The sequence below is a fragment of the Globicephala melas genome, chromosome 20 (genome assembly GCF_963455315.2).
Source record: "Globicephala melas chromosome 20, mGloMel1.2, whole genome shotgun sequence".
NCBI lineage: Eukaryota > Metazoa > Chordata > Mammalia > Artiodactyla > Delphinidae > Globicephala > Globicephala melas.
In genome coordinates this window covers 35,022,754-35,501,190 of record NC_083333.1, presented here as the reverse complement: position 1 = coordinate 35,501,190, position 478,437 = coordinate 35,022,754, and the positions used below count along the sequence as shown (strand labels likewise).

The window sequence follows — 478,437 nt, the reverse complement described above, 5'->3', positions numbered from 1 at the left end:
GTCTTTTAATTTTATTTTTAGAAAGACTTTTGGTAACTAGGTGTCTCAGGGGCTGGGTTGGGGCACAAGGTGTAAGGACCCCCCTGCCCTTAGTGGATAGCTGGAGCTTGGAGGACATTACCCCCGTCATCTGGATAATTTTCCAGATGTTTTTCTTGGGAAGCTGCTTTGGTCCTTAGAAGCAGTCAGAGTTGGGGCAGCTTCTTTTGGCTCTGGGTGAGTGTCACGAAGGTCAGTTGAGGATATCTTGGAAGAAAAGGGCCTTATAGGGCACAAAACTCACTCTAGGTTTATATGTAGTACATATTTTTTACTAAAATGTCACCTTAAAAACACCTACAAATAAAATTCTTTTTCTGTGGCTAGTCAGGCCCCATTTGAGACAGGCTTCTGCAGCCTAGTCCATGGTGGTAGGGGGATGTGCAGCAAAGCGCTTCCCAAACATCTGCAGGTTAGGGGAGGGGTCTGATTCTAAGTGAGAGTTGATGCTCAGGTTTCCCAGCCAGGTTCGTGTCCAGTCCTGAGACATGAAGCAGCAGCCTGCCAGATCCAGAGTCCCTACAGCTGAGGGGGGGAGAGAGGGTCCTGGAAACAGGACTGCTCTGGGTCTGAAGTGTTGCTAAATTTAAAAAACAAAAACCTGACAACAGCTTTTAAATTGTCTTCTCCTATTTCATTGTATTTTTTTTAACTTGCCATAATGGTAGGAAAATCTTTTGCTGAAATGATTTTGACGATTTTTGTTCTATCTTGTTTATAAAAGGAAAAGAAATACACATACATCAAATTTTGTGACTTTGTGAAGGTTTCTTTAAGATGTGCATTCCTTTCTGCTTGCTCTAGTAAATGTTTTACTACTGGGACCTGTGGATTGCTTGTCATTTCTACTTCACCATGAGTCGGGACATATTAAATATGATTTAGAACAGTGCACATGGTGTGAACACCCAGGTGTTTTTTGAGTTATCAAGTTACCAGGAACTAAACTGTTGTCAGACATCTATCAATCAATCAATCATCCTGGTTTTATTCAGATGATAATGGGGGAAGACTTGAAAGGCCCACTTGCCCAAGAATAGACTACAGTGAATGCCACTGAACTTCGCCTTAGGATCTAAAAATGGTGTGACTTCTCGCCCAGCACCACAGAAGGGTTGTGGGCTCTGACAGCACCGACAAGACATTTTAGCGGGGCTTTAACGGGAGCCCTTTCTTCCAGCCAGGAAGATGTCCCCCTCACTGCCCAGGGCCACCACGAGTTCAGGTACCTCAAATCTGTCTCTTCAGATGACTGCCGTGCAGGCAAGGGTGGGTAGGGCTGGTACGAAGGAGGCCAGAAGCCGCACCGAATCGCTCTTCGTCCTTACAGTCAGTCCCTCAGAGGTTCTGGTGGTTCCGCTCACTTCCGCTTGTGCTTTTTCTTCTGCTCCTTCCGTTGCTGTGCTCTTTGGTCCTTCTTCATTCTCGAGTCCACCACCTTGAAGTGACCTCTGACCCCAGCTGGCCGGCCCACTTTGCGGCCCACACCTTTTTTGGCTACAACATAGGTGACTTGGCGTTTCTCCTTTCCAAGCCCAGCTTTCTTATAGAGACTGTAAATGGAAGACACAGGTTAGAGACTTTCCACCACTCCTTCACCCCCGTGTACCTTTGTGGGTGACCCCCCTGCCCCTCACCTTCGAAGCTGTGCCGCTTTCTCCCGTTCTGAGATGTCCACTGTGTTGACCACAGCTTCTGCCTTCTTCTTGGTTTGCTCCAGCTTCTTCAGCATCTGTGGGGGGGGTGGGGGAACCTCGGTCAGGTTGACCTCTTTTCCTACCCCTGCCCCACCCACCCAGAATCTCAGGCAGCCCCACTGCTTACCCTCCGTTTCTTCCTGGCCTTGGCCTCAGCCACTTTCTTGATGGGACGTGCATTGATTTCCCGCCAGCGTTTCCGGTAATGCTCCACCTCTTTCTTATCAATAGGCAGTTGTCGTATCCTGTGCTGCTTTTCCTCCTGCACAAACCAGTCTGGAAGCTCCCCCTCATCCTCATTAAATGTGTACCTTGGTGGAGAGGACACCAATCTAGGCTTTCAAAGAAATCATTCCTCCCCTCTTCCTCGCCCCACCCCTTCTCGGGACCTTCTGCCCCCTACCGGCTGAAGGAGTCATCTATGAGGTCCCTCTTGGCTTTTTTGGAAGAAGCAATAATAGCACCTAGAGCAAGGCCTTCAGGGTCCAGTATCCGATGTTTCACTAGAGAGGGAAGAAGGAAGGAAGTCAAAGCTCAGTCCCCAACACTGACCCCTCCATGTTGCCTCCCATTCTAGTAGGTGCAGAGCTCTCGCCTGGGTCCTTGATAGGCACGACCTCAAACCCGACATCATCATCATCTGACTTAGGCCCACGGCTTCGCTTCTTCCTGCCGCATGGTTTCCAGCTGTGGGAGGGAGGAGGACCATGCACGCATGTCTCACCGTTAGCCACACCACTCGGGCCCACTCCTACTCACCTCACCCCTGGTTCTTAGTTAAAAATGCTTGGGGAACTTCCAGAAATCTTGCCACCCAGGCTGTACTGCAGACCACTCAAGTTAGAATCATCAGCATTTAAAGTTCTCCATCTGCAGTCAGAGCTGCAAACTCCCAATTACAGAGTACTGGTTACAATCACTGCTTCCTCTTCAGCTCTTCTCCCATCAGCTGCAACCACTCACCTCTCTTCACCTTCACTGCTACTGCTGTCACTGTCAGAACTGTCATCTCTCTCTTCCCCGCCAGGGCCAGTGGCAGCCTCTGTCCCTGAAGGAGCCTCTGCCCTCTCAGGGGCCTCATCCTGGCACGGGGGAGGTTTGTTCTCCATCTTCACACCGGAAGGCGGTGGTGGCAGCTGCTGCCCCTTGTGACGGCTCTCGTACAACAGCTGGGCCTGACGGATCTCCAGGGCCTCGTCAGCATCATCCCCAATCCCGCTGAAGCCATCCTGTGATGGGGAAATCGTCAGGCACCCTTTGCCCAGGGAATGCCAGTCCCTGTCTGTCTTGGCCACCAGCCTCTGCTCACCTTTGAGAACCACAGGCTGGCCTGTTCTTCCTGCAGTAGTGCCTTTTCCTCCAATGGTACCAGCAATGGATTCTCTTCTTCCTCCTCCTCTTTACCATCTTGCACTTCAGCAAACCGTACACTGTACACCCAAGGAAAGTGGGTGGAGGGTCAGTGCCCTGGAGGGCTTGCTGCTGCCCACACTCCAACTGGCAAGCCCTGCCACCAGCTCTGCTTCGGACTTGAGCAGAGGGTGCCCTGCAGACACCTCCCCACACCCCTCCCCCCTCCTTACCACTTTTGGTCCTTTAGACTCTGAGGTTCTCTGACTCCTGCCAGCTCCTCTGGATCCAGGTCACTATCCAGAGATGTATCATCCTCCTCCTCAACATCTGATATGTAGATGTCATCTCTTGGCAGATCAGACAAAAACGTGTCTGCAGCACTCATGTCCCCCTGTGTTACCTCCTCTAACAACTGAGGTTTGACAGAGAAACAGAGATCAAGGGCACTAACAAGGTACATACTGCTTTTTTCCTCCATATTCATCACCTTAGTTTATCCTCAGCAACGCTGGAAAACACACTGTGTCAAGTACATAATATCTTCTTTTACAGACAGGGAAGTGATGGGATTAACCATTTAAAACATCCCACTCTAGGCCAGATCATTCAGCTGTGTCTTCTTCAGTGGTAGCAGAAACAGGTTTATGGAAAAGTACCCCACGGTCTAATTAGTGTCCGATTTTAAAATGTTCTAAAACACTGCTTTTTAAAAAATTACTTTCAGAAGGCACCTTATCACCAGCGAATAACATCTACAACTCTTGTTTCCACTGAATAAAGAAGCCCATGCCGTATACATCTAACAGGAAGCACTGTTTCACTAATAATGTCAACTCCAAGATCTGTTTTCCTCGTGGCAACTATAGCTATTTCTTGAATCACATACCAGGAATTACACCATCTTTTTTTTATTCCTTCCAAAAACGCTAGTAGGTAGGTCTATCATTTTCTTTTACAGATGAGGAAACTGAGGCAGAGAGCACATAAGTGGTAGTCTGCTCCAGGACCACTGTGCTCTACTGCCCCCTCAACAATACGAGCTGGTCACTACCTTCCCACACGAGAGCCACGAAAGCTCATTGTTTGTGATGCTGCTTTTACCAGGAAAAGCAGCCTCCAGTATTCGGCAGAAAGCCCCATCCCGCAGCCGGGTGCGGCAAGGTGCTAACTTGGTCTCAGTCAACTGAAGAACGCTGTGCCCCTCTTGAGGGAGCCCCTCCCTCACACGTGCTCGTAACCCAGGCACCCTGGCTGCATCGCCTATAACCTGAGCTTCCTGCAACGAGGGCCTCTTGGTTCTGATATTCTAGTTCTACAAGGATAAATCTACGCCACACTCACAAATCTTCCTACTTTCATTATTTTAGGGGTGTGTTCTTTCCCGGCCTTTGAGACACAAGGCTCTTGTTTTTTTCCCAATCTCCCCATATCACGTCATTTACGGGTGAAGACAGCAACCATGAGCCATGATCTTTCAGCACACTTACCAAAAAGACATCCGACGCCCCAACTCCAAATACCCAAACAGATCCTCCTGTCCCCTCAGTGGGCCCCAAACCCCGCCTCACCTGGTGACCCCGGATGGTGCGCAGGGAGAACATGCCAGTCTCCCCCTCGTCTGCGATGGAAACCCCGGGAAGATCCATCTTCAGCTCCACACGTTCCCGCTGCTTCCTCTGCTCACGCAGCAGCTTCTTTTTCTTCCTGAGGGTATGGTTTGAGGAATTAAAGCTGCCCAGCTCTGAAGATCCCCATCCGTGCCTTCACCCTCTCTCCCCATCTTCACCCACCGAGGGACTCTGCCTTGCGGTTCCCCAAGCTCCTCCCCAGCTCCCCTCACCTCTTTAACTCCGCCACCTCCTGGGCCTTCATCTCTGCCAGGGTCCGGTCCAGCTCCTCCTCCTCCGAGGGCTGCGGCCCCATCCCAGCTGCGGACTCCTCCTCTTCCCCTTCCTCTTCCTCCCCTGAGCTGAGGCTGACAGAGTAGTTGCAGGAGTCGGTTATTTTCCCAGATGCTTCCCCTCAACACCCAGTCAACAATTGCCCTGGTTTAGCTCCCTCCTCACCTGATGTCCAGTGCCTTTGCTTGTTCTTTCAGTTTCTTGGCCACATACCGCCGAAGCTTCGTTCTCCAGTTCAGTAGGGACCTGCCCCAGAGATACCATTCCTGACCTTGCTGTCTCCCTTTTGTCCTCACCTCCTCGTTTTGGGCCCATACCCCGAATTTCACGTTTGAGCCACAGAAGTCCTAAGGTTCAGGCCCCCACCCCAAACCTCTAACACAGCAGCATCCTGTTCCCAGAGACCCAGCGTCACGTCCTTCAAGGGCTGTCCCCTGCCTTCGGGGCTCACAGCACCTATGCCCACCCCCAGTGCAAACCTGAGCTCCTTACGCCCCAGCACCCTGATATCCTGACAGCACGCCCGGATGTCCTCAGTGGTAGTTGGATGCCGGGCCAACTCTTCATCGTCTAGCGAGATCTGTTCGGGAGGAGGGAAAAGAGTCAGGGGAGGTGTTCAGGCCATGTTTCTGGGGCTCCCTCGTACCCCTCGAGTCTGGGGACTCACTTCACTGGCTTTGGAAAGGAAGTCAACAGGGTTGGCAGCTCGGAGGAAGTCGGTGACTGAAGTTCGGTGATAGAGTGTGAGGTCACCCTCAGCATAGCCTTCAGCCTTAGGAAGGGAAATAATGAATGTTGAGCAGTCCCTTCTGGGGTGTCTGTAGGATTGACCAGGCCCAACCTCCCGAGTCCCAGGACCTGAGGGTGGCCCCCACTCGCCAAACACACCTTTGGCTTCTTCTTAGTCACCAATTCAGTAACAGTCTTGGCCTGAACTTCAACCTCCTTGAAGGCAAATTTGGGGTCAAAGAATTTACTGTCGACCTTGTCAGGAGCCAGGAATCCTAAGGTAATAGGATATATAAGAAAGCGTGCTTTGGTAGGTGGGAGACTAAATCAAGAGAACAAGGGAAGTTATGCCCACCCTGGCAGACGACAAAGATCTCTGCAGATTCATGACGAGAGGCTTGGGGCTTGGTGGCCTGGACACGGCGGAAGAGCTGCTGGAAAATCCATAGTAAGGGCTGATAGTCACGGGAACGGAAAACCTTTGTGATGAAGCAGCCACCACGGCTCAGAAAATCACAAGCCAAACGCAGAGCCATCAGTGTCAAATGGGCTGTGGGGGGGAGACAGTTAGCTGAGGACCTCTGCAGCCTGAGAGGGCATGCCCACCTCCACCCTCAGCTCCATGCCCCCCGATCCCGGCACCTTGTGAGTAAGCATCATGGACCCAGCCAGCCCCGACATTGGGGGCCCCGTCATTGAGCACAACATCAACTTTCCAGGTTTTCAGCTCCTTCCTCAGGGCCTACAGAGGAGAGAAACCACAGCAACAGAAATACAGAAATGGCTACGAATGGAGCCCTTCATTCAGCCAGCTGTTGAGTGCCCACCACGGCCAAATCCTGTGCCATGGACAGGGGATACAACAATAGCAAAAATAACACGTTTGTTTTCATGGACCTTACAGTCTACTAGTGAATTCGCTGGAAAGGATGTCACTGAAATCTCTGCACTTCCTCCAACTCCAAAGACCTCTTTCCTGAATAAATAAAGGCTGGGCGGACACGCAATATTATGGGCCTTGTTATATAAACAACATGCAGGCACTGCTCAAGGCATGGTTAACAGGAAAAACGTGCCTTCAGGGGATCAGGGTGGGAAGAGGAATGAATGTGGATGTCTACATATAAAGGGAACAGGAAAAGAGAGATTCCTATTACCTGCCTACAGCGTTCTGTTGTGATGTCCTCCTGGAGTGTCACCACATTGGGAAGAGGCTTGATTGGAACCAGATCCACTCCTAGAAGGTATTAGGGCAGAGTATTCCAAAAGGTTGTCTCAAGCAGGGAGAAAGGAAATGCAGAACACAGGGTCTCACACTCCCACCCCCTGGAACATCCAGGAGCACCACCTGTCACTCACCCACAATAAGGCTGGATACAGGCATAAACTTGGTGGCTACCTGCAGCCTATAAAAGAGAAGTAAAGATTAAAACACCCTGGACTGTCCCTTCCCCTCCCTCAGCAATGTGATCTCTCATCCCCGGTGTTAGGGGTCCCTGCTAAGTGCAGTGGAAACGAGACAGGCTGGGACCTCGGACCCTTTGCTGCAATACTTGCACCTGGACAAAACAACTCGAGCAACAGAATACAAAGAAACTATAAGGGACTAAACATTGCATGCATACCCAGTTGGGGTGAATTATGGACAAGAAGACAAAAATTATGGACACACACAAAAAAGACACCAACCCACTGTCACTTCTGAAGAGTTGGGAGCAAAAACAGGGTGTAGGCAGCAGGGCACTGCACATGCCCCCCAGCACTCAGCTCCACCAAAGGGGTGGGCAAACCGCCTAAGGCGCCCCTCAGGCCGGACCCCCGGACACACCCCCACCTTCACGCTATATAAGGAACCAGCCAGCCCCCTCCTTGGGGAGCTGGCTAGCAAGGGAACCTGCTACTTGTTTTCGCTCCTCCCTGCTGCAGCAGGGGCCCCAAGAAAACCTTGCCTGAATTTCTTGTCTGGCCTCTAGTCCATTTCTATTGATTGGGGAAAACCAAGAACCCTGGTCGGTATCAGCCAATCATATCGTAAGTACACGGTCCAAATCTTTCCCCCTGCAGTTTACGTTCTGGGGAGTAGAGAAATTTGAGGTCGGTATTACTGTTTCCCTCCCACCCCAAATGCAACTCTCAATCATCCAGGGCTGGAATCCAGAACGCGTCCACAAGGAGCGTCAGGTGCCGGGGGTTACACACCATCCACCTGGTGCAGCGCACAGGTCCAGCAAGGCTCGGGCTTTCTGCAGAAATTGAAAGCGGCGATTCAGCTGGATCAGCTTGAAAGCAGAGCGGGAACGGTAACCTGGAGGCGGCGACAAAGTAAGGCCCGTGAAGCGCTTTCCCAGCGGGATTTCTGCGGCCTTACGACCCACCACCCTTTCTACGGAAGAAAAACTCAATATTCGGAAAGGGGGCGAACCGGCCAAGACTGGTGGCACGCCCGCTCGCAGACGGCGCGAACCCTGACTCACCCGTCTCCTTTGCCAAGTGATAGAACTTGTCTCGCCGGCTCTTCCCGACTTTGCCCTTTTTGCCCATGGTGGGAGCGCCACTCAATATGGAGAGAAAGCAGAAATTGGGACGTCTCTTCCCGGAGCACTAGATTCCGCTCTTCGTTTCCCACTCGCCGTCGCACACACACTCGGAGCCTCAGTCCACACTACTCACCACCACCCAGCACCATTTCTATCACCCGTGAAGCGGCACGTGTGGGCAGCAAACGTATTTCCGCTTCCGCTTGCGTCACTCGCGTCCCCGGCTCCAAGTTTTCCGCCATTTTGAGCGTGGCCACAAAAATTTTCTGTCCCCAGGTTTTATAAGTTGGAAGCTGGCACCAGGAGAAATGGTTACTTTAACCAAAACCGAATTTCTGGAGAGTAATATTTAGGAGTTCTGCTAACCCTTTTCAAAGCTCCTGATCTCGCGTACCGCCGCCCCTCCCCTCATGGCCCCTGTTTAAGTTACCGTCTGTCCTCACACCCCGCCCATTGACCCGGAACTGTTCTCTGCCTTGGTTTTTCGGTCCCCAAGCCCCTGCTTCTGCGCCTGCGCGCCAAGGCGGCTCTGATGCCGGCCGCGGAAGAGGGAAGATGGCGCTTGACGGACCAGAGCAGGTATGGCGGCGGTGGTCGGGCGGGGACTGGGGCTGGATGCGAAACAGGTGTGATCCGAGGTGGGCAGCCGGTCGGGGCAAGAGGGTGGGGGGAGTGGGGGTGGGTGGGCCAGTCTAGACTGGGCCCTACCTGGGACCGGATCTGCTGTGTCAGCGCCTCCCCCGGCGGGTCAAGGCAGGGCCGGGAGTGGAAGACCCGGTGGAAGCCGAGTAAGTGAGAGGAGCGGTGGGAGCGGGAACCCATCCTTCCGCGAGTCGAGGGAGTCGGGGGACACGTCCTTCCTGCTGGCTCCTCCTGTAGTAATAACACCTGGGGTTTGTGTAGCGTTCCCGGGTGTGTCGTCTCTTGATCCTTCTGGAAGTCTTAAGAGGTAGGCACCGTTCTCATTCTGTTTTAGTTTAGTCACGAGAAATGGTTCCGAAGAGATGGAGTGAGGGCTTAGAACCCAAATCTTAAATCTCCGAAATCCAAGCTGGAAGTAGCTTTATCCCTTGGATGTTTAACCTGTTGGTAACTAATTACACTGTGTCTTCAGATGGAGCTGGAAGAGGGGAAGGCAGGCAGTGGACTCCGCCAGTATTATCTGTCCAAGATTGAAGAACTCCAGGTGAGAACGGACTCCAAAGGTCCAGAGGGAGCTAGAAGGGGGATGAGGGATTGATGGAACGGATTTCTGCAAATCCATATAATTCCACTGGGGGCGCAGTGGAAGAAGTAACAAGCCAACGGTATAAAGTATATGAAGTTAACAGCCTCTTGTTCCTCTCAAGTCTCATCATTTTGAAGGTAGTATTCACAGTTCATTAAACATCTTTATAAGTCAAATTTTAACGTAAAAGGTACCCCTAGCCAAAAGTCATTCTTCTTAGAAGAAGCCTGAATGAGAGGGTTTCTTATAAAAGAGAAGACATAGGATCAGAAGATGAGATTTATCAGAGGGAGGGTTGGGGCAGAGTGAGGGAAGACAGAATTGAGGAGTCTGGACAATGCTGATTCTGTAGGACTGAATGAAAAGGAACTGGACAACCCAGTGCTCTAGCCTAAACAGGGAGCAGGGACCACAGAAATAAGGAAAATAATGTCAGTTGGATGGAGGAGAGCCACAAGGAAAAATTCTGAACTCCAGGTACATTTGTAGGTATCATATTTGGTTTGTCACTTTTTTTTTAGAAGAGACTATGATATATATATATATTTTAAAATTTATTTTTATTTTTGGCTGTGTTGGGTCTTCGTTGCTGCACGCGGGCTCTCCCTTTGCGGCGAGTGGGGCTACTCTTCGTTACGGTGCGCGGGCTTCTCATTGCGGTGGCTTCTCTTGTTGCGGAGCACGGGCTTCAGTAGTTGTGGCTCGCAGGCCCTAGAGTGCAGGCTCAGTAGTTGTAGCGCACAGGATTAGCTGCTCCGCGGCATGTGGGATCCTCCCAGAGCAGGGCTCGAACCTGTGTCCCCTGCATTGGCAGGCGGATTCTTAACCACTGCGCCACCAAGGAAGTCTGGTTTGTCATTTTTGAAATGCATTACATGTGCTTTCATTTGCTTCTCACGTTAGTCCTGAAAAGAGGCAGGATAGGTGATGCTTGCAGTTTGGTAACAGATCTAGATCTTTAACATAGCTTTCATTGGCTTTACCCAACTGTTAATTGCCAGCAATGGGGCTAGAACTTAGGCTTCTGACTCAGAGGTCTTCCCACTCTACCATGTTACCAGTCTGCAAGAAACTGACTATGTGAGCCAGCTGTTAATTCTTCTCCACTATGGTTTGTTATTCCTGGACCAGTATTAGACAAGCAGCCTTTTTTTCCTGTGGTTGTCCTACACTCCAGAGGGACTCTTGGAGGACAGGATAGGGTCGTTAGAATCATATTGGAGAATCTGAATGGAGAATGCAGGTGCCTTGTGCTCCTTCCTCGTTTAGCTCATATCAGCCTATGAGGGTTTCGGCCAAGATCTTAATTGCCTACTGTTTTCCACCCTTTGCTTCTTGTCCTCCACAGCTGATTGTGAATGATAAGAGCCAAAATCTCCGGAGGCTGCAGGCACAGAGGAATGAGCTTAATGCAAAAGGTGAGGGGGAAGGATGGGAAGGCTGTGTGTGGGCAGTTTGAAGTGAGTCTTTACATTGGTGCCTATTGCTTTTCCCAGTCCAAGATGATGCTCTGTTTACATGCACATCTCTCTCCTCAGCCCCATCGTAATCTCCTTAAAGACCTGAACTTTGACTTTTTTTTTTTGAGGCCTTCCCTTCAAAACTTTACAACGGTGCTTAGTTCATGCATGTTGAATCAAGTCATAGGTGGGGGACACCAAAGAATCTGGGTGGCCATTGTGTCTGTTTCGCATCTAGTTCGCCTGTTGCGGGAAGAGCTACAGCTGCTGCAGGAACAGGGCTCCTATGTGGGGGAAGTAGTCCGGGCCATGGATAAGAAGAAAGTGTTGGTTAAGGTAAAGGCAACATGACCCCAGGGACCAGCCCGTTGCCCACTGCATTCCCATACCTTTGTGTGTAGTGAGGACACTGTTCTCACGTTACTGTAAGACTCATGTGTCTTCCTGGGCGAGGTCGGTGATTTGGTGGCTGTTGGGGAGGAAGGTCACGAGCCGTTGTTTCTCTAGGTACATCCTGAGGGCAAGTTTGTCGTAGACGTAGATAAGAACATCGACATCAATGATGTGAGTGCAGCTGGGGAGGTGGGAGGTGGGGGGTCAGCTCTCACCACACCACTTCCTGAACCTCTCTCTCCTCACCCAGGTGACACCCAATTGCCGGGTGGCCCTCAGAAATGACAGCTACACTCTGCATAAGATCCTGCCCAACAAGGTAGACCCACTGGTGTCACTGATGATGGTGGAAAAGGTGCCAGATTCAACTTACGAGATGATTGGTGGCCTGGACAAGCAGATCAAGGAGATCAAAGAAGTGATTGAGCTGCCCGTTAAGCATCCTGAGCTCTTTGAAGCGCTGGGCATCGCGCAGCCCAAGGTGAGCAGGGCTTCTATGGGAGGACCGTGCTGCTACTGTATATCTCCTGCCCCAGGCTGGATAGACTGGAGCCTGCTTACGCTGGCCCTCCCCATGCCGAGGGGCTGGGGGAGAGATGCTGCCAGGCCACCCAAGTGGTTTGGTTATAAGCTCCAGAAGGGGCCTTGACATTCATTTTTTTATCTCTAGCATCTAATACGGGATCTAGCACAGTGCACACACTCGATAAATGTTCATTGAATGAAACATGGAGGCCAGCTTTTTGCCCTGAGTCCTGTTGTTCTCTAGGGAGTGCTGCTGTACGGACCCCCAGGCACTGGGAAGACACTGTTGGCCCGGGCTGTGGCTCATCATACAGACTGTACTTTCATTCGTGTCTCTGGGTCTGAATTGGTGCAGAAATTCATCGGGGAAGGTAACTGTGGCCAGAAACAAGAAAACTATAAGGCGGCGGGGGCTGGGGGGCCCATCAGCTTAACGCCAGCTTGGCCTCTGTGCAGGGGCAAGAATGGTGAGGGAACTGTTTGTCATGGCCCGAGAACACGCTCCATCTATCATCTTCATGGACGAAATCGACTCCATCGGCTCCTCCCGGCTGGAGGGAGGCTCCGGAGGGGACAGTGAAGTCCAGCGCACGATGCTGGAGCTGCTCAACCAGCTGGATGGCTTCGAGGCCACCAAGAACATCAAGGTGCAGTGGGGTCGGCTGTGGGAGGAGCCACGGGAAGGCCCCGGGTGAGGCTGCAGCCTCAGGAAGGGCTTAGCTGACGCCACCTGCTCTGTCTACTCAGGTCATCATGGCCACTAACAGGATTGACATCCTGGACTCAGCGCTGCTCCGCCCAGGGCGCATTGACAGAAAAATTGAATTCCCACCCCCCAATGAGGAGGTTTGTGATGGGCAGCGCTGGCAGTGGCTCCGGCTGTGAGGGCAGGCCACGGGCTCAGGCTTTTCCTCTCCCATCGCTAGGCCCGGCTGGACATTTTGAAGATCCATTCTCGGAAAATGAACCTGACCCGGGGGATCAACCTGAGAAAAATTGCTGAGCTCATGCCAGGAGCATCAGGGGCTGAAGTGAAGGTAATTGGAGGGCCCAAGGAAATGGGGGCAGCAGCACGAAGCTCCAGGTTCCAGGGCACAGCCCCAGCGCCTGTCTTCCTTTCCCTGCTCAGGGCGTGTGCACTGAAGCCGGCATGTACGCACTGCGGGAGCGGCGAGTCCACGTCACCCAGGAGGACTTCGAGATGGCAGTAGCCAAGGTACAGGCCTCCGTCTTTCCGCCTTTGCTGATGGTGGCTCTGGAGCAGTGGGGATGGGGCACGTGTTCACCCAGTCTCTAACTTAAATGTTCGCTCTGTCTCTCCAGGTCATGCAAAAGGACAGTGAGAAAAACATGTCCATCAAGAAGCTGTGGAAGTGAGGCGGATGTCCTTTGTGTGGGTCCCTCAAATAAAGCTCTGCAGGACAAGACCTTGAGGACTTGAGTCTGTTAATGAGTGGCCGCACTGTTCAGTCACCAGGTCTGGGCACCACCAATAAACAAAGATTTATTTGGAAATTTCCAAACCTGCCAGAAGTGGCACTTGCCAAGCCCTAGGCCCACCCTCCTTAACAAGCTCCAAAGGACAATAGTCCTCGCCATCTCTCCCCTGTACCTACCCCTGCCCACATACACCCATGCCTCAGGCCACGCCAGAGAACTAGTGTGCCCTCCCTCTAGGAGGCGTTACCCCCCGGGCCCAAGAGCTGGGGTGGCAGCCCTCTGGCCTCTCAGGAGATGATGGCGGCCAGAGCCGCTTGCATAGATTGAGAGAAGAAAACAAGGAAGGAGACACCAAGTAGGGCTCCCTGAAAAACCCCAGCTTACCCCTGTACAAAAAAAAGTGGCTCCCGCATAGAAAAACCTGCTCCACGAATAGTGCAAATACCCAAGAAAGGAAAAAAAACCAGCAGCAAGGCTGGGCTGGTAGGAATGGCAAAGAACTTTGGTTTGGAAAGGCTAGGAAGAGTGTGAGCTGTGCCCCTCTTCCTCGCCCAGCTCCCCAGAGCCAGCGCTGACACTCGCCCCAACGGGGTCTGTAAACAAGCAAAGCCAGGGGCCTTTGGTTCTGAAAGGTCTCGGTTACCATGTCAAAGCACAGCCTCCAGGTCCTACTTGGGCCTGCCTGCAGGGGGCAGAGGAGGCCTCTGCTGTGAATCCAATTAAAGCCAACGTGTAAGTAATAAGGCTTTGGGACCAAGCAACAAGGAATCCTATCACTACACTTACGAAACTAAAGCTGGGGAGCAGAGGGTGACAGGAGACACCCCTCCCCCCTCCTTATCCTACATGTCTGTGCCCCAGAGGGCGGTCCCCTTCCAGGCTGAGGAGGGGGTGGCTCCAGGGCTGGGAAGAAAGGAAGGGATCCCTGAGCAGTTAGGTCAGGCGGATTCCCAGCACCTGTTCCAGTTCCTGCCTTCGCTGCTGCACCTGGAGGAGGGAGAGACGGGTGGCTCAGGCCTGTCTGACCGCCCGCGCTTGTGAGCGGCTCGCCCTCCCCTCTGGTGTGCAGTCCCGCTCAACCACAGGCGGGCAGATGGGGCGCAGCCGCCTCACCTTGGCAAAGATGTGCCTCCCCACTGCTTCCTGGGCCCAGGGCTGGTGGTAGAAAGCAGCTCGTCTCTCCTCCTCAGGATTCCCAATCACATCAGTGATGATCTGCACAGAGCCAGGAGGAAAGCTGAACATGATTCCCACCCCTGATCTATCTGCCCCTGGAACCGGAAGAATAGTGATGGGGGCACAACCACCCAGAGCTTAACATGGGATCAACCTCAGGAAAGAGGAGCACACCTTGAGGTCCCGGCGCTGGGAACGGAGCCATTCCTGGATGAAGTCCTGGGGGTCAGTGCTAAAACTGAGCATGAAATCCCTCTGGGTCTTCAGCTGGTTGATGGACTCAATGGTCTCATGGATCTGGGAAAAGGGGTACATGTGTCAGACTGGCTGTTTCCAGCCCTAACCCCAGAGGACTCGGATCCCATCCCAAGGTGCCACATGTATGGAAATGCCTGAGAGCCTAACTGGCCTCCCTGTGGGCCCCAGAGGAGGCTGTGAGGGTAGGGGCCCACCTTGACATCAAGAGAGGCGATCTCCTGCTGATTGGTGGTGGAGGCCAGAAAATTGCTCATCTGGGCCTTAAGCGGGTCATCCACCTCCACATCAATGTCGTAACAGGCTGTCTTCTTCTGGTCGTTAGGGTCCACGCTACACACAACACAGGGGAGGGAAAGCGTGAGCACACAGCTCCACCCCACCCACCTGGGCCAAACTGCACACGCTCGGGGAGCAGGAAACCAAACCTGCTGCTTTTCTCTGGCTTTAATTCAAGCCAAAGGTAAACTGCTCTTAGAGGAGCCTTCCTCCTCCTCTTCCCATTTACCTAATGACATGGTTGATGACAATGGGGTCTGGATGCTGCAGCAACCCGGCTAGCTTCATGGGAATCTCAGAGAAACGGAGTCGGCCACAACTGAAGATCTAGAGAGAGCACCAGAGGGTTGGTGATGCCTTTGTGGGCACACGGCGAAGTGGACCATCCCAGGGGCAGTGTGAAGAACGTGGTTGAGAACTAGCCCAGTGGGGCTCTGGAGCCGCAGGCAAGACAGAGGCTGCGAGACTAGAGGGGGGACGGCGTCCAGCTAACCTGGCGGAAGTACCGGTTGCAGTTGATGTACTCCCGCTCGTGGCCGTCCTGCAGCTGGTTGTGTTTGATGTAGAGCCACAGGGCCTGCATGATGGCAGCCCTCGTCTGTGTGTGCACCCCCAGCAGCCTCGCCAGTCGGGGGTCCAACTTGTACTGGGGAGGCTGGGATGGACAGAGGGGAGTCAGAGAAGGGGTTCTTGTGAAAAAAAAAGAATAGGACAGGGACAGGCTTTACAATAGGGACCTGCCCCAATGCCCCAGAGGAGAGTCCCTGTGACCCCAAACATGGCCCCAGGGCACTTGTCACCTGATGGTCCAGCATGAGCAGGAGGGTGCACTTGACGTTGAGGTCTCCGGGCCGTTTCACCTGGAAGCCATCTGTCTCCTGGGTGGTGGGCATCCGGTGCCACTGGCAGGGGGGAGGGGAGCAGAGCTCATCACCAAGGGGGTGGGCATGAACATACACAACCTGGCCCTGCAAGGGGACTAAGGCCATTTCTCTGGCCACCTGGCATGTCACCCTGTGTTCCTGAACCCTAGGCCCACTCTCACCTCCACCAGGTGGTTGTCAGGCCCGTACAGTTCCTTGTCCAGCTCAATGACGAGGCTCTTGAAGAATGAAGAAAACTTCCTCTTCTGTTTACTAGGCTGGGGATGCAAAGGGGTGTGAGATAGGGGTGCTGATGAGCGCTCAAGCCTAAGCTATACTAAGCCCCAAACAGAGGAATATTGTTTCAGCCCTGAAGCTCAGGGTACTGAAGATTCTTGGGCCCTGAAGGAAGCCAGGAAAAGTGAGAGACTTGAGACAGGGAAGGGGCTCTATGCAGCCCCACTGTCAGCCAATTAGAAAGGGGCACCCCTTCCTCAGGACACTTTACTGCCATCTGCAGGAAAACTGTTGTAATAACCATACAAATCTCCCACCTCGTACTGGCTCAGAGCTGTGCAAAGCATGAACTGTGAGCAGTGCCCTCTCCCTCATGCAGGACGTCCCCGGAAGTGCCCAACTGTCTGGCCCACACAGGCCACCTCCCTTCCAGACACCTCCTTCCCCAACTCACATCATCCAGCAGTTTTCCCTCTACTCGGAGTTCCCAGGAAGCCACCTTGTCCCCTGCGGGGTTTCCCCCAGGGGTCCCTGCGGTTCCTGCGCTATCACCTTCTGCCTTGCTGGGACTGAACGTATTAGAAATATAGATCCGCAGCTTTCGTTTTTGCTAAAGAGAGAAAGACGACCGGTTAGCTAGAGGGGGACCAGTGTGTTGGAAAACACTGCTACCCAATCTTCCCATCTGAACTCATTCAACATCAATACAGAGCAGTGACTGTGGGCCAGGCCCCTGGTTAGGCACTGGGAATCAGGAGAGGAAATTTCAGTCCTGGCCTTCAAAGGACTCACAATTTCATAGGGGAGACAGATGCACTACCAACAGTTCCAACACAGGGGGATCAGTGGTGTGACAGAGGTATACAGGGGGTGCTATCAGGCAAACCAGAAGCCTCTGGCTCCTATTTTAAATGAAACTCAAACACCCATGATGGTCCCAGAATATCATCTCCTGGAAAGCCTTCACCGTTCAAGAGGCTGTTCTAGATAAAGCTTCTCTAGGGATGGGGAAGAAGACAGGAACTATCCTCATCTACCCTGTAGTTTTGCCTTTCAAACTTCTGACCACGATCTACAATATTTACATTTTAAATCATGATCCAGGATCTACACACATAAATACATGAAATAAAAATGTCGTTAAGTCCTTTACTACGGTGAAGAATTATTATAATTTCTACTATGTTATATTTCATTGAGAACGTGCTGGCCCCACCACACTAAATTGAGTCCATGCTCAATGGGCTGTATCCTACAATGTGAAAAATCCTGCTCTAGCCCATCACAGACCCTCACTTGGCCCCTGGAAAACAAGGCCAGGGAGAGGCAGAGAAGCCTGGCAAGGCCCAGAAGTAGCTGGGGCTGCACACACCGTCAGAGGCTTTTTGATGGCCTCCTGGATCTCCATCCGCTTTCGAGCAATGGTCTGGTCCAGCTTCCGCTCAAAAGCCAAGAGATCCATGTACGCCTGAGACTCTGGGACAAGCTCCCGAATCTGGAGGAAGGGAGAAGGGGTTCATCAGCTTGTTTCAGCTGCAGCTCTGGTTCCTTCCTCCATTTCTCCCTCACCCCAGGGTTAGGGGAGACTCACTCCACCCTCAGCCAACCAGCCCTTGGGTGAGCCTCCTAGGCCCCCTCCCAACATACTCACTCGCTGAGGTAGAACTTTATCTGCCATCTTCCTCCTCTTTAACCTGGGAGGACAGAAACCCACTTAAGAGGTCAATGGTCCAACGTACCTCCCCCACTCGCCATCTACCTCTCCAGTCCCCCGGACCTTCCCCCAGGAGACCTGGGAGTCTTCCTCAATCATCGAAGCTCTTAGGACAGAAGGAAACCATCTGTTACCACTAGAGCTGCACTAGATGGGGTGGGAGAAACAGGATGGTCTTACCCCCGGCGCTGGGCAGGCATTGGGGGCTGAGCCTGGGGCACAAGCAGGCGTTTTCGGAATGGGTCCATCATGGTGGGTGGCATGCCAGGTCGAAGTGGAGCAGCTGAGCCAAATGGGGAGCCGGCAGGGGGTCCCACCTGCAAGCCAGCCATGGGCATCCGGCTCCCTGGTGACATGCCAGGCCTCTGGGGGAAGTGAGCCAACGGAGATGCACAGGTCAGCGGTGGGGCCCTATGGGGCCCGTAACCCATTCCCTCCATCCCTCTGCTCAGCCAGGTCCAGCCCTGAGCAGCACACGGCAGAGCCCGCGGAGCCCGGGCAGGAGTGCCAAGAACAAAGGGGAGCAGGCGCCTGAGAGCAGAAGTGTAAACCACACCTGCCCCGCCCCCTTCAACCGCCCTGGCAGCCGTGCCAGCGAATGAGGCCTGCAGAGCCCAGGGGTGGGAGGAGAATCCTGCCTGCAGAGAGAAGAAGGGCCTGGGGGAGTTCTTCAGGGCCCATCGCCACTTCCAGCCACCTTCCGGCCCTAGCACACTATGCCCCTGCTCCCTGGGACCAGCCAGCTTCAAGGCACTCCTGAGGCTCTCAGATGGTCCCACCAAGCACTCCCATCCGCTCCTTCCCCCAACTTGAGGGAGAAGCCTGGGGGCAGTATCGTGGCCAGGTGGCTGGGTGCAGTGTGAGAGGAGCAGGCTGACGGTCACAGCCGCAACACCCATCCTGCCGCCAGCCTGGTGGTGTGACTAAGAGGAGAAAGGCAGTCCAACAGGCTGGCGAGCCCATCAGGCAGTGGAAACCCAGGTGAGCAAGCCGCAGCGGGATGGCGTGGAGCCTGTCCCAGCCAGTGGGGGGCCTCAGGCGGAGTAGAGACCATCTGGCCGCCATATGGCCCCTACTCACCACCCACAACTGGACCCTTCTCTCACCTCCCCACTGCCCAGCCCCCAGCCCCTACGCCAGAAGACCCTGAAGGGGAAGCCGTGGCTCCTGCGGGAGAGAGAGCAGCTGGCACCTGGCCTCTGCGCGTGGTCCACGCACCCACCTCCTGGAGGCTAGGGCTGGCTTGGCAATCCCAAGCTGGAGAAGGGAGGTAAGATTATCAGGGGACGCAAGGATCGAAGTTTTAGGATCAGCAGAGGAATCTGAATGAGAGGTGGCTTCCTTAGAAGCCTGCAGAAGGATTTCCCACCGAGGTCAGGCTCCCCAGCATCTCTGTGGAGCCCCTCGGGGAGTAACCCCCGCCCCTTCCCAGAGGCTGCTGCCTGCAAGGCCTGTTTGGCAGCTCTGCCTCGTACACACTGTCCCTGGCAGCTTCACAGGGCTGGCCCCAAGGCCCAGATTATGCAACCGCCAGGACCAGCCAACCAAGCCAGGCTGAGTGGGGACTCGCACCAAATCAAAGGACCCCCGCCCCCCCCAGCACCGGGAGATTCCTGCTCCACCTCTTCAGCCAGCACTCAACCCCTGTTCTCTCCAAGGAGGGTCAGATTCTTGACCAGATGCAGAGACGGACAGAAACATGACCCAGAGTGGGGGGGGGGGAGGAGAAAGGAGTGAGGCATGAAGGAAGCGTTTGGGAGGATGGAGTTCAATGTGGGGGGCTCTGTCTGGGACCTCTGGAGTCCTGCCACAAGTCTCTCCTCATCAGGAAGGGAGTCATCGGAGCTGTTGAGAGGCAGTCAGCCTGCTTCTCTGCCTTAATGAGCCACAGCTAGAGATGACAGAAAAAACTCAGGGTGGCCACAGCTGAGAGCCCAGCCCCACGCACCCTAGATTCGAGTTTTTCCCACCAGTGCCCGAGCTGAAGGGGAGGAAGAAGTGAGGCGGGGGCCTGCAGAGTGGGAGCCGGGGCCTCTTCACTAGGGCGCCCACAAAACCTCCTGAGCAACACCCAACCCGCTGAGGCAGGTGCTCCCGGAACAGGAAGTCCCCAGACCAGGCGGCACAGGCAGGGCCTGGAAGAGGCCCCTCCCAGACGCTGCTCCACACTCTTCCCGGGTGAGAGCCCCCAGCTCGCCCAGGGCCCCAGGCTTCTCCCGAGGGGGAAGGGGCCCAGGGAAAGGCTGCTTACAGTTCATGAAGTCCCAGCTCGGCCTGGCCAAGCTCCACACCTGGGCTCTGAAGCACCAGTAACTCCTTCTCTTCTAAAAAAACAACCCAAGAGTTAAAGAAAAGAACAGAGCCCCGAACGCTTGGGCTCCCTGAGCCCCTTCCTGCAGCAGGGCTAGCTAGGGAGGCCTGGCTCAGTGCCCTGAGCCTCAGGAGCGGGCAGTAACCTCCTCTCCCTCAGCCCGGCAGCAGCCCACGTCCTCAGCTGGACTCTGGCTCCACCACCGGGGACAGCAGGGGCGGGAGGCCAGGCCTGATGCTGCGCCTCCAGAGAGCACGCTCGCCCGGCTCAGCGCCTGGGGCCCTGGGGCTCCTGGTGGCTGGGCCTAAGGACGGAGGAGAAGAGCGTATACCCCTGCATACATGGAAAATATCCTGAACTCTCCGGCGTGAACCCAGCACTCTGTGTTTTTTGGGGTTTTTTTTTTTCATTTTTTGTTTTCTTTAAGCTCCTTGGTAGACTGTGACACTGTAAGAAGGTGGGTCGTCACTTCCCTTGTATCAATAGGCTCCCCTATTCGCCCCACTTGGGCCTGAGAGCTCACTGCAGGCACCAGCTCCAGCTCACTGCAGGCACCCCAATAGAGAGGCACCCCCGCTCCTCAGGTCTCAGATCCCTTCTCCCGGAAGTCACATAACTGGACTTGGAAAGAGGCCAAGCAGGATCCTCCTCAAACTCAGCCAAAGTGAACCGCCCCCGCCCCCGGCACCTACCTCTACTGCGGGCCCCCCCAGCCCCGGCCCTGGGGAGAGGAGGAGGAGACCCTGAGCAGATGGATGGCAAGCAGAGGCTCAGTGCCTTCCCCAAGGTCCCCACTCCTAGAAGCCTGGGCTACCCAGCCAGCCAGCTCAGCCTCGCCACCGGCCCAAGGCCACTCCCTACAAATCACTGTGGAATCCATCCTCTCAGGGGCTTTCCCCAGGCCACATTTCCCAAGGTCTGCAAGCTGAGGAAACTAGAGAGGCTCCTATCAGATCCTTAGATCCTTCCCAGGCCAATGGCCCACAGGAAGGCTCCTCAGCTAACTCGCCCAAGAGCCAGAATGACAGATGCAGGGATGCCTCAGTGACACCCTGGCCCATGAATCCCCAAGGGGGAGGGCAAGATGGGACAGATGAATCCCAGCTGGAGCCTTTGGGACCAGATCTGTCCCTGTCAATACTCAGACCTTAGTTTTCTTTACAGGGAGGACGGAGAATGAGGGGTAAGACGGAAAAATCACTGCCCCCAAATGAAGCATCTCTTTACAAAGTGAGGGCCCAGGGCTCCTGGGGGGATATGTGTACCCTACTCTATGAGGATCCATTTGGGGGACCTCTACCTGGGCAAGTGAGGTAGAGGAGACATGAAAATCTCCCAGCTGCCCTGAGAGATTAGCAAGAAGCCAGTGTCAAATGCTGGGGCACATGGATTGGGATATGGCATTGTTAGAACCTAAAGACTAATTAAAAATGGGGGGGGACTTCCCTGGTGGCGCAGTGGTTGGGAATCCGCCTGCCAATGCAAGGGACACGGGTTCAAGCCCTGGTCCGGGAGGATCCCACATGCCGCGGAGCAACTAAGTCCGTGCACCACAACTACTGAGCCCGCGTGCCACAACTACTGAAGCCTGCACTAGAGCCCATGCTCCGCAACAAGAGAAGCCAACGCAGTGAGAAGCCCGCGCACCGCAACGAAGAGTAGACCCCGCTCGCCACAACTAGAGAAAGCCTGCAAACAGCAATGAAGACGCAACGCAGCCAAAAAAAAAAAAAAAAAAGTGGAGAGGGTGGTGGGAAAAAGGATGGGCGCAATTCCCAAGCATTCTGGGGGCGACCAGAAACAATGAACTTGGGGACTGATAAGCCCCGCCCCCCCAGTGTCAGGCTGAGTTCCTCACACACTGACCCTAAGAAAGAGTCTCTGCCTCTCAATGGCCTTTGAAGCTGCAACCCGAGAAGCCCCTCTGCAAAGCCAAAAAAGACAGAACCCTTTGAAGCAACTCTCTGCAGGCTCCTCCAGCCGCAGACCAGCGGTGCTCAGTGGAGACTCTCTGCTCCTCCAGACCGATCAACTCCTGGACACTATGACACCAGGCAGAAAGCCATAAATAAAGTCTGTCCAGAATGGGCTGGGCTTTCCTCCTTCCTCAGGCTTGTCCACCACCCTCTCTGGTCTAACCCAGAGTCATCCCTGTGTGAAGGCCCCTTGGCCTGACCCAGGAGTAGACTACCCCTGCACAGGCTGGAATCCCTTATCTTCTGCCTCCGGTGGCCGTGGGAAGCCAGGCCCTTCTTCCTCCTCCTTAGCAGCTGGGAGCCATCTCAGACACGCTAGAACTCTGCCACTTCCCAAGTAGAAAAAAAAACAGAGCAGACTTGGAGTAGGACCAAGACCAATGCAGGGTAACCTGCTTTCTCAGTGAGGGTCCTTTTCCAAAACTTTCTCATCACTTCCCAGGACCCCTTACCCGATAATCTACACTACACTTCTCATCCCACCCGCCCACAACTCACTAGCTCCAACAACGCCTCCATCTCTCAGTTGCTCAGAATCCCTGTTCTAAGGAAGAACCCCGACCCTCCTAACTGCTTCAAACCCTACACCCCAGAGTAGCTCTTACCTTCTCCCCCAACTCCACCACCACCTAGCCGAGCCCGAGGGTCCCTGGCCTTGCCCCCCACCGTGCCCCGTGAAATCCGCATGCAGAGCCCTTGTACCATCTATCCAGGAGGCTGCCCCAGGGCCCTCACTCGAGGCCCCCTTCGCCCCCTGCCCCGGGCGTGCTAGCGGCGCCACCCGCCCATCCGCCCTCCTCACCTGGAACTGCGCCGCGGGGCCCGCGGGGCCCATGGGGCGGAAGGCGGCGGCCCCAGGGCCCCCCACGCCTCCAGCCGGCCCGGGCCCCCTGAGCGCCGGTCCGGGCAGCATGCCGGGTCCTGCTGGCGGAGGCGGAGCTCCCAGGGCCGCGGCAACGGCGCCGCCGCCAGGGCTCAGCGGGGGCAGCGGGAACCCGCCCGCGCCACGGCCCGACATCGCTCCGTCCCGTCCGGCGGTGTCTCGATCCGGACTCCGGGCTTCGCGCTGAGTTCGCTCCGCGCTCCGCGCTCCGGGACTTTCCGCTCTAAATTCCGGGTTCTAGGGTTTGTTGATCCGGATTCCGGGATTTCCTAATCCAAGTTCGCGAGTTCCTCACAAACCCAGTTTGGGGCAGGGCCGATCCTGATTCCGGTCCTGCCCGGGAAATTCCGGATCCGGGATGTGCTACGGGCCCGCTTGCCTCCCCCGGCCTCCGGAGGTTTGGCCGCCAGTGTCCAGTTACGCAGAGGCGGCAACTAACCCTCTGCCCCGCCTAATCCAGCCCAGCACTAAGCCCCGCCTATACCCAGCCGCCCAGTGCGAGGATGCCTCCTCAAATCCCGCCCCTCGCGAGACCCGCCCCCAACAGGCACCACCCCTAACCGCCGGCCCCCCAGGAGCCCCGCCCACACCCCTTGGGCCGGCCCTCCATCGGAGGGGCGGGGGCGGAAGCTGCGCACGGAAAAGCGGGGCGGGGTCAGAGGTCAAAGGTCAGAAGGGCTTCTACAGTGAAAGAGTAGTTGCTGTTTTCTCCTTCGTGCAGCCGACTCACTGGGGTACACGGCCACGCTCCCTGAAAATACTTCTATCAGACATCCTTTCTACGTTTTCAGCATTAAAGACAACTTACAGCTGCCCTATCCAGCAGAACAGCTGCCAACTTGACTTTCTTTAAAAGCCCATCCTGGGGACTTCCCTGGGGGCGCAGTGATTAAGAATCTGCCCGCCAATGCAGGGGACACGGGTTCGAGCCCTGGTCCGGGAAGATCCCAAATGCCGCGGAGCAACTAAGCCCGTGCACCACAACTACTGAGCCTGCGCTGTAGAGCCCTCGCGCCACAACTGCTGAGCCCGTGTGCCACAACTACTGAAGCCTGTGCACCTAGAGCCCATGCTCCGCAACAAGAGAAGCCACTGCAATGAGAAGCCCGTGCACCGCAACAAAGAACAGCCCCTGCTCGCTGCAATTAGAGAAAGCCTGCGCGCAGCAACGAAGACCCAACACAGCCAAAAAAAAAAAAAAAAAAAGCCCATCCTGGTGGCGCAGAGCTGCCAAGGGACTTGGCTGCCCCAGACCGGATCCAGCTGTGTGAAGGGCTGAATTGGCCAAGCGCCGAGTTCTTATCGCATATTTTGAATGTGCCTCTGCCTCACTTTAAGGAAGCCTAGTACTTTACTCCACAGGAAATGTTTCTAGGCAAAGGAATTTTGCATTATGAGAAGCCTCCCTGAGTTAAATATCCTTCTCCAGGATTTATAGCACTTTTCAAAAATTCACTACCTTTTCAGAAATCAGCCCTGTGTCAGAGGTACTCAGAATAAAGTGCTTTAGCTGTGCCAGGTGTTCTGTGATTTTTCTCCCCATGATACAGACCAGTGCTTCTTCAACTCTAAGGAGCATAAGAAACACCTGGGGCTTTTGTTTAAAATGCAGATTATGATCCAGTAGGCCTGGGTTCTGCGGTAGGGATCAAGATTCTGCATTCCTAACGAGCTCCCAAGCAATGCTCTTGTTACTCAGACTACACTTTTGACTATCCAAGATCGACTTCTTCATTATACAAATTCTCTGCTGTATGTTTTCATCCCCAACCAAGTCTTGCACCATAGCACCCCAGATCCTGTTTACAGTGCAACCCTTTTTAGTTAGTTCTGCTCATCTGTACTTCCTGGTATCTTTATCCTCCAGTGATAAACCCTGCTATTGCTGCTGCTGCTGCTTTCCTGCCTCTTGGTCTTCTCAGAGATCCCTCTCCTCTTTCTCCCTAAAAGTGGGTTAACTGCCAGTCTGAAAACAGACCACTGGAATTGTTCCAGTCATTGAATCAAGGCCCCTCCCCACCACTGCAAAGTGGGTAAAGAATTCTTGACAATGCAGTTAATGTCCATTTCAGGACTTTCAAGCTGCTAGAGCAACAGTAGTTCCAGAGGAAGTAGTAAGTGTGAATCTCCTGGGGAGCTATTCCAAAATATCCCTGCCAAACCACCCCCCTACACACACACACACACACACACACACACACACACACACACACACACACACAGACACACACAGACACACACACACACACACACACACACACACCATTGGCTCCCAGTGTTGCATTTAAAAAAAGACCTCCCAGGTAATTCTGACACAACCTTCCTTGTATGTGTAAACAAATGAATGATCTTTAAGTGTAGTGAGATAAAATGATAAACAATGTTAGCAATGAGCTAACTGCAATGAAATAATATCCTGAAGGTGTTAGGGGGAAAACAGATACCTAAGACATGGTAGAGGTTAAAGAAGATTTCCTAGACAGCAGGCAGAGAAGAGCTAACATTTATTAAGCATTTACTACACATATTATCTCATTTAATCCTCACAATGCATATAAGGTAAATACTACTTTTACCTCTATTTTAGAAATCAAGGCAGAGAGATTCAGTTACTTGCCTGCTCTTACTATGATGGTGCTGGGATTCAAACCTGGTTCTGATCTGGCTTGAGAATCCACAATCCAGGCACTTACCCACTATATATGACTTCTTGTTGGTAACTGTTATTTCTCTCTTACCTCTGGTCTGTTATTACTTGCAAAGAAACTGTTCAAACTGAAAAGCAAGTGCCACAGGGACTCAGAGGGAGGTTGATTGGTAGGGCCTGATTAATCAGAAAATGTTTCCTGGAGCACTCTGATTTGAAGAAGGAGATACGATTGGTGGTCACCCAGTAGACAAATGGATCTCTCACTTTGAGACAATTCAGAACCTTGTGAAAAGAGAGCACTAAGTTAACACTGAAGAAACGATAGAGATGTGGGGAGGGGAGGCCATTTCCACTGCCACCCTCGTAGGACCTAATGGTACAGCCAATTACATGACTTGCAGTCATGGAGGCAGCATTCCCATGCCTTTGTTATTTCAACTTGTAATGCCTTTTTCTCTTCCTCCCTTCTTCCCTTGATACTTATTCTGCTCAGTGACCACTTTTCAGAATTTCATTCTGAGACCTTCTATGGTCTCAGAAGAGGGACTTTCCAATAACCTCTGGACCCTGTTGTATCTACAGATGCCCAGAGACTGAATGAAACTGAAGTATTTAATGTAATAAAGTGTTTAATAGTAAAGTATTTAATACAACCAGAGCCAAAGGGATAATCCCCAGCATGCGCTCTAATGTTCCTTGCCCAGCTGTCTGGTGGGCAAAATAGCCCCAGAAGAGTTCACAAGAGAAAGGCCCTTGGAGCAAGATGGCCCTAGAGCAAGCAGGCAAAGGATCACTCCTCAGTGTGGTGGCCCTCAGGAGGCTGGAATTACAGGAGAAACAATGTGGTAGTCAGGTCATGGCGGGAAAAATTTATCATGATGGCAGCATTCTGGGGCTGTACGAAGAGTCTGTCCCTGCTGGAGCGTCCAGGCAGCTGACGCATCCATCTCCCATGTGGATGTGGTGGGAAGGCAGGCCTGGGGCACTGCCCAGTCACAGCAGCAAAAGGGCTGCATAGTAAAGCAGCAGATGCTGTATTTGCCATTTGAGAAGCCTTATATTGAACACCTTCCATGTGCCAGTCCCTGACATATTCTAGCAAAGAAAATAAATGCATAAATAGATCATTTCTCCATGTGACAACTGCTAAGATAAAGGTATTCATAAGGTACCCTGGGAAAACAGAAGAGGCCTTTAGTGGGGGAAAGGGATTAGTAAAGACTTCTTGGAGGAGGTTATGCAAAAGAGGTTATGAATGAGTTAGGTAAAGAAAACAGTGTAAGACTCAAGGGCATGAAGCAGTACAGGGTGAAGAGAATCAGAATCAATTTTGCTGGATTATCAAGTGTAAGTCAGAAAGCTCCTCTTCTGTGTGCCCAATTGAGGTCATGGTTCTCAATACACATATTTTCACAGTCAACACAGTCTAGCAGGTAAAACTCCTGAAGCACAGACTTCCAATAGTGGGAGCAGATACCAGGATTCAAGAAGTGGGCTTTAGGCCTACAGCCCAGGTGACACTCCTGTACTCTCTGGAGCCAAGGTCTGGGGCTTGATTCTACCATTTGTTCTCTCCCCATGCAAGGTAGAGGGTTATGGTGCATTCAGAGACCTAAGTGGCATTGTGGTCTCAGAGTCCTCTTCCTGGTCACTTCTCAGACCCTCCCAGAGGTGACCTCCTAGCTCTGGAATTTGGCCCCAGAGCTGCTGGTAGAATGGAAAAACAGACCACTAAAACAGAGGAAAGATAAGGGTCTCCCCTGGGATCTCTGACTTATCCTCACTCTTCTTCTGGTCCCTAAATGTGCTTGTCCTCTGACATTCTATCTTTAGCTCTTTTATACATGACCTACCCAGACATACTCATCTACTCCCATCCCTTCAATTACTGTCTATTTTCTGATGACCCTAAATCTCTAACTCCAACTCCCACCTCTCTCCTGACCTTCAGATCCATATCTCCAACTCCCTGCTAGATGCTCCCTAGGTCTTTTAAACCCATCTGTCCAAAATCAGTATCTCATTGTCCTCCCTCTCAGTCTCCTCCCCTGTATCTATCTTGATTAAGGGCATGAAAACATGGCGAAGGGCCAACGCTGCCTTGCTGAGACATTCAAACTGGTCTTATAGGCAGCTGAGAGCCAAAGAAGGTGGAGTGACCCAAACAGATGCCCAGGGTGCCTGCAACCAAAAGCAAAGAGAATAGAGGAAGCCTTAAGGACCTTCGTTCTTGAAATCATCTTCTCCTCTTCCCTCTTACTCCTGCTCAGTCTTAGTCACCAAGTTCTATTGGTTTTACCTCCTAAATCTCTCTTGGATCCATCCTACCCATCTTAGGTCAGCACCTCAGCACCTCTTCCATAACCTCCCTCTGCCATGGTTTCTCTGCTAATAGGCCATTCTACCCCATTCCCCCTGCCAATTTTATCTCAAGATAGCAAATCTGATCACATCTCTCCATTTTCTCATATTCGTGTGCCCTCCATCATCTTCACTAGTGGGCTTTAAACCCACTGTGGTCCTTCGGGTTTCTCAGAGCTCTTGTGGAGAGCTGAGAATGAGGTGAGAGGGCAGAACTAGGAGTTCCTCCCTTGCTTGACCTCCCCGCACCCCACCTTCCATATCCCTGCTTCAGACAAGGAGCTCTACTGTTTTTTGCTTTTTATGTTGAGTGACCTTGCATGATTTCTTTGGCAGAAAGGGTTCCTAAAGGGTTTCTAAAATGTTAAAAGCCAATGGCTTCCAGAAGAGTCTATATCTAAACATGGCATAATTGGCTCTTTATTCTCTGTCCTCCTCCTACCTCTCTAGCTTTATTTTCCACCACCATCCCATGTATTCTACTATCAAGCCACACTGAACTTGCCCTTCCCTGAACATACCTTTCATGCTGTGGTTCTTCTGCCTATGATGTTACTAGAATGTAAGCTCCTTTAAGGCTGGGACTTTGTTCGCTGCTGTGTCCCCACTGCCTGGAACTATACCTGGCACAAAGTTAAGTACTCAATACATATTTATTAAATGAGTAAGTGTTCTTCCCCAGTTCTCTGCTATGCAAAAGTCTGTTTATTCTTCAAGGCCAACTCAAATGCCACTGCCTCTGGAATTTTCCGTGATTTCCTATCCCCAGCCTCCCACTGCCATTGTCAATTTGTTGTTCTCTTTTCTGTTTTCCATAGCACTCAATCTAAACCTGTGTAAGAGTACTCATCATATTGTGCTGTGGCTTTTGTTTGGGGCTCTCCAACCACGCACCCCTGCAGTGTGAACTCCAGGACAGTGCACAAAAAAATGCCTGCACAGGAAATAACTCTGATAAAAGTTACCTCTGCTTCCTCACCCTAGAACTCTGTTCCAAGTTGGTCCCAATCAGGAGTCAACCCATCAGGGCAGAAGGTTAAAACCAGTTTAATCATAGTAGTTAACTTTGACTCCCAAATCTTTCTTGAGCTTTACACTCTCACTCTCTTGAACATACTGACTTGTGACCTTCCACCTGGATTCCTGGATTTTTCTTTGTTTACTCCCTAGCTCAGATCTTATCCTCACCTTGACTCTGATGGGCTGCCAAGGTTGATTCCCTTAGTACTAACTCCTGATGTTTAACCCATAATCTATACGCCCTTCTGATTCTGGTTAAGACTATACTGATCCTAACTAGCCATTTAGCCTCTATAAACAAGTTGCCCTGAGTTAGGCATTGCCAGCCCCACGAATAAAGAGCAGGTAAAGGAGAAAGAGAGTCTTGAGGGATCAGAGAGGCAGCAGATTTGGGGAGCCAAGAAACCAAGTAAAAAAAGCAGTCAAACGAGAGATGCACCTTCAGAAGAGGACAGCTCTCCAGCTGGGGTTTTTCCGGCTTCTGTCAGGTTCAAACCTGCTGCCTCTATAAGCCAGTCCCACAATCATGAACCACCTGGGCCAAAGCAATTATCCATTTGAAGGAGTGCCTTCTCCACTTCTCTAGGAAAGCACCATTCACATAAAGAAATGGGACAGCTGGAGCAAGCTTATTTGCTAAAATTCCATTCACTAAGTGACCATTTTATAAAATTACCAGAACTTTTAAAAAACTATTTTTACATGATATAGCTATTTTTATTACATGGGATTATATTAACAGCCTTAAAGATTTTGAAGGTTAAAATTTTAATTGAAGAAATGAAATTTAAGGTTGATATGCCATTGAGGAACTGGAAAAAGGATAATAAAAATGTAAGCATATGACAAAATAGAAAATGACATTCAACGGTACCTGAAAAAACAAATAAGCAGCTGAAAAAATCCTGCCAAGTATAAGTGCAGAAATTTTGATTTCTAACAAGGAGTGATTAGGATGTTGATTTGGTAGCACTTTACAGAAAGAGTTAACATAAATGAGCAAAACCATTCAAAGCCACAAAAGAGAAAGGAAGGCAGCTTAAAGGGGTTACTATGATAGAGCTTATGAACTAGCCTCAGATTTGATATGCATTAACCAGGAACATGAATTTGTAAAGGACCAAAAAAAAAAAAAAAAAAAAGAACACGCTAAAAATCAGGTAAAGCAACAGAAGCAACCACATCACAAATACATTTTGCTAGAAGTAACATACTAAAGTGATATGCAAAGTTAGAAATTGGCAAAACAATTCCTGAAAATGGTAACATTCTATCATGAAACTGAAATTTGGTTACTGATACTGAAAAAAATTATGAATATTAAATATGAATGTTTAATATTATTAAATATGAATATTTCTATGATTAAATATTTCTATAAAGACTTAAAAAACAGCTTTATTGAAATATGACTGACAATCAACTACATGTTTGATAAATTTTGATATATACGCTATTTCCATAAAGTCTTTAAATTACTCTGACTTCAGACAAATTAAATATTCCTGAAAATATTACCATAAAATAAAATAAAAACCTGTCAATTAGAACTTCCCAGAAATCTCTGAAACCTTTTAAAACTAGCCCATAAAATAGTAATTGCTGGGAACTTTATGAAGAGGTATGAGAAACATTTTTTTGGAAAAATGGTATTAGGGGTCATCTCCATTTTGGCCTTTTGAGTTGTCTGGGGCTGGGATAAGTTGAGGGCATGTCTCTGACAAGCATAGTTCCTTCACTCTCTCCCACTGATAGAGGTTTTCAGGGGTGGGGTTGAGCTTGTTGCCTGGAAGCTTGTTGCCTGGAAGAGGGTGGTGGTAATGTCTTCTCTAGACAGATCCAAATTCTCATCCTCACCACTACCTTTGGGGACAAGGGATGGAGAAGCAGAAGGAAAATGAAAAGCAGTCAAAGGAGGTTGGTGTCACAAAGCTAAGAGTCCTCTGAGGGAGTTATGCCATGCCTCCCCTAAAGAAAATTAAGGTGTGAAATCACCACTCTTCACAGACTCTCAGCTCACTCAATTACTAAATATTTATTGAGTGCATACTACATGAGCCATTGTTCTAGGTGTTAAGGTGACAGCAATAAATAAGACACATGAAAATCATGCCCTCGTGACACTTAGATTCTAGAGAGAAAACAATAAACATAAACAAACAGAAATATACAGTGGTGTACCGGTAAATATTTACCAACCAGTTCTCAGAAAAACAAAATCAAACCCTGATTTGTAACCTCTGACAATTTCAGTGATATAAATACTTCCACCACTGTAGTAAACAATAATGGAAAAGAACATGAAAAAGAATATACATATATATATATATATATATGACTGAATCACTTTGCTGTATACCAGAAACTAACACAATATTGTAAATCAACTACACTTCAGCTAAATTTTTTTTAAAACCTCTACCATGGTCTTCAGGTAACCAACCTACATCATTAAATGCAGAGCTGGGAAGAGAACGGCTTGCCCATTCGAGTTGCTCCAGAACACCACTGGATATTTACCTTAAAGTCAGGTAGTGATAAGTGCTATAAAGAAAAACAAAGCCTGGCAGTTTTAGAGAGTAGTCAGAAAAGGCCCTTCTGAGATTGGAAGAGGAAAATACAGATGCCCATTTACTGCACACTTATTTTTAGTGTCAGAAAACAATGGTAGGCACTTTCATATAAATAAACTAAATGCCATTCCCGTTGACAGATAAGGAAACTGTAAGTTACGTAAATTTCCCATAGTCTTAAAGCTAGTAGGACATTTTTGAGGGATTCATTGGCTTGTTTAGCCCCCAAGCTTCTATTCTATCCAACACTCTCCCTCAAACTGTCAGTATGGAAGGAGAGGAGGCAGTGGTACTAGGACACAAGACAGGCAGCTGAAAAAAAGGTTCTTAAGACTTATACTGGTCAGGACTTCGCTGGTGGTGCAGTGGTTAGGAAGCTGCCTGCCAATGCAGGAGACATGGGTTTCAGCCCTGATCCGGGAAGATCCCACATACCGCAGAGCAACTAAGCCCCTGCGCCATAACTGCTCAGCCCGCGTGCCTAGAGCCCATGTTCCGCAAGAAGAGAAGCCACCGCAATGAGAAGCCCACGCACCGAAACGAAGAGTGGCCCCCGGTAGCCGCAACTAGAGAAAGCCCACAGGCAGCAACTAAGACCAAACGCAGCCAAAAATAAATTAAAAAAAAAAAAAAAGACTTATACTGGTCACCAAAACTGTCAACATTAATAATTTCCCGGCCGGCCTCCCCCATACAAGGATTAGTGAGGCCTCTCCAAGTCTGTTTCCTCACTCACGAAATCGGGTTAAAAGGACTGCCTCCTCGCTGGAAAGGAGTTCTATTAAACGAGATAGTGGATGCACCTAATAACTGCCCTCCTAAAAAAACCTCCCAAATCTTCAAATTTCACTTCACCAATTAACTCAGCCCATGCCTTACGGTCAGACCAACGACTACGGGAGATCCAAAGCCGCAAAAAGGTGCCGATGTGAACGGCCCTATCTGGGCTCAGGGGAAGGTTTCTGAGACACGACCCTCGGGAGACGTCAGACGTGGAAGCTAAGGAAAAGGGACGCGGGGTGAAAAGAGGCAACAAAGGAGGATTTACAAGCTCACCTTAATTTTTATAGCTTATTGATAAGCCCTGGGCGGGAGCAAGGGCGCAAGCACCTTTGGTAGGAAGTGAGGCCCGAACCGCTAGTTCCCTCAAGCGTGTTACTTCTATGTGGAGAGCGGGGTATAGAAACAGGGGGCGAGGCGCCGGAAAGACTTTTCAGACAGTGGCAAGGCGTGCCTCCGAACCCCTTTCCCAGCCCACCCAGGAAGAGCCTGGTGGAGTCCCAGCAGGATTTTGTGCGAGGGCCTAGCCGAAGTCCACAGAAGAGCCCGCTCGGAGGGCCAAGGCGAGAAGGAGGCTGCGCGCGCAGCCCACTCCCGCGCGGGAGCCTCACGTGTTCAGGACGCACCACCAGACGAACAGGCAGGGGGGTGCCGACAACCCCTTGTTTTCCTTACAGAGCCATTATTTGCTACAACCACCATTTCCATTTTGTTTTCACGGTTTTTTTTATGTAGTAGCCATTATCTTGAGTCAAATATGTGCTCTCTGCCAAGCAGGATACAGGCTTCCCTACTCTCATCTTCCCCGTTACCCCCTCCTGTCGTCCTAGCTTCCGGCCCGCCCCGCCTGTCTCAGCCAACTCTCGCTAAGCTTCTGCGTAGACGTCACGAGTTTCTAGGCAGATCAGGCAAATCCTCCGGCCAGGAGTGTCTTCGTGCGCGCCCGCCCGGCTGTGCCTACCAAACGGTCGGAGCGCGTGGCGGGCGCCTGAGAGGGAAGCGGGCGAGGCGAGGAGCGGGTGGGGCAGCAAGGAGCGGCCCTCAGTGAGAACTTGGGTCTTGTTTTCTTTGCTTAGATTCATGCTGGGGTCTTCTCCCAGCTTTCCTGTCAAATCTGTGGGGGTCTGGCCTCCTGGTGGGCTTCACCTCCTCACACTCCGGAATTTTTGAGGATCACTCATTGAAGTATTTCCCCCACATAGTTAAAAAATGTAAAATACCAACCACCTTTAAAAGGCTTCATGGCCTGTTGGGCTCAGAGCCACGTTGTGTACACACTGCACGGGAAACTCCTGCCGAGCCACAACTGACTGGGCTCTGTATCCGAGGGGTGGGCGCAGCCCCTCACTCAAAGATTTGTAAATAATTTATCTAGTTCATTAATTCATTCGTTTATAGTCGTTGAACACCTACAGCCATTCTGGGTGCTTGGGATCCATCAGTGAAAAAGGCCCTGCCCTCATGGGGCTTACAGTCCAGGCCGGAAGTAGACCAGACTCCCAGGCCTAAGGGGTCAGGGGGAGTGTGGTAGAAGGTGGTGCTCCTGGGGGAAAAGAAAGCAGCAGCATCGACCGAGGGTGTGCTGGGATGCGGCCTGGGCACCCGGGGTTGAAAAGTGCTGGTCACAGTGGGCTTCGTTGAAAAGACACATTGAACTGGGTGAAAGAGTGTCCAGGAATGAGGAAGCAAATTCCAGGCATAGCGAAGAGACAGTGTTCAAAGGGTGGGATGTGACTCAGGTGTGTGTAAGAAACTGCAAGAACCCTGGGATGTAAATGGATGGTGAGCATCCCAAACTCTGACAGGAAGTCCAGTTCGGCTACACAGCCAAAGCCATCCAACAGCACATGCATGTTTGCCACCCTCCCCTCATTGCCCACCACTCTCCCTGCAACCCTTTAGTGGCTGGAGTACAGGCCTAGAATAGCCGACAGTTTAAACCTTTAATTTAGGTATAGTCTACAGAGTGAGCAAAAGGGATTTCAAGATTTAAAAACTGTTTCCCATTAGGGATGCCACTTTCTTTTTCATTAAGAAAATGAATATAAAATTTCATGTTTCAGTACCTGATCATAACATGCCACAGGGAAAACGAGGATGAACTTCTCTAATTTTCTCAAATAAGCCTGGCCTGACCTCTTCTCCATATCACTTCATGCTTTAACAGACTTCTGCACATAATAGAAAATGCAGCTCAAAGGGGACCTTTCTGAGAGACCGTCTCAACTCCTTCAGAGAGAAGTAATGATTCCCTCCTCAATGCTCCCTGATCAATTTGCTTGTCATTATCAGCAGCATCAAAGAACAGCACAATCACCATCATCACATTTATTGAAGACTTAGGTGCCAATAGTTGGACTGAACACTTGAATTAACTCATTTAATTCTCATTTTACTCCCTCTCAATATTTATGATAACATTCGGCACAGTATATTGTTAATTGTGTTTACATTTGTCTTTCCCTCCAACTACCAGGAATTCCTATGTCATAGGATAAATCTTGGTAACTTCAACACCTTACTACAAGCCTGGCTCGATAATTGTTTGCTGAAAGAATGTATGAATATAAGTAGTCCCAATTGGGGCTTTTGTACTCTTTTCAGCAGAGCTGTTGTTACTCAAAACACTTGTTTTGAAATGCCCTTCAGAGTCTGAGGTTACTTTATTTAGAATCTCTTCATGTTAGGAGGTCTTCCTTTGAAAGAGATGTAAGTTACTCAGAGCTAAGTTTGGGGAATAAGGTGACTGAGTAATATCACTTTTGTCCAAAGAATAATATTGGGTTGGCCAAAAGGTTCGTTGGTTTTTTTAACCGTAAGATGGCTCTAGTAGCACTTAGTTGTCTTTAACTTCATTGGAAACAATTATGTTAGATTGTATGTGACAGCTGTCAATATCAGCGTGCATTTAAAAAAAGACTTATCAAAGTTGGTGAATTTTTGTGTAGCCTTTTAGTATTGAAGATGGAAGAAAAAAGCAACATTTTTGGCATATTATGCTTTATTATTTCAAGAAAAGTAAAAACGCAAGCGAAATGCAAGAAAAGATTTGTGCAGTGTATGGAGAACGTACTGAGACTGATTGAAAGTATCAAAAGTGGTTTGCAAAGTGTCGTGCTGGAGATTTCTCGCTGGACGCTGCTCCATGGTCAGGTAGACCAGATGAAGTTGATAGTGATCAAATCGAGACATTAATTGAGAACAATCGACGTTAAACCATGCAGGAGATAGCCCACATACTCAAAATATCCAAATCAGGGTTGAAAATCATTTGCACCAGCTTGGTTATGCGAATTGCTTTGATGTTTGGGTTCCACATAAGTGAAAAAAACCTTCTTGACCATATTTATGCATGCAGTTCTCTACTTAAACGTAATGAAAATGTTCTGTTTTTAAAACAAGTTGTGAGAGGAGATGAAAAGTGGATACTGTACAATAATGTGGAACAGAAGAGATCGTGGGGCAGGCGAAATGAACCACTACCAACCACACCAAAGTCCGGTCTTCATCCAAAGAAGGTGATGTTGTGTATACGGTGGGATTGGGAGGGAGTCCTCTATTATGAGCTCCTTCTGGAAAACCAAATGATTAATTCCATCCCAGTTAGACCAACTGAAAGCCGCACTCGACGAAAAGCGTCCAGAATTAGTCAACAGAAAATGCATAATCTTCCATCAGGATAAGGCAAGACTGCATGTTTCCTTGATGACCAGGCAAAAACCGTTACAGCTCGGCTGGGAAGTTCTGATTCATCCGCCGTATTCACCAGACATTGCACCTTCGGATTTCTATTTATTTTGGTCTTTACAAAATCCTCTTAATTGAAGAAAATTCAATTCCCTGGAAGACTGTAAAAGGCACCTGGAACAGTTCCTTGCTCAAAAAGATAAAAAGTTTTGGGGAGATGGAATTATGAAGTTGCCTGAAAAATGGCAGAAGGTATTGGAACAAAAGGGTGAATACATTGTTCAACAAAGTTCTTGGTAAAAATGAAAAATGTGTCTTTTATTTTTACTTAAAAACCGAAGGTACTTTTTGGCCAACCCAACAGAATAGCTTAATAAAGAGACTGATATTTCTTATGTAGCTTAAAAGCCAGTTCTAAATCACTTCCCAAAAATGTTTTGAATGATAGTGTCATCACTGGATTAAATTTATAGCCTCCCAAAGTGATTGTTTTGAATGGTAGCATTTACTTGGGAGTGTAAATTTTGATATGCCTATTGTTTTATGCGTGTATAAAAAAGACCAAAAAAAAAAAAAACAACTCTCTTTCAGACCAGCATACAAGTAAAGGTAGACTTGTACACAACCCAGTGTATGAAAATTAAAATGGAGAATTAGAGGATAGTCACTCATTTATGGAATATCCATAATATGCTAGGCACTGTGCCAGGTGCTGGAGATGCAAGATGATGAAAGTATTATCTCTTGTTCTTAAAGAATTCCTAGTACAGTAATGATTACATCATTAAAATAATGCACTGAGGTGAATTACATTTTAATATACATAGCTTCAGAAATCGTGTTTGGCATAAAGTGAGGTACAGATAATGTGTAATAAGTGAGGGATTATGAAGTGGGATAGGATTAGTCAAGAAAGTCCTTTCTTAGAAGAAATTTGCTTGAATGGGGTTTTGAAAGAAAAACTTGGTATGGATTGGCAGAGAAAAGAAGTGGACACTTAAGATTTAACTAAGCCAAAGTAGTAATCCAAATGTTGCTTGGTGAACCTGGAGGTAGATCAGAAAGAGATGGATTATCTTGAGGGATATTTCATAGAGGTCATGAAGAGAGAGTCCTGAAGAAGCATTTCTCCCATAAGAGAACAGGACTTGAGTGAACATGTTTTCTAGATTCAGGGTCACTTTCCACTGGACTGCCAGATAAACACTGCCAAATTTCATCTCTCTAAACCTCACTTTTCATATGTCTATGCTAACAGCCATCTTCTATTGACTCAGAGGCAAACATGTAAACAGGTAAGTGCAATACAAGCTTATATAGGAATCTCACTTAATTTCATATCTCCTTCATTATTTCTCATATTTTCCTATGTCTTTTTGCTATGCACATAAACCAAACTGAAATAGATGCAAGAATTTCTTTTCGTACCTCCATACCACTGACACTCTTGCTACAATTTCTCCAGACCATGCAAGCTTTTAGGGAAGGAGCTAACTTTGAACAGTATCAAAGAAAGAATTTCCTGTATCCTTTTTCTCTTTTTTTGTCACTTTCTCCAGCATTGCTGTCTCCTTTCTTTCTCTCCAACTTTTGGCGCTTCTCATAAGGATGGAAATGCTACTGTTTGGTGTCTGGGCCCTGCTGGCCCTGATTCCTTGCCCAGGTGAGGCTATTTGGGAAAGTTTCTTTAGCTAGTATGTGCCAGGGCACAGGTCAATGAGAAAGAGGTTAGGAAATCCTGAGTGGGGTGACACTTTAGTATTCACTCATCTGGACCCTTGGGAGAGAGTCCTATTTCTTGGATCTAGGACACAGAATCATAGGTGTTTCCGGCTTGTAACTGGGAAAACCCACATTAAGGGACAGGATAATAGACCATCAGAAAAAACCCTCTCTAAGAAATATACCTTCTCTGCTTGGCTCCCTGCTGCCCCTGGACTGTCCTATTCTGCTCTCGGGAATATTTTTACTTCTTTGTTGCCATCTTTTATGTCACGATGAGCTACAATAGGATCTCGATAGGACAGGGCCCATAGTGCAGTTGTGAAGAGCGAGTTCTCCAGATGGCAAGAAAGGAACTGGAGCCTTAGTGGGTAACATTGCTGCAAGAGCTGTGTATTCCCAGAAGGGACTAGTATTTGGGAGATGAAGTAGATGGTGGACATGGAATAGCTAAAGGGGACCGGTAAGGGACGTTTTCGGGACACTGTGCCCCTCACCTATATCAGACATTTAAAACTTACCTGATGTCTCTCTCACTGTTCCTGAGAAGAGTTCCCTAACAGACTAAACTCTTAAGCATCCAAAAACATCTGTTGCCTTAGCACCAAAGCAAAATGGAATAGTCTCACTTTGAGAAGAAGAGGTGAAAAGTTCCATGGAAATGAGTGACCCTGGGAGTCACGTTTATACCAGTGGTTCCCATAATTTGGTGTGCACAAAGGTCACCAGGAGTGCTTGTTTTGTTCCCTTGAGTGTTTCCAGGTCCTGCCTTCACAAATTCTTAATCATTCAGTCTGAGGTGGAGCTGGAATCTGCAATCTACAAGCATTCCAGCATAATTCTGGTGAAGGCAATTCTTAGACCATAATTTGAGAAACACTGCTTTGAGGTATAAGTAACAAAGCTCTTTTTTTTCAGGGGTCTACTTACCCCATGAGGGCCCTCAGCAGCCAATTCTGGAAGTTTCCAAGATTTCTGGAAGTTAAGGAAGAGAATGGTTTCCTGGGCATGATTTTTAGCAACGCCATAGTTTCCATGGTGACACTATTAGAGAAATCGAGATCCCAAGAAAGATGTTGAGAGGAGGGAATGGTGGTAGAGTCAGGATTCTAACTTGTTCCTTAAGGGTCTTTTTCTTGTTTGTCCCCTGTACCTTTTTATTCAGGGTAGGTTTCCTATTCTCTAACCTGTAACTAGATAGAATAGGCTCTGTATTTTCTTTCTTGGGTCTTGTGGTCCTCACCAGAGTCTTTGGCATATGTGGTTGACCTTTTCAGGGGCTGCAGAAGACCTATTTGGGGTTTCTGTTTGGCCACATCAGGCCCTTGTAAAGTATGGGCAGTCCCTAATGGTCAACTGCAGCACCACCTGTCCAGACCTGGGACCCAGTGGAATTGAGACTTTATTAAAGAAAACCCAGGTGGGCAAAGGGCCTCAGTGGAAGGAGTTTCACCTGGAAGATGTCACACAGAATTCCATCCTGCAGTGCTTCTTCTCTTGTGCAGGGATCCAAAAGGACATAAGCCTTGGCGTCACTGTGTACCGTGAGTGGGGCTGAGGGCTGGGGAGGAAGGGAAGAGTGGGGGAACATGACGGTGCCTTCTTTAGGGAATAATTAGAAAGAGACTTATTTTAGGCGAGAGAATTGTGGCCCTTAATAAAGATTTCTGTCCTACTGTAGGGATTCTAGAGCCAATTATATCTCTTTCCCTTTGGTGTAGGCCTTTAAATTAGGAGCAGACCATAGAGCGCATCCAGACATCTGTGCTTTTGAGAATATGTTCAAATACAGGAGGCATTTGCTAATGATGCTAATTTATAAGTTATCAAAAAAGTATAAAATCATTGTTGAATTATTTGTCACAAATTTTTAGAATAAACAGGGATTAGGGAAAGCGGGGTCTTTGTAGGCTGGGGTAGCTGGAGGAGTCTCCACAGAAAAGGAGGCCCTTGAGCTTCATTCCTGCAAATGGTTAGGTTTTGAAGTGATGGGAATGGGCGAGGAGCCTCTCTCAGGTAGGCAAATAGCTTTGGCAAAGATGTATCCATAAGAATAAGTGTGATCTCTGGGGTGTCAGAGCTTGGTTAGCTAGGGTGTCGTTTTCGTGTGACGGTAAGAAGCTCCTCAGAAGTTGCTCGTGCCTCTGAAGCACCTCTGGTAAGAGGGAAAAGCTCTCCAGAATGGCAGCAACTATCAAAGCAGGGGGCCCCTCACCAGTTAACATTTCTTGGCTTTAGCCACCTTTGATGGGACGAAGAAGGCTAACTCATCTCATCTAGGGCAGAAAGCTGACACTGTTCATCAGATGGTTTAAGAGTAGTGGTCACCTTCTGTCACAGGCTTCCTGTCCTATACTAGTTCTTTCTGGAGAGTTGAGTATCTTTCTCTCATCAAGCCCACCTTTTTGTCTTAAAGAGCCACCAGCGCAAGTGATCATGGAGCTGCACCCTGAATGGGTGGCTGTGGATGATGCCTTTACAGTGACATGCCATGTGCCCAGTGTCACAGCCCTGGAAAACCTCACCCTTACCCTTCTCCAGGATAACCAAGAACTACATAGAAAGAATTTTAGGAGCTTGGCTGTGGCCTCCCAAAGAGCTGAGGTCACCATCAGTGTCAAAGCCCAAAGGGAGGATGACAGGTGCAATTTCTCCTGCCATGCAGAACTGGGCCTGAGTTCACATGGTGGAGGGCTCTTTTGCAGCAGCTCAGCCCTCAAGGTGCTCCGAATCTTTGGTGAGTCAGAGCCCAGGTGTGGAAGGAATCCTGGGGCTCAGTTTCCTCAGCTTACCTTGGCCTTTGGCCCTCATTTCCCATAGTGTTTAGGATGAGGGTGTAAGGGTAATTGAGCTCCACCTTGACTTGAGTTTTAAACTCACTGTGGGGGACAGAGAGCTTCTAGCCCCACTCCCTACATTGTGGGGTCCTATATGACGTGTGATTTATCATGGCTTTTCTCCTTTCTTTCCTTTTCCTCATTTCTTGGCAGAATTCTCTCAGAGCCCCCAAATCTGGGTCTCTTCACTTCTGGAAGCTGGGATGGCAGAGACCACGAGCTGTGAGGTGGCTAGGGTGTTCCCAGCTGAAGAGGTAATGATCCGCATGTTCCTGGGAGACCAGGAGCTTAGGCCCTTCCTCTCCTGGGAGGGAGACACAGTATGGGCCAATGCCAGTGTTCGGGCCATGGAGACTGGTGATCAGGAGCTGTCTTGCCTTGTATCTCTGGGTCCAATGGAACACAAAACAAGAGAGCCAGTGCATGTCTATAGTAAGTGACCTGCCTCTTCCCTTCCCTTGACAGTTCTCTGCCATTGAAAATGTCCATAGTAAAGCCTTGGTGATTCAACTGCAAATTTCCCTACTAATCTTTGCTAGGTATACTCCAAAGTGAACGTTAGTTTTCATCTTTCTCTAAGCGCAGGGATGCGCTGAGGCAGTAGTTCTATCTAGCCTTCACCCTGTTTCCTTAGGCCATCATACTTACAGAGTGATTCTGAATGCTTGAACTTATTCCTAGGAACAATGATTTGAAGTGAGGAGGAAATGTATAAGATGAAAAGACATCTCGCTATCCTTGCAGCAGAGGCATAGCCAGATATGTGCATGCGGCACTTGTTACAAGAGAAGCTCGCAAATTCCCACAGCATCTCGTCGCTCCCGCCAGTCAGCACAGAAGCAGTAACGGTATCCAGAGTCTTTCCCCTGCTCTCCGCCTGCCCGAGGGGTGTCACCAGCAGCAAGAGTACAGAAGTGGCTGTCAGTTTTGAGAAATATGTTTCATTCTCTTTTTCCTTTCTTTATAGGCTTCCCTCCGCCAATCCTGGAGATAGAAGAATTATACCCATTGGCAGCGACAGAAACTAACGTGACCTGCTCAGGGCATGTATTAACATCACCCAGCCCTACTTGTCTGCTTCAGGGAGCCCCAGATCTCCCTGCCCCTGGGGAGCCTGCCTGGCTTTTACTTACCGCCAGGGAGGAAGATGATGGCCAAAATTTCTCCTGTGAGGCCTCTTTGGAGGTTCAGGGTCAGCGGTTGAGCAAAACCACTGTGATCCAACTTCATGTCTTATGTGAGTAGAAGCCTGATCTTTCTTGTCAAAACAAGGATGATTAGTGTTCCATTTCCAGAGATCTTGGCCAGCAGCTTCATTATTAGAGTTGCCACATTTTTCTCATTTAAAAAAAAAAGGAGAAAATAAAATTAAAGCTCTTCAAGCTTGCCTTACCCCTAGGAAAGTGAGTAGGGAGAACCCTAGGGGGAAACCAGGAAGAGAAAAGAAAAAGTGGTTAAAGTGATCAGGCAGTATTAGTTGAGGGCCAAAGGCTGAGAACATAGGAATCGATAGTTGGAGCCTATGCTGAGGAGGGAAATTTCCTCATAAAAACTTGAATTTTGAAAAGTAGAAAAATCGTTGTCTCTGGGTTCACCCCTACCCATGTTCTCACTCACTGAGAAGCAAAGATGGGAAGCAGGGACCCCAGGGCCATCATTGATCAAGCAGTTCAGATCATTTAGTCTTAATCCATTAAAATGCCCTGTGCTGCATCTCAGTCTCGTCCAAGGAGGAAAAAGAGTAGCTCAAAGCAGGGAACTGATGGTCCTCCCCTTGGGAAAGAAAGCTATTGGGTGGAGGAGACACAGCGTCTGGATTAGGGGAGGGACAGGGAGCCGAGCATGATGGAGACAAGGGAATGTGGCGCCCTGAGCTGGCCCCTCTGGGGACCTGTTTTTCCAGACAAGCCACGATTAGAGGAATCTGGTTGCCCTGGCAATCAGACCTGGTTGGAAGGGATGGAGCAGATGCTTGCCTGTGTCCCAAAGGGAAACCCGACACCAATCTTGTCGTGTACCTGGAATGGAACGATCTTTGACCTTGAAGTGCCACAGAAGGCAACCCAGGGCCACTCTAGAACCTACTGCTGCACAGCCACTAACCGCTGGGCTCTGTCAGCAAAGACATTGCTGTCATTGTTCAAGGTGACTGCAGCTCCCCTGCTGCCAGGCCCAGGATGGAAATCCCCCAGGGGCTGGGATTCTTAAACAAACATGGAAAGAAGAACGATTTCGGTGGGCTGGGGAGGGTGAGACTGACAAATGGGCCTTGTGGACTGCGGTGGGGCGATTCTCCTGCCCTCGATCACTCCCAATTCTCTGTCTTCTGTGCTTGGGCAGGACTGGATGAAGGAGTCAGTTCCACCATCTTCGTCATTATTATTGTCATCCTTGGAGTGGGCGTAATCATCATAGCACTGTGTTTGAACTATCAGCCCTGCAAGATAGAGAGGAGGAACTTGCCCTATAGGCAGAAGGAGAAGAACAAAGAGGAGGAAAGCCAGTTTGCTGTTCAACAAGCAGAAAAGCACATCGCACAGAACTGTTAGTTAGAAACAGCTATTTGGTTGAAGGCACCCTCTACTACTGGGGTTTCCTGAGAGAGGGAAGAGGGAGTAGAAGAGAAAGGAAGAGACATTATCCTTTGTGTCCTGAAACAGGCCCTCATGTCCTGTGGATCCAATCCACCCACAAGCTCCGCTCCTCTGAGTAGGAATTCAGTCTCAGTGTTAACTGGTGAGAGGGCCTCTTGCTCCTTGCTGTGTGATTTACCAGTCCACTCTCAGATTCAGAAAAGAAGATCCTGCCTGTGCCTTGTCACCCCCATTCCCACTGCCCTTTGCTCCCAAACATCAGACTGAAGAGATAGCCAGAAATATCTCTGAAATACAACTCATTTCTCATGGTTTCCTCATGACTAAGTGGGAACCAATTTCTTAGTCTGGGGACTGGAGTTTGAAGGGAGTCAATACCAAACAAAGGGCGAGGAATCAGAACCTGATTCCCGCCTACACATTCCTGTGCTCCCCTAGCCTGGGGTTCTGGAATGCTGGCTCCCAGAGCTGAGCTTGATGACATCATTAAGGCTCAGTGTCTGGTTAGGCTTCAACTCACTAACCATCTATTGTGTGCCATAGAGGAGTATACAAATCATAAGAAATTCCACACTGGGTCAGACATGCAGCTTTCCTAGCCCAGTGTTCTGTCCCTGAAATGGAAGGTAGAGTTCTTCCATGAAATTGAGCTCCAAACATCTCTGAATTCCTTTTCATAATCCATTATAGAGTAAATCATCTGTGAGTTCACATTAAACATATTAATTTTTTTTTACCCGTACAAGCTCTTAGGTTAGAGTTCCAATGTTTATTCTCCTTTTACATAAAGAAGTATATATTTTTATATGTCTGCAAACTTCCCTTTAAGCTTCAGGAGGACTCCTCCTGTGACAATGTTCACTATATGATTGAGCTTCCTTCTCTGTTCTTTGGAAAGATTATATTCACCCGCTAGAGAAGACATGAAGGATTGTAAAACCAGGTCTTTTCTCCAAAATCAGTCATGTATGGGTTACTGAAATGTTGGAAATGATAAAAAGTAAAAGTGATTTTATGACCTCTGAAAGTATTTCTCTTCTGTGTCACTGCTGAAAGTTTTTATTAAGTCACATAGTTGCACTTTGAGAACAATCTCTATGAAAAGAATGTCAAGTTGGTAGCATAACCAAACAGCCCAGGGCAGGTGGTGCATTAGTTCAGGAAGCAGCCTTTCTGACTTGCCTTCAAAACTAAAGTCCAGACTTCCAGATACAGGTCCACAGCCTTCCAAATTGAAGACACCAGATAGAAAGAACACAGCATCAGGCATCAAAGTGAAAAAACTGTCTCATTCTTGCCAGACCTTTCCTGAGTCTGGGTTATGGATTAGCTATAATATAATCCTTTGGTTTCAACACATACAAAGCAGCAGGGATACAATGGTGAACAAAATACTGTCCCTGCTGCTACAAGCTAGAGCACGTCAACAGGAAAGCACAATTGCACCTTAAATGCTATGAATGGGGAAGTACAGGCCCTTAGGAGAACACCTAACTCAGGATCAAGGAAGGCTTCCCGGGGGGAGCTTGGAAATACCCCGTTTGATTTTGCAAAAGAGCAGCCCTCCAAAATGACCTTCTCTGCTTCAATTTTCCTACTAAATATACTAGCCACTGCTCTCTCATCATGTGAGTAATAGAAATTATTCACTTTTCTGAATTGAGCACTTGGGGAAATAAGTTAGAAAGAAGAGTATGGAGTTGCCTCATCTGGGAATCTTCAGTCGTTTCAGTGTCTTGGGATCAGCTGCATCAGGTCTGTAGCTGTCTCATATCTGCAAACCCCACCTCATGGCCCCAGTGCTCTGTGGAACAGTGAATTCTAAACAGGAGGGAGGAAGGGGGTCATTCGGACTTGGTCCACCTTGGAGACCCTGGAGGCTTAGCCTGCTCCTGCCTTTGCTTCTCACTGCCACATGGTGTCACTGTTGACAGCGTCCTACACAGTCCATCAAACCTTGCAGTACTACAAATCCAGGTTCCCGGGTGGGCTGCCGAGGATTTTCCAGGGAGGACAATCGGCTTCCCAGGGCTTGGTCCAGCTTCAGTGATGCCTTGCATGGATTTCCAGGGTTACAGTTCTTAGAGCTGGATACTTTGGATTAGCTGTCCTCCAAGGCTTCTCAGATCTGGGTAGGCCCTTGCCCTCATAGATTTGGAACCTCTGCTTCCTTTCTCTCCCCAGGGATCCACACAGCCAGGGGTCAGGTGGCCCCTCCTAGTCAATTCTTAAAGCACAAAGGATCTCGTTACATCTTTTTTCCAAAATAATACAGCTGGCCACTGCTCACCCTTCTAAGGGTAGCTGCCTTTAGTGTCTCCTGGGGGCCCCACCCCCTAAAAGGTTTTGATCATACTCCTTTTCTGAAAATAGAGTAACCAGCTCACACTTAACTGCAGCTACCCTGATTATCTCCAGGTGAAGAGAGCAACCTTTAATACTCCAAAATTTAACCTTTTAGGAAAGTCAAGGTGACTTTCTTTTAGACCTGAGAAAACAAAAATCTTCAGTGAAGCTTCTTACTATAGGGATGATAATAACAGCATTTATCTATTACATAATTATATTTGGAAAGAAATGTCATAGTACTGGTAAAAACACTAGCATAGTGTCATATACATGTATTTACAAGTATTAGTTTTTATTATATAATGCTGGTGGTAATCACACCCATAATAAACTGAAAGCAAGAGACAGAAATCTGAGCTCTACCCACCACCAGTCCCTCCCATCAGGACACTTACATAAGCCTCTTAGATAGCCTCATCCACGACAGGGCAGACAGCAGAAGCAAGAAGAACTACAATCCTGCAGCCTGTGGAACAAAAACCACATTCTCAGAAAGATAGACAAGATGAAAAGGCAGAGGGCTATGTACCAGATGAAGGAACAAGATAAAACCCCAGAAAAACAACTAAAGTGGAGATAGGCAACCTTCCAGAAAAAGAATTCAGAATAATGATAGTGAAGATGATCCAGGACCTCAGAAAAAGAATGGAGGCAAAGATTGAGAAGATGCAAGAAATGTTTAACAAAGACCTAGAAAGAAACAGAGATGAACAATACAATAACTGAAATGAAAACTACATTAGAAGGAGTCAATAGCAGAATAACTGAGGCAGAAGAACGGATAAATGACCTGGAAGACAGAATGGTGGAATTCAGTGCTGTGGAACAGAATAAAGAAAAAAGAATGAAAAGAAATGAAGACAGCCCAAGAGACCTCTGGGACAACATTAAACGCAACAACATTCACATTATAGGGGTCCCAGAAGGAGAAGAGAGAGAGAAAGAACCAGAGAAAACATTTGAAGAGATTATAGTCGAAAACTTCCCTAACATGGGAAAGGAAATAGCCACCCAAGTCCAGGAAGCGCAGAGAGTCCCATACAGTATAAACCCAAGGAGAAACACACCGAGACACACAGTAATCAAATTGGCAAAAATTAAAAACAAAGAAAAATTATTGAAAGCAGCAAGGGAAAAACGACAAATAACATACAAGGGAACTCCCATAAGGTTAACAGCTGATTTCTCAGCAGAAACTCTACAAGCCAAAAGGGAGTGGCATGAAAGGGAAGAAAGAACCTACAACCAAGATTACTCTACCCGGCAAGGATCTCATTCAGATTCGATGGAGAAATCAAAAGCTTAACAGACAAGCAAAAGCTAAGAGAATTCAGCACCACCAAACCAGTTCTACAACAAATGCTAAAGGAACTTCTCTAAGTGGGAAACACAAGAGAAGAAAAGGGCCTACAAAAACAAACCCCCCCCAAAAAAAAAACAAAACAAACCCAAAGCAATTAAGAAAATGGTCATAGGAACACACATATCAATAATTACCTTAAACATGAATGGATTAAATGCTCCAACCAAAAGACACAGGCTTGCTGAATGGATACAAAAACATGACCCATCCATATGCTGTCTACAAGAGACCCACTTCAGACCTAGGGACACATACAGACTGAAAGTGAGGGGATGGAAAAAGATATTCCATGCAAATGGAAATCGAAAGAAAGATGGAGTAGCAATACTCATATCAGATAAAATGGACTTTAAAATAAAGAATGTTACAAGAGACAAGGAAGGACACTACATAATGATCAAGGGATCAATCCAAGAAGAAGATATAACAATTATAAATATATATGCACCCAACATAGGAGCACCTCAATACATAAGGCAACTGCTAACAGCTATAAAAGAGGAAATCGACAGTAACACAATAATAGTGGGGGACTTTAACACCTCACTTACACCAATGGACAGATCATCCAAAATGAAAATAAATAAGGAAACAGAAGCTTTAAATGACACAATAGACCAGATAGATTTAATTGATATTTATAGGACATTCCATCCAAAAATAGCAGATTACACTTTCTTCTCAAGTGCGCACGGAACATTCTCCAGGATAGATCACAAATCAAGCCTCAGTAAATTTAAGAAAATTGAAATCATATCAAGCATCTTTTCTTTTCTTTTTTTAAAATAAATTTATTTATTTTATTTATTTACTTTTGGCTGCCTTGGGTCTTTGTTGCTGCACACAGCCCTTCTCTAGTTGCGGCGAGCGGGGGCTACTCTTTGTTGTGGTGTGTGGGCTTCTCATTGCAGTGGCTTCCCTTGTTGCAGAGCACGGGCTCTAGGCGCATGGGCTTCAGTAGTTGCGGCACGAGGGCTCAGTAGTTGTGGCTCTCAGGCTCTAGATCGCAGGCTCAGTAGTTGTGGCGCAAGGGCTTAGTTGCTCCGCGGCATGTGGGATCTTCCCGGACCAGGGCTCAAACCCGTGTCCCCTGCATTGGCAGGAGGATTCTTAACCACTGCATCACCAGGGAAGCCCATCAAGCATCTTTTCTGACTACAATGCTATGAGATTAGAAATGAACTACAGGGGAAAAAACAGAAAAAGCACAAACACATGGAGGCTAAACAATACGTTACTAAATAACCAAGAGATCACTGAAGAAATCAAAGAGGAAATCAAACAATACCTAGAGACAAATGACAATAAAAACACGATGATCCAAAACCTATGGCATGCAGCAAAAGCAGTACTAAGAGGGAAGTTTATAGCTATACAAGCCTACCTCAAGAAACAAGAAAAATCTCAAATAAACAATCTAACCTTACACCTAAAGGAACTAGAGAGAGAAGAACAAACAAAATCCAAACTTAGCAGAAGGAAAGAAATCATAAAGATCAGAGCAGAAATACATGAAATAGAAACAAAGAAAACAGTAGCAAAGATCAATAAAACTAAAAGCTGGTTCTTTGAGAAGATAAACAAAATTGATAAACCATTAGCCAGACTCATCAAGAAAAAGAGGGAGAGGACTCAGATCAATAAAATTAGAAATGAAAAAGGAGAAGTTACACCAGACACAGCAGAAATACAAAGCATCCTAAGAGACTACTACAAGCAACTCTATGCCAACAAAATGGATAACCTGGAAGAAATGGACAAATTCTTAGAAAGGTATAACCTTCCAAGACTGAACCAGGAAGAAATAGAAAATATGAACAGACCAATCACAAGTAATGAAATTGAAACTGTGATTAAAAATCTTCCAACAAACAAAAGTCCAGGACCAGATGGCTTCACGGGTGAATTCTACCAAACATTTAGAGAAGAGCTAACACCCATCCTTCTCAAACTCTTCCAAAATACAACAGAGGGAGGAACACTCCCAAACTCATTCTACGAGGCCACCATCACTGATACCAAAACCAGACAAAGATACTACAAAAAAAGAAAATTACAGACCAATATCACTGATGAATATAGATGCAAAAATCCTCAACAAAATACTAGCAAACAGAATCCAACAACACTTTAAAAGGATCATACACCATGATCAAGTGGGCTTTATCCCAGGGGTGCAAGAATTCTTCAATATGCGCAAATCAATCAATGTGATACATGATATTAACAAACTGAAGAATAAAAACCATATGATCATCTCAATAGATGCAGAAAAAGCTTTTGAAAAAATTCAACACCGATTTATGATAAAAACTCTCCAGAAAGTGAGCACAGAGGGAAACTACCTCAACATAATAAAGGCCATATATGACAAACCCACAGCAAACATCACCCTCAATGGTAAAAAACTGAATGCACTTCCTCTAAGATCAAGAACAAGACAAGGATGTCCACTCTCACCACTATTATTCAACATAGTTTTGGAGGTCCTAGCCACGGCAATCAGAGAAGAAAAAGAAATAAAAGGAATACAAATTGGAAAAGAAGTAAAACTGTCACTGTTTGCAGGTAACATGATACTATACACAGAGAATCCTAAAGATGCCACCAGAAAACTACTAGAGCTAATCAATGAATTTGGTAAAGTTGCAGGATACAAAATTAATGCACAGAAATCTCTTGCATTCCTATACACTAATGGTGAAAAATCTGAAAGAGAAATTAATTAAACACTCCCATTTACCACTGCAACAAAACGAATAAAATACCTAGGAATAAACCTACCTAGGGAGACAAAAGACCTGTATGCAGAAAACTATAAGACACTGATGAAAGAAATTAAAGATGATACCAACAGATGGAGAGATATACCATGTTCTTGGATTGGAAGACTCAATATTGTGAAAATGACTATACTACCCAAAGTAATCTACAGATTCAATGCAATCCCTATCAAATTACCAATGGCATTTTTTATGGAACTAGAACAAAAAATCTAAAATTTGTGTGGAGACACAAAAGACCCCGAATAGCCAAAGCAGTCTTGAGGGAAAAAAACGGAGTTGGAGGAATCAGACTCCCTGACTTCAGACTATACTACAAATCTACAGTAATCAAGACAATATGGTACTGGCACAAAAACAGAAACATAGATCAATGGAACAAGATAGAAAGCCCAGACATAAACCCATGCACCTATGGTCAACTAATCTATGAAAAGGAGGCAAGGATGTGCAATGGAGGAAAGACAATCTCTTCAATAGGTGGTGCTGGGGAAACTGGACAGCTACATGTAAAAGAATGAAATTAGAACATTCCCTAACACCACACACAAAAATAAACTCAAAATGGATTCGAGACCTAAATGTAAGACCAGACAGTATAAAACTCTTAGAGGAAAACATACGAAGAACACTCTTTGACATAAATCACTGCAAGATCTTTTTTGATCCACTTCCTAGAGGAATGGAAATAAAAACAAAAATAAACAAATGGGACCTAATGAGACTTCAAAGCTTTTGCACAGCAAAGGAAACCATAAACAAGACGAAAAGACAACCCTCACAATGGGAGAAAATATTTGCAAACGAATCAGCAGACAAAGGATTAATCTCCAAAATATATAAACAGCTCATGCAGCTCAATATTAAAGAAACAAACAACCCAATCCAAAAATGGGCAGAAGACCTAAACAGACATTTCTCCAAAGAAGACATACAGATGGCCAAGAAGCACATGAAAAGCTGCTCAACATCACTAATTACTAGAGAAATGCAAATCAAGACTACAGTGAGGTATCGCCTCACACCTGTTAGAATGGGCATCATCAGAAAATCTACAAACAACAAATGCTGGAGAGGGTGTGGAGAAAAGGGAACCCTCTTCACTGTTGGTGGGTATGTAAGTTGATGCAGCCACTATGGAGAACAGTATGGAGGGTCCTTAAAAAACTAAAAATAGAATTACCATATGATACAGCAATCCCACTACTGGGCATATACCCAGAGAAAAACATAATTCAAAAAGACACATGCACCCCAATGTTCATTGCAGCACTATTTACAATAGCCAGGTCATGGAAGCAACCTAAATGCCCATCAACAGACGAATGGATAAAGAAGATGTGGTACATATATACAATGGAATATTACTCAGCCATAAAAAGGAACGAAAATGAGTCATTTGTTGAGACGTGGATGGATCTAGAGACTGTCATACAGAGTGAAGTAAGTCAGAAAGAGAAAAACGAATATCATATATTAACACATGTATGTGGAACCTAGAAAAATGGTACAGATGAACTGGTTTGCAGGGCAGAAGTTGAGACACAGATTTAGAGAACAAACATATGGACACCAAGGGGGTAAAGCTGCAGGGGCGGGGGGCGGGGTATGGTGGTGTGCTGAATTGGGCGATTGGGATTGACATGTATACACTGATGTGTATAAAATTAATGACTAATGAGAACCTGCTGTATAAAAAAATTAATTAAATTTAATTTTTAAAAACCCCTAATACTAAAAAAAAAAAAAAAGTCAGAAATCCACGGCAACGACTGAGGGGCATCAAAAGTCATATACACCACTGATACTTCCTTTCTCTTTTTCCATTGTGTTCTCTCTTCCTCTTTTTCTATTCCATTTCTTTTTCCTTCCTCTACTTTCCCGTTTTTTTTTTTTTGTTGTTGTTGTTCCCTAAGATTTGGGACTACTAGTAGGAGGACCAATTGTCCCAGTTTGCATTGAGCAGAGAGGTTCCTAAAACATGGGACTTTTGGCACTAAAATTGAGAAAGTCTCATGCAAACTGGCACGAACTGGTCACCCTAATACTGGTATCACTCAAAATGTTTCTCAGCTTTGCCGGGGCCTGAATTAAAGAAGTCACAAAGCCGTATCATTTTTGCTTATCCCAGAAGCCCAGGTCCTGTAATTCTGAGGACTTGTGAAGGAAGGGCAAAGTGTAAGTCCTCTCAAATGTGTATAAAAGGACAAAACTCACCATATGTGTTTCAGCAATAATGATGGGAGGAACTCAGATTGATCATTTCAGGTTAAATTTAAAAGATTACATGGCATCAGAAAAACATTATTCCAAGGGGTCTAGGATTACTGGAGCTCTGCCTGTTGAACCCTTTCTTCTGCAAATCTCACTAATCTTAACCTTGGGGAAGATTTTTTCACTAGAAAATAATTTTTAAACATTTGAAATTAGGCATTCAGATGTAATATACAACATGGTGACTATAGTTAACACTGTACTGCATATTTGAAAGTTGCTAAGAGAATAGATCTTAAAAGTTCTCATCACAAGAAAAAATTTTTTATAACTATGTATGCTGATGGATATTAACTAGACTTACTGTGATGCTCATTTCGCAATATATACAAATATCAAATCATTATGTTGTATACCTGAAAATAATGTTTTATGCCAATTATACCTCAATTTAAACATTTAAATTGCAGTAAAATATTCGTAACAAAATTTACCACTTTAAACGCACAGTTCAATAATAACTACATTCACATTGTTGTGGGGCTTCCCTGGTGGCACAGTGGTTGAGAGTCTGCCTGCCGATGCAGGGGACACGGGTTCGTGCCCCGTTCCGGAAAGATCCCACATGCCGCGGAGCGGCTGGGCCTGTGAGCCATGGCCGCTGGGCCTGCGTGTCCGGAGCCTGTGCTCCGCAACGGGAGAGGCCACAACAGTGAGAGGCCCGCGTACAGCAAAAAAAACCAAAAAACAAAAAAAAAACTACATTCACATTGTTGTGAATTACACAACAATTGTGTAATTCACAACAGAAACTCATTTTCATTTTGCAAAACTAAAAGTCTACCCGTTAAACAACTCCCCATTCCCCTTCCCCCCAGCCCCTGGTCACCAGCATTCTACTTTCTGTCTCTATGAATTTGATTACTCAAAGTACTTCACATGGGAGGAATCATCCAGTATTTGTCTTTTTGCTACTGGCTTATTAGAATTTTTTAAATTGACTGGTTAGAACTGGAAACAGAAAGTGTCGAAACTGGCCCAGGTCTCTCATCTCCTTTTGCCCCCTTTTACCAATACAATACCTGTGGACACGTGCATTTCATCTTTGTGGTCCCAACTCAGTGATTCTCAGCCTTCTCACCTGGGGAGTTTTTAAAATTCTCTTGTCCGGATCCCATCCCAGATCCATTAAAGTCAGAATCTCAGGGAGTGAAGGCTACGGCACACACCCCCGGCATTTCTAATTTACAGCCGAGTTTGCCATCCAACGCCTAACTGGAGAGCTGAAAGGGAGATTAACAGTTGGCAAATCAAAGAGTTTAGGGTAGATGGTCTTTAAGGTCTTTTTAAATTCAAAAATTTTGCAAAATCCACTAGCGTCTTCGTAATTCTCAACCAGCAGTGGTTGAGTTGATTCAGCTGCGCCCACCCGGAAGGAGCTGAGTGGAAGCTCTCTGGAGTGTGGCTCCCTCTGCCGTCTACTGCTGGCATGACAACCCCACTTTAGAACCCTCTTATTAGTGGCTATAACACCCCTCTCTGCAGGCACCCCTCTCCTGCCACATTCATTCAACACACACTTCTTAAGATGGCTCACTTTTCTTTCTTTTTTTTTTTTTTTGCCACACCACACGCAGGCGGAATCTTAGTTCCCCGACCAGGGATTGACCCCTTGTCCCCTGCAGTTGAAGTATGGAGTCTTAACCGCTGGACCGCCAGGGAAGTCCCCTCACTTTCCTTTTAAAACACTTATTCAAGCCAATAGATAATAATATTTGTGCTTAATACATCAACTTCTAAAAGACCATGAGATATGCAAATAATTCTAAGGTCAAATGAGGGATATTACAGGGACATTGATTTCAGCTGAATGTAAGAAATACTTTGCTGAAATCAAAGGGGTTTAATAGAATAAATTACCTTGGGAAATATTAATTCCCTTGACACCAGTGCTACACAAGTGAGTACAATCTGTGAGAGAGGCTATAGGGTAAGAATCCTAAATTAGAAGGAATTAGGATGACCTGTGAGGCCCTTCTAACTCCAAAACTCCATGATTTAAAAGTCAGACAAAAATGACCTAAGGAAAAAAAAAAAAAATGACCTAAGGCAGAGGAATAGTTTCTGAGTTTAAGAAATGGAGCTCCAGGGTTCTGATTATTCCAACTTTCAACCACTCCCCAAGTTTACATTTCCATTAGTTACTTGACGTAGAATATCCAAAATGAATACACGTGAGTCCCATTTTGAAGAAAATTCATTATGGCATGTAAAACTTTGGGCTTTTCAGGAAGATTTATTGATTATTTGCATTGTGAAAGAATTATTGACTTTGTAAAATCATGTTTGGATGATAGAGTTACTTTGAGCATCTAACTATTAATTTACAGATCACTAGTTACTTAGCCAAGGTGATTGGGTGACTAAAAACTTAACTCTAAAGCTGCCCTTTTAAGTTCATTTGGAAATAAAAAAGAAAGAAACATCTGAGGTGCCATTAGGAAAACAGAATGTGATTCAATAACAAGTACTTAAACATTCCCTTGGAAAACACAGAGCACCCCACAATTCACTGCAAAACCAGCTGCAACTTCTTGAGTGCTGTACTGTGTCAATCACTTCAGAAACCTGATTTCATTTAATCCTCACATACGCCTTGTAAGGCAACACACTATTTTATCTCCATTTTATCGGTGAGGAAACTGGGTCTCAGGGAGGTTAAGTAATTTCTTCCCGAACATAAGTTCAAGTCCACGTCTTTCTGATTCTTTCCCTTATACCAAGTTATCCCAATCCACTCCTCTAAGAACAAATTGTCCACTGACAGCTTGAAGACCACATGTGTTTGGGTTAACTTTTGCCCTTAAAGTGTTTTCAATAAGACCTAGTTGCCAATGTTTAAACATGAGATTTTACATGAAAGTCTGGATGTCCTGTCTGTCTCGAAGAATCGGAAGGTCTGGCAGCACTGCTCCTGCAGTCTTGGCAAGGCCGATGGGCCCCATCCTTAGCTGGGGCCTGAGTTCTTTAGGTTGCTCTGGCCCTCACCCCTCTGTGCTGTATCCCTCACAAGCAGGCTGAGAGCTAGTTGCTATTTCCCCCTTCACATGCAGCACTTATTACTTATGTATATACCTACCTGGCACCTGTTGGCGCTGAATTTGCAACCCTCAATTTAGAGTCTCTCTTCCACGTCCCTTGCCCCAATTCAGATCCCAAACGTTCTGGTTCTGTTTGTCCCAAAGCCATTTTTGCATTGTTCCCATTTCCCAAGGGTGGTTGGGCTGAACGTGTATTCACCTTAAAATTTCTGCACAAAGGTAGTTCTATGATTTCCTCACATGTTGGAGGCGTTTTCTGGACTTCCGTACTTAATAGCCTGTCTTGCTTTTATTTCTTCCCACCCTTGGGGGCTAGGTTTGGTCTTGTGGTTCTGGTGGGGGAGAGAGAAACGCCTCCAAGTACTTTGGGGGTGGGGTGAGGGGAGTGGTCCTGACCTATGAGTCCCCAGCAAACTGGGACTACGGACCTGGGGAATGGACTGGGTGTGTCACAGAGAGAAGGGGATGTGTCTGCTTCTTTCTAGCCCAGGAAGACCTGGGTCAATTATCGTTCAGCATCTGGGTTCCCATAGGGCCCAGAGGATCCCTGCAGTTTGTCTTCCCAACCCTCCCCTTGCTGTACTGCCCCGCTCCACCCCATAACAGAATGACACCTACTCAGACAATGTGATGCAACCTCGTTTTATTAGGAAAGGACGGTGGGCACTGGAGTGGCACTTTCCAGGGTCCGGGGAGGCACTGGGGAGGGGTAACAGAGATGCCCGGCAACTAGAAGGCACAGCTGCTCTCCACGAAGCGGCGACACTTCATGACCCGCAGGTACGTCTCAGCTTTGTGCAGGTCCTTCTTGAAGCAGGAGAGCAGCCCGTAGTTCTTGAGCAGCGCGTCATCACTGCGCATGTTTGTGTCAAATTTGTCGTAGGTCTGCTTGAGGATCTGCCCAGCCCGGGGGCTGCCATCTTCCAGCTCCTGCAAAAGGGAGGGAGAGACAGACAGGGAGCCCTTGGGAGCGGCTGCCTCCTGTCCCCTCCATTTGCCACCCTCCCCTCCAGGCTTGGAGAAGGGTGTGGAGGGAGGACTCACAAGGGGAAACGGGGAAAAGATTTCTCCTGGGTCAAGGCTGGACTGCCACAGAGAGAGCAGGCACCTCTCTCCCCCAGCCCACGGGAGCCCCCCATCCCTCGGCTAAGCCAGGAGAGGGCGGGCGTGGGCCCAGCCTGGGGGACCCACTACGCCATCCCCACCCGCATCAGGGCCTGGATGCCCTCCTCCAGGTCCTTCAGCTTCTCATAGACGCGGTCCGAGGTGCCAAACACCAGGCTGTTGGTGAAGACCCTGCTGAGGAACTGCACGGGCCCGAGCCACGACTGGATGAGCAGCAGCGAGAAGCGGAGCAGCTCCACGTCCTGCGGGCAGATGGGTGGGTGGGTGGTGGGCGGTGGGCGCCGCGAGGTCGGTGGCGGTGGCGGGGGAGGGGGGCAGCCGCGGGCCTCCCTCCGCCATCCGTCACCTTCCGCCACCAGTCACCACCCTGCACCTCCTCGGGGAAAAGACAGCCCAAGGCCCGATGCTGAGAGATGGGGCAGCCTTCTTAGGATGAGGGAGGCCCCTGCTCCTCGGTCCGCGGTGGCCACTCACCGATCTCTGCTGCGCCTCGTCCTTGCCTGTGGGGGCTGGGATGGTCTCCGAGAAGCAGAAGGCAGCCTGGGTGTTCTGGATGGAGTATCTCTGTCCCTCCGGGATGTACGCGCGCTCCTGGGAGAAGGAACACACGCCCGGGTCTAGGCTGCTGTGCGGTTCTCCTCACTGCTTTATTAGGAACCCCCCTCCGTTTATGACAGCATCTTCACTCGGATAAAATACCTCTGAACTCCTTAGTTTCCTCCCACTACGTGGAGGGGGCACGGATTCAGGCCTTCCTGCCACCCGCCACTAGTACGCGTCCCTGGGGAGCTTACAAACTCTTTGTAGGTGTCAGCCGCCAGTTGGTGCAGGTGCTGGGCCCGGAGCACAGCGTTGGCAAACAGGCTGGACAAAGGCATGGCTGGGAAGGCGCCCACCTCCTGAGTCCAGGGCAGGCAGAGCAGGGCGAAAGCCAGGAGCATGGAGGTCCGAGGGCCTAGAGAGAGACAAGGAGGGCCGGAGAGGGAGGGGTCCAGAGAGCAAGAGGCCTGGTTCCCCTGCCAGCCCTCCACCGCCCCTTCCCCCCGGGGAATGAGAACATTTCAAACCTGGTCACGTGTCTGGGGGTAGATATCTGTGCTCACATCCAGAAGCCCCAAAGTCCGAGGTTAGTGCCCCCGTCCCTCTGCAGGGCCCTCCCATCACCCTTCAGTACACACCGAGCCCGAGGGGATTTTAGGGGTGCTTACCTGCAGCCATTACAGCTGGTGAGCTGTCCACAGGACCCTGAGCTGTCTGGGGAGCTGGGTCCTGGGGTCCTGGAATTGGTCCCTTGTGGGCCGTTTTTATACCCTGGCCTCTTCTCTCTCTCCCTCTGCCCCCACCTATTTTCTCTATACATTTATGCACGGGCCACCGGCGGGCCTGGGCTAATGGATAATTTAGAACCCCCACCCACTCATCCTGTTACCGCTCCTCCTCTGGCGTCATGTCCCCCAGGCTTGTCATCTTCCCCTCTCCACTGTCACCTGTCCCGAGGGCTGTACGCACAGAGTCTCAGCTTGAGAGACCACCCAATCCGTCCTCTTTTTAAGGGGGAGGTAGCAGAAGGGAGTAGCCCGAGTCCAGGCACACTGTGGCAGGGTGTCATTGCGGGGTTGTCCCCCAGGGTGAGGAGGGCCCAAGCTGGTCCCCTAAAGGGGGGCTACGTCAGGATGGAGGTACCCTGAGAGCTATGTGGATGCTTCCTCACTCTCTACCTCTTTCCCCCTCCCTGAACAGCTCCCCTCCATCCACCAGAGAGAATGTGTGTTTGGGAGAAGGGGGCCAAGGATAGCAATAGATTCTGGGGTCCCTGGGCACAGATTCCACCTTTGCCCCATCACCATCCTCCTGCCGCCTGATCCAGCCTGAGGTAGCTGGATGCAGGGCTAACCCTGACCGCTAGAGGGCTCCAGCCCCACACATTGCCCTCCCCTTTGCCGGAGCATAGGGGCTCCCCCAGGTGGATAGGGCAAAGGACCAAAACTTGAGGCATTGTCCCTGCTCCTTGGATGTGCCACAGAGATCCCGGGAACAGACACTGCTTACAACTGCTTCTTCCCATAGCCCTGTCACGGTCAGTGAATCTCAAATTTGGAAGAGCCCTTGAGGACTTGAGTCCCACCCCCAGCACTGGAGCTCTGGGCACAGCACCCAGAAAGATGCCCTCTCCAGTCATTGCAGTCTCCTCCCCGTCTTTCTTCTCCTCCTTTTAATATTTGTATAGAGCTTATCAGGTTGTGAAGAGCAAGCCCACGCAACCTCACATTAGACCCTCAGGACCATCTTGTGAAGGAAGTATTATCACCCCATTTTACAGAGGAGGAGACCAAGGCTCAGAGAGGCTTACTCACATGAGCTACCCCAGCCAAGGCAGCAGATCTCCAAATCCTTGCTCTTCCCACGTGGCAGCACCCCAAGCCCTTTCTTCAACGCGGACTGGGTGGGCGCCACTCTGTTTTTTAACTTTTAAATCCCTCTGATCACAAGCGTCCTGCCCCTAATCACAAGAGTCCCTTTGCCTCATTTTGTCCTCCCTTAAGAGTCAGCTTGTTGTCCGTCATTTTCCAGGTGAGACTGGCCCAGAGACATGGGGAGCATGGCGGAGACCACATAGCAGGGCAAGGCCAGGGTCAGGAAGGCTAGGGCTGCAGGCTTGCCACCTCCTGGTGCCCGGAGTTGGGGCTATTTCAGCATCTGGAGGTCACCAGCGTCAAATAGTCCCCCAAGATAAGAGCAGGAAAGAACGTATTGCCCTCCGTTTAAACCTTCCATCCCTTGAGTCTAAGAACATTTAGCACTTGACCCTGTGGGGAAACAAACGAACGAATGAGCAAAACTTTCTAGAGGTGGTTGGTTATAGTGTTGCCAACCAATGCTGAAAAGTCACACCCCCATGGTCCAGAACCTGAGTGCTTGTGCCTTGCCATCTCCCCCTTTAAGACCAGAAGATAGAGCTCTCTTTTCTCTCATCGCTCCTGAACCATCGCCCGACCGTGCCCCTGATTCTTTATCTGCTACGGAGGGCACTGGGACCTGTGGGAATTGTCCCCAGGCATGACCATAGGAGGACTAGAAGGGAGTGTCATTAAAGAAACAGGCTCTGAGGAAGATGGGGCCACAGGAAAGGTGAGGACACCCCTTTCCTCTCCTTCCAGAGCCACCAAAGGGGAGGAGCCGGGCAGGAAGTGGAGGAGGGTCTCTAAGCCCCACACAGCCTCCTGTGTCCTCTGCCACTTCTTCCTTCTAGGTCACCTGGGGGAAGGGACACTGAAGGGGAACCTCTCGTGACAGACTTCTAGCTAATACTGGGGGGACTAGTATGTGAACTGTGGACCACAGGAGAAGCTCAGGCCTCCCCTAGGACTGAGGGTGCAGGAGCCCGACTTGGGGACCACTCGAGAGCCACACAAGGTGGGCACAGGTGAGGTGTGGCTGAGGCTCCCTGCCAGGCAGGTTACTGCCAAGAACAGGTGGGACCAGCCAGAGCAGGGGAGAGTCCCCTCTCACCAACCCACTTCCGGTTGGCCCACAGGATTCTGGGGACCCCCGGGATACACCGTTTTAAAGGTGACCACGGTGGCAGCCATCGGACCCAAAGAGGGAAGAACTGGAGGGTGAGGGGTGGATACTGGTGACCCTTCTCTCTAGTCTAGAAAAGGTCTTTTCCAGGGTCTTTAGTGATGGAGACACATGCATAATTCATTGCTAGTAAAAGATAAACTTTGAATTAGACTTGGGATTTTCCTGCTCTTGCTAGGGAGTCACTCACCCCTTCTTGGGGCACGACCTGGGGCCAAACCCTTGGCTTCTCCAGGTTCAGAGGCTGCTCCACAATGGCCTCTGCACGGTGGCCAGTGAGGACAGGCTGTGATCAGCATCTCCGGGGTCATCCTCGAAGGGTTCGGGATGAATCCTCCATTAGCTTGGAATCCATGAATTTCAGTGTGTTTGGAAGCCCTTCGTATTTTCAGATTTGACCATCTCTGGGGTTCTCCGTATCTATTGTGGAAATTCAAAGATCTACTCTTGATCCGAAAGGGGCCTCTTTCAGGCTTCAGGAGCACTTCTGAAGTTCAAGTCCACGTGGCTGGGGGCCATCTCCTTGTTTAGAGTCATGATTGCCTTAGGGAGAGCCACAGAGGGACTGGGGGCAGCTCTTTCCATTCTCCCCTGGTCGCTTGAGGTCCATGCTTCCCACCTCTAGCTCTGTCCTGCTTTCCTTGAGGCCAGAGGTTGGGATTGCCCCCAGGATATGCTCCACTTTGTCTTTGATTCCAGCATGAGTCTGATGACCGCGTTGATCACAGCTCATTGGGTCAATGTTTTTAGAGACTATTATGTGGGGATTCCCAAGGGCTTCTCCAGGGGGAGGTGGAAAAGGAGACCAACATTTCTGAGTGCCTGCCATGTGCCAGGCACTGTATTGAGTGATGCGGAGAGGGGGAGGTGCATGCATACAAGGACATTCAGGCTCGAAGAGATAAGTAGTTTGCCAGGTGTCTCTCAGCTCCTAAAAGACGGCAGCCCAAGGGCCCAGTCTTCCCGCCACAACGAGCTCTTTAGAAGCTTCATCTAGGAGAGACAGTGGCGCCGCTGGGCGCGGAAGCACTATCCTCAGTGCAAAGCTAGCAGGGCCGGATCAAGTCCCCACTCAGAAGATGTTCAATGAAGCTTGGGGGAAATTGAATGCAAGGAGCTTCAGCCCAGAGTGAGGTCCACAGACACCAAGAAAAGAGGCAGTAAAAAAACAACTCGATGGAGCCCGATTTAATGAACCAAGCCACATCATCCTTCACATTTGTGTTGCACATTTCAGTGTACATCACGTTTTCACTTCCTTTATCTCATCGGACCCTTGAGTTTGCCAGAGGGCTCAAGCATGGAGGAAGGGCCTTGGAGGGCTCTGGGGTGGGGGGGCAGGATGGGGGCAGGCACTCCTGTGGGTTGATGGGGATGTTGTTTACAGTAGGTGAGGATCTCTGAACACTCTAGAAGAGCAAAACAATCTACATCATGGGACCTACTAAGCAATTTCCACTTGGGGGCTTATTCCCCAGGGAGACAAGCCCATTGAAAAAGAAATATAATAATACCGGGGTGTGTCCAGCAGCTGTGGGAAGTCTGAGGTGCTTTCCTGATTGGTGCTGTCAGCTGGAAATAACTTCTGCCTCCTACCTTATTCTGTGGTTGTTTGTGAACATCTTATTCCCCTTAAGGGAATGTAAGCCCTTGGAGGCTGGGTTCACGCCTTTCGTCTCTTCACTCGTTCACGCATTCTCTTTTTCCTGCATTAACTGATTCAGTAAGCAGTTGTTGTACCTTCCATGTGCCAGGTATCGTACCAGTTCATTATACGTACATGAACAAAGGGCACAATCTTTTCTCTGCTGGAGTTTACAGTCTACAGGAGAGACAACAGCAAACAAATAAATACAGAACGATAGAATGTATACAGAAATTTCACATTGTGAAAACCACCATGAGAGAAATAGCTAAGATACAGAGGTGAGAGCATAGCTCTGGGGAGTGGGGGGACCTGGCAGCTGGCACCATCCCAGGCCTAGCAGCTCACCAAGCATCTGCTAAGTGGGTTGAATGGATGCAAGGACAGTGCCAAGGAAAGAACTCAAATATTCCCCGCCCCCCGGCCAGAAATGGCAAGACAGGCCATGACTTGTCTTGATGTTCTCCTCATAGTAGAATGAATTTAACCTAACAAGCACAGAAAAAATGAACATACGGGATCTTGCCATGCACAGCAGTACGTACCTGAACACATTTAAATGCAAAAAGGAGACAGGGCAGCACGCACATGCTGAGGGTGAGCACACACAGGTGTTCACACGGACCCACAGCCTGCAGAACCCGAGCCCCAAACAGGACCTCACGAGGCATCTGGCCCGCCCACTCCTGCCATGTGAGAAAGTGCTCTTAGGGCCGAGAGAACGATGTCTTTTTTTTTTTTTAATTAATTTGATCTGTGCATTAGGATCTGTCTACATGTGTTTAAACAAACTACACTCTGAACTCAGGGTTTCAGTTTTGTTAATTTTTGTTTTCTGTGGAGTCACCTAAGTTTCCAGGTAAAGGCTTTGGGGTGGGAGATGGCCGCTGAGGTGTCCCCAAGTGGCAGGTTTGTTGGTTTTGGGTTTTGTGTGTTCCTGAGTCAATAGCAGTTCCCGAGGGCACCGTAACTAGGCGCAGCCTGGAGAGCAGATACAAATCCAGAAACTTCACAGATGTGGGCTCTGAATCCAGCTGCTGAGGTTGCCTGCAGAGAGCAGAGCATGCGCGGACCAGAGTCCCTGGTCCCCCGGCTGGATGGCCTTTGAGGCCCTTTGCAGAAGAGCCGGCTGCCCACCTGCTGGGGGTCCAGTGACACCCAAACAGCAGCAGCTTTCCGAGTTTTGTTTTGTTTTTCTCTAATCTCCAATTCTGCTGGAAAAACACCCAAACCCTTGGGTCAGAGCACCCCCGGCCTAGCAACACCTGCAGCCAGGGGGCCGGAAGTCAAGCTAGAACGGAGGAGGAACCAGCCTGTGCTTACCCCAGGCCCCGGGGGACAGGGCTGGATTCCCCCAGTGGGCAGCAGGGCATGGGCCCACCGAGGGCCCTCGGGGCTGCATTCTAAAGGAAGAGGGGCCCAGAGCTGGACTCCTGGAAGGATGGCCCAGTGACTCAATATCCTGGCCTATCAGGAAGGAGTGGGGCCTTCAGGGCTTTGCGACTTGTGAACAAGGGCGATGGCAGAGCTGCCCCAGGATTCTCTCCCTATGGCTCTCCTCCTGCTCTGGCTCAGGGTCCTTTGAGGGAGGCAGCTGTGATGTAGTAGAAAGAATGCTGAGTTTGGAGTCAGAAGATCTGTGTGTGGCTTTTGGCCAATTATGGTAATCATCGCCCTGGGCCTCGATTTCCACATTTTTAAAGTTGGGATGCAGCTGTCCCGCTTCCAGGGTCACGGTGGGACAAGCTCATGTAAAGGAATATGGAGGTGTTCAAGAAAATCTTACTGGCAGTTAAGAGATTCTCAATATATAAATATTTGGGGGACCCAGCAAAAGAGTCTGACTCACGTTCTGTAACTTGGTTGTGGTGGTGGTTATACAAAGCTGTAAATCTAAAATTCATGAAAAGAAAACGAAGTCAATTTTACTGTAGGGTAATTTTCTAAAAACCAGCATCTGGTTCAGCTCCTTTGGATAAGATTTATGATTCCCGTTTTGTAGATAAAGCAAGCGAGATCTGAGACGTTCATCGCCCCCCACCAGCATCACCCAGCTTTGTTTCCGCTGCTTGTCAGTTTTGGGGGCCAGGGACCCATAAGTTGGACATGGGGACACCCGTAGTGTAAGCCTCTAAGACAGAAGAACGGACCAGGGAGTGCTTCTACATCGTAACCATGAAGGCAGTGCCCTTGCGGGGTGGGTGTCGGGTGGTCGAGGCAGGCCTCCCTGCTCAGATGATTCTCTGCCAACAGTACTTCAAAGCATTAGAGAAACTCAGTTATTCAAAGATATTAAGTTGTCTTTCAAAAAAGCCAAGGCCTCCCCAGATTCAGGGCAGCCCCAAGCAGGGGGAAGACCCTGCTGTGGGGGGGGAGAAGTGAAGGCTCTGTCCCACCCCCAGCCGGCTGCCCAGGGTCCCTGGTGGAGGTTGAGGCCAGAATTAGCGCCACTATGCAAAGCAGCAGGCGAGGAAGGGCTGCAGCTCAGTGGAGACAGATGCCAAAACAAGCCAGTTTCCTCTGGCAGCCCGGACACCAGGGAGGGAGGAGGCCCGCCCCGGCTTGGCCCTGCCTGGCTCTGAGTGGGCACCGCTGAGCGACGCAGAGATGGACCTGAAACCCCAGGCTTGGGGGCCTTGGCCACCTGCCCCACCTGGAATGCCAGGGGGAGCTGCTCTCACTGGTCCCCCCATGCTGGCCTTGGTTCTCCAGTTAAACTGGCAGCTCCCTGAGGGCAGGGATTTTTCCCATCTGAATCCAGAGCATGCATGGCAAAGAGGTGTTCTGGGGTCCCCCCAAGGTCAACAGGAAGTGGAGCTCAGCCTGGCTCTGCACACAGAGGTTAATTTCACTTCAGCTCCCAGCCCTGAGCTGCTCTCTGTCGCTCCCGCAGCTGGCAGGTTGGGGACCATTTTGCCTCTGATTTTGTGCTGGGAAAGCCTGAAGGGGTTACCTAAGGATGCCCAGATTTCACCACCACAGAGCCTCCCACTTTAGGAATCTCTCTTGCATAGCTCTGGGTCAAATTTAAAAAAATATCCAGGCTTGGTAGGGGACAAGGGGGTGTGTGATGGAGTCAGGGGAAACCCTGCCCTCAGGGAGCTTCTAATTTAACGAGAACAAGGCCGGTATGGGCAGCACAAGGTAGTAGCTACGCCAGAGCTGGAGAGGCCAGGGTCCAAACAGGGATTAGGCAGGGACTGGGCACTCTGGGAGGGCTTCCTGTAGGTGGAGGGCCTTAAAGGACAAGAGGATTGGGGTGGGTGGGGGAGGGCAAACTCTTCTAGGGCTAAGACCTCTGCCCTACAGAGCAGGACTCAAGTGCTGCTTGTCGGCTGAAGGGAAGGCAGGGAGAGGGTATCCCCGCCGAGAAGAAGGGCCAGTCCATTCAGCCCTTCTCCACTGCTCAGGGCCCCACTAGGGTCAGAGAGCAGGGGAAGAACGGGAGACATGGCCACAGGTCCCAACTGGGCCGTCAGAGAGAAGCAGTGAGTGAGCCCTGGAGAGGGCTCTGAGCCCCATGGCAGCCGTCCCTCCTCACACCCCATGGGTCCATGGGTGCCCAAAGATTTGCGCCCAAACAGGTACTCTCATCCACCCCATAACCACAGATGTCACAAGCCTGTGTGTCATTTCTCAAGACACATTGTTTATTCCGTGGGAGAAAGGGCTCAAGGCCAGCAGCCCCCTGGCGTGGGGGAGGGCAGGAGAGAGCAGGAGAGGATGGGAGAGGGATGAAGCTCTCGGTGGCCCAGCTGCAGCCACATGCGGGTGGGCCAGGGCCCTTCCCAGGCTCTACAGGAAACCGGGCCGTTCTGAGTCCATTTGCAGGTTCCAGGCAAGTCTCTGCCTTCCCTGTCCTGAATAGGGGATGGATCCCCGCATAGCACCCCCAGAAGGCTGGGTCCAGTCTAGCCCCAGAGAACTCCCTGCTCCAAATCACTGCCCTGTGGCCCTTCCGCTCCAGTCCCTTTGGCAAGAGATGGGGACCAAGGGCTGGAGGGGCAGGCGGACCTGGTGGGCCAGCTTTGGAGGCGGACAGGGGGTTCAGGGTAAAGGGGATGGGCTGGGAGCCGGGCGGCTCTGAAGCAGTCAGTGAGGGCCCAGCGGGCTACGCCCAGGGGCTTGGGGAGGGCCGGCCTCTCACTCCTGGCCTGGGTGTTCACCCACCGACCACTTCACCTCTCCTGTCCGCAGCGTCACTATATCCTCGTAAGTGGCTGTCTGGTCAATGTCCAGGCCCTGGGGACACGGAGTGGAGCTCAGGCCTTGGCCACTCGCTGAGCGCACACAGATGGGGCCTCTGAGCGCCCCCCCTGCCCCCCACGGCCCCGGGAGCTGCGGGGTCCACCCCACTCCTTACCTCATAGGTGTGATCTTCCTCCATCCCGGCCTTGCTGTCATCCTGGCGGGTGAGGGACGGAGAGCAGAGTGTTAGCTTCCCCCACCCCATCCACTGCTGGGCCAGGCTGGGGAGGGCCGGGGAGATTGGCCCGGGGTGAAGGGTCAGGGGCTAGGGGTCAGGGGTCAGGGGTCAGGGGTGAGGCGCACTCTGCGAGAACAGCTGATGAATAAAGGAGTGATTGAATCGGTCAATCGATGGGCAGGCTCTGGGGCTGGGGAGATGGAGACCCTGCCCGTGTCCGGCCTGCCCCGTGGCTGCTTCCCCGGCCCCCAGGGTCACCTTGTCCAGCAGCAGGAAGATGGGCACGATGATGAAGAGGATGATGAGCAGGGTCTGGATCATGATGATGCCATCTTTCAGCGTGTTCCGCCGCTTCAGCTGCGCCAAGGTGCTGAACCCTGGGGGGAGGCGGGGCGGGGGCGGTGAGGCCTGCGCCCCTCAGGACCTGCTTCTCAGCGGCTCTCCCAGGTGCTCGAGGGCCACAGTCACCGCCACACTGCGGCCCCCCTACTGGTCCGGGCTGGGGTGGGGTGGGTGTGGACGGCTCCACGAGCACACCCGCTCTCCTCCCCGGCTGGGGGGCGGGCCCCGCACGCACCCATGACCCGAAGCTCGGTGCCACAGCCGCGCTCTGTCCTTGGGGGCATCTGCGAGCACTCCACCTCGCAGAAGTAGATGCCGTTGTCCGGGAACTGGACGTCCTGGATGACGAGCGTGGCCTCGCTGCTGTTGTGGGTCTGGAGGATGCGGCCCTTTTCGGGGAGGAGTAGCTTGGCCTCCGAGTCCGCCTCCTGCTTCCGGAGCCAGCTCACGCTGCCGGAGTCCTCCAGGCGGCACTTGATTTCCACCATGGAGCCCCGTTTCTTGGCCACGAAACGTGGGTGCTGCCAGATCTGGGAACACGAGCCTCCTGTGGGCGCCAAGGCTGGGATTAAAATCCCGCTCCTTCCTCTTGACCGTCGGCCCGAACTCAGGCCCTCGGCCGTGGGCCCCCGTCCTGGGCAGCACTGACCCCCGGCTCAGCCCCCTTGTCTGTCCTTGCTTCTCGGGATGTGGGTCAGACATGAGGCAGAGGTGTGGGAGAGCCAGAGCCACGTGAGAAGCCACAGGCCAAGCCGCCGGACCCCGCCCCTTCCTGATGGCCTACCCTTCCCGCCTGATTTTCCTTTAGAAGGGCCTGGAACCTTCTGATTCCTTTCCATGTCCATTACAGTAGCCCGATGCCAGCCTCACCCCATGAGGCCAGAAGGCCCATAGCACAGCCTCCAGCCTGGCCTGGTGCTCTCACCTCTCCCTGCCCTGGGCTACCCACACCAGCCCGAAATCCTCAGGGGCACCCCGCAAATCCTTAGCCTGGCAGTCAAGGCCTCCCACATCAATCCCCTGGCCGTCTCTCCTCCATCACCTCCCTCCCCGCTTCCGTGCGGACCTGCTCCTCTTTTTATTCCTAAGCCTTCTTTCTTCAGTTTGCCATGATGTCCCCGCCCACCTGCTCCAAGAAGCCTCCCTCCTGCCTGGTTCCCAGTCAGTGGTCCCCTAGGAACCCCTGCGACCTGTCGGGGTCCCTGAGGTTACGGTCTCCTGCCGGGGCTAAGCCCAACTCCCCAGCCAGGGAGAATGGGCCTGAGTCCTCAGTGGGGTTCCAACTGGCCCCCACTCCAGCCCTGGGCTTGGCGCTGCCCCAGATCGCTGGGACTGGAGCACTGATGTTTAATGAGGATGACAGCGGAGGAGGGGGGACTGGAGGTACTTCAGAGCCAGGTCTTACAGAGGGAGGCCGACCCTAAGGAGGCCTGGGGATGGGAGTCCTGGGTGGGGAGACCCAGGGGGCACAAGGGCACAAGGGCAACCATGAGACAGCACACAGGACAGTGACCGGCTTTGGACACAGACATACTTGTCCCCAGAATGGGCGGGGGAAGTTGCTGACCTTTGGGATTCCGGTAAAGCGCCTCTGTTTTGGCCTCCAGCACCGTCTCACCTGCTGGGTGGGAGGAAGTGGGCGGGCCAGTCACTGGGACTTGGTTGTCCCACCCCTGCGTTCCCAGACCCACTTCCTCCCCGCCCAGGACATCAGCATCAAGATCCCTCAGCTCTCCCCCAGCCCTGCTCTGGAGAGACTAGAGCGGGGTGGGGTCACCAGAAGATCCGACTCCCAGCCCCCCTTCTGCCCTTGACCTTGAGCTGTGTGTGGATGAGACGGGAGGGAAGTTACAGCTGGAGGGCTCCACCACCTTCCAGACCAGGGCACCACTTCTGGAACATGCCTGTCCCAGGTCTGCTTGGGGGCAGCTCTCCACTGCCCGCCCCCCACGCAGTGCCCTCCACGGCCTGGGGGTGAACCACACTCTTCTTTCTCTCTCCTGGGCCTAGCTCTTCTGCGGTCAGAGCCACCAACCCCTCAGGCCCAGCTCAGCCTGACACCCTCCGGGCGGGAGAGGGGCTGGGGCCGCGGAGCCCTGAGCCATCAGCATGGCTGATACCCACAGACCCGGTCCCCAGGGCTGTCAGAGGGAGACAGGAGGCAGAAAAGTGTGAGAGACAGAAGGAGGAGGACAAGAGAGCAGGAGACAGAACCAGTGGAAACAGCGGATCCAGCAGGCCTCTCGGCTCGGGCCGTACCTGAAAGGAGCAGCAGCAGAGGCACCAACCAGCTGCTGAGCCCGGGACACAGCGCCGGCCCCGCCATGCTCACCCCTCCGTCTCCTGCCCCAAGCCCGTGACAGCGGAGGCTCCTGGGGGGAAAACGTGTAACTGCCCAGGCTGCAGCCTGTCTCCTCCCCGCCTCTTCCCCACCAGGCCCCTTCCTGCCATGCAAATTGGGACCCAGGGGAGGCACCAGCTCTCCGGGGACCCTGGGGGAGGGCAGGCTCTTTTGTCAGCTGTGCTGCTAAGGCTCAAGGGTCACCCCAGCTCGGGCACTACAGCGGGGTCCGCGGTGGACGCCCCGGGTGGCGGCGGCCTCTGCGTCCCCACCCCATCCCCGTGCCCTGGGGCCCCCTAGCCTCCCACCTCACACTTAGCTGAATACACATGGGTCCTGTGGATGAATGCGAGCGCGGCCTCTCCACCCTGGACCAGCCTACACCCTGTGGGAAGAGGGGCACGCAGGAAGGCTGAGGCAGGGGTGCTGGCGGGCAGCTATGGGCCCAGAGCACAGCCTCTTGGCTGGAGTGCAGGTGGCCATGTTGGGGGTTGATGGAGATTTGACCCTGGGGAGGAAAGGAACCACAGCGGTTCTTGAGCAAAAACAGGCCAAGAGTAGCAGCCGCTTGGGAGATCTAGTCCAGGACCTGGCGAGAGGGCCTCTCCCTCACTTGGTGGGAGAGTTTTCTGGGAGCTGCCAGAGAAGGTGGACTTAGGTGTTGACAGCTTAGAGAAAACCCACCACTCAGCAATCAGGGAACTCACAGGGCACTGAAGTGTTATCCACAGCTCCAGGGGTCTCGGGCAGAGGACAGGAGGCTAGTATGGGGGAGTCTTCAGGTTCTGAAACAAAAAGGATCTCTGGCTTTGTCTCGCCAGTCAGCAGAGTGGTGGATGGAATCATAAGTCTAGGAGCTTGTCTAAGTTCAACTTTGTGCCCCTGCCCCTGGATCAGACACAACCCTCATCCCTTGGGGGCTCGGGGTGGGGGAGGTGCCCTTGTGCAGTGCACAACCTGCACAGCTGCACATGGCAGGCTTGCATCCCTCAGCCCCACAGCTGAGCCCACTCTTGAATTTTATGTTTTATGGAAGCTTCTTTACTCTCTCTTGGCCCCTCACTCTCTGTCTTCTTCCAACTGCCAGGAGGGGAAGGAAGATGCAAATCCTGTGTCCTCTGCCTACATATTTTCCTTACCACCTGCCAGTTTTCAAGCAGCCTGTGCTGCTGGCAGGTCTGTTTGGGTTCAGGGAGACATGGACCCACCTCCTAGGCCAGGGTTGGTGGTGAGGAAGACAGAGGTCTGGGTGCTGCCCCCTCAGTCCTGAGCATAAGCCTCACCTGGGATGGTGGGGTCCACACCCCCACCCCCACCCCCGAGGAGTACGGGCCAGGACTGGAGCTGTGGAAAGCGGGGACAGGAGGGTTAAGTTTCCCTCCAAGGAACAGCTCGTTCCTGGCAGTCCCAGATGTTCTTGTTGTTTCCAGATGTTCCAAATGAAAAAAAAAAAACAAACACATTTCTCTGAAAAGGTGTCAGATGTTCAGTTCACAGAACAAACAGCCCAGGAATATAAACATCACCTGAGGTCAGCTTGGGGACCATGGGCCCCTGGTGGGGGAGGTTGGAGACTCCCCCAGAGGGATGGGGGAAAATCCAGGGGTCTCTTCCTTTAGCAAAGTACCCCCTGGTGATGGAAGCCTTGGTTAGCTTTGGGGCTAGCGTCCCCCAAAGTTGGGGGGAAGATGGAGAAGGCTTGGGATACACACGTGTGTGTGTGTGTGTGTGCGTGCATGTAGCTGCTGAGACGGGTGTGCTCCCGGGCTGTGTGGTGTGGGGCTGCTCAGGAGCTGGGCCTGCGGCCCAGGGTGACTCTAGGGGGCACGGAGGTTGGGGGCGCAGTAGGTGTCCTCCAAGCACATGCACATCTGCGTCTCCCGTGGGCAGGGATGCAGATGTGTCCTTTGGACTTCATTCCCATTCATGCCAGGAGTGGGTGGGGGCAATGGGGGCCCCACCGCCTGCAGGGTTATTTGTCACAGTTGGGGCCATGCTGTTCCCTCCCCAGGGACAACAGTACTGAGCTCTGTTCGGGGCTTGTGACGCCTTTTTCTTTCCTGGAACAGGAGGCCTCGTAAGCCCACTCCTGCCTCTGCCCCCGGCTGCCCTGGGCTGTGCACCCCGACATCAGGCAGCCCTCACCCCACCTTTCCAGGAAGGCAGCATCAAAATAAGAGATGGGGGTGTAGGGAGAAGGGACATGGAGCTTGGGGGTTTGGGGAACAAGAGGACAGGGACCCCCAGTAACCCTGGGGGGGTGGTGGGAGAGGACAGAACCTCAGTTTGGAAAGAAAGGCTCTGACCTCTGCCCCTCCCCCCAGCCCTCGCCTACTGACGCTACTTGTTTTGTTGTTACCAGGGGAGACCTGCAGGCGCAGAAGGATTGGGGTGTGAATCCTGACCCTGCAGGAGACCGGGAAGCCGCCTCAAGTCACCTGGGGCTTCTCAATGCAGGGTGGTCCTGCCCCACAAATGCTCCAGGGCCATTGCCAAGGTCAAATGACCAACGGACACCTCTGGCATTCATGGGCCAGGGGGCAGGGAAGACCCTGCCGTGGGAGGGGCAGCCTCCCACACAGCAGAATTTCCTTGTCTCACATGTCAACGGCACCCCTGTTAAGCAACACCCATGCTTAACCTTTCAGAGACCAAGTTTCCTCATTTGGGTAAAACAGAAATAATTGTAATAATACCTTCTTCATAGGGCGGTCGTGAGCCTTGAAGGGACTCAGGTTCACCCTCAGGCAGGTGGCGCGTAGGACTGATAACTGGGGGAGGGTCTTGATTCTGAAATAGGAACTTTGGTTTCTACGTTTCTTACCCAGGATTTTGTCTTTTTTCTTTTACCATTCAAGGCTCAGGGGAAGGGTGGCTCAGGGCACCCTCAAGCTCTCCTGTCCTTGGGGCCAGAGAGGGACCCGGGCGAGGTTTGGAGAACTTTCATGTGAGAAGGAGCCCCTCCCCCACCTCTGGGAGGGAGGTCAGCACCCTGGTGGGGGGCTCAGGGAGCCCTGCGGGGATGTCAGACCCCTCCCCTGCAGGCAAAGACAACCACACTGTGGGAAGGGGCTCAAGGACATGGCTGAGGGATGTCGGGGTGGCCTGGGGGTTCCCCTCCCCAGCCCCCAAGGGTGCCATGTAACCTCAGGACCCAGGAAAAGGGGATACAGAAATCCTGAAAGGGACTAATACTCACTAGTTCGGAGGAATACAGCCTTGGCTGTCAGAAAACAAAATTAAATCTAAAATTATATTTCACCCACTGGGATTGTGGCCGGAGCTCACTACATAACATTACTCTTCGTCGTAGGTCCATGGGACCCTGGGTTTTCTGGGGTCAGGGGTCAGAGGCAGCATCCTGGGGGAATTGTACCTCTGGGGAGAGGGAGGGGCCACACCGTGTACCCATAGGCACCTTAGGGCCTCTGAGGGGCAGAGAAGTTATGGGGGCTTCTGGAGAGGAGGGGCTGGGGACACGGGTCCCAACACCCGCTTCCTGGGTGCTGTCGTGGGCAGGGAGACGCAGTGTGGTGCTGCCTGTTAGGGGAGTGAAGGGAGTGGGGCACGACTCGACCTCATCTGGCCTCTGGGACTCCAGCTGTGAGGCTGGAGTCCCAGTCTCCTTCTGGAGGGGGCAGGAGACGGCCAGACGGAGCCAGAGGAGGGAGCTGGGGCTTCCCCAATCCCTGGCAGCTCCCCAAGTCTTCCCCACTTGGCTCAATCCCCACCAGCCCTTCTTGCTGCCCTCAGCTCCCGTCCATGTCCGCACGCAGAAGCACAGAAGGAGAGAGCCCACATGTCAGAGGCACCGGGGAGGTTTATTATAAGAACTGTACAAAGGGGCCTGTCTACTGGCCTGGCTTGGGCCTGTTCCCACCCGGACAAGGTGCAATGGGTGTGGGTCTGCAGGGGAGGAGCCTGCAGGCAGGGGGAGGCCTGGACCCCGCTCAGCCACACTGGCTCTGCAATCGGCACACGGTCCCGTGGAGAGTTCAGTCCAGCAGGGGCCGAGGCTCTTGGGGCCTCACTAGTCAGAGCCCCAACGAGGAGGGAAAGGCAGTGGTCGGAGTGCTGGTCAGAGAGGAGGCTGACCCCTACAGGATGAACTTCTGAAGAAAGAGCCAGAACTGCTGCAGGAAGAGATGGAAGGAGTGGGGGCCTCATTCCAGAGAGGACCCAGGCGGGGCCGGAGAGCAGGGCTGGGCGGTGGGTGTGAGGAAGAGAAGTGGAGGAGGGCAGAAGAGTAGATTCACGGGGCTGAGAGAGAGGGATGCCCAGGCAGGGTGGTGAGGGGGCCGGCGAGCGCGGCAGACGGAAGGGAAGGCCTCGGCCTCCGGGCGAGCACAGACGTAAACACACACGCACACACGGACACACGCACACGCGTGTACGCACACGCACGCACACACGCACACTCACACACACACACACAGAGGTTGTTTTGGAGGTTTTGCTGCTTCCTGAGTTTTAATCAAACTGTTCACGAGAAACAAGAAAAAGAAGAGGAACTAAGGGCAACGGGGGACTTGATGTGCAAACCTTACCACCTGTGTTCACACTCACATACACACAGCACAGGGACACTCACACAGACAGGCCTACAGAGAAGACACACACACACACACACACACACACACCAGCCAGACACTGCGGGGCACACTGACACACATGTACACAAATATACCCATACACACGTGCATATGCAGGCTCTGAGGGACACGGTGGTTCACACACACACACACACACACACACACAGCTATACACAGAGGTATAACGCTGGCACACAGGCACACACACACCGATGAGTAAATCCAGTGACCCCTAAGCCTGCGTCTCACCCCCTCCTCCGAGCTCAGCCTCTGCCTGTTCTCGGCAGGGCAGCCGGCGGAGGACCGGCAGCGCCATGCCCAGGCCAGCGGCACCAGCAGAAGTGCCGCCTGGCTCTCCGGGTGGCAGGAAGTTGCAAGGTTGGGTCTGAGCCAGGTAAGCAGTGCCTGCCCCAGTGTGGAAATCTCGAACGTGGGCTCAGCTAGAACATTCTTAGGATCACTTTGAGGCGGGGAAAAGGATGAGGTGTGGTGGAGGATGGGGAGGAAACCTCTGGGGTTGGGGCGGCTGCCAGGAGCCCCAGTGGTGCTGATGCAGGAGGGAGGGAAGGAGGGAGGGAAGGGAACCTTCTTCCTGAGCACCAGGGTCCCCGACACCACCCAAGATCTGGGTGCTCCGGCCAAGAAAGCCCCCAGTGCAGCGATATGCTGGTGGGATCCAACCTGTGCTACCCATCCGTGCTTTCTAGAAAAAGACGATTCCCAAATGGAATCCTCCCTTCTGCTCTTCTCCCAGGGGCCAGCCAGGGAGCCAGGGTCCTGGGCAATGGACAAATCTGGAAAGGGTGTCAGGGGTCACACCGGCCCAATGAGTCAGGATCCAGTGGCCCATCAGGTTTGTGGAGCCATTCCTGGACCAGTGATGCTTTCCTTTTCCAGAGAATTCCTAAGCTGGCAGGGTGACACTGCACCCAGAGTCAGGGGAGGGCTGGCGGGCCCTGGGGTCAGGCGTCTGCTCTCACTGAAGTTAAGACTTCCTTGTCCTGGAGGGAGCTGGGGGGGCCTGAGCCACTTCCTGGGGAGAGGTCAGTGGCCCTTAAGACTCTGGTGGCAGGAGGGCGGCCAATCCTTCCATCACAGGCCGGCTCCTCCCCAAGTGGGGAGCAGAGATTCTGATGTTCCAACCTCCCCCGGGGCCATGAGGAGGGCAGCAGGGCCCCGGAGGAGGTGAGAGCAACTTGAAGGTGAAATCACGGAGGCAGCAGCCTCGGGCTCAGAGTGGAGACTTCAGGTACAATTCCCGTTTGCCACGGCCTGGGTGACAGCCCAGCACGGCCAAATCCTGTCCCGGACAGGGAGCTGGATCAGTCCCAGACGCAAAGCCCTAGCTCCCTCAGGGGCAGGAGCCACGGGGGAGCTTTGGGGCTGTGCCACCTCACCGCCACCTGCTAGACAAGAGACTCTTTGACCCCTGGGCGCACCGTCTGCCCCGGGGGTGGGGCGGGAGGGAGGGCTGTGTCTGTGGGTCTGATGGACAGGAGCCCCAGGGCAGGTCTGGGGTCCCATGTCGAGCCCCTCCACTCCCCCTTGCTCTGCAAACCGCTGTTCCCGTTCTCAGGGCCATACATCTTGTTCATGGTGTCAGCAATCAGCCCCTCCTTCTCGGGTGCTGCGTCCCCGCTGCTGTCCTGACTGTGGCGGTACATGTAGGAAGCCTGCTTCACGGAGCGCTGCAGCAGGTGCCGGCGGTAGGCCCTCTGGATCTTGACGGCGCACACTTCCTCGTGCTTCCTCTTGAGGGTGGTTGTGATGGGCTCGTAGGAGACCTTGGATGGGTTGGCAGCCATGAACTTCTCCTCCATGGTCTCCTTGAGGGCATCCATCTCCCCAGAGTCTCCCAGGACCTCTTTGGTCAGGGCAAAGAGGATGTCCAGGCAGTGGATCTTGTCCCCTGGCACCATGGGCAGGTCCAGTGTGATGAGCTTGATCTTGTTGGGCTTGGCGAGCCTCAGCGGCTCCTGCAGGGTATCCACGAAGTCGGAGAGGCGGCTGTAGTCGATGAACTGCGTGGCGTCAGGGTCAAACTTCTCCCACGTCTCGTAGAACATCTCGAAGTCATCCTCCCCGAGAGGCTCACTGCTCTCCTCCGTGGCCACGTTGAAGTTCTCCAGGATGATGGCGATGTACATGTTGACCACGATGAGGAAGGAGATGATGATGTAGCTGCAGAAGAAGCAGATGCCGATGGAGGGGTTGCCGCAGTCGCCCCTGACGCTGGTGCCCGGGTTCTCCAGCGCGGGGTCACAGTCGGGGGGCCCGCTGTTGAGGATGGGGTTGAGAAGCCCGTCCCAGCCGGCTGACGTGGTGATCTCAAAGAGGCAGATGATACTGTTGCCGAAGGTCTCAAAGTTAAACATGTCGTCGATGCCCGACTCCTTCTTGACGTAAGCGAAGTTGGACATGCCGAAGATGGAGTAGATGAACATGACCAGGAAGAGGAGAAGGCCGATGTTGAAGAGGGCGGGCAGTGACATCATGAGAGCAAAGAGCAGCGTCCTGATGCCCTTGGCCCCTCGGATCAGCCGTAGGACGCGCCCAATCCGCGCCAGGCGGATGACACGGAACAGCGTGGGTGACACGAAGTATTTCTGGATCAGGTCAGAGAGTGCGAGGCCTGCAGGGAGGAAGCGGTAAGGACTGCTGCCCTCAGGGTGGGCGGCTGGGTCAGGGAGCAGGGGGCATGCGCGGCTCAGGGGGGCCCAGCCCGCTGGGCTCTTCCCCAGAAAGGAGCAGTAGAAGCTCACCGCTCAGAGCGCAGCCCGAATGGCCTGACCCGTTAGGCTCTCCCAGGGGTCTTGGGGTCTGGGCTCCATCTTTGCCCTGACACAGCTGCATGGAGGTGGGACGTGTCAAAGCGAATGGTGGTAGGCCTATCGCTAAGGCTGTTTGCAGATGCCATGGATGAGAGGGCGGGGGAGGACAGCTCTGGGTGTGTGACTTCAGGCATGTCACCTAATTGGTTTGTGACTCAGTTTCCTCGCCTGTAAAATGGAGGTGACAACAGTACCAGCCTCAGGACATTAGCTCAGTGAGCTAATGCCTGTGAAGTGCATAGCACAGTGTCAGGCAAATAGTATATGATTGATAAATGATAGCTAGTTACTATCACAATGACACACAGCTCTCCTGTGTGTAGGGATACTGGAACCATGTTCTTATGCTTTTCTCGAAGCACACGGGCACCTGAGTGTGCGTCCACTGGACAAGTAAATGTTTCTCAGGTGTAGTCATGCATGTGAAGGTGACAGGTTGCCTGGGAGCCCACTGTATGTGCTCTTGCGCATTAAGTGTAGACACCAGGTGCACACGCGTGTGCGTATGTGTGAGTGTGAGCACGGCAGATGCGTGAGCAGGTCTGTGTGTGGACATGAGGATGGGAGCGCCGGGCCTCCCTGAATGACTCAGCCCAGCCCGGCCCTGCTCACCCACAATGGACAGGATGACGACCACAAAGTCGAAGATGTTCCAGCCGATGGTGAAATAGTATTGGCGCAGGGCCAACATCTTGAGCACGCACTCGCCCGTGAAGATGATGATGAAGACCATGTTGACGTTGTAGAGGATGTCCACTTTGAGCTGGCTCTGGTCATCCGTCTCCACCATCATGGTGACCATGTTGAGGCAGATGAGGATCATAATCGTGATGTCGAACGCCTGCTGCGTCACCAGGTCGTACACCATGCCCTGGATCTTGTTCTGCAGCAGGGATGCGAGTGCGGGGATGCACACCGAGGGGTGTGGGGGGCAGTGGTCAGGGCAGGACGTGGACCGGCAGAAGATGCAGGAGGACACGACAGCATGACAGGGAGAGAGACAGAGAGAGAGGAGGTGTCAGGTCTTGTGGCAGAGTCGGCCAGGGCAGGGGCGGCGAGACCCCCCATCAGAACAGGCCAATCTGTGGGGTCCGCGGGCATCCTTCCTCACTCTGGGACCTTTCCTCCCCTCAAGGTCCCCCAGCAGCCCCTCATCCTTCTCCTGAAGTCATTGCTCACTGGGGGGCTGTCTGGACATCCTCTTCCTCCCCGTTCCAGGGGCCCTTGCCCCAGAGGCCACCAGCTGAAGAGCTGACTGGACACTGGGGAGCTGTGCAGGCCCAGGCAAAGGGTAAACTGATGACTGGAGTTTATCAGGCAGCTGCTGGCGCCCCTCCCGGCAGGTGGACCCAGCCTCACGCCAGGGACATAGGCTGGTGGGCAGAGCGCAGGCTGCGTTTTGCCCCCTGCCCGCCGTGGCCCCCTTAGGCAGGAGCCTCATACAGGCTGCAGGGGGAGGGGCCCGGAAGGCTGGTACCTGGGGCCGGGGAATTGGCTTCTGAGGCTTCTTGGAGCCAAGCTTCTTCATGGCGTTATAGTATTTCTTCTGTTCCTCCGTCATGAAGAGGTCTTTCCCTCCAAAGTATAGTGGGATGGGGCCCGTAAGGTTGCGGTGGGGGGTGTCCTCCTTCTCACTTTCCAGGACCTCCCCCTTCTCACCTTCTCAGGCACCACCCTTAAAGCCACCCGCACCCCAGCAGGGGGGCCAGTGGGACTTGCCTGGAGCAGCCAGAGATGGGGGTCAAGGGAGGCAGGGGAAGGGGGACTCAGGGGCCCAGAGAAGGGAGGGGAGGGGACTGGGTGACCGACAGAGGCAAGGGGTCAGTGCAGCCTCACTGCCCGCTTTGGGCCACCTTCCATCAATGTCTCGTTGGGTCCTCAGAATGAGCCGGCATGGCAGGCGGCACGAACCTCATTCTGTACATAAGGAAACCGAGGTTCGAGGTGGCCACATCTCACTCGTCCAAGGTCGTCTGGTGGGATGTGAACCCAGCCTTGCTGAATCATGCCACCAGCCAGCGAGAGCACAGCAGGTGCAGGGGCAGCATTTGTGAACATAGGAAGGAAGGAGTGGACGGAGGGAGGGAGGACAGAGCCCGGGGAGGGGAGGGCTGGACACTTATCTTCTTCTTCTGCTGATTGAAGTTGTCAATGATGACGCCAATGAAGAGGTTGAGGGTGAAGAAGGAGCCGAAGATGATGAAGATGACGAAATAGAGGTACATGTAGATGTTCACCTCGTACTGGGGCTGTTCCTCCTTCTGCAGGGGCCACAGGATGGGATGGGGTGGGCTGGGTGGGCTGGGGGCACAAGCTGCCTGCTCCCTGTTCCCTGTCGCACTGTGGGCCCATCCACCCCCAGGCTGTGGGGTCTCGGGGGCTCCTGAGGAGGCAGCATGGGGTGGGGATGGGTCTGAGTCCTCTCCCCTGGCTAACTCACCAGCCACATCTCGAGGACCCCCACTCACCTCCCGGGAGTCCACGGCTGCATACATGATGTCCATCCAGCCCTTGAAGGTGGCCTGAGAGAGTGTGGTTGGGTGTGAGGGGAGGGGGCTGCCCCCTGCTTCCATCCTTGAGTTTCCCTCCCTGCCCCCGCCTGGTCCTCCCCAGAGGCTGCCTGCCCTGAGCTCCCCTGGGGAGGCATCCAATAGAGACCGGAGAGGTATAGACACTACCTCTGGGTCCCACAGCCCTAGAGGCAGGGTGGGCGGCCCCCTAACAAGGAGCGGCAGGGCGCTCAGGTACAATGAGAATGCGGGGGCACCTCCATCCCAGCTTTGGGCAGGGGCAGCGGGTCACACTCACCACCTGCAGGAGGGAGAGGTAGCCCAGACCCACGTTGTCGTAGTTGACCTTGACGTTGAGCCAGCGGACCTGGCCCGTGTGCATCAGGCTCTCGCACTCGGACTTGTTGTTGACCTCGGAGATGTCGAACCTCTCGGAGGTGGTGGTGTTCATGCAGTAGTAGAACTTGCCGGCAAACAGGTTGACGCCCATGATGCTGAAGATGAGCCAGAAGATGAGGCAGACGAGCAGCACATTCATGATGGAGGGGATGGCTCCCAGGAGGGCATTCACCACCACCTGGGGGCCAGGGAGGGGGTCACTTCCAGATCCTCTCCCAGGCAGGCAGGGACACCCAGTCTCCTCTGGGAGAGGGTTCCCACCCACAGTAACCAGGGGACCAGGCACAGTTGGGCCTTGTTGCGCAGGGAAGGCTTCCTGGAGGAGGGCCCATCTGAACCAGGCCTGGGGGAGAAGTCTGCTGGGCTTTACTTGGGGGCGGGGGGATGGTAAGCAAGGAGTAGGGGTAGTGGGTTGCCGGCCTGGTGGCTGAAGAGGGCTCTCCGCTTGGCTGGAGCTATCAGCCCAGAGTGGAGGCTGGGCTTCTCTGGAAGCAGCCCGGCCACGGGTCACCGGGCAGGAGACAAACACTCTTTCCTTGGCCCCCATAGGAAACTCAGTCCCCGTGACCTGTTCCCCTGCTCATCTGCTCGCAGGATTAGAGACACAGACCCAGAAAAGAAGCCAACAGAATCTTTGAAGCAGCAGGACCCTTGGGACTGGACTCCCGTGCACTGCCAGCGGTGGCCACCCAGGCCAACCTCATTATTTCAGGCTGAACTGAATCTGAGAATTGTCTGTTTTCAAGGAGAAACCGTTCCATGACCTCCAGACAAAGTGGGTGGCACAAGCCCGGTGATGCCCAGGGGAGCTCTACTCCTGGCTGGGGCACCAACCAGCTGCCAGGTCACTTTCACTCTGGTGCAGAGGGGTCCCGGCTCCAGGGGTGGGACGGCCCAGTGCTGGCTGGCCTCTTGCATGACCAGGAGGGAGCCCCCAGGCTCTGTGCACTGCCGACCTGCAACCAGCTGCTTCATGGAAGTTCGTCCCTCTAGCGTGGGTTTTGCTCCTAACAGACACCCCAACCCCCCACCCCCGCCCCTTGCCTGGGGAAGTCCCATTGGTCTTGCCCAAACCCCGTATTTACCTGTCACTTCCGCCCTCAAGGGCCTGAGGGAAGGGTGGGCAGGCTTGGAGTCCTGGGGGGCCCCAGTCTGAGGCTGGGGAGGGACACCTATAAACCCACAGACCTGCCTTCCTTTCTCTCCTCCTGCCTCGGTGCCCTCAGGGCCCTCCTGGGAGCTGCTGCAGCCTCTGCTGCCCCCAGTGGTGGAAGAGATGAGCGAAGGAGGGGGCTGAGGGCGGGAATGGGCACTTGGGCTGGTGTGGGAGGATGCCTGGGGACCTCCAGACCTGGACCCCTGGTGGTGGCCGGAGTACAGACACCCCCAGCCCCCTTCCAAGCTGTGTCTGCTCCCCCAGTCCTCAGCCCTACTCAGAGCCCCGTTGGCACCCACCCTCATGCCCTCGAATCTAGACAGTGCCCTCAGGGGACGCAGAGCCCTGAGTGTCCGCAGGGATTTGATGGGTCCCAGCTCCGAGTAGCCCAGCCAGTTGGCCACCAGGCTGATGATGGAGACCTGTAATGGGAGGGGAGGGTGGTCAGGGAGAGCAGGGCCTCAGCCACAAGGACCGCCTGGGATCTGAGTGGGGGCCGGGGGTGGGGCAGCCTCACATCCACGATGAGGAAGTCGAGCCAGCACCAGGCGTTGGTAAAGTACACCTTGAAGCCGTAGGCCACCCACTTGAGCAGCATCTCCATGATGAAGATGTAGGTGAAGACCCTGTCGGCGTATTCCAGGATGGTCCGGATGACCCGCCGCTGCTCGATGTAGATGTCCTCGAAGGCCTGGGGGCACCAGCAGGGCGGGGTGGTCGGGGCCCAAAGGAGGCCGGGGCAGCAGCCACGTCCCTACCTGCCAGGGGCTGCTGGTTCCCAGGGTTCTGGCACCGGGGCCAGGCGGGGGCAGACTCCCCGTGCCCATCATGCAGGTGAGCCAGTGAGTTCCCGGTGGGGAGAAGCCCCTCAGCTCCCCTTCCCCAGGCCTAATAATAGTAACCCTCACTGGTCTGTCAGGGGGGTTCACCTTGACACATCCTGCCCTCCCAACCCCCAGTTCCCAAGGCCTTCCCCACCTGATCCCCGGCCGGGACCTGTCAGCTAAGGATGCACAGGGATTCAGAGCCCATCTGTCTCTTTAAGAAAATTAACACAGTCTACAACACATCCTGGAAGCACTGGTGAGTTCTTTAGGATTCTCTGGGTTCGGGGCTGCCCAGGTCTGGCCCCTGCCTCTGCCCAGTGCCTGGTCCCCAGGGCAGCGCCTACCAAGGCTCCACTGCTGAGTAGGATCATGAAGACGATGAAGGTCTCAAACCAGTTGTGCTCAACGATCTTGAAGCAGGCCCTGCGCAGGGTCCACCACATCTTCCCTCGGCCCTGGGAGATGTCCACGTAGAGGCAGGGAAAGCGCTGCACACAGGCTGGGGAGGGACGGCGGCAGGGGCACCGGTCACGGGCCTGGGGGCCACCTTAGGAGGCACAGTCCCGCCACCTTCCCAGGATCCGCCCCCACCCCCTACACACACACAACCGCATGCAGACATTCCAGAGCACAGGGGTGCAGGCAGCCAGCACAGGGTGTACAGCCGTCAGGCTGTCCCCATCCTCCCCCACCTCGCCCAGGCAGCCTTCACTCTGCCACAGCCCAGGCCCTCCGGGCAAAAATGTTCCCGAGGGGCGAGGCAGGCCTCTCTCTGGCGGACGAAGCTGAGGAGGAGGACAGTCTTAGAGCAGCCACAGCGGAGCGCCTGCTTCGAGCGGTGCCGGCCACACTCGGGGCTCTGTGGGGATTCTGCACGGCAGCCCTCGGGCTGACGCTACTGTCACCTACCGCCGACACTGCAGGGGTCAGAGGCTCAGGGACTGGGACGCATCCCCAGCTCTGACACCCCTTCCCAGCATTCTATTCTCCTGGGGTGCCACAGGGCAGGGCAGGAGAGCATCAGAGGAAGAAGGCCCTGCCTGCTTTTGGTGATGCGTGTGTCCCCGAGATGTCCCCAAGGGGGCAATGGGCTGGGGCTGCTGCCGGCCTCGGGCCCCTTACGGGGTCTGCCGGGCTGGGGGAGGCACCCAGGAGAGGTGGGGTCACACACGCGGGCTGGCCCTCACCCTCGGTGAAGCACTCCTCAGGCTGCTCCCCCTCAGGGCTCTCCTCGGCCTGTTCCTCGGGGTCCTCCTCGGGGGGCTTGTAGTCGGCAGTGCTGCAGACGGAGGAGTTCCCGTCGAGGGGCTGCAGCGGCTTCTGCAGAGGCCACAGGGTCACGTGACCCCGGGCCCTCCCACAAGGTGGGGCGGGGGAGGTCAAGATGGGAGACCAGAAGGGAGAAGGAAAAGAGAGGGTGGAGCAGACTCATTCATTCCTTCATTCATTCAGCCCTGGGGCCTAGGCAGAAGAACCACAGGCCTTGGTCCTGCCCTTGGAGTGGGACAGGGATGAGGCCTGGGGAAGGAAGGGGATGAGCATGGAGCAAAGTCCGAGCCTTCCTATCCTCAGGGTCGGTTTGGCTGAGAAATCCAAAAAGGATGGAAATTTTTCTGCAGCCGAAGCTCCAGCCTGGGGCCAAGAGAACCTAACTGGGAGTGGGTTGGGTGGGACGGCTGGTGCTCCAGCCTGGCCAGGCCTCTCCCACCTCCTCCCGGTGCTGCACCTAGGCCGGCCTCCTGCCCCCAGTCTCCACCCCTCAAGGGGCCCCCTTCATGGCTGGGGGGGAGGCCCCTGAACAGGGTAGCCTGGAGGGGCAGGGGGCGGCTGTCAGGACAGTGGCCAGAAAACCAGGGAGGGCCTTGTGCCCAGACGACAGAAAGGGAAACCGAGGCACCGGGCGTTAGGTTGGGCACGGCACCCGATGAGCCACATGCCCTGCCCGTGCGCCCCCACTCCCACAGCCCCCCGGGAGCCGCACTTGTTTCCCCGTGAGAGTCCCCGGAGCCTTGGCCCCGGCTGCTGTCCAGCCCTCCTCCACCCGCTCTCCTCAGAGCGAAGTTGCTGCCACGTTTCCCCGGGTATTTATAGCTTGGCAGGCGCTCGGCCCCTGGTAAGTCAGTGTGCCACGTATCCGGGGGAAACAAGGAGTCAAGAGCTTCCAGGGCAAAGTTTACTCAGGCTCTGGTGCCAGCGGGGCCCTCGCCGATAGGGTTGGGACGGGCAGGGGGCCCCGCCCGAGCTGCAGGGTGGGCGAGGGGGCTCAGCCTGAGCTTCTGGGGGCGACCACCAGGGCCTCCCCCACCCTCGCAGGGGAGGGGAACCTCAACCCAGCAGCAGGCCCCCTGCATGGGGGAGGGGGGGTAGCGGCTCCAGCTCCCGGCTCTCTGTTCCCCTTGAACCCAATCCTACTGGGCCCCTGACCCCTCTCCTCAGCCCAGACCTGGCACTTTGGCCCACACTCGGAGGTTGGGGCCAGCCCTCCAGGTGGGGTCTAAACAGAAACAGATGATAATGGCAAGGACTTGGCAGGAGCTTCAAACCCAGAGGGGGTTTAAGAGAGGCCTCTGGGATTCCGGCCCTGGAGCTAGGGTGCCTCAGGTGAGAACATGCTGTCTCAGAGCGCCACCTGCTGGGGAGAGGGGACCCAGGTGGAGTTGTGGGGCAGGGGTGAAGGGAATGGCCTAGGGTATTAGGACAGGCAGGGCATGCCATAATAATTGTATTAATAGTAATAACAGCCACCGTTCACAGAGAGCTGACTGTGCTTTGCACACAGCATCTCATCTAATGCTCACAGTAATGCCACAGGGTAGGTACCATTACCCCATTTTATAGATGGAGAAACTGAGGCTTGGAGAGGATTTGTGCCATGTTCAAGGTCACACAAAAATGTAGAGTCATGTCTGCCTGACTCCCGATCCCTCGATCCAGGCTCTGCGACAGGCTCACCTTGCCATCCTCAGGCTCTGAGAAGGTGTCCGTTTCCTCCTCTGTGGGCATCTCCAGGTCAGACTCCTCGGAGGCGATGGGCACGTGGATGGTCAGGTAGGGGTTGTTGATGAAGTTGAGGTGGTCCAGCTCAATGCTGGGGGGAGGGCCATCAGCCAGGCCCATGTGGTTCAGGATATGATTGTCCTTCTTGAGGTCCTTGTTTTCATCCTCCTCGGGCGGTAGCTCCTTCTTCTCGTCTTCTGAGACACTTTCCCCAGCCTCGCCGGCCTCGCCAGCCTCCCCAGTCCCCCCGAGGCTGAGCATGATAACCTTGGGGCTCAGGATCTTGCCATGCAGCAGCCCCACGAGGAAGGCTTTGGCGAAGCCGACACCCCACTTGATGCGCGTGACGGCGATCTGCAGGTTGTTCATCTCGCCATCCTCGTCCGAGGCCGCCAGGCTGTCGGCGCTGAAGGAGCTGAGCAGCAGGGCCAAGAAGAGGTTCAGGACCTGGGAAGCAGGGGTTGGGGGGAGCCTGAGCTCAGCCTCTGGGCCCCTGAGGGTGCCACCTTCAGCCAGCATGAGGGGCCTCGGGTCTCCTGATCAGACCCACCTCATGGTGGGCTGTTAAGAGGACATCACCTTACGGAACCCTCACAACTTCTTGTGAAGGTGAGGAGTGCTACTGTCACGCCCACTTTACAGATAGGGAAACTGAGTCTTACGCACATGATAGGACTCTGCTGACCAAGGCAGAGGCAGGGTTCGGGGAGGCCCACTGAGTGACAGGGACTCTTTCTATGACTCTGTCCTCCACCTCCACTGCCAGGGGATGTGGAACAAAAAACAGGACTCCTGTCTCCAAGCTTCCAGGACTTCTTGGTAGGCTGAATCTTTTGAGCCTTCTTCTCTTGTCTGGTAAGTGGGACTTTTTTTTTTTTTTTTTTTTTGCGGTACGCGGGCCTCTCACTGCTGTGGCCTCTCCCGCTGCGGAGCACAGGCTCCGGACGCGCAGGCTCAGCGGCCATGGCTCACGGGCCCAGCCACTCCGCGGCATGTGGGATCTTCCTGGACCAGGGCACGAACCTGTGTCCCCTGCATCAGCAGGCAGACTCTCAACCACTGCGCCACCAGGGAAGCCCTAAATGGGACTTTTAATAGACCCTGTGCTCCCGATACCCAGATGCATGTCCCCTGTTGCTGTAGAAGGGGCGTCTCACCTACCACTGTTCACTGCCTTTTCTTCCTTTGGGGTTCCCTGCTCCACCTGGTTCTCTTCTCTTAGCCCCACTGAAAGGGACTTCAGAGGCTACTGGTCTACCCGCGTCAACTTTATTTTCCAGTGGACAGACATTTACTGAGCCCCTCCCACTGTGTGTAGAAGCAAGTGGTCTGTTTGCCCTCCGCCTAGAGACAGACATTTGATCAGACAAATACAATGCAGTGGGTATGCACAAAGCAGAGACTGGGGTGCACAGGTTTTGAAACCACGCTGCTTGGCTTTGAACCCCAGTTTACTAGCCGTGTGTCCTGAGGCAAGTCCTATCACTGCTCTGTGCCTCAGTTTCCTCATCTGTACAATGGCGATGGTTCCAATACCTACCTCCTCACATTGTTGTGAGGATTAAAAGGTCAATACAAGTAGAGCACACAGTAGGCACTCAGAACTTGTTGGCTGTTATGTGTGTGATAATAGAAGACTCTACAAGGTACAGGGAGGAGTGTGATTAACTCTGAGGCCAGCTCAGCACTTTATGACTGAGGAAACTGAGTCCCAGAGAGGTGGAGTGACTTGCCTGAGGACAAACAGCACAGTCAGAACTAGAACCCCGGTTTCCAATCCTTGTACAACTTTAGAGGACATCATTTATTTGGACTACAGTGTGAATGGATACCCCAGTGGCTACCCAATGCAGTGGCCCTGACTTCCACCAGCTTACTCCCACCCCAGGGCAGTGAGGAGGAAGGTACAGTCTGGCTGGGGTGGGGGTCCTGTCTCCTGTCAACCAGAGGCAGGTATTACTCTGGGGGTCTCAGGGTGGGGCTGTATGAGTGGACATGAGGAAGTAGGGCCGACTGTACTACGCCATTTTCTACAGAACTTGAGTATCCTCAGACTTTGGAATCTGCAGGGTGTCCTGGAACCGATCCCCTGAGATACCAAGGGAGGACTGTAATGTGAATCTCCCACCCTTGGCCATCTTCTCCATGCATCTCACTGTCTGGCCTTCACCAGTGTCCTCCAAAGTCTTTTTGTCATTGTCTTAACTGTCATGTTGACATAATATCTTTAAAATATAGGGGCTTCCCTGGTGGCGCAGTGGTTGGGAGTCCACCTGCCGATGCAGGGGCGCGGGTTCGTGCCCCGGTCCGGGAACATCCCACATGCCGCAGAGCGGCTGGGCCCGTGGGCCGTGGCTGCTGGGCCTGCGCGTCTGGAGCCTGTGCTCCGCAACAGGAGAGGCCACAGCGGTGAGATGCCCGCGTACCGCAAAAAAATAAATACATAAATAAATAAATAAATAAATATATATATATATATATAGAGAGAGAGAGAGAGAGAGAGAGAGAGAGAGGGAGAGAGAGAGACATCCCTGGTGGCACAGTGGTTAAGAATCTGCCTGTCAATGCAGGGGACACGGTTTCGAGCCCTGGCCTGGGAAGATCCCACATGCCGAGGAACAACTAAGCCCGTGCGCCACAACTACTGAGCCCTCGAGCCACAACTACCAAAGCCCACGCGCCTAGAGCCCGTGCTCCACAACAAGAGAAGTCACTGCAATGAGAAGCCCATGCACCGCAATGAAGAGTAGCTCCCGCTCGCCGCAACCAGAAAAAGCCTGCACACAGCAACCAAGACCCAACGCAGCCAAAAATAAAAATAAATAAAAAATTTTTTAAAATGTGGTCTTAAAAAAAAAAATATATATATATATAGTATATTGTATATCTTCTCTCTGGGAGAATGTGCTGGGGGTATTTGTCTCCACTGCCGTGCCTTCTAGTTACTTTTCTGCCTTTGCCCCCCACCAAAATTTACTGGTTTTTCTTTCCCTCTTTGGCGGGAGGTGTCCAGTTGCCAGAAACACATCTGAGATGGGAATTAGCTGCTCTCTGGGTCAGCAGGGTTTGCACACGGCTCCTGCCTGGGACAGAAATAGCTGCCTCGGGCCAGGCATGGGGGGTGGGTTGGAGGGAAGGGGGACTGACAGCAAGTTCCCCTGGGGGGCTCTGAGGGGTGGGTTCCCCATGCCCTGGTCATTTCCTCTTCTTCACAGTAGCCCTGAGGTGCCATGGACGCAGGGGACCTGGGTCCCCACACACCCTGGTGGGGTGCTCCGGTGCCCTGTGGCAGACACTTGCTTCCATGAGGCCTGGGAGGGTGGTGGGCAGGGACAGTGCCCAAGGAGCTGCCAGTGCCGCCCCCCTTGGTCACTCCGCTTCCTCTGAGCAAAGTGGGAGAGCCACAGAGCTGGGCCGGAGAAGGGCATCAGGGTGGGTAGGTGTGTGTGTCTGTGTGTGTGTGCACGCGTGCGCATGTGCGTGTGACGGGAGGGTGCGGGTGGCACACACACAGAGGCAGTGCAGTGCAGTGGTTCCAGACTCTGGGGCAAGACTGCTTGGGTTCAAATCCTGCACAGGTTACTAATCAACCTCCCTGAGACTTTGCTCGATAAAACAGCACGGCCCTCATAGGGGGTGGTGAGCATTAAGAGATCAATACCAGGAAAGTGCTCAGAATGCTGAATAACCATGAGTAGACGTCAAGCTGTCATCGCTGGCACTGCTGATGCTAACCTCATCATTGGTACCATTGCTGCTGGTATTGACGCTATTGCTATTGGAGTTACACAGACCCAGGTTCTAGTCCAGGCTCCGTTTCGCACTAGCTGTGTGGTTCTGGGCTGTGCCTCCTGGATGCACAGAGCCAACATTACCTGCCGTGCAGGGTCGTCAAGAGCATTAGGGATAATACACGTAAAGCCCCTGGCACAGGAACCGGCACGTGGCAGAGCCCAACACCAGGAGTGTGATGCTGGTTGGTGATAGGTACTGTATCCGCCACTGCTCCCCCGACGCCTGTAACATTCGGACTCCCCTGGCCTCTTGGGCCAAGTGCTTTGCCGCTAAGCACTTGAAATGTGTCATGTAATCCTTACGACCACCCAGTGGAGTAGGTCACCACTCCCATCATCCCCATTTTCCAGATGAGAAAAACTGAGGCCAGAGAGAAATAACTTGCTCAAGGTTTCCCAGTCATCAGGTGGCAAAGTAGGGGCCTGAAATGTTTTTGAGTTTACACACACACAGACAGAAACCCCCTGCAGACCCTTTTAGTCACCTCCAGGCCCTTAAACTTGCCCTTACAAACTTCTACTGAGAGCCTGCTCCCACGCACCCATCCTGAATCCTGCCCCAAAGTTCTGCTGGGACATCTGCCCTCACTCTCCATCTTCCCTCACTCTCCCCATTCCCTAAGACCCCCCTCCCAGGAGCCACCAGCCTGGGTTCTGCTGCTGGCTGTCCCTGGGGGCTTGGGACCCCCTCCCACGGTCCCCTCCTCAGTCAAGGTGACATCCCCCACCGCCAGTCCGTCCCTGCCCCCAGCCGGAGCTCAGCCGTATCTGAGAAGCGCTGACCCAGCAGCTCAAGGATTCCACAGGCCTTTGCGGAACATGGGGACGTGTGTCTTCCCACCCCCTGTTGCCCGGGGCAGCGTTGGCCACCACAGGGGGCAGCTGGGCACAGCTCTCCTCGCAGGAGTGACCCCACCCCAAGAAGGGGAGGAGCAGAGTCGGCAGGGTGAGGGGAGATGTCTCCCCCGGCCCCAGCCACAGAAATTCTGGTTAGCTGGGCCATGGCCTCACACCCCGTTTCTCATGGGCCCCTGCACCTCCTTCCCTGCACCAGCCCCGCATACAGAAAGTGGCAGGATGGGTGCAGCCCATGCCACCTCCAGATCCTCCCAGTGCCCATGGCCTAGTTCCTGGGGACAGAGGGTGAGAGGGTAGGAGGACAAAAGGGCCAGGAGTTCCTGGTACCAACCCCACACTGTGCCTTCTGCGGTCACAGTCAATCCTCCCGGCCACCCCCTGAGGGGCCTACCATTTTTCTTCCACGTGAAGTTAGAGAACTCAGCCAACCAGAGAGCAGTGGTTCGTTCAAGGTCACATAGACAGCAGAGGAGCCGGGACTGCAACATGGGTCAGTCTGACTCCAGTTATCATGTTACTTTACCCAAAACACTAGGTCTCAACAGTACTACTCGCAGTGTGGTCCCTGTACCAGAGGCAGTGACATCACCCAGAGCTCATTAGAAATGCCGGTTCCTGGGCCACGGCTCAGAGCTGCTGCACCTGACTCTGGGGCATGGGGCCTGGAATCTAGGTTTTGAGAAACTCCCAGGTGATTCCTAAGCAGGTTAAAATTTGAGAGCCACTGAGTTAAACCATACAAAACTGCCATTTGGGGGCTGGGGTTAGGTAGAAAACAAGCATCGGCGGTGTCACACAGCGTAGCCTCATGGGAAAAGGGCCCTTCAGCGACAGCCTGATTTAAAGGAAGTAAAGGCATGGACACACGTTGGACACTTGGATGTCCTGGGCGAGGGTGGGGGAGCCACCCAGCCGACCTTACTCACCACCAGGTTGCCGATGACCATGACCATGAGGAAGACGGTGAGGCACATGGCCTGGCCGGCCACCTCCATGCAGTCCCACATGGTCTCGATCCACTCCCCGCACAGGATGCGGAAGACGATGAGGAAGGAGTGGAAGAAGTCGTGCATGTGCCAGCGGGGCAGGTTGCAGTCCGCGGCGATCTTGCACACGCACTCCTTGTAGCTCTTGCCGAACAGCTGCATGCCCACCACGGCGAAGATGAACACGATGATGGCCAGCACCAGCGTCAGGTTGCCCAGCGCCCCCACTGAGTTGCCGATGATCTTGATGAGCATGTTCAGTGTTGGCCACGACTTGGCCAGCTTGAAGACCCGCAGCTGCCGGGCAGGGGGAGGGCAGGGGCCGGTGAGGCCCGGGGACCCCTGGCCCAGCCCCAAGAGAGCCTCATCCTTAGAGGAGAAAGAGCGGTTCCCTGACCAGGGATTGAACCCAGGCCCTCCGCAGCGAGAGCGTAGAGTCCTAACCACTGGACCACCAGGGAATTCCCAGAATGAACAGCTCAACTCCCACCCACTGAGGGATGCAAGGCCTCAGTTTACCTCTCTATGAAATGGGAATGCTCACATCCTACCACCTCATCCTCTTTGAGTGATCAAAAGAAAGAGTCCTTATCTCTTAAATATACAGGCTGAAGTATTTGCAAGTGAAATGAAATCTCGGGATTTGCTTTAAGATGTTCCCCACAGAAAAATTGGGGGGACAGATAAAACAAGAACTGTAGAATGTTGACAGCTGTTGGAGCCGGGTGAAAGGTACACAGAGGTGTAGCTCACCTCCTCTATACTTCTGTGGATGCATGAGAGGTCCCTAGGGGGTAGTGGAAAGGATGCTAAGTCGGAGTCCCAATTCCACTACTGATGCACTTCCGGAGCCTCAGCTTCCAGCTCTGCAATATGGGTCGAAGTCCCCACCCCACTGCCACCCAAGGTCACTTAGGAGTCAAGCCCAAATGTCAGCTCCTGGGCTGTCATTTTGGTCCCCCAGCAGCTCTGTGCGATAAGGGGGAGGGCACCTTTCTCCTTTTTTCCAGTAAGAAAGGTTCTAAGAGGCAGCGTGGTGACCAAAGGGCAGAGGGGGCTTTACTTCTAGCCCTCTGGCTTCTTGGAGGCTTCTCCTCCTTTCCCCCAGGCATCCTCACCACACCCTTCCCCAGCCCGGGGGCCAGGGCCTCACGCACCAGACGGAAGGAGCGGAGCACCGACAGCCCCTGCACATTGGCCAGGCCCAGTTCCACCAGGCTGAGGGTGACGATGATACTGTCGAAGATGTTCCAGCCCTGCTGGAAGTACTCGTAGGGGTCCATGGCGATGAGCTTCAGCACCATCTCTGCTGTGAAGATGCCCGTGAAGACCTGCAGGGTGGGGTGCAGCCCCCGTCATAGAGCCTCAGGGGCACAGGACCTCGGGAGTCCCCAACCCCACTCCCACCTCCAGGGCTCGAGGGGAGGGTGACAGAGCCCTGGGGGCGCAAGCAGTGGTACCCACGGCCCAGAGATGTGTGTATGTGAGTGAGTGAGGAGCGGAACGACCATGCCACGGGGCAGAGTGGGAACCACTCAGACGCCGGGGCCCGTCCATTCCTGGCCTTGTGACTGTTGGCCTGTCACGTGACTTCCTGGGGCCTCAGCCCAATCATAATAATATTCAGCACTCACAGAGCGTGCTGTCGTTCACATTGTGACCTTATGGGTATCCCAGCCTCTGTGAGGTTGGGAGGAATGATCGCGCTCATACCAGAAATGAGAAACTGAGGCTCAGAGAGGCCAGCAGCAAGCTGTCGGTCACACCGCCCACCTAGAAGCACGTCTCAAGCCAGGTCTTGGGGGGCTTAGTCCAGTCTCCTGTCCCTACACCCTACAGCCTCTCTACCCTGGTTGGCTGGGGTCCCAGGACCCAGAAAATCTTGGTGGCTTTGGAAGTCTAAGACAGGGCCCCAAAGAGGATGAAGCAGAGGATCAGTGAGAAGCCAGAGCTGAGCCCCCAGAGCCCTGGACTTGTCTGAGAGCTGCAGAACCTCTAAAAGCTCCCTGGGCACAGTCCCCCTCCTACCGGGCACCAGCTGCCCCGGGCCCACAGCCTGCCCGGGCACATGCTGAGCCCCGCCCAGGAGCTGTCCCTGCCCGTAGCAGGTGCCCAGACAGCAGCAGAGTGTGGGCAGGGGGTGGGCAGGCGGCGGGCCGGGCCCATCACACACACCCCAGCAGCTGCACCGCGGGTCCAGAGCACACCCTTGCTCCTCCAGCCCGGCCTGGCCATGGCCACCTCGGGTATCTCCGTGGGGTGGACGTGCCTGCCTCGCGGGCTGGGGAGTCCAGGGTCTGATTCCTGTGCCGCCCACCCAGTCCTCGTCCTGCCCCAGGCCCCAAATCTGACTCTTCCTGGGCTCCCCACGCCTCAGGAGAGGGGGAGCATCTCGCCCATTCACCATCCTGGAAAGATTGCAAAGGCAATTGGGAAGGGTGGGGCTGGACTGGAGGAGGAGGCAGCTTTTTCCCTTTGTCAGGCTCCACAGGGGCTGGCAACGAGGTGATAATGCTTCTAATGGGCAGGGATAAGCAGGCGGATCAGTGTGTGTCAACAATAGCAGAGCAGAAAGGGCTGGAGGGGGAGCTGGCCCGGCCAGGCCAGAGAAATGGCAGCGGGCAGGGGGGCTCGGGGCTGGGGGCCTATGCCCTGGGGCCTCCAGGGTGAGCGGGGGGCCTCTTGAGCCTGGGTGCCCATGGCTCTATGCCCCCACTTCCAGGTCCCTTTGTCCCTCTTAGGCCCACAACAACCTCTGAAAGTGGAGAGACTTGCCATCCAGCCACCCCCATACCTCTATGCTCTCACTCCCCCATCTCTGCCTCCAGGGCATGGCCTGGACCCCAAAGCCCCTGAAATCCTGATCATAAGAGGTCAAGCACCTCATCCCTATTCTATCTGCCCCCAAGTACCCTAAAACCCAAATTCCACGTCCCATGGGTCACCCCATGCACATCCCTGGTACATCAACTCATGCCCCCATATACCCATATGCTGGGAAAATAACCCCAGCCTGTCCCCTTATGCCCCCTAATCGCGACCCATATTTCCACACAGCCCGTCAGGCCCTGTGGCCCCTCTCCTGTCCTGCACAGGAAGGACAGCCTCTCCCTCGTCCGCTCCCTACCAGGTTGCCCACGTTGAGCACTCTGTCAAATTGCTCCGTCATGGGGTAATGCTCCATGGCCATGAAGAGGGTGTTGAGCACAATGCAGATGGTGATGCCCAGGTCCACGAAGGGGTCCATGACGATCAAGTGGACGATGTTCTTGAACTTCATCCACGGGGTGCAGCAGTTCCATATGAGCACTTTCTGGGAACACTTGTACCACCATGGTGGGCACTTCTGGTGGGCCTCTTCCAGCTCTGGGAATAGGGTGGAAACCGATACCTGATGAGGATCCCCCCTCACGTGCTCCTTCCTCCACCGAGGTCTTTGGTGCCACCTTCCAAGCTCCGCCCCCTGGAGCATCACACCTCAAGCCCCGCCCCCTCAGGGAGGCCTACTCCAAGCCCCGCCTCTCAGTGGGTCACCCTCAAGATCCATCCCTCTAGACGCTGCCCACATGGCCCCACCCCTCAGTCCCCGCCCCCCAACACGCTGTCCCTTAGCTGACCCTCAAAAAGCCACACCCTCAGCAGCCTTACCCCTAGTTCCTCTCTCTCAGTGTTCTACTTCAGCTCCACCTTCCTGGAGCTCCCCACCCCCAACGCGATGGGGTGACTCCCATCCTCTGCCTATGGCCCAGGGCTGCGATCTCGGCTGGGGAGGGGCCCAAGGGCCCCCAGGGAGAGGCGGGAGGCCACTGCAGGGGGTTGGGTCCCAGTTCCACCTGCTGCTGGCCAGCACCACTCAGGAGCAAACCATGGTTCCCCCCGAGGGCTCTCCCTCTCACTGCCAGTATGCCGGCCCCTCCAGACTGTCCCCAGCCAGTCCTTCCTTTCCCACCAGGGTAGCTTTCTGGAAACATCCCCTGTTCTTGCCACTCCAGCTCTAAACCCCTGGGGCTCCATAAGGCCCATGGGTGACGCTGCTTCTCCTCCTGGTCTTCCAGGCCTCTGCTGCCCATGGGGGTTCTCAGCCTGGGCATGCTCTCATTTAATTACCACTGGAAATGGATGAGGTAAGTATATTAGTGCCCCCACGTCATAGATGAGGAAAGAGGACTCCCAGGGCAGCCCCATAGACACCTGGGTTTGAGTGCGTGATTGGGACACCCCAGAGTTTGGGGGCGGCTGAGCCGCACCCCCACCCAAGAATTAGTAAACCAGGCTGCAGATTCTACACCCCTACCCCCAACCCGGGTGCTACTGCAGGTGCCCCAAACTGTGTCTGAGGCCCCAAACTTCCCACCACAGTCCCAGCAAGGACGGCGTTGAGTGACCTCCTCGGCCAGCCCTGCCCAGCGTTCCCTGGGGCATCCTCTGGCAGGGCACATAGACACCTGGATGCCCGTCACACAAGGTCAGCTGGGATGGGGCCCTCTAGAGGTTTGCAAAGTCCTCCAAGTCCTTCCTGGCCCAAGGCGAGACACCTGGGGAGGGGCCCGCTCCCTTCTATGTCAGATTTCCTTGCATCTCCCTCCCTTGCTTCCCCCTTTCCTCCTCCTCCCTCCCTCTCATCCATCCACACACCCATGCCTCTTCCCATTCATTAATCTTTCAGCCCACCCACCCAACCATCCATCCATCCATCCATCCATCCATCCATCTGTATGTCTATCCACCCTCTCCTCGTTACCTAATCCTAGTGTCCCACTGAGGCCTGGGGGGCAGCACAGGGATTTGGGGGAGTCTGTGACTCTATCTGGGCAGAGGGACCTTTGATGTTTAACTTTTACCGAGAAGATATTTGAGGAACAGGATCTCCAGTTTCCGGAACATTGGGCCTTCCTGGTTCGTATTATTATCCTGTCCTTCCCCATTGCCTTGGCAGCCCCCAAGGCCTCCCGGAAGCCCCCAGTTCCCGCCACAGCCTGGCCTTGCAGCCAGAATTGGGCCAGGGTAAGCCAGGACTATATTTATCACAGCCATTTCTTCGATGCCAATATTAAGTTACTGTCCTGAAGCTGGGCCCAGCCAGGCCCTCCCGGCCCCCACCCCGGGAGTCCAAGTAGCCTGACGGGCAGGACAGGCAGAGCAGGGTGGGTATGGGGATGCCAGGCACTCACCTTCCATAGCATCTGAGATGCCGCTGCCTGCGCTGCAGCTGGGTCTTGGGGGCCCCTTCTCCCCCGCCGATGTGTCCAGGCTGCCGTTGCAGTCTTTGCCGTGGGCTGGGTCCTCGTCTGCCTCCCTACCTTCCAGCGCCTGAGCGGCCTTGGCCTGTGGACCAGCAAGGGTGATGGACATAAAGTCCATTGCTGAGCCATGGGGATGGACTAATGGACGCTCAGAGCTTCTTCCTGAGTCTTTCAGGCTGGGGGCCCCTCTTTTTGGCCTGCACCCAGCTTACTGTGGGCAGGGGCGGCAACCTCGGTGGTGGTGGGGTGACAGGGTAGGGACCAAAGTGACACATCCTGAAGACCCTTCACTCTCTGAAGCCTTGACTGACCCTGCACTTCATGAGACAATGGGTAAATGTACAGCTGCTCCCCGGGGCCTCATCAGGACCCACCTCTCCCTCAGCCTGGACCCGTACGCTGCCCATAAGGAATCATAAAACCATAGGAATTGGAGCTGGAAGGCTACGTCAGGTTTAACTACTCCAGATTCCTTGTTATATATGGGGAAACTGAGGCGCTGAGCTGAGAAATACTCTTTCTACTGCTTGCATGCCTCCCACCCCACCAAAGCTCCAGCCTGGGCCTTCTGTTCCCCGTCCTCTGCCTCGCAGGCCCTACCCCATGCCTCCCCCGACTCCCCTCAGCCTGCCCAGGAGCACCCAGGCTGAGGGGCAGGGAGATCCCTGGGTCCTCGGCCTCCTCTCCCTGAGTCCAGACCTTCCCCACCTCTTCCTGCTGCTTTTTGAATTTCTCCAGCATCTGCTGAAACTCTTCTTCTTTCTCCTGATTCTCGGCCAAGGTGGCCTCGTTCTGCTCAGCGTATGCCATGGCCACCACCGCCAGGATCAGGTTGATGAGGTAGAAGGAGCCCAGGAAAATGATGACCACGAAGAAGATCATGTAGGTCTTGCCGGCTGCCCGAAGGGTCTGGGAGTGGGGGAGGGAGAGAGAGCGTCACATGGCACTCCCCTGCTTTCACCCACACCCATCTCCGTACATCCGTCGCCCAGATAGGTAAACAGAGAGGGTCCTTCACAGAGCCCGGCAGTTTGAGGGCTTTTGAGGCAAGGTATAGCCACCCTTGGCAGGCTAAGCCACATTCTGGGGTGCTTCAAAATATATACTCAGGACCCAGACCTTCCTGGTCTCCTGGCTCAGAAAGCCCAGAGGACCTCAGCCAGACATCTTGCGATCAGAGAACCAGGATAAAAATTGGGGAACATGGGCTTTGGGATCAGCTTGAATCCTAGCTTTCCCATAGCGCCTGGCATCTAGTAAGAGCTCAGCAAATAGTAGCTATTATTATTATTACTACTAAATATTATTATTAACATCATCATGTTAGAAACATCACCAGGAACCAGCAGGCACTGTTGCTCCAGACCCAACCTGCCCACCTGCAAACAGTGGAAGGCAAATAATTGTGTCTGGGCAGAGTTGGAGTCTAAGCTGCCCTACCAGTTGCTGTGAGGTCTGGGAGTCTGTGCCCGGCTCAGATCTCAGCTCTTAAGGCAAATGAGAAAAAGGAAGAAAGGGCTGAGGCTCCGATCTGGGCAGGTACCTAGTGTCAGAGGGCTCTGAGAACCCGTATGTAGGGGCATTTAGGGGGTACCACGGAGGGGACAGACTTGTTAGGGGCCCCACCAAGCCCGGAGGAGGCTGTGGAGATGGAGGGAGGTAGCCATGGGGCTGAGGGGCAGGGCCGGGGGCCGCTGTACCAGCTGGAAGAGGTTCTCCCAATAGTCCTGTGTCATGAGGCGGAAGAGAGCCAGGAAGGCCCAGCTGAAGGTGTCATAGCTGGTGTAGCCATAGTTGGGGTTCCGCCCGGCCTTGATGCACTCGTAACCCTCAGGGCAGCGCCTGGGGATAGGATGGGGGCTGGCTTTAGGGAGAAAGGAGAGCTCCAGCCGGGAGATAGATGGGGGGATCCCAAGAGAAAACTATCCTTCCGTCTTGTCTGCATCCCCCAAAATGGAAAGTGTTCCCCCCATGCCCATGAATTTTCTTTACGTTTCCATCCACCCCAGGTTCTCATCCCTAATCATCCCCCATCTTCTGACAACCCTGGGACATCTGCCCCCCACCCCCCCCACCCCCCCACCAGTGTCACTCACCCAGCATCGCTGCTGTTCCCACAGAGCAGGGCGTCATTGGAGCCTTCCAGGAAATAGAAGTTCCCTTTGGGAGTCAGAGGCCACAAAGGAAACATGTCACCACATGGACACTGTGGGCACAGTACCCACCGTGCACCTGTGGACACATCTGTGTGGACCACACGCACCAAACGGATGCTGTCTGGGTGCCCCTTCCCTCTCCTTTAAGGGCAGCTCCAAGTTCCAAGGTCTCTGGGTAGATATATTTTGCTGTCAGCTCAGTGCCTAGTGTGGCGTGCCGCAGGGGCACAGAGGGATACGGGGTGGGGGACATGCATGTGTGTGGATGGGGCTACCATGTGCCTGTGCAGGACCCTCAACTGAAGGGGGGGGATGCGGCTAGAATCCAGGATGCCAGGTTGAAGAAGGGGTACCATTTTCTCAGCTGCCAGGAGGCACAGTGTGAAGTAATAGTGGCTTTATGAAAATGTTGCCTCGTGCGTGTGAGGCTATGAAGTCTGGGTATGTGAATAGGATGCGGGGGCCTGGTGGTGGCCCTGCCAGGGTGCAAGCATGTGCTGTGATGGAGAACAAGGAGTACGTAGGTTAGGGACTATGCACTGCTGCTTTTTATAGCCAAAGTTTTAGGATTTTCAAAGCAATTTGGCATTTGTTGTTGCACAAACCCTTTGAGAAAGGTATTGTTGTCTCCATCTTATAGGTAAGGATTCTGAGGGAGGGGGAGATGAAGTGACTTGTCAGCGGTTACCCCAGCTGGCAAGTGACGTATTTACACTCAGGTCTTCTCCATGCTCTTTGTCTCACAAGGGGCTGCCATCGGGGCTGGGAAAGACCCCACTGGCCTCCCGACCCTCCATCCTTACCTTCGTCATTGATGTAGGCATCCCAGTCAAAGGTAGAGTTGCCGGCCCAGCTCTCCTGGCCGTCCCAGGTGTCATTGCCGTACCACGTGGTGTTGGTGTCATTGAAGGGCGGGGGCCAGCGCACACACTTCTGCCGCAGGTTTCCCATGAAGAGCTGCAGCCCCACCAGGGCAAAGACACTCAGGCAGAAGACGGTGAGTATCATCACATCTGACAGCTTTTTCACCGACTGGATCAGGGCTCCCACGATGGTCTTCAGCCCTGATCACAGGGAGGGTGAGAGCTGGGGCTGGGCAGGGCAGAGGGTAACTCACCCACTCAGTCCCTGCGAGCCTCTGCCTACTCCACCTCCTTCAAGCCCTGACTTACTTGGGGCACTGCTTGCCCGAAGCCTTCCCAAATTAGCCCCATCCTTCTCTGGTTACAACCTCCATCTGGAGCCTTGCATGGCCACTGAATCTCAGCCACTAGACAAGGGACTACGAAGACTTCACAGTGTGTTGCCCCAACTCGGAGAGCGACACCCAGCCACACAGTGGAGCTGAATACATGTCGTAAGTCAGCACTCCTGAAGGGTGTTCCTTAGAACGCTCATCTCGCAAGCTGTGCCCTTAACAGAAGGGGTTCAATCACGTTGGGGGCAGGCTGAGCTCTGGAGCGCCCTCTTGGAGGGTCCTTGCGTAGATTAGCCTATCAAGGGCTCGGAAAAGTCCTACAGAAACAAAAACTTTAATGCCACGTTTCACCTTATTTGACACAGAACCCTTTCTCTCTCTCTTTTTTTTTCTTTAATAAATTTATTTATTTTTGGCTCCATTGGGTCTTCGTTGCTACGCGCGGGCTTGCGGGCTTCTCACGGCGGCGGCTTCTCTTGTTGCGGAGCACGGGCTCTAGGCGCGCAGGCTCAGTAGTTGTGGCGCACGGGCTTAGTTGCTCCGCGGCATGTGGGATCTTCCCGGACCAGGGCTCAAACCTGTGTCCCCTGCATTGGCAGGTGGATTCTCAACCACTGCGCCACCAGGGAAGCCCCCTTTCTCTTTTAGTGCCTGTTAACACCAAAGGAACAGCAGGGTTCACTCTGAGAAGCTCTAGGCTGACTTTGCAATATTGCACTCCTCTGGACGGTCAAAGGCATAGCCAAATCGTATGGAATTCCAGGCTCAGATTCCATCGTTTATAGAAGAACCATAACTTCTTCCTTGGGCCTAATCAGTGTGTCTCTTGTTTCAGTGTGACTTTATTTCTTTTTCTTATCCTGGTATGAAAACAGATGCTCAGCAGCCTCCTTATAAAAGCCCCCTGAGCCCTGAGGATGCTGGAAGCCTGGCAACGAGGGAAGGTACTGTGGCCTTGACTCAGGGGCCAACGTGCCGTGTGGCCTTCAGTAAGCTCTTCCCTCCCGGGGTCCCTCCTTCCTCAACTGCAACTCACGAGGGCTTTGGACTAGAGGAGAACTAACATATTTTCTAGCACTATGACTTCACAATTTCTCCTCCTCCCAGAGTCTGTTCTCCATGCCTTTTCAGATCATCTTTCTCTCCTTTAATGAACCTTCTCCAGTTTCTCCACATGCTTTTTTGAGGGTCCGGATGATCCAGATGCTAGTTATTTCATGCTTCTTGCTGCATTACTTTGGAATTGCCCTGGCCTGATTGCTCAGTGGGTATGTGGCGTGTTCATTATTGAGCCCACAGGGCTGGGACTTTCTATCACTGATTCTCTGTGCCTCTCTCAGGTGGAGGTCTCTGCTCTGCCCAGTCTGTTTATTTTATCGAATACACATACCCTGTGTCAGGCATTGTTCTAAGCACCTTATTGCTATCAAGGCTTTGAATTCTCATAACAACCGGATGAGTGGTACTGTTATTATCCACATTTCATAGATAAGGAAATTGAGGCAGACAGGGAAGCCACTTACCCAAGGTCAAAGTTAGGAAGTGGTGGAGGTGGGAATTGAACCCAGGCAGTCTGGCTCCAGAATTTGTGCTCTAACCACCTTGCTATGCTGCCTCTTAAAACTCATCCTCCCACCTGGGTCCCTCTGTGTCCAGGCTTTGGTGTGGGTCCTACACCACCTGGGAGGGTTGTGACCCTGAGTCACAGAACTTGAGTGCCTGGTTCCAGGCCTGGGTGAGGGGGGAGGCCTGATGGCCTGGGTAGAGGGTCCCTGCTCCTCCCCAGTACCTGGGATGACTGTGATGGTTTTCAGGGCCCGCAGCACCCGGAAGGTTCTCAGGGCTGAGATGTTGCCCAAGTCCACAAACTCCGTCAGGTACCTGGGTGGGGAGGTTGGGGCGAGGGCTGTGTCAGAGCCGGGGGTGGGCGGTAGGGCAGAAGTCACAGGTTCTCCAGGCCCAGAAGGAGGATTCCCAAGGAATCCTTTTAGTTGGGGTTACCGTGGAGTTGCGGGGGGACAGGTCAGGCACAGCAAGTTTCCTGTCGGGGCCCGAGAGGTGGGGAAGACAGTGCAGCAGCTTTGCTGAGGAGTGGGGTTAGCAAGGGTAGCCCAGCTCTCCCGGGTGGGGACCCGTGGGACTAGGGCTCGGGGCTGCTGTGTGTGGTCATATGTGCTATGTGTAGGGGCACCGGGACAGACTCCCAGCCAGACTCCGGGAATGTGCAGCCCGCTATCTGCAAGCTGGACCCACAGCCCTGCGGTCCACCCTCTGAGGCCTGGCCCCCTCCCCTCCCCAGCCTCAGGACGCCCTCGGGGCCCTGCTCACGCCATCATGATGACGCTGAAGTCCAGCCAGTTCCAGGGGTCCCGGAGGAATGTGAAGTCTTCCATGCAGAAGCCGCGGGCCAGGATCTTGATGAGGGACTCGAAGGTGTAGATCCCCGTGAAGGTGTACCTGGCGGGGAGAGGGCGGCCAGGGCCAGCCATGTCACGCCGGGGCCGGGGTGTGGGTGGCAGTGATGGACCTCCTGGGAAGGAGGGCACAGAAGTGACATGTGCCACCCAGGGGCTGAGGACATTGGGTGACAGTGTGTGCCATTCCGGGGACTTAAGGTGCTTGTTGATGGGGGTGGCAGTGACAGCGTTTGTCTCCCTGGAAGACAAGAGTGGTTTCACTCTGGGCATCCTCAGAGTGCACACCTGGGACCGGCAGACACCTGGGACCGGGGGACCGGGGGAGGGGGAGACTTACTCCACATGCTTAGACCAGGAAGGCGGGTCGCTCATGGTCATGAACACGCAGTTGGTCAAGATGGTGATCATGATGAACATGCTGAACAGCGTTGGGGGGAGAGTCAAGGAAAGTGAGGGAGCAGGTGGGAGGGGAGGTGGAAGGAGGGCCTCCTGCCCACCCCCGAGCCCTCCCTGCCTCTCCCCGCCCCTGCGCTCGCCCCACTCGGGCAGGATATGAGTGGATGAGCACCTTGATGGCGTAGCGTCTGAGGGTGCTGAAGGGGCTCAGCACGTAGAGAGCAGGGGTGGCGGAGAAGCGGAAGATGGCCTTGCCCTTGTTGAGCACGATGAAGGTCTGCAGCGGGGAGAGAGCTGTGAGGCCTGGGACAGGCAGACAGCTTGACAGTGGACAGACGGGTGGAGGGAAGCCTCCCAGGCCCGGACCTTCTTGTCACTGTAGTAGGGATCCAGTTCCTCCAGGGGGATGCCAATGACCTCCGGCGGGGGGTCCCCATAGATGAGGGGCAGGCTCTTGCCAGCCTCCAGGTCACTGCACGGCTTCTGTTCGGGCTCCTCGATCTCCATCTGCTTGTTCCGCTGCTGCCGGGCCTCCTCCTCCATCACCCGCCGTTCTATGGCTGCCTGGGACTCCCGGGTGAAGGGGCGCAGGCTCTCAGGGCCCAGAGGCACCACCGTGGGCAAAGATGAGGTGGCCATCCTCGCATCCTGGGCTCAGGGGCCAGCAGGGCGGCAGGCAGCTGGGACGGCTGCAGCGTGCAGCCCCCGGGGCGCTGGGCGGCCACCCCGCCCTGGACCTGCTGTCCGCTACTCACCTCCTGCCTGACCAGGGGCCAGGGCGGGGAGGTCGGCGTGCAGGCCCTTCTGGGGCTGGGAGATGTGCCTGCCGGGCCCAGGTGCTGCTGCACAGGTGCTGGACACAAGAGCATCACCCCCAAGCCCCGCACCGCACTCTCCCCAGCAAGGGCTTGGCTGCACTCTGCACTGACAGCAAACCGACCAGATCCTCTTCCGCCTTCGAGACTTGGGGCCAATGCCCCAGCGCCTTCAACCGCCTCCTGGTCCCAAGTTCTGGGGACTGTGTGGCTTCAGCCTATGGGGACAGAGAAAAACCACAGCTGGCTACGCCCATGTGACCTCTATCCAGCAGTGAGGCAGAAAGGAATCAGATGTGAAACGTGAGGGTGGATTGAGGATGGGCCGAGGTGAGGGGCCTGAGGGGGTCAGCCTAACGCAGGAATGGCAAACGGATTACACCTTGAGGGCTGACTTGGATCTGCTGCTGTTGGCTGCATTGGAGATGCAGGCAAAGACTATCAAGATTGCAGCCAGACTCAGTGCAAAAAGACTGCTGTGATTGATTAGTGATGTCTGCCAGGGGCATGAGAAAGGAGAATGTGGTACACCTGCCTGTACTCACCGTATCTGGCCTGGAGGGAAGAGAAAAGGAAGATGTGGGAATGTGGAGTGCCCTGTCCTGAGCTTTGGGGAGGTGTGATGTTGGTCGGGGAGAGGGAAGAAGGAAGGTTCCCGGGCACTGCCAAGGATCCCACCAGCTCCCTCCCCCAGGACCCATGGGACCTAACCCATGGGCAGGCAGGGGGAGCTGGAGTGGGAAAATGCAGGGTGTGTGTGTGTGGGGTCATGTCAGGAGAGCCTGAGGATGCTAACGTGGAAGAGAAGGACACACAGGAAAGGTCCTGGAGACAAGGAGACGGACAGTTTCAATGGTGGGGGCAGGGCTAGAGCTCCCAGGGACTGCTTTTGGCTGGTGGTCCCTGTATGAACTGGCCTGATAGAAGGGTCCCCACCAGGAGCTGCAGAGGCCTGTGAGAGCTGCGCAGCCCTCCTGAGCCTGTTCCCTGTGGAAGCAAGGTGGTAGGTCACTTATTGCAAAGGCCCTGGGGAATGACCCGCATCAGCAGGCGGGCACAGGGACACCACAGCAGCCTGGTCACACACACAGCCATCACTAGGCCCGCACGGACAGATGCCCCGGAACCACCCCTCCACCAGAGGGCCTCAGACAGAGCCCCCAGAGACACCCAGGGCTACACCGGAGGGTAGCCCTGTCACAGCGGGCCCAGAAGCCTGAGCAGTGCCCCTGCCCTGGCCAGTGCAGGCGTTTCCTCAGACTTGGTCAACAGGTGGGGAGGGCGGCCCAGGGAGTGGCCGGAGCCATTGGGCAGAGCTGGCCACGCCCCCGGCCTGGCTGCCCAGCTGCTCCCTCCCGGGGAGTCGTGTTTCCACGGGGATGACTCTGCTTATTCCTGCTGACCCCGTCCCTCAGCTGCTCATTGGCCCCATCGTGTGCGTGGGAGTGTGTGTGCACGAACACACACGTGTACACACGAGCGCAGACACAAGAGAGCGCACGCCCAGCCTGAAACCACCCCTCACGCTGACCTCACAGTTGCACCTACCACTTGCCACATACCTTTGCTCCTTCTTCCCCGTCTCTGGCCTCACGTACGTGCCCAAACAGAAGACACTGACGTGCCAGGCGGCCCTGGCGGGACCACGGCCACTTGGCGGCCTCCCAGTTCACTTGCCCCGCTTGGCAACAATCCTCTGGCCTGATGCTGCCCCCTCTCTCCCTCGCAGGCGCCCAAGTGGAACCACAGATAACCAGAGATGAACAGTCTGGCTCTGGCCCCAGCACCCATGGAAACTGCGCTCACCAGAGGCACCAGAGGCCCCGATCAGTCAGACCCAGTGGTTTCTGTGCAGCCGACCCTCCCTCGCACATCTCACGGCCACGGCCTCTCTTCTCAGGAGGAGAGCGTGGCCTCCCCGTCTGGCCACTCTCTCTACATCTGCTCTGTGAGCCCCTCCTTCCTGTCCCTGGAAGACGCTGCTTCTCCAGGGCCTGGTCTGCAAGCCCTGTTTGCCTTTCACAGCAGGCACGTCTCCCGTGCCCTTCTCTGCCACGGGAATAACCACCATCCACCTCCTTTCCGTGGTTTCTGTTCCCACTTCCCTGACGGCCCCAGACCCGTCAAGTCACGGCTCCCCTTCACGTGCAGCCGCAACATTGGCAGCTCTCAGGTCAATGGTGATTCACGCCCTCCTTGTGCGATGATCTGTGGTCTGTCTCCCCCCACGAGACTCCTCGCAGGCCTGGGCTTGGGGTCACCCCTGAACCAGTGCCTGGCACACTGGCATGGGAGCAACGGGTGGCACAGCCAGCCTGGCACCTCCTCCTGCTGGCCCCCAGCGGGCCTCCAATGGACTCCTCACCTCTCCCTTTGAAACCTGCACTTCACTGTAGATTCCTCTCCTCCTACCCTCTTCACCAGCCCTGAAGCGCTTCACGTCTGGATGTCTTGTTATGTGAGTGGGTAAATGCCCTCCTTGGCTAGGCCAGTGGAGGCAATGGTTTTGGTTGCTGGTGGCTGAAAGCACCCTGGTGGCACATCTGGTCAGTTCCCAAGCCATGCTGAGGCTCCTTCCCAGCACCCACATGTCTCTCCATCCTCCAGGCTACTGCTGCTTCGTCACCTCTCACCTGCTCTATTCAAATAGCCTCCCACCTGCATCCCTACCTCCTGCCTGGCTCCCCTCCAAGCCAGCATCCCCATTTCTAAAATCACGAATCTGATCATGTCACCTTCTGCTTAATCCTTCGGTGGCTTCCCACTGCTTAATAATGTGTCCACGCTCCTCCACGTGGGTCGCAAGGCCCTGCACGATCCGATCCCTGCCTCGTGGCCCATCACTTCACCACACACACCCACCCTCAGGCCATGCTACCTCCATTTTCACAAAAGGGCCAAACTGTTTCCCACCGAAGCCCATGCCTTTGCTTATGGTCTGCTTGCCGCCTGGAGCACTCCTTCTTTTTGGCATCCCGGAGAGCTTTAATTCGTCCTTGCAGACTCAACCTACACAAGAGCCACCACCTCCAGGAAGCCCTCCCTGGGCACCCTGGCTGAGCGGATTGCTCCTTTGTACCACCAGTGTGCCTAACACTGGATAAAAGGTTATCGAATGAATGAATGGATGAGAGGACCCTTCCACCTTAGCCCGTTTCTCCTTTGAGCCCACCCTGAACTTAAATCGTAACCAGAAACTGGATCTCTGATATCGCCACTCACACATTCCCCTCCCCCACCTCCTACTGCTTAGCTCAAGGGCCCTGTTGTGTAATCCTTGGGCTTCTTCTTACACTCAGTCCTTGACCCTGAGATTTCTCCCTCTCCGTCAGCCCCTCAGACTTCACCTCCCTCCTCTTCCAGCCTTCGTTACAAGATCCATCACCATAATCCCTCCCTCGAAAATACGCTTAACTGCAGCCTTCTCTCTCCTTCCACCCGCCTCACCTGGGGAAACCTCAGCCTGCCCGGCCTGGCTGTGCTCTTCCTGAGGCAGCCCTGAGCTGCTGGATGCTGTCGCAGCCAAGGCAGGACTTCGCTGGGTTCACGCTGTCTCTGTGGTTATAAACCCCGGGTTTGCCCTCAGTGCCGCCCTCTAAGTGTAGGTTTCTCTGTGAGTCTCGCTTTTCCACTTTTTGAGAACAACTATTTCGTGCCTTCTCTTCTTTCCTCAACACCCCCATAGTCTTCCCCATGATGCTCCCAGCTGGTGACTCTGTCTGTCTTCACTGAGAAAACAGGATCCGTCACACACAAACCAACAGAACTATCCTCACTGCCCGCCCCTTCCTCCTCTGTCCTGATAACAAAAGAAGACTCAAGACCAGGACTTCCACTTGGTCCCAGGCCCCTGACCCCGCCTGCCTTCCCGAGGACCTCCTTCTCTACTTACCTTCTCTCTCTCCCACCACCAGCCCCTCCCCTTCTAGGACCAGGTGCTGCCATCTTCAGAATAATGGCAGTGGTGACAAAAACCGCCCTCCCGGCCCCATGCCTCCCTTCGCGCTTACTCTAATTTTCTGTTCCTCTTCATGGACACACTTCTTGGAAAGTGTCTACACCAGCTGTTTTTCCTTACCTTTGCTCCCTCTCCAACCCCTTCCAACCTGGCGTACATTCCCCCCACTCCACGGAAGTGGCTTTTGTCAAGTCACTAGCACCCTCCCTGCTGCCAAGTCTGCTGAACACGTTTCTGTCTTCACTTCCCTCAACCTCATAGAAACATTCAATCCAGTTGGCTGCAGTCCCCTTCTGGACAGGCTCTCTCCTCTCAGCCTCCACGACAGCTCACCCATAGTTTACCTCCTGCCTCTCCGGCTGTTCCTTCTCAATCTCAGGGCTCTGTCTGGGTCTGGGTGGCATCATTCCTATGACTGTAAGTAGTGTTCTAGGAGTATGTTAAAGCCCTCCTCTGAACTCCAGACCGATATATTTAACTGGCTACTGGACCCCACCGTGTGGATAGCTAACAGGCATCCAATCGACAGCATCTGGAATGAAACATTTGTCAAGGACCTATCATATGGCACAGGAAACTGTGCTCAATATTATGTAACGACCTAAATAGGAAAAGAATTTGAAAAAGAATAGATGCATGTATATGTATAACTGAATCACTTTGCTGTACACCTGAAACTAACACAACATTGTTAATCAACTATACTCCAATATAAAATAAAAAGTTAAAAAAAAAGAAATAGATTCTCAAAAAGCAAACAACCCAATCAAAAAATGGGCAGAAGATCTAAACAGACATTTCTCCAAAGAAGACACACAGATGGCCAACAGGTACATGAAAAAGTGCGCCACATCGCTAATTACTGGAGAAATGCAAATCAAGATGACAAAGAAGTCTCACCTCACTCTGGTCAGAATGGCCATCATCAAAAAGTCTACAGATAATAAATGCTGGAGAGAGTGTGAAGAAAAAGGAACCCTCCTACACTGTTGGTGGGAATGTAAATTGGTACAACTATTATGGAGAACAGGCTCTGCTCCCATAAAGGGTTACAGCCAACTATGAAGCTTGAGGACACAGTCCACCCAAGACCGCTCTCATTTCTGATATCAGTTGCAAGGTCAGGGGTCCTCAATACCACTGTCTTACCCACCGTCTTCCTCAATCCAGGAAATGGTACCACCATCCAGCCAAGTCCAAATTTGCTCAAGTCAAAAACGGAGGTGTCGGGCTTCCCTGGTGGCCCAGTGGTTAAGAATCCGCCTGCCCGTGCAGGGGACACGTGTTCGAGCCCTGATCCAGGAAGATCCCACAGGCCGCGGAGCAACTACGCCAGTGCGCCACAACTACTGAGTCTGCGCTCTAGAGGCCGCGAGCCACAACTACTGAGCCCATGTGCCACAACTACTGAAGCCCGCATGCCTAGAGCCCGTGCTCTACAACAAGAGAAGCCACCATAATGAGAAGCCTGCGCACCGCAATGAAGAGTAGCCCCTGCTCGCCACAACTAGAGAAAGCCCGCTCGCAGCAACGAAGACCCAACGCAGCGAAAAATAAAATAAATTTATTTTAAAAAAGCAGGTGTCTTTGTGAATTCTCCTTTTCCCTCACCTCTACATTCAGCCTGTCCAAAGTTCTGTTAATACCATCTCCAAAGCATACCTAACCTCTCCTTTTCCCCTGGTCCGTTTCACAACAATTGCTTACAATAGCTACCTGCTTTTGCCCCTGGCCTCTCCAAACCAGTCCGAGGAAGCAGCAGGTGCTGTTTTAAAAACAAGAAACTAGGGACTTCCCTGGTGGCACACGGGTTAAGAATCCACCTGCCAATGCAGGGACACGGGTTCCAGCCCTGATCAGGGAAGATCCCACATGCCGTGGAGCAACTAAGCCCGTGTGCCACAACTACTGAAGCCTGTGCGCTTAGAGCCTGTGCTCCGCAGCAAGAAAAGCCCCCGTTCGACATAACTAGAGAAAACCCACGCGCAGCAACGAAGACCCAATGCAGCCATAAATAAATAAATAAAATAAAAATAAAAACAAGAAACTAATCATGTTGTTTCTCCTGCTTAAATGTCTCTAGTCACATCCTGTTGCGCTTAGAATAAAACCTAAGGCCCTGGTGATCCAGCCCTGATCTGCCTCTTCGCCTTTGTCTGCTGATCTGTCCTCCTGGCCGCCTTCCAGCTCCTTGACCACCAGACTCATGCCTGCCTTTGGGCCTTTGCTCTCCCTGGAGCTCTTGTCTCCCCGCTCTTCACATGGTCTAGGCTCTAATGTCCTAGACATTACTCCCCGGTCTAGGCTCTAATGTCCCTTCTCCAAGAGGATTTCTCCTCCTCAACTCTCTATTACAGTCCCTTGTATTTTCCTTGACGTCATTTATCATAGTTTGTAATCACTTGTCTATTGGCCTAATTCATTCTTCTGTCTCCTCCACCAGACGGAAATGCCAAGAGAGCAGGAACCATGTCTTGTCTAGGTCACCATGGCCAATCCCAGTGCTGAGCACACAGCAGACACTCAGTGAGTGGATGAGGCCTTGGATACAGATCTTTCTGGGAATAGAATGGATTCTGATACATTTCACCCATTCATTCATTCATTCATTCATCCATCCATCCACCCATCCATTCATTCTGTTCATAAGTCAGAACCTGAGCTAGCCCTGAGTAGGTAACAAAGGTGCATCTGCTGGGCATCCTGCCTTCCAAGAGCTGATAGCTGGGGAGAAGGTGGACATGGGCACACGAAGCTATGGTACAAGGAAAAAGAATTGCCCTCCCTAAAGAAGGGAGTTGATTGTGCTATGGGAGTTCAGGTGGATGAGTGGTGACTTCCAGGCTGGGGGCAGGAAAGATGTGTCTTTTCAGTTGGGTCTCAAAGGATGAGTAAGTTGTGAGCACAGGGAAATGGAGAGGAAGGACACTCCAGGGAAAGGGAACAGACAGAACAAAGGCAGATTCAGGACACAGGGAACTACACCGTGTCAGTCTTTGGGGGGCATGGGATCTGTTTAGGGTTTTGGGGGAGGCGGGTTGGGCAGCTAGGCCAGAGCCTTGAAGACCATGTCTGGGGGTCTGGAGTTCATCCTGCAGCTTTGGAGAGCCCCTCCAGGGGTGGCGGGCCTGGGTGGGGCCACACTGGCCAGCATGTATATGCTTCCTGCTCACCCTCACAACGTGTCTAGAATAGAGGGACAAACTGTGTTGTTTGCAGTGGCACCAGCGGAAAATGAAAGGACATCTGGGGTGCATGCGTGGTGACTTTCTGGCAGAGACAAGCACTGATAATGTCCCATGTAACTGGCTGGGCGACTTGCTGGCAGATCTCCACGTGGCCCCTCAAGTTACAGCCCAGAGTAAAGAGAGCCACATGACAGCTTGACCCCTCCTTCCACCAGCCACAGATCAGTCTCTGGCCTCCACCCCAGCCTGTTCCTGAGATGCGGTGGCTGAGGGCCTGAGGGCACCTCTTCCCACTGAATTTAAGAAGGTTAGATACAAATAACAAATGCTGGAGAGGGTGTGGAGAAAAGGGAACCCTCCTACACTGTTGGTGGGAATGTAAGTTGGTGTAGTCACTGTGGAAAATAGTATGGAGGTTCCTCAGAAAACTAAAAATAGAACTACCATATGATCCAGCAATCCCATTCCTGGGCATATACCCAGACAAAACTATAATTCAAAAAGATATGGATACATGCACCCTTACGTTCATTGAAGCACTATTCACAATAGCCAAGACATGGAAACAACTTAAATGTCCATCGACAGATGAATGGATAAAGAAGATGTGGCATATATATATAATGGAATACTATTCAGCCATAAAAAAGAATGAAATGATGTCATTTGCAGCAACATGGATGCAACTAGAGATTATCACACTAATTGAAGTAAGTCAGAAAGAGAAAGACAAATATGATATGATATCACTTATATGTGGACTCTAAAATATGGCACAAATGAACCTATCTACAAAATAAAAAAAGACTCACAGTCATAGAGAACAGACTTGTGGTTGCCAAGAGGGAGGGGAGGAGGGAGAGGGATGGACTGGGAGTCTGGGGTTAGTAGATGCAAACTATTACATTTATTTTTATTTTATTTTATTTTATTTATTTAGGCTGCACCGGGTCTTTGTTGCTGCATGCGGGATCTTTAGTTGTGGCATGCAGTCTTCTTAGTTGCGGCATGTGGGCTTCTTAGTTGCAGCACGTTTGTGGGATCTAGTTCCCAGACCAGGGATCGAACCTGGGCCTCCTGCATTGGGAGCGTGGAGTCTTACCCACTGGACCACCAGGGAAGTCCCCAAACTATTACATTTAGGATGGATAAACAACAAGGTCCTACTGTATAGCACAGGGAACTATGTCCAGTCTCCTGGGATAAACCGGAAAAGAACATAAAAAAAGAATGTCTATATGTGTATAACTGAGTCACTTTGCTGTACAGCAGAGATTGCCACAACACTGTAAATCAACTACACTTCAATAAAAAAACAGAGAATAGGGCTTCCCTGGTGGCGCGGTGGTTGAGAGTCCGCCTGCCGATGCAGGGGATACGGGCTCGTGTCCTGGTCCGGGAGGATCCCGCGTGCCGCAGAGTGGCTGGGCTTGTGAGCCGTGGCCGCTGAGCCTGCGCGTCCGGAGCCTGTGCTCCGCAACGGGAGAGGCCACAACAGTGAGAGGCCCGCGTACAGCAAAAAAAAAAAAAAAAAAAAACAGAGAATAAAAGAATGTTAGCGTTGCAAGGACCCAAGAGATCGAGTCCAACTCCCTCATTTTATAGATGAGGAAACTAAGGCCCAGAGAAGAGTAGTGACTCCCCCAGATCACACATTTATTCATTCAACAAACATCTCCTGAGCATCTGTTCTATGCCGGGCTCTGTTTTGGGAGCCAGGGATACAGGAGTGGCAAAGTCCCTGTCCTCACTGAGCTTGCATTCCCGAGAGAGGAGGCAGATAATAAATAGGGAAGCAAATGAGATAATTTTAGAGAATGATAAATGAAAAGTTGAGCCAGGACTAAAACACTGCTCCCTGGGCGCCAGGGCCCATTTAGTAAGTGAGAAGCTCCATCGGAAACTGCGTCAAAACGGAAGTTTGGGCAGAAGTGGTGGGTAAAGTCTTGGGGGCCTAGAGGCAAGGGGTGGGAAAGGAAGCGTCTGGAGTCAGGGAGCCAGGCTGGGGCCAGCTGTCCACAGGCAGGGAGCCGAGGGGGAGGACACTGGAGGGTGAGGCGGCTCTTCTCTGGAGCAGGTCCAGCCCTGCATTGTCTCCCTCTGTGAGGCTGCCAGATTGAACACCCAATTCCAGATATAGTCTGACCACAGAGAGAGGCCTTTTTTCCTTGGCCTAGACGCCCATTGAATTCATTGATCCCAAGACGGCATTTACTTTTTCAGCAGCCCACTTACAAGGTGACTTTACAGTCACCCCTGGAGCTTTTTGTCATGAGCTATGGCCATATTAGATCTTCCCTGTCCTATAATTGTGCAGTTGATTTTTCTCTTTTAAATACAGGTGGACCTCAACAAAATATTAGCAAATCAAACCCAACAGTATATGAAAAGAACTATATAACCAAATGGGATTTATCCCAGGTATGCAAGGCAGGTTCAATATTAGAAATCACTTAATGTTAATCTGTCACATCAACAGCCTGAAGAAAAATCATCTGATCACATCAATGAATGCAGAAAAGGGATTTGACAAAATCCAACCCATTCATGATAAAAACTCTCAGCAAACTAGGAACAGAGGGGAACTTCCTCAACCTGATAGAGAACATTTAAAAAGATCCTATAGCTAACATAGTACTTGATGGTGAGAAACTAGACGTTTTCCCACTAAGTTCAGAAAAAAGGCAAGGATGTTGCCTCTCTCCACTCCTTTTCAATATCATACTGGAAGTCCTAGCTAATGCAATAAGACAATAAAAGAAAAGAAAACGTATACAGATTGGGAAGGAAAAAACAAAATTGTCTTCGTTCACAGATGACATGATTGTCTTTGTACAAAGTCCAAAAGGGTCAACCAAAAAACCCCCTCCTGGAACTAATAATGATCATAGCTAGGATGCAAGGTTAATATAAATCCACGTGTAGGATGTTCCATCTACTTCTACTTAAATTCCCCTCATTCATTGCACCTCTTCACCTGCAGTCTTTCGTGAAGGTTTGTTGAATCTTGATTCTGCCTCTCCGTTCAAGGCCAGTCCCTCACAGCTGAGTGTCTGTGATCCAGATTGTCCCTAATTATTGGCCAAACAAGGCTCAGGACAGACACCCCACCACCACCACCTCTTGCCACTATATGCTTCTAGAACCTTCTCTTCCTGGGACACCAAGCTTTCAGGGAAGGTCCTTCAACCCACCTAGCTGCACTTCATTGGCTTGAAACCCTCCCCTGCCTTCCCCTCCCACTACCCCACACCCCCAGGAGCCTCAGCCATGCCCCGCCAGCCTGAGATATAAAAGCTGCTGTGAGAAACTCCCAGAAGATTGAGAATGGAGGTGACCTTCCCCTCACAGCCTTCCCGTTCACTCTAGGGCACATCCCCCAGGATGCAGAGATGGTGGATAGCTTGCTGGCCTTGCTCAGGCTCCAGTCACCATCCCTCTTGCCAACCAAGCATACCCTTCCTCTCCGGTAAAGCTGCAGTCCAGGCTCAGGCTGTTTTGTTTCTCTGTGGATTAGGAGCAAAATTACCCAGAGCTGCAGTCAGCCAGTGGCGGCCCCTCCTCAAGCTTCACCTGCAGTGAGGGCTCAGACTCAGAACTTTCTGAGAGACCGAAACAGATCAAACGTTTCCTGTCCTGGCCAAGGATAGCACCGTACATCCTGGTGGCCTACTCCCCAACTTCCTGCATTTCCACTGTGGCCCAGCTCCAAGAATGCAAAATGGAGCCCTGTGTCTCCCTAGTTGTCAATCTCAAGTCACAGCCTCTTCTAAGCTGGGGCAGGCTGAAGGGCGGGCGTGGGAAGGGGGCAGCTGTGTTGTCTCTCTGCCAGCACTGAGGACCCCGGCCTTGGCAGCCCAGGGGCCTGGAGGAGGTCACCCCAGGTGGCCCTCCCCTCCTGGTCTAACACTCTCTGCAGAGGAAATGTGCTCCAAGAGGTCTTGGAGGGCAGCCTGGAGCCCAGTGCAGAAACCTCCGGACACTCAGGAACTCTGAGAGTTCCGGAGACCAGCAGGGTCACACGGCGGGGGTGGGGGTGGGGTACCCTGGGCAAGGGCTGGGCTGGGGCTGACTGCATTTTCCAGGTGGGGTTCACTGGGTCAGAACAAGCCTCCCTTTTTCAGGCACCTGATTCAACCAGCATGATGCTCCGTCCCCGCTATGGGGAAAGAATGCGTGATCATAGAGGCCACGTTTATTTTGTCCTTACTGTATGGCAAGGTTGGCTTCCTGTTCAGGGTATTTTGTCCGCCCCTCTCCCCTCAATCATCTCTGGCTCTGCCAATCCCCAAAGGCTCTCTAAGAACATCCTCTAGTTTTTCCCCAGCCTGCCTCCTCCTCCCGAAGCTGACTCTTTTCCTCCACCCAGAGTGCTTCTGGTCAACTAGGGGTCTGATGAAATAAAAACCCACAAATGGGCTGTGTTGGGTTTTGTGAACCGTGCCCCTTCCCGCTAAACCCTCCCAGCTCATCAGTCCGCCCTGGAAGCCTTTTCTCCCCAGAAGCAAAGGCCAGAGAGTGGGTTTCCCCTCCCAAGACTGAGCCTTCAATCAAAGGAGTTTCTCTCATCTCAAGATGTAGAATTCCAGGCCTCGGTCAGCGTCAGCTCAGGAAAGAGTCTATTTGGAGCGGGTGGGGGGGCGGGGGTGTTGGTTCCTCCGTTCCCCAAACCTCAGTGCATTCGCCTGTCATCCCGATGTGTGTGGGCCCGAGAGGTGGAGGCATAAGAATTATTTCTTGATGGCGAGCAGTCGTCTGTACGTTCGTTGGGTGTTTACCGCGTGCCAGGCACCGTTCCAAGCGCTTCGCATTCATCATCCTGGCTAACAAGTGGCAGAGCCAGGATTCGAATGCAGCTCTCTGATGCCAAACCCACATGCCTCTTACTATGGCCTCCCTCTCGCCCGCCCAGTGGGGAACAGGGCTGGGCATGGCTGCCCTCCCCCAGCACGGGGCACGCCCAGGTTGAGGTCCCATCCAGTTGCCCCCTGGGCTGGCCTGATCCTCACCTGTCTGTCCTCTTCAAAGGACAGACCAGAGTCCTTGGGCCAAGTCCCTGAAAGGCATGGGCTGTGGTGGGCGTCTGGCGGGCCTTGGCAGGCCCAGGGCTCAGGCTTCCTGGGGCCTCGTGTTGGGGGTTGGGAGTCGTGGGGACTAGAGGTCCCCACCTGCAGTTTGGTAAAGAGCCTTTGCTGAGGTTTGGTTTTTCACTTGCACCGATCGACCCTCACATACCCCCCAACCCCTCTGCAGCTCACTCCTACACACACACACACACACACACACACACACACACACACACACACGCCCTCACTCTTGCTTCGATGAGTCATTTCCCAGCTGCTCCAAGGGGTGGGGAGGCTAATTAGTTCCACCCAGGCCTGGGGCTTCCTGCCCTCCGCTGGCTCGGCTCTTTCGAAGGTACCTCAAACATGGTGACCAGGGCTCCGTGGGTGCCCCCCTCCAACCTGTGTACACACCCCCTCGTATACACACATCTCTAGGCCCACTTCACCCACCCTCAGGCAGACCCACCCCCTGCCCGCAGGGCTGCTTCCCCTCACCCTGCCTGCTTCTACATACGATCTCCCGCTGGAGCCGCCGCCTCTGTTGGCTTCTCTCTGCCACGCACCCTCCCCACTCCCAGACCATGGCTGACAGGCCTTTTTCCTGCCTGAGGTCCACCCAGAGGGCAAGAAGAGGACTGTTCAAAACTGATCCTGAGCCTGGAGAATTCCAAGGCCGACCTCGCTCCCCATTCCCTCCATCAATCCCTAACCACGTGGGTAGGGTGAGTTTTGAGCCCTTCCCACTCGGGCCTCAGGCCCCTGCCGGGCCCTGGGAGTTGCACAAGGCAGTAGGAGGAGCGGGCTGCAGGACCCAAGCCTATAACCTGAAACCCCCAAAGGGGGTTGATGAGGGGCTGATGGACTCTCCCATCCCGCAGCCAGCTTGGCTTTGCCACTCGCTCCGAGAACTTTGTTCAACCCCGGAAACTGCTCCAGGGATGTTTTCTCACCAACTACCCTGGTGGAAGATCCTTCTCCAAAATTAGGCCAATCAAGAGCTTAAAAAGCCTCCAAAAAGACGAGTCACCTGCAGCTCTTACTAAAATGTGAGCCCGGGGTGGGGGGCTCTGCTTAGCGCTTTCAGAGCCCTTAAGGCAACATTTGCAAACCACAGACCCTCATAAAATGGGCTCTGCTGTCCATATGATAAAAGGATCTCCCGGTAGGAAAAAACCCACCCCCTCCCAGCTATGCAGGGTACCCAGAGCTGGATAGGGTTGTCCTACCTTCTGTCCTGCTTCCCCACCTTATAGCTCCTTCTCCCCTTCTGTCACCGCCTCCCCCCCCAAGGAGACATTTATTTCAGAGTCACAGCCTGCTAACAAGCATAAAAATGAATTACTAGTTAACACTTAAGTACTTGCCAAGCACTGTCCTGGGCACCTCACGTGTCAAGAGCTCATGTAATCCTTACCGTGATCCTATTGTTATCACTCCATTTGACAGATGAGGAAACGGAGGCACAGAGAAGGTAAGGAAGTTGCCAAGTGTTATTTATGTAGTAAACTGAGGCTGGAAGCCCTGCTCTCGAAAGAGACCTTGGCTCTTAACCACTAAGGTATCATCACCCCAGTCTAAACTGGACGGTGACCTTGTAGCGCCTGTGGGGCAGGGGAGGGGTAGACAGGCACCTGGTTTCACGAACCAGTTCAGAAGCAGTGGGGTCTGGTAACTCTTGTGGTTTTGCACTGTCCGTTTATGCTAGGGCTCCTGGCAGAGGACAGGGAGGCCTTGGTGGGGGGCAGCCCGTCCTTTGAGGGGCACAGCGGCTCCCCTGCCACCCCCGCTTCCTGTGGGCTCCTCGAGCCCCTCCCGTTCCTCCTGCTGCCCCATCCCCCCCCCCCCACAAGGGCTGTTGACTGAAAACTGCAGGGAATAAAAATAGCCGTTGCTGATGAGGCAGAACAGGGGCCAGAGCACATGGAAGGCCCGGGTAGGGGCGGTGGAGGTGGAGGGACCCTGCGATTCCCCAGCCCCATGAGCACCTTCTGATGGAGCCCTGGGGAGCCCAGGCCTGTTCCTGCCACTGCAGAGCTGGAGACCCCTAGGGCTGCCCGCGGGAACCCACTGCTCCTTGTGTCCCAGGAGCGAACTCTGCCCCATGACCCAGTCCTGCACCAGCGTGAGCTCCTTCCCAGCGAGCGGGGGCCTTGGCTGCTGTGGGCAGAGCCCTGGCCCCTCATCAGCCGTGTGACCTGGGTGACAGGACCCGCTGAGCCTGAGCCTTCCCTGTAAAAGGAGTCAAGGGACAGAAGGTTTGTGTAACCTGGACTGGGGCTGTTGACGTCCTTCCCCTTCCCTGCTCTCTGAGGCCCCTGGGCTCAGATATTTTATTTCTCTTCCATGCATCTCTCTCCTGTCACCTGGAGAGAGAGAGCCTTCCCACTCCTCTCTGTAAGGTCCAATCCCTTCTCTCCTCTCTGGCTCTGCCTCTCCCAGGAGCCTTCTCTAAACCCCACCCGTCCCTGCCATTACACTTTTCTCTGTTCTGGTGGCCAGAGTTGCCCCCAAAGGCAGGGACTTTGTCAGGACTACCCCCAACATCTGGCCAGGAGTTCAATGCCTTTGGCTCAACCTCAGGGCTTTCCCTTGGTCTGGGTCTGGGGTCGGGGCAGGGAAGCCGGCTGGGCAGACCTTGACACTCAGGCCAGCTTAGAGCTGGAGGTGACCTTGAGACCTGAGCTCCCACCCTGTGCAGGTGCCCAACCAGAAATGTCAAGGAAGGCCAGGCTGGGATGGGACCACCTAGGAAGGACCCCTAAGTACCTTTCCCAAACCCTGCGAAAATCCCAGCCAATCCCTTGAGAGATGCCTGGGATGGAGATGCGGGTGGACCCTTGGGTTATGTCTGGGCCCCTGCGTCGTCCTGCACAGGTGACAAGCCTCCAAATACTAGTGCAATGGCCACAGCTGTCCACACCGCTGGCCACGGGCAGGGCACTGGGGATGACCACGGGAGAATCTGGAGGGTCCTGAGAAAACCAGCCCTCTGTGCCCCCAACCCCAGCCCTGCACACCTGGGTTCAGTCAATGCCACCCGTGGGGTCACAGATGAGTGACAACAATGCTCACCCGTGGCTCCACCCCACCTCTCTGTCAGCCCCCTCCCCTCTCCAGACTAGTCAGACACCCAGAACTTGTCTCTAGCTACTCTCCCCCAGCTGACTCATGCTTAGGGGCTGAACTAAATGGCCTTCAAGGATCCCTTGGGCTCTAAACTTCGGGGCTCTGGGGTGACTGATTTCTGGGCAGGCCCCCGCAGCAGGCGGTGTGGATGGGAGGGGGACCTGTCTAGTCTCTACCTGGAGGGCTGCCTCCCCACAGTGGGGTGCCACGAGCTCTCATCATGACCTGCCCCCCTGCCCTGACCCCGTGCACTGAGCAGGGTGAGGGGCAGCAGGACACAGTATTTAACTGGGTGGAGTGGGAAGGGGCTCAGGCCCTCCCTCCCCCATCAGTGCATTCTTGGAAAGCCTCGAGCAGCCCCCCGGCCCCCGTCGGAGCCTTCTAGATGGGGCATCCCAAATCTTTTGAACAAATTCCCCTGACACACACACACACACACACACACACACACACACACACACACACACAGCAGCCCAGAAAGCACACCTCCCTCCAGCCCCACACACCTCCAAAATACCTTCCCTGTCTGCTCGGCCCATTCGGCCTTCTCCGCTAGCCACTGCCCGCCCTCCCTCCCAGTGTCCTGGGCACCCTGCTCTGCCAGCAGGGAGCGGGCAGGGGGCTGCACTCTGCCCTGGCCCCGCACCCCTGCCCCCTCACCCCGGCCCTGAGGCTCCTTCTGAGCCCCCTCGGCGCGGTGGCCCCCCTCACACCAGACTGTCTCCCTGTTCCCACACCCCCTCCACCACGAGGGGCTTCTCCAGGAAACGAGCCCGAGGGCGCCCTGGGCGGGGAGAGGCCGGGGCGGAGGGCAGAGCCCGGCTGGCCTCGCAGCCTGAGATGTGTCCTCTGCTGGCATCTCGCAAATTCCTGTCTCAGCAGAGCAAAGGAGCCGCCCGCCCCCCCGCCACCTCCCCCCCCCACCCCGCCCCGGCCTCCTGCTCCCCTCCCCCCACACCCCTGCCTTCTAGGCCACCGCACCCGGGCCCAGCGAGTCGCTGTTCTGGCTCTTTCACCCTCCTCTCCTGAAGACACCAGCCCAGTCTCTGTCCCTCGGGTCACTCCAAGGAGTCGAGCCTTAACCCCTGGGCCACTGGTGACCAGGGTGAGGACCCCTGCTGAGGGCAGGGACGGCAGCCGGGCAGGGGCACAGGGAGCAGGTGACGGGGCAGCGAGAGGCAAGCGTGGGGACTGAGGGTCACGGCCCGAGGAGCTTGGGCAGGGACAGCCTCGGAGCAGGGCCCGGTGTGGGCAGGAGGACAGTGGTGCCCGGAGCAAAGTGGTGACTTCCTCGGAGCCAGGCCGGGCTGGGGGCCAGGGTGCCCGGCCCCTCCGGGTGGCCTGCCCTCGGGGCGCCCGGCCCGGGCGGGGCGTGGAGGGGCGCAGTACTCACTGTTGGACGGGAGCGGAGTGCTCGCTGCCGAGCGCGGAGCGGCGTGCCCACCTCGGGCTGGGGCTGGGACTCTGGGGGACTTGGCCGGGGGGCCGGGCCGGCGGGGACAGCTGCTGCCGCTGATGTCACAGGGTCATGAGTGAAACCTGAGGACTGGGCCAATCTTCAGGTGGGAGCCTGGGCCGCGCTTCCCTCACGGGGGTGTGCTGGGCCCGGCCGGGACCGCCTGGGCCGGGGGCCCCGCTGACCCGCAGTGGGACGCACGCGGCACGCTCTCCCACCCACACGCACACGCACGCGCACGCTCACTGGGGCACGCGTCTGAGCCCGCACACGCGGTTCTCTCCCTCCCTTGACGTACTAACGCAGGCTCATTCTCACACGTGAATCTCCTTTCACGCTAGTTCCCAGAAGCACTCCCGGGGACAGGCTGGCTAGCACGCTCACACACTCTGTGCACACTCATGGCTGCGCTCCCCCCATCACACTCACACACGCTCAGCCATACACGTAAACCACCACCCTTCATACAGTCACACAAACGCTTCCACTGCGTGTCACACCCATTCACACACAGGCCTGCGGCTCACACGTACAGACTCGCTCCCACGCTCACGTCAGGCTCGTGCACATATGTGTATAATTACACGCATATAGCCATACGCGCTCTCCTGCCCAGATGAGCACAGATGCCGCGTATCACAGACATTATACTTGTATCAAGTGTGTACACACACCACAGTCACGCCCATGCATTCTTGCATTTCATGCATGTTACTTGCATCCATGCGGTTGTCTGTGCCCATGTAACATGCTTCCATTCACATGTACACAGGGCCACCTATATGTACCTATGGTCACTAGATTTTTATCAAGTAGATGCCTACCTATATACCCACACCCACATCTCACACACACACGCCCATCCCCCGCCACACACAGCTGTTCAGCTGTACCACACAGCAGTCTTGAGGGTCATTTCTCCACCACCACTCCCCCACCCCTCTGGCTAGACATCTGTCCCTCAGAGGCTGGGGAAGGGGGTGTGGTAGGGGGAGGGATGAGGTTATTTAGCCCCCCTCCCCCACCTTCCACTCTGGGACTGGGGTGACCCCTAGTGGAGGTGTTGAGAAATGACCCATCTCTGCTCGCTCACCAGCGCCTGCCCCGGCAGACGAGAGACTCCCTGGGTGAATCCAGAGTAACTGTCCCCCAGAGATTCCCCCAGTCTCCCATACCCATCTCTGCCACCATCTTTTCTGGCAGCCAGAGCTCCGTCTGAGCCGAGCCCAGCCCGCAGTGACCTCTGAGAGGGGCACAGGGAAGCCCCGGGGAGTGGTCACCCTCCATCCTGGGAGTGGGCCCGATGACGCCTCTCCTCCCAGTAGCTCTCTGTGGATCCAGCCTCAGCATTGTCGAGCCCTTCCTTGTGGGCCAGGCCTGGCTGTGGTCTGAGAAGTTCCTGCTGTGCCCGGACTTCGCCCATCTCCACCCAGTGAATCACTCACACCCTCGGAGGCATGTCTTCTAGACCAAAGAGGGAGCCTTGGTGTTTTCTCTGCAAGGTTCTTTATCCTGCTTTGCTCACTGACCTGACAGACATTTTCCACATAGTTGTATTGCTAATGTAATCCAGTGTCTGCTGGCCCCTGTCTCTTCTTTGCTTCTTCTGGCATTCAGAGAAAAGCAAACCTTTTATCTCATGTCCTTCCCAAGTTGTCTCCCTAAAGCTGTTCCCCAGGGTCCCCCTCATCACTCCCAGCCCTGCTGCAGCTCCAGTTTGCTTTGCTGCTGGCCACTGTCTGGAATTCCTGGTCAGTGTTCCCTGGATAGCACACGGCTCCCTGTCTGTGGGCACTGGAGGGGAGACGGTGGGATGCAGCTGTCATTCCCAATTATGGCTCTGCCCTTTCAGTCACTGCTTTGCCCCTGCCCAAAGCTCTATGGAGTAAGACTTTCTTTAATGAGGAATTGAAGTTATTGAAGGGAATTACAGTATATGAGGGGGCAGGGCTGCTGCATTTGGTTGTATGAGTTGTGCACTGCACAATTCTGGGCACCGATTCCATTTGCAGTCATTGTAGATTAGTATATTTAAGATGATAATTTTCTAGCAGATGGTAGCAAATTATCTAGAGGAAGGGGCTAATTTTTCTAATTTGCACAAGGTGCCATTTGGATTAAGGATGGGGATGATGGGAAAACAAAAGCTGTGTGTTAAATACGACTTTTAACCACAACCCGAGTGGAATGAATATCTCTCTCTTGATAACAATATTCCTCCTTGCTTTGGGGAACTGCTTCCCTACTCCAAATATGTGATTCTGGTGGGGCTCCTGATTACAGGACAGCCACCTTGCCCCAGCCACAGATATGGACATTGTCACCTAGGTCTGGCCAATCCTCTTGGCCACAGTGGTTGGTCCAAAAGCTGGATATGTGACTCAAGTGGGGCCAATCATAGTCCTTCCTGGGGATTTCTATGTATTGATTCAAAAGAAAGATCATCTCTCCCTCTGTGGGATTCTCTAAGTTTGTCTAGAGTAACTGAAGTACATCTGAAGGTGCCTGCGGTGTGTCTCTCATGAGTGGAAAAGTCTGTCTGTAGGAAGAGGGAACACCATGCAGAGAGGGGGAGATGAAGGAGAGGGAGAGAAGGATGGAGAAAGACCTGAAGACACCTGAGTCAGTTAAACTATAAACGAACTCCATCACTGTCCTCCCTTCCCCCAAAAGTCCCTTTTCTTTAAGCTGGTTTAGGTTGAATTTTGGTCATCCACAAGCCAAAGAATCCTGCAACATAAAATCACATTTCAGAAAATCTCATCCTGACCCACAGGACTTGGCTTCGTCACACCCTGTCCCAGCCCCACCCGCTGGCCTGAGCAGCCAGTTTCTTCCCTGAGTCATTCAGTCCAGGGTGACTTTCTGGGAGCTTCAGCAAGGAGGGGAGGGTTCTGGACTCCATGCCATAGCTCCATTCTGATGGGGTGGGACCTTGAAACTGGGTCCCCACCACATGGCATCCCATTGGTGTGATCTATGTGTTTATAAGTCCCCAAAGTATCACCAGGGGCCTTTTGGATAAAACCCCACACACACATCTCACAAGGATAACCATGATTTGTAGAAATAGTATAGTCAGAGCCTCCAAGCAGAAAAATGGAATTTCTTTATTGTTATAATTTCAAGGATTCTCCCCACAAACCCAGTTAGTCATGAAATGCTGCAAAGCAGTATTTAGCACCTCTCTTTCAACCCTCATATTCTAACTCCTTCCAATTTGTGCCTTTTTAGGAAATGGGTCAAAAAAAAGAGACTGCTACTGGGTCAGTCTCTCTCTGCTCAGCACTTCCTCATCTGTACCACACAGACATTTCCCCTTGAATTCTTTTTTTTTTTTTTACTACTTATTTATTTGGCTGTGCTGGCTCTTAGTTGCAGCAAGCAGGATCTTCGTTGTGGCATATGGGATCTTTTAGTTGAATCTTTAGTTGTGGCATGCAGGCTCTTAGTTGTGGCATGCGGGCTCTAGTTCCCTGACCAGGGATCGAACCCAGGCTCCCTGCACTGGGAGCGTGGAGTCTTAACCGCTGGACCACCAGGGAAGTCCCTCCCCTTGAATTCTTAGAAGGACCCTTTTCTCTGCATTTCCATCTAAGGAGGAGAGGAGGGAGCCCTTTTTCCCCTTCCATGGTTTTTAATGCCTGCAAACTCTTCCTTGGAGTGAATTACTTTCATTTACATAACCATTTTCCTATTATGGGACATTGGGTAACGTTCAGCTTTCAACTCTTAAAAGTAACACTGCAACGAACACATACGAGTAGAAATCTTTTCCCATGTCTAGTTTATTTCCAGGAATAGATTTACCAAGGCAACAGGGAGGATTTTCGGTACATATTGTTTTGGGACACTAAAACAAACAAACAAAAAACCCAAAACAAAAAACTGAAGATGCAAATGAGTCCCCACTGAGAAGAATGGAAAGAGATTAGGTGGAGTGTTCAACACCCCAAAGAAAATAATAGTAGGCAGGACAAGTAGCCAGAAAGGCACCTCCTCCACTGTTGGACTGAAGTTAGATCTGTAAGCAAAATAGCGCTGCCAGATAAGTGTGTGGTTTTCCCATTATTCAAAGGACAAATGCTTCAATTTCCTTTGACACCTCTAATTGGGTACCAGAAGCCAGGTAGTTTTTATCTCAACCCTGTCTTCCAAAATACAAGTAAGTCTCATGTAAGGTTAACATGCAATCTTATATCTGAGGTATTGAAATGATCACCTCTTCCTGCCTCTTTCCTACAGCCACCTCCAGCCTGCTCTGAGCTTCCTTTACAGGGAAGGAAGGTGGCCTCTTTGCTGGCCTCCCTGCCTCCAGCCTTTGCCTCAGTTTAATCCATGGACCATTATACTCCCAGGCGAATGTACTTCAATGTCGACTTCGGTATTTCACGTCGTTGAACACAAATTTATCAGAGAGCTGCTAGAATAGCTTTTCCCAGGAGTTAGCAGCAGCCTGGGCAGCAGAAATGGTGAAAGTGGGAGACTGGTGTCTTAAGTTTGGATTCCCCCAAAAGTAGAGCCTGAGACAAGGATTTGGCAGCAAGAAGTTTATTTGGCAGGAGATCCCAGGAAGCACTGTGAAGGTGTGGAGAACTGGGGAGGCTGGCGGGTATGGGCAGCCCTGACAGCTTCTCTATAATTGCCCCTCTCTCTCCCTCCCTCCCTCCCTCCTTCCCTCTCTTTCTCCCCCGCCCCCCACAGATGCACATAAATACATATAATTTTTAAAACAAAAATAAGATCTTACTATGCTTTCTGATTGTTTTGCTTGACTCTCTTGGACATCATTCCACATCAGTAGATCTGTTCTATACCAAAATTGTCAATGGCGGAATAGTATTCCATTGGGAGGACACATCCCATCAGACATTTGTTCTTTCTAATTCTGGTTGACATAAAGATATGACAAACAAGATAAATCTTTCTAAAATGTGGTTGTGCACACATCGTCCCCTTATTTCTCTCCTGCTCAAAACCCACCAAGAGCTTCCCATTACCCACGTGGCAAAGCCTCACTTCTATAACTTGGCCTTTGAGTCTGTTCTGTGTCTGCCTGGAACTTCCCTCTGCCCAGATCCCCTACCCTAGCCAGGCAGTTTGAGCCACTGGATCTCTACAGGCCCTGTCCATTCCCGCATCTGCACCTTTGCTCTGGCTGTGTTCCCAGCCTGGGCTGCCCTCTCCCTCTCACACTGCTTGGCCCCATCCCCAGGATCTCTACCTCCTTCAGAACTCCACCCTTCAGTGACCGAGTTTTCTCTTTTTCATGATCCCTTCTTGTATGGTTCACTCGGAGGGCACTTTGCACAGTCTTGTATCTTTGCTCTCCTTTCAGGGGAGTATTTCACTTCCCAACAACGCTGGAACCAGCGAGGATACACTATTGTGTCTACAGTGCTCAGAAGGGCACCTCACACACACAGGCACCTCCTGGGTCAAAGTTTGCTGATGGTGAGCATAAGGGCTGGTTTCATCTTTCTCCCTGGAATGAGGGTGGAGATGGAAAGACGCGCCTCTGTGTCCTTCCCACTCACTGCGGGCCTGTGACCACAGTGCCCGATCTCAGCTTGATGACGGCTGTCAAGGCCATAAGACCCGCGGGGACAGCTAATGCCCACAGTCCCCACCTCCTGGAGACAGGGGTGAAGGTACAAAGGAGGAGGTGGGAATGGTCTTTCTGGCTCTAGACACCAGGACTTCTGGGAAGGGGAGCTGAACAGGAGTGGAGGGTGGGGGAAGGCAACTCTGGGGTGCTAATCCCAGCTTCCTGTCTGGATTTTCTTCGACGGCTGCTCAGGGCCTATCTTAGGATGGTCACAGCTGCCGAAATAGATCTCTCCCTTCACCTGTTCTTAAGCAAAGAAGACCTCGATAACTTCCTGTTGAAAGAACGCAAGCGTTGGTAATTTTTCCGGGACGAAGGGCACTGATGTTAAACTCCCCAGACTTTGCCACCTCTTTGGAGCAGTGGCTCCCCTTGACCAGGAACCGGGGAGCAAACAGGGGCCAGCCTTTTCCGTGAACCTGGTTGGTGTTTCCTTCCTTGGTGGCCTCCAGAAACCACTCTTGGCCCGCAGGACAGCCCTCTGATTCAGAGCGACAGGGAGCAAATCCTTTGCCCTCCTCACTCACCTGCCCCTTGCCCCCAAGCCTGCTCCAACAGAATTCTCTACTCCTAACTCATCACCCTAGTCAGTTGGGCACTGGGCCCCAAAAACCAAGTGTCCGAGTTGGGGCGGGCCTCCCCAGCCACTCACGCATTCACTCAACAAACTCGGCCCCCCCAGGCTCCGTGCCGGGGATGCCCAAGGGTGCGAGGTACAGCGAGGGATGAGCCGCGATGCCCAGGCAGCCACGGCGCGGGGGTTTGGATGTGGACATCTGGGAGAGAGTTGGGCCTCCGGGGGTGGGGGTGAGGGTCCTCGGGACCCGTCGTCCCTAGAGGTGGAGAGAGAAGAGCAGGAGGCGGCGACAAAGGGCGAACGCCCCAGGCACCGGAACGCTGGCGGGACCTGCGCATGCGTAGGAGGAGACTTTGGCGTCGCCCAGCGTCGTCAAGGTAACCCTGATCCGCAGCAGCTGGCCATGGCCTCGGGGACTGGAGGGAGCTGGGGTCATCCCCCAGCACAGACTGCAGCCTCGACGGTGAAGGCTGAGTCGGGGACCAGAGCCTGCCTTTACCTGGAAGGCCTTGGGGGCGGGGTGGAGGGGTGGGCTGACTTGGGGAGCTGTCCCTGGAGGGTCTGAACCCTGGAGGAGTGGGGGTGGGTGAGGAGAGCGACCCCAGCCAGAGAGGAAGAGACTTGACAGGGAGGCCATGGGGCCGCGGAGGGGAGAAGCTCCTGCGAGGTTAGGGAAGCGACTCAAAGGCGTGGGGAGCGAGGAGGGGGTCCCCATCCCTTCCCCACCTAGTCTGACTGAGTCTCCCCCTCCCCCCAGCCCTGGGTGACCATTCCGCAGCCCCTCCTGTGGGCCATCCCACCTCCGTCCCCACGGCCGGGCCGCGTGAAGGAAGGTGAGACTCCGGGATCTCCCCACTTTGTACCCCACTCTGCCCGGCACATTCTCTGGGCGTCCTTGCTGCACCCCCTCCTTCCCCCGCCCTCCCCCCGAAGCTGGAGTTGGGGAAAAGGCCCTGGGGTCGGGGCAAGAGCAGGGGGGGTTCTGGCGCGGGCCTGCTGAACTCCCGTCCCCTAGACCTGCTGGAACTGATGATGCTGCAGAACGCGCAGATGCACCAGCTGCTTCTGAGTGGCCAGGTGGCAGCGGTGCTCAACCCAGGGCTTGCCTGGTCCCGCCCGCAGGTGCGTGGGCGGGAGGTGGGGGAGTGGGGGTGGGCTACCAGGGCTGCCCACCTGCAGGGCCAGAGGTGGGCATCCATTTAGGGTTCCCCCCACCTTGAGAAAAAGGAGCAGGCAGCAGGGGAGCCAGAAGCCAGCCCTCATCTACCTGGCTAGGTCTGTTCGGCATCTGTTATGTGCCAGGCCCCCGTGTCAGCCTCCATGGAGTGGAGGTAGCGGGTCCCCACATCCAGACCACTCGGGTCTTGTTTTCAAGGTTTCCCTGCAGTGAATCCCCCATTGGACTGCAGACCAGGAGGGCAGGCACCATCGTACCCTGGGCCTGCAGCGTGCCTGATACTTATTAGGGGTTCAGTTGCTGTTTGTTGAACAAGTGAATGAATAAATGAATGACTATGAATACAAGGCAACTTTGGCTGTGACGGCCACAAAGTGTGAGGGCCACCTGGTTGGGGCACGAGGAGCGTCTCCTTGGAGGAGCAAGCGGCCTTAGAACCAGCCCTTGAAAGCCAGGCAGGATTCTGATGTTTGGAGGAGGTGAGGGGTGTGTCCACCATCTAGGTGGGCAGGGGCAGAATCAGGAGACAGAATGGAGGAAACCCTGTGTATATGTGTGGGGGGGGGGGTGGTGGAGGGGGGAGGGGATGGGTGCATGGGAGGGGAGGAGCTCTAAGGCTGAGCCTTATTCAGCCAGCAGTGGGCAGCCTGAGAGGTCTGGAGGGGTGACAGCCGGGTGGTGAGAGGATGCCTGTCAGCTTGGAGGGAGCGGACAGAGATTCATGGAGGGGCCGGTCAGAGGAGTCGAGGCAGAGGGAGACCCTCAGGAGCTGCTGCCACCCCTTCACCCCCAGGCCCTCAGGGGGCCCTTGGGAGGAGCGCCCTACCTCAACAAGTGGGGCACAAGTGGGTCCAGGGACTGGGGCTTGAGACAGGCTGGGACCTGGGACCCTTTGCTGCAGTGCTGCAGTGCTTGCACCTGGACAAACGTCTCTTCGAGCTGCAGACTACAAAGGAAATGAGACTAAAAATAATGGCACGCATGCGCAGGTGGGGCAATTATGAACAATAAGATACAAAAAGGCCACCAATCAGCTGCCACTTCTGAGGTGCAAAAGTAGGGTACTGAGCATGATTCCTGCACACAGCGCCACCAAGAGGGTGGGCGGACCACCTAAGCCTCCCCTCCAGCCCAACCCGCCAATCAGTCCCTCCCCTCTCCCCGTTTAAGGAACCAGCCCACTCTCCTTGGGGAGTGAGCGGGGGCACCTCTCTCTTGTTCTCACTCCCTTGTGCAGCGTGAGTCCCAGTGAATTCCCAGCCTGAATTCCTTGGCTGGCTTCTTATCAATTTCTATTGATTAAAGAGTCCAAGAACCCTGTCCATAACCCCGTATCCTGAGGCCAGGGGCAGCTTGCTGGACTCCTGGCCCCAGCTCTGGAGTCATACCTGGATTCCTCCAGTCCCTGCTTGGCCTTATTAGCTGGGTGACCTTAGAAAAGTTACTTAACCTCCAAGCCTCAGTTTTTCCCATCCGCAAAATAAGGAATAAATGTCTCCAAAGAGCCTTGCTTGTGTGTAGTAAATGCCCAATAAACAGTAGCTGTTTTGTGCTGGGTATCTGGAGAAATAATTTAGAGGAATGGAGGAGTGGCGGCTGGGAGAGCATGATCCTGTATCATCTCCCCTCCCCTCTTGTACAATCCCCAGGTCTACCTGGAGGGTCAACAGGAGGCGGCGTATGAAGAGGAGGAGGAGACCGAAGCCCAGGAGGAGGGGCCTTTGGTGTTCCACCACCACTACCTGCCCTGCCTGATGCCTGCTCTGGGCCCCCTGCTCTCCTGGCCGGCCCCTCTCCTTTCCCCTCCCCTACCTCAGCCCTGCTTGCAGCACTTGGCCAGGGTTCAGCACTACCCTTCTACCTCTGGGAAAAGGGGGACGTAAGTGAGGCCAGGGTCTGGGTGCTGCCCGGGCCCTGCTCTGGGGCTGGGCTGGAAGAGCTGGCCAGGGGTCAGGCTGGAGTGGGGAAACTTGTAGGTGAAATTCCAGAGGCTAGCCTGGGGCCTCTGACGGGGCTCTTTCTTTTCTCTCCCCGTCCCAGGAGAGCCGTGCCCCCGCCTCCACCCCCCAGCGCCACAGGGACTGTGGGTGTGGATGTACCCCCAGCTTCAGGTAGGGGCCAGGTGGGTGGGCAGTGGGGCCCAGGCCTGGCGGTGGATCAGAAGGCCAGGAAGGCCATGCGCCCTGTGGGGCTGAGGGCCCCTACTGTCATGGCCGCAGACAACCGGCCTATCCCGTTCCAGTTTCCTCCTTGGGCTCCACTGAGGCAGGAGGGAGTCACGATGAGGGTGCTGTCTCCCCCCAGACTACTATGATGCCGAGAGCCTACCGTGAGGACAGACGTCAGCCCCAGGACCCATGCCAGCTGCATCGCAGAGCTGGAAATAGCCCTGGAGCCCCTGTGTGCCCCGCTAGTGCTTTTCTAACCCTGAACCTATGTCTGGCAGCCCTTCTTACACCCTCAGCCCCAACTAGGCCCTCTCCCCGAGGTCAGTCAGTCCCCTCTCTACCCCACGGAGACCTTGAACCAGCCTGATCTCTGCTTCAGGGTGAGAGCCCGTTAGAGCAGTGTCCAGGCCCTGGCGGTCACATAACAGCCCAACCCTGTCCCAGTGATTGCTGCCTGGGCTGGCAGAGGCCTGGGAACCAGAGCCCTCCCTCGACCTCCACTCCCTCACCCCCCACCCCGGGGATGGCCAGCGCTGCGGCGTCTCGGGTTGGCCCAATAACCGAGCAGGAGGTAAGAGGCGAGGACAGCGTTTGTTGTCCGTGGCTCTCTGCAGGCCCAGAGTGATGGGGGAGGCCTGGCTGAGGAGATCCTGAAGCTGAGCCCTTGGGGCCCCCATGCTTACCCCTGGAAGCTAGCTCTGTTGACAGAAAGGAAAGGTCAGAGCCATGCCCTGCTCTGACACAGAGGGCCTGCGGTCCCAGAGGGCCACGTGGGAACAGAGTGTCTCTCTGCCCCTCTGGGCCATGGTGCATCTCCCCACCCACCCTCAGTAGGAATGAGTCGCTCAGTGTCCGATGAGGGTGGGCGTCTGGTGCCTGGGCTGGTCAGCATGGGGGTGCCCCAGGGCCTGGGCTCCCCGGGGCTCTGGAAGTCCCCCGTGAAGGAGAGGGTGGAGGGAGGCTGAGGGGACATTTGGAGACCGAAGTCCGGCTGGGCCTGGTGGCTCCCTTCCTGACCATTCCCAGGAGGAGACACTGAGGCACAGGGTTAAGTCCAGGTGTTTGTATTCAGACTAGGAAAGGGAGGGTCCCTGACGTCCTCTGCTGCTGGTCGTGGTCCTTCAGCCAGGGCTGAACCACAGCCCTAAGGAGCCATGCTGAGTCCCAGTGGCCGCCGTGCTGGTGGCCATGCCGCTCACGTAGGCTATGCCCGGTAGGCCCACCTCAGCCTCCTCCAGGCAGCTTGCACCCCGTAGGTACCTGTCCGTCTCTGGTGCCACTGCTGCCCAAAGACAAAGCACAGCAGGACAGATGTCACAAACAAGAAGAGCAGCACTGACACGACCGTGATGATGGCCACCACCTGGTTGTCTTGTGCGGGCTCTGGGGAGGGAGAGGGCAGTGGTCTTAGAAGTCCTCTGGCCCCAGGTACCAGGGCCAGAGGGGGAGTAGAGGTCCATCCATCACCCCCCCACCCCTCGTCCTTCTGCAGTCACCCTGTGTTGCAGAGGTGAGTGGCAACTGGTATATCAACTAGAGGAAAGGGGGGCCGGGGTCCAGGCCACCAGCTGGGCCTCTGTGAGACCGTGAGGGCGGATGTCCCCCTGCCGCCAGCTCCTGGCACCAGCACGTGGTTGCTGGACACCACAGCCTGGACAGTGGCGTGGTCCAGGCTGAGCCCCTCCTTGGGCAGAGCTGAGGGAGCTTCTACCAAACTCTCAGAAGACAGAAAACATCTAGGTCATCTAGAGTCACAGAACAGCAGGGCTCCAGGGGATCTTAAGGGTCAGTCAGGCTACACTTGTCATTGCAGAGAGGGGCCAAGGCCAGAGAGAGGAGCTTGACTTGGTTAAGGTCACCCAGCTTGTTAATGGCCAAGCAGCTAGCTGGGGTCCAAGCTGGCAACTTGGAGAGAGCTCCAGGGAACTCCTGGGATCAAGTTCCTGGGTGCCTCCCCCTGAGCTGGCAGAGAGTGGGGCAGAGGTGTTTTCCTCCCACGAGGGGCTGAAAGTGAACGCCCTCTCCTTCCCTCCTCCTCCGGGGGCTCCCCCTCACCATAGACGTCGAGCGCCTGGGGATCTGAGACGCTGTGAATGAGGTCCCCGCCGCGAGAGCGCAGGTCCATCTCGGCCCGGCAGGAGAAGTTGTGGCGGTCGTCTTCCCGGTGAGCCGTGGTGTTGTGGGTGACCATGGCCTCTTGGGGGGAAGGTGTTGTCCCCACAAAGGTCTGGCTGTATACGATCTCACTGCCATGGAGCAGGGTGACAGTGAGACCTTCGAGGGGTGCCACAGAGGGCACCCTGCACTGGATGGTGAATGACCTCCCTACAGCCACTAAAGTGGGCCATAACTTCAGCAGCACTTGCTTTGGAGGGTCTGAAGGAAAGAAGGAAGCAAGGTCTGGTCAGGATGGGGGTGCAGTTCCAGCAGGCTCCACCCAGCCAGGACCATCCCCGTCACCACAGTGTTCTCAGGAAGTGGGCTGGGGCCTGGCTGCTCTAAAGTGTAAAAAGAGGAAGGAGGAAGCAGTTCAGGGTGAAGCATGTACTGGGTGGTTGTTTTATGGACATGAATTCTGGAATGGACAAGAATGGAGGTAGCCTGGTGTCTACAAAGAAAAGGTCCAGAATCTGTACAGTCAACTAGAAAGATATAAAAGTTTTGGACCTGTCTCCGTCCTCTCCAAAAATTAAATACAAATTTCAAAAATTAAATGGTTGGACAATTATGCTGAGAGAGACTTAGAAGGGAGTACTCATTGGAACTGGATCATGAGCTGTGAGATTCTTCACTTCAGAGGCGGAGGCCGGAGTCAGACCTGCCTTGGCTCTTCAGGATCGGGCTCTGAGCTACCTCTAGCCCTTAGCTATTAAACTCGGTGGTACCCTGGGTTCCTTTTTGAACTAGAATGCCTTGCCCCCATTACCCCAGGATAATATGTTAGGTATAGGACATCTTTCTATTCATCTGATCCACTGATGACAGTTTCGAGCGATACCCTCGGTGCCAAGCTGTTGAGAGAATCCCAGTCTCTCCAGGGTCTCCATGGCCTCTGGGCAGGTGTGTGTGTGATGGTCACACATTCGCCAAGGGCCCTCAGGGGGAGATAAAACCACGCCTCAGCCTTCTCTCCGGGAGGCCAGTGGGCTACTGCAGAGTGTCCCAGCCCTCCTGATGGGGCCCCCACTGCTTGTCATGGGGCGCAGGGTGTTCTGGTGATGGGGTGCTACCAAGCTAGGAGGAGACTGTAGCACGGCATGGGAAACAACTTTTAGATTTGTCTAAACCTTGCTTGAATTGTCCTCCTCTGAGCAAACCTCAAAACGAGGGTTGCCAACAGGCTCAAGGAGGCCAGAGGAGGGTGTGAGAAGATTCTGAGCCCATGGACTGGGTCCAGGAGCCCAGGGAAGTGGGGGCCATAACGAGAGCACCCAGCAGCAGTAACAGAGCAGCTCTGCGTGCGTTCGGTAGACACAGGCTCTGGCCTAGGGGAGCAGGGCCCCGCGGTGCTGCACTCACGGAACACACTGATGTTCAGGCTCTTGGACTCCTGCTTCCCGGAGCAAGTGAAATGGCAAATGACATCTGTGTCCTGGGAGATGTTGAAGACCTCAAACAGCTTCCACTGATCCTGTTCCTCCAGGAGAGTCTTGTGTAGGGTGGTCTCCAGACCACCGGTGTTGGGCTGGGTACAGGTGGTACTACAGTTAATCACCTGAGACTCCCCGGACTCCACCATCAGCTGCTCTGGCCACATGCGTACCTCGAATGCCTCCTCGCCAGACCCTGGAAGACCAGAAACACTAGGCAGGAGAAGTCCCTGCTGCCCTGCCCAGTGGAGCTGCCCGCAGCGGGCAGTCTGATGAGGGGTAGAGGTCCCCTCTGCTCCTCTCCCCTTGTTCAGACCTTATCGCCTTGGGTCTAGACCACAGAGACTGTGACCCCCCTGCAGCTGTCTCCCTGCCTCTAGTTGCTGTTCCTCCAGCTCGTCGCCTCCAGATTAGTCTTTCTCATGCACGTCTTCTATCTCCATGGAGAGGGATCTTATTCGACCTACGAGGCCCAGCCCAAATGTCCCCTCCTTCACGAAGGCCTCTCTGAAATGGAGGTGGACTGTGTCCTCTGAGCCCCCATGGCCATGGGTTCGACTCTTCCCTCCCTCCTTTCCTCTCTTCTTTGCAAACCCTTTTTGAACACCGGCTGTGTGCCAGGCACTGTTCTAGGCTCTGGGGATCCAGCAGGGACCAAAGCAGACCAAACCCTGCCCTTGCGGCGGTCGCATTGCAGTGAAGGAGACAGACAATAATAAACAAGTGAACTAGCCAGCTTGTCAGTTGGTGGTAAACGCCTAGGAAAGGAAATAGGGAGTGGGGTGGGGTTGCCGTGTTAAATCGTGTAGTCAGCACAGGCCTCACGGAAACACCGACATTTGAGCAAAGAATGAAGGAGGTCGGGGTGGTGGTGGTGGGGAGCCCAGCAGGCAGGTATCTGTGGGGGGAGGGAACCGCCAGCGCAGAGACCCTGGGTGGGGAGGAGACCAGATGGCTGGAGCTCAGCGAGGAGGAAGGAGGGGGAGGCGAGGTCAGGAAGGTCATGGGACCACCTTGCAAAGGACTCATATTCATGCTGGCTCTCCCTGGGACATTCTGGAGCTTCTAGAAGGCAAGGCCCAGATTTCGCATATTTCCCTTTGTGCTCAGCACAATACCCTGTGTGTGGCACAGAGCCAAGAAATGTTTCGGGCACGAAGCACTTCAGGCCTTCGGCGCTCGCCTCCCACTCGGTGAAGACCAGAAGGTCCTTGATCCCAGCCAGCTGGGCCCGTCCTGTGTCCTGTGCTCCTGCCACACCCATAGACCCTCCACTTAGCCCTCAGCTAGTGGCATATAATGAAGGGGCAAAAGAGGGGCTTTGCAGGGAGAGAGAGCTGGATTTGAAACCTGAGTTTGCCAGGTACCAGCTGTGTGGCCTTGGGCAAAGTGCTTTCTCTCTCTGAGCCCCAGTTTCTCCATCTGTCAAATGGGCTAGTAATCCCTTTCCTGCAGGGTTGTCGTGAAAGCACCTGGCAGGTTGTCCAAAACAGAGTGCTCAGCCCACAGAGGCATTTTCCTTCACGGTCCCCTGGACCTCCTGGAAGGGGCTTCGTTTTCGCTTTCATGGTCACCACAAGGTGATGCCCTCTGCTGCCCTCTGCTGACCCCTGGGCCACCACTGAAGACTAGCTGGGGCGTGCCCTCACCTGCCCTTGAACCCCAGCCTCCCTTCACCTCTCCATTTAGTCTCCACAGCCTGCCACATCCACACACCATGAAGTTATGGGGTCTGGTTCCCAAAAGGCCAGGACCCCTACCCGCTGCCCAGGGTCATGGGGAAGCCAGGCTGGCACAGCATCCTGTACCCATGGTGGACGGCCTCTGTGTTCAAAGCCTCAGCGACTTCAGGACCGGGACCCCCTTCCCTGCCTGAAGGGGAGGGGGTCCTGGCTGGCACGCGCCCCGTCAGGAACCCCAGGCTCACCTGTGCAGCAGAGCAGGGCGAGGAAGGCCGAGAGCAGTCCCCAGCCACCAAAAGGGGACATCTCGAGTGGCGTCCACGGGCTCTCAGGGAACAGCCGAGAACCGCCTGGAGAGAGATGGAGGGCGCAGGTCAGGGAGTGGTGGCCTGGAGCCGCAGCCGGAACCCCCAGCCTTCTGTGAGCTGATGACCACATTTCCTCTCGTTATCTGAGTGGTCTTGGGGAGGCCACGTGGAAGGCTGGCTCCCAGGGTCCCAGGTCTCTAAGAAGCCAAGCAGAGGAAGCTGGGAAGCAGCTGATAAGCCAGGCAGATGGGGGGAGCGCCGGGGCCACACGTGTGTGTGAGTGATGTGTGTGCACACGGGATTCCCGTGCGCTGTGTGTACACACAGGACAGCGCTGCCTACAAGCCTCAGATCTGGGGAGCCCCAAACCCCACAGGACACACTGTGGGAGTCCCCTCTGCGTAGGGATTTTCCAAGTTGGAAATAGGGTTTAGGAGGCAATAGCTGGATGTTTACCTCCTTCCTCTGCCCCCTACCCTCCCCTGCTCTTAGATTTCTGGTGATACACACTGTCCCTGGGCACTTTCTTCTCTTTTTTTCTTCAGCTAAACGTGATTTCAGATTACTAAGAGAAGGAGGAAGGAAAAGGAAGCTAGCATTTAATTGACACCTATTCTTTTCTAGGGACTAAGTTAAGGTTTTAATACATTATCTCATTTAACTATCACACCAAATCTACACATTTTGATTGTGCATCTGAGGAACCTGGGGCTCAGGTGAATTAGGTGATAGAACTGAGGTGAGAATTTAGGAATGATGAGGAGTTGGTTGGATGATCAGTGGTTGTCAGGGATTAAAGGGAGGGAGGGATGAACAGGCAGAGCACAGAGGATTTTTAGGACAGGGAAACTACTCTGTATGATACTACAGTGGTGCATGTGTGTCATTATACATTTGTCCAAACCCATAGAATGTACAACACCAAGAGTGAACCCTAATGTAAACTATGGACTGTGGGCGATGATGTGTCCATGCAGGTTCATCAGTCATAACAAATGTCCCACTCTGGTGGGGGGGGTGGGGGGTGTTGGTAATGGGGGAGGCTGTGCGCGCGTGGGGACAGGAGGTTTGTGGGAAATCTCTACCTTCCCCTAAGTTTTGCTGTGAACCTAAAACTGCTCTTAGGAAGAAAAAGTCTACCAAAAAAAAAAAAAAAAAGCAGCTCAAACACACTACCTTGAAGGCAACCTTCTGGGTTAGAGTTCTTACCGACTATGGATTGCTGTTGAAAATGCAGGCTCTTAAACTCAGTTCTTAGCAGGGTTTAGTGGAAGTCATGTACTCAGTCATGCCTAAATTCTCATCTCAGATTCGGTTTTTAAAATATTTAAACAGAAAACCCAGTTCCACATTGTTTACAAGACACATGTAATGATTAAGAGTATGGAATGGTTGAAAGTCAAAGAATGGAAAAAGATATACCAGGCAAAAGCTAACCAAAAGAAAGCCAGAAAAGGTCTATTCGTATCAGACAAAGAGGACTTTTAAGACAAAAATATTGATATTTATTAGGGATAGAGTGAGTACCTAGATCAAAGGGTCAGTTCATCAGGAAATTATAATAGTTCTAAACTTGTAAGCACTTAGTTTGAAGGAACTACAAAGAGATAAAACCATCATCACAGCAAGAAATTTTAATACAATGTCTCTCAATTATGAATAATGAAGCGGACAAAAAAATCAGTAAATGAATGGAAGAGCTGAAACATACAATGTAAAAGCTTGATCTGCACCTATAGAGAATACAAATTCATCAAAAAGATAAGTTTTAAGACCCCTATATATTTGGTAATTTAAAAACATACTCATCCATGGGTCAAAGAAAAAATCATAAATGACACATTTTAAAATTCTTAGATTTGAGTCATAATGAAAATATCATAGATTATAATTAGTTAGATGCATCAAAAGTGGTACTTAAAGGGAAATTTATAATCTTGAATGCTTGTATTAGAAAAGTATATGAAATAAGTATCCAATTTAAGTAAGAAGTCAAGAAGTTATAAAAAGAACAACAAAGTAAACCCAAAAGTAAACTCAGAAGAGAATAATAAAGAACAGAAATCAATAAAATAGAAAACAAAGATATGGTAGACAGGATCAATAAAACCAAAAGTTAGTTCCTTGAAAAAACCAGTAGAACAGGCAAATCTCTGCTGGAATTTACTTATAAACAAAGGAAATCACAAATAAACATTATTAGGAATAAAAATAACTACATAACTACAAGATTAAAAAGAAGACTATACAAATGAACAATCTAACCTTACTCCTAAAGGAACTAGAAAAAGAAGAACAAAACCCAAAGTTAGTAGAAGGTAAGAAATAATAAAGATCAGAGTAGAAATAAATGAAATAGAGACTAAAAGCAAACAAACAAACAAAAAACAATAGGAAAGATCAGTGAAACTAAGAGCTGGTTCTTCAAAAAGATAAACAAAATTGATAAACCTTTAGCCAAACTCATCAGAACCAAAAGAGAAGTTACAAAAACACCTCAGACATAAAAAGGGTCTTAAAAGATTACTGTGAACAATTATAAACCAATACAATGGACAACCTAGAAGAAATGGATAAATTCCTAGAAACGTTCAATCTCCCAAGACTGAATCAGGAAGAAATAGAAAATATGAACAGACTTATTACCAGTAATGTAACTGAACCAGTAATAATAATTTTTAAAATCCCAATAAACAAAACCATAAAATTCCTAGAAGAAAACATAGGCGGCATGCTCTTTGGCATCGGTCTTAGCAATAATTTTTGGATATGTCTCCTCGGGCAAGGGAAGCAAAAATAAACAAATACGTCAAATTAAAAAGCTTTTGCACAATGAAGGAAACTATCAACAAAACAAAAAGGCAGCCTGCTAAATGGGAGAAGATATTTGCAGATGTTATATCCAATTAGGGGTTAATAGCCAAAATATACAAAGAATCATACAACTCAACATAAAAAAAAAAAACCCTATTAAAAAATGGGCAGAGGGGACTTTCCTGGTGGTCCAGTTGTTGAGACTCCACACTCCCAATGCAGGGGGCCCAGGTTCAATCCCTGATCAGAGAACTAGATCCCACATGCCACAACTAAAGATCCTGCATACCGCAACTATGACCTGGCGCAACCAAATTAATTAATTAATTAAAAAAAAAAACGGGCAGAGAACCTGAAGAGACATTTTTCCAAAGAAGATATACAGATGGCCAACAGACATGAAAAGATGCTCAACATCACTAATCATCAGGGAAATGCAAATCAAAAACACAATGAGATATCACCTCACACCTGTCAGAATGGCTGTCATCAAAAAGAAAACAAATAAAAAGCATTGGCAAGGATGTGGAGAAAAGGGAACTCTTGTGTACTGTTGGTGGTGTTCACTGATAGATGCATGGATAAAGATGTGGTTGGTATATCTATACAATGGAGTATTATTCAGCCATAAAAAATGAAATCTTGCCATTAGCGAAACATGGATGGATCTAGAGGGTATTATGCTAAATGAAGTGAGTCAGACAGAGAAAGACAAATACTGTATGATCTCACTTATATGTGGAATCTGAAAAAAAACCAAATGGGAATTCCCTGGCAGTCCAGCGGTTAGGGTTCTGAGCTTTCACTGCCAAGGGTGTGGGTTCAGTCCCTGGTCGGGGAACTAAGATCCTGCAAGCTGCGTGGCATGGCAAATAAAAAACAAAAATTACACCAACATAATAAAGGCCATATATGACAAACCCACAGCAAGCATCATACTCAATGGTGAAAAACTGAAAGCATTTCCACTAGGATCAGGAACAAGACAAGGACGTCCACTCTTGCAACTCTTATTCAACATAGTTTTGGAAGTCCTAGCCACAGCAATCAGAGAAGAAAAGAAATAAAAGGAATACAAATTGGAAAAGAAGAAGTAAAACTGTCACTCTTTGCTGATGACATGATACTATATATAGAAAATCCTAAAGATGCCATCAGAAAACTACTAGAACTAATCAATGAGTTTGGTAAGGTTGCAGGATACAAAATTAATGAACAGAAATCTCTGGCATTCCTATACACCAACAATGAAATATCAGAAAGAGAAATTAAGGAAACACTCCAATTTACCATTGCAACAAAAAGAATAAAATACCTAGGAATAAACTTGCCTAAGGAGGCGAAACACTTATACTCAGAAAACTATAAAACACTGATGAAAGAAATCAAAGATGACATAAACAGATGAAGAAATATACCATGTTCTTGGATTGGAAGAAGCAATATTGTGAAAATGACTATACTACACAAAGCAATCTACAGATTCAATGCAATCCCTTTCAAACTACCAATGGCATTCTTCACAGAATTAGAATAAAAGATCTTAAAATTTGTATGGAAACACAAAAGACCCTCAATAGCCAAAACAATCTTGGGAAAGAAAAACGGAGTTGGAGGAATCAGACTCCCTGGCTCCAAACTATACCACAAAGCTACAGTAATCAAGACAGTATGGTACTGGCACAAAAACAGAAATATAGATCAATGGTACAGGATAGAATGCCCAGAGATAAACCCACACACCTATGGGCACCTAATTTACAACAAAGGAGGCAAAACCATACAATGGAGAAAAGACAGCCTCTTCAATAAGTGGTGCTGGGAAAACTGGACAGCTACAGGTAAAAGAATGAAATTAGAACACTACTTAACACTCTACACAAAAATAAACTCCAAATGGATTAAAGACTTAAATGTAAGACCAGACACTGTAAAACTTTTAAAGGAAAACATAGGAAAGACACTCTTTGATATAAACCACTAGATCTTTTTTGACCCACCTCCTAGAGGAACAGAAATAAAAACAAAAATAAACAAATGGGACTTAATTAAACTTAAAAAGTTTTGCTTTTAAGCAAAAAGCAAAGGAAACCGTAAACAAGACAAAAAGACAACCCTCAGAATGGGAGAAAATATTTGCAAATGAAACAACAGACAAAGGATTAATCTCCAAAATATATAAACAGCTCATAGAGCTCAATATAAAAAGCACAAACAATCCAGTTAAAAAATGGGCAGAAGACCTAAATAGACATTTCACTAAGGAAGACATACAGATGGCCAAGAGGCACAGGAAAAGATGCTCTACATCACTAATTATTAGAGCAATGCAAATCAAAACTACAATGAGGTATCACCTCACGCCGATCAGAATGGCCATTATCAAAAAAGCTAGAAACAATAAATACTGGAAAGGGTGGGGTGAAAAGGGAACCCTCCTACACTGTTGGTGGGAATGTAAATTGATACAACCACTATGCAAAACAGTATGGAGGTTCCTTAAAAAACTTAAAATAGAACTATCATATGACCCAGCAATCCCACTGCTGGGTATATAACCTGAGAAAACCATAATTCGGAAAGAGACATGCACCACAGTGTTCATTGCAGCATTATTTACAATAGCCAGAACATGGAACCAACCTAGATGTCCATCAACAGATGAATGGATGAAGAAGACGTGGCACATATATACAATGGAATATTACTCAGCCATACAAAGAAACGAAATTGAGTTATTTGTAGTGAGGTGGATGGACCTAGAGTCTGTCATACAGAGTGAAGTAAGTCAGAAGGAGAAAAACAAATACCGTATGGTAGTACATATATATGGAATCTAAAAAAATGGTACTGATGAACCTAGTTGCAGGGCAGGAATAAAGAGGTAGACATAGAGAATGGACTTGATGACATGGGGTGGGAGGGCGAAGCTGGGGTGAAGTGAGAGTAGCATCGACATATATACGCTACCGAATATAAAATAGTTGGCTGGTGGGAAGCAGCAGCATAGCACAAGGAGATCAGCTCGGTGCTCTGCGACCATCTGGAGGGGTGGGATAGGGAGGATGGGAGGGAGGCTCAAGAGGGAGGGGATATGGGGACATGTGTATGCATATGGCTGATTCACTTCGTTGTGCAACAGAAACTAACACGGTATTGTGAAGCAATTATACTCCAATAAAGGTCTATTAAAAAATAAAATAAAAAACAAAACAAATAAAACCAAACAAAAAACAGGCTCATAGATACAGAGAACAAATGGGTGGTTACCAGAGAGAAAGGGGTGGAGAGGGGTACAAAATAGGCGAATGGGATTAAGAGGTACAAAACTCCAGTTACAAAATGAGCCACAGGGATGTAACACACACTATAAGGAATATGGCCAATAATATTGTAATAACTCCATATGGGGACAGATGATTAACAGACTTATCGTGATTATTTCATAATGTATGCAAATGCCAAACCACTACGTAGAACACCTGAAGCTTACATAATATTGTACATTATACTTCAATTAAAAAAATTAAAATAATGTTATAATTCAAAAAAGAAGAAGCCTATACAAATTCATAGAAACAGGGCTTCCCTGGTGGCGCAGTGGTTGAGAGTCCGCCTGCCAATGCAGGGGACGCGGGTTCGTGCCCCGGTCCGGGAAGATCCCACATGCCGCGGAGCGGCTGGGCCCGTGAGCCATGGCCGCTGAGCCTGCACGTCCGGAGCCTGTGCTCCGCAACGGGAGAGGCCCCCCGTACCACAAAAAAAAAAAAAAAAAAAAAAAAATTCATAGAAACAAAGTAGAACTGTGGTTGCCAGGGCCTGGGGCCAGGGGGAAATGGTGAGTTGTTTGTTTAATGGGTATAGAGTTTCAGTTTTGCAAGATAAAAAGTTTTCGAGATTTGTTGCAAAACAGTGTAAATGTAACACAACCATCTTTAAAACAGTACATTTAAAACCAGTTAAATGGTGAATTTTATGTTATGTGTATTTTACCATAATTGAAAATTTTATTAATACAACATTATAAATCAACTATACTTCAATAAAGTTAAAATTAAAAAGACTATAAATCATTTATGTCAAGAAATATGAAACAAAGTAGACCAAATCTTAGAAAAAACAGAACTTACCTAACTTGATTTAAGAAGAAATAAGAAGCCTGAATGGTTCTACAGCTATTAAAGAAATTAAATCCATGCCACAGCTAGAGGAAGCCCGCACACCACAAAGTAGAGCCCGCGAGCCACAACGAAAGATCCCACGTGCCGCAACGCATGCCGCAACTAAGCCCGGATGCAGCCAAATAAATAAATAAATAAATATTTTTTTAAAAAAAGATGAAATCTTGCCATTTGTGACAACACGGATGGACCTTGGGGGCATTACGCTAAGTGAAATAAGTCAGATGGAAAAAGACAAATACCATATGATTTAATTCATATGTAGAATATTAAAAACAAACTAAAAACAAAATTAAATCCATAATTTGAAATCTTCCCACAAAGGAAATACCAAGTCTAGATAGTGTTCCAGAAGTTTAAGTAGAGATAATTCTAATTTTATAAAAACTCTTTCTGAGAATGCAAATCGCAGGAACACACTCAACTCTTTCTATGAGGCCAGTGTAACCTTAATACCAAAATGAGACAAGAATAGGATGAAAAAGGAAAATTAGAAGCCAGTCTCACTCATGAATATAAATGCAACAGTAAGAAAAATACAAACAAACCAAATCTAGCAGTATATTAAAAATACTAGACATCATGTCCAAGTTGGGCTTATCTCAGCTATGCAAAGGTAGTCTAACAACAGAAGAGAAATCTACATATGTCATTTATTATTGTTGGTAACAGTAAACTTCGGTGCTCTATGTCACATTACTTCTGCCCTCCTCTGACATCCACTGTATTTACAGCACATAATTTCCTGCAAGCTTAGACTCACCTTATGCTCCAGTGTCTCACCTCAAGCTTATATCACGTTGCTTTTTGCGTTTTGCCTCAGGGTCTTCTTCAACGGCTTTAGGAGTCACTTATCTGCCTGCTAGTGTTTCCCAGAAGCATAGGAGAGTTAAGTTCTCTAAGATGAAACCCTTTCATCCCTAAGATGAAACAGGAGCTGGTGGATACATGCTCCAGTCTCCTTCTTTTGGGGAAGGCAATTCTGGGCAGCATCCTGTAGACTTATCAGAGGTCCCCACAGATTTGAACTTCCTTTGCCTACAGCTGCAACAGCAATTATGCATCGTTAATTGGCTTTTTCTCCTTCGCTCCCTGCTTCCTGGCATCACCTCTCAAATAATCTACCGGAACTGAAGTCCTTGTTCCAGGCTCTATTTTTGAAGGAGCCCAAACTAAAAACTTACATTAATAGATTTAAGAAGAAAAAAAACTATGATCATCTTAGTAGATCTAGAAAAAAAAATGATGATATTCAACATCTTTCATGATAAAAGCTCTTAGCAAACTAGAAGGAAACTTCCTGGATGGCCTGGGCCCATGTGGCCCATGGCAGGGAGGCAGCCCCATACCTCTAAGTTGGTTGTGTGGTTGACAGAGCAGGGGAGGGAAGAGAAAGGACAAAAACAGGAAACAACCGCGAAAACCATAGGCCGACAATGGACTGAGAGAGACGCAGACGTGAGCTCCAGCAGGGACCGTCTGGCCGCAGGGAGCTCTGTGCGTCTCCAGCCCCTGGGCTTGAGGGAGGCCGGGGAGGGGTGGGGAGGCCCAGGGAGGGGAAAGGACAAGAACTCAAGTCTTGATTGACAGTCCATCCCAAGCCCTTTCCACTCTGCCACGAAGGAAACGAGGAGGAGCAAGGAATGCGAACTTACCTGTCATCTGCTAAAGGGCGTGGCTGCGATGGGGAAGGAGGGTGGCCAGGGGTCCAGCTTCCAGATGCCGCTTGTGGCAGGGCTGCCACCCGTTCAGCAAGTATAATGAGGCTTTGGCCCAAACTCCCCTCTCAGGAGTCACGTGCTTCCTGTCCCAGCTGTGACTCCAGACTAACCTCACTTTCAGTCCGTTACCTCTTGTTTTAAACTCTGTTAAAATATACACCCTGTAAAATTGACCATTTTAACCATCTTTAGTGTCCAGCTCTGTGGCATTAAGTCCACCCACACTGCTGTGCAGCTATCACCACCACCACCCCTCTCCAGAACCGCCGTCCCTCACCTTCATCCCGAACTGAAACCCCTCTCTTTTCAGCACTGACTCCCCCTCCCTCCAGCCCCTGGCAGCCACTGTTCTACTTTCTGTTTCTCAGCTGGACTGCTCTAGGGACCTCACACGAGTGGAATCACACTGTATTTGTCTTTTTGTGACTGGCTTATTTCACTGGGCATGATGTCCTCAAGGCTCATCCATGTCATAGCATGTGTTAGAATTTCCTTCCTGGGGGCTTCCCTGGTGGCGCAGTGGTTAAGAATCTGCCTGCCAGTGCAGGGGACACGGGTTCGAGCCCTGGTCCGGGAAGATCCCACATGCCGCGGAGCAGCTAAGCCCATGCGCCACAACTACTGAGCTTGCGCTCTAGAGCCCGCGAGCCACAACTACTGACGCCTGTGTGCCTAGAGCCCGTGCTCTGCAACAAGAGAAGCCACTGCAATGAGAAGCCCGCACACCGCAACGAACAGTAGCCCCCGCTCATCGCAACTAGAGAAAGCCCGCGTGCAGCAACGAAGACCCAACGCAGCCAAAAATAAATAAATTTATGAAAAAAAAATTTCCTTCCTTTTTAAGGCTGAATAACACCACCTTGTACGAATACACTCCATTTTGTTTATCCATTTATCAGTCAACAGACACGTGGGATGCTTCCTCCTTTTGGCTCTTGTGAAAAATTCTGCTGTGATCATGGGTGTACAAACATGCCTTTGAGTCCCTGCTTTGAGGCGACTCAAACTCTCTGAGGCAAATATCCAGAATTGGAATTGCTGGATCATATGGTAGTTCTACGTTGAATTTTTTTTTTTTTTTTCTTTTGGCTTGCAGGATCTTAGTTCCCCGACCAGGAATTGAACCTGGGCCACGGCAGTGAAAGTGCCAAGTCCTAACCACTGGACCACCAGGGAAGTCCCTCTCCAGTCTCTCTTCTGATGTGTGGTTTCTGCACTCCTGGGAGCCTTTGATGAATGAGACAGTTCCAGGATGAGTTGCCCTCTGAACCCCTGCAGGAAGCTTGTCAACATCACAGAGCTGGGTCTTCCTTGTATTTGACGTGCCCTGCCACCAAAAACATCTTCTTAACAACTAAGAACTATCGTGTTCTCAGATCTTTTCACATCGGCCACCTCGCCTAGCAATTTAAAAAACCTACCCTGGCAGAGTAGCTTTGTACCAATAGGCAAAAAGTATCAAAGCTGGGAGCAGAGGTGGGTGCTGGGCTCACCCACAAGCAGAGGTTTTGCTCCCACAGCTCCACCCCTCATAACTACCACTGAAACTTCCGGCTCAGCAAAAACACAAATTAGATCACGTCAGGGACCAACAGGACAGTCAAGGCCACGAAAGCTGAAGGTCTGCTGGCTTTGAAGCGACCCCTCTTGGTACGTTTGTGCCTTGATTTCTTCATAGAAGTTCTTTTGAAATATTCCTGTCATACTGCTGGTCAGACAAAGCCAACGTAGAACGCTGGGTGGGGACGTCACGGCAAGGCTTTGAGGGGCCCTTGTGACTTTACGGTTTGGATAGCATCTGTCGTAGACACAAATTAGGGTGCGTGTCTCATTCATCTTTTCCCCAGGAGTTATGTCTGGACTTATCTTTTTTTAAGGGGAAGCCCTCCTTTCTCTATTTTTGACAGGTTTTCTGGGGCACTTCTGTCTTCCCACTTTATCCCACCTTCCTGGTCAAATGATTTCCAAGGTTGGCATAATGGTACCCAACCTTCAGGTCTTCCCTTGATTTTGTTTTGTTTTTTTGTGGTACACGGGCCTCTCACTGTTGTGGCCTCTCCCGTTGCGGAGTACAGGCTCCGGATGCGCAGGCTCAGCGGCCATGGCTCACGGGCCCAGCCTCTCCGCGGCATGTGAGATCTTCCCGGACTGGGGCACGAACCCGTGTCCCCTGCATCGGCAGGCGGACTCTCAACCACTGCGCCACCAGGGAAGCCCCGACAACAGCAACTAATTCTTAGTTGTTGAAAGCCAAACTGCAGAGCAATGAGGAAAATATGAATACAAATGTGTCCGCGGTTCACCGCAGACTGCCGCGCCTGGCGCACTGCTCCTTCACAATTCAGACTTTGGTTTTTTTAAATAAAGAAATGAATACATTTTATTAGAACTTGTTATAAATATTTTTTATTCTCAGAGCTGAAATGCTAAGCCATCATTTAAATTTTATCTCCATTTTTTAATTAGTTATCTATTCTATACATATTAGTGTATATATATATGTCAATCCCAATCTCAGACTTTGTTTCGTCAGAGATAGCATCTCGCTGCACTTGGGCACTCCTCGGTCCAGGGGAGTAAAGAGAGAACCGCCCGGAAAGAGATTGTGGGTGCTTGAGGCCACGTGGCAGGAGCCCCGACAGAGCCCCCCAGCAGCTCACTTGGCATCAGGTCCCATAACCACTAATCAGAGCTGGGTCTGTAATAACCTGGAGCAGGGGGTGGGGGGGAGGCCTGTGAGACCTCCCTGCTGGCTAAGCACATCCTGCCTTTGGAGATGGGGGCACAAAGAGCGAAAGGGCCCAGGAAGTGGGCTTGAGCCTGGACTCCCTGTGGATCTCACTGACCAGTCCCCTGTCCGAGGGCTCTAGACCCAGTAGTCACCATCACTATTTCTGACTCTCCTAAAATACAGGGCACCCAGTTAAATTAAAAATGTCAGATAAATAATTTTTAGTATGTCTCAAATACTGTGCATTGCAAGAGTTACATACTGCGTGTGTATAGATGTACATATGTATACGTATGTATGTGTATATGTTGGTTTTTTAAGCTCTCCGGGTGATTCCAATGTGCACAGTGCTGAGAACCAGCAGTTAGGGTGGAAGAGCAGACAGCTGGGTGAGAACTCACAGGAACCTGGGGGCCGGCACGGAGGTGTGGACCGCTTTGGTGTTGGGGATGACAGGGGTTAGAGGGCAGAGGGCACAGAGGGCACACGAGGGGCAGTAGATACCTGCAAACCCCCGACACTCAGTGTGCGGGAGGGAAACACTGGGGGGGGGTCCATCTTCAGAAGGGAGGGTGTTGTCTTTCATGTTACAAACAGTGTTATACTCCCACTGGACGCCGAAGCCTGATTGAAGCCGGGCTGTGAAGCCCCCGAAGCTCTTTCCACTAGGGCAGGGTTCCCATTCTGGACAGCAGAGCAGCTTCTGGGTCCACCCCAGAACCGTCCAACTGTAACCCCGTGTGCCCGCTTTAAAAGCTATACAGGAGGGAGGGAGACGCAAGAGGGAAGAGATATGGGAACATATGTATATGTATAACTGATATATATACTGATATACATATATATATTCACTTTGTTATAAAGCAGAAACTAATACACCATTGTAAAGCAATTATACCCCAATAAAGATATTAAAATAAATAAATAAATAAGAGGGAAAAAAAAAGCTATACAGGGACGTCCCTGGTGGTCCAGTTGTTAAGACGCGGCGTTTCCAATGCAGGGGGTATGGGTTCGATCCCTGGTCGGGAAACTGAGATCCCACATGCTGTGTGGTATAGCAAAAAAAAAAAAAGGCTACAGACAGTTCTGTTGCATCATTTGGGCCAGTACCCCCTCCTCAACTCCCCTCTCCTCCTCTACCCATTTTGTGGCTTCTGAGCAAATCACTTTTCACGTCTGTTTATATCCTTCCCTTCTCTGCTAAGTTTCTGGTGCCTTCCCCTTTGAACCACCAAGAACAGGTACAATAAATGTTAATTAGACTTAAGCCAGTGGCTCGGTTTTACGAGAGACATGTTCCACAGCAAATGTTCTCAAACTTTAGCTTATATCAGCATCCCTGGAGGGCCCCAACCCCAGAGCTTTTCTCCGGGGTGAGGCTTGAGAATTTGCAGTCCTGACAAGTTCCCAGGTGATGCTGCTGGTTCTGGTCCTGGGACCACACTGTTTTTGTAAGAATGGAAAGGTGATCTCAATTTAAATAAAGTCAAGGTAATCACAACTACAAGTAGAAACTAGAGATTTGGAGGAGAAATGCTGGCCAGGGCCATGGAAGGCCAGTGCTTCCTAGAGCAGGCAGTAGGCTCACTGGCCTGTAGACTGAATGACGGAGATTGCGGGGTCAGTCTAGCAGAGTGGAGTTACAAGGAACCGTGCATGAATCTCTGCTCAGCCCATGCTGGCTGTGTGACCTTGGGCAAGTTGCTTAACTTCTCTGAGCTTCAGTTTGCTCACCTGTAAAATGGGGTCGTGCTTCTTATGTATGCATACTATGCATGGTAATTGAGTAGGCATTCAGCAGCAAGAGATTCAAGTCCAGGCCTTTGGGATCTCACAACCAAGCTCTAAGGCCCTCTCGCCCACCTCACAGCCCCCTTCAAAGGCTTTTATAATGATTCACAAAACATTGGGTCAGAGCCTGGCACAGTGAGCACTCAACCAAGATTGTGGTGGTTGTTACAGCTGGTGCCTGGACACGTACTTTTCTCTGTCCTTATAGGCTATGCTCAAGGACAGCCTAGTACGTGGCTTGACTACTGCATGGGTCTACAGAGTGTCAGATCCCAAGATCACCCCCATACAGGGAGGGGCCCGACATATGATGTTATGTTATACAGGTTACGTTTAGTCCTCGAGTGAGAAAAGTTTGTGAATATGTATTACTTAGAAACCTACTGGCTCATGAAGGACTTGAGTTGTTTATAAAGCCAGGCCCTCTGGTCTTCTTTTTGGAGCCCAGCCCCCTCTCATGGGGAGTCACCCTGCAGAGTGGGAAGGAGGAGCCAGTAGCCGTGGCAGGTGACCTGCTGAACCAAGATGCTGGGGTGCCAGGAGGAACAGTGACTGCACATGACGCCATCTAGTGCCCACAGTGAGCAAGTGTCCTGCCACCCAGTCTAAAATGTCTGACCATTAGGTCAGCTGTAGGTGATATTCCTCCACAATCACAGGGAGGTCTGAAATGAGCTGGGATCCTGAGAGAATATTTTTAAAGGGGGTGATCTATGTAGATGCAGCAAGTTTACCCATAAACATCAAACAGCCAAAGAGCTGAGGGAGGGCAAGCCTGAGAGGGTCTCTCATAGAAGGGAGAGAACCTTCTCTCTGGAAAGCATGGATGTCAGGGTAGCCAGCTGCCCTTTTCTTCCTTTAACCGTAACTACAAGAGGGAGAATAAACTGAGATGCTTTACTAGGAACTCAGATGGGAAACTGGACGCTTTCCTTAGGAAATATGCCAAAGACAGCTCCTTGGCTTGTTAGAGAGAGCAAAGGCAAAAATCCAAGAGACATACTCTTGTTTTTTTACTGTGAGGCTGTTTTCTTTTGGGGACTGAGTATTAGCTTAAGAAATATTTGAGTATAGTCAAAGATCACTTTTAAAAAATCAATTAGAGGGCTTCCCTGGTGGCGCAGTGGTTGAGAGTCTGCCTGCCCATGCAGGGGACACGGGTTCGTGCCCTGGTCCGGGAGGATCCCACATGCCGCGGAGCGGCTGCGCCCATGAGCCATGGCCGCTGAGCCTGCGCGTCCGGAGCCTGTGCTCTGCAACGGGAGAGGCCACAGCAGTGAGAGGCCCGTGTACCGGCAAAAAAAAAAAAAAAAAGAAAGAAAAATCAATTAGAGCACAGGGAACTATATTCAATATTTTGTAATAACCTATTAGGGAAAACAATCTGATAAAGAATATATATATGTATATATACATAAATATGTATATATACAAATATATACATATATATATATAAAACTGAATCACTGTGATGTACACCTGAAACAAAAAAGATATTGTAATTCAACTATACTTCAATTAAAAATTTTTTAGTTAAAAAAATCAATTAGATATTACCAGGTGTTTATGGTTTTTAACCATTAGAGTATGTGTCCAGGGTCAGGGGTGACAGCCATGGGGTCTGGGCCCAGGGGCAGCAATGGGACCTTGTTGGGCTAGTTCAGGGGCTTGAACCTGGCCTCCCTTTCCCCCAGCTCTGGGTAAGCTCTGCAGCTGTAATGAGGCCACCCAGCCAGAGTCAGGTGCTGTCACAACAGAGAACCACCTCAGTTCCTCTTGTAAATAAAAGGGCTTCAGGCTTTGGTGAGGTCAAGGGCCCAGCAACCTCCTGGGGCTTCTGAGCCACTTCCCATAATGATCCAATCAGAACCGGAGGGTGAGTTAATCCACCCACGTGCAGAGTCCTGGGCCTCCTCAGGTATAAGCTGCTGGGTTCCCACCAGCTCCTGAACTTTCACCCATTTTCAGATCAGTGCTCCCCTTCCCTCAAAGTCTCCCCGTTAGCACCCTGAAACGTGTTTTACTGGAGAGAAATTTGCCCACATCCCTCACCCCTGCACAGACCCTCCCTTTGTTTTCTTGCCCTGACTGGAGCTGGGCCCCCTGTGAGGATGCCTCTTCCCCCATTCCTCGTATCTCGGGGCTGGGCGGGCATTGGGTACTGGCTGGCCCCACATGGCTTCAGCGTTCTGGAAGCAAGCCCTCCCTCATGTGCCAGTTCTGCATCTCAAGGCCATTTCCCCTACCTGGAGTTCATAGCCGTTCCTCCTACCTGGGGTTCATGGAGGACATTGGCTCTTCCTGTTTCCCCCTACCTCCCCCACCCCTGACTCCTGCTGTCACCTTGGGCAACCACTGTGTCTACCAGAAGGCCCACCTGAGCGCCAACATCTGCTCCATTCCTCAACTACAAGTCTTTACCTCCATCCTACCACCCACCCCTTCAGTCACATCTTACTTTGTCACCATGCAATACTGCTTCCCTCCATATTCTTCATCTCCAGAATCGTCTCCGACCGCATCCCTGTCTTCCTCCATCAGTCTGGACCCCAAGGCCAACCACTCTCCCATCCACGCCCCCAGTGTCCCCTCTTTGCTCCTGCTGTGCCCCTATGGTATCCCCCATCCCCAAACAGACAAGGTTTCCTCCGCAGGCTGCAGCTCTAGCCAAGGTTGCCTCCACCTACAGTTATGCATGAGTGAGATGTAGCTAAGGAGGGCAGATTTACCCAATGGAACCAGAGAGAGGCTTCAACTTGGAGACTCAGGGAAGGAGGGTGGAGGTTGGGAGTGACATGTGGGAACTGGATTTAACTAGAAGTTGGTTCATAGAACATTTGACCCTTCCTCCCTACCCCTGATGTAGAGGGGCAGACAGCAGTAGCCAATCCCGAGGTCAACGATCAGAAGATTCTTCTCCAAAGACACTTAAGAACCCCAGAGCAAAGACCTCTGCAAGCTGGCATTTAAGGGTTCCCATACGGTTACCTAAAAACAGAGCTCATCAGTTGACAAGGTCTACCCACCAACATGGGGCCTCAATCACTTTTTCAGGGCCTCATTTTTAAGTGTGTGTAACCTATCAAGGATCACCAGACATTTAAGAAAATCTGCAACTTGGGAAAGATCAAGATAAACAAAAATGATCTCAAAGGATACAGAGATAATACAGGGAACTGAAAAACACACAAAAAAAGTCTACTTGTTTTACTCAAATACTAATTTCCCCGTAAGAAAGGGACAGGGATCAAGAACACTTGGAGATTAAAAAAATGATTGCTGAGGGACTTCCCTGGTGGTTAAGAATCCACCTGCCAATGCAGGGGACACGGGTTCGAGCCCTGGTCGGGGAAGATCCCACATGCCGCAGAGCACCTAAGCCTGCACGCCACAACTACTGAGCCCGCATGCCACAACTACTTAGCCCGTGCTCTACAGCCCATGAGCCACAACTACTGAGCCTGCGTGCCACAACTACTGAAGCCCGTGTGCCTAGATCCCGTGCTCTGTAACGAGAAGCCACCGCAATGAGAAGCCCTTGCACTGCAACAGAGTAGCCCCCGCTTGCCGCAACTAGAGAAAGCCCACATGCAGCAACAAAGACCCAATGCAGCCAAAAATAAATAAATAAATAGATTAAAACTCTTATTAAAAAAAAAGATGGCTGAGGGATTTCCCTGGTGGTCCAGTGGTTAGGACTCGGTGCTGTCACTGCCGTGGCCCTGGGTTCAATCCCTGGTCGGGGAACGAAGATCCCGCAATCTGGGGGGATCGTTAAAAAAAAAAAAAAAAAGGATTGTTGAAACTAACAAAAGCATCACAGAAAACTTGGAAAATTTCCAAGAGGCACAAAAAACAACAAATGGAATATAAGAAATAAAAGATAAGTGACATGGAGGGTTAAACCCAGAGTCCCAACATTCTACTGTTAAAAGTTCCAGAAAATAAAAAGAGAAAACGGAGGGGAGATGACTGTTTAAAAAATACAGAAGCACGTTTTTCTTAGGGGAAGCACGCAAGCCTTTAGGTTAAAAGGGCTCCCCCCGTGCCCCGCACCCAGACTTCAGTGCAAACAAGCATCAGGAGACCATCGCAAAGGTTTCCATGGATCACACTCTGCTGACACGGCAGGGGGCGGGGGGTGGGTCCTGGGGGGGTCCCTGACCGAGGCCTCGGCCTCATTCTTTCAAACCTGATGAGCCGGCACTCCGCCCCTGCTGCAGTAAGACAACTCACCCCGCCGTGGAACTGGATGACCAGCTACCTCTCAGTCCCCGGCACTGGCTTGTGGAAACCAGGATTTTTTAAAAAAGTATATCCAATATCCTTCAAATTGGAATTTTAAAACTGATAGATATTCATTTTTAACAGGTGAAAGTCACACCACAGCATTAACGATGATCATCTTGTGAAACTTCTTTCTATAATAAGCATCACCGGGAGGTTAAAGAATGCAGAGGCCCTGGCTTGCTGAAGCAGGATAGGGCCTGGGCATGTGTATGTTTACCAAGTCCCTCAGACCATGGCTCTGATACCGTCAAAGTTTGAAAACCACCGGCTTCGCTAAAAACGTTTGAACAATTGAAAAACGGCACTGGGCTTTGTCAAGATCTGGTTACAGCAAATCCGACATAAGAGGGCTTCCTTTTCAGCCAACACTTTCTCCACTCTCTGCCTGCCCTCCCAGCCCCTGTGACAGCCACCAGCCACCTGGAGTGACACACCACGGCTCACAGGCTGCAAGGGGAAGAGCAGCTTTGCTAAGCAACAGCTGTGGTTTTATTGTGTTTTTCAGCATTGCGGTTTTATTGTGCTTTTCCTGTTTCTTCCTTCTGCAGCACGAGAGAAAGAAGGTGGGCTTCTGAGCCTCCCAGAACGGAAGTCAGACCTCAACTCCACACTTCGCGGGGCCGAGGGTAAGTTATCCACCTTCTGACCCTTTGTCCCCCCTTCGCTCCCCCTAAAATTGTTCTGGGTGCTGAGGAGAAGGCATCTCCTCTCCATCTTCACCCTCCACCCCCTCCCTTCCAACCTGGCCATCCCAGTCCCTGGGAAAAGATACCACAACAAACCCTGCAGCCTTGTGCCAAGGAAGGGCAGTGGGGGATGCGCTATTCCCTGCCCCACCCACCTCCCCTAGTTGCGTTCAGCCTACATCGCATCAGGTGTTGCCCCAGCACGGTAACCATCCAGGTAAGCCAGTCCAGGTAACCATCAGGGCCAAACATGTTATTTGTTGGTGGGGAAAGTCAGAGCAGCAGGTAGAGAATCCCTCTTCTCCGCGCCCTCGCGTCATCTGAGAGCACCAGCTTTCGATCCTGCTAAAGGCAGACAGCCCAGCATCGGCCTCACATTTCCTGGGCATATGTAGTGGCCTTTTCCCTGGACCTGTACCTACTGTCTGAGTCAGGAGGGCTCAGCTCAGCCGCGGTGATGAACCCAGACATTTCTGTGGCCGAGTGCAAGGGTTTCTTGTTTCGCTGATGAGAAGTCTGTTCTGAGTCAGGTGACTCTGATTCACGTGGCTTCCGTTTTGTGCCTCCACGATGGCCCATCACTGAGTCGAACGGAGAGCACTGGAATGTCGTGCTGGCTCTTAAATGGACCAGTGGCCGGAATTAGTCACATGTCCTAAGCTAACTTCAAGGGAGTCTGGGACTGCTGTCTTCCTGGGTATCCGGAAAGAGGAAAATAAGATCTGATGAAAAGATAGCATTATTTCTGTCACTCCAAACACCCCTCCTTCTTTTCTTTTCTCTCTTTTTTTTTTAATTAAAGGCAAAAATTGGAGATAAGGGTATATTCCCTCTAGGAGAATATCCCGTTAGCATGTAAAAGGCCTCTGAATGGTATTACAGTGAAGAGGGAATCTATTTAATTCAGCATTTCCTGAACTTATTTGGTCATTGAGCCCTTTTTTTCTAAGTTTAATCTCCGTTGGAACTAACATTCTAAGCTACAAACTTTGGGAAATTGTCCTCGATGTGTCAGCTGTGGCCCTTGGTTCTCTCACCTGGTACCAGCCACCTCTCAGTGCACCTCGTCTGGAGCAGGGGACGCCCCTGGAGAATCCTGGAGCATGGCTACCCCACCCCACCCCATCGTGAACAGTTCTTTCTGGGCGCCTCCCCTCCCCACTTCCTGTGATTCACATCCACTGTGCAGCCCCTTTCCAGGAACTCATAAGAGGGAGGGGTGGGCCTCAGGCACAGATGCTTATTTGGAAGGGACCCGAGTTCAACCTCTGACCCAAAGAAGAATTCCCCTCGTCTGTTCAGGGTGAGGCCCTTCCCCTCTGTTGGATTCCTCCACTCGCTCACTTGCAATCCTCCTTTGGCCCTGCTGGGCGGCTCAAGCTGTTAGGCAGCCCTCTCTCCGGGAGCCGGGATCTGCTGTTGGGGACCCTGCTGCCCCTCTTCCAGCTCAGACTCCCTGGAGCAAGACAGCAAAGCCTGCTCATCACACGACAGACATCCGAGCGCCCACCAGCTGCCCCCACGTCTCTCTCGGCCAAACTCCTGTGTCTTCAAATGTCTGTGACAGGGACTTCCCTCTCAGTCCAGAGGTTAAGACTTTGCCTTCCAATGCAGGGGGTGCGGGTTCAATTCCTGGTAGGGGAACTAAGATCCCACATGCCTCGGGGCCAAAAAACGAAAACATTAAAAAAACAAAACAAAAAAAACCCAGAAGCAATACTCTTAACAAATTCAATAAAGACTCGAAAAATGGTCCACGTCAAAAAAAATCTTTAAAAAAAAAAAGTCTGCAGCAGTTTCCAGGCCCCTCACCGCCTGCCTTCCACCCCCAGCCCCATCGTCAATGGCAAGGTCTGACGCATCTCCCATCACCTTTCTTTGGGCTCAGCATTCCGGTTTCCCGATATCTTCTGGACTCCTAATTGGGTCATGTATCGTCTTGGTGATTAGCTACTCTTTCTAGCTTTGCATTGCCTGCTAGCAAACTTGCTGAGCGTACTTCTGTGGCTCTGAGGCGGGCTGGGCAGGGGAAGGTGGATTTGGAGAGGCTCAGGGAGGAGGGGGCAGGGAAGAGTACTTATTGGGCTCACCTGCCAGCCCTCTCAGAGGCCAAGTTTATTTACACAGTTGCTCTCTTGCCCACCCTGCCCCTCCTGTTTCAGGAAACTTCCCCCGGGAACCCCTGCTGTCTTCCAACATGGTTTCCCAGGGGTTGCCATGGTCTCACCAGCCCTGCTCCTTTGCCCACAGTTCATTGGCCCAGACACGGGTTCATGACCTGATTTATGGCCTTGGCGAAGGGTCTAGGCAGCCTCTCACCAAAGTGAAGGATGTTAAATGTTCTTTGTTTTGATGATATTAAGCCGCATGAGCTGTTTGTAAATTTTGGAAACTAATCCCTTGTTGGTCGCATCATTTGCAACTATTTTCTCCCATTCTGAGGGTTGTCTTTTCGTTTTGTTTATGGTTTCCTTTGCTGTGCAAAAGCTTTTCAGTTTCATTAGGTCCCATCTGTTTATTTTTGTTTTTATCTAGTATCTCCCAGAGTAATGGACTGAAAAAGATCTTGCTGTGATTTATGTCAGGGAGTGTTCTGCCCATGTTTTCCTCTGTGAGTTTTACAGTATCTGGCCTTACATTTAGGTCTTCAATCCATTTTGAGCTTGTTTTTTGTGTATGGTGTTAAAGAATGCTCTAATTTCATTTCAATGTTCTTAATCTTGGGGAAATACTGGTCTGCAGGGAGAAGGGAATGCGGCCCACCAGCCACTGGGCACAGACGCCCCAGTGCAGTGCCCAGCCCTGCGGGAAGGGCAAGCAGGCTGGGCTGTGACGTTGGCTGTTACGGTCTCGTGAAGCTAAGGCATGGGTCCAGCACACACGAGAGAGATGGGACAAACATAGAAAGACAGTCAGATAGGTGCATTCACTGATGGAATACAGTTGGGTACATCTGCACATATATTTAATAACCAAAACACTCAGAAGAAAAATCCTCTTCCCAGCCCTACCCTGACTCAGCATGAAAGCGACACACCCTACCTCAGTGCCCTGAGACTGTGGCCCCGGCCTGACCACCTGCTGGCCTCCCTCCTGAGGGCCCACACCTCTCCCTGTTCTCAGCAGCAGCTGAGGGTGCTACCAGCCAGTCCAGGACACCATCCCAACCCTGGCTTAACAGCTCTGCGGGGAACCCAAGCAACAGGAAGCAGCCGGCAGGTGCCAACAGGGTCTTGAAGCCCCACGTGCATCCAAGGACCAGTGCTTCAGACAGAGGGTGTGTCCACGGCTCTCAGGTGCACTCCTGGTGCCCACTGGGTGGGGGTGGGGAATGGGGGGATGGGACGCTGGTTGGCAGGCCAGAGGGGGCCAGCCTCCACGCAGAGCCTCTGCTACGCTGTCCTGGGGCCGGTGGGCCCTCGGGGTCCTCCTGTGAGCAGCTCCTTCCTGGTGGTGCAAGAGAAAGCAGAGCCTCCTCTGATTTCACCAGAGCGGATGGGGTAAGAGAAGGTGAGAGCATGTTGCCAGGATCCTAAAATCCAACAGACCGGCTGCTGAGCTCATTCCTTGGCGTCTGGGCAGATGTCTTATGTGCTTCTGACACGCACAGGTCACGGCTTTCCCGTAGCTGTGCTGGCTGAGTCACCTCCCTGGTGTTTTTCCCCTGTGGATTTCCTGGTCCTATAACCTATTTACACCTGCCCCAAACCCTGCCTCATCAGGAGGCATGTCTGTCCCAACATGGCCACCTTCCTGGAATTCAGCCCAAATCAATACTTTGGGGGACTTCCTGCAGTGTTTCAAGGAAGCTTTGCCCACAGAAACTAAGGAGGACTCTCCAGCCCCCGGACCCTGCCATGAACACCAGCAAGTAAACACACGCACCTCTCCCGTCCATCCTCCCACCCGCTAAGCCCACTGCTCTGGCTCCACCAGCCAGACTCCCACCCAGGAAGACAGCCAAGAACGACCCCTGGTCTGACAGTGGTGGTCAAGCCTCGAAGAAGATGGAGCTGGCTTCCAAATCTAAAACTACTTTTATTTGTGGTCGGTTCAGCGTCAGGTGCCATTATCAATCAGCAGAATTATAAAACTGTACAGGAGGTACAAAAATAGGCCGTTTAACTTAGATACCCTCACGCCATCAAGCTTTAAAAATACACATAAAAACTGTACAACCTGGCAGTTTATAAAATACAAAGCTAAAAAGAGGATTTCAGGTTCCACAGAGGATTGTATCACACAATTAACACAGACCCATCCAACAATTAACTGTCCACAGAGAAGACACAATGGCACAGAATTAAAAAAAAAAAAAAATCACTTAAAAATTAACATTTTTACCCCAACCAAATTATTTATCCTTTAATGACAAAACTACTATAAGGCGTCCATCCTGTGGAAGGATACAGTATAACTTTTCCGTTTCCAGTTTTTAAATGGTCAGGGGTGTTGTCCAAAGCAAATCTGATGTGCTTTAAGCAAGTGCAATTGTCACTGGATACACTTCAGAGTAAAAATTAAATAAATATAAATAGGTTAAATAAATAGGTCACTGCAAAAAGAACGCTACCTAAGGTTTGCATCTGAGAATGCTGCAGAGTTGACCGGTAATGCTTTCTAGGTAAGCGGGGACTCCCCCGTCACAGCTTCTGGGACACTGAAAAGGAATACTGTACCCGCCAGACACTCAAGAGCACGGGGTGAGGCGGGTGGGGTGGGGACTTTGGCTGGAAGTGTTGGTTAAGGCTGCTCTGGGGGGAGGCTCATCGCAGATGCTGTCTTTGTGGTTTTCCAATGAATACAGAGAGGATTTAAGTGCCGATAAAAAAATCAGGACCTGTTACTCGTGGAAATCACTGTTTCATAAAGAAAACCAAGTACAAGGACGAGTAGACACTTTGGTTTAAAGGATAATGGGTCCAACACTGGAAGGCGGAATTCTGGCTCATCTGTACAGGACACCTGGCAACTTTCTTCCAGGCAAGGCCAATGCGCCAGAGCACAGTTAACTGAAACAACTACTCCGGGATGGTGAAGGGTGGCCAAGGAAAAGAAACACTGGAAAATACGAGGAAGAGGGATTTCAGAAGCTAAATGAGCAGAGAGAAAGCTAAAGAGAATTTAAAGAGGCTCCTTACAGGCGTGCTGTGCTCTTGTCTTCCAGCACAGAAGGCTGTGAAAACGGAACCAGCCCACCTTCCTGGAGGACTTCAAGGCTGAGGATCCGATGACCAGAGATGCACAATGAGAACAGTCCCGGGAAATCCAAGCCTGGCCACAGTCTACCTTCAGAGAAGAAAGTGGCCAAGAGGACAAAGCCCTGCAACCCAAAGGCCCCCCACACCTTCGAGGTCAGATCAACCACCAGTTCATCTCTTTCACTGCGGTGATAAATGAATCGCGTTCACACAAAACCTCCCCCAAAGCATCAGGGCGAGCTCTGATAAGGACCCTTCTTCTCCAGTTGGTGGAAAGGAAGCACTTTGCTGGACCCACTAACCTGTGGCTCTTCCACTGAAATACGTGTAATGGGTCGGAATAACGTCTCCCTGGGAAGAGCCTATGATGACTCTTGCACTGAGTGAGGGGGAGATGGGAGGGGACCTTTGCATCTGGGATTTTATACATCAGCCACCAGGTGGTTTAGTGACTTATCATGTAACACCAATGATTCCCAAGAGTGCAGACACTCTGGTGCCCAGTGACAGGTGGAGCTCTCTAAAAATTAAAGTTAAAAGGACTCAATAAGCAACATGAGAATTCTGGCAGGTGTGCCAAAGACAGATTCGATACAAGGGTCAACACAAGATTTAAACAGATTATGGTGTCCTTGGGATCCCTAACAGATGCGAATAAATTCTGTCTTAACGATGAAGATGGTGTACTTGTAAAAAGTCGAACAGCCTTCAAAGAATCGTACTAAAGATCAAACAGCTCAGCAGTGACAGGACACGCGGCAGGTGCAGAACCCTCTTTTCGAGAAAGGAAGACACCTTCCCGCTGCGCCGAGCACAACAGGAAACCAGAATTCTAGAGACCAGGATGGGATAAACCAGATGGTGCCCACAAGAGACCTTTTCAAGTGGCCTGGAGGACTGACGGGTGACTGGGTTCCCAAAGGTGACGGAGAGAAGATGGACAGAAGGCAATCTGACCCCGGATCTGATGGGTGAAAACCCCAAACGCACGCCCTTCCCCACGCCCGCATCTTCTTTGCAGCACTGATATTTACTCACTGCCGTCTATCACTGGCTCATATGAAAGCCAAGGTTTTGCCTATTTTGTTCACCTGTGTCCCTAGCATGCGATATCCTGCCCAGCTCATACAGTAAGTGCTCAAATAAAATACATTGAATAAATGAGTTTGAGAAAGTTGGGTAGTTAAAAACTAGTATTGCAAGCAGAAAAGGAATTTTTAAAAAAGCTGTCCTGGAGGCAAGCTGGGCCAAAACAGAGAGATGACATAAACCCTGGGCTGCTGAGAACGACCTGGCTACTCCCCAGAGAGAACATTCAGCAGCGACCACGAGGCAAGGCAGCTGCCTCGCCAACAGCCCCGCCCCCCACTGCCCCCAGCACAGGAAGCTGACGGTCCTTTAAATCGCTCACGGCACCTTCTCCACTTCGTACTGTCTCACCGGTCAGGCCCGGCGGCAAAGCGACCTGCAGAGCCGCCACAGAACAGCGCGGGAGGGCGCTGGCTCAGGAGCATCAGAGCGGGGAGAAGAAAACCGTCCGGCTGTGTTCCTGAAAAACGGACAGCGTGGTACAAGACACCACGATGCTGACCAAGGATGCCGGGGTTCCCAGGTCTAAATGAGGTAACTGATGAGGTTTAAAGATGTAGGATAACATTAAAAGGAGAAAAGAAAAAAAAGTGACATTAGGCATTAGGAAAGGAAGGGAACTGAATTCTCTGAAGGCAGAATGAGCGCTTTTGATGAGTGGCCCTCATTCAAATCCACCACCAGAAAACGTCTTACAAGGAGAAGAAACAGCGATTTCTCTGTTAGTTAGTAAAACCAGACAGTAACATTCTTCCTCCTGAGAGGAGTCTCTGGGTTCACTAGGACCGAACTGCAACGATCCATTCCCCTGGCTGGAGAAAGCACACGCAAAACGCTTCCCGTGGTACCCTGACTGCATTTAACCTCTAAGGCTCTCGGTAGAGAAAAGACAGAGGAGTTTTTGACTAAAACTAAAGTTAAAAATTATATTAATTTTAGGGGGAAAAAACCCCATGGTATTGACATAATTTAGAGAATATTACTTTCATACATGTATATAGTGTTGCTATAACGTTTTACTCTTCAGCATTAGAGAATGTTCAACATACGAACACTCTTTCTGGAGGGGATGGGACTTTGGGTACCTTACAAAATAGAAGATGTATTCTATATCTTGCATTACTTCCTCACAAGCTTCAAGTTAAGTTCAGCTCACGCTAATGTAGCATTCTACAGTATGATCAAAATATAAAGTTATTAAAATCTGCCAAGAGAAACATAAAAGCCTGCCCGAAAGTGTGTGGTGACCCTGGCCTTGGCCCTCTAACCCCTGGCCCGTCCTGCCAGCCCCAGGGACAGAGCAGCCTCATCGCCCACCTGCTGGCCAGGGCTCTCCCCGGGGGGCCACGAGTGTCCCGTTTGGCCTGCTCCCCTCTGGTCCCAAAGGCCTGTCCCTGCCGGGATCGGAGCTGCTTTCCTTCATAGCCAGGGGACTTATCACCTCCTGCCCCCAAATGCTCCTCAACATCCCCAAGCACCCCAGGGCACGACTCCACCAAAGGCCACCATTCAGGCCACCGGTGCCCTGGGCCACAGCTGTCTCAGAACGCAGCATCCTCTTTGTTTCTGAGAGACCCGCAGACACAGACTCACCTTCCAGAGTTCCAGGCTGGCCTCTCCCCACACCGCGTCCCCACCCTCAAGGCTCTCGCCACCCCCGAGGAAACACTGGTTACAGTGACCTGGGAACCTGTGGGCGCGTCTGTGATCAGTGAGGCATCTCCGATCCCTGGGGATGACGCCCTCTGAAGGTCCTCCTCCTCCTGGGCACCCTCTCCTCCGGAGCCCTGCTTCTAGCGGAGGCTGCACTTACTGCACCTCGGCCCGGCTGGTCCAAGAGAGAGACGCTCCCGGTCCCAGCACATAGGCACCACTGAGGGTTCCCTCAGCTCTCTTCCTTAAGGGCCCACACAGTGGCATCTCACAGGAAGTTTTAAAAGAAACGGAAGTCTGAAGCGAGACGGCCCTCCTTCGCAGCCGTCCCCCGATGGTCAAGCTTTCACGGCCAATGTCTTCCCAGCTCCCTCGTGGGTCGGGAGCGGGGGTGCGGTCATGCCTCCCACTTTCCGGGGTCAGCATCCTCCCCTGCTGGCTGCAGAGCAGGCAGCTCGAGGCACTTGGCTTTGCAGCCTGGTGTCCCTGCTCAGCAGGAGACGCCAGGCTGTGGCTTGTAGAGACCAGGCCCTTGGTCCCAGCGGGGCCGCCGGCACGGAGGCCGCCTGGCTCAGAGGGCGTCTGGAGTCACTGGGGGCCGGGGCTCGGGGGGCTCGTGGTAGTAGGGCTGGAAGGGCCTCTCGCGGCGGCACAGCTCCATGGCACGGTAGGTGTGGGAGAGGAGGTGGGGGAAGCGCGACGTGAAGTAGCGCACGAAGCCGTCGGGAAGGGGGCCTAGCGTCTCCCGCACCTCCTCGGGCAGCTCCCGGTAGTGGTGCTTCTGTAGACGGGAGGGGGGCGACACAGACCCACGGTCAGCAGAGAGGAGCCCGCGGGACCCGGCAAGACCCTCGCTCAAGAAACACCGACCGTTAGGCCGCGTAAAGGAACCACCCACCAGCACCGGGCGCCGCTTCCCCTCCTTCCCGGGAGGCCTCGGAGCCGAGCGAGGCCTGCGCGGGGAGGGCGGGGCGAGGCCTGCGCGGGGAGGGCGGGGCCAGTCCCGGGCGGGAAGGCCCCCCCACCCCCACCCCGTCAGAAGGAGTTCATCTGTGCACATCCAGGCACCGAACAAGTCAGCAAAGGATGTAGCACCCGGGAGCCCGCTTCTAGCAGAGGCTGCACTGTGACCTGTATCCCCGCCTCAACATCCCTGGAGGGAAAGGTCATTCAGGGGAAGAAGCAGCCTCTAGTGTTTCCTGTGCAGCCGAGGCCTCCCAGCCTCTGTGAGGTCCTCATCCAGAGGGGCTGGAGGACCCCCAGAGAAGGGATATGAGCAGGGGGGGCTGCGCTGCGGCCCCGCCCGGACCGCCGTGTGCTCATAGCCCTCACCTTATTTCTCATGGCCCGGAGGAGATCTCGGACAGAGCCGCCTTTATAGGTTCTGAATTTACGCAGATCTACGAAAAAAAGGAAGGCAATGTAACAGACAAAACAGATTTCGAAAGAAAACAATTCCTGGGGCTCCTGGGGATCAAGCAATCGGACCAAATCATGACCTAACTCCATTCTTGTCACTGACAGGCGCACTTCCCCAGACTGAACCCCAGGGCGGCAGTGTTAGTCTGAATTCCACCTCCCTTTCTCACCTGCGATCAGAAATGACCGCCGAGGGCAAGACACCTGTCACTGACCTGTCACTCAGACAACTGGGACACACGTCAGAGCAATGGTGTGACCTGTATCCAAACCACAGGAAGCCTCAATCCCAGAAGCGGTATTTGGAGCCCCAAACGGCCTGGAGTTGCCGTTTCCACGTCTGCTTCTCAGAAACAGCTGCTGCTTTTGCACCGCTTCCACCAACACTGACCCCGGGGGCACCGCGAGGTCACCTGTCTGGAGGGGGACAGTGATGTTCTCCCTCCAGTCCATCTTCACCACAGCCCGCCCGCCGCGCTCCAGCTGCTTCACTATCGGGCCGTCTAGGGACTCCTTCTCTATCCGGTCACTCACGTCCTGGGAGGGAGACAGGGCAACAGGTAACAGTCAGTGTGCAGAGGCTCTGAGAGCCAGAGGACGGACACTCTGAGTGCCGGGACGGCCACCCCTGCCTGAGCCTGAGCCCAGAGCCGGGCAGCAAGCGTCCTGCCTTCTCCCCTGTCCATCACCTCTTCCCTGGGAGCAGCCCCGTCTGCCACTCGCTGAGGAGAGGCCCACACGGACCATCTCCACCTCAGACCTGCAGTGCCTCGCCCGTGTTTCACACATACATGCCACACAGCGCCACGTGTGCAAACCGGATTCATCGATGAACCAAAAAAAAAAAAAAAAGGTCCATTTTGATTCGCATCCTGTGACTTTTGTGTACCCACTGGAACAGGACATGCTCAGAGCCATGACTGATGCAGGGTTGTCACTCCTCATTCAAACAATTAGGAAAGACAGATGAAGCCAAGACTTCTTTCAGAGGAGAAAAGCTGGTGACAAGAGTGTGGGCTCTGGAGGCCCCGGCCCTGGATCTAAATCCTGCTCGGGGTCCGAGGTATGCACCTGAGCACGGGCCTCTCTGAGCCCCGGCCAGTGAGACAGGTCCACCAAGCAGCCTCATGGGGCTCACGGGCCCAGCCACTCTGCAGCACGTGGGATCTTCCCGGACCAGGGCACGAACCCGCATCCCCCGCACCGGCAGGCGGACTCTCAACCACTGCGCCACCAGGGAAGCCCTGGCTTTTCTTTCTTTGATGAAGATGAAGTCAGACTGGCTGGCCGTCTAACTTGCAGTTGCGGGAAGAAAGCCTTGGTGGGGGGGATTGATGGTCAACTCGGGTACACAGGGGGCACATGGTGCTGAGCCGCAACGTCGGTACAGCTAGTGACGCGGACGGAAGCTGGGGGTGTTCGCAAGGCACGTGACTTGGAGATACTGAGAGTTTACATCCTAACCCTGGTGGGGTGAAGGTCCCTTTGTGTGAGCTTCATTCCTGCTCTATGTCTTGTGATCATCAAAGTGACCTGGATAGGGACTTCCCTGGTGGTCCAGTGGCTAAGACTCTGTGCTCCCAATGCAGGAGGCCCGGGTTCGATCCCTGGTCGGGGAACTAGATCCCACATGCATGCCGGAACTAAGAGTTCACATGCCGCAACTAAAGAACCCACATGCTAAGACTAGGGAACCCGCGTGCCAAACTAAGACCTGGTGCAGCCAAATAAATAAATAAATAAAAAGGACATTAATCAAAAAATGTTAATAATATTAAAAAAAACACACACACACAACAAAGTGACCTGGCTAGTGTGAGGGTCCCTGGAAGACACCTGCCCTCAGACGTAATGTTATCGCACACTTAGAGTACAGTATAGTGTAAACATGGACTCTTATATGCACCGGGAAACCGAAACGTTCATGTGGCTCCCGTTATTGCGACATCTGCTTTATCAGGGTGGTCTGGAGCCAAACCCGGTCTGCCCGTATGGAGAAAATATATTAAAATGTCAACTGTGGTTATCTCTCGGTTATGGAATTACGGGGTCATTTGATCTTTGTCCTTTGCTGTAGTTTCTGGAAAAAAAACTGGAAAGGTTACATGAAAATTTTTGATAAAGAAAACAAATGTCTCCACCTGGAAGAACTGGAGCTGCTTTTCTAGGCTCCAGAAGAACGGGTGTTTCAGCACATGCTTCGCTGACGGGCGCTTCTGAGGATCCATTGCAATCATCTTCTCTATTAACTCCCGGGCAATAACGTCTTCTACAAAGGAGGAAAATAAACATGCGACTCGTTATTACCAGTCTAAAGCCACAAGCAAATACCCACAACCCTGACAGTCTGCATGCCCTGTGACTCAAGGTTCTACGGACAGGAACTCAATCCAATAACATAAGAGCTTGCACAAGACTTCAGCCAAGGAGAGTCCTCACTGCGCGGTTAGTGAAAAAGAGTGATTGGAAATACTCGATATCAGAGGCTCGGGTGACACCATTGTGCCTCCACACGCTGGACTGTGGGCCACCAGGATGACGTGCTGGCTGAATGCGGACGGATGCAGAGAGAGTCAAGATGAAGTTTAAAAACGGGCATGCTGCGAAATACTATGCACTATTTAACCCCATTTTTATAAAAATATGCATACATGTCTAGATAGATGATCAGAATAATAGATACAAAGGTATTAGGAGCAGTCATTCATCACTGTATAATGGGATTCTAGCCTTTATGCTAATCTGTTTTGTCTCCAGGGAATAAGGAAAATTAATCCATGGGCAAAACAGTAAGATGGTTTAAAGTTTTTCAAAAGGCAACAGTGGGGTGTCACGGGCCAATTATAATGCGGGAAACCCTGAAGTCAGGCAGAAAGACTTGTCAGCTGCGTGCCTGGAGAGCGAGGACCCAGCCCGTCTGTCCTCAGCCCAGGCCGCACGCGCTGACCACTGGCCCACACACGAGAGCCCAGTGTATGCAGCATGGCCTTTCCGTCTCCCCAAACGTCAGGGCAGGAAGGGACCTCAGATTATTTAACCCTCACGAGTCACAAGCTGGAAAACAGAGGTCCCCCAAGGGGGCCTTACCCAGGTCACACAGGTCATCGTGTGACCTGAAGGAACCCAGGAACTGCTTGGCTTTAGAAGGCGGCGCTTCGAGGACACCCTACCCAGCCCTCCACCAGCTCTGGACCCAGTCGTCAGTTCACTGAGGACCACAGGGCGAGCAGCTGGAAAGAAGGGCCTCTGGGGAGTCAGAGCCGGCCCCACCCCCGCCCGCAGGGGCCGCTCCCGAGGCCCCCGAACCCTGCTGCCCGCTCACCGTGCTTCTCAGGGTGCAGGCAGTCCAGGCTGCAGGCGCCCAGGAGGATGTTGGCCTGCCGCTGCAGGGACTTGCCAAAAGGGTGGCTGCCCTCAGATATCACGTAGTAAAAGACGCAGCCCGCAGAGAAGATGTCCACCGTGTAGGTCTGAAAAGAAACTCGGGGCATCAGAGGGCTTCAGGGGAGAATTCTCATTCTAACTCAGCAGCAGAGGAGGGGGTTGTTGCTGCTGATTCTTCCACCTAGAAGGTGCCTTAGGAGAGCCGGCTGAAAGTTCTGATGGCCTCAGAGCAGTGCTGGGTGCCCTGCAGGTCCCACCCGAGTGCTGGAGGTCCCAGTGGAGAACTGGGCTCTGGACCCAATGCCTGCGATGCCTGCTGGCTCTGCCACTGGCCCTCGGAAGCCCCCTGGTCACTCTGCGCCTCAGCGTCCATGACCACGAAACGAGGATGACCCCATGGGGCTGTTGTTAAGATTAGATGCACATGTTAAGTGTGAAAACGGTGGCTCAAACCAGTGCTCGGCCCACAGGACGCTCTCTCCTTGCTGCTAGTTATTCTTCACCCAACCAGCATGCAGCTCCTCGTGGGCAGGAATTTCTGTGCGTTTGCTTCCCTGTTGTACCCCCAGGGACTTCCAAGGTGCCCACATATGACAGGTCTTAACACTGGGTTAATAAACGAAATAAAACCAGTTTTTGGTGGGAATACCTTGGTGGTCCAGTGGTTAGGACTTTGCACTTTCACTGCCGAGGGCGCGGGTTTGATCCCTGGTCAGGGAACTAAGATCCCACAAGCCACGTGGCGTGGCCAAAAAAAAAAAAAAAAAAGTTTTTGGTTCAAAAACAGTCCCAGAGAACATATGTATATGTATAACTGATTCACTTTGTTATAAAGCAGAAACTAACACACCATTGTAAAGCAATTATACCCCAATAAAGATGTTAAAAAAATAAATAAAATAGACCAAAAAAACCCAAAAACAGTCCCAGAAGATTAGTTAACAAATTTCCAGTGAGCTCACTTTGATGTTATCTAATACCACGTCTCACTTATCCCGTGAAACCATTCCATGCCTACAGATGAAATGTGTGTGTATGACGCCTAGCATGTCTACACGGGGTGTTACACTGGGACGGCTCCCGAGCACGGCGTGGGTCCCTCACGTCAGGCCCCGCCACTCGGATTCTCCACCAGACAACGTGAGGCTCTAGCGAGAGAAAGCCAGGAGCTCGTCACCTTCCTCACTGGAGAAAACACACCCTTCACAAGAGCCCTGTGAGGTGAGCAGAGCAAATGTCACCATCCCCAGATGAAGACACGGACAGAAAGGCTCAATGACAAGCCCAGGGTCACTGCTGGATAGCGACAAACCAGGACAAGATGCAGGTCTTATTCCCGAGCCCAGTCATCTTTGTTCTACTTCATCAGAATGTTCCTTAGGTGGGTGACAGATTCAGGACAGGAGGAACAAGTCCACCACCACTGAAGCGCTCACCTGGTGGCCACTTCTCACCTACTGACTGTGTCGTTAATGCTCTCCGTTTTCCGTTTTCTGCAGCCCAGGCTGCCTGACTCCCCAGCATCCTTACCACTCATGCTGCCCCCTGGGGGCTTGCGTCCCACATGCTGGGCCCCTCTGCCCCCAACCCTACGGGCTCATCTCTAGGCTCAGTTATGTTCTTTCCCAAACTCATTTCTGCCACTTGTCCTTGTAGTTTAAATACTCCATAAGCTGATAGAATACACGGGCCGCCAAGTCTGAGGTAAGCTGAATCTTTGGAAAGACTCAATGCGAGGGAGTTGCTACAAAAACTGCTGTGGAATTAGATGTGGGAGACTCAACTGTAAGCGACAGGACATAAATAGCTGAAAGCTAGGATTCTGCTTTCAAATCACTTAGGAGGTGTCTGAAATGTCTGAGTCTCGATCTAGAAGTCACAGAAGGCATGTGAGTGTGCTGCATGCAAGAGAGGAAACGAACAACTCCATTCAGTTGGACCCAAGTCAAAAAAAAAGATCTTGTCTTACATCAAAGACTTCCTTAAAGAGTCACATGACTTACTTTAAGTCAAAATAAAATGTTTAAGGTGTGTATGTATTTCCTTATGATTTTTCATCGTAACTGATCTTTTTGATTAACTGACCAGCTGCGGTCCCCAGTGAGTAGGATAAGAGGCTCCACTGAATCTAATCTATTTTAGGATGGCTGATCCCATCCAGGTCTGATCGGGGAACGCTAGATAATCCTCCAATGTCTTACTGGGCTAGAAAGCAAAGTGCTCAAACACGACTGGGCTCTCAGCAAAAGGATGCAGAAGCCAGTGTGAAGGGGCTCCTGTTGGCCAAACTGGAACAATTTGAGTACCAAAAGGAATAGGAACAAAACCAAAAACAAACAAAAATGAGTAAGGACTACAATGGATTATACTGCTATTATTTTTAAATCCATGAGTCCACAGAGAGAGAGAGAGAAAAGGAATATAAATAAAGTTCTTCTTTACAGAAAAATGTCAGCTAATAAATGTAGACTTTCTACTGAATGCAGTGATTCAGGCAAGGATTGCCACTGGATGCTGAACCATCAGGTGAGTGACTTGGTAGTGGGATATTCACACTCTGCCAGAGTATCGCCCCACACAGTCCTAACAAAGGGGAGATGCCAGTGTCACCCCCTGCACCAGCGGCTTCAACTCGGCCTCACCATTAGGGATGCAGTAATGGTACAACCCGCCTGGGACTGTTCTTACCAAAAACACTTAACTTGAATCTAGTCAAGCCCTTAGACCTATGTCTAGTTCACAGGAATACAAGGAACAGGCAAGTTAAATACCACCAAGAGGAAATGAGTGAGCGAATCCCGAGTGAGGCATTCTACAGAGAAGTGCCCCGACTCTGCAAAGAGCCACCGTCGTGGGACAAGAAAGCTGGGAGAACTGTGTTGATGAAAGGAGACCCAATCAAGCGCCATGTAACAAACACACCTAATTGGGTCCTGCTTTACAGAAACCAGCTCTACAAGAGACATTTGGTGAACAACTGGGGAAACTTGAATATGCATTGAACACTAGGTGTCAATGGAAACAGTATTAATGGCTGAGGTGTGAGCATGGGTAGGTGGTCAGGAGGTAGAAGGTACCTGTCCTTGGGAGGTGTGTGCTGAGGTGTTTAAGGTAAAGGGCTGGGAGGCCTGCCACTCATATTCGAATGGTTGCAGGAACAGACAGAGAGTGAAAAATACGGACGAATGTTGAATCTAGGTAGAGGTACAGAGGTATTCACTGCTCTCAATTTTCTGTATGTCTAAAAATTCTCAAAATAGAAAGCTGGAAAAACAAAAACAAATTAAAAACAGAATGAAAACTGGAAGTTTGCTCACCTTACGCAAGTCCTGATTTTCCAGTTGCCCAAAATAGGGGGGGGGAAAGGATTGGAAGAGTACGGGGGAAAAAAACAGACAACTGCCTACATTCACCCCTTTCATTCCTCTGGACAGGAGACAGTGTTAGAGTGCCGGCAGAGTGCTGCTGGGGGAGAAGCTCTCCGCTACAGAAACGTCCCTCTCCGGCAGTGAGTGCTCCAGCCCGCCCCCCCCGCCCCCCCCCCCCCCCCCCCCCGGGGCCTGGAGGCTCTGAATCCCCCGGGAACAAGAGGCTGCTTCCGCAGTTTTCACAGAGCCACGCCTACACTCACGGGGTTCTCCTTGCAGTCTTCGCTCAGCATCTCCGGGGCGATCCAGCCTTCTGTGCCGGGTACCCCTGAGCGGCGGCTGAAGCTGTGTCTGCCCACTGCCAGCTTCTTACAGAGGCCGAAGTCGGAGATCATGGCCTTGATCCTGCCGTGTGCGCTGGGCATGGAGAGGAGGATGTTGTGTGGCTTCAGGTCTCTGTGAACTAACACAAAACTCCAGGTTAGTTCCGTGCTTGGACTCCTTCTGCGATGGGGATGGGCCCTCCTCAGATTCTCAACAGACCCGCTGCTGCCTGTAAAGGGTCTGGCTCTCAAATGTGTTAAGTCCTCTCTTTCTTCAACAACAGGGACCCCGTGAGGCAGCAAAGAGCTTCGACAGAGGCCAGGCCCACCTGAGCAAGCTGTCCCCCCGCCTGATAAGGGGAGGCTTCTCACCGATGTTGAGGGAGTGCAGGTGGGCCAGGCCCGAGGTGGTCTGCTGCAGCAAGGTGATGGGCTCCAGGCCGAGGTGGGCAAAGTCTTTCTGCTCCACGTACTGCAAGAGACACGACGGCTGGGTCACGGCACAGGGCCCTCAGGACTTCGCTCCTCAGCATACCTTCTCTCTCTCTCTTTTTTTTTTTTTTTTTGCGGTACGCGGGCCTCTCACTGTTGTGGCCTCTCCCGTTGCAGAGCACAGGCTCCGGACGCGCAGGCCCAGCGGCGAAGGCCCACGGGCCCAGCCGCTGCGCGGCATGTGGGATCCTCCCGGACCGGGGCACAAACCCGTGTCCCCTGCATCGGCAGGTGGACTCTCAACCACTGCACCAGCAGGGAAGCCCTCTCTCTCTTTTTTTAAGTGATTCAATTTTATTTAGAAAAATTCGGCCCGAAGGTTTTTGCTTTAATAAACATTTGGTACCGGGTCAGCTCGTTTTCTTTGATCATATTTTAACAAACAAATGGGAAGTTTTACTGACAATATTCTCCGTTCAAATCCATATTTTCCAGCAGACTTTCTTCTCCCCTGAAAGACTGACTTAAACAAGCAAACAAACAAAGCTCCAGCTTACTAGTTTATAATGAGATGACGAGAGGGGAAGGAACCCAAGTTCACTGCCTCCTACAGGTAAGCCTGCAATGAAGCCAAATGATACTGAAATATCACAGTTGCACAGCCTGGAAACTGCGCAAAAGGGGTTCAATGGATAATCTTAATGACTCAAGTCATCAACTAGCATCCCCCTAGCCCACACCAGCCCTGACTGGCGATGGGAGGAAGGATCGACCAGGTTTCCTGGAGGCCAAGAGGGAGAGAGGTACCAACTGCAACCACAGACTGCCCCGGGCAGCCGAGGGGACCACACAACGAAATCTGGGGAGAGGGAAGTGCTCTACATTTCCACTGTTGGTGGTTAAAATGGGTACATACCCTTGTCAGCACGCATCAAACCGTACACTGAAAACGAATACGTTGTACTGTAATCTCAATAAAGTTACTAAAAAGAAATTTAAAAAATAAGGAAACTGGCAGTCCCTAAAACTGCACCCGAGCTGCTGGGAGAAGGGAGCCGACGGTGGCGCTGGCAGAGCCACCGGTGACCTGGGGCCACCCACCTCCTGCAGGGTGGCCGCGCACAGCTCGATGGCGATGTACTGGAACTGCCGGTCCCTCTCAGTGCAGAAGTAACGGATCACGTTTGGGTGCTCGTCCGACTCTCGCAGCAGCTGGACCTCACGGTCTGCGAAACTAAAACACTCGGGGAGGATCCTCTTGACGGCCACGTCGCGGTTGTCAAACATGCCACTGCAGGACGAGGAGCGGGGTTGGCTGTGGAAACGCCAGGAGAACCCTGGGCCTGCGGGACTCCTTCCACCTGATGCAGCGTCTGCCTCGAAGGCCTCACAGCCTGGGGGGCCCCGACCAACCGCCCAGCGGCCCCGCGGCCATCACCTCCCCCTGTGGGGAACTCTTCCATCTGGTCACTGCGATAACCCCACTGTGCCCCTGGAGCCGATGGGAGCTTGCACGTGAGGTGGTGAAGGCTCAGGGCTCTCCAGGCCACTCACCGGTACACAATTGTGCCCTCGGCTCCGTGGCCCAGGACGTCCTTCGGACAGAATGAGATTTTCCCAACTATCACCATGCTGGTTTCCTCATCTGGGACAGAACAGAAAAAAGGACAAACATAACCTAACAACCTTGAGGCTAGAGTGGCTACAAGCTTCCTGAGCTCAGACTGAGGGGCCCTGGAGAGCAGGAGCTGCTGGGCCCCCTCCCCAGTCACGCCCAGGGCCACCTCCTCGCCTGCCCCTGCCCTCTGTTCCAGCTTTTACTTTCACTACTGTGAGGACAGAAGCCTGAAGACACGGCTTCTCTACAGATCCACCCAAAGGTCTGCACCGGAAACATGCAGGTAGTGCCGGGGGACGCGTGAGATGGAGAGACCAGTAGCAGAGTGTCCAGCCTGAGACTCAGGACTCTGAGGTCTCCTGCACTGGTTCCACACCAATCCCCTCAGACGATCGGCCCTGACCGCCGGCCTGAGCCCCCCTCCCGCACGAAAGCAGACCAACAGCTGCACCTTTGCACGTGGCCATCGGCCGGCCTCAGGGGCGCTCTCGAACCAAAGGGCCAGTGCACCTCTGGTCAGCAGCGACTCTCAGCCCTCTGTGCAGCAAGATGGAGGGAGGGCCACAGTGGCTCCCTCTGCGGGGCAGAGGCCTCGGGATGGGGCAGAAGCCCCGCCCCCGGAGTGGGGGGGGAGGGGGGAGACCTCGGTGAACCCTTGGGAACAGCACTTCATAATCCCGTGGAGACCCCCAGGAAGGGCATGGGGCTTTACGGTCCTCAGGTCGTGCTCCAGCGAAAGAGAAGGCGGCGCCAAAACGGCAACTCGCTTTACCCTCGTCATCCTGCTCCGGGAAGGGGCTGCTGGCAGCCCTGGAGGTGGAGCCGCTGGAGTGGAGCGAGTGGTTGGAGGCTCTGGGGGACGTGCTGGGGCTGCTGGTGGCCGAGCTCTCCGAGTACTGTCCGCACGAGTCCAGGAGGTCGGTGTCCTGAGCTGCGACATCTCCAGGTGGGTGGAAGGGCAGTTGCTGCTGTTGCAGGAGCTGGATCTTCTCCAGTTCCTTCTGAAACTGCTGGTGCTGGAGCTGCCGCTGCTGACGTCGGCTCTGGGAAGAGAAACCCACAACCCGGCCAGTGCAGCCCAGCGCTCAGCGCGCAAGCGGGCGGGACGGGGCAGGCTCCTGCGGCGGAGGAAGAGGGGACACTTGAGGTGACCCCACGGGGCAGGACGAGACCAGTGAGAAGGCCGCGGGGGGCAGAACGTGGTCAGCGATCGGAGCTCTTCCTGCCAGTTAGACTTCCCAGTACAGCCCATCCCCCAACTGGAGGGGCCCTTCAGGGGCAGCAGAGGAGGATTCCACTGGAGGTGGAGGGCTGGGCCAGATGGAGGGGGGTTCCAGTCAACTCTACAATTCTGGGACTTTTATGAAAGTCTGGGGGACTTCCCTGGCGGTCAAGTGGTTAGGACTCCACACTTTCACTGCCGAGGGTGCGGGTTCAACCCCTGGTCGGGGAGCTAAGACCCTGCATGCCCCACGGTGCAGCCAAAAAAAAAAAAAAAAAAAAAAATCCACAAAAGTCTGGGAATTGTTGCAAGAGTGAAACCAAACAGGAAGAATGGGTACCAGGTGGCTGAGAGTGTGGTGGACACAGGGAAGACCCAGGCTTGCTGTCTACCATGGCCGTGCACATGACAGAGGTTGGCGCACAGATCACCAGCAGTGCAGAGGCGGGGACGCCACTGGGGCTCGGGGCCACCTGGCCATCTGCCCACAGCTGCACAGCCAGGATGTGGCAGAGCGGGGCTGAAACACAGGGAGCCTGGTCAAGGTTCCACTCCCATTTCATCATGCTGCCTTCCCCACACCCCACACTCTTCTCATTTAGTCTGTACAATTCATTCCATCATACTTTGAAGTGGCAGCGACCTGTGATTATTAATTACTACCCCATGCGTGGGAAGGTGGCTGCAGGGATGGGTGTGTAGCCAACACCACACCCACCTGGGAGTTTTCTAGAGATCTCGCTCTCTTTCTTTCAACTTGGGTTGTAATCCTGGAAATTCCATCTACTAGCTGAGTTACCTCGGGAAAGTTATTTAACTTCCCAGAGTCAAGTTTCTTTATTTGTGGGTAGGGGATAGATAAGAATAAGAACTGGGTGAGGCTGAAAAAAAAAACAATGCAGGTGGACACATTTTGAGTACCACGAAGGGCCTGTCATCCTCATTCCTCCACGGGGATGTGAGCTTTTGGAGCACTTGTGTGCTGAGGTGGTAAGGTTTCAATGCTCCAAGCATCTTGATGAAAGAATATTTCTCCAGGGAATTCCCTGGCGGTGCGGTGGCTAGGACTCTGTGCTCTCACTGCCGAGGACCCAGGTTCAATCCCTGGTCGGGGAACTAAGATACTGTTAGCTTTAGCTGTGTGGTGAGGCAAAAAAAAAAAGAAAGAAAGAATATTCCTCCAGAATATTTTATCCAACCCACAACCTACTCAACTATGTAATTTTAGCCACTTACTTCCAACTAGAAAGTCGAAGGAATAACCGTGCCGCCTTTCTCACTCTATCTGATATCTCTAACAGGCAGGTTTCTTTTTTTTTTTTAAGATTTTAAAAATTTTTAATGGGGACCATTTTTAAAGCCTTTATTGAATTTGTTACTTTATTGCTTTTGTTTTATGCTTCAGTTTTTTTGGCTGTGAGGCACGTGGGATCTTAGCTCCCTGACCATGGATCAAACCCTCACCCCCTGCACTGGAAGGCGAAGTCTTAACCACTGGACCGCCAGGGAAGTCCCTAAACAGACAGTTTTTAAGGGAGGAAAGTTTAATAACAGATTTTCATGTATTATGTGTAGTCTTAAAAAAAGAAAATACAGTTTTTAAAATGATTTGCAAGCAAGGTTTCCAAATCAGTTTTTACAGTCAAACTATAAGATGTAGGTACAAAATTGTCCTTTCCTGAGAAGTGAGTGTCTCTTTAATTACAATGTGTTTGAAGATAAGCCAATATTGACTTTTAAGTGGGAAAAGAAATGTATTTGCTTCTTTGCCACCTTTGTCTGGACCTCACTAACATCGGGTGATGGGCAAAGGTTCAGAAACACGTGGGAGGGGAAAGGGAAGGCGTGGAGCTTTACCAGGGGGTAGGTGATGATGAAGGCCACCCAGCCAATGAGCAGGAAGGTGCTCAGGATGATGGTGGCCATGTCCTTGAGCATGGAGTCCACGGGGGCCTCGGGCCTGGGCGGGGCATGAGCGAACTTCTCTTCCACATCTGGAGAAACTGTGGTAGGTGCGTTTTCTGAAGTCTGGTCAACCAGGTCGATAACCTTGCATGGGAGAGAGTGGCGACATCACTGCACAATTTCTAGTCAGATATAAATGAGCCAAACAACGAAGAGAGGCAATGACTATGTACGAGGAACGACTACGCTGTGGAACATGCTGGATTGTTTAAAGCCCACCCCAAGACCACAAACCAGATAATTGCTGCCTTTTTCAAAGCAACTGCCTTGGGAGGCTATGCCCTCTTGCAGTGATAGCATCATTACTCAAAAACGGTTTTTAGAGAAACACTTTTGAAAGTGCCTTCAGATACTACATTCTTTTGAAAATCCTTATTAAAGGCAAAAACATCCTTTCATGGTAGATCTGATGTTTGGGGGAACTCTGAACTCATAGGTAACAAGTCTGGCGGAAGGTTGGTAGTCAATTTGGTAACAGCATTTCACATTAAAAAGGAAAACCGCCCGCGCGCGCGCACACACACACACACACGCACATGCGCGCACACACAGCTACAAAGTAATAAAGCAGCTTTCTTGTGTGGTTTGTAAACTTTCAGTGCAACTCCAAACACAAAATCACGTATTCAAACAGTCCACTATTTTTCAAAGTTTTCAGAAAGCATCAGAACCCTCTGTTAGAGCCCCGAATTAACTCAGATAAAGTGGAGCTTCTGCCGAAGCACCTCAGAATCTCTAGGACTTCAAGAAAAATGCACTGATTTGTTCTCAAACATCTGCTGTTCCAGGTGTGCCATTATCACCTGCTGGTGAAATGCACACGCAGCCTCCTTGGCGTCCCACACGTTCACAATGTTCACCGCCCAGACTAACGCAGTGCCCTGCCTCCCTCTCCTGCAGCCCCTCCCGCAGGGCGCAGGGGCCTGTGGCTGGTGGCAGCTGAGCAATGTTTGCTGAACACGTGACCAGAGACAACACTCATTTAGTTATATTTGCTCACGTGTGTTTGTTTTAAAAAGTTAGTCTTATTACCAGATAAATGCACCTCAGAGTACTTTCATGGACTTTTAAAGGACTCTGTTCAAAATTAAACGATGAAACAGGAAAATCTCAACTACAGCCATCTCTGGGTGTTCGGTTACGGGTATTGTTTAATTTTCTTCTTTAAACTTTTATTATTTTCTAAGTGTTCAATGACAAATACGCTTGGCTTTAATCAGATCAAAATCAGATCAAGATTTTAGGGCGCCAGTGCTATCTCCAACCTGGCTCCCTCCAGAGATGCGGGACAACTCAGCGCACCCTGGAATCTTAAACATCCATGTGATTTTCTTCTCCTTTCTCTCTGGATAAAATCTAAGTCTCTAATGCGAATCTGACGCCATCACAGCCCTCACATCAGCCAGCCGCTCCCCTGCTCCTCTGACCCTGCCCACGGCCCCTTCTCAGGCCGGGACCGCACAGCAGGGCTGCAGGAACCGCCAAGCCCGAATGGTCGGACCCCCAGCCCGGCTCCCACAGCCACCCTCCGGCCTCCCCACTGCTCCATGCCCCAGAAGGCTGCCCACCTGGGCAAAGCGATGGGCTCCCTGCCCCCAGTTTCCGGCAAGGACACCAGCAGATGAGACAGAGCTGGAGTTCTGTGGGGCTGCCAAGCGTCTCATCTGAAGCTCCAGGCTCCTGGTCTGGGGCCCGATCCACTCCCTCCCCACACGCTTCAGGCCCAAGTACGCTCAGAGAACCCCAGAACTGCCCACAGTGTGAACGAGAACTCCCCTCGAATCATGCTAGCCTGGCTGGCCATCTGCCTCCAGCTGAGACCCTGACAGCAGGCTGTCTCCCAGGGCTCAGGAGGGCGGCCTGGGCCAGGGCCTCCCCGCTACCCCACACCCATTCTGTGGGTGCCCTGGGTCCCTGCCAAGCAGGCCACTTTCAACAGGCCATGCCTGCCTTCAGAAAACCTCAGTCTCCCCACCTGCTCTCTTTGTCGGCTCTTCGCTTGCTGCCCGGCTTGGAATACGGTTCCTCTGTAGCCGTGTGATCCCATCCCCTGCCCCCCGTTCCCCACTGGACATCCTTGGATGCAGTCAGGCTGTCTCCTCAGCCCCAGAGCTGGACATGCAGGGCTAGCCCCCCTCCAGGCCTTTACCTCTGCATGCTCCCCTCCAGCGCCCACTGCCTCTCCCACAGCCTCCCGGAAGCCCCCTTCCTCCCTGTCAGTCCTCAGCACTTTGTTTGCTGTGGATTCCCGTGTACCACTCTCCCCTCCTGAGTGGACTGCAGGCTCTAAAGGCAGGACAGGGCTTCCCTGGTGGTCAGTGGTTAAGAATCCGCTTGCCAATGCAGGGGACACAGGTTCAAGCCCTGGTCCGGGAAGATCCCACATGCCACGGAGCAACGAAGCCCGTGCGCCACAACTACTGAGCCTGCGCTCTAGAGCCCGCGAGCCACAACTACTGAAGCCTGCGTGCCTAGAGCCCGTGCTCCACAACAAGAGAAGCCACCGCAATGAGAAGCCCGCACGCCGCAACGAAGAGTAGCCCCTACTCGCCGCAACTAGAGAAAGCCCGCGCGCAGCAACAAAGACCCAACGCAGCCAAAAATAAATAAATAAATAAATTTATAAAGGCAGGACAAATGCCTTATCCCCCAGCACCTGACATGAGGGGCCACCAATTGACTGCCCACTTCCCCACTCACCTCCTCAAAGCTCTTTTTCTCTGAGTCAGCAGGAATCACATTTTCCCGGTGTTTGGGCAGATTGTTGGGGAATCGCTCCAGCATCTTGGTAGATGCAGACAGTGGGGTCTCATGGTGTCCTGTGAGAGGAAGCACAACCTCTCATGAGAACAGTTTCTCCACACAGTGGTTGCGCTTGACCCACTAAGCTTAAGCAACCGTCACTCCCCAGTGAGGGGCCCACAATGCAGACGCTCACATTTGTAAAGTGAGAGAAAGCGGGAGGCAGTGACAAGAGAAATTCCATCAAGACAGAACTTTTATTCCTCAATGGCGTTAGTGCAGTATTCTGAATCTCACAACAAGGAGCAAAGAAGTGTCCTTGTCACGAGAGGGATCAGGATGTCCAGGACACGTTCAGAGCAAGGCTCGTGTGGATAATCCCTAATCAAGGCCGTACACTGTGAGGCACTATGAAGCTTCATCAAAAGCTCAGGGAGGGGCTTCCCTGGTGGCACAGTGGTTAAGAATCCGCCTGCCAATGCAGGGGACACGGGTTCAAGCCCTGGTCCGGGAAGATCCCACATGCCGTGGGGAAACTAAGCCTGTGTGCCACAACTACTGAGTCCACATGCCACAACTACTGAAGTCCATGTGCCTAGAGCCCGTGCTCCACAAGAGAAGCCACCGCAGTGAGAAACTCGTGCACCGCAACAAAGAGTAGCCCGCACTCGCTGCAACTAGAGAAAGCCTGCATGCAGCAACAAAGACCCAACGCAGCCAAAAATAAATAAATAAATAAATTTATCAAAAAAGATATTGTCCAAAAAAAAAAGAAAAGCTCAAGGAGTTCTCCCTTCAACGCTGACCCCTGTCACATCACTCCACTAAGGGTACCAAGTCCCCATCTTGGTATTTAAATCGCACAGGTGGAGTTCTATTCCCACTACCTAAACACGAGCTTCCCTCCTGGGAAGTGGTGAATTATTCGGAAGACAGCACGTTTGCTGGATGGATTGGGGATCCCGGGTCCCTGTTTGTTCCTTCACTGTTCCCCACACAACTATTTCAAGGCTGCCTAGCAGTCATTCATTACACGTTTATTGAGCATCTACTGTGTGCGAGGGACAGAGCTAAATAAAATAAAAGCAACAATATTTGATATGGCTGGACGATCTCTTTAGTTCTGAAGTTAAACGACTCCACACACCGCCCAGAAGAGCCAGTCACTCTCTCAAGCTGGGCTCTCAGCACCCTGACTGCTTTCTTCTCTGTTCTCTCACAGCAATCAGATCTCACCTTAATTCCAGTCTCACCCTATATTCTGTCCTCTGTTCTCCCAAACCTATCAAAGATTGTATGGTATGTATTTCCAAGACAAAAACAAACAAGAACTAGTCCGAGCTACATACATTTCTCATCTGGAGAAAGCCCCTTGAACTCTCTCTCTTTGGGTCAGTTCTCTATCTGTACCATAACACTGTTCGCTAACGGAAGCCTAAACTTGTTTTGAGCCACCACCAAGTTCCCCTTGTCTTCCAAGGAATGCTGAGACGGCGGGATATCCTGAACTGGTTGCCCGCTTCAGACCTCTGATTCGCACTTGCTGGTGGGGCCCAGGGATCTGACCAGGAGGCTCTCCAGGTACCTCTGAGGCTCACTAACAGGAGACCGTCTCGCTAAGAGCAATGAGGGGTCCCCTCCACACACCACCTTGCACTGCAGCGCCCGCTGCTCTAAGAGCTCCAAGTCCCACCCCTCGGCAGGGCGCCAGAAGGGGTTAGCCCGAATCCCCTCTTCGTCCTGTAGTCTTTGTAAGCAGGCCTCCCCTGTAGTGGGGCCTTTAGCAATACCTTGGAGCGCACCCTGAACCGGCTGTGCTATAAATGTAATCATGAGCTCCTGAAACACTTCTGTACAAACAGAACCTGGTCTTAGTGATGTATCTATCACCATCCAATAATGTCCAGGCTCCAGAGCTGAAAGCACAGGCCCTGCCCTGAACCTCCTGGATCAGGAGGTCCAGGGGTCATGCGTGTCTATCTGACGTAGGTCCCAGGTGAAGCCGAGAGCACCCCAGGTTAGGGCCACTGCTCTGGGGTAACCCACAGACCACACCACTCAAGCCTGGAGAACTCGTCTTATTTTCAAGATTAAGGTGAATGTGAGGATATCCTTAATGTCGTCCACAATCACCAAATCAGAGGACATATTTGGACATAAACGAGCATATCCTTTTACCCGTGGCCCTCAGTCTACACAAAATTATCACTCAGTCCCACTACCTTATTTAGAAAAGACCAGCTTTGAAGTTTCTCAAAAGGGCTTTCCGAACTGTGGGGCACATCCCTAATTACTTCTTTATACCTTGTTGGGTTTCTCAGTTTTCTTACTTGGAAAACCTTTCCATTTTAAAAGGATATCATTTCGGGACTTCCCTGGCGAACTAGCGGTTAAGACTCTGCGCTTCCACGGCAGGGGGCACAGGTTCAGTTCCTGGCTGGGGAACGAAAGATCCTGCATGCGGCAGGGTGCGGCCAAAATAAATAAATAAAATAAAAGGATATCATTTTGCAACTGAGCCATGAAGACTTTTTCTGGATTTTTTTTGGTCTCACACATTTCCTTAGTTTCCAAAATTTTTTCACTTCTTAACCACTGGTAGACAATGTATCCCTTAACTGCTTCATAAAACTAAGTGGCCCTGTGATTTCAATGGCCTCTGCCCATCAGTGCTTTTTTTCCTCCACTTTGGGCCCATTCACCCACACTTTCCAAACTAATTCTGTTCAAAAAAGGGTAGAAGTATTTTGTTACCTCCTCTGCCCGTTATTTGGTAAAAATAATAACCAGAAGAAAAACAGCTGTAAGGAGTCAGGATGAACAAAGGACAACAAGGCCTGGACGACTACAAAGCAATCGATCGGGGCTCCAGGACATCCAGTTTCCTTCCTCCCTGTGATGCCCAGTTACACCCCCCCATCCAGATGCCACCGGCTGGCTACCTCCTAGCCCTGCAGTGTCCCAGGCGGCTCCACACCCCTTTTCCGGCGCCCCCAGGCCTGACCTCTCTCTGCCCTGGTCCCAGTCGACACGAGCACTGAGCAACCACCAAGCACCACGGAGCACCACCGCACCGGGAGAGAATGGGGAGGACAAAGCTCATGAGCGCCTGCGTGCTCCAGCACCTCCTCGGGGCTGCATCCCCACCTCTCCCCGCCTCTGGCGCTGGGAGACGGCAGAATTGGGGAGGGGGCTGCCGCACTGGAAAGGCAAGTCCGGTCAAGAAAACTCCGTCCAGCTCTAATTACTTGGGACACTTGCCAGACACATAGCTCCTGTCACCTCTGCCTGCATCGGTCACACTCGCTGCCTTCCGGTGTCATCTCAACTTATCACTGATGGTGGCAGAAACGGAAGAGAAGGAAAAAGGGACCACCCCAGGGGACTTCCCTGCTGGTCCAGTGGATAAGACTCCACACACCCAACGCAGGGGGCACAGGTTCAATCCCTGGTCAGGGAACCAGATCCCACATGCATAACACAACTAAGAGTTCACATGCCACAACCAAGATCCCACGTGCCGAAACTAAGATCCAGCACAGCCAAATAAATAAATAAATATTTAAAAAAAAAAGGGACCACCCCACACACCCGGGACTTCTGCACCCAAGTCCAGCCTCCGACCCTTCACCACCCTCAATCCCTCCTGGGTCTTCCACCCTTTCCTTCCCCAGCCCCTCCTGCCCACGCCCACACCAACTCCCAAGTGACTCCTTCCACAGAAACTGCCTGTTTTCTTAACTCTACGTGGATATACCAAGGGTGCTGACCTTGCACAGGGTCACTGTGAGAAATAAGGAAATATCCTAGAATGCTGACTGCCAGTGCCCGGCACGCCCCAGACATCCAACATGTGTCAGGTCACTGCACAAAGTTTACACTATTTAGTACTGGAGTTTTGGAACATTAGACAAATGATTTTTGAGAACTGACTTGGTAACACAGCTAGCCTGTTTATTTTCCTTGGGGGTGAAATATTCCAAGGTCTGAAAGACCAACTTGGACATGAACTGAGCACAGAGCTGAGGACTGTTAACTAGCAATGTCGGCTCTTGGCCACCAGGAGGCAGCACGGCGTCACCACGGCCACGAGGAGCCAGCTCTTACCGATGAGCAGCCAGTAGTTGTGCAGGTAGTTGAGCTTGCTCTTGCCTTTGAGCCCAGGGTCGAACTTCAGGTCCGTGCTGGGTGTGATCACACACTCCCCTTTGTCCCCGATGGTGACACCGTCGGTCTGGGGTCCTTCCAGCAAAGGAAGGGTGCTGCCTCGGGGCTGGGAAGACAGACTGGAGTGAGGCTGGGGGTGCCCATGTGGACAGCAGTGTGCCTGCAACTGTCCTAAGCACGCGGTCCTATTGTGGGGCTGGTCAGGAAGGCAGAGCATGACTCCAAGGCCCCAAAACTGGGCAGGAGCAGCCCCTCCCTCAGGACGTGACAACGCTGAACTGAAAATTCGGGGTACTTCCCTGGTGGTCCAGTGGTTAAGACTCCGAGCTCCCAATGCAGGGGGCTTAGGTTCGATTCCTGGTCAGGGAACTAGATCTCGCATGCTGCAACTAAGACCTGGCACAGCCAAATAAATAAATAAATATTTTAAAAAATAAATACATAAATAAAATAAAATTCCGATGTCTTTTATTTATGTATTTATTTTGGCCACACCGCGCAGCACGCAGGATCTTAGTTTCCCGACCAGGGATTGAACCTGTGCCCCTTGCAGTGGGATTGCGGAGTCCTAACCACTGGACCGCCAGGGAAGTCCCTCGGACGTCTTTTTAAACGTGGACATCTCTTTAAATGTGGGAACTGGGAAACAGGAAGGGTGTGTGTGGAATTCCAAGAGGCTACTGTGAGAAGCAGATATAAGGGAAGGAGTTACACATGATACAAGTGACCAGGGTGGGAAACCTCTAGCCACGAGCCCGGTGCTGCCTCGGGCACTGCTGGACCCAGGCAGGCGCTGCCCTGACACGGGAGCAGAGGACTGGCTCACTGTGAAGACAGGAGATGCCAACCAAACAGTTCAAACGTCATAAGGACCAAAACGGCGGCTGGGACTGTGATGCCTCAGACACTCAGAGACTGAGCGCCTGAGGCAAACTGGTGAGGTCCCAGGAGGCTGGACCGGTCACAAAAGGATGGACAGGATTTGAAGAGGAAAAAAGGAACACGGGAGAGCATCTGAGGTGTGAGGCGCAGCCTGAACAAGGGAACTCTTGGAACTCAGGGAGAGGATGGACAGTGCAGCCCCACAGAGACACCAGCCGTGTGGCAGTGGACGGGTGTCGCGGGGCTGGCCTGAGGGGAGTGTGAACCCCAGCTGGGGAGTCTAGACTTGAACCTGAAAGCCAAGGGGAGTAACCGGGGCTTCCTAGGCTTAGGAAGCTGCTTTAGTCATGTGCCTCTCTTCTCATGAGGTACTGACAGACATGGTACACGTAGGAACTGTTTCCGAGGATGTTAAGATCTGTGTCCTGCATTCTCAACTAACAGGATGTTCATATATAATTCATTCGTTCGTTGCTAAAATGGCACAGGAGTGTTTCGGAGGCTGCATTTATGAGCCCCCCCGCCCCGCACAGTGGACTCACCACAACGGCGACCCCCTCGTGTACCATTGAGGGGGAAGCGTAGAGGCTGGTAGAGTATTTCCCCACATACAGGGTGGGCCTAGGAGACAAACAGATACATGCATTCCACTGTCATTTAATTTCTGGACCCCACAAAAGGGGGCTCTTTGGAGAGAAGAATCACAGCCCCGAATCCCACTCCTAGGAGGAAGCACATTAACCCCCGAGGCTCTCAGTACCAAGACAGGGTACTGCCCTGGGAACCAGGAAAGCGGGACTGCGGGGCCCGCTGTCACTGATGCCTTCGAAGCGTGCACAGGCCACCTGCCTGCCAGCCGGGGTTTCCTCATCTGCAAATGGCGGGGCTGCGCTAGCTCACCCCCGCGACAGCCTGAGGCAAGGACCACGAGCGACGATCACCCGGGAGAGACTGGAGGCTTGTAACCATGGCACAGCCTCCAAGACGGCCCGACCAGGGTGCTCTGACAACTGAGCTGCCACCAGAATCCCCACTGCAGTGTCTTGTGGGTCCTAAAGATTCTAGAGGTTTTACAGAAGCCCTGAGAGAGTCAACTGCTCTTATCCAGGGGATGCACGGGAAATCCCAAACCCGGCGAGACTTCCCGCGGGTCCCTGTTAGGGGCTTCGAGGAGGGGATGGGATCTGGCTTTGTCCGTGGTTGTCATCAGCGTGACAACGCGAGGCTGCACATCCAGACCCTGCTGGTTACTATCAGTAGCCAGCCTGGGCTGGGTCACCTGCTGAATTCTCTAAACCTCTCTCTGCAAACCACCTGACATTTGAACGGTGCCGTAAATTCAGAGAACATTTCACACTCACCCGATCTCCTCCACGGCTCGGCAAAATGGGCAGCTGAGGCCCAGCAAGGCTGAGTGACCGAGTTACAGGCTATTCACAGGTGGGGATGGAGAACACGAGCCTGCCGAGACTTAGACACCCCCTAACACTTTGGTCTTGATTTTTAAAGCAAATACGACTTACAGTAAAATTTCAGAGAATAACAGAAAGTTAAAAAATAAATACGTCTCTCATATTCCCACCACCTGAGATAGATCCAGATCGTACTACAGTTAGACAAGGCAGTCTCTCTCCTAGTCCCACCCATAATTTTAATGTATTTACTACTGGAGAATCTGAAGCATCCAGGGGTGTCCAGTTCTTAGATTCTGAGGTTTCAGAACAAGCCGTTCTTGCCTCTTTATGTTCCTCACGGCTTCAGGGACGCCGGCCCCGAGCCCTGGTCCTCAGGTCATGGTACGGCTCACTGCTGCTACAGCACCAGAACACCAGGGCCACAGCCGCCCCCTTCTGCCCTGAGTCCCCGACTCACATCAGCTTGCTCTTGGCCTCCGTCTCCTTGGGGAACGGGTACTTCCACTTGGTGATGCGCCCCACCTCCCCCGACATGAAGGTCAGGTAGCGCAGGGTCTCCACAGCAACGTTGATGTGCATCACCTTCCGCAGACCCTCCCGCTGCCAGATGTAAAAAGCCACCACGGGGGAAGCATAGTTTTGGATCCACAGGACGTCCCCAGATTCACTGTCCACGGTCACCACCAGCCCATCGCCATTGGACACAAAGTGGGACATTTCTGTACAGATCAGATAAACATAGCGTGTCGAGTCTCACCCAGCTTGCAACCACATCCTCTACTCCCCTGGCAAGCTGCAGCCACTCAGCTAGAGGAAACAAGCCTTCTGGAGTGTTCTCAGATCGCCTCCAGACCACTCCGCTGGCTTCCAGCGAACTCTCTCAGGCCCTACGATAGCAAGACACTGAGAGCTGCCGGGTTTATAAATATAAGACAGGGTCACTCTCTCACGTGGTAATGTTCTTTCTTCACTTGGTAATAGCATTCGATTCAATTAGTGGGATTCAACTGCTGAGAAGAAAGGAAGCAATGGAGGGCCTATGAATCTGGCATTTGATAGCAATCATTTCAAACTACCGAGCAAGCTGAGAGTCCGGGCTGACCACTGCCACTGCCCACGTGTGACCGCAGAGGAGGTCTGTCAGACTTTCGGGTACCAGTGCTAAGATGGGAAAACTGGCTTTTATGTCACAGGCTGATGTTTAATTCTGCTTCTGCTTCCCATGGGCTCGTAGTTACTTCCTCCTGGGACACGGAGGGACTCAACAAAGTGTGCCCTCCCTCCTCTCGGGCTAAACTCGCCACCATTTTACCTGGGTTCCCTCCACACTTCTCGCCCAGGCCCCTGCCTTCAACACTGACTACTGAAGTATTTACTACGAGTCCACGGAAGTCCAGAACCTGGTGACCAAGAGTGTCTAAAAAGGAAATGCAGCTTTCTGGAGCCCTCGTTTCCCCACAGGTCACAAATACCCGCCCGACCTCACCAAGCCACCGAGGTGCTGGGGGAACTTACTATACTCCACGTCGTCCTCGGGCAGCGCAGCTGCGTAGTCGAAGTAGGTGGCGTTCCACCGGAGCTCGCGGGTTTTGGTGTCGTACATGGTGATGGTGTACTCTGGGGAACACACACCAGCCCGTTACCTGGAGGGGCCACGGCACCTGCGGAGGTGCTGACCTCATCTAAATTATAACAGACGAATCCTCCCTAAATGGTGTGTAAGAAAACCCAGGCCATCCATGTGGAGAGAGACGGGCCACGTGGAGGAAGACTGGAGTCCCAGACGCAGGAGCGAACCTGGCCGACAGCAGGTGGAGCACAGACAGGCCGCCCACGCTGTGCCCTTCAACTCGAGACTCACAGGATCATGAGCGATGTCTTGGTGTTGTTTTAAGCCACTTGAGTTTTCGGGTGGTTTATTATACAGTATAGCAATAGACAGCTGAGATGAGAAACCGTCACCCAGATGTGGGATGGTGCCGTAACAAAAACCTGTAACGTGTGGCGTTGACCTTGGGAGCGGGTGGCAGATGGAGGCTAGAAGAGCAGTAAGGAAACTGCTGCTGGAAGCTGAAAACGATGACCCAGGTTAGGTAGTGGCGACACAATTAGTAGAACTACTTCTTGCAGTAACTTGGAAAACAGAAAGAAAGTACCTAATAAACTCGTGGATCTGTCTAAGGAGATTTCCAGGCGGAATGCAGAACACGCCAAGTGGTTTCTCTTAACGGCGTATGGTACGACGCAAGGCAGATAAGCTAAAGAGGAAACCATTCAGTTTTCAAGCTGAATCTAGAGGAACTACAGAGGGTCCAGGACTGATGCCCCAGCTGGAAAAGATTCTCAATGTGAAAAATGGCCTTAGGGCAAAGATCAGGTTCAGGTGCTACCAGTAAAAAATGGCTCTGGGGTCAAGATCAAATCAAAGATGAGGCTGTAAGGCCCTCCTTTGAGGCCTCAGAAAGATTTAAGGTGGTCCTACATAGACCCTCTGCTAGGTAAGAGGGTTCTAAGAACCGTAAGAGTGCTGTCCCATACCTCAAAGTAGAGAGATTTGTGGGTATAGCTTTATATCTAATGGAGTAGACTATAATTTGACACATGGGAAGCCCACGAAGATTTTTAAGGGAGTGATACCAGCATGGACCAAAAAAAACAGAGACAGTCAAAAATGGGGGGAAAAAAAAAAGTCCTCTTTATCCCCAACTTTCAATGGACAAGGAACAGATTGAGAAAGCTACAAAACCCTCACTGTTTCTTAAGGAAAAGAAAGGACTTCTCAGAGGGAAGGACCAGGCTGCTGAGAACAATATATTGGGGAACCAATTCCAGAGGGCAAGACTGGGCCCTAATCAAGGAATCTTCAGAGTAGGGGAACCTGAAGACATGTGCCTGGCTGGATTCCAGAATCACTAAGCACCAGTGACTGCTGTGCGTCTATCCTTCCCTCCCTTTCTGAATGGAGTATCCAGTGCAACTCTCCTATCTGTGTCTATGCTGGAGGGGAGATAATGTGTCTCCTTTGATTCACAGGTCTCCAGATCAGAAGCCTCGCCCACTTCCAAACCAGATACAGATCAAAAGCTGCTGGATTTTGAGCCCCATGCTGTGGCTGGACTTGGGGAGTCTTGGGAAGGGGTGAGTATATTCTGCATGTAGGAGGGTTGTGAATTATTGCAACCAGAGGGAAGCCTGTGGCGGAAGGTCTGAAAAGATCACCACCATCAATGCTCCCCCATCCCTGTACCTCACGTGACAGTCTTCCCACCATGAGGCTGAGTCTATTTCCCTACCCCTTGGTTCCGGGCTGGCCCCGTGACTTGCTTTGACCAACAGGCTGCAGCGGAAGTGAAATTCCAGGACTTCTGAGCCCAGACCTTAGAGGCATTGTAACGTCCACTTTTCTTTTTTTTTGGCCGTGCCTCACCGCTTATGGAATCTTAGTTCCCAGACCAGGGATTGAACCCAGGCCCTCAGCAGTGAAAGCGCAGAGTCCTAACCACTGGACCACCAGGGAATTCCCGCAACGTCCACTTTTACTCAAGAGGAGAACCCAGCTGCCATGTAAAGAAGTCCAGACTATCTGCATGGAGCTGAACCAAGGTCCCAGACATCTGAGTGAGCCCAGCCAATAGCCTGTGGAGTGGAGGCCATCCATCCCTGCTGAGCCCATGGACTTGTGAGCAGTAAAATGTTGGTGTTGGAAGCCGCTAAGTTAGGGTGGTCTGTTATGCAGAGACAGATAATGGAAACAACAGATAGCATTACACGCCCACACACACACACACACCCACACACCACACACACACACGCCACCGGACGCCAGAGCATAGCCTGATTCCCTCAGACACTGCAATTCTACCTGATAACCAAGCAATGTTTATTCCTGGGTGAAGATGGAACCACTGTAAGGCTTTACTTGATGGACACAGTAAACCAACAAACAAACCCTAAGTGGTCACTACAGTTGGAATACTTGATATTTATGGGGGATGGGGGTGAGTGGAGAGTCCTGCGGTTTCACAGAGACCCTCCCCTGTGATTACAGGAGAGCTCAGCCAGCCTCTAGGGCCCAAGATTATCAGCCTCACTCGTTTTTAGAAAAGCACTGTTTTCCACAGCACCTGAAGGAAGGTTCTGTCTCTCTTTTTCTTAAGGCCTTGGCTACCTGAATGCTTAGACCTAAGTTTAGTGCTCAGTTGTAATGACTGCATCTTAGGTTTTGGGTATAATCTTTCCATTCTAAATGTTTTCTTGCTCGCTTCCCCTTTTAGCTCTATTTTAGCCGTCCATGCCACAGTTTTTATGGAGTAGTGGTATAGGTCAGGGGCTGCACACGTGAAATGAGTAAGGCAGATCCCTGGAGGAAAAGGCCCCCACCCATTCACTCGCTGCAGCCCCTGAACACCTGCTACGTGCCAGCAACACGCCAGGTGTGGAGACTCGGCAGGCGAACAAAACCAAGTCCTGCCCTCAGGAAGCCGACAGTCTAGCAGGGGAGGCAGAAAACACGCACATATGATTTAGAAACATGTAGTGATGAGTGTTGAGAAGGAAGGGGCTCTGGAGGGAGGAGGTGGGAAATGGTGCCGAGGAGGAGGGCGCTGCTGATGCCTGGGAAGGGCCGCCGATGGGCGGTGTGAACCGCTGTGCGTGCCGAGCACGGAGAGCTGTGGTCCCCAGGCAGTGGGGGAGCTGCGAGGCGGGGAAAGGCTTCACGGAGAGGGAGGCTTCTGAGCAGCGCTGGGAAGGAAGAATGGACGCCGGCCGCACAGGCAAGAACGTGTGTACCTGGTAGAGACGAACCCCACTACTCCAAGTTTAAAAAAATAGCACTGCTTATTCTGGGACCTGATTGGAAATGTTTAAGTGAGGGAAATGCAGCGGGGGAAGAGGCAAAAGAGGTAGCGGAGGCATCAAGGGGGCTTTGCGGGCTACGGTGCGGTTTAGACTGGAACCCTCAGGCACTGGGGAGCCACCGGGCTGGGGGGCGGCTCTTATAAAGGGGAATGACATGGTAAATCTGTGTGTGGACTAGACAGCTCTGGCCAGCTTCTAGAGAATGAAGCCCGGAGGCAGAGACCCACGGGGAGGCTACTTCAGGTCCTTTTTTGCATACAGGCAGGTTGTACATGATAAAAGCTTCCTTCTTACCTGTTCGCCCAAGATACAGAAGAGAGGTTGATGGGCAGAGACTATCCGCAAAGGCCGATGACAAAGTCTGCTGTTTCTCCCCGGTCAGGAGGTCAATGACGTACCAGATGTCCTGCTTTTTACCTGGAAGGTCACAAGGACACGCTGTGGTTTACACTCGCCCAATATGGAAAAAAAACATCCCTGCCAAACTAGCAGCTCAAGATGTTCTCTGCACTGACAGACAGGCCTGAAATTCTTACGATGTCAAACACATTTCTCTGTGGCTCCAAGGGTGACAAGGTTAATGGTAATGTGGAGATAATAAAACTTCTTGGACCACTGGGTCTTATAACAACTTAATAACCTAGTCATGGTATAAAAATTTCTCCAAGCCTAATAATGTAATAACTCACAGATTTTATTGCTCTGATGAATGGCTTTAAATATGAAAAATCTGGCCTGTAAAGGCAATCCTTTTCCCATAGACTAGGATCTATATAAATCCAGAAATGTACCCAGGGGTTTGTCTCCCTGGTAACCATCATTCATATATCTCAGCGTCCCTACTAATGAGCCCTCATGTAGAGAGGATCTACGGTTACTGTTTCTAACTCTAATCAGCTGGTACCTGTGACTGGGCAGTAGAGTTGGTGGCAACCTGGTGCTAATGAGGCCAAAGTTATCTCGACCGTGACCCCAGCCAGTAAGTGACTCCCCAGCCACACGCTATACTCCTCCCCTCATTCAGCTGATTAAAAGTTATAAACAGGTGGACAGCATAGCCAAACAACACGATGAGGAAAGCTCAAAGCGTATGTATCAATACCTATGGTTACATACACCAGACCATCCTAGTAAGTTCCTGAGAAAGCTGCTTTATCAACACAGGATATTATTACCACTGCGATTTCAAGATAAATACAGCTCCCACCTGAAGGTCAACGCCTTCACCGTGATGCGCACGTCTCTGTCTCGTAAGGCTTGCTTTGTAAGACAAGCCTTGTCTCTTGTGTCTTCCTACCTTATTAGCCAAGTTTCCTATTTCAAGGGACTCTTGGAAGCACAGTACCAAGATGCCAGGAAGATCACAGGGCATCAGAATTTGCTAAAGCTACGCTTAGTTCTAACAGAGGTAGCACCCGTCCGAAACTTGTCTGTGGGTCGCAACTTCCCGTTCTCAAAGACCAATCTTAATATGAAAAAGATCTGAAGACAGAGAGAAAACATCACCAAACGGCTGTGACCAGGACCCCTTTCCATCTGGCTTGGCACCCTTCGGGTTACTTCCAGGACCATCACAGCCTGCATAACTCAGCTACCCCTTTAATGGATGGATCGGCCAACGGCCACAACTCTAAATGCACCCTAAGTGATGAACTGCTGGTCAGAGCTGGAAGACCAGGCAGAAAACAGTGACACGGAGGGTGAGGAGATGTTCAGAGGGGCCCGGGGCATGGCCCAGAAGACAGAGGAAGCCTGTGCCGATCACTTCCTCTGCATCCCCAGGCTGGGGGCTTCCTCATTCTGAAGGTGTGCAAGGAAGCAAGAGCCCCGGTCTCCTTAGACAAAAACTTAAAATCCAGCTTGGGCCTGCGCTCGAGGCCCACAAACACACATAAAGCTCCCGAGGCATGAATAGGCAATAAGCACTTTAAGTTCCTCAGAAAGCAAGCTGCTTTATAAATACGGGATATTATTACTACTACGCTTTCAAGACAAACACAGCTCTCATTTGGGTTACAAATGCATTTTTATTGACATTTTGGCAGCAACATGGTAAAAGAAAAGCAGCTGATCTGATGCTTTGAAGATGTGACCCCTGTAGGTATGAAGGCAGCTTATCTACGCAAGCTGTTATGTGCTGTTTTTAATCCAATATTCTGATAGCAGGAAATACTAAGAAAGCCCTATAATTAATAGGCAGAGCCTGGCTTCCCTTTCTTGGCTCAGACGATGGTATTCACTTTAAATTTCATCCAGTTGCTTCTGAGTACGTTGCAAGTTGCAATCTGTAAATCGCAAGGGTAGGTCAACACAGCAGCTAAAAGCTTGTTAAATGAGTAACCTAATGGTGTCAAGTCTGCTCCCAAGTGGGGGGAACCCTTTCTTAATAGGTCAGCTGATCCTGGCGTGAACCAGCACAACCGAGGCAAGAAAGACCTTTCCCAGAAGGGCCAGTGGGGGAGTGACTCTACACCTCTCTCTCAGACACGCCACTTTCCCAGATTCTGGGGTTCATTTCCAAAAGGGATCAAAGTTTCAGGAACCCTTACCCATGTAGAGAATTCCATCTGAACTTCGGCACGGGGATGCCTGCACCAACTCTGGGATCGTAAAGGGAAGTTTCTTTAAAAAAAAAAAAGGAAAAGAGAAAAAAAAAGTTAACCAAGTCTTGTGCAATTATTACAATTTCACTGCACAGTTTCTGTTACCCAATTCTGCTAAAAGGGAGGAGCACTGTTGATGGTAGATGGGAGTTTTCCTAACTGGAAACCAGGGAGAAGGGGCACCCCAGGCTCCCCTATCCACTTTGGACAAGCCCTCAGCTCCCAGGTTCTGGGCATTAGAAACAAGAATTCTGTTACTTGACAAGCCCCTCAAAGTCTCTTGTCCAGAGCGCTCCTGGGGATGACACAAACCTTCTCCGAAAAGACATACAAATATGGAGGGTTATACAATCTTTGAAATTCTAAGGGGGGTGGGCAGGAAGAATTGTCCTGTCTTGGAAAATTGTCCCAGAGCCGGCTTGACTGAATAGAAAATGCTCCTCAGAGAGGGAGTGAGCCATGAGACTATTCTGAAGAGAAGCAGCCTCGGTGCCCAGCTGAAGCCTCGAGGGAAAGGAGAAGTCATCACTCATGGGCAACACAGGAGTTTGAGGCAGGAAAAGAAGTTTTGGTGTTTTCTCTAGCAAATAATTCTCTACTGAAAAACAGAAGAGAATTGGGTCTTTTGGTACTAAAAGGAAGTTATGGTAGGTGCCAGGAAAAGAAACTCAGAGCAATCCACATGTTTCAACTGCATTTCATCATAAAACCGATTCTTCTGAGTCTACAGCTGACATCTGACAAGTCCTTTTGGTTAACGTTTGTTTCAGAATACTTTATTTTTGGAACATTCTGTGTTCTTGAAACCGTTCCACAGATACCTGCTTCTACGATGCTGTCACCTTTCTCTCCAAGAAAGCAAAGATTTCTCTCGAGCTTTAGTAAACAGAACTTTAAATAACCCACAATGTGGATTGCCCCATCATCCCGGTGTTTAAACTAAGCCTCAGCAAAGGAAAAATGCCACGGAGAGGCAGTAACGACTGGGTTTCCCCCAGATGTTTCTGAGGATCAGAAAGTCGTTGCAAGGTTTCCAGTCTGGAGCCTGGCGGTGTCTGCTGAGCGCCTCCTGAGTGCTGGCTGAGCCATGAGAACCTGCTGGTTCAGATCAACGTTTCTGAACTCTGAGCTGTACGTTGAAAAGCTCACTGAGGAAGCTGTGAAAAGATACTGATGCCCAGGCCCCAATCCAGACCACCTGATTCAGAATCCCCAGAAATTTTTTTTTTTAAGCTCTCAGGTGATCTCAACGCACAGCTAAATTGAAGGTCAGTGGTCTAGAGCCTCCGGAGTAGAAAGCAGCTAAATATACTCACCGTCAGGCCTTCATTATTCTTGCCCCCAAGCGTATACAGGCTGCCATCGTTGGGATCTGGGAGGAATGCAGGCCTAGAAGTTAAGCAATAAGTATCAGTGAAAGATTATAGCCCAGGGCACAGAGTAAAATACCAAAGCCATGCAAAGCCATGATTGGTGAGGTGGGGGGAGTGGGGTGTGTGTGTGTGTGTGTGTGTGTGTGTGTGTGTGTGTAAAACAATTCCATCCACTGCTCTTTCATTTTACCCACAGATAATAAAATATCCTTCTGGTGCTCTCTACTATACTAGGGTGAAAAAAAAGCAACCTACAAAGGAAAACCAGTACAAAACCACAGAAGACTAAATCATCATTCCGTCAAGGCGTCCTGGATGAAGGTAAAATAAGTGAAAAGGACCCAGCAAGTCTGCTTTTCAGTTTCCCAGTCAGCTGCATATAGAACTTCAACAATTAATATTTAATAGCATGGCATGGTACGTAAACAGGGAGGACAAATCTGCCTTTGGTGTTCCACAAACATTCATTTTTAGGAGGCAGTAAAAGCAGACTCTGAAAGCTTGACATGAGAAAGAACCTGCCAAGGGGATGGGTCAAGGTCTCATCAGTAGCTTCCCAGGAAGCAGGTTCAAGGTGCTCTTTTGTAAAGTTAACCTGCTAACGACTGAACTACGACGCAGTCACTCAGAAACCCCTTGCTGAGTCTTTCCTCTAATGTGTTTATAGCATCATTTGAGGCTCTTGGAGGTGCTATCCAACTTTTACTCCAAAACACACACTCTAGTAGCAGGTCACGTTCCTGTCTCCTCTCCACGGTTAAGCACAGTGAAGAGGGAGAGATCTAAAGACCCCTGGGCCCTCCTGAGGACTTGAGAAGCTTAAGATCAAAACTCGACTTAAGTTACATCTCAAATAAGCCTTTTTAATACCATTGCCTTCCCACCCCGCCTCCCAGGGAACTGACCATCCTCTCCCCAACACAGGCTTCTTTCTTTCAAAGCACCTGTAAGACTTCCTATGTCTCAGTCACTCTCATTCTACCTTAAATTTATGCATACGTGTACTCCCAGCAACTAGCTTCGTAAACACTGATTGAATAAAATAGAAAATGAATTAAAGGGAAGTGCTGCAGCAAATCAGAAAACTTACTCTTCCACGTGTGTTGGAACCTGCAGGACTGGATCTGTGCAAAAGAACAACAACAAAGGCATCGTCAGACAGACTCTAAAATATCAAGATTCCTAGAGTTCCCAGGAACACAAGATGGACCGATAAATTTATCTACATAACGTATGTGAAGGCACTTTAGAAAACTCACACACAGAAACACAAATGTAAGCTCTTACAGCTGTCGCCGAGATTGGAGAGAGGCCTGAGAGCAGAAGGGAACTGCTGTCAGGAAACGTGCCTCTAACTTGGGGGATGGGCATAGAAGGAAACACTGGTGACAACCCGCAGTGGACAGTGGGTCACAATGTCACTACCTGACACGTCAAGGACTTCTAAAACCTAAATCATCCCTTGGTCAGATGCCTGTCCTGCTGCTAGATACTCCCACTGGGAAAAGCAAAACTGTGACTTAAGAAGCAATGTGGCTGTTGATGAGAATTTGACTGGATGGTAAATGGTAAGTACACGCCTTTGGGGCAGGAATATGACAATTTTAGAGCCTTGAGTGTTCATTCTTCTTGATTCCCTTCGATCCACTAATTCCATTTCTAGAAAATCTAGTTTTAAAACAACACAAAATGTGGAAAATGCTTTCAGTACAAAGATCCTCACAGCAGCGTCACAAATGACCTAACTATTTAGTGATATGGTTAAATTATGGACTGTCCACTTGGTAGAAAATGAAGGCTTCTGAAAGGGCTTATAAAGTTTAAAAACCTGTATCAATCTTTATACTGTTATGTTCAGGAGAAAAGATAACATTGTACCTAGAGTATTAATGCAGCTGAGGAGAAAAACCTTCAATATGGATTAAAAAAAAAAAAAAAACTACATGGAAAGGCCAAAAAAAAGAGTGGGAACTGTAAGTTATCTTTGTTGGAAATAGAAATGACTCCCCCACCTTTTCTATATGGCCCCAAATTTCTACTCAAGTAGGCATTACTTTTGAAATCAGAAAAAAAGTTTTTTTCTCCAAGTCAGTTTTAATATTTGCAACAGTCTAAGTGGCAGAATTTCTCCCTCCCTAGATTCTCCTGGGCACAGATCAAGAGGGTGCTCCCGACTCCATGGGGTGGACGGAGGTGGGAGAGAGAGGCCACCGACACTGCTGTAACAGAGCTAAATCCCCAGGCACAAGACCACACAGTGATGAGGCATTTCCAGCCGTCAAGACCCCACAGACTACAGGCCACGCTGCCCACAAGTTCAAAGCTGGGGCGAGGACGGCAAATACTGTGATATGATTTTGGACACCGGCTCTGCTGATGGTGACAGGCAGCTGTCTAATTCCCTGGGTCAGCCTGGATTCTCAGAGGAAGGAAAACTCTTTCAAGCCTTATCAGCTGTTGATTTTGCTTTACAAGTCCGGCTCTGACACAAAGGCATATGGGTGTTCACAACAACAGAAGCGCAGGCACCACGTGTGGTCTGTGGGCAGCGAACAAACAATTCATTAAAACCAAAAGCATTTCAGGAAACAGGAGGAACTTTCAGTCAGAAAGCACATGTTTATTGTCCCCACTAATCGCCTCTCGGTATACTCTCACAAACAGACTGATGCAAGAGACAGGAAACGAGGGCACACAGCACTCACCCTACTGAAACAGTCAGGGAGCAATTATAACCCCGCTCCTCCAGCGCAGCCCAGAAGCCGTGCACGCCAGGGACAGCAAGAAGGCATATTCCAGAGCAAACACAGCAGGCAAGAGGGCGTCGGTTTTGCTCACTTCAGCCACTTAAAGGTATCGCAGATCAACCCAGATGAGGAGGACACTACCGAATCCCAGCCATTCGCCAGAAACAAGCCGTGGAGACCAACGGGATCTCGACTCCTGTTCCTGAGCTTATCTTTGCTGGACAGTGTTTGCTCACGCTCAGGGTCTCGTCCTCTGGCGCAGACTTTCCTGGTTTTCTAGAGCTTATTCACTGCTCACCTGACACGGAGGCCTCAGGTCCCAAAGTGTGCCCTGCACCAGAAAGGTTCCAGTTAAGACACAGGCCACCAGCAGAAGCCAGAGAAGGATGGGTAGCCACCTACGTGGGTGTTGAAGAGCCACGCTTCCTCCTAGGCTTAAGGGGACATGAACTCCAGCAGGGGTACCTTCTCATCCATTCATAATATAGGGCCCCCGGAATAAACATCTGCAGAGCTGCAGGCCGCATCACAGCATGACTGTTAACACAGCTCCGATACAGGCAAGCAAACGCGCAACCGTGACCTATTCCACTCATGTTTTCCCCTTAAAGAATCATCTGAACCTGCGCTTTGCTTTAAAATACTACAGGGAAAAAAAAAAAATCATATGGGAAGGGGGCAGATAAGACAAAGAACGGCAGCCTGTTGACAAATGTTCAAAGATAGAATTGACAACACTGGCCTGTCATTTTACTCTTCTCTCTCCATAGGCTTGAAATTTTCCATTCAGAGAAGGTTAAAAGATAAAAATATTTGAAAAGCCAGCAAAAGGCACCATCTGAAAACGTGCACTGAAAGCCTAACACGAAAAAAGAGTTGTTTTGGATTTAATAATGAGAACTGGTATCAGGCAAGATTCTTGCTCTTAAAAAAAAAAAAAAAAAATCACCCATGTGAAAAGGAACAGTGGCCTAACCCTAAGGCTATAAACAAACACTGGTACAAAATAAGCCTCTCTACCTATAGGGGACTGATAAGGATAAAAGCCATCTCACAAAGCTGCTTTACTTTCAGAAGGAATAAAAAAAAAAAAAAAAAAGGGTTACTTTACAAGTATAAAAATGGGTGTTATTCAAGGTAAAGGTAAAGATATCAGAAGAGGAAAATAAAGCTGAAATCAGTGTTTGGTCTCCAAGATTAAGACAGAAACAGATCTGCCCACTGCTCCCCTGGGAGCAGCCACTGTACTCGGTTCCCCTCCAGGGTCCATCCAGCTCAGACCTGAAACGGCACAACCTTTACTCTTGGAGAAACCTGGGTGAGGTCAGGTGACACTCAGGGCTCCTGTTTTGTGCGGATCGAATCCTCCTTTTCAATCTGAGGCAGAAATGACTTAAAATAAATGTAAACATCCTGTATCTACAAAAGAAGTGAGTTTTCGTCTTTCCAAGAATACCTTTCTCGCCTTCATCCTCGATCCCATCCTCTCTCAAACCTCACACCTTCTCCCTCTGCGCTGGACCCCAACCGCACTCTTCACTCTGCTCCCTTCTTGAGCTCTCAGTCCATCAGCAACAACAGCTCTACCCTTCACCCCGCGGGCTATCCCACGTGCCTGCTGCCCCAGCCCACGGGCTTCATCCCTCCCCTCCTTGAGACTCTCCACCTCCCGGCCTCTGTGGCCCTTGCACTGCACTGATTTTTCACTCACCTCTCCTTCTCTCTCTCTCCCACCCACTCCTCTCCCCTCTCCTCCCCACTCCCTACTCCAACAGGGAGGAACTTTTCCAGGTTCTCCCCTCAGTTCTCTCCGAGAGCACATCCACCTCTGTAGCTTCAACCATAATCACAGTGGGGAAATTCTAGGTCCCCATCTCTCGAGCTCTTCTTTCTGGACTGACTGGACATTTCCACTATCTCCTGCCAGCACCTTGACCGCCACTTGTCCAAATCACACCCTCCATCTTTCTCTCCAGACTGGTCTGACTACCCGATTTTGTTAATGCCATTCTCCTAGAAGGCGGGCAAGCCTCAAACCGTTCTGTTGATGCATCATCCTGTTTCCTACTCACAGCATCCCTTCAACATCATTGGAACCCCTTGTCTTTCGGGTGCTCCCTTTTCTCCTAGTCTGTGTGCCCTTTGGGATCAGAAAGACCTATGCTTAAATCCTACTCCGCCAAATCTCTCTGAGCCTCAACTTCCTCATCAGTGAAGAGAAAAAAAGAAATAGAGATAATAACACCAAACTCATGCAGCATCTCCGTGTGGATTAAAGAAGGTTAAATATGTGTTAAGACTGTAAGTCAGTGCCTTGATAGAGAAGAGTGATCCTTCTAAAGACGTCAATCAGATCATGCTTCCCTGCCACTCACAATCCTCTGATGGGTCCCATCTCACTCAGTGGAGGCCGATGTTCACACAAATCCCACACAACCCCACCCTCCCACACCCACCCTGGCACTCTCCGATTATCTCCTCCTCACTCTATTCTGGTGACGAGGAATGCTGGAATGCCATGCTGGAATACAGGGTATTCCTGAGTACTGCCAAGCCTGCCCCTGCCTCGGGGCCTTTGCATTTACTGTTCCCTGTGCCGAGGTCTTCGATCAGATGTCACCATCTCAGAGAGGTCTTCCACGACCATCCCCTACCCCCCAGGATTCCCTACCCCTCTTCCCTGCTTAATTTTTCTCCATGACACTGACCACCTCCAAAGTACTGTGTATTTTGCTTATGTTTTTAAACGTCTGACTTGGGCCACTGGAAGATCCAAGGGGGCTGGGATTTATCTTTCGCTGCCTGCTATACCCCCAACATCTAAAACAGTGCCTGGCGCACAGGAGCTGCTCAGTATATTTACTGAATGGGGCAATCGATAAATGTTAGTTTCCTTCCCACTTCCACTCCTGCCCTGCCTGGATATCCATTGCTGATCACTTCTACAATCCAGCAGCTCTGCTCTATCAACCCTCAACCCAGAATCCACCTAGCAATCCCCTTTCCTCTGCCCAGGCTTCTGAGCACTGCCGAAGAAAACACTATAATCACGTGTGTGATACCAAAATACATGTATGGCCAGCTGGGCCCCATGTCATAGGAGATATGTTTATCTACCTACTGGTTGGCCTCTGTTCCCCGTTCCTCACAGCTGGTGTTTCAGACCTTCACCCCTTGCCTCAAGGCTCTTTCCTCTCCGCACATGACTCCCCTCTGTGGCACAGGGGAAGTGAGGGGGGCAGACCGGGCTCTCAGAAACTTCCTACCCCTCACCCTCCAGGTTTGCCCAACCCCACCCTTCCCTTCACATCTCTATAAAAGGACATTTTCACCTTCATGTTCACAGATATTTCACACTCACACATCTAAAGCCCCCAGACGGTATCCTGTCTCCAAGGATCTTCAAATCCTTCTGGCTAACTCCTTCCCCTCTGCCTATAAACACGCCAAACCTCTGGGGTCCCCTTGCCTCCTTTGTACATGCTCCCCGTTCTCTCCTAAATGCATCCACTTTAAGTGTACAGTTTGATGAGTCATGCTGCATGGCTTGTGGGATTTTAGTTCCCCGACCAGTAATCGAACCTGGGCTCTCGGCAGTGAGGGCACAGAGTCCTAACTACTGGACCACCAGGGAATTCCCTCGATGAGTCTTGAAAAACATGCACATCCACGTAGCTACCCTCACGATCAAGATACAGGATATCTCCATCACCCTGAAACATCTTCCCATATCCCCTTAGATTCAATAACCTAACCCCCACCCCAGACACCACTGACAGATCTGTTATGTTTGTTCTAAAATTTCACAAATGGAATTCATACAGGAGGTTCTCTTTTCTGTCTGGCTTCTTTCTCTCTGCATCATGTTTCTGAAATTCACCCATAATGTTAAGTGTATCCGTTCTTTTTTGGTGCTGAATAGTACTCCACTGTATGGGCATACCATCAATTGTTCATCTGTGGATGGATGTTTGGGTTATTTCCAATTTTGGGCTGGAAAAACATGAATAAAGCTGCTAGGAACATTTGCGTACACGTCTTTGGACCTATATTTTCATCTCTCTTGGGAAAATACCTGGGAGTAGAATGACTGAGCCATACTGTTTACGTCTGACTTGACAAGAAACTGCCACAGTCCTCCAAAGGGGCCGTGCCTTCCCGCCAGCAATGTGTACGTTGTCTAGAGTTTTTTATCTTTAAAAAAAATTTTTTAACACACAAAAATCAATTGATAAACACGTTGATATCAAAATTAAAAACACAGTATCATATACAGTTCTTAAAAAAATACTTAGATGTAAATCAAACAAAAGAGAGACAAGACTTATATGTTGAAAACTTCAAAATGCTGATAAGAGAAATAAAAGATCTAAAATGCAGAGACATACCATGTTCATAGTATAGAAGATTCAACATAGAAAAGATACCAATTCTTTCCAAACTGATATACAAGTATAATGCAATTCCTACCAAAATTCCAGAAAGATTTTTTTTAAAACATCTTTATTGGAGTATGATTGCTTTACAATGGTGTATTAGTTTCTGCTGTATAACAAAGTGAATCAGCTATACATATACATATATCCCCATATCTCCTCCCTCTTACCCTCCCTAACCCACCCCTCTAGGTGGTCACAAAGCACCGAGCTGATCTCCCTGTGCTGTGCGGCTGCTTCCCACTAGCTATCTGTTTTACATTTGGTCGTGTATATGTCCATGACACTCTCTTCGTCCATCCCAGCTTACCCTTCCCAGTCCCCGTGTCCTCAAGTCCATTCTCTACATCTGCGTCTTTATTTCCGCCCTGCCCCTAGGTTCTTCAAAACACTTTTTTTTTTTGCCTATAGTTTTTAAAATGTTGATTCCTAGGTCTTTCCCCCAGGAAGTTGATTCTGTAGGTAGAGCCAGGGAATTTGAATTTTTAACACATGTGAGGTGATTCTGACGCTGAGCCATACTGGGAAACCAACGCTCAGATCCTCTGTTTCACCCTCTCACTTTCCATACCTTTCTCAAGGCGCTGCTCTCTGGCCCCTACCCTCAGGATAAGGTCACAACTGCCAGTGTCAAGTTCCAGTGGCCGAGTCTAATAAACACTGACAAATCCTTCTCCCACGTGACATCTGGCAACGTTCTCCAGGAGAGCCCCTGACCCAGTCCCACTTCCAACTGCTTATGGAGTCTCTCAGCCCCAGAACCCGTCATCCATCCTGAACCTGCTCCTCCTTTTGCATCCCCCAGATCGGTTCATTGACCCCACTTCCACCCGGTCACACAATCTGGAACCTCAGAGTTCTCCTGACTCCCCCCACCTTCTCTTAATTCTAACTCCCTCCCATTCAATTAGATCCTGAGTTTTATCAGATTAGACCTACTAAACGTTTCTCAAAAAATCTATGTCCTCCTTTTCCTCTCCTTCACCAAAATGTGGCAGTCACCACTTCCCACGGGCTCTAGGCAGCCTCCTAACCAAGCTCCCTGTCTCGGATCTCTGCCCTTCAGACGTGCACTCCACCCACCGCCCGAGGGCCGACAAAGGCAAATCTGTTCTTGTCTTTCCTCCACATAAAATCCTACAACGGCTCCCCTCTGCCGACTGAATACCTTCCATCTCTGTGGCTCAGGTCAGAGGTTCCCAAACTTTCTGGGTTCACAGCACCCTTAGTGTCTTGGTAATTTCTTCACAAGGCCCGAGGCCAAAAGAAATACCTAATGGTTCCATTTATTCAGTGGTTAGGTCCAAACGACTTGAGTATTTAGGGCCTCGCAACTTAGAGGCCACGTGGAAAAAAATAATACTACACGTCAACTGAAAGAGAAACGTTTATTTCATTCTTAACCATAATTACTCACTAGTGGGATGTGTGTACCTGTCGGGCGCTGCACATATTCCAAATCTTAGACTCTTGTTAGACACAGCCACTCTCATTACCATGCCATGTTGATTTCCAGGGGGTATTTGAATTGTATCACAGCCCAAAACTCAGCTGTGCAAAGACACATCCTTGAAAGGCAAGTATCGCGATCTAATGCTGGAAAGCACTGACTGCCTCAGGCGTGCTGTTTGACACTGTGCAGCGCTGCTGCATTTCTCTTAAAAGTTTAAAACTACCTGCAGTGCCTCGAGAGCTTGCCGGGGCTCCCAGGGCCCCTCCGCACACAAAGGAACCACAGGCCTTAAGCATTCAAGGCTCTGTAACACCTGGGCCCAATTCTTCTTCGTCACATCTCCTCCCCAGACTCAGCCCATGCTGTCATGTCAGTCTCTGCGCTCACCATGACCTGCCGCAACTCCGTCCATCCACCTCTGCTTGTCCTTCAAATGCCCCTCTCTCCAGGAAATCAGAAACTGAACGCCTACTGCACTTGGTATGTTCTTTTTTTCTTTCGGCTGCCACGCCGCTTTGTGGGATCTCAGTTCCCCGACCAGGGATCAAACCTGGGCCTCCTGCAGGGGAAGTGTGGAGTCCTAACTACTGGACCGCCAGGGAATTAATTCCCTTGGTAAGTTCTTATGATGCACTTACCACATTTCTCAGGTGACAGGCACTTAATTGCATGTGGCCTCTCTGGTTCTCAAAAATCTGGGGGCTGGATTGAATTTTAAGCACTGTGTAGGGCAGGGACTATCTATTTTGTTTCTTGTGAAATACACACAGGCAAGTGCCTGGGGCTTATGACGGTTCAATGAATAATCAGAGCGTGAACTCCTGTGTAAGTGCTGCCCGGGTCTTTGCTCCCCTCATACTTAGCAGGTAATCCTGTCTGCAGAATGAAAGGAAGTCGATAACTTAAGATATCCAATACTGCATGTGGGATATAATCATTCTGATAAGTTTATCCTAAGGAGAAGGACTTTTCCACACAGAAATCTACATGATAAAAGCCAAAAAGAACTGCCCAGGTGTAGCTCTGCTTGTTCACTCGCATTTAAAAATTACTTAAATTTATGGGAAAAAATGATACGGCATTTGCTTCAAAATGATGGAGGAGGGGGAGGGGGACGTCATGTGTGGACCACCACTGAAGCTGGGTGGCTGGGTGCATGTGGCTTTCTTACTATTCTCTTTACTTTTGTGTGTTGAAGTTTTTCTAAAATGAAAAAAAAATTTTAAGAAGAGAAGCTAAAAAAAAAAAAAGAAGCTATTTAAGGAATACCTTTCCAGGGGGTTGAAAAGAAAGGCCTGTTCTTCCTGCCCACCCTCAGCTGTAGTATAAATCTTGAGAGCCTGATCCTACAATGTCACAGGGCTGGAAGAGAGAAGAGAAACCCAGGGGACGAGCAAGATGGACCCGGTCAGCACTATTTCAGGCTTCCCTAAACACAGAAAAATGCCTCTGATGAAGTCAACCACAATTTAAATAATTGTCTCAAAGCGCAGTTTGGGACCGACAGCCCCTCTCTGGAGGAGACTCTGGGCAGACTTACTTTCACGTAGGAAGGGATAAGATCGTTTTGATTACAGAAGCTGCCAGAACAGGCTGCCCATCTGACTGGAGCTCAAGGAGCCCTACGAGATCATTCTCTTCCCTTCCCTAGATGAGTATCGATATTTCTGGAACACACTGCTTCTCCGGAGGAATCTAGATGGGCACTGGCTTTACTGCCCTGCTCCTCCTAACCTCTTCTTTCTAAAGCACAACCGCCCAGCTGGCCCCGACACACCTGGCATTTAAAACCAGCTCCCTCTCTGACTGGGAGGCCTCTCCAGGTACGAGTAAGATGTCGTGACACAGCTAGAAGCTCTGCAAACCAGACCCTTCTAAGTGCACCTCCAGCAGCGACCAGAAATGTTTTGGGTTGGCCCTCCTGAAAGGTATTTAAGGACCAAAAGACCACAAATGAAGTCCCAACTGCTTTTATGCTCCCTTTAAGCATCCCCGTACGCCAAATATTTCAGAGCCTCGTTCCTTCTGCGAGCAAAACAAGAAAGGTGGTTGCGTGGTAGGGGTGAGACCTTGGAGAAGAAAGGGGTGGAAACTTTGGGAGGTGGTGTGGTGGGCACTAAGGAGGGAGCAGCTGGAGGCTTCTGAGAAGAAGAGAAACGTGGTACAAGTCTCTGAAGGAAGGTGAGACAGGCAGGCACCAGGGGACACAGTAGATGAGACAGAGGAGAAGCAGCAATCAAAAGGGTACTGAGGAAAGCAGTGCCGTAACCCCAGTAAGAAGGTCTGAGCCCGTGGGGGCAGCGGGGGTGGGCAGGGAGGGGGATGGGCAGGAACCACGCAGGAGGGGAAGAAGAACGTCAACAGGACTTTGTCCTGATCAGAAAAATGAAGTGCAGGAAAGGAATGAGTTAAAGAGGACACGGAGATTTTGATCCTAGCTGATGGTGAAACTAGATCGGTTAGTCTGAAGGCAAAAGCTGCCACTTCCTCAAGAAAATGCTTAAGGGTCGAATACTGTTTTCTTATAAAATTTATTGGTAGAAACAAGGCCACACACACACACACACACACACACACACCCTTAACTCAAAACTTAACTCTCCCCAATATGGTTCATGCACTCAAGTGAACCAATCAGGGAATCCTCATTTCCTCCCTCCAGAGGGAAGGAACTTTGGTTACCTGCGCCTTGAACTCCCCTTAAAGTTGTTAGGTCCAAGTTGTAAGGTGGCAAGTCTCAAATGTTCCTCGAAGTTCAGCTTTCTTGAGGACAGCATTTTAAAATAGACATCTAGCTCTCTGGGCTTGGACCTAGGTTACGGCGACATAGCTAAATGCACCAAGAAGGTCGGAATCGTGGGTAAATATGGGACCCCTTACGATGCCTCCCCCAGGAAAACGGTGAAGAAAATTGAAATCAGCCAGCACGCCAAGTACACTTGTTCCTTCCGTGGCAAAACCAAGATGAAGAGACGAGCTGTGGGCATTTGGCACTGTGGTTCCTGCATGAAAACGGTAGCTGGCGGTGCCTGGACCTACAACACCACCTGCCATCACAGTAAGGTCTGTCATCAGAAGACCGAAGGAATTGAAGGACCAGTAGAAGCACCACCATTTGAAATGTTGCTAGCCTATGATGCATAGGTTAATTTATGTAACAAAAATAAATAAAATAAAATGGACATCTAATCAGAAGCTCCTAAAATCCACAGTGAAATTCCAAATCTCATCAGAACTGGGGGAAGATGCTATGAGTTTTCTTGCAGGGTAATCTCTGTAAGTCCCCAAATGTCATGTGTGATAAAGACGATCCTGTAGAAATACCAACGTCATCTGAAAAACCACCCATACCAAAGGCTGTCGAACTCTATGGTCTTACTCATCCTCACCTCAGCAGAAGTAACTCAGACCTGAAAAAGCACACGGCGTGCTATGACCAGCTGTGAAGGAATTAAAACTATAACCAAGCGTGAAGGAGGATAAGACAACTTAATGCTTGGGACTAGGCCCCAGTGCCTCTCAGGATGTCACTGACTTCACAGAATTCATTCTTGAGCCATGAATTGAGCCATGAGGATGAGCAAGAGAACAGTAACTAAGTCACAGCCCAAACTGGCCTTTTACTGTGTGCTTCAACGTTCACAACTGTCTTCCGATACATTGCAAGCAATGCTGCAGAGAACCCCCGCTGGAGCTGAAACCTATGCTACTGCGTGTGATGACTGCTATTCATAAGGTCCTCCGGACGGTGAGACGTATTATTCTGAAGCAAATCCCAGGTGTGTGGGAGGGACGTGAATGGGGGTACAGAGAAACGAGACTGGGTACCAGCTGGTGCTTACTGAAGCTGAGTAATGGGTACAAGAGGCTTCATTATATAATTATCTCGATGTTTGTCTATGTTTAGAATCGTTCGTGATAAAACATGAAACACAAAAAAGAGAAAGAGAGAAAATACTTTTTCAAGAGACTCAAACGCAGAAACAGGCCTCCCTCACAGCCCCTCTCAAAAACTTAATTTTCAGTCCTCTGAAACAATGGAGAACAAATAAACGCCTTTTTTGTGCTTAAGCAATGAGGGAGAAAGGTAGTGATGCATATCTTAAGCCTAGAAAATTCCTTAAGAGAAAACAGATTAGAACTACTAATGAAAAGTCATCCCTTTCACAACCTCCCCTTCTCATGTTTCCCTCACACCTCTGAGGGCAAATCTTGGACTCTTCAGCGGAACGTGCGCACCGCCTGAAGGACAGGACGGAAAACCAACTGCAGAAAGTCACAACAAGCCATGTGCAACTCAAGATCAGGAACTGGAACCTTCCATGACAGTACATCCTGAGGAGGCAAAGCCCAGCTTCACCTGTTTCTCCGGGTTACCTGGGGCCTGAGTCAGTGCTGGGTGTCTCAGAAGTTTACTAGAGCATCCCTCGCTGTCCAGAGACCCCACCCTCAAGGAATTAGAAGTCCAGTAGGAAGACAAATGTAAAAAAAATTCACAGCAAACAGGAAGTGTCGTAAGAGAGGCTTCAATGAAATGCCCCCGGAGCTCGATGAGGGAGGCTCTCACCCCGCAGGAGTCCAGGAGGTAAGATGTGAAGGGGGTCTTAATGGATAAACAGGGGCCTGCCCAACACTGCAGGCTGCTGGCAGGGAAGGGACATAAGCAAAGGCCCGATGTTTCCAAGACCTGGAGAGGATATCGTGGCGGCAACAAGCAGCTGAGGCTGGAGAGGGGGGTGAGAGCCCGACTGGGAAGGGCCTTGCATGTGTGCTAAGGAGCTCAGACTCCACCCCGGGGTCCAGTGCTTCGCAAACTAACTGTGGTGAAGGGCCAGCTGTTGAAAATTCCAACCCACCATGGACGAGGCTAACGCTCCCTTTTTGTACTTCTCGTGGACAAGGAACAGGGGTGGGAAGACCACACACGGAGTAGCACCGCTCCAGACAACACCAAGTGCATTTCAGCAGGGGGTGCAGCACGGTCCAGGTAATCTTTCTAGAGGGTATGTCCAAGGGCTGCGTGCTGGGTGAGTGGGAGCATAAGGCAGGCAGCAGGGATGGCGGTCAGGAAACTGTTACGTGGATCCAGAAGGTGGATGTCGAGAGCGGGGCTGAGACACTGGCAAGGGGGACAGGGAGAAGTAGTCAGATCTGGGAGACCCTTCACGAGTCCAGGGGACAGGACGCGGTGACCAAGGGGCAGAGCGTCACTCTTTTCTAGCCTGGGTGCACCATGACTGTCAGCACAAGTAGGAATTGTGAAAAGAGGCACATGGTTTTAGAAAGTCATGTGGGAAGATTTTCTTCAAGTTTCAAATAACTAATTTTGTTTTAATCCTTCCCTCATAAGAAATCTCCAATATTAACCATTCAGGGGACATCTCAGGAGTCTAGACCTGTCTGGCTGGGAGAGCAGCATATTTTTATAGTTAGTAAAGAATGGTTCTAAATTAGATCCAGTCCAGAACTTCCCTGGCCGTCCAGTGGTTAAGATTCCGCATTTCCAATGCAGGGGTCGCAGGTTTGATCCCTGGTCGGGGAACTAAGATCCCACATGCCACGCGACGCAGCCAAAAAAATAAGTAAGTAAATAACTAACTAAATAAAGTAGGCCCAGTCCTCCATACCTACTATTACTGGAAAGGAGATTGAAGGAAATGGGAGTGGGGTTGCTACAGAATAAGCCGCAATTTGATGAAGATTTGAGAGTCAAACTTAGCATTAACTAGTATTCCAAGGGGCGTGTAAGAAGCCCTAAACCGGCCGTGGCAATACCGAAAAAAGTCCTTTAACTCCACCAAGCCAAGGCAAGCTTTGTAAAATGAATCTAACACAAAACATGACAGCAACATTCTCAGTTTGTATTTGGGCTGGGAGTGCAGCAATGAAACACACTCAGCCATGTTCACTGGTGACATTTCAGAGACAGACAGTGGTGCTGCTACAGTTACAAAGTCACAGCTTAGAAAGATCACACCTAAGGTAAAATGCCAGGACTCAAATTAGTTTCTGAAAACAAATAAAACTCGTTTTCTGTACTAAGTGTAGTCTGCTGCTGTGGTGTGAGAAATCTCCATTTCTGGGAACAGCGACACATGTTTGGTTGAGGAACAAAAGCACCTGCCAAAACCACTCTGTAGAAAGAAAAAAAAACACTCCCAGTCTGTTGACCCCTGAAAAAAGTAAACAGTTAGGAAACCATGAAGTGGAATAACAGGTATATATTCTACAGAACCCCAGTTTGATGACTTAAAGGGGTCTGTTAGCATCGGCAAGTTTCTTCCATTTGAGTTTGACTCCCCACTGCCACTCAGGGCCAAGCCCACGTCCTCCCTTGCCTGGACCAGTGCAGTAGCCTCCACCTGGCCCTGTCAGTTCAGCCTCAACACAGCACCTGCTGATCCTGTAAAGTAGAGGCCAGGTGTCTTAGCCCAGGCTGCCATAACAAAATACCATGGCCTGGGTGGCTTCAACAACAGACATTTATTTCTCACAGCTCTGGAGGCTACAAGTCCAGGACCAGGGTGTCGGCATGGCTGAGTTATGGTGAGAGCCCTCTTCCTGGCTTGCAGACAGCTGTCTTCTCACTGTGTCCTCATGTGGTGGAGGGAGAGTGAGCTCTGGTCTCTTCTTCTTCTTATAAGGGCAGTGATCTCATTATGGGGGCACCACCCTCATGACCTCATCTAAACCCAGTCACCTCCCAAAGGCTCCACCTCCAAATACCATCACATTGAGGGGGGTTAAGCCTTCAACATATGAATGTGGGGAGGACACAAACATTCAGTCCATAACACCAGGGTATATCACTCTTCTGCTCAGATTCCTCCGATGGCTTTGAAAAAAACAACATCCTTAACACCAGCTACCAGGCCCTATACCTGTGGTCTCCTTGGGGAGGGCACTGCTCGACAGGCAGTGCTCAGGAAATCTGTGAGGGCATTTCTTGGTGGTCTCAGAGACTGGGCCCTCCTGGTGGGGACCAGGAATCCTAGGTAGCCCTGCAGAGCTGAAAACTGCCCCATATCTGCAGGCTGTTCTTATGTCCTGCCAGACACTCACGTGGGCCAAAAACCTTTAATTATCTGGGTGTACAACCTACACTGCTTTATATAGGAGCACAAAAGCACTTTTTGCACAAGTTTACACAATGAATCTTCTCAAAATGTGACTACTGTATAAATCAAGTAGGGATGTACTTCTTTTGTTTGGAATATTATGAGAATTGTTCACCATCTTGGAAATCCTGCCACCATCCTAGTCTGCATTTTTCTTAGTCGGTGTTAACAGGCACAGCATTCAATCACAGGTGGAGTGTTGGTATGTATCAGTATGTGTCTGAGCCTTTACATGTTAAATTACATACATGTAATTAAAAACTTTCTTATTATTTCAGATTACCAGTTGGATAATATATTTCTTTTTAAAACTATGTGCATATGTAGGTTATTGTCTATAAATTGTGTTCCAGGCAGTGGTGGGGACAATAAATATTCTGAGGGGACAGGTAGGCTGGGGGAGGGACAAATTAGGAGTATGGGATTAATAGATACAAACTACTATACATAAAATAGATAAGCAACAAGGATATACTGTATAGCACAGGGAATTTTACCCAGTATCTTATAATAACCTATAGTGGAATATAATCTGCAAAAAAACCTGAATCACTATGTTGTACACCTGAAACTAACACAACACTGTAAGTCAACTGTACTTCATACACACACACACACACACACACATTAAGGGAGCACTGCACCCCTAACATGACTGGCCTCCCAGTTCCTCTCTTACTTCTCTCCTTCCTCTCCTCACTGTACCCCAGCCACTCCTACTTCTCTGCCCTTCTCCCTGCCAACCGCACCCACCTTTGCCCCCCGAAACCCATGCCTTCTGCCTAAAGACTCCCCTGCCCCCTAGGGTTCTTGCTCAATGGCACCTTCTCAGTGGGGGTCCCAGTTTTAAACTGCATCCCTGCCCACCCCACCTCAGCCCAGCTACCTGGCACTCCCTGTTCCACTTCCCTGTTTTCCTTTCCTCCACAGCTCTTATCACCACTATGTACTTTTGTTTTAAAACATCTTTATTGGAGTATAATTGCTTTACAATGGTGTGTTAGCTTCTGCTGCATAACAAAGTGAATCAGCTATACATATACATATATCCCCATATCCCCTCCCTCTTGCGTCTCCCTCCCACCCTCCCTATCCCACCCCTCTAGGTGGTCACAAAGCACCGAGCTGATCTCCTTATGCTATGCGGCTGCTTCCCACTAGCTATCTGACATTTGGTAGTGTATAGATGTCCATGCCACTCTCTCACTTCGTCCCAGCTTACCCTTCCCCCTCCCCTTGTCCTCAAGTCCATTCTCTGCGTCTTTATTCCTGTCCTGCCCCTAGGTTCTTCAGAACCTTTTTTTTAAGATTCCATATATATGTGTTAGCGTACAGTATTTATTTTTCTCTTTCTGACTTAATTCACTCTGTATGACAGACTCTAGGTCCATCCACCACACTACAAATAACTCAATTTCGTTCCTTTTTACAGCTGAGTAATATTCCATTGTATATATGGGCCACATCTTCTTTATCCATTCATCTGTCCATGGACACTTAGGTTGCTTCCATGTCCTGGCTATTGTAAATAGTGCTGCAATGAACATTGTGGTACATGACTTTTTGAATTATGATTTTCTCGGGGTACATGCCCAGTAGTGGGATTGCTGGGTCATATGGTAGTTCTATATTTAGTTTTGTAAGGAACCTCCATACTCTTCTCCATAGTGGCTGCATCAATTTACATTCCCACCAACAGTGCAAGAGGGTTCCCTTTTTTCCACACCCTCTCCAGCATTTATTGTTTGTAGATTTTTTGATGGTGGCCATTCTGACTGGTGTGAGGAGATATACCTCACTGTAGTTTTGATTTGCATTTCTCTAATGATTAGTGATGTTGAGCATCCTTTCATGTGTTTGTTGGCAGTCTGTATATCTTCTTTGGAGAAATGTCTATTTAGGTCTTCTGCCCATTTTTGGATTGGGTCGTTTGTTTTCTTTATGTTGAGCTGCATGAGCTTCTTGTATATTTTGGAGATTAATCCTTTGTCAGTTACCACTATGTACTTTATCTCTGTATCTGTTCGCCCCATAGAATGAAGGCTCTATGAGGGCAAGTATTTTGCTGTATCCTCAGGGTCTAGAACAGTATCTGGATACCTTTATAATCTACTTACGTATTAATGGTTTAGAAATACCAATTTTGAAATCTTCAGTGATAACTACAAGATTAAAATTAAATTGAAAACTCAGGGTCTCTATATATGTTACCATCTTTAATCTTTGTATAGAAATAGAGACAGAGAGGCTACCCGGGGCTGAATTTAGCTAAAATAAGCCAATTTATTCTCAGAAAAACAATGAGACTTAGAACATATTGAAATTTCACTGAATTGAATTTCATTACTTGAAATTACTAGGCCTTAATCGGCTTTCTCTAATTCTGCCTTTAAGTGTCCTTTATCTCCTCCTTGCTCTGCCTACCTAACCAGTTGCTGGATTCTCCTGATCCTATTGCTGGCACGCCTCTCATCCTCCCCACCTCTTCCCTTCCCGCTGCCCCTCTTTCTCAGGTCTGTCTCATGTCTCTAGTCACCCCATGCACTGCTGCTGGATTAACCTGGAAGCTGAGCACCTGCTGAGTCACTCACCTGCTCAGCCGCGTCAATGGCTCCCAACTTCCTGTTCACTCAAGTACAAATGGCTCAGAGCTACCACAGGGCTCAATACCCCCCTGCCTCCCTCCCTCCACCTCCATCCCCCAGCTCCTCCCAAACCGGACCAGCGCCCACACCCCAGACCTGGTGCCTCCTTTGCTCCTTGCCAGGCCTCACTCCCGACTGAAAGTCAGTGTATCCACCAAGGCTCAGCTCCAATGCATGGAGGCTTTCCTGCCCCCGCAGCTGGACACGGGCTCACAGCAGTTCCTAGCACTCTCTTTGGCGGTTACAAGACTGCTCCCAGTTGAAGTTCTATGTACTTGTCATTTCTCCCTCCCGACTGTGGGCTCCCTGAGGGCAGGGGCTGTCTTTTTCTTTTTTGTGCCCCATACAGTATCTTTCACAGACTAAGTTCTCTAAACATGTGTTAAATTTAAAAGGAGGAAAATTCTTTAAGCTCTAAGTTACAGAACAGAACAGATTGATTTTTAAAAACAATTTTTTAATTTATTTGGTTGCATTAGGTCTTAGCTGAGGCAGGAGGGCTCCTTAGTTGTGGCAGGCGAACTCTTAGTTGCAGCATGCATGTGGGATCTAGTTCCCAGACCAGGAATCGAACCCGGGCTCCCTGCATTGGGAGCGAGGAGTCTTAACCACTGCGCCACCAGGGAAGTCCCCAGATTAATTCTTATGTTTGGCTAAGTAACAAACGAGGCAGGACACAGTTTTGTTGGATAGAGCCGAGGCTACTTGCAGAAATTAAGACTTGGAGATCAATTCAAAACAATACATGTAGGGGAAAGCAAAGCAGAAGAATGAAGTGGCTTGGGGGCAAAAATGCCCTGCCTGGGAATACTGAAACTGAGGGAACAGCCCTACCATTTAACAGTGAAAATGTTTATCTCAATCCTTTTGTGACTTGTTGATTTTCATCTCTGGACAACATCAGAAATTCTGAAATATAAAGAACTCTGCATAAACATGAGGAGAAAGAGCACAGATAATATTCTGGGAGACTGTAAGGCACTGCCCAAACTGGGCTCTCCCCTCTTCTTGTGGCCCCTCACTTCTGAGAGACCTGGTCCTTTTCGTCACTTAAAGTCCTTGCTGATCCAAGCAGGCCCAGCAGGTGAGGGAGGGCAGTCTGTGGTACCCCAGCTGCCAGCATCTATGGATGGTAACGTTTGCTGCTGAATTGACAAGATGATGTGTGACCTTCTGATATACACCAATATTTTTCCATGTAAAATACTGTTTTGGAACATTTTATTAATGAAGGGAAAACACTTGTTGTGCTCATGAGAATAATGAGTCACAGATTAGTGACGAAAGAGAACATACCGGTCAGACCTGAATTTAGGGACAAAGGAGAATTATGACAGGACTGAATAATAGAGATGACTCTGAAGCCCCCAATCCTGGGATTTGCCTGGCTTTTATCAGGGAAGAGTAGTTTGGGAATTGAATACAATTTCCCAGCTGTTGGGACTCCAGGCTGCCAACCATCACCAGGAAGACAAGATCATAAAATGGAAGCACAGTAGATTAAATGAGAGACAAGCTTAGTCCTCTACTTCCCTTGATGTAAAGAGCCAATAAAGTGACTAACTTGGATGAATGTCAAATCTTACAGCCCTCAGTTATTTCAGCCTCTATAAAAACAAATCAGTAATTTGAGGTTAGAGAAGATACCTTCTTGTAATTATGATTACAAGATTCTAATCATTAGAACTCAAAAAAAAATTTAAAGCAGCATGTCTTCCTAAAGACCAACCAGCCAGAACTAGTAACAGAAAAGCCTAGAGCCATTTAGACATGAAATCCAGACAGAAGCAAAATAATAATAAGAAGAAGAAAGATATAGCTTGTCTCAACTGATACACTTAGCGGATAATCACAACTCAAGCTGTAAACATACCCTTTGAGTGCAACCCCTCTCTTCTCCTTGACTCCATTATCCTTTTTAATTTTATTAAATAATGTATAACTGTTTTTCTCTTTTTCTGGAATGTTTCCTTGGAAGCAGCTGAGCAAATGTCCATGTTACCCAAGGACTAAATCTAAATTACCTTCTTTCAAAGTCCATTTGATTGAGCCTGTCCTCTTGCTGACGGCATGCAAACTTCCGTCCAGGGTTGATACAAACAACAAGGTTTCAGGAAGTGTCACAGTGCTGGGACTTCCAAAAATCTGCAATGAGAGGCAGAAGAATCTACGTGGTCAATATGAGTCCTCACCTTGGGCATGTACAATCACAGACAGGCCCCTCCCTTACCCCAAAAGTTATCCTTCTAAAATCCACCACCTTACAGATGAAGAAACCGAGGCTGACGAGCCTAAGTTCCCATCAAGGTTTGCTGCTGAACTGACAAGACGGACAACATCTTGGACAACAGCTGGGTCAGGACTAGAACCAGGTTGCCTTATTCTATCTGAGCAGCAATCCTTCCTGCACACGGGCTTATGACCTAACACGTCAGGGATGGGGATTCTGAAATAATCCAAGGCCAGCCTCCACTGAAACAGAGAAAGTATGCTCAGCTTTCAAACTGACTTCCTTCTCTTGGTTATATCTTACCTTCTAAATCCTGGTTATCTTGCAAGACTCCATCTTGCAAGAACGCCAGCACACCTACACACACCCACACGCACTTAACAAAATTTTAAAAGGCAGGGAATTGGGGGGAAATATTTAAAGCAAAATAGGAAAAACAGTTCTCATAAACTCATAAAGAGTTTATATAATAATAAAACACCAAGATTTTGAGAGAGACATGTTATAAAAGAAAATGTATAAAAAACATGATCCAAATGATTCTTTACTTATAAGCAAAATATAATTTAAATCAAAATGTACTTCTTATGCTTAATGAATTAAAAAAAATATTTTACAGAAAATAGCCAAAGGTAGTGAGATTCACTTTCTCATCCATCGTTGACTGGCAATGAAAATGATAAGTTAGCGCAACCTTTCTGGAAAGCATAAAAGTACTCATATTTCTGATCCTGTAGTTCCACTTCTACATCCTAAAGAAATAACTCTGGATATGGAAAAAGCTCTTTGCACAACGTTACTCATTACAGCCCATTTACAAACACAAAAAACAGTAAAGACCTCAATTTTTTTTTTTTAAGACCTGAACTTCTAAATGGTTGAAACAAATTATGACAAAGTCAATGGAATATTATGTAATTATTAAAATAGCACTTCAAAGAATCTACAATATAGAAAAATGCTTGCATATGTTATCATGTGAAAAATATAGAATCCAAAATTTAATGTGCACTGTGGTTATAATTATACTGGACAGATCTTTTTTTTTTTGGCCTGCCCGTCCTCTAGCTTTGCTAGGAACAGTACACTCATCCACATGGTTTCCATGGGAGCAGCTGTGTGTGTGTGTGTGTGTGTGCGTGTACACACACATGAGCAGGTGATAGCTGGTACGGTTTCCTAGGACAACACCCTTTTGAGGTCTGGGCCCACTCAGCAATGCCACCTTGTAATGAGATTTTCTCTTTCTTTGTCACTGTACTGTCCCACCAATCAGCTGGTTCCTGTAGGTCTTGAATTAAAAATAGGTCAAGGTGGGGCTTCCCTGGTGGCGCAGTGGTTGAGAGTCCGCCTGCCCATGCAAGGGACACAGGTTCGTGCCCCGGTCCGGGAAGATCCCACATGCCGCGGAGCGGCTGGGCCCGTGAGCCATGGCCGCTGAGCCTGAGCGTCCGGAGCCCGTGCTCTGCAACGGGAGAGGCCACAACAGTGAGAGGCCCACATATCGCAAAAAATAATAATAATAATAATAGGTCAATGCAACTTGCTTACACTGCGACAGTTTGAATTTTGGTACAAATGCTATTTTTAAAATATAGGAGTATGGCTGGCTTTTAGCACAGAACATAGAGACTGGAGGGTTACTTGTGCATGGAAGCCTGATCCCAGAATACCTGGTCACTCTTGGTAAAAGCCAGGATGACACTAGTTAATCCTTCAAAAGGGAAAGTTCAATTAATGGCTCTCTCCAGGGCAGCCTGAGGTGGCAGGACAAACACTCCAGTCCTTGCATTCCTTTTCCAAGGTGGAAACCCCCTGACAAGGGGGCGAAGCGGCTGCCAGAACTTCCTCTCACCTCTTGCATGTGTCTGGCCTAGAGGGGAAGAAGTTCCGCCCTCCACTTTGCCCAGGACCAGGGCTCCTCACCTGGAATGAGGGAAACAACAGCAAGCCTTACCCCTACCCGCTGAGTCTACTCTCCATGTAAAGACTTAAGGATGAAGAAGAAGAGTCTGCTTTTAACACCACCTTTGCAACGAGGAAATCAGTCTCAGTACAGCCTGGCTAGGAAAACAGAAGCCCCAAGGGTAGCATCTGCCCTAGGCAGAATCCAAAGGTCTTGTACACCAACTATTTCGGGGGTTTTAAAATTATTTTAGTTCACAGGGTACTGATGGTGACAAGCCTCATCTGGACCTGCTCATACCTGAACCAGAGGAACACACATCACCCGGAGCACCAGGCCTGGAGAACAGTGACCCTCTGACGATCACTGAGGACTGGAGCCAAATAGGACTTGGAGGGGTGGGCAGGCTGCCTCTCACGGAGAAAGGGGAATGGTCTGCAGCTTGATGTGGGGTGCCACATGAAGTCAGGCGGGGGCAGTGGAAGACTGAATAAATGAAAAGGGAAGATGGATGCATATCTGGGTGCCAACAGGTGGAAATCCCCTCCACCTGTCACATAGTTACCCTAGGAACAACCATTTTTAAGGTCTTGGGAATCACACCAGAATTGGGTTGAACAATCTGGGTGGCTGAAGTACTAAGCAATTAAACTTGGGAGATTTCTGCGGCTACGTTTTCCGCCATGTGGAAAAAGCTGGATGAGAGGGAGGAAGGGAGGAAGGAAGGGAAAGAAAGAAAGGGGGGAAGGGCGGGAAGAAAGAGAGAGAAAGAAAGGAAGGAAGGAAGAACGAAAGAGAGAGAGAGAGGGAGGGAGGGAGGAAGGAAGGAAGAGGCCTGAGAAGAAACATGGCTGAAAGGCTGGGAGAGGGGCCCTGGCCTCCACTGCTCCTCAGGCCTGGCCAAGCTCCTGTCCTTGGGCCCATGGACACCTAATCCTTGCAGTCAATTCCCCTCTTAAACTCATTGGAACTAGGTTTCTGTCCCTTGAGACTGAAACAGTCCTAACCACCCCCACCACCACACACACACACAGCTATTTTTTAATATATCTATAGAAAAAAAAAGATGAAGAAAATATTGTAAAATTAAAGCCATAGTTTTTCTCCTCTATTTTCTAAATTTTCTATAATATGATCACGTAATATGCAATGAAGTTTTCATAAAATATAAAGGAGATGGACAAGTTAGCAGGTGGAAGACAAGCTGGGATTTAAAGGAGCTTCAGCGAGCCCCTAAGTTCCAGAAGCACTTTCCGCCTCAGGATATTAGGCAACCTGATCACCTTTGATCACTGATATCCACCAAACAAGGGACAAAAGTTTAGAAACACAGAGGTCTCCCAGTCAGAGAGTGTGTGTCCAGAATAGAAAAGTTTTGCTGTTATTAAAGCCTACAGTACAACTATAATTAACTAAATGCCTCCAATACATCTTATCACAGTACTGATATTATTAAAAGGGGCCAATAGTTACTAAAACATATCAGTGCTGCTCCACGACCAGCGTGGAAACAGAAGCCACCTGCCTTGTTTGAGCACCTTGGAAACCACAGGAAGAGCAATTGTCTATGGTTGGTTGGTGACTCGAAATAAAACACTAATCACATAACTAATACAGTCTTCTAAAAAATCTCAAAAAGACCAGGTTGGCTAGGAGTTGAATTTAGCAACTGAGAGCGCTGAATGAATCACAATGTCCGCAGTCACGTCACAAACCCCTATCAACCCAACAGATTTTTCTCTTCTTTGAAGGTCTTGACATTTTCAAATTAGAACGAGCCATTCTGAACAGCGTTATTCTCTCATCAGGCAAATTAATATTACAAGATTTCTGCCTTTTCCCCCAGCGTTTTTTAAAGCATGAAAATGTTTGCTTTCAGATATAGTTGCTATAACTCACGTGACTTCAATAAGCTTCTAGATGCAATGTGCGATATGGAGCACAGCTGAGAACTATTTGTACCCAAACATCTAAAAACACTGCTTCACAATAATGACCTTGCATATCACCTTCACCCTGTCGGTGCTCCCTTTTCCCTGCAATGGATGAATTAGCAGCAGGCCCTAGAGTTATGCAAACTAGTTTCCAGAGAGCCTGAAAGCAGAGAGAAAAGGCTGATCCTGCAGATCTGTTTCAAGTTGATTACCTGGAATCTGACTCATTTTTCAAACAAGTGGGTTATACACTCCTGGCTTCGGCAGTGACTTCTAAAAAAGTAATTGCAGTGACATTGTAGAGGTAAGTGGCAGGGAATCTAGTCCAGCCTAAAACGAGACATCCATTAGCCAATTGGTCCTCATGGAAGTCTGGCCACATACGTCCTCTCACACGAGGTGACCCTGACATAACAATTCTGGAAATGCCCCGTCTGAGGACCATGGAGCCTGGCAATTCGGACCAGATGATGCTAGGGAAGTGGGTGTCTGTAAAACCAGCTTATTTCACTTATGTTGATTCCGTGGTAAAAACAGTCCTCACTGCCGCCCTGCTCAGCCAGAACTCCCTCCCGTGAAAACATAATTCCGGGGCTGGATCCTCATGTTCAATGTTCTGATTATAAAGCAAGATTTCCCAAACTCCAGCAGATACACCACGGCATAAAATGCACCACTTGCTTTGCATTTCCCACAAAGACATGAAAGCAGCTACCAACTGCTCATACAGAGATGATTAAAAGGTAGTAGTCGCCGACGATTTCATTCTCTAATATTCTAAACTCAGCTAATTGTCAGTTGCTCCTGCATTAATGACCTCAACTGCTTGTACTTCAGGTAAGAAAAAAAGTCTTCTAAAACAAGTTCTGAGATAACTTTGTTTAGAAAAAAGTCTTCAGTAAAGAGCACTATGGACACAAGGGACAGATATGTGTTTAGGTAGCACAAAAACAAATGAAACAAGCCTCTAACACAAACCCATCAATTTCTGAACTAGTACTTGGGGTGGGTCAGGCCAGAGGTGGCTCACCACCAGCAGCTGGAGGAGAAGAGTCAGCAAGGCCGGGGCTCGGTTCCAGCTGCCAGGCTATCACTGGAGTGGCTGCTCCCTTGCACCCACCCTCTGGCACCTGAGGAAGAACAGCAGGAAGCAGGCTGCATGCTGCTCTGAGTCAGAACACAGGGCAGCCCTGTGCTCCCCATCAAGGTTTCCCAAAAGGCTGCATTTTCCAAAGAAACATTGGAATTCTTAAATTTCAGATAGGTATTTCAAGAACCAGCCCACAGGTTAACTGACTACCTAACAACAAGGGTCAGAAATAAGATTAATAAACTTTGCACAGACCTTTCATCTCAAAGTCAGGGGAAAAAGTGGGCCACGCACACACATGTCTCATATCCAGCTTTCCAAAGTGATCTACACTTGAAGAGTACCGCAGTATCGTTTCTATTTCCCAAACTAGTGTGTTCTACCCCCACACAAAAGTTGTGCACACACAGAGAAGACCCACACTGTGAACAAGAGAGCCATGCACTTCTCAGGTGGTGTGCAAACTGATCGGGTCTAACCCAAGTGTCCATCTCCAAAAGCTGAATTTATATGGCAGCATTAGCATAGTAGAAGTAAAAACAGTAAAAATGATTAGAATAAAAATCTTTCCTGAGAAACTTCTCCTCTTCTCACCTCCATTCCAACAGACCAAAACATTTATAATAATATTAGAATACAATAATCCGGCTAATAACAAAATGACATATATATTTTTTCTTTTAGGAGTACCACACTGATTTCCAGAATTAGCTGAGAGGCTGGGGTTTTGGGGGTTGTTGGTGTTTTGTTTTATTTTTTTTAACTAATCTTTCTTCAGTGTTCATTGGATTATGCAATGTTATATTGTATAAGCCTCACTTTAGTTTTATTTACTTAAGGTTAAGAAAACCATTCCTCCAAACTATAAATACCATACTTGTGTTAAGTCTAGCATGGATATTAGCATGTTTCCAATAGAATATCCTTACACAACGTAGTGTGCACCTAAACCCCTGGAACCTACAACCTGCCACCAACAACCAGGCTGCCTTGTACAGTGCGGGGCTCCCTGCCACAGCTCAAAGCCACTGGACAGCGGGCTACAGAGGTAAAGCGAAAGTAAGGGGACTTCTGGTTGGTTGATGAATACACATGATGGTATCACAGGTAAGACTTAAAACAGGTACGCAAGTGAGGGAAGGATTACATAAGAGAGATTTCCAAGCTATTTTGTTTTGCTACTTAGGACACGCAAAATCTTGAAAACAATTAAAATTGCATGTCACGAAATGTAGAGTAATAAATTGCAAATGGATTAGAATGTGCTAGGGAATCAGAGCTTATAATTATTAACCTTAGCAATAATGCTCAGAGGTGAGAAGGGCATTCTCTGCCGGGGGACGTACCAATGGCAAAGGACCTTAAAGGGGAGAGAAAGTAAGACTGCACGTGTGCGTGTGTGCACGTGGTGAGGGAGGTTTCTGATGGATACGAAAGCAGAGGTGAGGGCTAATGGCAAATAGACTGGATCCTTCTGCTGGCTATAATCAGCTGAAAGCTGCAGGATGGGTGAGCTGATTTTGAGAGGTATGGGTAAGACACTTCCTGGCGTGCCATAACGGATGCCAGTCCTAAAGGGCTTCTCTCCAAAAATAAAAAAAAGGAAACCTGTGCAATTCAGCACGAAGTTCCTCAAAATAGTATTATGTAACACAGTCCCTCGGTAGGCACTAAACGACATTCAGAAAAAGGACATCTGTATCTACAATTCTGTTTGCAGCCATATCATCTACTTCAGCCTATAAACTCCAGCAAAACCTGGCCATTTGCAATTCTGGTTGCATCACACAACTACCAAGCATTCTAATGCCATCTGGCCACATGGCAGAAGACTGTGCTCAATGATGGCCAAAAAACTACCAAGAATTCACCAAAGCAGCATAAGATTGAAATCCGTACCCAGTAAATGCTAGCACACACCCATTACATAATGGTCCCTTGTTGAGAAATACAGCCTACATGAGTGTACGCCTCATAATGACCAGGACAGCAGGCTAAACTAGCAGCTCCCAAAGGCCTTCCTTTGAAGGTATCTTAGGTAAAGGCCTGATTAGACAGATACGACGAAGATTTTTATTCTAATCAAACCCTGCTCCCCACTCCCCGTCTCATTTACACACCTGACCCAAGAGTAAAGCACTCCGCTCCAAACGTGGAGACTTCTGTACAGTCATCTGTACAGAGTGACACAGAAACCTCATTGGGTTTATCCTAGTTCAGTAGACTAAAGATTAAGAACGGAATTAAAACACTGGTGATACTAAGAGACTTAATTGTGTCTACGTCTTAACGATTTCAATCTATTACAAAATCATTCCAAACCCTGTTACACTTTGTTTACCTGTGTGTAGGTCAGCAATAATCTATCAACCATATAGTTCCTTTTAATCAGCCCATCGGCTGCTGTGTTTCCTGATACTAGGTCAATAAAGGTAACCATGACATTTGCTTTGGATGGGAGTCAGGTATCTGGTTGGGATGCAGTAAAGGTTAGAGCCTAACTGAACAGCACTGTGTGGTTTCCAAACTAAGCAACTGAGAGAGTTAAACTAGTATTTGTGGCAATTCTTGCATGTGGTGTAATCCACCCAAGACAGCTAACAATTCTTCAGTGGTTCAGGCTACTCCTTTAATGGGTCTGATAAAAGGTTCCTCAAACAGTCCACTTTATTCCTGAGAGCAAAGGTATGCTAATTTCACAACAGGTGAAGATACTTCCCCAACTGGTTCTGGGGCCCCAGGCTAAGAGTCTAAGTTCAAGCAGCTGGCAGTTCCATTTGTCTTCACGGTCTCTCTGCCATCAACTTATATCGACACCAAGGGAGGAGGAAATACACTTGGGCATGAAAGGCGCTACAGGAGACCTTTCACCACAAGGAACCAAGCCCTCGTTCTTAGGGTGGCATCACATCCCTAAGGTCCTCAAGCATTTTATTTTATTTATTATTATTATTTTTTTAGTTTTTAAAATTATTTATTTATTTATTTATGGCTGTGTTGGGTCTTCGTTTCTGCGCGAGGGCTTTCTCCATTTGCGGCAAGTGGGGGCCACTCTTCATTGCGGTGCGCGGGCCTCTCACTATCGCGGCCTCTCTTGTCGCGGAGCACAGGCTCCAGACGCGCAGGCTCAGTAATCATGGCTCACGGGCCTAGTTGCTCCGTGGCATGTGGGATCTTCCCGGACCAGGGCTTGAACCCGTGTCCCCTGCATTGGAGGCAGACTCTCAACCACTGCGCCACCAGGGAAGCCCCCTCAAGCATTTTATAATATTAAAACTAAAACCCAGGGACTTCCCTGGTGGCACAGTGGTTAAGACTCCGCCTGCCAATGCATGGGACACGGGTTCGAGCCCTGGTCCGGGAAGATCCCACATGCTGCGGAGCAGCTAAGCCCATGAGTCACAACTACTGAGCCTGCACTCTAGAACCCATGAGCCACAACTACTGAGCCTGTATGTCACAACTACTGAAGCCCACGGGTCTAGAGCCCGTGCTCCACAACAAGAGAAGCCACCACAATAAGAAGCCTGTGCACAGCAACGAGGGGTAGCCCCTGCTCACCACAACTAGAGAAAGCCTGTGTGCAGCAATGAAGATCCAACACAGCCAAAAATAAAATAAATAAATTAATTAATTAATAATAATTAAAAAAAACTAAAACCCAAGGTTTCACCATCATTTAGTGGTTGAGTTTTTTTTTTTTTTTTTTTTGGCCATACCATGAAGCAAGTGGGATCTTAGTTCCCTGACCAGGGATTGAACCTGTGACCCCTGCAGTGGAGGCATGGAGTCTTAACCACTGGACCACCAGGGAAGCCCTGAGGTTGCGATTTAGAATGCGCGTCTTGCCACTATTATTTTGTTGTCTTCATTGCAGGGAAACAGCAGCAATTCAGGCCTTGTAAAAACTGAGAAACCTATTAGGCTCACTTACCTTAATGGAGTAGCATCGTAAACAAACTACACTAGTAAAGGTCTAACTTAGACCGTAAATTCATAAAGGGACTACCTGCCTTACAAAAAGCCAGATTTGATCCATTTGAGCATGTTTATTCAACTGCAGTTAAACCTATTATTAGGAAGTCTTCATACAAAAACCCCAAGGGGAAGAAGAAAAGACTCAATTAGATACCAAATTTTTCAGTCCTGATAATAGCAACTAATCTGAAACTGTCAATTTTGCTCTTTACACTTGGTGAGAGATTTCTTTTGGGGGGATGGGGAATGGAAGCGGTTGAGTAGAAAGTGGATAAATGCTCTAGTTAAATAAAAATTATCTACAAACAACTGCATTTGTGACATAATTGCCACCTATGCTTGCCAGATGTTGCCGAGCTTTATAATGGGAGTCAAACACTATGAAATATGGCTGAAGTTGAGCTACCTGGCCAGACTGACTCGCCCTAGCCAGAATCCCCACTGTCTGAAGTACATCTGAAGATTACCCACTGCCCTGCTGGCCCAGTCCACCACGCCACCTGCCCCAGAGCAAACAGGAAGGGCTGTTTACAGCTTCTGGGATACGTAACTTCAGAGATGAAAATAACTGAAGATCACCTTACGCAAACCTCTCAGTTCACAGAGGAGGAAGTCAAGGTCCAGAGAGGTGAAGTGACTATCCCAAGGCGCCACGGACACTTAACTGTAGACACAGGACTGGAGCCACGGTCTCTGCTTCCCCTTCTGGACCTCTGCCCACTACACCACACTGTAATTTCACTGCTTTAAATCATGGCTCTCTGAGAAACATAAGCTTCAATTACTTGAGGCCTGGGGCTCAACCCTGCTGAGCTGTCCTGCTGGGGCAGATGGAGATCTGCACTCTCCTCTGATATGGGGGTAGGATCTTTTGGATGAGACACCAAATTGGTAATTTGTAGATTCTACACAGACACCCAATATGCCAAAAGGCACTGCGAATTATACAGGGTGGGGTCTTTAAAAAAATGCTCTGGATAAAAATTCCTGAGATCTCACTGTAGATCTAAGTGGGCGGGGATAACATCACAGAAAGTCAAAGGTCACAGACTTAGCCACCATAAAAAAAAATTCCTGCAATACATTTATCCAGCCCAGTTCTAAAGGCTTAAAAAAAGTGCTCTTTGATGATGATGATGATACAGTGGCCACTGCCCATTCCTTTGATGAAGCGAGTCATTCTTTTCATGCCAGTGCCAAGGAAACGCACATTACTGATTAGCATGGGACAACAAGGTCTAGCTTTGAACAGCAAGGACCATTTTAATGACATACATACACCAATGAGCCTCACGCAGTGAGCTGTGACTGCTTCACTTAGCAGGAATAAGATGCTCAAAAAAAAAGAAGGAAATATGGGTCTGAATATTGACTTTTTCATGGGAAAGAAAATCTTATAAACAACAAGATCCTACTGTATAGCACAGGGAACTATATTCAATATCTTGTGATAAACCATAATGGAAAAGAATATGAAAAAAGTATATATATAACTGAATCACTCTTCTGTACAGTAGAAACTAACATAACATCGTAAATCAACTATACTTCAATAAAACAAATTTTGAATAAATAAATAAGAAAAAATAAAATCTCATGCCACAGGATTTCCATAATCTCAGCATAGGTTTCCTTATTTTTTTAAATAAATTTATTTATTTTTGGCTGCATTGAGTCTTCACTGCTGCGCACAGGCTTTCTCTAGTTGCAGCGAGCGGGGTCTACTCTTTGCTGCGGTGCGCGGTCTTCTCATTGCGGTGGCTTCTCTCGTTGCAGAGCACGGGCTCTAGCCACGCGGGCTTCAGCAGTTGTGATGCACGTGCTTAGTTGCTCTGCGGCATGTGGGATCTTCCCGGACCAGGGCTCGAACCCGTGTCCCCCGCATTGGCAGGCGGATTCTTAACCACTGCACCACCAGGGAAGTCCCTCAGCATAGGTTTCTATTTTCCAGGCTCCTCTGAGAGGCAAATGTAAACATCTCAATGCAACTTTCACACACTTGGACAGAGACAGGAAAGCGTCAGAAACTGGTTGGAAGACTGTTGGCACAACCAAACCTATGGAGTTGTGGTGTGAAAACTGAGGACTGAGAAACTGGCTGAGATGGAAGGATGCTGCTTCCTCCAGCTCATCAAGGGTAGGAGGGAAACAGGAGCAGGAAAGAATTACCAGCAAGGAGATACCACGCCTTTGGGTTCAAGGAGGAATCCCTTCCAGACACCAAGAAGGACAGAACTCCCTCTGGAGAAAGGAAAAACGGCTGTCCAGGGCCAAGAGAGGGGAGGGGACAGGCTTCAACAGGACATGCCCTACCACCAACAGGCTCCATTCTCCCAGGGACCTCTCTTCGTAAAGTCGCCGTCCCTGTCAGTCTTCTGCCTCATCTGGAGGTCACCCAATCTCAATGCCAACTTCTCCAGGTCAGAAGACTGGCTTCCGTGGGTATCTGAACTGTGGGGCAAGGTGGCTAAGCTTCCAAATCTTTTTTTTTTTTTTTTGAAAACTAAGGAACAGCAATATCCCTTTGAATGCTTGCAAAGAAAAATAAATATTAAGAATGTCAAAGACAAGAGTCATGTAAATATTAGGGAAGATCATTTTATTAAAAAAAATTGGTGCTGGCCAAAGATACCATCAGAAAGTAAACAAAACTCAAAACCTGATTATCCACTCTGCCCCAGACCTCAATTGTTCCCCATCTCTTACTCTGGTGGGCAGACAGCGATAGTGTAAGAGCTGGTGCTGACAATCTAGAATAATTAAGACAAGGTTAAAATAGGTTTGGCTTGTGGTGTTTAAGAAGGAAGAAGAGTATAACTGCTGAAAAGGTTTTCACCAAATGGTACTACGTTACAAGTTCTAGGACTGTATTTGAATTACCTGGAAACTCACTTACGTAGTCGCCCTCATTTTCTGAAGATGCTGAACAATTCAACATATATTTGTTAAGTTTCATTTTTAGTGCCTGGGCAATATAATGTGGCTGCTAGAAGGGCAGTCACTTACCTCCCTGTGCCTTGGTTTTCTCACCTGTAAAATGGGGGACAACAATAATACCGACTTCAAAGGAGTGTTGAGTTAATATGCGTAATGAGTTAATATATGTAAAGCTCTTAGTGTACAGTGAGCATCACATAAGTGTCAGTTCTTGTGATGCTGATTAATCAAGAGTTGTGTAAGACCCTAGGATCTAATCACAACAGTGATCTGATTCTTGCCCTCATGGAGCTTATACTCTAATAAGGGATCACAGCAGTAAAAATGTCACACAAACAGAATAGCAAATTGCAGTAAGTGCTATGAAAGAGACCATAAGAGAATAAAAGGAGAAGCCAATCTGGTCTCATGTGAGGGGGTGTGGATCACAGCGTCAATGGTTTTTCTGAAGGAGTAACATCTGAGTTAAGATCTACAGGAACGGGAGAAGGAAGGGAAGAATTTCCTGGGCAGAGGAAACAGCCTATGTGAAAGCCCTGAGACTAAAAATAATTTGCTGTGTTCGAGGACCTATCAGACCAGTGCTGCTGGAGAGAGAAAGCAGAGCGGGGAATGGGACAAGGAGGGGCTGGGGAAGCAGACAGAAGGCCGAGTGTGTGTGGAATTCCCTGGCGGTCCAGTGGTTAGGACTTCGCGCTTCCACTACAGGGGACACAGGTTCGCTCCCAGGTCAGGGAACTAAGATACTGAAAGCCGTGCTATGTGGCAAAAAATAAAAGAAGGCCGAGTGTGTACTTGTACGGAGTGAGCCACAAAATCCATGTTTTATTTGTTTCCTATGCAGCTCACAGAAAGCAGGAGGGCACGCTGTTCACACAGGTGTGAAAGCAGATCGGAGGGAAAAACGCTCCTCGAAGCCGAAGCGTTAGATATACCAGCCTGTGTACACACCCCAGGTGAGTCTTTTCTGGTGTTTTCATTGATACTAACGTCAGACTAGTGTTGCTTAGCCGGTTTACAGCTGAACAGGAGCATAACACGCTGAAACTTCGTGGGGGAGTTTAACAATGCTGGCTTCTTTTTTTTTTTTTTTTTTGCGATACGCAGGCCTCTCACTGTTGTGGTCTGTCCCGTTGCGGAGCACAGGCTCTGGACGCGCAGGCTCAGCGGCCATGGCTCACGGGCCTAACCGCTCCACGGCATGTGGGATCTTCCCGGACCGGGGCACGAACCCGTGTCCCCTGCATCTCAACCACTGTGCCACCAGGGAGGCCCAACAATGCTGGTTTTGTGGTGAAATGTGGCCTATAGAACAACCTCCAACGCAAGGTCTCTTGCTTTCGAGACCCCTCCTCTGAGCGACTTCTCGGTCCAGACACCACGCACGGGATCACAAAGTCCCCTCGGAAGGAGTGAAGCAGGCCCCCTCCTCTCTTTTTCCTTTCCGGGGGGCTCCCTCTCTGCAGTACCTGCAGTCACTTCCAGGGCTAGTTTTGCTGCAGGCGGCAGAAATCCAGTGGGCACTAACCTCAGGGATCAACGTTTAGTCCCGGATCACAGGCTCACGTTCCTCAGGCAGGTTGGCAAGCACATGCAGTATTTATCAGTCTCTTCCAGGCACTCCCTGGTTCACACTTCTTCCTGTTGACTGACTCTTCTACATCCAACTAACTTGCTGGTTCACCTATTTCAACCCCACCCCACACTGGACTCTTTTCTCCTACAGATACACAGAAAGAAGGGTCCTGTTTTGCATGAGGTGCTGGAGCCTCAAGGCCTATAAGACTCCTGCCTTCAAGGAGTTTACCATCTAGCAGAGAAACAGTGTAATACTGGGGGAAAGACGGCAGGTTCCATGACTCTGCCTTCCAGAAGCTGACCTGGCAGCAAGCCCGGGCCGTGCCCAGAGCAGTTCCTTAAGATTCTGAGCCCACACTTCCCTGCTCAGGCCTTCTGCTCACTCCTTGGCCTATCCTATGCTCATGCAACCCCAAAACCTGCTAATCATCCTTTAAACTCCAAGTTAAGGGAATTCTCTGGAGGTCCAGTGGTTAGGACTCTGCGCTTTCACCGTTGAGGGCGCGGGTTTGTTCCCTGGTTGGTGAACTAAAAATCCCACATGCTGCGTGGCACAGCCAAAAAAAAAAACAAAAAAACTTAAACTCCAAGTAAAAAAACCCCAAGGTATCCCCACGAGCCTGGCACATGCTCAACAGATGTTTTTTGGACCAGGGAAGCTGAAAGACAATGAGACAGGCCACAGGAATATGTGTCCTGGTTTGGGCTCTGAGCAAGTCATTAAACTTCTCTGGGCATCAGTTTCTGATTCTATAAAGTAAGAAGACTGGGTTAGGGACTTCCCTGGTGGCACAGTGGTTAAGAATCCGCCTGCCAATGCAGGGGACACGGGTTTGAGCCCTGGTCCGGGAAGATCCCACATGCCGCAGAGCAACTAAGCCTGTGCGCCACAACTACTGAGCCTGCGCTCTAGAGCCCGTGAGCCACAACTACTGAGCCCATGTGCCACAACTACTGAAGCCCGTGCGCCTAGAAGCCCGTGCTCTGCAACAAGAGAAGCCACCGCGATGAGAAGCCTGCACACCGCAACGAAGAGTAGCCCATGCTCGCCGCAACTAGAGAACGCTGGCGCGTAGCAACGAAGACCCAATGCAGCCAAAAATAAATAAATAAATAAATTTATTTAAAAAAAAAAAGAAGACTGGGTTGGATGTGCCCTGTAGCTCAGAAGCATGACGATCCATGGCTTAGCAGCCCCTCACCTCTCCTCACGCTTTACTGTAGATTCTTCTGGCCTCCAACCAATCAAAACGTGCTCAAAACCCACATGAGAATGAGAGTTTAGAAGTCTTGATGCCTTTGAACACAGTCATGCCCGATCCTGGTCTTTCAACATCCCAGTGTCCCCACTCATCTTTAACTATTGCAACACTGGAAATTAGTCATAATCTGATTCACTTTAAGGTTCAGGGTGGGGGAAAAGAAACACCATAGAAATCGACTAATGTTATTCAGGAGGACGTGGGTGACTCTCAAGTACATGTACTTGCCATAGACTCTAAAGCCAACCACCTCCTAAACCAAAAGGGAGATCTCTGTTCTTCTCCAAACCACAAATCGGGTAAGTGATTAAACTCCCCCCACCCCGCCCCCCTCACCAAAAGCCCCAGAGACTTCCAAATACTGAACCATCAGATAAGGATGACATAGGGTTGGTTTTAGAAGCAGCTGTGGTTTGGTCCCCTGTTCGAGTACCAAAACTACAGATAAACTTGTTCTTAATCTCTCTGTGTAAAGAAAACCGTTTTCTTCTTTGCAAAACCAGACCACAGCAAGTGGAAAATGAACTCTAACAGAATGACTGGATGAGGTCACTGGATTGTTCAGAGGGAGGCGGTGCCTTCGAGGGCAGATGCCCTAAACCTGGCTTTATGCCTTTCTTGCAGTACTTGAATTTATCTGGAGATCTTATAAATACTTCCACAATAGAAAAAAACTATTTAATTTTGTTTGTAAAAGTTATATATATATATATATGTACTTCCCTGGTAGTCCGGTGGTTAAGAATCTGCCTTGCAATACAGGGGATGCGGGTTTGATCCCTGGTCGGGGAACTAAGATCCCACAAGCCGTGTGGGGCGGCCAAGGAAAGAGGCTGACTTCAAAGGGTGACCTTCCAGTTCTACGAACCTTTGTCAACATGGTTCCAGCAGAGTTTAGATCTGGTCCAGCCCAGTCCATGTGAGTTTTAGAAGTGAGTTTCCTCTTTTTTCTAAACCAGCTCTTAGGATTCTTTGAGTCATAACCGAGGTGCAGCGGCTGAAACGGGGACCGGCCGTCTCCTGCAGGGCCTTCTGCAGTGCGGCCTTCCAACGGTGCACCTGCAGTAAAAACCCTGCAGGCTGCGAGGCCGGTGACCGTCCAGATACCCAGGTCTCACACAGAAAGGGGAAGGAGAGCATCACAAGCTGGACCCTCCGGCGACCTGCTTCCAACGTACATATTCTCATCCTGATAAGAAATCCCCTTTTTGTTTATATGCTTCGTTCTTGTACTTTAACTGTCCAACTTACTCCTTCCACAAATTTCTCCCATACCCACTCCCCTTAGCTACTTCACTCTGGCTAGAGAAGGCTCTTTTCAAACTTGAAGGATGATTTGACCCACCAGGGTATGTGAAGGAACCTGGAAAAGTATTGTTTGGATTCCTTAGGCCTCCTAATGCATGGAGAAGGCAAAAATAATAAATAAGCATAAGTGGAACTTTAAATAATTCCAAACACCTTATAATTCAGTAACTAAGCGTATTTGAGTTTAAGGTCAGTTATCAGTTAAAGCTGATTTTTTAAAAAAGCAAATTCAGTAGTTAGTACTCAAAAACACATACATATCCATCTGTCTGGAATTACTTGTTCTTTAAAAGTTGGGCAACATAGTATACTAGAAGACACATAATGCTAGGTTCTCTATTTCTAGTTCTGCCACTAACTAGAAGAATGTATCCGTCCTAACTTCTCCGGAAAAAAAGCCAAAGGCTGGCTCTGGTTTCGTCCAGGGCTCTGTGACATCACAGGGCACAGGTGGACACAATGGCTGTGTCCAGGACAAAGGAATAGGACTTACTTGATGGCTTCAACCTGGCTGCATGTTAGAATCATCTGGGGTTTAAAAAATTTTTTTTCTTTTTTAAAGAAAGGATGCCGACCTCCACTCCTAGAGATTCTGATTTCATTCAGCTGAGGTGGGACCTTGGCATAGGGTATTTTAAAAGGTCCCCAGGTGACTCAGTCAGCCGGGGTGGAGAAGCACCGCCTCAAGTAACACATTCCCGGTTGCAGCTGTGGCCTCCCAGACAGGTGTTTCTCTCTCTCCTGGAGGCCCCTCAGGAATCACGGGTCATTTGCTTTAAGAGGAAGGAGATCTGACTTAGTTTGGTCAACAAAGTCCTCTGACCCAACCGGAGATCAATGACAATGTCAGGTTCGAGGGATCTGACGGCACTATTTGTTCAGATAATGTACAAAAAAAATCCGGTTTCCATGACAAACATTCCCGCAGCCTGGACAAACAATGATTCCCTCATCTGAAATAGACAGGGAAAATAATCCACTGAGGGAAGGGGTGGTTTTGAATGATAATTATAAATTAGCCTACTAACTAGGGAAATCATGTTTAATACAGAAGAGGACAACCCTGGATCAAGGTTCATTTTTTAATAGTGAAACATCATGCTGAGTAAAAAATGAAGCTGCCTTGGAATAATCACAGACCATTTATCTCCTGGGGTCTGGCGGTGGGAAAATTAATCTCATGACTGATATGAGGAGCCTATCAAGAGAGCACCACACACTGGGGGTCATGTCCACCCAAGCAAGTATCCTGGAAACCCTCTCATTGTGTAGAAAGAAACGCTGTTGATAAGATCTCACTAAAGAATACAGATTACAGCTAAAGCAACATTTTCCTTATCCCCCGGCAAATCCACAGCCCACGTCGCCTGATGATAAAAGAGCTCCTTGTCTTATTGGTCTTCAAGAGCCTCAAAGAGAAATTCAATCAATACTTGCTGAGTACTACAGGGGGTACGAGGACCGACTCACCGTGCTAAATGCCAGAGAGGATGCAAAGGTAAGCAAAACACAGTCCCTGCCCTCTAGGACAAACCAGCAAGAGAAGTGCACCATCGCCATGCAGGGCACTTTCCTGGCCTCCTTCTCTCTCCCTCACTACCCTCTCCTGAGACCCACCTGAGCTAACTGAGGTCCCTCTATTGTGGCCCAAGGGCCAAGGCTACTCTCTCTCCTGTCATCATATACCCACTTCCTGGTGCCAGCACTTGGTGGGAGGTGGGGCCTCTGCAAAGGCGAACACCCCAGACCCGGCCTGATCATTAAAGAGTTCTATCTTTTCAGGATCCCTTGTCGAAGGCTGTGACTGCAGTATGGAAAAGAAACTTTGGTTAAAGGCTTCGAAGACATGAACTTTCGGTTTTACTATTCCAGAAACATTTCGGAGCAAGATCTTACTGAAAAACATGCACCTGCTTGGATATTATTAGACCTCAAGCAAAGAAAAGAGCTTAAACTGAGAACTTGGTGTAAGGGCCTCTTAACCTGCATTCTCCCCGTGACTGCCGGATTCGGTTGATATCCCTGATGGAGATGCTCAGGGTAAAGCAGTATTTCCATCCCAAATCTGCATCTTTCTCTGACTGAAACAAAGGGTAAGAGGCTGCGACTCTCCTGGAAGGAACAATGCTCGTCTGAGCATTTCCCCAAGCTTACAGGAACGCCTACTTTCTTCTCTTCTGGTCCTTCCCTAGATCCCATCTCTCCCTGTAACATGGCTTGGCCACCTCCTCAGGTGTGACTGGGGTATCTGGACTTATTTGTTCTAACAGATGTACCAGGACATAAGCACTGCAGGGGCTGCTCTTCAAAGGGAAGCGGAAGGATCAGATTCAGGGCTCAGTTCTGCCACTGGTGCATGACCATGGACAGGTCACCGGCACTGTCTGGCCTCAGCTTCCTCATCTCTGTGCTCTGGGAACACAGCAGAGCAGTGACTGTTCAACTTGCGAGGGCAGGGTGATGCCTGAGTGAGGGTGGTACGTGCCCCAAAATACCACCTTTGAAGGTTCTAACCTGCTCGCACTGTGGTCATGCATCCCATTCCTTATGTGGGGGTGGGGTGGGGAAAATATTAAGACTTATTGGTCTAAACCAGCAAGATCCCTTCTAGGAGTCTAACGTACTCTGACGGGAAGCTAAACATTTATCCATACATGTTCCCACTGCTCACAATACATCTGGAATGTTTTGGAAATTACCTTCAAAGAACATACTTTTGAATCCGCTAAGTGGTAGAAAGTCTCTCACTGGTTTTTAGAAACAACCAAGAATCCAAGTGGCCTCGATAAATTGTGCAGTCAAGCTGGGTAATAACAGTGTTGGTCAAAACTTCAGTGTGGACCACGTCAAAGTTATATTCAAGCAGAGACCAGAAGGAATTGTGTAAGGATAATAGGCTTAATAATAAATATTTGCCTTTTTAGGGCTCTTTTATTCATTTTAACGTTGAATTATTAAATGAAGTTTAAAAAAAAGTTAAAAAAAAAAAGACTAATTTGTTTGACATGAACATTGACCCTGAAGGGGTTATTATTTTGAAAGAGACAACATTCTTTTGGATGAGTAAGTCCAGGTACGTTTGTGGGAAAAACAAAACAAGACGCCAACAAATATTTTACTTTATTGTCAAGTGGTATGTTCATTTTGCTAGGAAAATCAGCTGTATGGACAAGCTATATGTTTTAAGAACTATGGCTTCCGAAAGAGACAAACAATGCATCAACTTTTGATTTATGAACAGTCTTGAGTCAAAATTTTAAATGGCCTCATAACCAACTATCAAAAGAATCTTGGGAATTCCCTGGCAGTCCAGTGGTCAGGACTCAGTGCTTTCACTGCCGTGGTCCAGGTTCAGCCCCTGGTCAGGGAACTAAGATCCTGCAACCTGCGTGGCACGGCCAAAATAATAATAATCTTTTCTGCAGGGGGTGGGCTACCCTCAAAACCAAACACAGAATTATCCCAAGGTATTTCAGAGTGCTCATGGGAGCCACATCTGCTAGAAAGCTGATCTGAAACCACTGCAGACCAAAGGACCCTGCATGCAAACAAGCTATTAACAAATCAGAATAAAACATTTTCTCAATAGCTTTTAGGTACATAGGGTGTCATAAAGAAACTGTTGTGGTTATTCAGGTCTTCAAAATATAAGCAAAATAAAACCTAAACATTCCATTTTCAGACTTAAAATCCACCCTGCTAAAAGAAAACAGCTTACTTTAAAGTGGCTATCATGAAACCAATTTAAGGTTAGTTCTGTGCTTTTTAAAACATCTAATATTGCTTGGGGGCTGGAGGAGGGGACTGTAAAAGAGTACATATGACAAGCAAATTCCAGTTCTAGGAATTTATCCCAAGGAAATAATTAAGCAGTTAAGAAGGGCTCAAGAGTTTAGCAGTAAGGTTTATCACAATTGTTTATAGTAATGAAAATTAAAAACAGCCTCAATATTTAAATGGTTGAATGGTCAAATTACAGTATACTCTTTCACAGAAGTATCACACAGCCAGTGAGAATAATGTTGTAGAATTAAATTTACTGACACAGAAAGATCCATGTTATATTCCAGTTTGGGGAAGAAAAACATTATCTCTGCAAATATGTGCACATAAAAATTGTCTAGAAGGACATATATCAAGATATGAGGGCTTCCCTGGTGGCTCAGCGGTTAAGAATCCGCCTGCCAATGCAGGGGACATGGGTTCGAGCCCTGGTCGAGGAAGATCCCACATGCTGCGGAGCAACTAAGCCCTTGTGCCACAACTACTGAGCCTGTGCTCTAGCGCCCGTGTTCTGCAACAAGAGAAGCCACCGCAATAAGAAGCCCGCTCACCGCAATGAAGAGTAGCCCCCCCTCGCCACAACTAGAGAAAGCCCGCGCGCAGCAACGAAGACCCAACGCAGCCAAGAATTAAAAAAAAAAAAAGATATGAGTAGACTAGTCATCAGAGAAATGCAAACCAAAACTAAGGAGTTACAACTTCACCACCACTAGGATAACTATAATAAAAAAGATAATATCAAGTGTTGGGCATCTTTATGTCAGAGCTAAGATTTATATGTTAGACTGTTACAAGACAATAAAACTAACTTGACTTTAAAAATATATATATATCAAGTGTTGGGGAGGATGTAGAGAAATTGGAACCCTCCTACACTGCGGGTGGGAATGTAAAATAGTGCAGCTGCTTTGGAAAACAGTTTGCTAGTTCCTCAAAAGGTTAGACAGAGGGTTACCACATGACCCAGAAATCCCACTCTTGGGTATATACCCAAGAAAAATGAAAATCCATGGCCATTCAAAAATCTGTACCCAAATGTTCACAGCAGCATTATTCATAACAGCCAAAAAGGGGAAACTCTAATGTCCATCAAATGAAGAACGGATGAACAAAATGTGGTATATCCACATGTTGGAATATTTATTCATCAATAAAAAGGAACAAAGCACCGATACAGGCTACAACATGGATGAACCTTGAAAACATTACGCTAAGTGAAAGAAGCCAGACACGAAAGACCACATGTAGCATGATTCCATTTATATGTAATGTCCAGAACAGGCAAATCTACAGAGACAAATGTAGATCAGTGGTTACCAGGGGCTGGGAGGTTTGTGGGAAATGGGGAGTGACAGCTAATGGGTATGGAGCTTCTTTTGGGGATGACGAAAATATCATAAAATTGATAGTGGTGGTGGTTGCACAATTCTGTGAATATACTAAAAGTCATTGAACTGTATATTTTAAATGGGTGAATTGTATGCTATGTGAATTATAGCTCAATAAAGCTGTTAAAATGTTAATAGAGGTAATGTTTGGGTAATAGAATTATAGATATGTTGTGCGTTTTAAAAAAATTTAGACTATCTATGCTTTCTTTTTTCTTTATTACGACAAATATGATAATACTCTGAGAGATTTATTTTCAAATCTTCCCATGTTATCATACAGAAAACACCAAACACACAAAAGATTTGAAGAAAAGGAAATCACCTTTCTTATAATAGTGGAAAAATTGGAAAGAACCCATATGACCCCAGTAGGGTGATCACCAGGCAAAGCATGGCTTATTACCACATCAACCCTGCTCAGCTAGGACCCCAGTCCCTAACCTGGTTCTGGGCACAGAAGGCTCAAATGCTTTCTGAGTGGATGACGGTTTACTAAGGTGCTACTGAAAGTGACAAATGCAATGGTGCACTCAGAACATTTCCTAACAGGTCACAGGAGACATTCTGTGAAAAAAAAAAAAACTGAACAAAAATACAGAACACAGGGACTTCCCTAGTGGCGCAGTGGTTAAGAATCCGCCTGCCAATGCAGGGGACATGGGTTCGAGCCCTTGTCCGGGAAGATTCCATGTGCCGCGCAGCAACTAAGCCCCCGTGCGCCACAACTACTGAGCCTGTGCTCTAGAGCCCGTGAGCCACAGCTACTGAGCCCGTGAGCCACAGCTACTGAGCCCGCGAGCCACAGCTACTGAGCCCACGTGCCACAACTACTGAAGCCCGCGTGCCACAACTACTGAAGCCCACCGCGCCTAGAGCCTGTGCTCCACAATAAGAGAAGCCACCGCAGTGAGAAGCCTGCGTGCAGCAACAAAGAGTAGCCCCCACTCCCCGCAACTAGAGAAAGCCCGCACACAGCAACGAAGACCCAACACAGACAAAAAATTTTTTTAAATAAATAAAATATATACAGAACACATTTTTACACTGTTCGACTTGCTGTGTCTTTGTACATGAAGATCATAAGATAATCAGAAGTGATGCAGACACTGTGTAAAAGGAACTTAAAATTTTTAAAAGTCATGTAAGCAAGGACCTTGGGATTTTTTGTTTGTTTTTGTATGGTATCTAGTAGCGGGGGGGGGGCACACTTTAAGTTCTACTTTTCCCAGTCCGTATGTGGTCTGGTGCACTCACTCATTTAAATATCTCTGAGCATGTGTTGCTCTGAGGCAGCAAAGTCTGAAACCAAACATGGGATATAGGTAAAGATAGGAAAAAAAAAATCCCCAGCCCCTGGGAAATATAGCCAACCAGCATGTTTATTATTCACAGACTATGATTCACTGTCCCTATTTTTTAAGCCAGCCTCATACTCTAATCATATTGCTAGGTTACAGGCCCCGAGTTATGCGTGCATAATAAAAACAGAATCCATCAAAATGATACATTAGGCTTTTCTCCCCTATATCATCTCTTTAGGGAGAACATCTGATCATTATAAAACATCCACAATATTAAGCCTAAGGATTACTGTGGATTCCCCAAACCAAAGAGGTTTCCAATGAAAATGAAATAGTTATCCAATGATTCTTCAACCTGAAGAATGGAGACGCCATCGGAGGCATGCAAATAACTATAACCCCCAGGCCCATGCAGATGGCACTGTTCTGCTCAGACATGAAGAAACCTTTACATAGCTCACTGGTTTTATATTCGGGAATATGGTCTACCGTCGAACGTTCTCAAGAATCACTCTCATACACATTTTCTCTTGTGCTCTTAGAAGCCACATGACTGCGGAGAGCCTCCTGGGCAGGCAAGTTAATGAAACAAAACAAACGCACGTGCACAACTACAGTCGAATTTCAGGATCAGCAGTCCTGAGAACATGAGCTTCATGAAACACCCTCCTCACTCTCCTCGTGGCAGCAGTATTAATACTCGATGCCTCCTATGAGGATAATTCATGCAGGTGATAACTATCAGAATAAATGATAAGCAAGGCCATTTCTAGTTAAGACTCATGTCTCCGTGTGTTTTTGTGCACACGTGATCTGCAATTCTCCGTGAAGTTGTTTATCCCCCTCTAAAACCAAAACATCGGCTGAATAAAAGAAATTGCATATCCTCTCCCTGAAGAAAGTACCCTGCCTCACGTGCCACAGATCTCTTTGGTACTTGAGAGAAGTGACACCCAAACACTGTACAATGAGGACCACAGGGCAGCAATGATGCAACACAAACCAACATTAGGCACAAGATCCAGGTCCAGGAAGGAGGCGAAAAACTCACTGACTGAATAAGCACCTTCTGGATTAAAAAAAGACACAGCCCTGAGTGCTTAGTAACACCGATATAACTGCATTTTGGATCCGGTAGCCTGGAGTCTCAGCTTGCAGGTGAGTCAAGGTCTGGCTCAGACACACACTGAAGGAAAATCACAATACTGCCTCCTCTGCACTAGTTACTTCATCAATCAAAAAGAAACAGCATCAAAAAATATTCCTTGCTCAGGCATAGTATAACATTGAAAAATGATGACTTAGAGTAAAAAACACCTTTGGGGGGTGGCAAGGAGAATTTACATTACCTATGATGAGCCAGATCCCTTCACACCTGTTAGTGTGTTAGCTGTCCCCATTTCACAGATCAGGAAACAGAGTCTCTAAGACTCTGAGGACACAGCTACCAAGGGACCAGAAAGAATTCAGGTTTGTCTGATTTTACAGCCAGTACATTCTGCACAACATCACTGCTGCCTAGTTTAACTGCAAACTCGGCAATGCATTTCATTTAGAATTTTAAAATAATACTTCCCACTATGTTTGGGGATCGAAGTTTCTACTGGTAGGTAATTCTGGGAATGAAATTCTGACCTTTGCCCTTAAAAGCAGTTACACTAAAACATAACCTTTTGATAAGGGTTGGACTCTTTTACCATGAACTCTGAAAAGTTTGGATTTCTAAATACAATTTGGAAATATTTACATGAAGCGAAACTATAGTCCCAACTAAGGCTAAATAGTTATTTTTGGTTCTTTAGCCAAAGTTGTTCAATAACTAAAACACTAGACTCCAGTGACAGAATAGCACACGAAAAGATGTGGCAAAGAAAACAATATGCACAAGGCTCTGATGATATGAAATGACTGATTTCCATTTCATACATTTTGGTCACTCTCTTTACACTCTTATTTGTGGACAGATGCCAGGCAGCAGTTAACCAATCCAAGATGAAATGTTCAAGTTCAAAACCTGACCCCAGTTTTGAAAGTGTATTTTTAAAAAATTCAATCAGAAGGAAAACTTAACTGACATGAGTTTTATTGTGAAGTGTGCACAAATTTTCCTTTAAAAAAAACCCCAGGATTTCCCTGGTGGCACAGTGGTTAAGAATCCGCCTGCCAATGGAGGGGACACGGGTTCGAGCCCTGGTCCAGGAAAATCCCACATGCCGCGGAGTAACTAAGCCCATGCGCCACAACTACTGAGCTTGCACTCTAGAACCCACGAGCCAAAACTACTGAGCCCACGTGCCACAACTACTGAAGCCCAGGCGCCTAGAGCCCGTGCTCTGCAATAAAGAGAAGCCACCCCAAGGAGAAGCCTGTGCACTGCAACAAGGAGTAGCCCCCGCTCGCTGCAACTAGAGAGAGCCTGGGTGCAGGAGCAAAGACCCAAAGCAGCCAAAAATAAATTAATAAATTAATTTAAATAAATAACTCTGAATTTGAAAAAGGTGGCCTCGTATTACTTCAGCTGTTTCCAAATTCTTGTTACCCCAAGAGCACGGACTATTATTTACCTAAAATGCATAACCTCCAAAGAGTTCATGCTGTGGCACTCAGGTATACACATGTCAATTCTCCACCTGGACACCTGGTACCTGATACACCATATTAAAAAGTACACAGTGGAGGTCATTAAACAGAACCTGCTCCAATGCACCATACCCACATCCTGAACAATACGTTTTCTTTCTTTTTTTTTTTTTTTTAAAAACAACACTCACTAATTTAGGTTCTTCCAACCAGAAGGGGAAAAAAAGCCATGTCTGTCCACAAAATGTCCTCCCAGCCACGGTGCCCGAATCCACAGCCTGAGTGAAGGCCTGAAAGTTAAATAAATGTAAACCAGGCTCTTCTCTCCAGAAAAAGATGAAAAGACTTTTTGGACAGCCCCACGGTGCTCTCCCGTGAGGAGACAGTCTTTCGTTTAAAGTTTCGAAGCGGCTTCACTGCTGTCCCATATGGGGTCTTGAAAACAAGAGTACCATTCCCACCGCTTAACCTGCTTAACGATGTCTTGCTGCCCGAAAGGAAGCCCGCTGTCTCCAATGCCAAGAGACTTGCAAGGCAGGTAAGCGGAATCAAGCTCTAGGGTAAGAACGCTTACCCACTTCCAGTGGCATTCGTTTCCCAAAGTTCTCGCATTTTGAAAAGTTCAAACTAAGATTACAAACGCAAGACATTCCCTTCTCCTTGGTTACAGGGCCCTTTCTGCCCTTCCTCCGCGGCCACCGCCAGGCCGAGTTGGCGCCCACCGGCGGGAAGGGTCCGGCAGGTGGGGCGGCCTCCCAAGGGCCCGGGGCCTTCTGGAGACCCCAAGGTGCCGCTAGGACGACACAAAGTTGCGCCGGAGAGCACACGGCCGGGTAGACGCTGCTCGTGACAGCCGCGCTGGCCCGCGAGGCCCCTGGGTGGCGGACGCCTCGGCGGGGCCGGCCGTGGCCGCCACTCCGGCCGGTCAGGAAGCCGCCACTCCCCGCCAGGCGCCGTCTCCGCCCGGGCGCACGGAGCCTGGGGCCGCCGCCGCCGCGCTCCCGGCTCAGACCCCGGCCCGTCCCGCGCCGTTCCCCACTCCAACCTTCCCGGTCACTCACCCGGAGGCTGGCCAGCAGCAACGCCAGCAGCAGCAGCTGCAGTCGGGCACGCATGGCGAGGACTCGGCCCTGACTCCTGACCGGTCCGGCCGGCTCCAGGGGGGCGGTGCGGGCGTGCAGAGGACGGGGCGTGGGCGCCGCGACAACAGTGCGGCGACGGCCGGGACTCCGCAGACGCAGAGCTATCTAGGCGGTGGTGGCACCCCCATTCCCGGCCCTATAAGTGCCGGGCGCTGGCGCTTCTTCCGGTCGAGGCGGGGCAGGAGGCGGGGCCGGCCTAGGGGCGGGTCTGGGATTGGGCGGGGCTCAGGCTTGGGGGCGGGCTGGGGTTGGCCTGGGCGGGGCTGTCGCTGGAGGGGCGGGGTTGTAGGCGGTGCCAAAGGCAGCTTGGGCCTCCGGCTGGCCTTGAGTGCCCCGGCCGCGGCGGCAGGAGAAGAGCACCAGGCTTCTGCGTCGGGCATCTAGGGACGCTGAGTGATCGAGGCAAAGAGCTTGCCTGAGGGCAAGGGGAGACCGGCAACCCCGCCACACGGGCGCATTCCCTGCCCCAGGCGGTCCCAGTGATCCCGCTGAGAGATCCGCAGCGTCAGACTTGATCAGGAAAGGCCAGGAGACAGCCGGTGCCGAGTGTCCAGAGTCCCCGCTCCATCTTCCCGCCGTAGTGGGATCGTCAGCGACCTCCGGAGTGAGGGTCGGCAGCTGGCAGGGGATTCCTGCAACCCGGCGCTTCTGCCCTGCGCGCGGCTATTGCCGAGTTCGCAGCCCTGGGGTCCTCCAGCTGCGCCTCAGTTAGTCCAAACGTCCCTTTCTTTGTCCTCAGGAATTCCCCTCAAATCATGTCCACAGCCAACAGTTCCCTTTGGAATAACCACGGCCAAATCATTCGCCAAAAATTACAAGCAAAGAAGGAAACCATTTCAGCTGCTGGTGTCATGTGTGTTTATGTGGCATTTGTAGATGTGACCTCGTGAAGCTTGACATGTGTCCCAACTCACCGGAGGGAGTGGGTTTGTTGAGGACTCATACAAGGTCCTTTTGAAGGTTGTGGGCTATTAACCTGATGTAAAGAGCCCCGCAGCTGTTTGGTCACTGTCCCATGCTGCCCTCCACTTTGATGGAAGCCTCTCTCCAGAGGACATTTGTAACAAGACAGAATAAACTAAGGTTCAGAGCACAACATTTCCATATTCTAGGAGAAAAGGAAAAAAAGGATGGCAGCTTCTCTAATTTTTTTAAAATTAATTAATTTTATTTTTGGCTGCCTTGGGTCTTTGTCACTGCCCGCCTGCTTTCTCTAGTTGTGGCGAGCAGGGGCTACTCTTCGTTGCAGTGCGCGGGCTTCTCATTGCAGTGGCTTCTCTTGCTGCGGGAGCACGGACTCTAGGCGCATGGGCTTCAGTAGTTGTGGCTCGCAGGCTCTAGAGCACAGGCTCAGTGGTTGTGGCCCACGGGCTTAGTTGCTCCGCGGCATGTAGGATCTTCCTGGCCCAGGGCTCCAACCCGGGTGCCCTGCATTGACAGGCGGATTCTTAACCACTGCACCACCAGGGAAGCCCTCTAATTTTTCTTGACTTGCTCGTATGACAGCCTAAGATTTTTCAGGGTTTGGGGGAAAGGAGTAAGCAATGCTAGAGAAATAAAGAAGTAGGGACTGTATTCAATATCTTGTAATCACCTATAAGGGAAAAGAATCTGAAAAAGAATATATATATATATGAATAATTTTCTGTACACCTGAAACTAACACAACATTGTAAAATCAACTATACTTCAATAAAAAAATAATATAATAATAAAAAAAAAGTAGTGGAGGACTGACCAGATGTCTGACCTGGGTGCATGTGAGTCAATCCTATCCCACTAGAGCAGACAGAAATGCTCATGGTAAACCAAATCCCATCAACAAAGTTCCCCATTCCCAACTTCATATGCCTGAATCACAGTCAAGGGACTAAACCCTTGCTGGAGAATCCAACACACCAGTTTAAGAGTAGGACAAATCTTGGTAACTGTGAAAGCAGTAGACACATTTTGAAAAGTGTTATCTGCATGTATAAATGCAAACGGAGAGGTTTGAGATTGGCGAGGGATGTGCAGAAACACAAGCTCCATCACTCCTGACCAGTGTGGCCAGGTGTCCAGGGAGGCGCCCACAGAAAGTGGGAGGAGCTCTTTAATGATTATCTGTCCAGCATGCAAGCTGACAACAGGATCTGTAAGACCACAGGGTTGAGTTAAAAGAGAAGCCTGATCAGAAAATGCTTTCACATGCCTTCTCTGGTGCTTTTTCTCCGACAGAGTGACTCTAGGAGGGGAACTTTCTGTGCTGGAACTCTGGCGGCCCTTTTACAATTCAAAATGTCACTGTGACCCTGTAAGCACAGCAGATAAAACACAAAGGGGAATGCTTACCTCAATCTGACTCATAAATCAGTTTTAAAGATCCAATAAAGAAAAAAAAATCCATTCCAAGGGGACTGGACCAGGTAGGTATATTTATCTTGTACTCATCTGGACCAAATCTCCAGGCCATAACTGCACTGTTATAGGTTCTCAGAATTTCTTATGCACCAGTTAGGTTACTCTTATGCTTAATCAGACAGGCACATGTCTTGTGCCTGTCTCCATTGGATTGGCAACTCACACTGATAAGTTCTGGTTTTATTTACGGCAGCATTGCCCACAATCTTGTTCCATAGTCAAGTATTGTTTTAGACAGCTTTTTGCTTTTGATAAAGCAAAAGCTGGCATTGCTGATAAATACAGACAGAAATGGAAATATTTTTGCCGGGTGCCTTTGAAGTGGACCTGCCCATAGAAAAGGCCTGAAAATGACCTTTCTGGAAGTTGTTTTAAATAACATCCACTAAACAAGGCAAAGGCCATGGTTTTAGTGTAAAGATAAGCCCTCTTTTTCCACCAAGGTTAAAATATATGTTCAGCAAAGACTGGAGCAGGCAGGACCTGACTATGTCAGTAGAGGGGAAGGAGTGGTGGGAGAAAATGAGCTAAAATCTTATTTTCACTTCTCTCTAAATCAGTGGCTCCCAAACTTGAAGAGTTTTTTTTTTTTTAAATAGATTCCCAACACCTTTTTCTGCCCTCTTCCCCCTACTGATTCTGAATCTCCTGGGGGTGGAGACTGTGTGTTTTCCAGTTCCCGCAGGTGATAGGGGCAGCCAAGGTCCTGGAATCCGGCTCACTCATAATGTCCAGTGTTAATCCCTGGGGCCATTAATCCCTTTTCTTTATTTTAGCAAATGTCGCCCTCTAGTGGAAGTTATGATCCAGCCTTCAAATGTTTGTGCCTGTCTCAATTCTGTTTGAAAACCCTTCAAAATTTCACTTAAAAATGATTATGAAGTTGGTTTGCAGATAGCTATTTAGCGAGAGAGTAGTTTCCTTTGAAGGAGACTTGAAAGGAAAAGCTGGTAAAACCAGAAAGGGAGGTCATGGTTGAAAGCTTCAGTACCATCTCAAAGGAACAGTGTCTTTACCAGGCTAAATCCACTTTGACTATTTTGAGTGATCTCCGCGCTGCCGCTGCTCCCAAACAGACCTGAACTTACAGCACATGTTGAGGGGTAGTTAAGGGATAAATAAAACGATGAAGCAAGAGTTTCTGGTAGCAAGCTAAATGTTTATCTCCTTCATGTCCTAATTTTTTAAGGGAAATTCTTTAAAAGCCACTGTCACTGTGAGCAGTTTGGTTCTTAGGTAAATAGAACCTTGGTTCTTCCTGTTCCAGGAGACTGGATTTGAAGAGATTGTGCCACTCACTCCGGAGAACTTCTCTTTACCACAGAATCCAATCTACTGTACACTTTTTTGCTACCGCAAAGATGATTCTTATCACAGTTAACATTGGTTGGCTGTGGGCTATTGTTTGGAAATGTGCAAACACATGTTTTATAGGACCAGCTCATGCTATCTGCACAGCAGTTCTATGAGATAGTGTTCTTAGCCCCATTTTACAGATGATACATTGGAATCTTAAAAGATTAACAGCCATGTGGGTAACACATAGCTAGTAAGCAGCACAACATGGATTTTTTTTTTTTTTTTTTTTTGGCTGTACCTCACATCACATGGGATCTTAGTTCCCCGAGCAGGGATTGAACCTGGGTCCACAGCAGTGAAAGTGCTGAGTCCTAACCACTGGACCACCAGGGAATTCCCGCACAACCTGGATTAGAACTCAGCTGTCAAAAAAAAAAAAAGAACTCAGCTGTCTACATAACCTCGGAGTTCACTGAGGCAACCACAGATGCTGCAGCCTGTTCCACCATCGCTGGTTGTTATCCTTGCCCCTCCCCCAGTGTAGTGACAAGGTACCATTCTGTGGCCCGTAAATGTGGTTAGGCAGGAGCCCAGACTGCCTTGTCCCTGGAATACTATTAACAAACAGAAGTTTGTACAAATATTTGGCGATAAGGGGCATTGCCTCAAATAACATGTAAGTCTCCTGATCTCACCTGGGGGTTGATTGTGCAAAAGCACAACTCACAAAAGGCACCGACCAGCCACCTGGGAGAGAAGAGTGAGCTTTCCCCTGGGGTTTCTGCCCTGGGAGGGAGCTCAGTCTAATCCTGATTATTTGTTCACTTGCCTCTGAGCTGTTGTATTTTACACCCATTTGTGCTGAGTCTATATGCCACCGTGGTGAAGTGTCCATAGTGGTACCAGTGTATCATATATTAATATTCTCAAAGGGCCAGCTCAGTGCCAACGTGGAAACGGCCATCCTCGCAGAGTATCTCTTCTTCCTCACTGGTCAGTCCCTCCTAATCCCCTGGGATCCAGCTTATTTCAACAGAACTCTCTGGAAACTTCTCTCAAGCAGCTCATATTCTTTCTCCTGCAAAATCCCAGTGGGCTTGCTTTATCTTTTTTACCCTGGGCCTCTCTTCAGTTCACGTATGTTTTTGTTTGTTTGGTTTTTGGGTTATTTTGGCCGTGCCATCTGACTTGTGGGATCTTAGTTTCCGGACCAGGAATTGAACCCGAGTCCTCGGCAGTGAGAGTGCAGAGTCCTAACCACTGGACTGCCAGGGAATTCCCTCAGGTATGTTAACAGTTCTTTTTTCTTGAACTTTTCCTCCTTGGATGGTACCATTTTCTGGCTTTCCTCCTGTCTCTCTGCTCTTTTTCCTCCTTGCAGACTGTGTTTCTTAAGGTTCAAGATATATACCTTACCTGTTCTCCCTCTCTCCTTTCTACAAGAGCTCATTCACAGACATAACCAAATTTTATTTTTTTTAATTTTTTAAAAAATATTTTTGAGTATTTTTTCTTTAAAAAAAATTTTTTTTAATTTATTTTTTGGCTGTGTTGGGTCTTCATTGCTGAGCGCCGGCTTTCTCTAGTTGCAGTGAGCAGGGGCTACTCTTCGTTGTGGTGTGCGGGCTTCTCATTGCGGTGGCTTCTCTTGTTGTGGAGCACAGGCTCTAGGCGTGCGGGCTTCAGTAGTTGCGGCTTGCAGCCTCAGTAGTTGTAGTGCACGGGCTTAGTTGCTCCACAGCATGTGGGATCTTCCCAGGGATCGAACCCGTGTCCCCTGCATTGGCAGGCAGATTCTTAACCACTGCGCCACCAGGGAAGTCCATAACCAAATTTTAGAGTAGAAAGAAACTTTAGCTATAATTTTATCACCTTCATTTTGCAGATGACCTCATCTTTGTCCTCGGACGGTTACCACTCATTCATTCATTTATTCATTCACTCTTTTAACAAATACCATCAAGGGCTTCTAAGTTCAAAGGATTGGTACCATGAAGGAATATCACAGTTTGCAAGTTGGTAAAGGTGATAGGACTTGCACAACGTACAAGGCCAACTGTGAAAAGTGCAAGAATGTGAGAATAAACTCAGAAACAGAACTATGGTGTTCAAGAGAGATGGGTCTGGTGGAAGGAAGGAGGTGGGATGGACAGAGCAGGGAGGGCTTCATGGAAGAAGTGGTATCTGGGCTAGGCCTTTTGTCAGATTTGATAGGGAAAAGGAACAGTCTAGGGGGACAGGAGGACCTGAACAAAAGCCTGGAGAAGGGAAAGGACTGTGTGGCTTCATGGAAGCCCCAGCTGCCTCATTAGTGAGCTCGTGTGCTTGCTTCGACAGCACATACACTAAAAACAAGTGAGCTCATGCTCGACTTCTACCCAGAGGAGCAGCGGGAGATGAGGCAGGGCAGGCAGGATGGGCCGGTGGGTGGGGGCGTTAATGTCAGGCTGGGCTTTCTTAGCAAGCAGCAGAGTGAGATGGGACTGAAGGTACGCTTTGGGGGGAGAGTTCGGGCAAAAGACAGGCATTTGACAGACATCAGGAGCCGGTTAACAAGGGTTATTTGGGCCTTAATCTAGAGCAAGAAAAGGAAGGGGGGACCAGGGCTGATACAAGAGACCTTGCCAAAGCAGGATGGAAAATATTTGACTGGTGCAGTTAAACAAACAAGAAGATTCAGAAGGAATTCAACAACAGTTATCAAGTGTTTACCATGTTCAAGGGACCGTATTACCGAACTGAACTTGGGTCCACTTGCCTGCCTCAAAGCAAAGCCAATTCACTGACACCAGGTTGTGATGAAGGAAAGCATAGTGTTTATTTGCAGCTCGCCAAACGAGGAGTATGGGAGAGGCTCATGCTCAAAACTCCCTGTTATTGGCTTTCAGGGATGGGTTTTTAAGGCAACACTTGGGGTGAGGGCTTCAGGGTGCATGACTTTCTTCTGATTGGTTGGTGGTGAGGTAATAGGGTGACGTTTCAGGAATCTTAATCATCAACCTTCTGGTTTCAACCAGTTTGGGGTCTACCTGCTTTTGCTCAGCTTATAGTCACCATCCTCCACTTGGGTGGGTGGTCTAATTTCCTGCAGAACTCAAAGATATGTGTGTCAGATCATTACGTACCTCCCCTGAGGAGGAACTAGGACTCTGTTTTATTGCTGAACTGTTGTCATTACTTTTCCTGTTTAACTGATTTTCCTTTGTTTCTGCATTCCTTCACTTCCCTAATTCCCAGGTCCTGCTCAGTTTCAGCTGTTCTCACCATGGAGGGAGCAAGTGAACAGGAATTAGGGCCCGCCTTGGAAAAAGGGCAGATATGCTAGGTGGTACTGGCTCTGCCCTAGTGGGCACCTACCCTGGTGAGGCCAATCATTCTACTCTACTGTGGTAGCTAAGTTTCCAAAGATGGCCCCAAACAATACTTTCCCTCCTTATAAGCCATGCTGCTCTTCCCATCAAAAGTAAGAGCTATTTCCCTTCCCTTTGAATCTGGACTGTCCCCGTGACTGGTTTTGACCGTAAGTGACATTCTGAGACCTCCCAGCCCAAGTTTAAAAGGCAAGGCAACTTCCATTTCCTTCCTCTTGGAATCTAGCTGCCATCTTGGGAGACGCCCAAGCCACACTCAGGCCACACGGAGGAGAATGGAATTGCTTTAATCAACAGCTCCCAGCTGCCAGCCATCTAGGTGAGCCATTTTGGCTGTTTCAGCCCAATCAGGCCCCAGGGTGACCACATGGAACAGAAGTCCCTCTCGGCTGAGACCGTAAGCAGAGAGGGGAGGGGGTCTCCAGAGAAAGAGAACCAGGCATGGCTTTCTTGACATAAGAGAAGCCATTGCTGGCCTAAGCTATTTTGTGATCTTCTAAGCCTGGCCACAATGCTTGCCCTTGAACAGGTCTCAGTAATTAAAGATCTTAAGGCAAGTGAGGGAATGCAGGAGCAAAGGAAACACCGTCAAGAAAAAATAGTTCAGTGATAAAACAGAGTCCTAGTTCCTCCTCAATGGACATACATAACAATCTGGTACGGTCTTTTGAGTTGTTCTACAGGAATTTAGGCCCCCACCCAGGTGGAGGATGGCTAAGACCCCAGACTGGTCTGAACCTAAGGAATGATGTTAACTTTTTCTGACCTTTGTGCCTTCAGTCAACTAAAGCTTGGACTCTGTCAAACTTTGCCCCAATTCTGTGCTGAATTCTCCTCTACTCAAGGCCCTTCATGAATATGCACACACTGCCCCAGCCTCTTCATGAATATGCATATGCTGCACCAGCCTCTTCATGAATATGCATATACCCTTAACTTAAAATTTCCCCAGTTTTGCTGCTTGGGGAGACACTGCTTTGTGAAATTTCCCCAGCATTCTCCTTACTTGCTGCAAGTAATAAATCCTTCTCCCAGTCTTTGGCTTGGTTGTGTCTTTTGGCTTGACAGCTACCAAGAGGCAAACCCTGTTTTCAGTTAACAAGGCTAGTTAACTCACAGATCTGTGAGAGATAATAAAATGGCTGTCGTTTTAAACCACTAAGTTATGTAGTGGTTTGTTGTGCAGTAGTAGTTAACTAAAACAGCTGCCCATCTGACCAACTTTACTTGACCCATGGGTAGGCTTGTATCCAATCTGGCCCCAACTAGAGGCAAGAAAAGAGACTCGTTTCCTTTTTACCGGCAAGGCCGGGAGGTGTGAGGCCCAGGAGCTGCCTCCATCGTGTAAAGAAAGCCAACACAAAAGAAAAAAGTTGACAAGAGAAGCACAGATGCAGTCAAGGAACCCTGGACAAGCTTAAGTTCTGATTCTAGTTGGCTTGACATCAGCCTGCACAGCTCTTCTTCCCCTATTTAAACAAACCTTCCCCTATTTATCCCAGCTAGTTTGAGTTGGGTTTCCATCACTTACAACCAATAATCCCTGATTAAAGTGCTAGCTCAACATTTCTAAGAGGACTAAATCAACAATATACATGACTACACCTGGCCCATGACCTACACTAAAGATATCATTTTACACTCACCATATTGGCAAACGTATAAAAAGTGTGACAATATCAAGAGCTGGTGAGGGTGGAGGCCAATGTGGTAGTGCAGATTAGAGCCTCCACTTTGGAAAATAAGTTGCTATTATCTGGAAAGTCGGAAACGTGCTTACCTAGCAGTTGTGCTTGTGTGCGTACCCCAAACGATCTTTTGCACACACACGAGAATATTCAGAGCAGCTCTGTTTGTCATACTAAAAACTGGAAGATATTTTAAACATCTAACCCAAAGAGGAGAGATGTATAAACTGCAGTGTAATTGTGTACTGGGATGCTACACAGTAGTGAAACGGGTCACATTCCTACAATTCCTGGTTGCATTACATACAACATGAAGGTCACCAATATTAAGCAATAAAAAGAGCAAGTCACAGAAGAATATATACAGTATATTCTATTTCTATAAAGCTCAAAGGCAAAACTAAATAATATACAAATATATGAAGCGGGGCTTCCCTGCTGGTGCAGTGGTTGAGGGTCCGCCTGCCGATGCAGGGGACACGGGTTCCTGCCCCGGTCCGGGAAGATCCTACATGCTGCGGAGCGACTGGGCCCGTGAGCCATGGCCGCTGAGCCTGCGCGTCCGGAGCCTGTGCTCCGCAACGGGAGAGGCCGCAACAGTGAGAGGCCTGCATACCGAAAAAAAAAAAAAAAACAAACAGTAGAGCCCGAATAATGTGGAACCCTAGTACATGATAAAAGTGGCATCTCAAACCACTGTTTCAAAAATGGGCTTTTAAAAAATTAATTAATTAATTTTTGGATGCATTGCTGCACCTGGGCTTGCTTTAGTTGAGGCGAGCAAGGGCTGCTCTTCATTGCAGTGTGCTGGCTTCTCTTGTTGCAGAGCACGGGCTGTAGGTGCGCAGGTTTCAGTAGTTGTGGCATGCAGGCTCAGTAGTTGTGGCTCACTGGCTCTAGAGCACAGGCTCAGTAGTTGTGGTGTACAGGTTTAGTTGCTCCGTGGCATGTGGGATCTTCCTGGACCAGGGCTTGAACTCGTATCCCCTGCATTGGCAGGCAGATTCTCAGCCACTCCAAACTCCGGAACTCCACACTCCGGAGGCCCTCCTTTCCACATGCTGCCTCTCCCCTTCCCTCATTCATTTATTTTTATTTATTTATTTATTTTATTTTTTGGCTGTGTTGGGTCTTCATTGCTGCACACAGGCTCTTCTCTACTTGTGGTGAGCAGAGGCTACTCTGTTGTGGTTTGCGGGCTTCTCATTGTGGTGGCTTCTCTTGTCCCCAAGCACAGGTTCTAGGTGCACGGGCTTCAGTAGTTGCAGCACGTGGGCTCAGTAGCTGTGGCGCAGGGGCTTGGTTGCTCCACACCGTGTGGGATCTTCCTGGATTAGGGATCAAACCCATGTCCCCTGCATTGGCAGGCGGATTCTTAACCACTGCACCACCAGGGAAGTCCCTAGGCAGTAAATTCTTGTTGCTTTTCTATTTTATGTATACTAAGTTTGTATCTGTTAATTCCATACTCCTAATTTGTCTCTCTCCCTTTTGATAACCATAAATTTATCTTCTGTGTCTTTGAGTCTGTTTCTGTATATACATTCATTTGTATTATTTTTTTAGAGTCCACATATAAGTGATATCATATAGTCTTTGTCTTTCTCTGACTTATTTCACTAAGCATAATATTCTTTAGGTCCATCCACACTGCCACAAATGGCAATATTTCATTCTTTTTTATGGCTGAGTAATATTCCACTGTGTGTATGTATGTATGTATGTATGTATGTATGTGTGTGTGTATATATATATATATATATATATACCACAGCTTCCTAAACCATTTGTCTGTTGATGGGCACTTGGGTTGTTTCCATGTCTTGGCTATTGTAAATTGTGCTGCTATGAACAATGGGGTGCATGTATCTTTAAATAAGTTTTTTAAAGGCAAATATTGTTGCATTGGGATAAACACTATCATCCAACCATATGCCTCATACAAAGGACACAGTAAGAATAAAATAACATGGAAAGGTTAGAAATAAACGGATGGGCAAACTTATATTAGAAAAACAAACAAAAAAAAGACAACTAATAATGCTAATGTGAGATAAATTAGAACTCAAGGCAAAAGACATAAATAACCTAGTTATTTTATACAGATATGTGTAATCCACCATGGAAATATTATCAGCCACAAACCATAATGAGAATAAATAGCATAGCCTCAAAATGTACAAACAAATAACAATAGAAATAATCATGGAAAATGACGGAAGCATATTTTTTATTTTAATTTTTTGTTTAAAATTTTTATACAAAATTAAATCTTTTGGGTGAACAGTTCTGAGTTTTGACAAATGCATAAAGTCCTGTAACCACCAACACAATCAAGATACAGAAAAAATCTATCACCCTCAAAAATGCCTTTGTGCTGCCTTTGTAGCCAAATGCTCCACACATCCCCAATCTCTTGGGAGTTCTTTGATCTGTTCTCCATCCTTATAGTTTTGTCTTTTCTATAATGTCATATAAATGGAATTACAGCATCTTTTGAGTCTGGCTCCTTTCCCACCGCATAACACCTCTGAGATTCTTCCATGTGTGACATGTGTTGATAGTTCATTCTATCTTTGGCAATATTTTAAGGCCAAGTAGCATTTGGTTGTAAGGATGTACCTCAGTTGCTTACCACTTACCTACTGAAGTGCTTTTGAGTGACTGCAGTTTTAGGGGATTATGAAAATGGTTGTACTATTTTGCATTCCCACACAGTAATGAAGAAAAGTTCTTGCTGCTTTGCATCCTTGCCTGCATTTGGTATTTGAAGCATGATCTTAACACTTCACTATTAATCAATGAGAATACATACACTCCCAATCAAGTATAAAATACAGAGAGAGATTTGGACAACATAATTAGAGCTAAGATTGAATTAATAATTTTTAAAAATTAATTAATTAATTTATTTATTTTTGGCTGCATTGGGTCTTTGTTGCTGTGCGTGGGCTTTCTTTTTTCTAGTTGAGGCGAGCGGGGGCTACTCCTTGCGGTGCGCAGGCCTCTCATTGCGGTGGCTTCTCTTGTTGCGGAGCACAGGCTCTAGGCACGCGGGCTTCATTAGTTGTGGCACGTGGGCTCAGTAGTTGTGGCTCACGGATTCTAGAGCGCAGGCTCAGTAGTTGTGGCGCACGGGCTTAGTTGCTCTGCGGCATGTGGGATCTTCCTGGACTAGGGCTCGAACCCATGTCCCCTGCATTGGCAGGCAGATTCTTAACCACTGCGCCACCAGGGAAGCCCCAAATTAATCAATATTTCATGTCATTATCTGTACATGATAGTGAAAACATCTCTACTTCAAGAATCTGTGGAACATTTATAAAAGCAGATCATATTCTAGGCTACAAAGAAAACTTTAATTCATTTCCCAATGTAGAAACCGTATGACAGTGTAATAAATGTTGACTTAAAAACAAATGTTTGGGACTTCCCCGGTGGTCCAGTGGTTAAGAATCCACCTTCCAATGCAGGGGTGACGGAATCGATCCCTGGTCGGGGAAGTAAGATCCCACATGCCGTGGGGCAACTGAACCCGGGTGCGCCACGACTAGAGAGAAGCCCTCGTGCTGCAACGAAGATCCGGCATGCTGCAACTAAGACCCAATGCAGCCAAATAAATATTTTAAGAAAATGTTTCAGCAGCAATAGAAATAATCATTGTAGGTACTTCACTGGTGGTCCACTGGTTAAGACTCTGTGCTCCCAATGCAGGGGGCCCGGGTTCAATCCCTGGCCAGGGAACTAGATCCCACGTGCCACAGCTAAAAGAGCCCGCATGCTACAACTGAAAGATCCCATGTGCTGCAACCAAGACCCGGTGCAGCCAAATAAATAAATAAATATTTTGTAAAAAATCGTAAAGAAAAAAGATGTTGTCTGCCACTCCAGTTCTACAAGGAAATCAAGCCATTAGTCACTAAAGTCACCCACTGAGAGTGGGCCTATGGGGATTTCAGGATGGAGAAAAACAGGAAGCATTCTGTGCTTTGGATACTGCCCCTAGATAGTTAAGATACATATCTAAGGAAAATTTTCCACATCTCCTAGATTCTTGGACTAGATGTCTTTTCCCCAGCAAAAAAATTCATATATAGCCTGGCTCCTCCCTTACCTCTTGGGAACACTTTCCCATAGCTCTCCTATTGTCTCCTGGGCTACAGTCCTCAGTAAGACACTGAATAAACTCAACTCACAGCTCTTACATTGTGTGTTTTGGTTTTTCTTAAAGTCAACATCACACAGACGTTACAAAACACTTGCCAAAATAACTACTGTTTTGGATCAAAGAGGAATTTTAAAATTTAACTAAAGACTATGTAGCAAATAATGAAAATAAGAGTCCTATTCAACTACAAACTCAGGCTGAAATGCTTTCATTATTACAAAAAACCAATAAACTTTCCTTATTAAGTTAGGAGGAAAAAAGGAAAAGAATTCCCAAGGAAAACATATAAAGGAAGTAAAGATAACCAGATATTGTGCCCGTGTGTCTTCTGTTCCCTCTTCCAGTAAATCAAACCCAGAGGGCAGGGACATATTATTGACCACTTGTGAATATGCCTGGCTCACAGTATTAGCTCAATACTTAGAAGTACTTTCAGCTTTCCCAATGTTAGATCTTCTCTCCTTTGGGCTTCCAGTGTAGGCTGTTTATAGCTCTATCTTAGCATTTATTAAAGTATTGCAATCCATAAGTCTTCCACATCACACCAGTCCTTTAAAAACATATTTGTTTACCACTCAGAATGTGCCAGGTGACTGACATTGACTTATTTAAGCCTCGTACAACACTTTTTTTTTTCTCCTATTTTTCAGAAATTGAGGCTCAGAAAAGCTAAGTGATCAAGGCCACAGGGCTAATTCATCACAAAGTCAGGATTTGGTTGCACATCAGTCTACTTTCAAACACAAGGTCTTTCTACCGGAACAGGTTACTTTAAATTCAGGGACAAGACTAGTTTGTCACCTCAGCTCCTAGCCTAGCTCCTGGCACAGAATATTAAACAGGTTAGGCATTACTTGCGCCCTGCCGTTTGTAAGGTTTCGTTTTGTGTAGTACGGAGAAACGCACACTACTCACAGGCCGACGACCTACGCCGCGCAAAAAACCAGAAGAATTTAGGACACCGCGCAACTCTTAGACTTTCCTTGACGCCCATCTTTACGGCTGGCGTGTAACCGCTCTATACTCTGGAGGACTCAGTGAGCAGGGCCAATCATTAGGCCACATTATAGGCACGTGGCTGGAAGTTTGACTTGCTATTGGTTAATGGCGGTAAAGCCCGCCCAACCACCTCCGGTCTGCTTCTTTAAGTAGAAGCCCGGTTAGTTCCCTTTCCTTTTAGCGACTCCGAAGCGGTGAAGGTGAGATGGCGTGTGTTCTGGGCTGGGGCAGGTCTGTCCCCCTCTTTCGGGGCCTGGGAACCGGGTGGAGGGTGGGCGGCTGGCGGTGATGACATGCGAATTAAAGCACGTGTTAGACTGCTGACGCGGGTGATGCGAACTGGAGTCTGAGCCGGGCCGCTGAGGCGTGGGGGTGGGAAACGGGTTTGCGGGTATACCACCTTCTCACCCACCGCTCTCGTTCTTGCAGGTCCCGGCTAGGAGAAGGACGTCGCATCTCATTGTCCTCCCAGCTTTTCGACCTTTCCCCGAAGCCCCTCAATAAAATGGATTGATCTCAGCGACGGTGTCCATTTTGTTTGTCGCGATGCGCTGCCTTTGAGCCCCCGCCGCGCCTGCGCGTGGCGCCGGGGGTCAGGCTGCAGCGCCAGAGCAGCACGCGCTTGCGCATAACTGGGGCCGTCTTGCCCCCGCGGCGGCGGCCCTTTTAACCGCGAGCTACACTGCGGCACTGGGCTGCCGGGGTGGGGGGCTGGGGAAGGCGTCGGGGGTCCTGCAGTCTTTGCTTATTCCTGTGCCTGTCGTGTGAGTCCGAGTGTTCTCTCCGTGGAAATCAGTGAGACGGGCAGGTTCATTTAACCGCGGCGGGGAGGGCGTCTGCAGGGAGGGGAGATGAGAATCCGGCTGTGGCCTTAAACAGCTTGAGTGAAGGCTGTAGTGCACTTGACACGAACTGGTTCCCGGTCCTGAGCTGCATAGGCTGAACTCGTCTGGCTGAGGTGTGTTCGCGGACCACTTAGAAAAACCGCCGTTTAGGGTCAACTGCTCATGCCCCAGATAGCTTGAACAGCTCACAATGACGGTTTTGTGCATTGCGGGGCACAACATAGGCACCTGAATAAATGCACAATCACTCCTTCGTAATCCACATTCTAGGTGATAACGATCCCTCCTGGATTTAGGTGAAACGTGCATCATTTCTGAGTACAAGGCAGCACGTGTTGAAGGGCAGGTATGCACAAGTGCCATGTCTAGCCCCTTTGGTACTAAATGGAGGGGGTCCCAAGTTAGCAGGGTTAGTAGGCAGTTGGTGTAAACTCTAGCTCAGAAGCAGGGTTTTTTTTTGTGTTTTTTTTTTGTTTTTGCGGTACACGGGCCTCTCACTGTTGTGGCCTTTCCCGTCGCGGAGCGCAGGTTCAGCGGCCATGGCTCACGGGCCTAACCGCTCCGCGGCGTGTGGGATCCTCCCGGACCGGGGCACGAACCCGTGTCCCCTGCATCGGCAGGCGGACTCTCAACCACTGCGCCATCAGGGAAGCCCCAGAAGCAGGACTTTAAAAAATACGAATCGAGGATAATTAGCGCCTTCCTTGTATCAGGGTGTGGTCTACTTTGGATCCTCCAACAGGACGGGTCCAGTGACGGCCCAAGAAACAAGCTGCTACTGGCAGCTGAGGGCCCAGGTTTATGCTGTACCACAGTTTATTCTGTTCCTATTATCTAAGCAGGATCAAGTAGAAATGACTTAGATGCTTATCTAGTATTTGACATGAGACATTTATTTTGTGAAACAATGCAAGCGATTGTAAATCCCCACATACTATTTGATTAAGTGCAATAGGGTACAGTCATGTGTAATCTCTACACAATAGTGCATCTAGTCCTTTGCCTTTAATTATTGCACAAAAATTATAAGACCAGCGAACAAGACATGCGCACTGACAGGCAAATTGGCCTACACAATGAGAAATCAGAACAGTACACTGACTGGAATGGTCCGATAATTTAAGTCAAATGTTTTAATGGTACAGTTAAAGTAATCAAATATGTTTTTTTCAATATATTAATTTCTTTAAAGTCCCGTTCAGGCAAGGTGCTGTTGCTGTTTAAAAAGCCACTATTAGCTTTGTCCACAGATGTAAGTTGTCAAAAGTTAACCCAAGGTTAAGTTTGATGTTGAATGCAGCTTTAAACAATTAAAAAATTGTATTGAGTGTACTTCTCAAAGCAAATTACACAGTTTGAGAGAGCCCCGAAACCTGTAAACTAAATGTTCTGACACAAATGCACAAAATAGAGTTGGCAACGTTAAATGTCACGGTAATTTTGAGATCTGTAGTGTTTGATGCTGAGCAAACATCAGCATCGTCTTGACTCGAGATGATAGAGAGCAGTCTCCGGTTTTGGCCATCAGAAAAGGAAACTGCCCACAAAACATCCCAAACCAATCAGGTTAACAAAGCATTTAAGATGCCTCTTTAAAGCTTCCCAGAGCTCACAGCAAGTGCCAGGTGGAAGGACGGTGGCTCTGGCTTTCTGGCCCCACCCCAGTCCAGTCATTAGGTTTGTTTGATATTTCCACATATGCTCAAGTCTCAGGAAAACATTTGGGATTAGTCAGAAACCAGGCGATTGTACCTCCTTGGTAAAAGGTGTGGGATGGTTTGATCTCATGGCTTTGCCTAATGGTCACATAAATCCCACGGTTCCCGCCCCAGCTGATAGTGTGTTAGAGTGTATGTTCTATGGCTACTTGCTTCCAAAACGCACAATTGATAAGAAGAGTAAGTTGCTATGCATATCTTTTTATCACCAAAGAAATAGCTGACAAAATTCCACTCCCCACCCTCCACATGTGTAACCACACTGACGTTCTCTTGGTGTGGAGGGCTGCGTCACACAAACTGTAAAAGTGAGAAAACATTCCACTGCACTGGCTGCCTGAGAAAAAGCTTTGGAGGCATCAAGGAGGCAAGGGGAAGCCTTCCAGCTGTGCAGCTTCGCTCTTAATGTGCTCTTTTGCTGCCACAAAAACTGGTAGACTTAGAAAAGCCATGGTGGGGGTCACCTGTAATCTCTGGATCCACCGTGACGATCCTTCCAGTTTTCCTTTGCTGAGTCAAAGCTTTGCAGGAGGCAATCTGGACCCCATTCACTGGACACCTCCCAGTGGGATGGGCACCGGCAGGCAGAGGGCAGAAGCTGTGGCACGAGGAAAGGCCAGTGCTACAGCCCAGATGGCAGCCGAGAACCCCACACCTTGAGCTTCATCTCATAATACTGGGAACACCAGGTCTGCACCCATCACAGTTGATCAGCAGCCTCCACCAGTGGGTCTTTCAGGAGGCTGGAAGTGGAGCGAGGATCCATGGCTGAGTGCATGATAGGGATATAAACGTCGTCCATGTTTGGCATGACAAAAACTTTCTGTAGAAAGAAGGAACAGGCATGTGGAAGAATGCTCTTTTCTCAGAGTTGCCCTAGTGTGTTCTGATAATTTTAGGCTTTAGACTAGTTTTTAAAATACATATGAAACAACTTTTCCTACACATTCCAAACTAATTCCTCTATGATATTGAGAAAGCATTGAGGTATCACACCAGTGCACGAACACAAGAACCCAGTAAGTTCTGAGGAAGAAGCAGCCTTTGATTTCATGTACATGTAATAAAATGACTCATGAATTGATAAATAACATTAAGAGAATTAAGAGCGTAAGCTGCTCATAGTATTTCCAAATTACTATATCCAGAACACATATTCCAACACACATAAGCCAACTTATCCATTTAAATCCTAGCAACAAAAATGTAAGCTAAATTTTTGTTTTATCAAACCAGAACCAGTTAAAGCTACGTATGAAAGAAATCCTACTATAGTGAACACCCAAAGGATAATGAGTGATTGACAGTAATGGTGCTTTGCCTATCTGTTTATAAACTTATTTTATATAAGTGAATTTTGGCAATGTATTCAACTTCAGCAATGCTTTCTTCCAAAGCAAAAACAAAAACAGGCGGCCATGGGAGAATGCAAGCAGTTACCCTTCAACTTCCCAACTTGCCTCAAAAATACCATGCACCAAAGTTTGCCCCCTAAAAGAGATGACCCTAATATCCCAATACCCCTAAAAGAGATGACCCACCCAAATTCCTAATGCAGGATCTAGGGAGGTAAGAAAAAGGAAAAGAACTGAAGGCATGAGATTGTCTTTCCCCTAATTAGGTTCAAAGTACTTTTCCTTTTGGAGATAAGATTAAGCTTTCCATAGACTGGTTTTTAGTTATATTTAACCTATAGCTTTTAAATAATAAAAAATATATAATTTTAAAGGCAATAACTCAAAATATACTACTGCAAAAATAATACCGGTATTCTTCAAAAGCTGGAATTTACTACAAAGTAAATAGTCTGTTAATCCGTAAAACCTTAAACGACAACTATGCCTCAAAAACCTGATAAAAATTTGATAGAAACAGCTCATTCCAGGGCCTCAGCTACACTGCTATTTCCCTTGGTGGCAGAATTCAGAAGACAGGCTTAGAGAATGATCTCTGGCTTAGTCAACTCCAGAAGATCTCTAGACTACCCTAGAAGATCCACAGGGGAGGGACAGGCCTGATTCATCTTTGGACTTCCAGGGTAGGTGGTAGCTACACACAGAATGTTTGTTGCAACAAACAAACAATTCGTTTGTTGAAAACAAACCAAGCAAGATGGGTACCACACAAGGGCAGGAACCACCACAGCCCGCGTGCTACTAGCTGGCCAATTCCAGGCCCCACCCGGGGAAAAGTCCAAAGATAGCCCCAGCAGATGGACGGCTCGCCAGGCCTACTGGTACAAGACAGTCATTTTGCTCTTTGACCCCTACCTTTTGAGTTTCCTCTAAAGACTACTTCACAGGCTTCTGTGGATGAGTTTCAGAGTTTTTGAAACTGAACCTGAAACTTTACGCCTATTTGATCATATGTGTACTTTCCTGGGGTCCATAGCTTTCACGAGATTTTCCAAGGAGGATCCTGACCCACATGAAGTTCAGAACCTCTGTTCTACCCAGAGCCTTTAGAGCCTCAGCATGAAACACTAGATGACACTGCAGGTGTACCTGAAACTCTTGCTCCAGTTTCTTCTCTATCCAGTCTGTCACATGAACTAAAGTCACTTCTCTCTCTCCAAGTTTTGGCCGAGCTTTCAGCTCGATATGTGGTGGCTTCCGGAAACCATACCTTTTAAAGACGAGTAATAACCACATTTAGAATCAAAGAAAAGAAGTGGACAGTACCAAGAACAAACATTCCTCATTTACACAAGGCTTTATCACTACTTAAATGTTCTCTTCTTCCGAAACTCCCTTCTAAACAGCACCTCAGTGCAGCAAGTATGGATTGTGAGCGCCCTGTGGCCCTGGACCCAGGGCCGTGATGATCTGAGAACAGTTGTGACAAACTAAGAAAGCCAGGAAATGCCACCGGAAAAGTCCATGACCTGGGCATTGGTTCTTGTTTTTGTTTTTCCTAAAATGGAAAGGATCTTCTTTGTTTCGATTTTTATGAAAGTAGGATATGTCTGTTACAAAATCCAAAATATACAAGTGTATAAAGCAGAAAATAAAAGACATTCTCTGAGTCTCATAACCAAGACAGGACCACTGAGAGAAGTGGGATCAATTTTCCCCACACTCCTAATATGCATACGTAAACAGAAACGTTCTATAACCTGCTTTTTCATTCCACACTCCACACCATAATTATGGCTTCTCAGTGGAGCAGACTGGCACTCAGAATTGTTGGTAAGGTATCCAGTCAAGAGACTGTGTGTTATCAAACTAAAAACTTCAACCCATCATGGACCAATGTTTTAAAGAATCCAGGCACACCTCGGAGATACCGTGGGCTCAGTTCCAGATTACCACAATAAAGCTAATTACTGCAATAAGGTGAGTCACGTGAATTTCTGGTTTCCCAGTGCATATAAAAGTTATATTTACACTATTCTGTAGTCAATTAAGTGTGCAAAACAATGTACATATCTCAATTGAAAAACACTTTATTGCTAAAAAAATGCTAACCATCATCTGACAATGCAGGGTTGCCACTAACCTCCAATTTGTAAAAAACACAATATCGGCAACTACAAGAAAGCAAAGCATAGTAAGATGAGGTCTGCCTGTACAATAAAAATGGCAAATTGCTATGAATGTTTCTAAACACTCTCAATATCTATACGTATCTTTGTGGATTAATAACAAACAGTTCAGCACTCGAGCATGCGCTGCGTGGCACTAGCCTAGAGGTCTCTAATTTTAACTCCCATTGAGCAGTGGCATTTGTAACTCCTAAGTCAAAGCTTGGAAGAGGAAGAAACGTATCAACTCTTACTATTTAAAAAAGATTTGTTATTAGGCTTGGAAAAATGTACAGTAAGTTACTTATTAACTGGTTATTTTTGGATGGTAAGGTTACAGGCTTTTTTTTTCTGTTTTCTTCATGTTCTTCCAGTGAAAACAGTACTTTTTAAAAATAAAATCTAAAATGGTATTTTAAAGTTTTTACTGGGAAACACCAATATCATCATTAAATGATCAGTCAATTAAAAAATCCTTTTGTGATCATTCCTACAAGCCCTTCTGAACACTAAGGCTGTGTACCAGCATGCTGGTTTCACTCTATAACAGAACAGAGCTATCTTTTTCACACGACTGTAGCTTATGGTACAAAGAGGTCTTTTATGCAATCCCTGTATACCCTTATGCACATTTGAATGTCAATTTAAAATTGAGATTTATAGATAGTGATTTTCTTCTGCTGGGCCCATGAAAAATTTATTTCAGTGATTCTCAATCCTAGCTTAGTCCCCCCAACTGCTGAATCCTGGGGGCTGGGCTGGGCATAGCTTTAACAAGTCACCCAGGTGACTGTGATATGCAGGTGGAGTTAAGACCCACTGGTTCAGTCCAATGATAACTCTCTGGGTAGACCTTCTACCACAGTTACCAAGCACACATGCTCCTGCCTCCTTAACATCCAGATCTGACCTGGGGAAGTCTTCCCTAACCACCCAGGACTCTGCTGGATGTGTGATCCCCATCTGTAAGGTGGGCATAACGATGGCCCTATCTCCGCAGGATGCTGTGAGGACTGGCCAGGTGAAGCAGTTACACCCCAGGCTAGGCAGAGAATAAGAGGTCTACAAATGATAGCTGTTCTCACTGGTAGAAAGGGTTGGCTTGAGAGAGGAGGAAGACCAAGAATAGAAACAGCTCATCCCAATAACAGCTCATTCACCAATAACCTTAACTCTTCCTAACGTGTGAAGATGAGTCTTTATATGTGAATTAACCACTCACAGTAGAAGACAGAATCAGATTTACAACTAATGTTAAGGTTCCATGAAAAACGTTTGGAAGTGCTTCTTCCCAGGAGAAGGTACTTTCCATAATGTCAAGGATCAGCAATTTTTATGGGATTTTTAAGGTCACGCAAGAAGGGGAATCACTGGCTGACCCCGAGGGGCCCTCTACGCACCATATTCGGTCAGTCGGGGGAGGTGGAATGTTGACCGCCAAGGTTCCTCTACATTCTTGTACTTCTACAGTTAGCAGCAGTGGTGTATTGGAGACTTCTTCAATCTTCTTTTTAATGAACTCTGTCTCCGTTGCTTTTTGGAAATATTTTGACTTGGTAATTTTATCAACAAACCTCATAATCTTACTTGTTCGGTGACCTCCAACATACCTTTAAATGAGGGACACAGACGGGTGTTAGTACAGATTTTGTTCCTTCACAAACAAGTTGGTGGCTCTGTGTTCACCTGACTTTAGACCTGAGTTTCTCAACTGCAGCACCACTGACACAGTGGACTGGGCGATTCTTTGTTGTGGATGTTGCCAGATGTTTAACAGCATCCCTGGCCTCAGCCTACTGGATGTCAATAGCACGTTCCCCCACAGATATGACAATAAAAAATGTCTTTGGACATGGCTAAATGTCCCTGGGGGGGACAAAATAACCCCCAGGTGAGAACTACTACTTTATTTATTTTTAAATTTAATTTAATTTATTTATTTTTGGCTGCGCTGCATGGCATGCAGGATCTTAGTTCCCCGACCAGGGATCGAACCTGTGCCCCTGCAGTGGAAGCACGGAGTCTTAACCACTGGACCACCAGGGAAGTCCAGAGAACTACAACTTTAGACAAGGTGCAGACATCAGATAGAGCCTGAGTCTTGACAATGGCGAGTCAGACCAAGTTCTCACAGTGCAAGCAGGGAAGGCATCTCACCTGCTCTCCTTTATAACCTTCAAATACTGAATATAAATCCAGTGTCCTCTGAGCAAAATCTCACCATCTCTACATAGCAAATAAGAAATCAGGCTGCATTAACACGGCCACAAAACACAGTAAAACATCTGCCTTTTAGATGGTGTCACAGCGACTCTGAGCAGCAACGACTTGTCAAAGGGCTCAGGAGCATCTAAAGAAAAAAGCTGCATCCAGCTGATATGCCAGCAGCCCAGGAAAGCAAGCTCTCCTGTATCAGGTCATATCTACCTAAGACTGCCCTATGAAGAGAGGATATTTGCTCTTAAAACCCTCCACAGTTCCAGAGTGTCAGGAATAGTATGGGTATGTGTGTAGGCAAAAGCAATTATTCTTAAGAAGGTCAGGTGGGGAGAGTTTAAATAATGCACACAAACTTTAGTCCCAATTCCTCAAACATCTAGATTCTCTTTTCATCTTCTGTAGGATTTCAAAAGTGAATAGGTTGATATTTTCTTACAAATACTTCTGAATCACCTGGTTTCTTTATCATTTTAGTTTCTTCACTCACTTTAAGTAATTAAAAGATCCTTACAGAGAGGCAGCCTAAGCACTTTGATCATTCAGCAGTCCAAGTAACAGGCAAAGGGAGCCACCAAAATGTAGTTCATGATCCAAAAGATCAGCTAAGTGACCCACGTTTCCAAAATTCACCGAAGAAATCACCTGAATGTTTCAACATTGTAGGAGCTAAAAGCTCAACAGCAGCAAGTGTGACCCGCCAGAAGGTAAGTAATGCTCCCTATCCACACCAGGGGGAGCTGTTGTGTAATCTGTGCTCCTTGTGATAAACACGCCCTTCAATTCTCTGTTATTTATTCCAGCGGCCCAAGAAAACCATTTTGGTCTGGGCCCTCTTAATTAGGGAAAGCTATTCAGGTCTTTTGCTTTGGGGCATGAAATTTTATCCCACTGGCTTTTAGTTATTAATGCAAAAATCATTCACTCAAAGTGAAGGAGGAAGGAAGATCAGAGAGGAAAAGACAATAAAAGCTCACTCCCAACTTGCAGCCCCGACCCCTGAGGACCCCAGAAGCTGGATCCACTCACCCTTCAGCCCCTGGGAGAAGCGGTTTGTCTCCTGCGCCAGGCTCTGGTGCGTCGTCTTCGTCAGAGGAGCCAGCACTGGAGGACTCCTCGTCGCTGTCGGCCAGACAGAAGGCCCTGGGCCTGCAACTGATCAGGGCAGAGTCACCACGGCAGCTGGCCCAGCGCCAGGCTCCACCGCCACCACTGCTACCGCGTCATCACTCTCCCCCACCCAGCCCAGACAGAAGAGGCCCAATCCGAGAGTCCTCGGATTGGCCTGGTCCTCCCGGAGACCCTTCAGTGCCAAGTCCCCGGCAGGACCGCAGAGGACTTGGGCCTGAAGGGCTGGATTCTGTGCATGCGTCAGAAAGACAGGTGATGCGAGTGTGATGCAGTCCACACAAAATGCAGTGATCTCGTCAACAGTGCAGCGTAGCCAATGGGAGGGTGAGTGGAAAGAGCGATGGTTGCACGGGGGAGGGGACAGCTCATGTTGGTGCCATGACCACCTCACAGATGACGGGGATGTTCAGGCAAGTCCCCTGACTCTGGCTGAGTTCAACAACTATGCTTTTTGGCTTAGTTTCCTCCTGTTAGTTTTGGCTCAAGACTCCTTCCTAGTGAAATTACGTATCCTAGCCCACACCTGCCCCAGCTCCTGAAGGTCACAGAAAAAGCCAACAACCAACAAATCTCAAGGGACTCTAGGAAGCAACTGACATGAGAACCCAGGAACTTTTCAAGAAAAGTACTAATTTAAAACCGATTTTTAGGGCTTCCCTGGTGACGCAGTGGTTAAGAATCTGCCTGCCAATGCAGGGGACACAGGTTTGAGCCCTGGTCCGGGAAGATCCCACATGCCGCAGAGCAGCTAAGCCCATACGCCACAACTACTGAGCCTGCGTTCTAGAGCCCGCAAGCCACAACTACTGAAGCCCGCGCGCCTAGAGCCTATGCTCCGCAACAAGAGAAGCCACCGCAATGAGAAGCCCGCGCCCCGCAAAGAAGAGTAGCCCCTGCTCGCCACAACTAGGGAAAGCCCATGCACAGCAACAAAGACCCACTGTAGCCAAAAATAAATAAATTTATATTTAAAAAACCACGTTTTTAAAATGAAGTAATAAAAAACTTCACCAAAGAGCAATGTCCCTCGTTAATCTTTCCAGGGTAGAGCCTCAGTTTCCACTGGATCGCTGGCAGCAGCCATTGATCAAGGTTTCCCTGTGAGGGCCCTGGGGGTTCCTGGCCAAGCTTGGGCCCCAAAGAAGGCAGCTCCCTCCCTGGATGGTGGCTTTGCTTCAGAGAGGCAGAAAGCAGGGCCCATCTCTGAGGCTCAGAGACTTAATGGGGACAGAATGAACACAATTAAGCTACCAAATGGTCACTAGGCAGAGCGTGGGCCTCGTATTTTTTTTTTTTTTTTTTTTTGGTTGCATTGGGTCTCAGTTGCGGCTCACAGGCTTCTTAGTTGTGGCACGTGGGGGCCTTGTATTTTTGATAAGGAGAAAAATCACCAGGACAGGGGAAGGCAGCGCAGCTTAGGTCCCATCTTCCTGCGGGCGTAACCCTTTGGGGTTTTCCTTGGGCCACCAGAAGCCCACGGGGGCAGTCATCTCCTGGCCAACAAGGGCCAAGGGCACCCAAGGGCAGAGCACACCCGCCAGTGTGGACTTGAAGGCCCAGCAGAGGCCCCAGCACTGGGAAGAGGGCACTGAAATCTCCGCCCTGAAACAGGAGCCCGGCTGTAAGAGGACCGAGCACAAATGTCCTCCCTGGCAGGACACCCGGATCCTCCTTGATCCTGGCCCTGAAACATTAGAGCCAGCGCTCTAGCCAACAGGCTGGAGCACAGCGTTAAAGGGAAACTCCCTCTGCAGACACAAAGGCCTCTTGTCCCCGGCCACGGGGACAGCACCCGACTCCTCCTTCTTCCGTCAGAAGCCAGGCTAGTCCAGGAAATGCTCACGTGTGTGTGCTGGTCACAAAACCATCTCAGCGCTTTCCAGGGTTAGGCAGCCCTCACAGAGCTCTGCTTTTACATAAAAGGTAAAATATGATTCCCAAGAAAGCCTGCACTGGGTCTTGGGACGAAGAAAGTCAGGGAGCTAAGTCCCCAAAGATAACACGACCATCTCAGAAATCTATCTTACTTCTCCATCAGTAAAACGACTGCGCTCCCTGGCTCAGACCTCGTGCTGCCAGGTAAGGAAGGTACAGAGCACAAAAGGCTGCCTCAGCATCCTGGACCACAGTGAGACCCGCAGAACCACTGTCCCCTTCTGTCCCCACTGGTATTTGTCATCTGGCAGCCTCCAGACCTGGGGCAGAAGATGCCAAAGGCTGAGCACTGCAGTGAGCTCTCGGGTTCCTGAATTAATCCTCCACAGGACAAAGAACAGGACAAATTTTGTGGCTTGAAGTTAATCATTTAGACAATGCTCTGTCAGTTAAAACAGATCAGATGACATGAAATTCTGACTGTGACCAAATGGTACCTCTCCTCTCGGCATAGGGGGCTGTACTATGCAGCACCCAATACTTACTAATTAAAAGTGTAATTAAATATTTGGCAGATATTCAAGTTTTATCACCGAACATGCATTTTGTGATCTCAACCTTATGATGAATTTCAGAGAAAGACACCCTGCACATTCTTATATAAGATGTGCTAGAACACGATAAGCCTACTTTTTTAAACACACCTTAGAATTCGAGATAAGTGTAATATCCTTTCAAGAGTCACTTTAAAGGGCTTATTCCAGTTTTGCTGCCTCTGCTAAAAATCTTTTTGGAAATGCGCTTGCAGTCGGACACATAAGAAAAAGTGCGTTATTTTATCACTGATACTCTCTGTCTTGAACAAAACATTTAATTTCTTAGTCTCATAATCACCATCACCTCTGAACGACGTCTGGCAATTTCTCAAAGATCCAATCCATCTAGAAAGTAGGAAGATTTGCTGTCACTCAGAATACTTAAAGGAATGTCACAGACTCCGGAGGCAACTCTAAAAAGCAGCTCCAAAAAATGCTTTAAGTGAAGGGTGCATAATTAGATTAAACAGCCCAGTGAGGACTGCTTGGAGGGGGACCACGCTCACGAAAGTGCATTCGTTTCCTTTAACAGAAGTCGGGCCCATGTATCTGCCACACACACGTGCACGTACACCCCCAGAGCTAGACTGAGTCACGGCGTGGGTGACAAGCACTGGGCTCCCAGAATATCAGGGCCTCGGGGCGGGGTGGTGGACCCGGGTACACCGGGGACTAGCGGCCCAATACAGGGGTTGGGGTGGGGGCCCCATGCAGGGACTTGCACGCCAGCCCAGGCTGCCGTGGTAGAGCACGGACGGGCCAAGGGCCTTCCAGGAAACGCCCGCCCCGATGTGCATTTAAAGAGCAGCCAACGAGCCGCACATTCCCCTTCCTGACTCGCTTAGGTCCCCTTCAGGCCAATTCCTAAAGTTCAGACTGCCCAGCTCACCACCTGAATTCCATTTTGAGTGTCTATCGCCCCAAAGTCACTGTAACTACAATGTGTAACAAGAAGACTATTCGGGAAATACAAAGACTCAAGGAAAAATGTCTGCAAATATAAAGGGTACCCACATTTCAAAGGGAAAGGCCTTCACTAGAGTGAAGCGACACAGACTTCAGTTTCTTACCACCAGCCTCAGGGTCCTTATAAACTTTCTACAGTAAGCAGGACTTCCCACAGGCTGAGCAGCACCTCCTCAGGTACTCCCCACGGCACAGTCATTTGCACACTTGAAGGGGGACAGACAAAAGCAGCGAGACAAAGCAGAGGCCCTGCCAGAGCAGGACGGCAGGGGACAAGCCCTTGCCCAGAAGTGAGGCCCTGAACAGGCGGCCACGGGCTAAAGGGAGGGCCTGGAGGAAAGGGCTGCCGCGGACCCACCACTCACACATGCTGCTCTAGGAGAGGCTTCCTCAAGGAAACCAAAGATCACACGCTCAGTAACAGCCACAGGTGCAGGGGCTCTGCCTCTCCTCTGGCATCCAGCCTCAGGGCGATTCCATAGCTCCTGACTGAGGAGGAGAAGTGATGCTAGAATCACTTCTGGGATCAGGCTCTTAGCTATGGATGGGCTTTTGAGAGGCTCTCGAAGCTCCCAGAAATTGTGAGCCAAATGGTGCATGTGTAGGCATTCTCTGGGGGAAGGATCCAGAGCTCTCAGATTCCCAAGGGGGTCCTTTATGCAAAAAAGGGTTAAGGGTTCATTTATCCAGGCGTTTTCCTCCCAAGTGCTTTGAGATTGTATTTTTCCTTGCTTTTAAAATTAAATGACAGCCAATTACACATCAACATAAAATTTAACACCCTCACAGGAAGAAGCAAAACATTTTATACCAGACTCTACTGGAAAAAAATGGTGCTTTAGATATATATTATAAATTAAATATAATACCATTATAATCCTAACGCAGAGGACTTTTTTCATGCAGTCTAGAGAAGCACTGCTTGCTCAGAAACGTGTCTGTCCTCCAATCAGCTGAGTTTATGAACTTGAAATTGTGCCAAGAGAGCTGCATGAATAACAGTGAACATGGAATGCCTCAGTGGCAAGGATCTCAGGGACCTGGCTGTGGTGGGGCCCTACCTGCTCCCAAGACCCCTCTTTCCAATGGAGTCCCAGCAGCCCTGGGCCAGCACAGGGCTGTTTCCAGAAACGGCTCCCTGCACAAATGCTCCTGACCGAAGTCTGCTCTGTCCTGCTCCCGGTTAGTCAGAGCTCATTTTCAAGACTGCTTCTGCCTAAGGTGCTTGGTTTTACTGGCAGCTGGTTCTGCAACTTTGCTGTCCCAAGGCTGGCCTGATGGCGCTCAGCTGGGCATGGCGTCGGGGTCGGGGCAGCTGGGGACAGAAGCTGAGTCTGACTAGAGGGCTAGATCAGGACCCCGGAAATACGAATCAAGGAAGTCTGTACGACTCTCCCCCCAGGAAAGCCTCTTAAATGCTCCTGATCTCAATCCACTCAGGTCTACAAACGGTGCCTTTATGTTGGGGAACATGATGAAAGGACAAGCTTCCTCGCGGTGTCACATGGGGCCGAATGAGGCTCAGCACTGATGGGGTATGAAATGCTACATGGAGGGCTGATCAATACCACTCACCGGAAAACACAATCCACAGATTGCCGAATCCAAACACATTTTAACAAAACAGTAGAAAAGTGAAAGGAAAATAGCACAGATACAGGTTAGACTGCATACAGCAAGTGAAATTCTCCAAAATTTAAAATATGAACATTTTCATTAAGTCACCTGGACAACTCGGAATCACCTTAGTGAAAGAACGTTCTCAAATGTATGATCCAACTCCCCCATCTACTGTGCTTTCACCACAAGTATGAATACAAGCATCAGGTCAGCATCATAATATAGCGAACATCTAAGAGCCTGTGTCTTATATTTATATTTAGATGCTGAGAAGGTGGCTCCTTGTGGCATTTTCCGATCACTGTACTGCTAATTCCATGCAAAGGGGCTGAAGATGTGAGAAGCAGACTCCAATCAGCATTTTTAGTTTGGTAAAAACAATAATATAATTTAAATGTGTAGTCGGAAGCAGTCATTTTTAAGCTATGTGGGAATGTGACAGTTCCAGCTTATCCATTCTAGGCATCTAAGAAAAAGAATCAGCTTCATTAACTATCTCACAAATTGGAAATATTTACTAAATTAGACAAACTCGGCAACAGATGCAGTATCTTCTACAAAGAGAGGAGTTTACTAAGAAAATAGACATTGTATTATTTAGGGGAAAGGCGTCTCCAAACACTTTAGGAGCACCCTCTTGGCTACAAGATCAATCGTCTAATTATAAATAACTCTGACGCTGTGATTACAGCAGGCAGCCCCCTGAAGCACCTCAGCCTGGCCCACACAGTGCTGTGCGTGGCTGCAAAGCTGAAGGAGGAAACTGCTGGATGATGCTTCTCTTCACAAAGCATCTTATTGTGCAGCCTGCCCGGCTGGTCTGAGTCAGGGATGCTTTCCAGGTAATCGACACTGTATGCTCCACTGGCAGCACCAAGGCCTACGGCACTGAGCAGAGGCGGGGACTCACAGTCTGCAGGGGGTGAAACCAGGAAACTATTCCCTGAAATCCTCCGGGGCCAGGAAGCACTTACATGAAGCTCGCGCTCAACATTGGGGCTACACACATTAAAGCTGCTTCTCAAGGGCTCGAGGAAGGAGGTGGTTCCCCAGGGTTGGGTTAGTAAATTCATATAGCCCCTTACCCTTCTTTGCCAATTTCTCCAACCTTCAGGGCTTCAACAAGAGGCTCTTTACCTAGTTTGGTCAAATTCATTTTGGTCTCAAGAGTCATCAGAAAGGACCCGTTGTAGGACATTTCCAAATCGATCCAGAGTCCTGGAGAAATGGTGAAAAAACAGAAGGTTTTTTCCCCCCCACTGGAAAAACATGACTATAAGTGACAGATTAAGTATCACATTGAAAGTCTATATATATTGCCTGTACTACCAATGCATGCAAGAAGAGACTGTGAAAAGAACAGTTTCTGGAAACAGTTCAAGCATCTGGCAAATTGCCAGTATTTCAACATCCGTTAAAATGGTCACAGTGAGCTCAGGGTCCTGTCCTCTGGGTTCTTCTCACTTTGGGTAAGAAACACACTCCCAGCAGGAGGACATGGCTTGTGCCAGGGCAAAGCCAGGACGAGGTCTGCGTTGTCCCAGCTGGTTAGAGGCAGAAGAGAGGTGCAGAGACTTCACAGCAAGCTGGGCTCTTTAAAGACACAAGTGAGAACCACTGTCTTTCTTAAAATTATCTATTGTTTGGGGGTGGGGGAGGGGAGGGGCACAGAAAATGGTTCAGGTTTAGCTTGGTATGATAAGGATGGTGACAAAACCTTTTAGAACCCTCTTCTTTCTGGAAATTGCATAGGAATGGAATCAAAAGAATTCGTGTTCAAGCCCCAGGATTATCTAGATAAAGTTGGGTAACCACTTTGTACCTTAGTTGAAAAACCTGTTCCTTAATGACGCAGATGTAGAGAATGGACTTGAGGACACGGGGAGGGGGAAGGGTAAGCTGGGGCAAAGTGAGAAAGTGGCATGGACATATACACATGACCAAATGTAAAACAGATAGCTAGTGGGAAGCAGCCGCATAGCACAGGGAGATCAGCTCGGTGTTTTGTGACCCCCTAGAGGGGTGGGATAGGGACGGAGGGAGGGAGATGCAAGAGGGAGGAGATATGGGGATATATGTATATGTATAGCTGATTCACTTTGTTATAAAGCAGAAACTAACACACCATTGTAAAGCAATTATACTCCAATAAAGATGTTAAAAAAGAAAACAAAAAACCACCTGTTCCTTAGAAAAGACACTCATGTCAATGAGAGCATAGAGCATATCTTAGAGGCTTTTGGCTTTGCGGAATTTCACTGGGAAGGTCCACCAAGCAGAAGTGGCCACTGACCAGAAGTCTAAAATGCAAATAGGGGTCAGTCATCTCACAACCTTTTCTACCCCAGGGTCCTATGATTCAGCAGGTGGGACAGACTATGCTGTGACTTAACCGAGTCCAAGCTCTGTAACACCTCATGGACTTCCCATCAAAACATGGTCCTCACACGCACCCCAGTGTTCACTGCAGCACTATTTACAATAGCCAGGTCGTGGAAGCAACCTAAATGCCCATCAACAGACGAATGGATAAAGAAGATGTGGTACATATATACAATGGAATATTACTCAGCCATAAAAAGAAACGAAATTGGGTCATTTGTTGAGAGGTGGATGGATCTAGAGACGGTCATAGAGTGAATAAGTCAGAAAGAGAAAAACGAATATCGTATATTAACACATGTATGTGGAACCTAGAAAAATGGTACAGATGAACCGGTTTGCAGGGCAGAAGTTGAGACACAGATGCAGAGAACAAACGTATGGACACCAAGGGGGGAAAGCGCGGGGGGGCAGGTGTGTGTGTGTGATGAATTGGGAGATTGGGATTGACATGTATAGACTGATGTGTATAAAATTGATGACTAATAAGAACCTGCTATATAAAAAAAAATTAATTAAAAAAAACCAGATCTGCTAGCTGGCTTGTGGGTACTAACAGTATATTCAACAAGTGTAACTTTTTTAAAATGCAAAAAGAATAAATCAATAATACAGTGGAAAAAAAAACATGGTCCTTCAAGTGGGTGTTTAAATGTAAATAAAGTTTTATAGATCCTCATAAGAAAATGACAATATCTAAAAGGAAGCAGGAAATTAATCTAAAACCACTGTTCACACACAGCCGCATTTCCAAGCAATTACAGTAAATAACTTATCCCCTGTTTGGCCACCACCTCAGATAATTGCTTTCTTGACTTCAGTAAGCGCTATTGGTGTAACTCCTCACTAAAGGCAGAATAATTTCCATTTTGCTTTCACCAAATTCTTTTTATCATAATTGAAGATAATTATTTTCTGTGAATGACCTGGTTTAATTAAGTGATATGCAGATCAGTTGTGAATGTCTTCTTTGCAGCAACACACAAAACTGCTTTATTTCTTGCTTACATTAAACATTTAAAAATCATTAATTAGCTTGCTCTTCAGAGGCAGTGTTACTGGAAATAAAGGGCACATCTGCTTTAATAAAGACATTTAGTCATTAATCGCTTCCAGCAGACAGGGAATTAGGGCAAAAGGCTTGATATTAGTAGATTTTAAACTCAATATAAATGGAACATCAATAAAGAAGATATTTCTTCTTGTATATCGCCAGCTTTATTTAACTTGAGAATCAATAGACTCAAACTACCTGGTTGCGGTATGTATTCAGACATAATCATTTCCTTTGAAAATCCCAGTCAGGTTTCCAATAAATATTACTAGTATGTATTTGCCTTCGAAGGTTGTCATAGTAAAGGCACCAGAATTTTACTTGTTATAATAAAGTGGAAGGTTCTGTTTGTCTGTTTTTTAAATGAGGGGATATGGACACAGGTTTGGTAAACAGCTGGCCCACACCCCAGTCATCGGGACATTCAAACAAGTTATCTTAATATGACGTGCTTGCATTCAGATGAGGGTAAGATGACAATTTTAACATTAGGTGCAAAGAAAAACACGTTTCTGTGACAATGATTCAGTGGCAAAAAGCTCCCTGAAAACCTTGGAGTGCACGTAACGAGAGCCGAAACCACGTGGTTACATAAAGGGTGAGTCAGGAGCTCCCACCTTGCAGGACTGAAAGACGAAATCAGCAGTTACTAGAAAGGCTGTCTTCTCAATGAGGACAAATGTAGCAACACTGTGAAGTGGGGACAGACACTGTGCTCTGAGTGGCACCCTAACCCTAACGAGCTGCATGTTCCTCGCCTGGGTGAGTGCGGGAACAGAGCTTTTTCTTCTGGGCTCTTGACAAAGGTTAAGACTTGCTTGTGAGGCATTTCATTTAAAATGTTGCTTCCTGTAACCATCTGGTCTTGGTAGTGATCAAGGACAAAAACCAGAAGTTAAGGAGCAAGGCAATTTTTTAAATCTTTAAATATGCGTAAGGCAGCCAGTCCTGAGAGGTTCTCTGGAAAGGGCATGAACACAAAGGGTCTTGTCTTAGTCTTCTTAGGCTGCTGTAACAAAATACCACAAGCTGCGTGGCTGAAACACGGACATTTATTTGGCACAGTTCTGGAGGTTGCAAGTCCAAGATCAAGGTGCTGGCCGATTCATTCTTGGTGAGGGCTCTGTTCCTGGCCTGCAGACAACCGCCTTCTCCCGTGTCCTCATGTGGCACAGCGAGCGAGCTATCTCTCTGGTCTCTCTTCTCATGAGGGCACTAATCCCACCATGACCTCATCTAAACTTAATCACCCCAAAGGCCCCGTCTCTAAATACCATCACATTGCAGGTTAGTGCCTCAACATATGAGTTTGGGGGGAACACAGACATTCAGTCCGTAACAATCTCCACCACATGAGGGGTCTTCACATTGTGAGGCTGTCCAGTGGCGAAGGGTGGCACCTGATTACCAACAAGTCCCTAAAAAACCGGCCCTTCACTGGCTACAAGGGAAACACAACTAACAATGAACATGACAAACTTCAGTCAGTCTTCACACAAGGACTTGAGGAGCTCGGAGGGCTGTTTTTCTGTTTCTCTTCAGCCTCGTGAGGGAAGGATCAGTTACCACCACTGCTACTCAGACTGTGGCAAAAGCTACTGCTCGCTCCACCTCAAAATGTTTATTTAGTTCTTAACGCAAGCTATCAGAGCTCAAGACACTGAAGTGAATCCCTGTCCTCTGGAAGTTTATGCCTGAAGAAGAGTAACGACGGCCTGGGCCACCTGGTGCAGAGCAGACCTAGATGCCAGCAGAGATAGTACACATGCCCTGGTACGTGTCACCAGAGACGAGTAGAACAGAGGTTCTTCCGCCTTCTCCCTGGTAGTTGATTTAATAGACTCCATGGCCTCAGGAGCAGTCCTACCGTGCTCGAATAAATCTAGTACTTTCACTCAGCAGTTCACTGTCATATTTACTATTAAAATAGCTAAAAGGCCTCAGTCTCACTGGAACAGGTTTAATGGGGCAGGGGTTGCTCAGGAGGAGGTAAGAGGCCCTAAAGCCTTGCTCACAGGGTCTGGCTCATGTTACCTGCTCCTCCACTATCCCTGTACCCATAACTGATGGCTGATTTTCACTCTGAAAGCCAACATTTGGCATCCAAAAAACAAAAGCTCTTAAAATGGAAGATTTAATAATACACTGATTTTACCAAGAACAGATGTTTGAGTTATTCAGCTCTTAGACGACCACATCAGTGACCGTTTCGTCCCTGGCAAACAGACTGGTGCCATACTGCTCACTCAGATGCTGCAGAAAACTAGTATTATTCCTTGTAATTGGATGTGTACCCTAGGACAGATGTCATTTTTGGTTTTGTCTACCTGTAACCGTTCTTGGAAACAGCTCCACCTTTCAAGGTTAACACAGTCCCAAATCAGAGTCTCTCCTCCCCGCCCCAACCCAAGTTCCACAAATGAGTATTTTTTTTCCCTTTCCCACAAAAGGTATATTTTCCTTGTGCAACACAGATCTGGTCAGAGAGTATATGTGCCATTCTTCTCAGTGCTGAGCCCCACAGTCTGGCCCTGTCACCGTGACCGACCTCAGGCAGCTGCCCTCTTGATGAGGGTGTAGCCAGAGGAACAGACAGCTCACAGACTGCCCTGGTTCCACTTTTCTGCAATACTCCGCTGGCAGAGTAGCTTCAGTCCCAGCACTGAACAAAGGCACCAGGCACCACAGATCAAGGTCTGGAAGACAAATGTAGATGATGGACCTGCCAGACACAACTACAGGCATCTCTGAAGACAGACCAGCTTCCTCTTCCTGTGGGACATGGTCATCTTTCCACAGAATCCAAGCCCTTTGGTGGAAACTCGGGTTGTTAATCGGGTATCTTGAAACAGGGCAAAAACGGTGCCACGCGGCACTCTGTCCACGTGGACGCTCAATGACCATCTGCAGACAAACTCCGCGTAGCAAAAGCCCTGAAGACTAAATTAATTAATCTGAACCTGAGGGGTCACAGTCCACAGCCTTGGCTCATTCTGACACTGCTGACACCCCTGCAGGCACTGCTCTGAGGTCACTAGTCCCAGGCATGGAAGAGAAGAACCTGGCTGACAGACGAGGGTCCCCACCAAACCCCTTCGGGAAGATTCTACTCATCAAGCTTTGCAGCAGCTGCAGCAGTAACGAAGACCGATGGCTTCCCGCGTGTCACGTGTGCTCTCTGAGTGCTGACATGAAGCGTTTAATCTCCTCCACAAGCAACAGGGGAGAGGCTACTGCCATCCTCACTCTATGGATGAGAAGCTCAAGGTGTTGAGTGCTTAGAAACCTCCCCAAGGCCTTGCTGCTGGATAATGAAGGAGCAGGGCCCAAACGCGAGTGGCCTGGCCCGGAGCTGGTACGCGCGGCAAGCCTCTGGCTCTGGCCTAGAAGCTGCGGAGCAGCATGGAAAAGCGAGGCTGCTGAGTGATCTCTGGCACATCACGCCCTGTCTGGGCTTTGGCTTATGCATCTAAACACAGCAGGGTCCTGCTAGAGAACCTCTGATTGCCTTCCCAAGTCTAAACAGTCAATCTGCCCAATTCTTTAAGGGTTTGAAAAAGGAGCTATACATTTTTAATTAATTTTTATCCATAAGAAAAAAGATTAGGAGAGAATGTACCAAGAATGTACCAAATGTAGCAGAATGGTCATCCTGGCTATCTCTGAATGGTGGAACGATGGGTAATGTTTCCCTTTTCCCTTTTCTAAATATTCGGGTTTTCCCCACAATGAGTATTTGTTGAATGAACGAAGGAGCAAACATTACCCTAACAGAGTTAATAAAACAACTGGAAAGGGCTTGGCCTGGAGGCCCCCCGAGGACAGGCCCCGGGGACAGCAGCCTGGGGTGGGGATGAGGAGTGGGGGGGAGGCCCTGCTCTGTAGGGAAGGAAGGAGACCACCCCCCACCCCACGGTGAGGTGTGTGTGGAGCGGGCAGGGGTCAGAGACAGGAGGTGCACAGCCAGTTTCCGAGGTTCAGATCCTCTCCACCTTCCGGCCACGGTTTCGGTCCTGGGAACGGTGGTCCTTTCCCCTTATCCACTGCACTAGAACCTGGCTGTGTGTCTGGAAGCAGGAATGGCCTTTTCCCTTCATCTGTTCTGGGAGGACCTGCCAGCCTCAAGCTGTAGGATGGGCCAACTGAACACCTCAGCCACTCACATTCTAAACTCTCCAAGAGCGGCAGCAGTGAAGGCAGCGATGATGTTGGTGAAAATAACAACAGTAACACTTAGAGCTTGTTTGGCACCTGATGCTTTCCGAGTGCCTTTCATGTATTAACTCACTTAAGACACCAAGTGGGTGCCATCAGTCTCCCCCCCGAGAGAGGAGTGAGTTAGTGACGAGGTTAACAACTTGCCCAAGGACAAGGAGCTGTGAGCCCGGCGGTGCGGCCCCAGAGCTGGAGCTCAGAACCGCCGCTCTGGGCTGCCTCAAGAAGAGCATCCTGAGGCTGGAGCGATCCAGCAGCTCTGGCCCAAATATCCCTCCCAAGCCATGTGCCTTCAACAAACAAGCACAAGTTAGGAAATATTACCAAAAATAAGGGTGTGGGGTGTGTAGGGGGATCCCCTGGGAGGCGCCCCCTCCTGAGAGCAGTCAAAGCCCCCTTCACCCTAGGGGGCAGTTCCCTGAAAGGTGAACTCTGCTTTCCAGAGTCAGTTTTAACACGTCACTCCTGATTTTCATTCCCCCCAAAGGAAAGGTTTCTCTTAGAGCAATGGAATCCAAGATGCATTGTCCCTTCATGTTCATTTCTGTTATACCATCACATGTAGCCTTGGCAGACTTGGAAAAACCTAATTTGATCAAACTTTTAAAATCCACAGGCTTTATCATTCCTTTCTTTAGTAACATTTCTTCCCTTGTTACATAAAGCAGGCAGATCTCTAGAACTTGCCCTGAAAGGAGTTAAGTAAGCCTCAAATGGATTAAAAACTGGCAAAAGCTTTGATCTATATAATAAAACGTCTTGATGCAGCTCTGGCTCCAGAGGAACGGGAAAGAGACTTGAGACTTAGGCATTTAGTGAATTTCACTCAAAGCCTTACAAAGCTGCCCTGGGAGGCTGCAGAGTTCACAGCCACAGGGACGCTTCTCAGATGCCGCAAAGCCCAGCTATGGCCCTGCTCCCCTTGCATTGGAAATTTCTGCTAGTTCAACAAAGGACAGTTCTGAGATAAGAGACGGCTAATGCATTAGAAAATAAAGCATGCACACGTATTATTTACCTTCTTTAAGCCTGACTCTCAGGAGGCTTATGTTACCTGATCATTTACCAGCTCGTTACAAGTCAGTTCCTAAAGAGGCAAAGAGCAAAGGGCAACCTAGAGCCCCCAGAGCCAGAGGGAGCCAGGCAGCCCTGGAATGCCGTCGGCGCGAAGATCCTAGCTCTGCACCTTACACATAGATAATGCAGCTGTTTAAATTTCACATGTGGTTGAAAGAACTCTAGCTAGACCATTTGCAAAGAATTTTTTCTAGTTTTACTCTTAGTGAACCAGAAATTCACTAAACCTAGGAGCACTCAGATTCATCAAAGTGTAGACACAATTGAGTGGTCACAGGTGATTTCGACGTGCTATTAGGTGGACTTCTGGGTTTGCAAATAGTTCTCTGGTCTATCGTTCTCTGAAATCGATGGGATGCTAAAGACCTGGAAATATGGACTTCACTGTTAGCTGAAATAGGGCTAGAGAGATTTGTTAGAGCTGCTAGTTGTAGTGTTAAAACAAAAAAAACTCTCTGTATTTACATCAAATGTATACAACACAGAACTTGATTTCACTACATACGTTCAAGAGCCACCTGATACAGCCATACAGAGACAAAAGTAGATGCTACAGTCTATCAACCTTACAAAATATTTACTTCAAAACGAATATCACTCTCTTGAAAAGTTGTAATTATTTTCTCCCTTACTTTGTTCCTGAGCCTTTTGAGGAAGAATGTAAATCCAGTTTAAGTGGAAAGAGGCTCACTTGGAGAGGGATATTCTAGAAAAAAAGTTGAATACTTCCATGACAGGGAGGTTTTTCCCTTTCTGCTCATGGAGTATTCTTGCCTACCTAATTCATTCGTCTTTTCACCAGACTCCTGGGTACTAAATTTTCTGTCAAGGTGCCACAAAATACACATAAATCTTTGCATCATAATTGTATTCAAACTCTCCACACATTTTAATCACCTTCTCACATGCACACATACACAGGTAGGCATAAATAATGTGTCTGTAACATGTCTTAAAAACCAAATCAGAGAACTTCCCTCCAGCAGAGAGCCTTTACTCTCAAAATACTGCCCAACGATATATGTCTTCATTTTTCAAACACTTACTGAGTGCCTACTTGGAGTGGAAAGGAACAGAAAGAATAAAACATGAAGCTCAAAGAATCTGCATCCTAGAGGTTAAGGCAAGGCAAAGATGTCACTACTTATGAGGAGGGGCAGCTCCCAGTAAGAATCCAGGGAGGGGCACATGCAGACGAGAAGCCACGAGGGGTAAGTGGGCCTGAAATGCAGCCACTGCCTCTCACCGTGGCAAGGGCTGTGACCATGCGGGGCCGGGCCCCCCTTAACTGGCATGTGGAGGAGGACCTGTAAGGATCCAGAAGACCAGAAGGGCTTGGAGTGGGAGTCCTGATCTACTCCCCGCCGGTTTCAGGCTGTGACCGTTAAGAACAGAAGACACGCAACATCAAATATGGTTACAATGCCCCCAACTCCCTCCAAACACAAAGCCTTGGTATTCAATCTGCAGTGACGGCAACACTCTAACGCTCATATAAATGCTCCACTCCTTTCTGGAGTCAGTTAAGAGTTACCTTGGTGATCAACGTAAGGCTTGAAGGCCTGAAGGATTTTTGGCACAGCTACTCCCATGTCGAGCTCCGTCAGAGTTAGCTCATTCATGAAGTAGGGGAGCTGGAGGACAGAAGGAAACAACCAAGGAGACTCGTTAGGAACCTGGTAAATGCTAGAAGTCAACATACTCTCAAAGGGAACAATGGTCAAAGTTTTGGGGACACATTTATTCAACCAAAATTTATTGAGCATACACCATATACTAGGCAGCGTACTACAGACAGAGCCGCGGACGAGAGAGGCAAGGTCCTTGCTCTCGTGGGGCTTATGATGAAAAGGCAGGAACAGACAGATAAGCAGACAAATAACCTATAACTGCAGAGCGTGACCGGTGCTACAGAGAAGATAAGGTGGGTAACGGGGCAGAGGGAGGCTGAACCGTTTTGGATAAGGAGGTCAGCGAAGGCTTCCCTGAGGGTGGCGTGTGGCCAGAGACCAGACTGTGGAGAAGGAACGAGCCATGCTGGTCAGGTTAATAATGCCCAGAGTTGGCTGAAGGCTGGGAAAATTGGCCTCTTTTAGACTACTAGTGAGGAGTTAGGAAATCACTACAACATTTCCTGTAGGCCAACTCACAACATGTATTAAAATCCTTGGGAAAAAAAAAAAATCACATCCCTTGACCCTGTGCTGGACACTTTCCCTTTGCCCCTCTGGGATCGAGTTCCTCACTACATCCCAAGAGGCTGGTCTGCGGGAACCGCATCGATGGACTCTTGCCCTCTCCTCTGGCTTCTGGTCGGGCCTGGCCAGTGGAACACACCAGTGGGCGGGGGGCGGGGGGGTACACGGAGAGGAGAACTGTCAGGCATTTGTCCCCTCCCTCTACTGAAGACCACAGCTCCTGTCAGACAGGCAGCCCCCTCCACCTAGACACCCTGCCCGAGTCTGGGTTAACCGCTCCCCACCGCTCCAGCCCTGGGGTGCTGCACTGTGCCTTTCGGTTTCTCTACAACGGCCCACATCTTCAGAAATCCTTCCCCAGCTTGCTGCACTGAATGTGCCATATGTTTTCCGCTGGGACCCCAACTAACACAGCTGTCAGTAGGAATTTACTCTAAGTGAACTAACGTAAGAGTGCTGGTATCATGCTTAGAAATTCCTACTTCACCTCAAGAGCAGAGAATTAATTGACCTATGTTTCCTTGACCTGGATTTATGTATATACATTAAAAACAATCTTTAGTCCAGTCCTAATTTTAATGTAAGATGTAAACTAGGAATCCACCTTAATTTTTTTTCCCAGTGGCTAGTCAGGTGTCTTAACCTATTTTTTTTTTAAACAACCAAATCTTTCCCTACTGACCTGCAAAGCCACCTTTCATTATGGGATTCCCATTGCACTGGAATCTGTACTGAGCACTGTTTCCTACTGGTATCAAAGTGGTTTTGTTACTGTAGCTTTAAAATACATTTTTAAATCTGGCAAGTCCCTCTCTTTTCTTTTCCCCCAGAATTTTCTTATTCTCATAAGGACTGCTCCAGTTGAACATTAGAATAATTTTGTAAAATTTAGAATGTAAGAGTTAAAAAAAATTGAACATATGCTGAACATTTCCCATAAAATGAGAAGCATCTATAGCCAGACATGAATTTAGTGCCTATTTTGGCTGGACCTCTTCAGCTGTCTCTCTGCGGAGAAACTTAGACACTTTTAGGATTCACCAGTCAGGGAATTTCGTCTCTGATTTTCTGTGGGGAATGGAGGTGTTAATTTAAAGAGGATATGATGTCTGAGATGGACAAAATGTGACTAGAGACAGTATTCAAATGTGCCTTTTGAATTGGTGGTTGCTTTATTTGGAAAACCTTTTTCCAAAGCATTAATGTTATGTGGTGGTTGGCCTCCCACTCAGCCTACAGAATGATACTTGGCCAAAAATGTAGCCAAAATCTTGCACCCTTGCCCCCATCCTTTTTGTCTATTGTTGTCATCCTAATGCCCAGTGCTTCTGAGGCACGCCAGGTTTCTATGGGAACAGGAGTGGACACTGAGCCAGGGAAGTGCACGCAGAGAACATGGGGCCCCTCCTGGCGCCCCGTTCAGCCTCCCTCCCCACCCCATCCTGCTCCCTGGAGTCCCCGAGAGGGCAGAGGCAGGGCCTGAGATGGAGGAGGGAACTGAAGGAAGCGGGGATGAGAAACACTTGGCAGGGGTGGGACGGGCACTAATCACCAGGAAGCAGGGTGGGGAGGGGAGGCCAGCGGGGCGTTTCCTACTTCTTCACCTGAGCACCCAACTCCAAGACTCCGCAACATTTCTAACCAACCCCCTCACTCCCTCCTTGCTCAGATTTCTGATGTGAATCAAAACTCAGGACCAGGCCCTAGAGCTGCTTCCTTTCTGCCCTGTCGGGTGGGGGGGAGGCAAGGAAAGGTCACTCCCCCTCCTGCTCTTTTCAACCAGAGACTCTCTTCTTCCCACCCTAAGGGCACCACAGTGAGACGGGAACCCACTGTGTGTTCTCTACCCTCCTGGGTAAACCCAGCTGGGGACTGGGCGTTCTCCAGGTTGGTGGGGGTTGAGTTAGAAGCCGTTGCAATAAGAGCAGCATTTGCTGACATGGGCAGAGGCCATAACTACTGAGGGCTCCAAGGTGGTGCCGGAGCAGCCGGCCAAGGCCCAGGGTGTACTTGCTGTGGAGGCAGAAACTCAGCTTATTTTAAACCCATCACCGGGCACCAGATACACACACAGGGCTGCTCTTCCACAGTGTGAGGTATTTATCACGGGTGACGGTGACAATCACTGCAGCCGGCAAAGTGCCCTCCATATGTCAGGCCCTCAAGGAGACCAGGAGACGGGGGGGACCTTTGTCACAGGGGCAGCTCAGGCTCCTCCAGCCATTCTGGTTCTTGACCGGCCATTAACCAATACTCACTACTATATTTCTACTGTATTTAAGGAACAGCACTTCCCAGGGATACCTGGATATGTGGTGATAGTACGTGTTCTCTTGGCAGGGGTGATGGCAGGTTCAGAATGGGGGTAATCTCCCACTGCCCTCCTGTTTATTCCATCACCAGGGTCCCCTCTGGTCTTCAGGGCACCTCCCAGGACAGCAGCTCAGGTCGGGGTGGAGGGTGGGAGGCGCTGAGGCTGCCAGTGGGGGAAGTACAGCCCCCACCTCTGAACTGCTGGCGCTGCTGGATGGGGACCACTTTCCCCACCCTAACCCCCTAGCACTTCTGACCTCAAAACACAGACGAGAGTTTATCTCTGTACCCTGCAGAAGCCCACAGGGTCAGCGAAGGGAGAAGGTGAAAAGGAAAGACCTTCGTCAACCTCCTCTGGGTTGAGGGAGCCCACGGTTCTCAATCCGGGGTGGAGGTTGGCCCCAAGGACTCCCAGCGCCAGAGAGAAGCCCTCCGACACCCGCTCCAAGAGTCAGTACTGGAACGTGTGTAGCAGTGAGAGCGGTGTCCCTCTGCAGCTCAGGCACGCCCTGTTTTGTCGCCAGGACCCAGAGCCCTCCTGCTCAGGGAAGCACCCATGACAGTCTCTGGGAAGACAGCAGCACCAGCCCTGCCCGTGCGCCTCAACCCGGGAGCTTGATCCCTCCGTCATTTCCCAAAAAGAGGAGGAGGTTGAGCGAGCTCCAGGGTGGCTGCTAGCCTCTCCTCTCCAAACACTGCTTCCTGCTCCCGCTGCAGAGCACTCGACCCGCACTCGCCTGAAGAACACAAACACGCTGACGCTTGTCAACAGAGCCCTCCCGACACCTGCCCCTCCAGCTGAGGAGGCCCCGCCTCTTCATCAGGGCCTGGGGAAGGGGTGACAGCGGCCTGACTGTGCCAGGAAAGGCTCTGTTCATGACCCAAAGGCGCGACAGGAATCAAATCGAAGCTCCTCCACGCCCACATTTTCTTCCAACATAATTGTATCGTGACTCACCGTCTCCTAACCTGGAGTCCTTGAACTCTCTGAAATCATGGGCAAAATTTTGTGTCACAGAGCATTTTTCTAGGGAAAGGGTCCATATGTTTCTGCTTCTCAAAGGTATCTATGACCCGAAAGATCCACTGACTTAAGCTGCTGACTGTGTGAGCTCTCCGTGAAGATCTGGGGACCAAAGTGACTCTTCCTTGGTTGGGTCTTCAATGGATCAAAAACTTACTTCTAAGTAACCTAAATAAGGTCTCTCAGCTGGCGGTAAAGGTGGTACTAAATGAGTCACTTAGTGGCAACTGTGAAGACTACTTACGCAAGTTTAAACTCACTTCCAAGTGGGCCTACATCAGCACCGGGACTGTTTCTTCAGCAAAGAGAGCGCCCAAAATAAAATACCATCTGGCCAGAAGTAAAGGTCAAATGCAGACACATTTAGAGTGCAATGGTAGCTTTCCCAGCTTGGAGAGCGAGTTGGGAAAGAGGTCTTAAGTAGTCTGGCATTTTCCTCAGAGCACATGCTGTGTGGCCAAGACTGTGAGGCTGGGGGGGCTGTCGGCCATACAATTTAAGTTCATTACTAACTTAAAGATAACACGATCCTATATAACCAACCAGCTGCAACAGCTCCCATTTTCCCAAACCAAATTCTGGATTCTCACCCAGAGTGAATAACAATGAGGGCAACAGAAGGGGAAAAAATAAACAGGAACATTCACTACATCCCCAGAGGCAGTTAGTCTTATGGTCAAGGTCACACCCCAGATGTGTTATTTGATACGAACTTACTACTCTCATTTGTTATACGTTTTAAACCAAATGATTTTTCACTTAGGATATAATGTACAAAACTTCTAGAAATTAAGACGTGATGAATCGGAAGCCTCTTGGGTGGAAAACAATACCTTTATTTTGCTGAGTTTCATTTGGATTTTCTTAGACACCAGATCAGACCAGTACTTCTCTCCTAAGAAGTCCCAAAACATTCTTCCAAGCAAGGCATTCACCCAGGCTTCCTGTTCTTCCTCCTCAGAGGGTGGAACCTCTGGCAACTGGTAAAAGAAAAAGGACCAGAATTAACTAGAAAGCAACTGGAGAGCAAGCCAGTGGCTTATTTTTTATAAAGTCACTGAAGGTCCCTCCCTCTAGAGAAGGGGGACCGGCCACGTGAGTCGTATTTCTTCCCTATAAATATCAAGTCCCACGTTGTATCAGTGAATAGAAAAAGAGAAACAAAAGCCACCTTCACAGATAAAAACTCCTCTTTATTTTCTTCTTCTACCAGTCTTCTTGTGAACCAGCTAATAGTTCATACAATTAGCTCAGCCGTATTACCCTACCCCTCCCCTCCCCCCAAATTAACTTGGTACCAACATTCTAAGTCAATGACACATCTGATCAAACGTCTGCCTCTCTTTCTTCCAGCTAAGGCTCCCAGGACATGTAACCGTCGAGCTGGTCTCACCAGGCAGCCCCAGAGTTTCTCAATGCCCAGGACTCTCACATTCAGCCTGACTCTTGGGAGGTCATGAGTCTCCTGGGCGAGGGGCAGAGAGTGCTTAGAAATACTGGTGTCTGGGTCTTGTATCCAGCGATACTGATTTAAGTGGGTATGAGGATTTTTAGAAACTCTCTTACTGATGTAATGAACAGGTGAGGTTGAGACCCACAGCCCTGGATTAGAAAGAGGAATTCTGTGAAACTCCTACAGCTGTTCTCACCCATCTCAGCCCCGTGAAACACCCTGGGCTTCAGCTCCACTTGATACAATCCACCTAAAACATCTGTTGTGGCCAGTGTGCAAGGTTGGAAAAGAGCAAACCCTGTTAGCCTCCAATTTCCAAGGCTAAGAATTAGACCATGGATTCTTGCCTGGAGAGGGCCAGGGTCGGGGTGAAGCAGAAGGGAGAAGCAGCCGTGACACCCACGGACGGTGTGGTAGTGCAGGTAATGCTTGGTGGTGTCCACTGACCCCACGCCAGGCCCTATGATAGGATTCCTTCTCAGGTTCCCTCATTTACATCTCACAATACCCAGGAAAGACAGAACCTTTACTTCTATTTCAGGCAGGAGCAAACAGACTCGGAACTGTTCAGCACCCTGCCCGAGGCCCCTGATTCATCAGCACAGCCTGACTCACAGCCTCCTCCCTGTCTCCCACCTGCTGTGTCCGGTGGGAGGAAGGGGGCGTGACCAGGCCCGGGCGTGACAGACATAGCCTTGTTCTGAGGTCTCTAATTAGGTGATAGCCTTATAGAAACAATTCGCCTTGGAAAGCAAAGACTAAAAGAACTAGAAATGCAGGAATCTGTGGATTGCTCGCCCTTTCTCTTCCCTGTACGGTTTGTACAAATGCATCTGCCCTGCCCTCACGGCTGCCTGCAGCCATCACCTACACCAGACACCTCACGTCTCTGTGCTCCAGCGTGGGCTCACACTCACACCGGTGATGTCTGTCTTGCGCAGCCGTGACCACGCCCCCGCACAGCTGTGTCCTAAGCCGGGGGCAGAGTACACGGGTGGCCTGGTGCTTGTGGATTTGACACTTAGAGATGTGATGACCTGTGAGTGTCCTAAAGGTCTATGGCAGGGACCTATGTGTGATTTTTCTGAAGCCTGGAGTCCTTAGGGTCTGACTCAGTTGAACTGGTCACTGAGCTTGTGCAGGGCCTGGAGGGCTGCCCAGCACCCACCTGTCCTCCACTCTCATCAGGGCTTGTGCCGTCTCTCGCTTTGGGGGCCTGGGGGTTCACCTGCATTTCTCAGTCTAATGTTACTGCATATAAGTAGGGATATCCTATGTTCTAGGAGTCCTTCAAATTGGGGTATTTTCAAAGTTATCCCTTATAAATGTCGGCGAGTCTCATTAAAAAAAAAAAGTTAAACTCTGTTTTAAAAAATAATACATGTTGGTCCCTGCATTTCAGAAGACATGGCTCTAGCTGCCTTGTGTGAATGGCTGTAGGGTCCCCTCTCTGTGCTCTTCTGGTGCTGTAAAGGCTTCTGATATTAACCGAGGCATCTCTACCACCAGGTTCTGGATGGTCGAGTGGAAGCCTGTGCCCAGCGAGCACTTAGTCATGCCTCAGGCTGTACGCGGTTTTTGGAATCGCTTTTCTCTCTGCCTGAACATCTGCACCCCACCCCAAGGGGATCTGGTCTAGCTTTTCTGAGGTTACCGTCTTTGAGTCACATCAGATTATCTATGCAGACTTCTGAGTAAACACTCACCCAGGGACAATACCCTCCTCCCCCAGGGATCCGGGCAGTGCCAAGAGGCTGCCCATGCAGGGCGGTGCATGTCTCACTCAGATCTGTAGGCTGCACAAGAGAAGAGGTTACTTTTTCCCTTCTCATGTGGGAGAGTTGACTCTTTACTAACCTTTCCTTACAACCCTAGTTATTCACAGGAAACAGGTTTAACAAGACAAAATAGCATGAAACAAAGGCTATTTCACAACTTTTGTCCAAGCCAAAGGCATATGATGTGGAAACAAATTTCTGAAATAACTGACAAGGAGGCTGTTTTTTCTTTTCAACTGTTCCTTTTTCTAATGCAGGCTTCTCTCCACAGACTCACTGGGAACAAAGAAAAATCCATGAGCAGCAGAACACTGACAATGCATCAAAGCAGCTTTATGAACAAAATCTGGATTCAACAGGCTGCTAGGAAGAACTCATTTCCAATGGGAGTCATACAAATTTAAGACCGTCAACAATAAATGTGTACACATTTCCTAATGCTGCTGTTTGGCTGCAGGAAGGAATGTGAGAAGCAGATTCACTTTTCCATTTCAATTAAAGATGTACATTTAGCAAGGGTACGTTTCTAAAAATGGCTTCCAAAATGAAGTTTAGAGAGTTCAATGGCCCGAAGCTAAAGTAAGACTATTGTAACTGTCTGAGTAGCTCTTGGGAGATATTTTATTAAAAACCAACCTGTAAAGAGAAAATAGTACAGATTTACTTTTTGTGGTGTAACTTTTCCTATTACAAATAGCCAGGCGATCAGCCCAGCTTTTTAAGGGCAAAGGCAGCTTGGTGGCTTTGCTGCTAAGGTCTGGTCGCACACTATCTGATGTCATGAGGGCTTCACAAAGGGCTGCCTGGCCCAGGAGAGGGCACAGCGGAAGACCCTCCCGGTTAGCTGTTTCCCCGATTACAAAAACAAGCATATTTACTAGAGAAAACACCCATAACCCCATTATCCAGATATACTTATTTAAAACATTTTAACTATATTTCAGTTTGTTTTCAATGTGTGTATATATATATTTTTTTTTGTTTAAGAATACATAACTTTAAAAAATAAGCATAACTAACATGGTTTTGTATCCTTTTTAAAAAACAGATTTATTGAGATATAATTCACATACCATACAATTCACCCATTTAAAAAGCATCATCAGTGGTACTGGTATGTTCAGAGTGTGAGGGCATCACCACAATCAATTTTAGAATATCTTCATCACCCCCAAAGAAACCCTGTATCCACGAGTGGTCATTCCCCATTCCTCCCAGCTCCATCCCCACCAGCCCAAGGCAACTAACCACATATCTGTCGCAGTGAATCTGCCTATTCTGGACATTTCATATAAATGGAATCACACAATATGTGTTCCTTTGTGGCTGACTTCTTGCACAAAGCATAATGTTTTCAAGGTCATCCATGCTGTAGCATGTATCAGTACATCGTTCCTTTTTATTATGGAATAATATTCTATTATGTGTATATACCACACTTTGTCCATTCTTCAACTGAGGGATATTTGAGTTGTTTTCCACTTCTTGCTATTGTGAATAACACTGCTATGAACAGTTGTGTACAAGTTTTTGTGTGGACCTAGATTTCCATTCATTTCTCTTGGATATACACACAGGAGTGGAACTGCTGGATCACAAACCTCTATGTTTAACATTCTGAGGAACCACCAACTGCTTTCCACAGCAGCTGCATCATTTTACATTCCCACTGTTACAAGGGTTCCGGTTTCTCCACATCCTCATGAATCATTGTTATCGTCTGTCTTTTTTATTCTAGCCATCCTAGTGGTTTGGACGTCGCATTGCATTATGGTTTTGATTTGCATTTCCCTGATGGCTAATGACTGAATATCTTTTCATACACTTACTGGCCAGTTGTATATCTTCTTTGCAGAAATATCTATCCAGATCCTTTGCCCATTTCTTAATTGGGTTATTTACCTTTTATTATTGAATTACAGGAGTCCTTTATATATTCTGGGTACAAAACCCTTAGACATATGATTTGCAAACTCTGTGGGTTGTCTTTTCACGTTCTTGATAGTACTGTTTGCACACAAAAGTTTGTAATTTTGATGAAGTCCAATTTACCTATTTTTTCTTTGGTTGTGTGTATTTTTGGTATCTTATCTTAGAAGTCTTTACACCTAGCCCCAATTCACAGAGATTTACTCCTATATTTTATTTGAAGAGTTTCATAGTTTTAGCTCTTGCCTTAAGGTCCATGATCCATTTTGAGTTAATTTTTGTATACGGTGTGAGGGAGGGGTCTGACCTCATTCTTTTGCATGTGGATGTCCAGTTGCCCCAGTACTATTTGTTGAAAAGACTATTCTTTCCCCCACTGAACTGTCTTGGCACTCTTGTCTGTAACCTTCCTAAAATTTATTTTTAAATTGGATATATGGCTTTATATTTTTTACTTATTGTATGATAAACACTTTGCAATTCTACTTTTAAATGTTTAAAAAGCTGACTCTGAGCTTGGAAAGGGGAAGCCTTGGGAAACCATTCTGCCAATTAAGATTTCCTGGTTTCTGTTTGATTCCTGTTTGCTTTGTTGAGTTCTTATCTCCTGATAACACCAAACAGGATGTAGTATCTTATGATCCAGTTTGTAGGTAACAAGATAATTAGTGGAACTAGCAATAATGAAGGCAGGACTCTCCAAACCTGGGGCAGCCTACATGACCTTTAAGTATTTCTGAAAACCTTCCATTGAAAAGAAGCGTGGCAGTGCCTGATGTGATCTGAACACCAGAGCCTCACACTTGGTGAACAAGCACAGCGCTGCCTCACCAATGGTCCTCCCTCCCAGGCAGGCTGCTTCAGGGCATAAAGAACTAGTAGCCTCCCTGGCCTCACACCTTTGAGTAAATCCACAGGCTGCCCGTGGGGTCTCCCTTCCTGAGGTACCAACACTAGGGGTAATACTATCCCACCTGTAGACATTTCTTAAAAGAGTTTCTTCATTTTCTTAATTGCTGTTTATATCTTCTCCTCAAACCAACAAGATGATCAAGCTCTGGGTCTCCTCAGTCAGCCTCATGGTCTCACTATTCTAGAGGTGAAGCTGCCTGAGAAGAGAGAAAATGGCACCAAGATCACAGGGGTTTGGAGACTTCAGAGGCTGGTACAGTCTGTGTTTGTGAGATAAAGCGGAGTCACAAGGGCAAGTCAGGGCTCAGCGACGATCACTAATCACTAAACATCTGGAGAACCAGGTCCTTCCTCCAAAAGAGCAGTATTTTATAATTCAAATGTTGAGCTCCAAAGTGACTTCAGAATCCCCCGAACTTGTTTTTAATTATTATGGGTAAGAATAACTACCAGAAGTGTTCTAGCATTGTTTAATACAAACCTAGTCTACATCTACTAATTATCACTGGCTGTTTTCAACATTGGTTTGGCTCCTGACCACCAGTGGCCCTACTCACCTCCTGACCCAGCTTAGCACTGGGCCATGTGTGAGAAAGGAGGCTGAGTGTGTGGAAGGCGCCGTTAGACCTGGAGCCCTCAGGGTGAGAGATGCTTTGAACATGGCCTGTAAGAAGCAGCAGCAGGGTGGGGCAAAGGCTGGTGCTGTGTTCCAAGCTCCTTGTATAGAAGAGGAGGGGGCGTGCTACCCTGGGTAAGCGTCTGGGTGGTGCCGACACTGATGAAGTGACAGTGTAACTTGAAGAGGTGTCAAAGGTTCCTTTGTGTCTCTGAGCCCTTTCAGTTCCTCTTGGACTCATGACAGCAGAGGCAATATGAACCCAAAGAAATAACCTGGCTGTCTTTGGCAGGAAGGATGAGCACTAATGACCATGTCCAAAAGGTTCACATTTGGCAAAATTGTGGGGAAACAGGCATTCTTATTACCAGTGGGAATGCACACTGGTGCAACCCTTATGCAAAGGCATTTGGCAGTATCTAACAAAACTACACGTGAGTTTACATTCTGACATTCTCGTAAGATATCACCTTGAAGCTATACCCCCAACAACACAAAAATACACATATACAAGGTTGTTCATTGCAGCACTGTTTGTAATTGCAAAATATTACAAACCACCCATATGCCCATATAAGAGAATGAATATACTATGGAACATTCACACAATGGAGTCAGTCTTTGCAGTTGCTGAAAAACAAGAGGAAGGGGAGATATCTAAGAACCGATGTGGAGTGATTTCCAGAATGTACTGGTAAGTGAAAAAAGCGTGCAAAAGAGTATCCATGGCGTGCCACCCTTTGAGTAAGACAGGAGGGGAAATGAACCCAGAGAGGATGAGCCAGAGACTAATGAGACCGGTTCACTACTGGGGTGGGGGTGGGGGGGACGGCATGGATGAATAGAAGGAAAAGGGCGGGGGAGACGGCACTTTTCTGAATATGTCTTTGTACAGTTTTGGTTTTTGGAACCATGTTAATGCTTCACAGGCACAGAAAAGAAAAGAAAATTAAAGAGGGGGTGGGGGAAGGTCCTCATTTGCTCGAATTACATAATTAAAGAGAAATAAAACTAGTAAAGAACTATCTCCACTGAAAAGGAAAGCATGAAAAGTAATAAAAAGAGCATAGGAATAAATACTGTAGCAGACCTTATTTCTCAAAAATGGTGCAATGATACTTCCCATCCCAGATGCTCTTCTAAGAATTTGCTACTCCCTCAGCTCAGCAGAGGTGGAATCTATGCCCCTCTCCTTGAAGCTGGGAGGGCTTTTTGACTACTTTGACTAATGGAGCAGGAAGGAAATGACATTACTTTACTTCTGAGATTAGGTCATAAAAAGCCCACCTGGCTCTTTCTCTAGGGACGCTTGTGCTTGAAACCCAGTCACCACACTGAAGGAAGCCCAGGCCACATGGGGAAGAACCGAGGCCCACAGCCCCCAGCCCTAGCTGAGCTCCCAGCCACCACCCAGCAACTACTTGCCAGCCATGCAAGTGCCATCTCGGAAGCAGGTCCTCCAGCCCCCCGTCCAGCCTCCCCAGCTGACACTGCATGGAGCAGAGAGAAGGTTTCACTGCTAGGCCCAGTCAAATTACAAATCTGTCACCAAAATAAATCACTGTTATTGTTTTAAGCCACCCCATTTGGGGCTATTTGTTACACAGCAATAGATAACTAAAACATACACCTATACCTCATTCATGACTGTCTCTACTACCAGACCACTCCTGAGAGTGGACGCGGCCCACACATGCTTCAGGCAGGCCAAGTGGACGTGGGAGCCCAGCGCTAAACCTCACGCACTTGCTTCAAAAGCCCCCCTTTCAAAGACAGTTGCCTGTGTTCACACAATTCTGGCTCTCTGGTTGCCTAGCCCATGCAGGTTAGAACCATTAGATTAGGGGTAGGGGTGGGAGATGAGGATAAGCACTCAAGGAAAGGCAACTAGAAGGACACACACTAACACCAGCCAACAGACAAGTGACAGAAAATGCTGCAGAGTCTGTGGTCTGGGATGGTTCAGACGGGAGTGAAAGGCCTGACCTCGATAGCCCTGCAGGACAACAGGCCTGAATTTCCATGTGTTGTATTGAGTCTTTAAATCACCAGGAAAAAGATTAAATCATCCCTGCCTGCTCTGCCTAAGGGGGACAGGAAGTGCAATGTGGTTTTTAAAGACTTTAATCAGACTTAACTTAGAAGATGAAAAGAAGGTTCTGGTGTTTAAAGGGGTTAAGTGCTAAGTACCTGGAAAAAAGGTTTGTACCAGAGACACCCCCACCCCACCCCAGCGACAGCAGCGCAAGGTTGAGGGGTCAGGCTCTGTGCCAGCAGGACCTCCCAGGCCCTCCTGCGGCTTCCACAGACCCCAGTGATTACACGATACAACAGGCACATGTAACACATACTGAGGAAGCGATGTTCTAAAACTTTTGTTTTTTTAATTTACAGAACTCTTTTTTAAAAAGCAAGCATTTATTTATTAGATCCTTTTCTTACATCACACAATTCTCCTTCTGATTTTCCTGAGTCTAATGAGAATCCAGACAGCTGACAGCCCAGGCAGAAAGGGAATTAGGGGGAGTGGGACTCACTGTTGGTAAACAGGACATTTCCAGAGCAGTTTTCTATTACCCCGCTCTAGCTTAGAGGGAAGTCTGCTTCCCACTCTAGCTGGTAACTTAGGTCAGAGGGGGAGGCGGTGGGTCAGAGGCCAGCAAAGGCATATGGTCTTTTTTGGCCCTGACAAAGTAGGCTGGGTGAAGGTTCTGGGGCCTCTTCCACACTGAAGAGGGTCAACAGAATGACTAAAGCCTGAAAGCACAAAGAGGATGGTACCAAATGCTTCCCGTTAACAGAAATACAGTCACTATAAGAGGTTAAACACTTTAGTAACTGAACATGGAAGAAACAGGCTTCGTGCTCCACGGGCGGGAGGCTGTGCCTCAGAACCTGAGGGGGCGTAGCGGCTGGAGGCCTCAGGGCAAGCACAGTCCGAGAATGACCCACCAAGACGGCAGTCCTGGCAGCCAAAGGGCCTCGGAGTCTCAGATCAGGTTTCGTGCACTCCATCACTTAGCAACTGTGACATTAAGCTACTTAACTTCTGTGAAGTTTGGTTTCTCCATCTATAATATGGAGAGAATACCACTTGGTTTGCAAGACTGTTCAAGGGATCAGAGTAATTCTACTACAGTGTCTGACAGAGTCTGACATATGGCAGCTTATATTAGTCATCTTATCACAAATGATCTTGAGTCAATGTCCAGCTTGTTACATTTTGCAAATAATGCATATGGTAAACCTTCAAAAGCCCTGGACAGAGCTGAGGAGTCTGAGAATTTGAGTATACAATGGTTATTAAGGAATTAGACCTCTATTGCTAATGATTCTGTGAATTTCCCTACTGATGGCCCAGTTGCTCAGGTCAAAAGCTAGGGGTAATCTCTGACTCCTTTGGTTCTCCCCATCCCACATGGAACTCATCTGCAAATCCAGCCAGCTCCCCTCCAACAGTATCCCCAAGGCCGCCACTTCTCACCGCCTGCTATGACCACCTCAGCCTAGCCCCATGCTCTGCTGCCACGATCACCTCCCACTGCCCTTTCCTCCTACTGCCCCTTCTCCAGTCTCCATGGAGAGCCACATGACTTTTTAAACTCAAGTCAGATCAACATTAGCCCCTGCTCAAAACCCTCCCAGTGCCTCCCATGACCTGATCAGACGAGGAATTGATCTGACGAGGCCCTGCCTCTGTCCCTTGCTCACTATCACCTACGCTGACCTCACCACAGTTCCTTGAATACTCCAACCACAGGCCTGCTTCAGGGCCTTTGTACTTTCTGGTCCCTGCACCTGGAATGCTCCTCTCACACAGATCGCCAGGGCTCACTTTCTCACTTTGGTCAGGTCTCTGCCCAAATGTCACGTCCTCAAAGAGGCTGTCCTCGACCCCAATCTAAAACAGCAGTTCTGGCCACTTTCCATCCTCCCTTATTTGTCTTTATTTTCATGCTTATTGGCACCTGATGTTTGCTGTTTGCTGCTTGCTGTCTCCCTGACTACAGTCCAAGCTCCCTAAGAGCACAGCCCTCATCTGTCTGGTTCAGCACTGTGTCTCCAATGCCTAGAACAGGGCCTGGTACAAAAGAGGCGCTCAAAGGGCTTATGTATGAGGAAACGAATCTAAGAGCAAAAAAGCTACCCCCAGGCAGCCAGCTTTACCTTCTTCCCAGCTGTGGGGCTGCTCTCCGCACTCTGCGCTGGGCTCCTTTGGGGGCTTCGGTTTTCCTGGGGGACACACCTGGCCATGTACACACCGTAGTCCAGAAGCATCTTCTGCCGTACACTGCCCGCTAGCTCCTTCTGCTTCGGCTGGGGCATGATCTCCTCCACGCTGCCTTTGCTGCTGCTGCGGCTGTGGGTCAGGTGCCCCGAGGGACTGTTGTGTCTGCTGTGTGAGGGCAAAACCCCTGGAGCAAAGAAGTGATGGCTGTTAACACAGATGAGGAAAACGACGGCAAAGGAAATGGAACACAGAGCAAACTCCACTGGGTACAGCTGAAAAGCAGCTAAAATGCTATAAATGACTATCTAAAATATACATATTTATAAGGTTATTTCCCACCCTGAAAGACACCTTCCATTGTAATGATAGATAACTTTTTAGAACAGTTCTTATTCTTCTTCAAGACAATTCAGAGGAATGGGAGCCATGATACATATCTGGTAGGCACCTTTTCTTTTTTTCTGGTGCTCTCTTGGGGTCAGATGAAGGACTGACACAGCCCAAGGGGCACACAGAAAGTGGGCAGAAAGCTAACTGGAATTGCCATAAGCTGTGGATGGACAAACATCTTTCATTCATTCATTCAACACAGTTTTCATCGAGCACTTTCTCTGGGCCAACTCCACATTAAAAAGAATAATAAGACATACACAGTCCCTGCCCTTGAACTCGGGCACCTAGGCAAATAAATCACAATTTTCTGTAATAAGCACTGTACTGAAGCATGACTAAAGGACTTTCAGGGCAGAAGGGACAGGGTGAGTCCCTCTGCCCAAGAGCCGAGAGGCGCTTCCTCCAGCAGTGACCTTCACAGGTAGTGACCTCTGGACTGCCCCTTGAAGAAACAATTGGCATTTTCCCGGCCTAGGTGGGGGAAGAGCATTCCAGGTAGAGGGAACAGCATATGCAAAAAGCAATGACAGGGCACAGTATGTCTGGAGGACGGTGAGAGATTCAGTGCTGTTCCAAGCAAAGTACATGGGACAGAGGGATAGAAAATGAGCAGAGGGGCGGGGTAATCGATGGCAAATGCAGTGAGTCAGGAGGCCAAGGATTCTGTGCTTCGATGGCAATCTCAGGCGTGGAGGCCAGTTGAAGGCCAGGAGCTTGAGAGCATAAGCTGCCTTCTCACTGGCCTTCTTATTATAACTAGGGTTCTCCTTCTGCTGCTTCCCTCAGAGGAGCCACAGTACATAAACATAAATATTGATATAATCTTTAAGGAACCAGCAAAGGCGAAAAAAATACATCTGCAGATGGTTCCATCACTGGTTAAATGATTCAGTACAAAGTACTGCAGTGAGCAGCCTAGAAGGCAAATAACCCATGAATACACCTTAGGTGGCAGACAGTCATCAGTTCAGGGTGGTCTTCCTCTCTTCCTACCCGGGACTCTCTCTTGATTCTCCCACGGGCCCTTTAAAAATACATAAGCATTTAACACACATGTCATTACCTGGTTTACTTCCAGAGACACCAGGTGGCTTCCTGGTTTCCGACTTCAGCTTAGATGCCAGAATAAATCTCCTAAACCACTCCTCTTTTTCTCGGCCAGTTCTCCCAAAGAGATAGAGTATCTGATCTCGCTGGCCAGATCGTGTTCCCTCCTGAGGGTGGGTTGGCTTCTTAGGGTCCTCGCCTCCCAACTCCCTCTCAGCTGGTGGCTTTTCTTCAGAAGTCTCTTTATCAGTCTGGGCCTTAGACATAAAGTCATCTTGTCGACCAAGCTCGATACAAATGGGGTACTTTTTATTCCAGATTCGCTTTCGAGCCAAACTTTTAGGCACAAGATAAATCTACAGAGAAAGGGAAAGGATTTACACTCTAAATTAAGAATTGGCTACGTTGTGCATTACTACTGTGCAGAGCACAAATGCAAACTTCATAGTATTTTTGACTAAAATGATGAACGTGAAAGAATTACCACCTGTCCATAACATGACTTTAGAAACTAGAATTTTTAGAAATGACTTATCTTTCAAAATAATTCCAGAAAGTAGATATTCAAGAATTTCGCACGAGTTACAAATATCTACGATTTTCAGGTAACAGTAGCAGAATAATTAGTTAATGGATTATCATCAACTAAGTTTGGATATCAACTGAGTTTAATGACCCTGGGCCAAACTTAAGCTGGGGGGAAAAAGAAGAATTTATCAAATTAGATCCTGATGGGAAGCTCAAGTTTATCAACCACAAGTTAAGAATAAATTCGTCAAAAAACTATTTTAAATAATTCTGCCATTTTGGAGAAACTCAAAGATCACTCACAAGATTTATAAGAAAAGAGAACCTATAGCTTTTTGGAATAACAAATAATTTACATTTCTCAAAAGCAGAAGTATACTTTATCAAAATGTGGTTATTTTGCATAATTTTCCATAATTTTCACATTTACAGAGCTTGCGTTAGTTATTAGCCTAGCACCACCACACGTGGCTTTTGTTTGACCAAAAAAATTAACTCTCAAAGTCAGAAGAGTGTATGATGCCTTTGCTTCTCAGAGTATGGTCTGTGGACCAGCAGCATGGATATCACCTGGGAGCTCATAAAAATGCAGACTCTCAGGCCCTACTCATAGTTGCTGAATCAGATTCTGTACTTTGAAAGATGCTCAGGTGATTCATATGCACATTAATGTTTGAGAGGCACTGCTCTAAATTACACTCATACTTTAAACACACAACCTTTTAAGGGGAAAAATTACAGTAAAGTGTCCAAGATTCCAAATGCTTTTCATTCATCTAAGCTTCCAAATTAGTTGGGCTCACCTTGCTGTCGGACAGGTCGTAGATTTTCTGGCTGACGTAGGTCACCTCTGGCTTTGTTTCATTGTAGCTTGCCCTCCTGGATATATTTTTATTGGGCTTTGAAAGCCTTACGGTCCCACCCTCAAGTCGAACAAAAACTGAATGTGTCAAAGTCGCATGGTACGTTTCTGGATCATAGTTGTAAATCTCATTCATCCATCCCTGATGGAGAAAAACTTCCTTTAGTAAAATCAGAATAAACAGACACCTGATTCAGTATGAAAATGATGACCACTCTGGTATTCAGGGCACTGAAACCAAACTTGACTACGATGCAAGTATTAACTTACTGATGACAAGAGGTTGCTGAGACAAGTCTCTGAGCTTGAAGGATAATTGTGCTGAGGGGTGATTTGGTATGTTTTTGTTAACTAAAAACCTGGATTTAGGGGGAGAATGACAATGTCCATTTTCCTAAATAATTAAAGCTTTTCTTTCTTTTCTTTAAAGCTGAAAGGCAAATCAGGAAACTCAAAAGTTTAGTTCATGTAAACAGAAGAAGTTGTCTCAGCCTGACCTCCTCTGGGGACAAGTAATCCCACCCAGTCTGGCCTTCTTAATTAAGCAGACACAGCCCACCTGCAAACAATCTTTGAAATTTCACAGACCATATTAACTCATGTTACCATACCACTCCCCATTTCTATCTCAGTGAAATCACATAGTGAAGCAGATGATCGAGACTTAGGCATTAAATAAATCACAGATATGATCAACGGTATGTCAAAATTCAAAGATATGTAGTAACTTAAATGAATAAAGTCGTGTTCCAGGTTCCCCCCCACCCATTAATATGTTTAAGAATCAACGTATGAGTACAGAGAGCAAACATGTTGAAGGTATGAACAACACACAAAACCCTTACACACAACAAAACAGTGCTAAAGCTAGTCTCATAGCTGTAATCAGTATTCATCATTTAACACTCTGCCAGCCCCACAGTACTTTTTCAAATGATATGGGTGGTCCAGATCTCTTTAAAAGAAGTTCTCTAGGGAATTTTAATTACTGTGTTCCCACACCCCTCACTTTATGTCTTTGAAATGAGCAGAGAAATGCTGAAGATCACTACAGTAGAGTTGGGATTGTCATTCTTCTCAAGGAATAGCCATTTCCACGGTGAGTATTTGAGTCTCACACTAAAATCTTGAATTAACAGCCTCGGCAAGTGAGGGATGCTCAAAATTCTCTTTTATTCATTCATCCATTCATCCAAACATGCAGTGAATCTTTCTATGTGCCAAGCAGTGTGTCAGGAGTTGATACAAAGATTTTAAAAAGAACAGCATTTTCTCTACACCCTCTCCAGCATTCATTGTTTGTAGATTTTTTTGATGACGGCCATTCAGACCGGTGTGAGGTGATACCTCACTGTAGTTTTGATTTGCGTTTCTCTAATGATTACTGATGTTGAACATGGAGGTTCCTTAAAAAACTAAAAATAGAACTACCATATGACCCAGCAATCCCACTACTGGGCATATATCCTGAGAAAACCATAATTCAAGAAGAGACATGTACCACAACGTTCACTGCAGCACTATTAACAATAGCCAGGACATGGAAGTAACCTAAGTGTCCATCAACAGATGAATGGATAAAGATGTGGCACATATATACAATGGAATATTACTCAGCCATGAAAAGAAACGAAATTGAGTTATCTGTAGTGTGGTGGATGGACCTTGAGTCTGTCATACAGAGTGAAGTAAGTCAGAAAGAGAAAAACAAATACCATATGCTAACACATATATATGGAATCTAAAAAAAAAAAAAAAAAAAGGTTCTGATGAACCTAGGGGCAGGACAGGAATAAAGACGCAGAAGTAGAGGATGGACCTGAGGTCATGGGGAGGGGGAAGGATAAGCTGGGATGAAGTGAGAGAGTGGCATGGACATATATACACTATCAAATGTAAAACAGGTAGCTAGTGGGAAGCAGCTGCATAGCCCAGGGAGATCAGCTCGGTGCTCTGCGACCACCTAGAGGGGTGGGATAGGGAGGGTGGGAGGGAGATGCAAGAGGGAGGGAATATGTACACATATAGCTGATACACTTTGTTATATAGCAGAAACTAACACACCATTGTAAAGCAATTATACTCCAATAAAGACGTTTAAAAACAACAACAACATTCTTGACCCAAGGGTACTCCCAAAACAGTAGAGAAGAACTGGTCTTCATTTCACCATCCTATGACCCCACTAGAGTAACTATTTAAAAAAAGTCCTCACAAAGAATATCCTGAGTGTGTTATTGGAAATAAAAACGGACAAACATGCTTCTTTATCATTGGGGGTATGTGTGTGTGTGTGTGTGTGTGTGAAATTTATGAGCCAATTATATGGATTTATACACCTCAGTAAATCTTTTGCATGAGCTAGGAATATCTCACCCTCCTCCCAATGAGTCATTGCATCTATTAAAAAATGCTGGATGAGTAAGCAGTGGCCATGGGAAGAGAGTGTAATCTAGGTGTTTGTAAAGAAACAGCAATGATCAAAGCAATGAAGCAAAACAGGGGACAAGCGATACAGAGCACAGTGAGGCCTGAAGTGGACTGAGCTGCTGGAGCATCAGTTTGGGTTGGCTTATTTTGCTAAGTATAGAACTAAGCATGATTTTTGGTTCACAGTTTTTTGTCTTTTTCTTTAGTCTGTTATTATGGTGAAGTACGTTCACTGATTTTTGAATGTTGAACAGTTCGCATTCTTGGGAAGATTATGCATGGGTCATGACGTGCTGAAGCTGGACTATACCAGCTCATGAGAGCTGATTCTACATATCTTTTCCCAACTCCACATTCAGTGACCTTACGTTGGTAACTTGCAACTGGCCATGGTGGGAGATTTACACCATGGAAATCAGTACAAAGAGGGCTCCCCCCACCAACCGGAGAGCCAGTTTACCAGCACAACACTATTATTATCCTTTACATACACTGCTGAATTTGGTTTGCTAGTGCTTTGTTCATTTGTCCAAGTGCATGAAGGAAGTTGGTCTATAGTCTTTTGCAGTATCTTTTGGTATTATTATCTAGCCTCATAAAATGAGCTGGGAAGTGTTCCTTCTATTTTCTGGAGGAGTTTGTGTAGAATTAATATTTCTTCCTTAAAGGTTTGGTAAATTTGCCATGGAAGCCATGTGGGTCCGGAGTTTTCTTTGTAGAAAGGTTTTAAACTATGAATTCAATTTCTTTAGTTACTATTGGACTATTCAGGTTATCTATTTCTTCTTGAGTGGGCTTTGATAGTTTATCTTATTAGGAAATTTGTCTGTTTCATCTAAGTTATCCAGCTTCTGGGCATAATGTTGTTTGTAATATTTCCCTATTATTCTTTTAATGTCTGTAGAGTCTGTAGTGATGTCCTCTCTTTCAGTCCTGATATTGGTAACATTTCTTCTTTTCTAATATAATCATTTATTGCTATTAATTTATCTCTAAGCACTGCATCAGCTGCAATTTTTGATTTGCTGTATTTTCAATTTTATTCAATTGAAAATATTTTCTACTTTCCCTTGTGACTATCTTTGGACCCATGGCTAATCAGAAGTATGTTTAATTTCCAAATATTTGCAAATTTTCCAGACATCTTTTGGTTATTGTTTTCTAGTTTACTTCCATTATAGTCAGAGAACTTGCTTTGTATAATTTCAGTTCTTTTCAACTTGTTTTATGGCCCAGAATATCGTCTATCTGGGGAATGTTCCACGTACACTAAAAAAAATATGCATTCTGCTGTTGTTGGGTAGAGTTTTCTATAAATGTATTTATTTGTCTTTTTAAACACAAACATTTTTCGCTAAACATCTCCTGACATATAATCCACAGTTCTCTTTTTATCCAATTTGGTTGCAGAAAATACTTTCTTACATATAACAGGTTTACTAGGCTTAAAGTTCTAAAGGCAACTAGATTAATAGAGAACTTGCAGCAGATCTGATTTTTCTAGGCTGCTTCAGAGCCATGCTCAAGGCCAGGTTGAGTTTACATGCAGTGCTACTAAAACCAAGAAGAATCCATGGAGGGAGGGAAGGAGGGACTGGTGCTTAAGAAGTTCTAACGGTCAAGGAACGACTATGAAATTAAAATAGCAACTTGCTATCAGTGTCCTTTGTAAGCCATTTGGCCATATGGTCCCCACCTGGGATTGCTCTTTGGAGTCATTTCACTCTGAATGTATACCTCCTGGCTAGAGCAGAGGCTACTTGAGGATACAGAATATGTGTGATACATTTGTGGGTCCATCACAACATCTTAGCTGAGATGCTCACCCTTTATTTAATGACTTTTGAATTATGACAATCATAATTTGATACGACAAACATTTCTGCAATAATATCTCCATAAAAAATATTTTTCATTAGTTCCCAGCTATGTTAGATTATAGTAGACGTATAAAAAAGGCAATAGAACTAACATGGTTCTGGAATTTTCGACAAAATTCCCAACATTACAGTTATCATCCAGTCACCACCAGACTAGAAAGGCTGAAGGGAAAAAAAGACAAGCATTATACTATTAAGTTAGTTTTAAATAATAAGACAGCCTCTGAGAAACAGAGTAATTTTTAGAGAATTTCCCCTTTTTGAAACTCCTGCGACTGGACAGATTAATTATTTGATTTATGAATTAAGAGAAATTTAGGAATAAAAGATTGTTTCTATCCAACTGCTTTCATTTTTTCTTTCCTAAGTCAGAAAATGCAGAATTATTCAGGGAAGCACTCACTATCCAATGGAAATACAACATGAGCCATAAATGTGCATCATGAAAATATGTAGTTTTAAACTGTCTAGCAGCCACACTAAGAAAGAAAAAAGCAGGTGAAATTAATTTTAACAATGTATTTTATTTAACCCAATATATCCAAACTATCATTTCAACATGTAATAAATATTAAAAATTATTAATAAGATTTTACGTTCTTTGTTTTGTACTGTCTTCAAAATCCATTATGTATTTTACACTCAGAGCACATCTCAGTTCAAACCAGCTACACTTCACTGCTCAATGGCCAAATGTGGCTGGTGTCTACTCTACTAGACAGCCCATGCCCAATTCTTGGGTTCCAGCTTTTCAGACCTAGACACTGGGCTCAACCAGAATGGTCAAAACCCTCCTCTTTCCTCTTCCATACATGCAGGTTTATGCAGTGTTAGTAGGTGCTTTACCTAATTGAATGAGAAGATAATCTAAACCTGTTTCCAGGTGAAACATTCTATTTTAGAAATTCAAAACCCCTTTAAAAAGCTAACATCAAATATTAAAAACTCAGGAATAAGAACAAAAGTAATCTAGGTAAAAGGCTAAAGTTTTTAAAACTCTTATAGTTCTATAAGATCATTAAAAGATACTCAACTTGTGAACAAACTTACATAACACTTTTAGCTTATTCCTTTGATTTTTAGTAGAAAAAAGACAAGACACAGGCACACGTGTTGGGACACAAGCCCTGCATCAGCTCATCCGTTTACAGGCTTGCTCAGGTGAAGAGCCATCACTCTGCACTAGTCTAACAAACAGCTGCTCAGTTTTTGTTCCTCATCAAATTCTTACATCTGGTTAACAAGAGCAACTGTTTCCAAGTGCTTCAGGGATTGGTTTTTAGCCACAAAGCCAGGCTCTTGACCCAGCAGCCTGAGCTACCACCTGAGCCCTCTACAGAGTTCTCACTGGGCCACAGCCTGTGTCCGCCCGCATGGCCACAGTTCTGAGATGAGATGTGGCTGTCCTTCTTTGCTGACAGCTCTGACAGGGACAGGTCACCCTCTACCACGGGCCAAGCTGCAAGAACACTAGAACACTAGCCTGATTCCCAGGAATATGGAGAAGAGTTTCAAGTCCTCCACAGCTCAAAACCACAGGACCCTGCCTGCCCCACTGGAGGAGACAGTGGTGAGAGGCAGGGGTAGGCCTAGGAAGAGAATCCAGGAGCTGCTTTTCCTTGGGAAAGCCCGATGGGCGGCAAACTCCCTTCTTCCAGTTGGGATTGGAGCTGGCTTGACCCTCCCCCTCCCAACCCCCATCCTTTCACAATCACCTGTGGCTGAGCTCCAAACACAAAGGCACCTGTGGGTTCTCCTTCCCTTTTATCTTCACATTTCCTCCTTCCTGCGGTACTGTGTTAAAAATCTATCGGACGCTAAAGTCCACAGCTGCCAAAACCAAATAAATACAACTCACAAATCAGGATTTGAACTGCACATCTATTGTGAACAATCATTTGTTAGCTTCAGTGAGACTGGATCCTTGATCTTACTTGATTACATGAAAGGCTGCTGGTCCAAACACAGGCACTGAAGCCAACCCACATCCATTAGCAGAACTGCAGAGTCTGAAACAATTGGGTTCCAATCCTGGCTTGACCACTTACCGCCTAGTTGGATGATGCTTAGCCTGAGACCCTTGGTTTTCTCACCTGTAAAAGGGTCCTGCACACCTTACTTCCCAGCTTCATGCCTCCCTGGTCCCCACCTCCCACTCTGCTCAAGCCATAATGACTTTCTCCACGATAACAGTACCTTGTTGAGGTACAGTCTGCATATAGAAAAGGAACAAATCTTATGCATATGATTTTTAAAATACTGATATTAATATTCGTTATAATAGTTGGCATTTAAGCTCACATTATGATCCTGGCTCTCACATGCATTATCTCCTTTACTTCTGCCAATTCCCTAAGAATTTGCAGGTGAGGAAAGCGGTGAGCGAGGTTAAGAGATTTGCTTAGACAGGGGTTAAAAAAAAAAAAAAAAAGTGGTCTGTGGAGTGGCAAATCTGGGACTTAAACCAAGTCTGCCTGACTACGAGGTCCAGGCTCCTACCCCACTTCCACAGCACAGCCCCACCTTTAGTCTGGCTAACTCCCGGTCATCCCTCAGGTCACGGCAAAGATGACGCTTCTCCTCGGAAGCTTCCCTGATTACCTAGGCTCAGTTCTCTGTTACCTTCCTCCTATCACTGTATTCATTAACTGCCTGGTTTACTTAACTACAAACTCCAGAAGACAATCACAGTTGTAACAAATGTTTGTCAACTGAATACATAAATGTAGCCTAATTCAGAGGGTGGCTGTGAGGATTAAATAAAATCTGTAAAGCACAAGTAAGTAGGACAGACTGGTGTGCTCATCACAGCCTGTAGGTATAGTTGTGGCTGCACAGGTGGACAGAAGCAAAGGAATGAGCTGAGATCCTACTAAGCACAGGGAACTGTAGGGCTTATTTGAAATAGAAGACTTGGTCCCTGTTCCTGAAGAGAAACACCAAATTATTATTGCACCAAAGAGCACAGAACAGGGACTGCCCTGGTGGTGCAGTGGTTAAGAATCTGCCTGCCAACACAGGCAACACAGGTTCGAGCCCTGGTCCCGGAAGATCCCACATGCCGCGGAGCAACTAAGCCCATGTGCCACAACTACTGAGCCTGCGCTCTAGAGCTCGCGAGCCACAATGACTGAGACTGTGCTCTAGAGACCCCAAGCCACAACTACTGTGCCTGCATGCTACAACTACTGAGCCTGCACACCACAACTACTGAAGCCTGCACGCCTAGAGCCCGTGCTCTGCAACAAAGAGAAGCCACTGCAATGAGAAGCCCGCGCACCGCAACGAAGAGTAGCCCCCGCTCGCCGCAACTAGAGAAAGCCCTAACGCAGCCAAAAATAAATAAAATTTAAAAAAAAAAAGGAGCACAGAACAAGAAAAGAAGTAACCTCAGAAAGACAACGAAGAGTAAAAATTGTTAAAGCTTTTCAGGACAGAAACTGAATTAGCCACTTCTTATCTATAGAGGAGAGGGCAGTGTTGTGACTAGAGCCCAGGTGTCCTGACTCCCACGTAGGGTTCTTTCTGGAACATTACAAGCTTTGATAGGAAACCCGGAGAGAATCACAAGAGCTGCTGCTTAACCCACACTGTCAGGCATCCAGGATGCAGACTGGCCACTGGGAGGCTCAGGCCAACAGGTGGCCAGGCACGACTGCTCTCCGAGTTCCCTGTTCTGCCCCCTAATGCACCCCTACTGACTCAAATCCAGGTTGCCCTTGCAGGAAGCAATTACCTAGTGCAAACCCTGATTGCTTTTTTTTTTTTTTTTGTGGCCCATGCAGCATGTGGGATCATAGTCCCCCGACCAGGGATCCAACCTGCAGCCCCTGCAGCAGAAGCATGGAATCTTAACCACTGGACCACCAGGGAAGTCCCCTGACTGCCTTTGGATACTACCAATCAGCTAAATTTCACCTGGGGCTTGACCTACTCCCTGGGTTAAGCTGCACATGGAATTTCCACACCTAAGCGACCAAATATCCAATCTTGTGAGCAGTGCAGCAACTCCAAGGTCTTCATCGTGTTCCCCAAATAGTGACCAACTGTCCACTGCGCAGCTGTTCTAAAAGTCTTCACCCTGAATTCCTTACCAAGTAAGATCTTTCTCCAACTTTGTTTCGTTATGTGGGTGGGTCTAAAGAGGTACAGATACAGTTAGCAACTCATTCCATTTCAACAACTCAACTAAAGAACTCAGAGATGCTCTCAACCCACACTAGAGCGTCTCAGACAAGCCTTGTTTCTTTCTGACGCTGGAACTGTCAAAACAGAGACAGTGCCCGCCGCTGGGGGACAATGACCGCAGTCAGCTGGGCTGCAGCTGTCTGGCCCACAGACTGGTCCTGTGATCCCAGTTGTAAAAGGTCAGGGGTTTCTCTTCAATTCTCCGCTGGATTTAGAAGCCATGTCTGGCTGAAAGAACAAACCACAATCTATAAAGGGACTCGTTTAATACTTGGAAAGATTAAAAGCTACAATTAACCTTTTGCAAAATAATAAAGTCTGGAAGAACTATTATTGTGCTCACTTTCAGTTACAGTGCCAATCAGGAGGTCAAGGCCAATGCTCTCTTCGTCAGCTTGATGCTGAGGTGACCAGAGAAATGCGCCATCCCTCTGGCCTGAGGACGCAATGGGGATTTCTCTATCTTCAGTGCATGGGGTGCCTGGGCTGACACCCTCCTGTCACGTGGTTGTGCTGGCCTCAAGGCCCCTGCCACTCAGATCCCCTGCATCATTCCTTCATCTACTCTATCAGGGAAGGAGCAACTCCTAAACATAAGAACAGAGCCAGGACCCAAGGTCCCTTGCCGCTGAAAAACATCTCTGAAAAATCACACAGAAGTGTGATTATTTTTCTTTTGTCTCCCAAACTAAAACATAAGCAGGCCTTTCTCTTTGCCAGGCTCAAACCCTTTTTGATGTGTTAATGGTTTAGAACCGGAGTCATCAGTCAAAACATAATATCACAGATCATGGACTTAGAGAATACGGCAGGAACAGTCTACTAAACTTTACAGAACTTTAGATGCTAATTTGACTTTACCCATGAAAGACAGACCTACAGACAGAACTCACACTATGAATGATAGCCTCAAGCAAATAGTCAACATTCAAAATAAATGCTGATTGAAGACAGTATCTTAAAAAAAAAAGTCCATTAAAGGAGGGAAGCGCCAGCATCAATACTATCCACATCCTCCAACTGCCTGCTTCAAGGTCACCTTCACGGTAGTGTCACCAGACACACTGGAGTCAGGCCTTAAGCCACAGTCTCTGCCTGGGAAAATGGTCTTTATCCTAGTTTTTCCTATCCTTTAGGGCAGCACCTTGTAAATTCAGGTATGTGACTTGGCAGACAGTGGTGGAGGTAGGAGATAACAAGCATGTTAATTAGACAGAAAAACAACATCATATCAGATGAAATAAGCAAGGTCTGAGTTATGTGAATACATGATAAATATTAAATCACATTAACAAGTGTTGAAATTATAAAATAGATCAGCAAGCAAATAAATTAGTAGATCAGCTTTAGATCACATATCCTGTCAGTTAAATTTTTTTGAGTATATACTCAGAATGTAGACATTTATTTATAAATTATATACATGTTCTAATATAATACAGCTTTTATAAAAATTAAAAAATAGAAATAAAGAGCAAAAAATGAAATAATTAGCCTTTTCACTAACTTTTAGTTATGGCTTTCTGACAGCTTTGTACTATCTTCAGCTGACACGTCAAGGCTCAATATATATACTTAGGGTGAGGCTCACTGTTAATGATAATGGATGTAAATCCATATTTCAAACAGTCTTCTTAATAATTTCCAAGGATTTTGACCAAAGGTCAACATATGGTCATCTGTATGTTAAATATTAGCAAGACTTTTTTATGTTCTTATAGATAAAAAGAGTAAAAATATATACAAAAAGAAACTTTAATATTTTCTTCTTGGATCATGCCTTCAGCAATCCATTTTGGAGACCACTGAAAGGAGAAACAGAATGAATCAGAGAGTTCACAAGAGCCGCTGGAGCATCAACATGACAACATGCTCATGCCCCGGGGCCATCTTGCTTACAATCTCCTTGTCTTTGGGGGGATGGCAAACGAAAGGCTAATTATTGCACAATAAGAACAAACTTCGATGGATTTTGTATCTTCTTTACACATTACATATAAAATTTAGAAGTGAAAAGGTATATAGCATTGATATTTTTTCATGATTAATACTTTACTTTTCAAAAAAAACATGATTTGAGAAATCTCAGACCCACAATGCTCACAGCCTCTCTCTTCACTCCATAGATGACACCTGGAACAAAACCAGAAAGGATGGTCCTCCAATAGCTAGCTGGAATTCAGGATGCATTTTCCCAAGGAAATGATGCTACAAACTGCAGTTACCTATAGGTGGACCAGAATTACGGTTCAGCCATGCCGTAAGTTAATAGGTTAAGAGGAAAACTGGCAAAATGTTGATAATTGTTGAAGCTGAGTATTGGATACATGGGGATTCATTATACTCTTCTCTCTACTTTTGTGTATACTTGAAATCCCCTATAATAAAACATTAAAAAATAAAAGATGAAAAAAATCATGCTGGGGCCACCTGACATCCTTACCATTGCTCCTGTGTAATTCTGGAAGCATTTTCCCCACAGTTGCTTCTCCAACCAACTCAAAACATGGGGTACCTGCTTGCAAGTGAGAGTGTCTGCAGTGAAACACCTCACCCGACAAACTCCCCTAAGCAACAAGGGGCACTGGGAAATAGCCATGATTATAAATGCCAAACACAGAAACTTAAGTGACCCATTAGAAGGGCAGGATATTTTCAGTTAAGTACAACATGGAAAGAAATACTTTTTTTAATTTCTTGTACTCATTGTATTAAGGATTATAAAACACCAAAAAAGAGCAACCTTTTTTGGCTGTATGCAGTGAGTCTCTTTTGGCTGTATGTAATGAGGCTGTTTTTGCCTTAAAGTTTGCTCACTCTAATTTCTGAAAAGAAAGAATTGCATGAAATTGAGATTAAACTTACAAGTTAGAATTTATTCTCAAAATTGATAATGTTCTCCCTAAAAAGTATTCTTTTATATGTCAAAACCACAGCCTGTATTTAGGGAATGCAATTATTATAAAAACCTATCCCTCTTATTAAATATCTAAACATGACATGAGCTAAGGAAAGAAGGTTCTCCAAAATTCATTTGTTAGTTTTGCAATGGTGTAAATGTAATATTAGTCAACCTTCTAGGTCATATCTTTCAAAAAGAGACACATCGTCACTCCTGAAACCAACACCCTACTGCTGTGTTCTGCAGGTGGTTTATAAGTCTGAGATAAAGAATTTACTCATGAATGTAATTCACAACTACATGTCATACACTCAAACATAAACCCAAGAACCTTTTGAAATCTTCAGGAAGCTTCTCATTATAGACATGTGGAAACTTAGTGTGCAAGAACGGCACTGAATTAAATACAATCGTGCCTCAGCATCCAAGGGGGCCTGGTTCCAAGACCCCCACAGATACCAAAATCCACAGATGCTCAAGTCCCTCATATAAAATGGTGTGGTATTTGCATAAAAACTATGCACAGCCCTCCCCCATATACTTTATTATTTTTTAAATATTTATTTATTTAGGCTGCACCAGGCCTTAGTTGCAGCACGTGGGATCTTCGTAGCAGCATGCGGGCTCTTACTTTCAGCATGCGTGCGGGATCTAGTTCCCCAACTAGGGAGCAAACCCGGGCCCCCTGCATTGACAGCATGCAGTCTACCCACTGGACCAGCAAAGTGCCCTCACCCCATATACTTTAAATCATCTCTAGATTACTTATAACACCTAAGACAGGGTAAACGCTATGTAAATGGTTGTAAATACAATGTAAACGCTATGCAAATAGTTGCCAGCATGCAGCAAATTCAAGTTTTGCTTTTTGAAACTTTCTGGAATTTTTTTCCAAATATTTTTGATCCGCAGTTGGTTGAGTATGGGAACAGGGAACCTGAGGATATGGAGACTGACTGTATACTCCTGGTCATGTGACAAGTACATTCTTGGAAAAGAAAGAGCAACCAACTTGCTTAAGAACACTCAGCAAGGCAAACACCCCAAGTGCAATATGCTGACTCTAAATGCCTCATTCTCCCACATTCTTTCCCAGGGCTCCTGGTTCAGGGTATCTAGCTAGTCACCCAAAGTAAAACCCCCGGAAGGTCACCACCTAGGGGTGTTGCTCACAATGCCGCCCCTGGACCCAGTGGCACAAACAAGGCCCCGCCAGGAGCTAACTTACCCAGGCCCCCATGCTGTAAGTCCCATTAGCTTCTCCTAACATTTTGGTCTTCCCCCGGCTTTAATGCATTCACATGTCACTTTATTATGAATGCAGGTGGCAACATCTTTCTCCTAATTGCTGCTTCGTATTAGCTATGAATTCCCATCATTAAGAAGAAGCAGGCTTTGGAGAAGGTTCTGAGAGTTATTCTGTGGACTTTGTGACAGCTCTTTGGCCTCACAGAGGCTTCGACAGCTTCTATTCCAGACAGTAGAGCTGCTGATTGGTGGGGTTACTGGGGAGGTGGTAGGGTACCATGAGGCCTAACCAACCCCACAGCAGTCTTTGAGAAGAGTTACTACTTGGCTGCAAAGTAGTCTTTTTGGCTCACCAGCCCACACACTCATCACTGCTGCAGTGTCATTTGTAAACACAAATGTCTGCAGTATGGAAGGAATAATAAAATCACCTGGATAAAGTACAGAAAAGCTTTACTTTTCTCCCCCCCTTTCCTTGTCATGTGAAGGCACATCAAAAAAACAAAACAAAACAAAACTGCAACGCTCCTTGAATTGTTTATGAAGCCAATAAAGGAACCAGACTCTCAGTCCAGGCTGCAAGGACTGCCTGGGCCCACCGATGAGAACTTATATGGTTCAGAGGTTTAAAATCACATGGTCTCCTAAAACAGTCCCGAGCACCAAGCTCCCCGCCTGACTGGTTCATGGGCTTCCAGATGTAGTCTACTAACGGCAGGAAGTATGCAGGATCAAGGGGCTAGGCCTCTGTACTAGAGAGTTTTATCACAGAGTGAGGTTTTATAGCCTCCTATATCAGTGAATGTTTAAAATTTTTTTCCATACCTGCCCTCAAGAATTGCATCATATCCTTTATAAAAAACCAACTAAATAGCATCAGATGCACAGAAAATAACTCAAACCAGCTGACGAATCCCTGGAATCAAGCCATATTCAAAAAGTGACTCTTTCAACTCCCCCCAGAAACAGGTTCACAGAACCGTTTTATAAAGAAATCAAGGCCTGGGACTTCCCTGGTGGTGCAGTGGTTAAGAATCCGCCTGCCAATGCAGGAGACATAGGTTCGAGCCCTGGTCTGGGAAGATCCCACATGCCGTGGAGCAACAAAGCCTGTGCGCCACAACTACTGAACCTGTGCTCTAGAGCCCATGAGCCACAACTACTGAGCCCGCATGCCACAACTACTGAAGCCCATGCGCCTAGACCCCATGCTCCACAACAAGAGAAGCCACTGCAATGAGAAGCCTGCGTACCACAATGAAGAGCAGCCCCCCGCTTGCCATGACTAGAGAAAAGCCCACGTGCAGCAACGAAGACCCAATGCAGCCAAAGATAAATAAATTTATTAAAAAAAGAAACAAAAAACCACATTTATCCCAGGCATCAAGGGCGAAACACCTTCCTTTAAAAAAAAAAGAAAGAAAGAAAGAAAGGAAAGAATCAGTCCTGCATGGCTCCCCTACTCACTAGCTACGTGACCTTGGGCAAGTAACTTCCCTCTCTGTGCCTTCATGTCCTCATGAGCACACAACTTAACTGAAAAGGGTTGTGATGAGGATTAAATGAGATAATATACCCAACACCCAGCCCTCTGTCGGTGCTCAGCATCGTAGTGCTGCCTTTACTGTTTCAATGATCAAATCAAAACAACCACACTGTGCTATAACTTTGTCATCCTCTGTGTAGGTAGGAAGTTCCTGATTAATCAGTAGACTACTTAGTAAATTGGACTCAGCATTAAAGACTGACTGGATTAAAAGTAAAATCTTCTCAAGACAATTATGAGCTCAAACCAGTTTAAACTGAATACTGCAGTCAGTCATTAGGCACTGGAGTTAATGTAAGTACCATTTTTCTTTGCTAAAGTTAGCGCTAACTTCCTTAGAGGGCGTGTAATTCAGGTAGTCACGGCACCACCCTATCAAAAAAGTTTAGCAACCATGCATAATGAGTCACTTTTGCTCCACTTCTTATATTAATGCTAAGCTTAAGTGTGCCATAGCCTCAAGATTCAGCACCAGCTTCTCTTAAAAAAGAAACAGTCTCATAACATATTGCCATGTGAAAGGGAAAAAAAAAAAAAGACTGAACTGCAAAACACAGGCATACCTCATTTTATTGTGTTTCCCTTTACTAAGCTTCATTTATGTTGTATTTCTTGCAAATTGAAGGTTTGCGGCAACCCGGAATTGTCAGGTGATGGTTAACATTTTTTAGCAATAACTTTTTTAAAAAATTTATTTTATTGAAGTATAGTTTATTTACAATATTGTGTAGCAATGAAGTAGTTTTAAATTAAGATATATACACTGTTTGTTTTAGACAGAATGCTATTGCACACTTAACAGAGGACAGTATAGTGTAAACATAACTTTTATATGCACTGGGAAACCAAAAATTCGTGTGACTCCCTTACTGCAATATTTTGCTTTATTGTGGTGCTCTGGAACCAAACCTGCAATATCTCTGAGATACGCCTGTATATGATCCCATTAAGTCAAAACAAAAAGAGTGCATGAGTGTGAATGTGTGTGATAGATGTACTCATACATGCAGAAATGTAGGAAAAAACAAGGATATATACCAAATATATATGTACATATATGTATATATTATATATTAACTATAATTCCTTCCCACTAGTGTGATAAAGAATATCTTTTTCCTTTGGGTTTTCTGTGGTTTTTTAAACATTGATAGTGCATTTTTTTTAAATAAGGAAAAAACGTTATGAAATTAAAAAACAAAACAAGACAAACAGTATTTCGGACCCTGAGAGTTCTTCCCCTTGTTTTGTTGTGGGGTTTTTGTTTTCGTTTTTGTGTTGTAATAGAGATCATGGTGCCATTTTTTGAGCACTCATTTAAACAGAGAGGAGGACAAACCTATTAACAGAGAAACCAAACAAGCTTTGAATTATAAAAAAATTATCAAAATAACAAGTGTTGGCAAGGATGTGTAGAAACTGGAATCCTCGTACACTATTGGTGGGAATGTACAATGGTGCAGCCACTGTGGAAAACAGTACGGCAGTTCCTCAAAATATCAAAATTAGAATTACCATATGATCCAGCAATTTCACTCCTGGGTACATACCCCAAAGAATTGAAAGCAGGGTCTTGAAAACCTGTTTATACACCCACGTTCATAGCAGCATTACTCACAATAGCAAAAATGTGGAAACAACCCAGTGTCCACCAACAGATGAATGGATAAGCAAAATGTAGTAAGTATAGACATACAATGGAATATTATTCAGCCTTAAAAAAGGAACAAAATTCTGCAATATGCTACAACAGGTAAGAACCTTGTGGACATTATTCCAAGTGAAACAAGCCCGTCACAAAAAGACAAATACTGTGTGATTCCGCTAATATGACATACTTAGAGTATTCAAAATTAAAAAAAAAAGAAAGTAAAACGGTGGTTACCAGGAGCTAGGCAGAGCGGAAAATAGGGACTTATTGTTTAATGGGTTTAGAGTTTCAGTTTTACAAGCTGGATGGTAGTGATGGCTGTACAACAATGTGAATGAATATTAAATATAATACTGCTGAACTGTACACTTAAAAATGGTTAAGATGGTAAATTCTGTTAGGTGTATTTTACCAAAATTAAAAAATATATATACAAAGAAGTGTGTATGTGCCTATGACTTATGACCTATACAAGCTACAGCTGTACTTCTATATGGTGTATACTGTGAAACACACAACAACCAGAAACTTTTTAAATATGCAGAAATAAACACAACTGGAAGTTCTAGTAGTTTCTTTCTGCATCCTAGTGGTTTGCCTCGGCCGCCCCTCAGGAGGCTCAAATTCTGAGATCTGACGTGCACGGGAAGGTAATGCCTCCTTCTCGAGCCCAGACCCCACTGTGCGCAGAGCAAAGACTAGTGCCAGCAGTGGCCCACCCCTGACGTTAGTCTGCCTTCTCTTCCTCCGTCCCTTCTCTTGCATTCCAAGAGTATTTAACCCTGCTCCGAGGTCTCAACAATATTTAATCCTAACAGACTCAGCTATAACGAATCCTGAGCAAGTAGCAAATCCCTGGCAAATTTAGAGAGAGACCGGAATGGAAACTGGATGGAAATGCTACTCTCCAGAGCCATGGAGAGCCTTGAAAAACCACATGGTGAACTGGCAAAACCTGAACTAGAATGAGGTTTACCAAACAAGTCTCTTGGGTGCCTGGAGAATGAACAGATCCCGAAGTCTTAAAAACACTGCTTGGGCAAAAACCTGTGACAATGAACTAAAAGAATAAAGTCAGATCTAAAATGAGGCTGGATGCCAGCCAGCTACTGCGGAGAGGCTTACCTTCAGTATCTCGGGTTCTTTGATATCCAGAGACCTTGGGTTCCAGTGTTGTAGATTTTTATGTAATCTGTGATATTTATGAGCACTTGGTGGTGTAAAAAACCAAATCATGCAAACTGCAGTCATGAATCCAAGGCCAATGCCCAGAAAGAGTCCACTCACGTACTGGGGGAGGGGGAGGATGAGGTACGCATAGACACACATGACAAAGAAGCCCAGAGTCTTCACGGGCAATTCGGGGTGCTGCATGGCCGAGTCCACCTCGTGGTCACTGTCCAGAGCCGTGCCATCGTCCGCCAGCACCTCTGGCTTGAGAGGGACTTCTGAGAGCCTCTCAGCTTTACTCTCTCCCTCCGTTTCCAAATCAAAGTCCTCAGTGTACAGTTCGCAAAACTCTTCATCCTCTTTGCTCACCAAGGCAGACAGAGAGCACCTCTCAAGAACCAGAGAGCCGGTCTTCAGGCCTACCTCCTTCAGACTGCTCCCCTGAGAACTCTTCGGTTCTGCCTCTCTCGCAGGGTCCTCGGACGACTGGGGGTGGTCACTCCTGGGGACGCCAGGGTCGCTCCCCAAGCCCTCCCCCTCAGAGTCACACTCCTCCTCCTTGATGCTGTAGTTGTTATTGCTTTCCAAGTGACCGTTCAGGCTGGACAGATTGGAGAGCTCTGAAGCACTTGAAGATAAGGCTTTGGGCCTATGGCTGCCACTTTCTTCCCCTATAATTTTACTAAAAAGCTGAAAAGGGTCATATATGACTTCGGAAAGGCGTCGCTTAGTGTCTTCGATTTTCGCCTCCATTTCGGGCACTTTAAAAAAGGAGCGTGTATCGGAAGGCGACGTCAGAGGGGAAGAGGGTGCAGTTTTGGAATCTCCACCTGTGTTTCGTGGCTGCGTGAACTGCTTGAACAGGTGTAAATTCAGCTTGGAGTCGGGTGGCTTGTACGACACGTTATCTGACTCTTGCCTGGAGGTGTCGGTGGACAGAGACTTGACTAACGTCTTCATCAAGTGCCGGTGCCGTGGCGGGTGGGGGGATTCTTTTGGCTCCACCTCGGTCGACAGGGACTTCACGAGGCTCATGAAGGGCTTTGCGCTGGAAAGGGTGGAGGACGAGGCACTGGAAGGGAGGATGGGAGACCTGGAAGGCGAGGACAGCGGGGAGGAAGAACTGGTTTTCTGCTCAGAAAGGGACGACACGCTGGGAGAGCTAGCTAAGGGCCCCGACGAAGACAAGCCCGGGGACAGAGCCAATGGCACCGTGCTTAATACTTGTGCTGCTGCAGGAGGGGGCTCCAGCAGCTTTGCAGTGTTCTCGGAGACGGGCAAGATGGCAGGGGACACGGACAGTCCGTCTGCCAGGATGAGCTGGGCGTCAGGGCCAGCGGGGTCATGGCCACCCTGGGGTTCAAGATAGAGGTCTTCCTTGGCTTCGAGCCCCGTTACAATGCTTTGGTCGTCCAGCCCCTCCTCCAGGTACTCCCTGAACTCCTCCTCCTCTTCCTCCTCCTCCTCCCCGGATGCCGAGAAGTGGATGGCGATAGTGTCTCGGGACACGGACCTCTGCACGTGCACTCTGGGAGCTGACGGTTTTGGCATGTCAATGGTTTTTTCGGCATGGCGACCATTCAGACTTGTCATCGCCGGCTTCACAAGGGCTCAGGCTCTGTGAAAACAGCGAGAAAACCAGAAGTCAGAAAGCGGTTTCTCCACGGGACATGCTGTCGTGTGTGGACAGGAATGCAGGTGAAGCTCACTTCTAAATGGTGATTATGGTTTTACTTGGCAGATGGCCACTGTTTTTACTTGAGCAGGTTTAATGGTTTAATTTTCATCAGATAAATTCCAGTTAGGCATTCTCTTTTATGAGCAAACTACAAACCAGTGTTATAAACCCCGTACAATCTGTTTTCCTTCACAACATCTAACTCATCGTTTCCTCCCTCTTAACTGGCTCATTTCTATCAGTAATTCTATATTGCAAGGCTTGAAAGACCTGCACAAGTTGCTACCAGTATTATTCCAGAAGTCCAACAGGCTAAAATGCAGCATCCTGGCGATTTTGAGGATCTTGGAATAAAAATTTCACCAGTGGTTTTCCAGCTATAAAAAGCTAATCCTGGAGGGTTACTGCTTTCATTGCAATTTTCACAGCAATCCTAACAATTCTTTTGCGTCTCCCACCACTGCTCATATATCTTGCCACTGCATATAAGGAGCAAAGTATCCAAGGGTGGTAAGCGAAATCTGTAAACTAACTGCTGTGATCTGTCAGCTTCTTTATTCCCCAAATGGTAGGTACCCTAAGGCCAGAGTATATAGGCAGCCATGAAGACATGGCCATTTTCTGAGGCTTCAAGATAAAGCAAACTTGTATTTTAAACTGAATCCAAGAATCAAAGGGCAGGAAAATGAAGTCTCAATGCTGCAACCCACCACCAACTGAGAACTCTGCTAAGAGCTAGGGCAAGAGACATGGAGGCTATGCTTTCTGCCCTTCAGGAGCTTAGTTGCTGGAGCGAAAACAGACACCTGAAAAGCTGGGCAGAAAAACAAAAGAAGCCAAGCGCACCCTGTGACACCCAGTGCATTACATCTTCCCCTATTCACTTACGGCCCATTTATTGGGAACAAGGCATCATGACAGGTCCTACAAGAGGGAAATGAACACAATCTGGAAAGAAACCCCGTCAAAGGAGCTAAAACACACTTGAGGAGTGACCTTCAGGCGTTCTGAGGAGGGTGAGAGCAGCGTGGATGGTAGGATACCCGCTCGCTCTTTTAAACTGAGGGGTAGGTTGTGGCTAAATGGGTGTGATTAGAAAGAAGGGACAAAGGCATGAAGATGAGCACAGGCATGGTGTATCCTGACACATGGGTCTATTCTCCATGTCCAGGATGGAGGGTGGGTATTGGGGAGCCGGGGGAGACCACCAGTACGAGAGAGGCATCATGCGAGAGAGGAAAGAGCAGCCTTGGGACCAGGAAATAGGGCTTCTGACACTTGCTCCTTTTCCAGCTGATTCTGTGGGACCTTGAACAAGCCAAGACCTCTACGGGTCTCAGAATCTTCATCTGTTAAATGAGGCACCAAGAGTCCTTCCCAAATCTAAAACCCTACGTTTATGTTTACAGGTGATAGTACACAACCCAATCTGATATACTCACACAAGTAATCTGCCATAGACAATCAACATTATGTTGCTTGCTTGTTTCTTTTTTCTTTTCTTTTTAAAAATACTTATTTATTTATTTGGCTGTGCCGGGTCTTAGTTGCGGCACGCAGGATCTTCGTAGCGGCATGCGGGATCTTTAGTTGCAGCATGTGGGACCTAGTTCCCTGACCAGGGCTCGAACCCGGGCCCCCTGCATTGGGAGTGCAGAGTCTTAGCCACTGGACCACCAGTGAAGTCCCTTGCTTGTTTCTTTAATTTGAAAAACTCCTATAGTTAAGTCTTCCACCAAATACTCATGTTCAAAATGCTAGCAACTGATACTACCAACAAGAGAAAAGGTAAACCTGTGTGTGTGTTGAGGGGATTGGGGGGGAGCGGAACCTGGGGCAGGTGGGCAAGAAAAACTATTTACTAGAAACAGGAAATAACCCAGCGATGACAAGAATTACAGTTCAAGGGCCCAGTCACAACAAGGACACATCTGAAACAACACATTTCAGTATCAATACTTGAGAGAAATTACTTTCATAAAAATTTTTCAACAGAGTTTTGCCCAAGCTCATTCATGACCCTCAGGCTCTCCTATCCCCATTGGATCCAAGAAAAGGGAGTGATCTCTATCAATCAGACAAAGCAATTTAAATCCAGGAGCTGGCAGCAAGCTAGAAAGACACAGCCTCGGGTCCAGGACAATCCTTCCCTGTTATCTCAAAGCCAACAGGTTTGTTGGCTTAGTGAGAAGAAAAATACCAAGCGCAACACACATTTTTCATTTAACTGTCACCTACTTCTATAAGGGTAATTTTAAAAGAAAATTACAGAGGTAATTTTAAAAGTTTGGTACTTGATAATTCTCAATAGGCTGAAAAATCAGCTTTATTTAAATTGCTTTAATAACATAAAGGATGATCTGAAAGGCTCTGCTGCTCTGAGGCTGCTTCACTGGTAGTAAAAGTGACTGTAGGCACAGGTGCACATACAGAGAGCATGACTGGGGGGCTGAACAGTGTGAGTCGTCCTCTGAGGAGCAAGGCAAGAGTGCAGAGGCTCTTTTATAGTTGAGGGTGGGATGGCCTGGGAGTCCACAGGCAAAGTCAGGCCCAGTCCAGGTCCACAGGGCCAAACAGCAGTGTGTCCAGGAGCCTGTGGTCTCAGCACCTGCCCAGGAAGGGCCATCAGGGGCCGATCTGCCCAAACCTCCAACACATAGTCGGGCCCCCTTGGCTTGCCGGTTAAAGGGACCTCTGCTGATCTCTGACTAGACTGTCTTAAGGTCTTGTTGGGCTGCACCCTGCAGGCCTACAGCCCTGTGCTTGCCCCGCTTCAAGACAGAAGAAAGACCCTGGAGGCAGCTACAGAGACATCAACGGTTTAACGGATGGGGAAGCTTATATATCTGAAGCAAGGTTCTGAAGCAACACCCCACCTGGGTGGTGGACGGTGGGCAGGACATGGCAGCAGCCTTCACTCACAGGGGGAACGGGAGACGGCCAGTTACAGGGGGAACTTACGTCAGGTTTGCTCATTGGTTACCAGGGAAACTAGCAGTGGGGCGTGCCCCTCACCGCCCTTTTCATAAGAACAATCACTAACTGGGGCCTGGGGCAAGCATGCAGGAAGGTCAGCCATGTGAGCAGAGTGTGGGTGAAGCAGGCGCAGGTCGGGCTGGGGACGCAGAGAGCAAGAGAACAGCCATCTTGAGTGGCCTGACCACAGAGGTCTGTGTCAGCCAACTGGGCCTCCTGAGCTGGGCCCCATAGAGAGCTAGGTGCCAGGCAGCCAGCCAGAGTAGGTAGTCTGGCTCACCATGGCTAATGTCTTTCTCCAGGGCTCAGGCAGTGGCTTCAGAGGTTTAGAGTAACCTCCCTCAAATCCATGCTGACCGAAGTCTAGCTCCACCTCACTAGTTTTACACTAAAACATGCCACGTGAGGCTAGAGCAGCACTACTACTTTTTAAATATAAGAAAATCTTAGGGCCCTGTTTGCTTATCTGCAAATGAGGGGATAAACAAAGACTGCTTCTAGGACTCAAACTGCTGGATAACTGTGTGTCCTGGAACTCGAGTCCCTGGTTTGGGTTCTAGACAAACCATTAAGTGGCCACTCCTTCCTCCTCCTGGGGAGTCCTCCAAGCCTCCTCCTCTCCATCCTTCAATGGCTGGCGGCTGGGGCCAGTAAAACCGACCCTCCCAAAGTCACAGCACTGCAGGACAGCCAAGATCAAGAGGAAAAGTACCTGACTGTCGTCCAGGAACTTTACGTGGTTGGTCCAAGGACACAGCACTGAATGAGGAGGGGACGGGGAGATGGTTAGACACGGGCTTTTTTTTTTTTTTTTTTTTTTTTTTTTGCGGTACGCAGGCCTCTCACTGTTGTGGCCTCTCCCGTTGCGGGGCACAGGCTCCGGACGCGCAGGCTCAGCGGCCATGGCTCATGGGCCCAGCCACTCCGCAGCATGTGGGACCTTCCCGGACCGGGGCACGAACCCGCGTCCCCTGCATCGGCAGGCGGACTCTCAACCACTGCGCCACCAGGGAAGCCCTAGACACAGGCTTTTGACACTCATGTCCTGATGCCTTTGCCACCACAGCAATCTACCTCCTCAAGCATGTCATGGACACTCATTATGATTGCTTGTCCTGGCCTTGGTACCTGCCTTCCGTGCTCTGGCATGAACAGCTCTACCAGGAACTAAAAGCTGAGTTCTCAACAGCTAGCATGTGATTAACAGGATTGGGAAATAAGAATTCGTTATCCATCTGTCAAGCTAGCATCATAAAAAAGTAGCCTCCTGCCCTCTGCTATCTCAATTCAATTATAACCAGGCTCAAAAAAACAAACAAAAAAAAAGGGACAACCTTATCTCAAGCCCTCAGGAATTGAAATGTCGAAAAAGGTCATTTCTCACCCAGCAGGTCTCCTTCTTCCAAAGCCACCAGCACAAGACCGTGGGTTTTAACACTGATTTTGAGTCTTGTGAGGGGAGGGCCTATAGCTCACATTGTCATATAGGATGATTTTCTGCCAGAGATATGTTTAAACAAAAGTCTGATTTGGTCATGAGCAAAGTGGTGCTAAAGATTAACCTCGTCCAGCCCCAGAATGGATGGGGGTGGCAGAGGCAACATTGACAAACTGAAGCCAGAGGTCTGGTGTCTGGGAAAACAGGCTCCATCATCAGGTCCACCACTCTACTGAAAACAACTAACAATGAAATCCATATTTTTTTAAAAATCTGAAAAGCACTGAAGCTTCAACAACTGAGTAAGGAACCACCAGGCCAAAAGGAATTAAGAACCCCAGAGGGATGAGCCCTACAGAAGCCGCTCTTGCCCTCAAAACATTGGATGATTCTGGCAAATTGGAACCTTCATTTTATCGATCTCCTGAGCAGAAATCAAAGTTCAGGGCTGGCTGAGGTGGAGCCGTAACTGGAGACTGTTCCACAAAGAGCTGGAATGCCAAACGGCTACATCTATCTACCTGGTAGTAGATGAACCAGAAGCAAAACAGCCCTCACTTAGATCTGAGAGCTTCGAGGACATTAAGCTAAGTGAAGTAAGCCAGTTACAAAAAAAAAATGAATACTGTATGATTCCACTTATGTGAGCTAGCTAAAGTAGTCAAATTCAAATAAACAGAAAGTAGGATGGCAGTTACCAGGGGCTGGGGGTAGTAGGAAATAGGGAGTTGTTTTTTAATGGAGATAGAGTTAGAGTTTTGTATGATGAAAACGGTCTGTAGATCGGTTGCAGAACAATGTGAATATACTTAACACTACTGAGTTGCACACTTAAAAACAGATTGGTAAATTTTATGTTATGTATACTTTACCTTAATTAAAAATAAAATTAAAAAAAAATTTCACCATTCAAAACTTTAGAATGAAATAACGTAATATTTTGAACTACTTATCATGCTGACTAAAACAATTCTATTCAAAAAGCTCATACTGTTCTTTAGTGTTTATAGCACCATGTGGTTATGTTCTAAGACAATACTGTAAATGCAAATGTATTCATTTACACTCCCATACTTTTGGGGGGTGGGGGGAAGCTATTTAGAGCCAAACGCTCTACAAACCTTAGCCTTAGTCAGGTATGTTTCAAGGAAGCAGCCTATCTCAAACAGTTCTGGAGATGGGTCTTGATGAAAGTCTTCACTATAACTCTCCATTAAAGTTACTATGCCTTGTAAAGATGTTCACAGCTCTCATTAAGATTGAGAAAGCCTCTAATAAGGAAGGAGAAACCAAAAAATAGCTAGAACAAATGACAATGAAAACACAACAACCCAAAACCTATGGGACACAGCAAAAGCAGCTCTAAGGGGGAAGTTTATAGCAATTCAATCTCACCTCAAGAAACGAAAAATCTCAAATAAACAATCTAACCTTACACCTAAAGCAACCAGAGAAAGAAGAACAAATAAAACCCAAAGACAGTAGAAGGGAAAAAAATCAAAAAGATCAGAGCAGAAATAAATGAAATAGAAACGAAGAAAACAGTAGCAAAGATCGATAAAATTAAAAGTTGGTTCTTTGAGAAGATAAACAAAATTGATAAACCTTTAGCCAGACTCATCAAGAAAAAAAGGGAGAAATGAAAAAGGAGAAATCACAACTGACACCGCAGAAATATAAAGGATTATAAGAGACTACTACAAATAACAATATGCCAATAAAATGGACAACCACGAAGAAATGGACAAATTCTTGGAAAGGTACAATTTTCCAAGACTCAACCAGGAAGAGTTAGAAAATATAAACAGACCTATCACAAGTAATGAAATTGAAACTGTAATTAAAAATTTTCCAGCAAACAGAAGTCCAAGACCAGATGGCTTCACAGGTGAATTCTATCAAACATTTAGAGAAGAGCTAACACCTATCCTTCTCAAACTATTCCAAAAAAATTGCAGAGGGAGGAACATTCCCAAATTCGTTCTATGAGGCCATCATCACTCTGATACCAAAACCAGACAAAGATATCACAAAAAAAGAAAATTACAGACCAACATCACTGATGAACATAGATGCAAAAATCCTCAACAAAATACTAGCAAACAGAATCCAACAACACATTAAAAAGATCATACATGATGAACAAGTGGGATTTATCCCAGGAATGCAAGGATTCTTCAATATACACAAATCAATCAACATAATACACCATATTAACAAATTAAGGAATGAAAACCATATGATCATCTCAGTAGATGCAGAAAAAGCTTTTGACAAAACTCAACACCCATTTATGATAAAAAACTCCCCAGTAAATGGGCACGGAGTGAACCTACCTCAACATAATAAAGGCCATATATGACAAACCCACACCAAACATCACTCTCAATGGTGAACAACTGAAAGTACTTCCACTAAGATCAGGAACAAGACACAGATGTCCACTCTCACCACTACTGTTCAACATAGTTTTGGAAGTCCTAGCCATGGCAATCAGAGAAGAAAAAGAAATAAAAGGAATACAAATTGGAAAAGAAGAAGTAAAACTGTCACTGTTTGCAGAAAAACCTAAAGATGCCACCTGAAAACTACTAGAACTAATCAATGAATTTGGTAAGGTTGCAGGATACAAAATTAATGCACAGAAATCTCTGGCATTCCTATACACTAACAATGAAAATCAGAAAGAGAAATTAAGGAAACAATCAGATTTACTGTCACAACAAAAAGAATAAAATATCTAGGAATAACCCTACCTAAGGAGGCAAAAGGCTTGTACTCAGAAAACTATAAAACACCGATGAAAGAAATCAAAGATGACATAAACAGATGGAGAAATATACCATGTTCTTGGATTGGAAGAATCAATATTGTGAAAATGACTATACTACCCAAAGCAATCTACAGATTCAATGCAATCTCTATCAAACTACCAATGGCGTTCTTCACAGAATTAGAACAAAAAATTTTACAATTTGTATGGAAACACAAAAGACCCCGAATAGCCAAAGAAATCTTGAGAAAGAAAAATGGAGCTGGAGGAATCAGGCTCCCTGACTTCAAACTATACTACAAAGCTACAGTAATCAAGACAGTATGGTACTGGCACAATAACAGAAATATAGATCAATGGTACAGGACAGAAAGCCCAGAGATAAACCCACGCACATATGGTCACCTAATTTATGACAAAGGAGGCAAGGATATACAATGGAGAAAGACAGCCTCTTCAATAAGTTGCCTGCTGGGAAAACTGGACAGCTACATGTAAAAGAATGAAATTAGAACACTATCTAACACCATACGCAAAAATAAACTCCAAATGGATTAAAGACCTAAATGTAAGACTGGACACTATAAAACTCTTAGAGGAAAACATAGGAAAAACACTCTTTGACATAAACCACAGCAAGATCTTTTTTGACCCACCTCTTCAGAGTAATGAAAATAAAAACAAACAACTGGGACCTAATTAAACTTAAAAGCTTTTGCACAGCAAAGGAAACCATAAAGACGAAAAGACAACCCTCAGAATGGGAGAAAATATTTGTAAATGAAGCAACAAAGGATTAATCTCCAAAATATATGAACAGCTCATGGATCTCAACATCAAAAAAACAAACAACCCAATTAAAAAACAGGCAGAAGACCTAAACAGACATTTCACCAACAAAGACATACAGATGGCCAAGAGGCACATGAAAAGATGCTCAACATCACTATTAGAGAAATACAAATCAAAACTACAGTGAGGTATCACCTCACACCAGTCAGAATGGCCATCATCAATAATAATAAATGCTGGAGAGGGTGTGGAGAAAAGGGAACCCTTTTGCACTGTTGGTGGGAATGTAAACTGATACAGCCACTATGGAGAACAGTACGGAGGTTCCTTAAAGAACTAAAAATAGAGCTACCATACAACACAGCAGTCCCACTACTGGGCATATATTCTGAGAAAACCATAATTCAAAAAGAGTCATGTAACACAATGTTCATTGCAGCACTATTTATAACAGCCAGGATGTGGACTAAGTATCCATCGACAGATGAATGGATAAAGAAGATGTGGCACATATATACGATGGAATATTACTCAGCCATAAAAGGAAATGAAACTGAGTTATTTGTAGTGAAGTAGATGGACCTAGGGTCTGTCATACAGAGTGAAGTAAGTCAGAAAGAGAAAAACAACTATTGTACATTAATGCATATGTGTGTAATCTAGAAAAATGGTACAGAAGAACCTATTTGCAGGGCAGGAATAGAGACACAGACGTAGAGAACGGACATGTGGACACAGGAGGGGAAGGTGGGAGGAACTGGGAGATTAGGTTTGAGATAAATACCCTCCATGTGTAAAATAGATAGCTAGTGGGAACTTGCTGTATAGCACAGGGAGCTCAGCTCGGTGCTCTGTGATGACCTAGATGGGTGGGATGGGGGGGGGTCCAAGAGGGAGGGGATATATGTATACATATAGCTGATTCACTTCATTGTACAGCAGAAACTAACACAACATTGTAAAGCAATTATACTCCAATTAAAAAAAATTTTTTTAAGAAAATAAATAAATAAACAAAACTCAATCACAGAATATTCCAATAGAAAGGGAAGCTCAGACATTGCCTAGTCCTAAGTGAATAAATCAAATAATTTGAAAGTGGAAAGAAAAAAGAGAGAAAGCCTCTAATAAGGGTTTCTCTCCCCAGCATTGATGCAGGATTCTACTCTATCCAGTCTAAAAATAAGGAACAAATCAATGGCTCCCATCTAATCTGAACTCATAAAAAACAAAAGGCCTCAACAGGAAGCCAGTAGCCAGCTTCCCTCCCTATCATGAACTCCAGGAACCTATCAACCTCAGTGGAGTCAGGGTTAGAATACCAAACATCCATGAAATTTATTTTATTTCTAGTCACTCAAAAAGGTTATCATCATTAATTAGTCCATGAAAAACCAATCAACAATAAATCAGACTGTACAATGAAAAATGAAGAGCTATCCATACTCGTGCTTTTCTTCATAATCGAATGAATATTTTGCCTTTTACTAAAGATTCACGTAGGGAGGGAAAAAAAATTAAGAGCTATTTCAAGACTCAATGTTGGCATTTATTAGCTCAGATATAATAACCTCTCTGAATCTGATAGGTTTGTTTTTTGTGAGTTTTTTGGACTAATTTTCTAATAATAACTGCCCTTCCTACCTCTAGCTGTATTTGAAATAATTCAATCTCAGGGTCCTACAGAGACATAAAAAGAGAACAGAGTTCCTTTCAGGCCACTCATTTATCAGCAACTCCTCCTCTTGGTCCTTCTACATTAGAACAAATAGTAATGTGGCCCTTATCATTATTATTATCAACATTATTATTATTAATTTCTAACTCACATACTAGATTAGAGGAAGTGCTGAAGGAAGGAAAAAGAGGAGGGAAGCAAGCAACTTCGACTGAAAATTAAACGTGTCTCCAGATGTAGAAAGCACGGTAATACTGCATCTTAAGAGGCAAGCCTGGTTTGGAAGGAACATGTCTCATTTCTCAAGAGCACCCCTACTCCTTCAAAATCACTGTGAAAATTCTTCATCTTTGTAAAATTTGGCCCGTTAGATATTTGCTGTCTCTGAACAAGCTTGCACTTGGACATCTGATGTATGGGCACCATCTGCTAGCATGGGCTGTGTCGGTCAATAGTCTTAATTCAAAAACATCTCTTGGCAGCGGAAAAGAGTCAAGTTGCATTGTATTGCAGAGGATGTCTTAACATCTCTTAACTGTGCAGTTTTTAATAGCATTTGGTTTCATGAAAAGTAGAGAAGGGCCTCAAGGCTCATTTTTTTCCACCTTGATGCTGCAGAGGAAACGGTGAATCTGGTCGGAAACAACCATAGTAGGAAGTTCTGATTTAGCCTAAAAATCTCAAGTACATCTTAATAGCCATCCCTTGATTCATTTAAAGTCAATGAAGCATATGAGAATTGCCAGCAGCCATTCTAGTCTGTTAATACTCCACCTCACAAATAAAAATCAATATTGACATTGTAGATAATGAGCTAGTGCTAGGCTTAGTTTCATTTAAAAAGAGAAAAGAAAAAGAAAGTACTCTACTACCAGCACAGGCAAGCCTCCCAAGGCACTTAGACCTTGACTGGTAGAAACTCAGAACTCCTTTCCCATTAGTTATTAGGTTCCCAGACCCCCATTCAGAGTCTCTTCCAGCCCAGCAAAACAACACAAGGTTTATACTACTAGTACACAAGAGCTTCACCCTCTGCAGCCACTGCATGGACTTTTACCTGCCATGAGGAAGGCCTACCTGGGAAGAGGACCACATCCCTGAAGGAAAAAGTGTTCAAAAGCATCAATATTATTAGAATTTTGCTTTATAGATTGCTATAATAATCGATGGTTCCAGTAATGAAATCCAAATACAGTTCACAGTAACTCATTCAAAATCAGGTCATACCTTCAGCACAACCACACGAGGCCTATGGAGGTTTATAAAAGATAACGCTGATGCCATCCACGGGGGGCCAGGGTGGGGGGTCTCAAGGAGACAGCAGATGGATGTCGTATGATGACATCTATACGAAAGTTCAAAACAAAACAAAACAACCCTAAAGTAATGAAAACTCAGGATAGTTGCATAAGAGAGGTCCTGTGACATTTCACCAATCACTCCTTAAATTTTAAAGTCAAACTTCCTTTTTTTTTTTAATGTTTTTTTGGCCATGCCATGAGGCATTCAGGATGTTAGTTCCCCGACTAGGCATCGAACCCAAGCCCCCTGCAGTGGAAATGCAGAGTCTTAACCACTGGACTGCCAGGGAAGTCCCTTAAAGCCAAACTTTAAAGTCAAATTCCAAATGGTTAGGAAGTCAAGTTTTAACCACAGACCACCAATTCATCCCTTTAAGAAAAACGTATTCCAATAGGCAGAGTGAAACTTCCACTTATAAGGACTTTCTAATAGTCTTGCTTAAGGTCTTCAATGGTCAACTTTAGGAAGACATCTTCCATAGATACTTCCCAAGTACATGAACAGGCAATTCACCCAAAAGTTCAAATGGCCAATAACAAACGAAAGAGCTCAACTGACTAAATACAACAAAGAATTATGAAACACATCAATGAGACAATATTGGTCATCAAATTCCATCATTAAAATATAACATGTGATGCTGTCAAGGGCATGTGGAGACAAACCCTCTATTGCAGACAAACCCTCTATTATGTTGGCACATAATTAGCAAAAACTTTTCTGAAACCAATTCTGCAGTAACTATTAAGTACCTCAATAATGTTCATACCTATACACACACCAGGCAAAAAGGGCTGGGGGGCATTAATGCTAGTTTTCTCCATATAACAGGCTTATCAGTCATTTTTATTTTCTACTTTTTAGGTTTTTCCAAATTCTACGAATTAGGTATTTCCAAATACTTCTGTAATCTGGGGAAAATAATTACATGTAAGTGTATGTCAATTTTAAAAATAAAATAATTATCTTCAGAATATCAAACTGTACCCACACCTTACCCATGAGAAAACTAAGACACGGAAAGATTCATTTTTATAAAATGAGTCATACCGTATGTATGTTGTAATCTGCTTTTATACTCAAGATAACACAGTGAAGTAATCCAGCATCTGGGTATCAGCAAGGCCTTTGGCTTCAGTTCTACCAACTTGGTGGGAGTCTGACCCTCAGGCAAATTATTTACCCTAACCAAGCCTCCCTTTCTCCATCTGTAAAATGGGAATGGCAAAAGACGGTTCAGAAGATTAAATAAAACAATTTAGGTAAAGCACTGAGCATGGTCCCTGGTACAGAGCAAGCATTTACTAAATGTTAACTGTACTTGTAAGTACTTCCTCAAGTCAGCAAAGATTCTTTCACACATGAATTTAAATAGCTTTATAAAATGAATATTCTATAATGTAACCATTTCAACACAGGATACTAGGAATTTTTTGCTATTACAAACAATGCTGTAATACATTATGATGCTATACATAACCTTTGACTGTCTCTCTTATTATTTCCTTAATAATTATTTTTAGAAGTGGAATTACAGGGTTGAATAAGCATATATAAATTTTCACTTCAATTTAAAAAAAAAACACAATTTCAAGCTCATTGTAAAAAACTTCAAAAACAGATGTATGGAGAGGAAAAGTGAAAATTTCTCCTGCTATGCCCAAAATCAACTGTTTAGGATGTATCCTCTGTCCTTCTGTATGCATTTATAAATACACACAAACACACAAAGCTGTTTTTGTTTTTAGTCTTAAATGTAACCATACTATGCATATTGCTTTGCTGTTTGTTTTTCACTTATTATTTCCTGGACCCCTTCCTATGCCAATACATACAAATCTACAGGCATACACACTTCTTCTACCTAGTACAGATATACCATCATCCACTTAATCATTCTTTTATTGATAGAAACTTGAGTTTTTTCCAGTTTTCACACTAGAAAAAATGCTGCCTTGAAAAGCTTTCTATATAGATCTTGTGTACACAGCAAGTCTTTTATAAAGTGCCCACCTTGAACCCTTGTCAAGAATAAACATTATTTTTAATTATTGTCCATCTGATGGGTGGGGAAAAGGCATCTCAATGCTTTGATATCATTTCATGTTTTTTCCACCATCTGTTTCTCTTCTATTCACTGGCCATTCATGTTTCTTGCCCAAGGGTTTTTCTTATTCACTTTATGTATCATGAACACTTTGTCTACTGAATGTGCTGAAAATATTTTTCCCCATCTCTGACTTTTTACCATTATGGGTTTTTTTTTTTTAAACATACAAAGTTTTATATTTTTAGGTGTTGAATCTCTCAATCTTTTTCTTTATAGTTGCTGGGTTTCTACTTCCTGAGGAAGCCTTCCTCATTCTATCAGCCTAAAAGCATTACTCTCTGAAATCATTTTAGAAAACACTGACAGTAACATATGTAACACACATAATGTTCTCTGTTCCCTATACAAGAATCAAACATTTAACTTTGGAAAAACTGACTTGATATGGACAATCATATTTTCTAGCTATAATAAATAGTAAAGTATTTGAACTTTTCCCCCTCCAAATCATACGAGTAAACTAGAAAACCTAGTTTACATATCTGAATCCACTCTTATCTATTAACCATTCAGCTTCTCCATGTGCAAAAAGTATTTTGGATTAATTCTTCATAAATTGAAAAAATTCTCTGAGAACTTAAAAAAGTAGGCTTTCTTTTTCAGTGAGAAACAATACTTTTCATACATGCATCAGTAGACTTAACCTTGATATAGGGCAGTAAAATCTGATTAAATGTATACTTAATGTCAGAATTTTATTTACAGGTAAGGAATCTGAGGCCCAAAGAAGACAATTTTTAAAAAAATCAAGTTGGAGAAGTCTATGTGTGTAAGTGTGTGTAGGGCAGAACAGTGGGAGTGAGTGAAAGGAAGTGATGGGGAAGAGGTGAGAGAAGGGGCATGAAGGAGGGCTTCCCAGAGGCGGTGTGTGCGCTGGCCCTTGGAGATTTGACAAGCTGACTGCAGAGACCCAGGGTGGAGAGTACATTCCAAGTGAAGGACAGAGCATGAGTAAAGGGAAGGAGGCAAGAAACCCAAAGCCACGTTCAATACCTGCAAGAAGGCCTAGAGATACCAGGTTCCTGGCAGAGGTCTCAGATGGCCGTCTGTCCACACTGTGGTTTCCTCTGAAGAGAACCACTTGCCCACAGGTCCCATGGGTGAGATTTCCCCCATCCCACTCCACCACCACTGAGGATTGTGACAGGGAAGGACCTGGAGAGCAGCCCCGTGATATGACCCAGCCCCAAAGTCCCACCCAAGTGTGAGATTTTGACAACTGTTCAGTTGGTAGTGGAATCAGTCACTAAAAACACAAACCAAGGGAAGCCATGAGGCAGCAGGGGCAGGAGCTCCAAGGAGGACCAAGACCCTCAAGTGACAGTGACAGGATTCACCCCCTTCACCTCTCCTAACCTTGGGTTCTTTCATTGTAAAGGGGGAGGGGGTCCTCCATTGTCTTCAAGGAATTTTCCAGAAAGCTCTAAATTCTATAATTCTGTGAATCCTACTTAGAGTCCTACTTTTCCATTCTGCACCAGAGATATTCTTGGCAAGTGCTCAAGTCAAGCAAAGGAAACAGAGTACACTTGAACTAATGTGCCTAAGGCAATTAAGTCAAAATATTTTTCTAATAATATTGTAACAGTTCATCCCACATTAACAAACACTTCTAGACCTTCTGGACTTGTCTTGCTTAGCCCAGCTGTAGAAACATCCTTTACCTCTAGTTAAAGGTGGAGAGTGGGCTGAGTCAGCTAAGAATGAGATGCAAATTATCAGCACTTGCAAGTGCCATGGCAACAGATGACATTTGTCCATCCGACTTCCGCCAGACTCTACAAGAGGGCTGCCTCTGCCCTGGCTGTGATAAGGACAGGCTCTCTACCCCAACGCTTCCTTCGTTCTTACTCTGCACAAACATCCCTCCAAGCACAACCTCTTGGCTTCACCCTCTTGTGGATTCACACCACACCTGCTCCACATTCCCACCGCCCTCACTTCTACAGCGCCCAGCAGAGCCCTGCAGAGCCCCCCAGGGACACAACTCCCTGCCCTCTCACAAAAAACCATCTGCCTCCTACTCTGCCTGGCTTTTTTTTTTTTTTTTTAATGGAGAGGAGATCATGGTAAGAGAAGGGGTGGCCTGTTTTCAAGACCAAACCATCATCTGTACCACCCTCTCTAAGTCATTAGCACTGCTATCTACTGCCTGCGAGACATCCGTACATGGGCATGAGCCACTCCCACTGCCAGGGATCTTCATCCCAGCCAGGGAGGGTATGGGGGGAGAGGGTTGGGTACAGGTTGCTGTAGACCCCAGCCAGGAGGTGGCTGTAGCATGCGGACCTGGTCCATGTCCTTGCTGTTTCCAGGAAATTCCTGAATTAGCATACTGACTTCCTAGTCAGATTCCCCACTGGTGTGATTCTAGGCCTTGTTTCTCATCTAGGCCTCCAATTTTGTCTCCCTCCTTTCTCCCTCTAAGCACATGGCCTTGCCTCTATTCACCAGGAAGGTGGTATGAGTTGCTATCTTGTCTCCCATATCCATCTATATACACCAATCACTATGCCCATTCGTTGGCTAGAAATTCTTCTACCCATTCCTCTCTATTCTCCACCCACACACAGACTCTATCCAGGTCCAAACAGGTCTACTTCTAAACCCAAGAGACCCATCTCATTCCTGTCCACCCCATCCTGACCCCACTCACTCCCTCTCATCCATCAAGGGACCTCTGCTCTCCCAACCACCAAGGCCCCAACCAAAAGAGTCTTCTGACACTCTCTTCTTGATCCTCCAAACCTCTTTAGTTCTCCAAGCCCTGTTGACTCACACCTCACACCTCAGCATTTCTTTCTGACTTTACCCCTTGCCCTCGTCTCCAGCCCACATGGCATTCCGCTGCCAGACTAGCCTTCTTTAAATACTACTCTCATCATGTCACCATTTTGCTCAAAAACCTACCATGTTCTTGTGTCTCATCTAACCTCCTTGGCCTTCAGGGCCCAATACAACCCAGCCCCTCTATCTACTCACCCTCATTTTCAGTTACGCTACAGTGTTCCCAATATTCTGGTTGGGTGTGATGAGCTACTGGCTCATGTGAAAACCATCCTCCTTCCCACCTCCCTGTACGGAAAATGCCTTCCCTGCTCTCCTCTGCCTTGTCAAATCCTAGCATCCTCCATGAAGGCAGTGACGCTTGAACTGAACTCCAGGCCTTCCTTCTAGACAACTCCAGCCCCTCGGGTGACCTACAATATTTACACCACACAAATAACCAAAGGAAGTAAATCCTCAACCAGGAGTAGACTGAGTTCCCAAAGTTCATCAGTAAGTCAACTGTCTGAAATTCAAACTCCATTTATCCTGAAGGAAAATAAATGGGAAATAGGTTCCTAGGCTCACAAAACGTATGCAATCCACAATGTAACAGCTATGGCACAAGTGTACTTTTCCAACTACACAGAACCACTCGTTATAACACACGCAAAAGAAAAACACATTCTGATTTCAGTTAATGTCAGGACCCTAGAATGAGGGCCACACTCTAGAAAAAGACAATTCTAGAGACTAGGAAGCCAAAGGCCCAGGGGGTAAATCCAGACACTTTTCACCCATCTGCCCCAATCAGACTTCTAGAGTCTGAACTCCAGTTTCCAATCCAGCCCATGGACGTGAGTCTGCTTTAATTCACGTGTAAAATCTTCTCATTCAACAGAAGCAAGCCCCTGGAAAAGTGCGGAGGAATTGGGTCCGCCTGCTCCCAGACTCACGGCAGCCCAGGCAGCAGTCACAGGAAACACGCCTTCTCGGGACAGTTCCAGGCTGCAGAGACTTCCAAGCATTGCCACAGAGAAAGGCATCAGAGAGAACATGGGAAATTCTTTACTGTGCCCAGAGAATGGAGCAGAGCACACGGGTCTAATTTTAGCACACACAGGATTTGGTGCCCACTCTCCAGTGGGGACTAGGTTCTAGGGTCAGGGAAAAAAGCTATCTATAGCCAAAATGACCCTTGAGAATCTCCTGAGTCTCCCACAAAGTACTGTACACATGCTTCAGGCGACCTCATGTAGTCATTGTTGTACCCATTCAAGTTTCAGAAACTTCAAGGCTGACTAAAGGATGGAACTAAAGGAAAGGCTGAACGTGGGCTGGCCTTTCGCATCACTCTGCCCCCACGAAGACTAGCAAATCCCTAATGTGGATCGGACCTTCTCCGGGGCTCCTGCTTGCTTGCAGCCTTTGCTTTATCTTGTTTTAATATTAAGCCTCTGTGACTCTAGTATACATTAACAAATGTATTTGTTGTGAGGATTAAGGTGGAAGGTGGTTAGTTTTCTGAAGTGAGCTGAGAACTGGACGGACCCCATGGTGCACAGAAAAACCTGGTTGAGAACTCCGGCACTGAAGAGACCCAGCTTCAGATCACAGGTCCACTGCTTACTGGCGTGTAACTGTGGACAAGTCACTGCAAAAAGCCTCTTTTTTCCTCATATATAAGTAAAATGTAGATAATAGTGCCTACCTCACAGGGGCTGCTGGGAAGGTTAAGAAAGAACGTTCAGTATATGTAAGCTATTATTCCCAGCATCCACAGCAGGCATGAGCATATCTTTTGTACCCATGCAGACTTGGCCAGAGTTGACCCCACCAGCCATGTTACCAAGGATCAAACAGATAGCTTGTCTCTACCTTCTCGAATCGCTTGAACTAGACTGTCCCGTCTGATCTCAGGTTTAGTTCAGGCAGCTGTGACCATTAAGAATGACAAACATAGGGGCAAAGTAGAAAAATGGGAAGGCCTATACGTTATAATACAAAATGAAAAAGCAGACTTTGGGATTATGTGCATACGTCAAACACAACTATGCAAAAAGTACATACAGTCAACAGGATCCCAGGAGGCTACAGAGACTAATAGTTGGTGCTTCACTGTAAATTATCTTTGCTTTTAGTGCAAAGCTTTTAAAAGGATCATTTTTAAAATGAGGGCACTGAATGAGATCTGCAGTTTTACTAACCTTTGTTTCTGTCTCTTCCCCAGGCTGGCAAGAGTCTAACAAACGATGTTTAACAGTAGTTGATTGACTCTGTGTACTATTTTTCCATTTCAATGCTGATCCAAATTTTAGCCAACAATCCACATTTACAAAGGGTTCATAATAACATTATGAAAACAAATCACTGCCACAGGTGTGATAATGATAAGCACAGCTAAGTAAACAAGAAACAATTAGTTGCTCAATTTATCAAAAATATGAGGCACTCATATTCAAGGTCAATCTCATTCTAAAGGAATTAAGCATGCTCAGCTTGGGGAGTGAGACCTGATACCAGCTCTAGTAACAATGTCTAGAGTTAGACCAATCCAGTCTCAGAAATTCCTATTATGTCATCCACAGCCAATCAGAACTTGGAATCCGCAGGAAAACATACAGACTTGCAATTCCCAACAAAAGCAAGGAAACTTGATGTTTTGGGTAGCTTTGGTGTCCTTATTCTGGGTTAAGGTATAGTTTCTGTTAAGCCTTTTGAAATGCCGGAAACAGTCCCCTGGCTCCTGTGGGTTCCTTTGCAGATGCGGTTGGAACCATCAGGCTCAGTCAGCTCCAGGCAGCAGACTGTGGTGGGACAACTGATCGGCCAGCCCTAAGCGCCTGCTTAATCCTAGCTCTCAAAGGGCAGATGCATCTTGGGATTGGGCAGAGGGGAGCTATGCCAGAAAACCCTAAGAAACCTCTGCACACAGATGACTCAGCCACCCCTCCCCATCTCGGGGCTTATCACGACTGAGGAGGAGGGATTGGAAGACATATATTGATAATTTGAAAACACTGCCCTATGTATGTGCACGCACACCCCCACACACACACCCCAATGCCTACCACAGAATTGAGACTCACGGGTCTAAATCAACTTGCAATATCAGGAATGCATTACACTTACTTAAATACACGCACGCACGCACACACACACACAGAAAAAGGTGATGGATTCACCAGGAGCTCAGTAGGAGACACAGTACCAGCTATTCCCGGGCACCAGTAACTAGTTATTAATTAGAAGGCATCACCTGAGAGGCAAATTGCTTTGTAAGAGGCTACTGCTCTGTACCTACAGGGAAAAAAAGGCCCATCTCCATCAAGGCTAATCAATCAACGACTTCAGATATTTTAAATGAGGAATCAGAGGTGGGCCACTGCTTCCACAAGCACAGGACACAATCGGACTGAGTTCTGCTCCTGATCTTTGATACGCCTGCCTTCACTGTTTGCCCCTTGAGCTGCGGCCTCATCTCCTGCGGCTGGTCCTAACCACCCCCACCCCCACCGCTCTGCCAGCCCAGACCCTGCAGCCAGGGCCTCCAGAGCTGCCCATTCCCGAAAGTCTGTTTCATTGCTGTCTCAAGGCCCAAAACAGAACAGAAGGCAGAAATGAAAGGCAAGTAGAATAAAAAAGAAACTTGGATGCACAAAGTAACAAGTGAAAAAGCTGTTTCTCGGACAATCAAGGAAAATAAGCACAAGTAGCATTTCATAACCAGAAATACGTACGAGTGCACAGCACGAAACCAAACTGTCTAATCTCCAAACTGTCTAATCTAATTCTGGAGGCACTATAAACTTGATGGCCGTACGGGGGCTCCATTTGACGTTTCAAAGAATCAAAGGTTGTAAAGTTGTGATCTTGATACTTTTCTATTCACAGGTCCAGTAACTGCCTAACAGCAGTGTCCTGCCCTTTCCCAGATGATTAGTGCTGAGTTTGTTGTTGGGTTTTCTTCTTCCAGCTTATGTGGGTCCTCAGAGAGTACTCTCTGCTAAAGCAAAATGCCAAAACAGGAGCAGAACTTTCTGGCCATCCGCGTGCAATTAGGATCCCATAAAAATCCCACTCAGATAACTCAACACCTAAAAGTGCACTGCCTGGGCCAGCTGAGGCTCACCGGAAGGAGCGCCAGTCCAGGAGAAGCCTCGCCGGGTCTGGATTTTCTGATCTGTCAAATGAGGGTCATGATGGTGAAACAACAGCCCTCAGATTGTTGGGAGGAAGAATAAATAGCATAGCACTTCATAAACTGTAAAGTTTGGGCACCTGACAGCATAGCAGTGTTGTTATAATTAACCACATTGCTCTCTCCCCCTGGATACAATGGAGTAAAGTATACCAAGGTACTATCACTACTTGTTCTCAAAAGAACCTATCTGTTTGGCTGATATTCTATGTAAATAAAGATGTATCATGGTTATTCTTTTCTTGAGAAAATATAGGGTTTTTTTTCCTCCAAAAATTTTATGATAGCCATTTAAATTTCCGTGGCAAAGAACATCATTTATGTACTGAACAGTATGTGCCCCCCAGTCAACTAAAAAGCAGCAGGAGTTATTTCTGGGAGGGAGGAGGGCCAAGGGTCATGGAGATCCAAGAGAGACACGGACCTGAATCAATAACAACAGTTAAATTTTACGTGGCTCTAAGTGCTGTACCAACAATATCTCATTTAAGGCTGACAACCCTCTGAGATAGATACTATTATTATTTCCTCAATTTACAGGTGAAGAAAAAGACCGAAAGTGGTTTAGGCAACTTACCAAGGTAACAAAGCTACTCACTAGCAGAGCTAGGACTCCAAGGCCATGCTCTTCACCACTGCACTACACTGCCTTGTTCAGCTATTTCCACAGACAAATCAATCTCGAGTCAGCAGAAGCTTTCTACAGACGCTCTGTGCTTCGAGAAAGTGTTCCATCCTTTTGACATTTACTGAGCACTGGCTACAGGCCAAGCCAAAGACCTTCACCCTATCTGTCCAGGGGTGCATCAATTCCAGGGTGGACCTTGTGTCTAAAGACAACTCAGAAAAGCATTGAAAAGTGCTTAAAAAAAACACTGTAGTAATGCACAGAATGGGCTATAAAATACTTTATTCTATTGTTATAGGTTCCTCAAAACCTGCTTGGGATAACAATCAATTCATTAAGGACGTATGCTCCATGGTGGGAAGACTTTCCTGTGGTATAATAAACTACAGTTTACAGCAGAAAGCAATCCAGCAGGCCTACATCAGCCCCCAGCCCTACCTATCCTATCCCACCCCTCTTATTCATTTCTCTGTATAAGTAAATGTTCTATTACATACATGCAATAGATCATAAACCCCCAAATACTGCATACGCATTTTTGTGTGCCATGGGAACATATTTCCACCTTTAGGGAAGTTGGTTACAATTAGCTGGGACTTCACTGAGACACTAGGAGAGGCTACAGCAGGTGCAGGCTTCCTACGAGGCTCCATCTGTAGCAAATGTTCAATCCACACCACTGATCAGCTGGTGACTTTACTGATGTCTCTGTCTTCCCTTTTATACTGGCTGTCTCAGGCAGGTGCTAACCACAGATTTTCCCAATGTAAACTACTCCACGAAATGTTCATCTTAAGTGTCTCAAGGTACTACCATACAGAAATTAACTTCAAAAATAACACCTAGTTAAAAACAAACTCTTATTTTCCTCTCAATTTATTAGGTATATAAAACAAGCATTTGGAGTTGATTGTAGATCTCTTAATTTCACAATTTATGTACTGTTACAGCTTTGTTTGCACAAGCATTTTAATTTAAGCCAAACTTTTCTAGTTGGACACATGGAATTTAAGCCCTGAGAGCAGAGACCATGATTTAGCATTCAGTACTCGTCCTCTGTAACCTGCCTTACAATTCACAAAGCAGCACAGTACTCGAGCAGACCTCAGGGAGCTTACAGAGGTGGCAGGGAGAGACAATCAAATAATCAATGCAAGAATGAAAGAGCTATGAAAGAACAGATCACAGCCAGCAGGGAGATCTGCTCTGTCTGAGCATCAGTCATGGAAGGGTCCCTAGAGCAAGTGGGATCACGCTGACATCTCAAGGATGAGTCAGAGTTGGCTAAGGGGTGGTAGCGTGGGGCAATCCGGAGGAGAGAATGGCATGAGCATGAACCCGAGGCAGAAGCACGGCCTAATGGAGGAGCCCTAGGAAGCCCCTTGGATGTGGGTATAGCGTATACAGCATGAGACTGCAGAGGTGGGCAGACCAGGTTATGCAGGGCTTTGAAGGCCACACTGAGGAACTGGTCTTTATCCCAAGAGTGGTGAGGAACAACTGAACGGTTATTGTATGTGGTCTGGAGGCAGGTATGGAGGTCATCAGATGTATATTTTGAAAAGCTCACTCTGGCTAAAGTGTGAAAGCAGACTTAAAAGAGGCAAGAAGGGGTTCAGGGAGGTCATTTAGACTCTTACAACATTTTAGGTGAGAGACAACGTTAGCCCAGACAAGAGAGGTGGCTTTGAAAATGCAAGGAGGGACTTGAGAGAGTTAGAAGATGAAATGCATGGGACTCAGTGGGTGGGAAACAGTGAGGAAGAAGATGCTCTTAAGGACGAGCCTTAGGCTTTGGGCTTACAAGACCTTAGGCTCACAAGAAGGATAGTGGTCAGTGGTCCTATTCACCAAGTATGGGAATAAGAGGAGGATTGGGTTTAGGAGGAATGTAGTAGGTTCAATTTGGGACATCTTAAAGTCAGACACTTGCTGACCTCCAAGGGTTGATGTCAGAAAGGTGTTGAAAGTTCTGGTTCAGTAACTGATACTATTACGTATCTACCCAGACGGGAGACTAACGGTCCCTTATAAATAACCTAAAACCAGTAGAAAGAGAGCTTGGATAATGAAGTATTTTCTTAAAGTCATGAACTTCTAACAATACTGTGCAAGCAACATATGAAACAAAACCATCTCAGAAATGTCAGCATAAGTTCTGCTTTTGGGAATATGCCTTTCAAGAGAAATTTAATTCCATTTACTATTCTACACAAAAAATTCTTCAAATTTTGGCATCCTAATTTAAACTAGGCAACAAACAAGAAACTTCAAAATGGAGAAGGAAAAGTAACTATTCCCTAAAATGAACAATGAGGGGTCTTTGCATTACCCAAACAGCTCATTTAGTGTGCACTAATTCACCCAAAGTTTTGAGTTAAGAGTAAGAAAAGAGAATTAACTTTTACTGAAGATTTATATCTCAGACACTTCAAGACACTCTTCATTTAATCTTCATGGCCCTATGAGGCAGGAATTGTGTTCCCATTTTCCAAATGAGTAAACTGAGATGGAGAAGTTGAGAAACTTACCTAAGGCATCGTAACTAGTAAGGGCAGAAATGCCAATCAAACAAGTCTAGTCAAGTCCCTTTACCAAGGTCCAAGACCAGGAAAGGGAAGAAGCAGCTATTTCCTTGATGCCAATCCTCTGCTGTGGAGGTCAAATGTTGGGATGTTTAGTTTGAAAAGTTGGCTTTTTTTTTTAAAATCATCACCTGCAATTCAGTAACTACATTCTTAGCCTTAAGATAACTTTAATTTTTAAAAATAAATCTATTTATTTTATTTTTGGCCGCGTTGGGTCTTCATTGCTGCGTGTGGGCTTTTCTCTGGTTGCGGCGAGCAGGGTCTACTCTTCATTGCGGTGCGCAGGCTTCTTATTGCGGTGGCTTCTCTTGTTGGGGAGCACGGGCTTAGGCGCGAGGGCTTCAGTAGTTGTGGCCCACGGGCTCAGTAGTTGTGGCACACGGGCTTAGTTGCTCCGCAGCATGTGGGATCTTCTCGGACCAGGGCTCGAACCCATGTCCCCTGCATTGGCAGGCAGATTCTTAACCACTGCGCCACCAGGGAAGCCCGATAACCTTAATTTTTAAAGAGTTGTCTTTGTCAATTCAATCCTCTCTGCTTCAGCTTCTTAAAAAGAGTTTTACTTGGTAAGACATATAAATCTCACCCGAAAAGGCTTTGTAAGGTTTAGTTATAACTGCTTATAAAATTCGGATCAAAATGTAAACTCAAATCTCAAAAAACCAAATGTTTGTTTTCCATCAAATGTCTACTGTATGTTTCCAGCCAAAATCCATTGAAACGATGGTGAATAAGCCACCCCTAACTTATAAAACAATTTTACAAAAACCACTTATTCTTAAGCCAAACTCAGAACTTATCTCCCTAAAGAAATAATGCTATGAGGTAAGTTCCTTGCCAGGCCACAAAAGCTTAACAACTCAAATGGTCAACCAAGGATTCTATGCATGCTAACAGGAAATATTACATAGTCCTTACAAATGACAAGTATGTACACTATATAGAAATGGGCAATATGCAAATAGAATCATGATAAATGAGGGGAAAAATAAAAGCTAGTAAGTACACAGATTACACAATGTTTAAAAATGTAAATGTATGTTTGATATGCTAGAGTGGGACACAGTTTAATTTTCTTTTAAGAAGATGTAGATACACACACACACACACACATAGATACACACACATCCACATACACACACACACATATACACACACATTTTGTATGTATGTGTGCATATGGAAGTATAGGTATGTACATATACGTGTGTATGTATCTGTGTGTATAAAGCTCTTCGTCACCAAATGTTTTAAAGTCTATTAACCCTCCAGGCACCTGAGATAGCAGCTCTTCTCAACTTGGCACTGCCCGCCCACAGCCCGGCTCACGACACCCTGCCTGGCACAGACTCAGGTAGGCCACTGGCTCAGATGCTGGGCAAAGTGACTAAGGCAACACTGAGGGTGGAGCTGGAGTTACAAAAGGAAGAAGGGAGCAAGGGGCAGGTGGCCTCAGGCAGGTGAGGCAGGCACCGGGTAGGGCGGAAAGAGCATGAGTTTCCAACTCAGAAAGACTGGGTGCAAACCCTAGCTCGGCCCCTCACCAACTGTGTGACCTCAAGCAAGTTACATGATCTTTCTGAGCTTCAGTTTTTCTTCTACAAAATGGGAAAAATAAAGTCTATTTTTCCCATCGCATCTGTGTGAGGGTCAAAGGGATTCTACACTAGCTCCTGTACAGGCTTCTCCTCACATGGCTAGAACCCTTCCTTTCTTTCTTTTTTTTTTTAACATCTTTATTGGGGTATAATTGCTTTACAATGCTGTGTTAGTTTCTGCTTTATAACAAAGTGAATCAGTTATACATATATGAACCCTCCCTTTCTTGACCAGTTTAGAGTCAGTTTCCTCGTCCGCCAAGTGGCGACAGTAACAACAGGATATCTGAGGACTAAAGGAAGGTCTATGGCAATGGATCTGTCAATTGCAGCCCTATACAAACACCGGTTATCAATGTATCCTGGGACTATGGGGTAACAGGAATAACTGTAGGGTTCATTGACATGTCACGTGTGAAAAAATGTTTTGAATGGAGGCAGCAGCGTGATAAGACCAGTAACCTGTCACCATAAAAAATTATTCCAGTATTATTGACTATATTCCTTATGCTGTATATTACATTCCCATGACTTATTTATTTTATAACTGAAGTTTGTACCACTTAATCCTCTTCACCTATTTTGCCCAACCCACAACCCTCTTCCCCTCTGGCAACCATTAGTTTGTCCTCTGTATCTATTTCTGTTTTGTTTTGTTTGATTTTTTTAGATTCCACATAAAAGTGAGATCATACGGTGTTTGTCTTTCTCTGACTTATTTCACTCAGCGTAATACTCTCTAGGTACAGCTGTGCTGTTGCAAATGGCAAAATTTCATTCTCTTTTATGGCTGAATAATATTCCATTGTATAACATAACACATCTTTATCCATTCATCTATCTACGGACACTTAGGTTGTTTCCATACCTTGGCCATTGTAATAATGCTGCAGTGAACATAGGGATGCACGTTATCTTTTTGAATTATCTTTCTGAATTAGTGTTTTTGGTTTTCTTAAGGTAAATACCCAGAAGTGAAATTGCTGTATCATATGTAGTTCTATTTGTAATTTTTTGAGTAACCTCCCATACTGTTTTCCACAGTGGCTGCACCAATTTACATTCCCAACAACAGGGCACAAGGGTTTCCTTTTCTCTACATCCTTGCCAACACTTGTTATTTTTTGTCTTTTTGATGATAAGTCATTCTGACAGGTGTGAGGTGATAGTTCATTGTGGTTTTGATTTGCATTTCCCTGATTAGTGATATTGACATCTTTTCATGTGTCTGTTGGCCATTTATATGTCTTCATGGGAGAAATGTCTATTTACGTCCTCTGCCCATTTTTTAATCAGATTGTTTTTTAATATTAAGTTAATTATAATTTGGATATTAACCCCTTATCAAATATATCACTTGCAAACATCTTCTCCCATTCAGTAGGCTGCCTCTTCACTTTGTTGATGGTTTCCCTCACTGTGCAAAATCTATAGATTCCATGCAATCACTCTCAAAATACCAATGGCATTTTTCACTGAACTAGAACAAAAAGTCCTAAAATTTGTATGGAACCACAAAAGACCCGGAATAGCCAAAGCAATCTTGAGAAAGAAGAACAAAGCTGGAGGTATCACATTCCCTGATGTCAAACTAAACTACAAAACTATAATAATCAAAACAGTATGGTACGGGCACAAAAACAGACATATAGATCAATGGAACAGAACAGAAAGCTCAGAAATAAGCTCACACTTATATGGTCAATTACTCTACGACAGAGAAGGCAAGAGTATACAATGGGGAAAAGATAGCCTCTTCGATAAATGGTGTTGGGAAATCTGGACAACTACATGCAGAAGACTGAAACTGGGCCATTTTCTTACACCATCTACAAAAATAAGCTCAAAATGGATTAAAGACTTAAATGTAAGACCTGAAACCATAAAACTCCTAGAAGAAAACATAGGCAACACACTCTTTGACATCAGTCTTTTAGATCTGTCTCCCTAGGTGAGGGCAACAAAAACAAAAATAAACAAATGGGCTCATGCATTTTAAAGACCACTGGGCACACATAACATCAGAAAGCTAGATTCAGTGGCAGAGCTTGAAGCCAACTGGAGAGCAAGCAGGGAGATGCTCAGTCTGCTTTGAACCTCAGCCAAGAGGCAACTTCATCTCTCCTCCTGTTCTTGTCACAGGAAAACTGACAGTAAGAAAAAGAGGGCACTAAACCAGATAAGGCCAGATCATTCTCTCCAAAGGTCACTGACACCGAAGTCCTGACTCTTCAAAAGGTCCTTCAAATTAATCAGTCAAAATCTCTGCAAAGAAGTCTCACTGAATTCCATGGGCTCAAAGACAACTGTTATTCCCCCAAATTTGTTGCAGTAAAAATAATGGCAGGACTCAGCTCAAACGCTTCCTCCTCAGAAAGACCTTCTTGGCCACCTTCTCCTAAAAGAACAGTCTCCCCATCCCCTTATTCTCTTTATTTTTCAGAAGACTGTGTTATATGGCTACTTACTTGTTTGCCCCACAGAATATATCTCTAGGTGGGCAGAAACATAGTTTATTCGCTGTTGTGTCCCCAGTTTTGTACAGAGTCAGCACTTAAAACATTTACTGGTTGAATGAATGAGTAAACACTGCATATAACACCTTAAGTAACCTGTTTATTTCCTTTTCAGAAAATTCCATATAGTACAGAAGATAAATCAATTATATCATTTACAATTGAGTATCTTTTTAGAAATTGGGCATCAGGTTTTAGCTCCTGAATGTAACATATTACAACACTGTTGCCATGAGCAAGTGAGATCTAACTTAAAACCCAGATCATCTCTACTGAGTAATACCCTTCCCAGGAATACAGGCCTTCCTAGCTGAGGACTGCAGGCATGGTCCCTCTCCTGTCACAGGACCACTCTGTACAATGTTGTTTCTGCTCGGAAAACGCATTTCTTTTAGGAAACTGAAATTCTAATCTGGATGCTGTGTCAAAGATAAGGATCCTTCAGGAAAAGGGGGAATACTGAGTGGTGGTGAGTTCTTAGACCTTGATGGCATAAATAAAGGCTCGTCTGCAAGTCACCATCCACCAGGGGTTCAGAAGTGGAAATCAAAGAGCTGTTGCCACCAGCAGGACTGCAGACCTGTGGCTTCAGGGCCTGCCCTTGTGTCAGAATCACCCCACTCCCAGCTTGTCTCATACGGGAGAGCTGTTGGGAAGTGCAGCAAAGGATTTGAAAGCAGGACACAAATCCAATACATGCAGTTTTCTCAAGGTACTTTCTTAAAAACATATTCTCAAATGGGAGAATTCTGAAATCATGTTATGCCATAATAAATCAGGCAATGCCTCCTTTAAAACTAATCTAACAAGTGATTTACTTAACAAATTAACTTCAAGTTCTACAAACCCACTGGGTCAAAGGCTATATCAGTCTTTTCACTCTAAGGGAAAACACATATAAATAACCAGGGAAATAAATGCAGATTTGGCTGCTTTTCCACATAACAAAACTGCCCTTAGACAAAAAGAACCTTCTCCCCAAATCCCCTAACGGAAAATACTGGGCCCCAGCTCTGGAGGGGAGTAGGGAGCTGCACCTTCCAGAAGCACTACTCTCAGATCGTATGACTTTCTCAGAATGAGGCCTGGCTGCAGGTTCCAGCCCTGCTCAAACTTACTGTCCAACAACCCACAAGGTACATTTTCAAGCAAGAGCCTGAACCCTCCAATGAAAAATTGTGTAACAGCGGCAAACTCCTTTCTAAAATTCTCTCCAAAAACTTGCATCTTATTGTAAACCAAGGGTTCTTATGTCTACATGCAATATTGATCTGTGTGTACATGTGTGGTTTTCTAGAGAGACCTCATAGTGTTCAGAGGCTCAAAAGGGGTGTATGTCAAAAGAAGTTAAAACACCACTCTTTTAAAGGGTGGTGAAACTTTTTCCTTTGGATTATTTTGGGAAACCAAAGTTTCTCAGAGCCGCCTCTGGTTTCTATCAAGCTGGGAACTGTCTGGCGTCAAACACTTTTTCCCAGGAGGAATACGAGGAATCCGGAGGACCAGCTGCCACACTCCTTTTGTGGGTGCAGATCCCTCACATTCCCGGGGTACCCAACGACAGCCTGCAGGACCTCACTGTTCATGCAGCCTCTGAGATCAAGACAGCAAGTCAGCGAGGTCTCTACTTAGGATGCTGATTCTTGAATTTGCTTTGGACTCTTGGATGTTGGCATTTTTCACTGCAAGGCTGTGACACTTCATAATAACTGTTTTTTCTCAGAAACACATTATTTTATCCAGCTTCCTAAGAAAGATCAAAATTAATGTTGAGTCTTCAATGCTTCAGGACATCACTCAAGATGCAGGGCACATCTCCATAGAAACTTTCCTCCTAGGCAAGTTTTTTCTTCAACTGAGCGTTTCTACATCAAAAACTAACCCTGGGGCTTCCCTGGTGGCGCAGTGGTTGAGGGTCCGCCTGCTGATGTGGGGGACGCGGGATCCTGCCCCGGTCCGGGAGGATCCCGCGTGTCGCGGAGTGGCTGGGCCCACGGGCCATGGCCGCTGGGTCTGAGCGTCCGGAGCCTGTGCTCCGCAGCGGGAGAGGCCGCAGCGGTGAGGGGCCCACATACCGCAAAAAAAAAAAAAAAAAGTAACCCTGAAGTCACTGTCCCACTGATCTCTGGCTCCCTCAACATACTGTGTCCTAGACATTTAAAATTTTTCAACATCCTGTAAGAATTAATACTTGTACATTCCCCCTTCTATTTATAAAAATTATTTTTTATTTTTGTTTTAACAAACTTGCTCTCTATGAGCTTTTTCTAACATGGAAACTTAAATATCATATAAATTTAAATATCCTACAGATTACATGAACTCTCCACTCCCACCAACCCTGGCTGCCGGACCCGCTGTGATCACACATTCTTTGTTCCTACAAGCCAGGGAAGAAAGTGACCTTGTTACTCTCAAATATCACTCTCATTTCAAGTCCACCCGGTTACCACTGTTCTTTCACATATATGGCAATTTTTGGTCTTTCTTCCAAAATGTGGCCAAAGGTACAATAAAAGGCTGAAAATGCCTATTATCTGCTTGCTCTCCTGGACTACAATCTCCCTCTACCATTTTTTCTAAACCAAAAGGTACCATTGTATTTGGAAAATAATAAATTTTAGAAAAAGGTACCTGTACGCTCTTATTTCCAGAATGACTACATGCACAGAAGGAGAAATTACAATCTGCTGAGAAAACTTCAAAATAATTTCTAATTCTGTTTGCTATAATTTGACAATTCTATCTTAAGAGTCTAGAAAAGATACCATTGTGAGATGTGTCAAAGGCATTATCCTAATTGAAATCTATAAAAATGGAATACTCAGTTCCTTTTCAAGCCACATAAAAGCACATACAGACCAGAGACCCTTCCTATTAAATCAAGGGGGGTGGGATGCCTGTAAAGTACATGTCACCAAAGTAGTAAATATTTTAGCCTCAAAATACCTCAGCCATTTATCATGGTATATGTAAGCGCTGGTCTAGAGAGCTTCACATGCTGACATACAAACGAAATATTGAACAGTGCTCCTTTTTAAAAAATCGAAATCAGGAAAAGCAGACATGTTCTATTCATCTAGCTGGTTTTCACTCCCAAGTTTTTGTTTTCCACACGTTTTATTGTTTTCTTTAAATACACTAGAACTTTCACTTCTCTGTGTTCATGGAAAAGAAAAGTGGAATGGATAATCCCAAACAATTGATTTGGGAATGCACTGCATTTTTTGGTAGCTCTCCATTAACATGGGTCTGTGTCAGAGGAGGGATGTAAACCGACTAGAGTCACAGGCACAATGGGGAGAAGGAAAGCCAGCTGAAGGCTTAGAGACTGGCAAGAAATAATCCACCCTCGGGAAACTGAAAGCCAAGGCCATAACTTCCTCTGTATTTAAAATCCAGAGTGCTGACTCTTCATTAATTTTAGATGAATTTCACAGTAGGTTTTTTGTAATTCCCAACAGCTTGCATTACTAGCTCATGAGGTGGCTCTATCAATTAAGAGATCTGGTTTCCTGGGCAGAGCCTCCGGATCACATGCCCACCTTCACGTGAAGGTGTTGTGCTGCCAAGGGGCTCATGAATCCTCAGAAGTAGCAGAAGCCCCTCCTCCAAAACCCTGTTCAGGGCCAGATCCCTGAGCCCCCAGAACACTGTGGGAGAAATTCCGAGAGGGGAAGAAACAAACTACCAAAGGTAGAATATGACCATCTTTGACTGTAATTTAAATTTGACAGGGTTCTGTTATAATAATGCACACCTGTCACCAGTGTCGTCTTATATATTGGCCTGCCTCTAGAAGAATGGTCTTTCTGAAAGCAACACCTTCTGTCTTTTCTGCCTCTGGCAAAATTGGAATAAGGAATATAAAACAGAATCTTACTTTCATGAGCAGAGCTCACAACACAGGATACACGAGGTCCACAAGGAAAGAAGGGAGCCAGTGACGGTGATGCCAGATGTGGGTTCCTGACCAGTCAGAGGCTGCAAGAGCAGATCGCTGGACTTCCAGGCTAGAAACGGTGAGCTGAGACCCCAAGGCACTCCCCGCAGGGGCAGAGTCACAGGGTTGCAAGGACCAGACTCCCAGTCCTCTTTCTACTTCAGGGTCCCCTTTCTGGTGGCAGACAAGAATTACCAGACTTGGGCTTCCCTGGTGGCACAGTGGTTGGGAGTCCGCCTGCCGATGTAGGGGATGCAGGTTCGTGGCCCGGTCCGGGAGGATCCCACGTGCCGCGGAGCGGCTGGGCCCGTGAGCCATGGCCGCTGAGCCTGCGCGTCCGGAGCCTGTGCTCCGCAGCGGGAGAGGCCACAACAGTGAGAGGCCCGCGTACCGCAAAAAAAAATAAAATAAAATAATTACCAGACTTAACAGAAAAGCCCATGAGAGGGTACAGATTAACTTAGAATGCATTAAGGAAAAAAAATGGAGGAGGAGCAGATGGTATAAAAGAGATAAACCCAAGAAAAATGAAAAGAGAAGCCCTGTGAGAACTTGGCGGGGGGGGGGGGGGGGGTGCAGGGGGCGACTGGGTCATTGATCAAAAGAAACTAAGGAAACCAAGGAGAAAATATCATGGTGCAAGACACCTGGCTCAGAGGACAAGTTTATCCAGTGCTCTCCCACAAAGGATATCTTAAGGATTTGAGGAGGGACAAGAGGCCAGTAGTGAGGAAAGAGAATCTCAGGGGTCCAGGGATAGAGAGCCTGGCATGATGACTGGTGAGGAGAAGCCAGGCTTGCACACATGGACTCCCACCAGCTAGGACCCTGCAGCCCTTGTTCTAGGTTCTCCCCCTACTGTGAATCGGTCCCTCCATTCTAAAAAGCTGGCTTCAGAGCTTTTTAGACGAGACATAAAGAAACTTTAGAGCTGGAGTTCTTCTGTAACTTAGCCTGATGAACATCAAAGACCCCACCCCACTGTCACTGCCACTGCAGCCAAATGCACATACACAAATACCCACAAGATTTCACATTCAACTTGCAGGAAGACAGAGACTTCTCCCTTCGCCTGCCCAAAGTTAAAAACCCTGACTCAAAGAATTCACTGCATTGTTTTGAGTAAGAGGGTGGTGTTTTGATCCACACCCCTTTGGATGGTGTGTGTGTGGGCTGTAGGCAGTCCGGACAGGGCAGGAGACAGAGAGTAGGGTCAGGTCCTGCTCTAGGAAGATGACAGTCATCTAGGGCCTCCCAAAGCTTCACCAGGATTTTTACTCCTGGACCCAAGACGTTAATGAGAAAATAGCTGGTTACTTTCTAGACACTCCACAAATAACCAAAAAATCGAAAAACAAACGAAAATTCCAAAACATAAAAGTGCTTACGTAAGTTAAAAAAGAAAGAAAAACTGGCATGTTGACTTATAAACTATTAACCCAGGAGAAAGGAATCTAACTAACCACTTTATAATTAAGAATTTATCATGTTTAATGTTATTCAAATACCTGCTTTAAGATTCTTCAAAGGCCTTCCTTAAAAGGAATGGCAAAGTGGGTAAGGACTTCCTTTAAGAGATTCACAGAAGACTGACTCTCACTTCAAGAGTCTGGACCTGCTCACTGACAGTCCCCAGGCACAGCCACTGTCTTCTGAGCAGGGCCATCTGCTGAATGCTCAAGGGATCACTGGAGAGCCAGCCCATATTAACTCACTATGGGGATAACCTATTTGACGAGACCTTTCTCAAGCCTCAAAGAATCTGGTTTGAAATCATCACGGTGGTTGGATGAGGGGTTCCAAAGCCAGTTTCCAGGCTTCCCGCTCGTCTGGCAGGGCCACTCAGTCCCTTAGCAACAGCATCACACCACTGAGAGATACTGATGTAAGCCCTACAACCACAGGCAGGAAAAGGAACCGACAAGGCTGAACCACGTACCTGCCCCTGCCTCATCACTGCAAAAACAAGAAACCAAAACCTCTCATTCCCATTTTAAATACCAATTTGGTCACCTGTATAAAAGAACTCCTAAAACGGAAAAAATGTGGCCAAAAAATATTCCTTTCTTCCTTGGCTTGAGCACCCATCTCACTCAACACTAACCAATCAACAGTGCCCACCTGCTCTGTGCTTACTCAGCACGGAGGTGGGTAAGAGGCCAGGGGACCCCACTGCAGTGCTTGGAAGGAGCCCAGGAGGAGCAGGACAGCATTTCTGGGAAGGGAAATGGAAGTTACCAGGCCAACTCTGACAGATAACACAAAATGTCAAAAATTCTTATCAGGCCCAGTAGAGCAAGGTTTCAGAAAACAGTTAAGTCTGCAATTTCTGGAAGATTTCTTCTAAGCTGCGGGTCAAAATGTATATACTTTAAACATGTATTACATTTTAATTTTTGAGATTAACACTCTGGCATTATAAATTCAAATAGTTGGAAGAACCTCTTGACCATCTGCCCCAGAAAACCCTGGGCCCTGTACTTGTTACCTGTGCTGTCAAAACAACTCATCACCTAATCCAGAAACTCAACTTGTGTTTTTTCCTTCCATGAGCTTTTCGTACCACAGATCAGACCTCATGAAATAACATTCACCGCAGGCTATTAAGCCTCTGCCTACACCCCTGTTGGTCAGTCAAGCCTGAAGACAAAAGCTCAGCTGACCAAATGAGTTTGGTCTCTGGCTTGGAGCATGATCAACAGTCATTTCTACTGGGAGTTTTAGCCTTAAAAAAAAAAATTAATGTTCCTGCTTTACTATCAGGATCGAATATCACTCATCATCTCCCCACAGACATTAGCCTACCTTGGGAAATTAAAACAAAAGCAACTCCTTTCCCCTGGGTTTTCTACTACTCTTGACTTATTTTCCGCTTCGATCTTGCCTGTGAGCTTAGCCAGAGCCGGCAGCTCCGCCTTCCCCTAGGACAGCTCCCTTCAGACTTCCTAGCACAGGCACTGGAGTTTCTGCTCCTAACTCTGTGGGGTGGGGCTGGACAGTAGGATGGGAAACCAAGCAGAGGCCACATCAAAGTAGTCACTGCCATGGGCTAATGCTCCAGAGGTCATTTGTAACAGGCATCTGGATATTAAGGACACAACAATGTCTCCAGTTCCAGCTCAGGTGAGAAGGAGGTCCGTCATTTTTATCAAAGGAAGCAACAAAATAAGGTAGGAGATGCTCACCCCAGTGACCGCAGGGTGAAGAGCAGGCGCTGTGGAGCCTGCCTCCCCTGAACCAAGCTCTCTGCCTGTTGCTGGCTGCAGCCACAGGCCCCCTTGTACTCTGCATGGCTTTACCCCATCCTCAACGTCAACCGGCTCTTCCTTATTTGTCATCATTAGGTCCAAGCAGGACCACGCCCCCACCCCCACCCCCACCCCCACACACTCACTTCCCTCTACCTGCTCTCAGAGGTAAAATTATCAGCAAGGTAGGGTTAGAATCTACCACATGGTCCACTTTGCATGGAATTCACCTTAACAAACATCTGCTTGGTCTACTACACCTGCCAGGGGTGAGGGTCTCCTGTTTTAAAATCTGTCTATGAAGAAAAATCATTGCCCCTCAATCTGGCAGGCAGAGTCCTAAGGTGAAATAACCTGCCCTCTGCTCCTTCCATCATAATTGAAACACTTCCCGTCAGCCTTCCATGATCAGGGCACACACAGTGAATCTCTCATAGGGTTTTCTTTTGGAGCCAGGTATACCCACACTACTTTGCTCTATTCTAACACTCCCTCCGCCAGGTCACATTTACCTGGCTGTGCTGTTAAGGTTTCCAGGGCACGGAGCCATCACCTGCACACCCTCCGACAGGGGCATTCTCAACCAGCTCTGCTGCTAGCTCCCACTTGGAGTTCCTAGGCTCCACTTCGGTGTCGACACTGCTGCTAAGTCACCCAGGTCTCTGAGGTCTCTGGTTCTGCAATTTTCCTGTCCCCTTAATATTCAGCTTAAAGCCTTCTTAACCAGCTTTGCAAGTCTCCCAGAAAACATCACTCTGGCCTTCATGAAACACCTCCCCTCTGGTTATCAGAGGCTCTGGTCTAGGGAACCAGCCCCTTCCTTCCAAAAATAAAAACAAAAACAAAAAAACACGTTGCCTAGGAAACCAGCTAGAGACATCCCATATCAGTTTTCTCTTTCAGAATCACAAGTTGTAGAAGAAATTTAACCACTGTCTCTGCCAAGTCCTTCCATTTCCTATTCAGAAATTCAAAGTTTCTGGTGAAGACCCAGGTTTCTCCTACGAGTCCCTCCCACATGACAGGAGGATCTGATGAGCACCAGCAGGGTCCTCCCCTCAGCTACAAGTCAGCTCAGGAAGAGGGCAAGTCTCACCTGCTGCAGGGCCAGGTCTAAACACAGCTGCCTCCATTCTTCCCAATAGCTGGAAGTCTCTTCCCCGACAAGGCACAACTAGAATTCCCTCCCACTGCAAATACGAACAGGGCAGAATCCTGACTCTCTAGAAAGAGAGGAAGGCTACTACATCCCTGAGACTTCCCTGGTGGCGCAGTGGTTAAGAATCCGCTCTGCCAATGCAGGGGACACAGGTTCGATCCCTGGTCCGGGAAGATCCCACATGCTGAGGAGCAACTAAGCCCGTGCACCACAACTACTGAGCCTACACTCTAGAGCCTGCGAGCCACAACTACTGGGCCCGTGGGCTGCAACTACTGAGCCCACGCGCTCTAGGGCCCGTGCTCCACAAGAGAAGCCACCACAATAAGAAGCCTGCGCACCGCTAAGAGTAGCCCCCGCTCGCCACAACTAGAGAAAGCCCACGCAGAGTAGCAAAGACCCAATGCAGCCAAACATAAACAAAATTTTTTTAAAAAGACTACTACATCCCTGACTGTGGGCTGCATATGGAAGACTCCAACCCTGAGGTCTCAAATTGGAGACCCGTGCTACTAAGGACACACACTCAGTGAGAGTGATGCCTCCTGAGGGCTGGGATAGGAAGCCAGACAGGAGGGCCACCCTTGCAACTCCGCAGGCAAATGCCTTTCAAGTCTGTGACAAGGGCACAGACATACTTCTCTTGTAAGACAGTGCTAAACCCACTGGACACTTTCCAACAATAGATTCCCAAAGACTCTCCCCCGACCCCCACCCCGGCCAGTTCCCTTCCCAGGTTATTCTACTCTAAAAACTATTCAATCCTTCCAATAAATCCAAGTTTTAAAGAGCATTCTTCAAGTTCCTCCTTGTTCCCAATGTGCTTGCATTCACTCATTCATTCATTCATTCACCCAGCAAACATTTAAGAAGCTTGTGCAATGGGTCAGATACAGAGCTAGGCACTGGGTATATAAGAATGAGCAAAATCGACAAGGTCCCTGCCCTCCCGGAGGAAGGGGAAAAGCAGATGTCTCTTAAAGAATATGTCACAACAACAGTGAGAAGTGCTGTAAAGGACAAAAGAGAAAAGGGGAGCGAGGTGAGGGGTCAGAGCTGTTTTCTGAAGAGGGAGCAGCAAGGTGGCTCAGTTCCTGAAAGGCAGAGCTCCCTTCCAGCTGGGAGTGGAAGGGTGCCTAGACTATAATAAACCAGGAGGAGAGAGGCACGGGCCCAGGCTGAAGCAGGAGGCAGGAGTGGCTGGATCACGCAGCACTTTTCAGACCAGGTTCAGAATGTGGCTCTTATCCTGGGAGCAACTGGAAGCCTTCCTAGGGTTTTGAGCAAGGACGTGGCATGATTATATTGGGAAATTTTTTTTTTTTAAGAAGATGTTGGGGGTAGGAGTTTATTAATTAATTAATTTATTTTTGCTGTGTTGGGTCTTCGTTTCTGTGCAAGGGCTATCTCTAGTTGTGGCAAGTGGGGGCCACTCTTCATCGCGGTGCACGGGCCTCTCACTATCGTGGCCTCTCTTGTTGTGGAGCACAGGCTCCAGACGCGCAGGCTCAGTAGTTGTGGCTCACAGGCCTAGTTGCTCCACGGCATGTGGGATCCTCCCAGACCAGGGCTCGAACCCGTGTCCCCTGCATTAGCAGGCAGATTCTCAACCACTGCACCACCAGGGAAGCCCGGGAATTTTTAAGACACCACTCTGGCTGCAGAGGGGTGAAGAGATTAGAAAGGAGAGGAAGCAGCTGTGGGAAGAGGAGGGAGGCAGCTGCTGCAGTCTTCGAAGCCAAAAGATGGTAGTTTGGACTAGAGTGGTGGCAGTGAAGTTGGCAAGAAAGAGAACCATTCAAGAGACGTTTAAAAGATGAAAATAACAGCACTTGGTAACGGATGAGATAAAAGCCAGCTTGCATTTGCAGTGAAGAGAAATGTCAGTTACCTCCAGGAGAAAATACTGGCTGTATATACTCTGCAGCTCACATACTTCCTTTGGCAACTATTTTTCAAATTTCTAGACAAATTTAAAGCTCTTCTTATTTGCTCTTAAACCTATTCTTAAAAACCGTCATCCATTTTTGAAACACATTTTTTGAGCATCTACTATGTGCTGGGGATAGAAAGGTGATCAAGATAGCCAGGCCCTTGGCATGTCTCCTCTGAGCCTCTAAACCCCCCTGGCAATGAATGCAACTCCCAAGGCTGAGGTCACCCTACCTCCAGAAACCTTCACATGAGTCACTCAACAGACTCCTGTCTACCTCTCAGAGACCTTCCACAATGCAACAGCAGCACAAGCAGGGAGATTCACTCCTTATTTCATAAGATCTGAGCCCCGGGAGACATCCCGCATCAAATCTAACTTCTCCAGGTGTCTGAGCTGCCAAAACCTTGCTCTTACTGGAAGACAATGAACCCCAAGAAGCAGTTCTTCCTTCTACATAATCAAACTCCTTTTCTCTAAAACGTACTGAGTTTGGGACCTACATGTGAACTGTGCTGTTCCATTTGTTGCCCAAATTAGTTTGTGCTGGATTTTATCCTACCATAGAGATTGAACAGTGTAGCTCCAGGGTTTACAAAACCATCAATGTGGCCACACAGAGCTATTTAACTGAAAATTAACTAAAATTAAAACTTCAGTTTCTCAGTTGCACTAGCCACCTTTCAAGTATTTGATAGTCACATGCGGCTAGTGGCCACCATATTGACGGCACAGATGTAGAGGTGCTGCTACAGGGTTCTTTGCTGTTTGATTTGAATTTCCCCTTAAAAAAAAATACACAAAAATTTAACATATGGAGACTTTCAACATATTAACTGTGTTCCCCTCGATTTTATAAGTGAATGCTATAATCTGAATTTAAATTAACATGCACCACAAAAATAGTGCTTTTTAGTTAGTTTCATAGTTCGAGCTTTGTGTATATTTTATTTGCCAGGAATGTTGAAGATAAAACCTTGTGATTCCTTGTGAGGAAGAAAGGGACCATGATTTTACAAGCCAATGTGGACAGAGACTGTTTTACTCTTTTTACATATACCCTACACATTGTCCAATATAGCTGATATTCTCAGTAAATACATAGATTAATTGGTAATCTAATTTTGTGCCTACTTTTCATAATCAAGTCTATAAGGGGCTTGCAAGAAATGTTCATTTCAGATTTGGAATTTCAACTACTAACACCAGTCCTGTAATGATGCAACATGCAGGAATTTTTTCTCTCGAACCATATCTACCATGTGATTTTATATCCCAAAGATACATTTATATTGTGACAGAAAATCCGCCAACAATGCTTCATATGTGAAACTATCTCGGAACAAGATTAGCAAAATGTTACTGAAACTGAGTGACAGAAACACGAAGCTCGTTATGTTATTCTTTCCTTTCGTGTATTCAAAATGTTTTTTCCTGAATAATAGATCTTTTTTAAAAAAAAGGACTAATGCAATTACATACAAATTCAATCGGTTCTAACAAATATTCTGTAGGGTAATTATAAACTTTGGTATGGCTGGGTTCATAGTATTTTACCAAACCTCCCAAGCCAGGTCAAGAACTAACAAAGCCAGTGACTTGTTTTATGAAATTCTCCTCCTGTGTGACCGGAGGTGGGGTGGTTATGAGAAAGCATCACACCATGTCCCTTCAGGTGGATTCTTCTTTCAGCAACTCGGAGCCATCATGCTTGATCACCTGATAATAAGGCCACTGGCCTCTGCCTCCTCTTATCAGAAAAAAAAGACTAAAAATCCACTTCCCACAGCCCAACACTAAAGCAGACACCTGCAGACAGAGGAACAATGCTTCCGGTCCACCCTGACTTCAAGGTGAGCCCTGCACCCACTGCCGAGGCTCCAGGGCAAGCACTGCCCAGGTGCCGGCTGATGGTTAGCACGTTACAGGCTGTCCCACACTGAGCCACAGCAGGATGCCTCCAGTGGACTCCAGTGGATGTGCACAGGAGCCATTTCAGTCCTACCTACTGCCCTGTGGTTACTTTGCACACAGAATGATGGGAAATGTGGACCCAGAACAGAAGCTCAACCCCTCCAGGCCAAGTTCCCCACTGCCTGTGAGTCAGCAAACCCTTGTAAGAAATTCCCAAGGTGCCTCAAGCAGTGTCCGGCTCTGAGCCCCAGCCCCTCCCCTCTGCTCTGTGAGGCACCTGCCTCTCCCATCTTCATGCCCTCCTCTCAGGCCCTCCTCCCCTGAAGCCAGACTTGCCACACACTGCTCCCTCCCTTGAGGTGCTCTTCCCAACACTCCCAGTTGCTGGCCTCCCTCCCTTTATTCTTTCTCAGGGCCTGTTCTTTTTCCTCAGAGGAAGGAGACTTCGCGCTTATCACAATTTAATATATACAATGCACACGTCTGCTGACTTGTTTATTGTCTAGACTACGTAATGTGCTATGTGTCGGCAGGGAATACATCTGTTTTGCTCCCCACTGGATTTCCAATGCCAAGCACAATGCTTGGCTCCAGCAGACGCACAGATACTTGTTTAATGAGTGATAATCACTGTTCAGTCAGTCCTTTCAGTGGAAAGATTTTTAAATTTTATATTTCAAGCCCCAAATGATATACAGAACCATCTTGAGGAACACTGCTTAAAAAACAACATTAGGTGTAAGAAAGGACTTAAAATTCAGTAAGAGAACTGGCCAGCTTATGTCAGCTTTAAGTAACAAACGTGAAATGAAACTCTTATGAAATGCATATTGTGATTCTGAAAGGTTATTTGCGGGAGCAATCCAAGCAGTGGGTTTAAATCTCAAATCCTAAATAAGGTGGTGACTGAAGAGGGCTTCTCTTGCCCAGTTCCATTCTCAACTGTTAGGATAAGCCGGGAGGGGCTCAGTGTGTTAGTTCCAATCATCGTCTTGGGGGTAAAGCCCTTAGAACCAATCTTCCAAGCAAACCCAACAGACAAAGGTTACCTCGTTGTTTCAAAGCCCACCCTGCTCCCCACCCCACCAGCTTCCTCACAGAAAGGTCAGATTCTTCTCTCAACAGTCCCACCTATGCTCACAGTGGCCTGGCCTCTGGTTTTGTTCACCAAAGAAAAACGAAAGAGGACTTTAGTCTTCTGCAACTCCCATAGAGTTCGTCCTTAGGTTTAACAAAGTTCTCCCAATACGCAGCAGATGTTCTGAATGAGAACTCAGAATTTAAACAGGGGTCAGTACACAATAAAAGACTAGGAATGCATGACCCCAAAGCAGAGGGAAATCTCACTTTTTAAACTGGTAAAACTTCCAGGGCACATGGCTTGAGAAGATTCCAAAATGAGGCAGGGTGCATCTGAAACAACCACAGAACTCATATTGGGGAGCAACATAAGCTTGAGTTCTAGTCCCAGCTATAAGCCCTTGTCCTTGCTGTGTGATCTTGGACAAGTTACTTAACTTCTCTGAACCTCAGTTACCTCATCTTAAAATAAGATTGACACTAGTCTCTACTGCTCATAGGATGATGTGAGGTTTAAAAGTAGGAACAGTGCACACAGTAATTCTCCATAAATGATGGTTACTCATATGGTTATCACCTACCCGTTCTTTTCTCTTTACAAAAGCGCTAGCACAAACATCGACCTGAGACTTCAGACTCATTTCCTTTCAACCATTTAATTTCTCAGATCCTTAGATTCATAAACTCACATAATCTATGACACTGTATTGGAGCAAGTGTGGCGGAGGAGACTAAGAAATCAAGCCCTCATTTTGGAAGAGACCCTCAAGATCCAGAGTAGGGAAATGATGTGCCCAAGACACACATAATAACAGGATAAACCCCCAGGACTGGAAACAGGTCTCTTAATACCAACTGCAGTGCTCTCTCTACCTCACTCAGAAACCCAGGGTTTCTGTGATTTCATGACCTCCTAGCATCCCTCTGATGAATGGTACCTCACAGACACTTCACACAACGCAATTAAGCATTACAAGGAGTTTGGCAAGAGGCAACATGGAATCTTGCATAGAACCTTGAGGTGCTTTAAAATTCACGTATAAGAGTATTCACACCAGCCTACGTTTCTAAACTTCTTATAACGATAGTTATTTTTTTATTTTTATTTTTTTTGTGGTACGCGGGCCTCTCACTGCTGCGGCCTCTCCCGTTGCGGAGCACAGGCTCTGGACGCGCAGGCCTAGCGTCCATGGCTCACGGGCCCAGCTGCTCTGCGGCATATGGGATCCTCCCGGACCGGGGCACGAACCTGCATCCCCTGCATCGGAAGGCGGACTCTCAACCACTGCGCCAGCAGGGAAGCCCACAATAGTTATTTTTAACTTGGGATTTAAAGTTGACAAAGAACTCAATGAACAGGCAGGACAAAGGGAGCTGTCTGTCCATGGCTGGTTAGCTCCTGAAGTCAATGCTTCTCACGCGGACAAGAGTCAGCCAAAGGACAGAGCTTCACGCAAACTGAAAAACGTTCCTCCAGCCCACAGACCATGGATTACTGCCTGGGCTCCAAGTGGCAAATCTTACGAGATGCTCCCTAGCTTTTCCCCAGAACCACCTACCAGTTAACCATACGTTCTGTCATCCGACAGGAGCAACTGTTACTGGGTGCTCACGCTGTGCCAGGCACACGAGTGACTTCATGTAATCCTCACAACTACCGATAAAGAATGTACTACCGTGGTTCACATGACCTAGAACCCCACTGACTATGACACCATTATTTTACGTACGAAAAAGGGAGTTACTGCCAACTACAACTTAAGACCTCATAGATTATAAGATACTTTTCAGAAATGTTAAGATGAGACAAACTGTACTGTCTTAGCGTTGTTGAAATGTGAATATTGTCCCACTTACAGATAAAGAAACTGAGGTACACAGAGAGAGAAAATAATTGCCCAAGGTCACGGAGCTGATAAGTGGAAGCATTGGGATACATACCTGGTAAGTCTGGTCAACTTTTCATGGCAGTAAACTCAGATTTCTTGAGAGCCACATGAATTACCCAAAAACACACCTGGCAGAGAGGCAGGACACAATGGTGCTAACTCTTGTTCCACCATGAGCACATTAACTGCGGCAATTCTCTGAACATCTCTGAACCTGACCTTTCATGTGTCCAAGAAGGCACTGTGCTAGACTATACTAAACCGCCATCCTTCTTCTGGGAAAAGCAATGCGGTACGATGGAAAAAGCACACTTGGAATCAGAAAGTCGTAGACTGAAATTCTTGTTCCAGAGAATTCCCTGGCGGTCCACTGGTTAGGACTCTGTGCTTTCACTGCCGAGGGCCTGGGTTTAATCCCTGGTGGGGGAACTAAGATCCCGCAAGCCGTGTGGTACGGCCAAAAAAAAAATCTTGTTCCACTATCTAACCAGCTTATTGCCCTGGGAAATTTACTGAACTGCTCTGAGCCTCTGTTTCCTCTCCTGTAAATTGAGGCTACCAGCATCTAGCTCACTCAGAGGGCTGCTCAAGGACGGGAAAGGATATATATACAAACAGAGAAAGCAGCACATGGCAGAGCTGGAATTCAACAAATGCTCTTTTCTATACTAGCCACCTTCTGCTTTGGGACAGAATCAAGGAACAAACGATTCCCTGTGACCTCAGCAATTCCCAAGTGGGACACTCAGGAGAGAATAAGGATCAGACAGGAGAAAGCAGACCCTGAGGGACACTCAGGCAAAGAAAATGAACTGGAAGCACCTGGAGGACAGGGATGAACTTCCAAACTTCTCAATAAACTAACTGACAAGGGAATGGGAAAAAAAGAGAGAACTTAACACTATCAAAAGACACTGGTCAATAGATATGAGGATGAAGAGATACCAAACCTGACACAGAAAACCAGTCTTGGAAGATTCAGTTTGATACCAAAAGTGATCTACAGCAGGAAGAATTTCCCCATTGTTCTGTTTTGTTCTTACTTAATATTCTGTGCATTTCTCCCCTTTCTTTCTTCAAGAGCTTCAGAAAATCCTCAGAAGAGCTTTGACTTGGAGGGAAGGTGAATCATATAGATGTAGAAACAAGTTCTTGACCTGTTTCTTTCTCCATCGTACCCATAATGCCTCAAAGTTTCTGGCACACAGCCAACTCTCAACAAAAATTAGTTGAGTGAATATTTTTTGACTACATGTCATTTCACTTTGACCAAAACTGCAAAACATCCTATATATTTATTCTACCTAAAAGCCTAATAATCTTTCCTACTTCTTTTCCAGAAGCATTCTAAAACCATAATCTCTAATACACAAACAATACACTTGGCGAAAGCTATTTCACCAGTCCTCTCACACGATGACATTCTACCCGCTCTTCAAACCTCCAGCAAGGTCCAGCCCCCTCAGCCCCACCAAACCCCTGCACTTTCTCTTCCCCCTCCTCTGTCCAGCCCTCGGGTGCCTTGTCAGTTGTCTCAATTACCACCATCATCTGAACTGAATCAGTTTGTTAATCTCCTTCCTCTCAGGCACAGCACCTTTCCTGGAGATTAATGTGCAGGCAGGTCAAGTTCACCCACAGTCCTCCATACACCCCCTACCCATCCCTATCCCAGCCTTCCCTGACACTCCCAGAGAGGCCCAGTGGGAAAAAAAAAAAAAAGGCAAAAATCCCACCCTACCCCCATCACCTCAGGAGGCTGCTTGTTTTCCATAAGTTTGGACCAATCACCAACTTTTAGAAGAATTTCAAAGAATCCTGAAATGATTTAAGGGTTGGGTAAGAGCTGATAGAAATGGCACTTTTGCTCTTTCAATACCTCCTAGGAGATAAGCTTCACTGTGTCACTGAGCTCTAAACCCACAAACCTGGACTCCTGGGAATTCCCTGGCAGTCTAGTGGTTAGGACTCTGTGCATTCACTGCCCAGGGCCCTGGTTCCATCCCTGGTCTGGGAACTAAGATCTCACAAGCTGTGCATCGAAAAAGAAAAACCCACAAAAACCTAGATTCTGCAAACACTCCCTATCCCAGAGTTCAAGGATCATTTGCCCCTCTGTTTTTCCTTGTTGGTTTCCATATAAAAGTCACTCATTGTTTCCCTTCCAGCTTACATCAGGCTCCTGAAAGGATTCCTTTAAATCCTTTGATGAAAACCATCAAAACATGCGAAAGGCTGGTTCTTTTCAATTCCTGTGCAGAGCAGCCCCGGTGTCAAGAGCTAGAACTTCAAACATGAATATGGCACCACCCCTGTCTTCATGGAGCCCACGCTTTTCCTCCAACTCTGAAAAAGTATGCCCTCCCTGGGAAGCGTCGGTTAAGACGTAGTGACAAAGTACTTCATAGCTTTGGAGGAAGAGCGAGGGTGGAAACAGACTTTGCCCTTACATTGGCTGCCGTGTAACCATAACAACAGATGGTTTAAGTAACCATCAACCCACCTAGGGGCTAAGTTTTCCAAAAACCATTTTCAAAAGGGGAAAACTCCCCTGCACCGACTCCCGCGTCAGCCGTGCATTCTGGGCAGCGTGCGAGGCGGAGCTGAAGCCGACGCTTCAGTCCATCCCCGGTCCCACCGCTTCATTCGTGTGCTCCCCGGCAGCACAACCTCCACCGTCACACCCGAGCTCTGGGGCACGGCACCTGGCATTAGGCCTCAGCCCAATGTCACTTGTTAACCTTCCAAACCCCCGGCTTTCGGGACGCCGCCGCCTCAGGTCTAAGGCACGCAAACCACCCACTGCCACCCACGATTTCCAGGAGCTAGAGAAAAACAACCCGAGACGCAGAGAGCCTCTAAAGGATCCGCGTAAAAGTAACTGCGGTTCTCGACTTCCAGGCATTTCGCAACGTGAGCGCTGGGGGCGGCAGGAACCCGGGGCCCCATTCACAAAATTACAAGCTGTTTTCCCTTAGTTTGCTTGTGGACGGGGCCGAACCCGGAGCCCGTGGACCGCAGGCTGCGGGGACCGGCCGGAGGGCACCTCCGGCGGGGTCAAGCCCAGACCGCCCCACACCGCCCCAAAGGAAAGAAGGGTGCGCCCGGGGGCGTCGCGGGTAGGCGTCCCTGTCAACTTAACCTAGATCGTGACAGCGGGGCGGGGCCCTGTGGGGGCCGGACCCCCGCGCCCCGCCGCACCAACGGCCGCCGGCCCCCGATCGTACCCCGGAACCTGAGGAGCCTGAGCCTTCTCGGCGGGCGTTCCCCCCACCGCCCCACCCGGCCCCGGGAGCGCTCACCCCGGATCCACTGGCTGCCTCATTGTACTGCGCCGGCGCCCGTGCTCCACGGCCGCCGCAGCTCCCGCTACGGCTCGGGATCGGGCCACAGTCCTGCCGCCAGCCCGCCCCCGGGCCACCGGCCGCCCCGCCCCGCCGGCGGACCCGCCCCGCACCCGCGGCCGCCGCCGCCAACCAGAGGGCGGCGGGGGCGGAACAGGCCGCGCGCCAGGCCCGGCCAATCCAGCCCTCTACAAGTGCGCCGAGGAGCGGCCGCGGAAATGGCCGGGCGATTGGTCAGGTCTGTTAAAGGGGCCGCCGCCCATGGGGCTGGGGAGAGGGGCGGCGGCGGGGTTACCAGGGAGAGTCTGGTGTGGGAGAGGTAGGAGCTTCTCTTCTCTCCCAGCCTGGCAGCAGCGCTCTCCCCAGCGCTTTGCATATTAATTTCCTCTTCCTGCAGCCTAGCAACAAGTGGAGACAGAACCTACCTCTGTCAGAAGGAGAAACTGAGTCTCCGAGAACCAAGGGTCTCCCGCTTGACAAATTAACTCAGGTTTGGGTTTAGAGGACAGTCAGGCAAATCTGTTCCCCTCCAATCCCAGAAATTGGCTTACAGAGACACATTCTCAACCTCACCCTGGAGGATCTTTTTAAACATATTTAATAGACATTCCGTGTGTCTGGAATGGGACTGGGGAAAGTATGCATTTTTCAACTCCCCTCCCCTGAGGCGATTCTGCTGTGGGTGGTACAAGAGCCACACTCAGGCACGTATTTCAAGTCGATCATTGTAATGAAATCCAAATTCAACTGCCAAAAATAAAGAGAAACTTTTTTTTTTAAAATCCTCAAAATCAGTAATACGGTTGGGAGACTTGCTAGTTGGGCTGGACGTCGCCTACTGAGAAACTCAGAACAGTTGCCTGAGTGGGTCATGCTGAGATCTGAGTTTGAAGGGCCCTGGGCTGGGATGAAGCAACAAGCCAGTCTTGTTTTCTGACTGGTGAGACAATGCTTAAATACTTCAACGGCAAACACACCCTTCCTCGTTGCCATCACCAGGCCCAGTCATAACCCCAGGAGGGTGCCTTGCCCTTCTGGAGCTTGGTTCCAAAGACATCAAGCCCTGCCCACCCTCCCAGATACATTCCTGTCCCCATCCCTGTGTCCCAGACACACATCTGACCCAGAAGTCACTGCCTCGACTTGAAAGGCAGCCCCTTCCACCTAGACCCCTCCTACGAGGAGCAAACAGACTCCAAAGAACAGCCGTTTTTGTCGTTGTTGTTGTTTTGCTGTGATATCTGATAGGTGCTGTGTTTGCCAGCAACAGCTCGACACACACATTCATCAGCCTCATCAGGATTAAGTCTCTGAGTTGCAGATATCACTGCCTGGGATCACCATTTGCTTCACTTGGCCTTCCCAAAGGAAGAAGAATTCTTGTCTTAAGTGGAGAGGGTTCCGGTCGTGGATATCTGGAAATGTACAACAAAGGCAGTTAGCACTAGAGAAACAGCCCAAAGCTTGTCTCGGCCACCTCTTAAAACCTCCACCTGGGCTGGGGGTGGGATGGGGAGTGAAGTGGGGTGCCTGGAGCTGCACCACCGCAAGGGTCCCCGGAAGCTGGCAGTGTGCATCTCAGAGTGCCCCCAACCCTCCTTGCCTGGGCCAAGCCCTACATAAATATTAGATTAATTAATACAGTGTCAACCTTACCTGGAGGCCAATAAGATCTAGCACGAACCCTTAGCAGAAGACTTTCTTTCTGAAAAGTGAGGAATTTGGATGCTTTGAAAAATAAACATACAATAACATAATAGTATTAACACGTCCTACCTTTAAGAGGTTTCTCTGGGCAAGACACTTCGTCAAGATCTTTGCACATATTAATTCATTGAAACCTTTCAAGAACCCTGTGTGGTAGGTATGGTTATTATTTTCTCCATTTTACGGATGCAGAAGCTGAAGCTCATGGAGGATTGGTAATGTGTCCAAGATCACAAGACTAGCTCAAGAGAGAGCCGCATTCATGACCTCCTACCTGCCTGCTCCAGTGCCTGCCTAAATGCCCGTCCTTGCTGCCGGAAACAGGATGGCTAACTTCAAAAGGCAAAAGAAGCAAATATCACTGATCTTCACCAAAAGACAGCTCAATATAGCAGCACTGCCTTGGAGTTTAAGTTCCATTGCTCTAACTTACCACCTGCTTGATCTTGAACAAGACATATCATTAAATCCCTTTGAGCCTCTGAGTGCTTGTCTATAAAATGGGATAATAACAAATTCTGCCTCCTGGGGCTGGCGTGAAAACCAAATCAAATAAATATACATAAATACATATGTACTTTGAACTTACAAATGAAAAGAGTGATTTTAGAGCTTGGAGTCTGTGACTCAGTATAGTGACCAATGACAAAGGCCGGGGATTGTGATGCTAAATTTAGATATCAAACAAGATTCCTTACTTTCTCCCCCAAATAGCTGATCTATAGGTACAATATGTACAAAGTGAACTAAATCTTTTCTACCTATAGAAGTCATAGAAATTCAAACCCAAGTTATTACTCTGGCATCTGCCTCCCTCCCCCGCAACCATCACCCAAGTCTCTCTCTCAACCCAGGCTCCAGCTTAAGCCTACAGGTTCCAGTATACTTGATTATTCCCAATTATGGCATTTCAAGTTAATTCTTATTTTCTCATGAAACTTAAACTGGAAAAAAAAAAAAAGGCTGTACGATTTTTTACTTCCATTTTTTTTTTTCGGCCACACCACCCAGCATGTGGGATCTTAGTTCCCCGACCGGGGATCAAACTTGTGCCCCCTGCGCTGGGAACATGCAGTCTTTACCACTGTACCACCAGGGAAGTCCCTGCTTCAATTTTTTGACATTGCATTGCACTCTTGGCAGGAGAAATGGTTATGAAGTACACAAAAACAAAAAGTTGATCCACTCATACGTCTAAAAAAAAAGGGTTAGGGGTCCATTGTGCCACAAGCTGCTCCTTTAACAAGCAATCACTGAGAGCTCAGTAAGTACCAGGTGTTGTGCTGAGTACTGGGGATGGAAATGAAGACAGTATTTGAAAAAAAAAAAAGTGCATAAAGATGGCCTTTTAGCACTAGATCTAGCAGAGAAAGACTGACAAATTGATAGACCATTATAGGCTTCCGCAAAGTTAAGCACAGGAGCTATGGCACACAGAATAGGCATTTATAATTGCTGGGGAACCCCATAGTGTTTTAGGGGTGACCAGATGAAGGCTACTAAGAAGAGAAAGCAGGGCTTCCCTTGTGGCACAGTGGTTAAGAATCCACCTGCCAATGCAGGGGACACGGGTTTGAGCCCTGGTCCCAGAAGGTCCCACATGCTGTAGAGCAACTAAGCCCATGCACCACAACTACTGAGCTTGCGCTCTAGAGCCTGTGAGCCACAACTACTGGGCCCGCGTGCCACAATGACTGAAACCCACACGCCTAGAGCCTGTGCTTTGCAACAAGAGAAGCCACCGCAATGAGAAGCCCACGCACTGCAACAAAGACCCAACACAGCCAATAAGTAAATAAATAAATAAAATAAAATACATCTACTTAAAAAAAAGAGGAGAAACCAGAGAGGTGATTTAAAAAAAACAAAAACAAACAAACAAAAAATAACAAGTAAGTATGTTGTCACCAAGGAGAAGAGATTGGAGATGGAGGGAGCAACATATGCCTTAGAAGGGTCAAGTTGGGAGAGATCTGAACAGTGCACCTTGGGATTTGGAAATTAGAAGGTTACTGAGGCCATTGACAAAAACAGTGGAGGTGGAGCTGGAGATGCAGAGTCTCCCTAGAGTTGGGCTGAGGAGAAGAGCTAAGACACCAGAATGAAGAGGCCGGGCAGGAGAGGACAGGGTCACCAGGAAGCCCACGGGGACAGGGGAGCTGCCCTTGGGGAGGAAGAGGGTTTGCTCTTCCACTTAAGCTGGTTGCAGACAAGAATGGGTGTGGGTGCAGATTCATTCATAGATGGAGGGCAGGAAGTTAAGGAAATTCCTGCTTGCTGGCTTCTATTATTTTAGCTCTAAAGTGAGAGGCGAAGTCATCTCTTGAGAGTAGGTGGGAGGTAGTAACAGGGGCTTTGAGGGAAACAGTGAAGAACTGGAAAAGCCACTGAGAGGAATGAAGGAAGGAGCTGCCAGATGGAGAGGGAGAATTCTGGGCAGCCCTGAGGGCCCAGGCATTTGAGGCATTCCCAGGATCGGAGTTGGACGGATGGTTGTGTGGGGCTCAGCAGCCGGGCCCAGGTGTGGAGAATCTAGAGTCAAGCATTTACAGGGTCAGGAACAGGAGAAATACAGAACAGTGCAGGTTACTGACAACAGGGGGGTTGAAGTGATGGATCACGTGTTCTAAGCTGGATGGAGATAGAAGGAAATCCAAGGGGGTGGGAAGCTGCCCCAGAGGAAATCTGTGGGGCAGGAGAGATGGGAAGAACCAGACTTTGTGTCGATTTGGAGTGGGATGGGTTAGGCGAGGTTTTCACAGACGAACTATTCTGAGTGATGACAAGGTCAGGTGCGGCCATACAGCTGGAGTTTCTAAAGACACTCGACTCCTGGATTTTCCCTCCTCTGGTTCCTTATGGAGAATGATCTGAGGCCGTGTGGCCTCCAGTGCTTTCTGTTCACTCTGCACCACCACTGGGCTGACTCTCTGAGATGACGGAGCTGGGAAGAGCATCCTTCTCTCGTTTGGCTTTCCTTCTAAAATAAAAACCTGGGAATTCCCTGGCGGTCCAGTGGTTAGGACTCAGCGCTTTCACTGCCAGGGCCTGGGTTTAATCCCTGGTCAGGGAACTAAGATCCCACAAGCCACACAGCATGGCCAAAAAAAAAAACCTGTTAATGAACAGAGGGACTCCCACCATCGTCATGGAGACATGAGCATTTGTGGGAAGGGATACTGGAAGGAAGTCTTCCAGGGCTTTAGAAATGCCTCACCCGGGGCTTCCCTGGTGGCGCAGTGGTTGAGAATCTGCCTGCCAATGCAGGGGACACGGGTTCGAGCCCTGGTCTGGGAAGATCCCACATGCCGCGGAGCAACTAGGCCCGTGAGCCACAACTACTGAGCCTGCGCGTCTGGAGCCTGTGCTCCGCAACAAGAGAGGCCGCGACAGTGAGAGGCCCGTGCACCGCGATGAAGAGTGGCCCCCGCTTGCCACAACTAGAGAAAGCCCTTGCGCAGAAACGAAGACCCAATACAGCCAAAAATAAATAAATTTATAAAAAAAAAAAAAAGAAATGCCTCACCCAGTGGGTTGATACACCTGTGAATAATTCCCAGCCATCAAGGAGCAGCCAACAGCCAGCTGATGTTGGTTATTTACTTTGCTAATTAGCATGTGAGACCCGAGGTTATTAAATATAAATGTCTCAAAGCTCTGTCATTCCGAGGGAGGGCCACTGGCAGAATGGTGGCTTCTAATTGATGTGGAGCAGAGCCAGAGTGAACTTCTAGGAAGAAAGACTGACATTTGCCTCCCTTTCCCTGCTGACTCTCTGCCTTGCCTCTCAGGGCGCTCCCGGTGCTCTCCACGCAGAGAATGAATCCACTGTACAGCAGTCACTCCCTCACTTTCCCTCTAACCTTGACATCACCCGCCATCCTCGCTGCCTTCCAGCCACCAGGCCCTCTACTCCACTTCGGCACAGGAAATTCAATCTCTGGCTTGCCCAGAATCACCCTGGAGCACAATTTTAACTCCAGGGATGGAGGGTCAGCAGTGTAGCCAACAGGTCCTGGCCCCAGCCCTGCACCATGTCTCCTTAAGTAGCAGAAGTGGGAGGGCTCAGCTGGCCTTTTTTTTGGCCACTCGGCTTATGGAATCTCAGCTCCCCAACCAGGGCTTGAACCCAGGCCACAGCAGTGAAAGCCTGGAATCCTAACCACTAGACCACCAGGAAACCCCCTCAGCTGACCTTTTAATGACGTATACATCCACCTAAACATACGGGAAGGTTGTTTGTTTGTTTTAATCTTGAAAACATGATTTACATACCCTGATATAGAGTAGCTAGAAGTCAGTGGGAAATGTCCACTCCCAATCAGGTGGTTAAACAGAATTAGAGATGAAAAGCGTGAAATTGCTAGCCTTAGCCATGTCCACGTGGTTACAGTCCTCAGCACCTATGCGATTCAGAAGACAAAGATGGTCTATATTTGGGTGAGAGCTTAGGCAAAGAAAACGTTTGAATCTGTTTTGGCCAGGGTTCCCCAAACGCAGAACTTGAGACAAAGCTCACACGTGAATACATTGCTGGGGAATGTGAGCCCAGGGAGCATACCTGAGGCTCAGGAACCACAGCAAGGATAGAGGCAGAGGCGTTTGATAATGCGTTATTGGGGTGACCATGTTCCAGGCTGCTCGATTTGGAGAGACTGAGAAGCCCTAAGAAAAACATCTCAGGACCCACCTTCTAGGATGGGGGAGAGAGAGGGAGACTTTTATCCAATGGTTTCTGCTCCCATTGGTGAAAAGCTCTGCACGGGGGCCTGCACCCTGCTTCCAGGATGCACTGGCCTGGCACTGAGTGGGCATCAACCGAGATGCCCTGGGTGGGGTGTGAGGTACCGGCTGTGAGCCAGAGGCAAGACACTGTCAGACTACCTGCTGTACCTGCTGGAAGCGGGTAGGAGCAGTCACAGAACTGACCACTCCAGCAGTGGCTGAAGATCTCCAGTGGGACCCAGAGGTTTCTGATACAAAGTCCATTTTCAAAAAGAGGAACGTTGCACTGTCCAAAAAAACCTGCCATCTTAAGTTTGGCTTTAGGGATATAAGATTTCAAATGTCTTTTAATATTGTTATAATGTTCTCTTTAGGGAAGCAGCATTAGTCTAGTGACTTTGGGGTCATTTGGACATGGGTTCAGGTTTTGCCTCTGTCATTTCTGAGCCATGTGACTTTGGATAAGATACTGAACTTCCCTGGACTCCTGTTTCCTCATCTGTAAATTGGAGATATCACATCATATGTTTCTGTAAAGATTAAGTGTATGCATAAATGCATAGTATAGCGTCTTTATATAATAGGTGCCCAATTAACGGAAGCTGTTGTTTTTTTACTCTAGGGAAAATTCCTGGCCATGGAGTGTAATGCATACAGGAAGACAATCGGGTGATATGCTTAAGCTTCAAAAACAGAAGTGAAAGAAGCTATCACATGGCTGCAGGCAACCAAAAATATCTAATACTTTAAAACAACTGAACAGCTTTTATCTACAGTGACTACATATCTTGGAGTTTCCAGGAAAGCATCAATATCAAATGTTCTCTCATGTTGTCCCAGTACAAAAACTCCTATTGGAGAGGCAATCACCTTGAGCTTGGACCAGAAAACAGCATTATAGACATATCCCATCAGGAAGGGGGAACATCAGCCCTCTAGTTTCCTTTGCTCCCCATGCTCCTGGAGTGCAAGCAACACAGCTCTTCTTTCCAAGAAGGTTCTTCTTCCCACAGCTCAGCTGAGGGGCCCCAGCTCTGTTTGCACAGGTGAGCTAATTAACAGCCGCTGCCTTTCAGAAGAACCAGAAGCACAATGACTGCCACACAGCAGAGGAGGAACCAAAATCCACAGGTGGAGGGCTCCTTCCCCACCCGCCAACCCCCCAGCACCCCTCTCTCCCACTGCGCCTGTGTGATCCACCACAGCAGGAAATGGTTTGGGTTTTTCCATGATGAAAGTGATAGAAGCTCAGTGTAGAGTATGAAAAAAACACAGAAACCTAGAAGAAGGAAGAAAAAAAACCCCACATATTTTCTTATCACCTATTAACAATTGTCAACATTTTGTTTGTATTTCCTCCTGTTCTTTTTTAAAGCATAGTTTGTTTTACATAGCTGTCATTTTATACTAGATACAATTTTGTATCCTTTATTTAAAAGTTAACATGGTCACATAACGAGTAGCAGTACAGGATAAGGGAAAGAAGGGCTTGGCTTGGGGTCAGAAGAGTCTGAGTATTAATCTCAGCTCTGCCACTTATTCACTATATGACTTTGGGCTATGATTGGTCTTTTCTGAGCCTCAGGTGTGTCATCTGTATAATGAAGATGACAGACACATCCATTCTCTGCCACTAGTTTTCTGTGTGGTCCTAGACTATAGGACCTAAACCATGGTCTAGGTTGTAAGTTCTATGAGCACAAAGCCCTTCTGACTAAACCCCTAGAGCCTGGATTTGGTGGACTAAAGATGGCTACAAACTCTTCTTGGTCATTCCCGCCATCCAGAGGTAGAGTTTATTCCTCCACTTCCTGGAATCTTGGGCTGCCCTCGTATGATAGCCAGCCTCCAAGATGGTCCCAGTGATCCTCACTTCCTGGTCGTTCAGGCCCTTTCATAGTCTCCTCCCACTGTGAACCAGGGCTTGCTTGTGTGATAAAAAGAGTATGGCAGAAGTGGTGAGGTCTGACATCTGAGGATACTCAGATCATCATCAGTATAATGAGGATACTCAAGCAGCCTGTGGAGAGGCCTGTGTACAGAAGAACTGAGTCCTCCTGCTAACAGAAAGCCCGTTTTCCAACTATATGACTGAGCCACCTTGGAGCTGAGCCCTCCAGTCCCAATCAAGCCTTCAGAAGAGTCCAGCTCTGGATGACATTTTGACTGCAATCTCATGTGATGACCCCAGCCAGAACATCCCACAAAGCTTCTGCATGATTCCTGACTAATCCAGAAGCTGTGAGAGAGGAATATTTATCATCATTTTAAACCACTAAGTTTCGGGATTATTTGTTATGCAGCATAGATAACCAATACACTCTAGGACTGAATTTGACCCACGGAATGCAGCAGAATTGGGATTCTGAGACTTCTGAGCTCAGGCCTTAAGAAGACTGAGAGGACTGACAGCTTCCACTTCCTGGCTCTTGGAAGTCAGTCACCTGCTTTGAGAAGACCAAGCCACTTGGAGAAGCCAGAAAGAAGAGAACAGAAAAAAAGAAGAAGAAGCGGGGTGGGGGGGGGGAGAGGGAAGAGGAGGAGAAGGAGAAGAAAAGAACTGAGGGACGCCGGATGAAATGCCCAGCTACTTCCAAGCACCAACTGCTATCACTGTGAATAAGCCTCTCAGAAGGTCCAGCTGAGTCTCACCCCAGATGACCACAGCCTCAGCCATCATCCTACAGGGCAAAGAACCACACAGCTGTGCCCAGTCAACCCACAGAAATGGGAGAATAAAATGACTGTTGTTCTAAGCCTCTGGGTTTTGGGGTGATGTCCTGTGCAGCAGTATGTAACCAAAACACTGGCCCAGCCTCTGGCACGTAACCGGCTCTTGAGAAATGTCTGGGGAAGACACGGACAACCCTTGTTGGGCTTCCATTGCCTCTTCTATAAAATCACAGAGGTCAGGCCATTCCACACCTTACCCATTGCGAGTCGCTACCTCTCTGTTGTTCTGTGGCTGCTCACCTGGCTGCCTGCCGCACAGCCTCACTTTACTCTCATAGGAAGACTCCAGTGTCAGTGGCATCGCTGTCCGTCACCCCCACGCTGGCTCCTCCTTCTTTCTTTCTGTGGCACACATACCCCGGGCACTCACGATGCTCTCCTGGTGATTTCAATCATGGGGCTGTATAACTTGCCAAGAAGAGATTAGCACAGGCCCTTCACCTTACAGGCAGCACCGGCTCAATTCAGCCAGAGGAAACTGGAAACTCTCCTATCATGTCCCTGGAGCACACTGGCAAAGAATGGAGCAAACACGGACATCACTTTCCATTGACCCTTCCTCAAAGGCCAAGTCCTACCATTGCCTTGGGCTAGAAAATGACTGACCTCTTTCACGGTATCCAGGGCCCCACTAAGTCCCCTCAAATAGACACCAAGTCTCTGCTTTTGAGAACTAGCACTCAACTTCTGGTTTACTAGGTTCCCTGGTTTGCCACAGAGCCTCCGTGATTTCATTAGCAGTGCTTACAGCTATTTGGGGTGGTAGATCTCTATCACTGCCATAAAAAAAATCAAAAATTAAAAGGGCTGGAGAAATCAAGAAGTTAGCCTGAGGTCCAAAACAAACCCTGCTTACTGGTGGAATTGGCATTGCCTCCCTCCCATTTTTCCAATCACCTATCCCACCCTCCTACTCCTACCTTGACTCTCACGGCCCTCTGAGCAATCACAGTGTGACCAATTTAAATAATTATTCAGAAGAGCAATTGCCCCTTCCTGACTATAAGTCATCCCTCTATCATTGGCATCATCGTTATAATTAGTCAGGCCTCTCATTAAGCTGTGAAGGCATCTGTCCCGGGCTTTAGAAAGTCACCCAGTTTCTGGAGACTGGGAGGGACCATGATGTTATTCATCCATCCAGATGGAAAACACTGATTGAACGTCTACTGTCTCCTGGAGCTCGGAAAGGTGCACAAAACTCAGGAGCTTGCTGTCCAGGGCCGAACGCGTTCCTCTGCTTTGTGCAAGTTACGGTGAACGTCACATCCCCAGGCCCAGCTCATGCTATAGTCTTCGTACATTTCAGAGAAGAGGAGAAAACGCAGGGCTCTCGCTCTTCTCCAGCCTTACCCAACTGCCTGCTTGGTCTCTCGTGAATGCCCGATCATCATCCCACGTTAAAAGTCCTCAAAAGGCAGGGACATATATCCACTACCAAACGTAAAACACATAGCTAGTGGGGAGCAGCCGCGTAGCACAGGGAGATCATCTCGGTGCTTTGTGACCACATAGAGGGGTGGGATAGGGAGGGTGGGAGGGAGGGAGACGCAAGAGGGGGGAGATATGGGAACCTATGTATATGTATAACTGATTCACTTTGTTATAAAGCAGAAACTAACACACCATTGTAAAGCAATTATACTCCAATAAAGATGTAAAAAAAAAAAAAAAGTCCTCAAAAGGAGCTCTTGGTCTCCGCCCACCCCCATCATAGTCAATGGCACCATGGCCCACCCAGTCACTTGCTGGAGTCAAGAACATCCAGAACAATGAGTTGGGGCAGGGGGAGGGATAAATTGGGAGATTGGGATTAACATATACACACGACTATATATAAAATAGATAACTAATAAGGACCTACTGTATAGTACGGGGAAATCAATACTCTGTACTGACCTATATAGAAAAAGAATCTAAAAAAGAGTGGAGGGGGCTTCCCTGGTGGCGCAGTGGTTAAGAATCGCCTGCCAATGCAGGGGACATGGGTTCAAGCCCTGGTCTGGGAAGATCCCACGTACTGTGGAGCAACTAAGCCCATGAGCCACAACTACTGAGCCCATGTGCCACAACTACTGAAGCCCACGTGCCTAGAGCTCAAGCTCTGCAACAAGAGAAGCCACCGCAATGAGAAGCCCACGCACCACAATGAAGAGAAGCCCCCGCACACCGCAACTAGAGAAAGCCCAGGCGCAGCAACGAAGACCCAAAATGAAGACCCAATGCAGCGAAAAATAAATAAATAAATTGATTAATTAATTGAAAAATAAAGAAATATGTGACCTGGTTGGCAAAGCTTGCTGTCTCCATCCCACCATGGCTTCAAGGGAATATGAGAGACCAGACTAAGGGAACGAGGATTGGATGAGTAGGGAAGTGGTCAATAGATGCTTTGAATAGGGTTAAGTAAGGGTCAGGTAGGTCAGAGGAATGACTCCTGGGCTTGGCAGAGTGGACGTCATCAATGATTTGACAAGAGCAGTTTCAGGGGAGCAGTGGAAGTGGAAGACACTGGGGGAGCAGCTTAAAGAGGATGCTGGGAGAGGAAGAGGAGAACTCTTGAGAAGTTGGATTGGATGTGAGCTGGAAAGGATGAAATCCCAGATAATTCATTGTTTTTTTTTATTATTATTTTTATTGGAGTATAGTTGATTTATAACATGCAGAAAGTAACACAGTGTTACTCACAAAGTGAATCAGTTATACATATACATATATCCACTCTTTTTTTTATAATTAATTAATTTATCTATTTTATTTTTGGCTGTGGTGGGTCTTCGTTACTGCACGCGTTTCTGATGGCCTGTTTCTTGTCCAACAGATCAGACTTCAGGCAGGACCTCGATGTGTCCATGGGTGCCGGGAAATGTCATAGTGGGGAGCTGGCCAGGGCAGGCCGTGGGATGTCACCAAACAATGTCTCCATAAGCCTGTTCTCTTCATCTTTTACACAGAGCTGGAAATGGAAAACCTAACATTTTTTTTTCTTTTTTAATTAATTTATTTATTTTTGGCTGTGTTGGGTCTTCATTGCTGTGCGCGGGCTTTATCTAGTTGCGGCGAGCAGGGGCTACTCTTCGTTGCGGTGCATGGGCTTCTCATTGTGGTGGCTTCTCTTGTGGAGCACGGGCTCTAGGTGTGTGGGCTTCAGTAGTTGCGGCATGCAGGCTCAGCAGTTGTGGCGCATGGGCTTAGTTGCTCCACAGCATGTGGGATCTTCCTGGACCAGGGCTTGAACCCAGGTCCCCTGCATTGGCAGGCAGATTCTTAACCACTGCACCACCAGGGATGTCCCAAACTTAACATGTTGATACGGGAGAGTGATAGGATTGCTGTGTTCACCCCCTCCCAACCCCTATCTCAGTTTCCATTACTGCTGTTACAATGTTGTTTGGGCAATGGAGGAAAGTTGATTAACCCAAAATAAAATGCCTGATAAGAAGATTTGGCCCTCACGTGTGGATGGAGTTCCAGGGGGTGGTGTCAACGGTGGCAGCAATCCGTGAATGTGACAGCCGGGTCTAGCTGGTATCACTCAAGGCTCCCCTGAAGCTGTGATGATATCTCAGTGACCTTTTCAAGAGCTTGGCTATAGCATTCATGTATCTGCTATAATTCTGGTTAACGTTTATGCTGACAGAGTGCCCAGGGAACAACATGGAACCTCCTTGCCTTTTCTCCCTTTTTGAAGATAAATCCCAACTTTTTTCATCAACATCCACCTCCTTCTTCTCAAACCTCTTCACTTTTACCAGACTCTTCCTTTTCTTTCTTTCTTTTTTTTTTTATTTTATTTTATTTGGCTGTACCACATAGCTTGCAAGATCTTAGTTCTCTGACCAGGGATCAAACCCGCACCCTCGGCAGTGAAAGCTTGAAGTCCTAACCACTGGTCTGCCACGGAATTCCCCAGACTCTTCCTTCTCTAAAGATGAAATCGAGTCCTGTCACCTTGGAAACCCATTTCCTTTGGCCTTGGGTTGTAAATCAGAGTGGCCTAGATCCCTCTGGTCCTGAGTAACTCCTTTGCGACACTTATCCAAAGGGGGATTCAAGTAATTATTAGCATCTCCTCTGCCCCTGGACGGTGAGCTCTAGGAGGGCTGGATTGGGATCTTGTCTCTCCCTCCTTCTGCAAGACCAGGCCCATCACAGGCCCTCGGTAAACACTCGTTGCTGAAGGAGTGACGTCCAGTAAGAGACAGTGAAGGGTCCTCCCTGGACCTGTTGGACCCGGGGAAACAGCTCTCAGCTCTTCTCTGCACTTGGCTCTTACAGACACGTGCTCTATTCAGCAGAATTCAGAAAGAATTCTGCCTCCAGCCTTGCTACCAGAAGGAAAGAAGGAAGAAAGTTCCTGCCTGCCAAGTTGGGATATTTTTAGACTAGAAGCCGCCAGGATGAGCTGGAGTTCTTGTCTCGCTCCACGGTGGTGTGGCGACCTCATTTCCTTCTCTGCCTCAGAAGTTTCGAAGTAACAAGTCCCATCGCAAGAACAGAGCAGCACCAGGAAAAAAAAAAAAAAAAAAGAGGTGGAAACCCTCTAGTCTGGATACTTAGGATGGAGTTTCCAAAGCCTGGAGAAAAGTACAAAAATCCTTCCTATATATGGTGGGGGGCAGGGTGGTGGCTGCAAAGACTACATTTAACGTCTACTGAACTTAATAAAATTCTGCAGTCTTGCTATTTGTTTAACGGAGTGCACTCCGCCTGCCTTAAAAGATTTTATTTCCTAAATCACTTGCAATATATAAGGATAGCTAGAAGTTCCTGTTTCTATGGCCAAGTCAGTGGGGGAAAAAGGGGAGAGGGAGTGCTAAATTTTGCTTTTTCTTAAAGACTTAAAAAAAAAGAATATCCAGGGTTTTTAATAAAATTTATATTTCTAATTACTCATATAGTGAAAGCTGAAGACATCTGACATTTACTAAGCACCTATTTCATTATTTTTTTTCTTGCCTTTTTTTTCTTTTGGCTGCGCCTCGCAGCTTGTGGGATCTTAGTTTCCCAACCAGGGATTGAACCTGGGCCCTCAGCAGTGGGAGTGCAGAGTCCTAACCACTGGACTGCCAGGGAATTCCCATCTTGCTTTATTTAAAATCTAGATATAATTGACATATAACATATTAGTTTCAGGTGTACAACATAACGATTCTATATTTGTATATATCGCAAAACGATCACCACAATAAGTCTAGTTAACATCCATCACCACACATTATTAGAAAATTTTTTCTTCCTGTGATGAGAACTTTTAAGATCTATTCTCTTGTCCGCCTGCCGATGCAGGGGACACGGGTTCGTGCCCCGGTCTGGGAAGATCCCACGTGCCGCGGAGCGGCTGGGCCCGTGAGCCATGGCCGCTGAGCCTGCGCGTCCGGAGCCTGTGCTCCGCGACGGGAGAGGCCACAACAGTGAGAGGCCCGCGTGCCGCAAAAAAAAAAAAAAAAATCTATTCTCTTAGTAACTTTCAAATGTACAATACAGTATTATGAACTACAGTCACCGTGTTGTACATTACATCCCTGGGACTTAGGTATTTTACAACTAGAAGTTTGTGCCTCTGACCCCTTCACCCATTTCACCCACCCCTACCTTTACCTCTGGCAACCACCAATCTGTTCTCTGTATCTCTGAGTTTGGCTTTTGTTTTTTTATTTTTTTGATTCCATATGTTAAGGACTCTTGAAGACTGAGAAAACAAGACCTATGGCTGGGGCACTGTGCTGTTCCCAGTCTTTCCTCAATCTCCTCATTTGAGTTTACCTGCATGGGGACCAGCTGCCCAAACCGAGTGCCGTGTGACAAGCCCAAACCTGGCTGCTGGGAGCACTGGCCGGGTGAGTCCTGTCTGTCCTGGAGAAGGAACGCAGGAGGGTGGATAGAAGGTGCCACCCCACAGGAGTGAGAGCAGGGAGGGCAGGAGGGCAGAAGGGATTGAGTAAAACCACAGAGGGGTGTGAGTGCAAAGTGAGAAGAGGTATAACTATTTCCTTTTGATAACATGACCCCCCCCAGGGGACAGTCTCCAAAAACACCCGTGTCCATAACACAGAACATTTTGCTTTTTAGATTTAAAATGATGGGTGAGGGACATTCCTGGTGGTCCAGTGGTTAAGACTCTGCTCTTCCACTGCAGGGGGTGCAGGGATGGTTCAATCCCTGGTCGGGGAACTAAGATCCCGCATGCCTTGCGGGGCAGCTGAAAGTAAGATAAAATAAAATAAGATAAAATAAAATAGGGCTTTCCTTGTGTCGCAGTGGTTAAGAATTCGCCTGCTAATGCAGGGGACACGGGTCCAAGCCCTGGTCCGGGAAGATCCCACATTGCTGCAGAGCAACTAAGCACGTGCACCACAACTACTGAGCCTGTGCTCTAGAGCTCACGAGCCACAAGTAATGAGCCCCCGTGTGCCACAACTATTGAAGACTGCGTGCCTAGAGCCTGTGCTCTGCAACAAAGACAAGCCACCGCTACGAGGAGGCCACACACTGCAACAGAGTAGCCCCGCTCACCGCAACTAGAGAAAGCCCGCGTGCAACAACAGACCCAACGCAGCCAAAAATAAATAAATGTATAAATAAATAAATAATAATACTTTTAAAAAGATACAATCTTTAAATCTTGAAAAAGAACCTATGAGGTGTAGTTAAAATACCAGGTTCAAACCAATCCCCTACGTACCCTCCCAGAGTGAATCCAGGTGGAACACCCGGAACTGGGATTAGCTGCATCATCTATAGAAGTGATGCTCCCTGAGGAAGGATGCATAGTGGGGGTTGAGGGGTTTTAGGAACAAACCAGGCCAATTGTGGTGACAGCGGTTATGTCTCAAAGCCTTGTGGCCAGTATGTGATGATACAGAACAGGGTTTTCTGAAGTGGGCACTGCTGCAGAACCTCAAGAAGTTTCTAGCGGTCCAGGGACCAAAATTGGTCATTAAGGTCCATGGACCACATCATTGTTTTGACCCTATCCACGATGGTCAGCTGACATGGGTGCTCAGTGCTCTGGCTGTTCTATTTCTTGATTGAAGCCAATTAAACTGCAAGTGAGGGCTTCCCTGGTGGCGCAGTGGTTGAGAGTCCGCCTGCCGATGCAGGGGACACGGGTTCGTGCCCCGGTCCGGGAAGATCCCACATGCTGCGGAGCGGCTGGGCCCGTGAGCCACGGCCGCTGAGCCTGCGCGTCCAAAGCCTGTGCACCGCAACAGGAGAGGCCACAGCAGTGAGAGGCCCGCACACCACACCCCCCCAAAAAAAACTGCAAGTGAATTTGCTGGACATCAACGCTGCAAGGGTGGGAACTTTGTGTCTTTCACCACTGGATGCCCAGCCCCCAGAACAATGCCTGGCAAAGAGAATGTGTCAATAAACATGAACTGAATGAATGAATAAGTAGGTGATGAATATAACTGGCCTCCTTAATTCTTTATCTGACTCTTGAGGGCTTGATCAGTGAGCTTGATGAAGTAAGTGGCTAAAGATGTTTCTGGACAGGTAAGGCCTGAACTAATCACTGCCTGAAAAGATGCTCTACTGATGAGTTAGGAAGACCCCTGCCCACTCCGCACCCCGACACCTCGGCTTCACAGTGCTGTGCTGGGGCTGGTCCTGGACGGCCAGCCACCCCCTGCCTCCACCCCGTCCATCTCTGCTGTCTGAGTTTAAATGCTCTTCTGGCACAAGCAAGAGGGGTCATAGGTTTTGTCATGTGAACTCAAGGCCAGCAAGGCTCAGGCTGAAGAGTGGCTTCCATTGGAAACTCCACCACAGAGAAGGAAGCAACATCTCAGACAGAGGAATGGGGTCTGACTTCTAAAGGTCACTTCCCAGCTCACATCAGGAGCTGTTCTCAAAGGACAGGGCTCAGAACAGAGACGACAACTATTTCCTTCTCTGATGATCAACCCGGCAATCAGAACCAGGTAGATTCACCCAGCGGTGCCACAGCCGCCCATCCTGGGCTTGAGGGGGTTGGACTATGGGGCCCTGGGGCAGTGAGAGCAGCCTCCCAGGCTGTCACTCAGCCAGGAAGTACCACCACCTCAGGTGCCTGAGGAAGGATGGTCTCCCGTCTTGGGAAGAAGTGACAGGAGAGGAATCAGTCATCAGGGGGAAGTTTCCAAACAGCAGACGGATGGACTGACTTATCACCTGGCTGAAGGAAGCTCTCAAGGCCTTCCTGCCCTGAGGGCACAGCAGGACGTCAGCTTTGGGGGATTACCCACCCCAAGAACCAGCAGTCCCTTTCTTCCCTGCCCTACACTCTACACATGTCAGACTCCCCCTAGGCTTTGCCTGGGATCTGCCTCTGCCCACAGAGCCTTCTCACCCTCCCTTCATGTCACAGATTAAGGGGGATCCCCACCCTAATTAGATCCTCTTTTAAACAAAGCAACTGTAAATAATGTTTTGGGTTCTTTTTGCCGCACCGCGCAGCTTGTGGGATCTTAGTTCCCTGACCAGGGATTGAACCCAGGCCCCCTGCAGTGGGAGCGCCAAGTCCTAACCACCCGACTGCCAGGGAATTCCCTGTTTTCAAAATAATGAGGAAAATTTGAATATGAACTGGGTATTAATAATACTAAAGAAATATTATGTCTTTTTTTTTTTTGGCTGCGTTGGGTCTTCGTTGCTGTGCGCGGGCTTTTTCTAGTTGCGGCGAGCGGGGGCTACTCTTTGTTGCGGTGCACGGGCTTCTCATTGCAGTGGCTTCTCTTGTGGCGGAGCACTGGCTCTAGGTGCGTAAGCTTCAGCAGTTGTGGCACACGGGCTCCAGAGCGCAGGCTCAGTAGTTGTGGCGCACGGGCTTAGTTGCTCCACAGCATGTGGGGGATCTTCCCGGAGCAGGGCTCGAACCCGTGTCCCCTGCATTGGTAGGTGGATTCATAACCACTGCGCCACCAGGGAAGTCCCTATTATGTCATATTTGATGTGATAAGGGCATTGTGCACAGGAAAGTGTCCTCATTTTTAAATGTGCATTGAAGTATATAGAGGTGAACTGCCAGAATGTCTGAAATTTACTTTAAAAGCACTCAGAAAAAAATTGGAAAACATCCTGGCAAGATGTCAACAGTCGTTAAACCCGGGTGACGAGCATGGAAGGCTTCTGTATGTTTAGAAATGTATATAGTATAATGTGGGAAGAACAAAAGTCACCTCCTCCAAGAGACTTTCCCTGATGGCGCGGCACTGGGCTGGGCGCCCCTCTCCTGGGCTACAGTAGTTCCAGGACAGGAACTGTTAGTCACCAGGGCACTTACTGTCATGAATTCAGGCTCTGCCTCTCCAACTAGGCTAAGACCCTCAGGGGACCTCACAGTCTGGCAGAGAGTAGGTGCTAATAAAGGAGTGTTGAGAAGGAGGGGGGAGGTTACAACCCCAGCACACACCTCAGTGCCTGGCACAAAGTCCGCAGCTCGTTGATCAGGCTGAAGGTCCTCCGAAGCAGCCAGCTCTCCTGTCTTCCTCTCCTTGAAGGATCCACCAGTGTGACATCAGCAAATGGACAGGCTTTGTGGCCACCTTCACTGACTTTGTCTCAGGCACACCCTCATCCAAAAGGCTGGGAGAAATTGATGATAAATATTTATGTCCACCAGCCAAAAACATGCATATGAATGTTTATAGCAACATTACTCGTAACAGCCAAAAAGAGGCAACAGCCCAAATGTCCATCCACTGATGAGTGGATAAAACAAGGGTAGTATGTCATTACAATGGAATATTATTTGGCAATAAAAAAGAACGAAGTACTGATCCACGTTCCAAGAGGGTGATCCTTGGAAACATGATGCTAAGTGAAGGAAGCCAGGCACAGAGGACTACGTATTGTCTTATCTCATTTACATGAATTGTCCAGAATAGACAAATGCATAGAGAGAGAAGGTAGGTTAGTATTTTCCTAGGGCCAGGGGAGTTAGGGGAAAGAGGGAGTGACTGCCAACGGGTATGAGGGTTTCTTTGGGGGGTGGGGAAAGGATAAAAATGTTCCAAAATTAATTGTGGTGATCATTGCACAACTCTGTGAATATACTGAAAATCACTGAGTGGTGTACTTTAAAGGGATGCAATTTTATCATATGTGAATTATACCTCAATCAAGCTGTTATTAAATATATATATATCTATGGTCATTACCCAGTCCATGCCGCTGGGCAATAAGGCAGACAAAGATGGATGTGGTGTTGGCTATCTTCCCAATTTAAAGTAGAATAATAAAAGATAAACTTGGCAGGGAAGTAGGGGGGGCTGGTAAGTATGTAACAGGGTCTATAAATAAGACCTTGACTTTTAGCTGGCAAATGCTGGTTATCTGTGACCTTGCAAGGGGCCAGGTTTGATCTCAATCTATTTACTAAAGAGCAAGTGCAATGCTGTGGAGAGAGGAAGGGAGAAAACTCCTCCCGTGATGCCAGAAAGATGTAATTAAGAACATAAATTACACTTTCCAGGCTTTGGAGGCACCATCCAGCCGCTTTCCACAGGCATGCCCAGGTAAGGTGGTTTGAAGAGTTCTATGAAGCATCTTGGGAAAGAAAAAGAGAGATCACCTGTGGAATAGGGGGCACTGGGAGTGGAGAAGGCAGGGAGGAAAGAGGACAGAGCTGCAGTTCAAGACAACTTGGGGGCAGGGAGAACTCAGGAGGATTCACGGTCTAGTGGTCCACGGAGAGAACGCATTCTGCCGGGCTCACACAGCATTAGAAATGCTCTTAGTCAGTTGCCGTAGAATGTAAGCTCTAGGAGGGCAGAAGTTTCCATTTGTTTTGTTCGTCAATGCACCCAGATGGCTGGTGCACGTGTTGAATAAGTGAATATTTTTTAAATTAGGGGATTTGACTCCCATGTCTGACCAAGACAGAATAACAGGGACCAGCCTGAAACAACTTAAAAACTGGACAAAGTATACGAAACGATGGTTGTCAAGACGTTGGACATCAGGCAGCAGAGGACAGTGGTCCTTGAGAAATGAGACCCAAAGGAAGTGAGCCCTCTATTGAGAGTGGAGAACCTTGCGATTCATGGTGTTTTTGTTTATTCCCCCTCAACAGTGGGGAAGATTAAACACTGTTGCGGTCCTGCCTGACAAAGCTTAATAGCTAGGCTTGAAAGGATCCAACTGTTCCCAAGCAACTTAACTGTATCCCAGAGCAAAGCTCAAAAATACCTGTAGGAACATAGATGTATCCAGCCCCCAGCAAGGGAAAATTCACAATGTCTGTCTAACATTCAGGGTCCAATCAGGGGCGAGAAACCACATAGTAACTGGAGCAGGGGATGTTTAATGTAAAGAACTGTTAACGATAACAGGGGCCTAACTATAAATAGGTAAAGAGAACTCCAAAGAACACCCTAGAACTGAGGGGACGATCTACTAAAACTGGAATTCAAACTTCATTGGAGGAGATACGGTTGCAGCCCAGTCCACAGTGAAGTTCACTGGGTTGCCGGGGCCAGAGCTGGTCCGTGGTTGCTGCACAAGAAGGAAACTACCTTCTGGGGTGCAGGTGGGTCAGTGTGGTGGGCAGAGAACCGTGGGATTGGGGTTGGGATTGACAAACAGGAATCCTCCCACTGGGGTGCAGGTGAAGATGGAAAATCACTGTGGGGACCTGTGAGATTCACTGAGAATTCGCCTTTGAGGGAGCTCCTGATGGGAAGCTGTCAACGGGAGGCTGCTAAAATCTGATGGGGGTGAGTGCCCCTGGATGTCCCCCACGCGCCCCGGCAGCCCTGGGATAAGAGCAAGAAGCCAGAGGAAGTAATGCATTGGAATGAGGAAGAGAAGCCCCTTGACTGCCAGTGTCCCTCCAGTGTCCCCTACTGACAAAGCTTAACACTGCTCCAGCTGCAAAGGAGAAATGCTTACCGGGTCCAGCTAAACTATCTCTGGGCAGGTGATGAAAAATAGATTTAAAGCTGAGAAGGAACAAATTGGTAACTGGTAAAGTCACAGTCTGACATCCAGTCAAAGATTTTCAGCCATGCAAAGATGAAAAACATATGATCCATAATGAGGAGAAAAATCAATCAATAGAAATAGACCACAAAATGACACAGATAATACATTTGTAGACAAGAACATTAAAACAGCTATTATAACAGCTATTATATACCTATATTCAAGAAGGTAGAGGAAAGACTGAACATGTTTAGTAGAGATATGGAAAACACGATAAAAGATCCAAACTGACATAGAGATGAAAAATATTACAATGCCTGGGCTGGGGGGTGGGGGTGGGGGGCAGGGGGTGGAAATACACTGGATGGTATTAATTCCAGGTTCATCACCTTGCTTCTCCTACTTCCCTAGTGCAGGGATTGGGAAACTTTTTCATTAAAGGACAGACAGTACACATTTTAGGCTTGTGAGCCATATGGTTTATATTTTTTTTAATTTTTATTGGAGTTTGGTTGCTTTAAAATGTTGTGTTAGCCTCCACTGCACTGCACAACAAAATAAATCAGCCATATGTATACAGACATCCCCTCCCTTTTGGATTTCCCTCCCATTTAGGTTACCCCAGTGCATTAGGTAGAGTTTCCTGTGCCATACAGTATGTTCCCATCAGTTGTCTATTTTATTCATAGTATCAATAATGAATATGTGTTAATTTCAGTCTCCCAATCCTCCCACCCCAGCCATATGGTTTCTGTTGCAGCTACTCAACTCTGCCTATTCAACAGCGCTCGAAAGCAATCACAGACAGTATGTAACACATGGGCATGTCTGTGTTCCAATAAAACTTTATTTATAAAAACAGCAGCCAGCTGGTGGTTTATGGTTTGCTGACCCCTCCCCGAGGGCATCCAGTGAGAGTCCTACTGCTCATTCAGCACTCCCAAAACTCAGAGGGGCTGCCTGAGCCCAACCCATACCTCAGCCCCATCTCCCTCTTTCTTCTTCTTTTTCTCTGTCAGGACACTATTCTCCCAGCTCTCAATCCTCACTGCCTTGGAGGATAGTTAGCAAATAAAGGAATTTATTTAGCTATTGGGAAGTGCTGAGAAATGACCCCAGAAGATATATACAGTTGAATCCATGGACCTGTGGATGTTCCTTATATGCAAAAAAATACCCTTGCAGATGTGAAGAAGTTAAGGATCTTGAGATGGGGAGGTTATCCTGTTTTATCTGGGTGGGCCCTAAAGGCAATCAGAAGTGTCTTTATAAGATAGAAGCAGAGGGAGATTTGATATGCAGAGAAGGTGTTATGAAGACAGAATAGACAGAGACTTAAAGTCACCAACCCTGGAGTGATGGGGCCACAAGCGAGGGAATGCTAGAGTCAGGAGATCTGAGTCCACGTCCCATTCTACCCTCCTTACTGTGTGATCCCAGGCAAGTCCCAGTCTTTGGTTTCCTTGCCTGTAAAACTCCCAAACTGACATAGAGGAGGAAGTTTCCCTCCTGCTGCCAATGCTGTGAAGCTTAAGGGAAATGCCGATGAGAACGTTCAGCACAAACATGTGCTACTATCACCTTTGGGACTGGGGTCCTCACAGCAGCTCTCAGATTTTACCACTGGCAGCCACCCTGCTCTGAGTTTTAGGAAGAGCAGCTAACATTGACTGCGTGCCTGCTATGTGCCAGGTGCTGTGCGAAGCATTTTATTTGCATCCTCCAGAGACATATGGAAATGGGATCGTGGAGTTTGCACTTTGGAAGCAGAAGGACCTGAGCTGGAATCTCAGAAGTGCCCTAATTAAGCTGCGTGACCTCAGGCAAGGGACTTAACCTCCCTAAGCATCAGTATCCTCATCTACAAAACGGTGCCGCCTTGACCTGTCTTCCTGAAAGGTCACAAGGGTCAGATTTACCCTAAGCAAGAGGTCTGGCATGGTCCTCTTATTACCATTTGCTCTTTATAATCAGCGGCGGATTCGTGGTGAACACATAGTTTCATAAGGGGACGTGCTGCTGTCTCCCAGTGCAGAAACATCTAAGTGCCACTGGTATCCATCCAAAAGGCAGCGTTTCCTCTCCCACTCCCACCCCACGCCTGTGGGACTACAGAATCTTTCTTCTGTGACAGCACCGAGACACAGCACCGAGACACACGCATACGTGGTAATTTTCAGGCGAGAGCTGAGCAACTAATTTTCCCACTTAAAATTTATTCTTCCTTCTTTTGTTATTATAAGCTGGGGAAAAGACATAACAGAAACCCTCTGAGTCTGGCAAAGAAGAAACAACGTGAAACGCAATTTGAAACCAGGAGTAATCACTGTGTCTACAATTCTAAAAAAAAAATACATCAAGGAGTAGCTTTTAGAGCCAGTTTTAAATCACGCGGAAGAGTCTGGGTTAGAAACAATTTATTATTTTCCTTCCCAAAAATGCTGCTCTGCCTGGACTTTCTGTTCTGGTTAAATGCCCCATGCACCCCCAGACCCAGGGATTCCCTCAATAGTCCCCTTCTCGCTGCATCTAGTCACCCAGTCCTGTGACTTCCTGCCTGTCGCAGCCACAGGGCATGTTTATTAGTCCCTTGCCTCCAGGCCTGAACTTGGCTAAGCACCCTCCAAGCCAGCCGCTAAGCGATCTTTCTGAAACAAAGATGAAAAGATTTTCATGATGACTGTCAATTACTCAGAACCTATCGGGCATCTACCACATGGCCGGTGTCCTTTCATTCAACTCCCAAAGCCCACAAGGTAGTTGTTATTAGTCCCACCTTACTAATGAGGTAATTTGCTTCTGTAACTTGGTCGAGATCACTAAGCTGGTATACAGTGGAACTGGGATTTGAGCCCAGGTCTGGGGACTCCTAAGTTTGAGCTCTTCCCATGTCACTGCTTTCTCTCCTGGGCTTCCTACTGACTACAGCTGAGTTCCCCAAACTACGCCCTGGGGATGTCACTGTATAAGATAGAATAAGTTTTCTTTAAAACAACAACAGCAATAAAGTGTGTGTGGAGGGGAGAGGTGGCCAGTCTGTGTTAAATAAATTTGGGACATGCTATCTATGCTGACCAGTCTTGGAGAATCCCTGGCATCTTTGTATATTAGTAAAGGTTTTGGTGTGTCCTGCAATTTAAAAAAAAAAGGAAAAACAGAAACAAAAAAAAACCCACTTTAACCTAGAGCTTTCCGAAGTCATTTTGCCCTGGAACACCTTTGCACTGAGCATCCGTCAGTCAGAAGGAGGACTGGTGTTCCTCGGCACACCGTCTGGGAACCACTGGCCTTCCAGCCCAGGTCCCACAAGCTCCTGGGCTGGGCCCACCTGCCTCTCCAGTGTCTCCTCTTCGCCTTGTGTCAACCTTCCGCTCCAGCCACACCTCGATGCTCACATTTCCTCAGACGAGCCAGGGTGTTCGTGCCTCTGTGCCTTTGCACAAGCTGTTCCCTCCCTGAGCCTGCAGTGCTGTTTCCCTCCTTCCCTCCCTCCATGTGCCTCAAGGACTGGCCAAAATGTCTCCTTCTCCGGAAGTGGTTTCCTAAGGCTTCTAACCAGAGCTAATTACTCCCTGGGTTGCACCAGCCCTAGCACTTACCTCTACTACAACACGTCTTTCCAGATAATATTTGTCTTCCCATGGCTCATCCCCTGCGGAGGGCTGTGAGTTTCTCGAAGGGCAGACTGCGCTTGCTTTATTTCAGAATTAACACCACACACAAGGCCTGGTACACAATAGGTGTTTGTCAGTTGAACTTCCTTAGCTGTCCTCTAGTCTATTTTCTTAATATATTTTTCTAGTTATAAAAGTAATTCATGCCCACTGTGAGATTTGAAAAAAGACACATGTATATATGGTATATATTTAAAGAAGAAATACCCATAATCCTAGAGGGATCAGGGTGAATGAATCTCAAATTTGCATTAGCATAAGAATGACCTGCGTGAGCTAGTTAAAAACAGAGGCACTCAAACCACAGCTGGGCCACCCAGATTCTGCCCCAGTGTGTGTGTGTGTACCAGCGTGTGTGCATGCACACGCGTTTAAAAAACTTCCAGTTGATTCTAAAACGCATCCCTCGGACACTCCCTGGTGGTTCAGTGGTTAGGACTACACGCTTTCCCTGCTGAGAACCTGGGTTCAATCCCTGGTCGGGGAACTATGATCCCTGAAGCCGTACGGTGTGGCCAAACAAAAAAATAAATTAAAAAAAATAAAATGCATCCCTCATGAAGGGTCACTGCTTAGGTGAATTCCAATATTTTGTACTATGAACAAGGCTGTAATGAACATCTTTGTATGTAAATCTTTGTCTATGGGTCTATTGATTGCCTTAGGAGAAATTCCTAGAAACAGAATGATTGAGCCAAAGGGCAGGAAGGTGTTTCAGGCTCTCGGAGGAGTTATTCTTCAGAAAGATTTTGCTGCTCCCTTCTCCCACCAGCAGCTTGTGAGGGTGCTTGTCTCACCACGCCCCCATTATTATGGCCACTTTGGACAAGAAAGAATACAAGAATAGTTGCTATTAAATGTGAAAGAAAAATCGCCTAGCTTGATGTTTTTTTAAGAGGGACATTTAACGAGCTTTTGAAGTATAATTACTGTTTAATCAAGCCTGGGAATGCACAGTCATTATTTTCTTTTTGTGCACGCTTGGTAATTTTGCCAACGAATGCTGTGAACACCCATCACTTCATTTGTTTTTGTGGGCTTATGCGGCTTGTTTTCCTAGAGGAGCTTCAATCTCTCGCTCTGTGTGTGTCTCTGCCTCTGTCTCTTTCTTTTGCTGAGGCACGTAGACTTTGAGTTTAGTTTCTTCCTCCCCAGAGTCTCAGCTAAGGAGCAGGTCCCCTCAGCTAAGGAACAGCACCTGAGATGCTCATACCCACTGTGCAGGTAGCCGTGCCCCTGGCTAGCTGCCCACCCCCTAGAATGGCACTCACATTTTCTCCCTATCTGCCTCCATCCAACTCTGACAAGTGAGGGCAGAGTTTCTCAGTGTCTGGACCCACCTGCACCAGAGGAAGATGCCTGCTGGGCCAGCTCCTTCCTGCCTGAGAATGGAAAAGGCCACAGCTCCCTTGGCCATGCTCAAGGAGGGTCTCCGCCATCTACAGTGTAGTAGGCAACGAGAAGCTTCCAGGAGGAGGGAACTGCCCATGACCAAGGCCAAAGGAGGACAATAGCCATTCAGACATTAAATATCCTCTGACCTGCAATTCTCAGGCTAGAAATCTTACTTAGAGAATGCTCCCACATGTGCATGATGCTATTTGCAAGGGCTTTCCCAGCTGTTTACAATGGAGAAAAAAAGCCCACTAAAGGGCAACTGATTAAATAAGTGAAGACCCCTGCATATCATGGGATACCAGGCTGGTGCACCAGGCAACATTTAACAATTAAAAATAATGAGGCGAAAAAGACAAACCTGTATAGGCGGAGGGAAAATACCTACCGTTAAATGAGAATAGCAGGCAGAAGAAAAATATGTTCAGAATGATCCCGTTTCTGTGAAAGACAACAATTTAGTCAACCAACATTTAATATTATATGCCAGGCACCATGGATAAATAGGCAAAACCAAACAAACCTTGTCCCTCATGGAACGTGCATAAACAGGGATTATCACTAAACAGAAAGGAGCCTGGAAGGAACTGTTCACCCTGGTTATTTCTAGGCAGGGTGCATGGGAGCAGGGAAATGGTTTTAAGAAGAGTTTTCAGGGACTTCCGTGTCGGCGCAGTGGTTAAGAATCCGCCTGCCAGTGCAGGGGACACGGGTTCGATCCCTGGTCCGGAAAGATCCCACATGTCGCGGAGCAACTAAGCCCCTGCGCCACAACTGCTGAGCCACAACTGCTGAGCCTGCGCTCTAGAGCCTGTGAGCCACAACTGCTGAGCTTATGTGCCACAACTACTGAAGCCCACGTGCCTAGAGCCTGTGCTCTGCAACGAGAGAGTCCACTGCAATGAGAAGCCCGCGCACTGCAACGAAGAGTAGCCCCCGGTCGCTGCAACTAGAGAAACCCCACGTGCTGCAACAAAGACCTGACGCAGAAAAAAATAAATAAATTTATTTTAAAAAAAAGAGTTTTCATATTTCACTCTCTATCCTTCTATATTGTTTGGATTTTTTCCACAATAAATATGCACCATATTTGTAATTTAAAATAATATGGAATGAAAGAATGAAATAGAGGGGAAATGGAGCCCATGATACAGCCAGGCCTGGAGACCCAGGCCTGAGATGATTTCCCACCTTTGCTCCTTGGGACCCCATCACTTCAGCTCTCCATCTGCTCAAAGGTTTGGTCTTTAATCTCTCTAGGGAAATCAGCCAGCGAAACAGAGATAACCACTGTGGCGGGGAAGGTTCAAGGTTACCCCAGCTGTTACCACTTGGTCCACTGGTTCCAGGTCTCCTGGAGTAGTTCCTTGTGCCTTAAAATGTATTCACAGATGATTGCGCTCCCCTCTTTTTTTTAATTCTGAAAAATTTCAAACCTTCAGAAAGGTTACAAGAAGTAGTACAATGAACACTTGTAGATTCTTCACCTAGATTCACTAGTTGTTAACATTTTGCACACTTGTTCTCTCTTTCTCTCTCTTTCTATGTATTAATTTTAATTTTTGCTGAATTGTTTGAAATTTAGGTACAGACATCATGCCACTTTATTCCTTACTAAGAAAACATCCTGCATAACCATGGTGTATTATCACACTTGGGAAATTGAACATTAACACTATCCTAGTATCTTATATACATTCCACATTCAAATGTTCCCAAGCGGCCCAGCATTGTCCTTGAACAGCTCTTTTTCAAAGGGTCTGGGATCCAATCCAGGATCACGTGTTGCAGTCAGTTGTCCAGGCTCTTTAGTATCCTTTAATCTAGAGCAGTTCCTCAGCCTGTTTTACTTTTATCTGACATGGGGATACTTGAAAAGTCCAACTAATTGTGTTAAAACTACACAATCTCCAGGAATTCCCTGACGGTCCAGTGGTTAGGACTCTGTACTTCCACTGCCGGGGGCGCGGGTTCAATCCCTGGCCAGGGAACTAAGATCCCACAAATCTCGGGGTGCGGCCAAGAAAACCAAAAAACTACACAATCTCCGCGTGATCCTTGTCTTAGAGATGTCATTTTCTTATGCCACCACTAGGTGGCACTCTCGGTAGACCTTGTCCTTCAACAGCCCTTGTGAAAGGGCAATTTAAGGATTGTCTCAGTCAAAGAAGGCTCTTCTTTGGTAAAGCATATGCTGTTTAAAATGCCTGTATAGGGGCTTCCCTGGTGGCGCAGTGTTTGAGAGTCTGCCTGCCGATGCAGGGGACCCCGGTCCGGGAAGATCCCACATGCCGCTGAGCGGCTGGGCCCGTGAGCCATGGCCGCTGAGCCTGCGCGTCCGGAGCCTGTGCTCCGCAACGGGAGAGGCCACAACAGTGAGAGGCCCGCGTACCGCAAAAAAAAAAAAAAAGCCTGTATAGTGGGGAGAGGGATAAATTAGGAGTTTGGGATTAAAATATACACACTATTATATATATAATATATAACCAACAAGGACCTATTGTAGAGCACAGGGAACTGTACTCAATATCTTGTAATAACCTATAATGGAAAAGAATCTAAAAAAGAATATGTATGTGTATATATATGTACATATATATGTATGTATGTAACTGAATCACTTTGCTGTACACCTGAAACTAATACAACATTGTAAATCAATTATATTTCAATAAGAAATAAAATAAAATACCTATATATTGTAAAGGTGGTATCCTTTCAAGCGTGTCTTCCCATATATGATTCATAATCACCCGGGGATATTGTTCATCAGGATTCTGATTTGGTGGGACTGAGGTAGGTCCTAAGATTCTGCTTTTCTAATAAGCTGTGGGTTGATTGTGATGCTGCTGGTCTGGAGAACACACTTGGAAGAGCAGGATTAGAACAAGCATATGAAGAAACATATCTATTTACAATTAGGCAACTTTTCTTTTTCTGTCAGAACCAGCAATGAAGCTGATCTCACCTCCTGCTAATCCCCTCCCCCCACCCAGCCCTTTGGCCTCCGTGCTTCTGTATCACAGGGCCTTTGCACTAGCTGTTCTCTCTGCCTGCATTCTCTTCCCCCAGATATCCTCTACTTGGTTAACTCCCTCTGCTCCCTTGTCTTTCCCCAAACCTCACTTCTTAATGAGATTTGCCCAGACTACCCTATTGAATACTGCCCCCTGTCCCCACCCTGATTTCCTTTCCCCTTCAACCTACTCGATTCTTTCTCTATAGCCCTCACCACCTTCTCACATACCATATAATATAGTTACTATATTAATTGCTTATTTCTGTCTCTCCCTGCTAGAATCCAAGTTCCACGAGGGTGGGTATCTTAGTCTATTTTCTTCACCGATATACCCCAAGCACCTAGAACTGTGTCTGGCACATAGTAGGTTCACAAGAAAATATTTGTTCACCTTAATGGGACCTTCAAGATGACAGTGCCCAATCCCCTCATTTGGTTGATGAAGAAATGAGCTTCAGGTCTTTGGGCAAGATAAAGAAGTGCCCAGGGTCATACACTCCCTACGTGTGCTCCCTGTGAGACTGTAGGGAGATTGTGCTGTCCGTCTAAATGAATATAATTTAAAAGCAGGACTTGTTTGTATCAGTTAAATTTTTTTTCTTTTCATTTGTTTTTGTTGTTTACTATCAGTTAAATTTCAAGCTACTGTGTTAATTCTTATTATTTGTGTTAGGCCTTTTCCAAAAAGGATCTGGAGAGCTAACGAGATGATATAAACTCATATAAAATGGAACAGTCAGGAATCAAGATGGAAGCGATATCATCTAAAGGAAGAGGGAGTTGATTTTAACAGGCCCTTGACAGTAGTTAATTATGCTAATGGGGTACAGAATTTGGCTCTGAATTCTTTGGCAGCTGAGTTAAACGGGAAGCACATGGGGCTGCGTAGTGTTTGTTGTCTGTGCTAAGAAAGTCTGAGCACTCAGCAGGAACGCACTTCCAGGACGCATTGCGTATAAGCACAGGAGAACTCTGTGTGACATCCAGTGGGCCCCCAATTGGCTAACGTTCCCCCAAAACCCCCAAAGTTCTCACTGAAGAATGCGCTCCTTTTATCTGGGAATTCTAAGAGCGTAACATAAAATCACGTGATAGCTCTCAAGTTCAAGTGAGTCCTTTTCTGATAGCTCTACCAGAAAATAAGGATGAAAACCAGAGAATCTAGGAGAAAGCATAGGTAAACATGTCTAGGAATATCTTTTACAAATATCTGCTGTCTCAGATCTTAGATAAACATTGAACCACAGGCAATTCATGGATTAGACTTTCATATGTTCAATGGGGGAGGGGGGTGATATTTATTGAGTTTCTACTATAAATGGGATCCTTTTCCCCCAGAGGGCACCCCCAAGGCCCAGCTAGCTCAAGGGCAGAGAGGACAGGAGGGGAAGCCACTTCTGTTTCTTTAAGTTGCATGAAGTATTTGCTAGGGTGTATTCCGTATCCAAAAAAGGCATCCAGCAAATTCACCTCTCTGGCCACCAGGAAGCTGTCCTCCACCATGAAGTAGGGACAATTGCTCTGTTTTCTGCTGATGCTTTTTCAAAACACAGTTCTTTTACAAAACCTCTGAATATCCTGTGAGTGAATACTAGCCAATGTATTTTAATAAATGATAATACATTTTTTCTTATAGACGCCTTTAAAAATTATTTAAAGATTTCTCCTTTAAAATAATTCACAGTCTAATGACAGAGATAAGCACCTAAACAAACAACTACAAGAAATGTGATGAGTGTCATACTGTATGTGGATAAGAGTGGCTGGAATCTTTCCTTTTCCAGCAATGTACTTCCTCTTTTGATATTTGTACATCATTGCATTATATACTGTGGATTGTTCCACTGAGACCGGATTGATCAAATGAGCATGTCTTGGTCTTTGTGCAAATACTTTTTCAAAGTTCATTGTGTATTTATATGTTCCTTGATGACTGTGAAGTAAAGGATGGAGTAATTTTCCTATCAAAATGAAATGTATACGTTCAACTGTCTCCAACTATGAGAGTTTAAAGACAAAAAAACTGAGATACTGTCCTATTCATTGCTAGTGTGATATCTGTATAAAAATTGATGAATTTCTCAAGAGGTATTTATTGGGAGAGTTTTATGTTACACAACCAATTTATAAATATTTCATTAGAAAAAAAAAAAAAGATTTCCCAAGGCATTTTTTTTTCTGCCTGGTGCAATTAAAAAAAAAATTTGGTTGGGGGGACTTCCCTGGTGGTCCAGTGGTTAAGAATCCGCCTTCCAATGCAGGGGATGCGGGTTTGATCCCTGGTCGGGGAACTAAGATCCCACATACCTTGGGGCAACTAAACCTGCGCGCTCTAAAGCCCTCAAGCCACAACTAGAGAGAAGCTGGCGCTGCAACGAAAGGTCCCGCATGCCGCAACTAAGACCCAACACAGCCAAATAAATAAACATTAAAAAAAAAAATTTTCCCCATGGTAAAATACACATAACATAAAATTTACCATCTTAAGCATTTTAAGAGTATAGTTCAGTGGTATTAAATACATTCATAATGTTGTGCAATCAGTCATCACCACCATCCATCTCCATAACTCTTTTTAGCCTGCAAAACTGAAACTCTATATTCATTAAACAATAACCCCCAATCCTTGCCATCCAGCTCCCGGCAACCACCCTTCTACTTTCTGTCTCTAGGGTTTTGACTACTATAAGCACCTCGTATAAGTAGGATTCTATCATATTTGTCCTTTTGTGACTGGCTTATTTCACTTGGCATAATGTCCTCAAGGATCATCCATAAGGTAGCAGGTGTCAGCACTTCCTTCCTTTTTAAGGTTGAAAAATATTCCACTGTATGGCTATACTACATTCTGTTATCCATCTGTCGTTGCTTCCATGTTTTAGTTATTGTGAACAATGCTGCTGTGAATAAAGGTGTACAAATATCTCTTTGAATTCTGCTTTCAATTCTTTTGGGTCTCTACTGAGAAGTGAAATTGCTGGGCTGTATGGTAATTCTAATTTCAATTTTTTGAGAAACCACAATACTGTTTTCCACAGCAGCTGTACCATTTTATGTTTCCCATCAACAGTGCACAACAGTTCCAGTTTCTCCACATCCTCATCAACTTTTGTTCTTTTCTGTTTTTTGAATAGTAGTTATCCTAATGGGTGTGAAGTGGTATCTCATTGTGACTTTTTTTTTTTTTTTTTTTTTGCAGTACACGGGCCTCTCACTGCTGTGGCCTCTCCCGTTGCGGAGCACAGGCTCCGGATGCGCAGGCTCAGCGGTCATGGCTCACGGGCCCAGCCGCTCCGCGGCATGAGGGATCTTCCCGGACCGGGGCACAAACCCATGTCCCCTGCATCGGCAGGCAGACTCTCAAACACTGCGCCATCAGGGAAGCCCTCTCATTGTGATTTTGATTCAAATTTCTCCAATGATTAGTGATGTTGAGTATCATTTCATGTGCTTCTCGGTCATTTGTATATCCTTTTCGGAAATATCTATTCACATCCTTTGCCCATTTTAGTACTGGGTTGTCTGGTTTTTTGTTGTTGAGTTTTGGAGTTCTCTATATATTCTGGATATTAATCTCTTATCAAATACTTTAAGATATTTCTCAAGGCATTTTTTTCTGTCTGGAAAACTTTTAAATTGGAATCATATTGTGACCGTGTCTTCAACTGAATCCCACCATCTCTGCCTCTGCCCATCACAGATGTGTCACACGCATGGAATATTCTTTCTCCACCTGGCATTTGTTCTGCCACACTGACAACCCTGGGCCATAAGAGGGCCCAGGGCTTGAACCTGAAATGTGTCAAGTGGTGTTAGCCTCTGGGGGCTGGATTTTACTCTAATCACACCCTGGACTTTTGCCTGAATGGCCTGGATTCCTCTGTTGCAACTACATGGATGAGTTGCTTCCATCTTGAAAGCAGAGATCGGATTGGGTTTGCCAACGAGCCAGCTGTGTGCAGACCCTTGTGGGGAGGGCCACCATCTTTGAGGGCTGGGTCGGCTTATAACTGGCTTGTAGTCTCTGTTGGTTATTTGTGGGGTCCTGCTTCTTTGAGGTATCTGCTTATCTTGGCTTCTTCCACGCAGCCATGGAACGTGCAGAGCCTTGCACAAACCAGGCACTCGTTTGTTGGATAAACTCTGATAAGCAAAGGTGATATGTTTGGAGCCATGCTGCCTTGATTTTCACTTTTTGGTTTAAATATCACATCCCCATATGCCAACACCTCCCATGAAACAAAGAGAAGCACCTGTGTTGGTTTTGGCACAGGATCCGTTCAAGGGCAGGGCTGGGCCATCCTTGTTCTCTGTGCACTGTGCACGTGTATGTGTGCATATGGGTGATCACAGGCACGCGTGTGTGTTCATGCACTTGTCTACTTACGTTTGCTCGTTGGACCAAGGGCTGGACAGTCACATAACCTCAAGACACCAACTGGAACTCTGACAAATGCAGAGATGAATTTGTCAGTAAACCAATGGGTCTCAACCTGTTCAAGTATAAAGACTCTTCTTTAACATAAAAAAATTGCAAAGACTCCCACACGAACAAGAAAGGCATTATTTGTCTTTTCTGCATTTTCAGGTTGATAAAAATATGTCCCCATGCATTTGAAGACCTTTTGCAACGATTCCCAAGCTCTCCAGATCTGGGGATCCACTCCCTGAATAGACCTTTAACACTGGAAAGAGTGTCAGATGCTCACTCCTGTGAACATCTGACATTCTAGCAACTTTCCCTCTAAACAAGCAGGACCAAAAACATGAGCAAAGTATCACAAGCCCCAGAGACCACGTTTGTCTGCATCTCTGATGCATCCTCTGAACCTAGCACAGGATCTGCACCTTAGGTACTGAAAAAGTACTTCTTGCAAAAATATCCAATAAGATGAGGTCACAGAGTGGCTGGCTAGGCTCACTCACCAGCTATGCTCTCAAGTCCTGCACACCAGCCTCAAAGAGCACAACGCAAAGCACTGCGCAGAAGGCCTGACTGATCAACGTCAAACTTGGCTGTGAAACAAACATCACATTACTATCATTAAATGAAATAGAATCTGTTCCTGGGCCGCCATTCTGCCAGCCTGTTGGGAAATTTAATGTTGGCCTCAATTGGTAAATCCCTTCTCTCCCTAGGGTTGCATAAGAATCTGGAAGGATCATGTGGCTCCTTGAAAACGGGGGAAGGGAAGAGAGTCTGGTTGTGGTCACTGCTCAAGCTCCTTGTGATTCAGGCTCCCAGGGTCCCTAGAGGACAGGTGGCTTCCCAGGCTCTGTGTCACATGAGGTGTAAGGTGATCTCAGCAGAGGCTGCAAGTCCCAAGCCTAGTGTCTGGCGTCCCTGGATGCCCGGGAGACATTTCCCTGAGGGAGCTGCCTCTATCATAGGGGCAGCTCACTCTCCCCAGTTTGGGGGACTCTCCTTTGCCTGCTGCTCCACCTCTGCTCCTTCCAAGTACAACTTTCCTTGGGGTTGGGGTCACAGGGGGCCTCAGCTGGACCTCCTAGAGTTGTGCCTGGGTGGCAGGGGCTGAAGGATCCCGGAGGAAGCTAATAACAAACTGCACCTCAGTGACTGGCCCTGCCACAGGAACCCAGTGGAATAACCACCTGCCTGCCGTGTGTCTGACTCTTCCATGTTGTTTCTAAATAATCAGGACCTCAAAGAGCTTCTTCTGCCACCTTGTTCTTCTGAAACTGACCTGCTGGAGAAGCAACCTGGAATCCAAACTCACCTTGGCTCAGAGATACGTACTTCTATTGAATGGCTGGTGGTGTGACAGAGCTTCTCGAGACGGTGTCAGATCCCGGCTTGAGGTTTGCCCTCGCTTTGGAAGGCACCAAAATCCACTCTTTTTCCTTTTTCTAGGACCCAGTCCTGGGCTCCTTCAAAGTCCCAACAGCAGGAGGTTTCCTTGCTTGGCAAATTCTGGCCCAAACAACCCAAGCCCTGAGGAGGAGAGCATTGGTTGTACAAGAAACTAATGGAATAATTTCTGGCACAAAACCAGACCCTCCTGTGCCAAGAGGTTCCAGGAAAACCAGCACATCCCAGGACTGGGAGGAAGTAAGGCAGCGACTGGGGACTTTTCCTAGTGAATCCAATAAATCCTTGGAAAAATAATCCACCAAAGGTCAGATATAGACAGAAAAAAACTTTGCGGGCTTTTGGAGGTGTTTTGGTTTTTTCCTAAAGAGAGAGAAAAGATTCCATGCATTGGCTCTCAAAATAAACAACTGGGAATAGAAAACTCATCTATCCATATAAGAGAAATATGAACTTCAGTTCTGTATTATGGCCAGTTGATTGGGGATGGGGGAGAAAAGGAAAAGATGAATTGGAGGAGAAAAAGAAGTAGAGAGAGGAAGCAGAGAAAGGATGAGAGATGAGAGAGGCACAGAGAACTTGAAAGAAGGTTAGAGAAAGAAACTAAATATTTTCAGAGGCAGAGACACGAAATACACGAGAACAGAGCATAGTGAAAGAACACCAGATTGAGAAAGCTCAAAAGATATGCTGTAGATACAAAGAACAGAGTAGTGGTTCCCAGAGGGGAAGGGGTGTGGGGGGAGGGTGAAATGGTTAAAAGGAGTCAACTATATGGTGATGGCTGGAAACTAAATTTTTGGTTGTGGGGACTTCCCTGGTGCTGCAGTGGTTAAGAATCCGCCTGCTAATGCAGGGGACGTGGGTTTGAGCCCTGGTCCAGGAGGATCCCACACGCCGTGGAGCAACTAAGCCCGTGTGCCACAACTACTGAGCCCGCATGCCTAGAGCCCATGCTCCGCAACAAGACAAGCCACTGCAATGAGAAGCCTGTGCACCTCAAGGAAGAGTAGCCCCCATTCGCTGCAACTAGAGAAAGCCCGTGCGCAGCAATGAAGACCTAATGCAGCCAAAAATAAATAATAAATAAATAAATACATTTATAATAAATAAATAAATAAATAAATTTTTGGTAGTGAGCATGTTGTAGTATATACAGAAGTTGAAATAAAATGTATGTGCATGAAACATATAATACTGTAAAACAATGTTACCTTAATTTTTAAAATGGTTATTTAATGGTAAATCATTGTTGTTATACTTTTTAAAAATATATATTTAATTATTTATTTTTGGTTTGTTGGGACTTCGTCGCTGCACGTGGGCTTTTGCTAGCCGCGGCGAGCAGGGGCTACTCTTCGTTGTGGTGCGTGGGCTTTTCATTACAGTGGCTTCTCTTGTTGCAGAGCACGGGCTCTAGGCACACGGGCTTCAGTAGCTGTGGCACACGGGCTTAGTTGCTCCGCAGCATGTGGGATCTTCCCAGACCAGGGCTCGTTCCCCGTGTCCCCTGAATTGGCAGGCGGATTCTTAACCACTGCGCCACCAGGGAAGTCCTGTCATACTTTATTTACAGGAACATCTTATACACATGGCAAGTAGAGCTGCGAGAACATGAGGTCATCTTGTCCAATTCCTTCTGGAGTGCATTGGTGTCCCCTCACCTCCACCAAAATTCATGCCTACCTGGAACATCAGAGCATGAGCTTCTTTGGAAACAGGGTCTTCGCAGATGTAATTAGTTAAGATGAGGCTATACTGGATTAGGGTGGGCCCTAAATCCAATGACTGGTCTCTTTATGAGAAGGCCACGGGAAGACACAGATACACACGCATCTGGAAGAAGCCCACGTGACGACAGAGGCAGGGATGAGAGTGGTGCAGCGCAAGCCACGAGACACCAAGGATCGCCAGCGACCACCAGAAGCTAGAGGAAGCAAGGAAGGAACCTTCCCTTGAGACTCTGGAGGGATCCTGGCATGGCTGACACTTTGATTTCAGACTTCTGGCCTCCAGAACTGTGGGAGGATAAATTTCTGTTGCTTTGAGTCACAGTTTGTGGTGCTCTGCTATGGCAACCCTAGGACACTAATACGCTTCCTTTTGCAGGAGAAGAGCTCCAGGATGTGTGACGTCTCCAAGGTCACGGAGTCAACTGGTAGCCAGTCACCCATTCCAACCTGCCTTTTACTTTTCCTTAAGAATTTATTTATTTCCAGCATCTTTCATCCTCTCTGAACATGGAAATAGTTTGTCTATTGTCAAAGTTTATGTTGAAATAAAGATTCATTTCCCATTGAATTAGGAAATGTGTATGAAGGGACACTTCAGGCTTTAGAAATACTTTGGACTCTGAAGCTTTTCAAAACATTTACTGCCCATTCCTTTGGCATTCCAAAACAGTCTAATAGTTTGTTACTTTTGAAAGATGACGGCTGTCTGTTTTGAACACTGAAATCACCATTTATTTCTTTATTCTGAGCAATTTTTTTCAAGGCAAGCCAAGTCCCTCTTGGGACATTGGACTTAAAACTGTCCATGAAGTAGACCCTTTGATTAGAAATGGGTTGACCTCTATCTGGGTTTTCAACTGACATCAAATCATATGGAGAACACATGAGTTTTTAATTATTTCATAGTTCTTAACCCTCTTTTGGATTATGTCTCTGAGGAATTGATAAAAGCTATGGACTCTCTCCTAGAATATCATGTACTCTCACAACTTTTTGCACCCACTCTCAGGGTGTTCACAGACACCATGCCCTACCCGCACCCTCCCGTGGACCCCAGTCGTGGAGACTGTCCCGCTGGGCATCCACCTCCCTCCAGTTCGCCTTCTTACTTGAGCCTCAGAGTGGTGAGTGAGCAAGGGCAGAATCTGACCTATGGCAGAGGTTTTCTCTCCAACATGCTAAGGACACTGGTGCAGAGTCTCAAAAACAGCTGTGCTCAGGAGTTGAGTTCTGGCCGAGCAACTTTTGGGAACCTTCTTCTTAAGACTCTCAAAGATTGGGTCGGGCCAATGGGATCCCCGGCAGAAATTCCCAGGGGACAGTGCTGGCTTTTTGAAGAGGACTGATTGGGTCATAGGGCTGACAGGCAGTCTTCCTTATATTCATTGGGGACACCATCCTCTCCCTTGCCTCAGGGCTTTAGCACACGTCCCCCCATTGTTGGTCATGCTCCTTGCTCCTCACCCCACCTTTTTGACCTGCTACCCACTACCTGCCCTCAGATCTTTGGTTAGACCCACCTTCCTCTTGGACACTCTCTCTGATCCCCCAAAGTCTGTGTTAGGAGCCCTTTCCCTATGCCCCCACTGGCTTTGAATTTTTCCATCACCACCTTTGTCCCACTGTTGTAACTGGCTCTCTACTCACCTGTATCGCTACTGGATTGTACAGGAAATCAGGGGCCGTGTGATTCTTATAATCTTCCTACTCCCAAGTGTCGGGAAAACAGAGCATGGTGGATGGATGCAAGCTTGCTGAGTAAATACATGAATAAACTGGCTGGGTCAATGCAGGGCTTCTCAACCTTGGCACTGTTGGCATTTTGGACTTGATACTTCTTTGCCATAGGGGTTTGTCCTGTGCATTGTAGGATATTTCATGGCCTCCCTGGCTTCTACCCACCACGTGCCCCACCCAACTGTGACAAATAAAAATGTCTCCAGACGCTGTCCAGTGACCCCTGGGAGTTAAAATCGCCCTGGTAGAAAACCACTGCATAAATGAATTAATGTTGACCTTGGGATCACTTTGCCCATCTTGAGTCTATGTCACGGAGTGAGAGTTCAGTCAGTCAGTTTCTGCTGGTGAAGCGCTCGGTACGTGCTCATGAAATGGGTGGCTGACCTCGTGTGGCTCCTCAGAAGAGGGAAAAACTTCCACTCTGCCTTTTCTAAGTGGTCTCTTCTCTAATAAGCTATTACAACATGAAGACACAAGAGGGAGCTCTAACTAACAAGTTCCACAGCTAAGAAAACGTCCTTCCTCTCCTGGAAATGGTGACTGGACCCTCCTTGTTACGTGATGAGCTCAGGCTTAGACGTTTGGTTATGGCTTCAGGTTAGGACAACGGAACCAGGATCCTGAGTTGGGAGGTTTCAGCCATTAAATATAGTGAAAGAGGGACTTCCCTGGTGGAACAGTGGTTAAGAATCCACCTGCCAATGCAGGGGACACGGGTTCGAGCCCTGGTCCGGGAAGATCCCACATGCTGCAGAGCAGCTAAGCCCATGCGCCACAACTACTGAGCCTGTGCTTAGAGCCCGCGTGCCACAACTACTGATCCCATGTGCCACAACTACTGAAGCCCATGTGCCTAGAGCCCGTGCTCCCCAACAAGAGAAGCCACCGCAATGAGAAGCCTGCGCACCGCAACGAAGAGTAGGCCCCGCTCACCGCAACTAGAGGAAGCCCGCGCGCAGCAACGAAGACCCAACGCAGCCAAAAATAAATAAATTAATTAATTAAAAAAATTTTTTTAATTAAAAAATATATATACTGAAAGAAAGACCCCTGCATGTGTGGCCTGCTCCTCAGACATATAGACTGAGGGGAAAAATAAAGACCCAATTATGCTCCATTTATAAGTGATAAGCAGTATGAACAGGGTCTTCCCAGCTTCCCCAGAAATGCTCTGCTCTGGTGGCAGCAAGGGACTGAGGAGTTGACACAGGGGCTCGGGGTGCACCCCAAATCACCGACACAACAACTAACAGGCTTGAAGGCTGTTAGCGATTATCCAATCCTTTGTCTCTGCACTGAGTCAATGGCCCTGAAAACCGGGAAATTGTATAGCATCTTTGTGATACAACATTGTGTGTGTGTGTGTGTGTGTGTGTGTGTGTGTGTGTGTGTGTGTGTGTGTGTGTGTGTGTGTGTGTGTGTGTGTGTGTGTGTGTCTACAGCGGCCATCATATTTTGAAAGGAATCTAAACCCTCCAAATGTTAAGAACCGTTAGTCTAACTCATCTTAGAGATGAAGAGACAAAGAGGCTCCTTCAAGTTTCTGCCGCCGCAGACCCAGGACACATGCAGCTCTCCTCTGCCTTCAGGTCCAGTGGGTGGTGCTGGCCTGTGGGGCAGGGAGGTCTGGTCTGAGGCCACGGGGGAGGGTGGATCCTGAGGCCTAGAGGGGTGGGAGGAGGCTTTGCCAGTAGGGTTACCAGATAAAACATAAGATGCCTAGTTAAATTTGAATTTCAGATAAATGAATACTTTTATAGTATAAGTATGTCCCAAATGTTACATGGGACATACTTATACTCAAAAATTATTTGTTGTTTATCTGGAATTCAAATTTAACCGGACATCCTGGTTTGGGGGTGGGGTGGGCAGTTGTTATTGTTCACTCAATCTGACAACAGCAGCCTAGCAGGTTTCAGCTAGGAAGCAAACAGTGAAGCACCTGCTGATGGATATTAATAACTCAGGGTTCGAGACTCAGACTACCTCTGACTTCAGTGAAGGCCACCGAGGTCCTGGCCTGCTGACGGGACCTGCTTGGTTCTCTGTGGCCTTGGATGCCCTGAGGAGTCCCCAGGCACAACAGATACTCTGTACGTGTGTGGCCTCTCAGAAGATGACATCTCACAGGTCTGTGAAGAGTAAAGATCAAATTTATTTAATACAACACCCCTCAGGGTCCCTGCAGCTGTGTCAATGAGGAGGACAAGGGAGGTGGTCTCGCTTGGGTGTGCTCACTAGTGCGACCCACCACAGAATGGCCGCAGCCCCTCATCCACCCACTCAGGGCACCATCAGAAACATTTGAAGACCTCGGGAGACCATTCCTTTAGCAAGGAATAAATAACAAAAAATTAGTAAGAAAAATAGGCATTTCATTTTTCTAGTAAAAAAAAATATTTGCTGGAGGCAACCATCTTCCTGTCCTTCGGCCTTCAGCATGGTAGAGGAAAAGAAAGAAAGGGAACAGAAAACCAGCTTAAGAACATCTGTGCTTTGTCCAACTTCACTTTCTGTTTGGTGCATTGCACAGAATGAACCTCATCTTCAAGCTGGCATCTCAAAGGGGTTGCTCCCAAGCAGCTCTGTTTTCCCATCTGTGGCAGGTGAGGTGGTAGAGGGGACAGGGTGCAGCTGTCTGGTCCATGCTGTGTACTTCCAAGGAACAAGGACTGCCCAGAACCACAGACCCTTGAAGGACCAAAGGCAAAGAGAAAAACTAGCCCCCAAGTCAGGCCATTCGCTAGGAGAGATTGACTACAAAACAGAAACTGGTTTCTGTGTATGAGGGGACTTGGAAAAGTTCTTGATCTCTGTACAAGACAAAATATTCAAGTTTCAAAATATCTCAGTGGCCAGTTTACTCTGAACCTCCTGCTGCTTCTCTCCACTCCCGAGGATGCTCTGGCTTGGTGGGAGGCGGGCCGTGTGGGAAATTAACCAGCCCCTCTGTTAGCCCTTTATACCCAACATAAATGTAGTTAAGATGGATTTGAGAACTGGTGACTTGGCCTGAGGAATTGCCACGTGGTTCGGTGGGAGCAGGGTAGGTTCATAAATAAGTGCACAAAACTCTTGGAATACAGGAATCATCTGCTCTTCTCAGAATGTGGGTGTCCTCCCAGGGAGGAGCGTGTGCTCTCGGAGTCCTAAGTTCCATCAAGGGAGCCTTCCGTTCTCTGCAGTGACAAGAGACAAGACACACTATGGTCACACCCTTCAGGATTGAAGACTGGCCTGGTGGAAAGATGTAAAAAACACTGCACAAAGCACGTCTCAAAGGAACTGCAAAGCAGTGCTGTCATCCGAGGACACGCCCCGCCCTGTGGGGCAGCTCCCGCCCACACTCGGTTTTCCCTTCTCTCCACACCTGCTTGGTAGGGCCTGCAGCCTCTACTCCCCCCACAGACACGTTGCACATCAGGCTAGCAACCAACGTCATCAAGCACCCACTGTGAACCCAGCACTAGGTCCCATGGGTGCTACATGGGGAAGACTAGAAAAGAGGAAGACTAGGAAAGTTAAGGGACACCTGGTGTCTTGCTCCAGCTCTGCCTCTAACATGAGGTGAACCTTCTCTAGGTTTGTTTTTATATTTCAAAAATGAAAGACTGAACTCAAATGATCAAACCTAAATGTTTTTAAATTATATGATTCTGCCTTAAAAAGGAATGAAATTCTGATTCATGTCAACATGGATAAACCCTGAAAACATTATGCTAACTGAAATAAGCTAGACACAAAAGGAACAAGTGATTCCACTTAAATGGGGTACCCGGAAGAGCCAAGTTCATAGCGACAGGAAATAGAATGGTGGCTGCCATTCTGGGTGGAAGGGGAAACAGGAAGTTAGGGCTTCATGGATACAGAGTTTGCGTCTGGGATAATGAAAAGTTCTGTGGATGGATTTGGCAATTGTTGCACAACGATGAAAATGCATTAATGCCCCTGAATTGTACACTGAAAAGTTGTTAAGATGGTAAACTTCATGTTGTGTCCATTTTGCCACAATAAAAGTGAAAAAAAAATTTTTTTCTTAAATTCCAGATGCCGCCCTGCAGTGCTCTCTAACTGCTCCATAGGGTATTTGTGTCCCCTACACACCCATCAGTGACTGGACCCCCGTCTGACCCAGGCACTGTTCTTTCTGCTGAGGATGCAAGAACCTGCCCCCGAGAATTTTATATCCTATCAATTATTGACAAACAATGTTAGCATGAAGTTAGAAGGTGGAAGAGGTCCTAACAAACTGCAGAAGGAGTTGAGAGGTGGTGAGAGGACCCTAGCTGGGCAGCGAGGTGGGGTGGATTTTGATGAATGGATGGAGCAAGGGGGCAAGAGTGGAGCAATGCTGGGAGATACTGGGCCCTGGGCAGCAGTGAGTCCGGAAGAGCAGGCAACACCTGCCTGAGTGCCTGACTCTGGGCCCTCTGCGAGCACAGGGCCCCCTGCTGCAGGTGGATCTCAGGGGGAGGCCGGAGCAGAAGTTGTGGGGATTGGCCAACGTCTTGGGAACGCCATGGCCGGGCTGTCTGTCTCCCTGAGGGTTGGCTGAGATGGAGTCCCTGTTTTTTTCTGGTCCTGCCAGGGCTGAGGAGCCTCTCGGAACAGGATGCAGGTCTGTGGGGCCCCAGCCGGAAGGCCAAGGTTCTGCCTCCTCCTTTGCCAGGAGAGACCCAGGCAAGCAGGCCAAGAGAGCTGTGTTGGCCCCCGGGGGCTGGAGGCCCGCCAGCCCTGGCAGCTACCCTCGCTCCACTTCCTCCGCTCAGCTGGGGGTGGTGGGGGGTGTGTGTGTGTGTGTGTGTGACCCTGGTGTCCAGCCTTCTGCAGGCCCCAGACCAAGTCCTTCCCCAGACACCTCCGCTCCCCTCTCCAGGGGAAGTGAGCGCTCGGGGAGCTGCTGCAGGACCAGCTCCAGAGATGGGAAAGGCTGGGCCACAGTCATCCAGGCCTTGGGGATTTGGAAGTGAAGGTTAATGTGCTCACATCTAAGGCTGTGCTTGCCTGTGTGTAAATCAGAGGCCAGCTGTCAGGCACCAAGTACAGCCAAGAAATTGCCCCACTTCTGGCCAGAACATGGTGTGGACACTCTCAAAGGTCATTTTGCTTCTAACGCTCCTGGGATCTCTACTTCCTGCTTCGAGAATGTCTCCCCCCCCAGCCCCCACCAGCACTTCCAGTGAACCAGATCTGTGCTAGGTGCTGGCTTAATCCTTGCAACAACTAAGCGAGAGGGTTCTATTTCCTCCAATTTACAAATGAGGAAACTAAGGCCCCGAGAGGTTAGGAAATCTGCCTGAAGTGACATGTCTAATAAATAGGTATCAGGGAAAAGTCAAGTTTTAATGTGGGTCTCTGCTTCCTGGCAAAGCTTGGCTTGGGTTGAATCCTGTGCTTTGGGTAAGCAACTGCTACCTTCCCCTCAGGTGACAGGGGCATTTCAGGGCCAAGTGAAGTAAATTCTCCACCCGTGCCTTATGCCGCCAGAGTGTTTGATGAAAAGAACTTTAAAATAGATAATCAATTAGCTTTTATATGATAGTTTGCAATCTGCAAAGTACTCTGCACACATGTTTCTCACTTAACCCTTAAGATGGTCTTTAAATAGGCAGACATTACTGTTTTTGTTGTTGCCATCACCATCTCCATTCTACAGATGGGGAAGCTCAGGTGTGGCTGGAGAGCTGGAACTCATGCCCCAGTCCCTTGATCCCAACTCCAGGGCTGTTCCCATTGCAGTCCAGCTGCCCGCTGGCTCCCGGGAGGGAAGGAGATGAGTTGTAACTAGAAATTGCCTTTTGTCAGTAAGAAGGCAAGTCCCTTCCAAGATCCTGAGACCCAGGCAGGTCCAGATTCATCCCTTTAAGTACAGGGTGTTCTCTTTTCACGTTATCTGTCTGCCTGGGCCACAACACGATTTATAAACAAGGCAAAAATGGCAGAGGAAAAATGAAGTCAGAATGTGCCATTGAAGCAAGTCGAACAATACTAAATTAGTATTTGGCTAAGTGGCTACCTCATTGTTAAGATATTTCCTCCAATATGTTTTCAGAAGCAACGGCCATTAAACAACGGGGAATGATCGCCAGGTTTGATTTCAGGAAGGAAATCCCCTCCCATTTCCCTGCTGAGCAATTCAATTAATTTTCTCCTGACCCTCACCAGCTGATTATTAGGGAAACTATACCTGCTTCTTTTATAAACAAGACGCATTCCCTTAAAGATTCAAAATGCCTTTCCCAACGGCTGGGAATCCCTGTGCTCCCGTCAAAAGACCTTATTATTTTGGGGCACAGGACCAGCCATGGGTGAACACTCAGGAGCATTCTGGAAGCAGACTCCTGGGCCCATGGGCCGGCTTCTGGGGAAAGGGGAAGTTCTGTCTATCCTAGAGCTCAGAGCCTTTGTCCAGAGAGATCATTTGGATTGAAGAAAAAGTAAATAAGTCAGTCCTGCAGGTCCAGCAGACCTGCCTTGGGTGGACACAGCCACGATTATTGCAGCGGGAGAACATCTCTTTATCCGAGTCCCACAAGGCCCATGGGGCAAAGTTCTCACTTTCCACTCTCGCAATGCCATGATGGCTGGGACAGTGACATCATTTCTTGGAGGAAGTCTTGTGTTGTGGACTGGCCGGGGAGTCTGGAGACCTAGGGTTCTAGTCCTGGCTCTGCTATTAACACGCTGGGTGACCCTGGTCGAGCTGTCCTGCCAATTCAGGACTCGGTTTTCTCATCTATAAATTGGGCCCCTTTTCCTTCCAATGCAACAGTCTCTGATTTCAGGAGTCTGGGTGGCTTAGGCTAGAAAAAGACATTCATTTCATTCCTCTTTTCCTTAAATTGATAGCCTTCCTCCATAAAAAGAATGTCAGCGGCTTCCTGTCTGTCAAAGGCATAATGAGTTCTCTGTTTTACAAGAATTCAGACTCGGGCAAAACAAAGGAAGCTGGGGGCCCATTGGAAGGGCTACAGGCAATCTTGCTGAAAGTTCTTCCCAGACCTTAAAGAAGCAGTTTGCGAGACAAATCCCTCATTTCTTAAGACGTTAGCTGCCCAGTTAGTTAACTCTTGTGCTGCTGGGTAGCTCATAAAAAGGTTGGGAGTAGGAAGATAGGGGAAAATGGGTCTTCGCAAAACTTGAACTTGGGCCTCTGCACTTCTTTTAAACATTCCCATCTGCCAAGTGGCAGCTTCCTAAACCCTCTATTTCCTACAGAATGAAACCTCATAATGAGGTGTTGGAGTCTTTCCCAAGCAAGCCCTAACTTACCTTTCCCCTAGCCCTTGTCACCGGCACCCCTGTCTGCTCCCATTCTGAGCTGCTAGAGACTGCTCCAACCCTCACGCCTCTGCCCCTGATGATCTTTCTACCTGGACGCTGCTGGAACCCGCTCACTCCTCATGGCCCATCCAAATGACCCCTCCTTGGGGAAGAGACCACTAACCAGGCAGAACAAAGTACCTCTGTTCTCTGTTTCCATGGCTTCTGGAGTAGCTGTTATCCCTTTGCTTTCTCAGCCAAGAAAACTCATCTGATTCCCTCACTGGATCAAAGACCTTGTGTGTCCCCTGCAGCAGAGGGCCTGGTGTGTGAGGGTGACTGTTGGACGCTTCTCTTCTCCAAGTACACCCCCCGAATCTGCCTCACCTCCAAGGACCTAGACTCAGAGGAAATGTGGACTTTGCTCATCTGGAGCTGAGAGCCCTAGATTCCCAACCCTGCGGGGGACTTCCAGGCTCTCCCTTCACAAGTGGGCTGAGTCATAATGATGGAAACAGTAGGAGAGAATTTCAAAATCACAGCTGGCCTAGAAAACCTGGCTAGCCTGATGACCAGGCTAGTCAGAGGAGCCCAGGCTCCTGGTCTAAAACAGACGAGGCTAGTCTACGGGTGTCATTGCTGGGGCTGCAGAACCTGGGTGAGTCTGGAAATATTTCACTGTTCGATGGACTGTTTTAAAAAAAATAGTGCATATGAAATGTATACTTACAGAATATCTGTTTTCCACGAAATCTGCAAAACAAAGGGTAACATGGAGGTGAGCTACACAGAGTATGAGTTAGGCTCCCCCCACCCCCCACGCCCAACATCTCAGGAGCTGCGCAAATAAAGAGGGAGGGAGGGGGCGCAGTGCAGGAGATGCCAGACCCTCAAGCTCACCGGGTGCCCAGGTTTATGGCTCCTTTGCCCACAGATAGCTTCCCCTGGGCCCTGTAGCTCCATGTGACAAGCATATAAAGTCCCGGGCAGCTAGTTTAACATTTTAAACAGTTGTTTAAGAATTAATAGCACCTGTTAGTTAGGGGAAAAAACTGAAAACTACAGAAAAGTAGAAAGCAGGTAACAATTATCTCTGGTTCCACTGTTGACTTAAATGTCAACATTTAAGTTGAGGTGCTTTCCAAGTTTTGGCTATTTTAAATAATGCTGCCAACGTCCTCTTTGGGAATAAAGCAATTTCCATATTTCATACTAGTTTGTCTATTCCCAGGAGTGGGATCAAATGGAGCAGAAAGTACAAACAAGGCCAACGCCCTTGGCATATATGGTTCAAGTGCTGTCTGAAGGGTAGGGCCCAGGGAGCCTCATCTCAGTCATCCGGAGACCACACAGTCTTCCTGCCAGGGTGCATGCCGGGACTGGCTGGACATTCTGAAAATGTCCAGAAGAGAACAGGAGACATTGCGTCGAAGGTGCGTGACCCCCGCCTGCATTAGTTAGGGATGATTTTCACGGCAAGAGGCAAGAGAGGGCTACGATTTGCCTCTTGGACAGGACCAGGCCCCACTAACAGCAGAGTTTCTGAATGGGGAGTGGCCTACATGTTGGGGCTGATTCCCCAAATAGCCCACCATGGACACGGTTCCGAAGACACAGAAGCCTGGGGAAGGCCCAAGAGGAGATGAGGGTTTGGGGGTTGGTTGCCATTCTTAAAGGTGGTGGAGAGTCATACTCTGTCCCCACTCCCAAATCCTCAGTCTTACTTGAGAGGCAATTCAAGGGGCCTTGGTGCCGCCCAAGCTCAAGCCCAGTCCCTTTGAATCCTGGGCTGTCTCAGGACACAACTGTCACAACGGGAGTCACAATCTTCTGTTTCTTTCTCTAATTTAAAAATATCCTGTTTCCACCAGTCTACTTCCTCCTCAAACCCTGTCTTATCACAGCTCCATTGTGCGTCTCCTCTAGAGGGAACAGGGCCAGGAGTTCCTAAGGGGCCCCCTTCTGTCCTGGCTGGGTCAGAGGTAGGCGTCAAAGGCCAAATAGATGAATCAGCCCGACCAAGAAGTTGAGCCATTGTGTAAACTTCCACGCATTGAGTAAGGCTGTGGGCAGCACCCCACCCCCAGCCCAAACCTGACCTGGGAGGACCCAAAGGATCCCATGCTTCCCGTTCCTCCAAAGCCCCAAGGGCTCTGGAATCAGACACAAGAGGGCAAGAGCCTCAGGCTGTGTTTCCTAAAGCAACAGGGACACAGAATACTAAAATTCAAGTACGCTGATGATGCGGATGGAGCTCCAAGTTACGCACACTTGTTTTGTTTCTTTTTGGTACCAGAATCTGGTGGGTAGTATCCATATTTTTTTTTAATAAATTTATTTATTTATTTATTGGCTGTATTGGTTCTTCCTTGCTGCGTGTGGGTTTTTCTCTAGTTGCAGCGAGCAGGGGCTACTCTTTGTTGCAGTGCGTGGGCTTCTCACCGCAGTGGCTTCTCTTGTTTCAGAGCACGGACTCTAGGTGCACAGGCTTCAGTAGTTGTGGCACCTGGGCTCAGTAGTTGTGGCTCACGGGCTTTGTTGCTCTGTGGCATGTGGGATCTTCCCGGACCAGGGCTCGAACCCGTGTCCCCTGCATTGGCAGGCAGATTCTTAACCACTGCGCCACCAAGGAAGCCCCCATATATTTTTTTAATGGAGCAAGTTTTACCACCTTGCACTCTGAGGTAGGAGATGCCACCCTGGGGGAAGGCTGGCAGTGCCCACTAGGCTAGTTTGCTCTGGGTCTCGCAGGATGGGTGGGGACGGGTCCTCAAGTGCTCTTCTCTCCCTTCCAGAGGGGACATGGCATAGGGCCCCTCTGTTCTTTGGTCCCGTCTCCATGACCAGTCACTCTTGGTATACTGGATTTCTGCTCCCTTAAGAAGTATCCCAGAAGTCTGAATTCCAGGCAAGGAGAAAGCAGAAGAAGGAGGCTGAGTGAGGGAGGTGGGCCCTGCCTGATCCAAAAGACATAGGTTAGTGTCTGGAGCAGGACTTGGCATCTCTCCCCAGAACCGCTAGTTGTCAGGTGGGATGTGCCCAGGATACCTCCAAGGTGGGCACAGGGCATCTAGGGAGGAAAACCAGCTCTCGTCTTGGAGGAATGACAGGAAACGAATTCCTCCAAACCAGAGTTCCTTAACACTGGCACTACTGACATTCTGGGCTGGATAGTTCTTTGTTATGGGGCTTGTCCTGTGCATTCTAAGATATTTAGCAGCATCCCTGGCCTCCAACCATTAGATGCAGTAGCACCCCTCCTCCTGCCCCAAATTATGACAACCAAAAATGTCTCCAGACATTGCCAAATGTCTCTTGCATTGAGAACCTCTGCCCTAAACTGTGGAAATCTTATCCTAGACCTTAGTTCTTTCATAGGGAAGAACTTGACTGCATTGCTAATTAATTATAATAAACCGCTTTATTCTCCTGCCTTAAAAACTGGGGTAAATATATGTTAATAAGTTATGCTTTGGATGAACTGCAAACCATTTTATAAAGTACTTTCAGGATGAGCTGGGGCACTGTAAAGCCATCCATCGCTGAATCAGAGTGAAGATACACACTTCCCTGGCTAGCCGGGAATTCCAGTTCACACCAGGCTCCAGCAGGCTGAGGGAAGCTGAGGAGCGTTGCCACGGATAACTGTGAGCCGACTCATGGAGAGGCTCTCTACCCAGCTACGGTTTAGCTCTTTTAGCTCCTGTCACTAGGAGAGCACTAGAGCACAAGGGGGAGGAAAAGAATCAAACCTTTCCTTGAATTAGTTGGCACCAGGCAGAGGAGGAAGAGGTGGGGTGGGGGGCGCCTTTGACTCCAGGTCAGCTCACAGCCCAGAGCACCAAGCTATGAAAAAACCCTGCGAAGACGCCTCCCCCATCTCAACCAAGAGGGCTCAGCTGAGTAACAGACTATCCTGCGTGAAGTCCAAAACCACGTGGGTGGGAGTAAACGGGCTCTCGTTAAGGGCTGGGAGAGAGAGGTACCACACTGGCACCTGGATCACTTTCCTGCAGTGCTCACTTACGGGGATCATCCACATGGCTGCTTCTGAGGAGCACGAAAACAGACGAGTTTTCCCGTTTCTGGTAAAAGCCGTATCGTTAACCATAACTACAGCTGCTACTGCTGACAAACCCTAACCTCAGGCAAATGAGGGAAAAGGAAACAAGAACTTTAAAAAACCCCAAATGCTAAGCTTGCAGATCTAAATGATGAGGAAATTATCAGCATTTTCTCCATTCCCCTGAGAAAGCTGAAGCTCAGTGAGGGGCAGAATCTCTTTCTCCACCCGTTCTGGCAGTGTCCCTGGGGCTTGCTCTGTCTTCTCCTGAGGCTGACTTCAATTTGGTCTCTTTCTGATAAAAGTCTTCCAAGTTCTGAGCATCCCTCTCCTCCCTCCCTAACAGGCAGGGAACATGTAGCAAAGAATCATCGAATGGCTGGAAAGTGAAAAAGCTCAAAGATCGAGAGGTTTCCTCGCCTCAGACTGACTTAATTGCTGGGACAGGAAGGTGTTAGCTCAGCAGTATGTCAACAAAATAGAATAGCAGCACAGGGAACTCTGCTCAATATTATGTAACAACCTAAATGGGAAAAGAATTTGAAAAATAATAGATACATGTATATGTAAAAAAAAAAAAAAGGCAAAGTAACTCCAATGGGAAAATAAGCTTTAATATCAAAATTTTCTAGTATGCTACTGTATTAGTACTTATATTTTCCTAAAAATGAATATTTCAGGTGTTGGAATAGTTAAGAGTAGGAAACATAATGCCATTTGTGCTTGAGTCACTGTAACAACATATTAATAATGAATTTAAATTTTCCAACAGGAGCTTCCCTGGTGGCACAATGGTTGAGAGTCCACCTGCCGATGCAGGGGACACGGGTTCGTGCCCCGGTCCGGGAAGATCCCACATGCCGCGGAGCGGCTGGGCCCGTGAGTCATGGCTGCTGAGCCTGTGCGTCCAGAGCCTGTGCTCCGCAACGGGAAAGGCCAAAACAGTGAGAGGAAAAAAAAAAAGAATCCGCCTGCCAATGCAGGAGACACAGGTTCGATCCCTGGCCCGGGAAGATCCCACATGCTGCAGAGCAACTAAGCCCGTGAGCCACAACTACTGAGCCTGCGTGCCACAACTGCTGAGCCCACGTGCCACAAATACTGAAGCCTACACGCCTAGAGCCCATGCTCTGCAACCAGAGAAGCCACCGCAGTGAGAAGCCCGCATACCGTAATGAAGACTAGCCCCCACTCGCCGCAACTAGAGAAAGCCCGGGAGCAGCAATGAAGACCCAACACAGCAAAAAAAAAAAAAAAAAATTTATAAAAAATAAAAAAAAAAAAGAATCTGCCCGCCAACGCAGGGGACACAGGTTCGAGCCCTGGTCCGGGAAGATCCTACATGCCACGGAGAAACTAAAACCGTGCACCACAACTGCTGAGCCTGTGCTCTAGAGCCCGCAAGCCACAACTACTGAAGCCCGCGCACCTAGAGCCCGTGCTCCGCAACGAGAGAAGCCACCGCAATGAAAAGCCCGCATGCCGCAACGAGGAGTGGCCCCCCTTTGCCCCAACTAGAGAAAGCCCGCATGCAGCCAAAAATAAATTAAATAAATTTATAGAAAAAAATTTTTTTCCAATAAATTTTCAACTATGAAAAAATACAGAAGAGCAGATGTGTGTGACTGTGGTCAAGACCCAGTGGGAGGTAATGAGTTGGAAGAGATGCCTCCCTCCCTCCTCATTTTATAGAACCCACCTGTCCACAACAGCCCTTATCCACTCAAGGGCCACGTACGTTCCTGAGGAACACTGACACATCCACCCCGCAGCAGCTCCACTGAGGCCAAGGGAATTTTAGTGGGGACTTGTGAGGAAACTGACATCTGATGGGATAGCAGTGGGGGTGGGGCCAAGTCTTATAACCTGATGAGGGCGGAGCCAAGACCAACCCCCAGGTCTCCTATTAAGGGTGTTTTCCATGAGGTTTGCGGTACAGAGAACCACCCAGGCTGGCCTCTGGCTGACACAATGCAGCAGAAACACGGTAAAATGGCCCCTGAGATCCAGGACTTAACTCAGATTTGAAGGGCAAACGTGGAGTCAAAGGTGGGCAGAGGATTAGGATTGGCGCCAAGGGACCTGGGGAGTGACTCTTAGAAGGGACTGAGTCCCCACCCACCACAGACATGTTCCAGAGCCTGGGTCTGGAGCGACCAAGGCATAGACAAATGACCATCCCTTCCAAACGCCAGGATGCTGAGGCTCTGAATGTTATGATTGGAAAGCAACTTAAGATCATTCATTCAACCACCTGATCTGACAGATTAAAACAGCTGAAGGTAGTCAAGTTCACAGGGACACAAAGTAGAACAGTCGTCGTTGCCAGGGTCTGGGTCTGGGGAATTATCATTTAATGGGTAAGGAGTATCAGTTTGGAAAGACGAAAAAGTTCTGGAGATGGATGGTGGTGATGACCATACAACGATGTGATTGTACTTAGTGTTACTGAAATGTACATGTAAAAATGGTTAAAATGGCAAGTGTTATGTGTTGGGTTGGCCAAGAAGTTCGTTTGGGTTTTTCCATGTTACGAAAACCCGAATGAACTTTTTGGCCAACCCAATATATTTTACCACAGGTTTAAAAAAAAAAAATGCTGAGCTCAGAGCCTACAGCCAAGATTGCAAAGACCTGGTGCCTCCCACGGCCTACCAGATCCCCTGACACCCTCTCCAGCCCCGCCTGGGGTTGCTCCTTGGAGGCAGGCCTGCCTGTTGCCCTTTTGCTTATCTAGAGGAGCAGTTTTCCTTTGCATCACTCAGGGGAAAAAGGGGGTCTAAGAGCCAGAACTACGCCCTGTGAGCCATTTCCCAAAATAGCCAGCCCTGAAGTGCTGCTCGTTGGAAGATGATGGGGAACTGAGAAACTGGGGAAGTTTCTTAGTTGGGGAAGAACAAAAACCTAAGAAGGAAAAGTCAGATAAGACTCAGCTCTGCGCTCAGCCTGCTCCCAGACCAGCCCAGAGACCCTCACGGGGCCTTTGTTTTTATTGTGAGTCACACCCTCCCCTCAACACACACACACACACACAGACACACACACAGACACACACAGACACACACACACATACAGTGTTTCTGGGTTATCTCTGCCGGCCAATCGAGTGGTACAGTCAGAAGGGAACTCAGAGCATCTAGAAAATGGTTCTAAAAGTGTGTCCCCAGACCAGTAGCAGCAGCATGTGGGAATCTGTCAGAAACGCAAATTCTCAGCTCACTTAGACCTACTGAATCAGAGGTGGTGCCAGTCTACCTGTATTGTAACCAACCTGGAGAACCCCTGATCCAGATTCGAGCCCATGCCCCTCATTCCACAGAGAAGGTGACAGAGGTCCCGAGAGGCTCCATGACTCACCCAGGCTCACCCAGACCACACCAGGCTGTTACTCTTAATTTCTAAAGTAGACAGAGTTGCATCCTCTAATTAGGCTGATGAAAGTGGAAACCAGTTGATTTGGCAACACAGGGGAAACATGAGGGTGGTGAAGTGCGCCACTCTGCAGCCAGGCTCCCCACACTCCGTCCCTGCTCTGCCACCACTGGCCTTGGGACCAGCACAAGCTATTTCACCTCTGCCCATTTCCCCATCTGTAGAGCAGGAATAATAATAGAGCCTCCATCAACCCTATGGTGGTTTTGAGTGGCTGACAGAGGAAAAAAAAGAAAAGGGAAGAGGAATCAACCAAGGCCTGCAGCCTCCTCCCCTTGGGCAGCAGCTCAGTGGGAAACGCTCAAAAACAGGAACTCCCTTGGCTTCCAGGACACTGGCTTTTGCAGCAGCGATGTGGTTTTGGCTATAAGACCCAGGGCTCCCTCTACCTACCTGGCAGGAGCTGGCTGCCAGATGACAGACCAGATTATAGAGAGACCCAAGCCCCAACTGACACCTAATGGCCCAGATAGCACAGTGGGAATGCCCTGGCCTGGGAGTCCGGAGCTGGCTCTAGTCTTGCCCTGGGCCAGGCACTAGGGCTCAAGTTCCTCATGCATTTTTCAGCTAAAATGGATTGAATGCTCACTGTATGGTAGGGGTGATACACTGACTGCATGCTTGGAGTAAACGGCGCCGTCTCATCCCCTTTTCTCATTTAATCGCATCTCCATTTAACAGTTGAAGAAACTAAGTCATCACAGAGAGGTCAGGCCTCTTGGTCAAAGTCGCACAGTTGTTAAGTGGCAGCACCAGGACAGGGGCTCAGATATCCCCCAGCAAAACAGGGCTCTTTACCACCTCAAATCCCTACCGGGTTGGGTTCTATGGTGCCTGTGGTCTGTTCCAGCCTGAGGCCAGCCGGAGCAGTCAGGTTCCAACAGCCGGGGACTGGGGACTCAGGCATCTAGAACCAGCCTGGGGAAACTGAGAGAACCCACTTGAACAGCTACCCTGAAGCAGAGTAGAAAACCAGAATATGCCACCCCCAAACATGCCACTTTGGCATAAGGGTTATTTTGAGCTAGAGGCAAATGAGCATCAACGGATGCAGAAGGAAGGCTTCCGGGAGCTTCCCTCACCCCACTCCACCGAGTTACTCTCACTGCTTTTTTCTTGTTAATCTGTCTTTTTTCAGGCTAATTTGCAGGGTCCCTAACACAAGCCCTTTGGAATCCACACTGGGCGTGGCCTTCACCAACTGTATGGGGCCTCCAGGGGTGGCCTCAGGTGGCCACAGCCCGCCCCCCGCCCCTCCCCGGCCTCCTGTAGCCGGGGTTCCCTGTGGCCTCCACACTTCACCAGCTTCCCTTCCCCAAACCAAAGGCAGCTCAATGATCAGGAGCATGGAATCCAGCTCTGGGGTGGGCCAGTTCTGGTGTACTAACGCTAACCGTGGGGAACTGTTTTAAGCCCTCTATGCTTCAGGATCCTCATCTGAAAAATGGGATTTACTGTGGAGGATTGAAAGAGATAATGTAATATAGACCACTTAGCACAAACAGCAAGTGCTTAATAAACGTGAGTTTTTGCATAACCAAAGCGACTGAAAGCGAACCATCTCAGGGACCACCACGAGGAAAGCAAAGGGGGCATTTTTACACAATTACCCATCAGGACCAACCTTGAACCTGATCTGAGCTTCAGCTTTCTGTTACACTGGAAGAACAGAGGAAGCCTATTTCTAAATTTGCGTTTTGCTAGCTCTGAATAGACTGAGAATGCAAAATGAGATACTGAAGCCAAGAATTCCCCAGGAAATGGTTTTCAAATTATCATTCAGTCAAGTTCTCCATGGGGCTGAGTTTCTGCTCTACCCATGAAAATACCACTTTTAAAAAGATTAGTTAAGGGGTGATTCCTAGTTCAGATAACAAGTAGGCTCTTCAGGTAAGACAGTGCTTCTCTAATATTGGCAGCATCAGAAATACGTGGGACCAGGACTTCCCTGGTGGCTCAATGGATAAGACTCCATGCTCCCAATGCAGGGGGCCCGGGTTCGATCCCCGGTCAGGGAACGAGATCCCACATGCGTGCCGCAACTAAGAGTTCGGATGCCACAACTAAGGAGCCTGCGTGCTGCAACTAAGGAGCCCACAGGCCACAACTAAGACCTGGCACAACCAAAATAAATAAATAAATATTAAAGAAAAAAAAAGAAATATGTGGGACCTTGTTGGGAGTTCAGATTCTGGAGATTCTGACCCTGTGAGTCTGGTTTGGGCCTGAGATCGTTGCTACCTGTCTGTGGACCATCCTTGGGGTAGCCAGGCTTTATCAAAGTTTTCCAGCCTGTTTTAATAATTCCCTTTCAAAGAATCCACTTAAGTAGAGGTTTGTTGTACAAAGCAAGATATCTGCATAGTGACTATTTTCCCCTGGAATGTTTATGCCCTTTGGGTTGTGACTTATTTTCAGAATTTAAAAGTAGTCTTTGTGTGAAAACAGACTCAGAGGGCTTCCCTGGTGGCGCAGTGGTTGAGAGTCCGCCTGCCGATGCAGGGGACGCGGGTTCATGCCCCGGTCCGGGAGGATCCCACATGCCGCGGAGCGGCTGGGCCCGTGAGCCATGGCCGCTGAGCCTGCGCATCCGGAGCCTGTGCTCCGCAACGGGAGAGGCCACAACAGTGAGAGGCCCACGTACCGCAAAAAAAAAAAACAACAGACTCAGATACAGGGAACAAACTGTTGGTGCCAGAAGGGAGGAGGATGGGGGATAGGTGTAGGGAATTAGGAGGTAACAAACCTACAGTTATATAAAAAGATAAGTCATGGGGATATAATATATCACATAAGGTATATGGCTAATAATATTGTAATAACTCTGTATGGGGACAGATGGTTACTAGACTTATCGTGGTGATCATTTCACAATGTACGCAAACGCCAAACCACTAGGTAGAACACTTGAAGCTTACATAATATTGTACATCGACTTGATTTCAATAAAAAAAAAAGATAAAAAAATAAAAGTGGTCTTTGTGGATTTCATTTCATGAGAATAGAATAGAATAATTACACAAAAAATGAGATTGCTGGGAGCATCCCCAGTTCCGTGTCTGTTCAGTCCCAGGGAATCTCTCCATGAGGAAGCAGTGGAAATGGGAAATGAAGTGGGGTCCGGGCTGAAATCAAAGGAAGCGGAAGTAGATCCATACACCCTTCCCCAAAGTCGGCGTGCTCCCAGAAAGGCTGAAGCTACTGAACGTCTTCAAAGCAAAGCACCGACTTTGCCTAAGACCTTCGGGAGCCCCAGTGCACCAGGGCCCGGGTGAGGAGCAGGTGGGGCCCCTGGCTGGCACCTGAGAACAGGCAGGGCCACGCTGCTTCTCTTGGGGTCAGGAGTGCCCGGGAGGCTGCTGGGCATCTCATGAGCACACAGGGGTGCCAGGACACGCTTTGGTCCACCTGGCCGTTAGTTGGGTGTGAAGGTATAAGGTTCTGTTTGCCTGGCATGCAGCCAGCACTCAATAAGTGTTCATCGACTAAATAAATAGTACACGTCACCTGTGGCCACATTTTAAGTGTGGTGGGGAAGAGAGGGTTAAAAACTCTGGCACCCTTTCTGGCTGCCTTGGCTCCTTCTTTCCCCTGCCCACTCCCAGGACCCCATGGATGAGTTTGCGGGAAGCGCCCTCCCCCCAACCCCCGGTTGGGGGAGCTAAGGGGCCCTCACTCACCGGGGTCAGCTTTCCGGATTTCACTGTACACTGTCTCCGTGCCCTTTGTTCCCAGACCTGGAAAGGGACCAAGCACAGGTCAACAACTGCCTCTGGGCACCAGGTCAGCTCACTGCTGAAGCAGGAAAATGTCGGAGGCTCCCAGGCAAGGCTGTACCCCACTACCCACCCCACGAGTGCCCATCTCCAGGAGCCCCTGGAATCCCTGTCACTACTGAGCCCGGGCCATTTCCCGGCTTTAGAAGATCATGGTCCCTCCAGCATCACTCTCAGCCTAGAAGTATGAGGCCAACAGGCCACTGTGGGACCCCTGGACCTAGGGGGCGCAGGTAGAGGTACCCCCAGCACAGACCTGTAGCCTCCAGCTCGGTGGCCCCATCCCTCTTCCTCTGCCACTGTGTCCCTCTGTCCAGCTGCTCTGCCAGCCCCTCTCAGGAGGCTGGGTTAGGGTCTCCCAATTACCCAAGGTCAGGGTTAGAGCCTGGGTATCATCTGTGACTCTAAGGATAAGCTGGGGCCCAGTTACAACTCTAGACAACTGGGCTGGTTGATTTCAAATGTCAGCAAGCCGGGCCTCACTGCAGATCGATTGAATTAGTCCAGGGTGGGCCCTGGTGTTGGTGTTTTTAAGAGCTTCCCAGGGGATTTTAATATGCAGACAGGGTTCAGATCCTCTGGTCTGGACCCTTTCTGAACAACAGACAAGATGACCCACTTAGGGTGTGGATTACACCCAGAGGAGCCTCAGTGGTTTGAGAGACAAAGAGCCCCTGTACAGCCATCTGTTTAAGCTGACGTACACACACAGGTTATGTACACACACACGTACACACGCTCATGGTGCATCTACATGCACTTACACACACAGACCCTCAGGGGATGCAGCCCGCCACTTCCCTCTCACCTGCACAAAGGACCAGGAAGCCTTATTGTAGAAAGCTGCCTGATGCCGTGTGGCCAGCATTCTCTCTCTATAAATCGGGAAACGGAACCCCAGACTGGGTGATGCTTCCTGCCGCCACGGTCAGTGCCACGTGGATGTCGTTTTCCTCAGTGGCAGATGGCCAGGGCACGTACACGGATTCTAACTACACCAAGATACCCTCGACTCACCAGGCTCCCCTCTCTCATGCCCTGGTCCTGCACACACTCCTTCGCTGTCTGCACGGCCCTTTTGCTTTGCCCCGTTCCTCCTCATCCTCCAAGCCCCAGGACAAGCTTCGCTCCTGCACTTGGGTGCACATACCCTCACACACCTACACACTCCCTGACACACTCCCCCCTTCCCTGTGCCCTGGGCAGTTACGTGGGCGCCCACGGCACACTGACACGACTCGCCCCCACAAGCATCTCCCCTGGCGGGCCCCACGCCCTCTAGGGCAGCGCCCGGGTCTTGTGCTCCTCCCGATCCCAGATTTTGCACAGCTGCCTGGGGCGCCTGTAAAGGTTGATGGGACAGTGAAGACAACAGTCAACGTCCCTGCGGGTGTCTCTGTCTCAGACTCCAACCTTCAGGAGGCTCTTGGCATGATCAGCCTGATCCCTGAAGTTTTAGGTCTTAGGATTAAAATCACGGTCATTCGTCACACACTACGTGGTCGTGGTTCTTATGTCATGATCTAAATGGCAGGAGAAAGCTTGGGTGGCAGTTCAGATAGACAGCTGTACTTGGGGCACTTGGGGTGCCAGGACCTTGCAGAAGGCATCGTAGCGACTCCCCCCAGGGCACCGAATAGCAGTTGGTACTCAGCAGAGTGGCTGAGATACCAGGCACCCCCTGCTGGGACACCTGCCTTTCTCTAAGAGCACAGCAGAGATGCCCTCACCACTCTCCACTCTCCACGGCAGCAGATCTGAAGGTGCAGAGGGAAGCTCCAGCAACTCCCCTATCTACTGGGGGTTCTACCGCATCACTAAGGGACTCTGCTCAATGTCAGGCATGGGCAAGTCACTCGTTCAACATAGTCCTAACACCTATTGTGTGCTGGGCACTGTGGAAGAGGAAAAGGTGACCGGGGACCTGGTTCCAGCTTTCGGAAGCTCCGGGCCGTGGGGCGGATGGTATGCAAACAATGCTGTGACAAACGCTCTAGGACACTGCATACCAGGAGCACTGGGGGCCCTGCCAACTCATCCTCCTTCACAGTGGGAGCTGGGGGCGTGGGGAGGGAATGGAGGGGAGGGAATGGAGGGGAGGGAATGGAGGGGAGGGACTGCGCGGCCAAGCCTGGGGCCCTGGACACCCTTGGGAGCTCCACCACCCCCAGGCACATAAGGGGTGGCGGGTAGACCTCTGGTCACCTTGGGGACGCTCTGACACCCTCTGGACCCAAGGAGCTGCACTCAACTCCCTTTCACCTCATAACTCTGTGTATCAGCCAGGGCAGCAGGATGGTTTCACTTCTTGGTTGAGTTGCCAGATTTGCAGCTGGCCCAGCAGTTTCCCCCACTGCCCTCCTGGCTCCGCCCGGCCAGGGGACGGGGTTTGCAGCTCACTGAGAGTGCCCCTCCTCCCGCTGCTCCGAGGCAGCAGCTGCCTGCTAACGACTAAACCAGGCCAGCAGGCTGTTTGTCTCTGCTGCCAGGGATGTTTCCGGATGGGCTTTGTTTTGGCTTCTGTTTTTCTCTGTTAACAGAGAAAGAGATGGCTTCAACGTCATGGGGTTTTCCCAGCAGTTAGTCTCAGAGCAAACATGCAGCAGACCAGGATTTAACGAGTTCCTTCCCACCCCTCCTCCACCTCCAAGTGACCACTTGGTCAGCTGCCAGCCACGTTAGAGCTGGACATGGTCCCCACTCCTTCCTCCATCCCATCTGTAGAGGAGGGAGGCCTTGAGGACAGGGAACTGGGTTGGCCAAGACCAGGTCAAGTGGACTCACCACTGGCCTTGAACCCACAAAGTCTGGCCCTCATCTAGTAATGCCCCACTCCCCACCCATGAGAAAACAGGGGGACGGCATCCTGGGCCAGGCCGCTCTCCCCCACTGTCCCTCAGCTGCCAAGGAGGCTGGGTCCAGAAAACAACTTGAATCCCCTAGAAACTCTCCATTTCCACCCGAGTGACTTTCAGTCCAGCTCTGCTGAGGCCCCTGCGGCCCACTCAGCACCTTTGTACAGACTGGGGAAAGGTGACCCGGCTGGTTACAACCCTGCAGGTACAGAGCTTGGCAAAGGGAAGCACCCCTGCTTCGCCCGGTCCCAGGGGTTCTCTTTTCCCTTCAACCGCTCCCCACCTTCAAGCAAGAAAAAGAAAACCAGACGCTGCTAACGTGGAAACATCCCCAAAGGAATGGAAAACGGATGCTTTTCCAAGGACAAAACCTTGCTTCCTTCTTCCTGCTTCAGTTTCCTTCAATCCAAAGCCTTCCAGGCCTCACATACAGCCCTCATAACTCCACCTTGCCCGGGCCCAGCCGGCAGCAGGGTAAGGGTGGGGCCCGGCCCTCTGGGACAGGTATCAGAACCGAGAGGCCAGAACCCAGGGCAATCGCTCTCTGCTTGAGCACAGTGGGGCATGGAGGGCAGTGGGGTTTCCCACACACATTCAGCCCTGCCCTCTTGCTGTGGTTCCCCTTTCCTTCCAAGTCTGAAGCCCCCTTAGGAGGAAGTAAGCTGTTACCTGTGGGACGGCACCCACGATGCATGGTGATGGAGGGGCTCAGGCTGGACCAGGGAAGGCCGGCGAGGAGCACCCTAAAGTCCCATCGGCCAGAGCCCGCCCACACTTGGTTCTGAGCACCAAGACCCCTGCGCTGTCTCCTCCTGGGCTCTCAAATTTAACCCAACCGAACCAGGCTCCCCATGAGCCTGTGCCTCCCAATGGCAGGCATCACGACCATCCATGTGGTTGTTTGGTCAAGAAACATGTAGTCATTCTGTCTCTCCCATCCTGGCCACGAATTTTTCATCCAGTACTGCGGTCTGTCTGTAACATCTATCCAGAATCTATCCACTGCCAGCACTTTGGCTCCATCCTCATCCCCTCTTGCCCGGTTTCCACTTCTGTTCCCTTTAATCCGTCCTCCACACCAGCCACAAGGATCGTTTTTAAAAGAAGGAAGTTGGAACTTGTCACTTCGCTGCTTAAAGGCTTCCAAAGGCCCCCAGTCCACTGAGACTAGAACAAAAAGAGAACGCCAGCGGCCCTGCAGTCCCTGGGCCCCGCCTGGTCCTCCCAGCTTCATCTGCCTCCACTCCCTCTCGCCCTCTCTGCAGACATTTAAGGACCAGAAAGAGTCATTTAAGGATCCTTTAAGGTCTCCTTTCAGGTCTTTAAATGGGCCAAGCTCTAGGCCACCACCCACTGTCCTGCCACCCCTCACACAGGCCTTCTGGGACCACCCAGCCAGAAAAGGCATCACCTTTCAGGCCTTCCACCACACCCCACTCTTCCTGCAAACTCTGACTCTAACCTGATACTATCTGCTCATCGGTTCCTTGTTTTCCTGACTCCCTCAGGGGCTACACCTCCACGAGAAGGGGACCACATATGTACCTTTGCTGCTTGCACTGGGGCTGGTCCATCATGCGCCCATAATTTGCTAACCCAACAAGCAAATCACTTTACCATGAAGTAAAGAGAAAGAGAACTTCAGGCTGGCCGTGGCCCCCACCCCTGCCCCGTCCAGTCTAGACTTGGAACTGGGATGCCCTGTGTAGTGGTGCAGATCAGGCAGTACCAACTGCAGGGGCCATGCTGACTGTAGACTATGGGCATGGTGGCCCTGTTGTGCAGCACCCAGCCCCAGGGGCTACAGGGGACGGCCCTGCCTGGAAGGTCCCACGGACACATCTGCAGACATGGTACCTAGAACCGTGCTAAGCAAGGGAAGAAGGAAGGAACCCCAAACTCCTTCCAGATCATGGAGCAAGAGGTGACAAGAGAACGCCATCACCACGTGGCTCTGGCTGAGGCTACACAGGCATGGTCTGCAAAGCAGCCCCGGGCCTGCAAGGCTGAGTGGATGCAGCTTGGCCTCAGCCTCAGCAGGAAGGGGGATGCACAGCAACAGCCCTAACGAGCTTCCCAGCAGGGCAGGAAGGCTCGGGTGGCTGCTTCCTTTGTGTGGCAGCCTCTGCGGGAACTAAGGAGGTTTAGGAGGATGTGCCTGTTTTTTTTGTGGTGCCCGAAGCAGCTGAGATTGACGTTCTAGTGCTTGCTGTGGACTGACCCACCCTGAGTCAGTCTCCCCAGTGCAGGACCAGAGCTAGGGGCTTTCTCCAGGGCAGTGTGCCCAAGAGAACCACACAATAAAAACAAAGCCTGAAGCATAATGATGGTGCCACTGTTTACATGCAGAGGGAGTCCGTGCTTTCAAAAGCCTTTACCCAATTGTCCCTTTAAATAGCCAAGCCCCTTCATCCCCTTGCACATTTCATTTATACAAGCTCAGTCTGAAAGCAACTTTTTAAGGAAGGTGCTAGATTGGGCCAAGGGGGCTACCTCTGGAAGGATGCCCAAACACCCAGGAGTGAGGCTGCCTGCTAAAAGTCTCTCAACAGACCCATTTCTTAGCACTTAGTAATTGCTCAATAAAACGCAGCCATCATTACTAGTATGATAAATAATAATTAATGAAATTTTACACCTCCAAACCTGGGTGGGTGTCACTGCTCCTGCCTTGGGTATGTCCAGCCCATCTGTCTGCAGACCACCTCCCTTCTGAGTGATGAGGGTGACTAGATTCTTGTCCGGGGGCCACGGCACAGCCCACCCTGGCATCTACACCCAAGCAGACAGTAAAACATGGGGAATCCCTTGAGTGATGGTGTTACCTCTGTGAGGCTCAGGGGCGGTCACTTCCACTTCAGTGTACTCCACGTCCAAGGTCAGAGGCTCTGCTCGAAAGAACCACAGCAGCCTGCGGTTAGACAGAGTCTCCTTGGGGGGTCTCGGACCACAGTAGAGATTTCTATTCAAGTGATCGAAGAAGTCTGTATTTTAACAGGGAAGCTGGATGCAGGCTTAACTCCATTCTAAGTGGGCGAGAAAACTCAGGCTGGGAGAGGTAATGAGGAGGCCTGCACTCCCGGGATGTGGAAGGACCCTCCGGCTCAGGTCCCGTTGTTACCACAGTGTGAGGACTTGTAAAGCTCATTAGATACAGAAAACAGCCGGCATCGGCCACAGCAGTTAACTATAAAAGACTTCTCCAAGGCCACAGGCACAGAACGCTTTCTCCAAGATGGAAAGGATCTCAGGAAATGGGGAACGGGGTCCCCAGCCCCAAACTGCTTTGAGAGTATGAGGCATACACATAGGAAATCAAGTTACACCCAGAATGGAACTTCCTGATTCAGAATGGGCTACGAAATAAGTCAGGAGGATCTCCCTTCTCTTGGATAGTAGAGTCACAGGTGTTTTTTAATATAGCATTACTGCAAATCATCATGTTGTACACTTTAAACTTACACAATGTTATGTGTCAAGTATATCTCAATAAAGCTGGCAAAGAAAGTGTTAAGAGGCTGGGGTGGGAAGAAGTACTCAGGGTACTTTAAAGGTAGTGGAAATGTTCTTTTTTTTTAAAGGATGATGGGTATGCAGTTATTTATTGAATTGCTATTGTTTATGTTTTATACGTAACTTATAAATATTACTTCGTATCTACATGTTTAATAAAAATGAAAAATACATGAGAAAAAACCAAAAAATGAAAAATACACTATAAAAAATAAAATAAAATAGCACTGCTGCTTATCTTTAAGACAAGTAACAAGAAACACGACAGCATCTTTGGAGAAAGCAATAGGCATCTCCATTTAAGAGACATGAGGAAATAGCCACAGGCCTTAACAGCTTTTGTTCTTTTCCTAGGGGTCTTTTATATAAAAGCAAAGGTTTCTAATTTTTAAAAAGTTAGATAGATGATTACCTTTATTTTCATTTAATGGCTTCATTGCATGGTTTCCAACATCTTCATTGTAACCTAGTTGAAAAATAACAGGATGAGTGACAGTGGAATTCCTAGTTTTCTATATAAATTTTAGAAAACTCAGTGCCACTAACAAAAGGAGTCAAGCCCAAATTCTTCAGTGTAGTTGGCAACCAGCAGTGTAGCTGGGGTCCGAATACCCTCCTGGTGGCCCTGGGCCCCATCCAACCCACTGCCTGGTCTCTTTCTAAAACCGGTATGACGCCCACCATCGCATGGGAGGGACATGGCTACTTATGAGTTGTTCAAAATTCAGAATTGTTCACTAGAAGCAAGCTCAGAAGAAATTAAGCTTAATTCTAGAAGGGGTGAGCCAGTGACCACAAACATGAAGGATACTAGTGGACCAGTATCATTCAGCTGGAGAAATGGATCCATGAGAACATGGTTTAAAGATATTGCAATATCTCCAGGCTGCCACCTGGGCAGGAGCAAAATCTTTTTGATCTTTTTTATCAAGTTATTCTTTATTAAAAAGAACTCTTTCAAGTGTTACAAATATTACTGCTGAAGAACACATGGTTTTCCATTCCATTCCATTACGTATTTACAAATTACTATTGTGATTACTAACATACATTTATAAACTGAAATAATCCATGCAGAGAAAATATAATAAGAATTGGAGTATTTCCTGCACTTTGGAAATTTGGAGGAAATTCTATTTTAATATAAGTCTTTATCAGCATTTAATTTAGAATATCATATTTTTGTTCTTAAGTATAAATACAAATTACCAACAGAACCCACTTTATACCACAAAGAGGTATTTTCTCTATAGCACTGGATTGCTTTTTGCTAAATATTCACCAAACTTTTCCAAATGTAGTTTCTTCAATGACATATTTGCTCTTTTCTCTTTATTGGCACATTACTCTTATTACGACATATGTTTTATTTTACTTTTTAAAAAGTTTATGATTCAGTACTATAGGAATTGCTCATTTCTCAAAAGATTTCTCAGGAATGCCCTGTAAAAGGTGTATTCTAAAAAGTTTTTATTTTGTGCGACGATGTTACAGAATTAGAAAAGAACATCAGGGGACTTCCCTGGTGGTGCAGTGGTTAAGAATCCGCCTGCCAATGCAGAGGACACAGGTTCGAGCCCTGGTCCAGGAAGATCCCACATGTTGTGGAGCAACTAAGCCTGTGTGCCGCAACTACTGAGACTGTGTTCAAGAGGCTGCAAGTCACAACTACTGAGCCTGCATGCCACAACTACTGAAGCCCGCGTGCCTAGAGCCCATGCTCCGCAACAAGAGAAGCCACCGCAGTGAGAAGCCCGCGCACCGCTACGAAGAGTAGCCCCCCACTCGCCACAACTAGAGAAAGCCCGTGCACAGTAACAAAGACCCAATGCAGACAAAAATAAATAAATTAAAAAAAAAGAAAAGAACATCAGTGTTTAATTCCCAAAACTGTCTGGGACAGAACTTTTTGTGTGATTTAATCATGGCCCCCTCTGGGAAACAGACAACACCCCTGCTAAAAGGTGTGAACAATTTTCTCACAGACATAATGGGATTAAGAACACCTGGGATTGGCTCCCCACCCTATAGATCTGACTCTCAAGCTGTGATAAACCTCACAACCAGGTATTCCATTATTGTACCACTCTTTTTTTCTTTTTTTAAATGCCTCTATCAACAGTGGGATCTTTAAATTGGTTTCCCACTGGGGCAAGTTTGAAATGAGACTGCCTTGTGTTTGCAATAAATAATTCCACCTGAGAAGATGTTTTACCAATGCCTTCTTTTTTTTTTTTTTTTGCAGTACGCGGGCCTCTCACTGTTGTGGCCTCTCCCGTTGCGGAGCACAGGCTCCGGACGCGCAGGCTCAGCGGCCATGGCTCACGGGCCTAGCTGTTCCGCGGCATGTGGGATCTTCCCGGACCGGGGCATGAACCTGTGTCCCCTGCATCGGCAGGCGGACTCTCAACCACTGCGCCACCAGGGAAGCCCCCAATGCCTTCATTTGATAGCTGGTCTCTCTCTTACAAATGAAGAATGATTTCACTTGCACAGCGTCCAGTGTGTGAAGAGAACCCACGCGGGTGTCCACAGCATTATAATTATTCTCCACCTTTCATTCCTTGGGATATTTAGAAGGTGGTGAAATTAGAGCACAATGTTCTGCCTTTCTTCTTACACTTTTGTTTTGCTTGTTAGCTCACCACCCAATGACTGATTAGATTAAGTGTCCCAGCTTGAAGCCAGAGTTTCCCTTCCAACCTCACCCCACCGCCCATAGATTCTGCTTCTCAGAGGGACAGGAGAGTGTAGAGCAAGTTGGGAAAAACTCTTAACAACTGCACAAAACCATGACGGTACCATAATGTCTGTTGGCTTCAGTGTTGGGATCTGACAACGTCTTCTCATTGCTGGAGTTCAGAAGTGGTGCTGCTGGCCTTAAATTGAAATTTAAAAAGGAAAAAGAAATAACATTTTTTTGGCTCTAACTCCAAACCAACAAAATAATCAAGGAAAGAGCATGAGAAAATCAGGAAGAGTTTTCTGAAGTGAGGAAAGTTTTACTCTCTCATTTGGAACTAATGCTTTCTTCAGCTCTATGATTATTTGACAAAAACCCTTTTGCTGTTGAAATAAGTGTCCGGGCCAAAGGGCGCACAAACATGAGGAGTCCTTTATGAGGTGAATCCCATGTCGGGAGGGGATTCCTCATCCTGTGCTATTGTTTCTTTCAGGAACAGAACGATAGTTTCCATGCTTTGGGATTTTAGATCTCAAGAACAGTAAAAATAGTACAACCATTTTTAAGGCAACTCTATTTTGCCAAGTAAGTAAAAACATTTTAAATTCCACCTACCATTATAATTTCATAAGGAAAAGTGTAGACAGGACATGACCTCAGAATAAAGCCATTCCTTCCCATGAAGGACAGTTGGCAATCTTCCACTGAGACACAGACACACACGCATACACACACACACACACCCCTACACCGCTCACACCCAAGGTCCTAATTTTTCTGAGTTTGCCAAGAACCACTGAAAACTTCCTAATGACAGGAATCCCTCCAGACAAGTCTATCCACACCCATAGGACAGCCACCCCTCTTCCAAGCACACTGACCTGGACATCTCCACTGGCATCTGCTTGGCTTTGAAAGACAAAGAAAAGAACCAAAGTCAGTATCAAGAACCCACAACCATATCAGACAGGAACACTCATTTCAACCATATTTGACTTGTTTGAAGATTGAATACCCATAAAAAGAGAGAACAGAAAGCCAAATATATTCGCACTTTTTTAAAAAGGAAAATAAACGAAGCAGGTCTTCTCTTGGTCTTATACCAAGAGATTTCACATCATGTTCCCTGAAATTTGACATTTCGACTGTTTTAGCCAGAAGCAACTTCCCATCATGGAATGTGACGGAGAGGAAGACAACAGCACAGGAACCAGATGAGCCAGATAAACGGGCAACTGTCTCTTTGCTTCAAGACCATCTCCAAAAGTAAAGGCTTAATCAATCCCCGAGCTTTTAATTCCAAACTGGCCTGAGGCCAAGGCCAGACTCAGCCTTAGGACTGTTTTCCCAGGGGGGCTGCCCCTTTCCTGCTTTAGGAAAAAACCCTCCTCATCCCATCTGTCTCATCCCATCCCAGGCAGCAGCACCAACAGGGATAAGCAACCCGTCTTATCCCCCCAAAATTTTTGCAGACTTTACCGGTGCTGAGCCCTTTTGCTTGCATCTTGCTTAATTGACTCTGATTTCTGAGTGTCCATGAGTAATCCTGGCTTCCCTCCACACATGGCTAACCCCAAGCACAGGGTAGAAATCGTGGCACAACCAGAAGATTAACTGGGAGGCATTCAGCGTGTGTGGGTGTCTCCACTCATGCCCAACTCTACCAACTGTAGGACTAGATGTTGCCAAATCCACACGAAGGGCTGCTTCTGACCACATGTAGATGCAACTTCCCCCCAAATTCATCTTTTCTGGGGAGCCCAACTAAGAAACCAATTGCTTTCACTTCTGCCTAGCTAAATCCAGGGGCAGTAAAACCTCCACACCCACCAAAGCCAAAATCTTTGGTTATCAAGGTGACCCCCCAGGAGGAAAACGGCTGTCATCAGGCACATGTCCTCGACCCTCACTGGAGCAGAGCACTCGCCTCCCGTGAGGCTGAAACCCCTCACATCCGTGACAGGTTCCCTGGCAGGGCAGCCTGTCAGAATGGAATGAAAGGACTGTGCTCACCCTTGGCTTTCTTCAGAAAATAGCATCTGGCCCCAAGTATCAAGGTGGCAATGATCACTCCGATGACAACCACTGCGATAAGTCCTTTCTTCCAGGGGGCGAGATAGACTGGAAGTGCAAAAAAATTTTAAATCGATCAGTTTTTCCTCTGCCAGCAAGAAATAACATCAGCTCTAAGCAGCAAATAAGACTGATTTTTATATCCTTGTAACTGATGTCTTTCACTGAGCATCTACCTCTGAGGGACTCTGTGTTCATAGGAGGGGCAGAAATAGTTGTTTCTGCTATAAAACGAGTCAGTGATGGTCTGAAAGGACCACAGGACTGAAGGAGACTCTTCATAGGGTGTCTGTTCACCCTTCCTCGTTCTCCATAAATCACCCTCTGCCCACATAGGTGGGCTTCTCTAAAACCATGTCTGTTCTGTATGACCCACCCCTCTTGACCACAGGTGGTCCATGGGCGCACATTTGACCCAAGCTGGTGTCTCTCCACCGAGAATTTGTAATTAGGACTGTGTGAAATACTTCTAATTCCTTATAATAATCAATTCCTCTTTTATACTTAATTTGAGTGGATTTTTATTACCTGAAACCAAAGAGCCTGGCAAATGTGCTGCTCCCTTACCCCTCAGTAAAATGCACCAAACTCCCACCCACTTCCTCTGACAAGTGCTTTTCTAGCCTTGCCCTTGGAGCTCACACGACATTTTGCCGTTGAGACCTCGACTCACCTCTGACTGTCAGGGTGTTGCTTTGGAGGACATTTTTGGAGAGACTGGCTCTGTTGGAGGCCGTGCAGTAATACTGTCCCTCCTGCTCCTTGCTAGCCTTTGGCTTGTGCCAAATGGCATGGGTGTCATTCAAGGTGACTTGGTAGAAGGGTTTGCCCTCCTTTTCTTTGTAAAACTTGTATGTGATGGGACTAGATCCTTCATTCACAGAGCATCGAAGCACAATGGGCTTCCCAGACTCCACCTCCTCATTCAACAGGATAGAGAGCTTGACTTCATCCACCGGGGCTGGAAAGCAGGAAAGGGATTAGCACTGAGAAGAGAAGTGGGGAAGAGGAAGAACCTGACACGGCCACTGGTCAAGACCAGCTATCTGTGACTGTGACTCAGACTTGGACTTTGCCTTTTATTCAAGTCACTTGTGTTATCCCACGTTCTTCACAGTTCTCCCCCGATTAGCCCAGAAGGGCAGCAATGGACACCTCCTGCCCTCACATATTGATTAGACACAGGATGCTAGGGACACCTCCCTTCACTTACCACCTCAAGTATTACTGACCACTTAGCTCAACTATACGATTAACTTATGTGTTCTACTAGGGTCTGTTCTGGGTGAGTCTGTGTGTGAGACTGTGTGTAAGTGTGTAAGTGAGAGTGCGTGTAAGTGATTTCTCTCCCTCTGCTTACAAAGATGCATGGCACCTCCAGATCTTACGAGCAAATAACCTTGACGCACTGCCTTCTCGAGCTCTTGTCCTGTTTCTCTCCTCCTTTGAATGATCTAAACCAATTGCCTGCATGTCCTCATTTCCCACTTTCTTGTTAGCCTGGAAACCTGACTTCTATCCCTCTGCTTCTGAAACTGCTCTGTATCTCTGGTTTTGAAGAAACTCAAAGATGACCTGACCCCTGACTAATTCATCCCTGAGTTCCCTGCAGGTCCAATCCATGGTAGATGTTCTTTCCGTCTTCCCATCCTTGGCCTCCCTACAGCTCTTGCCTGTCACCCTGCCCTTCCTTTGGAACTCAGCTTTCCCTGGGCGTCTGTGAAGCCTCACACTCTGATTCTCTTACCTCCTCACCTGCCACTCCCTCTTTATTTACCATTTTTTCTTCCGTTTGCCCCTTAAATGTGGACTTTCTGCAAAATTCAGTCCTCAGTTTGCCGTCTCCATTCTCGTCTTTGGTGATTTCATCTACATTATAGCTTCTATTTGCGAATTTAACACATAAACTTATGGCATTTAATGCCTGGATATATAGCTCTAGTCCAGGTTACTTCCCTGAATTCCAAGTCTTGACTTTTACCTGCACTGAGGTAAATTTATTTCCACTGAGAAGCCCTGCCAGCCTCTCATTCCCAGCAGATCCAAGAAGAACTCATCTTGCTCCTATAGACAGACCCTTTCACTCCATGTTCAACCATTAAAATTCTGATCCTAAACTGTCTTCCCAAGTATGTTCCTGTTAGTGTCAGAATGAACCGATCAGCAGACCAATATCTGATTTATGAATCACCCTCTTGTGAGTGCAGGGCATGGCCAAGACCATGGAGCTGCCGATCCAACGAAAGGGGGCACCAGGCCTGGGATGGGATGGTGGGGGTCAAGCACAAGGACAGACTCCTGGAGGGTGCAGCCTGACCTGACAGCCTGTCTTCTTGTGAAGCACAAGCGGGTGGTGGCAGGCCAGGCTCAGGAGCCAGACTGCCTGGCCTCAGTTCCCGACCCTACTGCCCACCAGCTGTTTATCTTAATTCCTTGGTGCCTCATCGTAAAGTAAGGATGATATTAACATGGAGCTTACATGGCTATTGTAAGTATGAATGGGAATAATTTACTAACAAACTTCACACGGGGTTGGACATGTGGTCAGAGCTCAGTAAATATTAGCCACTAATACTGACTCACTTCAAACCAAGAGTTTCACATGGGCTTCTACGTTAGCTTCTTAAGGTACTGTAAGGTCTGAAGTCTCCACTCCTTCTGACTGATAGGACCAGCAGGTTAATCTTCCCGAGACCCCATTCTCAGCATGCCCTCCTTCTCTCTTCTGGCCCTTCTCTGCACACAGGACAAACCCCCAACTCCTAAGACTGGCAGCTGATGCTCTGTACAGTTGGGCTCAGTTACTCTACCAGTTTATATCCAATGACTCTCCATTCCCAATCTTTCTTTCCAGGCATCTGACTTACCCACAGCCTTTAGAGCTGCTCCCTGGAGCCTTCTGATCACCTATTTGACTAGGCTGGGGACCATCTCTGGCCCTCTCTGCCCACCCACTGTTGAACCCTGGCTCCTGACCCAGCTCTTCCCACTCAAGCTAGATGATATCTTTCATGCCTTAAATTCCTATCACCATCATTGTAAGGAGAGTTCGTGTGACCATTAAACATGTGTTGCCTGGTAACATTTTTTTCTATATTTGTTTGCACTGTTATTCAAATGTGTTAAATTGTTTCTTCACTATTTAATCAGGAGATCCTGTGTTTATATCATTGTTTATATCCTGTCATTATATCATTGAAAACAAAGAATATGTCTTCTTTTTCTGTATGCCCTACGGCATGAGAGACTTAATATATATTGATGTTAATTTGAAAAGTATTGTTTCTCTTAGGCTATACATTAATAGTAGGAGGAATCAGGGAGTTCCCTGGTGGCCTAGTGGTTAGGGTTCCGGGCTTTCACTGCAGAGGGCATGGGTTCAATCCCTGGTCGGGGAATTGAGATCCCACAAGCTGCACGGCATGCCCCACCCCCACCCCCCCCAAAAATAGTAGGAGAAACTACTGTCCAACTCAAGATGTCCACATGGCACGTGTAGACAAGCAGTTATTAAATAAAAAGGAGGAGGATGAAGAGGAAGCCTTTTTAAGCTTTTTACAAAAAGATGCAGAACGTCTCAGAGATGCAAGTAATGGGCACTCCTAAGGCCTCCGGAAAGGTACAAGACAGAGGCTTGAGGAAAACGATCCATCTCAGGACAATGGTATATTTCTCTTGAGTATGAGAGTCCTAGTGACTGTTAGCCTGAAGCTCTGATTGCTGTGGGCTCCACACACAACAGAATTTGCCCCGCCGAGGGTCCATGGTGGAGAAGAGCTCTGGTCTACAATTCTCAGAGAAGACTGTCAGTTCATCTAAACATGAGCAAATGCTAAGGGAGCCCCAAAGCACAACTTCTGTGCTTCCTCAACTTGGGACACTTTACGCTTATGATTTCAGCAGTTCACTTGAAAGGTTCTGAAAAAGGATGAACTGGCCACACTGATAACCCCCAGATATTTTCCGGCTCCATTTACTTGGGCCTTGGTCTGCTTTGCCACACATCACGTTCATGGACTTTGCACAAGTACCACCCACTTCTCTTGTCCACCCCAAACCTTTGAAAACGTGAACTAAAGCCCCAGTCCCACATGGATTCTTCTTCCCACATGACTTACCTATCACCTTGACCTGCAGAAGTTCGCTGACCAGTTTGGTATGGGAATGGCAATTATCCGCGATGCAATGGTATTCTACATCTTTCATTGGGTTATCTTTGAATATTGCGGGCTCATTGGAGCCCATGCTCTGACTCGCCAAAATCTTACTTGCTTTTGAAAGCTGATAAAAAATGGGTGAGGTTCCGTTTATGGATTGACAGCTGACTTCTATGGTCTGTCCTTTTATCACCTCAGACCTGGAGTCATGAAAAATACTGGGCTTGGAAAGCATTTCTAGAACGACAGAGAGAGAGAAACAATCTGAAGCAAAACATCCAGCCTAAGGGATTCCGTCTCCAAACTCTGGGCTTGGGTTTCTCTGTCATTACTCGAATTTAAAATGCCTGCCTGCCTTATCTACCTTTGGAGGACTGCTTTAAGATTCTTGGGGAGGGAGAGGGAAAGAGAGTAATATAAACAAAAAAGGATGGCACAAATTCAGGAAGAACATTACATCCCCCTAAATATATGCTTATATTTTCACATATCTTACGTGCACATACACACACATTCATACCTTTTTTTTGTATTGAGAAAAGACACAAGAAGAATATTAAAAAGTACAAGTACCCAAACAGAATATATTTTAAAACAAATTCTCAGTGCCTCAGCCTCTCCTGATAGTAAATTTCATGCCTCAGAAACAAGAATTATACTAGGTTATTATTTAGAACTTAGCTTATTTATAAAGCTAATAAAATGAAATGACCTCCTCCCAAGAGCTACAACAACAAAAAGAATTACAATGGAACGACCCACATTCGTCTCTTCCGTTATTTCCTTGTGAGGTAGATGACTGCTAAACCCTGCTTCGGTTGAGACTGAAATCTTGGCTGGATTTAAACGGAAGGCTAAACTGAAGGATCATGATGAGTAAGGACAGTGACGGTGACAGCTTGCCTGGTGTTCCACATCCATTTAGAACCCCGCTACTCAAAGTGCGGTCCAGGGCCCAGCAGCACGAGCATCCCCAGGGCACTGGTGAGAGATGCAAAACCTGGCCCCATCCTGACCTGCGCTGTGCCCGGTTTTGCATGTGCACATTCAAGTCTAAGAAGCCCGGCTCTGGGTGGTCCGAGTACCTACTTCTGCCCACTGGGAGTCCAAGCCCTTCGGGTGAGCCAGGATAGGGATCAAAAGCTGGAACTTAGATCTTAAAGTTTAGTGTCGACTAAGCAGTGTTTCCTCCCTGACCCTTTGGGTGGCTGCTTGTTCAAGCAGCAGAATCTTGCCGATTCAGAGGCCACACCATCAGCATAAAGCCACAAAAGCCATGAACATGACTCTTGACAACGACATTTTCCTTGATGCCTCTCTCCTGTACTCTAGGCAGAAATACCCACTTGCTGCTGTTTGGTCTCTCCTTTCCACTCCTCTCTCTTTCCCCCGAGTTCTTACCCCGCCTCAGTCTGAGCCGCCTTCAGAACACAGAGGGTGGCGCCTGGCAAAAAATTCCCTTTCTCCCATTCAGTCCCAAGACCCTCAGAGTCAGCGAGGACGTACTCACCACACACAGCTATCTGGACCGCATTGCTACTCTTGACCACCTTGCCAATGCCCGCAACGCAGGTGTATGTTCCACTGTCCCACTCTGAGGCTATCTTAGTGAAATTTTGAGCCTGCGACACAACCACGCCTCCCTTCTGGATGGTGAAGTTGGCTGGAGGTGCCCCTGGGATGGAGCACCACAGGTTCAGGCCTTCCCCCTGATCCAGACGTGTGGCGGAAGATTCCAGCTTTGGCTTGGAAAACAGCTCTGAAAAAAAAAACAGTGAGTGGGAATGGGGTGAGATGTTTCTGGGTACCGGCCCGAAAGCCCATTTATGGAGAGGCCTTCGGCCCAGCTGCTTTTGACAGAACCATTTCCCAACTTCCTGCACAAAGTTTTCCTTTGCTTCTCATGTACCTGACGATCACACAATTGAAGAGCCAGGGTTCATTCTTCACCTGGGATTCCAATGGCAGGTTTGCCTCCCTCATTAATCCAATTTATTTCACAGACATGGATTAGAAAAATTTTGCAACTTGTAATGCAGCAAGTAATGACTCAGACATTCACCCATTTATTCATCCACTCACTCATTTCATTCCCCAAGTATTTATTTCAGGCCATCTCTGTGCTTGGCATAGGAGAGACAGCAATGAAAAAGAAACAGTCCTTGACTCCAAAGTTCTTAAGTCTAGCGGGTGATTCAGATAGTGTTTGCAGTAGAGCCCACAGAGGGGACACAGAACCTAGGCTTGAAGAATCAGGAAAGAGCTCCTGGAGGAAGTTATCCAGGCAAAGATGGAAAGTATCACAGGCAGAGAGAATAGCATATGGAAGGCCTGGCAGGAGGTTCAAGCACCTCAAAGTTCAGGCAGCCTGGGACATAGTGGGAGTAGAAGAAGAAGGCTTGTAGATCTTCAAGGAACTTGGGAACCACATAAAAAAGCGTGGGTTATGTCCTCAGGGCAGTGGGAACCATGGAGGGTCTGGGTCAGGGGAATGGCATTGGATGTGTGTTGCAGGGAGATCTTTGGGAGGAGAATGGATGGGGTTGGAGGGGCCCAGACTGGAAGCAGGGGGCGATGTAGTCCAAGCTTGAAGCAGGGTCATGGCATGGGGTTGGGGACAAGTGGCAGCTTGGCCACCATCCCTCCAGCACTCCCCATGGAGAAGAATGAAGATGCCACCTGAAGCCTCCCAAGGTCAAACACTTTGTAAACTATAACATGCCATGCTACTGTAAGGAGTTATTAGTACCATAATGTAGGTTGGATGTCAACAGTAGTAAAGACTGAGGCTGTATTTCAAGAAGTCTTGCCATCTCCTAATTTAAGTATCCCCTGAACTATATCTATATTTTATAATTATGGTGAATGTCTTTATTTTCAGCAGCAGGGAAATTACTAATTAACTACTTAACCATTGTGGAGACTTGGATCCTTCATGTAAGCAAATGTACAGTGACTTCATGGTTATGACCCTTGATGCAGAAAGAAGAAGGAGCCAGTAATGCTTGACACTATCTTCATATTAAGAAAGAGACTGAGACTCAAAGTTTCTCTTAGGAAACCTTCTTAGAGGTTTGAGAATGCAACTAGGAGTCAGGGACCAAATTCTACCTTTGGCTCTAAATTTATCTGCCATAGAGGTTTGGAAGTAAAAACCAACACTGTCATCGTCTTCACTGATATTCCACAGATGGAAATAGAACTCATTTCCATCATAATCAGTCCACAGTGTCTTCCTAGTTTCCTTGACAGGGAATAAAATAAAACTGCAAGTAAGGTGATATCCCAATAATTAATTCATTAAGGCATGTTCCATCTCTCTGTCCTTCCATATAATAAACATCGACTTACCTCTTTTCAGATCACCATCAAAAGCTCTAGGTTAGGAGTGGGGAAAAGGAACCAAAGAAACTGACCTCCTTAAGTGCCTTACGATCTCATTGGACAAACACCAAAAAATGTGAAAAAAATGACAGGAAGAATCCCACAGCAACAACTCTACATTTAAAAACACGTAAACAGGGACGTCCCTGGTGGTGCAGTGGTTAGGAATCCGCCTGCCAATGCAGGGGACACGGCTTTGAGGCCTGGTCCGGGAAGATCCCACATGCCACGGAGCAATGAAGCCCGTGCGCCACAACTACTGAGCCCGTGTGCCACAACTACTGAAACCCACGCACCTAGAGCCCATGCTCTGCAACAAGAGAAGCCACCACAATGAGAAGCTTGCGCACCGCAATGAAGAGTAGCCCCTGCTCTCCGCAACTAGAGAAAAGCCCGTGCACAGCAACGAAGACCCAATGCAGCCAAAAATAAACAATAAATAAATAAATTTATTAAAAAATAAAAACATGTAAACAAAAATGCAAAAAATATAAAACAGCTTGCTAGGGTGGGTGCACAGTGGTTTAGAATTAGGAATACGATGTTGTCAGGGAATCTCTGTTCGTAAAGGAGGTAACTTAAACAGACCAGCTGGACCATCATGGGGGTTAACAAGGATGGGTCTTTTGTTCACTCACTGAACAAATATTTACTGAGTTCCTACAATGTGCCAGGCTCTGTGCTAAGCATCAATGTTGTCAGATGAATTGAGCCACAGACCTGGTCCTTCAAGAGCTCACCCAGGGCGGTGGAGAAGGATGCTAAATCTTTATAGTGACAGTTGACATGAAGACAGGAGAAGAGTGTGATGGGGACTGAGGTGTGACCATGGGACTCTGCCTGGGGGAGCCTAGAGGGAGATTTGCGGCTTGGTGTTTAAGGACAACAGAGGTTTTCCAGTGGCCAAGGGGAAAGGATGTTCCAGGCAGAGTGGGATGGGATGTTTGGAAGGGGGTGGAGTCAAGGTGAAGGCGGCTAGGCCCCTGAATAATGATGTCGAATAGGTGCTTCTCCTACAGGTTGGCTGAAGGATGAATTGGAGCAGAGATGCTTGGGGAACCCCTGCAACCATCCTGGTGTGAGGGCCAGAGTTAGGGTGTGATTGTAGAGACCAGATGAAAGGGCAGAGTTGAGAGTCCTGGCAGCACTTGGTGGCAGATTGAGTCTGAAAAGGTGGACAGTGAGGGGTGAAGGAAACCCACTTTCAATCCAAAGACAAATTACTAATTCAGTGATTTTTATGTTCACAAAATTATTGTGATTCTCCAACATCACTACATAGAGCCACTTACAGTGAGGCTTGATAGCAACAGAGGAGTGGAAAACCAGATGCGTAAGTGGGCCTGGAGCCATGTCCAAGGGCTTGCAGCACTTGAACGCGGGGGTGTTGCCTGCCAGCCCTGGCCTGGCTCCGGTAGCTCTACGTGGAACAGGACCACAGAGCACCAGGCTGAGGGGGTGGGAGAGGCAGGCCAAGTCTAACGCTGTGCTTTCTTGGGCCAGGGCGACTCATCTCCTGGTTGACTTGTGTACCCCGCATGACTTGGACTTCTGGATGTGGGGGATCAGCTACAACAATAGTATCTTATGGTCCAAAGATGCTTTACGTTTCCCTCAGGTAGGCTGGCCTGAGGGGTCGGGGTGCTGCTCTAACTGGTGAAACGGCCCATGTGTTTGTCACGTGGTCCCTGCAGCTCCCACAGCAGTACCCCCATCCCTTTAATGTAGTTGTTCATTGCATTGCATTCTCATGATCTATTTATGCCTGTGAATTCTTCGAAGGCAAAGCTTGGCCTTAGGCAGCTCCCTATCCCCCAAAAGTTGCCCAGCATGCAGAAGGTGCTCAGTATATGTTGAACTGAATACTGTTCTCTAATGAGATAATTATACTTTATCAGTGAATGGTATGCGCCACCAAAACACTTGTCATTCTCAATAGTAAACTAAATTGCTAGCAGGGCCCCACACAGGCCAATCACCTGGTTGGGTAGTTGGCAGCCCACCTATGATCCTGGTGACTGTCACTGTGACTATACACTCTATGCTTGACACAGAGGAGGCTTTCAGCAAATGAGTGAACAAATGATGAATGAATGAACACTTTCACTTGGGAACCAAGCAGTGCCGACTCTCTCTGCCTCTGGAACACTGTTATCCAATGCTCATCTGTTCAGTCAACAAATAGATATGAATGCCTAGTATGTGCCAGGCACTGTTCTAGGTGTTAAGGATATAGCACCGGATAAAACAGATAATGTCCCTGCCCTCATCAGCTTACATTCTAGTGCCTGAATACATACAATACACGGGAAGAGGCAGAGTACTTTTTTTTTTTTTTTGGCCGCATGGCTTACGTGATCTTTGCTCCCCAACCAGGGATCAAACCTGGGCCCCAGCAGTGAAAGGGGCCAAGTCCTAACCACTGGACCGTCAGGGGAGTCCCAAAGTAGAGTACTTTTTGAAAAGGAAAGCCAGGAAAAGGAGGAAGGAGTCCAACGGAACTTTTAGGTACATGGGTTTGGAACTCTAACAGGCCTGGGGGTGACCCTTGCTCTAATTGTTGGGTGAGTGACCTAACCTCTCAGCTTCAGCTTCCACCTCCATAAAGCCAGGATCATAATTCTTACCTTATACTACAGTTGTGAGCTCGAAATGAAAATGTATGTAAACCAGGCATACAGTATTCAACAAAGAGGAATTGGGACTATTATTTTTGAGTTTAGTCATGCTTTCTCATTCCTGACCCTGTCATAGGACCTGCACATGGATACAGGGATCTAGCATAGTATTTGGCACAGAGGAAAGAAAAACGTGATGTAATAACAGAAACGCCAGCTGACACTTCACTGAGTGCTTACTCTATATGCGGCCCTTTATGGCAGGGTGATGTCCTTTGGTCCTTGTAAGAGTCCTAGAGGGCTGTCATTATCCCCATCTCAGAGTTGTGGCAAGGAGAAGGTCAATAACGCACCCAAGGTCACAGAGGTACTGAGTGGCCGGGTTGGGATCTGATGCCACAACCTGCACCCTCAACCACCACAGTGAGCGGCTCACTTGCTCTGTACTGACTTTTCCCCACCAGCACCATGGCCCTGCCTGAGCACATTCATTCAGACCAGCAGGAGCAGAAGGGTCAGCTCTCACTGTCCATCCTGGATTTCAGCACAGCAGCTTCTTGAGCCCGCCATATGCCAACACCCTCCAGCAGCAGCCCTACCTGTTATGTTGACCACGATGCTGCTGACCTTGGATATGCGGCTGGCTTCCACTTTGCACGTGTAGTTGCCGTTGTGCTCCACCGTGGCCATCACTGAGTACACGGCCTCGTTGCCATGCCTGCTGTGTGCTACAATCGCCTTGTCCTTCTGGATTATGATTTCCGGAAACGACTGGGCCAGGTGCGTCACTTGAATGGTGCACTTGATGTGGAGATCATCCCCTTCTATGATCGTTCCCTTGGGGCTGATGTGGAACTTGGGATTAGAGAAGGATTCTACAAGAAGAGGACAAGCTGGTTGGATTCAGGTTCAAACCTGGGTGAGGGGGAAAGGCACTTCCTCCCCTTTTCTGTTCTTTTTCATACCAACCACAGTTTTTCCTTATTAATTAAAAAAATTCAACCTTTCCTCTCAAAAACCGTAGCCAAGGCTGCTTTGATGCTCCCTCCCTTCTAGCTCATTCTTGCATCTTCAGCCTTCTTCTTAACTTCAGTTCTCTAACTTCCTTGAGTTTCCCAAAGGCCAAACCATCTTCCCTAGATCTCATCTACAGAACTTTCTTCAAATGACCTCAGAAATCATCACAGCAGTGACAAACAGACTCTCCCCCTGCCCACCAAGGATTTCCTAGGTAATTATCACACCATTTCATGGACCTCTGGCATTTCAGCCTAGATATTCCATCACTGTCCAAAGTGCAGCTTCGTGGAAATGCATATTTAAATAACCGTATGCCCCCCAAAAGTGATTTCTAATCTATTCTACCTCTTCTGTAAAAATACTGGTTGTGACAGACTAAATTGATTTCATGACTCGTGCAGTTTGAAAAACACTGCTTTAATAAAATATGGACATGGGTCAGATATCAGGGTGTTGGATCTTCAGGAGATGGTGAGAGAAATAGGGCCAGGCCTTCGCTCCCACCAAAAAAACAGCAGTGCGTAAGGGAGTATGTACACAGATTACAACTATGTAAAATGTAGATAAGAACATTAAAAAATGCCAAAAGTGAATTCAGAGTAATATAATACTTTAATATTCTTTTTTTTTTTTTTTTACTGTAAAGTCATTTAAATTCACAATAAAAAGGTATAATTAAAAAAAAGTCTTTTCCTGAGTAAAAGTCAAAAAGAGAGAGCATCTAACTCCAGATGCACCAGAGATCTAAATGCAGAAGAAAAAAAAAGTTAAAGCACAGAAACAGTAAAAGAAAACACAGGTGCATTTTTTCTTTAATAATCTTGGAGTGTGGAGGAACTTTAGGTGTGAATCACAGAACTGGATACCGTAAGGAAAAAAGATGCATAGATTTTTTTGTTTTTTTTGGCTGTGCCGTGCAGCTTGTAGGATCTTAATTCCCAGACCAGGGATCGAACCTGGGCCTATGGCAGTGAAAGTGCTGAGTCCTAACCACTAGACAGCCAGGGAATTCCCAAAAGATGCATAAATTTGATTAACTAAAGATTAAAAGCTTCTTCATGGAAATAAAAAATAGGACACATGACAAACTGAGTAAAATATTTGCATAGTACCTGAGAAAGAGCACATTCCTTTAATTTATAAAGGGCTCAAACAAATCAACCAGAAGTGGTAAATATGGGCAAAGTGTGTATGAACCGGCAGTTTATGGGGGCAGAAATGTAACAGACCAATAAACATAAAAAGCATACTCAACCTCATGGAAGACCAAAGAAATACAAATCACAGCAATGATATATCACTGCACCTCAATCAGATTGCCAAAAATAACAAAACATTGATAATATTCTGTGTTGGTGAGGATGTGGGAAAATGGAACACTTTTGATGGAAATCTTTGTCCATTTGGAGGAGCACTTTGGCGATATCTTTCAATACTGAAAATGCACAAAACATTTGAATCAACAATTTGACCAATAAATAATAATAAAATACTCACGAAAGTACAGAAGGTATAAGTATGTGTAAGTTGTAAGTATAAGCAAGATTGTCTTAATAGGAAAAAAGTGGGAAAATACCTAAATGTCCATCAATAGAAAACGAGGCAAATATATTAGGGCACAGGATTCCGAGTTGCCACTAAAATGATAAAGATCTGTATTTCCTGATATGGACAAAAGTCCATATATGTTACGGTTGTTAAAAAGAAGTTATAAGGTAGAATGTTTGACTGGTCCTATTTTTTTGTAAAAACAAAGAAAAACAAGCAAAAATTGTGTGTGTACATGATGAATGAGCAGAACAAGTCTAGAAGACCACACAAGGGTTTTCTCTGAGTAGTGGTACTTACTATGAAGACTGTCATTTCATACTTTATATAGTACCATGTTTTCTGAAAATTTAACCCACGCCATGTATTATAATAAGAAACATATCGTATATACAAAATACTATATATTATATATACATAATACTATATAGTAAATATATACACATAAATAAAGTATTATGCATACACGTTGGGCAGGGGTGAAGTAAGGTACCAAAAGCAGAGGGTCGTTTATGATAAGCTTTAGGGCTCCTATCCCGAATACATTTGCGGCTCTCTGCAGTAGACTGTGCCTTCTCCTGATTCCTCCCTGCTTCACAACTGCTTCCCTCTCAGGTCACCGGGAGCTGCTGGTTGCCTAACCTGGAGCTCTGAGCTCTCTCTGTCCTGGACACTGACACCCAGGCTCCCCTCTGCTGTTGCCTTTCTCTCCTGAGAGCATTTCTCAGGTCACCTCATTTGTTTCCTATTAGTCCAATGTCTTGGGGATGGAAGGGTGGGTAGAAGAGTGGAGTCCCTCATCAAATGTGGGAGGCAGAGGGACTTCCCTGGGGGTCCAGTGGGTGAGACTCCACGCTCCCAATGCAGGGGGCCCGGGTCCGATCCCTGGTCAGGGAACTAGATCCCGCATGCATGCTGCAACTGAAAGTCCGCATGCCGCAACTAAAAAAGATCCCGCGTGCTGCAACTAAGACCCAGCGCAGCCAAAATAAATAAATTAAAAAAAAAAAAACAAAAAACCTGGGCGGCAAAGGCTGAGGACCTGGCCCCCCTTCCCTCTGGATCCCCTCCAGATCCTACTTCCTGGTGTCTGATCCTCACTGGCTTAAAGCCATGGTTTCCAAACTGCAGGTCACACAAGGCATCATTTCAGGGAGTCGAGGCCAGTGCTTTAAAAAACTGAAAGAGAATAGAAAGAAAAATAGCAAAATGCATCGTATATTAAGGTTAAGTGTTGTTGGGAAATATATATGTATATATATATTTTTAACTGTGTCACAGTCAGAAAGTTTGAAAAACATAAAGTGATTAAGAACAGTCTTGAGACAGCAGTCCAGCCAGAAGGCCCCAGCCCCTTTCCAATTCTGGGCTCTTCCTCCCCAGACCAAACCAGCAAACCAGAAAGAATGATAAAAAGGAGAGTAGGACTCTGACCCCTCACGGTGACCAGTTCACTCCTGATGGATCTAGAGGGCTCCACGTGGGTCCCCGAAACGATCCTCGCTTGACATTGGAACCATATAGCGTGGTCTTGCTCCTCAACTGTGAATTTCAGCGTCACAAAATTCTGGTTCTGGGAAGTTTTTTCTCTTTTTTGCTTGACGCCTTTTACATTTAGTTCGAATTTTTCAATTGTGAAATGTATTGGAGCCTTTTCCTCTGGGACAGAGCAGTTGACCATCACGACCCCGCCTTCTATGACCTCCTTCTTGTCCAGCGTCACCCTGGGATCGGACACTCCTTTGGGGGAAGAGAAAGTCCGTTAGTATGTTTGCTCCAGTGGCACAAGCGTCCCTCAGCTGAGTCACTGTGGCTGACCCATCTGAGGGTTCTTTTGTTTTGTTCCCAGAACCTCAGTGCTACCTACCAGGTAATTACTGAGCGAGTATGTTTCCAGCACCGTACCAGGTACTTTGAAAAATATAAAATTTGTTTAAGATGTGGTTGGTGCTTTCAGTGTTTATAACTCCATTAGGAAGGCAATCATCTCAACTGATAGAGTTAAAAACAAAACAAAACAGCCAGTATTTATGGATATTATTGTGATTGTTGTTATAATTTATTGAATGCCTACCACAAGCTAGGATTGACTTTATATCCATGACCCAATTTTCTAATTCTCATAATAAAACTCTTGGGTGGGCAGGAAAGAGAAAATTATGCCCATTTTACAGATGAAGAAGGTAATACTCAGAGAGATTCAAGACTCATCCAAAAACTCACAGCCGTCAAGCCCCAGAGCTGAGACTCGACTCCAGGTCTGTGTGACTCCAGAGCTAGAGGTTGGGGGGGTCGGGGGAGAGGAGGGAGGCGTGGCCTCTCAGTTCAAAAAGCAAAGCTGAAAATAACCAAGCATCAGAGTGTGTCATAGAGACAGTGAGTGACGGAGCAGTAGGGAAAGAAGGAGGCCCTCTTTGCCTGGGGGGATCAGAGAAGATCCTAGAAAGGAATAGGGCCTGAGAGGAATCTTGAGGGGAGGGGGTTATTTGGACACATGAGGTGGGATGAGGGCTAAGGACAGGCATTTCAGGGCGCACGTGTGCATGGGGATCTGCTTGTGCCAAGTGATAGGAGTGGCTTTTCAGGAGGGCCGTCCGGAGCCGAGGAAGGGCTGGAGGGGAAAATACAATGGGTAGTAAGCCAAGGTCAGATTCGGGGGAGCTAGGAAAGCCTGGCTGAGACTAGATGTCCCATCCAGCCCCCGTGGTCTGGGGATCATGAATTCCACCTTGGAGTCAGACAGACTTGCTTGTATCCTAAAACTGCCTCTTCCTGGATGTGCCACCTCCCCCAGTCACCTAAGACTCATGAACCTCTTTTCTTGACCCACCCAGGTCAGTGATGGAGGGCTGTCCTCTTGGGAAGGAGATCTGTACTGTGTTCTCACCACTGCTGTCACTTCTGGTGGCAGCTGTTTGAAAAGGGTGTTGCCCTGCCCCACACGAGCTCCGCAAGGGACGGGGTCATGTCTTATTCATGGTTGGGTCCTCAGCCTGGCTCAGAGTGGGCACTCGATAAATGGTTGATGAATGAACGAATTGCCTTTTGTCTACTTCAAAAACCTATCATAATAATCAAAGAGTTGGACAGGCCAACTGTGGAGTCAGAGAGATCTTGGTTCTCACTCTGGCTCTGCCTTCTACGGGACCCGTCCACCCAACCTCTCCGAGTGCCAGCAGCCACACCTGTACATGGGAGGGACCAGGCTTATCTGCCAGTGCAACTGCAGGAGGAAAACGCAACATGTGTAAAGCACTTAGAATTGTTTATCTCATGAGGGCCTGATAAGTGGTATTTCTTATTACTGGAGGTAACAATAGTATGAATGACTATTCTGATCACAGAAGTGAGCTCAAAAGTGCAGAAATGACAGTTATGCCAGCAGCTGTCAAGGAGGCACAGGGCTGAATTCACAAACTGCATCCATTAAATCATCCAAGTTTGCCAGCGCATTTCTTTTCAACGTACATTTCCCAAACTCTTGGCCTGCCAATCTTTCCTCATCACTAACGTGAATACCTGGACCTGTTGGCTCCTCCCCTGTCTGCAGTGGAGATGGAGGAGGGCTGGTCTGCATCCCTGTGGCTGTTGCCCCTGGTGACACAAAGGGATGTCTGGCCAGCCGTGCCCCGACAGACCAGAGGACACCCAGGGAGGAACTGGCCTGGGGGGTGATGTAGTCACGTTCTCCCCTGTGAGCCTCAGAGCCTGACGGGAAGGTGGCCAGAGGTTGTATACTTTTGAAAGGAAAATGCCCCCAAACACTTGCCCACTGGTTCTTCCTGCTTCATGTTTGATGAAAGGGTTACTTCTTTCTAAGGATGGTCTGGGCAAGCACCTCGCACATGACGGGCCATTCATTCATCCAACACTCCATCACTAAGAAGGCTTCATCTGCTACCCATTTAATCCTCAAAACAAAACAACCGGGATTTCCCTGGTGGCTCAGTGGTTAAGAATCCGCCTGCCAATGCAGGGGATGTGGGTTCGAGCCCTGGTCCCGGAAGATCCCACATGCTGTGGAGCAACTAAGCCCGTGCGCCACAACTACTGAGCCTGCACGCCTAGAGCCCGCAAGCCACAACTACTGAGCCCATGAGCCACAACTACTGAAGCCCGTGCGCCTAGAGCCCATGCTCCGCAACAAGAGAAGCCACCGCACAGCAACGAAGAGTAGCCCCCCGCTCACCGCAACTTGAGAAAGCCCGTGCACGGCAACGAAGACTCAACGCAGCCAAAAATAAATAAATAAATTTATAAAAAAAAAACAAAAAAAACAAAGCAACCTTCAAGGGTACACACAGATTCCCAGTGATCTCTATTTTAGAGACAGGACATGAAGACCTGTCTTCAGGAGGTGGAGAATTTGACCGAGGGGCACTCTGCTGGGTTGGCAACCTCTTTCTCAGCTCTGCGCTTTCACTTTTATGCTACATCCCTTTTCTCTGTCCTTTGCCCCACTTCACCATCAAGCAAATTCCCACACGATCTTCTATATCTGGACCCAGTGTCCCTTCTTCCAGGAAGCTGTCCCTAACTTCACTAGGCAGAATTGTTTCCTCCCACCGCTGTGCTCCCAAGGCGCTCAGAGCAGATGACTGTTGGACCGCAATGATTTGTTTACATGTCTCTAGGACCTGTCTGATGCATTTTCATGTCTAGCACCTATTTTTTTTCCCTGACTTGCAGCCTTGGGACATGCTTCTTGAAGGAGTAAATCAATGAATGAATGGATGGATGGAACTCTATGACCCAAATTTCCCACAATAATATTTCTCTTGTTTTTCCATCTCTATTACTACTTGCTGTTTTCAACTGTTTACTTTATTCCACAGTCATTTATTGAGTGCCTACTGTGAGCCAGATTTTTGTTTGTTTGTTTGAGATACAAAATTAGACCAAACACCATCTCTTCTCTCAGGATCTCAAAATCCAGAAGAGCAGACAGATACGTGAGAAAGTTGCAATATCGAGTCAAATAGTAATTGCCGCTTATTGGAAACTCATTATGTGCTGGAAATTGCACTAAGCTCTTCACTAACAGGATATCTTTTAATCCTCTTAATAACTTCCTGAGCTCGGTAGTATTATTATCTCCATTTTACTGATGAGAATTTTAAAGTGTAGGGAGGTTAAGGGACTTGTCCAGATTGGAATCTAGGCAGAGTGACTGCAGAATCCAGAGTCAACACTCAGCCCCATGACCTTGATACCAATACCATTGAACGCAGAGACAGCATAAGAGCTGTAAGTACTGGGACCATGGGGGAGATCAGTTTTGTTCAGGAAAGTGTCAGAGAAGAGATCACTGAGTTGAGTGTTGAAGGAGAAATAGTTCACGAGGAGACGAGATGAAGAGGGTATTCCAGGGAGAGAAGATAGCATGTGCAAAGGCATGGAGGTGAGGAAAAGCCTGGTGTACTGGGAGCATGTCTAATGCCTGCATTTCCAGGTTAGGAAAGTGTCGGGCAGATGAGTGAGAAGGATGACGGACGGGCAGGTAGGTCCGGTGTTACGACTCGTTCAATCACCATGCTGGCTCCTGCATGTGCTCACGCTTCACCTGCCTGAGCTGTGTTCCATTCCAGGGACTCACCTCTCACCAACACCGGGTACTCCTCAGTCGTTTTCTCCTTGTTGTTCAGGATCACAGTGCATTTATACGTCCCCGCGTCATAGACCCGGGCTTGGGGAATAAAATAACTCTCTGTGCTCTCCATGGAGGAGACGTTGTGAAACAGCACGTCATCCTTGTAGAACAGCACCTGGTGCCGAGGCTTGACACTCGAGGTGGTGCTGACATCCACGACGCACTGCAGGGTCAGGTTCTCCCCGTTCTGCACCTCCTGCTTCGGCAGGATCTGCATGTGGATGCTGTTGATGGTGAAAGCTAAAGGCCAAGGGGAGGAGAGCAGACACACCTGTTATCTCAGAAACGACGTCACCACATCAGATTGGTATCATCACATCCATGCAGTATAGTGTCCAGGGGTCCCAGGTGAGTAGTGACTGTGTGTGGCGGGTCAAGCACGAGGCAGCTGATACTAAGCTGCTCATATTCCCACCATGACAAGGTGGCAGTCTTCGGAGTGTGACAAATAAAACATGTCCATAAGATGTATGCAGCCTGTGAGCTGCCACATGGTGGCCCCTGGAGAGAGCACAGGATTCAAGCAGACAAACGTTCAAGTCCTGGCTCATCACTTACTGTGTGACCTTGGGTGATTAACCTCTCTGAGCTCAACTTTCTCATCTATAAAATGGGGTTATAATACCTACGTAGTAAGTTGTTGTAAGACTTACAGAAGACGAGCAGGAAATTACCTAGTGATTTCCTGGGTGTACCAGTGCCTGGCACACGGTAATTGCTTGATAAATGATGGCTACCACCGTTCCGAAATCACATGCTCACGTCCAGGAACCGCTCCCCCAGCCCCACTCCACCCACCCACCCCCGCCTGAACAAATTAGCAGTCTCAACTGGTGTTTTCTAGCTGATGAAGTCAGAAGCCTCACCAGATGGGTAAGAACTTGAAACCACTTTTTCTCATGCATCCTGCTTCCCGTTTTTGCTTTGGCTGCTAAATAGTATACGCCCCACATTTTACCTCTAGCAACGTTTGGGATGCATTTTTCTGTGCTAAAAGAGTCACAGTTTTATTTGACTGCCATATTTTCCCTCATTCTGATTTCCTTATTTATTTTATCCTATTGAACAATAATACATATTTTTTATAAGTGTTCCCAAATCATTTTACAAACAAAAAAAGGTATAGCAAGGTAGCTGGCCAGAGATACTGGCAAAAAACCGTCTTTTCTTTCTCTCTCTTTTAATAACGTCAAACTGTTTTTGAACACCTTAGAATTTAACTTGTCTATAATATGTCTCAGGTTTTAAACTGAATACAACAGTCCATCCTTGTGCCTTTTTTTCTGAGCAATTAATTTAACAAAAAATGGCATCTGATTAGTCATGAGATGAAACAAGATGATTGTTTAAATTTATTTCTTACAGCAGTAATCTTTAGAATTCCCTTTTCTGTCTTTCTGTATTCCTTATTAGCTCCTGGTCTGAGGAGCTTGCTGGGTGAGCTCTCGGAACAGAAGTTTCTTTGAACCATGTTTAGTTTCCCATAGATTAAAACGTTCCCTTCCCAGGTAGGGACAGGCAAGTCTCCCTACTCCTTCAGTACCTCCTTCTTCATTTTAAGCCATGCTGTTTAGTACAGTGATTCTATCAGGAGATGGTAAAGAGCAGAAGATGAGTGCAGAGTCAGACTTCCTGGGCCAAATTCCATCTCTGCTCACAAACTGTGTGGCTTTTAGTAAGTTACTGAGCTTCTCTGAGCCTCAGTTTGTTTATCCATAGAATGGACATAATAACAGTAAGTGTAAATGAGAACCTGAGTTTAAGTTCTTGGAGCACAGTTCCTGGCACAGATGAATTGCTTGCAAAATGTTAGCTAGATTCTGTCAGTCACAGATATAATACCAACTCTTGAGTCTTGAGGTCTCTAAAGGTCTTTCTTGAAATCATATTTCTAGACAATTTTTTCAGAAAAAAAAATAAAAACCCAACAATTTTTTAATTTCCCAGGTGAATTGCAGCAACTTCTCCAGACTCCCGGTGTTAGTCGTCCCACTGTGTTGGGCTACTTTAATGTCATCATCCTGAATGAAATGCATACCCATGGCTGGTACACCCCAGACTGGAACACAGAACTGGGTACAGGAAGAAAGCAAGTCAGGCACACCCGGTCCAAACCCCTGATCCCACAGTCATTAGCTGGGCGTCATTGGGAGGTACTTAACCTCTCCAGACTACCACCTCTCCTCCTATAAAGTAGGAACACTAATACTTGCCTTCCCTGTATTTTAATCTTGAACAATGACGGAACCAAGGTGGCTGAGAGCACTGAAGGGGCAGGTTTGTATTGCCCGATGCCTGGCCCCTGATTGACACCTCCTTCCTGCTTCCTCAGTACCATTCATTCAGCAGACATTGAAGGGGGCGTCTCGGTGCCAGGCACCGCACCCAGTACTGGGGGTTCAGAGAAGGGTAAGATTGTCACAGTTTCTGCCCACCTAGAGCTCACAGTCTGCATTTCACAGTTCTTCCCTATTCCAGGCCTTCTCAGCGCCAGCCCCGCCTGGGTCTCCTACCGACCATCCCTAGGGAGCTCTACCACTGTTTAACAATTTTAAAGCAAACTTGGCTAAAGCATCGGGTAGCAGTTTTTTAGAGAGGATGATGTGCACTAACACAAGATGCTTCTGCCTACCTTGCTTTTCTAAGCAAATCTAATATACATCTGCTTAATAAATTAACGCAGCTGATTCACTGGTAGGAACCACACACTTCCATGGCCAGCGGGAGCAGACAAGGAAGAAGAAAGGAAGGCAGGACATGGGATTTCCCTGACGGTCCAGTGGTTAGGACTCCTCACTCCCACTGCAGGGGGTACGGGTTCGATCCCTGGTCGGGGAACTAAGATCCCACATGCTGTGCGGTGCGGCCAAAAGAATTAAAAAAAAAAAAAAAAAAAAAAGAAGGCAGGACAGGAGAAGGAAAAGCATTTTTTAAAATTATTCAAGACACAGGGCTTCCTTGGTGGCGCAGTGGTTAAGGATCCCCCTGCCAATGCAGGGGATGTGGGTTCGAGCCCTGGTCCGGGAAGATCCCACATGCAGTGGAGCAACTAAGCCCACACGCCACAACTACTGAGCCTGCGCTCTAGAGCCCGCGAGCCACAACTACTGAGCCCATGTGCCACAACTATTGAAGCTCATGCACCTAGAGCCCGTGTTCCACACCAAGAGAAGCCACCGCAGTGAGAAGCCCGAGGGCACCGCAATGAAGAGTAGCCCCTGCTCGCCGAAACTAGAGAAAGCCCGCACGCAGCAACGAAGACCCAATGTAGCCAAAACTAAATAAATTTATATTAAAAAAATTATTCAAGATTCGGATCCCAGGGCTTCCCTGGTGGCGCAGCGGTTGAGAATCTGCCTGCCAATGCAGAGGACACGGGTTTGAGCCCTGGTCTGGGAAGATCCCACATGCTGCGGAGCAACTAGGCCCGTGAGCCACAACTACTGAGCCTGCGCGTCTGGAGCCTGTGCTCCGCAACAAGAGAGGCCGCGATAGTGAGAGGCCTGTGCACCGCGATAAAGAGTGGCCCCCGCTTGCCGCAACTAGAGGAAAGCCCTCGCACAGAAACGAAGACCCAACACAGCCAAAAATAAATAAATATTAAAAAAAAAAAAAGATATGGATCCCAGCTCATTGACTTGATGCAACGGAACAGCAGCCTAGATTTTATCACCACGACCACCACCCTTCTGGTATCAAGCCTTCAAGACGGGCCCCTGTGAGCCTTGCCTTCGGTTATCACACCCACATATGGTCCCTTCCCACATCAGACCAGGGTTGGTCTTATGACCAACAATACAGCAGAAGTGCCAGTAGGTGACTTTTGAGATTAGTTTATAAAAAACATTGCAACTTTCATCTTGGTCACTCTTTCCTTTTCTGGGATCATTCACTCTGGGCAAAGCCAGCTGCCATGTCATGAGCACCCCTATGGAGAGGCCCACAGGGTGAGGAACGGCCTCGTGAGTGGGCTTAAAAGCAGATTCCCCAGCGTCAGACAAGCCCTCAGATAACTGTAACCCTGACCAACATTTTATCTGCAATCTGCTGACAAACCCTGAGTCAGAAACACCAAACTAAGCCACTCCCAGATTCCTGACCCTCAGAAACTGTGAGATAATAAACTGTTATCTTAAGCCACTAAGTTTGGGGATAATTTGTTAAGGAGCAATAGATAACAAACACACCACCCAACCTTCAAATATCTCTACCTGACTGATGTAGAGAACAAACGTATGAACACCAGGGGGGGAAAATGGCGGGGGGGGGGGGCTGCTGGTGGTGTGATAAACTGGGAGATTGGGATTGACACGTATACACTAATATGTATAAAATGGATAACTAATAAGAACCTGCTGTATAAAAAAATAAATAAAATATTCAAAAATTCAAAAAAAAATCTCTACCTGATTATTAAGATAATATGGAAAATATTATCCTCTTTGTGAATAAACTTTCCAGGCACAGCCAGTAATGAGACCTGTGTGTAGGTCTCATTATTTACACGATAGAGTGATTGCTACAACCCGGGCCTCCCGCAGGTTCACAGATGGGTGTCAGGGGGCCCGTGAACCACCTCTGATGCGTTTCTTTGGAGACAGGACACAAAACGTTCAGAACTGTAATGGAAGGACGGGGTTGTAGAATAGCCTGAAGAGGCCAGATCTTTTCAACCTGGAGAGACGAGGGGCTGATGGAGACGATCCAAGTAACAAAGTCACCACAGCACAGGTAAGGCACCTAGCGACCACAGCGCCAAATCCCCAGATCCTAAAACAAAGGGACCTGCTTCCCTCTACCTCAGGCTACGGGTCAGCAGATGCTGATGCTCTAGGGAAGATGAGGCATCATGACTCAGCCAGCCACTCAGCCCTCAACCTGGAAATGACTCAGAAAGAAACGGGGCAGTGGGTGGAGAAGAAGGGGCCCCCCATCATTGTCAGGAAAATCCAGGAAGCCATGAGGCATGGAGGCTCTGATGAACTGCGGTGCTCAGAATGGAGTGTGCTGACCCAGCTCATCTGAATCTCAAGCACCTCCAAGTTCAGTTCGAGTCCCTTTCAGCGAGACATTTCTTGAGCACCTGTGTCAGGTGCTGGGATTACAAGGTGAATAAGAAAGCATCCCCGCTGTCCTAGACTGTGCAGGCTGGTGGGGACCCAGATAGCTGGAGTACAATCATGTAAGCACCAGGAGGAAGGGTTGCCCAGGAGAGGCCAAGGGAAGCCTGAAGGAAGTGACCCCTGAACTGAGCCTTGGACCAGGACAGGAAAGGGTGGTGGGGTGCTCGGGGTGGGAGAACAGCATGTACCAGGGCACAGAGGCATGAGAAATCAATGCATTCTGGGCGCTGGTGGTTACAGGAGACAGAGTGTGAGGCTGGAGGGTCCAGGGGGCCAGGTAGGAGGGGGCAGAACAGAGAGCCTTGCCCACTATGCTGACAAGCTGTGCCCTGTCCTGAGGGTTTTGCCGGGGAGGCGGTAACAGGATGACACTGGAGCTTTAGAAAGATCACTGTGGGCTGGAGGAGAGACTGGAGGCCTGTACCAACCTGGACGATGGTTCAGGTGAAAGCTGGTGCAGCCTCTGCTCAGGCAGATGCAGTGGTGCTGAGGGGCAGGGGTGGACTTGAGACATGTTTAGTGTGTGCAAACGGACTTGTTTTTGGGGACGAAGAAAATGTTCTGGAACTAGACAGAGGTGATGTTTGCACAACATTATGAACGTACTAAATGTCATTAATAATAACATTTGTAATATGTATTTTACTTGTTTGACTGGCTGGGGGGTTGAGGCAAAGAGTGGAAGATAAGGTTCCTGGATTAGGTGACAAAGCCAGAGAAAGGTAAGGGCGGAGCCAAAGTCTCGGTGGCGCAGCTGGTTTGAGGGGCCCGGGGGACCACTAGGAGGAGATGTCAACCACTGGCCCCGTGGGAAGCTTGATGGTCACGGGAGTGGCCAGAGCTGGAGTGGACTAGAGGGTGGGCATGTGGAGGTGTACAGAGCGGGGGGGTTGAGCTTCAGAGAGGATGAGATCCTGGGAAAGTCCAAGTCTCCCGGGGGAAAAAAGGAGGGTTTGTCAGAAAGGTGGGAGAACACCAGGGAAGAAGGTCTACGAGGCCAAAGAAAGAGGCTCTGTGCTAACACCGGGGTCCCAAAGGCTAAGGGCTGGACATGATAATGGCATCTATGAGAGGGTTCTAGTGGCAGGGAGGCGTGGGGGCCAAGGCCAGACCTGCTAGGTAGGGGCGCCTGAGAGGTGAGGAAGCAGAGACGGTGATCAGAAACCAGGCATTGGAGAAGTTTGACTGAGGAAGGGAGTGGATAGATAGTGGGGCACAAGATAAACGGGGGGGTCTGGGGGGGCGGGGGGATTGTTTGTGATTTTTCTTTTTCCTAAAAAACCAAGAGCTACCAATCATGTTTGTAGACTGAAAGGAAAGAATAGATACTAAAAGTGGGGTGGAGGCTGAATAAAGACAGCGTGAGAGCCTGGGGGAGGAGGGTGATGCCAGGGATGGGCTCGGAGCCCAGGTGGACAGGCAGGCCCTGCCCCACCACGGGATAGACACGGCTTCTGAAGCCAGGAGGGAAGTCAGGAGGACGGGTGGGGAGGAAGATAAGCCTGAAGCCGGGGCAGGGCGGGAAGTGGAGGGAGTTCCCTCCAGACAGCACTGTGTTCTAGGTGAAGAGGGAGCTGAGGTCATCTCCTGAGACTGGCCGGCTGGGGCTGGGCGGGGGCCCGAAGTAAAAGGAGAGGAAGGGCCAGGGCGGACCAAGCACCTCAACCATGGAGTAGGCCACATGGAGCAGGCTGGCAGGTCGTGCACGTGCAACGTGGTCCTGGGTGGCCTGAGGAATGTGAGACCTGGGTCCCAGCCCCAACTCTGCCAGCACCCAGTGGTGACCTTGCACAGGCACCTTGTATAAAACAGGGCAGAAGCCTGAGGATGGAGTAGGAGAGCCTCCCGGCTCTGGGTCCTGCGGCTCTGAGGTCTCCCCCTCTGAGGTCTCCCCCGAAGGTATGAAGACCTTTCTCTAGGAAACCTGGGCAGGGAGCGATTTACTTCCCCCTGAGGTGAGGACAAAGATGGGAGAGAGATTGGAGCAAGAGAAGCAGAAGCCCAGAGGCACACGTGTTGGCAGGGTGTGGTCTGGGCTAGAGCAAGGGCACAAGGGCTGGAGTGGACAGAGCGAGGGAGGTGCAGGAGCCATAATGGTGGGTGAGCTAGGACCATAGGAAACCATTATTTACTAATCACCGCATGCTGGGCTGGCACGTCACCTCTTTTTATCTAATCTCATCTCATACTGATGCATCACCCTCATTTTACAGATTGGGAAAAAGGCTCAGAGAGACAGAGTAACAGTGGCTTTAAAGATTTGAGTCAGGCCTATGGCTCCAGGCTCCGGACAATCAGGTTTTGGGAAGGGGAGGTTCTGGTGCTGATGTCCTGCTATCCGGCTCTTTTTGGACAAGTTGGTTGTTTCTCTGAGGTGCAGAGATATCATCAGTCAATTAGGTTGATTATGAAGATAATGGACATCCTGCCTCCATGGGTTGCCATGGGAATCAAACACCCATCGAAGCACATGGACACACGCACAGGAGACCCGCCAGAACGGCTTTGCTAAGTAGCCAGCACGAGCCCTCTCTGCGCAGAGCTACCGCTCCAAGCCTTGGCTCAATAAACCAGTGTCACCCACACACCTCATCTCCAAATAGCTGTACAACTGTCTGCAACACAGTCACCCCGACTCTGCGTGGAATGAAGTGACCTCTGACAAGGGGATCCTGTTCTGTGGGCTCTCCCTCTATTCAGCCCCCAGACCCAGCCCAGTCCCCTCGTTCACATGGTCCAGATGAAGCAAAACAAAACCTGCTTATCTATTTGTGTGTGTGGGCATGTGTTTCTGTGTGTGTGTTGCACTGCCGTGCAGCACGTGGGATCTTAGTTCCCCGACCAGGGATCGAACCTGTGCCCGCTACAGTGGAAGCATGGAGTCCTAACCACTGGACCACCAGGGAAGTCTCCAAACCTGCTCATCTTAATGATTCAAAATTAGCTCTAAAGTGGATGACAGACCAGATTTCAAAGACAGGCAGAAGCCCCACTTCCCATGCCCAAGCACAAAATATTGCAGATACCATCGTAGCCTCATGGGTAGATGGGAAATGATATCTAATCTGTTTTAGATCATTTAGGAGAAAAAAAAGTCACAACAACAATTTAAACTATGTTCTGACTTCGGGACTTCCCTGGTGGTCCAATGGTTAAGAATCCGCCTTCCAGTGCAAGGGACACGGGTTTGATCCCTGGTTGGGGAACTAAGATCCTCAACTAAGCCCGCACGCCACAACTAGAAAGAAGCCCCAGCACCGCAAGGAAAGATCCTGCATGCCGCAACTAAGACCCAACGCAGCCAAAAATAAATGAATCAAATATTTTAAAAAAATAACTAAATAAACTATGTTCTGACTTCATGGATTTAACAAACTGATTATATCTCGTTTGTGAATAAACAATCAGGGGTAGGGTAGGATATGAAAAAAAGAAATTTATGGTAGAACAACAAAAAACAAATTATGGAATCACTTTCTTATCACCCCCCCCAATCCTAACAAACAGCAGTTCACCAGGATCTAGAAATGTATGCTACATCTAGAACATGCTGATTAAAACTTGGCTTAGAATAAGCGTTTTGTTCCAAAACCTTCTTTAAATGCAGAATCAACTTTAGCCGACAATTTGAATCTGTTTCTGAATTGTTACAAACATTAAACCCGAGCAATCTGACATGAGTTTTAAGAGTCACAGTAGGAATTTTACAACTTACAGTTTTCTTGACCCTCAAGGCTTGAACCTGGAAAAGACAGGAGAAATATGTTGACTTCACGAGCTTCAGTTCTCGTGAAGTTTAAGTGATGTGGGAAGAGAGGGAAAACTCACAGAGCAGAAGTGTCAGCAGGACGCGGAGCCACATCGTGCCCCCCTGGGTCCACCCCAGCTGCATCCTGAGAGTGAGCGAAGGTTTCGGGCAGTTAGTTCTGCTTTTGCGCCATGCTCCGGAGGCAGAAGCCACTTCCCACGCGACGGAGGTGAGAAACCTGCCCCGTGAAAAGCAGAGACGCATGTGGGAGCTTCTCCAGGCACCGCGGACAGACCGGCCGTGGCGCTGGTCAGGTAATGGCGGCCATGCTGGAAACCGGGAACAATGCTTGGGCGGCCTCATATCTCCTCAGGAAATGACTGGCCTTCCTGAGGGGCCACCGGGCGCAGCTGCTTTGTTTAGTTTGTTTAGAGGGAAAAAAAGCCACAAGTGACATTTGCCTCAGCGTTCCTGACCCTCCTTGCGTCTGGCCTGGATTTGGGGGCCCCTTCTCATGGCAGCCAGAGAGAGGGTTCCTCCCTCTCTCTGACCTCCCCGCAAAGGGCTTCTCTCCCTGGACACTCAGCAAATCTCTGTTTTTCCTCTGGCCCCTCCAAGGGGGCTCTTTCCATACAGCCTAAACCTGGACCTCCTGCCTTTCCTGACAAAGGCATGGAGAGGGCTGACTTTTTCAGAAAATTGCAGGTTTGTCAGGGAGACCCTGTAATGGCTCCCCCCATTGCCCTGCAGAGAAAGTCAGTTTCCAATCCTGCACGATCCAGCCCTTACTTACCTCTCCAGCCTGGTCTCTCACCTCTTCCTTCCTTGCCCCTACATTCTGGTTGCTAGAATTTATAGTTCCCAGAACACATCACATGTCTGTGACTTTGCCAATGCTCTTCCCCTGTCTGGAGTAACCTTTCCCCTCTCCTTTTCTGGCGAATTCCTACCCATTCATCATAACTCAGTTTAGGCATCAATCCTCTAGCATCGTCCCCTGTCTTCCCCACACTGAGCTGCCCTTCCTCTGGGCCCCCTCACCTCCCTAGTCTTCCTTTGTCGGACACTTTCTACAGTGTGCCATAATAGCTGCTCCTCCCCCAAGTGGACTGCTGGCTCCATGACGGCGGGACAGTGCCTGGTACCTAGTAGATGACCAAAAACATTAGCAAAATGGATGACTGACTGAAAGAGGACAAGTTAACTGTATTGTCTGAATTAGATGATCATTGCCTTGGGGTCACGGTGCTGCTTTCTGAAATGCTACCCTTGAATACCATCACATGGTAAAGCTAAGTCAGATTTGAACGGGGACCAGAGAAACCAAAGACTTCTCTGCCTCAGGGCAAGTACCTAGAAGTGGTGGCTTCCAGCTAGAGAACAATACCTCTCTGTGATCTACAGTTCAATGGAAGTTTTGATAAGAGCTGTTAGAGAGCAATGCATGCATAAAGGAATTTTTTCTATTGTGTTTTTTTTTTTTTTTTTTTTTTTTGCGGTACGCGGGCCTCTCACCGTTGTGGCCTCTCCCGTTGCGGAGCACAGGCTCCGGACGCGCAGGCTCAGCGGCCATGGCTCACGGGCCGAGCCGCTCCGCGGCATGTGGGATCTTCCCGGACCCGTGTCCCCTGCATCGGCAGGTGGACTCTCAACCACTGCACTACCAGGGAAGCCCTCTATTGTGTTTTTTTTACTTTTGTTGTTTTGTATTTTCCATTCCCCACTGTAAACTATCTCCTTTGGCAACCTACTGGAAATTACCCCCACCAGCTACCAAATTTTGATTTGGTAGGAAAAAAAAGGAAACGCCCTGAGTAATAAAATAAATGTTGGTTTCAAAGGTAACTTTTACAAACTGTAGAGTAAGCAACTTTTGCTTCTCAAAGTGACATTCAAGCCATACTGATAAATGTCCCACTGCATGGCCCTAAGTTCCAAAGTAAACTTCTAAAAATTAGTCATTGTTTCATCCACAATGCTAGTACTTTTAGAACACCAGGAGAAAATAAAGCTTTATTTCAAAAATGTGTTAATGTTTCAAAAGAAAAGTGGAAAAATTATATCCCACAACTTACACTGTGCACCAGAATAAATTCCAGATTCAACCATCTGAAGGTACAAATGAAACATAAAAGTTCTAGAAGAAAACATAGAAGAATTCCTCATGATCTTGAGCAAAGGCTGGTTTAACTATGACTTAAAATCCAGAAGTCATAATATGAAAGACTGATAAAGTATACTCCATGAATAAATGTTCTGCTTTGCCCCCCCACCCCCAAAAAAAGTTCAATCAAGAGAAAAACTATAAAAAAAAAAAGAGAAAAACTATAAACTGGAAAAAATATTTGCAACTCACATCATAGACAAAGAGCTAACCTCTCTGATATGTAAAAAGCTCTCAGAAATCAAGAAGAAAAAGATCAACAATACAAAAGGAAAATGGACAAAGGAAATGAACACACAGATAACATAAGAAAAGTTACCTGAAATTTATTTTTTAATTTTAATTTTTTTTGGCCATACTGTGCAGCTTGTGGGATCTTAGTTCCCTGGCCAGGGATTGAACCCGCGCCCTCGGCAGTGACTGCTCAGAGTCCTAACCACTGGACCACCAGGGAATTCTCAGAAAAGTTACCTGAAATTTAGAAATAGGCAAAAAGGATTACAGTGTATTCTTTCAATACAGTACTGGGCATTGACCAGCAGGCTCTCCTAGGGATTACCTGACTCTCTAAGGGTACATAAATCTTTGTTTGAATTGCTACTTACTATTGACTATTGTCAGTAAAGGTAAACATTCACTTACGTAAAGTTGATAGCAATGCAAAAGATTTTGTTACCTGTAGTGGGTGGTGGAAACTGGGCAACTAGGAATTTTTCATTGTAAACCTTTCTGTACTTTTTAGTTCTTAAGTTATGTGACTTTTTATCTTTTATTTTTGTATTACCTTTTACATTTTTAAGAAATTGGAAAATTTAACAGCTTTATCGAGGTATAACTGACATACAACACTGCACATATTTAAAATTTACAATTTGGGAACTCCCTGGCGGTCTAGTGGTTAGAACTCTGCACTTTCACGGCCATTGGGGAACTAAGATCCCACAAGCCGCTGGGTGTGGCCTAAATAAATAACAGTTACAATTAGAAGAGTTTCGACATGTGTGTACCCTGTGACATGACCACCACAATTAAGAAAGTGAATATATACATCACCCACAATAGTTTCCTTGTGCCCCGCTGAAACAGGAGGGAAGTGGGCAGGGCACAACCTTTAAAAGAATGACATAGCCTGAGGACACAACATAAACTGATCAGAACCAAATAGGTCCAAGACAGCAGACAAGTCGACTTCCACTAGACCTTGAGCTTCAGTATACCTCACTGTAACACATCAGCAAGCTAAATGACACACCCACAGGCCCCATGACAGTCCCAAGGCTGACCATAAGGGTCAAAAAGTGGGTGGTAGCCCAATTCCTGGAAATCCCCTCTCCTTCCCCAAAATGGCTGGAATACTCCTCCCACTCATTAGCCTATGAAATTACGCACCCCTATAAAAACCGACAAACCCCATACCCTGGTGCCTTTCTCACCTTTTGTGTTTCTCTCTGAATAAATCCACTTCTTGCTTATCATTTTGTCTCTTGCTGAATTCTTTCTGCAATGAGACATCAAGAACCTGAGCTTCATTAAGTCCTGAGACCAGGTGTGTAATCTCAGTTAACAGACCGTGGGTTCAAATCCCAATCTGAGTTACATTGTTTCACCTTTGCAATCCTTTCTTCCCTGAATCCCTCTCCCCACACCCACCACCCCCTATGCAAACATGATCTGCTTTCGTCACTATGGGTTAGTTTGCATTTCTAGAATTCTATTTAAATGGACTCATACGGTATGCACTTTTTGTTGGTTTTTTTGGTCTATCTTCTTTCAATCAGCATAATAAGTACTTCATCCTTTTTACTACTGAGTAACATTTCATTGCATGAAAATACGGGTTTGCTTATTCACCTATTAATGGACATTTGGGTTGTTTTCAGTTTTGAACTAATACAGATAGAGCTGCTATGAACAAGCCTTTGTCTGGACACATACTTTCATTTCTCCTGCATAAATACCTAGGAGTGGAATGCATGGGCCATAAGGTAGGTACATGTTTAGCATTTTAAGAATCTACCAAACTGTTTACCAAACTGATTACACCATGTTACAATCCCACCAGCAATGTATGAGAGTTCTAGTTGCTCCACATCCTCATCAACACTTGGCAGGTCAATCTTCTCAATTTTAGTCATTCTAGTGGGGAGCATAGTGCTTTCTTATTATGGTTTTAATTTGCATTTACCTAATGACTAATGACATTGAGCATATTTTTATGTACTTATTTGCCATTTAATGGGTCTATTAAAATCTTCTGCTCAGTTATTAGCTAGGTTGCTTGTTTTCTTAGTGTTGTGCTTTTAGAATTCTTTATATACTCTGAATATAAGTCCTTTATCAATTATGTAATTTGCAAAGATTTCTCCTAGTTTGTGGCATGTCTTTTTATCTCCTTAATGGTGTCTTTTGATAAGCAGAAGCTTTAAATTTTAAAGAATCAAATCCAATTTATCAATTTTTCCTTTTATACATCATTCTTTTGGTGTCACATCTAAAAAATCTTTGCCTATCAAAGTCTCAGAAATTTTCTCCAATGTTTTGACATTTCGATCTATTATCTATTTTTTTAATTAAAAAAATTATTTATTTAATCTATTTATTTTTGGCTGTGTTGGATCTTCATTGCTGCATGTGGGCTTTCTCTAGTTGTGGCGAGTGGGGGCTACTCTGTTGAGGTGCACGGGCTTCTCATTGCAGTGGCTTCTTGTTGTGGAGCACGGGCTGTAGGCATGTGAGCTTCAGTAGTTATGGCATGCGGGTTCAGTAGTTGTGGTTTGCAGGCTCTAGAGCACAGGCTCAGTAGTTGTGGTGCACGAGCTTAGTTGCTCTGTGGCATGTGGGATCCTCCTGGACCAGGGCTCGAACCTGTGTCCCCTGCATTGGCAGGCGGATTCTTAACCACTGTGCCACCAGGGAACTCCCTATTATCTATTTTGAGTTAACTTTTGCACATGATGCAAGGTGTGGATCAAAGTTCTTCTCTCTTTTTTTTTTTTTTTTTGCATGTGTATGTCCAATTGTTCTAGCATCATTTGTTGAAAAGACTATCTTTTTTCTCCAGTGAATTCTCTTTGCACTTTTGTTGACAATGAGTTGTCCATATATGTGGACATATATATATTCTGGAGTTGCTATTCTGTTCCATTGATCTATTTGTTTACCCTTATGCAATACCACACAGTTTTGATTTCTGTAGCTTTAAAATATATCCTGAAGTCAGATAGTGTTAGTAGTCCTCAAACATTTTTCTTCCTTTTCAGAGTTATTTGGACTACTCTAAACCCTTTGCCCTTCTATATCATTTTAAAAATCAACTTTTCAATTTCAACCAAAAAAAGCCTTCTGAGATTTTGATTGGAATTTCATTGAATCTATAAATCAATTCGGGGAGAACTGATGACTTAACAATACTGAGTACCTGACCCATGAACATGGCATATCTCTCCATTTATTTAAGCCTTCTTTACCTTCTCTCAGCAATGTTTTATAGTTTTTTTAAAATAAATTTATTTATTTTATTTATTTAATTTTGGCTGTGTTGGGTCTTTGTTGCTGCACACGGGCTTCCTCTAGATGCAGTGAGCAGGGGCTGCTCTTCATTGCAGTGTGCAGGATTCTCATTGTGGTGGCTTCTCTTGTTGCAGAGCATGGGCTCTAGACCTGTGGGCTTCAGTAGTTGTGGCTCGCGGGCTCTAGAGCACAGGCTCAGTAGTTGTGGCGCACGGGCTTAGTTGCTCCATGGAATGTGGGAATCTTCCCCCACTAGTGCTCGAACCCATGTCCCCTGCATTGGCAGGCGGATTCTTAACCACTGAGCCACCAGGGAAGCCCCAATGTTTTATAGTGTTCAGTATATTTTTCATTATAAACCTTTGTGTCCTTTTTAGTTTTTAAATCATGTGAATGTATCAGGGTGTTGGAAATCACTTAAAATGGCTGCTGTATCCACCCCAGCCCAGCCCAGCCAGTACAGCAGGGTCACCTGTGCTGAGGCCCCAGAGTCACGTCAACATGGGGCTGATCCTTCACAGGACTTGTGGATCCTCATGGGAGAGCCTCCCTTGCTATTCTCCTCAGGTTTGTCTGTCTGTCTGTCTCTCACTCTCTTTCCAGGGGAACCACTCCTTCTAGTTCTCAAGGAAATCTCTTCCTTCTCTCTTATGACTTGGCTGTGAGATAAGAACTGAAGCATATATTGTCCATCATTTATTTTATTCCTTGAAAAGATCATCATGCTCCTTATTCTTTATTTGTAAATAAGAATGTCTTATTAAAAGTTAAAAAAGTATAAAAGGACTTTTTTTTCCTATTTCACCTTTTTAAAAATAGGAAATCAAGTGGCTTTTTATGTGTGTGGCCCCCACATATATTCCCCTCCCTTCCTCTGGTTCTTAGTGGATTCCTTGATTGGGGGAAAACAAAAACGAAAAAAAGGTTCCGCATAGCTATTTTAGCTTCTTGGTAACTAAACAAGGAACTGACTCCTACATTGCCAGGGATGAAGACCCCAGGAATGCCCACCAGGCAGAACAAGCTCACCCAGGGCCCTATTTCTACCACAGTACTGCTCTCTTCTCCCTCTTCTCAGCCGAAGGGAAGGAGGACAGGGTGTTTTCTACATGCGGTGCTTCTGCCTTCAAAAACCGGGGACGTCACCTTTCATTTAACAAATGACATATCTGAGCTTCAGAATCCCGGTTTTTGGTGGAGAGTGTTACATTCTGTTTTTAATATGGTTATGGAACTAACTCTGGCATGATCCATATTACGCCTTTGCTCCTAATGATATATAGATATACTGTTCTCTTATATCCCACCATTCTCCCCTTTTTATAAAAGGTAACATAAATAAATATGCTTGCATTAGAAAAAACAACACAGGGGCTTCCCTGGTGGCGTAGTGGTTGAGAGTCCGCCTGCCGATGCAGGGGACACGGGTTCGTGCCCCGGTCTGGGAAGATCCCACACGCCGCGGAGCGGCTGGGCCCGTGAGCCATGGCCGCTGAGCCTGCGCGTCCGGAGCCTGTGCTCCGCAACGGGAGAGGCCACAACAGTGAGAGGCCCACGTACCGCAAAAAAAAAAAAAAAAAAAACTATGAGAAAAAACAACACAAAACAGGAATGTCACAAATCTAAATCACAGCAATCCATTAACCGCCTGAAAAAGCTGCCTGGTGAAATAAACCTCAGGAAGTGGTTTTTCTGAGAAGCTGGGGTGGGTGGGGGAGGAAGGGCGAGGGAGGCAGGCGGCAATCATGGCAGAGGGCTACAGGCACTGGGCAGAACTGACCTCCCATCTATTTCATGACTACACTGATAGGAAACAAGATATCGGCCATTTCCCCCAGCCGTGACCTGTGACCAGCCCGGGATGGGAGGTCTGATTAATTAACCTTGGCAAGTTTACGAGTGGGACTAATCCCCCACTGCCAGATTCAAAAGTCACCTAACGGGAGAATGTACACGTACTAACACACAGATCAGAAGCCTGGGTTTCCAGTCCCTTCTCTGCAGCTTAACGGTGTCAGTGTTTTGAGGTTCACTTTCCACACCTATAAAATGGGAATAACATGCCCACTCTACCCATTTCACAGGCTTGTCATGAAGAGAAAATGACAGCTAGTATTTGAAAGCACATTTAACCAGCGGGGCACAATAAGAACGGAATGTGGTAACAATATAAACAACAGTAGTAATAACAATAGTTGTAGGTCTGCTTTGGGCCCCAGGTTGCCCCACCTGAATTGCTGGTCTGGCAAATCAGCCGTCTTAATGAGCTCAAGGGGAGGGACTCAGAGCCCCTAATTCAATGCCCACCCAGGTGTTGTCCTCATAGCCCCAGTCTGGCCCCTTGCAAAGGTGGGCAGCTGGGAAAAAGGGAAGTAGGTTGGGACATTGTGGAGTGGTCAGTGCTGTTCCTTCCCCAGCTGGAGCACCCCCTCCATTCCACTGACAGGACACAGGGCTATATCATGATTCATGGCTGTGGGCATTTTTGCGAGCCCCTTCGTCCATTAAAAAAAAAATTATTTGGGGGGAATTCCCTGGTGGTCTGGTGGTTAGGACTCTACACTTTCAATGCCGTGGGTGCAGGTTCAATCCCTGGTCAGGGAATCAAGATCCTGAAAAAAAAAAAAATTTATTTTGGCCATGGCACAGCCAAAAAAAAAATTATTATTATTTTTCATGGGCCCCTAAAAGTATTGTTGTAGGCCCTGGCACTGTGCCTCCTGGGCCTAATGGCTGAGTTGGCCCCGACAGCAAATCAACTGCACAACGGCCCAAAGGACCAAGGGGTCTGCTCTCTTCTGCCCTGAGTAGCCCAGGCACTGGCCTGGAAAGAGGGGCAAGAGCTTCACCATGGGACTTCCCTGGTGGCACAGTGGTTAAGAATCCGCCTGCCAATGCAGGGGACATGAGTTCGAGCCCTGGTCTGGGAAGATCCCACATGCCGTGGAGCAACTAAGCCCGTGAGCCACAACTACTGAACCCGCAGGCTACAACTACTGAAGCCCGCACACCTAGAGCCTGTGCTCCACAACAAGAAAAACCACCACATTGAGAAGCTTGGGCACTGCAACGAAGAGTAGCCCCCACTCGCCACAACTAGAGAAAGCCCGCATGCAGCAACGAAGACCCAGTGCAGCCAAAAATAAATAATTAATTTAAAAAAAATACTCGATAGGTATTTGTGCTTTCCGTTCTCAGAAACATAAGCAACAAAAGAAAAAATAGATAAATTGGACTTCATTGAAGTTAAAAACTTTGGTGTTGCAAAGGACACTATCAAGAAACTGAAAGGCAATCCACAGAATGGGAGGAAATATTTGGAAATCATATATCTGATAAGGATCCAGAATATTTAAAGGACTCTTATGACTCAGTAACAAAAAAAGACAACCATTTGTTAAAATGGGCAAAGGACTTGAATAAACATTTCTCCAAAGAAGATATACAAAGGCCAATAAGCACATGAAAAGATACATAACATTATTAGTCATTAGGGAATTGCAAATCAAAACCATAATGAAATATCACTTCACACCTACTACGATAGCTAAAATTGAAAAGACAGACGATAATAAATGTTGACGAGGATGCAGAAAAGCTAGAACCTTCTTCACACAACTGGTAGGATTATAAAATGATGCAGCCACTTTGGAAAAGAGTCTGGCAGTTCCTCAAAAGTTTAAAAAATATAGTTATAATATGACCCAGCAGTGATTCCACTCTTAGGTATTTATCCAAAAGAAATGAAAATGTGTCTACAGAAACACAAATGTTTATAGCAGCATTATTAATAATATCCAAAAAATAGAAACAACTCAAACGTCCACCAACTGATAAACAAAATGTGGTATATTCATACAATAGATTGTTATTTGGCAACAAAAAGAATGAAGTCTTGATACATGCTTACAATATGGATGAAGCTTGAAAACATCATGCTAAGTGAAAGAAGCCAAACATGAAAGGCCAAATATTATATGATTCTATTTATATGAAATGTTCAGAATAGTGAAATCTATAGAGACAGAAAGTAGATTAGTAGATTTAGGCTTACAACATATAGACTTATTTTTTCACAGTTCTGGAGGGCAGAATTACAAAATCAGTACCACTGGACTGAAATCAAGGTGTCAGCAGAGCCACAGTCCCTCCAGGGGCTCTAGGAGATCACTTGTTCTTGCCTTCTCCAGCTTGTGGCCGCTGCTGGCATTCCTTGGCTTGTGGCCGTATCACTCTAACATTAGGCCATCATCTTCTGTTCTGTCTTCTCCTCTGTGTGTCAAATCTCCCTGTGCCTTTCTCTTTTATTTTTTTTTGGGGGGGCCATGCCACGAGGCTTGTGGGATCTTAGTTCCTCGACCAGGGATTGAACCCGGGCCCTCGGCAGTGAAAGCACGGAGTCCTAACCACTGGGCTGCCACGGACTCCCCTGCCTTTCTCTTTTAAGGACACTTGTGATTGCATTTAGGGCCCACTCAGATGTCCTGTATGGTCTCCCCATCTCATCCCTAACTTAATTACATCTCTAAAGACCCTTTTTCCATATAATGTAAGAGTTACAGGCTCTAGAGGACCTGATATCTTTGGGGGCCACTCTCAGCCCTTTACAGAGGGTATCATGATCCCTGTTACAGATGGAGAAGCAGGGCCAGAAGGTGAAGTATCAACCAGTTCTCAGAGTCACGTCTGCCTGCCAATGCCTGTCTGGCTGCTCCAGGGCCTCCAGTAACTGACCTTGTATAGCACCTTCATAAGCAGAAGACTCAGATCCAGCTCCTGACCTGACACACACACGAGTCATGAGATCAGGACCCATTTCCCAGGCATGTGACCTGGGCAGTTGCACAGGGCCCTGAGCTCAGAAGGGTCCATATTTGGTTTAATACCCTGTGGAGGCATCTTGAAATTCTTAATAATATTTTCATTTTGCAATGGATCCATACATTATGTAATGGGTCCTGCATGTGATTTTGAATGAGAAAAGGAACAGATGAGATGAGGTGGGTGGAAATGTTCCTGCACACGCCCTCCCATCAGCCCTGGAAAGTACCAGTCGCCCTGCCCCTGCCCCATCAACCTGCATCCAGGCTTCTCTTCTGCTTGGAAAGCTCTCCCTGGCCCCCTATCCCCATCTAGGTAACTTTTCCCCTCCAGGCCCAGCTCAAAGGAGATTCCTGGACCAGAGCAGGCCTCTGGTTGCATGTTCTCAAAGCTCCCCATATGCTCCTTCATAGCTCCTATCACTGTTGGTAACCCCATATTTATCTACATGATCCCCAAGAAGCATCTCCCCTGGAATGGGTCTCTTGGGCTTACCCCAGTGCCCATGCAGTCAACACAATGTCTGATATAGTGGGCCCCGCATAAATTTCTGCTAAATGAGTGAATGAACTGGAAGCACAGCCGGATGTAAACAGTCATCATGTGCGGTAGCCATGCACAGGCCATGGTGTCAAATTAGCTCCAGATGGCTGTCCTTAGCGCTGAGCTAGGCTCCTTAGGGCCAGATAGGGCCAGTGTCAGTTCCTAGCACCGGGAGGCAAGATTCAGCTCTGAAGGGAGGGCAGGCCAGACACCAGCGCAGACGACTAGGGCTTGAGGAGCCCACAGGAGTGAAGAAGGAAGTGTGTGTGGTGGTTTGGGAGGCCCTGATCCCCTGAGGGGCCTGAGTGGGCAGTAGCCTCAGCCCAAACATATGTTCTCCCTTTAGGTGAGAGGTGGTTTGGACTGGAAGTGGGCCAGGCCAGGCCTTCCAAGAGGCCCATGGTAATCACTTCTGACAGGCTTGGGTGAGCTCAGGGTAGGGCCACCAGAGACAGGAAATAATAATGAAACCGTGCAACTCAGATTGGGACTTGAACCCACGCGGCCAGGACTTGTACCTGGCCAAAACCCACAGTCTTCCAACTGAGATCACAGCTGGTTTCAGGACTTAATGAAGCTCAGGTTCTTGATGTCTCATCACAGAAAGAATTCAGTGAGAGACAAAGTGATAGGTAAGAAGTAGATTTATTTAGAGAAACACACTCCACAGACAGAGTGTGGGCCACCTCAGAAGGTGAGAAAGGCACCAGGGTGTGGGGTTGTCAGTTTTCATAGGGGTGGGTAATTTCATAGGCTAATGAGTGGAGGAGTATTCCAGCTATTTGGGGAAGGAGTGGGGATTTCCAGTAATTGGGTCACCACCCACTTTTTGATCCTTCTGTTCCGTCTTGGAACTGTCACGGCCCCTGTGGGTGTGTCATTTAGCCTGCTGCTGTGTTACAATGAGCGAGACTCAAGGTCTAGTGGAAGTCGATTTGTCCGCCATCTTGGACCCATTTGGTTCTAATCAGTTTATGTCAGGTCCTCGGGCTATGTCATTCTTTCAAGGGTTGTGCCCTGCCCCCTTCCCTCCTGTTTCAATAATACCTGATATCCAGTTACATTTTCACAGAAGCAACAAGTCATTTTTTGGTATGTCTCACATCTTACATGGGACATACCAAAAAAATTATTTGTTGTTTATCAGAAACTCAAATGTAACTGGGCATCCTGTATTTTAACTGACAACGCTTGTTCAGGACTCCTTCTGGGGAGCAGGCTGTGCCAGGAATGCTTCAGCTAAACTGGAGTCATGTGTAGAAAAGCCAGAACTTTCAGGGGCTGAAGCCGTCCCTTTCCTGATTTTTGCTTTTTCAGGTTATCCAAGGGACACGAGGAGAAACAAGGCACTAAGTCGGGCTGCAGATGGGAGGGAGTGTCAGGAACCTTCTGCTCCAGGCCAGGCCCCATAGGGATGAAACAGCGAGGATGCCCTGGCAGAGGGGATGGCGTCTCTCAACCCTTGCAGGAAGCAGGCTAAGCACCAGGTAGGCCTGGCCCTGCCCTCCAGGGGTTTGGAGGGGAGGCTCCCCTATCAACTGACCGTTCAACAGTCAGTCTGGCTGCTGAGAGAAGCTCCTCCTGGGAGATAAGCACCTCCTGGGACTGAGAGGTGGCCTGCACTGGGTGTTGCTCTTTAGTTTACTTCATCAGTCTAAGGTGGGTAATGATATCTACCACCAGGGCAGTGCCTTTATCCATCTTTTTGACAATTGATTCTATCCTCTGACTTCTCCCTCCCAGTTTTGTGTCATCCACAGATTTTATCAGAAGGTCACCAGAGTCCTAATCCAATTCATTAATAAAAATATTCAATAGGAGAAGAATGAAGATAGAGCCCTGCGGCACTCTACCAGAGACTTGCCCCAGGCTGATCTTAATCAAAATTCTTTTGATATAAATGTTCTGCAAGCTATAAATTCCCTCATTCTACTACCATTTACTCCAGCCTTCTCCATGAGGATGTCTCCATATCAAAATTCTTTTGATATAAATGTTCTGCAAGCTATAAATTCCCTCATTCTACTACCATTTACTCCAGCCTTCTCCATGAGGATGGAGAAGACATCTCCATCCTTAGATGTCTTGATAAATTCCAAAAGTAACGATATATCCATTAGATGGTGGCTGCTCTTGATACTACCTTAGCAGCAGTAATGATAATAATAATAATAAAAAATGGAGTAATTTTTGTCCTTACCCTCCCCTTTCTGTCCCTTCTATCCAAGACTGAGGTAAACTTTGCTAAAATAAGAGGAAATCCAAATTGATTTATCCTAAGTTCATGAAGAAATTACCCTGCCAGGAACAACTCTTGGAGGAGGATGTGGGAAATGGTCATGGTTTATCTGAGGATCAGCAAAATGAATTTTAGATACAAAAAGTGACTTAGGTTTAAAGAACAGGCAGTTTCAGCTTATCATCAGGTTTTGATTCAGAATTTTGTTTTAAGTTGGCTGTTGAGCAAATGTGAAATGTACTCAAAAACAATCTGACAAACACTGATTAGGTTCTCTGGAAGCTCCCAGAAGCCCTCTTCAAAACCATTTGTCTGCAATGAGTTGAAACTACACTGTGAGCAGCCTGAGCCCCTTGTCTTTTCTTTTCTTTCTTTTAAAAAAAAAAAAAAAAATTTATTTTTTTGGACTGCATTGGGTCTTCGTTGCTGCGTGCGGGCTTTCTGTAGTTGTGGCGAGAGGGGGCTACGCTTCGTTGCAGCATGCGGGCTTCTCATTGCGGTGGCTTCTCCTGTTGCAGAGCACAGGCTCTAGGGCACGCAGGCTTCAGTAGTTGTGGTTCGCGGGCTCTAGAGCGCAGGCTCAGTAGTTGTGGCGCATGGGCTTAGTTGCTCCGCATGTGAAGCATGTGGGATCTTCCCGGACCAGCGCTCGAACCCGTGTCCCCTGCATTGGCAGGTGGATTTTTTTTTTTTTTTCATCGGGTAGATTCTTAACCACTGTGCCACCAGGGAAGTCCACCTCTCTATGACTTGCCCACTTCTGCACATAGATTCTAGGAATTTAAGAAAGAAAATTGCTTTAAAGTATTTAAAACATTACCTACCGGCGTGATTCTCAGTCCAGTGTGTGTGTGTAGCTTTGTCTGTGCCCAGCTGGCTTTCATGAGGTCGGCAGAAGTGCGTGTCCATTTCTTAATGTGATCATCTATTCGTCACCTCGGTTTTAACAGGAAATCTGGCTGGCGCAGCCACAGAGGAAGCAGAGGCCAGGGCTTGTGAGGGCCCTCTCTCTTCTCGGTTCTCAGGGGATCCCTCCATTCCCTGCTTTGAAAGGAAACAATGGTTCCTGCTGAAGAGGCTTCACCTCCCCAGCCTTCTGGGCTAAGCAGGTTGGTGGTATTCCTGAGCTGGACGTCCAGGTGATGACGTTGTGGGGGGCAGACTTGTTCCCTTCTCATATCTAGCCTGAACCCCAGGAAATGTACTGAGTTTTAAAAAAGGGGGTGGGGGTGGGGATAGGGACTCCTAAAACCATAGATCACAGGGGCCTTGATATCCATCCTCTACAAAATTCTAGCAGATTACTTATTAGGTATGTAAAAACTCTATGCTGTGTCTAAGCACGCCCTAAAATCTTTTCCTAGTGAGTTATGGCTCTCATTGTGTACGGAACTTCAATAAAGTCTTCATCAAAAACACACACACACATGCACGCACACACGCACGCATATGTATATATACGGGGGGGCCCAGACCTCTGTGGCTAGAATTCAGGGAAGGGTAGAGAATGGGGAGTCTAGGCCAGACCTGACAGGGCTGCCAGTGAGGGTCATGCCCAGGAGGAGTTAGGCCATGTATTAAGGCCTAGATGAAGCCTGGGTCATGAAGGAAGGGGGACAGGAGGAAGGGTGCTCAGTGAAGGGACTAAAATGGGATCCTAGCACCCAACAGTCAGTACAGATCAGAGCAGAACTCTTACAGGTGTTGGCAGGGGGCACTTGTAGCTACCAGGCAGGAAGCAGAAATGACCAGAAACCAGCAAAGATCTTCCAAAAGTAAGTCAGACAAGTTAACCTGGTTTTTTTTGTTGTCAGAGTTACTAGACTGTTGAATGAGTAAAACACTGCAGGTACAGGGTTTCTGATTTCAGCAAGACGTCTGACCAGGTGTGTCCTGGGGTCCTCCTGGAGAAGTGTGTGGCATCTGTCATTTGTGGGACAATTAGATCCAAAGAGTTTTATTCAAGGTCAATTCGAAAGACATCTGTAGGGTCTTCCCTGGTGGTCCAGTGGGTAAGACTCTGCGCTCCCAATGCAGGAGTCCCAGGTTCAATCCCTAGTTAGGGAACTAGATTCCACATGCATGCCGCAACTAAGAGTTCGCATGCTGCAACTAAGAAGCCCACATGCCGCAACTAAAAAAAAAAAAAAAAAAGGTCCTGCATGTCGCAACGAAGATCCCGCGTGCTGCAACTAAGACCCAGCATAGCCAAAAAAAAAAATAAATATTTTAAAAATATTAAAAAACAAACAAACAAACAAAAAACCCAAAAAGCAAAAGACATCTGTAGTGGAATGCCATGTGGTTGTCTTCTTCCCTCTCCTGGCTCACAGGAGGGATGGAAAGTGTGCTGACTCGATCCCTGAATGACACAACACTGGGAGGGATAGATAGGTAAGAGGCCAAAGGACAGGATCAGTAGTCAAAAGGATGTCACTAGGAGGGTGCAATGGGCCAAATGATGACACACAATAGAAAGTTAAAATTCCTGGTCTTAGTTCCTCAAAGCTGACCTTGCAAATACAGGATGACAGATGACAGACATGTTGCTTAACAGGAGGATGCGTGGGGAAAGACTGATGAGTTTGAAAGGGGCGTGGCTATCGTCCCCGTTGGCAACATTAATGAAAGAGTTCAGAAGTGGGGAGAAGACTGCCCCACTGTATTTTGTCACACATGCTCAGTTCAGGGGGTGACACCCAAAAGCATATGGAGGGGTGATGAAAATACCAAGGCAAGGGGCCTTCGAACCACATCATAAGAGGAACATTTGAAGGGAGTGGAAATGTTAAGACTAAGAAGGAAGATTTGGGAGAGTATCTGATAATTATCTTTAAATAATTGCATTGCTTTTATTTATTTTTAAAATTTATTTATTTATTTATTTTATAGTAGGTCCTTATAACCTACTCTAAGGTTAAAATAGATAACCTTAGAGTAGGTTATCTATTTTAAATATAGCAGTGTGTACATGTCAATCCCAACCTCCCAATCTATCCCTCCCCCTCACTTTTCCCCCACCACCCCGGTAACCATAAGTTCATTCTCCAAGTCTGTGAGTCTGTTTCTGTTTTGTAAACAAGTTCATTTGTATCATTTTTTTTTAGATTCTGCATATGAGTCATATCATATGATATTTGTCTTTCTCTGTCTGACTTCATTTAGTATGATAATCTCCAGTTTCATCCATGTTGCTGCAAATGGCATTATTTCATTCTTTTTAATGGCTGAGTAATAGTCCATTGAGATATGTACCACATCTTCTTTATCCATTCATCTGTCAATGGACATTTAGGTTGCTTCCGTCTCCTGGCTATTATAAACAGCGCTGCAATGAACACTGGGGTGCATGTATCTTTTTGAACCATGTTTTTCTCTGGATATATGCCCAAGAGTGGGATTGCTGGATCATATGGTAGCTCTATTTTTAGCTTCTTAAGGAACCTCCATACTGTTCTCCATAGTGGTTGTACCAATTTACATTCCCACCAACAGTGCAGGAGGGTTCCCTTTTCTCCACACCTTCTCTAGCAGTTACTGTTTGTAGATGTTTTGATGGTGGCCATTCTGACCGGAGTGAGTTGATACCTCATTGTAGCTTTGATTTGCATTTCTCAATTGCACTGTTTTTATGTGAAAAAGGAATGGGACTTTTTTTTTTTTAACCTTTGGGTAGAACCTATAGGGAGGTCTATTTTAGTTAGATCTTTGTAACACAGCGGATGAGGGAAAGTTTTGCGAAAGTTTTTAAAGACAGTTGAGAGAGGGGGAGATGTTTCCAGAGGGCTGCGGAGTCTCCTCTGGGACGAACCCTGGCAGCCACGGAGGCCACTCCTCCTCTGTCCAGTGGAAGACTGGCTACTGCACGTCTCTTCATCTTACTGATAAAGCTTCTAGGAGGCAAATACTTGTCAAAGCCAATGCCATAGGGCTTCCCTGGTGGCACAGGGGTTAAGAATCCGCATGCCAATGCAGGGGACACAGGTTCAAGCCCTGGTCCAGGAAGATCCCACGTGCCGCGAAGCAACTAAGCCTGCGAGCCACAACTACTGAGCCTGTGCTCTAGAGCCTGCGAGCCACAACTACTGAAGCCCGTGTGCCTAGAGCCTGTGCTGCACAACAAGAGAAGCAACTGCAATGAGAAGCCCTTGCACCGCAATGAAGAGTAGCCCCTGCTCACCGCAACTAGAGAAAGCCCGCACACAGCAATGAAGACCCAAAGCAGCCAATAAATAAATAAATAAAATCTATAAAAAAAGAAAAAAGCCAATGCCATGAGTCTGAGCAGTGTTCCTGCTGATTGCTGGGGTTGAAGACAAAGGAAATGGAAAGAAGACAGTTGTCCTCATCACAAAGGTCATTAAGTGGCCTCTGTTGCTTGTGGGCTGGGCTGGGATCACCATTCCGACTCGATGCTAAGAAGAGCCATGAAGTTGTTCATGAAGCTCGTGCATCACCCGTCAGATGGTGCGAAAAGGCATCTGTGTCCCTGTTGTGGAAACCTGAGTGGATCTGTCTGACCAACTGAACAGGAACCGAGAAAACAAGAAGGAAAGCAAAATGCAGCCCAAGTGCTCAGTCTTCATCTCAGGGGGATGGGGTGCCAGCTGGGGGTGGCAGAATGACCAGAGTCCCTGGAGAAACACAGAGAATTCTAAACAGCTACCTGAGGAAGAAAGGGGCCCATCTGGGAGCAAAGACCACAGTGGGAGGCTGACTGGCTGATTTGGGAGGGGTGGTGGGGACTTGACTTTGAGGGAGAAACTAGGTACAGAAGAATTGCAGCGAGTTTTTCTCTGGGCAATGAGATATAATTCTCCCCCACAACCCCCTTGAGACAACCTTCAGTGAAGGGTTTTGAAGCATTGTTCTCAAGAGATTTGGAGAGGGGTTTCTGCTAAAATTTACTGAGGACTTACGATTTCTCATGGATTGTCTCATTTAATCCTGTGGATTAGATGCTAGAATTATCTTCATTGTACAGGAGAGAAAAGAGAATCTCGGAAAGGTTAGTACACTTGCTCACAATCCCACAGCTGATTTAAGTCCGTTGTAACGCTGGCTGCCTGACTCCAGGCCTGAGCCCTGAATCCCTTGCATGGTGCCTCTGGAAGAAAAACATTTCAGGGCTTCTTGAAATGCCCCACAACAGGAAAATCTTTGGCTTAGAACAAAGACTGAAGGGGTCAAACTCTAAAAAAGTTGAAACACACTGAATATGAAATATTTATTCACCCAGGTTATTTTAGGATGTAATCCTTCAATTTGTTCTATACAACTGTCTTAATGTTTCCTGTTTCTTTACAGCTTCATTACCTGATTAAACAAAATTAAAATAGATACATCCAAATAAAAAAGGCAGCCAAGTTGGAGTAGGAGAATATGCACAGGAAACGGTGCTTCTGGACAGACATGAGATTCATGTGATTTAGGACCAAGCCAGGAGCCTGTATAAACATTTCTAACTCTTGAGAATGTGAGAACACATGTGGGTCTCAAATGGATCCCTCACAGAGCTCAAGGATCTTCTTTTTTAAAAAATTTATTTAGTTATTTGGTTGCGCCGGGTCTCAGTTGTGGCTCTTGGGCTCCTTAGTTGTGGCATGTGAACTCTTAGTTACAGCACGCATGTGGGATCTAGTTCCCTGACCAGGGACTGAACCCGGGCCCCCTGCACTGGGAGCGCAGAGTCAACCACTGTGCCACCAGGGAAGTCCCTCAAGGATCTTCTTTAATTAGAGCTGTCTAAAAACTGGAACAGCTGCCCGGAGAAATTTTAAAAGTATATTCACACAAAAAATCTGTACATGAATGTTCACAGCAGCTTTGTCATTTCAGCTTTCCTGAAAAACTGGAATCAGTCCAGATGTCCTTCAATGAATGATTAAATAAACGATGGTACATGTACACCATGGAATATTCCTCAGCAATGAAAAGGAGCAAACTATTGATACATGCAGCAACTTGGATGAATCTCCAGGGCAAGAGGCTGAGCGAACAAACCCAATCCCTCAAATGTGATCCTATTTACATAACATTTTTGAAATAACAAAAGTTTAGAAATGAAGGACAGATTAGCAGTTTCCAGAGGTTGGGGATGGGGACAGGGAAGGAAGTGGGCGTGGCTATAAAAGGGATGGGATCCTTGTGTCTTGGGAACAGTGTGCTGACTGTGGTGAGGGATACATAACTCTACAGAGGTGATAAAGCTGTTTAGAACTTTACACACAGAGACACAAGTGAGTACCAGTAAAACTGGGGAGATTAAATACTATGGGTGGGTTGTATCAATGTCAATGTACTGTGACATTATAATGTAACACTAAAATGTTACTACTGCGGAAACCTGGGTAACGTACAAGGGCTTTCTCTATTATTTATTACAAAGGCATGCGAATCTACTATTATCTCAATAAAAATCATTATTTAGGGACTTCCCTGGTGGTCCAGTGATTAAGGCTCTGTGCTTCCAGTGCAGGGGGAACAGGTTTGATCCCTGGTCGGGGGAACTAAGATTCTGCATGCCGTGTGGTATGGCCAAAAAAAAAAAAAAAAAGCGCTGTTAAAAAAAAATGGACTGGTTCCCTGTTCCTGGAGGATGCAAGCGCTGGTCAGATGCTCCCTGACTCAGGTGTTGTTGGAATTACTGGAGGGTGGCCCCTCCACTTCTCCTGAGGTTTTATAGGGAGTGAGACCTTCAGGGCAGTGAGGAGGAAGCTGAGCATTGCACAAAAGTCCTCCATTTCTGCTGGTCCCAGGAGTACACACAGAGAATCAGAGAGAACTAGAAGGTCCTCCTCACAGAGGCTCATTCTCTTGTACCAAGAGGAAGAGGTGAGCTGAGCTGCTCTGAAGGTATTTTGCAGGGCTACCTCTGTCACCTTTTCCCTAAAGGCCAGGGCTCCCCTTGGGGTCCAGGGGTTCAGGCAGCTCTACTGACAAAAATAAAACACGAATTTTCACACTGCTGCTTAGAATATGAATCTGGTAGAAACTTGGAAATCCTCTCCCAAATAAAAGAACCTTCTAGATGCAAAGAGAATAGGAATATTTTGAGACCTAGGAAAGATCTGGATGTTTGAGGCGGTAAAGGGGTTTTTGAATACTATCCTAGAGATGCACTGAAATGCACCAGCTCCTCCTAAATGAAGTGTTTCCCTCCCAGATAAGTTCAAGACCAGTTTCATGCAGACGGTTATTCTTATTTATTTATTTACTTACTTACTTATTTTGGCTGCGCTGGGTCTTAGTTGCAGCATGCAGGATCTAGTTCCCTGACCAGGGATTGAAGCAGGGTCCCCTGCACTGGGAGCGTGGAGACTTACCCACTGGACCACCAGGGAAGTCCCTAGACAGTTATTCTTGATGGCCCTCTTGAACAGTGAAATGGATAAATGTGAGGTGCCCTTAGCTCCCTCCTCCTCCCATAGGACGAGGCTGGGAGAGATATTCCTTAGGTCAACTTACAGAGAAGGTTCCTGAGGTTGGCCATGACCTGCCTGTGCAGCCAAAGTGGATCTGGTGCTGTCTCAGGACTTCCTGGCCAGAAAGCTTCCTTCATTGTCTCTGGGATCCCTGCTTACCACATGCTCTGTGTCCTTGTACCCAGGACCTAGCCCAGTACATGTGATGTTAGGCCTAGGGTGCTCCAGCCCAGGCATGAGCCTTTTTTTGGGCCGTGCCCACGGCAGCATGCGGGATCTTAGTTCCCTGACCAGGGATTGAACCCGTGCCCGCTGCAGTGAAGCGCGGAGTCTTAACCACTGGACAGCCAGGTAAGAGCCCCAGGCACCAGCCTTTAACGAGCGGCCTGAGTGCTGAACCAACCGCAGCAGAGCCAGCTCTCAGCCAGGCCTCCAGCTGACAGCACCTGAAACCTCATGTGAATGCGCAAGTGACTGATGATGACACAGGTATGCAGTCTCCTCTGAATACCCCTCTCCCCTGCATCTGCATCTCCCTTCCCCGGTATCCACATCTGCCCTCCATCTGCAAGTCTTACCCTCCAAGAACAGATTTCTCCTGGGGTCTCCACAAGTGGGTGGGCACAGGCCTGCCTGTAGTCACATCTGCCCTGCCCTCAAAGAAGGTTCTGCCCACACAAAGGCACTTTGAGTTTACTGCAACCTAACACAATACAGACTACCTGCGTCTGCCTGTAAATCCATTTTTAAAATGCAGCTAGGAAAGCTGAAGGAAGGGGAAAAGCAGGGCCCCAGTTCAGCCCTGGAGGCTGCATTGTTCTCACACTGGCATTGTTTTCAGGCCCCCACCGATTACCCAGAAGGCCCCCAGGACCCCTGGGGAATCAAATGAGATTGTTTTTCCCAAGGCTGAGCTCTTCAGGTGTGAGCTGCAGTTCTTGGACAACGGTGGTGACTGTGGCATTTCTGCAACAGGAAAGAGGAAGGAACTTCTGATCTGTGCAGCAAGGGCACCAACAATGTGCGCCCCCAGCCAGCCCGCAGCAAAGAGGAAAAGAGCTCCGTTTCCATAATGATAAATCACCGGGAAGCCAGAGAGGGAGAGTCAGCAAGAGGATTTTTCCTTTCCTCTGGCTCCCTGCAAAAAAATCCCAGCTCCAGAGTCAGTTAGATGCCTGGCGCCTCTCCAGGCTGAGCCTCCAGAACCACAGGTAGAGGAAGAAAGAGGAGGTCCCTGCTAGCTGGAAATCAACACTGAAAACCCTCTGCTGCTGAGAGTAGAAGGGAAGGGGTTTAGGCTCCTCTTAAAGGTGTACATCGGGCACAGGTGCCTGGGCGACCTGGCGGGCCCAGCACTACGTCACACCTGTGTGGCCACATGCCGACTATAAAACTCCTCCGTGTATGTCACCCACATTATTCCATTTCATTATCTTACATTAAGCCCTATAGGATTCTGGGTTCTGGTATGTGAGCCACACACATATGGGTATTATTAGCCTTTTTACAGCAGAAAAGCAGGCCTGGTGAGGGAGAGAGACGGGCCGGGGACAGCTCACCAATCTAAGGTGCTTGCTGCAAGTTGCTCCTGAAGGTCTTCAGGGCTCTCACCTGAGACTCTTTCCCTTGCTAAAATTAGACTTTTTTATTTTTCCCAAGGAAAATTCCAGTTTTGGGGGAAATGCTCTGAAATATTTGTCCCAAGCCTCATTGGTTACTCTTCATCGTGCCTCATTCTCTTGCCTCTTACCTTTGCATATGCCATTCCCTCTGCTTGGAGTGCTGTTCCCCGGTTCTTTGGCCAGCTAACCCCTCAGGGGAGATGCCTGGGAAGGCTTCCCCATGGTTCAAACACCTCGCTTTCTGGGCTCGCACAGAATTTACCACGTCATTACGTGAGGCAGCACAGAGTAGTAGTAAGAAAAGGCTCTTCTAGGTCCAGACGAGCTGTGTGACCTTGGGGGACTTAACCTCTCTGAGCCTCCACTTCCTCACAGGCAGGATAGGGAGAATGACAGTATCTGCCTTAGAGCGTTTGTGAGGATTAGATGTTAACACACACGGAGCACTTAGCAAATGCTGGCACACAGCTAGTGCTCAGTAAACACAGGCTGTTAAAGGATTACCCGTCTTAAAGCAGAGGGCATCTTTTGTGCACACTCTCAGTTGGAGATGCTGTAGGCCTCCCTGGGTCTTCAGCAGTATGTGTCAGATGAACTCTGAATTCACGGAAGGCTGTTTTCAGCTACACACACCAGGCACAGTGTAAGGCTCCTTGACACGTAATATTTCATTTAGTTAAGTCACTCCAAGACTGGGCCCAGGTAGCCAAGGACCAGCATTCAACCAGTGTAGCGTGCAGTGTCCTTGAGTGGCTCCTCAGATCACCTGAACTTATAGATGTTCAGTTAAATTTGAATTTCAAATAAGCAACAAATAATCTTTTTAGTATAAGTGTAGCCCAAATACTGCATGGGGGCATACTTACACTAAAAAAATGTTTGTTGTCTACCTGACATTCAAATTTAACTGGGCATCCTCCTGCCCTGCCCTGGCTGGGCCTGGAAAGGCCCCCCTCTGAGGGCCGGCGGCTCTCAGCCTTCACCACGGGCGGTTTACCCAAGTGGTCTGTAAACACGGAGAGATTCAAATAATCCACATAACTGCACCCCAGAGACCTGTTTTCTGGGTCTCACAGAACTTACCACACCATACTGTGAGGTGTGTGACAAAAGACAAACCAAACCCCATATGGGGTGGCCAGTCTTCTCTGTGGTTTCACATTCAGGAAAAATGAAACCAAACTCTTCATGCAAATACTTAGAGTTTAAACTAAATTGTGTGACAGCTGAAGCCTCTCTCTGCAGCTACTAGGCAGTTTTTTAATCACCCTGGAGCCCTCTTCCAAGCCCTGGACCAAATAGAAACAACAAAGCTTTTTGCAGCAAAACAAAACAGCAACAAAAACAAACAAACCAAAAAACCAAACAACCCCCCCTCACCCCCACCCCAGTCTTCCTCAAATCTATAAAAGCAAAATGC

General features: G+C 48.2%; 12 protein-coding genes, 1 long non-coding RNA gene, 5 other non-coding genes and 2 pseudogenes across 31 annotated transcripts; 9 read left to right on the top strand and 11 right to left on the bottom strand.

Annotated features, from left to right (window-relative positions):
- Positions 1–1,003: 1,003 nt before the first annotated feature.
- FTSJ3 (FtsJ RNA 2'-O-methyltransferase 3) lies at positions 1,004–8,676 on the bottom strand. Of its 2 annotated transcripts, none has more exons than XM_030843449.3 (20): positions 8,194–8,676; positions 7,919–8,024; positions 7,079–7,125; positions 6,877–6,956; positions 6,362–6,461; positions 6,075–6,269; positions 5,879–5,994; positions 5,658–5,762; positions 5,470–5,570; positions 5,156–5,236; positions 4,930–5,064; positions 4,658–4,793; positions 3,320–3,501; positions 3,046–3,166; positions 2,700–2,965; positions 2,332–2,423; positions 2,140–2,239; positions 1,864–2,047; positions 1,677–1,771; positions 1,004–1,592 (listed from the first exon to the last, which is right to left on the bottom strand). In XM_030843449.3, the coding sequence occupies exons 1-20, from the start codon at positions 8,258–8,260 to the stop codon at positions 1,400–1,402; spliced, it is 2,502 nt and encodes an 833-aa protein (XP_030699309.1). In that variant the 5' UTR covers positions 8,261–8,676; the 3' UTR covers positions 1,004–1,399. The 2 variants fall into 2 exon arrangements, with proteins under 2 accessions (XP_030699309.1, XP_060146453.1); XM_060290470.1 differs by having other exon boundaries at positions 7,926–8,024; positions 8,194–8,226.
- A 68-nt stretch (positions 8,677–8,744) lies between these two features.
- PSMC5 (proteasome 26S subunit, ATPase 5) lies at positions 8,745–13,289 on the top strand. Its single transcript, XM_030843461.3, has 12 exons — positions 8,745–8,835; positions 9,371–9,442; positions 10,833–10,902; positions 11,183–11,280; positions 11,452–11,508; positions 11,588–11,818; positions 12,107–12,233; positions 12,319–12,509; positions 12,610–12,708; positions 12,789–12,899; positions 12,992–13,078; positions 13,186–13,289. Exons 1-12 carry the CDS (start codon positions 8,812–8,814, stop codon positions 13,237–13,239), a joined length of 1,221 nt encoding a protein of 406 aa, XP_030699321.1. The 5' UTR covers positions 8,745–8,811; the 3' UTR covers positions 13,240–13,289.
- A 61-nt stretch (positions 13,290–13,350) lies between these two features.
- SMARCD2 (SWI/SNF related BAF chromatin remodeling complex subunit D2) lies at positions 13,351–32,828 on the bottom strand. Of its 5 annotated transcripts, XM_030843454.3 has the most exons (14): positions 22,916–22,959; positions 20,078–20,150; positions 18,007–18,191; positions 17,764–17,806; positions 17,485–17,607; positions 16,567–16,722; positions 16,058–16,153; positions 15,813–15,914; positions 15,506–15,667; positions 15,242–15,339; positions 14,931–15,066; positions 14,653–14,775; positions 14,416–14,517; positions 13,351–14,289 (listed from the first exon to the last, which is right to left on the bottom strand). In XM_030843454.3, the coding sequence occupies exons 3-14, from the start codon at positions 18,180–18,182 to the stop codon at positions 14,236–14,238; spliced, it is 1,371 nt and encodes a 456-aa protein (XP_030699314.1). In that variant the 5' UTR covers positions 18,183–18,191; positions 20,078–20,150; positions 22,916–22,959; the 3' UTR covers positions 13,351–14,235. The 5 variants fall into 5 exon arrangements, with proteins under 5 accessions (XP_030699314.1, XP_060146455.1, XP_030699313.1 ...); XM_060290472.2 differs by lacking the exons at positions 20,078–20,150; positions 22,916–22,959 and adding an exon at positions 32,657–32,828; XM_030843453.3 differs by lacking the exon at positions 20,078–20,150 and having other exon boundaries at positions 22,916–23,432.
- Positions 32,829–37,675: 4,847 nt separating this feature from the next.
- LOC115845401 (intercellular adhesion molecule 1) lies at positions 37,676–43,175 on the top strand. The gene is given in 8 exon segments (XM_030843295.2): positions 37,676–37,730; positions 39,067–39,333; positions 40,206–40,526; positions 40,780–41,058; positions 41,594–41,863; positions 42,530–42,727; positions 42,730–42,771; positions 42,967–43,175. Coding segments are annotated over 8 exon segments (1,641 nt in total).
- A 12,584-nt stretch (positions 43,176–55,759) lies between these two features.
- Positions 55,760–57,114, bottom strand: LOC115845417 (somatotropin). The gene is made up of 4 exons (XM_060291229.2): positions 56,950–57,114; positions 56,630–56,746; positions 56,236–56,397; positions 55,760–55,960 (listed from the first exon to the last, which is right to left on the bottom strand). The coding sequence occupies exons 1-4, from the start codon at positions 57,094–57,096 to the stop codon at positions 55,760–55,762; spliced, it is 627 nt and encodes a 208-aa protein (XP_060147212.2). The 5' UTR covers positions 57,097–57,114.
- An 8,404-nt stretch (positions 57,115–65,518) lies between these two features.
- Positions 65,519–68,476, bottom strand: CD79B (CD79b molecule). 4 transcript variants are annotated; one of them, XM_030843325.2, is made up of 6 exons: positions 68,410–68,476; positions 67,718–67,771; positions 66,386–66,697; positions 66,067–66,185; positions 65,746–65,787; positions 65,519–65,624 (listed from the first exon to the last, which is right to left on the bottom strand). In XM_030843325.2, exons 1-6 carry the CDS (start codon positions 68,474–68,476, stop codon positions 65,526–65,528), a joined length of 693 nt encoding a protein of 230 aa, XP_030699185.1. In that variant the 3' UTR covers positions 65,519–65,525. The 4 variants fall into 4 exon arrangements, with proteins under 4 accessions (XP_030699185.1, XP_030699186.1, XP_060147040.1 ...); XM_030843326.2 differs by having other exon boundaries at positions 67,718–67,768; XM_060291057.1 differs by lacking the exon at positions 66,386–66,697.
- A 3,880-nt stretch (positions 68,477–72,356) lies between these two features.
- On the bottom strand, positions 72,357–112,380 carry SCN4A (sodium voltage-gated channel alpha subunit 4). The gene is made up of 25 exons (XM_030843265.2): positions 112,270–112,380; positions 101,218–101,884; positions 101,010–101,128; positions 100,793–100,882; positions 100,367–100,495; positions 99,828–99,919; positions 97,644–97,904; positions 96,781–96,844; positions 96,385–96,526; positions 95,393–95,593; positions 94,613–94,766; positions 92,569–92,807; positions 90,599–90,772; positions 89,382–89,738; positions 83,759–84,250; positions 81,994–82,126; positions 81,151–81,305; positions 80,497–80,670; positions 80,279–80,401; positions 78,723–79,001; positions 78,383–78,436; positions 78,038–78,175; positions 77,392–77,496; positions 76,527–76,797; positions 72,357–75,715 (listed from the first exon to the last, which is right to left on the bottom strand). Exons 2-25 carry the CDS (start codon positions 101,488–101,490, stop codon positions 74,490–74,492), a joined length of 5,445 nt encoding a protein of 1,814 aa, XP_030699125.2. The 5' UTR covers positions 101,491–101,884; positions 112,270–112,380; the 3' UTR covers positions 72,357–74,489.
- Positions 112,381–125,051: 12,671 nt separating this feature from the next.
- PRR29 (proline rich 29) lies at positions 125,052–128,958 on the top strand. Its single transcript, XM_030843199.2, has 9 exons — positions 125,052–125,111; positions 125,406–125,481; positions 125,664–125,770; positions 127,475–127,704; positions 127,866–127,936; positions 128,130–128,154; positions 128,438–128,564; positions 128,608–128,710; positions 128,828–128,958. The coding sequence occupies exons 1-9, from the start codon at positions 125,052–125,054 to the stop codon at positions 128,956–128,958; spliced, it is 930 nt and encodes a 309-aa protein (XP_030699059.2).
- On the bottom strand, positions 127,948–159,883 carry ICAM2 (intercellular adhesion molecule 2). 3 transcript variants are annotated; one of them, XM_060290351.1, is made up of 5 exons: positions 159,763–159,883; positions 133,511–133,615; positions 131,513–131,779; positions 130,049–130,369; positions 127,948–129,376 (listed from the first exon to the last, which is right to left on the bottom strand). In XM_060290351.1, exons 2-5 carry the CDS (start codon positions 133,569–133,571, stop codon positions 129,198–129,200), a joined length of 828 nt encoding a protein of 275 aa, XP_060146334.1. In that variant the 5' UTR covers positions 133,572–133,615; positions 159,763–159,883; the 3' UTR covers positions 127,948–129,197. The 3 variants fall into 3 exon arrangements, with proteins under 3 accessions (XP_060146334.1, XP_030699056.2, XP_030699057.2); XM_030843196.2 differs by lacking the exon at positions 159,763–159,883 and adding an exon at positions 142,224–142,322; XM_030843197.2 differs by lacking the exon at positions 159,763–159,883 and adding an exon at positions 142,224–142,322 and having other exon boundaries at positions 127,948–129,275.
- TRNAE-UUC (transfer RNA glutamic acid (anticodon UUC)) lies at positions 143,394–143,465 on the bottom strand. The gene has a single exon. It is a non-coding gene; the product is annotated as a tRNA-Glu (tRNA).
- On the top strand, positions 150,489–150,561 carry TRNAD-GUC (transfer RNA aspartic acid (anticodon GUC)). Its single transcript has one exon. It is a non-coding gene; the product is annotated as a tRNA-Asp (tRNA).
- A 410-nt stretch (positions 159,884–160,293) lies between the features above and the next one.
- ERN1 (endoplasmic reticulum to nucleus signaling 1) lies at positions 160,294–238,448 on the bottom strand. Of its 2 annotated transcripts, XM_030843333.2 has the most exons (22): positions 238,245–238,448; positions 211,930–212,050; positions 192,597–192,630; positions 191,450–191,522; positions 190,080–190,152; positions 187,825–187,947; positions 184,186–184,287; positions 183,128–183,389; positions 181,798–181,876; positions 180,314–180,479; positions 176,165–176,283; positions 173,357–173,548; positions 171,050–171,320; positions 170,214–170,304; positions 169,761–169,950; positions 168,600–168,699; positions 168,168–168,367; positions 164,475–164,622; positions 163,294–163,421; positions 161,566–161,689; positions 161,066–161,133; positions 160,294–160,514 (listed from the first exon to the last, which is right to left on the bottom strand). In XM_030843333.2, the coding sequence occupies exons 1-22, from the start codon at positions 238,296–238,298 to the stop codon at positions 160,305–160,307; spliced, it is 2,928 nt and encodes a 975-aa protein (XP_030699193.1). In that variant the 5' UTR covers positions 238,299–238,448; the 3' UTR covers positions 160,294–160,304. The 2 variants fall into 2 exon arrangements, with proteins under 2 accessions (XP_030699193.1, XP_060146333.1); XM_060290350.2 differs by lacking the exons at positions 211,930–212,050; positions 238,245–238,448 and adding an exon at positions 194,212–194,314.
- LOC115845408 (large ribosomal subunit protein eL43-like) lies at positions 194,699–203,245 on the top strand (annotated as a pseudogene).
- Positions 238,449–242,344: 3,896 nt separating the features above from the next.
- Positions 242,345–242,417, bottom strand: TRNAE-UUC (transfer RNA glutamic acid (anticodon UUC)). The gene has a single exon. It is a non-coding gene; the product is annotated as a tRNA-Glu (tRNA).
- A 9,499-nt stretch (positions 242,418–251,916) lies between these two features.
- On the top strand, positions 251,917–252,769 carry LOC115845360 (uncharacterized). Its single transcript, XR_009560306.1, has 2 exons — positions 251,917–252,481; positions 252,680–252,769. It is a non-coding gene; the product is annotated as an uncharacterized lncRNA (long non-coding RNA).
- On the top strand, positions 252,533–252,602 carry LOC115845478 (small nucleolar RNA SNORD104). The gene has a single exon (XR_004036469.1). It is a non-coding gene; the product is annotated as a small nucleolar RNA SNORD104 (small nucleolar RNA).
- Positions 252,770–252,798: 29 nt separating the features above from the next.
- Positions 252,799–252,935, top strand: LOC115845479 (small nucleolar RNA SNORA76). The gene has a single exon (XR_004036470.2). It is a non-coding gene; the product is annotated as a small nucleolar RNA SNORA76 (small nucleolar RNA).
- A 1,016-nt stretch (positions 252,936–253,951) lies between these two features.
- On the bottom strand, positions 253,952–359,420 carry TEX2 (testis expressed 2). Of its 2 annotated transcripts, none has more exons than XM_030843320.3 (12): positions 359,281–359,420; positions 311,724–313,386; positions 294,695–294,895; positions 293,380–293,719; positions 291,860–292,107; positions 281,838–281,984; positions 277,004–277,103; positions 267,827–267,959; positions 261,583–261,708; positions 259,737–259,946; positions 257,318–257,438; positions 253,952–255,636 (listed from the first exon to the last, which is right to left on the bottom strand). In XM_030843320.3, exons 2-12 carry the CDS (start codon positions 313,359–313,361, stop codon positions 255,514–255,516), a joined length of 3,387 nt encoding a protein of 1,128 aa, XP_030699180.2. In that variant the 5' UTR covers positions 313,362–313,386; positions 359,281–359,420; the 3' UTR covers positions 253,952–255,513. The 2 variants fall into 2 exon arrangements, with proteins under 2 accessions (XP_030699180.2, XP_060146090.1); XM_060290107.1 differs by having other exon boundaries at positions 261,583–261,702.
- On the top strand, positions 322,869–322,993 carry LOC115845476 (U5 spliceosomal RNA; annotated as a pseudogene).
- Positions 359,421–399,921: 40,501 nt separating the features above from the next.
- Positions 399,922–468,981, bottom strand: PECAM1 (platelet and endothelial cell adhesion molecule 1). 2 transcript variants are annotated; one of them, XM_030843355.3, is made up of 18 exons: positions 468,796–468,981; positions 458,292–458,356; positions 454,775–454,932; positions 454,662–454,688; positions 445,770–446,063; positions 441,608–441,913; positions 438,205–438,480; positions 433,114–433,362; positions 431,565–431,840; positions 428,120–428,407; positions 427,387–427,494; positions 426,255–426,282; positions 425,493–425,569; positions 423,103–423,156; positions 422,003–422,065; positions 416,227–416,283; positions 405,782–405,804; positions 399,922–400,967 (listed from the first exon to the last, which is right to left on the bottom strand). In XM_030843355.3, exons 1-18 carry the CDS (start codon positions 468,853–468,855, stop codon positions 400,938–400,940), a joined length of 2,439 nt encoding a protein of 812 aa, XP_030699215.2. In that variant the 5' UTR covers positions 468,856–468,981; the 3' UTR covers positions 399,922–400,937. The 2 variants fall into 2 exon arrangements, with proteins under 2 accessions (XP_030699215.2, XP_060146328.1); XM_060290345.2 differs by lacking the exon at positions 468,796–468,981 and adding an exon at positions 457,178–457,329 and having other exon boundaries at positions 458,292–458,310.
- Between the last annotated feature and the right edge of the window lie 9,456 nt (positions 468,982–478,437).

Excerpts from the sequence above, each read along its gene's own strand:
- FTSJ3 (XM_030843449.3), bottom strand. The coding sequence starts at position 8,260 with ATGGGCAAAAAGGGCAAAGTCGGGAAGAGCCGGCGAGACAAGTTCTAT. Across the intron at positions 2,240-2,331 it reads CGTGCCTATCAAGGACCCAG|TGAAACATCGGATACTGGAC; the intron begins GCGAGAGCTCTG and ends TTCCCTCTCTAG. Across the intron at positions 2,048-2,139 it reads ATAGATGACTCCTTCAGCCG|GTACACATTTAATGAGGATG; the intron begins GTAGGGGGCAGA and ends CTCTCCACCAAG.
- PSMC5 (XM_030843461.3), top strand. The coding sequence starts at position 8,812 with ATGGCGCTTGACGGACCAGAGCAG. Across the intron at positions 9,443-10,832 it reads CCAAGATTGAAGAACTCCAG|CTGATTGTGAATGATAAGAG; the intron begins GTGAGAACGGAC and ends TGTCCTCCACAG. Across the intron at positions 12,900-12,991 it reads CATCAGGGGCTGAAGTGAAG|GGCGTGTGCACTGAAGCCGG; the intron begins GTAATTGGAGGG and ends TTCCCTGCTCAG.
- SMARCD2 (XM_030843451.3), bottom strand. The coding sequence starts at position 18,725 with ATGGGTGTTGCGGCTGTGACCGTCAGCCTGCTCCTCTCACACTGCACC. Across the intron at positions 16,723-17,484 it reads CCATCAAAAAGCCTCTGACG|CAAAAACGAAAGCTGCGGAT; the intron begins GTGTGTGCAGCC and ends TTCTCTCTTTAG. Across the intron at positions 15,668-15,812 it reads TGCTCATGCTGGACCATCAG|CCTCCCCAGTACAAGTTGGA; the intron begins GTGACAAGTGCC and ends TGTCCATCCCAG.
- LOC115845417 (XM_060291229.2), bottom strand. The coding sequence starts at position 57,096 with ATGCTCCTGGCTTTCGCCCTGCTCTGCCTGCCCTGGACTCAGGAGGTG. Across the intron at positions 56,747-56,949 it reads CTGACACCTACAAAGAGTTT|GAGCGCGCGTACATCCCGGA; the intron begins GTAAGCTCCCCA and ends TCCTTCTCCCAG. Across the intron at positions 55,961-56,235 it reads GCATCCAGGCCCTGATGCGG|GAGCTGGAAGATGGCAGCCC; the intron begins GTGGGGATGGCG and ends TCCCTTTTGCAG.
- CD79B (XM_030843325.2), bottom strand. The coding sequence starts at position 68,476 with ATGGCGGGGCCGGCGCTGTGTCCCGGGCTCAGCAGCTGGTTGGTGCCT. Across the intron at positions 66,698-67,717 it reads GCTTTACCGGAATCCCAAAG|GAGGCTCGTGTTCCCAGATC; the intron begins GTCAGCAACTTC and ends TGGCGCCCACAG. Across the intron at positions 65,788-66,066 it reads TCTTCCTGCTGCTGGACAAG|GATGACAGCAAGGCCGGGAT; the intron begins GTGACCCTGGGG and ends CTCACCCGCCAG.
- SCN4A (XM_030843265.2), bottom strand. The coding sequence starts at position 101,490 with ATGGCCACCTCATCTTTGCCCACGGTGGTGCCTCTGGGCCCTGAGAGC. Across the intron at positions 100,883-101,009 it reads ATCAAGGTGCTCATCCACTC|GCTGTTCAGCATGTTCATCA; the intron begins ATATCCTGCCCG and ends TCTCCCCCCAAC. Across the intron at positions 89,739-90,598 it reads TGCTCCGCTCCTTCCGTCTG|CTGCGGGTCTTCAAGCTGGC; the intron begins GTGCGTGAGGCC and ends CCTGCCCGGCAG.
- PRR29 (XM_030843199.2), top strand. The coding sequence starts at position 125,052 with ATGGCCTCGGGGACTGGAGGGAGCTGGGGTCATCCCCCAGCACAGACT. Across the intron at positions 127,937-128,129 it reads GGATGTACCCCCAGCTTCAG|ACTACTATGATGCCGAGAGC; the intron begins GTAGGGGCCAGG and ends GTCTCCCCCCAG. Across the intron at positions 128,711-128,827 it reads TCTGTTGACAGAAAGGAAAG|GAATGAGTCGCTCAGTGTCC; the intron begins GTCAGAGCCATG and ends CACCCTCAGTAG.
- ICAM2 (XM_030843196.2), bottom strand. Across the intron at positions 131,780-133,510 it reads CGCCCTGCTCTGCTGCACAG|GGTCTGGCGAGGAGGCATTC; the intron begins GTGAGCCTGGGG and ends CTGGTCTTCCAG. Across the intron at positions 130,370-131,512 it reads CCTGAACATCAGTGTGTTCC|ACCCTCCAAAGCAAGTGCTG; the intron begins GTGAGTGCAGCA and ends TCTTTCCTTCAG.
- ERN1 (XM_030843333.2), bottom strand. The coding sequence starts at position 238,298 with ATGCGTGCCCGACTGCAGCTGCTGCTGCTGGCGTTGCTGCTGGCCAGC. Across the intron at positions 181,877-183,127 it reads GAGGCCAAGAGCAAGCTGAT|GCCCACCCTGTATGTGGGGA; the intron begins GTGAGTCGGGGA and ends TTTGTCTCCTAG. Across the intron at positions 171,321-173,356 it reads TCATCATCACCTACCCCCTG|AGCCGACGTCAGCAGCGGCA; the intron begins GTAAAGCTCCAC and ends TTCTCTTCCCAG.
- TEX2 (XM_030843320.3), bottom strand. The coding sequence starts at position 313,361 with ATGACAAGTCTGAATGGTCGCCATGCCGAAAAAACCATTGACATGCCA. Across the intron at positions 259,947-261,582 it reads CTTCTCCCAGGGGCTGAAGG|GTATGTTGGAGGTCACCGAA; the intron begins GTGAGTGGATCC and ends CCTCATTTAAAG. Across the intron at positions 257,439-259,736 it reads CCCCCGACTGACCGAATATG|GTATGGTTTCCGGAAGCCAC; the intron begins GTGCGTAGAGGG and ends CGTCTTTAAAAG.
- PECAM1 (XM_030843355.3), bottom strand. The coding sequence starts at position 468,855 with ATGAAAGCCAGCTGGGCACAGACAAAGCTACACACACACACTGGACTG. Across the intron at positions 423,157-425,492 it reads TGAAGCCAACAGACATTATG|GTTACAATGAAGATGTTGGA; the intron begins GTACCGTCATGG and ends TTTTTCAACTAG. Across the intron at positions 416,284-422,002 it reads CGCCCCTGAGCCTCACAGAG|GTCTGGGAACAAAGGGCACG; the intron begins GTAACACCATCA and ends GTCCCTTTCCAG.